Consider the following 576716-nt stretch of genomic DNA (forward strand, 5'->3'; position numbering starts at 1 on the left):
CCAGTATGCATACTCTTATTCATGTGTTTTCCAGCTTCTCTCTGTAAATTTCTCTGTCTGCTACTCCTTCTGCTCCCAAAAGAGGATCTGAATAAGCCCAAAGGGAGCTCCCTGATAGGGCAGAGATTATTCTGCTGGGTTATTCTGGCCTCCATTATGTCTACCCTCCATGGCAGAGATCTCTGGTACAATCAGTTGTGGCCAGTGTAACAGGGTCACAAGGCACAGGGCACAGCAAATTATGTGGAAAGACCCAACTCTGGCAGCTTTCTTTAGAAGAGGTGAGCCCACAGGCCTTTTGAATCTCAAGAATTTCTCAGTCCATTCATGGTTTAAAATGATTGGGGCGCCTGGGTGGCCCAGTCGGTTAAGCGTCTGACTTCAGCTCAGGTCATGATCTCGTGGTCTGTGAGTTTGAGCCCCACGTCGGGCTCTGTGCTGACAGCTCGGAGCCTGGAGCCTGCTTCAGATTCTGTGTCTCCCTCTCTCTGTCTCTGCCCCTCCCCTGCTCATGCTCCGTCTCTGTCAAAAATAAACATTGAACAATTTTATTAAAAAATAATAAAATAATGATGTTATAAATTATCGATATTGCAACTAAGTGAAGTAATCAAGTGGTGGCAAAAATGTTCACTTGACAACAGGAACATTGCACAGTGGTTAGGAGAAATTAGTCAGGGGCCAGAGTGGGTTTGCCCTGAGGTTACAGTGTGTACCTGTGACTTCATAAAATCTACCTGTAGATTCACTCAGTATAATTCCATTTAGACCTCCTCTCCATTGTGATATTGTTACATATTTTACTTCTGTATGTTCTAAACCTCATTATACATTTTAATTCTTGCTGTAAACAAAAAAATGAGAAGAAATTGTAGACATTTACCCACATCTGAACCTTTTCCAGCTCTCCTCTTTCCTTCATGCAAATCTAGACTTGCATTTGGAATAATTTTCCTTCAGTCTGAAGAACTTCTTTTAATATGAATTTCTTGTAGTTCAGCTGCATTGGAAACACATTCTATCAGGTTTTGTTGGTCTGAAATCTCTTTATTTCAGCTTCATTTCTAAAAGGTATTTTTGCTGGTATTTGAATTCTAGGTTAACAGCTTCTCCTTTGGCGCTTTAAAGATTGGTCCATTGCCTTCAGCCTTCTTCCTTGTGTCTGACGTGAGGTTAGTTTCCATTCCTGCTGTTATTCCCTTGTATATGATATGCTGTCTTTGGATGCTTTTATGACTTTGTCTTTGTTTTTGGTTCTCAACAATTTATGACATGCCTGCTGTGGTTTATATTCTCCGTGTCCTACACACCATACCGGGCTCACTCCTCTCTAGGATTCCAAGTACATGTGTGTTGACTGCTTGATAGGGTCCCACAGGTCATCGTGGCTTTTGTCCCCACAATAATTTTTCTCTCTGTGCTTCAGACAGGATGGTTCCTTTTGACTTGTTTCCGAATTGATGAGTCTTTAATCCTAATGTAGTCAATCTGAAGTTAGTCTATCCAATAACTTAAATTTTAGGTGCTGGATTTTTCAATTTTAGGATGTCCCTGGGTTCTTTTCCATGGTTTTCATACTTCCACTGAAATTCTCCATTTCTTTACCCACTATTTTCATCTTTTACTACAGATTGTTTAATATACTTATCTAGTTATTTTCAAGTCTTTGCTAGTTCCAACATTTGGTTCATCAGTGTTTGTGTTTCATTGGCTGATTTTTTTTTTTTTTTCCTACTAAGGGTCACATTTTCCTGTTTCCTTCCTTGTCTAGTAATTTTTTATTGTATAATGATACATGTCAGAGATTCTGGATTCTATTATTTCCCTCTGAAGAGTGTTTTGTTCTAGGAAGCAGTTAAATGACTGACAGCATCTTGAACTTGTAAGAGGTTTGACTGTAAGCTTTGTTACAGGGGATCTATTTTGGTTTTGTTCTTAGTTTTAAGGAAAATACCTCATTTCTGGTACACGGCTCTTATTTCTAAGGTGTGGCTCTTATGAAGTTTTACCAGAAAGCCTGGAGTGTTTGCCACATCACTATATCCTGGCAAGGCTTGAACTTTGAGCTCGTCAGCAGTTCACCTGCCTTGGAATCATTGGAGTTATTGCCTGCTTTCAGCCTAAGCTGTGAGGGCATTTTACACTCACATTTTGGGGGTGGCCCTCTCTATAATCACTGCCCTGGGGGATTTCCCATCTCGATTTCTAACCACTCTGGCAACCCAGGCTTCCTTGCTGATTCCTCAGGTCTGTAGGACTCAGGCAGGAAGACCTGTTCCACTGTACCCCTGTTCACTCAGGGGTGAAGTTATATGAACATGACTCTCTCCTTTCAAGGATTGCATCCCTGGGGGCACCTGGGTGGCTCAGTCGGTTAAGCATCCGACTTTGGCTCAGGTCATGATCTCACAGCTCATGAGTTCGAGCCCCGCACTGGGCTTTGTGCTGACAGCCCAAAACCTGCTTTGGATTCTGTGTCTCCTTCTTTCTCTGCCCCTGCCCCACTTGCTGTCTCTCTCTGTCAAAAATAAACATTAAAAAAAAAAAAAAGGATTGCATCCCCTATATTTTTATCACAGAAAAGAATGAGATGATAGCCTCCATTTCACCCATAAGTTACTAAATCTTCTTCACTAGATTTGTGCCCTGAGTGTCTCCCAGGTTACCAAGGTTCCACTTAGTATTTTTGGAGAGTTTATTAACTCATTTAGGTCACCCACATGCGATTGATCGTAATATAGTGTGATACTAACCTAATGGCTTAAAAGAAGTTGGTGCACTTCTGAAAATGTTAAAAATCCCTGATTTTTCAAGGAAGTTAATCTTCCCAAAATTCTAAGTACTACAGAATAATCAAGTTATGTTATTAATTTGCTTTTGGTTGCAGTCTGCAAAGCCTGATCATCAGGCTAATTACAGATTATGCTATGAAGGAAAACTTTTATATACACCAGTCTTCTTTTCTTACAAGTGCTTCAATATGAGGCTTTAAAAATCTTATTTTATTTAAGATAAATAACAAAAATTAAAAAAGAGAAAGCCTTCATATAATTACATTATCTACAGGCTGATTTCAAATACCTTGTCACCATAGTACCTAATTAATTGGGCTGTTAGCTTAACTATTTTTAGAAAAGTCAACCCCCAAAGATTTGTTGAACATCTTATAGTGTATGTGATTTAAATGAAATGAATTGTGCTCAAGTCTCACAAATTGTTAACTCTTCTGCCTTTGTTACATGTTTTAAGTTGTTGATTTATCTCTTAGTTTCTTGTAGCATAATTGGTATACTGACTTTCTTGCTAATTCTACACATCATTTTATTATACAGTTGGTTAACTGAACATATTCTCTCTGTAAACTTCAACTAGTTGCCTATAAAATTTTCCCAGTAGATAATTTCCCCAACTTTAGCATTGCATTTAAAAATGAAATATCCTATCCTTTATTTAGAGACCATATGTCTGGAAAGTCATTCTGTCTATATTTAAAGATGAATCAACCAATAAAAAAATATAGCTTATCATCTTTAGTGTTCCCACTGACACCTAACACAGTACCAAATTACTAGCAAAATTGCCTATATACTGTATATGTTGTACCAGTATATAACTCTATTAGTCTTCTTTCTGAAAACCCCTTGTATTTACAAATATAATTAATTCACAAAACTACACTCTACAGAAATAGGATCATATCTCTTTATAATGTTTCTGTATCTCCATAACTGGTACTTACTGCTTCAGAGAAGAAAACGAAAAATGTACAGTGTCTCCTTCGGGCTGTGTAGTCAGAAATTTCTTTGTCCTGGGGCATCGGGGTGGCTCAGTCAGTTAAGCACCTGACTTCAACTCAGGTCATGATCTCACAGTTCATGAGTTCAAGCACCGCATTGGGCTCTGTGCTGACAGCTCCGAGCTTGGGGCCTGCTTCAGAATCCGTGTCTCCCTCTCTCTCGCCTTTCCCTGGCTCACACTCTCTGTCTCTCTCTTTCTCAAAAATAAACATAAAAAAAAAAAAAAAAAGAAATTTCTTTGTCCTCTGGTAGATTTACATACTTTTCCTGACACCAATTTTTGATAAAATAAGGAGAGTATCTCTAGCAATGTGTAAAGCCTGGGTGACTGGGCAGGGTGAAATAAAACAAGGTAGGCATGGGCTTCCAGGTAGGCCTCCTTAGGCTAGAATTTGTGACACCAAGGGGAGCTAAGTCCAAGCCAGGCCATGGCTCCATCCACTGAGTTTTTAATTTCCATTTTGCTTTTTCATTTGAGATTTTTATTTCTATGTACCTACATAATTTTGATATTCTCTTGCTCTTTGACTTTTTTAAGTTCAACTTTTATTTCATTAAATATTTCAAACAATTATTTTACATTCTGTATCTGATAATTTCAGTAGCTGAAATTCAACAAGTTAATCTATTATTTGTTGTTTCTGCTCTCACTCATGGTGGTTTTTATCCTCATTGTTTTTGGAACTTATATTTTCTCAAATCTAACATGTGGGAATCCTGTGTGCCTAATTTGAAATGCTTTCCTTTACAGAGGACTTATGTTTATGCCTGCTGTGAGCCAGGAGTACTCCAGTTCTGATAATTCTAATGTCTTTGGAGTCTCAGGGTAAGCTCCAAGTTTGGTCTCTTGATGCAGGAGTTATCAGGTCAACTCTGCTTCACTGGTCACTATTCCATTTGCTTGCAACATACTGTCTCCTGGTCTGGTTTCAGCTCATTGTTTTCTTTTTCCCCTTGGAGATTTTCCTTACTTTCTAGTGAGTACAGGAATGCATTAAAAATTATTTTTATAGTAATTTATCCAGGAAGAGTGACAGTGCCCTTTGAAAGTATCTGATTTGTCATACTGCCATAAGTAGAGTCCCAGGAGGTATTATTCATCATCATTTTACAGAAGAGAAAACATAGGCACAATGATGGTAAGTAATCAGTATCTTGCCCAGTATCACAGAGCTGGTGAGTGATCAAGACATTGGACCCCTGTGGTCTATCTCCAGAGCCTATACTTTCTTTTTTAAATGTTTACTTATTTTTGAGAGAGAAAGTAAGTGTGTGAGTGAGGAAGGGGCAGAGAGAGAGGAAAACAGAGGATCTGAAGCAGGAAGCGGGCTCTGGGCTGAAAATGGAGAGCCTGATGTGGGGCTTGAACTCACAAGCCCAAACTCACAAATTGTGAGATCATGACCTGAGCTGTAGCCAGATCCTTAGCCGACTAAGCCACCCAGATGCCCCCAGAGCCTACACTTTTAACCACCACACAGGTGAGTCTGAATCTCAGGGGAGATTGTACAAAATATTCCAAAGAATTGGTTGTTGAGAGGAGAGATGATAGGATACCAAGGGAGTGTGTAGGATGGGACAGTGAACTGAGGGTAGAGCACCAAATATAAGGGCAATCTGAGGGGGAAGAGGAACCCTGGAGAAGAGTATTGATAATGACATGAAATGTAGGTGGAAATTTAGGAAAATGAAATGTCACAGAAGCCAAGGGAGTAGAATTTTAAGGATGAGGTGGTAAGTCGTGTCATTATACACAGCAGTATGATACAATATTGAAAATTATCCTTTAAGTTTGGCAATTAGGTCACTGCCATAACTGAGGGTGCTAAAGATGGAATATTGTATTCCCCCCAAATTCTTATGTTGAAACCTAATCTCCAATGTGATGGTTGTAGGAGGTGGGGCCTTGGCAGGCCATTAGGTCAGGAAGGTGGTTAGTGCCCTTACAGGAGAGACCTCAGAGAGCTCCCTTGCCCCCTCTACCATATGAGGACATAGAAGATGGACCTTCATGAACTGGGAAGAGGCCTTTCTCCAGACACCCAATCTGCTGGTGCCTTCATCTTTAACTACCCAGCCTCCAGAACTATGAGAAATAAATGTTCAAACAACCCAGTTAATGGTACATTGGTTATAGCAGCCCAAAGAGATCAAGACAAGGGGCTAATCTTAGTAGTGGATTGAGGATTAAATTGGAAGTGATGCATTGTGGATTGGAAGTGTGGATTGTTCTTTCAGTAGCCTGCATGAGAATGAAGAGAAACTGGTTCAGTGCGAAGGAAGCTCAGGATCAAAAGCTCAATGTGTTTACGGGTTTAGAAAATAGAACTAAGGAGAATGATAGGAGAAATGATTTCTTAAAACTATAAATTGTATTCTAGCTTGAAATATGTTAATATTGTGAATCAGTGTTTTAAACCTTACTTACATTTCCCCTTTTAGTCATCCAGCTCTATTCTCTTGTGTCAAATAGAAAAAATATTAACTGCTCAGAGGTCAAGTGGATGTTTTATTTCCTGACAGCCATAAAACTCTCCTTGTCCAAGAGTTACTCTAATAAAACACAGCTTTGAAAAATCATGTCCTATTCTTCTAGCTAAAAACAAGTAAGTACTTTGACAAAGTGACAAAGAATTAAAGTTACTTAGCCTGGAGAGAAGAAAGAAACTGTATGGCCCTATGACTCTTGGAGCTTTTTCTTATTATATGTGGAATTAATTACTGAGAATTGTGACCAGTTCTCTATCTTTATGAAGGATTAAAAAGTGGACTTTAATGGGCACCTGGGTGGCTCAGTCGGTTGAGTGCCTGACTTTGGCTTAGGTCACGATCTCATAGTTCGTGAGTTCGAGCCCCATGTCGGGCTCTGTGCTGACAGCTCAGAGCCTGCAGCCTGCTTCGGATTCTGTGTATTCCTCTCTCTCTGCCCCTTCCCCGCTCATGCTCTGTCTCTCTCTCTCAAAAATGAATAAACATTAAAAAAAATTACAAAAAATAAAAAATAAATAAATGGACTTTAATTTTTCACTGGGTATCTTGGGGCACCTGGCTGGCTCAGTCAGTCAAGCGTGCAACTCTTGGTCTCCAGGTGGTGAGCTTGAGCCTCACATTGGATGTGGAGCCTACTTAAAATAAATAAATGGAAGTCTTTAACTAGATCTGAGTAAGAGCCACTTACTGAAAAGGTTTGTTAACACTGAGTTTGTTTCCTAGTAGCTAAATTCTCAGCATTTATAATTTACCAGTACTTTCACTCTCTGTTGTTAGATGGAGTAGACCAGAGCAGAAACTCCCAGGTCTGGCATTCTAGGTCTCCGGGTAGTTGTATCACCCTGTAACTAGCTGCTGTTCCTTGGGTCAGAGGTTTGCTAATTTTAGGCTGTATTGGAAACACTAGGGGAGCTCATTTAATTTGCAGCTCCTAGGGTCCCATTGCTACAGCTTCTGCTCCAGTGAGTGCTGGTTAGGGTCTGAGAATTGGCATTTTTAACAAGTTCTCCATGGGATTCTGGACCAGGTGGTCTGAGACCCAGAGCTGGTGAAAGCTGACCTAGGCTTGCCTTTGGCAAAAGCAGAGAACAGCCATTAGGATGCATTTCTTGGACCCTGCCCTCACCTTCATCCGAGCACACTGGACACCAGGGTGAATATGTGTTGCTTGAGATCTTTAATATTCTATAACTGTGTATTGCTTCCTGAAATGAGGTGATTAGACACTTGTGAACTTTTTTCCTGAATGACTGTTAAAATGTATTACAAAAAAAAATTAATGCTGTGTTCACACAGAGTCTTGAACAGCAAAACCTTCTGACCTATTTGTCTATCTGGTCTCCAGACCGTCTCTTACTTTTTTTCAGACTGGTTATTTTCCCCTAAGCTCTTCTGAATTCCTACTTTACAGATCCTTAAATATTAACCTGACATCATGTATGGATTAGCTAAGAGACAGCCTGCTGTGAGATATACACCCTAATGCTGTGGTTTTTGGTTTTAAGCCAGTGAGTCTCTCCAGTGTTTGCTGGAACTTTAATCACTGACCCACAGGCCAGAACCCAGGCCTTGCCCTCTTCCCAGACCAGACTTCCACCTGACTAGCCCTGTTGTACCTCTGCCCATTTCCTGTGTGACTCGTAAGAGTTGAGTCAGAAGACAATGCTATTTATTACCCAATGGCTACTTTTTAAAAGGCTTCATTTGTTTATTAGCATAATGCACGTCATATCGAATGTTCTGAAGTATTGGGAGTTCAGAGGCTTAGGACAGATACGGAGACTGAATAAAAATCAAAGGCAAGTTTTACAGAACACAAAAAGTTCCTCTCTTGTCATATAAAATACCCATTAGCTCACAGGCTACATGCACAAATCATAGAATAATTTTTCTGTTTTCACCCACTCTAACAAAGAAACAAAGCAGTAGCTATCTCAACCCCAAAGAGTCTCCACAGTGACACAGACCCACTTGGCGTGGTGGCTACAGCCCCTCACCTTTCTCTGTTCTGAGGTCTTGTTTATAGCCAGAGTTAATGAAGTCAACAGGATGTGGTCATAGGCCAAGGGTCAGAGAGACTATATGGTCATTTCCACTCAGTGTGTGTAAGAGGTATTTATCCTTTCTTATTTTGGAAATGAACTTAAGCAACGTGGATGGTGATATGTGACTCACAGTTACGGCAAATAATAAGTTAGAAGAGCCCGGCAATAATCACAGATTACCTGAGCTGAAACCCTTTGTAAGCAGTTGCTGGGTCCTGTCCTTTCTCCATCCCGACCCCCTTTATGTAGGTGCAGTCCAAAGTGCTGGTGTTTTCACAGACCACCGGAGCTTCTTCTCACCTGCCCTCCTCTGTGTCTCCCAGTCCTGAGCTCCTCCATATTCTCCTAGTCCCACCTGACTCCCTCTGTAGCTCCTCTTTTCCCTCCAACTCCTCTGAGCCCCGGGGCTGGTTATTTCAGGGACACAGTGACCCAGAATTCCTCCCCTTTTATGGCCTTCAAGTCCTGTCCTCTTCCATTGTCCGCCCTTGTGCAGCCATGGTGGAGAAAGCGTACATGTGGCCGCCTTCCCTCCTGTGCTCCTGAGGTCCAGTTCCAGGAGGGCCCTCCCTGCCAGCTGGAAGGCCTCTTCTGCTCATCCCTTGGATTCCCTCTCACCTTTCCAACAGAAGCATCTTACCACCTTTCCACTCGAAGTCCTCCACCCCCTTCTGCTTCGTTCTTTCTTGGTAACAAAGCACATGTCCTCACGTGATGGAGAACTCGGGGACCATACAGCACCCCTGAACTCCCTCAGCCCCCCTCTTCCAACCCCTGTTTGACAAATCGCTGTCATCACTTTCTTTTTGACAAACCCCTGTTTGACAAATCGCTTTGTCATCACTTTCTTTTTGCAAACTGTTTCTGAGACTGCAAATGTGTCTTTCTAAGGTGGAAGTCTCCGCCTATACTGGCAATGACAGCACTCTTTCAACCAGAGGTCCTGCCTCTATATTTTAGATCCTTCCTCCGTGAGCACTCCTTCTTTATCCCCCTTGACACTGTACTAGTATCCCGGCTTATTATTGACTTGTGTGGTTTTTTCTATTCCTGTTATGTAATTTCACTTACAATGTGGGTCTCCCTGTGTCTAACTAGAGTTGGGCATCTTAGGTTGTATAGAAAACCAAAGAAGGCAGAATCTTGGCTTTTGGATTTCAGAGGTTAAGGCCCATGAACAAGACATACAGATTTGCAAGAATAAAGGATGTTTTAACAGTTTTCAGCCCCTTAGGAGATGGATTTCTTCAGCCTTGGAGAGAGGAAGTGTCATAAAAGAGAGCAAGGAACTGAGATCCTACTGCAGTGTGAGAAGACAACAGCAGACACTGATGGGGTGCCCAACCTTACTTCCCTACCCATTCTCCTTTGCTGACAGAACCCACCTCATGTCATAGAAGCTAAAGATAAGACACTCACTTTCCCAGCGTCCCAGTGCAGCTAGAATGGAAGGAGGAGGCTTCTAAAGGCTTTTTACAAAGATTGTCTCCCCTGATTAAAAGAGATGAGAAGGAATGCCCCATCCCCCAACTTCTGGAATGCCATGTGAGAACGTGAGGTTTTGTGCTGTGGTTGTATTCTTGTCGTGAGGGGACCTGCTGCTGACAGATGAGGATGGCAAGGTAGGAAGAGGGAAGGAGTCTGAGTTTTCACTGACATTGTTGAGATGCTTTGGATTCCTTGTTCTAGGAGATAAGGTGTTTCTAGGCTTAATCCACCCTCTGCAGTTAGTGTAGTTGCAAACATCCTACACCCATTCCCTCTGCTCCTCTTCTAAGAGAAAAATTCCATTGCCGAGAACCCAGGGGGATGAAAGAACTTCCAGATAGGTTGGGGATCTACGGGGACATTTGCCTCATATCATATTAAATGTCTTCTTTGTTGACAAACCATGCAGAGTTCTCCTTCACCACCACGGCAAGGGGATGGTAAGAAAGGCGAGGTTGTGTGGCCCATTCAAAAAGGCCCAAGACTCCTTCATAGATTTCCGTGTCACCCCAGAATGGCATGGGCAAAACAGACTTCCCCACAACAGCAATGGAAATTTCAAGGGGAGGAGTCAGCCCTGGCGAGGCTCTGGGTGTGGATGAGAAGACAGACCAGTGAATGTACACTCAGGAACTGGCACCTGGAGGCCGTCCCCAGCTGGGGAGGTCTGATGGGCTCAGCAGTCCAGACAGAAGGTGCCCATTACAGTGTGGAGATGGTGCCGAGGGCCAGATACCTCCTAACATCCCCGATGCTGTCCAGCTCTTTCCTCCCATGTGGATGCAACCCCCAGAAAAAGTGGGGGGAAGAAACTGAACTGCCTGAGAAAAACCTGAATCAATGGAGTTTATCCTGAACCAACTAAAAAAATGAAGCTCCCTAACAAGAGGTGGAATGGGGACAGCAGCCAGAAAGTCAACTTAGTTCTAGAAAAGCAAGCATTTTTTTTCTTTTACATACTTGAACGTGTGGACTGAAATAATCCATCCTGCTGAAAATCCTCTACCTTAGAAAAGAAAAAACAAAACAAAACCCAGTCTTACCTCAATCCCACCCTCCCCTGAAGCACTCCATACCCATTATTTCCTGCATGGCTAAACTTTGGGGGAGAATTACCTACACCTGGGGTCTCCACTTGTTTGCCATCCACTTACTCCTCAACCCCTTCCCATCCCTCATCTGGCTCCAGGCTAATACACCTGCTATCTAACAGGTCAGTCATTCAGAAAACATTTATTGAACTTAGAGTTCTCACTTTTCAAACTCTTTCTGACTTAGAAATGTAGGTACAATTAATGAATAAAGAGCCTCACGAATGTTCTATTGACCCTTCAAATGAGTTCAAACCCAATCCACGGCCTTCCCCCTCACACCAGCTTAATCTCCTGTTGTGAGCTTCAAATAGATTCCAAACTCCAGGGGCATCTTTAAGTCTTTTTTTCTTTTCCTCACCTGACCCATTTCAAGACGTTTTGCTTTGGGGCCTACCCCAAAGGGTTGCTGTGAAAGACCAATTAGCCAGATCTCCATGCTTGTTAACTAGAAGTATGCCTCAGAACTGCCTGTGCTAAACACACAAAACATAAAAACAAACAACAACAACAAAAACTTATGCCCCTGGGTCCCACTCCAGATGTACTGGCTCTGGATGTAGAACCTGATCAGATTATCACTGCCTTTCTCATCTGTGTTCTGCGGACTGATCAGAAAGGACTCCTCTGTGTTGTTCTCTGCTATTCCCAGCCAGATGAGAGCGGCTTCTGATGGTGTCTTACGTATCCTGTTGTCTTCTCAGCGTCTAGCCCAGGGCTGGGATAATCCCTGTAGAGATCCCTACTGATTGGGTTCAATGTGGATCCCCAAATGCATCAAATATATCATATTTGATAGAAGGACTTTAGAAGGACTAAGCCATGCGAAGCCTGCCACGTGCTTCAGAACACATGTTTGAGCTGTTTGATTCTTTACATAAAGGGTCTGGGGCTCTCATGTACCACTGTCCCTGACATAGCAGGAGTCCATGAGAAATTGGTTTGTGAACTTCAAGAAGATGGATACAACTCTCACAGACAGCTTCAGCTCAGAGCCCTCCCAAAGCATGCATGAATGGCCTGAAGCCACAAAAGGGCTTGCCTCACTCATTCTGGCTGATCCACTTTCCCAAGCGTCCACTCTTAGTCAGCTGGCTGGGCTGCCGTTTGGCCCGTGGTCACCTGTCAGTCAGTTGCTCATCCAGTCGGCATCCAATCAGTTGGCTATTTATTCATTCATTTCCTCATGCAGGCCTCCAGTCATACAGTCGTCCATCCACCCGCCCAACAGATAGTTACTGAGAGCCTACTATGTGCCAGCCTCTATTTTCACACTGGAGACAAAACAGACGGTGACATAAGGGGCACAGGACCCCCGGAACCTACCAGCAGGTTTCCCAGCAGTCCTCTCGTCTGTCCGGGAGGATTGATGTCCAGCACCTGGCTAAGCGTTGCCCCCCCACTCCCAACTCTTCATGCTTTGCTCTTTCCAGCTGGGGTTGAGCACTGACTCTTGGGTCCCAAGCCCCGGACAGGAAGCTTGGACAGAGATGAGGTGGAAATTGTGAAGGGGACATGAAAACAAGAACGTAGCAGGGAATATAGCGGGAAAGGCGGCCTGGCGAGGCAGCCTGGCGAGGAGACCCTGGCGTGGGTGGCCAAGAGCGTGTTTCCAGGTTGCTGCCTTCCTTGTCTTTGGGGGAGGGGAGAGGTGAGGAGGTGGGAGGGAGGACTGATGCTGCGAGTCGGGGAGGGGTGGGTCAGCCGCCGGGGCGAGCTCCGCCGCCTCTGACCCGCGGGACTGGGCTCTCGGGGCGCCGGCGGGGCCGGTGGCGGCGGCGGCGGCGGCGGCGGCGGGCGGGGGCGCGGGGCGGCGCGGCGGGGGCGCGCGGCGGGAGGGGCTGTGCGCGGCGCGGTTCCCGAGCGCGCGGGGCCTGGCAAGGAGCGCGCGCCCGGCCGGCTCGGCTTAGGGTACCCCAGCCGCGGGCGGCCGCCCAGCAGCCCCTGGCCGGACCATGGCGACTGGCAGTAAGTGCGCTCGGGCCGCCGAGGCCCCGGGTGGGAGGCCGCGGGGCCCACGGGTGGGAAGTTCTCCTCTTTCCGACGCCTGCCTTTGTGCCAGTCTCGCGGGAGCAGCGGCCCGGGTCCCCCCACCTCAGCCCCGGGCGACCCCCTGCCCCTCTGCCCATCAGCCTCTGCCGCCTGCGGGACTTGAGAGGCGCAGGTGGTTCTGGCAGCCCGCCCGGGAGGGATGTGGCCGAAGGGCGTGCTCCGATATGGAGGGGACACAGCGATGCCGCGGGGCCTGTCATCGAGCCCTTTGGGGGCAGTGCCCCCAGGCCCAGACCCAGCCTGTGGAGATCCCTGCCACTGAGGCGCCGCGGGCTTTTGGCGCTGTCAGTTCAAGGTTCGCCTGGAGTTTGGGTTGGATTTGTGCGCTTGCCTTCTGGGGATCAGGGTGGCTCGACTGGTCGGCTGCCCAGTGGCCCCCCACCTGGGCCATGTTCCCAGCGGGCAGCTGAGGGACGGCCAGAGACCGCATCTGGTCACCACCGACGGTAAGCGAGGTTAGCGCGTGGACGTAGGTTAAAACTACTGAATGGAAGTGTTGGAAGGCGCTGAGCTGGCCTCCTTTGAGCATCTTGGCACCACTGCTTTCTTGGCTCAGTGCTTTTGGAAACGGAATCACGTCTATGAAAGCTGGTTAAGTAAGCTGTACTGGAAACTGGATGCATATTAATAGAGTCTCAAAGGGAGGTCAGAGTGAAACCATCAGTCACACCTGCCCCATACTTACCTTGTAGGAGGTGCTGTCTCCGAAGCCCTTACCACACCGCGCATGTTAGGGAACCCGTCAACCAATGGATGAATGAATGAATGAATGGTGTATTGGTTAGAGAGGAGCTTTGGCAGGCATTTTTGAGGTGTGAGACAGGAAAAAGATGGGAAGATGGAGGTCCACATTTCTGCAATAATTATTATTTTTCTTTCTTTCTTTTTTTTTTTAAGTTTATCTTTTTTGAGAGAGTGAGTGTGAGTGGGGGAGTGGCAGAGAGAGAGGAGAGAGAGGGCCCTACATGGGGGCTCAATCCCACCAGCCAGGAGATCATGACCTGAGCCCCAAGCCAAGAGTCCAGGCTTAAGCTTAATCAACTAGGCCACCTAGGTGCCCCTGTTTCTGTTTTAAACAAATTGTTATCCCAGCCAAGAATACAGCTTTGGTATAGTACAGAGTGTGTAGGTTTTTGTAGCCAAACAGTATTTTAAACTTACAATATTTACTAGTAGTGCAGCCATGCAAATATCTTCGGTTTCTTTTTTTTAATATTTATTTATTTTGAGAGGGGAGGGGGGGAGAGAGAGAATCCCAAGCTGGCTCCACACTGTCAGCTCAGGGCCCTATGAGGGGCTTGATCTCACAAAGTGTGAGATCATGACTGTAGCCAAAATCAAGAGTGGGACACTTGACCGACTTGAGCCACCCAGGCACCTCTCTGTTTCTTTATCTTTAAAGTCAGGATAAAGGCTAAAATATCTTTTGGATAGTGATGGGCACACAATTGGTTCTCAGTAAAGGGTGGTTGCCTGCCCTCTTTACCATCATTTTATATGTGTGGAGATACCAACATCATTTCCTCCTTTTTTAAATAAAAATCTAGTCATGTTTTTATAATAAAATCAGCTAATCTGGGCCAAGCTTCCCCTTTTCTCTCCTCATTTATAACTTTTTTTTTCTTTCTTCCCCCCCCCCCCTTTTTTTTTTTTTGGTCTAGGGAAAGAAATTATGGATTTAGGCTTTTGTTAACAAAGTAAGACTCAACAAAGAAAAAGATAATTACATTTGGCCTTATTCTTGTGTTTCTTAAGAAAAACAAAGGAGCTTGATGTATCTATAGGCATTTGTGCATCACACAAATGCAGTATGATAGTGTTCTATTATTCATTTCCTATATTTTGGGCAAAGAAGATACATTTGGTATTCTGGAAAAAAGTTGGCCTTGCTTCTGTCCCAATTTATTTAGATAAATGTTTCTTCTACTTCCTTACATGGTATTTTCAACTCCCCTGAAGAATCAAACTTTATTCCATTGATTTTGTTTATGGAAAAATTATAATATTTAACCAGATTACCTCATGAGCTGATTTTTAGGCACAGTCTGAAATCTGTTTATTCTCAACTGGGATGGAGCTGGAAATCTGAAAAGTTTCCAGGGTGTAGAGGATAATTAGTTTGTCTTTGTTCTTATTCAGAAGTGATGTGAGTGACTTACAACACGTCTCTGCTGTGGAAACGAAGAGAAGGGAGGTATTCTCAGCCAGTGTCTTGAAAAATTCTCCCTACATCTTGACTATGTTTACAGCTTCAAGTCCCGTAGTCCTCTTATAGTTAGCGTGAAAGTGGTCCCTAAACTAGAGTCCAGGGCTCCTCCCAGACAGAGTTCTCAGCCTGGCTGTGTATTAGAATTACCCTAAGAGCTTAAAGAACAAAAACAAAAACAAAAACAAAAACCCTCTGGTACCTATCTATCATCTATCTTTTAACATTTTTAAAACGTTTATTTATTTTGAGAGGGAGAGAGAGTGTGTGAGTGGGGAAGGGGCAGAAAGAGAGGGAGATAGAGAATCTCAAGTAGGCTCTCCACTGTCAGCACAGAGTCCTACATGTGACTTGATCCTATGAACTGTGAGATCATGACCTGAGCCAAAATCAAGAGTAGGTCACTTAACTGACTGATCCACCCAGGCACCTCTCTCTTCCTACATTTCTTTCTTTCTTTCTTTCTTTCTTTCTTTCTTTCTTTCTTTCTTTCTTTCTTTCTTTCTTTCTTTCTTTCCTTCTTTCTTCCTTCCTTCCTTCCTTCCTTCCTTCCTTCCTTCCTTTCCTTCCTTTCTTTCTTTCTTTCTTTCTTTCTTTCTTTCTTTCTTTCTTTCCTTCTTCCTTCCTTCCTTCCTTCCTTCCTTCCTTCCTTCCTTCCTTCTTTTCTTTCTTTCTTTCTTTCTTTCTTTCTTTCTTTCTTTCTTTCTTTCCTTCTTTCTTCCTTCCTTCCTTCCTTCCTTCCTTTCCTTCCTTTCTTTCTTTCTTTCTTTCTTTCTTTCTTTCTTTCTTTCTTTCCTTCTTCCTTCCTTCCTTCCTTCCTTCCTTCCTTCCTTCCTTCCTTCCTTCCTTCTTTTCTTTCTTTCTTTCTTTTCTTTCTTTCTTTCTTTCTTTCTTTCTTTCCTTCTTTCTTCCTTCCTTCCTTCCTTCCTTCCTTCCTTCCTTCCTTCCTTTCCTTCCTTCCTTCCTTCCTTTCTTTCTTTCTTTCTTTCTTTCTTTCTTTCTTTCTTTCTTTCCTTCTTCCTTCCTTCCTTCCTTCCTTCCTTCCTTCCTTCCTTCCTTCTTTTCTTTCTTTCTTTCTTTCTTTCTTTCTTTCTTTCTTTCTTTCTTTCTTTCTTTCTTTCTTTCTTTCTTTCTTTCTTTCTTTCTTTCAGTTTCAGACTTAAATGTGTATTTTAATGACCTGGAAGCCTTGTTAAAACAGATTGCTGGGCTCCACTCCTAAGTTTCCAATATAGTAACTCTGGATTGCTGCTGGAAAGTTGACATTTCTAACAAGTTCCAGTTGATGTTGAGGCTCCTGTGCTTCCTGTCCTTCTCTCTACCTCTGCAGGTGAGAGGCAGGTCTGCATATAGAGTGACAGTCACTTCTTAGGCAGTCTTGTCCTGTCACTGGGCAGTGAGGACATGGCCTCATTAAGATATCAGACCTGGGCACAGTGCTGCCTTAGGGCTATAGCTGATTGCTCTCCCCATTTCTCTCCCCCAGGAAATTTCCCCTTGAGAGAAATATTGGTTCTAAAGCCAGGCAAAATCTCAATGCTCTACTCCAGTAATTTCTGGAAGGAATCCAGAAGGACCTTCTTTATGAATGTGGTATGTAAATGGATATAAAAAACAGAGATACTTTAAAAATATTTGCCTGGCAACTTATAACCTTCACAAAAAAAGAATGTAACAAATAGAACGAAAACCTCCTTATGTCCAGACAACATGCTAAGGGCCGATTCCCGAGGAGGAATGGAGAATCAGAGGACCTCAGCTTTGTGTTCAGTGAGTTGTCACGAAATGGTACGGAACTTGTGATCTTCAAACTAAATTCCTCTGGGCTATTCATATTTTTATTTGTATAATTCAGGTTATATGATCTTTAAAACATTGAAGAAAGTGGGAGGAATTGTAATAGGAAAAAAGGAGGAGAGACTAGCAGGAAAAAAATGCTGTTAGCATGAACAGCCCAGTTATTATATAAAGTGGTGGTACTTAGGTATTTGAACGATATTTCTCGATTGCCTCATTAACAAGTGCTCCAGATTATTTTGCGTTTCTAAATCCCAGTGAAGTATTTTTTTTCTTTTTTTTCCATTTATGTCATTTGTTTCATTACTGATATTTCTCCTTATGAGTCTTTATTATTGAAGTCATTGCTATCTGTTTATGAGAATAGTTTCTGAGGAACAGCTAGGCATGTTGGGGCATTGTTGGGAATATGTAATTATATTACACCCCAGAAATCTCAGGCAAGTCTCAAGTGGATGGGTCTTTGTGGCTGTTGTTGATGGACATTTAACATTTGGCTTCATAAGGGAAACATCTGGTCCCCATCTGGTTGCTCCTGGTTTACTGGTTGAACTTGTGCCATTTTTGTTGGTCCATTCACAAGCTGATTGTTGCTACCCACAGGCGACCTCGGCCAGTGGCCATTCCCTCCCTTCTACTTTTGGTCAGTAACTTGTAGTTTGTATTTTTCCCCATCTACCTACCCCAGCAGCAATTTCCACTCTGTGCCAGTGCCCAGGATAGAAGGAAGAGAGAACAGGGAGAGGAAAAATCAAATGCAGGGCCTTAGCAGGTGAAGGCTGGAGCTTCTGGAGACAGTTACTTGAGCTGTTCAGGATTTAGCATATTTAGGATTTAAAAGAAAATCGCTTGACTTTGAGTGAAAATGGATTTGTTCTTGAGTAAAATGATTTCCAATTCTAAGGATTATTTTTAAAAACTTACAAATAATGGCAATTAAAAAATATAGACCAACTAAAAGTTGGAAAATTACTCCTTTGCAACCATCACAGTAACAATTGATTCCTGCAAGAATCATCCATGGATGCCAAACTATTGTGTGAAAACTCGAAGACCAGAATATTTACATTCTTGGAGAATTTCCCCACAGGGGACTTATTAATTGCAAAGCGAAGATGGTAATTTTATAGTAGAGAAACCTGGGGGTTCACCACCCTATCCAAATAATCAAAGTTAATATCACTGGTAATGGGGCAAACTGATATCCTGTGCTTCCTGGTATGAAGCATTGAGAGTACTTGTGCCAAAAATGTATAATCTGGTTCTAAGCAAGAGAAAATATCAGACAAACCCAAATCCAGAGACATTTCACAAAAGTCTATAGCATGAACAATGGCTGAGACACTGTTCCAGATTGAAGGAGACGAAAGAGACAAATGCTATGGATGATCTTGGATCAGATCCTAAACTAGGAAAAAATGTTACAAAGGACAATATTGTGATAATTGGTGAAATTTTAATACAGTTTGTATATTGAATAATAGTCTTATAGCAAAGTTAACTTCCTTAAATATGCTATTTTTATTGTAGTTTGGAAGGGAATGAGCTCATTCTTAGGGGAAACTGAAGTATTTACTGGTAAGGGGACATAATGTCTGCAACCAAATCTCAAAAGGTTTAGGAGAAAAATATGTACATGTGTGTGCATTTATATGTATATGTGTGTTATACAAAAAAGGTAAAGGGCACATGACAAATTTTTAACATTTGGGAAATCTAGGAGTGCTTTGTACTATTCTTGCAAATCTTCTGTTAAAAAAAGAGAGAAAAAACCCCGACAACTTACAAATGGCAATGCTAGTTCTAGGCAGTATGGTCTAGTACCATTGAGTTTACTTTTTGAAATAAATCGTGTTGAAAGACTGAATTCTGAACTCCTAATTTTGGTTTTAGATCATAACCTTAACAAGACTGTTTATTATAGAAAATTTATATACATGAAAATGAAGAGAGAATGGTGTAATAAACCCCCATGCACTCATTATTTTTTTGGCAATTTGTTGCATCTGTCTCCCCACTACTTTTTTGGGAGGAGGTATTTTAAAAGCAAATTCAAGGGGTACCTGGGTGGCTTAGTTGGTTGAGAGACTACTCTTCATTTTGGCTCAGGACATGATCTCAAGGTTCATGGGATCAAGCACTATGTTGAGATTCTCTCTCTCTGCCCCTCTCCGGCTTGCACGTGCTCTCTCTCTCTCAAATAAACAAAAATTTAAAACTCAAGAAATCATGTCACTTTAACCACTGATGCCTCAGTGTGTCTCTGTGTACACTTTTCCCCTCCCATAACGCCCACGCTGCTAGTGCACTTAGGAAAAGTAACAATTCTGCAGTAAGAAAGGATAACATTTGGATATTGTTATTGTTACAGAATAGTAACCAGAGTTCTGAGAAATGTATCAGTTTGACATATATGGGTTGTACACTTGTTTTAAGTTTGAAAAGCTTACTAAACCTGGTAATTATAAATGGTGTAGAAAAAAGGATCTGAGAAGCTGGTTGTTCTTGTTGTGTTTTCCAAACTCCTCCTCCTGATTTTGTTTTTGTTTCTTAATTTTTTAAAATGTTTATTTATTTTTGAGAGAGAGAGAGAGAGCAGTGGAGGGACAGAGAGAGAGAGAGACAGAATCTGAAGCAGGCTCCAGGCTTCAAACTGTCAGCACAGAGCCCAACACGGGGCTCCAACCCATGAACTGCTAGATCATGACCTGAGCTGAAGTTGGACACTTAACTGACTGAGCACCCAGGCCCCCCTCCTCATCCTCCTGTTTTTAAACCAAGAATTAAACTTGAAGAAAACATGAAGATAGGCATGAAGACCCTATTCTAGACTGATTTACCTATTTGATGTTACCCTATTGAAACATTCTAAAAGTCAGAATGGCTAACGTCATACTGAATGAGGAGAAGTCCATATGTTTTAAGTTCAGTATGGCAACTTTGATTTGGTAAGCCCAGAGAAGCCTTTTCTTGCTGAACTGAGTCTCTAATGTTTTGTATAGAAATGGGCTAGATCTCTTGGGAGGAATAAGCCTCTTCCTGCATATGGTAGATTTGGATGACATTTGTTCTTTTAGGTCACTAGGATGTTATTTAGTTATAAACTATTATTTAACTCTTATGGGTTTATAAAAAGATGCCCATTATGCCATTTAACAGTGATTATGTATATATTAAAATGATGGTAAAACTCACTGACAGCTCTTTCTAATAAACTAAGGAGATATCTAAAGTATATATTGCAAATAAAATTCTTATACACAGATATTATACTCCCAGTTACAGATTATGCACATCGGATTTTAGGCAGTTTAAGTTTATGCATACATACCATTTACAATAGATTTTCTTAGAAAATAAGAGTATAGTATTCCTGAGAGTTCTAATTTTAGGAATGCAATAGGCCACATTTTATAGTTTGATTTACAGTGAAATGAAGGTTAAGTGACATAAAATGATTTTATCCACCCTATGTGAAAATTACCCTGGCTTACGTACTAATATATTTATGTACTATTTCATTTTATTTTTTTTAACTTTTGTAATGTTTATTTATTTTTGAGACAGAGAGACAGAGCATGAGCGGGGGAGGGGTAGAGAGAGAGAGGGAGACAGAATCCGAGGCAGGCTTCAGGCTCTGAGCTGTTAGCTCAGAGCCCGACGTGGGGCTCGAACTCACGAGCCATGAGATCATGACCTGAGCTGAAGTCGGACGCTTAACCAACTGAGCCACCCAGGTGCCCTATGTACTATTTTAATTATAATCTATTAACCACTCAAAATTAGATTTTCAATTGACTTAGCTCAATAGATAATTGAAAACGTTGATGAACTCGGTGTGGTGGTAGAAGAAGGTACAGGCTTAGTTTCAGAAGAGCCCAAGTTCTGACCTCTGGACCTAACACTCACTGCCTGCATAACCTCAGGTAAACTGTTTAACTTCCCAGAGCTTTGTCTTACTCCACTTTGAGAAGTTGCAAAAATTAAATGAGATGGTGAACATAGTAGGCATTAAATGTCTCCTTATCCTCTACAAGATTCCCATAGCATGTGCCTCATGTTACAGGAATAATCTGTCCTTTAGAAATGGAGTCCCTGGTCACTGATTCCATTTTTCCTTGTGACAAATACAAAATGAAAACTAAATTACCTTTAGAAATGTAAGACTCTACAGAAGAGAGTCTAGGAGAAATCACCCAAAGGTAGAGAGCTCAGATTTAAAATAAAGTATTCAATCATGGTGTTTTCTTTCCCAAGGCTTATCATTTTGCACAAGTGTGCTTGCAGCATTTTTGGGAGCATGTGGGCATGTGGTACATGTGCACACATACACTTTTTAATAACCTCAGGAGAGTTCAGTGATGGGCTCTCACAGGTGCCACAACAGCTATCTCTTGTATGGGAGATCCAAGAGGGCTCTGGGGTCCTCTCTGCTGACTTGCCTCTGATGACCCCTTTGGGCTTTGTAGTTTTGCCCCTCACTTGGGCATGGCTGATAGGTGGCTGTCATACTGAGTGGATGCTGTTTCAGGGTGTCTCCCCAGGGTTTGATACCTGCTGGCTCTGGAGTCTTATGAAAGCCTGTCCAATGATGTCGATAAGCCTGAGGAAATTTCAGTTTTCCCATTATCGAGCTTTAAAAGGGTGTAATCTTCTGATAAGGTCCATAATGACCTCATCCGCCTGATGTCTCTGCTGCTCCTGATCTTGGACATCCAGGTTCTAAGAGTAGCCTTTCTCTGTCTCATACTTCTACTCTGGGGGACCCTCCCACTGTCCATCTTGATATTCCCTGTTTCTCTTGCATTGCAGCCCATGCTCTAACTCTCCCTATGAGCCAATCTGTTTTTTTTTTCCCTTCCCTTTCATTTTCCTTTGAACTTTGGCTGAACCACACTAGCCCTGTCAACCTTAGGTTTGTAGAGGCCTCCGCAGCTAGGCTGCCTTTAACAGCCTTCCCCTGCTTCTCCATTGTCAGAAACTAGAGGATAGTCCTTCACCTCTCAGACTCTACAATCCTATCCTCAGACTTTTTAGAGGCACAATTATAATGTCCTCCTTGACTGGTCTATTAGCATAAAATCAATTGTTAGATTTTAGTGATGATAATTACAATATAATTATAGTTATATATTGTTTTTCATTGTGCTCCCCCTTTATTTGTTATCTATTGCTGTATAACAAATTACCACAAACTTACTGCCTTAAAACAATACATCCATCTCACAGCTCTTTTAAGTCAGGAGTCTGGGTGGGGCTTCTGGGAGTTGGGAGTCTGCAAGGCTGCATTTAAGGTGTCAGGCAGGGCTAGGTTCTCATCTGAAAGCCTGAGGCTTGATTAGGGAAGGATCTACTTTCAGCCTTACATTGGCATACTATTCCCGTATCACGTGTTGGCAGGACTCAGACCCTTGCAGGCTCATGCACTGAGGATCTCCATTTCTCATCAGCTGGAGGCCACTCTTAGGTCTTTAATACACGAACCTCCTTAGTATGTCCACTTGCTTTATCACAGCTAGCAAGGGAGGGAGTCTTCTAGCAAGACAGGTATTAAAATCTTAAGTGATAGGATCATGGAAGTGACATCTCATCACCATTGACATATTTTATTGGTTAGAAGCAACTTACAGATTCTGCCTGCACTCAGGGGTGTGAGTACCAGGAGCGGGGGACAGTTGGAGACCATCTGAGACTCCATCTGCCATATTCCCTGTGAAACTTTTAGCATCTACTTCAATTAGCTTTTTGCTTGGAGTATCACATCCCTTTTCATTTCATTATTATTTTTTTAATGTTTATTTTTGAGAGAGAGAGAGAGAGAGTGAGAGTGTGTGTGTGTATGTATGTGAGCAGGGGAGGGGCACAGAGAGAGGGAGACACAGAATCCGAAGCAGGCTCCAGGCTCTGAGCGGCCAGCATAGAGCCCAATGCGGGGTTCGAACTCACAAACTGAGAGATCATGACCTGAGCTGAAATTGGACACTTAACTGACTGAGCCACCCAGGCGCCCCATCCTCTTTAAAACTTTAGATAACATTGGGGTGGTAAAGCCTGAAATGATAATTGCCCCTCTCAGAAAAGAAATTGTTTTCCTCCCTCCTACCAGAGACGTTTTGTGCTGGAGGAATGATGGTAGAGCGAGGAAGGGTACTATTTGGTCTTGGAGTGGAGTTACTGAGGAGGTTGTGTCTGAATGGGATGCTGCTGAGGGGAGCAGAAGACTGTATGCTGTGTGAATTAATTTTATGAAAACTTAAAATTTTAAAAATTGAAATGCTTAAAATGTCTCATTTTTGGAAAAGTTAACAAACGAAGGAAGTAAAGGACAGAGCTATGAAATTAGGGTTGAAAGTCGGTGAAGGTCCCAGAGTGAGAAAACTAAGGGGGACGAGAACACTATCAAAGAGACACTGTTTTGTCATGGGGGTAAATGGATTTTATTAAGGTGCCTTGTTAATGTGGGAAGCATTCTAAGAGGGTAGGAGGTTATTTAAGGTTTAAGTGTCTATCTGTGTTGCATTCGTGTAAATGATTTTATCCATCTCCAACTACTGTTTTTGACTTAGAGGAGGGCAGATACCCAGACACTGGACGGATCCTGACTGCTGATAGTATTGCTGTATGCAACAACAAACTGCAAGCTAAATTCTTGCTTTAAAATTGACTCTGAGTTTAGAGTATGGGACGACCCTGCAGAGGTTTTTTTCAGTGGCAAATGTTGATTTTTGTTGCATGTCCCTTTCTTGAAACTCTCAGCATCTTGATTTTTTGGTTGCTACTTACTGCCTGAAAGTTATTCTATCATAAAAGAGATGTAATCATGGCCATTACTTGTAATCAAAATAAGACTATCCTACTTTTAATAAATTGAGTTGGATCCTGGAGACAAACATTTACATTTTTATCTGCTAAAATGAGCCTATATAAAATGAATAGAAGGGAGGAGTCTGAAATTATTTTCTTAAAAGGGATTTCTCCCACATTGTGGCCCAAATCACAGGCTGTTTTGTCTTTGGAGTATTTACAGACTCTCCAATAGATGCAACGTCCAATAGATTCTCAACAGAATCTGTTGCTCATTTTATCTCTACCTCTTAAGGTTCCCCCCCCCCCTTTTTTTTCACCTCTTGCTAGTCTATGTGTTCTTTGAGGGACAGATCTACTTTTAGGTATATTTCTTCAATTTTGTCACTCTACTGAATAAACGTGGTGCCTTACATAGAGTGACCACTCACATGGTTGCCAAATTCTGTTTCTCTACTGTGAGACTTCTTTTTCTTGGATTCCCTTCTTTGCTTCAGTAGTTCTCAAAGTGTGGACCTAGCAGCCAAGGTGGGGGAGGTCTCTGAGACTTCAGAGGGTCGGTGAGGTCAAAACTACTTTCACAATAATGCTAATACTGTATTTGTCTTTTCATTTTCCTTTTCTTGACTGCTCATCAGAATTGGCAGAGGGTACATAAGGAGCAGTGACCTCTTCACCCTGTGGCCAATGAATGTTGTGTCTGTGTATTCTGTTGCTCATCGTCATAGTTCAGTTGTCCAAACTTTCCTGTGTCAAGGCTGATTTTGTGCATGGAGCATTCAGGGGTGTGCTCAGGACTTCCTACACAGATTTCAGGGTTTACTCTGTCTAGTTCCCTCTTCTCTGTAATCTTTGCCCCCCTTCCCCGGCTGAGATGAGGTAGGGTGCTGTCTCTTTGCTATCCTTCCCTTGCTACAGTGTGGTGGTTGATAGTGCTCTCTTTCATGGTCTGTGGCCTCTGTGGTCACTGTGCCAGTGAAGGGAGGGAGGGCCGCTGCCTCTTTCCCGAGGTTACTTAGTGCAGAGCAGGGATGGTCAATGAGGCTCCACCCACCCCGTGTGCAGCACACCCTGGGAGGAGGAGGAGGAGTGCTGCCTGTGCTTTGTTAGTGTGGGGTGGGGATGGGCAGCAGGGCTCCTCCCCTCGGTCTCCACAGTGCTGGGTGAGGAGGCAGAGGGAGCTGGCTCTTTCATGGTGTTTGCTTAGAGCAGACTAAGTATATTAAAGGAGGTTCTGTGGGTGGCTTAGTCATCTGAGTGTCCGACTCTTGATTTTGGCTCAAGTCATGATCCTCAGGGTCATGTGGTCAAGCCCAGGGTTGGACTCCATGCTCGGTGTGGAGCCTGCTTAATATTTTCTCTCTCCCTCTCTCCTTCCCTCCCTGTCTCTCTCTATCTCCCCCTCCCTCCCACTCCCCCTCCCTCCCTCTCCTCTCCTTCCCTCCCTCCCTCTCTCCCTCTCTCTTCCCTCCTTCCCTCTCTCTCTCTCTCTCCCCCTCCCTCTCTCTCCCCCCTCCCTCTCTTCCTCTCCCCCTCCCTCCCTCTCCCCCTCCCTCCCTCTCCTCTCCTTCCCTTCTCTCTCCCTCTCTCTTCCCTCCTTCCCTCTCTCTCTCTCTCCCCCTCCCTCTCTTCCTCTCCCCCTCCCTCCCTCCTTCTCTCCCTCCCACTACTCCTCCTCCCACTTGCTTGTGCTCTCCCCCTCTCTCTCAAGAAAAGGAAAAGAAAACAAAAGAGGTTCCGTCCTTTAGGGCTATCTTCTTCCAAGTCCTATGGCTAGAGAGAACAGATTTCAGTTGGGGATGGTTGGCCCTACAGGTGACTTTTGACAGTATCTGAAGACATTTTTTTGCTGTCACAAGTGGGAAGTTGTTACTGGTATCTAGTGGGTAGAGGTCAGAGTTACTGCTAAATAGGCTACGGTACATAGAACACCCCTACCACCGCCATGAACAAAAAGGTATTGTCTAGTCCGAAATATCAATAATGCCAAGGTTGAGAACTCCTGATCTACAGAGACTGGACTTTTCTTACAGCTTTTTTTTTTTTTTTTTTACATTTATTTCATCTTGCCCCCAAATGGAAGTCTCCTCAACATTTTAATATATTATGTTTTAGTTTGTTGGCATCTATTATTGATGAGAAATGTAATTTATAATTTACTTTTTTAGGGGCGCCTGGGTGGCTCAGGCGGTTAAGCATCCAGCCTCAGCTCAGGTCATGATCTGATGGTTTGTGAGTTTAAGCCCTACATCAGGCTCTGTGCTGACAGCTCAGACCCTGGAGCCTGCTTCAAATTCAGTGTCTCCCTCTCTCTCTGCCCCTCCCCCACTTGTGTGCATGCTCTCTCTCTCAAAAATAAATAAACCTTAAAAAATTAATATAAAAAATAATTTACTTTTAGATACATTATCTTTCCCCTTTGATTGATTTTAAGAGTTCTTTTCAGTTTCAATTTCATTATATGAATACATGTCAATTTTTTTAGCCTTTTTTTTAGATTCACAACAAAATTGAGAGGTAGAAGGATTTCCTGTGTACTCTCTGCCCCCATATATACATAGTCTCCCCCATTATCAACATTATCTACCAGGATGGTACTTTTTTTTTTTTTAACAAAGCTACATCATAATCATCCAAAGTCCATAGTTTACATTAGAATTCACTCTTGGTCTACACATTCTGTGGGTTTGGACAAATTTATAATGACATGTACCCACCGTTACGTCATACAGAGCATTTTCACTGCCCCTCAAATTCTCTGTGTTCTGCCTATTCATCCCCAACCCCCAGCAACTTTGCTTTTGCAGAATGTCATGTAGTTGGAATCATACAGTGTGTGGTCTTTTCATATTGGCTTCACTCACTTAGAAATATGTATTTAAGTTTCCTGCGTGTCTTTTCATGACTTGATAGCTTATTTCTTTTTAGTGCTGAATAATATTCCATTATTTGGATGTATCACAGTTGATTTATCCATTCACTAGTAAATACAATTTGGTTGCTTCCAAGTTTTGGCAGTTATGCATAAAGCTGCTATACACATTTTTGTGTGGACATAAGTTTTCAACTTATATGAGTAAATATCAAGAAGCACAATTGCTGGATTGTATGATAAGAGTGTGTTTAGTACAGTAAGAAACCACCACACTGTCTTCCAGAGTGGTCGTACCATTTTACATTCCCACGAGCAATGAATGAGAGTTCCTCCTACTCCACATCTTTGCCTTGATATTGTCAGTATTCCAGATTTTGGTCATTCTCAGAGCTGTGTAGTGGTATCTCATTGTTTTAATTTACATTTCCCTGATGAGATATGCTATGCTATAAAGATATGCATCTTTTCATATGCTTATTTGCTATCTGGATATTTTAAAATTGGGTTTGTTTTCTTGTTTTTGAGCTTTAAGAGCTCTTTTATACTTTGGACAATAGTCCTTTATCTTTATAAATGTGTTTCTTGCAAATATTTTTTTCTCCTAGTCTTTTCCTTGTCTTTCAATTCTCTTGATCTTGTTTTTCACAGAGCAGACATTTTAATGAAGTCTAGATTATCAATTATATCACAAATCCTGTCTTTGCCGTTGTATCTAAAATGAAATCATCATACCCAAGGTCATGTAAGTTTTCTCCTATGCTATCTTCTAGGAGTTTTAGTGTTTTGAATTTTATGTTTTGGTCTGTGATCCATTTTGAGTTAATTTTTGTGAAGGGTATAAGGTCTGTGTCTACTTTTTTTTTTTTTTTTTTTTTTTTTTGCATGTGAACGTCTAGTTGTTACAGCACCGTTTGTTGAAGAGACTGTCTTTGCTACATTGTGTTGCCTTTGCTCCTTCATGAAAGATCAATTGACTCTACTTAAGGGTGTCTATTTCTGGGCTCTTTATTCTGTTCAATTGATGTCTTTATCTCCTCTCTCACTGATACCACACTGTTAGATTACTGTAGCTTTACAGTAAGTCTTAAAGTCTCCAACTTTGTTCTTCTTCAATATTGTGTTGGCTAATCTGGGTCTTTGGCCTCTCCATATAAACTTTACAATCATTTGTCAACATCATTAAGTTATTTAACTTGCTCAGATCTTTTTTGAAAAAAAAATTTTAATGTTTATTTTTCAGAGAGAGAGAGAGAGAGAGAGAGAGAGAGAGAGCGCGAGTGGGGGGCGGTGCAGAGAGAGAGGGAGACACAGAATCTGAAGCAGGCTCCAGGCTCTGAGCTGTCAGCACAGAGCCTGACACAGGACTAGAACTCACAAACTGAGAGATCATGACCTGAGACAAAGTCAGACTCTTAACCGACTGAGCCACTCAGGCACCCCAACTTGCTGGGATTGTTGTTAAAATTGCACTGAATCTACAGATCATGTTGGGAAGACCTGATATCTTGACATTATTGAGTCTTCTTATCCATGAACGTAGAGTATGTCTGCATTTGTTAATTCATCAGAATTTTGTAGTTTTTCTCACATAGATCTTGTACATATTTTGTTGGATTTATACCCAAATTTAAAGTATTTTTGGGTAATTTATTTTTATTTTGTTCAAGACATTTTAATCTTAATGCTCATGTCTCTAATTCTGGAAAGTTCTTTGTTATTATCTTTGAGTATTACGTTCTTCCTCAATCCCTCTCTTCTTTCTTTCTTAAACCTTGTTAGACTGATACACATTGAAGCTTTATGTGTTTCATGCCTGTCAACTACCCATCCAGTCATACCCATATTCTTTCTCTCTCTCTCTCTCCCTCTTTTGTAATTCCTTCAGATTTATTCGCCACTTCAGCAATGTCTACTCTGCTATTTAACCTATCAAGGGTTTTTCATTCCAGTGATGGTAATTTTCATGAACATTTGGTTACTTGAAAAAATTCTCTTTTCCCATAGTATCTTATTCCTGCAATATGTTATCTAAGTTATCTTAAAACATTATTATCTTCTAGTCTATTATATTCATCTATAGTTTCCACTTCTTGAAATGTCCATTTTGGTGTCTGCTGATTAACCCTGATGGTGATTTATTTCTTTATGTGGTCTTTGATATTAATTTTGCTAACTCATCTTTGGTGAGAGTTTCCCATAAACCCTGAGATGTAAAAGAGTCTCTGAGGACAGAGATTTTCATGTCACGTTTACTAAACCCCTAGGGATTTTAGTGGTCTTGCATCACTTTTTATATTAACTATTCATCTGAGGTTCTTAAGCTGTGAATGTAGAAGAAAACTTACACCCTCTGCTTTGTGTAAGCTTAGGATTTCTAGTTCTCATGGGTGATTTGGTTTTTTAAGACTCAAGGTCTAGGGCACTAATCAAACATCTTTGCTCTTTCGGCGAGTAAGCAGGCTTTGTACAGTCTTATTTTTCACTTGCAAGAGTTCCTTAATGTGTTGGACTTCACTCTGGCCAGGGAGGTGTGGATGGAGCTTCAATACCAGTTCTTCCTTGTATAGACTCACTGCCCCTAAATCTGAGATTAAAGCCAAGTGCATTGCTGAGGCTCTGGCTTTGATTTTCTTTGGTTTTTGGAATCTGTGGAACACTTGCATTTTGGAGCTCACCTATGTAATTACCTTTAGTTTTTCAGTTGTATTTTTTTCTGGAATTCTGTGTGCTTGTAGTCAGAAGGGCACATCCATATCAGTTCTGTATACTGTGGCCAGAGTCCTGAATTCACATTTGAGGTAGATCACTCATCCATACATCCAGTTGTATTGGCATATAAATACTCTTTGGTGCTCGCTTTTTTCCTTTGAAATGATTTATTAAACACATTGCTATATTGCAATTACCTATTATTTGAAAAAGCAGTATTTGCTGTATTAATATGATAGCATATGTCCTAGCATCTCTGTAAAACTGGGCATATGTTTGGTGATGTCTTTCTATTTTCAAAGCATTTGTTTTTGTTTCTTGAAGGCCTTAAAGAAACCTACCTTTAATAAATCCTGATTTTTATCTCCATTTAGCATATGAAGATACTGAGATTAAGAGTTGTTACGTTATTTGCTATCAGAAATGATATTTAGTGAAGGAGGAAGTGTGATTTATATCTTCACTGGTGTTAAAAATCAGTTAATGGATTGGCACTTTGAATAGGACTGAGTAAGTACAGTAATAAGTACAACACGGACCCAGCTTTTCACTTTATAGTACATAGTGAATGTTGTCTCATGGAAGATGATTATTTTATAATTTAACAATCACCTTTTTTTTTAATGTTTTATTTATTTTTGAGAGAGAGAGACAGATTATGAGTGGGGGGGGTGGGCAGAGAGAGAGGGAGACACAATCTGAAACAGGCTTCAGGCTCTGAGTTGTCAGCACAGAGCCTGATGCGGGGCTTGAATTCATGAACTGTGAGATCATGACCTGAAATAAAGTCAGATGCTTAACCGACTGAGCTTAACCAGGTGCCCCAACAATCACCTTTTAGTGGACATTAGTGGTTTTTAATACAGTAAAACCTTGGTTTGTGAGCATAATTCATTCCAGAAACATGCTTATAATCCAAAGCACTTGTATAGCGAAGTGAATTTCCCTGTAAAAAATGATGGAAACTCAGATGATTTGTTCCACAACCCCAAAACATTCATATAAAAATGATTATAATACTGTAATATAATATAAAATAACAAAATACAAATTATAAAGAAAAATAAGTTAACGTGCACTTACCTTTGAAAACCTTTGTGGCTGGTGTGAAGGAAACAAGAAAGAGGAGGGTTATTGTGTAGGATGACTTTCAATATCACTAATGGAATCATTGCTATCTGTTGGCTCAATGGAGGCTTTTTCTGCATGGGGGCCATTGTATATGCTCGTACGGATGTTGACTACAGTATTAATAAACTGTGTCATATACTGTATTTAATGTAACTGGCAATAAGGCAGCAGAGGAAAGGGTCTGTATCTGCAGGCAGCCTGACTTAGAATGAAGCAAAGCATTCTTAAGCTTACTCTTGGGTGGAAAAGCAAAGGACTGTCCATAGGTGCTTTGAAGTGACAAAAATACACTAGTGCCAGTTGTGGGCACCTTCCAACGTTCTGAAAAATCAGTGATCTTTGCCAAACACTGCAGCCTGAGATCGAGCATCTGAGCATGGGAGACAAACACCCACAATCCCTCAGCAAGAGAGAAACAGAGAGGGAGAGAACTATTGGCTCAGTTGTGATCATGTGACATTTGGTGTCATGTACCACTCGTATCGCAAGGCATCCCTCGTTTATCAAGTTAAAATTTATTAGGAATGTTTGCTCATCTTGCAGAACACTCACAGAACAAGTTACTGTCAATCCAAGGTTTTACTGTAATTAGAAAAATAGTGCCATGAATATAACTGAATTTATCATTTAATACTGTCTCATTATTTACTCCCAGGTGTGGAACTGCTGAATCAAAGGATGTGCTCATTTGATAATTTGATGTTGCCAAACTTTCCTCCAAAAAGATTGTACCAACTTGTGCACTGGCAGTGCATTGATGACAAAATCTAGCAAAACTTTTCTACAAAAATAAATTTCAAACTGTAGATAATCTGACAAAAATTTTCTCAGCCTGACTCACAGACATGCATTCTATCTCTCCCAATTTATCATCCTCCCCAGGTTAGTGAGATCTACTTTTGGAGGTCTAAAACACTGTTTTGCAAACTCTGGTTACTGGACCAGAGCATTAGCATCCCCTGGAACTTGCTAAAAATGTGTGGTTAGGTTTCCCTCCAGACCTTTTGACTGGGGAGCGTGTGGAGCTCAGCGATCTGCCTTAATCACTTACAGGTGGTTCTGACACAGGCCAAGTTTGAGAACCACTGGGCTAGAAGCCACTTCTTATGTAACTCAGAGGCCAGCTCCAGTTCTTGACTCCCACATCCTTCTTCATTCAGGTCAAAGAAATTGAATTCCTGGGCCTTGACTTACCACAGTTTCTTCCAGCTTTTCATTCCTGCTTCTCAGTATCTCTTGGTAGTGCGGTTTGACAGCTGATGGAAGGCTCTTGTGTCTATATTGCACTGACCCAGATGAGGAACTGAATCCATTTTTCATAATTAATGCAGACACGTATAATCCATTCACTTGAAAGACATTTGGATATGTAAAAACTGCAGGTTGGTGGTTGTTTGGGGCAATGAAGAAGTCTGTATCCCAGGAACACAAACAAGCTTAAAATGGAATGTTAGATATGCCCATGTTAAAACCCTTTCGCCTTTCCTTCTGCACCCTCTCATTTTTTCCTCTTCCTCCTGTTGTTCTTTCTTTCTTTCTTTCTTTCTTTCTTTCTTTCTTTCTTTCTTTCTTTCTTTCTTTCTTTCTTCATTTTTTGCAATAGAGTAAGAAATCCCATTTGTTTCCTTGTCTTCTGTAATAACCAGGGTTTTTATTGCAGGCAATAGAATCTTCTCACCTACTTTGAGAAAAAAGGGATTTTACTACAGAGTATATGAAAGCTTTCAGAATTATGTGAGGGTGCCAGGGAAATAAGATTATTTTTAGCCACTCAGTCACAGGTAACATATATCCTCATTTATTTATGTCTGTCCTTATTTCTTTCATTAGGATTTTCTAAATTTATTTGAAGACTTTTTTTTGTACTGTCAAATCAATATCCAATTAAATGTTTATTTTATCTCATGAATTCATGGCAATTTTCTTGTCTGTTGATTTTCCAGTCTCCCCTTGCAGGAGGTGCACTCACCCATGCTGACACGAGGGAGGGAAGAGGTTTGAAGGCATGGGGTCATGTGCAGTTGAAAGGTTCCCCTCAGTCATGCCCAATACTGAGGCCATTGATCCTGCCTTTGATGAAATGTTTGACATTGAGCTTGTTTTGCCTCTTTTCCTTTTCAGAGGCTCTGTCAGAGCCTTGGGATTCAGGGGGTTTCCAATTAGACCCTGTTCGGTTGTAACTTTTTGCTAGCAAGCAAGGCCAGACCTCTTTACAGGTGTTGATCCTCCATTGAACATGGCACGCTGATCCTGAGCCAGGGGGCCCTACATCTGAAAGATACTCAGGCCTCATTGTAAGGCTCATGGAGGGTCTGCCTCTATAAAATGGGAATATTAGGGGTGCCTGGGTGGTTCAGTCAGCTCCGTGACTGATTCTTGATTTCGGCTCAGGTCATGATCTCACAGTTCATGAGTTTGAGCCCAGCATCGGGTTCTGCACTGACAGTGCTGAGCCTGTTTGGTATTCTCTCCTTCTGTTTCTGCCCCTCTGCTACTCATGCTCTTCTCTCTTAAAATAAATAAATACACTTAAAGAATGGGAATAATCATAATATGAAGATAAATATCTTTTCAGGAAGGTTCTCTAGGAACAGGCTTTCAAACTATCTTATATTAACTATCTCCCTGATTCTCCAACATCCTAGGTTTCCAAACTGGTATACATGGACTTTGACAGCATACTTCTGGTGTACAGGGTCACTCTGCCACCTTGTGGTTAGGCTTGAGAACTGTGCTTTCCCAGATATCTGCTTTTTCCTTACTTCCTTGTTCCTTGCAAAACTGGAATACTGGTCCCCCTGGCTTGTTTCTGCCTTTGCCTTTGTGGGCCAGTATGATTTGAAGATGCCTGTCATAGCACATATCAAAAGAAGAGTTTCTAGCAGTTTTAAACATATATGTGCAAGAAAATTTTATTGCCTGTGTAATAGCATCCTGGTAAGTAAGAAGGGCCAATGAAAAATAACAACAACAACAAAATGACTCAGGTCATGATCTTACAGTTCATGGGATAAAGCCCCAAGACCCATCCGACTAGCTTCAATACCATGGCATATTCAATACCATGGCAACGTGGAGCCTGCTTGGGATTCTCTCTTTCCCCCTCCCTGTGACCCTCCCCTGCTCTCACACGCATGCTCTCACTCTCTCTCAAAATAAGTAAACTTTAAATAAATTTTTTTTGTTTATTTATTTTTGGGGGAGAGAGAGACAGAGCAAAAGCAGGGGAGGGACAGAGAGAGGGAGACAGAGAATCGGAAGAAGGCTCCAGGCTCTGATCTGTCAGCACAGAGCCCAATGTGGGGCTCAAACCCACGGACTGTGGGATCATGACCTGAGCTGAAGTCAGACACTTAACCGACTGAGCCACCCAGGTGCCTCTCAAAATAAATAAAAAGAATGAACCAATGTTTTGTTCTGAAGCTGTTTTGAGGACGTTCTGAGTGTTCTTGTAATTTTCCTGGGGATTTGAATGAATGCTGTGTAGTAGGTATTAATTTTAGATTGCAATATTATCATTGTTTTAGGTCACATTCCTGTATTTCTCTAAATTACATTGAGTTAGTTGCCTAGCTGGAGGGAAAATTCAATCTCAATCATTACTAGGGTAACTTTGTCCATTCCCTGGGCTCATGTAAGAATCCCAGGCTAATGCAGTGTCACAAATTTGGTATAGCGCCCAGTCTGCTGTCCATAGTCAGCTCCATCATGACACTTGCACAGTCTGATATGCTGTGGCTTAAGACTAGAACAGCATCAAGGCCAAGTCAGATGACACTCCCAGCTGCTTACACCACTGGCCACTCTGGTGCATAGTGTCCATTCACTGTAGGCTTTCTGGAGTGGTCCCTCCCACCACTTATGCAGGCACAGAGGGAATGAGGTGTGGGTTTCTGAGAGTACAATCCCCTACACTCAGTCTTTTCTTGGATTTCAAGAATATCCATTTCTATTCCTTTTTGACATTGGCTTTCTTCTACAAACCACTGTCTAAATGGAAACTTTCACGGATACCTTGCAACTTCCATTTAAGACCCTGCCGTACTCAAGACCATTAAAAATCTCCATGAGATTTGGCCAAGGAGTCCAGAACTCCACACATACAGTTTACCTTCGTGGGAGGGAGAAGGAAAAATGCTGATAGCGTTAGCAGCAGGAAGAAAGTACAGATTGACATCTCAATAAATCCTACTGCTTCATTGTGTTTAGTGTAGGCAACAGGTGTAAGGCCTCTGCAGGGCAAAAGCATCTCTCTTTACTTGGGTCAGCCCTAACCATTGAAAAGTGTTTGTTTATTGAGCTTTGCCCACAGGCTGAGCACTATATTCGGTTCTTGCAAGGGAGACCTCACAGTCACAAGTACATGATGCAAATGGGCACTATGTGCTAGGAGGGCGTGCATCCTGAGTTGTGCAGAAGTGCTGAAGGAAATGATAGCTCCGTTGATGGAGCAGCAAAAGTTGTCAAAATGTCAAAAATGTCACAGGAGATGACATTTGAATGGGGCCTGGAAACACCACAGGAAGTGTCTGCATGGTGGGAAAGAAGTGAGGCACCTTGGCACCCAGAGGCAGTGGTACTGGCTAGAGCACAGGTGGTACCGACTGGAGCACTGGAAGTGCTGAGATGATCGCAGGAGTGCTCATGCTCACATGAGTTGTCTGGTGTGTTGGGGGAAGGGGGGAGTTGATCACAGGGAGTGTGCACTTATGAGTTATGGGGGTGGGGGTGGATCGTGGGGAGTGCACACATCTGAGTTATCTGGAGGTGGGGGCACAGTGAGAACAAGTGAGCTGGATTGGAGCCTCATCCCAGAGGACTTCATTTGCAGTACTAAGAAAATTTTAATTTATCTTTTGGGCCAGCAAATCACAGTACATTTGCTGTTGCATTTGGTTCCTATGGGTTTACTTAGGGAAATGTGCCAGTCCCTCAGGGCTAACTGTGCTTCTGCTTTTTTCTCTCCTGTTCAAGAAACTGTAATTAAGCTGGGAGGGAGCCTTGTGGAACATAGTGGGAGGGGAGAGGACATGGAGGAGGGGAGGGAGAGGTGAGTTATCAGTTGTTGGAGCAGGCCACACAAGAGGTGTTCAGAGACTGAGCTTAGGCCATGTGATGTGTGGGGAACATATGGATGAAAGAGACAATGTGCAGACAGAATCCAGGGCTTATAGGTCTGAGATTTGATATATAGGGTGAAGGAGAAATGAAAGATTATACAGCTTTCAAGATTAGACAGATGGTTGGATGAAAATCTCATTGATACAGAAGGTAAGAGAAGAAACACATTTGGAGGTCAAGATAATGAGCAAAGGTCTTCAAAACGGCTGTGACAAGGTGGCTGGTTACTTGTGGATTAGTTCTAGCTGAGTGGTATAAAGGGAGCTGAAGCAGATGGACTAGAGTAATTAAGGGATAGAGGGAGCTGAGAGGTAGAGCCAGGGAATACAGGCCATTCTGTCAAGGAATTCATACAAGAAGGTAAGGAGATGAGAGGGCAGCTTAGTATCTCTTGTTAAACGGGATATGTTCATAGGCTTGAGTATGTTCATAGGCTTGGGGGAAAAAGTCAGTGGAGTGGGAAAGACTGAGGATGTGAGAAACAAAGAATAATTAATGGTACAGTCACCCAACTGAGAGGAAGTCATCGGGTTAGGTTAGCCTTGTGGTTCCCTGCAATTTGGAACTAGTTTTGGGGACTAAGGGCCAATTTGGCTTGAGAATCTACTGAAATGGGGCAGAAATCCCTTGGGATCTCCCTGGGCTGAATGATAGCATGTGTAGGAAGTAACAGAAGGTCTCCTAGGCTTATCTGGAGACAACAGTTTGGCCTCCCAGACTCTCGGGATCCTTTTGGAGGGAGCCATCTGTAATTCAAGTTAAAAAAATCACAGGGCATCACTCAGCAGTCACTGTGCTGGGGACACACTTACAGCTGCATTCCAGGCTTTTGTTTTATGTCACAGAGAATGCTTGGGAGCTCCCCAGCTAACCTATTTTGGTTATAGGAAAAAGGAATGACTTGATTCTGTGTCATTGCTTTCATATTCAATACCATGTTATTAGGAGTGATGGAGAATTCCCAGATTAACAGTTTTTATTAAGTCCTTTGGAAATCTGAGTCTTGTTAATTTGAATTTTAAGTGATTATCTTTAAAACTAAAAAAATTTCTGTAATTTTTTTTTTATGTCAACCCAGTAACTAGACGGCAAACACTTTGAAGAAAGGGGTTCTTATGTTTATCTCTTTTGTGTCCTCTACATCAGGTTCATTTGACAAAAATCTATTGCTTTGGTTTGGATGAGAAATGCCTCTATTTCTTCTGTTTGCTCTTGTATGTATTGGTGATAATTAATTAAACTGAATGTTCTTCTGATTACTCTTAAGGCCAACATCATGTCTTTTTGACTCTGTGACAGAGTTAAGTGGCAAAACTGGCTGTTATGAAAATGACAGTTGCTTGGAGGGATCATTTGAGAATTCAAGTCATTTTTTATTTGAAAGAAAGTTAATTAGGATCCTTTTTTTGTTTGTTTGTTTTGAGTCAAGTTGATACTATAAACAGAGTTCTATTGCTGTTGAATTACTGATGTTTTAATGTGCAAGAGTTTGACTTTTTACTGTTATTTACTTGTCCCAAACAAACACAGCTTTAAAGCCAGAAGAATGGAAATCATTTTGGGCTCTTGAATTACTGGGCCCTTTACAGGCTGGATATCTTTGTCTCCACTGCTATATTCAGTCAGGTTTTAGTTTGCAGTGGGAAGCCTACATTTTGCAAATAGAAAATTCAAACTTAGAGAACAAATGAGCTCCATAGGGGTTTACCTAGAATGTATAAATACTGTGGGTTATTTGTTTCTGCTTGCATAGCTGTGACACATACCGTAAATACCTCCCCACTCCCACCTCACTTGTATATAGAAAGGACTTTGGGAATCTTACTTTTCTTTGTCTCCTAGTAGTGATAATTCTAGCACCTTGGTTCTTACAACTCTTCCTTGGATTTTTCTCTCATCACATTTGCTGTTATAGGAAACAATAAGCAAGGTTATATGAACTATGAGTGCTTTATTGAATAAATATTCTTCTGAAAGGACCCAGATAAATTTATTGATTGCTAGCTTTGTGTCCACAAAGCTTGTCTCTTTTTAAAATTCATTAACTACAAATAACAAACAAAGTCCTTCCAAGTTAAGAGGCAACAGAGGTAGAGGGCACGTTGCACTGCCAGACTCTTTTCAATGCTATCTGAATCCAAGTTAATTTCCTTAGGAGAGTTAAAGGAACAAGCTTATTTTATGCCCCTTGGTGGATTAATTAAACTATAATTTTGTGTAGAACTACAGATGTATATGTATATACAATAGGATAATTATCAAGCTATTAAAAACTATTATGCCAAATAGTTTACCATAAGAGTAGAGTGGTAATTATTTATTTATTTATCAATCATTATATCCAGGCAAGGTTTTTCTAACTCTTAATGTTTTTGGAGCAGAATCCAATAGATCCCATGGAGGAGATCTAGTTGTTTTTTTTTTTCCCTTCAATAAACTTCAGTGGTTTGAGTAAGTCTAAAACTGACACAGCTGAAAAAAAGACTGTCACAACTAACATATCAAATTAACACATGAACTTCATATCTTTCTACTCAAATACTATCCCCCAAATCCTCAAAGTAATGTGAAAAGAAATAGCCAGGAATGTGTCTGGTATGGTTGAAGAACAGTAAAGAGGCCAGTGTACCTGGAGTAGGGTGAGCAAAGAGGAAGGTGGGAGGAGGGGAGCCTAGATGATGGAGGGCCAGATGGACAGGTGAGAGCTAGTGGGAAGACTTTGGATTTTACTTTGAGAACCAAAGCTATAAAGGATTTTGATAACAGAAGTAATATGATCTAATATACATCTTAACAGTATTGCTCTGAGTTCTTTTTTGAGAATTGATTAAAGATGGATGAAGGGTGACACCCAGTTAGGCATAATGTAGCTTGTTTCAGTGGGTAGGAGTGGAAGTGGTGAGAGCTAGCAGATTTTGGAGAAAGACACACACACATTTGTACCTCATCCTCTCCCTCCCATCTCCAATATGATATATTATTATTATGAGAATAGGACTGATAGGAATGACTGATAGACTGAATTTGGGGCATGAGAGAAAGAGAGATAGCAAGAATCCTCTAAGGCTTTTGATGTGAGCAAATGGAAGGACGGAGCTGTCATGAACTTGGAGGGAAGATTGGAAAAAGTAGGTTTGGGCAGGTGGGGGTTGGAGGAGGGCATCAGGAGTCTAGTTTTGGAAACATGGAATCTGAGGTGTCTTTTAAACATCCTCGTTGAGATATTGACTAGGCATTTGGATGTCTGAGTTTGGAGTTCAGGGGAAAGAGCTGGTCTCAGTTTAAAAATTTGAGAGTCATCAGCATTTAGGTGATATTTAAAGCCATGATACCAGCTCACATCCCCAAAGGAGTAAGCAAGCATAAGCACAGAAAGAGGTGGGCAAGCACCCAGAGTCAGGGAAGAGGATTAGCAAAGACTAAGAAGAAGCAATCAGTGATGTAGGAGAGGAAAAACAGGAGAGTTAATATTGTAGAAGCCAAGTAAACATCTGTTTCAAGGAAGAGAGAATGATCATCCATATCAAATGTGATCGGTTAGATAAGGATTACCTTTGTGGGGGTTCCTTTAAAAGCAGAACCTGCAGACAAGGTTCTAGGTACAGATATTAATTTGCAAGGTGATGCCGGGATTAGGAGCAACAGAATGGGGGAGGTGAGACTGTGGAGGAGGAATGCCAATAAAGGCTGTGTTATTGAGGTGACTGCTGTTCATTATGGTGGTCAGCTTCATGGAGACATCTGAGAAGGGTACAGAGTGCCACCAGAAAATCTGTTCAAACAATGGGGAGCTAGGAGATTGATTGGTTGAGGGTTTTCTTGTGTTAACTCCCCTCTACTGTGCTTGGCAGTCTCCCATGGGAGAAGGCCTTGAGGCAGAAAAGCAGAGAGAAGTGAAGTGGGTGCTTGATAAGGAATGTTGTCAGTGAGAATAGAACTTTCTATCACAGCTGTGGTTGAGATCAGAGGTGGGACCAGGGAATGCGAGGTAGACCATCACAAGCGTCTGCTTCAAAGGCTGACTGCTGACTGTCAGATTGTACAAAGTAGGTGACTTTGACCTTGAGAAAGCTTTTGATGGAGTGGTGGGGTGAGCCTGATTGGAGTGGGTTAAGGAAAGGAGAAGAGGGACTGGACAAATTGTAATAGCATAAGAGGAGAGTGCATTAAAAGACTGCAGGGAAAGTGGGTTCAGAAAGATTTATTTATTTAAGGTGGGAGAAATCACAGCATTTCTACTGATAGGAGTGATTGGGTAGAGAGGACACTACATGTGATGAGAAAAATAGGAACTCATGGAACAGTGCCCTTGAGTGGGTGTGACTAGTGCATATATGTAGCATTGGCCTTAGATGGGAATGTAGACACTTCAATTGTAGTAAAGAGAGAGAAAGAGTACCTAGAAGGTTGGTCCTTTTCTGGTTTTTCGTTCCTTGCCTGTTAAAGAGGAAACAAGATTATCTACAGAGAGTGAAGAGGGGTGGGGCGTGCTGGCAGTTTGGGGCAAAAGAGTGAAGGTTCTTTGGGCCTGCAGTATGGGAAGGAGCCCATCTGTGAGCTCCCGCTTACTGACCTTCCAGGAGGTAAGTACAGGAACGGAGAGAAAGCATTTAGAAACTTGGGCAGCAGTTGACATTGCTGAGATATTAGTATTCTACAGAAGTATTGGTCTGTGTTGGATTGTAAATGAGAACATCTGGCCCCTCCCAACAGACCCTTTGTGAGGCAAGGGCTAGGAGAGTGGGAGGGGATGGACTGGGGAAATGGAGAAAGGTTGCCTCAGATAGTGAGAATCCCCCTAAGTCTTGTGGCCAGGGGTATAAAGTGGGGCTACTTCAGCTCACCCAGTGTTTTCTCCGGCCTTGCTCAGCTGTGTTGAGACAGGAAGTCGCAGGGTTTGGAGAGTCAGCACCCTGACTTTTACCAGGGTGCAGTTTTGCTAAGTGGGTCTGAGGCAATGGGAAGATGCAAGTGAGTTTAGGGAATGTGCCCTGTAAGCAGTAGGCACAGCTGTAAGCTGGGGAAGGAAGGAAGCAAATCAGGAGGACTGAAAAGGGAGTGGGATCCAGGGAATGTGAATCTTGGGAGAATTGAGGTTTATTTAGCATGGGAACTCTAAGAGGAGTGACCTAGAAATATAGGACATGGTGATCAGAGAGCTGGGTTCTTGGTAATGGGATTCATCATGATGGAGCTCACAAAACAAACACAGAATAAACCTGAACATGTGGTTTTGCATGGATACAGTGGACAGTTTTGAAGACACTAGAAGTCATGTTGTTGTACTATTTCTTTATGGACCCAGAAATGCTCATTATATGTAAGGTGAAGTAAAAAGTAGATTACAAAATAATTTATAAAATCAAGCTAGAAAATTTACAAAGATCATTTAAAAATATTTAAATTTAAGTTAGTTGACATAGCATAGTATTGGTTTCAGGAGTAGAATACATTGATTCATCACTTACATATAACACCTAGTGCTCATCCCGACAAGTGCCCTCCTTAATGCCCATCACCCATTTAGCCCATCCCCCTATCCACCTCCCCTCCAGCAACCCACAGTTTGTTCTCTGTATTTAAGAGTCCTTATGGATTGCCTCCTCTCTCCTTTTATCTTGGTTTTTCTTCCCTTCCTCTGTTCATCTGTTGTATTTTCTAAATTCTACATATGAGTGAAATCATATTTTCTCTGACTTATTTCACTTAGCATAATACACTCTAGTTCCATCCATGTTGTTGCAAATGGCAAAATTTCATTCTTTTTGATTGCCAAATAATATTCCATTATATATCTATATCTATATCTATCTAATCTATATATCTATATCTATTTATCTATACCACATCTTCTTTGTCTATCCATTCTATGTCCATGTCAATGGACATTTGGTTTCTTTCCATAATTTGACTATTGTGGATAGTGCTGCTATAAACATTGGGGTGCATGTGCCCCTTTGAATCAGCATTTTTGTATCCTTTGGATAAATAGTAGTGCAATTTCTGGGTCATAGGGTAATTCTACTTTCAATTTTTTGAGTAACCTCCAGGCTTTTTCCTAGAGTGGCTGCACAAGTTTAGATTCCCACCAACAGTACAAAAGGGTTGCCCTTTCTCCGCATCCTCACCAACATCTGTGGTTTCCTGAGTTGTTAATTTTAGCCATTTTGACTGATGTGAAGTGGTATCTCATTGTGGTTTTGATTTGTATTTCTGTGGTGATGAGTGATGTTGAGAATCTTTTCATGTGTCTGTGAGCCATCTGGATGTCTTCTTTGGAAAAGTATCTATTCATGTTTTCTGCTTATTTCTTCACTGGATTTTTTGGTTTTTGGGTGTTGAATTTAAAAAAAAAAATTTGTTTAAGTCTTTATTTATTTTTGAGAAAGAGACAGCATGTGAGCAAGGGAGGAGCAGAGAGAGGGGAGACACAGAATCCGAAGCAGGCTCCGGGCTCCGAGCTGTCAGCACAGAGCCCGACACGGGGCTTGAACCCACGAGATCATGACCTGAGCTGAAGTTGGATGCTCAACCGACTGAGCCACCCAGTCACCCCTGGATGTGGAATCTTCTAAGTTCTTTATAGATTTTGGATGCTAACCCTTTATCTGATATGTCATTTGCAAATATCTTCTCCCATTCCATCAGTTCCCTTTTAGTTTTGTTGATTGTTTCCTTTGCTGTACAGAAGCTTTTTATCTTTCTCCCATTTTTATCTTGGTCGCAGTTTTTCATTTATTTTCCTTGCCTCTGGAGACATGTGTAATAAGAAGTTGCTGCAGCTGAGGTCAAGGACGTTGCTGCCTGTTTTCTTCTCTAAGATTTTGATGGCTTCCTGTCTCACATTTAGGTCTTTCATCCATTTTGAATTTATTTTTGTGAATGATATAAAAAAGCGGTCTAGTTTCATTCTTCTGCATGTTGCTGTCCAGTTTTCCCAGTGCCATTTGCTGAAGAGACTGACTTTTTTCCATTGGATACTCTTTCCTGCTCTGTCAAAGATTAATTGGCCATACATTTGTGTGTCCATTTCTGCGTTCTCTATTCTATTCCATTGGTCTATGTGTCTGTTTTTGTGCCAGTACCATACTGTCTTGATGATTACAACTTTGTAATACAACTTGAAGTCCAGAATTGTGATGCCTCCAGCTTTGTTTTTCTTTTTCAAAATTACTTTGGCTATTTGGGGCCTTTTCTGGTTCCATACAAATTTTAGGATTGTTTGTTCTAGCTCTGTGAAGGATGTTGGTGTTATTTTGATGGGGATTGCATGGAATGTGTAGATTGCTTTGGGTAGCATAGACATTTTGACAATATTTGTTCTTCCAATCCATGAGCATGGAATGTTTTTCCATTTCTTTGTGTCTTCTTCAATTTCTTTCATAAATGTTCTATAGTTTTCAGAGTACAGATCTTTCACCTTTTTTGGTTAGGTTTATTCCTAGGTATCTTATGGTTTTTGGTGCAATTGTCAACGGGATCAATTACTTGATATCTCTTTCTGCTGCTTCACTATTGGTATATAGAAATGCAACCAACTTCCATGTGTTGATTTTATAGCCTGCAACTTTGCTGAATTCACATATCAGTTGTAGCAGTTTTTTGGTGGAGTCTTTTGGGTTTTCCACGTAGAGTATCATATTGTCTGTGTTGACTTCTTCCTTGCCAATTTGGATGCTTTTTATTTAGTTTTGTTGTCTGATTCTGAGGCTAGTATTTCCAACATTATGTTAAACAACAGTGGTGAGAGTGGACATCTCTGTCCTGTTTCTGACCTTAGGGGGAGAGCTCTCATTTTCCCCATTGAGGATGATATTAGCTGTGGGCCTTTAATATGTGGCTTTTATGATGTTAAGGTATGGTCCTTCTATCCCAACTTTCTTGAGGGTTTTTATTAATAAAGGATGCTATTTTTGTCAAATGCTTTTTCTGCATCAATTGACAGGATCATATGGTTCTTATCCTTTCTTCTATTAATGTGATGTGTCACATTGATTGAACCAGGCTTACAGCCCAGGAATTAATCCCACTTGATCATGGTGAATAATTCTTTTAATGTACTGTTGATTTCGATTTGCTAGTATCTTGTTGAGAATTTATTGCATCCAGTTTCATCAGAGATATTGTCCTGTAATTCTCCTTGTTAGTGGAATCTTTGTCTGTTTTGGAATCAAGGTAATGCTGGCTTCATAGAATTAATTTGGATGCTTTCCTTCCATATCTATTTTTTGGAACAGTTTGAGAACAATAGGTCTTAATTGTTCTTTAAATGTCTGCTAGAATTCCCCTGGGAAGCCATCTCGTCCAGGACTCTTGTTTGTTGGGAGTACAAAGGTCATTTTTTTTAAATTTTTTAATGTTTTAATTTATTTTGAGACAGAGAGAGACAGAGCATGAGCAGGGGAGGGGCAGAGAGAGAGGGAGACACAGAATCCGAAGCAGGCTCCAGGCTCTGAGCTGTCAGCACAGAGCCCGACGCAGGGCTCAAACCCACGGGCCGTGAGATCATGACCTGAGCTGAAGTCGGACGCCCAACCAACTGAGCCACCCAGGCGCCCCTACAAAGGTCATTTTTAATGGTAAAAATACAAACATTTTGATGAGCAGAAGTCTTAACCATGGTAGAGTCTGGATGGTTGACTTTCAGGTGCCTTTACTTTCTGTTTGATACTATTTTCATACTTTATTGCTATTTGCTTATATTCTTATAACTTTATTGAAGTATTTACATGTACTAAAATTCACCAATTTTGAAGTTCATCTTTCTGTAAGTATTGAAAAATGTACAGTTTTCCAACTGTACCTACATTTATAATATAGAACATTTTCCTCATCCCCGAAATTTTGCTTGTGCCCCTGTGCAGACAATTCACTACCTCCCTTCCTGTCCCCTGACAACTAGTCATGTAGCTTCTATCACTATGGTTTTACGTTTTCTAAAATATCATATAGATGTTGTTAAAAAACAAAATTCAACTGAGTAAATGTGAAGATCTGATTGGCCTTATTTAACAATTCATGAATAGGGCAGCATCCTGTCTAACAAGTAGAGCGAGCTCCACTCAGCTAAACAAAAGATTGTTTGTTTGTTTGTTTGTTTGTTTTTTCCTGAAAGAAATCTTTTTAAAGGTAGAGGACATGAAAGAATGAAGAAAGGAATTTATTATCAAGAAATGCATCAGTTAGGCAAGGTTACTCTCCTAAGAGGAGTAGAAGGGATATATCCATAAATTTCCTAGTATTGACTGGGAAATTCTATGTTGACTGGCTGAAGGTTACATTTCTGTGGACTGAAACTACAGTTGAGTTAGGTATAAAGTTTTGATTTACTGACTTGGGGCCTTAATCTAGGTGATGCCATTTTGAGCCTGGGGTTTTCTTTTTAACAATGAAATCATATAGTATGTTGTCTTTTGTGACTGACTTCTTTCTTTACATAATACTTTAGAGATTCATCATTGTTCTTGAATGTATCAGTGGTTTGTTCTTTTATAACATGGAGGGATACTCTGTTGTATGGATGTATATTCACCAATTGGTGCACTTGAGGTTATTTTAGGTTTTGGACTATTATGAATAAAACTGTTATGAATGCTCACAGGTAAGTGTTTGGACATGTATTTTTATTTCTCTTCAGTAAATACCCAGGAGTTGGTTGCTGGGTCATATGGTAGGCATATGTATGTTTGACTCTGTTAGAAATTATCAAAATGTTTTCCAAAGTGGCTGGACCATACATTTTGTGTTCTCACCAGCAATATATGAGATCTCCAGTTACTTTATATCCTCTGTAGCAATTGATATTGTCAATTTATTTTAGCCATTCTAGTGGGTATGAGGAGATATCTCATGGTGGTTTTTGCATTTTCCTAATGACTAATGATGTTGAACATCTTCTCATGTGCTTATTTGCCATCTATATATATCCTTTGTTGAAGTGTGTTCTAATCTTTTTTTCATTTAAAATTGTTTTTGTGGGGTGCCTGGGTGGCTCAGTTGGTTAAACATCCCACTTCGACTCAGGTCATGATCTCACAGTTTGTGGGTTCAAGCCCCATATTGGGCTCTGTGGTGACAGCTCAGAGCCTAGAGCCTGCTTCAGATTCTGTATCTCCTTCTCTTTCTCTGCCTTGCCCTCATGAACACTCTGTCTCTCCCTCTGTCTCAAAAATAAACATTAAAAAAATAAAATTGTTTTTATCTTTTTATTGTTATGTCAGTTCTCTATGTATTCTGTTTACAAGTTCCTTGTAAGATATACGTTTTGCAAATATTTTCTTGTAGTTTGTCACTTGCCTTTTCATCTTCCAAACAGTATATTCTGAAAAGCAAAAGTTTTTAATTTGAGTAAAATCTAATTTTTCATTTTTTAACTTTATATTTTCTGCTTATTGTTCTCCTTTAAGAGATAGTGCCTAGCCCAAAGTTACAAGTATTTTCTCCCATTTTTTTCCTGGAAGTTTTAAAGTTTTAGATATTACACTTAATATCCATTTAATATTTTTGTTTATGTTGTGAGCTAAAGGTTCAGGTTCATTGTTTTTTGCATATGGACATCTGATTGTTTTAGTACCACTGTTGAAAAAGATTATCCTTTCCCCATTGAACAGCCTTGGCACTTTGTTGGAAATTAATTGACCATATATGTGGGTTTATTTCTGGAATCCGTTCTCTTTCAGTGATCTTTTTGTCTGTCTTTACATCAGGACCACACTGCCTTGGTTACTGTATATATGTATGTATGAATGTATGCATGTATATGTGTGTATTGCTGTCAGGTAGTGTAAGTTTTCCCACTTTGTTCTTTTTTTTAAACGCTGTTTTAGGTATTTGAGGTCATTTGTATTTCCATATAAATTTTAGAATTAGCATGTCAATTTCTACGAATAAGTCCTCCCTGGATTTTTTCTTTGTTATACAATGTAATATGGCAAGAAAAAGAAATAAAAGGCATACAAATTGAAAAGGAAGAAATAAAACTCTTTTTATTTGCAGTTTCATCTCATGGTGACTCATTTCCTCATATGGCTTATGAGAATTTTGCTAGTTCGTCTTCAGTGAGGGTTGCCCCTATGCTCAGTAACTTAAAGACCCATATGCCCTGAGCTGTGAGTTGGAATCTACCGAAAAGCTGCTAGAACTAGTGAGTGAGTCTAGCAGTTTCACAGAATGCAAGATAAAATATACAAAAACCATTTTTTTCTATATCACTGGCAAAAATAATATCTATAATTAAAAAAAAACAATACTATGTACACTAGCATTAAAAATATGGAATACTTAGGGAACAATGTAAAGAAGTATTGTAGTGTTGAAGAGAATGACCTTGCTCCCAGACTTAGGAAGAAAATATTCAATCTTTTATTATTAAGTCTGATGCTACCTGTAGGTTTGTGTTAGTTGCCCTTTATCAGGTTATGGCAGTTGCCTTCTATTCCTAGCTTGCTGAGCATTTTGATCAAGAATGGATGTTGAAGTTTGTCAACTCCTTTTTCTGTATCTATTGAGGAGATTACTTAGTTTTTCTTCTTGAGTGTTACTAGGTTGAATTACATTGATTTTGAATGTTGACCCATTTTTGCTACTTGGTCTTATGTATTATCCTTTATTATGTATTGTTGGACTTTTTTGGATAAAATTTTAAGAAATTTTGTGTTTAGGTTCTTGTTCATAATAAATATTGGCCTAAGTTTTCTTAATGTTTTTGCCCAGTTTTGGTATCAAGAGAATCATGGTCTCATAAAATGAGTTGGGAGATGCTTTTTTATCTCCTTTTTTTCTTAAAGCATTTGTGCAAAATTGGTATTATTTCTTCCTTAAATGTTCAATAGAAGTTCCTAGTGAAGACTTCTGGTTCTGGAGGTTTTTATTTAAAATTATAAATTCAGGGTACCTGAGTGCCTCAGTCGGTTAAGCATCTGACTCTTGATTTCATCTCAGGTCATGATCTCATGGTTGTGAGACTGAGCCCCATGTTGGGCTCCATGCTGGGTGTGGAGCCTGCTTAAGATTGTCTGTCTCCCTCTCCTCCTCGCATGCTCTCTATCTCTGTAAATATAAATAAATAAACATTAAAAAAACTATAAATTCAATTTCTTAGATCTCCAGAACTTACTTATTTTTCATAACTGAAACTTTGTAACCTTTGACCAACACCTCTCGTTGGTAACCACCATTCCACTCTCTGCTTCTATGTGTTTGACTATTGTAGGTGCCACATATAAGTGAGATCATGTAGTATTTGTCTTTCTGTGTTTGGCTTATTTCACTTAGCATAATATTCTCCATGTCCATCAATATTGTTGTAAATGGCAGGATTTATTTTTTAAGTCTGAATAATATTCCAATTTATGTTTATACCACATTTTCTTTATCCATTCATCCATTGATAGACATTTAAGTTATTTCCATAACTTGCCAATTGTAAATAATGCTGCAATGAACATGGGAGTGCAGATATGTCTTTGAGACCTCCATTACAATTCCTTTGGATATATAACCAGAAGTGGGATCGCTAGATCAAATGATAACTCTGTGTTTAATTTTTTGAGGAAACTCCAATTTTTTCCATAGTGGCTACACCAATTTACTTTTCCACCAGCCATATACAATTTACATTCCCACCAACCATTCCCTTTTGTACACATTCTTACCAACTCTTTTCTTTTTTTTTTCTTTTCTTTTTTAAATAATAGTCATCATAGCAGCTATAGGGTAGCTTTTTCCCTTATGATTAGTTGTTTTGAACACTTTCTATATAGGTCCTTTGCCTTTTTTTTCATACATTTTTGAAGCTTTTTCATTTAAATAAACATTCATAATTGTTATGTACTCCTGATGAATTGATCCCTTTATCATTATGAAATGATCCTTTTATTCTGGTAATATTTTATATTCTGAAATCTACTTTGATCTTAGTATAGCCATTCAGCTTTCTTTGTGTAGTGTTAGTGTGGTTCATCTTTTTCTATCTATTTATTTATTTTACTTGTACCTTTCTATATCTTTTTATTTAAGTAAGTTTCTTATAGATAGTGCACATAATAAAATCTTACTTTTTAATCCAATATTACAATCTGTTTTTTAGCTGGTGAGTTTAGGCCATTTCTATTTAAGGTAATTATTATTAATGTTGGATTTAAATCTATCTTACTATTTAGTTCAATTTGTCTTATCTGTTCCTTGTTCTTTTTTGTTTCCTACTTTTTTTGGATTAAATGAGAATTATGTTTCTATTTATCTTAGGAAAGTTACTTGACCTCTTTAGGCTTCATTTTTTAAATCTGTAAAATGCATGGATAATTGTACCTCCTTTACAATATTGTGACATGGGTTGGAAATAAATTATGAATAGTATGCAATACATAATAGTTGTTATTACTAGTTGTAATCATGCTATGTAAATGGCTCCATATCCTGCTTGATTTTAAATCCAATTATAAACATTTGATGCATTGTTTTACAGCATTCATTGATGCATAATGAATTACCAAATGCATAATCATAAACTCTTCCCTGGGTTATAGACAGAAAGCATGTCTGGATTATTTATAGTTTTCTCTATGAACATAATAGATCTTCATACCTGTAACAATCTTAAGTAAATTTAAAAATTCTTAATATGGCCAATTGGAAGCCCAGTCTTGGTTTGAAACCTGTGTAAAAGATCTCCCTGCATTGGCTCACCTGAAATTGACTGGATCTCAGCAGCCCCGACTCCTTACTGTGCCTTCCTGGCCCCTTTCTATCTCTTCCCAAGGAGAGAAAAATTCTTCCTCACTATTGTCTATGGTAGCTGAGGAGAGGGCTGAGCAGTAAGGAGTTATCTGTTGAAACCAGGGGCACATCTCACTCTGAACTGTGCTGCTTGTCCTGAGATTTGGGAAGGTACTAACTTGGTTTAACTGACCTTATCCTTGTCTTCTTCAGGGAGAGGAGTTAGCTCTTGTCTGTTTGAATGTGTAACTCAATTCTAAAAACCGAGTTAAATTTTGCACAATTTGCTTACATTTTGTTAAAAATACTTCATTATTCCTTTCTGTCAAGCAATTAACTTTAAATAATCTGTTTTTGAGTTGACTACAAAAGAGAATTATAGTAAAACATTATATATTCATAGATAAGGGGTGATATTAGCAAATTAATTAGCTTTATTTGTTAGGTTTCTTGTGAAAGGCAATTATTTGTTAAGGATGGCTCAGTGTTTTACTGAGTCTAAAATATTGACTGTAGATAGATGCTGGGAGAAGAGAGCATGTGAATTGTAAAAACCTGTGAAATTTGAGTATGTGATCTCAGATGTGCTTTAGTGTTTGTTATCTTCTTTTCACCAGGACTCTGCGTGCTACTTGCCTTCCCTTCTTTGTACTTTTTCTGCAGATGTTGGCCATGGATTGTGATATTTTTAGAATATCTACCAGAAAACAAACTCTTTTGGGAATAACATTTATTCATAGCATAACTTTGATATATGTTTTTTTATTCTAAAACTCTTTCCTTACCTGAATAGGGATGATACAAACAGGACAAAGAGGGCAGAGAACCTCCTTTTAACACATGAGGGATTAATATTCATAATAGAAGTGATAAAGTAGCTTTAAATCATGAATTATTTTCCATTTTTGACTGTTAATCCCAGCTATCAATCATAATATAGAAAAGATAGAATTTCATGTTAGGATAGTTAAAAGTAAGATGATATTCATACCTACTCTGTGGCCTTCTAGGAAGCTGTAGAATGACTTGTTTCTAGAGGTATGAAAAAAGAACTTATGACCCCCTCTTACTTTTCTTATGTGTTGTGAGGTTTTGGACATATTTAATGAACAGTTATCAGTGATACTAATAAAGCAGAATGTTCTGCCTTCAGAAATTACACTGATTTCTGGCCAATTGTGGGGATAAAAGCTTACTTCTGAAATTGGATATGAGCTCTATAGAGGATGGTACACATGAACTCTAGTTGGACAAAACTTTGCAAGATAATATTGTTGATATTGAAGAGAAATAGATCTTCTCCTTCTAAGACATTGCTGTGGAAAACTCCAAGTTCATGAGAGGAAAGTGAGACAAGAAGATAAATACAAAATTTAATTTTACATCACGGTGAGGTACAGAGAATATTTCTTCTTTGTGCCCCCACACCTTTGTGTTCAGGGGTTACTGTGCTTCAAAGATCAGCCTTTATACTTTTTTTTTTAGAGTAGGCTTTATACCCAGTGTGGAGCCCAGTGGGGGGCCTGAACTCATGACCATGAGATCAAGACCTGAATTGAGATCAAGAGTTGGACACCCAACTGACTGAGCCACTCAGGTGTCCCCCAGCCTTTATACTTTTAATTTATGTTTGAAAAAAAAATTAAAGGCCATCTAAGTGAAAATCTTGGCAATCATAAAATAGTAGAGGTCCCTAATACTGTTTAATCTGTAGGATCTAAAAGTGGCCTTTGTATTAAATAGGCTAGCTTTATAGAAGTTAAGATTTTTTAAAACTAGTGAAACAAGATCTAATTTGTTTGATATGTTCTAACACTTTGCACATAGAAATTTTCCATTTGATGTGAGTCGTGTGCCAAATGATGAATGTATTGCCACTTTAGAGTCTAGTTATTCTAAATATAAAATTAAAAGAACTAGAGGAGATGAACTCCAGAAATGGAGAGAGAACACACAGATGTTTTTTTGGGGGGGTGGGGGGGAGCTGGGACAGTTTCATTTCTGTGATTTAGGAGTAGTTTCCAAGTGCTTGAGCACCTTGTCTCACAAAGTACAGTCGTGGATGAATAAACATGCACATCTAGGAGCTTGGTAGAGCTGTAGACTCTCAGACCTACTGAGTCAGAGTCTGCATTTTTAAAAATATTTATTTATTTTTGAGAGAGTGCAAGTGGAGAGGGGAAGAGACAGGGGGACAGAGGATCTGAGGTGGGCTCTGTGCTGACAGGCTGACAGCAGCGAGCCTGATGTGGGACTCAAACTCACGAACCGCGAGGTCATGACAAGAGCCAAAGTTGGTTGCTTAACCAACTGAACCACACAGGTGCCCCCAGAGTCTGCATTTTAACACAATCCCCAGGAGATTCATAAGCACATTAAAGTTTTAGGGGCGCTGCTTGAAAATGATGAGATCTGGCTATGCATTGCCTGATGTCAGTGCTGTGGCTTTTGCATGTGGATACATAATCCTCCTTGATTCCTCAGGGGATAGTCTTATATGAAAATGGCCATGCGAACCTCAATTTTCCTCCTATAATTTACCTTTCTACTTTTGGATACATTCCTTGTTGAAAGTGAAAAGTCAGACAGTTTTTGGGAATTAGACATATTTCTGTGGATTGTGTATACATAAAGTAAGATAGGAGACTTAGGAATTGGGAAAGAGCTAGAAAATTTTGAAGGAGAAAAGAAACTCCAAGCTTATTTTTGATCTTTACATGGTTAAGACATTTAAAAAGTGCTTGTTGACTCAGGGTTCTTGGTTGTAGCAATCAACGAGTGTCAGTTGATCAGGGTCTCTGGGAGGGCTGGAGAGTCAAGTTGTGGCTATGAAGCCAGGGATGGAGCCCGAATCAGCCTACAGAGTGGGTCTGATGGACACTCCTGTTACGGCAGAGTAGTAGAGGCTGTGGCTTGCACCCTGGGCACTGTTGGTACTGAGCCCTACATGCCAATACCTGCCCTGCTGCAGCAGGAGCTCTGTACTGTTTGTAGCATCTCTGTTCCCAGAGGGAGTTCTGGGTGATTTCTGTATTCGTGGGTGGGTTCATCTGATTGGTAGTCCTAGATCATGTACCTTTGTCCCAACTTCAAGGGAAGCTGGGAAAGCAAGTTTTTGGCATTTTCACTGTCACTATGGGGAGGTGAACACTGCCTCATTAGGTTGGGGAATTCCTTATACATAGAAACAGGGTTGAGATGCAGGTGGACAAAAAGAGTGAGAAATGTTTGATAGGATTGCTTGTGTGTGTGTGTGTGTGTGTGTGTGTGTGTGTGTGTGTGTGTGTGTTCAGTTTACTGGAGATTTTTATTTCAGCTGGACATCTTTCTGATTTTATGATGAAGGTTGTTAATGGAAAAATAGGATCTATTTTTCAGAATTGTGCTTCTTTGTTGAAAGTGCTAATATAAATATCAAATATATATAATACCAAATATTCATTTAGATTGCATTTAACCAGGACAAAACTTGATGTTTTCTGTGGGATTAAAGAGCTTCCTAGCACTGACTCTGAAATACAGAGTTCATCACATTCACTTTCTAAATGAGGATCACATTGAGCGAAACCCTGACCGTGTAATCAAGATAATGAGAGATTTTTAATTTGCCTGAGAGTGACTCAGTTGTAGAGTACACACTTTGACTTGTGTTCTGATGGGAGGTTGAGAAATTATCACTGCCTCTGTGTACATGAGACACAAGGCAGAAAACAAAATCAGCACGCACTGTGTCATATTTGTACTGAGATAACACCGAGGAACAGCTGTGACTCTTTCAAATGACTCCATTTGTTTGATAATTGCTGGGTAAAAATAGTGCCACTATGGGCTATTTCAGGGTGGCAGATGGCGTTCTAGATTATGTTCCTTTCCTTGTGCCCAAAAAGAACAGGACTGAGTCTTTCAGAAAATTATTGTCTGTGTATGAGAGAGCATCAGGGAGGGGGCAGGGCATCATTTCAGGCTCTGTTCTACGGGTAGGTGCAAAGCAGAGGTTGGGCTCTAAGGGAAACAGGGAATTGAATTATTCCAGCCTGAGCAATGATGGGAAATAAAGGCATCTGTCTGTTGCCTAGGAACAGAAATATCTTGTGCCTCTGCTACAGCTGGAGGAACCAGGTCATTTACGTTCAGAGTTCACACATCAGTTATTCAAACAGACCTGCAATGAGCCTTCTTTTCTTCTTGGCCTTTTGAGGGGCTGTTCTCATTGGATACTCCTAGCTTGCTTCTACTCAGCAAACTGCTCCCATGCTCCTAATGCATTGTCTCAAAACTGTGCAGATCAGAAATCTGTATTACCTGAGGGTAGAAACAGATTTTCTTCAGGAGCTGGCCCTTGGTTCTTTTATGTATTAGAAAGCCAATGGAGCCCCTTGTGAGTGGAGCATAGCATTCAGCCTTTCATCTGAATGGCATGTGATGTTTGATATCTTGTTGGCACTCTCACCTGCACCTCAAGGAGGGAAGCTTATCATACACACACTCCCTCCCTTAGGTTTAGAGTCAAGGAGGGGGGCAGAAACACTGATCTTTTGGGAATGCTGAGGGCCCACTTCTGGGTACTAAGAAGGTAGGACAAAGTTTTGCAACTTTACCTGTATATATGAATCCCTTTACAAAATATATATTCAGGAGAACTACTCTCTAAAATCTGATTCATTGGATCTTTGGTGCAGCCTATGACCCCATGGGTTTAAAAGTTTTCCAGGTAATTAGAACTTTAAAGTCAGTCCCATTTTCTCCTCACTCATCTGTGGCTTAAGAGAATCAGGCCCCTGAACCAGTCTGGGGACAAAAAGTCCTGGGCGCTAAGTTCTTGGGCTTCCTCTTTCCTGTCCAGAGCTGAGTGCTTGCCCTGTGTCCTTCTCCCTAGAAAGTTCTGTGTGCTGATGGTCACATGGTTCCCACAAAGATGTGTTCCTTGGTCTTCATAGTTTGGGAATACTTACTCTCTCAGGAGCACTCAGAAGGAGAATTGAGGCTTGTGGTTGGGTAGAAACATAGTACAAATATTTAGGAGGGAACTAGGCTGTGGGAAACTGATTAGTAGAGCCCTAATCCCTGGGTGTTTCTGACCAGGAAGAGTCATAAGAGCAGAACATTCTAGGCACATAGGCACACATTGTAAATATATCTGGCCCTGCAGGTATGTGAATGCCTCTTAAGTCCACTCACCATTCTCTAGGGGGCCTAGGAAATCCATATAGCTTAAATAAGAGTATTGTAGTACGAAGCAGCAAATAATTTAAGAAGTGAATGACATGTAGTTCCTATTTACCTTGTTTATTATCTTTTTAGAAAGAATGAAAGTCAGTGATTTTTATTACATTGAAAGCGAAGGTGATTATACAACCTTTAAAACATTCTTGGTATAATGATGAAAAAAAAAAAAGCTGAATACTTCTCCTAGAAAGCCACAAGCCACAGGCAGGTATTTCTTGGCTGTTTTTTTCCTCAGTTATGTAAACGTCCATTTGTGGGAACAACAGAGTTGATCCAGAAATCTCATTTTAAAGAGAGCTGAGATGTAGTTCAGCTGTCATGTGCATGAAAGGAAATTCCACTGGGGATCATGTGCATGATTCCCAAATGCTGGCATACTACCTCAGCATAATGGGTCTGATTTTTAGGTATACCTGGCCTGGAAATCAATCTCACTGGCTACATGGTCACACTTGAAACAAACTCACTTTTCTCACACTGGCTTGCCAAGTCCTTAGGACTTTGATTTGAAAAAGGAGAAAAAGTTCAACCAGATTCACAGCAAAACTTGGGTTTTGAAGCAATTTGAATTAGTGATTATTTTTTTCTGCCCCCACTTGCTGCTTTCTCCCCCCACCCCCGACTTTTTTTATATCAGCACAGACTCTAAAATGAACTTGAAGCTCTCCCCCTTCTGGTGATGTGGGTTAGGACAAATCAGAGAACATTAGAAAGTGTTTAGCTAATTTGTAGTGGGAGGTGTAAAGATGCCAACTGGGAGGGGCTTGGAGTGGCAGTCTGGGAGCTGGGAGGATTTGTCTAGAAGCTATGTTTGTGAGGAAAGCACATTTACTTTATAATGTTTATTTAGGATAATGACAGTTCCCTCAAACCCCCCAATACCCTTCTTGCTACCATTCTTAGTTACTAACAGTCTCTTGTATGCAGAATTGGGCCCCTCTTCCTCACAATTTCCTGCTATTAATTTGGTTTCTTTGTGTGAGTCCCTTTGTCACAATAGACTTAATGTGTTTCTAAGGAGAGTGTCAGCCATATCGCATCCCAGAATATCATCAAAGCATCTACCACTGTGTTTACACATAGCAAACACTTCGTGACTTTATTATTAATTAATAGTATTTTATTAATTTCCTAGATGGCTCCCATAATGATTTTTAAAAAGTAGGAGAAATGTGCTTCTTCTTTCCTCTCCTATTTGGCCTCCAAGTTAGTAAAATGAGTGACAGAGAGATTGGAACTTCCAAGAAGTTAGGATCCCTTTTCAGTAGTGCCCCAGGAGTGCTTATCACACCTTTACCTCTGTGCAAATAGTAAGAGCTCAGTACATGTTCTCACTTATCACATTGGACACATTACTTTACCTCTCTGGATCTCAGCTTTAACATTTTGTGATGCATGACTTTGTGACACAAATATTCCCAGATGCCCCATTCCCATGGTCCCATGACTTCTCATTGCCAAAACAAATGGCACTGCCACCAGCATTTTCATTTAAGGGAGCCTGCTCTCTGGTACCCATTCCATTCTCCCAGCCTACCCTTTCCAGTCCTGTCACCCTAGCAGACCTCTCATCCATTGCCCTACCACATTGTCATTATTCACAATACCCCTTTTTTCCTTACTTTCCTTATTTTTTAATGTTTTTTACTTCTGAGACAGAGAGCATGAGTGGGGGAGGGGCGGAGAGAGAGGGAGACACAGAATCAGAAGCAGGCTTCAGGCTCTAAGCTGTTAGCACAGAGCCCAACGTGGGGCTCGGACTCACAAACCATGAGATCATGACCTGAGCCAAAGTCGGTCGCTCAACCGATTGAGGAAAGGCGCCCCTTTCCTTTTTTTTTTTTTAAACTTACTTAGTTATTTTGAGAGAAAAGAGAATGCATACATGATTGGAGGAGGGGCGTGGAGAGAAGGAGAGAGAGAATCTGAGGTCAGCTCTATACTGTCAGCACAGAGCCTGATCTGGGGCTCGAGTCTACGAACTGTGAGATCATGACCTGAGCTGAAATCAAGAGTTGTCTCTTAACTGTCTGACTGAGCCACCAAGATGCCCCTACTTTTTTTTTAAACCTAGTTTAGATTTCACAATCTCCCAGTAGTTATTTAAGCAGCTAAATGTTGCAGGAGAAAAACACATAGTGCTCATTGATCTATAAATTCATGACATAAATCTAAAATTTACCCTTGACGCTGCCTGGCAATTCTACTTACACTTTCTTAGTACATTTATTCTACATTGCAGAGCACTCACACTGTCTTCTCTTGGACCTAGCTCCCTAGACTCCTTTCAGATTTACCCTCAGCTGATGCCCTTGCCTCAAAATCTATTGAGAAAATAGAAATAGTAAGGCAAGCCAAATACCTATCATCAAATCTAACAGCCCTCTTCCATCTTTATCTGTCTTCCATTTCCTACCCGTATCTGCAGGTGAAATGTCTTTGTTTTCATCAAAGGCTGTTTCTACTTGTTCTCTTCTAACTTTGTCACTGATATACTGAGGATACATTCTCATTTGCCTAGTTTAATACTGGTTGTATTTGTTAGCCTGACATAATTATGGATAAACAGTTCCCTTATCGTGACCCAGTTTGGACAATAGATTATACAAGACCCTTACTCATATAACAAAGTTCCAAATGTGTTCAGATCATCTCTATGCCAATATTGCAGTGACCTACTTTAGTTACTTCACAGATTAGCTAGTTACCTAGCTTTGTAATAAATCCTGGTACATGTGGAGCAAACGCTCCCTTCTTTTCTTACAGGTGTATTGGCTCTTCTTAGCCCTTGACTATTTGTGCATTTTAGAATCAAATTTTGCACATTTCCACAAAATCTAGTTGTGGTTTTGATAGGCACACTGAGTCTCTCGATCAATTTGGGGAGAATTGACATCATTACAAAATCAAATCTTCCTATTCATTAGCACATGCATTGCTCTATTAGTTTTTCCTTAATATCTTTTTTAAAATGTCACAATTTTCTGTATCCAGCTTAAGCATATATTTTTAAAAATTTCTTAATAAGTATTTTTATAGTTTTCATTTCTATTTTAAATGGTGTATTAAAAATATGTCTTATTTTGTTTTTGTTCTGGTGCAATTGACTTGTATATTGTGTTATATGCAACCAGCTTGCTAAATTTTCCTTTTATTTATAATAGTTCATAAATTTGTTAGGATTTTCTATATAGATAATCATATCACTTGCAAAAAAAAATGATGGTTTTGTTTCTTCTTTTCCAATCCTTCTGTTTAGAAGACGCCACTTTTTGAAAGACAAAAATCATATGACTTCACTCATATGAGGACTTTAAGAGACAAAACAGATGAACATAAGGGAAGGGAAACAAAAATAATATAAAAACAGGGAGGGGGACAAAACAGAAGAGACTCATAAATATGGAGAACAAACTGAGGGTTACTGGAGGGGTTGTGGGAGGGGGGATGGGCTAAATGGGTAAGGGGCATTAAGGAATCTACTCCTGAAATAATTGGTGCACTACATGATAACTAATTTGGATGTAAATTTTAAAAAATAAAAAATAAAAAAAGACCCCACTTTTTATTGACATATAGTATATACATAGGAAAGAGTTCACACAAATTTACCTCTTGATATATTTTCACAAAATGAACATACTTATTTAGCTAGTACCTAGATCAGAAAACAGAACATTATTTGTACCTCAGAAGCTCTCTAACACTCCCTTCCATCACCATCTCTCCAAAGAATAACCCTGTACTTCTAATAATTGTCTGGTCTTACTGACTTGGCTCACTCACAGCACCCTCTCCCCAGTGTATAACTCTCTCCCTTTCTGCTGGAATGTACAAACATGCTTTCAAACCATCCTTCTTAAATAGCTCTTCTATGCCTCTTTCTATCCATGGCTCCATTTTACTACTCCCCTTCAGCAAAACTTTTTGTACAAATGTTCATAGTCACTGTCTGTAATTCCCCACTTTTCTGATTTTATGGTTTGAATCTGGCTTTTGTCTTTGGCATTCTACTGAAACATCTCCTGTCAAGATTCCAGTGACCTCCATGACACCAAATCCAATAGAAGGCTCTGTCTGTATCCTTCTCCATCTCTTAGCATCATTTGGTGTAATTGGTTCTTTCTCATCTTGAAATACTTCCTTTTCATGGTTTCCATTTATTCATTTGGGTAATTGCTTGACTAATGCCCCTTTCTCTACCTAGACTCCAAGGTCTGCAAGGGCAAGGGTGAGAGAGAACTTTTTCACTGCTCTATCCCCAGTATCTAGTCCAGTGTCTGGTAGGTAGTAGATTGACAGATATTTGTTACCCAGGCCTTTGGGATGGCATTGCATATACAGCCACTTTTGTCTCATGTCTACTTGGATGTCTTACAGGTACCTCACATTCACAAGGTCCTAAATGTTTTGTTATCATATTCTGCACACACTCTCCTCCACTAGTGTGTCCTCTCTCTGTGTGCATGTCTACCATCCATTAATCCAGAAACCTTACCTCCTTCCTCTTCCTCATCCCTGCATCCAATCCATCATGAGTACCTGACCACACCACTGCCTAAGTACCTCTTTAAAACCATCTACCATCCCAATTCTCCTCCTTCTGACCATGTTGAATGTTACTGTAACAGCTTCCAAACTCCTGTTCTGAGTCGTTCTAAACTCTGACATTGCTCCCCTCCAAATGGTTCTCTACACGGCAGCCAAAGGTGGCACTTTTAAAAATACAAATATAATCAAATCACCCTCCTATAGCAAGCATTATACCATATACTAGCCTCCAAAATATAAAAATAGAATTAACATATAGGGTAAGCAAGATAGTGCAGGTCTGCGCTATCAAATACAAAGTATCATGTAATATTTGTATTTAATTTTTGTATCACTCTTTTCCAAAATCGTTAGAACATCCTTTGGATTCTCTACAACTGCTTTTTTAAATTATTTATTTATATTTTAAAATTTACATCCAAGTTAATTAGCATGTAGTGCAATAATGACTTCAGGAGTAGAATCCAGTGATTCATCTCCTATGTATAACACCCAGTTCTCATCCAAACAAATGTCTTCCTCAATGCCCCTTGACCGTTTAGTCCATACCCCCACCTGCAACCTCTCCAGCAACCCTCAGTTTGTTCTTTATATTTAAGAGTCTCTTATGTCTGTCCACCTCCCTGTTTTTATATTATTTTTGCTTCCCTTCCCCTATATTCATCTGTTTTGTATCTTAAATTCCACATATGAATGAAGTCATATAATATTTGTCTTTCTCTGACTGCCTAACTTCACTATACACACACACACACACACACACCCACACACACACAACAATAGCCAAATCTTCTTTATCCATTCATCTGTTGATGGAAATTTTGGCTCTTTCCATAATTTGGCTATTGTTGATAGTCCTGATATAAACATTGGGGTGCATGTGTCCCTTCGAAACAGCATACCTATATCCTCTGGATAAATACCTAGTAGTGCAATTGCTGGGTCATAGGGTAATTCTATTTTTAATTTTTTGAGGAACCTCCACACTGTTTTCCAGAGTGGCTTCACCAATTTTCATTCCTACCAGCAGTGCAAAAGAATTCCCCTTTCTCCACATCCTCGCCAACATCTGTTGTTGTCTGAGTTGTTAATGTGAGCCATTCTGACAGGTGTGAGGTGGTATCTCATTGTGGTTTTGATTTGTATTTCCCTGATGATGAGTGATGTTGAGCAGTTTCTCATGTGTCTATTAACCATCTGGATGTCTTCTTTGGAAAAGTGTCTATTCATGTCTTTTGCCCATTTCTTCACTGAATTATTTGTTTTTTGGATGTTGAGTTTGATAAGTTCTTTATAGATTTTGGATACTAATCCTTTATCTGATATGTCCTTTGCAAATATCATCTCCCATGCCATCGGTTGCCTTTTAGTTTTGCTGATTGTTTCCTTCAATGTGCAGAAGCTTTTTAACTTGATGAGGTCCCGATAGTTCATTTTTGCCTTTGTTTCCCTTGCCTTTGGAGACGTGTTGAGTAAGAAGTTGCTGCGGCCAAGATCAAAGAGGTTTTGCTGCTTTCTCCTTGAGGATTTTGATGGCTTCCTGTCTTACTTTTGGGTCTCTCATCCATTTTGAGTTTATTTTTGTGTATGGTGTAAGAAAGTGGTCCAGGTTCATTCTTCTGCATGTCGTTGTCCAGTTTTCCCAGTACCATTTGCTGAAGAGACTATCTTTATTCTATTGGATAGTCTTTCTTGCTTTGTCAAAGATGAGTTGGCCACACATTTGTGGGTCCATTTCTGGATTCTCTATTCTGTTCCATTGATCTAAGTGTCTGTTTTTGTGTTGTTTCCACACTGTCTTGATGATTACGGCTTTGTAATACATCTTGAAGTCCAGAATTGTGATGCCTCTAGCTTTGGTTTTCTTTTTCGGGATTGCTTTGGCTATTTGGGGTCTTTTCTGGTTCTATACAAATTTTAGGATTGTGTGTTCTAGCTCTGTAAAGTATGCTGGTATTCTTTTGATAGAGATTGCATTGAATATTTAGATTTCTTTGGGTTATATCGACATTTTAACAATATTTGTTCTTCCAATCCATGAACATGGAATGTTTTTCCATTTTTTTTGGTCTTCTTTGATTTCTTTCATAAGCTTTCTACAGTTTTCATTGTATAGATTTTCACCTCTTTGGTTAGGTTTATTAGGTATTTTGTGGTTTTTGGTGACATTGTAAATGGGATCGATTCCTTGATTTCTCTTTATGTTGCTCATTATTGATATATAGACGTGCAACCAATTTCTGTGCGTTGATTTTAGATCCTGTGACTTTGTTGAATTCATGGATCAGTTCTAGCATGTTTTCGATGGACTCTTTTAGGTTTTCAATATAGAGTATCATGTTGTTTGCGAAGGGTGAAAGTTTGACTTCCTTCTTACTGATTTGGATGCCTTTTATTCCTTTGTGTTGTCTGATTGCTGAGGCTAGGACTTCCAATACTGTGTTTAATAACAGTGGCGAGAGTGGACATCCCTGTCTTGTTCCTGACCTTAGGGGGAAAGCTGTCAGTTTTTCCCCATTAAGGATGATATTACTGGTGGGTCTCTCATATATGGCTTTTATGATCTTGAGGTATGATCCTTCTATCTGTTCTTTCTTGAGAGTTATTATCAAGAAAGGTTTGTGTATTTTGTTGAATGCTTTCTCTGCATAATTGAGAAGATCATGTGGTCCTGTCCTATCTTTTATTAATGCGATGTATCACATCGATTTATTTGCAGATATTGAACCAACCTTGCATCCCAGGTATAAATCCCACTTTTAATATATTGTTGGATCTGGTTGGCTAGTATCTTGTTGAGGGTTTTTGCATCCATGTTCATCAGGGAGATTGGTCTGTAGTTTTCCTTTTTAGTGAGGTCTCTGTCTGGTTTTGGAATCAAGGTAATGCTGGCCTCATAGAATGAGTTTGGAAGTTTTCCTTCCATTTCTATTTTTTTTTGGAACAGCTTCAAGAGAATAGGTGTTAACTGTTCTTTTTTTTTTCTAACATTTATTCCTTCTTTGAGAGACAGGGACAGCGTGAGCAGGGGAAGGACAGAGAGAGGGGGAGACACAGAATCTGAAGCAGACTCCAGGCTTGGAGCTGTCATCACAGAGCTGAACGTGGCACTCAAACTCATGAACTGTGAGATCATAACTTGAGCGGAAGTCAAACACTTAACCAACTGAGCCATCCAGTCACCCCATCTCTTCTTTATTTTTTTTTATTTAAAAATTTTTTAAACATTTATTTATTATTGAGAGACAGAGCGTGAACAGGGGAGGGGCAGAGAGAGAGGGAGACACAGAATTGGAAGCAGGCTCCAGGCTCTGAGCTGTCACCACAGAGCCCGACACAGGGCTCGAACTCACAAACTGCGGGATCATGACCTGAGCGGAAGTCAGATGCTTAACCGACTGAGCCATCCAGGTGCCCATCTCTTCTTTAAATGTTTGGTAGAATTCCCCTGGAAAGCCATCTAGCCCTGGACTCTTGGTTTTTGGGAGATTTTTGATTACTAATTCAAATTCTTTACTGGTTATGGGTTTGTTCAAATTTTTTATTTCTTCCTTTTTCAGTATTGGTAGTTTATATGTTTCTAGGAATTTGTCCATTTCTCCCAGGTTACCCAATTTATTGGCATACAGGTGCTCATAATAGTCTCTTAATATTGTTTGTATTTCTGCAGTATTGTTTGTGATCTCTCCTCTTCATTCTTGATTTTATTTATTTGGGTCCTTTCCTTTCTCTTTTTGGCCTAGCTGGATAGGGGTTTCAATTTTGTTAATTCTTTCAAAGAACCAGCTCCTGGTTTCATTGATTAGTTCTGGCTTTTTTTTTTTTTGATAGCATTGACTTCCACTCTAATTTTTATTATTTCCCATCTTTTTCTGGTTTTGGATTGTATTTGCTATTCTTTTTCCAGCTTTTTAAGGTGTAAGGTAAAGTTGTATATCTGAGACCTTTCTTCCTTCTTTAGGAAGGTCTGTATTTCTATAAATTTCCCTTCTTATGACTGCCTTTGCTGCATCCCAGAAGTTTTGGGCTGTGGTGTTATCATTTTCATTGGCTTCCATGCACTTTTTAATTTTCTCTTTAACTTCTTGGTCAACCCATTCATTCTTTAGTATGATGTTCTTTAGTCTCCAAGTATTTGCTATCTTTCCAAGTTTTTTCTTGTGGTTGATTTCAAGTTTCACAGTGCTGTGGTCTGAAAATATGCACAGTATGATCTCAATCCTTTTGTACTTGTTGAGGGCTGATTTGTGTCCCAGTAGGTGACCTATTCTGAAGAATGTTCCATGTGCCCTGGAGAAGAATGTGTATTCTGCTGCTTTAGGATGAAATATTCTGAATATATTTGTAAAGTTCATCCGTTCCAGTGTGTCATTTAAAGCCGTTGTTTCCTTGTTGATTTTCTGCTTAGATGATCTGTTCATTGTTGTAAGTGGGGTGCTGAAGTCCCCTATGATTATGGTATTATTGTCGATTAGTGTCTTTATGCTTGTAATTAATTAATTTAAACATTTGTGTGTTTCACATTGGGGGCATAAATATTTACAATTGTTATGTCTTCTTGGTAGATAAACCCCTTAATTATGATACAATGCCCTTCTTTGTCTCTTGTTACAGTCTTTATTTTAAAATCTAGATTGTCTGATACAAGTATGGCTACTCCGGCTTTCTTTTGGCGACTGTTGGCATAATAGATGTTTCTCCATCCCCTTTCAATCTGAAGGTGTCTTTAGGTCTAAAGTGGGTCTCTTGTAAACAACAAATAGATGGATCTTGTTTTCTTATCCATTCTGTTACCCTATGTATTTTGACTGAGCATTTAGTCCATTAACTTTTAGAGTGAGTACTGAAAGATATGAACTTACTGCCATTGTGTTGCCTGTAGAGTTGGTAGTTTCTGGTGGTGTTCTCTGTTCCTTTCTAGTCTTTGCTGTTTTTGGTCTCTTTTTGTTTCTTCTTTTCTCCCCTCATAGAGTCCCCCTTAAAATTTCTTGCAGGGCTGGTTTAGTAGTTACGAACTCCTTTAGTTTTTGTTTGTCCGGGAAACTCTTTATCTCTCCTTCTATTTTGAATGACAGGCTTGCTGGATAAAGAATTCTTGGCTGCATATTTTTGTGGTTCAACATGTTGAATATATCCTGCCACTCCTTTCTGGCTTGTCAAGTTTCTGTAGATAGGTCTGCTGTAAATCTGATCTGTCTTCCCTTGTAGGTTAAGGACTTCTTTTTCCTTGCTGCTTTTATAATTCTTTCCTTGTCTGTGTATTTTGTGAATTTGGCTATGATATGCCTTGTTGATGGTTTTGGTATTTGTGGAATCTAGTGGGAGTTCTCTGTGCTTCCTGGATTTTGATGTCTGTCTTCCCCCAGATTAGGAAAGTTTTCTGCTGTGACTTTCTCACACAACCCTTCTACCCCTTTTTCTCTCTCTTCATTTTCTCGGACCCCTACAATTCTGATGTTGTTCCTTTTTAATGAGTCACTGATTTCTATAATTCTTATATCGTGCTCTTTTGCTTTAGTTTCCCTCTTTTTTTCTGCTTCATTATTCCCCATAAGTTTGTCTTCTCTATCACTGATTCACTGCTCTACTTCATCCATTCTTGCCGTCACAGCATGCATTTGAGATTGCATCTCTGTTATTGCATTTTTAATTTTGTCCTGACTAGATTTTACTTCTTTTATATCTGCAGAAAGGGATTCTATGTTTTTTTCAACCCCAGCTGGTATTCTTATTATTGTGACTCTAAATTCTGGCTCAGACCTCTTGCATATGTCTGTGTGATTAAGTCCCTGGCTGCCATTTCTTCCTGTTCTTTCTTTTGGGGTGAATTCCTGCTGAGTTCTGTGGCTTAAGTTATGCAGATTATTGTGTTAGTCCTCAGATCAATTTTCTAGGTGTGCAAAATGGTTTGGTGCTGATCTAGCTGCATTTCAAGGATGAAAGAAGCAGAGAATTTCCATGCTGCTCTGCCATCTTGGCCCCTCCCCCCTGGATTTCTCTATAACTAGTATATCTTCTACAAATATTGACCCATCAGGCACTCTCTATTTCTGAACTTATCTTTTCTTCACATTGAAGCCTGTAGACTCTGAGTAACAGAGGGCAGATTTGTATTAATCACTGGAAAGGAATGTAATAGCAGAATTAGTTATCTGGGGTTGAGGCACAACTTGGCAATTCAGTTATCAACAAGAATTCTTGTAAAAACATTAAAAAGAGAATTCCTCAAGCTACCCACGTTAATATTAAAGATTGTTTTTGTGATCCAAGGAAGTGAATTTTGTATTACTAAATGCCCTGTGCTTCAGCCAGTGATATTTAGATAGCCTACAACAAAACCACAACCTAGATTTAAAATGGTAATTAAATAGCTTCTCTTCTCTACTGGTTGGTACCTAAGTAGTTGCTTGCAGAAAAGCTTGACCAATTGAAGGACCAAGTTGAAAAGTCTGTTGTTTTTGATGACGTGCATAGTTTTTAAATTCGAGAGCAACAAGGCGTGACTACTTTCCTGTTTCCAGAATTAGCAAGAGTAGCAGGACAAGATTAATAGGTGGCTTCATTATGCCTAAGAAATTGACTGGATTTTTTTTCCTTCAGAAAATAATTGCTTTTCTGGAGTGCAAAAAGCTTTTGCTCATTCAGTGTCAAGATCTGTAATGCTGATTGGGGGATGAAGTCACTCTTCCCACTGTTTGTAGGGCAGAAAGTCAATAAATGTGATTGGCGGCTTTGTGCAACATTGAAAAGTCTCCAGCAGATTTCTCACTTGGGACCCACTAAAAACCAGAGGACTCCAGGAGACAGTCAAACTGTCCTCTTTTGACATAGGGCCATAAACATAATGGAATTATTTATTCCATGAAAGATTTGAACAAAATAACCTTACTGATTTCTTTGGTTGGGCCATGACCTGCCTTTTTTTTTTTCCTTCTTAGGGGTTATTGTTTGAGAAAGTTTCATTAGAAATACATTATGTGTCTAATGTTGTGTAGCAGAATACCATATTTAAATGGGCCCAGGGAGGTAATGGAATGGAATGCTTAAGTTCATGAGCTCTTGACTCAAAGTTATGAATACAAATTTTGACTCACCTGTTTGTATGATCTTGGGTGAGTAACATACCTACTTTGCCTCAGTTTCTTTTTCTGTAAAATGGGGGGAAGATGATAGTATCTCCTACAGAGGATTTTTGTGATAATCACATTTACATGACTGTAACCATTTTCAGTAGAGAAAGATCAAGAAGATGAAGGACATTGTTCTGTTTTGGGTTAGGAGGAACATGAGCATACCTTCTGTCTCCTTCTACCTTTAATTTGAGATGTTGGAAGAGTGGATGGGTATCTTTGGTAGAAGTGTAGAAGGTGGGAATGTTCGAGGACCTTGTGACCTTGGGTAGTTTGGGTTGGTGGATTTGAGGGAGGACTGTTGCCTTAAATAAAAGGAGGGGCCAGGGTGAGTTCTGGAGCTGTGGGTGTGGAGCAGGGCATGGGAATAAGAGAGAAGGGGTATTGGGTTTTTTTTTTCAATGCCTATTGCATTTCATAGGTTAATAAGAGAGACAAGAATTAAGGTTCACTACCTTGTCCAAAGTGGAGGGGCTACATTGGTCCCTTGGGTCCCCTGAGTGTGGAGTTTCAGATGAAGGAAGGAGTTGGGTCATTTTAAATCTCATCAGGAATTCTTTCTTAATGACATTTCCTTCCCCCTCAAACAAAACAAAACAAAACAACAAAACAAAACAAACAAAATGAAAGCACTCAACCTTCTATAGAAAATACAATTTTTGAATACCTTGGAGATGTCTTGAGATGTAAAATCGCATCCCTTGGGTTGTGGGTTTTGTTTGTTTGTTTGTTTGTTTTCTTCAAATCTGATCTTTAAAGTTCAAAAAACTAATTAATAAAAAAATAAAAAAATAAAAAAAGTACAATTTTTGGAGTGCCTGGGTGGCTCAGTTCATTGAGTGTTTGACTTAAGCTCAGGTCATGATCTCGTAGTCTGTGAGTTCAAGCCCCACATGAGGCTCTGTGCTGATAGCTCAGAGCCTGGAGCCTGCTTCGGATTCTGTGTCTCCCTCTCTTTCTGCCCCTTCCTGCTCATGCTATGTCTGTCTCTCTCTTGAAAATAAATAAACATAAAAAAAAAGAAATTACAATTTTCACTTTTTAGAAAAAAAACTGAGCTCTTTGTCTACAATCCTTTTATCTGGATCCTGATTTTTATAAAGCCTTAAAATTCATTGATACATGAAAAACTAAGGGCACTGTTGACAGGAATTTTATATATTAGTAAATTATGCATAAGAGTAGCAGAAAAAAAAGCCAAGCCTCTGGGATTGCATGGAACAGTTTCCTGGCTCTGGTTCTGTGAGTGAATGGTAGAGGGCTGACAGTGTGTGGGTGGTGGCTGGTGAATGAGAAAAACTAACTTGGCGGGGTTGATTTTTCTCTTTGAAAAAGACCTTGTGCCCAAATGTCATACATATCATTTTGCTTGAATGGATATGAAATACGCTGACAAAATAAATGTAGGTCCCTAGAGTGCAGGGACTCCCTGTTGGTGACTCTACCTCAGGTGCTTTCACTAAGAGGGGGGTGACATTTGCCTCCCAGCTGTGAAACTGCTCCATTGGCTTTCATTAAAGTACCTTCTTTCTTTTGCCTCTTAAAATTCTACTGATTGCTTAATTTTTCTTCTGGCTCTAGAGAAAGCCAGTGTTTTATTCCCTGATATGTATTTGACAAGTGGATCCTTTGATTTACCTTCTAACCCTTCCTTCTAGAATATATACCCACATGTTCATACATGTAATCTCTCTGTCTTTCTGTGTCTCTGTGTCTCTTTCATCTGTTCTTTATGACAAGCACATTTTCATCTTTTTATCTCCCTTGGAAATTTGAACATTGACTTTCATTTTAAGCCAATTGTTTCTTGCTTCTACTTTTGAGGATATGATGTTAGCAGGATTCAGAACAAGGAACCTCAGCTCTCTGTTGACTCACATTGGGTGATTTGAGTGGAATCCTGTGGGATCAGGTTCATGTGCCTTAGTAGCTGCTACTACAATGTTGAGAGCTATTTCAGGGCTGTAGGGGTGGACACCTGGGACGTTGCAGCATACTAAATGATTATGTGAAAGACAGAAACAAGGCACTTTGCATCAGGAAAAGGTGATAAAGACAGAACAACCTATTAGAATAGGGAACAAGATGAAAAGGGAGGAAAGAATTGGCCAGAAACCATGATAGAATGTAGTCACAGGCTAGGAGAGGATTGAAGTCAATGGGGACATACCAAAAGGATAAGTTGATAGAGATGCTTTGAATATTGAAAATTCTCATTTTGTGAAAAAGCAGTTAATTTGTTTTTGTTGACTTTATTACATAATTTTGTGTCCATGTTTTGACAATTACACATTGCTTTCAGGTACTTTTTTAAATGTTTACTTATTTTTTGAGAGACAGACAGAACATGAGTGGTGGAGGGGCAGAGAGAGAGCGAGACACAGAATTTGAAGCAGGCTCCAGGCTCTGAGCTGTCAGCGCAGAGCCCAACGCGGGGCTTGAACTTGCAAACTGTGAGATCATGACCTGAGCTGAAGTTGGACGCTTAACCAACTGAGCCACCCAGGCATCCCTCTTTCATCTACTTTTAAGGTTTTGGAAAATATGAAGAAAAAAAAATTCCTGTGGTGAGTGACAAGACCCTGATTAAATTGGATAAATGGAAAAGAGAATTTGACTCCAGGGGTGAGGCTATTTTAGCAGGACCCAGGGACTCAAATATGATCTCACCTATTTCCCTCCCTCCTTCTCTTCTCTCTTCCCCTGCTCTCCCTTTCTCCTTTCCTCTGTCTCTCTTTCTGCATCCCTTCCCATCCCTTAACCATTAATTCTCTCCTCTACTTTTCCCTTGGCTTTCTCTCCCTCTGACTCTACCCCCATTCTTCGCTCCCCTACCCCATCCCTCACCTCTTCTCCCCTCTCTCTCTTTCTGTCAATGTCTCTCTCTGTGTCCCTACTCATTTTGCTCTCTGATTCTACTCCCTCTGCTGCATTCATTCCTACTGCCCCTGCCCCTCAGCTTTGACTTGTCACCTCCCCTGCCTCATGTCCTTCACACACCTTCACACACACATGTCACCTCCCCTGCCTTCATGTTTCTTCACACACCTTTCTCTCTTTGCCCAGCCTTTGCTACCTCCTGCTCCCCTGGCCACCCTTTGTCTCCCTGCCTCTATTCTCTCTCTTGCTTTGCCACCCACCCCCTTTCTTTCCTTTCCAGTCCTCTTACTGCCACTGTCCACCCCTCTTATAGTTCTGGTGTCCTATATGCTAACTTTACTCTAGGGCAGGCTCTTCTTTATAATGAACTTGTGGCTGCTTCAGACTTAACATTATCCAGCTTAGCCTTCCCAGGGGAAAAAGAGTTTCTTTTCCACAAGTTTTAGAAAAGAAGTCCCAGGATTTGCCTCTTATTTGGCTTAGCCTCAGAGCTGAGGAGGGGTGCTGATACCCCTTTTAGAACCATGAAGACTGAAGTTCAGGAAGATCAAGGTGCTAGAGAAGGAGTGTTGGAAATTGGATTCAGAAGAAAGAAGAAAGGGTATTGGATCCTGGACAGGCAAAAAATAATGTGCCACTGCTATTACTACTGGTCAGTCTACTGACTAGGAGTAGTGTACTGAAAATATCCTTAACATTATGATACAAATTAAATTTTTTAAAAGATAATTTTATTTTTGAGAGAGAGAGAGAGACAGACAGACAGACAGAACATGAGCAGAGGAGGGGCAAAGAGAGATGGAGACACAGAATCTGAAATAGGCTCCAGGCTCTGAGCTGTCAGCACAGAGCCTGATGCAGGGCTCAAACCCACAAATTGTGAGATCATGACCTAAGCTTAACTGACTGAGCCATAGAGGTGCCCCTGTTATGATCTAAATTTAAAAAGCTATAACAAGCAACCTAAAAATCTTAGGAGGATGCAAAATAAAGATTTGTTTTCCAGTTTACCACAGTCCAGTGCAGAGAGGGTGGCCTTCCATAAGGCTTCCCTCAATGTGACAACTCAGGAATTATGATTCTTATTAGGGCACTGCTGTGCCAGAGTCTTTCACTTCCAGCTGTGTGAGTGGAAGGGAAAGGTTTTATGGCCACACTCGGATAGTATACAGAATTTTGGCCCACATCCCACTGGCCAGAACCCAGTCCGCTGTTCCCACTCTACCTATAAGGGATGCTAAGAATTTAATGCTTTTATGTGCCCAGAAAGAAAATGAACAGGGTCTGGGGAACACATGCACTGTTAAGGTCATAGCTTGTCTGGATACATGACTGGAGGACCAGTAGCCAGAACTGAAACAATAGAAAGCTAATGTTGGGCATGTATGAGATAGGTATATATGCTTTCTTCTGAAATGCCTTCCATACTTTCTTTAAATCTAAGCCTTATCCTGAAATTCTCCTTTTTTCGTGAAGCCTTCCAATATGGCACTGTATTTAAGAGCTTGGACTTTGGAACCAGTCATGCGTTAAAGCCCAGCTTCCCCATATTCTAGGGGTAGTATTGAGCAAATTAGCCTGAGTCCTTGTTTCCTCTCTCATATACTGTGCAAGAAAATATCATTAATAATAATCCAAATTTTAAAAGCATTCAAATCACTTTGGTAGTTGTGCCTTTTTCTTTTCATAGCTGTGATTTTACTTAGCAACTCAGTGAGGCTCAGCAAGTCAGTGGTACATCTGGGCGTGGGCTGCACTGTAGGCTCCCATTCTCTATCCACTAGAGTCTTCCAGTTTCATAGCTAAAGAGAAGTTCATCATTCCATTTTCCAGAAGAGGAAACTGAGGCCCCGAGAGGATATTTGCCCATGCATGCAGGCACACGGCAGGCTGGTGGCAGAGCTGGAGTAGATCTCTCATCTGATTGCACATGTGTTAGCATGAGGCACCTCTCTCAGTGTGGCCTTTCCTTTCTCCAGTCTTGTTACCTCACCAAGCCAGAAACAAAGTCCCCACGGTTCTATGGTGCAGTTCAAAGGGAAGCCTGCTCATTTCATTAGGTTGAGGGTCCCCCACACTTAAACGTGGATTATTTTTTTGTGTGTTCTAACCATACAGACTGTCCTATCTACAGAAACTGTGGTTTAAAACTTGTCAGTTTTACAGAGATGCTGCAGCAGCTCATTGAGGGGTGATAAAGACATAGGTAATTGCTGTAGAATAATACCGCTGCCAAGAAGATGATTGAACTCCCACACAGAAGGTGAACAGATGGTATATTTATTGAAATTCATAGGCTGTGAGATGGAATAATTTAACTGATGGCTGGGCACCCTCATTTCAGACTGAGGGAGGCTCACAGAAGATGGAGTATGCCACTAGGTGGCATGACCAGCCAGGGTCCAGTGTTTGTCTTTTTTGTGGAAAGGGAGGCCTGGATTCTGTACACACTGAAGAATCACTTCAGTTCATATCCTAATTGGGACTGAAAACCTTCCTTGTGGCTGAGTAGGAAATTGCCATTAAAAAAAACAAAACAAAACAACTTAAAATCCCTTTAATTGCAAAGTAAATATATACCACTAAGGACTTCTGCCTGGGAAAAATTCAATCAAATGATGGGGTATTTTATCACTAAAGAGTTGGGGCCATGGCTTGGGGAATAGGGCAGTATCTGGACCAGGAATAGCTTTGGGCTCCAAAAATGTCACAAATCATTGGCCCATGTGGTCCTAATGGCATTTTTTCCCTGCTGGCTGCCTTCCTCCTCAGCCTTGCCTACTGCTTGTCGTGCAGAAGAGCAGAAAAAACACTGGCTCTAGAAATCTCATTTTGGAAGTTGATATAGGTTATAACATTATGTTAGAGGAAGGGTAAAGGGATCCATTGTGGACTGATGTGAAGGGATGGAGGAAAGTATAAGATGAAGAGGTAAGTCATAAGTTAGCCAGTGATGGTTCCCTATCCTTATTTCTGTTTTCATCTTATTATTAAAAGTTCTTGCCCTATATTTGGTTTCTAAATACAGAGCACTAAAAAGCTCTGTCAGTGACTATGAGATACCCACACCTGATTTTGTGTGGGAATCACTTCCTGTTTATGTATGATTTCATGAATGAACCCATTAATTCACTCAGCAAATATTCAATGAGTCTTTCTTTGTTCATACTTTTATCTTTTTCTTATGTCTCTTTTCTCATCTGTAAAATGGGAATAAATACCCATCTCATAGGATTGTTATAAGGATTAATTGAGCACTTTTATGTAAAATACTTAAATAAGGCATGGCAAATAGAAAATTCTCAATAAATGCTAGCCTCTGCTTCCTGCTACTACCAACACCACTACCTACTCCTGTATTATTACTGCCGCTATACTACTGTGTTACTGTTACTATGATGACAACTACTGTGTTCTTACTACTACTGCTACTACTGTATTACTACTATTATTACTACTACTATGTGACTTTAAAAAATTTTATTTAATTTTTTTAATTTACATTCAAGTTAGTTAGCATATAGTGCAACAATGATTTCAGGAGTAGATTCCTAATGCCCATTACCCATTTAGCCCATCTCCCCTCCCACAACACCTCTAGCAACCTCTGTTTGTTCTCCATATTTAAGAGTCTCTTATGTTTTGGTCCCCCTCCCTGTTTTTAGATTATTTTTGCTTCCCTTCCCTTATGCTCATCTGTTTTGTATTTTAAAGTCCTCATATGAGTAAAGTCATATATATTTGTCTTTCTCTGACTAATTTTGCTTAGCATAATACCCTCTAGTTCCATCCACGTAGTTGCAAATGGCAAGATTTCATTCTTTTTGATTGCTGAGTAATACTCCATTGTATGTATATATACCACTTCTTCTTTATTCATCCATCGATGAACATTTGGACTCTTTCCATACTTTGGCTATTGTTGATAGTCCTGATAATAAACAATGAGGTGCATGTGCCTCTTTGAAATGGCACACCTGTATCCCTTGGATAAATGCCTAGTAGTGCAATTGCTGGGTCGTAGGGTAGTTCTATTGCTAATTTTTTGAGGAACCTCCACACTACTTTCCAGAGTGGCTGTACCAGTTTGCATTCCCACCAGCAGTGCAGAAGATATCCCCTTTCTCCGCATCCTCACCAACATCTATTGTTGCCAGAGTTAATGTTAGCCATTCTGATAGGTGTGAGGTGGTATTCATTGTGGTTTTGATTTGTATTTCCCTGATGATAAGTGATGTTGAGCAGTTTTTCATGTGTCTGTTAACCATCTGGATGTCTTCTTTGGAAAAGTGTCTATTCATGTCTTTCGCCCATTTCTTCACTGGATTTTTTGTTTTTTGGATATTGAGTTTGATAAGTTCTTTATAGATTTTGGATACTAATCCTTTATCTGATATGTCCTTTGCAAATATCATCTCCCATGCCATCGGTTGCCTTTTAGTTTTGCTGATTGTTTCCTTCAATGTGCAGAAGCTTTTTAACTTGATGAGGTCCCGATAGTTCATTTTTGCCTTTGTTTCCCTTGCCTTTGGAGACGTGTTGAGTAAGAAGTTGCTGCGGCCAAGATCAAAGAGGTTTTGCTGCTTTCTCCTTGAGGATTTTGATGGCTTCCTGTCTTACTTTTGGGTCTCTCATCCATTTTGAGTTTATTTTTGTGTATGGTGTAAGAAAGTGGTCCAGGTTCATTCTTCTGCATGTCGTTGTCCAGTTTTCCCAGTACCATTTGCTGAAGAGACTATCTTTATTCTATTGGATAGTCTTTCTTGCTTTGTCAAAGATGAGTTGGCCACACATTTGTGGGTCCATTTCTGGATTCTCTATTCTGTTCCATTGATCTAAGTGTCTGTTTTTGTGTTGTTTCCACACTGTCTTGATGATTACGGCTTTGTAATACATCTTGAAGTCCAGAATTGTGATGCCTCTAGCTTTGGTTTTCTTTTTCGGGATTGCTTTGGCTATTTGGGGTCTTTTCTGGTTCTATACAAATTTTAGGATTGTGTGTTCTAGCTCTGTAAAGTATGCTGGTATTCTTTTGATAGAGATTGCATTGAATATTTAGATTTCTTTGGGTTATATCGACATTTTAACAATATTTGTTCTTCCAATCCATGAATATGGAATGTTTTTCCATTTTTTTGTCTTCTTTGATTTCTTTCATAAGCTTTCTATAGTTTTCATTGTATAGGTGTATAGGTGTCATTTCATTATATAGGTGTCTTTAGGTCTAAAGTGGGTCTCTTAGACCCATATAGATGGATATCCATGTAGATGGATCTTGTTTTCTTATCCATTCTGTTACCCTGTGTCTTTTGATTGGAGCACTTAGTCCATTGACGTTTAGAGTACTGAAAGATATGAATTTGTTGCCATTATATTTCTTGTGGAGTTGGGAGTTTCTGGTGGTGTTCTCTGGTCCTTTCTAGTCTTTGTTGCTTTTGGTCTTTTTTGTTTTGTTTCATCTTTTCTCCCCTCAGGGAGTCCCCATTCCTTAAAATTTCTTGCAGGGCTAGTTTAGTGTTCACAACCTCCTTTAATTTTGTTTGTCTGGGGAACTTTTAATCTCTCTTTGTATCTTGAATGACAGCCTTGCTGGACAAAGAGTTCTTGGCTGCATATTTTTGTGATTCAGCATGTTGAATATATTCTGCCACTCCTTTCTGGCCTGCCAAGTTTCTGTAGATAGGTCTGCTGCAAACCCGATCTGTCTTCCCTTGTAGGTTAAGGACTTTTTTCCCTTGCTGCTCTCATGATTCTTTCCTTTCCTGAGTATTTTGTGAATTTGACTATGATATGCCTTCTTGATGGTTGGTTTTTGTTGAATCTAATGGGAGTCCTCTGTGCTTCCTGGATTTTGATGTCTGTGTCCAGGTTAGGAGTGTTTTCTGCTATGATTTGCTCACATAACCCTTCTACCCCCTTTTCTCTCTCTTCATCTTCTGGGACCCCTATGATTCTGATCTTGTTCCTTTTTAATGAGTCACTGATTTCTCTAATTATTATATCATGCACTTTTCCCTTAGTTTCCCTCTTTTTTTCTGCTTCATTATTCTCCAGAAGTTTGTCCTCTATATCGCTGATTCACTGTTCTGCCTCATGCATCCTTGACACTATGGCATCCATTCGAGATTTCAGCTCAGTTGTGGCATTTTTTATATCATCCTGACTAGTTTTTACTTCTTTGATCTCCATAGAGAGGGATTCTAATCTATTTTAAACCCCAGCTGGTATTCTTATTATGGTGATTCTAAATTCTGGTTCAGACATCTTGCTTGTATCTGTGTTGTTTAAGTCCCTAGCTGTCGTTTCTTCTTGCTCTTTCTTTTGTGAATTCCTTTGTTTCATCATTTTGAAGGGAGAAAAGGAATTGAAAAGGTAAAAAAAATTAAAATTAAAAAATTAAAAACAACATACACAAATCAAATAAATTATGCTAGATTCTAGGTGTGTTTTCTTCTAGTTATTGGAAGGAACTTGATAGAGAAAAAAGGGGGAAAAAGGAAAATGTTTTAAAATTTGAGAAAATGAATACAGTGGTATAGAATAAAATGAAATGATGGAAGTAAAATAGCATTTGAAAAATTTCCAAAAATTAAAAAATATAGTAGAAAAAATAAAAATATTTTTAATAAAAATTGAAAATAAAAATAATTTTTTTCTCTTTCTGTATTCAAGAAAAAGAAAAGAAATGAAAAAGGAGAAAAAAAGAAAATTGAATCGCTGGACCAGCAAACAGACTGAAATACAATTGAAGTTACATCAGTTTCCCCTAGAAGTCAAACTATGAAGCACTTTATAGTCTAGAAACTAAGCAGGTGGAGAGATTTGTGGTGTTCCTGAAGAGTGAGGTTGGCACTGTTGGATGGGGCTTAGTGTAACAGCTCCATTCTTCACTAGATGGCGCTGCTGATCTTACTGGGGTGGATTGTTGTGGCACTTGTAGGTGTGTGTGGGCATGTGTGGGAGGGGTGAAAATGGTGTCACCCAGTTACCCAGTCTCTAATATCAAAACTCTGTGCTCTCGCCAACCAGCAATCACGCACCCATCCTTTGTCTCTGGCTTCCGTGCACTCCCCACTTTTACACTGTCTGTGACCAAGCCGTCAAGTGACAGGTGGCACCTCCCTCCTGCGTTTTATCTCAAATGTGGCTGTGTTTCCCAACCCCTCACTTCTAAGGGACTGTGGCTTTGGACATTCTGACCCTCTGTGAGAGGATATCACCAAGCAATGGCCAGATGCCGGCCACACCCAGGAATGTTCATGGGACCATGCTGCTTCCGATCCCTAGAGACTGTAGCTGGGTGCCAGTCCGCCCCAGAAAAAGTTCACACAATTGTGTAGCAGCAGCGTTTCAGGGATTATGGAAAATCAAAACACACATCTGGCACCAGGCTTCAGCCTTAATGTCCTTGTTCCAGCACCAAGAACTGTGGCTGTTCTCTGGGGTCTGCTGGGACCGGGTGGCCACACAGCCTCTGCCAAATGTCCTTCCAGCAGTGGAACCACTTCTCCCTGTGTGGCCCGAGAACCTCCTGGACCCCACTCTGCTCCTGGGGATTCGCCCTTCCCACCAGAACCCCACCAGGTATTGAGCTGCAGAGTTTCAGACTCTGCACTCCCCATGTTTATAGAATCTTAATGGAATTTAAATCTTCTCCTTTCTCCTTTCTCCCTTTTTAGTTCAGCCCCTGTGGCTGTTTCCACTTTCTCTCCAGCTGCTTTTGGGAAGGGGTGCTTTTCCCAAACTATCCCCCCACCCCCTGTCTCCGTCCTCTCTCTGCAAGCAAAAACAGCTCCCTGCCATCTGCAGCTTCTCTCTCCCCCAGTTCACCTCTCTGTGCCATGTACCTGCTAAGTTCTGTGGTTCAGGTTGTGCAAATTCTTGTGTTAATCCTCAAATCAGTTTTCTAGGTGGTTTTTAGGTGCAGGATGGTTTAGTGTTGATCTGGCTGTATTTCATAGATGCAAGACACCAAAAAAACTCCCATGCTGTTCTGCTATCTTGGCTACTCCTCCTGACTTAAAAAAAATTTTTATTTAAATCCGAGTTAGTTAACATATAGTGTAAAAACAGTTTCAGGAGTAGAACCCAGTGATTCATAACTTACATATAACACCCAGTGTGCATCCCAACAAGTGCCCTCCTCAATGCCCATAATCATTCAGCCCATTCCCCAACCAGCACTCCTCCAGTAACCCTCAGTGTGTTCTTTGAATTTAAGAGTCTTTTGGTTTGCCTCCCTGTTTTTATCTTATTTTTTTAACTTCCCCTATGTTCATCTGTTGTGTTTTCTAAATTCTACATATGAGTGAAATCATATATTTATCTTTCTCTGATTGACTTATTTTGCTTAGCGTAATACCCTTTAGTTCTATCCACGTTATTGCAAATGGCGATATTTCATTCTTTTTGATTGCTTAGTAATATTCTATTGTATGTATATACCACATCTTCTTTATCCATTCTGTGAGTTCACGTAATATGGATTTTTGATCCTTGATTTCTCTGAATTACAGAAAATATATGATCTCCTCAATTTAAGGTAAATTTATTATCTTCTGAATTTTTAGGCAAATAGCTCATTTGGAAAACCCTACTTTCCACCACTTCTCCTCAGAGGAAGAGCTAACCATCTGAGGTTTACATTCAACCCTGCAGGGGAGGCAGGGCTGTGTGGCCCATAGTTATCCTCCATCTGCACAGGGAGACCTTGTCTTTACAGCAGTTTGTCCTTTGGCCTCTGTCTGTATACACCTCTGAGGTCTGGGCTGGTCTCTTCTGAGCCATTTTGGGGCCAGGTGGGGGTGGGGGATGGGATGGACAGACACTAATTGGAAGTTTTCAGATATTCTCAGGCCTCATACCAAGCTAGGTTAGGGGTCTTCTTGCAAGGCCTACAAGCTCTCTGTGCTATACCCCAGGAACTGAGGCACAAACCCCCCTTGTCCTCAGGTCCCCAACCTTAAGGAATGTTCCATAATTTCCTGCTTAACCTTTGTATTCCTCCCCACCCCTCCCTGCCAACACATGTATAGCACCCTCTAAATTTTATTATTTTCTAACTTCTCAAATCAAAACTCATCATTAATAGAGGAAATTCAAGTGTGGAGCAGGGAAACTTGCATTGAAAGGAGGCTAAGTCCTTGAGCAGCGCCTCTCAAGTCATGGCATGGAGGTGACCAATGAAGGCTCAAGAAGTATATTGTGTTGCACTATGAGCAACATGTGCCTTGACAGTTTTTCTGGAACAAAATTCCTGGATATGGACAAGTTACCAATTCAAACTGAAAATAGGTGGTGGTAATAAGGCTAGAATGAAAAAAGGAAAACTCTGGATTATAGACTATACAAGCAAATACAATTTCTGACTAAATACAGGCCCATTCAACATAGGCCAGTAAAATATTACCAAATAAGGACACTGCAACACTTGTAATGAGTAAATGAGAGTAAGTTTCCACTTACAGACTTTGTGCTTGAAAATAGTTTATTTTATGCAGTTTATGCTCATCTTATGGCTTTGTGTTATTTATAAATAAATGAACTCCAGCCCCCCCCCCCCATCTTTATCATCTACTCAAAAAGCGACGGATGACTAAAGTTTCCTTGCATCCGTTACTTGGGGCCAGAATGAGTTGTTCATTAAAATTGAACTTTATCCTATTAGACTGTGATGATCTAGGTCAGAGGTCCACAAACTGCAGCCCCACTGTGGAGGCGTTGCTCTTAAGGAGAGCAGGTGGGAGAAGCTGTGCTTTCCTCAAGCCGCCGAGGTGTTTGAGTCAGTTCCACCCTCCTCCGTGACTCTCAGAGCCTGCTGTGATTTTATGCCACCTGCATAACCTGATTTGCATCTTAAATGAATATCCAGCTACCACTTGGACTTTTTTCAGAATAAGGAGAATGGCTTTTATGAAGCCATCTGTAGATGGAGAATAAATAGCCGCCAACAGTCCTGGAATGTGTGATTGAAGGAGCTAGCACACAGTAAGAGTCAAACAGCTGACTTGCTCCCCAAGTCAAGAAGCTTCTAAAGAGATTTCAGGATTGACAAGATAAGGGAAGCAGACAGGAACCAAATGGAAGATAAAGGGAAAATAAAAGCCATTTGAGAGCCACTGGCATCTTTGGATCAGGGACAGGTCAGAGATTGTCTCCTCATCCTGAATGCCCTGTCCCCTGGAGCTCTCAGATCTTCTTTCCTCCTAGAGCCCAGTGGGCTTTCTTAACAGTCATGGAACTCCTCCTCTGGTGGGGGGGGCACCTGCTGTACAGGGTACTTTCCTGTAGATGCTCAAAGAGTGTTTCTGCATCTGGACCCCACTCCCATTTTTATGGTGCTTTGGTCTTAAGTAAAGGTCTTATTAACCTTATTCTTCTCTTCTTCCTTTCCCTAATCATCACTAGCCACCATTTACCCCTCAGAAGCACACTGTGGAAAATGTGGCAATTCCTAGCTTCAAACTGCAAAATACAAGAGTGAAACAAGGATTGGGGAAGTAAATGTGATGAGTCGGAACAATTCTCTCTGAGTTTCTTCCTGATATTCCTCCTTTCTCATCCCCTACCACTTTTTCTCCTTGAGTAAAGACCTTCTCACCAGGAAAGGAGAGAGGGGAGAAGTAGAGAAGAAGCAAGAGAGACCTCTTTTCCTCTCTCCTTTCCTGTCTTTCTTTTCTCTGCTCTCTTCCCTCTTTGGCCTTCCTTTCTCTTTTCCTCCTTTTCTCTTTGTCCTTTCTCCTCTCCCTCCCCAGTGTTTGTGCCTTTTTCTGTTTTTCTTGCTCCCCACAAGGGAGACACAATTACCACACACACATACACACACACACACACACACACACACACACACACACTTTGATTAGGGATGTAAGAGCAGAGAGGATCCATGTCTGGCATCCTGAAAGATATTCAGGAAATGACCCATCTTATGGAGGAATTTCTGTTACCATCATAGTACTGTTGTGTAGTAGAACCAGCTGTTAGGTATGCCTAGGCTGGAGAAATTTTTGGAGATCTCTGCAGATACTCACTGATACTCCAGGACATCCAAAGTTCCTATGGTTTTCTTCACTGGGGCACAGACAACAAATGAGAGTGTACATTTGAGACCTGAAAGAGTCTTTCAGATAGCACAAGGGGATGTGTGCAGGAAAGATATGATGGACTGTGCCCATAGTGTGCCATGGCATTTCAGTGGATCACTATCTCCAGGAAGCAATTAAAGAAAACATGGCCCATTGCCTATGTCAAAGACTGGGTGAGATGAGTTATATTCTTAGAAGGAGGCCATAATCCCCCATTCCCACCACCACCAAGGTGACCTCATCTGGAACTTAGGAGTTAACTTCGAGGAGGAGAGGGACAAGAGGCAATTTTTCTGTTTAACTGAGTTCTGTTTTTCATATTGGGTGGAATAAGGGCTGAAAGTCAAAAATTAAGTTGAGTTATAGAAAATAGTTATGTTTATTGTGCACCAGAATTTGTAATGATAAAATCAGTAATAGATAGTCACATTTGTTAAACACTATGTGCCATGTATGGTACTAAAATAATTTTTGTGCGTTTTCTCATTTAATTTCTTCAAAGACTTCATGAGACGGATATTACCAATCCTATTCTACAGAGAAAACTAAGTCTTTCAAAGGTGCATTAACTAGACTAGAGTCACATAGTCAGAAGGAGTGGAGCTAGGGTTTGGGACCAGGTAGTATGACTCTGGAATTCCATCTGCTCTATATGCCCTAATATTTGAGGGTCAGCTAGGACCCTATGATAGGCCATTGAAATCTGCTTTACACATAGCTGTTAGTAAAGCAAACTTTCCTTTGACAAGGAAATCTCTCTGGGCCTCTTTTCATGTGCCAGATGCGCTGGTAGACATGGGATACAAAATGAATAGCATTCCCTCCCTCCAGGTATGTAACAACCAGCCTACATTTGTCTCTAACACATGGAAAGAACTCGGTATGGATTGGTTGAGTGAATGTATTTGAAAAATATAGAACATCAGGAAAAGAATGCCTCATTTCAAATGAAGCATCAAGAATATTTGCTCAAAGAAAGAGAACATGAAAGAATCAGAACACTGATTCAGGTAGAAATACAGATTTGACTTTAGCATGGTCTTTGCCTTAGGCAATGCTAGAGGCCCATTGGTTAAAAACCTAATCCTAGCTGAACAAAGCCCTAGGGAACAATTGGGCTAAGAGCTGAGAGAGGCTGATCTGATCTGTGAAGATTCCTTAACTCTCAACATCAATGAGATACTGATGAGGGAAGTCAAGAGTCAGTGGATCTCCCAGGGTAGAAGGGACAACTCATTTCTGGAAAGAACTCATTTGTGGACACCCCTTTCTTGGTGTCCACAAAAACTAAAGCAATTAATACAATGATTGATGTAGGTAGGAAATCTAGGTCATATTATAACTTCTACCACAATCTGTGCAATGTGGAAGACAGGAAATATAACTAGGCTTCAGCTTTCTCTAGGGGAAAGAGGAGAGAACTAGTTCTAGTATCATGCCTCTGGCAGACCATGGGTAGTGATTTTGGTTGCCAGGCAGTGAGCATAGTCTTCCATCTTTCTGGTTTTCTTATTGGTACATCTATTCTGAAAGCAAATGGCCAGGAAGGCCTATTTGTTTGAAGCTATATAAGGGTGTAAGGGGTCTTTGGTGGTTATCAACAGACATTGACTCTGGTTAATTAAAATCAAAAGGGAGTTTCCTGAAGTAATATAGAGGATCCCACAGGATAGAAGCAGCGGCCCAGAAAGGGTAGAACTGGGTAGCCCTGAAGGTCTTAAGGCAGGAAGTGCTCCACATTTTGATCTTGGCACTGGGGGTGGTGTCAGTTAATTCCACTATTTCCCTCACGTTCCTCTCAATTCCATTCCAGTGAGGGGAGTTCCCTTTGGCTTGGCTTGGACTGGGTACCCACCTCCTGGCTAAGGGAAGGTAAAACCTCTTGATTTAGGTTCCAGAGACTAATCCAATGAAGAAGAGGTAATTCCTCCAGGAAACAGGTGGAGGGTTACCAAAAAAAGGTCAAATGGATGCCAGGTAGCCACATGAGCACCTTTGTTGGAAGGGCTCAGTTTCCTGAAGCTTTGTTCACTGCAGTGTAGGTTTCTTGGGGGTGGTCTTGACAGGCTTGTGTGACCTTGCTCTACCTTCTCTCTGGACATGCCTGTGATAGCTCCCCTTTGTGACCCTACTGCCTTCACACACCTTCAGTTTTCCCCAGTCTGACTTTCCCTTTCTGACTGTGTGTCTTTGCTCCATCAGCTGTTCACCAGGTGCTAATCTCTTCCTCTTGTGTACTCTCATCAAATTTTTTGATTTTGTAAATGTTCTTATAATCCTCATTTTTCCCAGCCCAAGAATTTCCTCCATACATATTGCTGCTGCCATAGCAAATGAGAACAAAGCACTTAATATGACCCAGGCCTTTCCAAAGCACCATCTGTGTATTAACTCATTTAATCCTCCTTAACTACCCTGTGCTGCTAGTATCTCTGTTTCACAGCTGAGGACACTGGCAAGGGAAGTTGAATAATTTGTCCAAGGTCAAACTGCTGTAAATGGCTGGAACTGAATTTGAACTTTGCATTCTGGCAGCAGTGCCCTTGACTGGTCTTGACTGTTTCATGTCTCTTGCCTCTATACACATTACTAATCTGTTCTACCTCTTAACTTAATTGTTTTTCAGCTCTGTATTCCCACTGCCATGCTACCAGCCCCCATCCTCCAAGTGTTCCCTCATTAGCATAAACTTATGGTATGGTTGAAAGGGGCTTACAATGCATAACAAAAGATGCTCCCCCCACATCGGTCACCCAGGAAATTCCAAGTGTTTTAGAAGCTTTGTACTTGGAACTGGGACCATCAAATATATATGTCTTGTTATATCACAGTATCAGACATGCTGTAATTGAGTGCTTCCTGATCTGTTTGGAGACCACTTAGCACACTACTCCTTCTTCAAGTGTACTTAGCATCCTGTTGCCAAAGATATTTTACCAAAAAATTCAACATGATTTTATTGTTCACTTGCCCCTAATTACTTAAAGATTTCCCATTATCTACTGTGCCAACATAATTTGGATCTAACTTTCCTTTCCAGTTGCACTGTCTATCTCTTAGCCCTTTGCCCATAGTCCTCTACTTCCACGCATCTTCTGTGTATCACTTAAGAGAGAGCCTAGGACATCCTGAACGCTTTATAATTTGGAATCTCCACCAAATTACTTGTCATTATCTCAACATCTGTGTTTTCATCCCTGGCACAGTCTAAAAGGACCTTTGTGTTTTGACTTCCCCATGTGTCTGGCAAAGGGTCTTGTTTATATTCCAAAGCCCTGTGTAAATAGCATCTCCTGTGGGAAGCCTTTCCCATCCATCACAGGTACAGTTGTTTCTTCCTCTGTTTCCATAGCTATGTTATATCACTCATCTGGTATATTACTCTCCTAGGGCCCCCTGAAACAAATTACCACAAACCGGGTGGCTTCAAGCAACAGAAATTTATTGTCTCACAGTTCTTGAGGGTAGAAGTCTAAAATTAAGGTGTTATAGGGCCATGATCCCTCTGAAACCTAGCTTCTGTTTTTTTTTTTTTTTTTTTTTTTTTTTTAAGTTTACTTACTTATTTTTGAGAGAGAGAGTGAGCGGGGGAGGGACAGAGAGAGAGGGAGAAAGAGAATGTCAAGAAGGCTCCTCACTGTCAGCACAGAGCCCAATGTAGGGCTTGAACTCACAAACCATGAGATCATGGCCTGAGGAGAAATCAAGAGTCAGACACTTAACCAACTGAGCCACTGAGGCGCCCCCTGGTGGTTAGCTGGAGATTTTTGGTATCCCTTGGCCCACCGTTGCATGATTCCAGCCTCTGCCTTTGTAGGTTTGTGGTGATCTCCCTGCTGGGTATTTCCATCTTCACATGGCTCTTTTCTTATAAGGACCAATCTGGCCTAGGGGTCTCCTACTCCAGTATGATTTCATCTTAACTACTTCTGTTTGCAATGACCCTATTTCCAAATAAGCTCACATTTTGAGATACTAAGAGGTGCAATGTCAGCATGTCATTTTTGGGGGGTGGGTCAGTGGTGCAATTAAACCCATAACATCTGCCTATATTGTAAACTTTTATAAATGTGTGGGCTCTCCCACTAGACTGTGGATTACACCTTGTTCATCTTTGTGCCACTTGCTCTGTCCCATCATGGGCCCTTGTTAAATGTATGGTGTTTAGCTCCTTCCATGAGATGGAAAACCGTGTGAAGGAAAGAGAGGACTTGTGTTTTCTTCAGTAGGTTATGAATACAGTGGAAGGTGGATTAGGATTTCTGTCATGTAAATTCTACCAGAGCAGTGACTCTGCCTATTTGGTTGAGTAACATATCAGTGCTTAGGAGATGCCTGGCATAGAGTAGGTGCTAAACAAATATTTATTAAATATTCATATTTATTTACTTGGATAGAAACTATTGAATGAGTGGGTTAAGATTATAGGAAGTAAGTTATTAATAATTTTAGAAACACTTGGTTTGTCTTTGCCCTGGCTAGGTCTCTGCTGTAGTTAAGATGAATTCACAAGCTCAAGCAAGTAAAGCTGACCCTTGCTAGCTGACTGCCAGAGGGTAGAAGCCTGATATAAAGATAACCACTGCTGAGATGCTCAAGGCATTGGAATTTGCCTTTTACCTATAGATCAGCATCCTCCTGGAGACTTTGTGGGCTTCCTCATGTCCTTCAGGGGTATCACAGTGAGGGAAGTTTTCCTAGTATAATTCCTGAGAGAAACGGAGTCTGCTTTTCTATCTATACCTGAAAACTCCCAATCATAGGACAATGAAATACATTTTTGCTCATATGTACTGCCCCAACTGGATATTTAGCTCAATCCCTGTCCACTAACTGGCATTAACTGACAATTGCCTCATCCCTCTGGAACCACGCATCGCTGGCTTTTCCCAAGATCTCCCACTTCCATGGTTTTGTACTGTGGATGCCCTCAATTGTACCACATTTGGCACTTGATTTAGAACTATCAACTCTGAGGAAGTGAAAATTTGCCTTGTTTCCTTCCCTTCCCTGCTTTCCTACCTTTTCTCTAGGGTTATGATCAGCTTCCCCACAGCATATTTCAGAAGGCAGATGCCAGCTTCCTCTTAAGGCTTCTTGGGTAACAGCTTAGTATAATATGAAATGTAAATCTGGGATTTCCTGTACCTCAGAGGCAATGGAGAGTTGATTTTGAGTTTCCATGATGTTATGAAGTTTGTGTTTGTTAACAATCACTTCATATTTAGGTCAAACTATTATGAAGAGCCTTGAGTGCCGGCTTTCTCAGGTTTGAGTCATGAGTCTTGGAAATGTAGTATGTGGAGCTACTTTTTATCTCAAGATTAAGAACAAAAGCAGCCGCCTTGCCTCCTCTCAGATGGCATGGTTGGAATTTGTCTCTATCACTAAAACATACTCTTCTCAATTTGCTGTGTGATTATTTGAATCATTCACTGGCCACCATGAGCCCACACTTGTAATGATTTCAGATAAAGAGGAGCTAGTGGGGAAAGAGAAAGCCCTTTGGTGCTGGTGCATGAACAGGTGGAACAGGCCAAGGTTTGGGGAATGCTCATTGACATATTACATTCTTCTCACTGGGCCTCTGAAGGAGGACTGACTGAGACTCTGGCCCACTTTTGTCACAGGTATTATATTTATGAATTTTTCCCTTTCCTAAATCTCATTACTATAATTAGCAGCTCCTCATCATAATTCATTTGAATATGCAGGACCACTGGGAAGTTAGAAACATAGCAATTATTGAAAGAGGGAGATTATTAAAATTCACTTACAGGAGATGAAGGAATAATTGTGAACATAGTTTTTTAATGTAGCCTAAGACCTGGGATGCCATCTAATTGCTTCTGTTATGGTTGGGGTCAAGGTAGAGTATCATGTATTAATATATCACCCACTTTGAAAATCTTCTCTTTACATTCTTCTTTGTTCCTTCAATGACCTAATATAGAGGAAGCTACCTGCACTGATTTATGCCTAAGGGCCATAAAGGTGAGTGGAAGCCAACACTATTCTCAGATGCCTGAAATTCTATCTATACCATCTCTTTAGCTTCAAGTCTTGATTGCTGCTAACGAATCTTCTTTGGTAAGCTTTAAGTTGTTATCAAGTATTAATATGATATCTTTGTATGAAGGAGTTCTGTGAGTAGGGATGTTGCTATCCTCCAAAGATTCATACTCAAACTTCCTAGTGTAGAATTGTTACAGAGAAATGGCTCTCTGGGCAGGAACTATATTTTCTAGCCCTTCTCGCATCTCTCTGGGAACATATGACAGTTTTAGCCAGTAGAGTGTGGATGGAAGTGATGTAAACTATTTCCAGACTTAGCCTGTGACAACCTTCTCTGTAATTACTTACTTGCCCCCTTTCTATACCTGTTCCCTGATTGTCCACACCCAGGAAATCCAAGAGTTGATGATAGCAAGGTCTTCATCAGTCTAGAACTCTAAATAACCATGTGGAAAAGCTCCCCTCTGCCCCTACCTTGAACTTCTATTGTGTTAAGCCACTGAGAATTGGGATTTATCCATTACCACATTTAGTGCTACCCTAATAAAGTGATAAAACACTTTCTTAAAAGTACATTTGATAGATAATTTGAGGTAGTCAAATAGTGAACAGTGTACTGCTTGTAGCATGTTGGTTAAAAGGGATTTCTCATGAATTAACATTTAGGATTCTTCTCCCACTTATCAATGTTCTTGGTATCATGTTTTCCTTCTCTTATTTTTGTAGCCTAGAGCAGATATTTGTAAATCATCTCCTAACAGTCCTAAGCATTAGAGCACAAGTGTTTTAGTTTCCCCTCACCCCTGGATCCTATGTCAACATTTTAAGCTTATATAAATAACCACTTGTACCAAATTAACATAGGATTTTGCTGCCTGACTGCCTGCCTGCCTGCGTCCCTCCCAGCCAGACAGCCAGCCCTTGTACTCACCACCTATGTGTGCCAGGAGCTTTGCAGGACTCTGAGGATGCTGTGATAAATGAGACACTCAGCACCTCTTGTCTCATAGAGCTCACATTCTAGCAATTAGGAATTGTTTTAGAAGTGAATTAGTATTTTCAATGCCTGTAATCTATACCGCATGTTAGAAGTTGTGGTAGATATTAGTATATAGAATTTCTGCTCTAAAAGCCTGGTTGAGGCAAAGATGGGCCTGACCACCCCCTTTGTCTTTATAATGAACAGAGGTGCACTATGGGTGAGGTGAGCTGAACAGAGTGTCTGTTCCCTCATTAGCCATTTGGTGTGTGGAAACTTGAATCCAACTCCATTGTACAAATGTCTGCTAAAATTCTGACTATTTTATTCTTGGTTATAGCTGTTTTGAGTATTTTCAGTAAAATACCTATTTGTGCTGTGCTACCTGAGTGAGACCTTTACATTAAATAGACGTGATGCTTTTATGAGTGATTATTGTCAATGAAAATTTACCTCATTTTTAATTGAAATCTGCATTAATTATCTCTTGGCATGTAATAAGTTACTCTATAAGCTGGAAGTTTAAAAAGGCAAACATGTATTATTTCACAGTTTCTGATGTCAGGATCACAGGAGTGGGTTAACTTTGTGGTTCTGGCTCAGGGTCCCTCATGAAACTGAAGCTAGAATATCAGCAGGGGCTGCAGTCATCTGAAGGCTTGACTGGAATTGGAAGATCTACTTCCAAGCAGGCTCACTTAATGAGGTTTTTGGTCAGAGGCCACAGTTTCTTCTCTTTCCATAGGGGTGCTCATGAAAATGGTGCTCCTTTTCCCCACAGTGTGCAATCCAGAAGAAAGAGAAAGACCACAATAAACCTTATGACCTAGCTCAGAAGTGACATACCATCACCTTTTCTATATTCTACTTGTCATATGGATAACTGATACAGTGTGGGGAGAGGCTGTAGAAAGGCCTGATTACCAGGAAGTGGAGATCATGGGGGCCATCTTGAAGGCTGGTTGGCTGCTATAATGCCCTTTCTTTATGTATCTTTTTACTGTGAGAAATACCACTTTAATAAAGTAACGTATAGCCATATTCCTACAAAGATTCAGACCATCTTAGGGCTTTTGGGACCATGTAAAAAAGACATAGAGTATGAGAGACTTCTTTTGTGTTTGGGTAGAGGTATTACATAGTCATACAGTTTTGATTTTGTAGGCCACCCCTTTTTCAAATACATTGTGAATTGAAGACCTTGTTGCTCCTTTAATGTGGGTCCCCTTGTTTCACAATCCATCCTCACTTGAGTAAGGTTGTGGGACACTGCTGTAGGATAAGACTAGCCTTTAATCTTTAAAGACTTTTGCTTACCTGTCTTTCCTTTCTTCCCAGTTTCTCCACCAGAATGCTGACTGCAGAGTTTATCTGGGTGTGTCAGGTTTAGCTGCTTAATGAAATTGTAAGGTTTTCCTTTAATTTTAAACTTTAGAAAGACAGCAAAACTAAGCTGAGGAGGATCAAGCATATGGCATGGACTGTATCAGTGATTTACACACTTGTCTGATCATAAGAATTACTTGCCACTTATTAGCAATAGAGATTTTCAGCTTGCTCCAGACCTACTAATCAGGATCTTCTGAGGAGAAGCTTGTGTGTTTGCATTTTATTTAAAAAAATTTTGCATTCATTTATTGCTTTATGGAGGTATAATTTACATACATTATATTAGTTTCAAATACAACATAATGATTTTCTATTTGTGTATATTGTGAAATGATCGCCACAATAAATCTAGTTAATATTCTTCATCACGGATAGTTAAATTCTTTGAGAACTTTTAAGATTTACTCTCTTAACAACTTTCAAATATGCAATATACTGTTACTGAGTAATCATGCTGTACATTATGTTCTCATGACTTGTGTATTTTATAACTGGAAGTTTGTGCCTTTTGACTCCCTTCATCCATTTCACCCACCCCCTACTCCCACCTCTGGCAACCATCAATTTGTTCTCTGTATCTATGAGGCTTTTTTTTTTTAAATAAAGATACCACATATAAGTGAGATCATATAGTATTTGTTTTTTTCTGACTTATTTCACTTAGCATAATGCTCTCAAGTTTCATCCATGTTGTCACACGTGGCAAAATTTCTTCTTTTTTATGGCCGAATCATGTTCTATTGCATATTTATACAAACCTTTATCCATCTATATGTTGATATGTCTATCAACTTAGGTCATTTCCATATCTTGGCTATTGTAAATAATGCTGCAGTGAACATAAAACTGCATATATGTTTTTGAGTTAGTATTTTCTTTCTCTTTGGACAAACACCCAGAAGTGGGAATGCTGGATCATATGGTAGTTCTGTTTTTAATTTTGGGGGACTCTTCATGCCATTTTCCATAGTGGTGATACCAAATTACATTTTCACCAGCAGGACACAAGGGTTCCCTTTCTCCACATCCTCACCAACATTCTTATTTCTTGTCTTTTTGATGATAGCCATTCTTACAGGTGTGAGGTGATATCTCATTGTTGTTTTGATTTGCATTCCCCTAATGATTAGTAATGAGTATCTTTTTCATGTTCCTGTTGACCTTCTGTTTGTCTTCTATGGAAAAGAAGATTCTCTACCAATTTTTGAAATAGAATTTTTTGTTTTTTTGCTATTGAGTTGTAGAAGGTCTTTATATATTTTAGATATTAACCCCTTATTGTATATGATTTCAAATATTTTCCCATTCAGTAGGTTGCCTTTTTATCTTGCTGATGGTTTCTTTTGCTGTGCAGAAACTTTTTAGTTTGACATAGATCCTACTTGTTGATTTTTTCTTTTGGTGTCAGATTTAAAAATATTATCACCAAGATCAGTATCAAGGATCTTAGGCCATGTTTTCTTCTGGGAATTTTGTGGTTTCAGCTTTTACAGTCAAGTTTTTCATCCATTTTGAGTTAGTTTTTGTGTATGGTATAAGATAGTAGTTGAGTTTCATTTTTTGCATGTGGCTGTCAAGTTTTCTTAACACCACTGTTTTTTCTCCATTGTATATCCATGGCTTCTTTGTCATAAATTGACTATATATGTGTGGGTTTATTTCTGGGCTATTTTGTTTCATTCATCTATGTATCATTTTAACAGCAATATCATACTGTTTTCCTTAGGGTAGCCTTGTAATATAATTTATTTTTATTTGTTATTATTATTTTTATGATGTAGTTTAAAATTAGGGATTATGATGAAAAGCCAGTGTTTTTAAAAAAGGCACTTCAGGGGGCACCTGGGTGGCTCAGTTGGTTAAGCATTGGACTTTGGCTCAGGTCATGGTCTAATGGTTCTAATGGTGAGTTCAAGCTGCATGGGGCTCTCTGGGGTCAGCCCTGAGCCTGTTTCAGATCTTCTGTCTCCCTCTTTCTCTGCCTCCCCCTGGATTGCACATGTGCTCTCTCTCAAAAATATATAAACATTAAAAAAATTTTAGATAATTTTTATCTCCCAAAGGTTAAAAACCACTGAGATAGATCACAATGGGGACAGTCAAGTGGGCATTTAACTTGGGTTTCAAATAGAAGTGTTTGGGAAATTTGAAATAAAATAGAGAAAGAGAACAATTTAATAAACAGGCAATTTAGCTTCCTTATTTCTCTTGATGAGGATTTGCTCCAGTGTGAGAGCAGAGAGGGGTATGTGTCTGGTATTTTCACTTAAGCTTCTTTCCTGCAAGCCTTTTTGCTTCAAACATTTTTGCCATATAACTAATTGGCTGTAACTTTACTGTAAAAGATAAAATCATGAAATATAAAACAGGGATATTCATAAAAAGGACACAGTGAACATGAAAAATGAATAGCAAAATTAAAAAGACTTCATTGCAAAATATAAAATATTTGAATACATTAAAAATGTATAGTGTAGATTCATGGCAATACTGTATAAGTAAGTGATTTTATTTTGGGTATTATACCTAAGCATTTGTTTTCAAAGTCCTTTGTTCATAGTAGTATACATTTTGTGTGTGTGTGCTTCATTTGTTCCTATTGGCCTTACACTTTTTTTTTTAATTTCTTCCCTCATGAAGAGAAGTTACCAGTTTGCAAATACTAGGATGCATATATATTTTTTTAATGTTTATTTATTTTTGAGACAGAGAGAGACAGAACATGAACGGGGGAGGGTCAGTGAGAGAGGGAGACACAGAATCTGAAGCAGGCTCCAGGCTCTGAACTGTCAGCACAGAGCCCGACGCAGGGCTCGAGCTCACGGACCGTGAGATCATGACCTGAGCCGAAGTCGGACGCTTAACCGACTGAGCCACCCAGGCGCCCCAAGGCTGCGTATTTTTTTTTAAATTTTTTTTTCAACGTTTATTTGTTTTTGAGCCAGAGAGAGACAGAGCATGAACAGGGGAGGGGCAGAGAGAGAGGGAGACACAGAATCTGAAACAGGCTGCAGGCTCTGAGCAGTAAGCACAGAGCCCGACGCGGGGCTCGAACTCACAGGCCGTGAGATCATGACCTGAGCCGAAGTCAGACGCTTAACCGACCAAGCCACCCAGACGCCCCAAGGTTGCGTATTTTTAAAGGTGCTTTGTATTGTGTTGAAAAAGCCTTCTACACTGTTTTTGGCATATTGTCACATGTCCATTGATAGTTGTTCCAAAGTTCTGTGGGAAAATGTGGAAGAAACGCTAACACTGTAATGCATTTATAGCTGAGTTTTGTTATCATCGTAACTGATGTGTTATCATTTTCTACTTTAGTATAATATAGTATGAAATCTAACTTTACACTCTTAGTTCACACTTTCAGTGAGGTTTATCACTGTATTTTGTATAAAGTCAACATGTCATTATTATCATCTACTATTTTATTTTGTTTTTTATTTATTTTTTAAATTTACATCCAAGTTAACATACGGTGCAACAATGATTTTAGGAGTAGATTCCTTAATTCCCCTTACCCATTTAGCCCATTCCCACTTCCACAACCCCTCCAGTAACCCTCTGTTTGTTCTCCATATTTAAGAGTCTCATGTTTTGTCCCCCTCCCTGTTTTTATATTATTTTTGCTTCCCTTCCTTTATGTTAATCTTTTTTGTATCTTAAAGTCGTCATATGAGTGAAGTCATATATTTGTCTTTCTCTGACTGGCTAATTTCACTTAGCATAATACCTTCTAGCTCTATCCACGTAGTTGCAAATGGCAAGATGTCATTCTTTTTGATTGCCGAGTAATACTCCATTGTGTGTGTGTGTGTGTGTGTGTGTGTGTGTGTGTATACACCACATCTTCTTTATCCATTCATCCATTCATCCATTGATGGGCATTTGGGCTCTTTCCATACTTTGGCTATTGTTGATAGTGCTGCTATAAACATGGGGGTGCATGTGCCCCTTAGAAACAGCATACCTATATCCCTTGTATCATCCACTATTTTAAGACCACTATGTTTACTTGTCACCATGTGGACTATTATGAGGGCTAGCTTAGATGTATATAGAGAGTTATGAGGGCTAAGATTCATCTGATATAAAAATGAGAACTTTATCAATGGAGAGATGAAACCAAACTGACAAGTGGCTTCGATTCATGAACTCTGCTGAAGATGGTTGATTAATCAATGGAGAAATGAAACCAAACTATCAACCAGTTATTTTAACTCTTATGGCTGATTAGTTGTGTGGCAAAGTGTTTGCAGCAAAGATGTCTATGGCAAAGAAGTTTATGGCAAAACTACTTAGAACTGGTTGGGTGATGCTGTCTTGGTAGTCTGGGCTCTGTAGTGCCTTCTGGCTGTGAGCATCTCTCCCTGATTGAAAATATAGGAAAATATAGTGCTTAGAGATACAGGATTTTTAATATATATATATTTCTTTTATACTGATGGACTATATCTATATCTATATCTATATCTATATATCTATATATCTGAAACTCAAGCCAGCTTCTGCATCTGGTGCTAGACCAAGAGGCAGCAATCCATTTCAAACACTGAAATCAAAATGAGCTATATTGGGTACTTACGAGCATACTTTCAGAGTAATACAAAGAATTTTCAAGATAATTTAGATGATGCAATTTTTGCTTGGTATGATAACTTTAAAACCCCATGAGAGATTACTGCATTGTATACATGGTATATACCATGTATATCTTGTTTAGTTTCCTGTAGCCACCATAATATCACCTTAGAACAACAGAAATTTATTCTCTTACGTTATGGGGGCCAGAAGTCCAAAATCAAGGTGTTGACAAGGCTGTGCTCCCACTGAAGGCTCTACAGGAAAATCTTTCCTTGCCTCTTCCAGCTTTGGATGGGTCTAGATGTTTCCTAGCTTATGGCTACATAACTCCCATTTCTGTCTTTATGTGCCTTCCCTTCTTCTTGTGTGTCCCTCCTCTGTGTCTCTTAGAAGGACACTTGTCATTAGATTTAGGGCTCACCTGGAGAATCAGAATGATTTTATTTTGAGATCCTTAATTATATCTGCAAAGACTTTTTTTTTAAATAAGTAAGATCATATTCACAGATTCTGGGGTTAAGAATATGGACATATCTTTTTGGGAGCCACCGTTCAACCTACTGTACTTCTTTACTGTAGAACTGAAAGTAAACTATATATAAAATAACTTATACTATCTGGAGTTAACTATCAATTTTTCTTTATCAGAATATCTGTGCAGGCTTTAAACATGAATGGCTAAGGTAGCATTTAGCCATGTCCTTTGTCTTGTCCATAGCTATATTCTTTTTTCTTCTAAGATGCCTCTGCATAACTCTCTGGTGTGCCTTGTCCATTTCTACACTCCATGCTGAACTATGTATCACACTGGCTTTGTTGCTTTTTGACACTGACTAACATACAATTAAGTCTTCAGTTTCTGTTTGCTTTCACTTAAAGTTCAGCCTTAAAGAATAGGAAATTTATGCCTGAAACTTGACAACTGTTTTCGCATTACCATAGCTATTTCTGTTCTACTTGCTATCGAATCTGCATTAAATATAGGCATTCCAGTTCTATACTATTTTTTCAAATATAGCATATTTTCTTAATAATTTCTGTGAAATGTCCACTGTTATTACATGTGTTCTAGAACTTGAAACTTGCTTTGGTGAGAGGAGGTAATAAACCTCCATGTAGACTACTGAATGGCTTTCTACTATTTTTCAAAAAGCTGCTTTCCTGTGTTTGTTTTCTGTATGTCATTTTCATATGTTACCCTGAGCTGCTGCTTATCTTTTGGCAACAGCATACTGTTTCACTGGGATTTTCCTACGGAATGGTTTATTGTCTATTTACTAACTATGTAGGAAGTGCCTTGAATTTACCCACCTGAACTTTTTTTGGGTAAAATTTGTACAGTATTCCCTCATACAGATTTCTTTTATCCTGATGGACAAATATTTCATAGGCATTCCAACTGGGTACTGGATATCCTTGAAATCGTTGTGGAGGTTGAATTTTGAAGGACTGGACATAGTCTAGAACCTATTAGGTTTGAAGATCTGTTTGACATTTGTCAGAATGGTTCAAGGGTGTTAGTTCAAACAGAAAATCAACCATATGGGTACCTTTAAGTATTTTAGGTGTAGAAGTCCAAGTTTGGCCAATTTAGAAGGGCATTCACTTTGTTAGGGTTCTGGATTGTATCACATCCGAGTTGGAAAAGCAGGTGCTCTCCCAAGCCCATCCTCATTCAGTCAAATGATTGTTGTTTTCAGTTGAAAAATCTACAAAAGAAGATGCCAGCTGATTTGCATCATTGAAATGAAAGAGCCAGGGCAGATGAATAAGAGGCTTGGAGGAGCTGTGTCCTATGTGTTTAAGAAAAAGCTGAAAGCAGAGCAGCTTAAAAAATTGAAAGCATTAAAATCAATATTTAAGAGGTTCATTTAACCATAACAAAAACACCTTAGCAACAGACTTTGTTATAGTGCTTTGCAAAGGAAGTGGGGCTCTCTGAGCTAGGATTGGCTGCTCAGTGCAGTGAACCCATGAAAAAGAACTCGATGTTCCATTGAACTGGAAGCAAATTATGTTGCCAGGGAAACCAGCCCCTCTGTGCTTCTCAGGTGAAAGGATTTTTGATCTTTAAAACAACAGAAACAGGGGTTTACATGACAAATATTATCTGCATTGCCCAAAAAGTGCAGTTATGGGGAAACAAATGTGTTATTGCTGCAATTTACCAAATAATTATAGAGGCAGCAAATTGTTGCATAGTCGTTTGGTATGTACCTTACAAGGGATGCTGGCAAAAATTCAACTGCAGATTCACTAATGTCATGAATATTTTCAGTATGATGTTGGGGGTAGTGTGTCTTCAGGCTTCATGCTATTTTACAACTAATCCTGCTCAACTAGATGATATTTGGTGTTATTTTTCTGGGTACTGATCTGGGTACATGATCCATCCTGGGAGACTGACTGATCAAACCTTGCCTCCAATTTGAAAAGGTTTCTCTAAGCACTAAGAAACAGAGAGTTACATATGAAAAGAAGGGAATATGTGGATTCTTTTAAAATTGGGGGCTTGGATAGGATTACTAAACACATTTTTCATTTTGCTTTTGACATCTTACTACTTTTGTTGCACTGACAGCTTCACACAAGTGTGACATTGAGTATACTTATGACCAGTGAGTGAGTCACTTGTTGGGTTCAATTTCAAGAGTCAGTTTGCGTTACCCTGTGCTTGGGGAGCTGTTTGAATTATTGAGTTAAGATAAGGTTTATGGCCTTTATATTTGCTGTCTAGCAAAGAGTGTTGAATAATGAACTACATTTTTAATCAAAGATTTCCTTTTACTCGAATCCCTTATTTCCCCGCAGGCCTAACCTGATTTATTATGCTGAGTTCTCTAGGAGGAGTGTGTGTAATTTTGACTTTCTTCTGAGGGAAGATGAGCATTGACTGAAGAAACAACAAGGGAAATAACAGTTTTGGCAATTGGAAGTGCTTGAGTTTTGGGCTAGTCATTCATTTATCCATCTAGAAGCTTTATACTCCAAAGTACAAAGCACTCAAGGAGCTACAAAGACCTAGTTCTCATCATTGTAATGTGTTGGTAGGTACAGATAGAAACAGGATCAACTAAAGCTGCAATAGAGCTCCAGGAGTAGTACCTGGGATGTGGTAGGCTCTGAAGAAATAGTTATCAGATGAGTGGAGATACAAAGTGCAATAGAAACAAGAAATAGGAAGTGATGAATTCTACTGGGGAATCCGGAGTGTTGGTGCTTCCTCATTTCATCCAGGTCTTGCTCAAATGGGATACCTTTTTAATATCCTCTTGCTATCCCCATCCCTACCCTACAGATAGCTCAAATCTGTCTCTCCTTATCTCATTATATTTTTCTTCTTAGTACTTGACACTACTTGATGATATGACATACACCAATTGGATTCTTTGTCTATTACTATCCCTAGGCTGTGAGCTGTTGAGTAAAAGGATGTTGTCTGGCTTGCTGCTGTATCTCCAGAGCCTTAATGCCCAGCACATAGTATATTTTCACCACGTATTTGTTGAAAGGGTTTAGTGAATGACTGAGTGATAGATTCTTGGAATACAATTTGCCACCATGGAAAGGACTTACTTCAATATTTTAAACTTTAGTCCAAAGATGTAGTCAGTGGCCTTGAGGAGATTGATGGGCTGGCAAAAATCTTCTTATTACACCTTATAAGATTGTCATTAAGAAAAAAAGTAATGTCATATAGTTAAGAGTAGAGGGGAATGGCATGCTGATATATACTATTAGGTGTTATGCAACTACTGCCATTTTCATGTCTTGAAATCAAATAGTTTCCTGGTGTTGCAAGTTAAAAAAAATATACATTCCTGTTATGATTATGGACACTGGACTTGATTTACACTTGGTTTAGCCTCAACTGAAGATGACAAAGAGAAAAAAATCAGATTATCCTTTTTGGGTGGCACATTTTTTGGGGGGTGAAGAAATCTTGCAGACAATAGAGCTGAAGGGATGATCTTATATCTGCACATGTTGAAAATATACAGGGAAAAACCCCAGAAACAAATCTATAAATACAGAGAACAAACTAATGGTTGACACGGGGGAAGGGAGTAGAAGGATGGGCAAAATGGGTGAATGATAGTGAGAGATTCAGACTTCCAATTATGGAATGAATAAGTCACAAGGATAAAAGGCACAGCATAGTGGTATTGTAATAGCGTTGTATGGTGACAGATGGTAGCTGCACTTGTAGTGAGCATAGCACAACATATAGAGTTGTTGATTCACTAAGTTGTACACCTGAAACTGATGTAACATCATCAACTATACTTCAATTAACAGAAAGCATACAAAGGCAAAATGGATCTTCTTCATGAAAAGAGGGTAAAACTTGAATTTGTCTAACATAATAGCTTTGTTTACAAACTTGCCTATTGCAAGGAAACAAAAAGAAGGAAGGCAAGGAAAGGAAGCTACACACAATTGAAGAAGTTCCAGATTTACTGGCAAGTCTAACATTTTGAAGCAGCCCTTGGAAAAATCAGTTAGGTCACCTCTCTTTAGCATGCAAATGGATGAAATTACTCAGATCTCTTGGGATAACCTCTCCTGTTTTTCCTATTTTGGGCATCTTTTTTGGAAAATTTAAAAGCTATTCCTATCTGAGATGGTAAAGGAAGTTTGGTTCAGTTTGAGAGAGCATTAAGCTTAGAGCCAAGCAAAGTTCCTTTGCCAGGCAAAACTCCAACTGTAAGGAAAAGCTTGGCTTCTGAACCCAGATGAAGACAGATGAAACATACCTGTTTTTTGTTTTGGTGAAACTCTATGTGTTGTATTGTTGCTGAATCACCCTGTCTTTATGAAGACATCTCATTCAGTCCCATACATACTATTTTAGTACTCTCTTAAGACTCCCCATTTTTATCTCTAGTCTTGCCTTGACATCCAGACTCATTTATCCAAGTGACATCCGCACTTGAGTGTCTAGTAAGCCTCTCTGATTGAACGTGTCTGAGACAGCCTCTTGATTCCTTCTTACCACTTGTTCCTCCAAAAGCTTTCCCAGGTTGTATAAATGACACCGTCTGGTTGCTGAGGCCAAGAACTTGGAGACATATTTGACTCTTCCATTTTCTTCACATCCTGTATCCAACCTATCAGCCATATATTTTTGCTTTGGTCTGTTTTTAAAATATCTATCTCCACTGTTGTCACTCAGGTACAAGTCACCATTATTCCTCTGTTGAACTACTGAGAGAGCCTCCTAACTAATCTCCCTTCATCTACCTTTGCCCCTTCTAGCCATGCAGCAGTAAAATAAACCTGTTAAACTGTAAATCTGGCTTTGTTTACACTCTGGCTCAAACCCTCTGATGGCTTTCATCATATCTAGAAATCAGATCCAAATTCTTACCATTGCATAGAGGGTCATACATGATCTGACCTAACCTCATTTCTTCCTTCTGTTCTTACTGTGTTCCTGATCATTTAGTCAGGAAGTGATGAGGAAGAAAACCTCATCATTCTCTGTGCCTAAACCTTATTTTTTCTTCATAGATTTATGGTTTGTGGGACATATTAAATAACACCCCTTCTTGTCATGTTCTGAATTTTATAAATAGGGCACAACAGACAGTAAAATGGCTGGACAAAATATCAGCCTTCTTCATGAAAAAACTGATGTCAGAACATGGCTTTAGATATTTGGCTAAGAGGTATATAGCAGTAAAGAAAACAGTAAAGACTCTGTTTTCATGGAACTTATATTCTAAGATGATAGTTTTTTTAAGTTTAAAAGCATTATCTAACATATATAATATATATGTTTACATGTGTATATGTGTTTTATATATATCTATGTTTTATATATGTATGAAATAGGACCACAGTATGAAATTCCTTACTGCCAGAAATTCTTTGAATTTCTTAACATCAAATTTCTGAAGCACCTGACTGAATTATAGGTACAGATTTAAACTAATGTATTTTAAGAGAAATAAAAAAAGCCCACTTGTAACCATTTGTCAAGGAGGAGTTAAGTCTTTATTGGCTTCTTTTGTAAATGTGTGTGTGTATATGTGTGTGTGTGTACGTATACACACACATACATATAATGATTAGATATATATTTTTATTTCCCAGCTCACCATGATGGATGTTTGTTTTTGATCCGATTGCCACTGTAAAGGAAGTAGATACCTATATGAATTCCATTGTTGGAAAATTGCTCCTGTGTGATGAAGTCCAGTGTGACTATGCCCTGTTAGTTGATCTTCCTACGAGCAGAAATGTACAGACCTCTGGGAATACTGCAGAATTAGCTTAAAGGTTGCTTCTACTTGGAAGACCTTTATATTGAAGCATGGATTATTAATCCTTTCCATGCTGACATCAGTGCATCAATGATACAGTCTTTGCCAAAGATGATCTCATGGATTTGAGGACAAAGGAAATGGCACAACATGAATTCATCCAAATCTTGAAGCATTCTTCCTTGATACAAGCCTGTCTGTCTGTTAAGGTGAAAGATGGGTGCTTTGATTCTTGGCTGCTGTGTGTCATTATTTTTTTAGGACTAGTTGCTATCAAAATGAAAAGTTGCTTAAGATGGCTCAAATTCTATTTCAAAACCATTTCATAATTTCACCTTCTTATTTAAGTCAATTTCCATCTTCATGTTTAAATTTACCTTTGAACAGATCTTTAAAAAGTTTATTTATTTATTTTTGAGAGAGAGAGAAAGAGAGAGAGGGGGAGGGAGGGAGGAAGGGACAGAGAGAGAGGGAAAGAGAGGATCCCAAGCAGGCTCTGCACTCTCAGTGCAGAGCCCCACGTGGGGCTCTGTCTCATGAACCATGAGATCATGACCTGAGCCCAAATCAAGAGTTGGCCACTTAACTGAGCCACTCAGTGCCCCTTTAAGCAGATTTTTTTTTGGGGGGGGGACAAAATTTGGATTTATTTCAATATTGCTCAGAAAATACCCATTAATTTTTGCATGGAAATGAGAAACATAACTCTTTGTAAGCCGGCTTGTATATTCTAACCTAAGTGAAGGAAATAAATATCCAGTCCACAAGTGCATCATATGCCAATGTGTGTTTGTGTGTGCTTTTGTTCATTTTCTACCACAGAGAGCTTAGGTTCTCAGAGGGGTTTGTGACCCCCAAAAGTTAAGGTCACTGTTCTAGAGAGTTTCATTCTTGCATGAAAGTCTATGGTATTGCTCACACAGCATCCATTTTTCTCCTTCTGGTAACTGTACCTGATGTCTTTGACCATATGGGAGGCCTATGACCCAACTCTAATTAAGTCAATGAACCTAACCATCCTCTGGGCCACAGGGATAAGTAAATAACCCTAGTGGTCCAGTGGCTGAATCAGAGCCAGTTCCAAGATTTATATGGAGATATTGAGGAAGGAGCAATCTTCTACTGGACTTAGAGCTATAATGACCGGAACCTGGAAGTGCTGCTGTCATTATAGGGGGAAACATATACACAGCACAATTGAAAGGCCAGCACAATTGAAAATAGAGACAGAAGGTCAAGAGGGACCTTGGTACTGTCTGAGCATCGAGATCTGATCTTATCTAATGTTAAATTATGAAACAACTTGTTTTTTTGCCTAAAGTTACTTGAGATACCTTTGCCACTTGAAAAAAAGAGTCAGGACAACTATGTGGTAATGCTTTCCTAATTATAAACAAACATGGAACTATAAACTATAAGCAGTAGCAAAGTAGGGAATTTTTTAGTCTTAGTAACCAAAACTTTGGCACTGAAGAGTTTTCAGACTAATATATATCATTGGTCATTATTAGCATTGTTGACAAAGGTTGAGTTTGTTGTTCTGCTTTAAATACACTTTTGCCTCCATATTACTCAGGACCATCCTGCTAAGATAGGTCCAGGAGATCTGAATAGTCAGATGGGGAAGATATGGCAGCTACCTAGAGCAGTTGTTGGAGTAGGAGCCCTATACTGCAGCAAGACTAACCTAAGGCAACCAATGGTGATGTCTGAGAACACCTGGATGAAAAAAAGGGGGAGGGGTACACAAGAAGATGGGGTGTAAAGGAGAAAACAAAACTAAATGTCCAGTGATAAAGGGACTGAGAAAATAATGGCATATTCTTATGTTGAACTACCTAGTATCCTTTAACAATTACATTTCAAATATTTATTTATATTTGTTGAAAGATTCGTGATATATTGCAAGAAATTTTATTTTTTAATTTATTAAACATTTTTAATTCTAATATAGTTAAAATACAGTGTCATATTAATTTCAGGTGTACAATATAGTGATTCAACAATTCTATACATTACTCAGTGCTCATCATGATAAGTGTACTCTTAATTCTCTTCACCTACTCCACCCATCCCTCCCATCCACCCCTCTGCTGGTAACCATCAGTTTGTTCTCTATAGTTAAGAGTCTGTTTTTTGGTTTGTCTCCTTTTTCTTTGTTTGTTTCTTAAATTTTGCCTAAGATGACACACCATATGGTATTTGTCATGCTTTAATTTTTTCACTTAGCATTATTCCATCTATAATTATAGCTCTATCCATGTTGTTGCAAATGGCAAAATTTCTTTTTTTATGGCTGAGTAATATTTCTCTCTCTCTCTCTCTCTCTCTCTCTCTCTATATATATATATATATATATATATATATACACACACACACACACACCACATCTTCTTTGTCCATAATCTATCAATGGACAATTGGGCTGCTTCCATAATTTGGCTGTGGTAAAAAAAAAATGCTGCAGTAAACATAGGGATGCATATATCTTTTTGAATTACTATTTTTGCATTCTTTGGGTAAATACTCAGCAGTAGAATTATTGGATAATATGGTAATGTAATTTTTAATTTTTTGAGAAATCTCCATACTGTTTTCCACAATGGCTGCACCAGTTTGCATTCCCACTAACAGTGCTTGAAGTTTTCTTTTTCTCCACATCCATGTCAACACATGTACCTTGTATTTTTATTTTAACCATTCTGAGATATGTGAGGTGATATCTCATTTTGGTTTTGATTTGTATTTTCCTGATGATGAGTGATGTTGAGCATCTCTTTATGTATTTGTTGGCTATCTGTATGTTTTGTGTTTTTTTTGGAGAAATGTTTGCCCTTCTGCCCACTTATTAATTCAATTATTTGGGGTTTTTTGGTTTTGAGTTGTATAAGATCTTTATATGTTTTGGATACTAATCCTTTATCAGACATATCATTTGCAAATACCTTCTTCTGTTTATTAGGTTGTCTTTTAGTTTTGTTGATTGTTTCTTTTGCTCTGCAGAGGCTTTTTATTTTGATGTAGTCCCAATAGTTTATTTTTGCTTTTGTTTCCCTTGCCTCAGAAGATATATCTAGAAAAATGTTGCTACAACTGATGTCAGAAGTTATTGTCTGTGTTCTCTTCAAGGATTTTATGGTTTCAGTTCTCAAATTTAGGTCTTTAATCCTTTTGAGTTTATTTTTGTGTATGGTGTAAGAAAGTGGTTCAGCTTCATTCTTTTGCATGTAGCTGACTAGTTTTCCCAGCACCATTTGGTGAAGAGACTGTCTTTTTCCTATTGCATATTCTTGTCTCCTTTGTTGAAGATTAATTGACCATACAATTGTGGAACTGTGACATTTTAAAAGAGTACTTTTTCTTTAAAAAAGAATTCTTTTACAAAATACACAAATATGTACAAATACTAAAACATTCTCAAAGATACCTCTGGAAATGCAAAAAAAAAATGGTTATCTCAAGGGGGGTGGGATTAGAATGATTTACCTTTTTTCTTTTGCTTGTGTTCTAATTTTTCTAAAATGAATATGAATTACTTGCATAAAAAAGAGAAGCAGAAGGTAGCTCCTGGGAGAGAAAATTACTAGTATTGCAAGCATGTAGGCAAGGAATTTTTAAGTGTCAGAGGAATGTAAAGGAGAGAATAAAAAGTTATAAAAAACATTTTTCTAACTTTTGGAAGTGTTATAAAATCACAACATATGGGAGGATTCATAGAAGAAAAGACAGATCCTGGAGTGTGGTCTTAAAGGTTCAGCATGACTATGGGTGATCCCTATTTTAAACTTCCTTTGTTTCCAATTCAGTTTGTTAGGTAAGTTTTTCTTCAGTAGGGATATATCTTAATTTTGACATGGTACACATGTTCCATGAAGAGACCTACCTATTCATCTGACAGAGATGTGTTGATAATCACAAGAGGTAAACAATAGATGTTCAGAGAAGCACCATTCTCTTTCCTACCCTGTTCCCTTTTTCCTAAGACAGACTTTCATCTTCTCTCCTCAGCACATATGCAACAGCCTCCCAGTTGGTTTTTCAGATTTCAGTGTTTTTACCTCTTAAGGACATTTGCATTAATTTCTTATTGCTGTTTTAACAAATTACCATAAACTTAGTGGCTTAAAAGTACACAAATTTGTCATTCAGTTCCATGGTTTAGAAGTCTGAAATGCATGTCACTGGGATAAAATCAAGTTTTCAGTAGGACTAAGTTTTTTTTCTGGGGGCCTAGTGGGAGATTTGTGTGTGTGTGTGTGTGTGTGCCTTTTCCAGGTTCCAGAGGCTGCCCACATTCCGTAGTTTGTGGCTCCTTTCCTCATCTTCAAAGCTAACAACAGTGGATTGAGTTTTTCTCATGCTACCATTTATGTTTTTCTCATCTGATTCTCTCTTTCACTTTTAAGGACCCTTGTGCTTATATTGGACTCATCTGCAAATGGGGGGTAATTTCCCTATTTTAAGGTCATCTGATTAGCAACCTTAATTCCACCTGCAACCTTGATGCCCCTTTGCCATGTAAACAAACATTCACAGATTTTAGGGATTAGGACAGACATCTTTGGGGGGGTCTATTATTCTGCCTCCCATAGATGTTATCCACACAGCTACCAGAATAAGCTATCTAGTATGCACACCTGGCCAGACACCTCTCCTGGCTAAAACCTTTTGAAGTCTCTTAATCATCCAAAGTCCTTGACTTCACATATAAGGTTTGTCACCTTCTGGCTTTACTTTTATCTCAATCTTCCATCTTCCCATTGTCTCTTGGTTTATGCTTAGGTAGTACTGAACATAGTAGGTAGTTCAGTAGGTAGAACTGAACATAGTAATCTGCACCCCTCTCCCAACCTTGCATATACACACATTGCCATTTCACGTTCCTGTGCCTTAGCTGATGCTGGTCCCTTTGCCTTTCATTCATCTGATTACCACACACATACTTTTCCTCTTCCCTATTTCCCTTTGCTGGCTCCTCTTCCTTTACTGATTTCTAAGTGTTTGATCTATTCAGTGCTTGGTTATAATCTTCCTCTTGGTCCTCTCTCTCTTCTTAAATGATCTCATCCTTTCTCATTACTTCAACCACCTGATGATTCTCAAATTTTTATCTCCAGCACCAGACCTATCTCTAGACTTGCATATACTACTAGAAATCTTTACTTGTGTGTCCCATAGGCATTGTAGACATTTGACATTCAGGGAAGGCTTCCTCGTGATTCCCTTCACCCCTGTATAGTTGAATCCATTCATTTATTTGTTGAATGAATGTTCATTATTTTATTCAGCAATTCAGCTAGGTAACTTTTGTTGTTTACTGCATGTGCCAGACTCTTTTCTAAATTTTGATCTTTAGGACATCCTCATGAAGTAGACACTATTCTTATTTCCATTTTACAGATGAAGAAATTGAGGCCCAGAAGGGTTAAGTAGTCTGCCTTATTTACAGAGCAGTGAGTGGTAGAACCTTTACAGTCTGACTGTAGATCTTGTGCTGTCAATTACCTGGTTAAACATCTAAACAGCCTTGTTTCCAAAAACTCTCCTCAAAGCTCCATTCTGACTTAGGAGCACCTCCTCTGTGTCCCCTCAGCCCTTTGTACTCACTTCCGGCTTCGTAATTAACATGTGTTGGTTAAATCTGTGTTTGCTCTTACCTCTCTCTGGAGAATGTACACTGACTAATTCGTCTTTGTTCCCTCAGAGCCTGGCACAGTAAGCACTGATAAAACTTTTTTGTTTGTTGAAGAAAATAAGTGCTTCTGTATTGCTTCATCATTACCACACATCTCATGTTCCTGTAGCAATGGGTTGCCTTAGAACCCTCTCCTTTTGCTGATTTTGTCCTTTGACTCAGGTCCAGCATCATCGCCCTTTATTGCAAAGGTCACAAGCCACTTCCTTATTCTGACTGCACCTGAAATTCTCCTCTGAGAGGCTATGTGTAATCACAAGTGAGGGGGCAGTTTTCCTAGTCCCATTCTTTGTAACAGGAAACTTCTGTGTTCTTATTAAGTATTCATAACCTTTGCTCTGTAGGCAGTGTCAATATTTGCTTTTGTGTCAGCCCTGTTTATATATTCATTTGTGATTCCTTCCTTGGCTGTCTGCATTCCATATTGAGTACTGTCACCTGAGGTTGTCAGCTGTTTCCCTGAGCCCTGGTAGTTTTGTTGATTAGAGTTAGGGGCTTGGGCCATAGAAGAACCATTGTGTTTGGCCTTTTCCTGTTTCAACATTGTCTAACCCCAACTAGCTACTCTGCAGGTTGTTATTAGTCACATGGGGGACCCAGCAAGAGAGATTCCAGTCTGTCACCTGTGGGGCAACAGCCTCAAAGCACATGTCCCATTGGAAGTGAGATGAAACAGTCAGTACAGTGGTTAAGAGAAAAGACTTCAGAGCAGACAGACCTGGTTTCAATGAACCAGGTTTCAATGAACGTCTTAGCTTCAATGAAACACTATTTTACCCAAAGCAAGTACTTCTTTGAGGTTTTTTCCTTGGTTTGAAGTGGGCCCAGGGTTCTTATGCCTAAAATAAGACGATCTGGCATGTACTTAACAGTTTATGTTCTCAAAAGAAAAGAGCACACTTAGGGCTCAACCTAGTGCTGGGGAAAGAAGTAAAGAAATGCTTCATAAATTCTTCTTGGTGGTGATGAAACTAATGTTGGAAAGAGGTGAGTGATTATTTGTTTACCATTCTTTCTGCTATTCTGGCATGCTGGGAGAAAATGACTCCTGCAAATTTTTAATTATATAGAAAATTATTAGGGTAACAAAAAATATTCTGAGTTGGGCCAGAAATTATGGGAACTATGGTAACAAACTCATTCATAGGAAGTATATCAATAAAATCAACTGGCTCTTTCATCTTTTTCTTTTTTAAAAAATGCCATGTGGTTGGAACTGCATTGATCTTGGTGATAAGTTATATTGATTTCTACTGCTCTGCTTTATTGCACCAAGTCAAACAATCATTCCAGAGACCCCAAACCTCTCTTCTCCAAATTTCTTACTTTCTGACCTTGCTACTAGATGACAATCCATTCCTGCGTTTTAGCCAACGAGTGAGGGCAAACACTTTGACTTAATTGTTGTGCAATTGTTTACTACTAGGTGTCCAAGTAAGATCTGAAGGAAAACTTCATTTACATCCTCTGAACATCCTAATGCAATTATTGGAATGCAGCACAGTTAAATAGCTATGCCAGACAAATGGAAATGAATTTTCAGCTTAAGTGTTTGACTGTCACAACTTAATTATCTAGATCTAGTATTTGGTACATTTTCTGAAGTTCTTGAAAATCATGCTGTCACTTCTTTATATAGATTCAAAATCAACACATTATTAATAAGAATTTGACCTTACTTCAAAACCATGTTGACAAAAGTGATTATAAGACTACATTCTTTTAAAAAATTTTTAATGTTTATTTATTTTTGAGAGAGAGAGAGAGAATGCATGCACACAAGCTGGGGAGAGGAGGGGAGGGAGGGAGAGAGAGAGAGAGAGAGAGAGAGAGAATGAATGAATGAATGAATATGAATGAATCCGAAGCAGGCTCCATGCTGACAGCAGAGAGCCTGATGCAGGGCTTGAACCCACAAACTGCAAAATTATGACCTGACCTGAAGTCGGCTGCTCAACTGCCTGAGTCACCCAGGTGCCCCAGACCACATTCCTCATTAAGACCATAATTAATATATTTTGGTTTGGAGAAATGAACGTTTCTCTCAAAAGTTAAATTTCAGTCGAGCAAAGCTAATACCTCTATAATGTTGTGTATGAAAGACCACTGTCCATACTGAATCAGGATGGAGGGAAAGGGGTATAAAGACATTGAAAGTGTTTTGAAATAAAATTTGAGGTGGTGGTTTTTGCATATTATACAGTTCCTTCACATGGCTTTTTTTTTTTTTTTTTTTGATGCCTTTGGTTATACCTACTACTGTGCTAAGGGTCCTGGGGAGATAAAAAAGAATATAGTGAATAAAGAAGACAGAGGGTGGGATCATTTGGGTGAAGGTTATTTATTGAGATGATTAAACCAAAACACTAAGGACCCCTAACAATTTGTGGGTCTTTGAAAATATTTGAGGGTATTTGAGACTTTTAGGCCAAGGTAATATTTGGATGCCATCATATATATTTTATGTAAAAAAAATTCTTTGACAATCTAGTTAGTGCTGTTATCTTTTGCACCAAGATGTGCTGCTTGCTTCTTATGCTACTATTTTTTCTTTTCATGTATGGGATTCTTTTGTTTATGAGGGACCTAGCAAAAATATTCTTCAGTTTTTTATTGTGCAAAATGGTAATGATAATATCTACCTAACAGAAATATTACATGTAATAAATAAGTTTGCTATATCCTAAATTCAGCTACAAGTGACAGAAAACCCCAAATTACAGTGCCTTAAATAGGTTAGAAGTTTATTTCTATCTCACCTAAACAAGGTCCACAGGTAGTTTAGTTTGGGGCCATATTGTTGGCTTCTTGTTCATCAGGGACCCATGCTCCTTCTGTCTTCTTGTTTCACGATTCTCAGCACACCTCAAAGTTGATCTTAAGACTGATGTTAGTATCTCCTTGGCCAACCGTTAGTCATATGGCCTCATCTGTCCTTTGGGAGTGCTGAGAAATACCATCTTTATTCTGGGACTGCCATTCACCCAGTTGCTAATTGGTGGTTCTATTCCTAAGGAGGAAGGAGGAAATAGGTATTAGGAAAAAGTAGTGGTCTCTGGCATGACAGCCTAGGATAGTGTCTGATGTAAGATGTTCTTCAATTGTTCCCTTTTCTTCCTTCCTCCTTTTCTTTTCCCTCAGCTTTTTATACCTGGGATGAGTCCTCCTGTGTAGGTTGGAAAGTGTTAAGCCTGAAAAGAGCTTTTTGGCAGTAAAGAGGGAATTCCTGTGGCCATTTTCAGTTAATTTGTGATTGTGGAAGAAAATCTTGGCATAGATTAGTATCAAATCATGTGTTGTGCAAAGAGTGTTCACTGTGGACACAAACTGATGTATTAGCATTTGCATTTAAGTAGCTAATTATATTCTCAGCATTTAAAATTGTGGAAAACAAACACTTTCCAGAATTACTTCGGAAACTATTTAGCACTACATAGACCCATTGTCATTAATAGATGAAAAATAAAGGATTCTTCTCCAGGATTTTTGGGAGAATATAGTTTTCCTATGCACAGTTTTCCTATGTGTTCTCTTCTCAGGAAAATTTCAAGGTTAGGCTTTATTATGGCTGTCTTTCATATTTTTGCTTTATTTTCCTCTAATGGTCTATGATGCAATGATTATATTCCTCTCACTTTTCACTTGAAGTGAATGAGTCAGAATTCCTCACTTTGAAGGTGAAGTCCTGAAAGAGTTATCTGAAAGCTCTGTGAGGGCTTGTGTATGATTAGTGTTTTATCTTCAAGGAAAGGAGTTGTTTTTTCTTCATCATTGTGGATATTTCACAAGAGTGGAAAACTTGAAAATTCAAGGACTAGAGTCATGGTTCAAATTGTGTAACACCATTGTGTATACTTTATGAGGGTAGAGACTTTCTCTCCCTCAATACTGACTAGACTATCAATGAAAGAATATTGCCTAAATGAGCAAATTGAATAAATGAATTGTCAACAATGGTGGGTGATGTGACTTAACAGCACATGTGTAGAAGATATAGGGGTTTTAGTTAACTTAGGACTCAGTAGGAGTTTAAGTTGTGTCTTCCAAAAAATTGAGATAACAGATGCTAGAAAGTAAAATAAGGTTGATCCTGCCCGAATTAATGTGCACAATGATAGTAGAATACATGCTTTTCCTGGTTGAACTTCATGGGAAACATAGTATTTAGTCTTTAGTGCCACACAGTGAAAGACATAGAAGGCATCAAAGTATGAATTAATCATGAAATCTCAGATTGGAGTGAACTTCAGAGGATATGTATTCCAATTCCCCTTCTGATTCTTGGATACCCTCTACCATACCCCTAACAAGTGAGAATCCAGTCTCTGTACCTTCCCAGTGATGGGAAACTTAATTCAGTTTGAGGCATACCATTTCATTTTTCAGAACATTCTTTGTCTATGCTTTGGGAAAAGATGAGTGTGACCAGGAAAATAAAAGAGTGTAAAAATAATGTCTGATGAAGGCCACTTGCAAGGAGAGCACCTACCAATTTTTAGAAGAGCTGTAATTGTGAAAGAGGAATTGTTTTTGTGTTTGCTTAATAGAAGAAGTGGACCTAAGCATGGGCCAGATATTACCTCTGAAGCAGAGGACCTCAGAAGGTTTTATGGGGATGGATTTTAGGGGAATGCCAATACATTCTATGAATGGATTTACAAAATTTTGTTTGTGTATTTTTCTCTTCTGGGAGAGAATTGAAAGCCTTTATCAGTTTTGAAGGGGATTCTTAGTTCCAGAGATTGGAACCACTGTGCTGAGGCTTATAACTCTGAGTTTGTATGCTTTTTTCAAAAGTATGTATGAAAATAAAATGCCAGTTCTTTCATACATAGGGAAAATAGACTAATTAGACATCCTATAACAATTTCTCAGCTGTACTTAAATTACTTCTTTTGTATGAAGTGGGAGTATTTAAAATCTATTACAACTCAACAATAATGGCCCTTCATGCCACATAATTTCACCTGATTTGTTTCACAGAGTAACAGCTCAGTTACTTTTCCTGGATTCAGTTTTACTTGTGACCTTCTGTGATCCTCCAGGACTTAAATTCCTGGAAGTGTGGCTTTATCTCAGCCTGAAGCTCTATAGAGCTATTCAGTGAAGAAATGAGTGATTAATATTTGGGAAATAATGTATTTTGCTTCCATGTTATGATATTCATGGGAGACTAGGTATTTTGTCTCCATCAAAATCCTGGCTGTGATCTTGAACTTGTGTTTCATTGTAGGGGCTGTAGGCACCAATGAGAGAAACAAAGCACTCTTATGATTAGCAAAATATTTATGGACAGAGTCTGAGTTTAGCCAGGACAGCAAATTACATCTGTTCCCTAAAGGGAATAGTTACTTACGGTTCAATAGGAAATGAATAAAAATTTGGAGCAAATTTATCAGGAAGATAATTTTGCTCATAAAGAGAGAACTAATAATGCCACTGAACAGGTGGTTATGAAGTTGAGAAAGAATTATTAAATGAGTCAGGCAGAAGGTTGCAGTAGCTATCATGGTGAGTCAGACCAGTTTCTCTACCTCCTCTTTAGCAAACATTCCTTTGGTGATTCTTACACTCAAATAAGCATCTAAATTTCCTTCACCCCTTTTAGATGGGAGATGTTTTGTGCAGTTGGAGTGTGCATTATTCACTCCAACGAGGGTAAAAAGATATTAGGACCTAGAATTAGGAAAAAATTAATAACCTTGAGTTAGAAGAAGGGGAAGTATGGGTGCATTTTCAAGGAATATTTAGGTAGCCTTGAAGCAATTACTGAATCAACTCTTTCTCAAGGAAATACCATACCTGGTTTAACCTACTTTGTGGTTGTGAATGCTCCACAGAGCCAGGTGAGTTGTCAACAACTCTTGGGCTAACATTGGTGTCTTAAGGGAAGGGGGACGGTTTTCTTTGAAAGTAGTATATGAACCATAAGGTGTAAAATTGGTATTTAATCTATTAAAATTATGTTTTATTCTGAATTAATTTGGGAATTTTTGATTGCTGAGGGTTTAACCCCTGGTGGATCTGTGTCATGTTAATTCATCTGACTGTGATGGGAAACAGAGGGAGGTTAGGAGTTGGAGCTAGATGGAGGCTGGAGGTGGAGGGATGCCAGAAAGGAGAGAGAGGAAGTTGACCAGAGCTGTAGTAGGACTGCATTGCTTTGCCCTCTTGTCACTGGAGATAGGAATGGACATTCAGGGACCCTAAGGGAAGTAGGTGTTAGAAAACTGTTCAGTATGCAGCAATTTGTAGGAAGATAGTATATAACCAAAGTTTCACTTCTCTGCTTGTGTCAAGTTTTAAACTTGCCCTTCAGACTTTGCCCTTGATACAGCCTCTGTTTAGCCTACTTTCTATGTGTCTGATTACCCAGCCAGGTGTATTATTAGTGATCTATAGTCCCCAGAAATCCGACGACAACATGGTTTGGCATTTGAGGACACCTGAATCTTTTACTTCTAGGTGAGAAGGCCACTCTTCCCGGGATTGGCAGGAGAAGGTGGTGGCAATTACATTTTGTTCTAGTTTGCAAAGCTGGTTTTTTTCTGTAAGATTGGCTCATGTTTGTAGATATTGGCCATTCCTCCATTCAAAGGTACACTGGAGAGGTCTGTTTATTTTTTTTTAATAACCTGGGTTAAGAACTGAGCATTGCTTTCTTTGGAGGCTAGTGTATAGAAAGAATACAGCTTGTTATCAGGAACATGATAATGAGGATAAGTACATAAATAAGGATAAAAGCACATGTCGAAGCACTGTCTCCTGCAGGAAGAATGGCGATTTAATAGACAGAAGCCTGACACTTCCTGTGTGCATAGTCATTACTGACAACCTGTGAGTGTGTGTGTGTGAGTGTGGGGAAGTACTTTGTACCATGGAGGAAGAACATTGCTAAATGTCTATGAAAAATCCTCATGCTAACCAAATTTTTGCTGCTTTGCCTGCTCAACAGTGGCTTAGTTTTGCTTTTCTATCCATTCTGAGGCCCAACAGAATAGTGGTTCAGAGACTACTAGTGAAGAAACTTCTGATTATTAGTTATGTAGCCATCTCTCCTAGCTGTGCTCAGTATCTCTCTGTAAGAACTGTTAGAGCAGGGGCACCTGGGTGGCTCTGACTGACTCTTGATCTGGGCTTAGGTCATGATCTCACAGTTCATGGGATTGAGCCCCTTATAGGGCTCTTCACTGACAGCATGGAGCCTGCTTGGGATTCTCTCTCTCCCTCTCTGCCCCTCCCCTGCTTGCTCTCTCTCTCTCTCTCTCTCTCTCTCTCTCTCAAAATAAATAAATAAACATAAAAAAAAAAAAAAACTGGCCGAGCAGATTCTGTGACTAGTTTTCTAGTCAAGCCTGCTCACTAACCTCTCAGGTTTGGCAGACCAGACAAACATTATTGGAGTCACTGGAGGTTTGAGTGGTGGATATGAAATGAGGAAAGAAAATTCTAGGTATCTATGATTTCATACAGTGAGATGGACAGGAATAGATGAAATATGTGTGTTGTATGAAGAAGAGAATGTGTACTGGGCAGGTGAAAAAGACAGATTCAGAGGCCATGTGAGGAAGACTAGCCTGGGAGTTGGGCCATTGGTAAAGTGGCCTTGGGCAAGTCATTAATTCTTTTCCTCAGTGGCCTCATGTTTAAGAGGCTGTTGAATTCACTCTTAGGACCCCTCTGGATCTAAATATTACCCACATCCCTCCTTCTGGGCTTTAAATGTTTCAGGGGAGAATATTTGCTTCAGTAGTAGTTAGACAAAACCAAAACTGATACGACCAATACTTTTTTATTTTTTAAACACTTTTTTTTCTTTTTTCTGTGCTCCCTGATTTAGAGCGAAGGCACGTCTGAAATATATTAGATTTATGTTACCACTGCATTGATAGAGCATTTGTGTACCTGGTCAGTATGTGTTATGAGAAGCCTGAAATGTGGCTTTGGGTGATCAAATGGGTTTTCTTAGTTTTCTCCATGAGTACTTCTAAAAAGCATTCCCCAAATTAGCTGTAAGAGTGATTTAAAACTTCTGGTATCTTAAATGTTTTCAAATGTTGTTTAATTGCCTTTTTTCCCTTTTCTTTTTTTTTTTCTGAAGAAAATAGTTAAGACTTCTGAAAATATACCACAGTCTTTGTAGAACTCAGTTCACCAGATTGAATTATATATAAAGCAGTTATGTGGTGCCATTAACTTAGAGGAGTACTTTAGAATTTCTGGAAACATAAGGCAGTTTTTCCTATGGATTTACTTGAGTGAGAAGGGGGCCAGCTTGGTTAATCCACCTTGGGAATAATCCTTCTTGCCCTGTGTAGTGCTCACATCTAACATTCTTTACCTGTGGACGCTGGGTACAAAGTGAAGATATCCTAAAGAAAGACTTCTTGCCATGTGATTCATGCTAGAGCAGACAGTTTGCCCTGCTTATCTCTTTTGCTTCATCCAGGAGCTTTCTGTGCTGCTGTATCTCACTTCTTTTTATCCAGTCCAGACCTCCTTCCAGACCATCTGCTCACAGAGCCAAATGCTACTGGGAATGTCTACTCACGTCTCATGAGTCCTTCAAGTACCACATGCATCCACATTGCTATCTTTCTCTGTCAGCTGGTCCCTTGCATGTGTTTCCTGTCTTTGCGAGTGGTAACAGCTTCCATCTGCCACTTAGGCTCCAACTCACTCCCAATTTCTGATTGGCTACCAAACCTTGGAGGTTTCAACCTCCTATCTGATGGAACTGCCTTTTCCACCCTATTTGAATTGCTATTGCCATCCTTCAGGCTCTCCTTTGGATCAATGTAATGATTTTTAAATTGGCTGTATAGGCAGAATAATGCTCGCCCCTCCCCAAGAGGTTCATATCCTAATCCCCAGAACCTGTGAATGTGTTAGGTTCCATGACAAAGGGTAATTAAGGTTGCTAATCAACTGACCTTATAAAATACAGAGAGTGGCCTGGATAATGCAGGTGGGACCAATATAATCACAAAAGTCCACACAAATAGAAGAGGGAAGCAGAAGTGGAGCTCAGAGTGGTGCACCTGGAGGTCTTGATCTGCCCTTGCTGGCTCTGATGGGGAAAGAAAGGGCCATCCACCAAGGAATCCAAGCTGCTTCTAGAAGCAGAAGACAAGGTAGCGAATTCTCCCCTAGAGCCTCCAGAAAGGAAGGCAGCTCTGTTGACACCTTGATCTTGGCCCAGAGAGACCCTTTTTGGACTTTTGACCTACAGAACTGGAAGATAACAAATCTGTGTTTTAAGTCACTAAGTTTGCAATAACTTGTTAAAGCAGCAATAGGAAGGAAACTAATACCCTGACCTTCCTACTTCTCTTTTGCCCCCATTCTCAGTCTACTTGCAGAGCTGATGTTACTCCCTGGTCTTTAGAACTGTTTGATGGTCCCACCACCTCTGCATTGTCTTTGTTTACTCAGTGTCTCAACACTTGGTACATAGGAGGCAATGAGTCAGTGTTTAATGAATAAATGCAAACAGCCCATTTTCAGCATTGTGGTACAATTCATGATTTTCAATTTGAGGAGATAAAACTAAGGTAATCAACTGATTTTTAGTTTTATACATCCCTTTCTGGGAACAGGATGAAGCAAACACATATGCTGTCTTTTCTTTTTTAAGCTTCTATTGGTTTTAAGTTACATTATAGCATTTTGTTATGATCAATTTGATGAATTAAAAAAATATATCCCGCGAAGACCACTGTTATTATTTTGATGTGTGACTTCCTAGTTATTTCTATGTCTGCATCTATATTTTTTAAAAAGGATATTTCACATATTTGGAAACTTTTGACTTAGTGTAGTCTGAACATTTTTCTTGCAGCCCTTTTAATGGATGCACAGAATTCCTTTGTGTGGCTGCTTTAAACTTCATTTAACACCTTTCACATGTTATTGAACTTTTGTTTCCAATTCTTCTCTATTATGAACAGCACTGCAACTAATATCTTTTCAGTATCATCATGCATACCTATGATTATTTCCTTGGTAAATTCTTAGAATGTAATACCTGGGTCAGAGACTCTGCAATTTTTATGGTGTTTGATACGTATCACAAAACTGCCCTCCAGGAAAATCGCACCAGTTTGCGCTGCCACCAGCGGTGTTCTTTCATCCAGTTGACCTTCATGCTCTTGACATCTTCTGGATATATGGCAGGGCTAGAGAGCATGACATCAAAGGTGACAAGAGGATTGTTTTACATTGAAGGTGGGCACTGCTTTAACCAGTTGAACACAGACTGGGAGCTGTGGTCACTAGCCAGCACACCCAGCTCCTTTGTAACTGAGACATCCTCCTGTCCTCTCTCCAGAGGATTGGTGCCATTCCTACTCAGAAAAGTGTGTGGGTTGGCCTCCCCTTTCCCAGCACCTCAGCTGCCAGAAACCAAGGGTGGAATCATGGCCCCCACCTGTTTTTATAGACTTCTGGTCTCTTGCAGGAGTCTGTAAAGGAAACTTGGTATGGAGGAAACACAGACCCTCTTATCTCCCTGAGCTCCCCTGTCTCATTTTTACTCCAGACCTTATTTACTCATGAACTTGAGCTACTATGACTCATGTACACAGTTGCCGCATGTTATGCAGTATGGAAGTCTCCTTATGTGGTGAAGTGTGAGTCCCATAAATGTCTGCTGAGTGGACCAGCGTGACATCTCTGCTCACTCAACATGAACGACCAAAGCCTACCAAGCCCAGACTTCCAAGCCCAGGCAGTTTCGACATGGTTGGTAGTTGGCATTGGCTGTGGTTGTCTCTGGAAACACTGACCTGGCATGTACAGAAGCATTAATAAAATATCAAGTTTATTAGTTGCATTCTCTTTTTTGGTGGAATAGTTTTTACCCTGTGAGTGTAGGGAAGCAAGTCTAGTTGCTATGGCAACACAAAGCTTTCAGCCACTTGTTTGTTATATTCCTTTTTTGGTTTATGGAGTGGTCTGTGGAGCCTCTTGAAAGATGTGCTGCTTAGTGTTTGACAGTTACATCAACATGCTGCCTGACAGAGATGAGAGCTGGGTGAAGGCAAAGGGACAGGCCACAAAGCTCCTTTCTCATTGTTTGCTTTCACAAAGATTCTGGCTTTGGAAAGAGGGCACCTGAATCTGGAGCAAGGACTATCACTCTGTGTCTCTAAAATTACAAAGGAAAATCATTGACAGTTGGAGCCACCAAACTTGTCTTTTTCATCCTGTTTTCCCACCTTTCCACCCCCGTCCCTAGATGTGGGAACATATAATGAAGTTATTTTCTCTTGAAAATCTAAGGTGTGAAAACTACTCTAACCAGCCCATGGACCCTGAAACAAAGGAGGTGTTGGGAAAAACAAAACAAAGTTGGCCTTTTCAGGGTAGGAAGTCCCACCGTTGCCTTCTTGCCTGTGCTCTGAGGAAAGTGTGTGCCTACTGTGTGGTCCTTACCCAGCAAAAACACCTGGTTGTGTGTGGGAATCTGCAGTTCCTTAGACTCCGGGGACCTGGACCTGTTTTTTGTGGGTTGGTTCAGTGTGGACAGTGAAATTTAGGTTATCAGACATTTCTAGGATTGCTTACATGGCCAATCATTTGAACATTAGAAAAAACTATTTTCTTTCTTTTTTTTTTCAATATATGAAGTTTATTGTCAAATTGGTTTCCATACAACACCCAGTGCTCATCCCAAAAGGTGCCCTCCTCAGTACCCATCACCCACCCTCCCCTCCCTCCCACCCCCCATCAACCCTCAGTTTGTTCTCAGTTTTTAAGAGTCTCTTATGATTTGGCTCTCATTTTCAATTTGAGGTAAAAGTAAATTTCTATAGCAGAAAAATTATAAAGATACAAAATAAGGAGAAAATTTTAAAAATCACCTGTATTTCATTCTCACAACCCTCAAATTAACATTTTGGTGCACATTTTATATGTGTGTATGTATGTGTGCATGTGCATATATATGTACATATGTGTGCCCATATATGTGCATGCATTCATATATGTGCATCGCTGTTGTTTTTGTAGAAACATGGTATTTTGCTGCATATACTTTGCCTGTATAAATTTTTCATTCGACTATGTATCATGAGGTATTTCCATGCCTATAATAACTCTAATGATTGCATAATCTTTTAAAAAATTCACATAGATATATTTTGGTCTGGTTCAACCCTTCTTTCAATGTTTGATATTTAGGTAGTTTCTGATTTTCTATTTCTTCAAACAATTCTGAGCTTCCCTTCTCATGTGCCTCTATGTAAATATCTTTAAAAAGTACCCAGAAAATCAGCAAGTGCTCATTAAATATTAGTTATCTAAAATCTTTTTTCAAACTGGAGAATCAGTGTGAGAAAAACCCTCTAATGACTGAAAACATGGAACACTTTATGAACATTTCAATCCTAAAGCTGCCATGTTGCTACAGACTTGAGGCATGGTTATGCAAAGGAAACTACAGGAAGAGGTCTGGTTTGGGACTACACTGGTGGGTAAAATGTACTGTAGAATGCATCAAGCTGCATTGCACCAGGTGCCAAGGAGATGACCCTGCAGCATGGGATGCAGCATAGTGGACAGAGATTGGCTTGGGACTGAGGCAAGCTCAGTTTTCCTGATTCTCCCACTAATTTGCTTGTACAACCTTGCACAAGTTCTCTTTCCTCATCTGTAAAGTGATAGAATTGTTCTGATTGACCTCTGAGGTTTCTTTCCTATCTAAAACTCAGTGGCTTGAAGCCAACTCTGCTCTGTTTAATTCATCTGTGATAAGCAGAATGGACCTTTAATATACCTACTAGAGTTTAAAACTGTGTAGCCTAGGCAAATTACAACAGTTTTCCTGTAGTGAACCCTAACACTGTTCAGTGAAAGAAGACTTTCGCTTGCCCACCGTCCATTCCTTCTTTCCTCTTAATTTTGCCTGAGGGAGTCACCACTACCCATTGCAGATAGTTTGGGTGGTACTTTGTATTAAGTAGCTCCCCCAGCTAAGAGGTCTGTGTGTCCCACCAGCAGATACTCAGAGCCCCACAATAATCAAAGCTTATTTGCATTGATAGCAGTTCCCTATCCTGTCCTGTCCACATGCCCAAACTGCTCTCACTGTTTTTCCATGTTATTGTTCCCTTTTCTTTCTAATCTGTGGACTTTGGATATCTTTTCATCAAAGTCTGGTTTACTTTTTAGCCAGAATAGGATTCTGTTGTTGATAGGGAAAACCCTACCCCTTCATTGCTGGTGCTGGCCTTGTCATAGTTCTCCAGTTGACCAGGCCTTTGTGACCAGCAGGCAGATCACTCCCATCTCACTAAGCTTGTGTGTCATGATCTGTGTAACTGATGGTAATGAAACCAATCTAGTGAGGTTGTTGGTGGAGGTGGGGGGGGGGGTCAAGGTGGACTGGACCACGTGATACTGTAAGGGTAGGGTTGGCACACATTAGAAGCGTGATGAATGTTAGTTTTCCTTCAACAAGGAGTTTCATTAGGAAGGTGCTTGGACTGTGAATTTGAAACCTTCACTCGAATATGTCACATATGGGGGCACCTGGGTGGCTCAGTAGGTTGAGCATCTGACTTCGGCTCAGGTCATGATCTCACTGTCCGTGAGTTCGAGCCCCGCGTCGGGCTCTGTCCTGACAGCTTGGAGCCTGGAGCCCGTTTCGGATTCTGTGTCTCCCTCTCTCTCTGCCCCTCCCCTGTTCATACTCTGTCTCTCTGTCTCAAAAATAAATAAATGTTAAAAAAAATTTGAATATGTCACATATGGACCCTAAATCAATAGACTTAGAAAGATGTTTCTGATAATAATTGTGCTTAGTTTGTTCTTAATCTTTCTTCATATCATGGTGAGCACATAGTAGGTGCTTTCTAAATACAAATTCTTTTGAATGGCTTTTAAAAACCCTTAACAATGACATAGGAGAACATTTGTTATACACGTTCTTAGTATTACACTTTTCATAATTGTTACTGTTTTAATAAATTGAGCAAAGGGCACAAATATTCTGGCCCTTTGACCAGAGCTTAGAAATATTTTCACCGGAAGAGCCTTTATTTAACTATATTGCTTTAATGGAATTTGAGATGTGCAGGAACGTTTTAATTATCAGAATCTTCTTTAGAGAAAGCCTCTGAGATTTGAGACCAGTTTACATATTATTATATGAATCACAGTTTGCTTTAAGAGCTTATCTAAATCCCATGTGTTTGAAGGGAAAAGGGAACTCAGAATGAATCCATCTAATTTTCAGCTTTTTTCCTAGGAGAGATTCATGATTGAAAGTCAGAATGGGGTTATGTGCTGCCTTTTTTCATGGTTTCTAGTGGAAGTTATAGGGTTTCCATAGTAATGCGCAAGGACTCCTCATTTCCTGCCATGATTTCCTAGCAAACAGAAGAGCACTGGTAACTATGGTTTAGTGTAAGTGACAAAGTTGACAGCAGATCATGCTAAATTTGTTCTGGCTGTTCAGGGATGGGTAGGGTAGAGCACTGTACTGTCAACCAAAGGTGGCGACTCCCAGCTTCACAAGGCAAATAACATGTTTCCTGATAGTCCAGTGGCAATGGCAGAGAACACTTGGCGTTTTGACTAGGGGTGAGGCAGGTGCGGTCCTGCCATATTGCCCCTGAGATCCACTAAAGAGTTTGCATTTGAAGAAATACTGATGTTGCTACAGTTTCTATCTTCTCCTCCTCCCCTCCCTCCCTCCCTCTCACTTGTTTTCTCCCCCTACCCCACTTGTCCTGTGGCCATCCCCTCTGCTCCCTGCTCCATCTCTTCCCTTTCTGTGCTCTTATAGCCACAGTTTCAGCTGTTCAGAAGGCAGAGGATAGTGGCACAGGATGGTGGCTCAGTATCCTGGGGAGTGGGGTCATACGTCTGGCCACCGTTCCTGGCATCTTTCTGTTACCCTCAGGCTGCTGGGCCTGGCATGTTCCCTTCCTGTGACAATTCAGCCTGTTTTCAGGTTTCCTAAAAATAGCAGCATTCTACCTCATGTCACAAGGTGTACCTGCACATCCTTGTTTTGTTAAATCTGAACAAAGTGTTCCCATTGGTGAATTTAGAGGCACTAAAAAAGCCTCCTCAGCAGCTGTCCAGCCGAAGTATGCATTTGTCTTATAGACAACAAAGCCAGCAGAAATGAGTGAGCTAGGAACAATGCTATCACCCACCTTGCTGCTGGTTCGGTGGGACTTCCCAGTGGGCCATGATGTCTCTGTGATTCCATTTGCAAGAGCTTCAAAGTTTGCATTTGCTTTAGACTCATGTTGTTTTGAAATAGTATTCCATCATGATTTTCAAAGTTGGTTATCATTCAAAATCACCGGAGCAAGCACAGTGTTAATGGCAACCATATCTGGCAGTTTGTAGCTTTTTTCTCTGCTTACTTAACAGAGTGAAGTGATTTAATAAGTTCTAGAAAAGTCAACGTGATCCTTTGTCTCAGGAGACGACTAATTTCCTTACCTTGCCACTCATGAAGGGAAGTCTCCTGAAAGTAAGAGACTTGAGAGCTGTAAGACTTACTTAGCTTTTAGATTTTATTTAAATGTTGTCAACTCCTACCTGTGTTCTACCTCTCTTGCTCTTTTGGTTAAAATCACTGAAGCATATGCTGAGAAAGTTGTTGATGACCTCAGGGCCAGTCAAGGTAATTATCTTGGCACACACCTACTTTAGATGGTCAGGAAGCCCTCTTCTGCCTTTCCACGCAGACCTGGTGAATATTGGGAGTTCCCAGTAGGAGTATGGTTTCAAAGGCATAAGTGGAAATTCATATTTGGTACCAGACTCCCCAGATGTGAGGCGGCTTTTGGCTTTTTAGTCCAGAGAACTGGAGGAAAAAAGGGAGAATGGAAACTCCTCCTTGCTGCAACAGTGGGAAACTCCAGAGTCATGTTTATGGGCAAGCTTAGAATCCATTCACTCACAGAACTCCATCCATCACCTGCTTGCACAGGTGGTGGTGGAGGGGGGAGGTTAAGCCTGACATATGAGTGTCCTGCCTTGGAGGATGTTGTGCTGCAGTGAGGAACACCCACTCATATTTTCATCTGATGCCTCTTTGGAGCTGCCTCCTCTCTTCTCTCTCTCTCTGTCTCTCTCTCTCTCTCTGTCTCTCTCTCTCCCTTCCTCATTCCCTCCCTCCCTCCCTCCCTCTCTGTCTCTTACACACACACACACACACACACACACACACACACACACACACACACACGGTATTACAGGGAGGAAACTTGAAGGGTGGAGATCACACACATTTAGCCTGTAAGCTTAGTATCCAAAGTTAAAGAAACTTTTAAGAAGTAAGATGCTTAAACAGGGTAGAACTGCTACAGACTCTCTCTTCACACATTTTCCTCTCACCCCCTTCCCTGGTGTTTAGTGAATGGTACTCTACTCAAGCACCATGACAGATGCTTTATGAGACTGGGGATGAGGCAGGGTAGAGAGTGCCAGCCTTACTTTCAAGTTCTTTACGATGCGGAAATGCTTTAGCTATAAAAGGCTGCTTAGCTTGCCGGGTATTAAATGGTCATCATGTAGGTGGTGTGGAAATGCTATACAGTTCATCTTCATAGTTGGTTGGAGGGAGACATGTAAGAGGGGACTTGGAGTAGGAAGGCATTCTTAGGAAGAAGTTGGGTTATAGGGTCAGAGGCCTGGTAGTGGACAAGACCATTCTGCCCAGAGGAAGTGAGTTAAGGATGCTAATTTTGTTGAACTATGAGTTTCCCTTGGGGATACAGTGGGATAAACTTGGGAAGTTTGCTTGCAGTTGGACCACATATAGTTTAAAGAGGAATTTAGGCTTTCTCTTGTAGCACAGGAGCTACCGTTAACACAAGTTGAGTGAGAGCAACATGGTACAAATAGTACTTGGTGAGGATGAATCTGGTGTAGTGTTAAGGAAGAATTAGGGGACCGTGAGAGCATTGAAACAGAATCTAAAGACACTTTGTGGTAGGTAGTTCGTAAGAGATACATAAAATACACAAACTGAGGGGTCTTTGTGCTTGGCAACTTGGCTGCAGAAGCCTGCAGGGACTTCAGTCATTTTCTCCTCTGATTGTCAGTCTGTTTTAGGGTCGGGAACAGATACATGTTTATTCAGTAAGACAGCTAATAATTCTCTCATGTACATGTGTGGTTCAAGGGAAGACACCTGTACTAGTCCCTTATGGCTGCCATAACAAGTACCACACCTGAGGTGGCTTCAACAATGGAAATGTATTTTTATAGAGTTCTGGAGAATAGAAGTCCCTGAGCAAGATGTCCACAGGGTTGTTTTCATTCTGAAGCTTCTGTCCTTGGCTTTTAGATGACCATCTTCTCCCCTTGTCTTCACATGGTCTTTTCTTTGTGCACACACATGCCTATGTTTGGATCTCCTCCTCTCATAAAGACATCGACTAGGTGGTTAGGGCCCAGCCACAAGACATCGTTTGAACTTAATTACCTCTTTAAAGACCTTATCTCCAAACATGGTCACAGTCTGAGGTACTGGGGGTTAAGAATTCAACATGAATTTTGGGGGAACACAATTCAATCTATAATAGCACCTATGGACGAAAAAGATGAGGAGCAGCAGGAAGACCAAGGCCAAGCATCTTCCCTGACCCCTTATCCAGGCTCTTGCTCTCTGTTCCTTGTGCTAAAATGGACATCTCCAAACAGAAGTTTCCCGAGCCAGCTTTCTGTCATCCTTTTCTAGGACAATGTAGGCTGATGTCATCTGGGGGATTTTCAACTCCCAATTTTAGGATTAGCAGCCTTTCTCCTTTTTTTGTTTTCATTTTAACTTCTCTGGCAATGCTAGTTTCTTACCACATTTATTCCAGTCGTCTGTTTATGTGCATGATAATTTTTTATAACGATGGGATGGAATCTCTGAAGAGAATTGGAATATATAAAATAAACAGATGCATTAAGGTACAGCTACAGAGTTTTCATAAATGTCTGCCTTTCAGGACTAGTACTTGTTTCTGACTTCTCTCACCTCTACCTCTGAGATGACCTTCTCTTTATTTCTAGTGTTCTCTGTTCCCATCAGCTGGCTGAGGCTGGGGCCTCAGGTCCCTATGTCCTCGCGTCTAAATTCTCATTCTACTTGGGACCTTGGGCCCAAACTGCTTTTTTTCATAGTCACCTGAGCCCCTGCTGACAGTGTTTATTTCATTCTAGCCTGAAAAAACCCATAATGAGTGAAATGATTAGAACTGGGGGCTCCAGACAGACTACCAGGGTCAAATCCTGGCTCTGACACTTTGTCCTCTGCAACTTTGGATATGTTACTCTCCAAACCTCAGTTTTTTTCTCATGTGTTAAGTGAGGATAATAATAGTTCTGACCTCAGAGGACTGTGAGATTTAAATGAGTGTAAAGTGCCTGGCACATAGTAAATGCCATGTGAGTGTAAACTGTAATAATTATTATTTTGCTTGCCTTTGTTCTGAGTAGCTTCCTTGGAGATTCAGATCTTGTTTGGCTCTTTCTACATTTCCCCCCTACCAGGCTTCCCTTTTGTAACCCAGGCAGGGGTGGGCAGGCTTCCCTGGAATCCTCCTCAGACCAGCTGTCCGTTTATTAGAATGATAAGCAGAAGTAGTTGACAAGGTCTATAAATTGTGCTTGTCTTGGGGGCAGTTCTGCTGGCACAGTCCCAAACAGGCTCTGCTTGAGCCTTTGCCTTCTGCTCAGGCCAGGAGAGCAGTTCCCTATGTAGCCAATCATGAGCCCTTGGAGTTTCCACAAAAAGGTGGTGCTGCTCAGGCCATAGCAGAGACATTTGCCCTTTTCCTTTGCAGTAGTACCACCTTTTTAAACCCAGCAGACTTTTATGATCGAAGGAAAAGTTTGGAATGGTCTGTCACAATGGGGAGGGGTAGCTCTTCTTCTCATCTTAGTTGGGGTCTGCAGGGCACACATCTCTGTTGGTGAAGGTAAGGTTCAATGCCTTTTTCAGTTTGAACAGGCTTCTGCATGATCACAGTCCTGGTATGCAAACACCAGCTCCTCTTCTTCTTGGGCAGACTTCTGCTGGGGACCTTGTAAGTCAGTAAGTGGCCCCTAGTGGACCCCTAGTGAGACACTCCATAATCACAGGGTCCTTAAGAGCTCCAAGATTCATAGCTTTACCATCAAGGCACAAACTCATGTACAAATGAGTACTAATTCAGGTATACACCAGTGTCTTCACTCTTGAGATTGCTCATTGCCTTGGGCAAAGGGTGACCGTTTTAATCTTTGAATTCTGCATTCTTAACCTTGTTCTTCCCTGAAATCCGAGATTGATTTTGTAATCCCTAATGACTTTGTGACAAGTTCTTTATCTTTCTTCCTTCCTCCAACATGCTCCTGCTTCCACAGGGTAGAGCCTCCTGCTCGGCACCTCTTGCTCAGCCTGTGGCTTCCATCTTAACTAGTTAAACAGAATCTCCCTTTATTTCTTCTTAGCTCTGTGGCTCATTTAGTGCCTCCTTCCCAGTCTCCAGCTCTCCCCCAAGAGGAGGGCCCCATTACCAAGGCTACAAATGTGCCCCTTTCCCCACAGCAAGTGCTAATGCATCTATCTCAGTGAGGTGTAGGGCAGGCCCTTAATTTCTAGTCAGGACAATTGAAATGATTTATCATAAAGATGATATTTAAATACAAGTCAACAAGCCTTTCAGAAAATATCTGGAGCCAAATGAAATTCATCCAAGGGCAGAAGAGTTTCCTTGCCTTTGCCAAGCAAGGCTTCTTTGGCCATATGTACAAAAATATTACTCATCAATCAAACTAATTTATTTACCAATGTTAAAGATGTTCAAAAAATTGGCCAGAGCACACTACCTTCCTGTAGTTTGACAAGGCATATTATATAAATTACACATTTCAGATATTGGTCTTATTTTTATTTTAGAACTGTTAATAAGATAAAGTATTGCTTATAGAAAATGGGCTGTTTTAAAAGCAAGTTATTGGAATGTTTCTTGCTAAGTCACTCAACCTCCTTTAAAATTTTTTCTCATTTTACAACAATTGATCTTTATATCCCCTTCTTCAAGTCTCATTTTGTGTAAAATACATTTTCCATGAGTGAAGCCTTCCTTGAAAATCTTTATTAAACTTCCTGGGGTTCAGAATCCAATGCAGTCATGAGTGGGTGCTCAGTAAACAGGTTGGTTTTACGTGTGGGAGAACAGGCTGTATTCAATCTTTACTCTCTTCAGTGGCGATCTCAGTGGTGTTATCAAAATGGGACTCCACTAGGTTTAAATAATGAAAGTTCAGCTGGGAGAGATGTTAGATAAGTTGAGAGATAAATTTCCTCTTCTGTTTTTGTACTCACAGCAGGATTCTGAAACAGAATCTCTGTGGGAGTTTAGGTAGTTGCAATCTTATCAAAGATATGTACAGAATATTTTTTTGGTTTTGAATTGATATTTCAGTGAATGCTTTCTTAAACCTGGGATGGGAGTTGAAAGGAGAAAAATTGGAGAGAATGTCTTGAGATGTTTTAATGCATTCTGAGAAGTTTTGGTTTGATTTGCTTATATTCCAGGATATTGTGGGACTAAAGTTTTTTTCTATATATTTGCATAATGCTTATAGTTTATCCTCCTTACAAGTCTACAAAATATAAATTGGTTCAAAATCAGGTAATGTTTTCTGTTGATGGGTCCTGCATATTACTGTTCAGACATTGTGTAGAGCTGAAGGAAATGACAATTTGTATTGAAAAAGAAAATCAGAGGCATCAAAGGGCAATTTTTTAAAAGCTTCATTTCTGTTGTTTTTCAAAACCAAAAATTGTATAGGGCCATCTCACATTCTGTGGGGAGGAGGGCAACAAGTAAAATTGCAGAGTTACAATTATATGTTTTGAGGAATGGTTGAAGAAACTTAGAATTCATTAGGTTAGAGTATAAGTTTGGGAGGCCTAAGTGCTGTCTTCAGCATTGCCAGGGTTGATACTGCCTTTCTCTGTGAAGAAGAATGTCTACCTAGAAGATATGAACAAAGAAGGAATGGGTTTCTTGGCCAAGTAGTGAGCTTCCTGGCCATCAGCAGTGTTCAAGCAGATGCTGATGGTTGTCAATCAGAGTTGGTATATACTGGATTCCTTCCCTGAGTGAGATGTAGGAGGTTCTTGGTGGGGAGAAGGGCACTACTGCAAAGATGCTGTGATTCTGTAAGAGGATTTCAAGGAGAAGCAGCAGAGAGAGGTGAAATCAGAACTGTCAGAACGCACAGGAAATCCCGAGCTCTGGTCTCAGCTCTGCCACCATATTGTTGGGTGTTTGGAGTGGATATCTTGGCCTGTTTGGAATTTAGCCTTTATTTTTGTAACATGAAGGGTTGAATCAGTGCCCTTCAGGGTTATTTCTAAATCAACAGTTTTAAGATAATAATTTTTGCAGCCTGCACATTTGCTAGGATTCTGCAGGCCCTGAAACACTGATGGGCCTAAAGCATAATACGAGAGCAGCTTGTTGGAGCTAATAGGATATACCATGCACAGGATTCGTTTTTGTAAGCAGTCTTCCAGAGACTAACCTCATTCCATACTCTAATTCAGTTATCGTTTATATGCAATGAACCCACCAGTAATTTAAGATAAAACATAATCTTGGAGGTTACACTTTTTAATTTAATTAAGTTAGCATGCATTATGGATCTATTATGAGTAGGCATCAGGAATATAAAGATGAATAAGCAGACACCATCTCTAGTTTCAGTAAATTTACAGTCTAGGGGGAAATCACAGCTAGACTAAACAAATAATGATGTTAGACATGAGTTAGATATCAAGATCAAGCACTGCGCCAAGTGCACAGTTATATAGCCTGCCTGGTGAGAAAGGGATAGGCTTTGCAGAAGAGTTGTCTTTCCAGTGGGTCCTTAAGACGAGCAGGACTTTGCCTATTGGAAAAGGTCATTCCAGGGAGAGGGATTACCTGGAGGAAACATGCAGAGGTTTGAAAATACATGCAAGTTTAGAGAATAGTGAATATCTATCTGGTAAAGCCAAGCATGGTGTATCTGGGAGGTATGCTTGATAAGCCAGACTAAAATGGTGGTTTGGGGCTGAGTTGGAAAGGGTCTCAAATGTTATGGTAATAGTTTGAACTTTAATCTTGAGGTGGTGGAGAGTCCTAGAATCTTTTACGCATGACTGTAGGTCTGTGGTTCATATGGCTAACCCTGTTATGGGGTAGTAGACTAAAAAGATGGTTTGGGGCTGAGTTGGAAGGGGTCTCAAATGTTATGGTAATAGTTTGAACTTTAATCCTGAGGTGGTAGAGAGTCCTAGAATCTTTTATGCATGACTGTAGGTCTGTGGTTCATATGGCTAACCCTGTTATGGGGTAGTAGAATGGGTTGGCATTGGGGGGGGGGGAGAAGGGATCTGGCAGTATTCAGCCTAGGTGTGTGTGTGTGTGTGTGTGTGTGTGTGTGTGTGTGTAATAATCAGTGTTCAGCTATGTTCATCAAATGACCTCAGTCTGAACCACACTATCCTGTAAGTTTATTAAAGTAACTTAGTCCAGCTAAGTCCTCTTCACCAGAGACCCAAATTATATTTTTAAGAAATTAAACAGTTGAAATTTTGAACTAGGCTTAAAAAAAAAACAAGGAAGGAAGGAGGGAGGGAAGGAGAAGGAAAATAGATTCAATTTGGAATCTTTGTAGAGGTTCTGCCTAGTAAGAGTCTGACTCAAGCACTACCTTAAGAATAGAATGGTGAGGACTTTAGAGGTTTCAGAAGACTTTTGAAAAGGATACTGAGTTAAATACTAGGCTTGATAATTTTGGGAATTCCTACAGGACATCCTGGAAGAGAGATATGTGTCAGATTAGAGTTTCAGCTTATAGGCACATACTTGTTAACCCTCAGTGACGGCTGCAGCCATGAGAATACACAAGATATCTGAAGGAATGCTTTTAAAGTAGGAATGGGACCCAAACACAGAATCTTAAAGAATAAAAAACTCTGAGAGGTGAGCAGAGAAGTGGAACTCTGAGAGAGTAGGTAAAGTGATAAGAAGAGAATCCTAAATCAAAATTCTAGTGATGATTTAGGCATGTAGAAAGAAAAGTTGAAGAATAAAGATGTGTGATGTGGGTTCTAACTCTGCCCAGAGGTCTGGGTATTCTGATTTTTAATGACCATTCTGAGATCTGAGCAAGAGTGTCCTTGGGAGAAGGTACTTAAGTAATTTACCTCATGGTGGGGGTGGAAATAGACTTCAGGAAAACCCCATTTTGCATGTTCTTTTTTCATTGCTCAGCAGGCAACCCTTTGACCTATAATTTCATTTTAAGTGGAGCCACACCAAATAGAAGATTGACTATATTCCTTTTTTTAAAGTTTATTTCACTTGAGGTGGGGGGAGGGGCAGAGAGAGAAGGAGAGAGAATCCTAAGCAGGCTCTGTGCTGTTAACACAGAGCCCAACGTGGGGTTCGATCTCACAAACTGTGAGATCATGATCGGAGCTGAAATCAAGAGTCGGTCGCTCCACCAACTGAGCTACCCAAGATTGATTGTAGTTCTATAGATACAAAGTTGGTTCTAGTTCCTGGGCTGGGAATAACCATTATAATAAAAAAAAATGGTGTCCTGATATATCACATATCTTATTGACAGAAAATCACATAGATGTCACACAGTCCTGCCCTCAGGACCTCACATCATCCTGGGTTATAGAGTTAGGTAGTATAGCGCTGGATCTGAACCTCCTAACTCAGGGCCAAAAGCTTTTTTTTTGCTTCTACTCTGCCTTCGTGCATTTTGCCTCTGGCTGATTTAATTACAGTGAACTAGTCTTCAAGATTCTGAGCATCTTGTGGTAAATGCTAAATATCATATTCTTAAACCCTGGAGTAGTATTTGGACTGTGGTGGTCTCACTCGGATGTACCAATAATTGAAGCTCAGCTTGAACCCATCACCTCACCTCTTTTCATGTTTCACAGCATCAGATGATCTTCAGTAATGCATGAAAGAAATTTATCTCCCTGCGACTCCGATCTGGTTAGGGTAGCTCTTCCGGTGAGCAAGTGACTGGTGGAGAGACCGGTGTCTCAAGAGGCACAATTTCCTGGTAATAGTGATCAGCACATAGCATGCTATGAAACCAGAGCTTTGTTCCACAAGTCTTTGCAACATGGTGCCTGCAAAGCAGTGGAATAAAAGCACTATCTTCTGTGCCTCAAAGCCCCACTTTTACAGTCCTTGTTTGCTTTGCTAATTAAGAGACTTTCACAAATCCCTCTTGACCCAAATGTGTAAAATGTTGCATGTTGTTTTGACTCTCCTAATAGCTTTTGTTTGGCACATTCTGAATTTATAAGGTCAAGTGTAATTAGCTCCAGATATCCAAGCCTCCATTGGGAATAATGTCAAGGAGCAGTGCGTCTCAAAACCTACTTAAAAATCTCTGACATTTTTGCATCTTTCAAAAAATGTTTAAACCTCTAAATTGGCCTTGATTTTGAAAGGGTAAATAGGGAGAGGTTTGAGGGAGTAATTGGGATGAGTCAGATACTTAGACTCAAGGTTGAGAGTAAAGGAACCCTTTTAGAGGAACCTGACATAGTTGTGTTTTAAGATCAATATACATGCCTACCACGTGGAGCCAGACCTCTGGCTTTCATGCCTACCACAGTTTGACCCCATGTAATCTTCCCTTGATGTGCCATAATTACCAAGTGGAATGCCTAGTGCAGATGGCCTCCCATGCTTCAATGCACAGCCCTTCTGGGTAGGGACGCTATGCAGTGGAGTGATGTGGGCACGTAAGTGGGTGGAAACTTTCTAATGTGTCACAATAATAACGATGCAGAATCCTTTTGCTGTTCAACTTCCCCTGGAACTTCAGCCCACGCAGCAGCCTACTTGGTTCACAGTCCTATGTGAATGCTAGACAATTAGCAGCTGATAATGAAGAATGCCATGGGAACCAGTGGGAAAATAATAGCTTACTCCAAGGATATAATGAAATGAAATTAGCACAGACAGTAAAACAGACAATTTATGCTGGTGCTTTTTTTTTTTCTTTTTTCCTTTTTTTTTTTTTTTTTTTTTTTGGTAATTAAAAAGAACCAGTAAATGCTTCTAGTAGAGAAATATGAGAATTGATTAGAATCCCATCTGTTTTGGAAAGGGGTTCTATTCAGAAATTAATTCCAGAGAAACTTCTATTTTTCTACTGAGGAACTAGAATAGGTAAAAGGCACCTATTTTATTTGAATACAATGATAATTTTGTTCAGTGTTGATACCTAAGTGGTTGCATGTGGTCTGAACTTTAGACAGGGATACTAATTCCAGATAATTGATTTTACTGTTATATTATCTGAAATGTCAGTAGATTTTGAGTGTTCTCAGCTAATTTTTAGTAACAAAGTGAACTTGTATCTCTGTGGATGGATAGACAAAAATACATTGTTTGAGAAATTGGGCATTTAAAGGACCCTTAAATCTTCCTATTTCTGAATTTCTCATATGCTGCTTAGTCCTTGAGCATAAAGCTCTGCATACTACTTTTTGGGGTCAAAAGCTATACTCAGTTTACCTCTGACCTTGTTTGCTGTCTTTCCTGGGAGGCTTTCAAGTCCTCAGGTGGATGGATGCCTGGAGAAGGATGTAGACATGCTCAGGCATCCTGAATTCTTTTTTGAATTTACTTTTATAGAGATATTATAAAGCTTAATGAAGTCTTTACAATAATCTTTAAAAATATTTAACTGTACTAGACTTCAGGGAAAAATTTTTTTGAGGGTATTGGATTGGTAAAAAACAATTTTGTTAAAATTCCAGTCTCACTGTGTGGGCAGTGTTCTGTGAGTGGAAAATAAAGAAGTTATAAACAAATCAAAATTATATTTCACTCCAAATGCTTTCCAAATGCATTTGTTTTGGAGATTTGAAGAAAGTTGGCTATCTTTCTTCTGATATTTTGTCTGCCTGAAGTAGACTTGTCTCTCAATTTCTCTCATTTATAGAAATATTCTCTTTTTACTTGAAAGCTAAATTGCCTCACTGATTCAACAACTATTCCACCAAAATGATATACATGTATTTTCTCTGATGTTTCAACATGACATGCTTTAATTGGACATATGTTCCTAATTTTATCATATAATTATATTAAATTCCATTGTGTTAGAGTTATAATGAACGATATCCGTGCTGATTGATTTTATTTGGCGAATGACATATAAATTGTACAATGCCCATATATTGCTCAGTTAAGTTCAGCAATATATGCATGCCATTAAAAACCCAACAATCCAAAATGTTGGCTGTAACCTTCTAAACCATCAACATTATCTAATTCCCTTTGCTTTTTTTCAATCCTCTCCCTCATCTGGGAGGATGTGGGAAAATGGAGAGGTTGGAGACAGTGGAGAATAGTTGAAGTGTTTAGGGAAAATCAGACAAGTGGAAAGAATCTCAAAGGTTCCCTTCGTGGACCGATTGGTGCACGTCATCTACTTTCTTCATTAAATGCTGCTTCTGAGCTAACCATCTGAGCATTAAGGGAAAGGAAAGCAAGCTTGCTGATAATTCTTGGCTTCTAGAAGTGTGTGTGTGTGTGTGTGTGTGTGTGTGTGTGTGTGTGTGTGTGTGTGAATGCTATGGGAGAATTAACATTTTAAGCACGTAAAGCAGACAGGTTAGGTTACGTAATTCTCAGAAGGAGATGGACACATTTCAACACACATTTATTATTATATTAAAGATAGCACCCCATGTATACCCCAAATGCTGTGTTCTCGACTGTTTTGAAAAATGATTGGTTGCTAGTGACTCCATATGTTGCTATGTTTTATTTTGGAACATGTTAAAATCTCACTTAGGTTTCATTAAGCCATTTTTTGAAAGGTCTATTTTTTTCCTTCCAAAGAATTTGTTTGAGTATGTAGTTAACATATCCTTGTTAGCTATTACCAGGAAGAAAATTTAAGTGGAACTACCCATTTTTCTTTAAATATATATATTTTAAATATTTTTATAAATATTTTATATTTCATAGTCCTAGAAATTTTTAGAAAAATGATTGACTATCCATTAAGGTTGTTGAGGTTATAATAACTAGACCTAAATTTAGACACTGGAAAAATAATATGCTAAGCATCAAAGACTTCGTTCTGTTGTTGTTGTTAGTAATGGAAGCATTACCAAAGGAAAAAAAGAAAATTAAAGGCCCCAGTTTAAGTTGTTCTATGCTAATTTTTAAAAGCAATTTATTTAATTTTGTAGTTGGTTGTAAAAACACAGGTAATGATACAAATGAGTCTAATTGTACAGATATTTTAAATTTGTGCACTGAGGGGCACCTGGATGGCTCAATCAGTTGAGCGTCCGACTTCAGCTCAGGTCATGATCTCATGGTCTGTGGGTTCAAGCCCTATGTAGGGCTGTGTGCTGACAGCTTAGAGCCTGGAGCCTGCTTTGGATTCTGTGTCTCCCTCTCTCTGCACCTGCCCCGCTCACACTTTCTCTCTCTCTCTCTCTCTCTCTCTCTCTCTCTCTCTCTCTCTCAAAAATAAATAAACCTTAAAAAATTTTTTAAAAATAAATAAATTTTTTACTGAAGTAGCTGTATATGGAGTTGGCACACTGGTGTCCAACTCTTAAAAGTTTTTCATTTCTTACCTTCTTTTTGGTAGTTGCAAGGAAAGTTTGAGCATAAACTATAGGTCAAAGCCCTCAACTCTTATTGTGCCAAAATTGCCTTTGAAAACATCTTGTTTTGCAAAGCTGCTGATATCTAACACAATAGCTCTTATTGTCACCTCCTTGCCCTAGAATCCTGGCTTGGGTCAATGTTACTGGTACACACCTGTGCTGTACTCAGTTTACCTCTACTCTGACCTTGTTCTTTGTCTTTCTTGGGAGGCTTCTCAAGTCTTCAGGTGGATGGATGCCTGGAGAAGGATGTAGATATGATCAGGCATCCTGAATTCTCTTTTGAATTTACTTTTATAGAGATATAATTGACATATACTAATGTGTAAGTTTAAGGTATACAACATGTTGATTTGATACATTTATGTGTTGCGATATGATTACCACTGTGCTGTTGGCTGACCCACCTGTTATGTCACACAGTTATCATTTTTTTTTGTGATAGGAACAATTAATATCTAGACTCTTAGCAGCTTTGAAGTTTATTAATAGTACTGATTGTCTATAATCACTATGCTTTACATTAGGTTAATCCCAGAATTCTAAGGTGAACAAGTTTAGGCTCAAGCCAGGGATGATGACCATGCTTGAGAACATCATAAAAACAATTTCAAAGTCATGCTGCCTTTTACAGGGATGAATGAAATTGAAATTATATCTCTGAAAAGAGTATTTTTAGGTTGATAGATACTCAAAGATGGTCGGGTTGTATAAGTGAGTAGAGTTTAAGATTTACCTCAGTCTTTCCTCATGTTTTTAATGAGATTCCTCATGTTTCTCAGACTGATGCCAAGGGAGTTTATTCCTGAGAAATTATAACTTTATTTTTAAATGATTTCTATTGTCATTGCTCAGTTAACTCTGAACCCCTCCTTACCATTTTGTTAAATAAGCTTTCAGCTTCCTCTCTTATTTCTAGCTCTTGTGAGTCAAATGGCAGCAACTGGTTAGCCTTTTTTTAACCTCTTCAACAACCATGGGATGAAATTTAAAAACATCTAGTGACTGTGTGACATGCAGACTTCCATATTTATGTCACTGTATGATCTATCTTCTTCTTGAACCATTGCTTGAAAATCAGCAGATGGGGCTATCCAGTGGGATGTGAGAGATATGTCTAACTTTAAGGAAGTTTTCAATATAAACTATGTGACCGAACTTCATAGCCATCTGATTTCCAATTTAGTAATTACTGGAATAATTAGATGAGTTACTTTGCAGATGGCACTTAAGTTTCCTGACATATGTGCCCTTGTCATCTATAGCAGATGATACATGTAATGCTTGTTCTTCACTATAGCATTTGTATATATGGGATGCAAAATGACTTCAAGCTTCCCTGCCAAAGTCTCTAATTTTGTTTAGATCCAAATGTAGCATCAAGCCCTCCTTGGCTTATATTGATATAGCTGTTGGCTTGCTGTGTTCAGTGTTACACATTGAGGGTAGAACTGTGCTGACTCCAGTTCTCATAACCTATAATATTGAAACTTTATTTTTAATTCTACATATCGAAGAATAAAATTACAGAATGTTTAAACATGAAGAAAGTCACTTTCAAACCAAATCAAATTATTATAATTTTTTTCATATTTCCTTCCAGTCTTTATTAAAATGATATATTTGCAATTTAAACTTTTTGAGATAAAATCCATATTCCATAAAATTCACACCCTTTTAAGGTGGAGGATTCAGTAGTTTTTAGTATATTCACAAAGTTGCACAATCATTATCACCATCCAATTACAGAATAATTTCATTACCTCAAAAAGAAAACCCCTGCCCATTTGTAGTCACCCCTCAATTCTCCCTCACCTCACCTCCTGGTCACAACTAATATACTTCCTTCTGTCTCTGTGGATTTACCTATTCTGGACATTTCATTTAATGGACTCATGCAATATGTGGCCTTTTGTATCTGACTTCTTTCAATTAGCATGATGTTTTCAGTGTTCATCTATGTTGCAGCATGTATCAATAGTTCATTTTTTATTGTAGAATATTTAATTGTATGGCTCTATCACATTTTGTGTATTTATCAGTTGATGGACATTTGGGCCATTTCTACTTTTTGGCTATTATGAATAATGTTATGAACATTCATGAATATGTTTTTGTGTGAGCATATATTTTCAATTCTCTTGGTTATATACCTAGAAGTGGAATTGCTAGATTATGATTAGAATTTTAAACCACTTTTTAAAAGGACAGTTTGTGTGCAACTCTGGTGAAGCAACTCTTACAAGACTGGGGTCACTGCCAACTTCTTAGCTATTGCTATGATTCCCTACTTATGTAGAAAGCACATAAGCTAACCTACAGTTTAACATAGCATTTGGCTAGCAGCCCCTCATGCACCTGTTCAGCCTTCCCACTGATCACCCATAAACACATAGAAAAAGTGAAATTAGAATTGCTAGATTCTGGGAGGAGCATGAACTCTGTTGAAATAACCAAATTTGCCAAACTAAGCTTTCTCTCTGCTTTAGCTACATTTGTGCTTATTCCTAGTGTTCTCCACCATTCAACTTGAAAGGAGGGGAAAAGACGGTTTCTTCCCCTCATCTGCCACTGACTCAAATATTCAGAGTTTACAGTAGTGAGTATAGTATAGTGGTTAAGAACAAACTTTCACCTATTTACTTGAGTAAAAATGAGTAGCCTATATTTAGGAAGATCTATCAGAATGCAGGAGAAAAAAAACAAAGAGGAAGAAAACATTAAAGTTGGTAGCCAAAGAAATACCCAGTTTAATATAGAAACAAGAACAATCGGAACAGAAGAAATTACCAAAGACATAATTGAAGAAAACTCTCCTAAGCTTTACAAAAGCCATAGATATTTTGGTGGAAAAGCTGGTTCCAGGAAAAAAAAATCAACAAAAGATATACACAAAAAAGCATATTCTGGTAAAATTTTTGCGTTAAAAGTTTCTAGAAACTTTTCGACCAAAACACTCTGTTGCTCATACAAAAAGTAACAAAAAGTAAGCTGCAGCATCCTACTTATTCGTAAACATTAAAGATTAAAAGATAATGGAGCAGGGGCGTCTGGGTGGCTCAGTTGGTTAAGCGTCTGACTTCGGCTCAGGTCATGATCTCACAGTCTGCAAGTTTGAGCCCCACGTCGGGCTCTGTGCTGACAGCTCAGAGCCTGGAGCCTGCTTCAGATTCTGTCTCCCTCTCTCTCTGCCCCTCCCCTGCTCACGCTCTGTCTCTCTCTCTCTCTCTCTCTGTCTCTCTCTCAAAAATAAATAAACATTAAAAAAATTTAAAAAGATAATGGAACAATGTCTAAACAGTTTTTAGGAAAAAAAATACTGACACCTACCTTAGAATTTTCATAGTTAGCTCATTGTCACAAGTATTATTACTGACAAAAATATTTTCATCTCCAAAAAACCGTTATTTTGAAGAACACAAGAGTGTTATTCCCCCTTCTTTTGCATCTTTGGAGATTATATTGAATAATCTCTTCATGTTTTTTTCCGTTTTGGAATATGTGAGTGTTTTTATATTAAATGCATTAATATCAGCATGTGGTGTGGTATTTCAGTAGTGGTAAAAATAGTTAAGAAAAAATTTGTAAGAAAAATCCAAAATGCTGGCAGTGATGAGTGGTAAGATTCAAAATGACCATTTTTTACATCTCCCATTATTATCAACATTTTCTACTACATGAATGAATTGTTTTTTCTTTAACATCTCTAAAAACAATAGAAATTTTATCTAATAAAAATATTTTATGAACCAAGAAGGTAAAATCAATACAGACAATTTAGTATTTTCCCAGTAGTCAAAATGACTGGAAGGAAGTACAGAAAATCTTAATAATGGTTTTCTTAATTTTTTCTGTATTTTGCAGATTTTATGTAATGAACCTCATGTTGCTTTCTAATGGAAAAATATACCTTTTTCAAAAATAAAGATTTAGTTTTATTAATGAATGACTTTGGGTACAAATGTTTCTGCTTATGAATGATAGATGAACTCTCTTTTTTCCTAAGGCTGAATGTTATGTAAATCATGTTCTGTGTTTAGTGGTGCTGACCCACTTGAGGTATATCTTTACTTTCCAGAAGTTTTTATTGATAGGTATATTCATCAATGTACTGAACACAGATGAGTTCAACATTTATTCAGGTATTAAATATTTATTGAGTACCTAACCTATGTTAGCTGCTGAGAGTGCAATGAGTAATTAAAGCATAGCCCTTATTCTTATGAAGTTATGTCTTACTTGAAAACTGTTGAAAAGCTTTTAGGGGTGCAGTGGGTGGGAACACACAGTAGAAGCATCTAGCCTGGTTAAGAGGAACAAGAAAGGATTTCAGAAGAAGTGCAGTATCAGAATTAGCCAGAAGAGAGGTAAGCATTTGTCCCGCACAGTTGAAATAGCCTATCCAAAGGTCTGAAGGTGAGCTAGGTTTGGGAGACCAGATATAGATGAATACACTGGCAATAAAAAGTTTGATGTTGGGGAGTGATGAGTGATAAAGGCTGAAATCAGTAGCTATGTCATAAATGGACTCATAAACCAAGGCAATAAATTCAAATTTTGTGCTTTGGGTAATGGGAAGCCATTGGAGGGTATATTAGTTTCCTGGCAGTCCCATGACATATTACCAGAAAATTTATGGCTTAAAACAACAGCAATTTATGATCCCTAAGTTTTTGATGCCAGAAGTCCAAAATCCAGTTGTCAGCAGGGTTGGTTTCTCTGGAATCTCTGGGGGAGAATCTGTTCCCTGACTCTGCCCTAGCCTCTGATAGCTGCTGGAAACCTTGGTATTGCTAATCTAGAGGTTTCATGACTCCAGTCTCTGCCCCTGTGTTCACATGGCTTTCTTCCCTCTGTCTTTTCCTAGTCAGTCTTTTGTAGGGACACTTACATTGAATTTACAGCCTACCCTTATCCAGCATGATCTCATCTCAAGATCCTATCCTAAATACATCTGCAAAGACCTTTATTTCAAATTAGGTCACATTCTGAAATTTGGGGTGGATGTATCTTTTGGGGGCCACAATTTAACCAACTATAGAAGGTTTTAGGAGGGCAGGTGAAGAAATTAGACTTACATTTCAGGAGGATTTCCCTGGCTACTGTGTGAAGGGATTTGAGAGGGTAATTCTTGGTCCATGGAGATCAATGGGGGACTGTGTAAAGGATGCAAGTGGTTTCAGAGGTAAGAAAATGGAGAACAGTACAAGAAATACTCAGAAGATGGTTGTAGAGGGGAAAAGCGAGAGGGCTGTGGTTGAGGAGCACATGGTGAAGAGAGGTTTTTAAAGGTTGGGAGATACTTGATGCACTAAAAAAATGTTTATCTTATTTTTGAGAGAGAGAAAGCATAGGTGCATGTGAGCAGGGGAGGGGCAGAGACCTAGAATCCCAAGCAGGCTCCACACTCTCAGCACAGAGCCTGATGTAGGGCTCAAACTCACAAACAGTGAGATCACGACCTGAGCCAAAATCAAGAATAGGATGCTTAATGGACTAAGCCACTCAGGCGCATTGATGCATTTTTAATGCAGGTGAGAAAGATGTTGTATATACAAGGGGAAGTAGCTGAAAATACAGAAGCGAGGGGCAAAAATATAGGGATAATTGTTTTGACGAAAGGGAGAGAGATGGGGTCCAGAGAACAGACTGCACACAAAGCAATACGTGCATTCCATATTTGACTGCTCCTAGATATATTTTTTAAATTAAAGTTTAGTTAATGCAAATGTTACATTAGTTTCAGGTGTACAGCATAGAGATTCGACAAGTTTATACATTATGTCATACTCACCACAGGTGTAGCTACCATCTGTCACCATACAATGCTATTATAATACCACTGAATATATTCCTTAGCCTGTACCTTTCATCCCCATGATTTATACACTCCATAGCTGGAAACCTGTATCCCTCTCTGCCTTTCACCCATTTTGCCCAGCCCCTCCCATCTGGTACCTATCAATCTTTTGTATTTATGAGTTTGTTTCTGCTTTTTTTTTTTTTTTGTAGATTCCATACCTAAGTGAAATCATATGGTATTTGTCTTTCTCAGTCTGACTTACTTTACTTAGCATACTACCCTCTAGGTCCATCCATGTTGTTCTAAATGACAGGGCCTCATTCTTTTTTATGGCTGAGTAATGTTCCATTGTGTATGTACACCATATTCTCTTTATCCATTTATGTATTGATGGACAGTTAGGTTGCTTCCATATCTTGGCTATTGTAAATAATGCAATAAGCATAGAGGTGCATATCTCTTTTCAAACCACTGCTCCTAGATATATTAACAGCTCTGTAAAGATGAAGGTGGTGATGTTGGGGAAGATGGTTGCTCCTGTTTGAGAACTCACTACGTGTCAGGTGCCACGCTGATTACTTTCCATGGGTTACCACATTTAATCCTTGATATAGCTGTATTTATTATCTCCTTTTATTGCTTAGGAAACTGAAGCACAGAGAGGTTAAATAATTTGCCCAAGGCCACTTGTGGTAGAGTGTGATTTCCTCACAGGCAGCATAACTACAGAACCCACACCACTAAGCACTACCACCTATGCTGCCTCTGAAGAGAGGGGAGACGATGAATATGTGCATACTTTCCTCATGTTATGTACTGGCTTTGATTGCAGACACTATCATTTTGCAGACTACCAAGCTATTATCTTGCCTGCCATTTTTTGTTTTGTTCTTTCGTCAGCTTGCCACTAGGTCAGTTCAGTGAGGCAGTACCACTTATTTTCTTGATCTTTTCATGGCATCGGACCTAGTTTGAATCATCCTTTCTCTGTTTTTCTGGATGGTAGGGTGAGGTAAATATCATCCCTTCATATTATTAGTCTACAGATTAAACCCGCCCAGGGATTAAAGCTGCTTTTAGGAGACTCATTTTCATAAGCTTTCACAGATACCCAACTCCGTTGAATAACTCTTATTGACACCTGCTCTGTAATTAATTCCTTAATACCAGTTGATTTCTGGATTTCTTTACCGAGAGAAGTCTTGGCTCAAATGTCATTTCTTTAGAGGAGTCTTTCCTCAATCCTGAATTAGTTCTGGTCTCCCTGCTATATGCACCTCAGAGCTGAACTCAAAGGTTGGGATTCTTTAAGGTATACTGGGTAGCACTTAACCAAAGTTAAGTAACACTCAGGATATTTTGATGAGGAGGAGGAGAAGGCAGAAGATGGAATTTAAGTTTTTAGAATTCTAAAATATTAGCAGTCAAAATATACTTCTAATTTCTTACATGGATGGCATGGATGAGGAATTTTCTTGTCACCATTGATGATGATAATCATCATATTACATAGTTGGATTTGTAAAAATATATCCAGGAAATGACTTTTTCTCCAGTTGCGAATATTGATAAATGCAGATGTCTGAAAGTTTGTCTCAAGTGATTATTTTTTAAGCTTTAGGCAGCTGTGTTTTTAAGGGACTTGCTATTATAACACTGATCAACCATTTCCAACTCAACCCATTTGACAGATGTTTCTCTTACAGTTTGTGTGTTTGAAACTGAATATTAGTCTGAGGATAGGAACAAGAGGAGTTCTATTCCAGATGGAAGAGAGCACATGTGCAAAAGTATACAGGTCTGTCATCTGAAGAGCCAGCCTAGCAGGATGTACCAGACAGCAGTCTTTTCCCTTTCTCTGTACACAGTCCTGGGGATGCCAGCAAGTGTGAAGACTTGTAGAGTATTTGCCACTCTAATTAACAAACATAAACCTTAATCAGTTGATAGAACTAAAAGTTGGTTTACTTTAATAGTGATGATTTTTTTTCTTTTGTGTTCTTTTGCCAGTTCCTCCTGAAGCCATTGGCTTCTTATCTGCAGTTGGTGTCTTTATTGTTCTTCTGGTTGTCCTCTTCCTCTTCATCAATAAGAAGATATATTTAGAAAAAATAGGACTTCCGTGCCTGGAACAACGAGGGAAAAGGAAGCACTCTAAAGACAAGACTGGGATCCGTGAGGGACTGGGTAAGGATGATGTTTCACATTCTCTCGAGCTTGACAACTTGCTGTGGTTTGGGTCAGTGGGGGGAATGTCACTGTTTCCAGGATAGGCCCCATTAAGAAATCACATGTGAGCTGTTTGGCCACTGCTGTGGTAGACATGATGAATGGATATTACTAAAAAAATACATTAGTCTTATGAAAGTAATGCCCTCCTTTGTGTTTGAAGAGTAGATGGGAAAAGGCTGACCACCACTTCCTGTCATCTTAGCTTTTTAGATGTTTGTGTTGAGTTTCCCTCTGACTAATGCTTGACCAAAAAATAGTTTTTCACTGACAAGAGCCTTGATATGTTTTAGTCTCATTATATTGGAACAGTGTTGACCTTTCAGTTCAGTTGGATGTTTTTGGCTTTTGTTGCTCAGTACCATTTCCCACCCCATATGGCAACACTTTTCCAAAGGTGGTTTTTACTCCTTAAGCTCACCGAATCTAGTACATCTACTAACAGCCTTCAATTTGTTGGAGGAAAATAACATACTTAAAGAAATAATTGGCTTCCTGTTCTTAAAGGACATATTTTATTTTCAATTGCTGAAGTGTAGAACTTCAGGTAACAGGAGGTTACCACAGAGTGACGGTTATCATCACACAGAAGCCAGACATTTAAAGATAATGCTCTTATCTTACAGGTAACAACTTTGCTCTCTCTCTCCCTCTTTCTTTTTTTTCTTTTTTCTTTTTTTGTAAATCAGTCTAATTTTCACTTCCTCCCATGACCCATATGAGGCATGATGTCACCGAGGGAGGAACAATCTTATTTTTTTGAGCAGGGACAAGGCCTTGAGAAACACACACTCCTACCTCCTGGGCATGTGTGAAGGGAGCGTGGACCAAGGAATATACTCAACTTATTGATATGGCAGCTTTTGCAGCCGTGGTTCAGCCTTATTGGTCTAAGAAAAGGCATATTCAGAGATAAATGTGTATTAACTATCTACTGCTTCATAATAAATATCCCAAAGTATGAGCACCTAAAACAATAAATATTTATTATTATGCAGTTTCTGAAGTTCACAAATTTGAGATTGGTTTAGTGGATAGTTATAGATCAGGGTCTCTCATGAGGCTGCTGTTAGAATGTCAGCTGCGGTCATGTAAAGGCGTGACTAAGGCTGATGGACTCGCTTCCAGGATGGCAGGAGGGCCCAGTGTCTATCCACATGAAACCCTCCACAGGGCAATTGGACTATATTTATGACATGGCAGCTGGCTTCCCTGAGTAGAAGATCCAAGAGAAGGGAGCAAGAAAGAAGCACAGTTCCTTTTAGGACTGAGTCTGGGAAGTCCTACATTGTCACTTCCACCATATGCTAGTGATTTACTACTTTGTGCTTAGAGTCTGCACTCAAGGGAAGGGAAATTATGCTCCACTTTTGAAGGGAAGAGTATCAAAGAGTGTGTGCACGTATTTTTATAATCATAGGAGATAACGTCGGGGGTGTAAATTGCAGATCTGGAAATCTGTTTGGCATTGCTGCTGTTGTAGCCTTATTTTTTGAATACCACTTGGGACATCTGACTCATCTTCTGAAAATAGAATGAAATATTTTAAATAGAGTTTGTCAGGTGAAATCTGGGACTCACAAATGGTTTAACCACTACTATCCCAGCTAGGGCATAGATGTATAAGATAAATAGACTTCTACTTGGTCATGGGGTGGTATGGAGGTAAGATTCATAGTGATTCCACCTTTCCCCTTAAACAGCTGGTAGCCACTAGTTGTGTGACCTGGCGAATTATGGAGCCATTCTTTTTTTTTTCTTTTCAAATTTATTTTATTTTTAAATGCTTATTTACTTTGAGAGAGAAAGAGAGAGAAAAAAAGAATGAGCTGGGGAGGGGTGGGGGGGGTAGAGGGTCTGAAGCGGGCTCTATGCTGACAGCAGAGAGCCCAATGTCGGGCTCAAATTCACAAACCATGAGACCATGACCTGAGCCAATGTCGGAAGTTCAACTGATTCACCCACCCAGGTGCCCCAAATTTATTTCTTTTGAGAGAAAGAGAGAAAGCGCGCATGCAAGCAGGGGAGGGGAAGAAAGAAAGAGAGAGAGAGAATCCAAGAAATCTCCCATCAGTGCAGATCCCGATAGGGGGCTCAGTCCCACCAACCAAGAGATCATGACCTGAGCTGAAATCCAGAGTTGGACACTTAACCAACTGAGCCACCACGTCACCCCTGGAACCATTCTAAACTTCAATTTCCTTATACAGTGTGGAGGTTCCTCAAAAAATTAGAAATAGACCTACCTTATCACCCAGCAATAGCACTGCTAGGAATTTACCCAAGGGATACAGGAGTACTGACGCATAGGGGCACTTGTACCCCAATGTTTATAGCAGCACTCTCAACAATAGCCCAATTATGGAAAGAGCCGAAATGTCCATCAACTGATGAATGGATAAAAAATTGTGGTTTATATACACAGTGGAGTACTACGTGGCAATGAGAAAGAATGAAATATGGCCCTTTGTAGCAACATGGATGGAACTGGAGAGTGTGATGCTAAGTGAAATAAGCCATACAGAGAATGACAGATACCATATGGTTTCACTCTTATGTGGATCCTGAGAAAGTTAACAGAAACCCATGGGGGAGGGGAAGGAAAAAAAAAAGAGGTTAGAGTGGAAGAGAGCCAAGGCATAAGAGACTCTTAAAAACTGAGAACAAACTGAGGGTTGATGGGGGGTGGGAGGGAGGGGAGGGTATGTGATGGGTATTGAGGAGGGCACCTTTTGGGATGAGCACTGGGTGTTGTATGGAAACCAATTTGACAATAAACTTCATATATTGAAAAAAAGTTTTAAAAAATTGTTAGAGATTAGCACAATGTGAAAGCAAAAAAAAAATAAACTTCAATTTCCTCATCTCTATATTGGCATAATCAATAAATGTTCTATAGGGTTGATCCAGATAAATGAATTACTTTTGTAAAGGTACCAGCATGGTGCCTATGGTGAAAGTCCTAGTAGAACCATAGCTGTGCAGTGTTAGCAAAATACGAATCACAGTAATGGCATCTAGGAATGACATCACCCACAAACACATCACACTCATCGCTTAAACTGGGAGATTAAAATTGGTGAGGTTTTCTCCTTTGCAAACTATAATGGGTACAAAGAACTAAGGTTAGAGCTATTTAAGATTTTTGTCCTGTTTGACATGTTATCTGAGTATTTTAGAGACAATTATGAATTATACTTGCAAATAAGTTGAAGTTTGAAGATAATGTTGAAACAATAACAATAAAGCATGAACTAGGAGCTGTCAGCTGAAGAAACGCTGAGAAATCCATGTCTCAAACTCAGAGTGGGTTCATAAAAAGGGAGCTTTAAAAATAGTTTAATTAGGAGACTCTCTAAATTATGTCTAAGAACCATACACCTTCATTATGACATTTCTCCCTTTAAAAGTTTAATTATCAATAAAAAAGTCTAATTATCACTGATCAAAAGTCTTTTTGAAAAATGTAGTTCTAGCCCAGATTTTATGTAGCATTGATATTTGCCTTAATTATCATCCTCAGAGCACTGCTTTCTCAGTGAAATTGGGATATTCTTAACATAATTTGACAAATGTAAAGAAGTAAGGAAGGCAGCCTGATGTGGTGGAAAGATGCACAGTAAAGGCAGCCAGAGCTTAGTTTCGTCCTAATTAGCTGTGATATTTTGGGAATCTCGCTTCACCTCTCTGGGCCTTAAATCTTCATTTTCAAATTGATGAGTCTGGACTAGGTTTCTTGCAATTTCTATTGTGCAGTCCTGACAAATTCTTAGGGTTACTATAGCAATTTCTTCTCTTGGTCTCAGTCTATGAATGGATGAGACCTAATAAAAATGATTAAAAATCAACTAGAGCATCCCACTCTTAGATTGAACCATATGAAATTGCCATTTTTATGGATCAAAAAATGGCTGAATATCTGCAACCTACTCATTGTATTCTAATATACATAAAGTTCTGAAAAATAAAATAATTATTTTCATTTGTGTGGTAATATCATGGAGGCAGGACTGACAATCTATTTTCTGAAACCATCATGCACAATAACTTACCTGACAAAAATGCTTTCTTTTAGGCTATAAAGTTTTCAAATTTCAAAGAAATTTATACCTATGGTTCTATCTGGATTTAGGTATCAGGAGAAAGAAACTGTTAACTGTTTCTTCCTAATAACACAGATAGTAGTAATAATTAGACAGTGATAATTAATAGCTATCATTTACTTAGCATTAATATTGCCATGCACCTGCTAAGTATGTTACATGCATTACTTTTCTTTATACAAAGGATGGGTGTTGTTTGGGGAAAGGGTGGATGCTAGTTGGAACAAAAGAGGCATTGTCCGGCTTTGAGATAAAAACTTGATTAAAAATAAAATTCCAATACTGAGATAATAGTTTTTAAAGAAGCCTGGCCTTGCAAGAGAGAAAGGGAGAGAGGAATTTTGTTTTTTTGTTTCTTTATAGATCAAAGGCACCATTTAGAAGTTGGAGCAAAGAACAAATAGAGGGTTACTGGAGGGGTTTTGGGAGGGGGAATGGGCTAAATGGGTAAGGGGCATTAAGGAATCTACTCCTGAAATCATTGTTGCACTATATGCTAACTAACTTGGATGTAAATTTAAAAAATAAAATAAAAAATAAACATTTAAAAAAAGAAAGTTGGAGCAAAGAGCTTTAGTTTAAGAGGCACAATGTAAGAAGGGATAGAGGATATGCTATGTGGAGAGTTAGTCCCAGCTCATGGCTTGGAAAGATGGCAGGGAAAGAGAGACAGAGGGCTTGAGACATTGTATGGACCCTGAGAAGGGTGGTGGATGTGGGTGTTGGAGTACTTGAGGTGAGATTAGAATCCAACATGGCCTGAGGAGGAGGCAGAAAGCAGCGTGCCTTGTGTTTCCCATTTAGAACTGTGGTAGGAGACTGCCTCACATGTGTCCCATGTGGGCCAAGGGCGGCTGCAACAGGTAAAGCATAGTGGTGGGACTGGAAGGAGAAAGACCTTAAGAAGACTCCCAGGTAGTTCCTCAAGTGAGCATTTCACAGCATGGGATTTAGAAATTTGTGCATGGCCCTGTGGGTAGGAGAAGATAGCAGAGGGATGAGAATCCATTAGCCTAGCAGGGAACTGTTGCAACTTGGGGTGAGGCAGGACTGTTTTAGAGGCTGGGGGTGAGCTACCTGGAGCCTCCTGCAATCAGGGCCTGCTTCATGGGCATGCACCCATGCCTAGAAGGAATTCTGTGCTTGGTTTAATGCTCTGATATTGCCGTTTAAAAATTCTTAATGATTTGTAAGCCAAGGTTTTTGTGTTCTCACTTTGCATTGGGTCTTACAAATTTTTTAGTTCATGTTGCCTGAAATTATCACCAGGAAGTACTGCAGATGTGAAAACGTCACAGGGAAAGCTATAGGGATAGAAGCCAATTTCTCTGGAAGTCAGGTGAGCCAGGGCGGGGAATGGCACATCATGGTAAATAAGCTTACACCTATGCTCCCTGATATATTGGAAAAAGAAGGTGGGAGTGGAAATCCCAAACACTGGGTACTTACCCAAAATGAAGTTGACTGAATTACTTTCAGTGGCCAACCTGAAGTTTTGTTTCTTGACACTGAACATGGGGTGGGGGGGAGGTGCACAGAGAGACAGGAGTGCAGTGAGACAACATGAAGACAAGCTTCTGTACATTTAGGCAAAGCTGGTGCTCACCTAGTGCTCAGCAGTAAAGCTGAGTATCAGCGGGAGCTCAGAAGCAAGGTGGTTCAAATGTGGCAATTTCTCCCTGCCAGCTGAGAAGAAGGCCCAGTTGACTGGTTCCTCCCCAAGACCACCCTCACCTCTTTATCTGAAGCTAAATGGTTAGCTTCTGGCCCAACAGGGGCCTCCCAGCTATGCCATTTCCTTCTGCTTGAGATGTGATGGCTGCTGTTGTCAAATATTTCTTATCTCATTTCTGCATTTAGGTTATTTAGGTCAGAATACGTTCAAGTACAACTTTCTCAGTCTACAATTCAATAAACAGATCTTATTATCTCCATTTTGTTGATGAAGAAACTGAAGTTCAGAGAGACATTTTTCCTCCCCAAGCTATTAAGTGGCAGAGCTGGGACTCTTGTTCAAGAGCACCTTATGCTGGAGGCCCAGACCTTACTTTTTTCCACCCACCTAATCTTCCCAATTCAGTCCATTATTTCATGCTTTTGAACTTCTGGGATGTGAAAAAAATAAGGGAAAGGAGGTTTTGGTTTCTTGTGGCTGCCATACAAAATGTCACGAACTTGGTGTCTTATAACAACATGAATTTATTTTTGGTACCATTCTGGAGACCAAAATTTTAAAATCAGGGTGTCAGCAGGTCCATACTCTCCTAGCTCCAACCTCCTTCTCCATCTTCACATTGCTTTCTCCTGTTTGTGTCTCTGCTGTTTCATTTGTTATTGGATTTAGGTTTTATCCTGATAATATAGGAATATATCATCTAAAGATCATTAACTACATCTGCAAAGACCCTCCCAACATTTGTGGGTTCCAAGGATTAGGACATGGGCATATCTTTTTTATGGGGGACACTGTTCAGCCGCTACAAGGGGGGAGGATGTGGAAGCATCACCTGGAAATGGTTTTTAGCCATTCCAGATTATGAGAGTTGATGAAGAATTGAATTCAGGATTCTCTTTTCTCCATTTTCCTCAGTGATATTCCACATGTCCCATCTGGGGTTAGAATGATTCTTACAAAGAGATATAACAAAAGCTTATCAAGTGTTTATGATATGGATTGTGATATCCATCAGGGTGCTTTCCAACTGAAAGCCCATTTGAACTACACTGGGTCTCAATCCTGGAAAACTTAAAAAAACAAAACAAATCAAAACCCAAATCCTACTGCAAACTAATTAAATCATAATAGAGAGCAACAGTGGCAGTGGCAGAACAAACTATATAGCTTTAAAAAGAATACTAGGTGACCTAAAAGTGCAGGCAGGGTGGAGTACCATTGATGGATGCAGGGTAGGCTTATGGCTAACTTCCTCTTTCAGGTCAGGAAGGATAGTATGTGAACAGAGTGGTCTTTTTGTATATTAATATAATTTATTGTCAAATTGGCTTACATACAACACCCAGTGCTCATCCAACAAGTGTCCTCCTCATCCCCACCACCCGTTTCCCCCTCTCCCCTACCCCCCCATCCTCCCTCATTTTGTTCTCTGTATTTATTTATTTTAATTTATTTTAATTATGAAATTTATTGTCAAATTGGTTTCCATACAACACCCAGTGTTCATCCCAACAGGTGCCCTCAATACTCATGTTCTCTGTATTTAAGTCTTTATGGTTTGCCTCCCTCCCTCTCTGTTTGTTAACTATTTTTTCCCTTCCCTTCTCACGTTTCTCAAGATCCACACATGAGTGAAAATATATGATATTTGTCATTCTCTGACTTATTTCACTCAGCATAATACCTTCCATTTCCATCCACATTGCTGCAAATGGCATGATTTCATTCTTTCTCATTGCCAAGTAGTATTCCACTGTATATATAAACCACATCTTCTTTATCCATTCATCAGTTGAAAGACATTTAGGCTCTTTCCATACTTTGGCTATTGTTGAAAGTGCTGCTGTAAATATTGGGGTACATGTGCCCCTATAAATCAGCACTCCTATATCCCTAGCAGTGCTATTGCTGGGTCATATGGTAGTTCTAATTTTAATTTTTTGAGGAACCTCCACACTGTTTTCCGGAGAGGCTGCACCAGTTTGCATTCCCACCAGCAGTGCAAGAGGGTTCTCATTTCTCCACATCCTCGCTAGCATCTGTAGTTTCCTGATTTGTTCATTTTAGTCCCTCTGAAAGGTGTGAGGTGGTATCTCAGTGTAGCTTTGATTTGTATTTCCCTGATGATGAGTGATGTTAAACATCTTTTCATGTGGCAGTTGGCCATCTGGATGTCTTCTTTGGAAAAGTGGTTATTCATATCTTCCTGCCCGTTTCTTCAATGGATTATTTGTTTTTTTGGGTGTTGAGTTTGGTAAGTTCTTTATAGATTTTTGGATACTAGCCCTTTATCCGCTATATCATTTGCAAATATCTTTTCCCATTCCATCGGTTGCCTTTTAGTTTTGTTGATTGTTTCCTTTGCAGTGCAGAAGCTTTTTATTTGATGAGGTCCCAATAGTTCATTTTGCTTTTAATTCCCTTGCCTTTGGAGATGTGTTGAGTAAGAAATTGCTGCAGCTGAGGTCACCCACAAATGTATGGCCAACTAATCTTTGACAAAGCAGGAAAGAGCATCCAATGGAAAAAAGACAATTTCTCTAGCAAATGGTGCTGGGAGAACTGGACAGCAACATGCAGAAGAATGAAACTAGACCACTGTCTTACACCATACACAAAAATAAGCCCAAAATGGATGAAAGAGCTAAATGTGAGACAGGAAACCATCAACACCCTGGAGGAGAAAGCAGGCAACAACCTCTTCAACCTGAGCAGAGTATTAACACTGGCCAAATACACCCGTCCTTCTGCCCCCAAGGTATCGAAACAGTTCTAACTTGGTCATTAAGAAAGCTTTTTCCTTTATGATAGCTTCCCTTTCCAAAGCTCCATGAATACCATGACACAACCAGCAGTTTACTTCTGTATGTAGATTAAAAAAATAAGACAGATGCCTGGGTAGCTCAGTTGTTTAAGTGTCCAACTTTGGCTCAGGTCATGATCTTGTGGTTTGTGAGTTCAGGCCCTGCCTCAGGGGCTCTGTGCTGACAGCTCAGAACCTGGAGCCTGTTTCAGATTCTGTGTCTCCTCTCTCTGCTCCTCCCCCCCTTTGGCTGTCTCTCTCTCTCTCTCTCTCTCTCTCTCTCTCTCTCTTTATCCATTCATCAGTTGATAGACATTTAGGCTCTTTCCATACTTTGGCTAAAATGAATAAACATTAAAAAAAATAAGATATTTAGAAGAAGTACCTACTTTATAAGGTTATTCAGAGTTTCCAAATTATAATCAATTTCAATTCATATTCAAGATTCTGCAAGTTTTATAATTTTTTAGTGAATTTGACCCAAACAGAAGAGTTTGGCTGTTTCATTGATAAAACTTCCAGCATTTTCTGAATGATTTTGATAATATTTCATTTTCCTTTTATGCCCAAATAGGAAAGAGAAATGAAAAGTAGATAAAAAGAAATAAAAATATAAAGAGTACTCACCAGCAGATATGAATGGTTTCACTTTTTATTTTTGACTCCTTGAGGTGAGAGAGACATTTAGCCATGTGCACATCTTACAGTTGTAAGTAACTAGCATCAACTTCTTTGTACATTATGTTTAGTACAATTGATAAATTAATTATAGGCAGAAAAGGGTGGGGTTTTTTAAAGGATACTGTAAACACAGTCTGGTCCATACTCTACTGAAAGGTTTTAGATGCCATCTTTAGCACTGTGCATTATTTTACCTGTACGCAGAATTTAGGTTTCTTCACCTATAGATCTGTGCATTGGTTTTAGGCTCAGACTACTTAGATGAATTGTAAATGGATCAAATAATTTGGAATTTTGAAGAAGTTCAATATTTTCTTTTTCACTTCTTTCTAATAGGATAATTGAAAACTATAAGTGCCATTGAAATGCTTTTTATACAATTTACCAACTTTGGGATTACACAATAATATGTTTTAGAATTATGGATTAAATAATATGTAGAACTACCCTCCATCTCTCCCCATTTTCGCTCTCAAATGTGGGATTTCAGAGTGGAATAAATGGAATAGCCCCTCTATACTTCTGATGTCACTCTTCCCCAGTGAAGAATATGCAAAACGAGACCCAGCTTGAAGTGTAGCACCTAGAGTAAAAGATTCATATCTTTTACTATATGTAAATTGAATAGTAATCTCTCTTCTGATTTTAAGGCCTTAATTTGTGTAGAATATGCATTTCTCTAACTATGTGTTATATTAGGTTGAACTCTATGAAATTACTGTTTTTTTAGGTTGGCAGTTTCATATCATTCAACGTAATACATGAGATGAAAAATTGAGAATTAAGGCGCTGTAAAGGTTTCAACACTAAGACAAGTCATGGCATGTGTCATTGTGTTGTCTAGGTACTTGTTTTATTGACTTATTTTAATTGAGAATATTTCTTCATGGACCTATCAAAGTATGACTAATTGCACCTTGTTTGGTGGATGCAAATTCCAAGGAATTCAGTTGAGAATTTACTGGTTTGAGAATTTCATTCATCCATTCAGTACTATTTGTAAGGAATCTGTGTTATGCTACAGTGTGCTAAGTGCTAGAAATAAAATGGTGAAAGAGAAAGATATAGTCCCTACTCTCTTGGAAATTAATTAATTAAATTTTTGTATGAAGAAGGACAAAAAACTGAGAGTAAAGAGACAAAATGTAGATTGTTACAAATACTATTGGGGATTAAAATAATAATTGTTAAGGTGGGGAGATTTACTCTAGAAGGGGTTGAACACATCTTGCTCATTGCTGGGTAGAGAGAGAAACACACACCATACCACACCACACCACACTATTATTGGGTCTGTTTCTCTGGAGAACCCTTATTAATACAGCTCCTATAGCTGCTACAGACTTTTTAGTTATCCTGCCCTTTATCTAAATTTATCTCTTTATCTGTCTTCACCTATAACTATGCCTATATCTAAATTGTTAATATAAATATAAATAAATATTTATATAATGGAGAGAAATATAGATCTCCATCTGTATGTCTGTGGAGGTGGAGAGATGGAGAGAGGGAGAGAGACTGAGAGAGAAAAAGAGAGAGAGAGAGAGAGAGAGAGAGTTTAAGGAATTAGTTTATGCAATTATAGAGGCTGGCAAGTCCAAAATCTACAGGGTGGGCTGATAGGCTAGAAACCCAAGGAGGAGCTGATGTTGTAGTTGAAGTCCAAAGGTTGTCTGCTGTCCGAATTCCTTCTTGCTCTTGGGAGGTGAATCTTTGTTCTGTTAAGGTCCTCAATTGATTGGATGAGGCTCACCCACATTATGGAGGGCATTCTGCTTTACACAAAGCCTACCAATTTAAACATTAATCTCATCCACAGAAAACACCCTCACAGAAATATCCAGAGTAATGTTTGATCAAATACCTAGGCACCATGGCTCAGTCAAGTTGACACATAATATTAACCATCACAGGCACTTACTTAACATCTGCGTTTTCTTGTTTCCTTCAGTGTATTATGGTAAAGAGGTTGAGAAGAGAGCTTCACTTTTTAAAAATTTTTATTATTGAAATACTTACAAGAAAGTAGAGAGAGAATTGTATAATGAACCCCCATATACCAATCACTCAGCTTCAACAATTACTAACACAGACCACTCATTTCTAAATTATACCCTATTGTCTCCATTTCCTTATTTTCCTTGGGAAATAGTGGGAATAAAGTTGTTCCTTTAAAATCTCTCAGCCTTTACTATTTGTTTTCTTGCAAGTTAGATTATGGGTTATTATCCTCTGCTCAAGAATCTGACCCAGCAAATGAACATGTTACATGCTAGCTGATTGCTGGAGATGGGAGATATTAGATTAAAGGTTCAGAAGACCTTTGACAAATCTGGGTACATTTACAGTTGGAATATGAGGAGCTCTGCTTTTTGAGCTATTTATATAAGGGTGTATAATGAGTTACCTTAGAAACAGATTCTTGTGGCATTTGAGCTTCCTCTGTGATGCTAGGATATTAATAAAAACAAAGCTGAAGCTCTCTGTAAGTGTGCTGTGAAAATGTTTAACACCTAAGTTTGAGAGCTCCCTAAACACACATCACTATCTCAGAAGCTGTAGAAAATTTCTTTCATGATTTTTCACTTTACCAATGACTCTGTAACATATGGAGGTGTGTGTGTGTGTGTGTGTACACTTAGAAACAATTAATGTCAGTGATATAACATATATGGGCAGAAACTTTGGGGCCTTTTTGCATTTGAAATAGTCATAGAATGGGATTTTATGATAGAGTTCTAGGTAGACCTCTGTAAACCTTGGCAATCTACATAGTATACCATTTATAGAGAAGTAAGTGTTTATTACTTGGTGGATTGAAGGTCTTCCTCCTCTCCTTCAGCACAGACCCTCAAGATTATATGAGGAAGCCTTAAACACACATACTTTAATGGAGATACTGAAACCAATTCACCAACTTTATGGATAGCTTTGAGAGACTTTGATGCGGTGGAAATGAACCTGTTAGTTTCACTTATAGATCAAGAGATTGCTTGCAAGTTTAAAGCTTGTGCATTTACACATGCTAGCAAATGGCATAATTAACAACAGTTCTCTTTGTGATATCTTCCAGGTCTACAGAGTGTCTGGAGGATACCAAAGGTGGTAAAAGTGATATTTACCAGATTTTTGTAGGTTTTTGTGCTTTTCTTGTCAGCAAGACAGCCATGCTCGTTATACTTTAAGAAGATATATGCCTTAGTTAAAAGAAAAATTTAGTTGATGGGTGGGTGGCAAGAAGAAAGGATTGTTTGCATAGAATAGTTAGTAGTATAGATCATTTTCTGCAGTAAAGTGGGTGTCTATCCTTTTTTATGCTTAACTAGCTATTTGAGTAATCAGTTTTAAACTAGTTATTGGAGTAACAGCTTTAAAATATCACCGTTTTTCTTAGCCTGACAGATTAAAGTAAAAGAAAGGGCATGTCTGTACTTACACATTTCCATAAAAATATCTGCATTCCTCTAAAACCTCTTAAATGGAGCAAATGCTTTATTCATAAAAGCTCTCATAATAATTGCAAGTCTATGTTATTCTGGGCTGGCTGAATGAGGTTTAACAACAAGGTGACAGCTATTATTTGAAGTGTGTGAAATTAGGAATTCCAGAAATGTTTTGAATCTTATTTTCTTAGTTTCTATACTCTGGGTCTTCAAAACAGTTCTCAATACTTAGGAACAATTAATGCCAGTGATATAGAATGAAATTACTATCTGCTTGAAAATTTTTCTTTTTTGTTTTTCCCCGGTGAGCAATGGCTATAGAATGGTAGTTTACAGTTGTCATTCCACAAAAGTGTGAGTCACTTATTGCAAGACAGGGTGTTGGAGAAAACCTTACCTTTAAGGCATCTGAATGTGTAGTATTTTAAAATTATTTTTAAACAAAAAATAAATCATGGCATTATAAGGTACATTACAGAAAGTATAGTGAAATTCTCAATGTCTTACCTGGACTCCTTGACAGAAAGCTCTTTTAAAAAATAAAACTTTTTTTTTTTTAAATCTTCCCAATTCACTCCATCACTTTTCTGCCCCTAAAGAAGTAATGCTTTCAAAGCTGTACTCAGTAGCTCATCATTCTATATTGGAAAGATGTCAGACCTTTAAAAATTTGTTATTTTTCTCATGGGTTGGCTTTGTGTCAAAGACCTAAGTTGGTATTAGTTTGAAGAACATCTTAGGGCAAGAGTTCCATTTAGAATTTCCTCCAAAGAACCTAAAACTAACCAAAATGTGTATTTTGTGTGGCACTGTGTTTAGAAATGGGATCCCAATGTGAAATGTCATTTTCCATATCAGTTGGAGTTTTTTTTTTCATTAGCTGCTCTATTGTAGGACTCATATTTATACTAGTATGCTTTTTGGAATGAAATGTTAGTATTTCATTACTAGAAAGTAGACTCTCATTCATAATGGGTGATGGTAGTAAATCCTCATTGGACTAAACTGTGCTAACTGAAGACTGTGGGAGTATTTGCTAATCCTCAGCAAGCAAGCTTTCATATCTTTTAGTGAGAAATTGGAAGGATTGAAAGAGAAAGAGAAGAAAAAAGTAAAAGGCATTGTTGGTGTAATAGAAATATAACTAGCATTTTGGTTTAACTGAAGAAATACAATCTGTGCAACTATATATAATGCTATAAAATAGATCACACGTGTATGTAGAACTAGTTAAGAACATTTGGATCCACTATTATGCTGGGAAAACAGTGCTTTCCAGTTCTTATATGAAATTCCCTGCCAGTGGGAAGGGAAATGTGAAAGGAATGTTTTCAAATGTTCTTTGATTGGGGCCACTTCGGCCAGGCAGACCTGAGAGACATTGTGTACCACCCCCCTAACCTACTTGTGTTTGCAACCACAAACATCCCATTAAATGTGCTGCTTTTGATGGGCTCCCAGGGGGAACTGATTATTAATGTTTGTCAGACACAGAAGTATTGACATTGTTGTGTTATTAGCATTACTATTCTAACAGCCCAGTCATCAAGGACCCCAGGAGACCTTGTTTTGATAACCACTAATGAAGGAGATACAATGTGTGGCCGTAGTCATTTTTGTAATGAACAATTTTACTACCTACTTACTTTGAAGGTTATGTAAACAAATGAAAAGGGAAAACATAAGGAAAAATACTGAACACTTGTTAGCATTGATTTAGGTTATGAATTACAACTCAAGACTATTGATATGTTCATTCATAGACAGAAGGGGGCCAATATAAATAATAATATGAGGCCATGTCCTAAGACCTAGCAGAAACGTGTATAATATAATAGATTAATAATTTGTTCTGGAATGGTTTTCTGGCTCTATATGAAAGTTTTCTTAGATATGATTCATCTTTCCTTCATCACAAATATAGTGGGATCAAAATTAAAAGGTATAATTGTTGGTTTCAGGGTGTCTTTCAGAGATGGAATAACGTCACCAATCTGTGCTGATCATAGCAGTGACAGTTGGGAGTTGTGGTTAGAGACCCTTCTGAGATTCTGCAAAAAGCGTATTCTGATATTTACATCTATTGATTGCCTGTTATATGGTAGTCACTCAACTAGATGCTGAAAACAGGCAAAGGCAAAACTTAACCTGCTACCTGATCTCATGGAGCTTCTAATTTCATGGGGAAGACAGATGTTAAAAGAAATAATTACATAAGTTATCAATAAGCTACAATTATAAACCTTAAAGTCTCCACCAAAAGACTGGAACTGAAAAATGAATTTAGTAAAGTTTCAGGATACAAAATCATTGTACAGAAATTGGTTGCATTCATATACACTAATAATGAAGCAGCAGAAAGTGAAATGAAGAAAACAATCCCATTTACAATAACACCAAAACGATAAAATATCTATGAATAAACTTAACCAAAGAGATGAAAGACCTGTACTCTGAAAACTATAAAATATGGATGAAAGAAATTCAAGATGATGCAAAAAAAAAGAAAAAAAAAAAAAAGAAAGACATTCTGCACTCATGGGTTGGAAGAAGAAATATTGCTAAAATATATATACTACTCAAAGCAATATATGGATTTAGTGTAATCCCTATCAAAATACTAACACCATCTTTTTCACGGAACTAGAAGAAACAATCCTAAAATTTGTATGGAACTACAAAAGAATAGCCAAAGCAATCTTGAAAAAGAAAAACAAAACTGAAGTATCACAATTCCAGATTTCAAGTTCTATTACAAAATGGTAGTAATTAATACAGTATGGTACTGGCATAAAAATAGACACATCGATCAAGAGAATAGAACAGAAAACCCAGAAATAAACCATCGATCATATGGTCAATTAATCTTCAACAAAGGAAGAATGGATGTACAATGGGAAAAAGACAGTCTTTTTAGCAAATGGTGTGGGGAAACTGGACAGCTACATGCAAAAGAATGAAACTGGACCACATTCTTTCACCATACACAAAAATAAACTCAAAACAGATTAATGACCTAAATGTGAGACCTGAAACCATAAAAATCCTTGAAGAGAACACAGGCAGTAATCTCTCTGACGTTGGCCATAGCAACATTTTCCTAGGTATGTCTCCTGCAGCAAGGGAAATAAAAGTAAAAATAAACTGTTGGGACCACATCAAAATAAAAAGCTTCTGCACAGCAAAGGAACCAGCCAATAAAACTAAAAGGCAACCTATAGAATGTGAGTAGATATTTGCAAATTCTATATCTAGTAGAGGGTTAGTATCTAAAATATATAAAGACTTGATACAACTCCGTACCCAATAAACAAATAATCCAATCAAGGAATGGGTAGAATGGGGTACCTGGGTGGCTCAGTCAGTTAAACGTCTGGCTCTTGATTTAGGCTCAGGTCATGATCTCACAGTTTGTGAAATCAACCCATGTGTCAGCCTCTATGTGCTGACAGTGTGGAGACTGTTTGGGATTCTTTTTCTCCCTCTCTTTCTTGCTTCTCCCCTGCTCATGCATGCATGTTTGCACTTTCTCTCTCTCAAATATAAATAAATAAACATTAAACAAAAAGGGCAGAAGATATGAACAGACATTTCTCTAAAGATATGCAGACAGCCAATAGACACATGGAAAGGTGGTCAACATCACTCATCATCAGGGAAATGCAAATCAAAACTACAATAAGATGTCATTTCATACCTTCCAGAATGGCTAAAATAAAAAACACAAGAAACAATAAGTGTTGGTGAGAATGTGGAGAAAAAGGAACCCTTTTGCACCATCGTGGGAATGCAAATTCTGCAGCCACTGCAGAAAACAGTATGGAGGTTCCTCAAAAAGTTAAAAATAGAACTATCCTATAATCCAAGAATTGCATTACTGAGTATTTACTCTGCTAATTCGAGGGGATACATGACCCCTATGTTTATTGCATCATTATTTACAATAGCCAAACTGGAAGCAGCCCAAGTGTTCATCAACTGATGAATAAAGAAGATGTGGCATATATATAATATATAACATATAACATATAATATGTAATATATATAAATGAATGAATGAAAGGAAGATTATTCAGCCATAAAAAGGAATGAAATCTTGCAACAATATGGTAGAGGTAGAGAGTAAGAGAAGTAAGTTATTCAGAGAAAGACAAATACCATATGATCTAATTTATATGTGGAATTTAAGAAACAAAACAAGCAAAAGGGGAAAAAGGGAGATAGAGAGGGACAAACCAAGCAACAGACTTTTAACTATAGAGAACAAACTGATGGTCACCAGAGACGAGGTGGGTGGGGGAATTAAAAAAATAAGTTATAATTGTAATACAACAAGTGTTAATAAGAAGGAATCAGAGGTGTTAAGAGAGACTATTTTAGGGGTGCCTGGGTAGCTCAGTTGGTTGAATGTCTGACTCATGATTTCAGCTCAGGTCATGATCCCAAGGTTATGGGATCCAGCCTCGTGTCAGGCTCTGTGATGAGCATGGAACCTGCTTAAGATTTTCTCTCTCTCTCTTGCTGCACCTCTCCCCTGCACAATCAATCAATCAATGAATAAAACAGACTGTTTCAGGGGGACATAACTGAGGCTGGATTATGGGATGCTGGTTATCAGGCTGAGCCCTGAAAGTGGATGGATGGACTTTGGGGGACAAGGGAAGGAAGCCTGGAGGGAGGAGCACAGTCTTAGCTAGTGGGAGGAGCCTGTTGAAGTAAGATGCTGAAGGGAGGAGGTTAGATACTGAAGAACAGAGAGCAAAAAGAGTGGTCAAAGAAGGGATCAAATCATGTATGGCCTTCTAAGTCTTGTGGAAAATTTTGGACTTTGAAGCAATAAGAAGTAATTGTAAGTCATTTCAAACATGGAATGACATAATCAGATATGTTTCTTAAAAAATCATGGAGGCCATTCTATGGATATAATAGATGGTCCAAAATATTCAATGGGCTTATGAAATTTAGAGAATATCTTAAAGCTGCTATTTGTTACAATAGCAAAAACATTGAGCAATTTAAAACTCTTGTTGAGCCAAGATCATCTTTTTAAGATCTTTTTGATATCATTATTTATGCTCAAACACAAAGCTGTCTGTTGGATAGTTTGAAAAATATATTTAAAAATAAGTTTTCCTCAGGGGTGCCTGGGTTGCTCAGTCGTTTAGGTGTCCAACGTCTGCTCAGGTCACGATCTCGTGGTTCACGAATTCAAGCCCTGCGTCAGGCTCTGTGCTAACAGCTCAGAGCCTGGAGCCTGCTTCAGATTCTGTGTCTCCCTCTGTCTCTATCCCTCCCATGCCATATTCTCTCTCTCTCTCTCTCTCTCTCTCTCTCTGTCTCAAAAATAAATAAAAACATTTAAAAAATAAAAAAAGTAAGTTTTCCTCAACTTAAGCAGTAGTTTAGAAATTTTTAAAAACCTTTATTATACTTACTTTGGAAAAGTAATCCGAATAATTTTAATTTTTAAAGGTTTCATTAGTGAAATAGGTAGGAAAGGTGGAGTGGAAACAAAATGAGAATAGACTTTGGAGTCAAACAAACCTGAATTTGAACTCACATTGGCCAATTATGAGGAAAGTACCTTTACATGTTTTATTTTGAAGGTTTCTTATTGACATTTTATGAAGATTTGGAGTAGTGGTTAAAGAAGGAATTTGGAATTCAAAGGAGAATTGGAATGCTAGTTCCATTCTTTATTATAAGCATGAACCTTGAGGCAAATCACTTGCCCTTTCTAAGCCTCAGTTTTTTCAACTATAAAGGAAAGCTAGTATCTTTCACAAAAAGTTTTTATTCATAGAAGTTGTCAGAAAACATTGCATGTTGTAAGGTTCTTGGCAAATGTTAGCTATAATGATAGTATTGTGTTTCTGGGGTCTTGGCGTATTAGGGAAAGGATTACAAGAGTTTAATATGTTTTTACCTTTTAAAATATAATAGATTTAGTGCTCGCTTCAGCAGCACATATACTAAAATGTCACAGATTTGGGTTTAGTCATGAATAACTGATATGAAGTGCCTGTTGTGTACTAGACTCTGTTGTAGGTGCTTTAGAACTGTTGTGTAATTTCATTTCCACAGTGAATTTCAAAACAGGGTTGTGCTCCCCATAGTGCAGATGAGGACACAGGTGCACCCCGTTAACATGTTTTGCCCCATGCCATGGTGTAACTGAGAGATTATCCAACACTGAGCCTTGTTTTGTGTGATTTCAAAGCCATTGCTATTGCTTTTATTCATGCAATCTCATTTTTCTCTATATCTACTGATGAAAGTATATTTTGATTATAAGGCAATTTCACATTTAGCTTTAAGCTAATTGTCCCCTACCAAAGCCCAATGGCAAAGGGTCTGTTGTATTGCACATGCCCCAGTAATAAAAATATGGCTGTATTATATCCATATTGTTTACATAAATAATCATAAATAATCCTCAGTAGTCCATTTTTATATTTAAGATTCCAGCATTTAGAAAACATTTTGGACAAATGCTGTAAAAGTTATTTCATCTCTACCCACATAACAAATTTTCTCTTAACAGAAAACATATTCCTACCCACATAACAAATTTTCTCTTAACAGAAAACACCTGTAGTCTCTTTTGACTCATTTAAAGATGGATTACAGCCCATTTTATAGTTCTTATTTTGACTCCATATATTATTCATGTTTATAAGTTTTCTTGCTCATATTGTCATAAAAATTATAGACTTAATTAGCCTCATGACCACTCTAAGAAGTCAATAATAAATAACCCACATTTAATAGATGACACAAGGAAGTTAACTGATGGCTGTGAGAAGCCACTTTGAATAAACCCAGTATTAAAAAAATTTTTTTTTATTATTGAAGTATATTTGGCATACAGTGTTATATTAATTTCAGTGTATATTAATACAACATAGTGATTTGACAATTCTTACATTATCTAGTGCTTACCTTGGTCGGTGTAGATGCCATCTGTCACCATACAGCATTATTACAGTATTATTGATTTATTATTGATTATAGTCCCTAACTTGTACTTTTCATCCTTGTGACTTACTCATTTTATAATTCGAAGTTTGTACCTCTTAATCCCCTTCATCTATTTCACCATTCCAGTACTCTTGACTTTTATTTATGACTGCCCTACTGATCTTGGTAGAAAATAAGAAGAGTAGACTTTCCAAGGTGATTTCTTCATTAAAAATGGCGAAACATTAACACACTTCAGTAGATGAACTTGTATAAGATTTTGATTTGGGGCTAGGCTACCTGGGGACCATATTATTGGAAACATTTTCTTTTCTCCCAGAATGTGTTTGACTCTCTCCAGGAGCTCATAATCCTTTAAAAATCACACACTCATACAGACTTCCACTTTATCTTTCACCAAAATAACATCCATTTTTAAGGCATATCTCCCAGAAGCCAGTATTTCTTCTTAGGTGATAGCTTTCCTCCCTCCCTCCAAACATCTGTCATTAGATAGAAAATGGGGTCAGAAAGATTTAACTAACAGCCTTTAAAGGACCGTGAGCATTATTATTCTGGGTATGGAACCACTCCTTTTCTGCTCACAATTACCCTTGGTGAGGATGGTCAAAATACATGACAAAGCATATGACTCAGGAATTTGATAGTTTTCCCCCCTACAGAAACAACTCTTTAATGTTTACTGTTTAGTTACTTCCTATGTTTAAAATGACCTTAATTAAACACTTTTATAATTAAAATTAATAGAGAAAAATTCTAATTAAAATGCTATTTAAAGAAATGTAATGTAGCCCTAGAAATATATCGATGGTTTTCCTTTCACTTTTATTTATTGGTTGTTACCAATTCTTTAAAAAAATTTTTTTTGAGTAGAGTTGACACATAATGTTACATTAGTTTCAGGTGTATAACATAATGATTCAATTTCTCTATACATTATGCTATGCTCACGACAAGTGTAGCTACTATCTGTCACCATAAAATGCTATTGCAATATCATTGACTATATTCCCTATGCTGGACCTTTTATTCCTGTGAGTTGGTTGTTAACTAATTCTTTATTAGATTGCCAGTTTATTCTGAGTATTTTGAGAAGCTGTAAACTTTCCTTGATTATGTTTATGGTAGGAGCTTTTATGTTACACACACACACACACACACACACACACACACACACCTTTTTTTTTAATACTTGGAATAATGAAGTATCATGAACTTTCAATTTGAATGGTGAGCCTTCTCAGATACCACAGACTTTATCTGTATTTTTCCTTCTAATCCAAGGACCTGGACTGTCTTTTCTTTACTACTTTTCCTATGTGTTTAAAAATAATTATTGTGACACCACACGCCAGTTTGTCTTTTCAGCTGTAAGAAAGTTCCTGAAGAACTAGGATACGAGGTATACATCTGCTATTACCTTTGGTGTGCTCTACCAAGCTAGTTGAGATTTACCCAAGAAACAAAGATTTTTCCCTGGTTACTCTGCTAGCACTTAGTTATTTTGGCTTTATACTGCTTTAGTATAAAATGAAATGTCTCCAGTGTTGCTAAGGAGGTAATTTTTCATGTTCCAGCTTTAGGTGCCCTTTCTTTTTTAGTATTGTAGAATATAACAATTGGACACTGTTTAATATATAGATGGATATTGGATATTTGGCCCCTTTCTAATTGCTCCAAAATCATCTGACAGTGGTTATTGACAAAGGTACAGAACCAATCTTTGAAAAGGCAACTTAATGCTGAATATATCCAGGCTCAATATTATAATGCTTTTTGGCCCACACTGGTAAATTCTTGGGTTTCAAAGCAGAAAGGAACTATTAAGGGTTATCTAGTGAGTTAACTCCACTTTATAGATGAAGAAAATTGTTCATTAGTAACATTCATTCATTCATTCATTCATTCACATAGCAAACATTAGATAAAGAGCCCTTACCCTGTGTGGGTCCTAGAATTATTAATTCTAAATAGTGTCCATTGGAAGAGGAAGATTGACAAATAATTACCATATCCAGTGAAAACTTACATCATAGAGACACATTTAAATTACTCTGAGGCCACACCTTTGACTGTAGAAGTGTTAACATATGCAATAGGAGTTTCATTGTAAAGAATGAGTAAGTATCTACCAGGCAGGCCAGGGAGAGAAGGCATCTGGGCAGAGCAAACAGAAGTCAGGGAAGAGCACAGTTACTATGACAAATGCTTAGTGTGTTAGTGTGACTGGAACATAGGACTTTACAATGAGGGGTGGTGAAGAATAGCCAAGTTATCACTGTGGGGCAGTGTTATTGGGAACAGCTCATACAGAGCTAGACATTCTGTCAGGACAAGAGGGATGGCTTTGTGAGTTGTGAAGCAATTGAAATACTTCCAAACTGGTTGATAAATAGCCACTGATCTGAGACTCCACCTCCCAGAAGTCCTCACATCCAGTGATTCATCAGTTAAAGAGTTGGCAACTTACAGGAGGTCTCTAGGACCCCTCCAGTACTAAGGTTAGTTAGGTAGTCCTGATTGTTCTTCTTCTTCTTCTTTTTTTTTTTTTTAATTTTGGATACGAGAGAGCATGCATGTGAGCCAGGAAGAGAGAGAGGGAGAGAGAGAAAGAGAAAGGGAGGGAGGGAGGAAGGAAAGGAGGGAGGGAGGGAGGATCTTAAGCAGGCTTACACCCAGCTCGGAGCCCTACCCAGTGCTCCAACTCACGAACCCATGAGATCATGACCTGAACTGAAATCAAGAGTCAGATGCTTAACTGACTGAGTCTCCCAGGCACCCCTGATTGTTCATTTTTTGAGCATCTCTTCTCTTGTATGCCATAGTAAAGAATGTGAACTTTATCCTATAGGGTAGGACTTAAAAATTCAGATGCTTCCAGGGGGTCAGGCAGGCTACAGAAAAATGAATAAAGCAAGTAGGTACATATAACAGGGAGAGATGAGGACTGTAGTGAATTGGAGGCATCAAAATTCATTTTTAAAGAACTCTGCATCAATAAACACAGAGTTTGGTGATTTTGACAGATGGGCTGCCAATGCTCAAATTCTGCACTATAAGTAATAGGAAAACCTCAGTAGGGTTTCTTTTTTGATTTTCCTTTTTTTTTTTTTAATTTAAAAAAAATTTTTTTTTCAACGTTTTTTATTTATTTTTGGGACAGAGAGAGACAGAGCATGAACGGGGGAGGGGCAGAGAGAGAGGGAGACACAGAATCAGAAACAGGCTCCACGCTCCGAGCCATCAGCCCAGAGCCTGACACGGGGCTCGAACTCACGGACTGTGAGATCGTGACCTGGCTGAAGTCGGACGCTTAACCGACCGCACCACCCAGGCGCCCCTTTTTGATTTTCCTTTTAAACTAGGGGAGTGATATAAGCTTTATTTTTTTTAGAAAAATTGCCTAGAGGCTTTGATAGAGATTACAAAAGAAAGAGATATGAGACCCAGAACATGGGCTGTTACATTTGCAACAACGTGGATGGTTCTCACTCATGTGGAATTTGAGAAACTTCATAGAAGACCATGGGGGAAGGGAAGGAAAAAAGTAGTTAGAAATTGAGAGGGAGACAAACCATAAGAGAGTCTTAAATACAAAGAAAAAACTGAGGGTTGATGGGGGGGGGGGCAGGGGTGAGGGGAAAATGGGTGATGGGCATTGAGGGGGGTACTTATTTTGATGAGCACTGGGTGTTGTATGTAAGTAATGAATCATGGGAATCTATGCTGAAATTAAGAGCACACTCTATACTCTGTATATAAGCTAACTTGACAATGAATTATATGTATAAAAAATTATCCTATGGACGTAGAATAAAAGGCTGGTTATCTTTGGGTGATGGAGACTATGCCTTATTACCTGTTTTATTTTTGCTTATCTTTTTTCCCTAAAATTTCTAAAATAAACCTATTTTGTGGGAAAAAAAAAAAGAACAGAGGCTGTTACTAGTTCAAAGATTGGATGAGAAAACCCTGGCTTAACAGATTTTGGATTGAATATGAAAATAAAGTTTTCTCTGTGTAATAAAACAATAGAAAGGATTATTAAGGAAGATATGCAATCTCCGTCTTAAAACGTTTCAAGTACTGAAAGACAGTGTTAGAAGCTAAACCCAGTGATTTCTCAGGGAAATTTCTAGGTCTGTGATCATCTGAAGCACAACTGAGGCACAATATTTGTGGAGGAAAAACAAACAAAAACTGTGTGGGTGGTGAAATGGAGTGGAAGAAATGCTGAAAGAACCCTTTTATAATACCCTGCAGGGGATTTGTGTGGTGATGTTAAGATGTTTTCAACAATTCTGAGGTCTATTCATCAATTTAGTGAATTTGAGTACACACTTTATGCTACACACTGTTCTAGGCACTCATTCGTTCATTTCTTGAGAATTGATTACATACTTAGCTCACTTCTAGACATTGTGGATAAGCTAGGGAATAAAACCTACAGTCCCTGCCCTCTAGGAATATCTATTCTAGGGGAGGAGACAGACAATACACCTGACTGAAGGTCAGGTTATGGTGAGCAAACCTCAAGGGATGGATTGAGGCTGGAGAAGATTTGAGACGGAAACCAACTAGGTATGTAATATCTGGGAAGATTTGAGTGTAGGAAAAGTGATCACTCTACAAACATAATGGAAGAGTCTTCATAGACCTAAAGCTAGCAGAACTTGGAATGTAAGGAATGTAAGGGAGCAGAGGTGAAGAGAGAAAGTCACAGTTGTGAGTCTAGGGTGTTGAACCCTTATAGTAGCAAAAGTTATGTGCTAGTTTTGACGGCTGAATTTGAGATTTTGGTGAGACCCCCAAGTGTAGCTCTTTCCTCAGATGAGCATCTCTCAAACTTTGGTGTTTGTCAGAGTCACCTGAGAAACTTGACAAAAATAAAAAGATCCAGGGTGTATTCCTTCAACCAGTCTGAGACTCTTTTCTTTTTTAAATTAGATTACCAGGTTATTCTCCCACAAAGTTTGTGAACCACTAGCTTAGATAACCAGGGATACAAACCTGTATAGAGGGATTGAGCTAAGGGCTGGAGATGTATATTTTGTATACAAAAATGTTGAGCCTTACTGGATGGATCAACTCTCCCAGGTGATGAGTATTGTTTATTGATGAAGCAATGCATGTATGAATGGCTATTACAAAAACTAAAAAAAAAAAGCTAGAAGGAAAATTTTAGGAGAAGGTAGGCAATCCTATCAATTGCAGTAGCCTGAGGTCAAGAAGCCTGAAATATACAGGAATGCTGGTAGACTGAGTCAGAAGGAAGCTATTGCTATAGAAGAGATGGGGTAGTTAAGCACAATCAGTGAATTTAGGCTCTGCCATCATTTATAGCATTCATCCTGAGCTGTTGATGAGCATTGTTAGGGCAATAAGATATATATAAATATTCACACACATATATATACATATATAATGTATATACATATACATATATATACATATATATTATACATATATAATGTATAATATATACATATATATATTATATATGTATATATATGTGTGTGTGTATATATATATATACATATATACATATATATGTATATATATGTGTATATATACACACATATATATATGTGTGTATATATATACACACATATATATGTGCAATATATATATACACACATATATACATATATATGTGTGTATATATATGCACACAATACACATACATATGTATATGAATTTATGTATATGTTTGTATGCATGCATGTGTATAAAAGTATAGATGTTTAGCTCTAGAATCTTCGTTGTGCCCTGTTGCTATGTTGATGTCCTTATAGCCCCCTCCTTCAGGTTGTGAATCTTGTGGGAAGGAAGGTCTCTCAGGAATCTTTCAGGCTGTAGAGGGATGTCTTGGGGAGGCTGGAACACAGACAAAGGCAACCAGATGCGAGGATCATGTCTCCAATAAGCTGCATACTCCACTTGCCACTCTGTTTTGCAGTGGTTCTTTGCTCCCCAAGAATATAAATGATTTCTAGAAATCGCACAAAAATATAAAATCTTACTTTAAGATCTGTTAAAAGCTTTTTAATTCCAGGCACACATCTCCTTTGAATGGATAAATCTTTGTGTCATGAAGCAGAGATGCTTATTAGCCTGCTCACTGGGATCTGCAGGTTCGTAGATGAAGCATCCAACCTTTCCTGTATTTTGAAATGTCATGTCCAACTGCCTCTTAATGAAGATTCATTTATCCTTTTCACATTGTTAAGTATGGTCTATGGGGATAGACTTCTCTCAGTCCACATGAATAGAGCCCATTACTGCTGATGGAAGTTTTGCACATGCCTGAGTAGGTGAATAGGCATTGAAATAATCTACATTTAGATTTCCACAGTCATTTTTATTTAGCTACTTTCAGACTTCAATGATGATCTCTTTTTGTCTCCAAATGTTGTTTGACATTGATTATAGGTTATCTGGTAATGGGTCTGAGGTTGTTACTTTAATAGGTGTAAGTATTTCTTTCCTCTGTTTCAGCTGAGAAGTTTTGAGAGTGAACTATTCACAGCCATTAAGAGATCTCCAATTTAATTTGTCATCATGCTTATTCTGTAGTTCACATTAAGTCCAGAGTACTGAAAGAACTGAACAAGTGGACTTGTAGACATCAGATAGCTGGCCATGGTGTTGGCCATGGCGTCCCAGGATGGTCAGAACTTCTTCCAGCCTCTCTCTTCCTGGATATCTCGGGTTTATGAAGCTCTCCAGCAAGGAGGAGATATGTTATCTGCTTCGCTGGTTAACTTAAATAAGCAAGACTCTAAATTAAGTGAAAAGCTAGACCAGGACTTAGATGATATTCAGATTCAGGAAGCTTACTTTGAAGATGAAGAAGAAGGCAATGATTGGCGTCAAGAGGATGAAAATCCCTTGTTTCTTGAAGTGGATCATTTCTCCTGTTGTAATAGTGATTTGCAGGACTCTGCTCAAAGTTCAAGCCCCAGACTTAGCCAACCTGAAAAGGACTCCTGTTCCATAATGTCCCAGTGGCCCAGTCAGACCCTTGATGACCAAAAGCCACCACATATGCTCTCTTCTATTGCTGAGGAACAACGTCACCTTGAAAAGCAAAGAAGTGGTCTTCAGCACAGCTTTGACAGCCAGCTCTCTGGTATTTTAGAAAATGTTAATGGAAAAATGCAAGGTAAGGTAGCCAGTGATTATTTTCTCTGGGTTCTGCCAAAGGACATTTCTACTGATTTTATTTTGACTTGTTTTAGTTATCATATGAATTTTATTTTTCTCTCTCTTTAAACATTTCCACATACTGGCTTCTTATTGAGAGATATACTCCTTAGGAATATTTTCAATATATAAAACGTTGGGAGATCTGTATTTGTGGGTTCCATACTCCAGAACAATAGTTCAGAGCAAGCAAAATGGTGAAAACAAGTTTGTGGGCTCTGTTTGAGAAGCCCTTGTGCATATGTCATGCTTTTTAAACGATCTTTTAAAATGTTCTCTTTTTTTCACTTGGTTAGGAATCTCTAGATGTTACTATATTATTCGGTGTGAAATCCTGTGCAAAAAGCCATACTTGTTGCAAAATTTTTAGTTGATAACACTCCAAGAACACTTTTCACAGAGTTTCACTGAGACGTGATGTGAGATGACAGTAGATAGGAAATCTCTGAAATAAGAATAGCTTGATTTTCTTTAAGCCCTGAGTGGAAAGGACACATTTACAACAAACTGTCTTTAGAGCTTTATCCTGTCAGATATGTTGAATATAGTGAAAATGTAATTAACTCTGTAAAAGTAGCTATAGTATGTCCTGGCATGAATTTCTCATGTTTCTAACGCTCTAAGCCTGAAGTAAGAACATTCGACTTGGTTGAGGGACAGAGGTACCTGACAGGCCAAGAAAGGTGTTGGGTGTGTATATGTGATGTGTGCTTGTAATGCATACATATATCACCAAGATTCTTGGATCTTTTATGTGACTTAAAGGTGATGTCACTAATTCCTTTCTTTTTGGGGGAAGCAGACTCTTCTGGAATACTTCACAGCCTCTTCATCCATTTTCAGTGATTCCTCTTAGTTTATCTTTTTAAGGAAACATTTTATCCAGATACATGAAATCTTAGAAAATGAGGAAACATAATTTCATATTCTTTTTATAGTACTTTCTTGATACTCTTACTTAAATTAATGTTGAAATGCTAGAATAAATTGGTAAAAACAAGGGAGGCTGATATTCTTTCTGAATATGACAAACTTATAAATAAATTCAGTTTCAAGCTTTTAAAAATTATCTGTAGAGATAATTTTAGAAACATCTGGGCAACCAATAGGATTTCTTAGATTTGACTTGAAATTTCTATTCCTAATTTAGAAAATTCTTGCTAAAGTTGAACTGTATTTAAAATGATTAACATGAATTTGGCTTAATAGTTGCTTGAAATTGGATTTTTAAAATTTGTGTAATTGTTGTAATAATCTAACGGCAGTAAAACAATTTGTTTATTGGTTTATTCAGGGGATGTTTATTCTGTGGATCATAGCCTCCCAGAAGGCAGGAACCACATCATAGATTAATTTTTGTATCCCTAACTTCAAGCATAATGCTAGGTGTATAATAGGACACCAAATAATAATTAATGATGGAACATCATTACAACAAGGTAAGCTAATAACTCTAAGACATAGATACTATTATTTTTTCTCACATCACAGTTGAGAAGATTATGCTTAGAGAACTTGAGAATATACCCAAGATCCATATTTAGAAAGAGGCACAGCTCAGGAAGTCCAATTTGAGAGTTTATACATATTATTTCCCTTTTTTTCCTCTCCCTTTTTCAAGTTCTAATTTGCATATAGTAAAATTCATCCTTGTTAGTATATGGCTCTGTTTTAATACACAGTCTTGTAACCACTGCCACAACTGAGGTATAAACCATTCCATCACCTCAAAAAAAATTCCCCCAAGTCCCTTTGTACTCATTTCTCTACCACCAGCTCCGGGAAATTGCTGGTACATTTTCTTTCTATCATTTTGTCTTCTCCAGAATGCTATATAAATGGAAATATGCAGATGGTAGCCTTTTGAATCTGGCTTCTTTTATTATGTGCCTACAGTAATGCAGTTGAGATTCATCCATGTTGCTGTGTGTTTCAGTAGTTTGCTGCTTCTTTTTTTTTTTTAATTGCTGAGTAGTATTCCACTGCATGAATGCACCACAGTTTGTTGATCCATTCATCAGTTGAGGGATATTTGGGTTGTTTCCAGTTTTTAGCAATGTAAATAAAGCTGCTATAAACATTTGCGAAACAGGTTTGGGTGCAAATGTAAGTTTTCATTTCAACGAGGTAAATACCTAGGAGTAGGTCATATGGGAAGTATACGTTTAACTTTAAGAAATTCTGCTGTTAGCTGAATACCACTTGACATTCCCAAAATTAATGTAGTCACTCATTTTCACTTTACCATAGTGTTATCATAAAACGTTTTTCAGCCATTCTCACAGGTGTGTACTGATAGCTCTTATTGGGAGATCACTCTCCTCTGGTTTCCTCTCTGTCCTATGAGCAAAGTCACAAACCGCCTCTTATTTTAGACTATCTTTTCAAGGATGTTTGTATGACAAAGAGCCTTGGAAGATAGAGATAGCATCTCTCTTCAGAGCAGAGAGAAGATTTGTTTGCCTTTCAGTCTAATAAAGATAATGTCTCTCTTCAGGGCAAAGCTTAGGCAGATTTGCTTGCAAATGGTAGAGATTTCACAAGCTGGGTCTTCCTTGGCTGTGACATGGCTTCCATGCTGGGCATCTATCTGAGCCTGCCTCTGCATCACCCCCGTAGTACTTGGAGAGTGGGGGACTGACGTGAATGTGATGTTCATGTTGTATGTGGTGCTGTAATAAAACATCCTTTGTCTCTGACTCAAGTCTTATGTCTTCTGCCAACATCCATAAAAATTGTAGCAGGCAAAGTTGTTAGTGTGCAAGTAGGATAAAATCTCAAGGCCTTTCATAGGTTTTAACTCTTGTTTTGATTTTAATTTTCATTTCCCCAATAACTAATGACTTCGAGCATCTTTTCATGCAGTTATCTATCATCTGTGTGGCTTCTTTAGTAAAGTCTTCAAATCTTTTGCCCACTGTTATTGAACTGCTTTTTAATCTTCAAGACTTGAGTGTTATGTTTATATTCTGAGTATGAGATACTTTTCTGGATCTTTTCTATTGGTCTACAATTTACAAATATTCTCTCCCAGTTTTGTGGCTTGTCTTTTCCTTCTCTTAATGGTGTCCCTTGAAGAACAGAGATTCTTAATTACATGAAATCCATCTCATCAAGTTTTTTATTTTTATGAATTGTGCTTTTGTTATGATATTTAAGAAATCTTTGTATAGCCTAAGGTTACAAAGACATTTTTCTGTGTTTTATTCTGGAAATTTTAGAGATATGGGCTTTACATTTAGGGATATACATTTTGAGGTAATTTTTAAATATGATATGAAGTATGGATGAAAGTGTTTCCCTCCCACCCTCAATATAGATGTCCATTATTCCTATCTCATTTGTTGAAATGATTATCCTTTTTCCATCATGTGCTTTGGGATCTTTGTCAGAAATACATTATCTATACATGAGTGGGTCTATTGCTGGACTCTATATTTTCCCAATAATCTATATTTGTATTCTTTCTCTAATATCACACTGTCCTGATTCCTATAACTTTTTTTTTTTAATTTTAGAGAAAGCGTGTGAGCAGGGGAGAGCGGCAGAGAAGAAGAGGAGGAGGGGGGAGAGAGAGAGAGAGAGAGAGAGAGAGAGAGAGAGAGAGAGAGAGAGAAAGAGAAAGAGAAAGAGAGAGAGAATGAATCTTAAGCAGGCTCCATGCCCAGTGTGGAGCCCCATGTGGGGCTCAATCCCATGACCCTTGGATCATGATCTGAGCTGAAATCAAGAGTCAGATGCTTAACTGACTGAGCCACTCAGGCACCCTTGATTCCTATAGCTTTATGATAGGTCTGGAAATCAGGTAGTGTGGGCCCTCCAACTTTATTATTTTAAAACATTGTTTTGATTATATTTGCTTCTCCATTTAATTTTTATTTTTTTATCATTTTAATTTAAATTTTAGTTAGTTAACATATAGTGTAATATTGGTTTCAGGAGTAGATTTTAGTGATTCATCATTTATATATAACTTCCAGTGCTCATCCTAACAAGTGCCCTCCTTAATACCCATAACTTATTTAGCTCATCCCCTTACCCACCTCCCCTTCGAGCAACCCTCAGTTTGTTCTCTATCATTAAGAGTCTTTTGTGGTTTGATTCCTATATACATTTTAGAATAAACTTTTGATTAAACAATTATGCTGGGAATTTGATAGGAATTGTGTTGAATCCACAGATCAGTTTGGAGGGAATGATATGTTGATAATATTTGTTTTTCAATTCATGAACATGGTATATTGCTTTATTTAGTGCTTGGATTTTTTTCCATCTGTTTTGTAGTTTCCAGCATAAAGGGTCTCATACATATTTTGTTAGATTTATACCTAAGTATTTCCTCTTTGGGGATGCTTTTGTAAAGAATACTTTTAAAACTTTAAATTTAAAACTGCTACTTGCTAGTATATAAAAATGCCATTGACTTTTGTATAATGGCCTTATATTTTGCAATCTCTCTAAACCCACTGTTAGTTCTAATAGTTTTTTGTAGGTATTTTGGGATTTTCTACATAGAAAATAATACAATTAGTGGGAAAAAGGACAGTTTTATTTCTTCCTTCCCAATATCCCTTTCTGTTATTGATTTATCTTAACTGATTATGCTCTATTGAGCACTCTGTTGAATAAGAGTGATGAAAATGGATATCTTTGCCTTGATCTTGAGCTTACTAGAAAAACTTTGTCTTTCACTATTACTTAGTATTTAGGTGTAGGTATCTGTAGATGCTCTTTATTTTATTGAAGAAGTTCCCTTCTATAGGTTTGCTATGAGTTTTTATCAAAAAGGAGTTCTGTAAAATGCTGTTTTGCAAATATTGAGATGATTATGTGATCTTTCTTGGTTAGTCTGTTGAAATGAATTACACTGATTAATTTTTGAGTGTTGAAGTTGTCTTGCATACCCAGGATAAAATCCACTTGATCATGGTACTGTTCTTTTCATGTATTGCTGGATTTGTTTTGCCATTGTTTTGTTGAGGATTTTGTTTTCCTTCTGTTTTCATTAGGGATAGTAGGCTGTAGTTTTCTTTTCTTGTACTCTTTGTGTAGTTTTGGTATCTGGATAATGTTGGCCTCACAAGGAATTCACAATGAATTCTGAAACATTTTTCCTTTCCTGTAGTCTAGAAAAATTTGAATTAAACAAGCATTATTTGTTTCTCAGAAGTTTTCTATAGTTTTCCAGCGAACCCATCTGAACCAGGAATTTTGTGTGTTGAGAAGTAGGGATGGGGAGGGGGAATATTTTCAACTACAAATTCAGTTTCTTTAGTATGTATAGGATTATTCAAGTTATATGTCTTTTTTCTTGAGTGATTTTATGCAGTTTGTGTTTTTCAAGAATTTTTAAAATGTCATCTATGTTATTAAATTTATAGACATAGTATTTCCTTGCTATCTTTTAAATGTTTTAAATTTCCTGATATTGGTGATTTTTGTCTTCATATTTTGCAGAGGGTGAGGTCTGTCTGAGTAAATTATTATCTAATTTATATATCTTTTTTTCCAAAGAACTAGTTTTTGGTTTTATTAATTTTTCTCGATTGTTTCTCTGTTCCTGATTTTATTGCTTTCTACTATTATCTTTATTGTTTTCTTCTGCTTGCTTTGGTTATAATTTGTTCTTACTTTTTTCTAATATAATTATTAAATGTATAAATTTCCCTATAAGAACCGCTTTATGTGCATCCAATAATTATTAATAACTTGTCATTAGAAAATATTTTCTAGTTTCCCTTTGACTTTTTTTGATACGTGGTTTACTTAAAAGTATGTTGGTTATGTTCCAAATATTGGAAATATTTTAGATAACTTTCTGTTACTAATTTCTAGTTTAATTCAGTATGGTCTAAGTATATATTTTATATAATTTTGTGGGTTTTTTTAATTAAAGTTTGTTTTATCGTTCTGAATATGTTCTGACTTGTTGAATGTTTCCTATGTACTTGAAAAAGACTATGTATTTTGCTGTTGTTGGGCACAGTGTTCTATAAATTACTTCACGTTTTTTGAGGATGTTTTTCTCAGATTTTTTTTTTATATACTTATTTTATCCACTGATTTTGCCAACTGATTTTGTTTTGTTGATTACTGAGAGAAAAGTATTGCAGTTTCTAACTCTTCTTGTGGATTTGGCTATTTTTCTTTCCAGTTCTAGCAGTTTTTGCTTCATGTAGTTTGAAGCCCTGTTATTAATTCCATATACATTGTAGAAATATGTGCTTCCTTGATGAATTGACTTTTTGCTCATTATGTAATACACCTTTTTTATCCCTGAAGTCTACTTTGATATTAATATGACTATTCCAGCTCTTTCTTTTTTTAAATGTTTGTTTGTTTGTTTGTTTGTTTGTTTATTTATGTGTTGAGAGAGAGAGAAGCATAGAGAGGAAGAGGAAGCAGGCTTCGTGCTGTCAGCAGGGAGCCTGATGTGAGGCTTGATCTTACCAACCGTGAGATCATGACCTGAGCCAGAATCAAGAGTACAATGCTTGGGGCACCTGGGTGGCTCCATCTATTAAGCTTCCGACTTCAGCTCAGGTCATGATCTCTTGGTTCATGGGTTCAAGCAAACATTAAAAAAAAAAAAAAAAGAATATGATACTTAACCAACTGAGCCACCCAGGTGCCCCTCCAGTGTTCTTTTTTTGTTTCAATTTTTTTTAAATGTTTGGTAATATTTGAGAGAGAGAGACAGAGTATGAGCAGGGGAGGGGCAGAGAGAGAGACAGAATCTGAAGCAGGCTCCAGGCTCTGAGCTGTCAGCATGGAGCCTGATGTGGGGCCCAAATTCAGGAGCTGTGAGATCATGACCTGAGCTCAACCAGCTGGGCCACCCAGGAGCCTCCCAATATTCTTTTGATTAGTGTTGACATGTATATTCATTAACTTTAAATTTATTTTTATATTGATAGTGGTATTCTTGTGCATGGCATAAAATTGGGTCTTTTTTTTTTTTTTCATCCAACCTAACAAATTTTCAGTTAATTGGTCTTTTTTTTCACTGTTTCGTTGGTCTTAATTGTTTATATTTAATGTAATTTTTGATATTGTTGAAATAAAATCTGTCATTAGATTATTCCTATTTGTTTCACCTATTCTTCATTTCTTTCATCCTATTTTTTTTTCTGCCTTCTTTTGAATTGACTATTTTTAAGATTCCATTTCCTCTCCACTCTGGGTTCATTATTTATATCTCTTTTTTTTAATTAAAAAATTATGTATCTTTTTAAAAAATGTTTAGTGGTCATGCTAGGATTTACAACATATATCTTTAATTGCACTCTACCTTGAAAAAATGTTTTACTGCTTTAGGTATAGTTTAGTGATGCTACAACAGTATAGTCCCAATTTTTCCCTCAAGTCCTTTGTTTTATTGTGATACATTTTACTTTTATACATGAAAGAAATACTCAATACGTTGATGCTGTTTTGCTTTAGATGGTTGTCTCTAGATTGGTTGTCTCTCTGATTAAAATAAGAATGTTTGCCTCATTTATGCTATTTGAAGTCTGTAGCTTAGGCGTATATGCTGCTAATGAATTATCTTAGTTGTTTGTCTGAAAAATATTTATTTTTGAAATAGATTTCAGCTAAGTATGGAATTCTGAGTTGACAGTTATTTTTTTCCCCAGCACTTTAAGGTTGTCATTTCACTGTCTCATGGCTTGCACAGTTTTCATATGAGAAGTATGCTGTAATTCTTACTTTTGTTCTTCTGCATGTAATGTGTCTTTTTTTTCTATTGGATACCTTCAAGATTTTGTGTTTATCTGTGGTTTTCAGCAGCTATATCTAGGGGTGTGTGTGCATGTGTCCGTATGTGTGTGTGTTCTGGTGTTGATTTGTCTTGGTGTTCTCTGATGTTTTTGTGTCTGTAGTTTAGTGAATTTCATTACTTCTGGAAAATTCTTGGCCACCATCTCTACAAATATTGCTTCTAATACATTCTTTTTGCTCCTCTCTCTAGTATTCCAATTGCACAAATATTAGACCTTTTGATACCGTCTCACAGCTCTTGAATGTTCTTTTTCCTTCACTCTTTTTTCCCTTTTTGTACTTCAGTTTAGGTGGTACAATCTAATGACATCTACAAGTTTACTTTCTTTGTGTCAAGTCTGATGACGAGTCCACTGAAAGTCTGACGATGAGTTCATCTCTGTTACCATATATTTTTATTTCTAGCATTCTGATTTGACTTTAAAAAATAATTTCAGGGGCGCCTGGTGGCTCAGTCAGTTGAGCATCCAACTTCAGCTCAGATCATGATCTCACGGTCAGTGGGTTTGAGCCCCACATCAGGCTCTGTGCTGACAACTCAGAGCCTGGAGCCTGCTTCAGATTCTGTGTCTCCTTCTCTCTCTGCCCCTACCCCACTCACACTTTGTCTCACTCTGTTTCTCAAAAAATAAATAAATGTAAAAAAATTTTTTTTTGAATAATTTCAGTCTTCTTTGCTGAAATTTCATATGAGTTTATGCATGTTCCCCCTTTTCCCACTATGACTTTTAATATGTTAATTATAGTTACTTTAACTTTCCTGTCTGGTAGTTCCAACATCTGAGTCATCTCTGAGTTTGGGTTTTTTGATTGCTTTGTCTCTCAATGGTATATTTTTCCTTTCTTTTTATTTTTCTTGTCTTGTAATTTTTGATTCAAATCAAACATCATAGGTAGGGAAAGGAAATAGTATTTCCATCTGGAAGTAAGATTAGCCTTTTCTTAAGCCATACAGAGAAAGACAGATACCATATGTTTTCACTCTTACGTGGATCCTGAGAAACTTAACAGAAACCCATGGGGGAGGGGAAGGAAAACAAAAAGAGGTTAGAGTGGGAGAGAGCCAAAGCATAAGAGACTCTTAAAAACTGAGAACAAACTGAGGGTTGATGGGAGGTGGGAGGGAGAGGAAGGTGGGTGATGGGTATTGAGGAGGGCACCTTTTGGGATGAGCACTGGGTGTTGTATGGAAACCAATTTGACAATAAATTTCATATATTGAAAAAAATATTAGACTTTTCTAATGCTGGGAGAAGGTTGGGTCAATGTAGTCAGAATTTGATCTGGGTATGGGTTTTGCTGTTATTGTTAACCTCAGTGTTACATAGGCTTCAAAATTCTCTATTATTACATTGTGTTTAGGGTAGGGGCTTGTTTTCTACAGATTTTTGTGAAAATCTGCTCTATCTTCAGCCTTGAGTCTCCTATTTTTGCCTGTGCCTCAGAAAGGGTCTCTCTCTTTAGGCTTTTGTCCCTCTCCTTAAGGAGCCTTCTTTCTTCTATATTACTTGGTATTTGCTAATGTGGTGTGGTTGTGTTGGAAATTTCTGTTTTCTGCTGTTTTGGAGCAGCCTATTTTAGGCAGTTCTTATGTCCCTGTGTCACAGGGTTAGGGCCTTCTCAATAATTTTGCCCCTCCCCTGATGGTCTGACCCTAAGAATTCTTTCTGCCCTTTTCCTAAGGTGGAATTTTTAATTTTGTTTTATTCACTCATGTTAATGTGTTTTTATCTGTGGTTTAGGAGTGACAAAATTTGCTTCCCTTCCCCAAGTAGCTTAAAGCCTTTGTTCCATAATGTAAATATCATAGAAGAATTTTGGCAAGACTTCTTACCTCTTCTATAGTAGCCACTCTTCCCCTCTTCCAGGACTGCACTATGAGAGAAACTTTCTTTACTCCTGTTGTGCCCTGCCTCCAGTCTTTCTTATGAATTTTATGGAGAAGAGCTTCTAAATGGGTTTTGATTTTCCTTGGATTTGTGACTCCTATGAGTTCTATACACTTGCGCTTGTCCATAGTTGGCCTTTAGAAATTCCTTGAAAATATAAGCTTCTTCTTACCATCTTGCATAAATCCAGCATCTGCCCCTAGCAAGGCAATGCTTGAGTCCTTTATTCCTTTGAAATAAGTTTTCTTTTTTTCGCTTTTGGACTAGTTGTTTATATTATGACTAGAGCTCTCTGATGAGTTTAAGAAATGTGTCATTTTACAAATACCTATATTTTATTGTTTTTGTTGTGAAAGAGTGGGAGCATTATTTCCAATGTTCTACATCCTAAGTAGAAACTGAGACTTAGAAAATACACACTTAAAACTATATTCTAAAATTGAATTGGACATTCTTATTAATAGAGTAGCATGTTTGGGCTGGGAGATAAATGTACAACTAAGATATTGGTTTTCCTATAATGAGTTGTGTAATGCCTAAGAGTTACTCATATGTAATGAGTCCTATAAAAAAAGTTTGTGTAAAGTGACAACAACTAGGTACATGGTAACTCTTGAGATAATTTTATCAGAGATGGTCAGAAAAGGTTTCACAAAGCAGGTGATATAGGACTACAAACTGTAAGCATGAGTCAGAATTTAACAGGTGGATGGAGGGAGAAAAGCATTCCTTTTAGAGGAATGGCATGAACACAGATATGTGGACAAGCCTGACATTTTCAGGGATGGAAAATGAGGCTAGAGCTTAGGCTGCAACTGGGAAGGTCTTTGTTTTTTCTGTGTTAGGGATTTAGCTTTTATTTTGTAAGCAGTTGGGAATCTCAAAAAGATCATAATCATAAGTGACACCAACAGAGCCTTGTTTTAGAAGGATAACTCTAGCATCAGTCTGGAGGCTAAATTGAAGGGAAGAATGTATGTTGTCTCTCTAGGGAGCTACTGTAAGAAGAAATGGTATCTGAAACAATATGAATACATATAGAGAAATAGTTATCATTATTTTCATGACACAGTGAAGTCATCAAAAAGGCACCTCAGAAAGAGAGTCTTTGACAGGGCTCTGAGAGAGCAATGGGGGCATTGGCTTATTAGTGGAGGCAAAAGTCCAGGTTTCCCTCTTGGCCTCCTTAACTCTTGAAGGGGTGGTCCTCATTAATGTTGGGTGAGGATGGGAGTTCTATCTTCCCATGTGAGTTCCACTAACACTGAGTTGAGGGTAGCCTTAATACTGTTGGGTGATGGTGAAAATCTTGTCTCCACTAGAGCTCCTCTGATACCCCCCAAGTTGGGAGGGGCAGGAATGCCTCAATTCAAGTCTGGGTCCAAGTTCCTCATGTGGCGTATTCTGATAGAGATAGAGGATGCTTATTATTGGCTATCAAAAATGAAATTCCTGGATCCCTACTTTGCCTTCTTTGGCACCCTCTGGTGGGGATATTGATCAGGGTGCCTCATTATAGCCTGGTGAGGATGGGAATGTAGGCTCCCCATTTGGACTTTGCTGGCATGGATGAGGGTAGGGAATAGTTTTTTTCTTTCTCTTTTTCTTTTGTTTTTTTATTTTTTTACTGTGTTGTTTAGCTAGAGTAGAACATTGATTATCTGAGTTTTCTGTTTTGCTAGGCTGCCCCTTCCCTGGTCCTTTGCATAGAAAGAGCGGGATTTTCTTGGGAACTTTTTTGTCTGTGCCTGTTGGCATTTATGGGTTTCCAGCTTCTTCAGCTTCATGTCTGGGCTATGTGTGGCAAAACAACCCAAGAAACTCACCACCGTGCTCTTCCTTGAATTTCATGGTCCCTGGCCATTCTACCATCTTCTCTGTACCTTTTAGTCTTCCTATCTTTGTTTTATATACAGTGTCTAGGGTTTTTGATTGTACTTAGGGGGAAGAATAGGGAAAAGTACATCTATTCTATCTTCCTGGAAGTGAAAGTCTTCCATTTAGTCCGTAACAGTATTATGACTAAATCTCACTCACTTTTTTTGATTTCACAGTGAAACTAAGAGCAATAGAATATGACAAAGGGAGGCGTGAATGTATAGGTCAATATGGGGAGAAAATTTTCTCTAAAAAGAGAGGTTTTGTATGATGGCTTTTCTCACTTAATCAAATGCTTATTGAATGTCTACCATGTATACAAAGCACTATGGGGAGTGGACAAGTATACACACGTATAGATCATGAGCCCCTCCTTCAGATTATTGCAAAGCTTATGCCATTTGTTTAATATGTTCCAGAAGATGCACAAAAGCTTTCAATGTCCTGGCTGTTGGTGGTGGTGGGAGTTGGGAATGCAGTAGAGACCTAAAATGAGACAGTCTCATTGGCCCAACTCACTCATGACTTTATAGGTGGGGGAGCTTTACTAAGTTGCCTTTAGGGAGTTTCCATCTTTGTCTCTCTTCCTGATGTGATATAGCCCACTAATTTACTTCAAATGCCTCTTAACCAGTGAACAAAGACTCTTGTTCCTCTTTCCTCAAAATATGTACATACCCTGAGCCCCCTATGAAACCAGGATAAGGGACTGGACTCTCAGCTGTATGACTATTAAACACTTGGTTTTTTTGGGTCTACCTGCTGGCTAGCAGTCTTAAATTATCATCAGTGCTCAGTTTTCTTTTTATTCCAACGGATCACGGCAGCTGCAGTACATGGCTGCTTTGCAGTCTATTAAAGAGATGTATTTGAAGATACACTAGGAAAAGGCGGCATTTTAATCAGTGATTTATATGCACTTTTTAAAAAGCCTTGTCAAGTCTGCTTTTCCCATTTAACCTTGAATTCTTTTCATAACATTGTATCTTGATTTTATGTTCCTTAATGTGCCATATTTTTTCTCTACAATAGATTTTAAGCTAAATTGGCCCAAAACAAGAGGGATGCTGAATGCTTTTTGTAACCATGGAAACATTTCTGGGCACTTACTGAGGATCTGGTTGCCAATAGTAATGTAACAGAGAAAAGAGATACACTTCATTTAGCAGTTGCCTATGATTAAGAGGCAGATAGACTCCTTATAGTGATATCTCAAGATAGGTTTTTTTGGTTTAAAGACCCAAATCCAAAACACCAACTTCTCAGTCAAGAAGCAGTTATGACACTTTGATATGTGATGGGAAAGAGTTCTAATTGCATTTGAAAATCATCTTTGTTTTCAGTTTTTCACCTCATACATTTTTTTTGAGACTGTTTTTTAACCACATGTATTTGTTTCCAAGAAATATGCTCACTATTTCCTGAAATAGCCTGCTAATGGAATTAATGTGTTCCAAGTACACTGGCATATAGAACTTTAGATACACTCTTTGGCTAGATGGAATGAATTAAAAAAAAAATAGAACAGCAGGCTTTGAAATCATGGTGACATAATTTGACTTTTCGGTCAGATTATGAGGCTAATATAACATGAAAGGGAAAATCCTACAGTGTTCTTAGTTTCTGGTTGGTCTCAAGATTTTATGGATTGGGGGTACTTTGTTCTGTCAATGTTGTTAGGATTGCTTGTGGCAATTGAGACTAAATGGCATCAGTTAATATAATGCAATTGATTTATAAATCATATGGGCTTTATTTCTTTTCTGTAGGACATGTTATGGCACATGAGATGTTGCATCCTGCCTTTCCTTTGTTTGCAATACTTGAACTTTGCTTTTGCATTGACAAAGTGCTTTCTTGAAAGTAAACTTATCTCTGGTTAAATTTGTCTTCATTCATTAGTCCTTCATTTGATAGCATATGCCATCACATTCCTTGGTTATCAAGAATTGGTCATAAAAAAGTTTAGTACTTTGCAAAATCTTCAGAATTTGTTTTCTAAAACCTTTTTGAGGTTAATTTTCTTGACATGTTGACTTGCATGTTTTAGAAAAAGTAGGTATTAATGAACATGCTAGGAGCTGATGTACAGTATTCAGAGTCTTGACATTGAAGGCAAGGAGACTTATTGCTACTGCAATGTATTTTGCAATTTTGTGTCATTTTTAAAGGAAATTTTAGGCATGTAACAAATTCCTGCATGGACAGAAGTTGGAACATATGACTTATTCAAATGGTCAGAATGTGGATTAAATTTTTACCTTGATTTCTGGGTATTATTATAATAGAATGCTTGAACATTTTTAAAGGCAGCTTTAAAATGAGGAAATAAAGTCCTTTTTTCTTTTCCTATTCTTACCATCATTAGGAATGGATTAGAGAGATAGGAGGTAAATTATACTACAAATGAGCTTAAGTTCCATTTCTCCAATTCCCAAGGAACGAGGAATTTTTCTTTAATAATGGAATTACTTGATATTGAAAAAGCTCAGGGGTCTTCTCTGCCCCGAGATTCACACAGTAATAGAGCCAGGTGATTCTTTTTTGCAATTATCTATCCTATTAGGGAAGAAGCTGGAGCCAGGTAGGAAGTACAAACTTAATAAGACCTTTTCTTCATTTACTATCTGGTTTTCTCTTGCTGAGCAAGATTTTTACCTGTGTGTTTGTGTGTTTATTCATCTTTTAAAATGCCATAGAGATACTATCTTTTTTTCCCCTCTTGTATTCTCCTTCCTTTGGGAAATCCCCCTTCTCCCTCCCCTGGTATTCTTGTTAGATATCCATCTCTGAGGAGAAATGGTCTTGTTTCTGAAAAGGAGCCTTATAAATAATGGAGTTTCTGATTTGTGATGATGAGTTCCTTTTCCCTTTGAGCTCTTGTTAAGTATGCTCAGGGGTGGTCTAGGCCACTGCTAATGGAGTTTTTAGTGCCCTTTACATTTCCTAGTTTTTAAATTTATGAAACATTTCAAAACACAGAAAAATATAGCATGATATAACAAACATCCACAAATCCACCACTTAACTCTGCCACATCTTAAAGTTTTGCCACATTGAACTCCAATTTATTTTAAAGACGCCATCCAGGACCAATATGATTGGAACCCTCTGTGAACTCCTCCTTGTTTTCTTTCTCTTCTCTCCTCTAGGAGCAAAACAAGTCTAAATTTGGGGGCGTGATTCCCAGCGTGTTTTTATTCTTTTGCTGCAAGTATTTGTATCTGTAAATTTCACACAACATAATTTTGCATGTTGGAAAGCTATCCAAATGATATGATATTAACCATGTTATTCTGCAACCTGTTTCTGTTTACCTCTCAATGCTATGCTTTTGAATGATTCAGACCCATGTAGATTTAGTTTATTTTAACTGATGTATAATAGTCCACTGTATTAAATAACATGCCATTTATCCATTTACATGTTGATCCAATTTATCCATTCTTATTAACACCTAATTTATTTCCAGTTTTTCACGATAATGAATAATTCTGCCATGCAAACTTATCTATGAGCACATTTACCAGAGTTTCTTTAGATGTCATATGAAGGAGACAGTGCTATTTTGAGCCCCTTGCTTTAACTAGGTAATTTCTTCCTGGGTTGAGTCACCTTGAATAGATTCCTTGGTCCTCCCCCAGTTTTTCTTGAGGTTGTTCCAATTGGTTCTGTAACCAAGAGAGTTATAACCAATGGTGTGCTGAAGGCATTAAAAGAATCTAAGAGTTGTCTGTGCTTTCCATAGCAAGTTTAACTAATGAATGAAAACATGGGCAGTGACACCAAATTTTAGGGGACTTACAGGCTCCTTTGAAACTTTAACAAAAGTTATGAACCTACTTTTTCAGAAAACACATGCAGGATATACCAAAACATTTTTATAATGAAATTTCATGGGTTCGTGGACCACCCAAAGTATATCTATGATATTTTAGATTAAAGTCTACAAGGTGTACAAAAAAAGCTAGTGATGATACAGTCAGGAGTCAAACACTGTACCGTTTCATTTTAAATTTGACTTTTTTCCTAAGAAAATAAAATTGGAGAAATACATTAGGATCTCCATTGGTCTTCAGGTATTCTCTCTCTGCTCACGTCTATTCTGCTTTGTCCTGCTTTGTATGTTGAGGCTGGTATTCTGCAAACTACAGTTTTCTTTTGCCAGGGGTATTCTCCTATGTTGTACCAAAAGGAGCAGTGGAGGGATACTGGAAGATGGAAGGAAGAAAGAAAGGAATTCCTTTTTCCTGCTTTTCCTTACTGTTCTGTTACAGGCACCACAGTAGAGCCTTCCTTATTGCTACCAGCAGTTTGGGTTCCAGTATCCACTTTCTTTCAGCATTCCAAAACCAACCTCATGGCCTCCCACTTAGAGGTGACTACCCCGTCTAGGCAATTTTCCCTCCCCAGAGTCTAGACTCCGTAGAGCTCCTCTTCTGACACCCTGAACCACCACCAAAAGCCTGACCCACTGTCTGAGCCTCATATCCTTGAAGCCTTGTTTCTGAGCTTCTGGTTTCGATAATCTTGATTGCTTCCCCTTGCTTCTCCAGCTTGAGGGGTGGTAGCTGCTTCCTGCAGTTACAGTCTCTGAGTTACTTCCTGTTCCTCTTTCTATTCATTCAGTACCCAATAGCTGTAGAACCAATTTTCTATATTAAATTCCCTCTATTGAAATACCTATTGTGGTTTTTGTTCTTCTGATTGGATCTTGATGAATATAGTATTTAAAGTGTTGTCCAAGCAGTTGTATAGATTTTGAAGTGGTCCAGACTAATTGTGGAGCTAGAACATCCATGTGAACTGAGGCTTTCTGGAGGAGATAGGTAACTGGTAAAATGGGCATTTAATTCTTACCCATATTTGATATTCACCAGGCAAACAAATGTGATATGACAGGTAATAAGTGCCATGAGGAAAATTAAGCAGGTTAGGGGGGTAAAAATTAATCAGGTGAGTGGAATTTTATATAGGATGGTCTTATATCTTATATAGAATGACCTGTATTTTACATAGGTGGTTTTATACTTTGTATATGTGGTGCTATATTTTATATACTATGACCTCTCCAAGAAGGCAGCAGTTAAGCAGAGCTGTGAAGGAAATGAGGGAGTGGGCTATGCAAATAAATGAGGGAAGAGCATTGCCAACAGAGGGAAAAGTAACTGGGCAAGCCATGGTATGGGGTGAGAAGTGTGTTTGGCAGATTGATTTTAATCTTTGTTTATTTTGAAGGGAGAGAGATTCACAGAGTGTGAGCACGGAAGGGGCAGAGAGAGAGGGAGACAAGAGAATCTGAAGCAGGCTCCAGGCTCTGAGCTGTCAGCACAGGACTTGATGTGGGGCTTGAACCATGAGATCATGACCTGAGCTGAAGTCAGACACTTAACCTACTGAGCCACCCAGGCACCACTGGCAGATTGATTTTAAAATGTGGCTTTGTCCAAGCTTATCAGCATCTGGCCATTGGTAATACTGTCCATTTGTTACTCCAGAATTTTTGCTGTTTGTGAAATTTTCTGATGTTTCATAAATCTTTTGCTTAAAGAGGTCAAGTATGAGATTTTCTTAGGACACATTATTGTTCATGGGAAGACTTCAAAAACTTTTATATCATCTCAAAAATCAGTTTATTTTCAGGGAGAAGGTGGGAAGAAACATGAAGTTGAAATTTTAAGCATTATCTTCTTAAGCTGTAATGTAAGAGCATATTTCAAAACCAAATTCAAACTTCAGGTTTTCCTGTTTTTTATTGTGTTTTGATCTTGCAATAAAGTAGTCACTGCTAAACTTATGTGTGGATAGTTGGAAAATTGTTCTCTTGGTTTTAGACCCATAATGACACACAGTTATTTTTTTTTAAGTATGTTTATTTATTTTGAGAGAGAGAGACAGACAGACAGACAATGAGCAGGAAAGGAGCAGCCAGAGAGGGAGAGAGAATCCCAAGGAAGCTCTGCAGTGTCAATGCAGAGCCCAATGTGGAGCTCCTTCTCACAAACTGTGCAATCATGAACTGAGCCACAATCAAGAGTCTGACACTTAACTTACTGAGCTGCCCAGGCACCCCCACACAGTCATTTTTATGTGATCACTTTGCATATAAACAATTTCTGACCCTTGATACTTCCCTTTGCAAGGCTGGACTTCCTCTTAACCATAAAATGGCATTGAGGCAATATTGCTTGTGTGCCAGAAACCATGCCATTTACATAATTGAACCAAATTAAAGTTATACTGGGAATTTCTCAATTTCTTACAAGCAAAGAAAAAGAGGGAGTGAACTCAAGTAACTGATAAATTTGGGAGTAAATCTGGCTTTCTGAGTTCTATCAAGGAGTTCAGATGTTATCTTTGGGACCTGATTTTTCTTCCTCTACCTCTGGTCTTGTGTCTCTGTCTCCATCTGGACTCCATCTTTGACTCCATGTGTAGTGATATGGTTGTCAGAAGCTCCAGGTTTGTATCTTTGTAGGTTGTAATCTAGTGGAAAAATAAATTCCACTTTCTGGCAACTTGAAAAAGAGTTTTGGGGTTAGCACTAATTGGTTTGATTTGCTTGTCTTGTCTTGGCTGGGCTGGAATTATGTGGCAAATCTTGGCAGTCACTTAGAAATCAGGGAAGTGTGATGCTCTGATTGGACAGACCTATGTCACATGTCACTCCTGAAGTTGGTAGAGAGAGACCTTTACCAGAAAAATGGTCTGAGCATGGAGGAAAGTGGTTTACCAGAAGAAAAATCAGAATTCCAGAAGTTGGAAGAATAGATGATGGATGGCCAAACAAACAAAAACCCAAGAGCTTTATTACAGGAGTCAGTGTCTCATGGATCTTTCCACTGTCTGTATATTGTACATTGATGATAAGTCTGTTCCAAGGATGAACCTAGATTCCTTTCATCACCACATATGCCTTATGTCACCACAGGTGCTGTGGATACCTGCTTCTCAGTGCTTAGGGATGCATGTCTGCTTCAAGTCAGAAAAAAAAAGCAATTTTTCATTTGATACTTCTTTTTTTAATTTAATACTTTATTTTTATGTTTATTTTTTAGAGAAAGCAAGAGAGCACATAAGCAGGTGATGAGCATAGAGAGAGGGACACAGAATCTGAAAAAGGCTCCAGACTCTGAGCTGTCAGTGCAGAGCCCAACACTGAGCTTGAACCCATAAACCATGAGATCATGACCTGAACTGAAGTTGGATGCTTAACCGATTAAGCCACCCAGGCGCCCCTTTCATTTGATACTTCTGAACTAGATCATGGCTCCTCTCCTGGATGTTAGCAGATCTTCCTAACTCACACTTTTAGATTGGCTTAGCTACACAATTAACTGTATGGGATCTATATTCGTTATCCATTGCTACATAATAAATTATCACAGACTTAGTGTCTTAAAATGACATGCATTTATTATTTCAGGTTCTATGGTTTAGGGATCCAGATATAGGTTAGATGTGTCCTCTGCTCAGGGTCTCACAGGCTCAAAATGTCAGATGGGCTATATTCTCATTTGGAGGTTGGACCTGGTAAAAATCCACTTCCTAGCTTTCTCAGGTCATTGGCAAAATTGGTTTCCTTGCAGATGTAAAACTGAGGGCCCCAGCTTTATGCTGGCTGTTGGTTGAAGGCTGCTTTAGTTCCTAGAGGCCATTCCTGGTTCTTTGCTACATGGGCTTCCCAGTTGTGGTTGCTTACTACATCAAGCTATCAAGGAAAGCCTCATGACAAAGGAATCTTATATTATGCAGTGTCATCATGAGTGTGACATTCCATCACGTTTGTCATACTCTACTGGTTAGAGGCACATCACAAATTGCAGCCATACTGAAGGGGAGGGGATCATACAAAGGTATGAACACTAGGAGGCAGGGATGGGGGTATAGATGACCACCATTTGGGTCTGACCCACCACAGGATCCTAGGTTGGCTATTTAAATAAAGTAGAGAAATTACACAAAAGGTGGGAAATACTTACATGCCTTCTTTTGAGTTATTTGAACTTACAGATTTTTTTCAAATGGGGAAATTGTATTTTTATCTTAAAAGGCAACTGTTCCTTTCTCTTGGCTGCTCTGCAAATGGTTCATCCAGGAATTGTTCATAAAAAGATTTTGGTTAGAAGCTAAATCTGTAGACCTGAATTGATTTTGAAATGGTAAAGAGTGTAAAGGGGATGCAGACTTTGCAGGAAAACTCTCCACTGGCACATATTCTCTCATGGGAAGTGCCCAAGATACCTTGCCAAGAGTCTTTATTGATTTTATAGATCACCCCAGGTGAAGAGTAATAAATGTAACAGTTATAGGTATTCAGTAAAGTATAATCTTGACTATGGGTTAGATATTTTATAAACATTGTATCTCATAATCATCATTTTGTGAAATATGTCTGTGGGTGGGTGGGTGGATGGATTATTATTATTTTTAAAGAAAAGACAAGACTTCAAGGGAGGCTCAGTTACTTCTTAAATGTCCCTAGCCTGTAAAGAAGCTCAGATTCCAAACTGCACATGTTAACTGAAAACATCAAGTTTCTTTCCTCATGTAGCCACTGTCCCAAAGTAGGTCGAAGTGCTCTTACTTCCATCTCACACCTCCAGCCCCACATCAGTGACTGGCAGCAAATTCCTGGGCATTACAGTTTCTGACAGTGGACTCCTAAGTTGAGCTGAAGGAATTAATGGGAGAACAGGCTATACTTGAGTCTCCATTTCCCTAGCTTCTGCTTTCTTTTTTACTCACTGCAGTTTGGCTTCCACTCTACCACTGCAACGAACATGCCCTTAGTTATATAAGCAGCACCTCCCCTCCCCTTTCATAAGTCAAAATAATAATTTGACTTATTTTGGCTGTGAACATTGCTAGATATTCCTCCCTTGAAACTTATTCTTCACCTAGGTTCTGGATTCCATGTGTTCCTTTTCTTCTTACTACATCTAGTCATTCCTTTTCTTTCACCTTCTTCTGCCTGTCCCTAGAGTATTGGTTTCCCTCCTAACACAGTCCTCCATGACTTCCACTTCAGATCTGTGTCTCTAGTCTGGACCTTTCTCTCTTGAGCTCTGGGCTCATATATCTAACTGCCTTCACCTGAATGGTATCAAACATCCCAAATTCAACATGTTGAAAAACATGACTAATCATCTTCCTTTGTTATCTAATTTATGGAAAGCTAATCATAAAAGTAAGATAGAAGTTTCTCTCAGTTCCTTATCCCTCTCAGCTCCCCTACCCGACTTGTATTTTTTTCAGTATGTACTAAATCCTATTGATTCTATTTCCAACTACTCTTGTGTCTGTCCAGCTCTTCTCTATCCATGTACCTTAATTCAGATATATAGCCTCTTCTGCTTGGTTTATTTATTTTATTTTTATTTTTTTACATTTATATGTTATATCTTCTCTGTGAACCTGTCTTCACTGATAATTTTTAGGCACATGATACATAATCACAGACTGCGGAACTAAATGAAAAATTAGGCAACAGTGAGAGCCAAGTTCATGAGTAAATATTTGCACATTGACCCTACTCTATCTTCCTCTTCTTGATCAGTTATTCATTTTCAGGTGTATGAAGTTTTGCAATAAGAATTGGAATTTTTGTCAGTCATTCATAAATTTTAATATTTTGCCCATGTGGAATCCTGGAGTTGTTAATAATGGCAGGGACTAAACACTGGAATTTGAACTAATGTGATATAGTAATGCTTTTATTTCTAGTCAATTCATGCAAACTCTGCTGAAGACTGTGTAATGTTTGTGGGTTGTTCACTCTTGAGCAATGAATAGATCACTGGTTAGGTAAAAAGAATTGACCTCTTACCGCCAGTCATTCCTGGATTCCATTATCTAAGAACAATCTTTCCATTCTAGAGAAGGAGACTTTTGCTTTCAGTTACCAGATCCGGAACTAGATGCCTTTTTAACAAAAATCTGTTAATAAAGATAGCCAAATATCTGTTATTATTGGACTTACTCTTCAGTAGAAACTTTCATCTCATTTTATTTTTTTTATTTTTATTTTTTCTAAACCAGACCCTTTGAATATATTGCTAAAATGCAGATTTGTGATTTGAGAACACATTTTGTCATGTTGAATAACAATGATGAAGCATTGTAACTTATCATGCTTGGTCTATTTCAATAATGTGGTAACTGACCTTTCTGTTTCTATGTTCTTTCCATCTCTCTCTATTGTCAGGGTTCCCCTCTGGATGTTCATTCTGGACTCTGCATCAGATTTTACACCTTATTATACAAAAAGCCTTCCAGGACAATTTCTTTCCTTTGAAAGATGCTTAGTTTTCAGGGATTTGGGCCCACTGTCTTCCAGCTTCTGGAAACACTAAGTCCATTTCACACCTAAACATTTGGTTTCTTTCTCCCTACTCTTATGCCTGCTTAGTGAACATTTCTTGTCTTTCAAGAGCTATCTCAAGTATCATTTTCTCTAGGCAGCTCTCTTAGTCCATTCAGGTTGCTACACACAAAATACTATAGACTGAGTGGCTTAAACAATATTTACTTCTCACAGTTTCAGATGCTGGGGAGTCCAAGTTTAAGGCACCAGCAGATTCTGTCTGACAGGGAACTTTCTGGTTTATAGATAGCCATCTCCTTGCTGTGTCCTCACATTACAGACTCTCTGGGGTCTCTTTGCTAAGGGCACAAATACCATTCTGAGGGCTCTACTCTCATGAGCTTATCACCTCCCAGTGGCCCCACCTCCTAATACTATCACATTGAGGGGTTAGGATTTCAATAGAAGGATTGAGGGGAGTGGCACGAACCTTTAGTTCAGAAATGAATCCTTCCATTCTAAATTCTGTTCTATATTCCCCACACTACCTCCCCCCTGTGCCCCTGCTCCCTACCTTTTTTCTGGCAGTTAGCTGCTTCCTCATCTGTGTTCCAATAGCTTATTGCACTTGTCATTAATATAGGCTTTATATTATATGTAACTTTAAAACAAATAACTGTACTCATCAGAGTCTATAGGCTCTTTGATGGCAAAGCTTTTTAAAATCTTTACATTTGTAGCAGTTAGCACACATCAGTTTCATCAAATGAAAAAAAAATGATCTAATTATTGAACATAAGCCTAATTGTAGCGGTCACTACCACATCCCTTTACCTTCAGGAAAATGATCAGCCTGTAACTATCCTACCATTAACTATTGATGACATATTTTTGGAAGACTATAGTCACTGACACTCTCTAGGTTTCTTAACACTTTTGACACTGTATTGAGAGATACAGGCAAAAAGACAGTATCTCAAGATTTGCCTTGACCTTCTCCATCCATCATTAATGCAAGTGAATGCCTTTCACAAGGCAAGTGAAAATGAATTCCAAATGTTATTGTGTTAGCCTTCACTTGTAGTTGTTCGTTGTTTCTCTGAGATATAAGGCAGGACCCATGAGCCGTGCCTTTGCAATCGAAGTAGGGAGCTCTAGGGAGGCTACTATGGCATCATCATGCAAAGCAGCTGTGAATGGACTGGCTCAGACAACTTGGCAGTAGTAAAGCCATTACAATGGAGAGCCAACTGATATGTCCTGGCAGCATCTTCTGAGCACGCACCAGGGACAGAAGATCAAAGAAGCACCAGCTCTTCTCTGGCACTCCAGCTGTGGAAATGAAGTCATGCCATTTCAGTTCTCACTGGCATGGGCCCAAGTCACTTTCATAAGAGGTGTCTTCTTGTCAAAAGATTTTTAGCTAAGATGAGAGAGATGATATATATATATATCATACATATGTACATATAACATACATATGTATATATATGTTATATATGTATATATATGTTATATATATGTATATATATGTTATATATATATATAGTTCATTCAGTATTAGTAAAGAAGAATATTTATTTTGCTGGTTATGAGCTGAGTCTTTGAAATATTTCAATTATATTTTTGGTTTATAGTTATGGCATTGATGACAATGGAATTCTTGTTGAACTGTAAGAATTTGACCCGCAGATGTTTTTTCTGAAACTGCTGTGATTTTGTCCATGTTAACATTCTATCATTATTCTGATATCATGCTTGGGACCTTCCACTAGACTGTAAATTCTTTAGAACTTGGACCATGTATTAATCATTCCTGTATCCCATCAGGACTATATTCAGTGCTGTGACTTGCATATTCTAAAGTCCCAATAAATGTTTCACAATTAAGTTAGTGGAGATGTTAAACTTTGCCAAGGTTCTGGCATAGCTTTGCAGGCAAAATAAAAGACTCTGGGGGACACGTTGAAAGAATTCTTAGTGACTTTACCTTTTGGTCTGTTCCATGTTCAGAAATTTTTTAAATGTTGGGATTTTAAAAAAGAAAATTGTGGAAAACTGATATTCATCAAACACCTGTCTTATTAATGATTCTTTAAAGATCCAAAAATTACATTGTTGGTGTAGGAATGTAAGTGCTTCCTTCTACTTGACTGGCTGGTTTCTCTTCATCTCCTTGATCTTCAAAATCTCCCTGACATCTAAATGTCATGATCCAGGGCTGAGTCTTTGGACTTCTCTCTCTTCCTAATCTCATCATATCTCAAGGTTTTAAATAACATTCATATGCTAATCAGCCTACACTCTAGTCTTGAACTATCTAAGTGCTTGCTTGCAACTCTACTTTGAGTCTAATGGACATCTCAAATCTAATACATCCAAATCTGAATTTCTGGTCTCCTCTCAAAATCTGGTACTTCCCACAACATTGCCTGTCTCTAAATAGCAGCTTCATCATTCCAGTTTCTCAGGCCAGAAATCTTGTAGTCCTCATTCACACCTTTCTCTCCTTTCCTACATGTCATCCATCAGCAAATCCTATTGGCTCTACAATAAAAATATATCTAGAATCAGGCTGTTTCTTCCTACCATCATTGCTACCATGGTGATTTAAGCAGCCATTATCTGTGTTACTGAGTTTATATCCTGATTTCTCTGTATGCAGCTTTCCTCTCCCATGGCCTGTTTTCAACACAGTGCTCAGTGTTCCTTTTAAAACTTAAGTTTCCATCTGATTTAGAGTGAAAGCCAGAGCCTTTTAAGTGGCTACATTGTCCTTAGGAATCTAGACCCATGCTATCTCTCTGACTTACATTCCACTATTTCCCCCCTTGTTTATTCTGTCCCAGCAACTCTGGACCCTCAGATCTTCTTCTAAGACACCAAGTGTGCTGCTACTTCAGGGCTTTTTCATGAGCTGTTTCCTCTGCTTGGAAGGCCTATCCTCCAGGCCCATCCTCCATCATGTTTGGTCCCTCATTTCACCCAGGTCTTTACTCACATGACCCCTCTCAGAAGCCTCTCTGACCACGTGAATGTAGTCTGTACCCATCCTCTTTTCTATGCTATTTTTTTTCTTCACAGCATTCTTCACTCTTGGACCTGCTTTGCTTATTTGTCTCCATGAGGACAAGCAGTTTTATCCATTTCATTCACTGATGTATCCCCTGTATCTAGAAGTGCTTGTCTTATGGTGGTAAGAGATGGATACTTGTCAAATAAATGGATGAATACTTTTTGTGTGTGTTTGGCATACCCTGTTTTCAAATAGTTTGTTCTGACAGCATTCACAAATTGAGTGGTAGAATTTGGCATGAGATGATTTTAGATTTGTAACAGGGGGAACAATAAGCTATTGAAATGTAAGGATTGTAGTTTTTATTCAGTTTTTATAAGTATTAGAAAGAAGTAAGCTAAAACTTTAACAACAGAAATAACACTGTAATATAAAGACTTTATTCTGAGGCTTACATTTTTAACAGACCATCAAGAAGAATTAGAATGTGCTTATTTCTTTTTTTTTTAATGTTTTATTTTATTTTTGAGACAGAGAGAGACAGAGCATGAGCAGAGGAGGGGCAGAGAGAGAGACACACACACACACAGAATCCAAAGCAGGCTACAGGCTCTGAACTGTCAGTACAGAGCCTGACACGGGGTTTGAACTCGTCAACCGTGAGATCATGACCTGAGCCGAAGTCAGACGCTCAACCGACTGAGCCACCAAGTGCCCCTGAATATGCTTAATTCTTAAAAGAATCTAGGAACGTGGAAAAAACACACAAATGAAGATATTTTATACCTTTATCCTCATGAAAAAAATCAGTTCCATTTTCTGAATTATCACATTGAGCTGTGTCTGAAGACTTTGGTCTTTGGAACCATTTGGGTTCAAATGTCAAACTGCTACTTCCCTGTGTAAGAAGGAAAGATTACTTAACCTAAGGAGGACCTTTTTTTTTCATCTGTAACAGGGGAGTGCAGTATCTAGTTAAATGTGAGAACTCACACAAGACCAGGCACAGAGTTGGCCATGTAACAATTTTCTTTTTCTCAAATATTCTTGTCTTCTCTCTCTCTCTCTCTCTCTCTCTCTTTTGGTCTCTTTATGATCTTTTTCAAATAGAATCTTGGAGGAGATACTCCATTCTTCCATGTGTTCATTTCATGTGATACATTTGCAAACACAGTGAGTCCTCTTTTGCTAGCTGGTGATGTAATCAGGCAGTATAAGGAATAGAATCTAAGTCATGGGAAACACCCTTGTTTGGTCTTCGGGAGGAGCATGCCAAGAAGAGGGGACATTAGCCTTTTTTTCCTGGGGCCCCTGTTGAAGATGAGCTGCCAATTGCATCATTTCAAAGTGCTGGTCCAACGCTGTATTCTAAATGGTAGTCAGATCATAATCCCATCAAAGACTGTTATTGCAGTGTTTGAAACCTTGGAAATAGGATGCAGTGAAAATTAGTAAAGGGAATTCTTTTTTTTTTTAATAAAGAAAACCTTTTACTTTTTCACCCCTAACTTATTAGTTAGAGAATACACTTGGATTAGCAAAGGCAGTTGGTTTTATCTGGGTCATTTCATAAATCAAACTTAATGGTTCCTAAGGAAATTGGCCTGACAATCTTGGCATTCTTGTATTGAATTCTGAAGATTTCTTTACTTTGCGATTCTTTATTTTATCAGGCTGGAAAGAGCTTAGAGATTCTAAGACCTTTAAAACCCTCACTGCTGTCATTTTCTTAAAGAGTTTTTCCTTCTACCTAGTAGATAGGTAAAAGTAAATTAACATAAGACCTCACTCAAGTTTGCATATTTTTTTTCTCTATTCCTATTACCTTATTTCTTTTTTAGGAGGGTAGCTATAATTAAAAAAAAAAAGAGTAGCTACAACACTAGCACCTCTCTCTAAAATGAAAATGAAAACAAAAACACTTCATTCTGGGGAGCCTGGGTGGCTCAGTTGGTTAAGTGTCTGACTTCAACTCAGGTCATGATCTTGTGGTCCAGAAGTCAAGCCCCACTTTATGCTGACAGCTCAGAGCCTGGAGCCTGCTTCAGATTCTATGTCTCCCTCTCTCTCTGACTCTCCCCTGCTCATTCTCTGTCTCTCTTTCTCTCAAAAATAAGTAAACATTAAAAATAATTTTAAAATTAAATTAAAAATTTTAAAACAAAAAAATAAAAAGAATTTTAAAACCCACTTCATTCTATTCTTCTTTGGAGAGTTCTGAAATATACCTATAAATCTGCCAAGGAAATGTTGAATTGAATTTAGAGAGCTCACTTTCAAAGCTGTCCACATTTTATAAGGGATAAGGCAGGCAGGAAGTAATTGAGATTCCATGTCATCTCCCAAAAGCCTCCATGTTTTTTTTCCCCTCTACAATTCATTTTCACCAACCAGCATCCCTGGCTCTCAGCAGGAACCTCAGACCCCATCAGGAACCTCATCCACCCTGAACGATTTTTTGTTCAAGCACACAGAGTCTCTGCAAAACTTAGCTGAAATTCCCAGTGAGCACCAGGAACCTCCCAGGATTATCCTGGACATCACTAAATGAGCTGGGAATTTGGTCCTCATAGGTTCAGCAGCTAAGAGGGCCATCATGCTGATTAGGGAAACCCATATCCGCAGAGCCTGTGTGTGTAGCTTGCATCTTTTGGCGGTGGCCCCAGGTGCAGAAATTCATGTGGACATGGCCAAGGAGGGTTTTTGCTGGAAACTCTAGTCCAGAGTTCTCAGGCTACAGGTGGTAAAAGAAAAAAAGAAAAGTTGTGAAGGTTCACACTCATAGGAAGTGGTGTTTTGTTCTTTCTTGGAGTGTGAACTGTTTGATTTTTTTTTATTTATTTTTAATTTTTTTTAACATTTATTTATTTTTGAGAGAGGGAGAGAGAGAGAGGGAGAGAGAGAGAGAATGAGAATGGGAGAGGGCCAGAAAGAGGGAGACAGAAGTTCCCAAGCAGGCTTTGCACAGTGAGCATGGAGTCCCATGGGGGCGTGGGGTCTCCAACTCAGAAACAGTGAGATAATGACCTGAGCCAAAATCAAGAGTCGGCGGCTTAACCGACTGAGTCACCCAGGAACCCCTGATTTCTAAAAACTTGTTTACTGACAGTCCACATAGATGCCCTTCTGGTGGTTTTATTCTTTGTTGGGGGTTTTCTTCTTAAGTCATCCCCTCCTAAGAACTCATCCTGTCATAACTGTTACACTTTTGTCATATTTTGCAAATACTTTTCTAATATGCTTTTATACAATGTTAGTTGGCCATTTTGGGGGAGGTGCCTGTTAATTGTTTTTGTGTTCAGTATCATCAAGAAGGAAGAATAAAATCCCAAATCAGTTTTATGTAAAGTCCTGTTTTTTAAGGTATCATTCTGAGGCAGGAAGTTGCCATGGCATTTCACCGTCTGAATTTGAATTCTGGTCCAATCATTTATTTCTTGTGTGATGCTGGGTCTGTGTTACCTCCTAGTTGTATTTTGTGGGGGCTGTGTGCAAAGCATTTATGGTGGTTCTGACCTGCAGTAAGTTCTTAATAAACATTAACCATTTGAAGTTCTGTCAGCTGAATATTTACCTACATTTTCTTTCAGCCTCTTTGTCCATGGTTGATGGGAAGGGGGTTGTTTTACATTTAACTTTGTGATCCCTTAGGAGTTCGTTTTGGTATATAATATAAGGTGAAGTTCTAACTTGAGGCTTTTCTGATGGGCTATATATATATCAAATATACATTTATATTTTCTGATGGGCTGTATAATTCATTGAGCAATTTCTTACTTCCCTGTTGATTTTTGTTTTTGTTTTTTTCTTCAAGCTTATTTATTTTGAGACAGAGAGAGAGGGAGAGAGAGCATGTGTTCACAAGCAGGGTAGGGGCAGAGAGAGAGGGGGGAGAGAGAGAATCCCAAGCAGGCTTGGAACTGTCAGCGCAGAGCCCAATGTGGGGCTCATGACCTGAGCTGAAATCAAGAGTCAAATGCTTAACCAGCTGAGCCTCCCAGGCACCCCTATTGATATTTGTAAAGTTAACTCCCTTTATCATTTATCACATTCTGTCTGTTAATTTGTTTTAAGGATGCCTTATCTAGTCCATAAGCTGTTTGTCAACTCTTGTTCTAGTATTGAGGGTTTCAATTTTTTAAAAAGTTTGTCTTTTTATTTACTCTTTTATTGAGGTATAACTTATATCCAATGAGGTGCATGTGTCTTGAAGGAGGTTTATTTATGTTTCCACTCTTGTAATTGTCATACACATCAAATTAGAGACCCAAGACGGCTCCCTCATGCCTGTCCCTAAGGCAACCACTGTTGTGATATCTATCACCATAGATTAAGGAAATCTCTGTCTATTCCTACTTTGTTTAGGGATAGGACAGGAGATAAATTTTATTACATGCTTATTCTGCATCTATTGAAATAACTACATGCTTTTCTTTCCTCCTTTATTCATTATTGGGTAGATTATGTTGGTTGATTTTCAAATGTTAAACTAACTTGGCATGTTTTGAATAAATCCTACCTGGTTATGATATATATAAATTTTAAATATCAAGGGATTTGAATTTCAAATATTTTGGCTTTGGTTTCTACATCTTTGTTCATGAAAAATATAGACCTAACATTTTCCTTTCTTGTAATGTCCTTTTCAGGTTTTAGTTTCAGGGTTATACCTGTCTCATCACATGATTTGGGCAATTTTTACCTCTTTTTCTTTTCTCTTATTGTGCAAGTTTGGTATTATTTCTTCTTTAAAGTTAGTCAGATTTCACCAGTGAAGCCATCTGGGACTGCAGTTTCTTTATAAAAAGAAATCAAATAATTGATTAAATTTCTTTAATAATGAACCTTAAAAATTTTCATCTTCTGTGACATCTTTTCTAACATATAACTTTTTTTTTCTTAGTTTAAATTTTAGTTAGTTAATATTCAGGAGTAGAATTTAGTGATTCATTATTTACATACAACATCCAGTGCTCATCACAATAAATGCCCTCCTTAATACCCATCACCCATCTATCCCATCCCCCCACCCACTTCCCCTCCATCAACCGTCAGCTTGTTCCCTTTCATTAAGAGTCTCTTATGGTTTATTTTCCTCTCCCCCCCACCACCATATGTTCATTTGTTTTGCTTCTTAAATTCCACATATGAGTAAAATCATATGGTATTTGTCTTTCTTGATTGACTTATTTCACTTAGCATAATACATTATAACTCCATCCACATCATTGCAAATGACAAGATTTCATTCTTTTTGATGGCTAAGTAATATTCCATTGTATAGATATACCACATCTTCTTGATCCATTCATCAGTTGATGCATATTTGGGCCATTGGCCATGGTTTGACTATTGTTGATAACGCTGCTATAAACATTGGTGTTAATGTACTCCTTTGAATCTATATTTTTGTATCCTTTGGGCAAATACATAGTAGTGCAATTGCTGAGTCACAGGGTAGTTCTATTTTTAAATTTTTGAGGAAACTCCATACTGTTTTTGAGACTGGCTGTACCAGTTTGCATTCCCAATAGTGCAAGAGGGTTCCCCTTTCTCTGCATCCTTGCCAATACCTGTTGTTTCTTGTGTTGTTAATTTTAGCCATTCTGACAGATGTGAGGTGGTATCTCATCATGGTTTTGATTTGTACATCCCTGATAAAGGGTGATTATATAACTTTCTTATAATATATGCATATAAAGTTATGCTTCCTTAAAAACACTATGTTAGCTACCTCTCACAGGTTTAGTATGTTGTATTTTGCTTCTAATTAAGCTCAATATATTTTCTAATTTGACCTAAAATGTCTTCCTGGTTATCTTTCTTTTGTTGATTTCTAGTTTAATTGCCCTGTGGTTAGAGAATATACCCTTGTGATTTCAGTCCTTTGAAATTAGAAAATTTGTGATGCTTTCTTTATGGCACAGCATATAGTCTATTTTTTTGGATATGGTCCATTTTTGGTAAATATCCCATGTAAATGTGAAAAGAATGTATATCATAAAGGTGTGTGTGATACACACACACATATATATATATATATATATATATATATATATATCCTATATTAGGGTGATTTATTTAATCATGTTCTATTTTTATATACTCTTATTTATTTTCAGTTCTATCAGTTTTAGAAGAATGTTAAAATCACGAAATAAAATTACAGATCTTTTTCTTTATATAATTTAAAATTATTTAGGGTTGTTATGTCTTCCTATTAAATTGACCATTTTATTATGAAATATTGTTTCTTATTTTGAATACTTCTTGCTCAAAGTGTTTACTCTGTTTGATATTAGTACAACTGCACCATATTATTTTTGGTTATTATATACCTGCTACATCTTTTTCCCCCCACTTTTATCAGATTTAAAGTGGGCCTCTTATAAATAGATACAGTTGGGTTTCCTTTATGTTTATCTAGTATGATGATATTTATATTTTAAGTGGAGTATTCAGCCCATTTAAATTTCATGTAGTTATTGATACAGTTGGATATAAGGCCTCCTCCTCTTTGTTTTCTGTCCTTTTCCTATCTGTTCTTTGTTTCGTTATTTTTTTCCTTGCCTTTGGATTAATCAAACACTTGCATTAGTCTAGTTTTCTTTAGCTTTTTTAGTTATATATTGTTTTATTCTTTAGGTGGTTACTCTAGAGATTATAATATTCATCATTGACTGTATAAAATCTACTCTAAATGAGTACTTTTATCACTTCCTGAAAAATGCAAAAACTTTATAACATTTTAATTTCACATATACCCACCTTTGTACTTTTGTGTTTCTGTTGTTGTATCTTTTACTTCTACACATATTTTAAATTCCCAAGGGATTTTAATTAATTTTGTTTTTTAAAGTGTAATTTAAATGTCTTTCTCAGACTAACTGACTTTGCTTAGCATAATACACTCTAGCTCCATCCATGTTGTTGCATGTGGTTGTGTTTTAAACTAAGTGAAATAAGTCAGTCAGAGAAAGATAAATACCATATGATTTCACTCATATGGGGAATTTAAGAAACAAAACAGATGAACATAGGGGATGGAAAAAAAAGAGAAGGAGGCAAACCATAAGAGGCTCTTAGTTATAGAGAACAAACTAAAGGTTGATGGAGGGAGGTGGGTGGGGAATGGGCTAGAGGGGTGATGGGCATTAAGGAGGGCACTTGTGATAGGCACTGTGTGTTATGTGTAAGTGATGAATCATTATATTCTACTCCTCAAGCTAATGTTGTACTGTAAGTTACTAACATATGTTAGTTGAATATGAACATAACTTGAATATGTATGTTCCTATTTACTTCCTCTTACCATTCATCATCATTTTGCTTTAACATATATTCAGAATACCCAAGATATTGTTATTATTTTTGCTTTAGACAGCTATATTTTAAAAAATTAGAAATAAGGAAATGAATTTTTAAATATCCCTTCATTGATGTCACTTCCAGTACTCTTCATTTCTTTATATAAGTTCAAGTTTCTATCTGTATTTACAGTTCTTTACTCTGAAGAACTCAGTCTTTAGTACAGGTATGCAGCAAATGATTTCTCTCTGTTTGTTTGACAATGTCTGTATGTCTATTTCATTTTTGGTAGCTATTTTCATTGTTTGGTAGTTTTGTTTTGTTTTGTCTTTTCTCTCCACACTTAGATGCCATTCCCATTGTCTACAGCTACATAGTTTTTAACAAAGAATCTGTCAAAATTTTTATCTCTGTTCCCCCGTATGTAATGTGTCCCTTTCTCTCTAAGCATTGGCAAGAAATTTGTTTAACCTTGTTCTTCAGCAATTTGAATATGAGATGTGTGCGTGTGTGTGTGTGTGTGTGTGTGTGTGCATGTATTTCATTTATCTGGATTCGTGTTTTTTAGGCTTCTTGGATCAGTGTGTGGATGTCTCTTGTGCCCTAGGGGAGATAGAAAGGAAGAATCTGCATGGACTTTTCCACAGTGGCTGCTCTTTGATTCCAACAAGATTGTACCAACAAAGAGGCTTTCTCTAGTTTCTCCCTCTGCCTCCAGTCTTTCTTATAGGACTTGATAACCATAGTTAAGAAGGGCCTCTGAGTGGGTGTAAATAACTTTTGTGTCTGCAGCTCCTAGAGGTTATAGGCTCCCATGCTAGCTCATACTTGGTTTTTAGCAATTTGTTAAAAGTTTTAGCTGAATTATTCATAATGGTTTGATTGGGATTCAATGTCTATCTCAGGTAAGCAAGTTTTGGTCTCTTGAATCTTTTTGGAGGTTCCTGTCTTTCCTTAGTCAGTTGGATTAGTTGGTTGTCCTGAAAGATAAGCTCTCTCTAATGGATTCAAGAAAAGTTGTAATTTTGCATTGTCTTTTTTTTTTTTTTTTTTTTTTGCAGGAGTAGGGAAGAATCTATTCTAGTGGAAAGAATATTGTAGTATTATAGTTATTGTCAAAGAGGCAAAATTTATTCATCCATTCCTTTGTTTTTAATTTCTCTCCATCTCCGTAATTCCATATAAGATCATTTGCCTTTAGCTTTAAGAATTTCATTTAGTATTTATTACAGTGCCAGTTCACTGGTCATGAATTTTTCAGAATTTATGTATTTGAAATGTATTTTCCTTTCTTTTTGAAGTTTATTTTCATTGGAGATAAAACTCTAAATTGGTGTTTCTTTTAATTTTAGTACTTTAAATATGTCATTCTGTTGTCAGCTTTCAATTTTATTTTTTAATGTTTAGACTTTAGGGGTGCCTGGCTGGCTCATTTGGTATATAGCATGTGACTCTTGATCTCAGGGTTTTAAGTTTGAGCACCCAACCTTAGTCTTAATGTTTCTCCTTTGAAGCTAATATGTTTTTCTCTGACTGCTTTTATGAGTTTATTTGCAATTTTACTACGATATGTTTAGTTGTGGTTTGCTTTTTCTTTATTCTGCTTAGTGTATAGAAGGCTTCTTGAATATGTGGTTTGATGTCTTTCATCCATTTTGGAGGATTTTGAGCATTATTTCTTCATATACTGTTTCTGCAATATTCTTCTTCTAGGATTTCAGTTACATATATATACATACATACATGGTATGCATTATATATATAAATAAACAAATAGCATATATATATATATATATAGTGTGTGTGTGTGTATATATATATATATATATATATATATATATATATATAGTACTTCGACTTTTATTTTGTATTTCCAGTCTATTTCTCTATGTGTTTCAATATAGGTATTTTCAATTCACCTCTGTTTTGCTTTGTCCAGTCTGCTATTGAGCTCATCAATTGAATTCTTAATTTTAGTTCAAATTCAAGTTCTAGATTTCCCATTTCATTCGCTTTTTTTTTCAAGATTTTTCTTAAGTTTATTTATTTTGTGAGAGAGAAAGACAGAGACAGAGAGAGACAGCAGGCAGGGAGGCAGGGAGAGAGGGAGAGACAGAATCCCAAGCAGGCTCTGCACAGTGCAGAGCCCAACATGGGGCTTGAACTCATGAACAATGAGATCATCACCTGAGCCAAAATCAAGAGTTGGACGCTTAACTGATTGAGCTACCCAGACACCCCCTATTTGACTCACTTTTTAAAGAAACAGATTTCAGGTCTCTGTCTAAATATTTAACCTTCATATTCTCAGGCATATAATCTTAAACATTTTAAATTTCTTGTTTGATAATTCCATGATCAGAATCACTTGTGGTTCTGTATCTATGAACTGATTTTCTCTTTGTTTTGGTGTCATTTGGTTTTGTATGTTGTATTTTAGTAAACCAGATAGGAACTGAATACCAAAATTATGGATCCAAAATTGTAGAGACTCTGGATAATTTTGTTTTCTTCCAAAAAAGGCACACTTTTCTGCTGTCAGGCAGCTAGAGTACTGGTGGATCATCTTGATATTTGTAAGAATTTATTTTTAGGCATTGGGAGACAGGTTTTTCAGTCTTAACTTTACTTCTTGGAATGTTTCTTATTCCTAATCTGTACTGCCTCTAAGGTCTCACTAAAAAGAGTGTTTATCAAGTTTACTCTGCCTTCATGGAGCTTGATCTCCAACCTCTGTCTCTCCTAAAACATGAAGCTGATAAAAATCTATGTCTAGCTTTTTAACCTCCCAGCTATTAGCTGTCTTAAGTGCATGTACAGCTTAGAAATTGGCCAACAACTTGAGGAGAATTTTTTACACAGATTCTTCTGAGACTAGTTTCTCCCTAGGATTTTGCCCCAGAGCCTCAGCTGCTTTTGGCTGCTCTAAATCCTGACTTTTTTCTTTCCCTCTAGTTCCCAATCCTGGGATTTTTGAAAAGTACTCTCAAGGAGGTAGTAGAGGTGAATGTGTAGTTCACCTTCAATGCGTCCTTACTTTCGAGAATCATAGACCCTAATCCTACCTATGTTGGTTGTTCTTGAAGAACTTCAAACATTTGTTCAAACAGTTGTTTTATGTGCATATTTGTTCATCTTTTGTAGATGGTTTTTGATTAGCAAACTATTCCTTTCCCTTAAGTCTCACATAGTGTGTAGGGGGCAGACACTCCATTGACTCATGTTTTTCTTATAAGGAGGTATATTTCAAACTGTATTATAATTACTCATTATTTTCTCTTCCTTTCACAAGCTCTGTGAGAACTCTGTGGAGGCAGGCATCCTATCTGCCTTGTTTACTTCTGTAACACCAGAACTAGCACACAGCCTGGCATGTCGTAGGTGCCAGATAAAACTTGATGAACAAATAATCTTTATTTCCTTCTAAGAATGTGTTAGGGTTTTTCTTCAGGACCAATTATATGATATGTTGTAAGTTCTTTATTGACATTCGAAAATAAGGTGTCTGTTCTGCTTTTAAGGCATGGTGTTTGATGTATGTGGAGTTACATTCATAGTTTTGACTGCTTTTTGCTTGCTTGATCTGTTAAAGACTGGGAAGTGTTTTTCATCTGTATTTTAAAATATTTTTTACTTAAATGCTGTGTGTTCTCTACAGCATTGTTCATAATGGTGATGTCTTCATTGTAGATTTCCTCTTTTATCATTTGTAAAACTAACTTCTCTGTCCATTTAATGCTCTTTGCCCAAAACTCATCTTTTCCTGAAATTAACCTGTAACTTATTTCATTAAAAAATCTGTGGGAAAAATGGGGAAAGTTCCCTGAGAGTGTGTTGAGAATTTTACTTTTCCTGTTTTCTCTTCTAGTGTCTGACTTTATCCATAAGACGCAGTACACAGCTTCATATACCAACTCAGCCTTGGCCATGTTGCATTCTTTCTGGAATGAATATAGACCTAATGGTATCAATGTGGGACCAGGAAAGAGAAATGCTTTTAGTCACCTCAAAAGTACAGCCCAGGTTGTCCAGTTTGTTGGCATATAATTTTTCATAGTATTCTCTAATAACAGAAGACCATGGGGGAAGGAAAAGGGAAAAAATAGTTTCAAACAGAGAGGGAGGCAAATCATAAGAGACTCTTAGATATAGAGAACAAACTGAGGGTTGTGGGGGGTGAGAGAGAGGGGAAAATAGGTAATGGGCATTGAGGAGGGCACTTGTTGGGGTGAGCACTGAATGTTGTATGTAAGTAGTGAATCATAGGAATCTACCCCCAAAACCAACAGCACACTGTGTATACTGTATGTTAACCAACTTGACAATAAATAATATTTAATAAAATAAAATAAAATAAAATAAAATAAAATAAAATAAAATAAAGTAAAATATATTTGAATAATAAAATATGTAGAGCCCAAGAAGGGGGGACTGTGGTCTGAACTGGAGAGAGAACTTCTTTTCTGGTTGGTGGTTCTAGACCTGTGTTTCCTAAGAGTACATGGCAGGGATGGGTAGAAGAGCTTTACAGCCAGAGATCCCTCTGATTGGTTGGTGCCAATGTCTTATTGTCTGTTAAAAATGTTCAAAATCCTTCTTTCACTGTAATATTGTGCTTTTTTTTAGTTTGAAGCATGAGTTTGCCATCCATTGTATTTCAATCCAGCCTTACATGTACTGAATTAATACTCTCAGAGGTAACATTTCACTGATCACTGTCCTTTGATTCCTGCAGTGTCATGACCTTGCATGTTTGATGTTATGTTGGGAGTTGATTTCTCCATGACCTTCCCATTGAGTCAGGCTTGGGTACCTGATTGGAAACACAACTCGGAAGTCTCAAGACAGCCATGTTAGAGTCTTCTGTTCCTTCTGTTACCTCCCCCAAACTGCAGAAAAGGAGCCTTTGTATTTCAGAGGGAATCTTACACTTTATGCAGTCAGTGCATCCCTGAAAAGTTGCTCATCTTTATTGCAGATTTCTTCACTGTTGGGGTTATAAAATGTGCAATATTACTCCTTATAGGAGAAATCTCCGGGTTTTGTGATTGCTTTCTTTTTTTACACCAAAAAATGTTGCTGTATCCTCCTTGTCACTGAAAGCTTTGATGTTCCACCTGAACGTCTTTTTGTTTAGGGACCATGCCTGTGCTGTTTGTCTCCTGGTGGGGCTTTGGAATGTAGAATTTGCTCAATCAGGGGGCATCTTGATGGCTCATTTGATTAAGTGTCCAACTCTTGGTTTCAGCTCAGGTCATGATCTCATGGTTTGTGAGATTGAGCCCCATGTGGGCTCCATGCTGACAGCACAGAGCCTGATTGGGATTCTTTCCTTCCTCTTTCTCTACTCTCTCTCTCTCTCTCTACCCACCCCCCAAAATAAATATATAAAATTAAAAAAAAAAGAATTTTCTCAATTGGCTTGTGCCACCATGCCATGCCCTGAATAGTCATTTATGTTTTGCCTCTGCCTTCAACTGGTTGTCTTGAAACTGTTTGATCAGAGCCTCAGATAAATGGATGACACACTTATTAGACAGGTGATGATGGTGATTAAATAGATATAATTTCCCGAAAGCTCACTGTGTGCCAAGCAGTTCTAAGTGCTTTAAACATATAATTCTATACGTACTATTATTGACTCTACTTGACAAAAGAGAAAACTGAGGCACAGAGGATTTTAAACCCAGAGTCATATAGCTAGTATGTGGCAGAGGAGAATTTGAACACAGGCATTCTGACTCTTAACCACAATGTTATGCTACCTCTATAAATAGTTAACCCATAGCATCTCTCTGTTTAAGCTTTTAGGTAAGTTGGGGGATATGTTATAGGAATGCTCACATTAATTATTGTCAAAATAGAATTAAGAATTACTTGAAAGGACTGATTAAGAGCAGATTTTATTATTGAAAAGTCACCAAAGCATAAACATCTGAATGGCTGAAGTCTTATGTTATAATTACAACCAGTGTTGAAATATGTGTGTATGTGTATTGCAGTGAATTACACTAATATTTTCAATTGAGCTTAAAAGGCAATTTTAAAAGGGAACTTGAAAATTAATTTATAAATGCAAATTTGAAAGTACTAAGTATATAGACAATACCTTGAAGTATAATCAAGGAAAAGAAGCAGGTGAAACTTAGTGGAATTTACTAGTATAATAAAAAAAAACCATAAAACCTTTCAATATCAAACTCTGGGAATTATTTCTTTAAAGCAAAAGTAGCTATGTCTATTCCTCAGTGAAAAATTCAGGGGCCAGAGTTTCAGGCAGCATGTGATGCTTTGCACAATTACCTTTCATCTGAGTGGCTCCCATAGGGACAGTCTGAATATCACAATTAGGAATGAAGTGGCCCTTTTAGAGCAAAGTCTTGGTTGAATGTGAGGTGAAAAGGAGATACAAAGAGCATCTATCACAGTCTTCCAGTACTTGTGGCAGCCATAGTTCACACGAGGAACAGACGTCAGACTTCTCTGCTGCACCTGTGAGAACAAATAGTGATGCCCACCAGTGGTTTTACCATGATTGTGAAGATTCTTGATGAGTGTATGGAGATCATGTGGAACTCTAAAAATGATATGTTACACTCCCTTTCGGGAATGCTATTCCCAGAATAGCACAGTTCTTTGAAATCCTCATTTGAATAAGCTTCATGATTTGTGGAAGGTGAGAATGCTCACACCTGCTTTGCAAATTGATAAGCTATGCATGAGTTTGTAACAGGTGGTTTGCTTGAAGTCGGTGATGAGTCATCAGTGGGACTACCAACGGAATCCAATTATTCTGTTACCCGACGACTCTCTGATCTCCCTTTTAATTACTGTTAGGGTAATTAGGGGGAAAAAAGCTTAGTAATAGGGTTGTTGGTTTATCAACTTGAGGGCATTGCATTTCTGTGTGTGTACACACTGGTGTGTTTGTGTGTGTTTCTGTGTTTGCCTGTGTTTTCTGAAACATTTTTGCCAAGTGGTATCTTCTTCCCACTTCCCAGATGGTAGTTGTGATTTTTTTTTTCTTTTGGAAATTGCTCACAAATCAGGAGGCTTCATTTGCCAGTTGACAGATTTTAACAGCAGCTGGTAGGTGACCACCCTCCACCACCACTTCCTACCCTCCTCCATGGCTAGGCATCAGCAGTTAGCACAGAAAAGCTAGGGGATGTTTAGCTCCTTTAGGGAGGTTTGGACAGTGGGAAAGTTTGACCATTATTGAAAAGACTTAATACAGAGTCAAACTGAAGTGTATCTTTCTGCTCAGATTAAGACCATTTTTGCCAATCTCTCTTTCTTTTTAAATCTATTTTCTTAACAATAGAATGGTAGCTTTGTCTACTTTATATTGTGCTGCTCAAGGGGAAAAGGAATTTTGAAAGTGTTATAAACAGAATCTTCTCGTATAATATTGAAGATTCACCCATGGCATAAAGTGATGAATACCTTGCATAGAAATAATTTTGAAATGCTTCTGATTGATGAGTTGTACGAGACCAGTGTGACTCTGATTTACCTTAATTTGTTGGAAAATAAAAGATCCACAGAGGCCATCTCCATACTAGTTCAAGTGCTGTCTTGTTTGGTAGACAAGTGCTGTAAATTCTTTTTTTTTTTTTTCTCTCACTTTCTCTTTCATAGTTACAGTTGAACTACCTGTTTCACTTCCTTTCCAGGAACAAAATATAGCTTTGATCAGTCTGCAACAAGGTTACAGAGATTTTAATTTTGCTATTTGTTAGTCAGATTCAAAGGTGGCTTGAACCTTTCTCTCAGTTAGTGAATAGAGTGTTTTATCATTGATTGAAGCCAAGCATAGATGAAAGAACATGGATTTTTAGACAGTGGCCTTTTGTATTAAAAAATGAAACGCTGCAAAAAAAAAGAGAATTAAGGCCATGATTTATCTATTGCATTTGGTTATTAATAACCATCAGAGATGCCGTATCACTTGATTTCAAGTTGAACTTGTGATGTGGAATCAAGCCTAGGTGATTTTAAGCATGCTAACCTATCACCTCTGTGCCTTAGTTTTCTTATCTATAAAATGGGGGAAATAGTAGTACCTGCCTCATAACCTTGTTGTAAGAATATCATGAAATACTGAAAAGCATTCAAGCTACATAGAACAGATTTTCTTGAACTATTAACACCTACTTAGTTTAATATTTTAAAAGTTTGCTTTAAAGCCCCTTTGAAAATATATGACATGTGTTAAAAGATGGAAGGTTTGCACAATGTGCAAATAAATACATACCTTCCTGTATTAAACACAACCGTGTCCTCAAAACTGACTCCTGTTCAGTTGAGTTCAGAGAAAGAGACGTGCCGATTTGGGTTTCGAGTGAGCTACACTGCATTAATTTGCAGGTCTATTCACATTTAGCACAAACACTATAGTTAGAAAAACACTGTGGAGCTGTTCAGAAATGGAGATGATGTTCACAGTATATTTTGAAGGTGGGAAAAAATAGTTCAACCTCATTTGAAAGGCAAATGGCTACTAATCTACATGAACAGGTAGTTGAACTTTTGGGCATCTTTTCTACTAATCATGAAACCAGGAAAGGCAAATGTGAGCTTGCAAGTGAGAAGATTGGTAGTGAATTAAGGCTAAAAGTGACTTAGAAACCAGGAGAATCCCCTTATGTCACAGTCCAGGAAACAGACCTGGAGGATATAGTGAACTTGCTCTAAATCACATGAAGAGGTGGTGACAGGGGACACATGTCATGACCCATGCAATGATTCAGTATCAAAATTGCCTCCCTGGGTAAATTGGAAAATCTTGATAAAGTGGTAACTTCTAATTCAGTGATCCTTGACATCAGGAAGCCAGCCCCCATACTGAAGATAAGAGTATGTGAGATACTTCTGTGTAGCCTGAAGAGGAAGGCTTTGGATTTATCTGGCACTAAAAGACTGTTAGGACATGAGGAAAGACCTATATAGGAAAGATGGACCTCATCTGAACCCTAAAAGCAAGAGACTGCAGACAATAAAATCTGAAAAAGGCAGCAGCATGATTTTCAAATGATAAAAATGGAAGGGAATTTAATGTCGTGTAGAATAGCAGGTGAATTACCTTGGCAATGGCTGAAGAAGTTAGAAGGGAATTGGTGGTTTGGATGAATAAAGCAGGAGTGACAAGATAGTTGACCCAGTAAGCTGAAAGAAAGGTAAGCATGGGAAGTAGAAGAAAGTCAACGTACAAAAGAAACATGGTAGAAGCCTAAAAATAAAGAGGGTGCATGTTGGCATTATTGCTAGCAACTGAACATCTTAATAAAACTGAAAATTTCATAGAAATATAGGATGCTATTAAGATGACTTGTCATTTTCTTTATTATGTAAAAACAATTTAATCTTTCTGGGTTTTAATTACTTTTTCTGTAAGATAAGAATTAAAATAACATGCCATCCTAAAGTTCTGTTTTTCTAGGACATTTAGAAGAACCAAGGATCGTTTATTTAAAAATTCCTTCAAATAGCGATAATTTCAATTCTTTTGTAATACCTATTGGCTTGAGATGCTTTTGTTTATCCAATATATAGCAAATTCTAATGAATTCATAAATATTTATGTATTTGAGTTTATAAAAATGAATCTACATAGGATAATGATATTGAATCTACATAGGATAATGATCTTTTGGCTCTAAATTCCTGTTTAGTTTGCAAGCAATGCTCTTATTCTTATCCAGAAGTTTTGAAAATCTGATTAAACATAACATTGATGGATTCAGGAGCTTCTAAACTTAGTAAAAAAAAATTAAGATACATGTATCTTAATGATATATGATATATGCATCAAAAAATTTAAAAACATTTCATTGAGGGGGCGCCTGGGTGGCTCAGTCAGTTAAGTGTCCAACTTCAGCTCAGGTCATGATCTCACAGTTTGTGAGTTCAAGCCTCATGTCCAGCTCTGTGCTGACAGTTCAGAGCCTAGAGCCTGTTTCAGATTCTCTGTCTCCCTCTTTTTCTGCCCCTCCCCTTCTCACGTTCTCTCTCTCTCTCTCTCTCTCTCTCACTCTCTCTCTCTCTCAAAAATAAATAAACATTAAAAAATTAAAAAAGCATTTAATTGAGGAATGTTGCAAGTGGGGGTGGTTGATGGTTTTCTCAGGAAAAGAATATTTTGGTAAACAGAAAATTTTAAGCCCAATTACCTAATGAAAGTGTCATTGCAATGGATGAAATATTTGTCCCTAATTATTTCAGGTGTACTCATATAAGTTGGTTCATTTTGAGTTCTGTAGTTTTAGAAATACACCAATTAAATATGAATCTAATTCTAGATCACAAATTAAGCACAACCCTTGACAGATATTACATTTCGTGAAATAAAAGTGTGTATCATGTAAAATTAGCATCATGAACTTAAGAAAAATACTTTTCTGTAAATATTTTATTTGAAAATATTGAGGCAAAAGTACATCTCAAAAACCATGGGGCTACTGAAAGGTAGGTGCCGTGAGACATTTTATGAAATCAGAGATAAAAATACATCTTCAGATTCTGTTACTAATGAAATAAGTTGAACTTTCTCCTTATGCACATCAAAAATAGAAGTAAAATGTTTGACAATATGAAGAATATACTAAGTATAAGTTTTGGTTATCAAAATCTGTGCCCCAATGCGCAAAGCATAGAAACTAGCATAGCGTACCTCACTTTTTAATTTTCAAAGTAAAGACACACATTCTGGAAGAAATTTAACAATCCTGTGTCAACTGAATTGTTTAACAAGAACAAGTTCATTAGCCATTATACAAAAAGAGTGTATTACATCATGAGCAAAGTGGAAAATAAAAGATGTAGAGACACATTGTAAGTTGTAAATATACAACTAACATCCAATTAAAAAACAAAACTAACTTATAGCGCAAGCAAGAATTAACTGTAAATGGGTCATAGACATAACTGTAAAGCCCAAACTATAAAACTCTTGGGAAAAAACCTGGGAATAAATCTTAGGATGTTGGTTTAGCCAAAGTCCTATTAGATATGATACTAATATCTAATTAGATTAGAAGTGACACACGCATAAACTAAATGCATTAGGTTTCATAAAATGAAAAACTTCTGTGCTTCAAGTGATATCATCAACAAAATGAAAAGACATCCTAAAGGATGAGAGTAAGTACTTGCAAATTGTATATTTGGTAAGGGACTTATATCTAGAATATATGAAGAACTCTTACAACTCTTACAATTCAATAAAATGAAAATATCCCACTTAAAAATGGGGAGGGACCTAAATAAGCATTTCTTCAGAGAGGATGTATAAATCGCCATCAGCACATGAAAGGATGCTCAACATCATTAGCCATCAGGGAAATGCAAATTAAAATCACAATAAGACACCACCTCACACCCACCAGAATTGGCTATAATAAAAAAGATAGGTAATAACAAGTCTTGGTGAGGACATGAAGAAATTGGGACCCTCATACACTGCTGGTGGGAACGCAGAATGGTGCAGCCTCTTTGGTAACGGGGAGTTGTTAGCCTATGACCCAGCAATCCCACTCCTATGCATGTATCCAGTGGAAGTGGAAACATATCTCCACACAAAATCTGACCCTTGAATGTTCATAACAGCATTATTTGTAACAGCTAAAAAGTGAAAACAACCTAAATGTCCATCAACTGAATAGATAAACAAATGTGGTATAGTCATACAGTGGAATATATTTGGGCATAATGAAGTACTAATTCATGCTACAACAGAGTTAAACCTTGAAAACATTATGCTGATGGAAAGAAAGCAGTCACAAAAAACACATATTATATGGCTCCCTTTATATGAAATGTCTGGAACAGGACAATCCATAGAGACAGAAACTAGATAAATGGCTGGCTAGGGTTGGGGAGAATAAGGTGATTGGTGGTGGAAGGGTGATGGGAAAGAGAGTGAAGGTTTTCTCTTGGGATGTTGAAAATGATCTAAAATTGTGATGGTTGCACAGCTCTGTGAACCCCTGAACTGCACACTTAAAGTTGGTGGATTATGTGTTATGTGAATTATATCTTTGTAAAGTTGTGTAAAAAATAACCCTCCTCACAAACAAAATAAAATGAAAACTACTCCACATAGACATCTTCTGGCAAATGACAAAAGTTTTACTGTCAACGGTGGGATTGACTGAACGTCATACCTGCAGACCACAGGTTTTTTCAGTTTGCCTTGAGGCAATTCCTTTTTCAGCAATGACAGATGCAATGTTTTTTGAAGTGTCCTGTGTGTGTATGTGTGTGTGCATGTGTGTGCGCACACATGCATGCACATGTGCTTTTCTCTTGTAGACAGTGGGTAATTTTTGATTTGAGGATCAAATCGTCAAGGGCACTTTTGGCATCTGGTTCCCCATGCAGGTTATTCTGCATGTTGCTAGACGTGGTAGTCTCCTCAAATCCAATTTGCATCATGATCAGTTTTAACATATGTTCTAGAACTCAGCATTAAGTAGTTCCAAGGGCCCATAACCCAAATTCTTCAGTATCTTACTTTTGAAAATAAGAATTCTTTCCATTTGTGCTGTACCCAGCCTTGATTTTTACCTTGTCGTAATTATTTAGTCAGATGATTCTGCTCATTTTTTAAATCACATAATAGATCCTAATAAGGTTGAATCCATTTAATTAAGAAAACACCCATGAAGATAAAGAAAGGAAGGACAGAATACAGGGAAGAAATAATGAGAGAAAATATTTGCAATTCCATTAAAGATACAAGTAGCTGTTCATTGACAGGTTTAGTGAAAAATTATTTTTTTTAATGTTTACTTATTTTTGAGACAGAGAGAGACAGGGCATGAACAGGGGAGGTGCAGAGAGAGACATGGAATCTGAAGCAGGCTCCAGGCCCTGCTGTCAGCACAGAGCACAACGCGGGGCTCGAACTCAGGAACTGTGACATCATGACCTGAGCTGAAGTCGGACGTTTAACCAACTGAGCCACTCAGGCGCCCTGGTTTAGTGAAAAATTAAAATAGATTAATAGAAGCTAACTTTTATAAACAGTGTGTCCCTATTGTACATACGGCTCCCACTTCCCAAGGAGGTGTGTTCCAAGGGGGCCTTTGTAAGCTGTTTGGAACCTGAGAGACATTTTCCTTTAAAAGTTGGGGCTCAAGTCCAGATCGCAAAAGCTCATTTAATTGATACAAGACAGAGTCCTATAAATGCTAATAAAATATACAACTGATTCATTCAGCACATCTGTGTTAAGCACCCACTCTGTGCCTGATTATGGTGATAGGTGCTTTTGGGGTTCCAACCCCCCCCCACAGCAGTGGGATGGGGCTAATTAATTACTGCTTTCAATCAGTAAATAGTTATTGAGCGGTTGTTTTGGGCCTAACCCTACACTGTCATGGTTCTGAGGATGCAGACATAGGGACTCTGCTCCCACTTTTAAGGAGGCATCAGGCTGGATGGAACACATACAAGTAAATGGAGAGTTTGAAATGATTTTGAGAAGTGCTTCCATAGGGGTAAGCATGGAGGGCAAGGGGAGCAAGAATAAGAGAAAGGTTCAGATTTGTCTTTTGCGGGGTGGGAAATAGATCCTGCAGGATATGAAGCTGGAAGCACTTTGAAGAATGAGGTTGAATTGGGCATCAAAGTTGGGGGCAGGCAGAGGTCATTGTGGGCACAGAGGCAGAAGGTTGAGAATAAAGGAAAAAGATAACAAATTGGGGAAGACGCGAGCAGGATGGGCAGGGCAAGGGTTGTGGGGAAAGCCGGCCTAGAGGCGGATGTTGAGTACGTTAATGTAGAGCTAGTAAAGGGGGCTGACGGAGGTGTTTTACTGGTCATCATTGTGGACGTGGTAGCTGCAGCTATGGGGGGTTTGCAGGGATAGCATGTGTACTGAGCAAAGTGCTCAGGTGGAACCCTAAATACTGGTGCCCAGAGATGAGCAAGAAGGACCAGGGTGGAGGGTGGGGGTCTTGGGGCTGCTTTGCTGTGGAAGACTAGGGAAGGAATGTCCTCAGTGGTGTCACATTCTGTGGGGGAGTAGTCAAGTAGGACTAAATAATATCTGTGTGTGCAGCAACAGGGATAAGTCAGTGCCCGTCTTAGACACCTTTGCCTCTGAGCTACAAAGGCAAATGTGAGATGCTTTGAGAACACTAGTCCCTACATTAAGTGATTTTTCAGGAGCATAAACTTTTTGCTGCTCCAGCCTAGTTATGGCAGGAGCCCTGTCCACAAAGTCCTTTCAATTTTCTAGGATTTCCTTTGTGTTTGTGAAATTTCCTTACCTCCTCTGTGCTATCTCCAGACCTAGAACTGGTTATCCTACAAATGAGCTTAATATTTTAAAATAAGAATTTTAGAATTTCTGAGGTTCTGCATCTTAAAAAAATACTAATTTATCAATAAATCTTGTGGGAGAAAAGATTTCCATGGCTTTATTAAATACCAACATATGTCTTGTGATGTCTCTTCTAGAAATTAGATACGTAAAATTAGCTTTTGTCTTCAACTGATATTTTCAACATTAGCCTTCATACAAGTGTCCAAGCCCTTGTCCTAAATTCTAAAATCGAAAACAGCGGAAACTGGGGTTGTTTCATAAGGCTGAGGATGAACTGAGGTGATTTAGAGCCTTTACTCATCTCTCAGAGTCAATATTCACGTTTTAATTATTAATGCATTTTATTACAAGGTGTTGCTCCAGACTCCACTGCATTGTTAAATGGTATAGTGTATGTGCACCATACCGGCTTTTGAAAATCCAAGCAAACCCAAATTCTGAAATATACCTAGCCCCAAGTATTCCAGCAGTGGACCTGGCAGTATCAATACTGACCCATCGAGGCCATTTCTGCTTGCTTGATTGAGCCTACTTTTTCTGCCTGCTTCATGGGCTTCCATGCCAGGTGAGGGCCAGCATCTGGGTTTTTTTTGTGTGTGTATGGCTTTTTATTTTAATTTCAGTTGATTAACATACAGTGTCATATTAGCTTCAGGTGTAGAACATAGTGTTTCCACAATTCCATACATCACCCGCTCATCATGACAAAGTGCTGCCATTACCGTAATCCCCATCCCCTACTTAACCCACCCTCTCCCCCCTCCCCTCTGATAACCATCAGTTCTCTATAATTGTCTGTTTTTTGATTTCCCTGTGTCTCATTTTCCCCTTCACTCACTTGTTTTGTTTCTTGAATTCCACATATGAGTGAAATCATATGGTGTTTGTCTTCCTCAGACTGACTTATTTCACTTAGCATTATACTCTCTAGATCCATCCATGTGCAAATGGCAATATTTCATTCTTCTTTTTGGATAAGTGTTATTCCATTGTATATATAGCACATCTTCTTTATCCATTTGCTGATTGGTGGACAGTTTGTTCACCATTATATGCTGACATCAGCCCCAGGGCCTGGCATGTCATAGGGTCCATACTGTTTACTAAGCAGATGGACTTTTAAATGAGTGAATTTTCTTCCATACTCTTTTTTTTTTCTATCGTGCTTCCAGGCTTGGCTATAACTCTGCTCTGCAGTCTCTGAACATGATAGAGGCTGGGTCTTTACAGGGCCCAAGTATGGCCAGTAGCTTCCTCTTGCAGGTAGCTGTGATGGGTGGATTTTGCTGTTTGGAATGATGTTTGCAGATTCTGAAACCACACACAAGCTTATCAGGCAAGAGTGTCGCATCCAGTGACTATCCTCTGCTCTGGGTAAGGAGGAAAAAATTGTAATGGCACATGCTCCATGATTTTGCCAATCCTACCTACTATGCATAAGCAGGGACTCTGGGTCCCACTTTGATTTTCTTTTGTTCTTTCTCATTTTGGTTTTGAGGCACAGACTATTGTATTTCATAGTTTTCTGACATCTGGGGAATGGAACACCTGTTATTTGCATATAACTTTTGTATTTACCAAGTAAAATAATGTGATGGAGGGAATATGGACTTGGGAGTCAGAGTCTATGCATTACTTAACAGTTGGGGACATTCGTAATTTTATCTGTCCAGTGACGATACCATAGCTACCTCCAAGGATATTATGTTTTCAGTGGGATATTATATGTAATGTAATGAGTACATTATAATGTTTAATAAATGTTGTTTGGAGGCCTTATTTGCCTATAAATTATTGCTTTTGCTGCTCACAGTAACCTTAAAAAGTAAAGAATCATTGTTTCCATTTGTATGGAAAAAACAGAAGCTCAGAGAACTTGAGTAACAAGTGGTAAATCACAGCTAACAAGTGGCAGAACCTAAAACTTGGGTCTTTCGTTTCTAATTCTCTGCTCTTCACTTCTTTTCTTCTTCCGTGAAAGAGAATACATCTGGATGTAAAGGGAAATTTGAATAGATTTCAGTTCAATTCAAACAATTCTTTCAGTATGTGGATGGTGTCAAGGCCCCTATGCTCCATTTTGGAGGCTATAAAGTCCTAGAGTGGACTCTGCTTCCAGTAACTCATGGTTTTTCGGGGATAAGCCATGAGACAGCTTTGTCAATGTGAGTAAAATGCTGTAGAATCAGAGAACAGTCACGATATTTGGGGCCACGGGATTCTTATAGAATCATAAGTTTGTTTTAAACTGAGAGAGCCCTAAAAGATCAGCTGACTCATCTTAGGTGTGCTCTGTGTGTATTTGGGTTCAGGGGAGCAGCATCAGCTATGTGTGAGGAGTCAAGGACATATAATCTGGTTGGGGAAGCAAGACTAAATAAATAAAATATTAATAAGGACTTAAATAGCTAGCCAAGAGAGAAAACCTATCATGAAGCAGTACATACTTATTTGCTTAATGAATTATGCAGATAGCATTTATTGTAGGAATTCAGAGAAGAGAGAGATAAAGTTCCTTGGCCAAGATTTTATAATTTTGCATTGAAAGAGGCAGATCCAAAATGGAGATCCAAAATGTCACCTATAATAGTCTTTACACTTTACTAATGTATTAGGCACAATCCTTCTGAGTGCAAGTAACAGAAAATTCAAAAGGGGCTTAAACACACACATGCATGTGCACACAATAGTTTATTGGCTCATATGAAAAGGCTAGTGAATTATTCTATATACAGGAATGATTGGCTCCTGTTCACAATAGGTATTAGGAATGTACAACTTTTGGTTCTGCTTTTTTCTGCATTAGCTTCTTTCTGAGGTGGATACAGGCTTACATCCTATTAGATTATCAACCCCAGCTGGAGGAGTAGGAGTGCTCCTTTTCAATATTTCCAGCAAAGTCCCCGGGGCCAGCTGCCATTGACCAAATTCAAGTTGTTTGCCTATGCTAAAATGAAGGAATATGGGGTCATCCTCACTCCAACCTCGTGGATTGAAATTTGGAGAGGAGTGGTTTTCCTCAAAAGAAAATCTTTGCTTTACCAAAACAGAGTGAAATATTCTAGAAGGTCAAAACACCTGTATAGTATAACACATATAAAAGTGTGTTACTTCTTTTTAAAAGAAATTTTAATACTAAGAACCCAAGTTTTTATGTATTTCCCCACATAGCGGGTGCTCAGCTTTTCATTTTGTTGTATAGATGCACATTTATATCCCTTTTCTGTTTGAAGGACTTCTTTTAACATTCTTGTTTTGTTGTGATGAATTCTTTCTGAAAAGTCTTTATTTTCCCTTTGTTCTTGAAAGATATCTTCTCTGGGTATAGAATTCTGTCAGTGTTTTTCTTTCAACCCTTTAAAACTATTTCTTCACTGTGAGATTTCACAGTGAGAACCCTACTGTCATTATGTATACTCCTCTGTTCAAGTGTCTTTTTTTCCCCCTTTGACTACTTAAACAAAATTAATAGACTATTTTTAGAACGGTTTTAGGTTGATAGAAAAATTGGGCAGAAAATAGGGAGAGTTTCCATGTACTCTCTGTCCTCCTGCCCTGCTTTTCCTATTATTAACATCTTGGATTGAGTTGGTGTGGTACATTTGTTACAACTGACAAAGCAATATTGATACATTGCTAGTAACTATAGTCCATAGTTTACATTAGGGTTCCCTCTGTTGTTTTGTTCCTGATGATCTGTCACTGGTTTTCAGCTATTTGATTATGATGGTGTGCCTTGGTGTGGTTTTCACCATACTTCTTGGTCTTAGGATGTGTTGACCTTCTTGAATTGGTGGGTTCATCTTTTTCATCAGATATGGAAAACGTTGTTCATGCTTCTTTCAGATTTTTTTTCTGCTCCTCTCCTTCCTTCACAGTCTCCAATAACATGTATTTTATGCTGCCTGAAGGTGTCCCACTGCCCTCTGATTCTCTGTTCATGTGTTTGCAGTGATTATATTTCTCTGTTTCATTTTGGATAGGTTTCTATTGCTGTTTTCAAGCCACGAGTCTTTTTTTTTTTCTGTAGCGCACAATCTGCCATTTATTCCAATCAGTGTATGTTTTCATCTTAGTGTAGTTTTCTTCTCTAAGTTTTGTTTGAATATTTCATATTTCTATCATGTTCAATCTTTCTTGTAGTTTCTTGAATGTATGGAATACAGTGATATTTACTGTTTTAGCGTCCTTGCCTACAAATTCTGTTGTCTGTACGATTTCTTATACCATTTCAATTGATTGAATTTTCCCCTCATCATTCATGATATTTTTCTGGTTCTCTGCATGCATAGACATTTTTGATTGGATAGCATACATTGTAAATTTTACCATGTTGCATGCTGGATGTATAACTGTTCCTTGAGCTTGGTTCTGGGATATGGATAGGTTACTTGGAAACTGTTTGGTCCTTTCAGGTCTTAGTTTTAAACTTTGTTAGGTGGGGCTGAAGTAATGTTTTATCTAGGGCTAATTGCTCTTTCCTAGGAGGCAAAACCCTTCTGAGTAGTTTACCAAATGCCCCACTAATGAGGATTTCTATGCTTGCTAGTTGAACCAGGCACTCACGGTTCCTGGTTCTGTGTGAGCTCCGGGTACTGTTACCTCCAGTCATTTCCATTAGCTTTTTCCATGGCTCCAGTATTTTTCCTCACATGCCCTTATCAGCATTCATCTGAAGACTTCAAATACAGCAGGTCTGTGAGTTCTTTTTGTGGCTCTGTTCTTCCAGACTGTTTGGGCGAGCCCTGACAGCCTTGGCCCTTAGATCCATCTCCTCAAATCAGGGAGACCATTAGCTTTGCCTCAAAACTTTCTCCAGGCAGTCAGTTTGGGTAAGCATAGAACTCACTTGCTTATTTCTCATCTCTCAGGAATCCCTGTTTGGGGTTGCATAATGTTCAATATTTTCAGAAACATTGTCTATGTCCAGGTTTTTAATTGCTTCACAAGTGAGGCTAAATTTGGTACCTGTTATTTCATCTTGATTGGAGGCAGACGTCCCCTTGATGAACCCTTAACAATTTAAAGGCTGACCTGGGCTTCTCATGGATTTTTTTTTAACCTGGAAATTTCAATCTCTTGGCATTTCATTTCTTGCATTACAATATACCCCCTTCATTTATTTTTTGTCTTATAGTGCTTTTGAGATCTCCAATACAGAATTGCAAGGAAGTGGTAACAGCAAGTGTTCTTGTCTTTTATTGTCTCTAAGGAACGTTAAAATTTACTTTTGAGTGTGATGCATGGTATATTTTCTTTTTCAAGTAGAGCAAATTTTCTTCTATTCCTAGTTACTGAGAATCATTGTCATGAATGATGTTGAAACCTCTTTAATAATTTTCCACATCTGGTGAGATGATTTTCATCTTTAATCTATTAATGTGGTTAATTACATTTAAGAGATTTTCCTGATACTTAAACTTCATTGTATGTCTGTTATAAATTCCTATTCTCAATGTGTTTGTTTTTGATATATCACAAATTTTATTTGCTGCTTAGTTTACAATATTTGCAAGTAGCATCATAAGAGATTGATCCACTATGTAAATTACCTTACTTGAGTTTATGCTATCCTTAAAAAATGATATAAGAAGTTTTTCCTTCTAGAATGGCTTATATAAAAGAACAATTACCTGGTCACTGAAAGTTGGAAAAAGTCATATAAAACTGTCTGGATAGATGTGTCACTTTTTGAATTTTTTCTATTATTTCTTTAGTAGTTACTGGTCTATGTTTTATCTATTTGTTCTTTTTTAAATTGTTTAGACTGGTTTTTGTTCTTTTCAGATTTTTAAGTGTCCATTATATATGTAAATGTATTATTTGTCTCTGTCTTGCCAATGGCTTATCTTTAAGAGACCATTTTCATCTTGTCTAGTTTTAAATGTTTTCTTTATATTAACATTTATATTAATATTTGCTTTTTATCTTCTCTATTTCTTCCATGCATTTTGGTTTGGTTTAAACTGTTGATCAATAACATCTTAAATTGACCATTTATCATATTAATTTTTCAGTCTTTTTCTTGATTTCTAATATATACCTTAAATGAATCCATAAATTTCCTTCAAGTACCACTTTAAATATATCCCACAAGTATATGATATATGATGTGTTCATTATTTTTCAGCTATAAATATTTTATTATTCCAATTAGGTTTCTTCTTTGACCCATCAATTATTTAAAAATGTGGATTCTGGTTTCCAAAAGGCATTTTTATAATTTTTAAAAAGTATTTTATATCTAACCATATTGAAATTAGAATGTGATATAATGTTTTTGAACCTTCTTCTCTGGCCTAATACATGGCTAATTTTTGTGAATCTTCCACATAGGATTTAAATTACTGCATGTTCTTAGATTGTTTTCCATTTCACCTCAAGCTAATTTAATTCCTCTTGTGTATTATATTCTGTGTGTTTGTGGTGTTAACTCATCTTTAGAAGGGGTGTGTTTTTGCTTGGTGAGGGGTGTAATCCTGTGTATGTTGGGTTATGGAAATATTCCTATAGAGCAATTTTGCATTTGCTTCTACTGGGTCTCCTGGATTTCGTAGATGCTTACCCATTTCCTTTATTAATTTCTTACCTTCAGATATCTGTGCTTCACTGATACTATATCTCTGAGAGAGGTAAAGGCTTGATGTTTTTATTTGTCATAGGGTAATTTTTTTCTCATTCACAGCCCCAATAGATAGTAAGCTTCCTTGCTACTTCTCTAAGTCCAAACTGTTATATGAAATTTACTAGTCCTCTTTTCATAGAAAGGGCAGCCTTTATTAAAGAGTAGTAGTTTTATGCTAGCATCCTTATTCTACCCTTGCATGAACCCAAAGCCGTTGATATCCTAGATATCAGCCAAACAAGTTGGTTACTCCTCTGGGTTAATACCAGGTGTCTTTCTAATTTTATCAGTGTTTCTATGAGTTTGTGGCAGAAAGGAGTTCTATATGTCCTCAGGCTTCCATATAGCCAGAACAGAAAGTTGGTCTGATTTTTAAAGGTGAATAAACTAAGGTTCATGCAAGATCACCCAACTGGGAAGTGTCAGTGCTGGGATAAAAACCGGTACATGACCTGCTTCTTTTTGGCATTCTTCCTGCTTTGCATTTGGCTTTTATCTGATATTTGTGATGGTTAATTTTGTGTGTCATATGATTGTGCCATGAGGTGCCAAAATAGTTGATCAAATATTATTCTGGGTGTATCTGGGAGGATGTTTATGAATGAGATTAACATTTGAAATGGTAGACTGAGTAAAGCAAATTGCCCTCTCTAATGTGGGTGGGCCTCATCCAATCAATTGAAGACCTGAATAGAAGAGAAAAGCTGAGTAAGAGAGAACTTTGTCTACCTGTCTGCTTGAACAAAAACATTGGTCGTCTTCTGGTCTTGGACTAGAACGTACACCATTGGCTTTCCTTATTCTTAGGCCTTCAGTCAGCCTGGAACTAGACCCCTGGTTCTCCTGGGTCTCCAGCTTGCCACTTGTAGATCTTGGAAATTGTCAGCCCCATAATTATATGAGCCAATTCCTTATAATAAAAATACAAATAAATATAAATACATATATAAATAAATATAAATACACATATCTCCCCTATTGGCTGTGCTTCTCTAGATAACCTGCCCAATACACTATTGTATTAATTTAAAATTCATTTCTTTATTCATTTTTGAAGGACCGTTTATTCCTAGCAGTATGTTAGACACTAAGGGGATAGAGTAGAGAACAATGAATTAAGACCACAAATTCCTTGAAACATGTTAGAGGAACTACAGCTACCTAAACCCACTTAGAAAATGTAAGTAAGATAAATATCAGAAGGTAAGCTCTACGTGACAGTTAAGAATATGGATGGAACAAGGGACATTATTATACCCAGGGCAACATTTCTAATTCAGTGGTGCCAGCTTTGTTCAGGTGGTTCAATGCCAAAAATGGATGTGATGTTTGTGGCACCCCATGAAATTTTAATGTATTTATTTTCATCACAAAGCAGGAATTATTTTGCCAATGGAACTATTACTAGATGATGTAAGCCATGTAACAATCACAGGCAGGAGCATGCACATCCATGACAAAACAAGCTGAGGAAAGAAGCATGATTAACTATTTCCACTTTTTTTTTTTACTTGCTTGTGCTTGTCAGCCTATGTGTGATAACAGGAACCCAAGGGACAGAACCTTTATGGGAAAAGTCAAACATTTAGAAAATTTTCCATCAACGGTTCTGCAAATGGAGAAAAGTTATTCATTATCTGATTTTATCAGTGGCATCATTGAGGGCTGCTATTCCAATATATGCATACCACCACTGAATATATGAGGTATGAATTATGTGACTTTTCCTGGAATATGGCTTTTAGTTTTCTTCTAAAAAAGCTCTTAGCCAAGTGAGCATTTTCAGTCCATGCTTTTTAGTTATCATGATATATTTGGATATATTTACTGTAGATTCGGTGCCGGGGAGAGTTTGAAACTGCCTTATAGATACTATCCCAGTAGCCTGACTGGGCTGTGTTGCAAGATAAAACAATAACTTTGGAAACTGCCTTGAGAATGATTTGCAGCATGGGATAAGAAGAAGAGTGAGTGGAATGAATAGCTAGAATTTCAAAAACTCACAACACCTGCACATCTCAAGATCTGTCCATTATCTCTCTCAGCCTTGGTTATCCATCCCAGGCCCTTAGTATCCATGGCAATGGAATTTTTTTTTGTCTTCCTAATCAGAACATTTGTAAATTGTAATGTAGGTTCACATTTGCGTGTAAGGATTCATTGGAGTGATAGAGAGCTCTTGGGGGTTGGAGAAAAGAAAGCAAGAGCAGCCATTCTGGTTTTATGTTTTCTCTGCATGTGCAGAAATTTAATTACCAGGTCACCGCAGTTCTCAGCAGAGTAAATTATAGTCCTGGCCATTAATTTGTATGTAAATGTCACTGTAGCAAGAAAACAACACAACACTTGGGTCCTATCAAGAAATTCCCTTGTTGGAAGCATACAGATTAGAGAGCAGAGCTAAAGAGTCAGGGAGATTAACAGTTTAGCACTTGCTCTTGTCCGGATGAGCCCTGTTGTAGTCATGAACTTCAAAGTGATTGTCAAAGTCAAGTGTTCAGGAAACACTTGTAGTTGAGAGAGTCAGATAATGAGAAATCAGAGTCCAATGAGTACGGACACAGGTCTGTTTAGAATACTACCTATTATAGTGCAGCCTTTGTGTAATCCCCATAGTCTGAGCTAATCACCCCACCCCTGATGCTTTCATGGTGCCTCCTCTCTATCTTGGATGAGAACAGCCTGGTGGGGAAGAGAAATATGTTCCTTTTTGTTTCAGCCCACAATTAATTGTTGATTCCTTTGATCTGGTGGAGTATTGGCTTCATACTTTGTTCTGCTGAGTTTGTTTCAGTTTTACATTTAGTCTTAGCTCAAAGGTTGCTCCTTCTAGAGTTTTAATGGAATACCTGAGGTGTGTACTAAGCCTCTCTAACTTGGCCAGATTCAAACTCCTAATTCAGTCTCCTCTGCAATAGTCTGCAGCCAAAATGTCTGTGTAGATTTTTAGCCCTCTAGCTGTGACTTTTAGGGGGTTCCTTGGATTCTTCCCTATGCAATCATATTTCAGGTTTCAGTCAATTGTTTGAGCTAAGTTCACATGCAGATTTTGGAGTTCTCTCTCTGTGGTTCCTTCCTTTCTGGAGTTTTCCCCTATATTTCTTTGAATTCTGTCCTCCAACATTTTAAGTCAATAAGGCTTCTGATTTCTTCTGAGTCCTAGATGCCCTGTGCTTCATGGGCTTGGTGGTACTTTTAACAGAAAAGCAATGCAACCATGTATCTCATCCAGTGAAATTTCCCCCTTTCAAAGATTGGATCCTCTCCAGATCATCCCTGCTCTTGCTCACTCTCTGTGTCTTCAAATAGTTTGTTTAAATTTTTTTTTCATGAATTTATAACTGTTATTCGTAGGTGAGTTCAAATCACTTATTCTGCTGTTATCAGAACTGGAATCTTTGAGGGGTGCCTGGGTGGCTCATTTGGTTAAGCCTCTGACTTTGGCCTAGGTCATGATCTCGCCGCTCATGAGTTCGAGCTCCACGTCAGGCTCTGTGCTGACAGCTCAGAGACTGGAGCCTGCTTTGGATTCTGTGTGTCTCTCTCTCTGCCACTCCCCCACTCATATTCTGTCTCTCTCTCTCTAAAAAATAAATAAACATTAAAAAAAATTTTTAACGAACTGGAATCTTTGATATTGTAACTTTTCCCTAGTATAGTGATCTGTATGTTATTAACTTTAATCTTTTATTTTTGACTTACTCATATCTGTTACAAGCGGCATCTCTTTGTAGGAAATAGAGTTGTCAAAATATCTCGCAAAGGTACAGGATAACAAAACAAGTGTGCACAGGAGAACCCAATGCTAATTCTTCCTCTGCCACTAACCAGCTATTTGACTTTGGTGAGTCCCTTCAGTAATCCCAGACTCAGTTTCTGTTCTGTAGAATGAGGGAGTTGGGTTATATCAATGTTTTTCAAACTTTTAAAAAGTGTTGGGACTTCTTTTTTTTTTTCTCAACAAAATCTCACAAAAATGTAAGCCATATTAGGGCAAAATATCCTTGACTGTAGAGGGTGCATAGCTCAACCTGCTCAGTGCAACCACCCATATCTCCACGTTGATAGTGGCATTGAAGCTCCTTTGTGGAACCCTAGACTTCCACAGAACATAGTCTGATAATAGTTAAGGCTGGATGATTTATAAAAAATCTTTTTCTCTCCTGCCTGAATCCAATAATGGCTGGATTGTGCTTCCAGAAATGTGGCCCCTTTCTTAGGATCTGAAATGGGCAGTTGTCTCATTTGACCTCCTTTCTGCTTTTTCACTTTAACCAACTTCTTATTCTTACTTCCAATCTTATCCAGCCACCATGGGCAGGCATTCATTGTGGGTATTTGAGAAATCTAGTATGTAAGGGATTTCCTGCAATTGTAGCTAAAAGTAACACCCAGGTACTGCACTACTGAGTGCAACCCACCCCCACCTGTCTCCACTTCCCATCTAGAAGATGTGAGCCGTACTTCCCTCCACCTAATTGCTCTTGTGTGGGTGGGAAGGAATTAATAAGCTTGGAGCTACACTGATCATTTATAAATTCTAACTCCATCTGTAAAATAGCAGCAGACAGGCTTAAGAAATCCTCCCTTTGTATCACCAGTTGGTAGTTTTGTTGCCTTAAAAGAAACAAGAAAATGAGCAGGTGTTGAGCACTGCCCACAGCCAGACAGCATTAGCAACTCATAGAGTGCTCCACCTCCAACTTGGGAAAAAGGATAGTGAGGAAGGAAAGTGACACAACTCCTATTATCAGCTTAATCTTTTCCTCCCCCAGCCCTTGTTTCTTCCACCTTTTCCTTACAAAACCCTGATGATGAGTTTCCAAGTTAGACCCTGCAAGAACAGGCACATTCTTTCCTTTGTATGTAAATGTAAGGCTTCCTGAAAGGGTTTCCACCTAGGGTACTGCCATGATGGGGGATAATAATAATAATAATAATAATAATAATGAACAAGTTTGAGCATATCAAATACCAGGCATATGCTAAGTGTCTTTACATGGCTAATCTCATTTAGTTCTCTCAACAGTTGTAAGAAGTAAGGAATCTCAATAAGGACACTGAAGTTCAAAAAGAATAAGAATTTGCTTCAGTCTCAAACTAGTGAGTGGAAGATCCCAAATTCAAACTCAGGCAGCTTGACTCCAGACTTACACTCTTAACCAGTCTAGCCTTGACTAATGTTATACCTGACAGCAGTTTCTGTGGCCCTGCCCAAGCCCCCCTTCTTTACTTAAATGTGGAAGATAAAGATGGCATTGGCTCTGCCCCTTCTTACTTAAACAAGAAAAAATCGTTACAAATTAGAGTAAGGGACATTCTGACTCCATTGTGGTAGGGATTCAATATTGATGGGTCATCAGTTAGCTCTCTGTACCTGTCCAAGTCATGAACTTGCTGTCAGTGCAAGAAGCCCACAGTAGCACCTTGATAATGTATGAACAAAGGGTTCGTGAAGCCAGGTGGCCATGCATCAGAAAGGTTGCAGAGGAGTCTAACTTCTCTTTGGTGGTGGATATTTGGGTGCTATCTATGGTCTGTCTGAATTCTGTGATTGAGTAAAATGAACAATCTCAACTTCAAGATGTATCCACATCCATGGTAATTGTACAATGTTTTCCTATTATTTTAGCAAGCTAATTGGATGAAGAGGTGAAGATTTTAATACAAATGCCCATTGTGCTGTTTCACAGGTACTTAGCTTGAAAGGGGTTTAAAGTTTATGTTTATACAGTGTTTCAGAGAGTACTATATTATCTCTAAAATAAGCAACACAACTTAGATGAGACTTTGCAATTTTAAAAATTTAAGTTGAATGAAATCCAGATCAGCTATTTAGTTGTTGACATAGAATCATTACAAGGCAAGTAGCAGGGATCTTTAAAAACGATGTTCGTAAAAATTCTTTCTAACTCAGCCTGTGTAATTTTGTGTTCTTAGTGATAAAATACAGTTGTATCAATTTTGACCAGGAATTTAAAAAGTTTTTTTTTTCCCCTTGAGGCAGCTGATGGTAGAGGGAGCATTATGTCCATTAACATTGACTTTGGAGCAATACAGCCTGGGTTTCGATCTTGGTTCCACTATTTACTAACTGTTATGACTATGGCAAATTACTAACCTCACTTTGCCTCAGTTTTCCCATCCAGAGAATGGGAATAATAAAGTACTTATTCTTTGGGTTATCGTAAGGAGTAAATAAATGAAAATATGTAAAGTTCTAGAACAGTGCCTGCACATGATATATGCTCTATGTGGGATTGCTTTTATTATTGTTATAGTACCACAAGGGACTTCTATTGCTACTCAGTGGTTTTTAGGATGTATGGCAGGTTTTGTTATTAGGTGAAGAATTCCCTGAGATCCTTGGGGTGTAAGACTTAGAATAGTATGTGCAGTTTTATTTATAATCCCCCAAGGATCCATAGGCCACTTATACTGCAGCCTTCCTGTATGTATTCACTCCCATGTGGACTCACTGCTCTTCTCTCCTTTCAAAGGAAGCAACTTCCTGGGCGGAGGCAGCCGGGCACCCTGGCCCAACTCTGACAACTAGATATGGCGCGAGTATTCTCACACAATAACATCTGCTGATATCCACATTGGCTAAAAACATAAGTTCTATGTTCAAGTCCCACTGTGTTATTTTGCTTACTTTGTTGCCCAGGGCAAGTTACTTAACTGCTTTGTGCCTCTGTTTTCCATCTCTATGATGGGAATAAGAATCATCCCTACTTCCTGGTGTTGCTATGGTGGTTAAGTGGGGTAACATATGCAAAGTCAAGAAGATGCCTGGTATATAGTGTATGTTGAATGAACTGGAAATCTTTTCTCTGTGGATGATTGATGACTCACTGGAGAAAAAAAATCAAGGATGAATTATGGTTAATAATGGTAAATTAATGAAGTCTAAAAAATATTAATAGTTCTAATTATTGACTTTATAGATGAAGAAAGATCCATGGACTAACTCAATTTGAAATTAATGACTATGATTATTTACATTTTATTTATTTTTATTTTATTTTAAATTTAAAAATTTTTCTTTAAATGTGAAGAATTTAGTCATTTATTACTTATATATAACACCCAGTGCTCATCCCAACAAGTGCCCTCCTTAGTGCCCATTACCCTCCCCTACAGCAACCCTCAGTTTGTTCTCTGTATTTAAGAGTCTCTTATAGTTTGCCTCCCTCTCTCTTTTTATCTTAAAAAATGATGTAGTGATACAGATGGAATGGAACCTCACACTTGGAAAGAGCTCCCATGTACACTTATTCCAACCACCCCTCCCATGCACATATCCTCCTAACTTTTTCTCAGATGCTTAGATGGTCCTATGCTCTAAAGGTGAAGGGAATTCAATTTTGCTCCACTGGTCTCTGGGTCTCTCCCATATGTGATGGTCTATCCCACAACAGGTGCTTTTCCCAGCATTTGAGACATGGGAAGACTGCCCCTTATGATCATTTTCTGTTGAGATGGTTTTTTAACATTGGCATATCCAGTATGTTTTGACACTTAGCTTTTCAGGTCTTACCATGTGCTGGTCACGGCCAACAAAATTGAGTGAACTGACAGCGATGTGCTCTTGTATTCTTGGGCCAGCTGCTCCATAAAAAGCAAAACAGATCCAGTATACATGTTTGTTGGGTAGGAAGTTTGGAGGCAGAAAACATAGATCTAGAGAAGATCTGGGAAATGACCCAGACATCAGAAATGATCCAGAGTGTTTAAAGGATTTGACCACAGGGATTGAGCTAGTTGATGTGAGCATAAAGAGTTCTTTCCACTCTCTCTCTCTCTGGTTCTTCAGCATAATGATTAGAAATGTAGCCTTTAGAGACAGGCTACCTTGATTCAAATCTCCATTCTACCCCTTATTGGAAGTATTATTGTCAGCCGTTGTAGACATCTCTATCTCAGTTTTCTCACTTGGAAAAAGAGAACAATAATGGTGTTTCATGTATATTCTGTGAGCTAATATGTGTAAGCACTTAGGACAGTTCCTGGCACATAAAAAACAAACAAATAAGTGTTTGTTATTACTACATATCTTCTTAACAAACTCAGAAATATCAATTCTTAAATAAGAGAATAAATGTTTTGATCAGGCTGGTACTTAAAGTATTTTCTCTCACTTACAAAATGGCTTTATAATTTCTTCTTAGCTTCTGAATCAGATGGAATCTTCAGGACACATCTGTGAATTAACAACCATACCCTTCCCCAGAATTACTATATGACTTTTGGATTGGAGGAGCAAATCTCTAAGAAATAATTCCTGTTATTTATTGTTTCCAATTTACTTTCAGCAAATATTTACAGAGTAGCCTCCCATGTGCCTGGCATAGAGATAGGGTCTTGAGGGATACATAGGTGGGTGGTCTGCTGTGCCCCTTACTCTCCTGATGTGTGCAGGCTAGGTGGAATGGTTGGAAATTAAATAGGTAAATCTGTCACAAAGCCGGAGGGAGCACTGATAGGGCAGAACTGAGCTCATGGAAGAAGCCGTGAACCTTATTTAAGGGATCAGTGAAGGGCTTTCTGGAAGAAGTGATGTCTATGGCAAGTCCTGATGATGAGCTAGATTCTTGACTAGTCTAGAGGGCTAGAGGAAACTAGTCCAGGCACAGGGAACCCTGGGTGAGTGTGTGTGTGTGGTGGGGAGGGGGGGGAGGGGGAGAGGTGCTCAGGCTTGGAGAAAGCATTACATCTTCATCAGTTTATTCAATATTTAACAAGTGTTTGTTAAGCACTTACTATGCAACAGACATTGTTTTACATAATGAAGAGACATCAGGTAACAAAACAGGTGATGTCTTTATTTTCATGAAAGTCATAGGGGAGAAGAGAGAAATAAAGAGAATTGCTTAAGGTGGGGCAACGGGGAAGGGTTTAGTGGAGCTGACACCTCGGTGGTGAGAGGACAGGAATCAGCCAGGTAAATACCAGGGCAGGAGAGTTCCAGGTAGAAGGAACATCAAAGGCAAAGAACTCAAAGGGAAGAACTATCTTCGCTTATTGTAGAAGCTGAAAGGACCAGTGGGCTGATATGGACAAAGTGGTATAAATAATTCAAAGGGTATTTGAGTTGGGTCGTTGGTGCTGAGAAAGGCATCGGAACACAATAATATAAGCTAGTTTTGTTTTGTTTCATTTAAATTACATATACTACTATGGGTGTCTCTTCAAAACTAGGATACTTTTGGAAGATCTCAGTTGCAAGTAGGTCTGTTCTGGAGTGGGGCTTGGCTCTTTGTGTTTTAATAATAGAAATGAGGCTAAGAGCATATTTTCTGTCATCATTGACTAGAATGAATGTAAATCAAATGTCCTGTTCCCAGTTACAAGCACGTCAGCAACACAAGAAATCAGCAGGGCCTCCCTGCTCAACAAGAGGTCTTATTATGTCAATTAGGGGCATCCCAATGTTTCCTCCTGGGTTCTAGTCATATATTTCTACTTGCCCTTGTAAGCTTTCTTTTCCTGTTTTATTCCTTTGGGCTCAAATTTGTGTTTCAATAAATGCTCTAAAATCTTTCTGCCTGGTGTGGGCTTGCTTTATCCAGACTCCTCATCCATGTTCTTCTGTTTCTCCAAATTACCTATCTCTGCATTATTGTGGCCCCCCCCATGAAACTCATGGCTCTTGTTTGCTCCCAGTTAACAGCTTTGGAGATGATGAAGAGCCATGCACATCTTCTGACAGTGACGAGGAGGTGATCAAACAATTTGAGATTTCTGTGTCCCGGTCCCAGAGTTTTCGTTCAGAAGCATCTAAGAAAGGCACACAGGTGGGATTGGAGCAGAAATCAAAATTCAGCCACCTGCTCTCTACCCATGAAGAAGATAACACAGAAGTGTCTGCCTGTGAAGGTATTTGCATGAAACCCTTCCTTTATCTAGAGCAGGGATGGACAATCGTAAGAACAGCTTTGAGTCACTTGATTACTACACTTGTATCTGAGGCTCCAGAGACGAAAAGAAAAGGGGGCAAGACCCAGAGGCTGAAACAGAGTAGAGGGGGTCTTACCAACCTCACAGAGGGGCTGTCATGCAGGGAACTGGGAGGAATGAATAAGAAGTGCCAAAATCCTTACCCCTGATTTGTGGGACCCCTTCCTTCCTTTTAGGTTATCATTTTGTATATTTTTAACACTGATGGCTAGAATTAGAATGGTATTTATGAAGCTTTATAAAATCTTGTTCTCTTCTGATAAATAGAAACATTTCACATACCTGTTTGCTGACATTGAGATTCTGTCATTTTTCTCTCATTTGGAATCCTAGAGTCTATTTTCCATATATGTATATGACATCAGAAAAATTTTTGGAAACTTTCTTTTAGTAGTTGATGTTCTTAAAACAATATGTGTGTTTTATCTTTCAAATAAATATATGTTTTACAATAATATCAAATAGCCTTTTTCAGATAACACATACCTTGTACATTTGTCCTCATTTTCTGTAGTTTCTACCCTCCCCCCCCCCGCCCCCCATCCTACCCCTCTGTTTCCATCCTCTGCCACATGAGAATTGCTTGCTGGGCAAGAGCAAAGTGTTCTGCCATTCTCTGATGTCTTCAGACTAAGTACCTTCCACAAAGGGGAGGGAATAATACTCTGAAGTAGATCAGCACAGCCTGTGAATTGTTATAGTAGGTAGACCTTGTTAAGAGTCCTCCTCCTATCCCCCCACGTACACAAAATAACCTGGAGAAAGAAAGGTGCATTATTTCTTAGTGCTTTTCTAGTGAAGGTCAGGGATCTCTCTGAGTCCTTTATGCCTGGAACCCTGAATAGGCATAGGCTATTGAAACAGGGAAAGGTCTATGAATTGTAGTTGGTAAAAAGCTAGAGAAAAAGAACATTGTCCACTTTAGTGACCCAGTCTAAATGACCTGAGTTCTCTAATCTTTTCCTTCTTTCCTTTGGACATGTGATTAGTCAAACCAATGGAGGCATAGTTGCAGGTCTTCCATATTTTTCCACACTTAGCAATAGAAAGAGAAAAACGAGAGCCTGGGATTGAGAGAAGGTAACAGAGAAGAAATTTCTGACTTGACAAGGTGGATAAGGCTGGCCAAAAAAAGAACAGCAACAAAGAATATACAGAAAAAAACCTTATTCTTCAGCAGAAATATAACAATTTGCTATCCACCATGTAATTTTACTTACTGATATGAACCACATAACATATTTTATTGCTATTCCTTTTAGCCCAAGGTAAGAGAAAAAATAAATGCGTGATGTAACCAAAGCATGGTAGTGGTAGCTACTGCCCTCCGTCATTTCCTTACTCCCTCTCTTGTTTTCTCTTTTGCTGGTGTTACATCACAGCCTTCCCCTCTTCCACCAGGAGGGCAAATGTTAGCTAATGAAAGTTAATAGCAGTTGATTCCCTGGGAGCAGCGTGTTGCATTCAAAAGCTAATGGCCCCATTTCCCAGAAGCCCAAATGTCTAGTTTCTGATTTATACAAATGGCTCCTTTTCTGAGAGTTCTGACAAACATTCCAAACTTACCCTTTCTGGAATTAGCAATAACCTCAGTTATAACTGGGGATTCTGAAATTTTTGACAGATAATGACAGAAAAGATAAAATTACTTTCGCTATTGGAGGGAGGGAAAAGCACACCGCATTGGATAATGCAGTAAATTATTTGTAGATTTTGAAGAAAATCAGGATTTTCATAGGAAGGGATAACTGCATGCTAAATTTTAGGTTATCAAATGCCATGGAAATGTTAATGTAATTTTTATTGCATGATGTTTTTTTCTGTGTCACTTCTTTTTGTTCATCTTTAGATCAGTGAATTATTTTCCAGCAAGAAAGAATAAGGAAGAGATTAAGCATTCATCCCAGAGAAGATTTGTGCATTTCTTGTCTGTTCTGCATCTACTTAGCTTTTTTTTACTCTACCTTTTTTATTTAAAAAAAATTTTTTTAATGTTCATTTATTTTTGAGAGAGAGACAGAGTGAGCAGAGGAGGGGCAGAGAGAGAAGGAGACACAGAATCCAAAGCACACTCCAGGCTCTGAGCTGTCAGCACAGAGCCCAATGTGGGGCTCGCGGGGCTTGAACCTACAAACCGTGAGAACATGACCTGAGCTGAAGTTGGAGGCTTAACAGACTGAGCCACCCAGATGTCCCTTTCACTCTACCTTAAACATGATTTTCTAAGATAAAATTTAATTGTAGACAATTCTTACACTTTAAAAATATGTTCAACCAGTGAAAGTAAAGATTTCATGTTTCAAGTGAGGTTCTTTATTCTAGATGGAATAGTGAGGTTATTAGAACCAAGAAAATGCTATCTTCATGTTCCTGGCACGTTCTCTCTTGTTTCACTTATCTGACTTAGTGTGGTACATTGATTGACACTGTCTCCCCAGTAATGTCAAAGAGGGTTTACGTGAAGTGATCCACCTCGGATCTGAGATAGATAGATAGATAGATAGATAGATAGATATCTCAAGGTGATATTGGGGTGCCTGGCTGGTTTAATCAGAGCATGCAGCTCTTGATCTCGGGGTCATGAGTTCAAGCCCCACATGGGGGTAGAGTTTATATAAGAATAATTTTTTTTAAGGTGATATCAGGGTGATATATATATCAAGAGATTTATTGCAAAGAATTGGCCTATGCTATTACTGAAGCTGGCTAGAGAAATATAGAGCTCTGAAATCCACAGGTGAAATTTCTCTGTGTCCAGAGAGGCCTCAGTTCTCCTCTTAAGGCTTATGTAGGATAATCTCCATTACTTAAAGTCAACTGCTTAAGGGCTTTAGTCACATCTATAAAATACTTCCATAGTATCACCTCAATTAATGTTTGATTAATTAATTGAAGCCTATAGCTTGGCCAAGTTGACACATAAAATTGACCATCATCGTAGATGGTGAGAAAAAGTATTTGTTTGTGTGTGGGTGGTGGTGGGAGGGAAGGGTTTGGGAGTATAAAATAAAGTAACTGGATAATAGGGTTATGCCATGGCAAGGTGGGATATGGATTAAAAAGTGCAAAAAAGTTTTCTGCTAAAATAAATATGGTTTATGTGACATAATTATGGCCTATAATTTCTAGGAAGCTAGGACACATTTCTCTGACAACAGGCAATTACTTTCCTGTATGTGTTTAAGGTGACATGATCTTCCTTAACTTACAGGATGGGAAGATGGCTTTATGTGATGGTGAATCCTCTTTCTTTCTCCTTCTCCTTGTGACTTGTACCCTAGCTTTGCTTTTCTAATTCAGTCCTTGCTTGTCTGTCAAAAAAATGGTTTGTTACATTAATATGGTTCTTATGTTTTTCGGTTATGAATAGCTTTTCAAGGTTTAATGTAGCTTTTGAAAATTCCCTTATTACTGATCTAGGTATTATCACTGTAGGAGTTAAAGTCATGAGACAGTTTTATAGGGGTAATTTCTTGGCAAAGTTAGACTTTGTGCTGAAATCCTGCTGGGTGCTACACACGTTGATGGATGACCCACTGTTTAATAGGACATTTTAGTGTTCATGTATATGAGGAATGGATGTGCTAATTAGAGCCTTAGAAGAAAATTCTGCTTTATGTTGTAGGATTTTGCATATGGAGTATCTCTCGTTCTGTCATTTTCTGTGGCCTTTTTAAAGTGTGTTTGCCAAATAACTGAGTGTGTGAATGTAAAAATGTTATGGTGTCCTGTGAAAGTGTTTCCAAGGGACTGCACTGAATTATTAAGAATAACAAGGCAGATAGGGGAACTTCTCAGTGGATTGCCATGGTGTTGCAAAATCCCAAATCAGGAGTCTGAAGTTGGGCTCTGAGTACCAAGACCACCTAAAGATGTTTTTGTATAGTCTGCATAGGGTGATAATATAATTTTAAGTTTGCATGTTTACTGCAGGTGAGTCATAAACTGTCTGGTAAACTACTGTCACCACCAGTCCATATTGCTGCACACCTGGATGCTTCAATTATTTGTTACCTGCCTAGCCTGGAAAGTCGTTTGAGGGTTTAGTGAAACCCACTGGTGGATAAAGACTAGAACGTATTTGTATGTGGCTTAGTACCTTCAAGGAGCTTATATTCTCACTGAGGCTTTAAGACCAACAGCTGAAACGATTGCTACCACACCACGTGTAAATGAGAGCTGAATTTATCATCTCTACTTTGTCATCCCACTCACTCATCCCATCTCTATCTCTAATTTTCTCTTATCCTGGGATTGTGGCTTCTGGAGGAGATTGGAGACCAAAGAGAGAATACGTCATTGAGAGGAAAGTCAGGGTGAAAACTATTGCTTTGGAAGACTCTGCCAGTTTTTCCTTACTGTCCCAAGGTAACCTAGACTTTAAAGAAGAGGAAGGGGATGCACAGATGATGCAGGGCTGAAAGAGAAAACAGAATAACACCAAGGTCAGGGGAAAACACTGAGTCCAAGGAGTCAGGGAAGATTCAGGAGTTATTGGACTTTGGATGGAAAGGAAAGATGAGAGGAGAGGGGGTTTGGGGACCATCGTGAAAAGAAATACACAACTTGTGTTTTCATGATGAGCCCATGAGGCCACAGGTGACAGCAAGGTGGGAGGCAATAGAAAATTGGGATTTATAGGGTTGGAAGAGGCTAGTTTGGGTCAGACAAGCAAGCAAGGCTACTATTTATCGAAAACCTAGTGGCTGCCAGGTGGATATTATTTCATGTGCCCACATGACTCTGTGATGGCTCTTATCATCATTTTATAGATAAGAAAACAAAAGTTTGGACAGTCCAAATATTGTGTAAATTCTTAACACAGAGCTAGGTTTTAAACACAGATCATCTGAATCCAAGTCCAGTGTTCCATGGATCAAGTAAAGAATTTTTTACTTGAGAGAACCACTGAAGCCTTTCAAGGAGAGGGTAAGATGGTGAATGTGGAAGAGAGAAAGAAGAATCCTAGAGTCAGGAGACAGTATGATCTCCATAGTAGATTGTTGTTCACGCTTTCTAGATCCATCCCCAAAGTCTTGTGTTCATTAGCTCCGACAAAATGCCAATGTGTTTTTTTTTTAATATAAGCACACATCCTTTATATTCATATTGTTAGAAAGTATTAAACCTTTGTATATTCCATGTAATGAACTAATGGTCTTTTTGGTTATCTAGACCAAGTTTATCCACTCTGTGGATAGAATTATGTTTCTGTAGGTGTTATTTGATGGGTTTTGTTTTTGAGATTTTTTTTTACTTAGAGAGAGAGAGAAAGAGAGAGAATCTTAAGCAGGCTCCACACCCAGCATTGAGCCTGACATGGGGCTTGATCTCACGACCTTGAAATCATGAACTGAGCCTGGTGACTGAGCCACCCAGTGCCTCTGTTTTTGAGATCTTGATTTGTGTTGTTGCTACTGCTCAACTTCTCTAGGTAAAAGGTGTAAAATAATAATACATTTGAAATAGTCTCCTTATTGCACATTTAGGTTTGGATGGAGCCAGCCAACCAAACTATTCTGAGACTCCGTCTTATGGTGAAGATGATCCCATCTCTGCCCACTCACAGTCCCCATGTGAGGTGGGAAACACCAGGCACCAGGGTGCATCTCCCCAAGAGACCAGTGTGCCTCGCAGCCTTAGTCGCCAGTCCACAGAAGGCAGCTTGGAATTGGAGACAGCTTTTAATAACCGGGGATTTGAAGACTCCTATGCTACTGACAGCAGCTCCATGTGGAGTCCAGAGGCAAGTTATTTGTTTTCCATTCTTTCTTTGCTTGAGTATTGGGTGCTCTCTAGTGAGTTCTTGCTTTCCTCTTCCTGCTCATGTCTTAAGAAAAAAATTTCTCCAGAAAGGAAGCAATGCCTTGAAAAACAAAGACCTAAAGAGCCTTTATTTATAAGAAATAAAAATTTTTCAGGTGACTAAGTCACAGCTCCTATGTATACCAATAAAAGAATCGTAAATAAATCTCTATCAAAGTGGGGGAAAAAAAGAAGAGTGGCAGAATGGACCCAGCAGCAATCAGGCTTCTTGTTTATATAAAAGATTTTTTAGTTCTTTAGAGAAGACTGGTTTATTTCCTTCATGGTTTCAATTAAGTGGAGTCGATTTTTATTTACCCCAATCTTGAGTTATAATTATTTGAATATGAGAATTACTTGAAAATTAAACTAAAATACAGTGGCCCTCCAAATGAAATGATGCAAAATATGATGAATATCTTGCAGTATAAGTATGTTTGTTAGATTTGCATTGAATTCAAGATCTAGGAGATGGCATTAGTTTGTGATGACCCTCTGGCCATTGACTTTGCTTTTTAGAATAAGCCTCTGATAAAAGATGCACCTTCTAAATTTATTTTTTAATTAAAACTTACTCCAGAATATTCCTAACCACCCAGAAGTATGATTGGAGGTGATTATTACAGACACTACCATTTATTGAGCAATTACTATGTGCCAGGCACTGTGATAAAGATTTTACAAACATTATCGTATAGGCATTTATAGTTATTCTTTATTAGCTAGATGTCTTTTATTATGATTCTATAACATTAGGAGATATTAAATAATAATGTCTACTGCCTACTTTGAAATTAATTTTGATGAAATATGTAATATATGTATATAAAATATTCATATAATTTGTGGGGCAAGAGGAAGGAGAAAAGTGAATGGATTTTGTTAACATCGGTCTGCTTGAGAAAATAACCAGGTGGAAGCTCTTAGAAGGACCTGGACTGTCATACACACCAGATGCTCATCAAGGAGAAGGAAAAAAAATCACAGAAAATAATGTTCCAAAGTCTTATAGTTGATGCACTGGGGTGTATAGAGACAGCATAAGGAGGTGTGTGTGTGTGTGTGTGTGTGTGTGTGCCCACATGTTGGTGTCATAGCTGAGGATGAGAAACAGTAACACAGATACATGGTTTGTGGCTTGTCAAGGGCATTCCTACATATAGAGACACCCAAAGCTATTAACCGTTTAAGTTTTGGGAAAAATTTATGCTTCCCAGTTGATTTGCAGCTGACAAGTCCTATCAAATCCCACACAATAACATTGAATGTTTAAAAATATTCTTTTTGGATTCTCACACAAAAACAAAACAGAAACCGTTTACCTGCCTATTGATACTCTGTCCTCTTGATAATTGCTCCCTCAGGCTTGGAATTGCCAGGTAACCTCCCATCTGCCTGACTCACAGAGCTGTAATAGAAGACTTGGTGTTGAGAGCACTAAATGTTCTCAGACTCCAAAAATACCCAGACATCTCTATGTGCTCCATTCAACCTCCTATCTATTTTGAGACAAAAACTGTAATTTGGTGCTCCTACAGTAGAACCTCAGATGCGGCTCGGAGGCAGTTCCTGTAACTGCCTGCTTTGCAGGCTTAGCTTGCCTTTTAAGAATTGATTTATTTGCCTCTTAACTGTATTAAGAACCCAGTCTTCCCCTGTGTATCTGGCATCGGGAACATATTGCAGGTCTGTTTACTTTGGGCCACACAGATGACATCAACACTATCTTACTAAAACACAAAGGCTTTCAATTTGATAGAAAATCTTTAAACCTACGAGGGTTTTGACAACGTGGCACAAGTATTCCCATCTTAGAGAAAAATCAGGATCTTAGAGCTAAAGGAATCATTTCTTTTGCCTTAGAAGGAAACCAGTCATACAGTGTGACTACCCTTTAGGCTGATGGATTTTTGAGCACCGCTCTTCTCTGCTGGAAAAGGCCGTCAACTTTTTCCTGCAGACCCAAGGCTTGGCAGGGAAGACAATGGACGGGTGGCTGGTGATTTTGAGCACACAGGGAGGCAGGTGTCCCACTTTTCATCTCTGCTTTCTACTGATTAACTGGTTGGCCTTGAGAAGTTAATTAAAATCTGCCAAATGGGGATAAAAATGAAGAGATTTTTACCTTGCAGGAAGGTCAGATGGATTAGTGGTATTAACAGTACCCGCATGAGGAGAGCCTTTAGTTGCCTGGTGATAGGTAAAGTGTGTTGAAATAATTAATTGCTATAAAAATACCAGCCTTCACAAATCTTTGTTTCAGATCAACCCAGGAAGGGGCCACAGAGCCCAGTTTCCCTGTGCCACAGCTCAGATCGTCCCCGTCCAGAGCCTGGCTAGGGCCTACAGCTCTGTTTTATGCAGGGTTCTTAGGAGAGTTGTTTCAGAGACCTTCAAAGGGCTTAGCACAGACCTGCAGGTGGAGTGAGCATTTGTCTGAATAGATAGCCCGATGGATAAGTGGAGAGATAAGTCACTGATTAGAATATTTTTACCTTGGCATTGAAGTTGCTGACAACTTCTGCTAACTATTATGAAGGGCAGGGACCTAAAAGGATGTGAAATTCAAAGTAGTATGTGTTTCCATCTCTCCTTTTACTCCCGCCTCACCCCACACACTTACTACAAATATAAATAGCTGTGGTGAGAGGCTTGGGGGGGGCGGGTAGAAGGGAGTCATCATGGTTCAGTCTAAGGTTTGGGAGTTTGAGCATTAATACTGGTAAATCCTGCATAGCCTTGGTAGGGCATATGATGTTGGGAGCAGTGAGTGGGTTATTTAGTCTTTCTAAGCCTTAAGTTTCCTCCCCCCACAAAATGAAGAAGATATTAAAATTCCTACCTTGCTAGGTTAATGTGAATATTTTAAAAGATAACATTTCTTAGGTAGAATCCCAAAAAGCAGAGCCTGTTTTGTCAGGATGTACAATCCCTGAGAACAAGAGTGAGGGACAAGGCAGGGAATGAAGCAGGGTAGAAGGGAGAGCCAGTATAAGAATGTGTAATCAAGTTGGCCACCACTAAGTGTGGCTCATGGCTTGATCTTGTGGGACTGCAAGAAGCTGTGCTAACTCATCTCAGGACATCTGTCCAAGGGGACACAAGTTGGGCATTAACCTCCACGACACTCTGGACTTTATATACATGAATGCCATGCAGCATTCTGTAAATTCCAATCCTTGACATCAATAGAGGCCTGTGGTGGGAGTTGAGAGTTGCATTGCCTGGACAAGCGGTAAGACTTTGTTGGGCTGTGCCAGGCTGAAGCTACTTAGAGCCCAACAGTCTGTGCCTGTTGGAAAGCTGCAACAAAGGGTGAGGCCGAGAAGGTCTGAAGTGCCTGAAAGTGGGCTTTTGCAGACCATAAAGTGTTTAGCATGGTACCTGGCACAAGAGACAGCTTAGTAGATGTTAGCCCTGATTACTTCTGATCCAGCAAGCAATATAGAGATGATCAAGAGGAGGCTAAAATAGATGGGAGTTTTAACAGAAGACTGTGACTTGATTTCTGAGTTAGCCTAACTCCTTGGAGACTTGCTTCTAATATTAAATCTACACTAGTCAGTTGTATTCAGAAGTCTCTATAGCAACCACTTTTATCACTTGAAACTAAGTACCTCTGAATAGAAGCACTCTCACATGAATGCATGCTAGGAAAGAATATAAGGAGCTTCCCTTATTTTGCAAAAGCCTAAATTTTCTTGGTAGACGAATGTGCATTTTAAAAGAGAAGACATTTATTCCATGTCTCCTGTTTGTCAAGTCCTTTAATTTTCACAACAATCCTGTAATTGGTTTCATCCCCCATTTTACTGTTGAAGAAAGCCACAAGTGGAAAGATTAAATACCTTGTCCAATGTCATAGAGAGAGTAAGTGGTAGACCTGGGTCGCCTAAAGATGTCTCATTCCAGTGAACTGTGCACTTTCACCTCGACTCTGTGGGGAAGTTTTGATGATGAATGCACATTTTTGAGGTGCTTTATCATATATTTTAAAATAGTCTTTAGATTATCAAAGTCTGGTGTTCAGTCACATAAATAAGAATCGGTTCTGATTTATAATAAGAATCAGGCCAAAGTTTAGTTATGAGTAAGTATCATGCCTTCATAGAAAAAAATCAAATTATGTTGACATTCTTTATAGTTTGTTGGAGACTACTTCATTATAATCAGCTCAGTTCAGTGTTCTCAGTGAGGTCATCAGATCTGACTGGCTATGGGTGAATTGTTGTCGAAGGGTGATATTGTATAATGAGGGGGGCCATGTTTGAAAACAGGTATCATCAGTCCATTGATGGGAATAGGTATTTATGGAGTCTGGTCTGAGCCAGGTGTTTTTCCATATCTCTTAAAATCTCGCTGTAACACTCCATCAAATAGGCATCTTAATGCTCATTTTTCAGCTAAAGCACAGAGAGGGTGGCCTATTTGGCCAGGGTCAAAAAGCCAGTCCATGGTAGAGTTATGATTTCAACCCGAGTTCTGTCTCCACATCTGGTATTGCTGTTTGCTAAGTGGCTGCTGAGGATGCCCTCCTAAACCCTCAGTACTCAGAGTGTGGTTTGAGGCCAGTGGTGACATCCTTGTGACCTGAGAAATGCAGAGCCTCAGGCCCCACCCCAGTCCTACAGAATCAGAAACTCTGAGTGACTCAAGTCCACACAAATGTTTGAGAAGCTCTACCCTAGACATTTTCTCCCATGTAGCTGGAAAATCTACTGAAGAATCACCTGTCTGTGACCCCCATTAGGATTCTCATCTGCAGGAAGTCCTGGCTCTTGGAGCACAGGCCCAGGCTCAACCATTTTTCCTGGGAACTCCAGAAAAAGTTCTCTCTTGGAAGCTGTATAGGTGACTAATTTTAGACTTTAGACCTCGGTTTCAATGATAGTGGTCAGGTGTGCTTTTTGAGAGTGTATATGACAACACTTTGTAAAATATAAAAGCTTTGTTCATTCATTCCAAAAGCATTCGTGAAGATTCACCTTATGCCAGGCGCTGTACCCCCAAAGAATTTACAATCTAAGGGAGATGTACACCAGTAAACAGACCCTTCTAGTGAACAGGGATGTGTGCTAGCAGTCAAAAAGTACAGTGTTCTGATGGAGCACAGAGGAACTCTATCTCACCAAAATGTATTTGGGCATTATCATTTCCATTCCTAATCTCTTCCTCTATCTGCAACAGGAACAGGATGGGGCCAATTTTCAGGTGCCGACTGGGGCCCTGGAGCCCATCTCAAAATGTGGTGACTTGGATGTCATCTTTGAATATAAAGGTTCCAGCCAGAAGCTCACAGTGACCATTGTGAGAGCGCAGGGCCTCCCAGATAAGGACCGAAGTGGTGTCAACTCCTGGCAAGTTCACGTAGTTCTGCTGCCCAGTAAGAAACAGAGGGGAAGGACAAGCATACAGAGAGGCCCCAACCCTGTTTTTAAGGAGAAGGTCACTTTCACCAAGCTGGAGCCCAGAGATGTGGCTGCCTGTGCTATCCGCTTCCGCCTGTATGCTGCCCGCAAGATGACCCGTGAGAGAATGATGGGAGAGAAGCTGTTCCATCTCAGCCACCTGAACCCAGAAGGGGAAATGAAAGTGACTCTGGTTCTGGAGCCAAGAAGCAATATCAGTGTGAGTATGTTAAATGGTGCTGCTAATGATGCGGTATGTTCAAGGATCTGGAATTGTCAGCTCTTGATTTAGTACATTCAGCCTGTGAATTCAAACACCTTAATTTAATTTTCCATTTGGCTCTCCTCATCCTTGTAAGCCATGATTTGCACTTCATGGTACAATGGGTTTTTTGTGCCCATCTTCCCTATAAGCTGATGGATGTATTCCCTGTCCATTTCTGGAAATGACAGCAACAGTGTGGGGGAAGGGCTTAACCTGTGAATAACTGACCTGTAGTCTGACGATGCTCCTCCTTTCCCACCCTTAATGTGCATTGTGATGAATCTCAGAGATGGGACTTTCAAGGGGAGCTCCTTAACGTGTGTTTGAGTAGGCTACAACAGTAGCCCTGATGTCCAGCCACTTCTAAGACCTGCCATTCATATGACTGGCCTCCTCCCACGTATCTTATCCTCTGCATCCCTGCTGGGGTCTTGAGGAAGGACAGTGTGGTGTGTATGTCTACAAGATGGAAAACCCACTATTGATGGGGGTTAAGTGTCATCTAGTATGTAGGCCTTTGAAAAACCATGTAAAAAGATCACATAGCAATCTTGGGCTCTTGGGCCAATCCGTCATCCATTCAAAAATGTTTACTGAGTGCTTACTATGTCCAGTACTGTATAGGCAGAAGGGATGTAGGAAAGAACAAAATGGGTGATGCCTCTGCCCTCAAGAGCTTCCTGACTGGTAGAGGAGGGGAAACAATAGCAGACTAGGTGCACAAAGGGAGAGAGAGAGTGATAGAGTTTGCTGTTGGTTTAGAAGGGTCAGAGAATGTGTCTTTGAAGTGGTGATCAAACACAGAACAAGACTGGTGACATGTGGATAAGCAAGGGTTCCAGACAGAGGGAATGGCACATGCAGGCATCAAGAAGCGGGAAGGAGCTTGTTCTCAGGATGAGGAAAGGAGCCAGAAAGTCTGGAGTATAGTGATGGGAGACCCACCCACTTAAATTTTTAATAGATGTCTCAAAATTAATATCTCCAGACTTGTCTCCCTAAATCTATTCTACCTGAAGCCTTCCCATCTTGGCTAAAGGAAATTTCATTCTTTTAGTTGTGAAAACCTTCGAAGTCATTTGTGACTTCTCTCCTTTCCACCTGAAATCCCATTGACTCTATCTTCAAACTATAACCAGAACCTAACTCTGCTGCATTACTGAAATGACCTCCTAGTGGCCTTCCTGCTTTGCCCCTTATAGACTATTCCCAAAACAGGGGCCAAATGAGCCTTTTAAAACATAAGCCAGATCATGTCTCATTTCTGCTTAAGTCCCTCTTTTTTCGTAAACTCTGAGCAAAGTATATCTGAAACCATGGAAAACAGAAGCCAGAGGAGGTCAGAAGGAACATGCACTTGAAGGCATGAGAATAGGTATGATCACACCCCTACTTCTCTGTGCCAGGCCCTGTGCTGGGGCCACAGAGTTGAGTGGGGAAGATGTGCCCATGTGAAAGAACTTTAAGGTAAAAATTCTTCCATTCATCAGTTACTTGTTGAACATGTTTACATGTCAGACATTGGTCTATGCACCAGACTGAGTGATTTGTAAGGATTCAAAATGTGATGCGAGAGGCAAGCTCTGTAGTGATAGGTGCCTTGGTGGATGCTTCTGTAGAGACACAGAGGAGGGGCGATCCTTACCCCAGACTAAGCAAATATGTCGCTGTTGGATTATCATAAACCAGACAGCTGGGGCTATATGGTACCTATCAAAACCAGCTAGCCCTATAGTTTACAAATTGTGTTTCTTGAAAGCCCAGGGCTCTACCATGGCCTGGCAAATAGGATATTTTCCTACAGATGTGAAGAGTACTTCATTCCTTTTAACGTATTTTGTTTTGGGGTTTTGCTAAGAAGTTTTAGGAAATGATTTAAGATGTTGAGAAGAAATTGTGAGCTAAGTCTGATGCAGTGGTTTCTGGTGGAGGTGTTGGTGGTTCTGGGAGGCTGGCTCTCTTGCCCTCACAGTGCCATTGCCCACTGCATGCTTCTTGAGTGAGAGTCAACATCCTGGCCTACTTTGCTCTTCTCCTCCCTATATGTCTGGTGTATAAATGTGGGTACTTTGGAAAAGCATGTGTGTGAATAAACAGGACCGAAAGCATAGTCTCTCCCCTAGGCTCACCTGGTGCGTGCAATGTCTCTGAGATCCACAGTCAATGCATTGGCTTTTTTTACGAAGCAGTCATAAAAGTGCTCATTTTCAATGTAATTCATTTCCTCAGGGGGAAAAATGTAGCATCTGGCATATTGCTGACAACCCTAGGAAGCAGAACTAGGGGCCAAATATTCTATGTGGTAGTAGACAGTAGTGGTCATTTCTTTTTCTAGTGAAGACAAAGTGCCTCCTGTATTGCTACATTCATCAGGAAGCTGCAGAGAACAGAAACAAAACTCATGCCTAGAGTGGATGGGTTCCATAGAAACATTCAAGCACAAATTACACAGGAGGGAATTTTGGTCTATATTAAATGTATTATTAGCTCTTCACATATCTTAGAGGGTTTGATTTACACTGGTAATAACATCTTTGTCCGTTTTGTCTTTAGAGAGGAAATATTGAATGGAGACGGCTCTTGAAGCAACTATGTCAGCTAATAATGCAGGGAATCTCATCCATGACTGCGCTCCCCAGGCCCATTATCATTCACACCAAGTGCGCCGTTAGTAATCTTTGGCAGCAGTTGAGATTGGGCCGCCATTTCACCAAACATAATATCGGCTTTCTGTAAGAGAGTAGTACAGCGTGGGCCAATGGACTCTTTGTTTTTCTTCCCCTCCAGAGTGGAGAGTCTCCGCTCAGCCCATCTGCAGTTTCTCACAGTGATAGTGCTTCATCCACGCAGTCGCTGTCTCATGGAGGGGCGCCAGAGCTGTTGGTGGGGCTGTCCTACAATGCCACAACGGGGCGATTATCTGTGCAAATGATCAAAGGCAGCCATTTCCGAAACCTCGCTGTTAATAGAGCGCCTGGTAAGTGCATGTCTGTACCCCCAGCTCTGGGCCTTCCAGAGGCAAGTAGAAGGCTGTGTTTGCTTTGGTGTTAATTCTTCAACTTTTGCAGAGAAATTATCCTGGTATGACTTAGACATTTTTTTACAAAGTGATACCTCTGGATATTGAAAATGCATTTCTATCTCATTAAATCGAAGGCTTCTTTGATATCTGGATATATCTTGATGCAAAATAGGCTGGCCTCTACATGTATATTGTCAAAGGGAAAAAAGTGGTATGTTTTCAGCAACATAATGTGTATGGGCAATTAAAATCTGCTAATAGGCTCTAGGCCTGCGAATACCTTAAAGAGGCAGAGCATAGGCTTTGGAGTGAGGCAGATCTGGGGTCAAATTCCAGCTCTATCCACTTACCCATTGGCTTTGCTATGATGCAGTACAATTTAATTCTTTTTTCTGAATCTCAGTAGACTCATCTGGAACAAAGGGCTATTAATAGTACCTTCCTCGTGGGTTGTTTTGGGGTTTAAATAAAATGATCTCTACGAAGCAGTTAGCAAAGTGCCTAACACAGTGAGCATACAAGAAATGTTAGTGGTTATGATGTTGACAGAGGAGGAGGTGGACGAGAAGGATTTTGGGCAATACAAGTCTGACTTACCAAGAGAACTACCATTTTGGAGATTACCACTGGAAAGAGGGGCTCAAGACACTCCCATAGCCGAAGTCCTGGGTTTAGAAAGCCAGAATAAAAATACTGCTGGAAACAGCCACAACTGCCTATCAGTACCCAAGAAGTTGGAGATTGAGCATTGGAATAATGCTGCTAAAAATTAGCTCTCTTTTCATGATTGTCAGCAAAAATAGCTTAAAAGAGGCCAGGAAGATGGTTTCTGCCTCACTTCTGCCCTCTAGATCTCATGCAAATACATATAACCAGAGGAACCTAATTTGTGTCTAGAATTCTAAGCCGCTAGAGAGTCTGAAAAATGTTGTTGAATTTCCAGCCTTTCAAGTTCAGAGGGTAAACTAGAAGGAGTAGAGTGGACGGCTAGTGAGCCTGTCTGCCCCAGGGACTGGTGTCTTACTGAAATAAGGATGAAGTGGATAACAGCGTGGGAGACTGCAGGAGTCAGTCGATGGACTCTAGCCTCACATGTGAGCATTAGGTGAGGAGCCAGCCAAGCTGGTAGAAAAGGGTCAGCTTCTGTAGCCAAATCTAGGCTCCTAGTCTTCTTAGTCTTTACCTGTGCTGCAGCTTTTAGTCAGTCTGTATTAAACACCATTAGAACAAGCTACTAAGGAAAATCCAGTCCTCTGGACCACAAGAGAACAGGTCCTTAGGCCATATTTTGTGATGATGCTCCTAGCCACATGAAAGTCATTTAAAAATGCATCATAGGTGCTGATTATTAGTTGCACAGCTAGTCTCTTTGCTAGACACAACTTTTCTTTTAATAGTTCTATCTGGGTTTACTGCTTTTCCTTTAGAGCTTTTGCCAGTTTCTTTCCCTATCCTCCTGAAATTTGGTGAGATCTGGACAATTACTTGGGAAGAACATGGTGGAGCTGCAGAGAATGATGGGGAAGTGAATCACACAGTTATAACCTTTTCCAGTCCATGCTGGGAAGCTTTCAGCTGTGCAGAGGGTAGCAGTATGGTGGCAGAGAAAGCATCAGCTGGAGGCTAACAAACTAAGGAGTGAATTCAGGCTCAGCCACTTACTAGCTGGGAGTTATTAAACTATCCTGAATCTCAGTTTCCTCATCTGTAAAATGGGATTGTAATCATATACACTTTCTAGGTAGAAATACTACATAGAAAGCTGTGATGTTGAGGATGGTACTATGTATCATTATACATTTCTCTATAAAAGAAAACATGCCAGAGAGGAAATTCTTATAACAAATATTTAAAACTGAATCGGGAAAAAAAAAGGCAAGTCCTAATTTAGAAACTGATCTTATTCCAGGAGTTTAAGTCAGTTTGGCATTTCCTACATGATTTTTCATAGACATGGTGTCACAATTTAATTTAAACCCTAACTAACATGCTGCATCTTTTTAACCAAAGTAATAGGAGACAATGTTGCTGTGACACTATTCATTAAACCAGAAACCCAGTAGTGAAGACAAAAGGTTTTTTATGTAGAATGCTGGTACTTGAGGAAAAGCCTGTTTCATTAGGAGGGGTTGAGAAAGTAGAAGGTTCCTTTGTGGAGATTGTAAAAGGGATCTCTTGGTACTTTCAAGGGCTTCAGATGTTGATGGCACTGGTTCTTCATGATGTCTCACTTTATTATGCCACACACTACTTTGGCAGTCATCAGGCAAGCTTAGGCTACATTTTTAGTTCCCATATGGAAGAAAATAAGAGAGAGAACAGGAGTTTTATGAGACAATTGAGCAAAGTTGGAACAAAGGGAGAGAAAAGAGGATGCAAGCTGGGGGTGGAGGGTGGCCGAGGGAGAGTGCCAAGTGCGCTGTCCCCACAAGGCAGAGGGAGGGCGGGAGGTGCCACCAGAGCCCTGCATCAGAGGTCAGAGTCTGCCAGGAGGTGCTGCCTGCCAGGGCAGAGGCATGTGTGGGAATACTTGTGTGAGGGTCCTAAAACCCTGTGCGTGAGACTTTGGACTCAGGACAGTTCCCTCTTCCAAAAAGAGGGAGCCTCAACCCTGCTTTACAGACTAGCTGTGATAATCGAAGAATGGTCCTCCAGGAAGCCTGAAAGAGAAGAGGTTGAGCCTGAATATTGGGAGCTTTTCTTCTCTGAATACTGAAGTTTCTAAATACTGCTGGAAGCTGGGAGAAAGACTGGGATTTAAAAGTGAGAATCTTTTGCCTCAAAATATATCATGAAACAAAAGATAACTTTGAACTTGCCAACTTGATCCAGTTGATGACTGTTAAGATATTTTAAACTTTCTTCCTAAGCAACATAGAGGAAAGATGGGCAAATAGTAGATGAATGTCCTCTTCTCTATTGGGGCCTTAGAAGAAATAAACCACTGAAACTTAAGGCTCCCTTCTCAACTTCTGAGGTAAATCCTTGAGGGAGAGAAGTCAGAGAGGCAGGTTTTGCTTTCATGGGCAGGAGCTAGTGAGAGTATTCTTAGGTGTGAGTCTTCATGACACCTGCTAGAATGGCTGAAAGTAGTGTGGATTCCACTAAGTGCTGCTGAGGATGTGGAGAATACTTTCTTCGTGGGAATGGAGCAACCACTTTGGGAAAAGTCCTGGAAGTTTCTTACACAACTAAATTTGCACTGAAAATCCAACAGTTCTATGTTTGGGCATTTACCCATACATTAAAAAAGAAGGAGAAGGAGAGGGAGAGGGAGAGAAGAGAGGAGAGAAGAGAGGAGAGAAGAGAGAAGAGAGAAGACCTGGACAAGAATGTTTAGAGCAGATTCATTCATAATGATGAAAACTGCAAAGAGCCCTCATGTCCACATGCATGAATAAACAAGTTAAGATATATTTATATAGTGGAATACTATTCAACAACTAAAGAAGAATGAAATTAACATGGGATCTCCAAAACATACTGGATACCTACTACATGATTCCATTTATGGGGAGTTCTAAAGTAGGCAAAACTAGGGGCACCTGGGTGGCTCAGTCAGTTAAGTGTCTGACTTCAGCTCAAGTCATGATCTCACGGTTCATGGTTCGAGCCCCTCACTGGGCTCTGTGCTGACAGCTCAGAGCCTGGAGCCCGCTTCGGATTCTGTGTCTCCCTCTCTCTCTGCCCCTCCCCTGCTCATGCTCTGTCTCTCTCTCTGTCAAAAATAAACATTAAAAGATTTTTTAAAAATTAAATAGGCAAAACTCATCTATAGTGAAAACAAAAAACAGAAGAGTGGTTGCCTGTCAAGATGAACTGGGCAGGGACGTGAAAGAATATTCCATGGTGATGGACATATTCTATATTTTGATGGGAGTATGGGTTAAATGGGTGTTTGCATTGGTCAGAATTTACTGGACGGTACTAAGCTTTGTTCATTTTACTGTGTGTAAATTGTACCTTAAAATAGAAAAAACAAAGTATTGAACTCTGGTTAGTTAAATGCATGCTGAAATGTTTAGGTACGGGTGAAGAGTAAGGATGAATATGGCTAAGATGGATTGATGGGTAGATAAATGCAGATATGTGAGAAAGAAAATTGTCTGAGTTTGGGCTACTACAACAAAAATACCGTAGACCAAGTGACTTCACAGAAATGTATTTTTCGCAGTTCTGGAGGCTGAAAAGTTCAAGATCAAAGTCCATCTGGCTCGGTTCCTGGTGAGAACCCCTCTGCCTACTTTGCAGACAGACACCTTCTTGCTGTATCCTCACATGGCAGAGAAAGAAATCATCTCTCTCATGTCTTTTCTTATAAGGGTACTATTCTCATTCATGAGGGATCCACCTTCATGACCTAATTACCTCCAAAGGTCACATATCCAAATACCATCACATTGGGGATTAAGGCTTCAGCATATGAATTTTGAGAGAATACACACATTCAGTCCATAACACAAATAAAGCAAAATATAACAAATGAAGATCCTGGGCATAATGTGTATGGGTGTCCATCGTACAAATATTTCAAATTTTCAGTGTATTTGAATATTCTACAATATTGGGCAGAAAGCCTAGTCTGGTCTGTAATAGTTCAGCTGGGTCAGGTGGGTCAAAATAAAATGTGAGCCTCAGCTTCTGCGTTTGGAATTACATTGTTTTTGGTTATGTTGATATCTCAAGGTCCAACCTTGTTCCCCTGACTCAACCTTGGACAGGATAGAGTACCAAGCACCTACACCTAAGGGCATCTTCTGTAACACCCTCCATAAACCACATCCATCCCAAGAGAAAGTATGTGGCTAAGGCACTGCTTGATTTCCAACGTTAACCTTTTCTCTGTTCATCCAATGGGTAGATGGATGGGTGGACAGGTAGAGCTAACTAGCTAGCTAGCTAGGTTTGTATATCTATATTTACATCTATCTATATATCTTTTTCTATCTTTCTGGAAAATGCCCATGTTATAAATTTATGTGTTTTTTTTCCAAATAATAGGTGGTCTACAGATGATAAAATGGGCTATTTGAAAATCACTGAAACTATCCCATAGACCTCTTCAGAAACAACATATTAATGAAGTAAGAACATGAACTAATCTTAACAGTGTGGCAAGAATCATGCCAGGCATTTTCAAGGCAATACTTCATTTAGGATGTGTGGCCAGTGTTCAAAAATATTGTCATTATTGCTGTTAAGGTAGTATAGGCTAGTCTGTAACCTGATGGTAAGGAATAGTCTCTACATCTGTGCATGGAGGATGGTCCAGGTGAAAAAAAGCAGTTTATAGCATCTGATGGACATAAGAAATCCTAATATGCATTTACAAATGATTTTGAAAAAGTTCCCATGGAGAATTAGAAACATTTGATTATCCTTCAAATTTGGCTTCATGGGAAAGCAATTCACTAACAATTTAGCAGCTCTGTGCTGCCTGCCACCTAATTACTGCATGGCCTCAACATTTGACTTAACCTCTCTGAATTTCATTTCCTTACCTATTAAATGAGGTTAACAAGCTGATGTTACTCATACAAGTGCTATGTTAAAAAATATATTAGCTATTCTGTTGTCAGGTTCTCTTTCTCCAACTTTATTTTCACTTTGTCTCCCTCTACAGTGCATTAGTGCATTGTGTATATGTGTGTATATAGACACACATATAATGGTTCTTGTCAAAAACTATCATTAAGATGTCCCCTCCAGTTAAAAACAAGTTCCCAGCCTCTCAGCATGTGCATGATTAGCCACATGTGATAATTACATCCCAAATGATAATACTTACAGCAGCAGCATATTAACCTTGTTAGGCACTCACAATAGCAGAGACTAGAGCAAAGAAAAACAAAAAAGCATAGCAAGCCGCCTCATGTCGAGTATGAAGAACACGTGGGATACGGGGGTGGGAGGGGGTAAGCTATACAAATGGAGTACAAGGGAAAAAGGACTAAATGAAAATAAACAGATATGGAGCATACCACCTTCTTTTAAAGTTCTGGTGCCAGTTTCAGCTAAATATAGTGTTTATTAGTAACCAGTATATGCTCAGAATTATGGCCAATTCAAATGAAGATTTATATGTGGCACTAACTTAGTGCATAGGTGATATTCCTTTACTTAATTCCCACGATAATATTTTTAAATTTTTAATGTTTCTTTCTGAGAGAGAGAGAGCGAGAGAGCGAGAAAGAGCAAGCAAGCAGGAGTGGAGGAGGGGCAGAGAGCGGGGGAGACACATAATGTGGAGCAGCCTCCAGGCTCTGAGCTGCCAGTAAAGAGCCGAATGAGAGGCTGGAACTCATGAACTGCGAGATCATGACCTGAGCCGAAGTTGGGTATTTAGCCGACTGAGCCACCCAGGTGCCCCTTTTAAAAAAAAATAAATAAATAATGTTTATTTATTTTTGAGAGAGAGTTTTTACATTTTTTAAAATGTTTGTTTATTTTTGAGAGAGAGAATTCCCACAATAATATTAAACTTAGTCAGAAAATGTAGACAGAAAAGCCACAAGGGGGAAATATGGTTACCATGGTATATGAATTATATCTCAATCAAACTGGGGTTTTTTGTTTATTTGTTTTTCATTGTTTTGTTTTTTTTAACCAAGTTACCTGCAGAAGAATGGCAGTAAGACTGAGGAAAGACTTCTCAACAGCAATGACAGAAGCCAGAGGACAAGGGGCTCTTCACTGTTTGAGTGAAGGAAAAATAAAGATATTTTCCACAAAGTTTGAAAGAGTTTGTCACTGAAATAACCACTAACTGACATATTTCAGGAAGAAAGAATTGAACTTAGAAGGAAATAGTGAACTTTAGGAGAGAATGATGAACAAAAATTGGTGAACATATAGGTAAATATCAGGATGTATAAACTGCAAAAAATAAAACAACAGGAAAATTACTAATATATTTGGAGTATAACAGCAAATGGAAATAAAAATCTAGGTAGAAATAACATGAAGGTTGAGAAGGGGAAGTAAAAATCAAATAATTCTAAGATCCTTATATTGCTTAGAGGAGGGTAAAAATATTGATTAATTTTAGATATTAAATCAAGGTACATGTTGAAATTTTAATCTAACTTTCAAATCAATAGAGGGAGTAAATTAGAATAAAGATAATTCAGTGGTTCCAATAGAAACCAGAAAAGGATATTTAAAGGCATAGAAAGTGTAGAATAAAAAGCACAAACCAAAACTATAAAAATAAATCAAAAGATATGTGATATAATAAATGTAAAAGGACTACAATTGCTGTGTAAAAGATAGATATAACACCAGATTGTTTCTCTTGCTCCCAATCTCTCCCTGTTTCCCCTCTGCACATCTTGCCACTCACACTGTAGTTTATGTTGGGCCCATCTAGCCTCATAATGTATAAGGAAAAAAAATACTAATTACTAACACACTGAACTTGGCTCAAGAATACAAGAAGGATTTAACATTACGAAAATATGCTTGTGTAGTTCACCATATTAACTGATTTATGAAAAACCATTAGGATTCTTTCAAGAGGTACAAAAGAAGCTTTTGATAAAATGTGCTATCTATTATTGATAAAATTTCCTGAGGGGGCTCCCTTCAGGAAATCTAGTATAGACATCACAGGAAAAATGCTGAAATGGTCTGAGCTGTGTGTGCAAGAAAGGAGTGATTCTCATAAGGACGGTTGAACACATGCGCAAAACCCCTACTTTGCCATCTGCTAATGCCTAGACACATGCCTCTGGAGAGATGTGGCTCCCTTTTTCTTCTACCTTCCAGTCTCAGACAAGTAGCTTTCATTTGTGGGATCTTACTGGCAAAAGATTTAGGGAAGTGCAGTTTTAAGTTTTAAGCCCCTTTGGTACAGGAAAGTGCTTAGAATGGTGGAAACAGTGTTAAATATCAACAACTAATATGCAATATGGAAGAGAACTTGCTAAACCTTGATAGTGGGCATTTAAAGAAAATCTGCACTAAGTGTCATTCTTAATCCTGAAGTCCTTTATTAAAGTCAGGAACAAAATAAGGATTCCCACTGGCATCACTCTTACTCGATATTAGACTGGAGGCTCAAGGCAATTCAGTAGAATAAGAAAAAGAAATAAAAATTTAAAACATGAGAGGAAGAAACAAAGCTGCCATTATTTGTAAAAGTATGATTGTCTACATTAGGAAAATCTACAAACTTAAACTAATAAGTTTTTCATACAAAACCAATTATTTTCTAATACATCAAGAGCAGTTATAAAGTAGAGTTTTAAAACACTACTACCTATGACAGTAAGAAAATATCTAAGGTACCAAAGGATAACATTAACAAAAGACAAGAAAATTATGGAAAAAAAATACAAAACTTTTTGAAAGACACAAGAGAACACTAAATCAATAGGTAAACTATGTTCATTGGTAAGAATGTTCTATACTGTGAAGACAGCTTTTCCCAAGTTTCTATCCAGTACAATCTCGATCAAAATCCCCGGGTGGTGGGTGGTGTTTGTTTGTTTGTTTGTTTTTGGTATATTTTGCTTTATGTCTTTTAATAGAACTTTACAAGCCGATTATATGTTCATATGCATAAGTCAGCTAAACCAAGCAAGAGCTTAAAATAATGAAAAATTTAAAAAAGACAATAGAAGGATTCTCCCTAGCAGACAGCTAGGCATATTATAAAATGATGATAATAACTATTATCAGGTGAGCCACTCAGGCTTGGAAATTTGGTATCTGACATTGTATTACAAATCAGTTGGGAGATGATGGGCTATTTAATGAATAATGCTTCCAGTATGGAAAAAAAAATAGATCCCTGCCTCACACCACACGCAAAGATCAATTTCTGGTAGATTAAAGATTAAATATGAAAAATAAATTCTTATGACTCATAGAAGAAAATATATGAGACTATTGAGTTTGGGTAGGATTTCTTAAATAATTCTGTTAATGCATAAACTAAAAAGGAAAACATTTATAAACATGACTCCACAGAAATTTAAAGCAGTTACTCTACAAAAGTCACTATAAAATAAAAAGGTAAGCTACATGCAGAGAAAAGATACTGGCAATAAATATAAAAAAGATATTTATCTAGAATTTATAAAGAACCAGCAATCCACTCCTACATATATACTGGAAAAATTCTCAAATTTTGGTAGTGTAAAATATAGAAAAATATTCACTGAAATCTTTTCAATTCTTGGTTATTACACACAAATATCCATTAATTAGGAGAATGGACAAGTGAGTTGTAGTTTAAACATTATATATCTGTTAAAGGAGTCACAAGGATATATATCAATACAGATAATATAAAAAACTTAATGCTGAATGAAAAAAGGCATGTTTTCAGGAATAAATACAGTAAAATGCTAAGTACTTTAAATGTGCAAAATACTATTAAGTATATTTTGTGTATATTTATGTCTATTATATGGTGAAAGTCTAAAAATATACATGAAAATGATGAACTCCAAATACAGACTAGTAATTACTATTAGTGAGAGAAGCAATCAAATAGGATCAAGGAGGAATTCTCAAGGATCTTCAATTATAATATTTTATTTCCTAAAAATCCAACAAAAAGCAAAAGGTCAGTAGTAACTATAACAAATGTTAAATACCACACATCTGTGTGATGGGTATTTGGGTATATGTAATATTGTTCTCTATTCTTTTCTGTATGTTTAAAATATCTTGTAACTATGATAAATTAAAAGAGAAGGGGAGGTTAAATGACTGAATTCCTTTCCCTTGCCTGGTCAATCACGGTACCCCACCCCTGTGCCAAGGCAGAGTCTATGGTACTGCAAATAGGCAGTGTTTCCTATGAGCTCTATAAGTAACCAGTAGGGTATTGTGCTGTTTCTTTGGAAAAATGACTTCTGAGTTTAAAATGACACAGTTTTGTGCCATGATAAATTGAGGATTATGTACTATTATAATTTTTTTGGTATGCATGGCATCTTCCTGTATGGAGAAGGAAACAACTGGTAAAAGAGACAATGACTGGTAAAGCAGTTGACACAGCTGAGTCAGAAGAGCAGCATCCAGTTCTATCAAGGAATCATGACCCATTGAAACTTAAAAAAAAAAATTCTTTTTAATGTTTATTTTTGACAGAGAGAGAGAGAGAGAGAGAGAGAGAGAGCGAGCGTGGGGGAGGGGCAGAGACAGAGGGAGACACAGAATCTGAAACAGGCTCCAGGCTCTGAGCTGTCAGCACAGAGCCCGATGCGGGGCTTGAACTCAGAACTGCAAGATCATGACCTGAGTCGAAGTCGGGGGCTCAACCGACTGAGCTACCCAGGTGCCCCAACCCATTCAAACTTTTGATGATGTTTTTGAGTTATTAGTGCCACTGTGGGGCATTCTGAATACTCATCCATCAGAAGATAAAATATTGCTTGGTGGTGTTTTGTAGCAAGTATTATCAATTCCAAAGAATTAAAACAGAATTCAGTTAAGTTGTATATTTACTTGACCCTTTCTTTGTCAATTCTGGCTGGTGCTCATTGGAATAAGTCATCGAACCCCCAAAACCCCAGCACTGTTTCTCACAGGTAGAATTTCCTGGGCACAGCCTTTGCTCTGGACAATTAAAAATAAACACATCGTTGGGGCGCCTGGGTGGCTCAGTCGGTTAAGCATCCAACTTCAGCTCAGGTCACGATCTCGCTGTCCGTGAGTTCGAGCCCCACGTCGGGCTCTGGGCTGATGGCTCAGTCTGGAGCCTGTTTCCGATTCTGTGTCTCCCTCTCTCTCTGCCCCTTCCCCGTTCATGCTCTGTCTCTCTCTGTCCCAAAATAAATAAACGTTAAAAAAAAAAATTAAAAAAAAAATAAACACATCGTTAATGCTGAGAAGAGGTTCCCTGGAGCTGGAATAATCAGCAATGTTTCTCTTCTTTTGGTTAGGTGTCCTCAGACTGGATTGTTCATAAAATAATTATTGCCCTTTTTTGTCATACACATTCAATTCAGCTTCGGTGATGGTGGTTTAGGAGTAAATGGCCTTTCTTGTAATTAGAAAGGGATCTTGTGACGGGATAAAGACTGAAATTGCACTTTGTGAAATGAGCAAGTCTTTGTTTGCAAGATGATCTCAATTCCCACTGTCATAACTGACAGCAGAATTGCCAGAGCAGTTCGGTGACTGGGTTGAACTTTTCCTGTAAGAATCATGCAGCTGTACAGCTGCGGAAACACAAATTCACTCCTCCATTGTTGGTTTTCTGACAGCTTTCTCTGTAGAGCAGTTTGAAGAGTGGAGAGCCCTGTTTCTGAGACAGAGAGGTGTTTTCACACCTGAAGTGTAATTTCACACCTTGTGTTTCTCAGCAGATAAGTGAATAAAATAACACATCAAACCGGAATAGAAAAAGATCAACATAGAAAGAAAACTGCAGGTTGTAATTTGTTTCCGATCTTACAATGCTCTTGTAAGGAACTGTAAATTACAGAGATCTGGATTTACGCTTTTAAAAGTTTGACTGGTTGGTAGGTGGGAAAGTGAGCAGTAAACACTAACCAGCTTTCAGCCTTCATGGAACAGAATGTACAGAATGATAGAATTGGGGAAACGCCCTAACGTTTTGTTTTGTTTTGTTTTGTTTTCTAAAGAATAGGACACACAGAAGTTAGTGGTAAAAATCGTAGTTAAGGGGTGCCTGGGTGGCTCAGTTGGTTGGACCTCTGACTTCCATTTGGGTCATGATCTCGTGGTTTACAGGTTCAAGTCCAGCATCGGGCTCTGTGCTGACAGCTCATAGCCTGGAGCTTGCTTCGTATTCTGTGTCTCCCTCTCTCTCTGCCCCTCCCCCCTCACGCTCTCTCTCTCCTTCAATAATAAATAAAACATCAAAAAAAATTTTAAAAATCATAGTTAAGAGAGGGTCAATAAATTGATAAATCAAGTGATTTTAATAAAATATAATTGTAGGGATAATCTTCTTTGTAATTATTCAGGAATTTTAGCAGAAGGAGAGACTATGTTAGTAAAATTTGGCTATTTTCTTTCCTTTCTATAAGTTACTAAACATATGAGGCTAGTCACCATTTTATAGCATTCTAGTACAAGGGGGTATAAAACAAGGGGTTTATCTTCATTTTTCAAGTTTGAAAACCCAAGACCAAAAGAAAAAAGAAAGTCAAGCCTCCTGGATAGTCATGTACATTCATTTCAAAATATTTAATACTTATTGAATGTCTACCATGTGTTAGACACTAGGCCAGGAACCAGGGGTACAGTCATAAACAAGGCAATTCCTCTCTCACACTGATAGCCTTGCAGATGAGTAAGCAAGCAATGACAATGCTGGGTGCTAAGCCATGAGATAACCTGAAGCTAGATTTTGATGGACCACACAGAAGGGTTATCCCGGTCAGGGCAGGGGCTTGTGGTCAGCAAAAATTCCTGGAGACAGCCACGTCCAAACAAAACTAATGAATAGAAATCGTGGGAAGATAAATATCACATGTGGTATCAGAGCATGTAGAGTTTGTGCAGAAGTTGAAAGGGAGAGAGCAGGGTGGGTTGGAGGGGTGAAGGTACTTCAGTGTAGTGGGAATGCAGCATATAAAGGCAACAGTGGTGCATAGTAAAACTGGAAGGTAAGAGGGTCAGAGTGTGTGATTTATACCAAGACATTTAGTTTTGGTCCTGTGACTAGTGGGAAGTATTGAAGCCTTAGTCTTTGTCTATTAGTGAGTGACATGAACAGATTTGCATTTGACAGAGCTCCTTCTGGCTGTGGGATTGGGCAGCCCAGGGATGGGAGATGAATGAAGAGACGTGCTGTATTGCAGGTTCTGATAGAGGCTGGTGACCCAAGCTTGCAGTGCATGCAGAGTTCAGTGGCTTCGGGAATGGAAAGCAGTGGGCAGAGTTGGGAGCTATTTAGGACATAGAATCAACAGAACTTGGTGATTGCTTGGCTAGACTAGGGGCGAGGAGCCAGTCTTGCCAAAAATGTAGTCCAGTAGTATTCCATTGTGTTTATAAACCACATGTGGTTTATATGAGAAAGAATGAGATCCTGCCATTTGAAGCAATATGGATAGAACTGGAGGGTATTATGCTAAGTGAAATAAGTCAGTTAGAGAAAGACAGATACTATATGTTTTCACTCATATGTGGATCTTGAGAAACTTAACAGAAGACCATAGGGGAGGGGAGGGGGAAAAATTTACAGACAGGGAGGGAGGCAAACCGTAAGAGACTCTTAAATACAGACAACAAACTGAGGGTTGATGGGGGTGGGAGAGAGGGGAAAATGGGTGATGGGCATTCAGGAGGGCACTTGTTGGGATGAGCACTAGGTGTTGTATGGAAAGCCAGTTTCACAATAAATAAATAAATAATAAACAAACCAATAAATAAAAATGTAGTCCTGACTCCTGGTTTGGGTAATTTAGTGGATGATCTACTGTTCACAGAGATGGGGAATACTGGAGCAGCAAGTTTTTAAAAGCTGGGGACACGATGAGTGAGAGGTGTGTGGAATGTCCACAGGAAGAAATGTGGTATTGAGCTGGATCTTGAGCTTGGGAGAGAAGTCTAGGCTAGAGACACAGATTTGGTACTTGTCATTGAGTGGATAAGATGGTCCAAAGAATATAGAGAGAGTGAGAAGAGAAGGCAGTCTGTGATCTTGGCATAAAACAGTATTTTGACTATTAAAACATTCCTGGAACAAAATGTATATATTTGTTACATAAACAAAATGTGGATGAAGAACCATGCATGTCCACAGACACCATTGCACATATACTTAGGCATGTATACACCTCCGTAAATGTAGAGCTTCTGATGAACATCAGCAAGGTGCCTGTCGTGGGCTGCATGAAACATTCAACGTTGAAGCTAATAATCCCTTTCCTTAATAATTCATGGAAAATATGTTAGCCCTGCAGCAAACATCAGGCCCAAGGATGCTGATCAATGTGTTAAAAAGGAAAAACTTGGAGCCCATGTAAGTATTACAACACAACTAGCAGAACAGAAAGCCCTGATGTTTTCTTATTTGTTTTTTTTTCTTAGATACATACGGGAAGCTCTTTCTTCTCAATTCTGTGGGTCAAGAGATGTCCCGCTGTAAGACATCCATTCGACGTGGTCAGCCCAATCCTGTCTATAAGGAGACCTTTGTTTTCCAGGTGGCCCTCTTTCAGCTCTCTGATGTCACGTTGATGATTTCCATTTATAACAGGCGCACTATGAAGCGTAAAGAGATGATCGGTTGGATTGCTCTGGGCCAAAATAGTAGTGGAGAAGAGGAACAAGACCATTGGGAGGAAATGAAGGAAACAAAAGGTCAGCAGATCTGCAGATGGCACACCTTGCTCGAATCCTAGTTCTGCCAACAGGCATTTGTGTGCTACGTATGGCCCGGTGACCCGCATTTTAGCCACTCATACCAACTCCGCATATGCTGGTGGGCTTTTTAAAGACAGGCTTACAAATAGGGATTAGGGTCTTCTAACCTCTGGGACATTCTGGGCAGGGTCTTTGGGTCTCTCGAAGGTTTGATTTGAATTTAAATATTGTAATTAAAAAAAAAACCCACATACACATGGTCAAGTGTACTTGATGGAAAATTAACCATAGTTGAGAACAGTGATGAGTCAATTTGTGTTCATAGGTTAGTGTATCTGGGTTCAGCCTATGGAATAAAGCTTTTCTTGCTGTCTCTGTTTGCTTGAAGAATAACCTGAGATTTCAGGGGAGCTGTTAAATCTTACTATTTGTACCCAGGTATGTGTATGAACCAGAATTTTGTTAATATGGTGCCAAAACCCCCCAAATACAGAAACGAATCAGATACTGAGGCTCATAAAAGAATGTAACTGTCATCTATCATTCCCTATTTCACATTTTTGTCTTTATGAAAACACCCCTCATTTATTTACCTAATAAATAAGTGTTATAAATGTGTACTTATACAACACATTTGTATTCATTATATATATACCTTTCTTTATCTCACTTATACATTGTGGTTTCCTGTGAGATTTTGTTAAATGAATCATTTTGAAGGTTAAAAAAAGAGTTTAAAAACACTGTTGAAAGACACCTTGTCTCCTTTTCATTTGTAAGATTTCCAACTTGTAATTTTCAAGGGTTTTCTGCCATTTTTCTTACCTAATATATTCTTACAGAATGAGAAGAAAACCAAAAATACCTATTGAAGTCATGGATTTGCTGATTTTCTGAATCAGGCGTTTTCCTTTAGATTACACTTTTTCTATATTCATTGGAATATACCCATACATATATTTTGAACATACACCTGCATGTAAACCATATTCTTTTTCATGCACTATTTTCCATGATTAGAGCATAGTAAGTGGTACACAGTGGGTCTTTAATAAATGTTGATTTGATTGACTCTTAGAAATGAACATGTTATGACACCTGTGAATGAAGAAATATTTGCAGCTTGTATGAAATGACACTGAGTTCTTTTTCTGAGCATTTGAAGTGCCTATAATTGTCATTTCTCACGGCATTTGCGGTAGCATATATTAGTCACTCCTTGCATTCCGGGCATGTGCCATTCGGAATGCTGATCTTGTGTGGTTATGAGCATGAAATTTTATTTCCCACTTTGACATATTTGTGCAGTGCATGTTTCTTTTTCTTTTGCTTATGTCTGCATCCTTAACTTCAGTTACCTTAAATTGTCAGTAATAAAGAAAGGGAAGGAATGTGTGTCCGTGTAGAGCCGGTGCCTGTCGCACGGCTCTTCTGAGCAATTGCTCAGTTGCTTATTTTTAGCTTTTATGTTTCATTGTTGACTTTTTGCTGTCTGTGGGGAGAGTGATAGCTAGTGATGGATGTATACAGTGAAAAACACAGAACTCCTCCTCAGCTCTACATTTTGACAGATTGTAAACGTAGGCTGTAACACTTGAAGAACATATTTATCCCTCGCAGTGCAGTGTGGAATGGTTATCCTGACAAGAACAGACTAGGGCACTGGCTAATTCTACTGTGATTTCACATACCAACTTGTGAAAGAAGTGATTTCCTATGGAAGAATAAGAATTAGCAAAATAAATTAATACCTTAATTTCTTTTTAGGTCACGGGAGTTCCATCCACAATACTGCTTCGTTATTGGGAATAAGTAATAAAACCATGCTCCTTTGGGTTTTTACCCTACCTTTCTTTGGAAGACCTCAAAGTGCTTTTCCAACATTATATCCATTAACTGCTGAGTGGTCTTTGCAGTGTGGCTGTGTCATCGAGTAGAACTGAGTGCAATTGATTAAGTAGCGGCACAAAGAATTGGCTTTTCACAACCCTTACTGTCTTCATGTGCTTGTGTTTAAAAGGGAAGTAAAGCAGCCTTGTTATGCTTTCCTTTATGCAGAAACATAAAAGCAGCATTCACTTTAAAATTTACATTTGAAAAAAACCTGCATATATTGTACTGACAGTCCTGGATCCCCCCCCACCCACCCCACCCCCGCCTCATATTTTCCTGTTCTGTGTTTTGCTGCGTCCCTTGTTTTATGGTGCCCAATAATCACCTAGACTTCATTTTCTGCCTTGACCCACCCACTTTTAGGGCTTTCTGCTAGTGTAGTGAAGATATCCTTGTGTGTTTGATCTTTTTTCCAATAGTCTGTTTATGAGACAGTTACAGGAATGTGCAGCATTTTAAGGGATGAGATGCCTGAAAAGCATTTTTAATTTTTTGTAATTTTACTATGTGGGTGCTATTCACCATGTAGGATGCATGTACATCTTGAATATACAGCAATCTGAGGCTGATTGTGTAAATATGAAATGCTAATGACAAGATACATTAAAATATGAGGCTGAAATTTTTTTTACATTGATTCGAAATTCTGGTGTAGCAAGATCTTTTGATTTTGTACGTTTTCTCTCCCTTATTTGCTTGGCAAAGTCTAGACACAATGCACTTAACATGTTTTTCTTTTCACTAGAGCTCTTACATCTACCTTCGCTTTTTAAGAGTTATAAAAGGTAATTAGTTGGTTCAGCAGTGAAAAGGCTGCTTTTGCCTGTTTTATCTAGCTAACAGTTAATATCCCATAGAGACATTTGAGAGTGAGGAAGCACCAGTGTTTGTTGCGTGAGTAGTTCCTTCCATGATTTTTCCTAAAGACAGTGCTTTTTAAATAACCGGGTAGAGGGTAAATGATGCTCTAGGTTTATGGTAATCTGGTTTCTAGCCTGTCTTCTTTCAGGGCATTGACTTACACTGGATCCAGAAGTGCTGGTGTCACCAATCACGGTGGTAACTCTTGTGCCCCCTGCTCCCCTCTGACTATTGTTGAGTTTGTAAATGGGCCATTCACCAGGCAGGGAGGCATCTGCTCTGGCTTCCCTCTCCTTCACTGGCTCCCTGTGTGATGCACGTTGTTTGGGACCGTTTTGGCTGATGTAGTATAGCTGTGGAGGGAGGCCTTGCCTTCCTTAATGGAAGAACTTGTACCGCCATTGGATGTATTCTGCTTGGCATCTGCCTGCACAAAGTTGGAGAAAGAGTCCGCGCCATGATGGCAAGGGGGAGAAGAGAGCAAGCTCCCGCGTCTTTGTTCACGTTAGGCACCGTGTCCTCTGCTCCTTCTTCAATGACAGTAACTGATTGACTTCAGCACTGATGCTCTCCATAGTGTGAGGTGCCTCAGCGAGCCTGAAATGGCCTCTGCCTTTGCAGGGTGGGGGCTTGCGCTGTATTGTGCAAACTGTTGGCACTTCTCAGGCAGTCACTGTACTTTACGTCCTGCTTGTCCTAGATGGTCTTATCTGAGAACCAAAGTTCTTTTCTTTGCAAGTAAAGCATCATTTAAGTTGCAGCCACCATCAGGTTAAGAGAGAGTGCTTCTCTGATGGCCACAAATTTTGTGAAACTGATGGTTCAGTGTGGACATTGAACTGTGAGTTGCCCCAAGGCCTGGCTCTCCTCTTGCAGCAGAGAACTTAGTACAGTAAGATCAGAAAAGTGATAGAAAAGAATTATTTGTAGATGACATAAAACCACATGGAGGAATAAGCTTTAACAATAAACAGGACTAGAAAACACATGCAGTATCTCCTCCCACTTTAAGGGAACTGTGGCCAAAGCACATTCTGTTCCATTTGATCCACAACAAAAACATGATAGATAATCCGGAAATGGCAAAAGCATTTTGTCTTGAAAAAATCATGCATTTGTTCAAAAGGAAAGCTAGGCAAAACTGTAGAAAACAAAGAAATCATATAGTTTGCGTAGGGAAGAATTAAAGAATACATATGCTGGACACCTTTAGCCTCCACTGGCATATTTTCAAGAAGGGTAAAACCAACAAACCAAAAGACATTTCAGATTAACTAGCTATCATTTTTTCACAAGTTGTGGGATTCTCAAAAACACTTAAAGATGAGGGAAATGAGACTGGTCTAACATAGCTCGAGGAAGTTGGCATGGGCTGTGGTCTCAGCCTGGGTTTGAATGGAACTCCACTAGCTATGTGGCCTTTTGAAAATTAGTCAATCTGTGTCCCTGATTCTCCAACTAGAAAATGGAAAAGATATCTACTTCATGAGGTTTTTGAAAATATAGTAATGAAATAACAGCATTGAGCCTGACATATAGTAATTATTCAATATCCACCCCACCCCAAGCCATACTTAAAAAAGAATAAAGCATTTAAGATTTGTTTCTCTGTCTAGTGAAAGTAAGAGTAACTGTAGAAAAAGGCTAAAAACAATTTTCAGATACTTTAAAAAGGATAGACTCATAAAGCTGGTCTGAATTTACAAAGGAAAGTAGTCTTAGCGGGTAACCTAAAAAGAGATAAGCCTGGTATATTGAGTCTTAATAAATCCCAAATGAGATTTAATAACCAAATCTTTTTGTCTTTCACCCCCTTAGTCTGGAGGGGATGCAAAACCTTGGTGCTTGTGTGCACATCTTGCTAAATTAGACACCAGGCCTCTCTTATGCCCATTTCTTTCCTACAAGACATACATTGACCATATACCCATGAAAAGAGTGACAACTTGAGTATACATTTCAACTTTGGTATGAAAAAGAAAATAAAAGAAAAAAAATAGTGTGGCAATTTACTGACACGCATTTAAAAACAGACAATTTTTTAGCCCATGTTATACACCCTTATAATATCTTCATAGGCAAATTTTTAAAACTGATCCAATAGGGGCGGCTGTGGGGCTCAGTCAGTTAAACGACTGACTTCTGCTCAGGTCATGACCTCACAGTTTGTGAGTTCGAGCCCCACATCAGGCTCTGTGCTGACAGCTCAGAGCCTGCAGCCTGCTTCAGATTCTGTGTCTCCCTCTCTCTCTGCCCCTCCCCAAATATTACTCTGTTTCTCTCTCTCTCAAAAATAAATAAAAACATTAAAAAAAATTTTTTTTGATAAAACTGATCTAATAATGCAGCTGTCAAGTCATCTAACTGTTTGGAAAGTTCTTTCCAGGACTGATTATTTACCACTGTGTCCCTCGGGAGATCACAATGAAAGGAATTCTATCAGAGTTCATACTGACTCCTTTTTGAGAAGGGCTCTAAAGAGTGACTTGTTGATGTCATAGAAAGCATGTTGCGTCGCTCTCAAGTGTTCAAACCACGAGTAAGAAGGAGAGTTCCCTGAGAATTTAGAAGAAGGTTTGTGAACATTTGGTCAGCAGAAGCGGTCAGGAACACACCGTCTCAAGTTTAAGGTAACCAAGTGCCAAGAACCAGTCATGTGCTACTTGCTGTTTTAAACCGAGTGTGATTCTGGGATGGGCAAGAATGAGCCTGCATTCCCAATATTGCCAGATCGCCAAAGTGCTGACTCGGGTTCTAGGATTCCCAATTAGGGAGAAATGGGGAGACTGGAGAAGAATCACTTAGCTTAGGGGTTTTTGTTAGGAATAATTCAGCAGGTAGGGAAGTTATGGGGGACGGATGTCTTTGGTCATGTGGGCACTAGTCAGAGTCACCATCTAAATCAGGTAACAAGAGTTTAACTTGGATATAAGGAGAAGGATATGAAGATGGTTTTGCATTCATTCAAAAATGTGTTCCTTGGATTTCCTTGTGTCTAGCACCTGGTGATTTGGGCTAGTGCAGAACCTAAAATCTTTTTTGGAGTAGTGTGATTATATACTGAAGCAATTAGTCACCATGATAAAAACAATGTTTATCAACAGTTACTCAATTGGTCCGATCATATGACACAAAAAGCAGAGCTTCTTATTATGGGTTATCGTTGGAAGAAGGTGAAACGTATTGACAGAATGTAACAGAGGCCGTGTCTAAGAAGCCAGGACCTGAGGTAGGTCTCAGTCACGTCGGAGGGGTAATTGTCCAGGGAGAGCACAGAATCAGCTTTGGAAGGCTTTTAAATAGAAACCTCTGGGTGGGGTGTGGGTTCTGTCTGAAGGAGAACAGAAGGGCACCTGGGAAGACAGTCTTTTTAAAGTTCCTCCTAATTGTAATATTTTGTGTATAACCTCCAAACAGAATCAGCAAAAACAACACTCTAGGCCTCTCCTCTCCCCCTTTGGACATTGTTTCCACATTGATTTTTCTGTGCATAAGAGGAGGTTTTCTGTGGGGAGTTCCTGTTTGGGCCTTGTTTAGGTGACTCTGGGGATGCCTGTAGGCTCTGGGTGAGTTTCCTCTCCTATGGTGTTTTTGTTTCCCTTGGGTCACAAAGCAGTATCCCGAGCTGTATTTATAGCCACTGTGGAACCTGTAAAACAGCTTGCGGCTTTACAAAATGAACTCAGAGACAGTCATTGAGGCCCGTGGACATTCTTAGAATAAACCACCCCCGGATGTTGCTACCTGCTCACCCTTGCTCACTAATGCTGCCTCAATCTTCATAGGAGTTTTTACTTCATGCCTTTGAGTAACAATGCTACCTACCAACTCTATTTTGAGGACTGTGAGAAGGCTGCCTTCCCATTGAGACCGCCATTTTGTACATTCTTTTTGTCTACTTCATTTTCCCCTTAAAGTATCTACTTACTGTTTTTTTTTTTTAATTTTTATACAAAATGTATTCATTCAAAAGATAGTTATCCCAGACTCTCGACTAGGGCTGCAGAGTAGTAGATGAGTGAAATACTTTGAGTTCAATAATTACTTTTGTTTCTAAATATTCCATTTTTTTAAACTGGGTAAACAATAAGATCCTTTATTACTCTTTAATTTTTGTCTAATGTATTTCTGTAACGATTTCTTTCCTCCCTGTGGAAAGGGAGAAGATTTACGGAAAGTGGGAGTTATTACCCTGCCTCTAGTTAAGAAATAAACGTACTGTTTGTGAGTCTATACTTCCCTTCAAAATAAACAGATGTGTTTTACAACTGAGGGAAGAAATGCACCATTCCATTCTAGTAATGAAATAAGTTCTAGCTTGAAGTAGAAGTTGGATGTTTCCTATTTTTCACTTTTATAATTGAATATTGAATACCTTTTGTAAAGCAGTAAGCGGGTCAGAGCCTGGAATGCTAGGTCTGTACAAACAAATGTGACACAGTTCTTATAAGCTCCATGTTTTAATAGCTGAAAGGCATTGCTACCTTTTACTTTTTTGAAAGAGTGAACTGGAAACAGTAGCTGCCAGAAAAAGGGAGGATAAAGGCATGAAACAGATCCCTGCTTACCTCTCTGTTTCTTTGGATTAAAACTTGTCTTAGATATCACACACTAAACACATTTGGGACATCCCTGTCAAATGGGTAGAGGTCAACATTGGGAGTGTCCCTTCCTTGGCAGACGAACCAATAATTGTTTTCTAGTCTTAAATATGTTTAAATTGGTCTGAATGTAACTCTTAATTTCACTTTTATAATAGGAGACAAAAGTGGTTTATCCAATGGATTTTTTGCGTAGTTACAAGATCATAGAAACTGATCTCACATATCTACTAAATATGTCTCAATCCATGATTCCAGGTCAGAATCTTTGATGGCCTAAAAATTCTTACTGAAGACGTCTTTTAGTGTTGCCCAGTTGATGGTCCATTATAAAAAAAAAAGCGTGTATCTCTTATTTGGTGAAGACCTTGATTTGGGGGGAAAGATATTAAAAGGTTGCCATGAAGAACTCTGATTGGTGAGATTGGTACACTAACAGAAGGATATTTCCATGTAAGCTATTCTGTGTACTGTGTTCACATTCTAGGGCCACACGTCTCCCTTAAGAGTTTGTCAAGTTCCTTATAGGTGGCACTTGAGCAGTTTTCTAACGTTGCCATTTTCCTATGGGCCATGCTAATATTTATTAATTCGCAACTACACCAAGTTATATTACAGTCTTTTATTATGCCACCATACTAATGCAGCTATGAACTTTGTTATTGTGAAATATAAAATGTTTCCCAGAATTTAAAATTTTAATTTTATTGCAGTCTTTATTATTTTAAGTTTGTAAATAAGAAGTTAGTATTTTCATACTTTAGTGTGACCAAGACATTTCTGTAATAATGTCTTGAATTAAGGTTTGACCTCTATTTTCAGAAAAAGGCATAATGGCTTTTGTGATCTAATTGCTCTTTTAAAAATTAATAAACTTCTTTTGAGAAAATTTTAGGTTCGTAGCAAGTTTGAGTGGACTGTAGGGTTCCTATCTACTCCCTGCCCCCATGCTTGCACAACCTCACCCACACTATCAGCATACCCCACCAGGGTGGGTCTGTTTGTTACTCTGATGAGCTTACACTGGCACATCATTACCACCAAAATTCCATATTTTACATTAGAGTTCAGTCTTGGTGTTTCACTACCCTAAGAATTTTCTGTGCCCTGCCTATTTATCCCTCCTCCCTAACCCTTGGCAACCAGTGATCTTTTTATTCTCTCCATAGCTTTGCCTTTTTCAGAATGTCATATGGTTGCAATCAGACAGTATGTAGTCTTTTCAGATTGGCTGCTTTCACTTAGTAATATGCATTTACGTTTCCTCCCTGTGTTTTCATGGCTTCGTAGTTCATTTCTTTTTAGTGCCGCATAATAATATCCCATTGTCTGGATGTACTGGTCTGTTAATTATCTGTTTATTTTTATTTTTAGTTCTAATTGCTATTGTATATTTTGTTGATGTGCATATTCTCAAGAAAAATAGGTGGATCGATCCATGTGATGCAATAACTAAAATGTAGCAACTTCCAACCTAGCATGAATTTCACCTATGTGATATTGGGCTTGTTTCACCTTTGAGGAGAAGATTCCTGGAAAATATTACATGATTTCACAATTGGAATCTAAGCACAGAAAGTTCTGAAGGCAGAGAGGATATGATCCCCAAATTTAGTGATTCTGTAGTATTTTTTCTTGCTGAGCACTGATTTAAATACACATTGATAAAAAGTGCTAATTACATTATTACTGATTCAGGGTAGAAAACCACCTTCTGTTACTGGTTTATATGACTTTACATTTACCACTGCTGCCAAGAGAAAGGAAGTTTCGGGATTGCACCCTGTCATAGTCAATGGTGCAAATGAGCTAAAAGTGAATATAAGATCTGGATCATACAGGAACTCTGAATTTTGAATAGAAGGATGACCCATGGTAATGCATAGGCTGAATGAGCACGTAGTAGATATTGGAGTAGTAACACTGATAATCACGCTGGGTGAATGGGGAGATCTGACTGATGATCAATATCTGGGAAACATTTTGACATTTTCACGTGCACTGACTGCCCTTTGCTTTGTAGCTGCAGCAACCTGCGGAACCGGGGCATTGTTGCGGAGCTGAAGGTGTGGTTGCGGAAAGAATATTGGGTTAGATTAAAATTAATGAGGACTGTGTTCTATACCAAATCTTCCCCTAATGAGCTCTCAGATCAATGTCAAGTCACAAGTTCTCTCAGCCTTCAATGTTGCGTCTGGCAGATGGTAATAGTAATACTCATTTTACTTATTTTCACCAGGTTATTATAAGATTCATTCATTCCTTCATTAAAACCACAAACACTACGTACCAGGGCCATAGGCATGACAAGGTAATAGGTGGAAATCCACTCTGCAGAACTGAAGAGTTTTTGAAGGCTGTGAGATATTTTATTATTTTTAAGGCCAAATCAGTTCTTTGTGTCAGTATATCAAAGTAATTGACCCTTCTAGATCTCTGCCAGTCATTGAACTATATTCATAGACAGTTATTTGACTAAAACTTACAGTTGGGATGGTCTTTAGCCCTTCTGCCTCTGAGAAGATAGAAATGAAGTATTAGGCTCTCATTCTTTTGTTTAGACACCCTGACCACAGAACAAATTGCGAATCCATCTTTTCAGCAGGCTTGCCAATCTGAGTTGAACGCAGACCATTCTCCTTCAGAGCAATTTAACTTCGAGTACCGAGAAAGCATTAAGTTATGCATTTTTTTCACAAAAATGGAGTTTGAATACAGCATTTGGAAAGATGTTTCCCCCAGCAGAGAAGGTCCTGCCATCTACATTATTGTATTTCTCTTGGAGAATCACACTTCCCCAGCTTTCCCCTTCCAAGTGACTTTCCTCACCCACATAACCATTCTTTTCCTAAATACCGCTTATCATCTCCCAGAAAAAAGTAAAGATTAAAAAAAAAAACATGTTCAAGGTACATCCAAGATTTCATAGCAATATTTGGTGTTCACAGTGCAAGATAAATCTGACTCTCAAGTTTTTTGGTCTTCATATGGCATCCGAAACAGTTGTTCATATTCACACATTTATGTTTTACCATATGCATACTGTGTGCAACTCTGTTGTTTTAAAATATTTTATTGGTTTTCCTTTATATCTTAAGTTTTGATGGGTGTCCTTGAAGAACTTGCATGCCAAAAAAAGTAAATGTGAATGATTCATTCATTTTGAATATATGAAACTATTTTGGGGAGTTTTTACCCTTACATGGAGCACACTGTTCTCAGCAGAGAATGTACTTTGTATTTCTGTTTGGTTCACAGCTGGATGCTAGAGTTGTATTAATATTGTTAGCCTGTACCTTCTACATCCCATGTTTACTTTTGTGAGTTATTTATATGTACTAGACTGTCCTGAGTTTTTGGTGCTTGTGAATGGTGGTCAATAGTTTTACGGATTTCACTTATGGGGACAATTTAATGTAACATGGCTTACAATCTGGTCTTCCTTTAGAAGACCTTTAGTCACAAGAAGGCTTTCATGGGCAAATTCATTGTTTCAGGCCAGACTTGTTAGTTGTAAGGTAGGAGCTGCCCCAAACCTGTCCCATCACTTCATGGGCATTTCTAGATCTGGCTGCTATTATATTTCTTCCTCCAAAGTTTTCCAGCAGACCATCAATCCCTGGGTAGTCCAGAACTTCAAGAGAGAAGAAACAAAAAGTATTTTCTCCTACAAAAGGTTGAACTCTCATTTTAGAAACTTTGGAAATCTTCAGAACATTCCATGTAGGTGTCCCTGTGTTCCTCACAGTATGACTTATTGACTTATGGTGTCTTCTATTTAAGAAGCATGAATGTATCTCCAGCTGTTACCAAAACAAACAGCTATAGAATGTAATGACCCACCCCATTTCTAAAATTACTTCTGTTGATGGATAGTGTATAGGAAGATGTTTGGAAATTTTTTTAATTGTTAAACTTAAAAACTAGAATACCTTTCTACTTTTTGTAATGTCCCAGATTTCATAACACTGGTTTTAATGTATTAGTGCTGCACTGTTACGTCTGTGTTTTACTTGGGCAAACTAGTGAAATATTTAATGTCTATACTCTGGTGATACAAACACCCTTGAAAATACATTAGAAAATATGAAATTGTTTACCTGTGACAGAGAATAGGTTTGTGATTAAAAGAATTATACTGTTTTTCTTGTACGAAGAATGCTTAAAGTGGAATTTCTGTCTCCCAGTGATGTTGGAAGCATATTTTATGCAGCCTAAAAACTCTTTCTGTATTAAATATTTAAATGCATGAGGATAAATTCGAATTGCTTTTTGTTTAAACCAGAAACATAGAAGAAGTATTAGCCCCAGTTTGTACAAAATGTCTGCTGCAACTGAACTCATGATAGTTCAAAACTGAAAATCATTCTAATTTTGTAAAACTGGTTTTATCAATAAAGTTTAAGCAGATGGCTTATATGTATATGTGTGAAATTTTTTTATGCTAAAAAAAGATACAGTTTTGCAGCATCAACATGCAAATTTTATGGGCCTGAATGATACTGCTTAATTTAGTATATACAGAAACCATTAACTCCAAAACCACGCCAACTGCAATATATATATATATATATATATATATATATATATATATATATATAATGATAAATGTTATATTTATGACCCCTATAATTTATTTTGGTTTCAGGATGGTCTAGACTTTTATGTTAAACACATATATGAATCAACGTATTTCAATTCAAATGATAAAGTGTTGGATATTGGGTAACTAAGGAGCTATATATACGTAAAGATCACCTGAAATAATTAAATTGCATCTGAATAGGATTCTGAGAAGGGAAAATGTAAGTATTGCTATACAAAAGGGTAAGTAATTGTTTATCAGAGAGGCTTTTGTTTGGAGTTCTGGCTTCTCTGTGTATAACCAGTTTGAATAGGTTTATAAGAATCCAGTGCAGGAAGGTAGAAATACCAGGGCAGGGCTATTATGGTCAGACCTCCATAGCTATAAAAACATTGTTGATGTCCCCTAAACAAACAAACAAACAAACATTCTCTAAATATTACAGGGAAAATCTATTTTTACCATTTTTGCATATTGTATTAGTTGAAGTAATTAATGCTACTTGTTATAATAAACAACCCTAAATGTCAGTGAGTCAGCGTAAGATAAGTTTATTTCTGACCAACATGCTTTTGCCCGTGCAGCTTTCTTTATTAGCAGCATTTCGGGGACTGAGAGCCATCCCAGAGTTCTTAGGGCCTCTGAAGGACTATATGGCCAATCAAATGAAGGAGGAAGAAAAAGCACGAGAATCAAATGTACGTTCAAGGAACCAGGCTTAGAGGGTGCTCACCACCTCTGTGTAAACTCCTTTGGTCAGAACGAGTCACATGGCTCCACCTATATTTAAGAAGGCTAGGAATTGTTCATTTGCATGTACAGGAAATTGAATCCATTAGGATTCTTCTACACAGTATCTAGCACACAGTTTTCCTTTTTAAAAAACAATTTTATTTCAAATGTTGTAGCAGTGGTGATTATTTAAGGAAAACCTGCTAACTGTAAGCTTATCTGTTACTTCCTAACCCACGGTGGCACTAGAACATTATGGGCTGATTAAGGATTTTAGTTGCTCACATTAGCCATCGTAGAGCATTTCTACACTGTTTGGGGGTGCTTCTGCAAATAAAGATCACTTGAGTTCACATTTCCAGAGCCACAGGGCAGAGTTTGAGCTGACAGCCGGAGTATGGTGGAGCCTTTCTACGTGTGTATGTGCACTACATACATATGTAACCTGTTAAAAACACCAAAGCAAAGCCTATAAAACTGTGAGCAAAAACAGAATATTGCAGAGGGAATAGAGTTTTAAAGTAAATCATCTGCAGAACAAAAAACTTGACAAAGGATTCCTATTTCTAACATTCCTTCAATAGAGATTTACCCATCTTTAACTGTTAAAATAATTGAGACAGTTATCTAGGACTTTGGTTCTTAAAGTCTTTTGTAGTAATTTAAAAAAATCTTGAGTAACATTTTATTGATGAATCAAATCACATTATCTGTCTTATAAACTACATAGTGTCTTGACAGTTTCCCTAGGGTTTCTCTAGGGAGATTCAGAGACATGGCTCAAGAAGAAACTTGGGTGACAGTTCGGAGCACTGACAAATTTTAATGTGCATTCTACTACATAATAAAACATCTCATTCTTTTTAGCAAATAGATAAGGAGTAGGAGACAGGATTAGCATTACATCTGTGGTCGTCTCAAGGAGGGACAAGATTCAAGGGTTGTCTTGAGGTGAGACGATTACAATTTAGATTAATTCTAAGGTGGACTGTATGGTATTTAAGTATTTAATTTTAAAATCCAGAATGTTTAGTGAAAGATGTGCTCTGATCTCCTGCCAGGAGGATTGAAGAATTTGTAAACTTATATGTGCAGACATAAGTAGTCCAGTAAAGATTAAACTCATACCTGTGCTCTATTTCTGGCTTTGCCACCAAGCAATTCCGTGATCTTGAGATTTCCCTGACCTTTCCATCATGTTTCCAACATCTATTATTTTTCTTGAGGTGGTCCCAGATGAGGAGGGGATTTGGCAATTATTTGGAGAGTTCTATTGACAACAGAAGAAGGTTTCCTGGTCTCTTCTGATCAACTAGACTAGAAGTACTGTCCATATTGGTCAAGTTAGCTAGCTGCTCCCCAACGAGGTTTTTTTTTTAACTTTTAATTTTTTGCTCCATAGAGATACAGCCTGTGATGATGAAGTCTCCTTTTTACCTGAGGTAGAGGAGCATTTTAAGGAAGGATGAAACACATCAGAGGATCCTACTTACTTTGGAGGACACAGAGAGAACAGAATTAGGAAAATATATAAAGAACTTTAAGGTTATTTCCCAATGCCAGTAAAATCCAGGTTGAGAAATTTATAAGATGCCGTAAGAAGAAAAAGAAGTTGCTGTAATCGACATAATGTCTCATTAAGGGGAGAAAACAATGTTCTATCTAACAGGCTTTCCCCTCTCCTTTACAGGACAGCAACCAGCTGCTACCCTCAGGCTTTGTAAGTTCACCAGCTGATAGCTACATAGCTAAGGAAAAACCAGGCACCTCGAGCCAGACAGGGTGGCTCCATCCATTCACATGTGCCTATGCTCACCTCTGATGGACGAGGCCCTGGGTGCTCAGCACTAGAAACACAGTGTTAACAAGGCAGCGCTAGCCGGAAACCTGGTGTGGTGATTCTGGTGAAATGGGGCCAGTAAGGTGATTTGGGAATGTAATTACGAGGCTAACCTAGCCAGTGGGAAGCTGTGAAGGAAAGCCACTGACGAGGAAATGGTGTTTAAGCTGTGACTTGAAAGCTGAGTAGCAGTAAGCAGGTAAGAGGGAGGCACGTGAAGGAAGCAGAAACAGCATGTACAAAATACCTGAGACAAGTGAGAGCCTTCCTCACTCAAGGGAACAAGAAAACTAGTGTGACTGGACCTTGAGGTGTAACTGGCAAATAGAATTGTAAGATATTTAAAGGGCACCTGTGATGATTTGATCTACATCGCTGTGGGATTCCTATAGTCAGGTTCATCATTAGCGCAAGGTGATTGGCTTTTCAAATCTTTGGGCTAACGGATTGTTAACTCTAAGTTTGGTCATAGGTGTTCAGTTGGTAATGGGTGCCTGAGGAAGCAGGGCCAATGAGATTTGTAGGGCCACTTTGTGTAGCCCCTTCAGCCTGGCAAAATATCTGCCATTGCAGAAGTCAACATGACACTGCACAGCAGCCCTGTCCTGGCTCTGAATACAGCAACTTTTCTTTTTAATTGATTCCCAAGTGGTGCTCTCTTCCTTCCAGGCCCTGGCCTGACCCTATAGGGAGTCAGGGAAGTGGTATATATCCTTCTTCAATGAGATTCCCTCTCTGAGGGATTGCCTCTCTGCTTTGGGAAAACTTTTTCTACTGCATTTGTCATTTTCCCTTCTTTAATTTGGCTCACTGGCTACCTGAATTTGTCCACTTTGACCTCATCATCCCTCCCTGACCAAAGAATAACAACTCCATTGAAAAACAGCAACAACAACAAAAAGCCATGATTAAAAAAAGAAAGAAAGAAAGAAAGAAAGAAAGAAAGAAAGAAAGAAAGAAAAGAAAAAGCTTACCTTGAGTGCACTATCAGAGATGATACAATCAATCCTTTGGGTGAACTTATACTAAAGTGTAAATGACTGAAACATGAATACCTTCTCCAGTCTCCTTTGTGAAAGGTATCTTCTCTTTTGTATAGAAAAGAAGCTTTAAAGAAGCTTACAAATTAGCCTGAGGTTTTAATTAGCCATTGGAACAAAAATGAAGACTTTCTAACTCATAAAGGGAATATCTGAGACCACAGGGTCATTTTTTCTGAAATCCTTGGCACAGTACCAGTAGGCAGTCATAGCCAGTGCTATAAGGAATGAGACTCTGGTCCGATTTTCATGGATTAGATTCAAAATCTATCAACTGTTCAAACCTGAAGACACAAAATGCAACACACTGGGGAGGAGAGCCCAGAAGGCACAAGTTCCTATTATACTCCCCATCCCACACCCCTCACCCCAGGCCATACACATACTCCTCCACCTCTCCCATTGCCAGGGTCCTGCCCCAGGGTGCAGAGCATGCCGGTGGGCCTCGGTGTTTTAAAGGCACCAACTTATGCTGCTTCCTCAGCCACTGAAAGCACCGCCCACTCCCATTCCCAAGCCTGATCACCTCGGGCGACACCCAGCTGTGGCCTGCACCGAGTGACCTGCCTGGGGAAGAGCGGCCCCCATCACCTGCCCAGGCCCTCGGAAGCAGGGCCCCAAGGCCCAAGCGCAGAGCTGCGGGTCTCACCGACCCGCAGCTCCCCAGCCTTTCAGGACCCAACGTCGGCAAGGAAAGGACCCCCCACCCCCCACCCCCCCGTTTGGGACTCTTTGTTCGCTGCGCTTCCTCGTTCCTGTTCTCAAATCTAGCTCCCAGCAGCCCCCGCCAGCGCATCCGACCTACAGGAAAGTTGCTCCTGAGCTGTAGAGGGGCGTCATCGCCTCCTAGCAACGCTCCTAGCAACCGGGTAACATCTGCTCCCTCTGGTCCAATGCGAGCGGAGAACAGCTGCGCGCCCGCCTCGCGTTCCGAACCCGGAGCCGGAGGCGAGAGGCGCTTCAGAGACTGGAGGGACGGACCTGCAGGAGCCAGGGCTGCCCGCCGAGCTGCAGTTGCCGCTGCTGCCGCTGTCGCTGTCGCGCTGCCGCCGCCCCCGTTGCTGTCAGCGCTCGAGTGAAGAGTGACAGCGCCGCAAGAGCGGGAGGGAGCGCCGAACCCCGCGAACCTACGAAACAGGTGCATGCGCCGATCTCCTGGCCAGTGGACCCAGCTCGCAAGGTACGTCTGGACTCGTCCAGCCATGTGCCTTTCTCTGAGGCTCAGAAAAGACCCGTTTCCTTGAGGGTGAGGATAGGGACTGTTCTGGGATCCTACTCCGCTCCCGGTCATTGAAAAGTGGCCAGGTGGTGGTCCCGAATTACCTGGCTTCATATTTTAAAAATCATGGAATTGGTTCTTGAGGATTCCCCTGCCCATCGATACTAGGTTTGTGTTCGGAAGTTTTCAGCCCTCCGTGTTTTTCCTTTGACTTCGCTGCTCGTGTGTGTGGCGAGGAGAACGGGGAGCAGTAAGCCTGCGGTTAAGGCTAAAATGCCATCGTGCAGCATGGACTAATTGAATCAACACGTATGGAGAGCAACAATCTTTTTAGGTCCTGCTCTGGAAAGGGTCCATTTGGCCGGGAGCAGCCGTTCACTGTTACTCAATCTCCTGAAAAGTAACCATAGTAACTCACCTCTCTTTTGATGGGATCCTCCTCATTGGCTGCCTATCTTCCTTTGGAAAGCTCATCTCTCTAAATATAGAAGATGATGAGATCTGTAAGCATACATCCATGTAGAAAAGGTGCAGTTAAACATGGCCCTTTAAAGAAAAACTATCTTCAAAGAAGAAGTACCATTTGGCTATTTCAAATCTTGCGAGAAATCGTGTGTAGTGCAGAGAATGATTGAGTTGCTGTTTTGAGTTAACTGATGGATTGTAACTTTAGAGAGAATGTATCTTGAAATTATACAACATCTGGCATTTAAAAACAAATTAAGTACATCTGACCCCGATTTCAAAAGAAAATCAACCTACCGATAACATCCCCCAAATAATCTGCCAGTAAATAATTGGAGAAATTGGTTATTCACTTTTTTCCAAATTTCTTAGGATAGCTAAGACTCCTTCTGTTTAAAATTAAATCTGGAGAGCACGAAAGTAATGGTATGTGCTTGAAGGTTAATCTAGTTAATCCATCTGGTCCAGAACAGCTCCACCTTGAACGTCTTTCGTAGTGTCCCCCTGCTGCATGCGTTCTCCTGACTTGATAACCAGTTCAAAGCAGCGCAGTCCTGGCTCTCCCCATGTTATTTTGCATCTGTCTCCGTTGTTTCACAATCTCAGGTTGCCATTCATGAGCCAGAGGCTGTGAGAAATGCTCGCTGTGCAAAGGGGATTTTCTGAAGCTGTCCTAGAAATACACTTTTCGGATTGATTCAGCTTTACCAGGTAATCACTAGCTTAAAAGAAATTACTGTTTAAATATGTATCCAAAGAAATAAATGCTAATGTAGCATTACCATAACTCACAAGATCAATATAAGGGGTTGTTTATATAGATGGTTGCTGGGTAAACGTCGATAAAGGTTTTCCGTAGAGAGGACATTTGTGGGCTGGCAGATTTTCCTAAGACCCAAGTGAATAGGGTGGGCCAAATTAGGTAGCCTGCCTTGGGGAGCATGTCAAGCGGAAGCCCTATGAGCAAACTGGTGCATGTCTGAATGAAAGAAATGAAAAGGAGTCTCCAAGTCGCAAAAGGAGATCTTGGTGATTTTTTTTTTTAATTTAATTTGCACTAAGGTCATGAGGATAGAAACTTAGGAGTATTAAGCATCTGAAACCAAATTTTCAAGTCAGAATAAATTTAATGAGTGCTAAGCTCTCCAGTGCTGTGTTTAACTTTCACATGTACAGTTCCTGTAGGTAACCGGCCTAGCAAATTGCAATCAAATTCATGAAAATACAGCAGGCTGCATTTCTTCCCTCATTTTACGTCTCTTTGTAAAAGTAAATAACTGAGCGGTTTTATTTAGAAACTGTTTGAAAATTTATTCTGGTCTAATTGTAGGTTTTTTATGATTATCATGAGACTTTAAAAGTACTGGTGTCCATAGTCACTTATTGAAATACCTTTGATAATTTTAAACATTAAAGATGACCACTAACACTATCATTTGCCTTTAGTACCACGACACCTTTTTCCTTTCTCCATTATAATTACTATATTTTATGGTAAGCAGCAAATCCAAGGAGACCAATAAGATTTACTGTCATCTGCGATGAGATGTATGTAGAATTCTAGCCATGCTATCAATCTGAGGAAAGTTTGAATAAGCCACAAGTATTGGTTCATGCATATGCATTAGTCTTGTGCATTCGTAATTTATACACATCCTATCTCTTATGTAATATGCATAGGAGTTTAAAATCATTCAGTGCCCTTTAATTTACATGAAAAGGCCTGCCCTTTCATTGAGACCACTATTGCAATCAAGAAGGTCAAGTGAAAAGGGTTCTTAAATTTTAATTTTGACTCTATCCTGAATGTATAATGTGCAGAATATATCCTGTACACTTTTGATGAACATATCTGTTTGAAGTCATTCGTCAGAAAATTTTATCATGGTAATTAGCTTTAAATAAATGAAACTAAATCAAATGGTATCATTACAATATAAACGCTTAATTCTAGGGCTATTGGTAGATCCTAAGGAAGAGTGTAAAAAAAAATTCCACAGCTTTGTAGTTCAGGATATAGTCACTCTTGTCGATGGGAATGCCAGCTGTACTTGTACGTACAGTGAGTTCTAAAAGGGGGATGTCATTCGGGCTATAAGGCTTAGATCAAGCTGAGATCAAGCAGGTTAAAACTGAAACCATGTTCCAATTTCAGTTTCTCCTCATATATTCTATTTGGAAGTGTTTATGTGTGTACGAACATTCCATGTTTAATTTTATGCCATGTTGCTTTCCTGGGATTTAGAAGATGCTTTGAAACATGGAGAAATGTTGAAAGGTTTGATCAAGGTGCCAAAGCCCTGGGCTCTGCACTGAGGACTCATGCCAGCTGGCTTTAGCTGTCAAAACACCGACAGCCTTACAATAGCTCTAAAGCTGAGGCATAACCAGTTTGGATTGCTCTATTTGTCAAAGCAATATGCTTCAGAAACCTAGAGAAAGGTGAAATAAAATAATATTTCAGAAGCAGAGGGGTAAACTGACCGTAGGCATTCACAACTAAAACTGAGGAAGAAGTGCACCTTCCGTTCTGGGGGGAGCAGCTCCGTGTCAGTCCCCCCCCCCAATCTTTCTAAGAAGTTGTCTGTTTAGCTAGTGTCAATACATGACTTTAACATTTCCCCTTTTTGGGCTAACACAAGTATTTCTAAAATTTTTCCTGATTACATTTATGTTAACAGACTAATAACAGAGCCATCTAGTTTGTTGCAATATTTCTCACTGGGGGTCATAAGGGGATATTAATAAAAAGGACTAAAGGCTTGCTAGTATTATGTTCAGCATTATGATATAGCTTTATCACTAGAATGTTTTCTAAAAAGTTTTTTTTTCATCTTATACTGTGCAGCAAAAAGTCTTCTTGGCAGGTGGATACAAGAGTCTTCTAAATATCAGTGATGCTTAGAAGGGGAGGAGGGGCAGGTTTGAAGCTGGGAAATCCCCCCTATGGTGATGTGTCAGAGTAGATATTCTTTTAAAAACCATTATTGAAAGGGAGCATGGGCTACAAACATCAAGAAAAGTTGGGGATGTTGCAAAGAGAATCACAGCTCAAGAGCCTCAAGTGTCTATTCTGTCTGCATGGGCTACTTGCTTTACTGCTCTGTGGCTTGTCTCCCCATATCTGATGTGGGGCATAAATCTAGCTATTAACTTAAGCAGAGTGCTGGGGTCGAACACAATTCAATTTAATGAAGCACCAAAGTTTTAGAGGAAAGGGAACCTGTGAATGAGGGACATTTCACCACCAGAGTAACTCTGGGTGGTGACACAAATTAGGCAATACAAGCGAAGGCAGAGAATCACCCCACTCTGGGACAAATTGTCCTATATTCTTAGTAAAGTTAATGATTAGTCCATCTTATGTTTTTCTACAACCCTTCTGGGGTACCTGGCTAAATGTTGTTGGCGATATACTCAAACCTGGTGGTGGCATCGAAGTGGAAGAGAATGAGGGTGATATAGATTAAGTATTTCTTCATAAGATCTCTGCAGTCCACATATGGGGGATTGAAAAGCCCTCCTCTCTGAGCAACAGACCTGGGTATCTAAGGAAGTTATAACATCTCCCGAGACATCTCATCAGTAAGATATTTCTTGGAACCTATATCTAGCAATGTGAGTGCTTTGCCAATTTTCTTTCTGATTCATTCCCACTTTCCAAGGTGTAGTAAAAGGGAGCATCATCCTTTAAAACGAGGAATGGGGGTGCCTGGGTGACTCAGTCAGTTAAGTATCCAACTTTAGCTCAGGTCATGATCTCGCGGTTCGTGGGTTTGAGCCCCATTGTCAGGCTGTGTTGACAGCTCAAGCCTGGAGCCTGCTTCAGATTCTGTGTCTCCCTCTCTCTCTCTCTCTCTCTCTCTCTCTCTGCTCCTCCCCTGCTTGCTCTCTGTCTTTTTCTCTCAAAAATAAATAAACATTAAAAAAATTAAAACAAAGAATGCACTTCTGAGGGGTGGTAAATCACTAAATTTACCCATGGAACTTCTTGCACTTGGTGTCTGTCAGTAGGGCCAGATCATGGCAAAAATTAAGCTTTGGTGCAGCAACTAAGGTAACTTCATGAAGGTAACTTATGAAATGGGATATGACCAGCCATGTAATAATGCTCTCTTTGGTTCAGAGGTCATCAGCAGCAGAACAAGATAGGCTGTGGAAGGGTGGTGTTTTATTTATTATTCCATATGTACACTTGGGGCTATCCTGAGGGATGTGGAATCCAGTCCCAGACACTGCTTCTGGTCTTGGGAAACTTCTCTTTCTTGTTAGTATCCCTGGAAGTTCCTAAGAAACTTTGCCAGGAGCTACAACTTGTTGGTAATTCTAAACTGCCAGCAAAGTCAATCTTGTGCTTGGAGTGGGTGATAAATCTGTAGAAACAGATTGTTCCATTGATTGATTTGGAGCTAAAAACTGCCACTGAGTTCTGCTCCATAGAATATATTATCTAGAAGTGTGCCAGGCAAGGGGTTATAAGGGACAAAACTGATGGAAAATTGCTATCACAAAACTCAAGGTCTACAAAAGGAGCAGTATTGCAGCCTTGAATGTTGCTTCCATCTACCTCCTTGAGCGCACTTGTGAATGTTTCATGCTACTGTGCTCAACACAAAAGAGAGGACAGATGTCCTGCTTTAACACGGTACTGCTTAATAGGACACATATTTATGATTTCAAAAATGAAATCACTACACTCACAACACCTAAAATTTATTGAGTAGAAAATGTGTGGAAATGTGACAAGCCCTGGCTGAGTAAGTGCTTTTAAAATATCATCTCCCTTAATTCACATACAACTCAGTGAGTTTGATATTGTTCCTCCATTTAATTGATGAGGAAACTCAGGCTCTGTGAGGTTAAAGCCACTAAGCAAATAAATTGTAGAGTTGGGATTTGAACTAGTGCTGTTTCACAGCACTAGAAAATCCTGTTGAGATATTTTAAGCCATGTAGCAAGACTGAAGAGTGCAGCTAACAGGGACAGATGATACAGCTCTTTCTAAACAAAAATGGTTGTTGCCTTTAAGGAAGGACGTGTTCTAGCTCTGCGACTAGCAAAACATTAGGTAGTTAGGTAGGGACATGTACTTTCTAAGGCTCACGCCAGGCTAATGCCACGCAAAGGGAAATCAATGAGGGACCGGAAGTCGGGGCCCCGTGATTTGTACCGAAGTCAGCCGTTGATCAGTGGTTAGACCCCACCTTAGTCTCCCCATTGACCAGACTGTTCTTTTGTCTGTGGCTACAGAGGCACATCTACTAGGAGGATCTCAGCTCGGGTTTTGCAGTCTATTGATCAAGGTGTTGTGGGGAAGAGAATGGAAACGTGGTTAAAATGAAGATATGTGAAAGCCATCACTTCTTCACCATCTCTCAGGCTTTGCAGGCTCAGACAAAGAATGGATCTCCATGACGGCCTTGTTCTTTTATTATTGTCTGTTCTCTCAAAGTGTTTGTAAATTAATTTGCTGATGATCTTTCCTTAATGTACTGCCCCTGGGCCGTGTACCTAATGAAATCACTTGTGCAGTAATAGGATTCCAGATGTCTGGAGGCAGGGGCAGAACAATAGGAGGAGCACTTGAGCAATCGTTTGTAATTACATTTGAAACATTTATTTTAAAAATGTGTATAAATTGTGCCGCTGGAACCCTAATGATGGGGGCGGTCATTCTGTTGCCTGACTTCTCATGTGTTGCTTCTTGAAGTTCTACACTGTGAAATGCGTTGGGCTGGACACAGGTATTTTATGTGTGAATAGCCAAGCCAGAGTTAACCCTTTTACCTTTGGAGATAAATTTAGGCGCAGCCTAATTCTGTTTTGTAATTCATATGCTGTTCTCAGACCTCAAAACTGAAAATGAACCCATAAAATCATTTTGATTTTTTCCTGCGTATCTCAACTCTCTGGATTGAATTTGGCTTTTTAGTTACGGGAGAATGATATAAACAGATCTACGTGTGCTTGCTGGATCGTAACAGGCAAATTTCTTTGGATATCTGGAGTAACTTTAATTCTTCAAATGGCTATCTGGATGTTTCAAAAACAATTGACATTTGTTTCACCCCAAATGTATGACCAGTGGCAGTAAATTCAGAAATATTTTCTTGGAGTCGTCATAGCACCTGTACCGTATTTTTTTTTCTCACTTGATCATTTGAAATATTCTTTTGTAGTCTTTTAACCCCCAAATTACCATCTAGTATCTCTGGGAGGAAGGGTGGTAGAAAGAGTCTTAGGGTCAGAGCTAGGAGGCCAGGCTGGGATTTGTGTTTGTAGGATAGGTCTGTGCCTGTTGGCACTAATAAGAGTTCAGATTTGATTGAGTGCTTACTATATGCTTGGCACAGTGCCAGTCCCTTTCCATGAATTATTTCAACAATCCTATGAGCCAGTGATATTTCTTTCCCCACTTTACAAATGAGACTTGTAACATGTTTATATGATTTTCTCAAGGCCACACAACTAAGAAAAAGCAGACCTGGAATTCAAACCCACTTCAACCTGACTTCAAAACCCAAACTCATAGCCACATAACTGATTGTAAATCACAGAACCCTTCTGAGCTACAGTTTCTTCATCTGTAAACTTTGGAGGCCAAATCAGGTAGTCAATAAATAAATTTCCAGCTCTGAATTTTTTGAGTTTCAATCCAGCCAAGAAAACAGATGTAGGAACTTATGTTTGCTATATATTTTAGCCTCAAAGTGGCTAAAAGCATCCTCCAAAAACATTTATGCCAAAAACATTGCAAATAGCTAAACAGCCTGCAAGGAGGTAATTGTCAAACCAATACCAGCTGTGAAAGCTTTTCAGCATTTCAACAACCCTTGGGGGTGTTTTTTAAGAGCAATAAACTAAGTGGCTAAGTGTGTTGCCCATGGAGCTGAGACACAAATCTGGACCCCTGAGAATTTACTGTGTTTTCAGGGTGTAATACATTCTGTATCTGAGGCTCACTTCTCCAACACAGCCAAACTAGATCTTAATGAACCTTGGAGACATTTAGTATAATTTTCTGGTCTTGATCTATTAATTAAAAGTACCTTCCCCAGAGCATCACTTGGTTTAGTTGATGTTTGGTTTTCCAAAGCTGCCACCGGCCTTGCCTTGTGTCATTCATTCAAAAGTTTTCATTTGGTCTTAAATGCTACAGGTATTGCATTCCTTTGGAAAATAAAATGAGCAGATGTTAAAAAGCAAAATATACATAGACAAAAATGTTTGCTATGGTAAAGTCGTTCTTCTTCTTTCCAAGTCTTTCATCTATCCTTTCCTACTGTAATAATCCTTCGGGCCTTATTTATTTATTTATTTATTTTAAGTGACCTGTCCAGCTTTAATGCTAATAACAGTCATTGATACTTCTTAATGTGAACCCAGAATTTATGTTGAACAGTGACCTCATTCTTCCTTGACTATTTAGTTAAAAGGCACTCTGGCTTTGTTCATGATGCTACAGCATCGAAGCCAATGTAGCCAATGTTGCGATAGCAACACCACCACCAACAAAAATCAATCAAGCTGATTGCTTGGCATTCAGATGATAAGGCAATCAGTTGATGGGCCGAATGTTCTGCCTTTCTACTTGCTGTTGTAGTTCAACTGCCATGCCTGTCCAGCGCTCTCAAAATGTGGTCCCCACACCTGCAGGCTCAGGGTCACCTGGAAATTTGTTAGAAATGTAAATTTTCTGCTCCTGGTCCAGAGCTCCTGAATTAGACATTGTGGGGGTGGGACCCAGCAATTTGTGATTTGAAGAGCCCTTCAGATGATTCTGATGCTCTCCAACACTTGAGATCCATTGTAGCGTCAACTAGTTAAACAGTTAAAAAAGAATTCAGTCACAATAGCTAATTGTCATCACAGAATATCCCAAAGCTTCACGTAATTCTTTGGTTAAATGCTTTCAAAATACATGAAAGAAAACGCAGTCTACTAAAAAGAAACAAAAACCCCCAAACCAAAAAACAGCCCCTGAGAAAACTGGATTCCTTAATGCTTTTTGTTTTCAATACAATCAATTTTGTTCTTTTTTCGCCCCAACCTTTTGAAATCTGTGAATACTCCATATAAATTGAGTTCTGCTTATTGAATTCAGAGGCCACGTACATACAGTGGCAACTGTTGTTTTTGCTTCAGTTGTGAAAGATCATCACACATTTGTCTCCTTTTAGGTCAGACACACCAGTGTTTAAAATTCTTACTGCCCTTACAGATCATGCCCATTCTAATTGAAGACTCTTGGGTTTACAATTCACACTGGTATCAATGAACATTTGGAATGCTTTAGGTGTGATTTTTGTAGCTTTACCTACTGGTTTAGGAAACCATCCAGCAGCTACCAAAGTTGCAGGAAGTGTTAAATAGATGTCACTAAATTGGAAGAAAAGTTAGAAGCAGCAGTTTCTTGAGGTACACATTCTTAATATATAAGATTTTTTTAAAATTTAAAATGTCAGAGGTAAAACATCAAAAGTCTTAATCGTAAATTTATTTAACCAACACATTAATAAATTACTCATTTTGTGAGTCAAATGGTTTCAATACCTAGCAGTATTTGAAGGTATGGATTAAAAGTAAAATAGATGATGTATAAATATGAGCATTTATTTTGGTTCTGCCCCCTGAGGTTGAATGAGCATCTACTCACCAGGACTCAATTTGTATTCTAAATTCATTCAGTGTTTTCACTAGGAAGCTACTTGTCCTTTGCTTTTAAGGTTGAACTTGCCTCTTTTGTGTGATATGAGCACCACCTACAGTACATAGTAGGAACTCCCTTCAAACCAAATGCTTTCTGAAAATCCACTTCCAGAACACTACTGTCCTTCCTTAAACAAGGCAGAATCCTCAATTTTTTTTAATGTTTATTTATTTTTTATTTTTTTTTTGAGAGAGAGAGAGCTAGAGAAGGGGAGGGGCAGAGACAGGGGAGACACAGAATCTGAAGCAGGCTCCAGGCTCTGAGCTGTCAGCACAGGGCCTGACATGGGGCTCAAACCCACCAACCATGAATAGTATTTTAAAGGAGAGAACAAAGTTTTCACGTTCAGATATTATACCAAGCTCAAGTTTGCTAGTCAAGATGCTATTTAAACCTCTCGTTTCCATATGATTAACCTCTGTGTTATGAGGATGGTCATCCCATGACCATATCATAGGGTTTGTCTATAGACACACATGATTGCTTCTTTAAAGCGTAATTGGGTTACCAACCATTTTACACCAATTGGATTAACCTACATTAACCTAGCAACATTAAATTCCCTTTGTAAACTAGGGAGTTTAACTAAAAGAATGATGAAAAATGACTTCCCTCTTTCCATTGATTTTGTGAATCAACTTCAAATTGGGGAATATTTTGACATTAAATGGCATGAAATTAAATAGAGTATTGGTAAGTATTCATTTTTGAGGACCAACATAAGGAAATACATATAATTCATCAACGCGGAACATCTATTTTGGGTCTGAGTAGTGGCTATTACCTACAAACAGGCTTTTTGGTCACAAGAGAATTGCTACGGATGACTTTAACACATTGCTTAGTAAATTCTTCATTTACTAAGAATTTTCTTTTCCAGGGTCAACCAACAGTTTCTTCTTATAAGTAGAATGTATAAAATGCTGTTTTCCACAATAAAATCTGACTTTTCTCTCATTATCTTCTTTTGTTTAGCTTATCCAACAAAAGTATTAACATATACATTAACAACGTCGAAAGTAGCCTACTTTAAGAGAAAATATGCAGAAGAAGAAGATTTACATCAAGATTACCATGGGTATTTTCCAAAAGTAAGGGTTTGCTTATCATTATTTGTTCCTTTTTATGAGTCTTGTCAATAGCAAAAAGCTCTAGTTTTCTTTTTTTCTAAAAATAGATAATGATGTATTTGCTTTCCAGCACCTGATATTGCCTGAGGACAGGACTTGCATTCTCAAACTTTCTCTGGAGAAGCTCAGGTTTCTTGAAGACCCAGAAACCTACTTAAGAAGGTCTGTGTTAATTAACAATTTGCTGAGGAAGATACATCTAGAGACGGAGAAAGAGAGCTATGAATACTTTAAAGAAGCTCCCTGTTATAAGACTGCTTATTCTGATACAAGAAAACGGCTGAAGTTCATGGTACAGGAATGCTGTTCTCAGTCTCTTTATTATGAAGAGCTGCATTCATATCATATTGTGCCTTATGCTTCGGAGAATGCCATTTATGGGATGGGCTACACTAGCAGCCACTTGGAGCAAAATTCTCAGTTGCTTATTTATAAAATGAATTAAAGTAACTGTTAAGTTCATTGATACTTTGTTTCTAAATGCCTGACCTGTTTTAGTGAAGATATTGAAACAAGGCACTAATTACCAGTGCACTTGAGATCAAAGATGGCATGCACGCTGAACTGAGTGGAAAGAACCCGGCAGTCCTTAGTATCGTCCAAATTGAAGCTATGTCCACATATTATAAAGCAGCAAATAAGTGCTGTAAAGGCAAAGATTTTTATGTTTTTTTTTCTTAAAGATAAGATGATGTGTACAAAGGGACCTATGTCAAGGTCTCATGTGAACTTAAACTTTTAAGCCCCCGTTTCCAAATTCTGCCATTCCTAGTGGAAAGTGACAAAATGTGACCCTGAACTGACAATGCAGGATCCCTGAATATTAAGGGTGGAATGAATTTACTTTTCCGTAAATGATGAGGGGAAGATAGGCTCTTTCTGAAAAGTTTTGGCATGTCAAGCATTGTGCCAAATAATTGTTTGACACCATTCTCCTTCTATGGTTCGTGGCAATTTAAGATGAGGCAAACATATTGCAACTTAACTGCTGAATGTAACAACCAGATTACTCCAAACTGATCCATTTTTTTTGTTTTGTTTTATACTTTTGGCTTGATAGACATTTATCTTTTAAAGTAAAATTTATTAAAATGAGCCTTGCAGATGGGCTTATCTCTGAGTTCTAGAGGTCATTTAAAATTTGTGGTTGGTCTTAAGGGTTTAAATTTTATTTATGATGTCATTGTTACAGGCTGTGAAGCTCAGGAAAAGGGTAGGCAGGTCAATTTGTTTTAATAGCTTGACAATTAAAAAAAATCTTATCTGCAAAAATTAGTGAAAACCACAGAAATTCTACATGATGTTATTTCTTCATCGAAGAGTACTTTTAAGGCTGCCTGGACAAAACTTGCACTGATTTTTGTATAATAGTTGACCATTCACTATTTGACAAAATGTATCAGAATGCTTTTGGTGGTGAAGTTTAGATAAGTCCCTATATTTTGCAATTTGAAAGATAATTATTTAACAAGTTGGATAGTTTCCTGAAATTATTTGAAGTGGTTCATAACGTTCTTTGAGGTTTGAGTGAGATGTCTGATTTCAGTGTCCAGAGTCATGTCCTATGGAGCATATAATTCAAAGAACTGTCATTAACAGATAAAACAGATTGGGAAAACTAGGTGCCAAAGGTATATTCAAGAAAATACCAAAGACCCAAAGATGAGTGTTAGAGAGACTATGATAATGAAGGTAAGAGTCTAAAATAAGGATTCCACGGGACACAGAAGAACATTGTTAAAGGGTTTTGGAACTATGTGCTTACTAATGTGCTTTCACAGCACTTTATACATAATAGTGATAATCAAGGACACTGCTTTAAACAAAGATACTACAGGCCTTCGGTGATCGTATGTTTTCACAAATCTAACTATGGTGACTTGTCAACATTGTACCTTCCCTAGTTGAACGCCGTCTTGTAACCAGGAAGTCCTTTTTTTATTCAGGACAATTTTGTTCTTAGTTTTGATTTACTATTTGTTCCTTCTAATGAATCATCAGGTGAGTCACATGGATGTGTTTGGTATAAAGATTATTGGCACCCTAATTAGCATGTGTTGTTGAAGATTCTATAGATCTATAACTGATAAAAGTATCAGGTTTGTTTTTAATTGCTCAATTAGAATTTGTAGAAAATACTTTAGAAAAAACTGAAAAATTATAATTGAGGCTAATTTTTAAAGGCAATTTTGTGTGAATGGTAGGATAGCTTTGAAACAAAAATAAATATTTAAAAATTAATTTAAGGATAAAATTTGGCACCAAAGTTCAAAAACTTTATTTCACTGTTTATAAAATATCTTATTTCTAACAACACTTCTTTTAAAATGTAGGTTTCTTAAACAAAGAGGATATTAATTTGAATAGGCTCCAAATTAGATGGGATGATTATACCACATATAATTTAAAAATAGAATTAGCTCTCTAACAGTTTTAATTTTTTTTACTGAAAAAAACATTTGGTTTAGGACAGTGTCTATAAGAAAAATACACCAGTGTGAATAGATGTGACTTATAAAGCTGGCACATACTGAAATTGAGGATAGAAATGCAACTTTGGAATAGAAAAGAGAAGGACGGAAAAAATTACCAAGAAAGTGTGAAATTATAATAGTTAGGGTATGTCACAAAACTTAAACAAAGTAACAGCTCTTGGGCAATGAACCAGTAACAGATGTAAAGTCTGTTTTATTTGGTGACATCATTAACTGAGCTCTCTGATCTATACACTCATGTAGACAAGGAAATGTCTTAGAAGCCAGTGGTATTTGTGAATATGGTTTTTTTTTTTAAAGTTGATTTCAAAACAAGTTATTTAAAACTATCTTTAAGAGCATTTAATCTCTTGTCCAATAAACAATTCATAGATAATGAGTGGACTAATGTTATCTTGACTTTTTAAAAAATAACAATTTGTATTTAAATGATGTAAACTTGCCTGAGTCGACCAATAGATTGCTGTCATTTTACCATGGCAAACTGATATAGAGAGAGACTCTATATAGACCTGCTTTGTTGACCCCATCCCACATGCTGTATTATGGGAGAAGCAAAAGGTGAGAGACCAGTTTCAACTTTTTTGAACCTGGACATCCTTTCTCTGGTAACAAAAGCCATCCTTAGATAAGAAAGACAGGATGAGAAATCTGAATGCCTTTGGTAATATTGATCATTCTTGTAGGTGCTCAAATGGCCTGAAGGCCTAGTAAAGAAGAAGACAATTTAAAAAAAATGAGGAGAGGAAAATGAAGAGATGAGGAAGGAAAAAGGGGGGGCATAAAAATGAAAAAAATATTATTAGTAAGTTAAAGGGAAAGTTGTTTCATTGTGAGGGTGGGTTGCTTACTTGCTATACTTATTTTTGCTTCCCGGTGTCTCTGTACACTTCCAAAAATGGTAGCCATAATATATTGATATTTTCTTTCATTCATCAATGATGTGTAAGACTAGATTTTATTCAGCGTATATTATTTGAAATGTGATGTGACTGTGAAATAACTCTTAAACTGAGTTCCCTGGGTAGATGAATAAAGGAAAAAAACAGAAAGTAAGTTAGGGGAAAGACTGATGGTGAGCCTGTATATACATGGATAAGCTCATACGTATGATCAGCTTTTAAAATGTGCAACCCAAGGTTTAACAAATTAAGTGCTAGAGGACTTGGGAAAAAAGTCTACGTCCCCACCATTTATTAAGCAACTACTATGAGCCAGACACTGTGCCAGGGTTGGATATGCAGAGGTGAAGAATACACAGTCCCTTTGCTCAAGCAGTTCACTGATGAAGGAGAAACTTGGAGATGTTTGGTTTTGTTTTAGAAGTAGTGAGAGGAACACCTACATTTCTCCTTTCTGGACTATAGGATGATTATCAAATGTGTGTCTCCAAAGGGGTTTATAGCTAAGAAGATGCACAGGGAGAAGGGAAGGTCTACTCATTTAGATCTTAGAGTGGAAGCAATGTACATTCTACTTTGTAACATATTTTATGCTTGGAAGCATAACAGAAAGCCACTATTGTGAGAGGAAGTGAGGCTGGCCTTGGCTTATTCCTGGAGCACAGGGATTGTAGGAGAGGTGGGGAGACAGGTGGAAGTACAGAAGAATTCCTTCTCTCCTGCTTCTCTAGCTTTCCTGTTCTTTTACAGGGGAAATCAGGCTAATATTAAAGTGAAGGACAGACTTGAAGGAGAAGCAGAATTGGGAAATCATAGCCTAAGAGTTGTGTATATTGTGGTCAAAGTTAGAAGGGCAGCTTTCTTCGATTTGCCTTGTGCTGGTGAACTGCTTGAATGCACCTCTGGATTTCTTAACACCAGCTATGGAGCCATCTTCTTTCCCTCCACCCTGAATCACTCCAGATTTTGCAGTTGGCTGTAAGCAGTGGTTATGGTTCTAATTCTGCGCCCTCCCATTCCCCACCCTCCCAGCATTGATAATGTGTTTGCTCAAAGATCCTTGGAAGAAGACAACAATTTTCAGTACTGGTTGAACTCTTTTGAGAAAGGGTTTCCAAAGTATATCAACCTAGAATTCATCAGTTTCTTGATACAATTTATAAAACTATTGTACTTAGTCATTGAATAATTGACTACTAAGGTATTCTTCATGTTTCTAGGGTTCAATGTAATAGTTATCACTTGTGTATGTTTTGCTAAAGAAAATACCTGGAGTTGGAAACAATGAAAGATTGTGTGTGATTAATTCAAGCAGTTCATGATCATTTATGTAATTTTGGAATTTTAAGCATCTTCCCATTCGCGAACTTCATTCTGCACATCAGCAATGTGACATGTTTCAGGTGTTTTTGTCTTTGTTTTTTGTTTTTTTATTAAGTGGATCATGTCTCAAAGTTGTTACATTCGTAGTTGAACATTTTGAACAAAATTTTCCTTAGAGTAATTCTGTCTTTTCCCAGGGATTATTCTATAGTTGGGTAGATAAAGTCCATTCCTCTACACTAGCCCTTCCCAAGCACGTAAGTCCCGGGAGATCTTGTTAAAATACAAATTCCTTTTAGTAGGTCTGGGACAGGGCCTGAGATTCTGTATTTCTCAAGTCTCCTAGATGATGTGGGTGCTTCCTTGTCTGCCAACTACTCTTTGAATAATGAGGCCGTACATCACTTTGAGAAGCAAGCCTGTATTCTGGTTACTTTCAAAGAATACATGTTCGTGTCTGTTTTCTATAGAAGTTGTTAATCCAAAGAAATGAAAGATAAAAAGTAAATGCCATAAACTGGTTCCAAAATTGGCCACAAATGTAATATTTTATACAGCAAAATACACACAAAATGATTTCTCATATAGATTTTATCTGCAGCAAGTGCAAAAAAGGGACACGGACATAGCCATGTACCACTCTTATCAGCCAAAAAATGACATATGGTAAATTTCTCTTCTTGATTTTCCCCCCCTTGATTATACCCAGATAAGTGAGCTGTATTTGGTAACACTAGAACAAAGATGAAATGTTGTTGACAGTTAAGAAGAATTTGGCAATTTCTTATCTGGCCGAATGTGAGAAAACCTTATAAAAACATTCTATATTAAATTCAAACTTGTAGGTGAATGCATGGCCTGAAGAATTTGAGAAACATAAGCTGGAAAATGGCACCTGGATCTTCAGCTTCTTGTTTTGAACTCTTTATTGAGCTTTATTCCATGAGAGGTCCTCCCCTTGTTACGGACTCATTGTTCCTCTTCAGTTGTCGGTGGAGGGTTGGTGTCAATGAGTCGCATAAATTGTCTAATTTGAGCATGCCAAGTGATTTTGTCAGGCTCTCCTTTGGTCATAAATTGTGGATATAGCTATTGTGAAATAATGCTGTCATAAATTTGTTATACACCATTAATGAAGGGTAAAGAAGCAGAAATTTAGTTCTGTGGGAATGCACCCAAATATCAAGCAGATGGTGTTCTACAACATTTATTTGGGAAACTGTGCGTCTGTTACATAATCTAAACTATGTCATTTTCACATTTAAAAATATCTGGGTCATGATTTAGAGTTTTTATTGGATTGTTTTTTAAACTGAGAGGAAGAAGAAAGGTAACTGTATTTTAAATCATATTTGACACGTTACTAATAAAATTTTATTTCTGGTGAAATAAAGGTGCCTTATTAAGTGGGGGGAGGGGGAGGTCATGAGCATGTGGCAGTTGCTTTATGTCCCTCGATTGCAGAGGCCTCATTTTAAAAGCATATGGTTATATTTCTTCAGCAGTTTGCTTTCAACACAAAATTTGCTTAAGTATTTGGAAGACAGTCCTAATCTTCTGGCAAGTTCTCTTCACTAAATTTGGCCTCAAAATGGTTTTTAGGTAGCATGAGTCAGAAGAACATGTGACAGAACTCACTCTAGTTTAGGCCTTATTCAAACAATGTAGGTATCAGTCTCAGAGTCAAAGATAATTTCCCATTAGACTAGAATGGCAACAGATGTCCCCATCAGTTCTCCAGAGGTTTGTTAGGGGGAGGAGAGGTGGAACACACAAGGAAGGTAGATTTCTTCTCTTTCTCTTGGGAGCTGGTATTTATTAATCAATTTTGCGAACCAGTGATTGTGAAGTTCCCTATAACCCATTGACTTAGGTGGGACATCAAAGCCCAAGTGTAAGGTATTTCCAAGAACACAACATTTTTCGTGTATATCCAGCAAGATGATGGATTGATGAAATGTATAGTTATTTGAGCAACCCAGGAACAACCAACCCATATAAATAAAAGAGACTTACGTGTGTGTTAGAAACTTAAGCACAAACAGATGGACACATCTAAGATGGTAACATAAAGATCCAGTTGATCTCTTCCAGGAGTCAAAAAACAACCTTATATAGTATATAAGGGCATCAGACAGTTTCCAGTATATATTTGGTGGTAATGAATCATGTTGTCCAAGTGACTCTTAGCTTTTTCTTTCATAAATAAATGCATTTTTTCCACGTGTGCTCTATTTGTGAATCCAAAAGTAGATGGTTATGTTTTTCTTTCCTATTTGAAAGTTTATGGAACACATACACACACACAAACACACACATACACACACACAGAAATATATACACGCGAACCACAGATTGCAGGTAGATGGGGTTTTTAAAAACCTATTAAGAAGTGAAAGAAATGAAAGAAAGGGTGGCATCGGGCTCTTTGCTGACAGTTCAGAGCCTGGAGCCTGCTTCAGATTCTGTCTCCCTCTGTCTGCCTCTCTCCCACTCCCACTCTGTCTTTCTCTCTCTCAAAAATGAATAAACATTAAAAAATTTTAAATAAAAAAAGTAAAAGAAAGAGTAACTCAGAATGCTTCTCTCAGGAAGCTTGGAATCTACATGAGAATTTCAAGCCATATTGAGAAGCATGAATATAGCGGAGTTGTTGAGTAAGGACAACTTTAACCTCAAAACAAAGACCCACCACAAAATAGGTTTTTTTCATCTTTTTTCCTGTTCCCTGTTCCTGACATTATATCTCCCCATCATTCTACCCTACCTCCAGCCCAAGTCCTCTATTTGTGACCTGATTGCTATCCCCAAAATTAATACACATGGCAAGCTCTACCAAGACAAATATTTATAAAGCCTTAGTTAAATCATCCCAGCCCCATGTCTTCATATTGTGACTATTTTCATAAAATTCTTTGATATGAGTCTTCTGAGTTAAATATATATTCCGTAATGTGAGACCCACTCCCAAACTTTCACTTATCTGGAAGATACTTTTGCTATGGCCCCATGAGTTTTATAAGTAGAAATATTTGTAAACAGTGCTGTATAAACACAAATTATATTGAATTACCATGACTCCTCTCAAGGGAAAAGAAGTCCTATCAATCTATTTCCTATGTTCATATGGACAAGTAGAATATAGCACCACTTTGACCAACTGTAGTTGTAGTTATTTCTATAGTTTATGAGGAAGCCAAATATGGAAGTTTTATATACACACATATATGTCTTATAGTTCCTTCTCATCAATTTGTGATACAAAATAGTTGACAATTTTTTATTTATCAGATTAAGACAACCTCACCCTCACCTGACCTCATTGGTAGGTCTTTCTGGTCTTTCTCCTAGGAAAATCCTTCCCAAGGTGCTCCAGGCCATTTCCACTGGTCACCAGCCAGCTGTGGCCTGTCAGAAGAGAAGGGGACCTCATAGAGTGGCTCATTTTGCCATCAAAGGATGTAGTGACTCAAGTGTCAACATGGTGTCCTTGTGGAAACGAGGAACACCTGGGTTTGTAGTTACTGTGAAAAGGGAAACTGTCTCCTTACAATGGAACCTTATCCTGACTGCCCTATTTTTATAAAAGACACATAGGCTAGAGGCCCCTGGGTGGCTCAGCTGGTGAAGTGTCCAACTTTTGATTTTGGCTTAGGTTGTGATCCCAGGGTTGTGGGAGGAAGCCCTGCATCAGGCTCTGCACTGAGTGTGGAGTCTGTTTGGGATTCTTTCTCTCTTCCTCTGCCCTTCTTCCCTGCTTGTGCTCTCTCTCTCTCTCTCTCTCTCTCTTTCTCTCTCTCTCTCTCTCAAAAAAAAAAAAAACCCACATAAGCTAAACTCCTCATGTGGAACTCTCCAAGGAAATGTTCACCATTGACATTAAATAATTGAGAGACTAAATGCACCAGCAACGGTTGTCTCTGTTTAGCTTTCAAAATAAGCCAACTCTAAACTCTTCTTTCTGCTGTAGTTGATAGGCTATTAGGAACTAGAAAAAAAATATAAAACACTAAATAGTTCACTGTCTCTGATTTGAATTATGTCCACTTTCCTGGATGCCTGCATAATTACATGGAATTGAATTGATGTAGTTCGCACAGATGGAGAGAGCTTTCTGCCTGGGGGTAAGAAACAGTCATGTTGTGGGGAGGCAGAATCACAGAAGCAACCTGGAAAGTGGGTATGAATGCACCAGGGACTTAAATATCTATTTCCATATTTAGAAGAAAAGGATCCTGGGCATGGGTCCAAAAACTTAGTGTTGTTTTTCCTTCTTTGAATTTGCTCTAAGAGTGTGAGTCCCTTTCAGACAAATGGGCTGGAATGATTGCTTCTCTCGCTTGTGTACTTCACAATTTATTTTCATTGGCTTGATTTCTTTTGAAGAAACTTGTATGTTTCTTTATGTACTGCTGGCCTGCTGCTTTATAAACTTGTGTCTTATAAAAAGAACGAAACCCTAGGCTTAATGGTTCTGCATATATAGGTTGATGTTACCTGGGGGAAGCCCAAATGAAGATTACAGTATTAGAAGAATGCTCCCAGGCAAGGTGAGAAAATGTACATTTTATATATAAATTATGAAATCAGTTCATTAATGGGTCTAGCCTTTTCTCTCATATCCAGTACCTTCCACAACAACTCAGCTTATAGGGTAGATATTGACTTTTAATCTTAGACTCCCAGTCCAACTCTATAGGAAACACTTATCACATTAAATATTTTGCTTTTGTGGGTATCTTTCGTTGCTTGGATAATGAGAAGCTATTTCAAAAATTTGGGTTCCTGCATTTTTGCTTACTGCCACCAATGGATCTCAGAGATTTGCTTCTCTTAGCTAGCTATTGAGTAAATGAAACCAGTTGAGAGCTACCTGGGATACTGAGGTTTTAAAGATACTATCCTGCCCTGTAGGCAAAAATATAGAAAGGATAATAAAAATATATCCCAGATTCTAAGTCAAGATAGGTTTACCTAAATTGCATGGAAAATACAGGATTGTCCTGTGAGAGAATGAGGAGATCCCATCTAGTTGGGAAGAACAGGCAGGTATTAATGAAAAAGTAGAGCTCAAAAACAACTCTGAAGAAAAGGTAAACTTTTAATAGGCAGAAGAAGGGGGTCAATGACCAAAGGGACAGAACTAGGAATTTGGGGGTATGATTGGGGGACAATCTGTAGACTGGATTAGCTGAAACAAGGGAAGCAATGAAACATGAGATTATGAAATGATTAGGGGGCATTTTGTGGAGGGTTTTGAGCATCAGGCTTAGGCATTTGAATACTCTTTGGTGTAATGGGGAATGATTGATGGTTTTTTGGTGGCACTTTGGGACAGTTAGTCTTGTAGTAGTTTATTTGATGGATTGGAACAAGGAAACAGAATAGATGGGGGATACGTGAGGTAAGGCGCTTGGTAGATAAAGAAATAATGTGGTAAGTGGAAGTGGCAAGATAGGTATGACAGACATTGCAGAGACGTGGTAAATGTTTGGATATGGAGGGTGAGGGATAATGAATGAAAGGTAACTATAAGGTGTAGCCCTGCATTGTCCAATATGGTGGCCACAGCCACATGTATCTAGTAATCACTTCAACTATAGCTAGTCTAAATCGACATGTAAGTGTAGAATATACTCTGGACTTCTAATAATTTTTCACCAAAGAATGTACATATCTCATTAATTTTTATATTGATTACATGTTAAAATGCTGACATTTTATATATTTTGGGTTAAATACAACATTTAAAGGTTAACATGTTTCTTTAAAAACTTTTAATGTGACTAGTAGAAAATGTAAAATTACATGTGTGGCTCACATATTTCTCTTGGGCAGTACTTGTTTAGACTCTAAAGAACTAGGAAAATGGTGGACTATCTATGGACATAGAGGAAAGAGGAGCAGGAGCTAGTTGAGAGGGAGAAATCACCAACTCAGATTTTAACATTTTAGCTTGGAGTGAATCATTGAAGTGAAGTGTCAAGCCATTGAAAATACAAATGTGGCATTAAGAGAGGGTTGAGTGGTCAATTGCTAAATCTTCCAGAACTACTAAGAATGACTCAAAAGAATGATTATCATTTTGAGTATATAACAAATAATTTATCCATCCTGGCATACCTCTTAAGATTCAATATGGCATATGTGGACCTCTTTGACCTTCCATATGGGCCTTTATCCTTACAAAATTCTCTTTAGTTTCAAATTCTTACAGAAAGAAATGATGTACAAAGTGCTGGGGACTTAGGACGGTGGGAGAGGAGAGTGTGCAGTGCGGTGTGCTTACACAGCTATATCCAAACTGATCGCTTGGGTGTGGCAATGTGAGCACTGACACTAAGAAAAAAAGAACACATATGCTTTGGAGCATTTGGGAGGAAGCAAAGATGTTCTTTATGATATTATAATCTGATTTGTGGCCATAAAACACCACCAGATTCTTCTTTGGTCCCAGTATATCTAGAGCATACCCAGGAGATGCTCCATATACTTTGATCCAATATTGTCTGTTCATTAAGGTGTCTCAGAATCCTCCACTGGATAGACTGTCTTTTTCACTTGAGCCTCTTTCTATTTGTCCTCATTGTCTGCCTTTTCTTAAACTGCTTAATTACATGTCTCTTTTCTCCCCTAGACATACAGAAACCACATATTTATCTTTATCTCCCCCAAAGTGCTCAATTTTCCTTCATTCAGCCTGTGCTATGGTGAATGAATAAACATTTAAATAGTTACCACTTGTTGAGTGTTTACTATATTCTGGGCACTGAACTAAATGCTTTGTAAGTACTTAATTTCCTTCTCACCCACCCTATGGGTTACATTTTATTATCTCTCAATTTACATACAAGGGAGCTGAGGCACAGAGAATTTAAGAAACCTCTCTAGTGCCATCCATGTGGTACATTGTAGAGCCAAAATTGGAACTCCTGTGGTCTGACTCCAAAGACTCCAACATGAGTGAAGATGTATGTTAGTTCTTAGGAAAATATTTTTCAGAGTCAAACAGACACAACACCAAGTCTTAGTTCCACTACTTATACCTGCAGAGACTTGAGGAAGTTCCTCTCCAAGCTTTCTTTCCACTTGATTTTCTTCTATCTAGAGTAGGAGAACTGATTTCCCATAACTCTAAGGTTTATTATGTGAGTCACATGAATTAATGCATGCACAACATTTATTACCATGCCTGACTTAAGGTCTATGCTCAAGAAATTTTAGCGATGTAAAATAAATAATCATGTAAGATAAAAATGCCAATGCATTAACACAATTAAGTAAATTTGATACTAATTCAGAAACCATGAGAAATCTTTAGTGTTCCATTTATCCTGGGTTCCCCACTTCTTCCAAAATGGCTTCATATAAAATGGTTACAAATAAATAATTCTGATGCTTCTAATGACAGTTCTCAAAGTATGAACTAGTTCTTCTCCACGAATGGTGCTTTGTTCCATGCCAATGTGTATAAATTAATCATCTGTGGGGAAGGGGGTGTTCACAGACCAGACCTTCCTTCCTTCCAAGGACAGGCTAAAGAAACCTAAGACAGGTACACACACGCATCACAAATGAATTGAGCGCAACTGGTGCTGGGGTAAAAAAAGCAAGGCATGGCTACAATATTCGCACTGTATATTTCACAGGCCATGTTTCTAGGAGCTAAGTGATACCCACACCACACAGCCACAACTACAGGCTTTCCAAGCACAAAGCCTCCTCCCCACAAAGGATTCCAGTCAGAAAGAGAATCTGCTTCCATACTGGTAGTCAGAAGCCTGAGTAAGGGCCCTTCCCCAAGCTTAGCAGTGTTTTCAAACACACTCAACTGCCAGATGGCTATTGGTCTGATTCACAGGAATTTGGTATGATCACCAAGGTAATGTGTCCAATTTTTAATTCCCACTCTGATAGTTCAACTTGAGAGGAAATAAATACAGCTAGGCAAGTTGGCAGCAAATCAGAACTTCAAAGCCATGTGTTCAAAAGTACATTATTGACAGGTCGCAGTTTAAACTAGGAGGAGAGTTTTTTCTACAGCTTTGATAATTGTGGATTTGTCGCATGTGGTGGCCAGATAGACAGTTGGAAGGCATCTTGCTTAGTTTTCTCATTTTATAGAGAGAACAGAACCCAAGAAGGTAAGTGATTCAGGATTGAAATGTCATTCGAAACCAGAAATTTCAACACCTTACCAGATCTGAACATGTTTAAAAATTATAATCATCTATTTTGCTGATAACATTATCATTAATGAATGCCAAAGAATTTAAGGATTAAGCTTCAATATTAAATCTATATTATAGCCATGTAACTCCTTGTAATCAATGATTTTTATGTTTTCTTCTCTAGACTGTGAAGTACCCAAGAGAAAGACTGTCCTTTGTTCGTCTGTTTGTTTTCTTTATCCTCAGGAACTAAATAAATGTTTCTTGAATGAATAAATGAGTAGACCTGAATCCATCTGTAACATTTCCTTTGCAGAGCACTTGACACAAAGTGAAACTCAGGTAGGCCTCTACCTAATTAGGAGGGTGACAGGGAAAGTAGGCCCTTGGAACAAAAGGCACAATACCTGTTCAGTAAATTTGAGTCAAAAGAATCAATGTTGCAAATGAAAAGCTAACATGCAAGTGAAACTTGGCTGCTTCTAGCTTCTACCAAGTTAGAAGTCCTGCTAAACGGATGTGGATGCTAAAATGGAGCACAATGACAAATGCATGCTCTGCTAGAAGAGGGGCTTTCAGGGCAAGGTAAACAGATCTAATTCCCAGTCTCTCTGGGCATCATCATGTAGAACAGCTGGTGCCAATGTGGCCAGAAAGAGCAAATCTTCAAGCAGGAAAATAGACGTATTATGCCAAAATTAAATGAGTAAAGGAGGTGAGAGTATTATACTCTAATTTTTGAGTACGTTGCAAAAAAAAAATCATATTAATAGATGGAAGGGATTAAGCTTAAGACTGTGCTTTCATCCAGAGCTAGGAAGGACTTCAAAGAAAAGGGTTTTAGGTACAATCCATTAAAATAGAAGTAGCCAAATGATGGATTGCTCAGTCGGAACATTGAAAGTCGGTTGGAAGGAGATATACAATTTGGCGTTCTTAATTTCAAACCCAGGACTCAGTTCATTGCCCTTACAATTAGACTCTGGTATTATATACTTGACTTTTGAGGTTAGCATTTAACACATTAAAAAAAGCAATACATGGGTAAGGATTCTTTTTCCGTCACATGACAGAAACCCAACTGGTTTAGGCCACAGGTCTAATTCTGCATACATAAAGGGACACTGCTGGATTCAGGGAGCTTCTCTCCCTCCAGTGCCTGATTCTGGCAAATGAAAGGAACTGTTTCTCCATGTGCTTTTTTAGAAAGTTTGCTTTGAAAGTCAATGTTGGACAATTCGTTCATTGTTCTTGGCCATCTCTATCCTTCTTCTGAAGCACTGAATGCCTCAGCTTCAGTGTTTGGAAAAAGAATTTCTGCAAATAAAAAAGACATCTGGTAATATTTCAGAAACATTATGTTATTACACTAATTTTTAACAGACTCTCTGCTGATTTGCAAGCCCAAATGGAACAAAAATGTTTTGCTAGCAGCAATTAGTATTATTCATAACATATGTGTAATTTCAGTGACTTCAATATATAGTCATAGTATTTATGTGTATTTAAAATACTAACTCCTGGGGCACCTAGCTGGCCCGATTGGTGGAGCATGCAACTCTTGATCTTAGGAGATGTAAGTTCGAGCCCCATGCTGGGCATAGAGATTACTTAAAAAATAAAGTATTAACAAAAATACTAAATATCTCTTATTTGAGGTTGAATTTATCTTAATTTTTCTTTGGAGCATATCAAGTAACTGTCAACTTCAAGAGTTTTTAATCTCAATAGATTCTTGACAGATCTATATAAGCCTATATGAATAATAAAAACTGAATTTTGAGGAGACATGGTAAGGTAGAAACTTCTGAGTTGAAATGTACATATCAAGGATTCTTTGACTTAGTTCCTACTTTTCTTTGCAGTGTCTGTTCCAAAGGCACAGTCAGCCCCCATCTTCCTACAATACCGTCCTCTGCCCCACCCCACCATGACACACAGAAAGACCAAGAACTGAAAATACCCTTAAAAGTAAGCTATAGCATATCTGGTTCCAGCTTCTGGGAATATTTTCTATTATTCAAGAAAAATGGGGCTGAAGTGACTATCGACACTATCTATTTTGCCATCTGGAACTTAAACCCATCATCAGCCCTTTCTCACTGTCTACCTTTTCTGATTAGGGTCGTTATGCCCCTATATAAGCATGTTGCTCTCCCCTCCTATGTCCACCTGTGTCATTAATCCTTGTTTTTATGCATTGATTTAGATACTGAAACTTCTAGAGAACAGGACAAGAAATGAGCATTTGGGTATAGGGAGGTGACATAGAGTTTTGCTTTGTATTATTGGAGATATAGTCTCAATATGTACAAAGGCTTTATTGGAGGGGAGGCCAAAACAAAAGTAATTCCAATACTTTGATGGTCCACAATATCAAAGAATCAAGTAGCAGAAATAGGAAGTGATTAATGATTTCACTAAAATCCAGAAGAGACATAATAGAAGAATATCTCTAAGCCCTGGAAATTGAGTTAAATGCTATGTACATCAATATGCCTTCTAACTATAATAAGCTGTACTAAAGCTAAACCACAATCCTAGTGTATTGGCAAACATAGATATATCTTTCTTCATTCCATGAGGAGTAAAGTGAAAAACAAGAACAGACCTCAATGATAGCTGGGGTATTGCTCAACATGCAAAACTATTTCAGAATAAAAGTAATGTTATGTGACCATTATAACTCAGAGGAATAGAAATATCTTTAAATGATTAACCCTTAAGCTAGAAAAAGATTTAGAAAAAAAACCAGAGTCTACAATAACATTTATAAAGCTATGACATCTATAAACCAGGAACAGAAAGCTATAAAAAGAGAACAAGTTGTGCAGAAAAGATGATCAGATGAACTTAAAAGTCAATAGTTCGAGATGAAGATGAAGCTGGATGGGAAGAGAAAAGATTACATAGCAATTAAAAATACAGAGCAGACTAAAATCCATATTGGAAAAAGAGCAGAATGTCGATTTAAAATCAATAATGGGGGGCACCTGGGTGGCTCAATAGGTTAAGGTCTGACTTCAGTTCAGGTCATGACCTCGTGGTCCATGAGTTTGAGTCCCTCATCAGGCTCTGTACTGACAGCTCAGAGCCTGGATCCTGCTTTGGATTCTGTGTTTCCCTCTCTCTCTGCCCCTCCCCGCTCATGCTCTGTTTCTCCCTCTCTCTCTCAAAAGTGAATTAAAACAGTAAAAAAATGTTTAAATCAATAATGGGAATGGTAATATGAAGGCAAATTTAATAAATTTTTCCCATAATGCAGAGGCAAAAATTAAAGAGTTTTAAATATTGTGAAAAGAGTGTTGATAGAGGACATACAGTGAAGAGAAAGGCTTTAAATGAATATTTAAGTGAGGAATAAATAGTTGAATAGAAGTGATAGTAAAAGATATCACTGAAAAAATACTTCTCAGCATACAGATTAAAAGGACTCATTATGTTTGAGGAAAAGTTGACAAAATTCCAAATCATGGAAAGATGTTTCATTATATAGATAAATAAAATTATCATAAGCATTCAGACATGAAATATAAAGGCATATAAAAGACTACAAATCAGCAAAGTATAATGCCAGAAGGTAGTAAAGCAATGTATACAGACTATTGAGACAAGAACTTCATAAGTCACAAATTCTTTTTAAATGTTTATTTATTTATTTTGATGGGGGGCAGAGAGAGAGGGAGAGAGAATCCCAAGTAGGTTCCACACTCAGCATAGACCCTGATGTGGCGCTCAGTCCTACGACTGCAAGATCATGACCTGAGACAATTATCAAGAGTTGGACAATTAACTGAGCCACTCAGGCACCCCTCATAAGTCAAGAATTTTAAATGTGAATTAGGTTGGTGGTCAAGTAAAAGAGATATAAACATATTCCAAGGTACGCAAAGTCTCAGAAAATGTCACCCTATTATCTTTTGTATCAGTTAGTGATTGATGCTTAAATCACCCTAAAATTTAGAGCTTTAAAGCCTCAAACATTTATTATTTCTTACAAGTTTACAGCTCAGGTGGGTAGTTTGGTAGAGCTGGACTTATCTCTGTTGGTTTTGGTTAGCCTTGCTAGTGCATCTGCAGTCAGTTGATGAGTTGGTAGAGGGCTAGGATAGCCTCACACACAGGTCTGATGATTGGCTGGCCATCAGGTGAGACAACTGTGGTGAAGGAACCACATACATTTCATCATTTAGCAGGCTACTCCTGGCTTATTCAGCTGGTGGTTTCAGAGTTCCAAGAGTGGAAGAACACAAGACTTTCTGAGGAGGCTCAGATTGATTCAACATTACTTTCACCATATTGATTTAGTCAGAGTAAGTCATAAGGCCACAAGAATTGGGAAATAGACAACCTCTTTAAAAAAAATTTTTTTTTAATGTTTATTTTTGAGAGAGAAAGAGAGACAGAGCATGAGCAGGGAAGGGGCAGAGAGAACGGTAGACAGAGAATCTGAAGCAGGCTGCAGGCTCTGAGCTGTCAGCAACAGAGCCTGATATGGGGCTTGAACTCACAAGCCATGAAATCATGACCTGAGCTGAAGTCAGGTGCTCAACCAGCTGAGCCACCCAGGCACCCCAGGAAACAGACCACTTCTTAATGGGAGAAGCTGCAAAAGCATATTACAGAAGACATGGATACAGGGAGGGAGGGGGTGGAAAATTAAGGGTGTATTTGCAATCAATCCAACATATCTTAAAAGAGTTGAAGAAGTGCTGACTCACTCTAAGAAATTAAGAATGGGGAAACTGATATAAAAAACTGTCAGTGAGCACTGAAATCAGTTAAAACAACATTAAGTATAAATGAATACTAGAAGTATGTTTACAAAACTGGGTAAAATATAAAAATTATTCTTAGAAAGTTTATAGGGGTGCCTGGGTGGCTCCGTCAGTTAGCGTCTGACTTCCACTTAGGTCATGATCTTGGGGTTCGTGGGTTTGAGCCCCACATCCGGCTTTGTGCTAACAGCTCAGAGCCTGGAGCCTGCTTCGAATCTGTGTCTCCCTCTCTCTCTCTGCCACTTCCCTGCTCACGCTCTCTCTCTCTCTCTCTTAAAAATAAATAAACATTAAAAGAGTGAGAATATATCCTGTTAAAGATTTAAGTTCTGTACTATCCTTTAAAAATTGTTTTTAGAAACATAACTTTCATGGATTACTGTGGATAGTAAAGAGAAGAGAACTAAAACTCAAGACAAAGGAGTATAAAAGCTAGCAGGAGACAAGTTAATATGGTAGACACTCATCTTATTCCTTAGTCCTATGGACTTCAACCATCTCAGAAACAATTCTAGAACATTTATGTCTTTATGTGCCTGAGAACCCTTTTCTCTAACCTTTCACCTTTGTACCAGTGAAAAATGGTCCTCAACCACAGATGTGGCATTGCTCAGTATGCAGGTAGCTCTCAGTGGTTTTGACTGGCTCTCCATAGGGAACAATAATGGCAGGCTGGTAATTGAGGATGACTTTCAAGTTAGTGGGGCACCAACCTATATTGATGCATGCTTCAGTTGGTCTTGATGTGACAAAGGCAGCAGAGACATTATTGAGATTTAGATAACCCAGCACAAAAGACAGCAGAAAGAATGTTTACATTTAACCAACAGAATGAATATCTTATCTGTACTCTGCTATAGTCAATCATTTATGATATAATTGGCCCATGATTGTGACTGCGGCATATATGGCCAGAGGGAAGTGGGCAAGGGGATTGATTTGGAATTCTGTCAGTCCAATATTCAGGGTATTATCAAATTTGAGGAAATAAGTGAAAGAATAAAAAAATCTTGCTACTTAGTTTGGGCCTTCTAAAGAAGCAGAGGCAGAGTTAGGATTGAAAATACTAACTCTTTATTTGAGAAACACAAGCCATGGGTAGTGAGATTGAGAAAAAGTGAAATGAGGCAAGGAAAAAAAGCAAAGCAAAGCAGTGGTTATAGCTTCACAAAGAGTAAGAGGAGACTTGGCAGGTCATGGAGCATGAGTGTTGCACACAGGTATTATCTGAAAGGCAGGAAAAGACAAGCTGAATCTTGGATTGTCTTTGGAGGGGAGAAAGGAGGGGGAATTTATCTGCCCAACATCCTCTCATTCCCTGTTTCCCATTGGTCAAGATTCATCATGCTCTAGGTAAACCACGTTTCCAGGATTCATCATGCTCTAGGTAAACACTCAGAAAACTTAGATACCATACCTATGGCATGTCATTTCATCTGAGTCCAGAAATAGATCACATGACATGAATAAGCTAAAGGAGGCAGGCAGCACCTTTGCAAGAAGGGAAACAGAGGAGTCAGGAGTGCTTACAAGGTTTTATCCATTCATGTGGTAGGATTAATGTCATGTGGGCATTCAGTACTGAGGTTTCAGTTATTCTTGTAGATAACCTTCTGATCTACTGTGGCAGCACTAACAGTGTATTCTAGGGTGGTGATGATGATGAAGAGATAGGGCTTGACTATATCTTTGGGAACCCGAGGGACTAAGAAATAGAAAATTCCTGCTTTGACTTTTCATTATCAATATGATTATTAGAACTAGACCTATCATTCAAACTGGAAAACCAATAAGCTTTGTAGACCTGTACCCTGGCTGAGAGGTTTTGAGCCCAGTCACGAATAGTATCAATCATTTTGTCACCAGTAGTGCAGTGTCCACAGGTCTGCTTTCTGCCCCATCTTCCTTGCCGGTGGTCAAATGTTATAGATGGAAAGGCTTCTAGGTCTACTATGTTTTCACCGATAACCATGAGGCTTTTGAGTTACAATCTTGCACTGGCAGGCAGTATTTTCCTTATAGGGCCACCCTTTCCTGGTTCTTAATAAAGCAGGTATAGATATTAAAACATAAATCCCTAAGTATATACCAAATCCATTTATCTGAGTCACATAGCTTCAACTCCTATTCAGTAAAGTAGGTTCTTTATTTCTGGCCACAGACAATTTTCTTTTTCTGCTTTTAAGTTGAGCTATGTAGAATAAACTTAAAACAAAATCTGGCTATTGTAATTATTGAAAGTAAGGTGTGTAGTCGTGGTGAGTTTTCTTTCATTTGCTTAGTCTGCATCTTCACCTGAAGTCTCCCGATGCATTCTAAATTCTATCCTTTGAAATACAACCTTTACCTTGAATTGAATTCTCATGTATACAGGGTGTGTTCCTGAAATCTCTCTTCTCTCTTACCAGTGGGCTTCCCTATTCTCTTTTTTTTTTTTTAATTTTTTTTTTAGTGTTTATTTATTTCTGAGAGAGAGAGAGAGAGAGACAGAGTGCAAGCAGGGTAGGGGCAGAGAGAGAGGGAGACACAGAATCTGAAGCTGCTCCAGCAGCTCTGAAGCAGCTCTGAGCTGTCAGCACAGAGCCTGATGTGGGGCTTGAACTGTCACACTGTGAGATCATGACCTGAGCTAAAGTCAAAAGCTTAACCCACTGAGTCACCCGGGTGCCCCAGGGCTTCCCTATTCTTATGCCATTGCTCTACCATTTTACCATAGCTTTAAAGGAAATTTTGATGTTCTGTAGGGTAATTCACCACTTGTTGTTTTTCACATTTTAAAAAACGTTCTATATGTTCTTGCTCATATCCTTAGGAGTCAGCTGTTGAGTTCAATGATCAGTGTCAACTAATTAGGGAGAGGTTAAGGGATGCTCTTGGAGGAGTTCATTGAGAGGATGTGACCACCAGTTGACCCTCAAGCAGGACCTGGGCAATTGGACACTCCTTACTCCCTCCCCTGCTCTTGGAATGTGTGTTCTACCCACCCTTCCCAATGCTAGGAGCTGTTTCAAGAACATAACCTTGAGAGAGCGAGGTGTTGTTGAGACCATCTGGGCTGAATACATGGTTGAACCCAGTTAAGGCCTTTATATAAACTTTTAAGTCTGGTGGGTAGATGTGGAGATTTACTGATCTTGTGGCTACCCAAGACAAGCTTTATATGTAAGTTCCCTTACTTTTTAAATCTGCCGCCTACTAATGTGGAGTGGTCTGCCTCTTATTAGTCTCCCCTTGCCCTCTGTGTATAGGGGACAATTTGTGACTCAAAAAACACTCTGTGTCTTTCTGTTTATTCAAATTTTCTTCTATATTCTACAGTGGGGTTTTATAGTTTATTTCTCTAAGGTTTTGCACATTTGTGTTAGCATTATTCCTAATTAGTTTATGGCCTTTGTTGATACAGTAAATTGAATTTTTTAAAAAAAATTATATTTGTGATCTATATGTGTATAAATATATTATATGTATATGGGTTATAGGAAATCTGTTGATTTTTATTGTTGATTTTATCTGGTTACCGTACTGACTTTAAAAGTTTTCCATTTGATTTACCTGGTTTCCTCAGGTATAAGATTATCTTCAAAGATTGCAGTTTCATTGTTTTTTTACCTGATCAATTTAACTTTTTTTATTGATTCTTCCTTGGACCTGCATTGTAATGCTAATAATAGTACTAATGGGTCTTCTTATCTCGTTCCTGACTTAGTGGAGATAGTTTTAGTATTCTACAACTAAGTATAAGGTTTATGTAAGTTTCTTGTTAACGGCCTTTATTAAATTTAGTTTTCTTCAATTGCTAGCTTATTGTTAGATTATCCTTATCATTAGGAAGTGTGTGGAATTTTATTAAATTCTTTTTTATTTTTTGGCATGTGTTGTCAAGATGCTTTGATTGTTTACAACTTTTTATTTAATATTTCCTAATGATAAACAATTCTTAACATTCCTAAGATAAATGCTATTTGGTTGTAATATAGTACTATTCTTTTAATTCTCTTTAGAATTTGATTTCTTAAAGTCTTCTCTAGAAATTTTGTTTCTCTATTTATACTGAAATATTTTTCTTCTGTTTTGATATCAGGATTATGGTGGCATGGAATCTTACACTGAAGAAGATAAAGCAAAGGAAATATACTCCATTTAGACAATACATATTATAAAATAAGAAAACAAAATCTGAAAGCATAATACTGATTATTTGAATATAAAAACAGACACACTATATATGTGTATATATGTATATGTATTTATTTTTATATGTATATGTAGCTAAGTATATGTATAAATATATATTTATTAATATAAAATATACATAATATATAATATATATTTCATTATATATAAAGTTATGTGTTATGATGGAGCATGTGCTCAGAAAAAATATATAGTCATATTTGTTCCTTTAGCAAAACAAACACAAAAGAAACAGAATGATAATAAATATGAATTCAGAAGTTAAGGAATTATAAAACAAAAATTTGCAGCATTGGTAAGTAAACTAGAGTTAGTTCTCAGAAGAAGAAAATCATAAAATAGAAACATCAATGCCTAGTTGAATTAAGAAAGACACACAAAAAGAATTTAAGAGTGCTGTGACACCATAAATGGGTGATTTTTAAAATGATAAAAAGAGCCATGTATGGCCATAAATATGAAAATTGGATTAAAATGCATAATTTTCTGACAAATTGTAAATAATCAAAATCAAGGTGAAATTGATAAGCAAAAGAAATATTTTTAAGAAAAACCTTTAAAGATTATCAAATAATTGATAACCAAAAAACTATGGGTCTAGATGTTCTTACCACTTGAATTATTTCAAGCTTTGAAGACATTATATCAACTGTCATACAATGTAGAAAGAAATGAAAAACTCTCCAGTTCACTTTTAAATCTAGGAAAAAACCTGGTAACAAATCCAATCAAATGTAACAGAAAGGAAAAACAGAATAACTTATACACGTATGTGCCACAAAACTAAATTCAGAAGTAAATTAAGAGTATAACGTACCAGGAACAAATAAGTTTTGGTTTGGAGATATAAGAATGTTTTGATGAAAAAATTAGAAATAAAGCATACTATGTTAATAAATCAAAGGAAGAAAATGGAATATTTCAAATATCTGGTAGAAGAATTTTTAAATTATATTTTAAGCTTATTTATTTTGAGAGAGAGAGAAAGAGTGAGAGCATGAGCTGGGAGAGGCAGAGAGAGAGGGAGAGAGAATCTCAGGCAGGTACCACGCTGTCAGTGAAGAGCCTGAAGTGGGGCTCGAATCTCCGGGGCTTGAACGTATGGAAGTTTCACTGACTGAGCCACCCAGATGCCCCAGAAGAATTTTTTAAAAGATGATGATGAGTATCATTTTATCAAAAGGCTACGTTATACACTTAATGACAGACCCAAAGCATTTTCACTATAATCAGGAGTGAGCTAAGAATGTCTACTACTGATCACTTTTATTTAATGTTGCCCTAAAATTTCTAGGTATAGTTACAGGAAAAAATAGACTATTATTTTCAGATGTATTTTTTCTTAGACACAATACAAGATAACCTATTAAAAATCATTAGTAATAATAAAAAAATTAAGTGACTTAAAAAAGAGAAGAAAATAGATTTCATAAACAATTATCTATTAGAAAAAAATCAACCACAATGGAATAAAGATACCATTCAGAATAGCAATAAAAGCACAAATATATAAGATAATGGGTTATTGAGTGCATCTTATATAATGGAGTTATCATAATATAAACAGGATGTGTGAGAGGGCTGAGCCATATTCTTGAATGGGGCTCATTAATACTATCAATATCAGTTTTCCCCCAATTAATGTTTATGTTTAATACAATTTTAATAGAAACCTACTTTTTTGTCTTTTTGTTTTATATTTTTACAAACTTTTATTCAGACTCATTGGAAAGAAATAATTTTCATTCACGTTTGCAAGATGATTGGAGATTGTAAGTTCATTGAACTTAGTAACAATTACTAATAGGTATTCTGTAAACTTTATACCTGCTAGTGACACAGCAGCATGTCTTCTTTCTGCTCTTTACTTCCATAGAGATTATCTTATAGTCTTAAGAGCTAAGCATTTTAAGCATGAATAGAGACAAAATATTCCCCATATCCAATTAGTAGCCTGAACTTCAGAAAACCAATTTAATTTAATTGTAGTTAATTAAAAAAAAAAATTGAGGCATAAGTGACATATAGCATTGTTAGTTTCAGTTATACAACATAATGATTTGATATTTGCATAATGCAAATTATGCCTATATACTGCAAAATGCTCACTACAATAACACCTGATCACAGTTAACATCTGTCACCATACGTATTTACAAAATGTTTTTCTTATGTTGAGGACTTCTAAGATCTACTCTCGTAGCAATCTTCAAACATACAATACAGTATTATTAAATATAGTCACCATGTGTACATCACGTCCCCGTGACTTATTTATTTTATAACTGGAAGTTTGTACCCTTTGATGCTGTTCACCCGTTCCTCCCATCTCTGGCAACCGCCAATCTGTTTTCTGGTATCTATGAGTTCATTTTTTTTTCTTTTTTAGATTCCACAATGTAAGTGAGATCATATAGTACCTGTCTTTCTCTGTCTGACTTTCTTTAGTTAGCATAATGCCCTCACGGTCCAATGTTGTGGCAAATGGCAAAATTCCATTCTTTTCTTGGCTGAATAATAATCCATTGTGTATATATACCATGTTTTATTTATATGTATAATTCATCGATCAAGTTGGGTTTCTTCCATTTCTTGCCTGTGGTAGATAATGCCACAATGATCATGAGGGTACATACATGTTCTCAAATTAGTGTTTTTGTTTTCTTCTGTGACCTCTATTTGATTCTCTTATATTTTCTATCTCTTAATTGAAGTTCTCACATGCTCATACATTCTTCCAAGCTTGATGAACATATTTATGACCATTACTTTGCACTCTTTTTCAGGTAAATTACTTATCTCTGTTTTATGAAGGTTTTTCTCTGAAGTTTTATCTTGTGTTTTTCATTTAGAATATATTCCTCTACTTCTTTACTTTGCTTCATTCTCTGTGTTGGTTTCTATGCATTAGATAAAGCATTCACCTCTCTCAGTCTTGAAGGAATGGCCTCGTGTAAAAGAGGAAAGTTATTGTTCCACCCCGCCCTTGCTTTTGGTTGTCTCTCAAACTTCTGTGATTGTCCAAGCAGTCTATTTTATTTTTCACAGCTTCCACTAGTTGGGGGTGTGCCAAGACCTCTCAGTGTCCCAAAGAGGTCAATCTCAGTACCTAGATTCAGGCTGATTGGAATCTAGACTCTCAAGAAGCAGCTTTGAAAATATGCAAATATATGCAGTGAAATGTATGTAGCCCTGGTGGCTGGCAAGCTAAGCCCCTCTAGCCACTAGTTCTAGGTGATCTAGAGGTGTTCCCTGGGGGGCAGTTGGAAAACCAGGGCTCCAGATGAGCGTGTGAGTTTCCTCTGGGAGCTACCGGCACTCTGGAGTGTGGTAGAGGGAGAGGGTGAAGACAGCACCTACCCACTGAGGTTCTGGAAAGTATGACAGTCAGCCCTTAGACGTATGACATAGTTAGGAGGCTGGCCCTCAGGCTGCAGCTATGTTGATAAGCAGATAGGCCTCTGGCACAGAATGAGCTCCTGGCTCTGTTGCCTCTGGCTGTGCCCTGAAGGCGGTGGCCGTTTAAGGATTCTTTCTCCGTTGGTTACAGTCCTGTGGGACCCGCCAGCGTAAGCCCCACCCTGGCCACCACAGCCAGGTTCTGTAGAGGTGTCCTCTGGTGGCAGCCACAAAAGCTGGACACCAGACACGAAGCCCGGCCACCACACATGCGCACAAGTTCCCCCTCCAGGTGCGCCTGGTGCTGCGTCTCTGCGGCGGGAGTGCGCGAAGATGGCGCCCGCCGGCGGGAGTCCTGCGCAGGGTGAGTGTGGAGATGGTGCCTACCAGCAACGGGGGGGGGGGAAGCCCACGGTTAAAAATAAAAAATAAAATAAATAAAAAAGATGGTGCCCACTAGCTGAAGAAAGGCAGAGGGACAGCGAAGGAGGGCGCCTGCCAGTCTCGGTCCTCGTAGAGCCCCACCGTGGCCCCGGATGTGTGTCAACCCCGTGGGCCGCCTCCCAGGCTGAGGCTCCAAGATGAACGAAGGAGCCTGGCCCCTACAGAGTCACGCCTCCGTGGGCTGCTGCCTGGGCCCTGGGGCAGGTGAGTCCCAGCGAGCCCCGTAAGAGCCCTTTCTCAGATCCTTACATCCTGTGGGGCTTGTGGCGGAGCCCGTTCGTTTTCAAAAAGAGATATTGTGGGGTCATCGCTCAGGTGCAGGTCTTAAAAGTTGGGGGGTGCCCTATGTGGGTTCAAACCCTTAGTTCCTCAGGGAGAGGCCCTGGGTTTTGAGTTTCTTCCTGTGAAGTCACTGCACTGGGCATGGGCTGTATGGCGAGATCGTGTCGCAGCTGCTCCTGCCTGCTAACAAGCGGACGGTCTTGTCTTTTGTTTGATGTGATACATGGAGTCACTCAGCCAGTGTCCAGGGTTTATTTTTTTCAGGGGAAGATACTCCACATGTAGCTGCCGATTTCGTGTGTTTATGGGAGGAGGTGAGTTTAGGATGCTCTTAAGTCGCCACCTTGAACCACAACCCAAAACCTACTTTTAAAAAACTTTCACGGGGGCACCTGGGTGGCTCAGTCTGTTAAGCATCTGACTTCAGCTCAGGTCACGATCTCACAGTTTCCCAGTCGGGCTCTGTGCTGACGGCTCAGAGCCTGGAGCCTGCTTCTGATTCTGTGTCTCCCCTCTCTCTCTGCCCCTACCCTCCTCATGCTCTCTTTCTCTCTGTCTCTCAAAACTAAATAAATATTAAAATTAAAAAAAAAAACTTGCAGCAATATGATTCTAACATCCTTCTGAATGAATAAAAACGTGGGAATGGATAATAAAATTTCGAAGAGGGAGCATGGAGAAAATACTGAACTAGACATTGAATATTATTATAAAGGCATAATAATTAAAAATAGGCTGCTACAGGTGCTGAGAGTTATGGCATCTAATATATAACTGTAAATAAGCAAATATATATTTGCTTATATATTATTTATATACAACAAATATTTGTGTGTAAATATATAAAAGGTGCTTTACAAAGGAAGGGGCACTCAGATCATATTAAGGGCCTAGCACAATGTACAATAAATGGGAGCTGAGGATAAAATGAAGCAAAACAGAGGTAGAGGCAATGACCAATATGTCACCACAGAGGAGGGCATGCTGTTTCAGGAAGCCCACCCTGGAAAGGTGAGTATAGAACCTGTATGTAATATTAGCACAGAGTTGACAGGTCCATGGTTCTAAGTAGAACAGTTGGTCCACACTCAGGAGAGGAGGTGTCAGAATTCAGGACTCTAGACCAGGGCTTGGGAATAATAAGTGATAGATCAGTCAGAGCAGAAACTGAGCCATGGAAGGATTGGTATTAGGGACTAGACCTTGTTTCTCATTGCTCTTTGACAGATTCATCAGTATAGTTTCAAGAATCCCTAGTTTAAATCTCTGTTCTGCTATTTACTAGTGATAAAATGGGTTAAGTTACTCAACCACTCTGAACTTTGATTTTCTTATGCATAAGGTGAGAATAATAGTACTTGCTCCACAGAATTGTGAGGATTAAACATTTTTTTATAAAGTAAATAATGTATTTTATTATATACGTGTGTGTGTGTGTGTGTGTGTGTGTGTGTGTATAGTTCTTAGAAAATTCCTGGCAAATAGTTCCATATAAATATTAGTTAATAATATTCATTATCATCATCATCATCATCATCATTATTAAGCTCCTTCTATGGGGCAGGATGGAAACAATGGAGATGTAGTCCTGAGGTTCTCACAATCCAGTGTGGGAAGATGGAAAGATGGATACTTTCAATTCCATGTAAAAATACTGTAAAGTTAGCACTTTGTGTAAGCCCCAATGCCTGCCTGTTTTGGAGGTGACTTTTTATTTAAATTACATTTAATCAATTTCTCATTTATTCCTACAAATTAAAAGATAAATCAACAAAGAGATTGACATGAACATAGTTTGTTTTCCAGGGTCAAGATTATGGTATACCAGTTGTTTCCCATTCTTTTCACTTGTCATTGTAGCGAAATGTGTTCTCCTGTTATTAGTCACTTTTGGTAAGCATCCTTTCGTATAAAATATTTATTCAGTTAGAAATACAATTATACCTTTATTTTGTAAAATTTAAATTATTTTAACTTTTTGACTTTACAAATGGTGATGTCATCAATATGACACATAAAGCCATTTTCAATTTTCTTATAATAAATTTCCAGGAGTGGAATTACTATATCTAATTACATTAATATTTCTAAGACTCTTGATATGTATTCTCAAATTATTTTTCAGAATGATTATATTGTAGCATCTGAAAGTGCTTATATCACCTCAACATGGTTTCTAGATCTTTTTATGAAAGATGGCATAAAAAATTACCATTATTAAAAGCATCATTGGAATATGTACATATGTGCATAAGTGTTCATAAGTGTCTGTTTGTTACTGATTATGTAAAAGGAACTTGGCAGAGGGAGTCTGGTAGATGCAAGTTTTCTGTGTGACTTGATTTTGATTTCTTTTGTATCTTTTTTTTGTTTTCCTTCTTTACCATATAGACTTCTGATACTTTCTTTCTGTTAAGATGGGTTGTTCAGGGACTTTGAAACATTTTTTTTTCATCTGAAAGTGACCTATATACAAGGATCACTTCCTAAGAAACATATGAATGAGACAGCTGTAGGCAGTGTGTAACATGGGATAAATGATAGGCTGGGTTCTCTGCTCTGTTGGCCTTTAGGCCTATGTATGCTGTTCCCTCTTCTGGGATCATTCTCCCCTCCCCCACTTAGTCTGGTGAACTCCTAGAAACTTCAGGGAAACCTTTTATGCTGACTGTCTCTATGGAGTGCTGAACTTCACCTCCCCATTTGGACATTTTCACACAATTCAAATGGAAAATATTGGCACAAATTGTGTGGCACAAATGCTAAAATTGTAGCTGGTTTCCGGAGAAACCAATGGGGACTCAGACAACCTCTCAGGAGCCCGTTTTTCTGTGTGTATCCATGCCAGGCTTCCACTGTGCTGTCCCTGCTCTCCAATATTTTCCTTTTGTGGAGGTAAGCTGGGCCACATTCCACTTTATATTCTCTCTCACTTGGTCAGGAAGAGAGAGCTTCCTCCTCCCTGACAGCTCAAACCAACGTTTGGGAACTATATCATATTAGTTTTGATTTGTTTTCCTTTTTGATCATGATCCCAGTCTAGAACTTATCCCTAAATAGAGAGGAGCAAAGTGAGCTGATTGGCTTGGCATTAGGAATAGATGCCAGACAAAAATCAAGGGCTGTTCCAAAAGTAGTGTGACTGGCAACCACGTATGATAACTCATATAGCTCTGCATTCTAAACATCAGTCTTCCCAGTAAACTGTAAGCACTGGTAGAGTGTATGACATTTTCAAATAAATTGTAAAAAATTTATAAAGATCTTACAAAAGGCTTTTTTCCCCCCAACAAAAACTGGTAACTCAACTGGTAACTTGATCTATATTGTAGCCTGTAAATGCAGGCTTCCCTTCCTTGGCAATGTTTGTATTCAGGAAGGCCATCTTCCTCCCCAGTGACTTTTATTTTCTTCTGGGCTCTGGGCATGAAAGTATTGAATCACCATCAGTCAGCATTTGACAGCCTCCTTCAACATTCTAGATACTGAAGACACTGCTCAGAGCTGTGAGTGAGCCTCCCAACATGCAACATCCATATATAAAGCAAATGTTAGGATTCTGTAGAGCCTATATTGCGAGTATGAGAGGTTAAATAATTCCACAGCCAATAAAAAGATTAGTAATTTTTCTGATATAAAAGGGAATATACAATATCATTGAATATGATATTAAAAATTATAATGACTGCATTGAGGGGGCAAAGAAGCACCGATGATAGGAACGAAGAGAGACCAGAGTTTAGGCAAAATTTGTATATTTCCCCCCCAGAATTTGGAGCCTGGCATGATCCAACCAATTCCTTTAGCTTTGTAGGCCATGTTATTGACCTCTTTGATGTTTTCCCTGCTGGCACGTAGGATGTTACCATAGTGCTGGGAGGGACCTGTGCTCCTTTTCCTGAGCCAGTTCCTTCCCAGTTAGAATGGCTGTCCCTGCTACATGGAAGGATCATGTAGGAGTTGCTAAGCACTAAAAGTCATATCTGCACACTGACTGGCCAGTATGTCTGGCATAGAAGTATAGGGGAGAATAAAAATCTCCATTCCAGATACTCAGGATAAAATGGTGTACACATTTTCAGAAAGCTGTGGGGAGAAGATATTTCCCTTGGACTTGGAAGGAGAATAGAGATCTTTGCAACTCAGAAAAGAGTAGGCAGGTGTGCCCTGCCTGTGTGTAGTTTGTGGGAGTCAGGACTGCAGTCATGGGGAGCCTCGTTATTACCACACCCTGAAACAGCTGGATCTGAAGGGGTCACCCTGGCTGGGACCGTACTCAAATCTGCTGTAACCAGAGTGGGTCTCCCTGCATCTTGTCACTACCTGGACCCAGAACTACTCTGGCAACTGTGTGTGTGTGTCTGTGTTTCCCCTGATGACAGAGATTGAATTCTTTTTCCTATAGTATCATTTTGGGTATAGATGAGAGCTTAGAGTTGCAGTGAACTTGTGTTCATAAACTCTTTGTCAGACCAGCACTTTTGTTTTTGTTAGAAAACAACAAAAACACCCCAGTGGTAACATTGATGTTTATTATAGAAAATTATAGGTAAAGACAAAAAGCTAAAAAATAAAAATGACTTTGAATCCACCAGTCAGAGGTAATCATTCTCTGTAGATTGATAGAGATTCATTCTCTCTCCATCCTCCTTCTCTGTCTCTGCCTTTCTTTCTCTCTTTCCCTCAATCCCAAGAGTAGGATGATGACAGACGTACACATTTTTTTAACCTGAGTTTTACACATGCACATACACTTGAATATACACACATTATATTTTATGAAAGTGTTTTTAAGTCATTAAATATTTTTTCATAATATTTTTAGTGAATGAAATATATTCTACAACTTAACAACACCCCTGTTGCTGGACATTGTTATTATTTCCATTGTTGTTACAAACAACACTCTGATAAGAAATGTATGAATCTTTGTGGACATTTATTACTTAATATTTAAGATTATTTCACAAACTTTAGAATTTATAGGCCAGTAATGTTCCTCATGATTTCTGGAAGTTTGTTGACCTCAGCTTCAGAATAAATTCCTTTGAGTAAATTACTAAAAGTGGGAATTGCCACTTCAGAGGGGATCCAAATGATAAGGCTTTTCATGCTACTCCACAGGACCCCTGCCGCTTTTCTCCTTGCAGGATTGTGAATGGTAATTCCAGGATTCAGTGGTCAGGTTCTCTTGTGGGTAACAAACTGTAGCAATGCTCTTCAACTCTAGGTGGTGATGTTGCATTATGTTAAAAAAAAAAAGCCTTCTCTGCACATGCAAGGAATGGATAAAGACGGTTTTCACAACTGCATATGGATCTACTAAGACAAGAGAGATAACAGTGGGGAAGTGGATATATAACTTTTGTCTGTGACACATTATCTGGATTATTTATCCAAAGCCACGATGCCACACGTTCTTTCTTGGCATTAGCTCTTTGTGACATGTCTCTGAGGAAAGGGGTAAATAATTTACAAGGATGAGGTTGCAGACCGTGCAGCTTAAAAAAATGAAAATATACTCCCATCCACTAAGTTGTTGTTTTAATGCTCACTCTAGCACACTTCCTCTCTATTTCTCAGGGCATCTTGGCTGTGGACCACCTCACTTTTCCTCCTTATGCCCAACTGTGACTCTCCAGTAGATTGTCTTTGGCTTCTTCTTCATTTGCAGGCATAAAAATGCTCCCTTTTCTGAGGAAAGGAATGGTGGTGTGCCCTGTGAGTCGCTCACTCACTTCTCTCTCTCTCTCTCTCTCTCTCTCTATGTCCTGCAGAAACAGAACTTGAATTTTAATACAAGAGTTTCTGGATGGTTGGCCATCCATCTTCCAGGACAGCCTGAGGCCTCTTTACAGTCATTGAAGAAAATGCTTTGGATGGGAGAGATATATAGGAACCTTGTCACTCTTTGGGATGATCATGCTGTCCTTGGTCTAGTACTTGTTCTTATGCTAGTCCTTTTCACTTAGTAAACTCCTCTGCATCTTCCAAGAAATGACTCTACTCAAATATCTCATCCTCTGTACAGCTTCTCTTGGTCCCTCTAGTAGCTACTCTTCTCTTGGTTCCAGAGATAGTAGCTACCTCCTTTGTGCACCCAAACACACACATTCATTTTTCTTTCAGAAGTGTTTATTGACTGCTAACTACATTTGAGGTTCATAACAAACAAGACACACATGGTTTGTTTTTCAGAGCTCAGTAGTAAATGAAATATCACTTAATTATTAATAATACTTTGAAAAGTATCATAAAGGACAAGTACATTTCTCATAAAAATTACAAGTAAATTGGGGTGCCTGGGTTGCTCAGTCAGTTAAGCATGTGACTCTTGATATCACAATTTCATGAGTTCAAGCCCTGCGTTGGGCTCTGAGCTGATGGCATGGAGCCTACTTGGGATTGTCTCTCTCTCTCTCTCTCTCTCTGTCTCTCTCTCTCCCTCTCTCCCTCTCTCCCTCTCCCTCTGCCCCTCCCCTATTGTGCTTTCTCTCTCTCTCCCTCTCTCTCAAAATAAATAAATAAATAAATAAATAAATAAATAAATAAATAAATAACAAGTAAATTCTTACAGAATTTAAAACAATCTACTTTGGGAAGCCAAGGAAGACTAGGAGTTAGTTTGGTGAAGGGAGAAGGCTGAGGGAGCCAGGCAGGGAGGAAGCAGTGCACAGGGCCCTGGAGGGAGGGATATAATACACACAACGAGCTGAGAGTGGGTCCAGGATGGCTTGTGCCCCGTGGAGAATGGCATGAGATCAGGCTGAAGAGGCTCTTCAGTGTCCTGTAGTCCATGTTATGTACTTTGCATCTAAGAACACTTGCAAATCTATATGAAAGATTCAGAAAACAGTAAGTAATTGAATCAAACTTGATTTAGAGAAGATCACTGGCAGATATTTGGAGAATGGCTCAGTGTATGACTGCTGGGAGACTAGTTGGGAAGCTATACAGTCTTCCAGGTGAAAGGTTTTGGTGATGGTGAAGATGAAGGGGATGGCTTTGAGAGAGATGTAGGGGGTAGAAGAGCTAGGAGTTAGTAGCTAATTATTTGGGAAATGAGGGAGAGAAAGTATCAAGGATGGTGTCCCAGTGTCTGGTTTCAAGTAGGTGAGTTTATGAAAATGTGGATTACTGAAAGACAAATGGATGTGGTTACAAGGTTATGAGGTCAGCTTTGAACAAGTGACATCTCTAATGTCTGGAAAATATTCAAGTAGTATTATCGCATATATAGTTCTGGGATCCAGAAGAGAGTCAGGTAGTTCAGTGATCTTCTAAGTATGATCTCTAGACAGCAACATCACCTGGGAACTTATTAGAAATTCTCCATTCTGGACCTATTGAATCAGAAACTCTGGGAGCGGGACACAGAAATTTGTTTTAACAAGCTCCTCAGGTGATTCTGATTCATGCTGAAGTTTGAGAACTACTAGGATATATCTCCAACATTTAGAAGTTTTGCAGAGGAGAATGAGTAAGCAAAGGATTCCCAAGGAATGATAAGAGTTGTAGCAAGAAAACTGAGGAAGTATGGAGTAACAGTAGCAAAATGAAGGAGAGGTCGGCTGTGTTGAATGTTCTCAGAAGCCAAAGTGAAGACTGAAATGAGTCCATTGGTTTAACAACATGAATCTTACTGATGATTGTAACTAGAATAATTATGAGGGAGTTGTAGGGCAAATAACCTGATGTATATGTGGGCTAAGGAACAAGTGGAAGATAACAAAAGTGGAGGTGGCACATTCCTCTTTGATAAACTTGCCTTAGAACAGGATATGAACAATGGGTGATAGTTGATGGGGAATGTGAGGTTGAGGTTTTTTTTTAATTGTATTTTTAGCACACATATGGAAAAGTGCATAAATCATAAGTATATGGCTCAGCTCTGACAAGTTGGTGACCAAACTCCATTGTTTTCAATCATTTCAATTTTTGAATTGGGATATAATTGACATGTAGCATTACATTTGTTTCAGGTGTACAACATAGATTCAATATTTGTATATATTGCAAAATGGCCAACACAGTAAGTGTAGATAACATTTATCATCATACCAAACTCAGTTTTTTTTTTTTTTATCATAAAAATGAAAAACAATGGGGAAATGAGAGCCTTTCCCTGGAGCACAGCTGAACTGTGTATACAACCACAGCAGCCCAAGCCTGCTCTCCACAGGAGGGTGTTCACCTGAGCCCTTTGCTGAGCGCTATCTGTCCTTCCTCTTGGGCATCCTGTAAAACTCAGGCAGCTTTGCGAGTTCAGCTCCAGGGATGGAGCTTAATTGGTTTAAATTTATCACAGTGATACCATCCCTCTTGACAATGATTGGTTCAGTACCGAGGCCTTGGCCAATCAGAGCAACTTTTACTGGTCAAGGGTTGGACAAGCAAACTAAGTTGATCCAATCAGATGGAAGGAAAGGCTTTAACTCACTGTTCAGGCGCTTGCGCCTCACTCCCTTTCACTGGATGGAGCAGGAAGTGTGTTGCTATTGTAGCTGCTTGTGGTCTTCTTTCAACTGTGGAGTAAACCAGCCTGAAGGCAAAGGAGGGCAGAGCAAGAGAACTGTAGAGAAATGGTGCTGAGCCCTGACTGTACTTTGCTCTCAATCCTCCAAACCTGTGACTTTCCTGCTCTAGGAGGTAAGTGTGATTATAATTTTGGCCTGTTTGCTTCAGGTTTTCTGTTGTTTAGTGGTGAAGGTATCCAGAAACAGGTAGGTATCATTGCGCTCTTGAATACTGGATAAAGAAACTAAGACTCATAGAGGTGGAGTCGTTTGCTTTGGTCATACAGCTAGATATCTGAATCCAGATATGCTAGATACGGAAGCTCCTGTGCAGTAGATTCTAGCTGGTCTGTATTTACCAGGGGCACAGCAGAAAACAGATTGCATCATCGAGTAATTAAGCAGAGTTTAATAGGGAGGCCCTTTACAATGGTAAGAGAAGAATTAAATGAAACTAAAAAAAGGTTAAATGAAGCTCTCCAAGCCTCGCAGTAAACAAGAGTCATTTATATCCCTAGATTTAAAGGGGCAAGGACAGAGTGAGGAGATGGGAGACAATTTGGGGAAACTGGGGAGAGCTGTAGTTCTGGACACAGGAGAGGAGTCATCCTCTGGAGTGAAGGACTTCAGTAGAGGATTGCAGCCATGACCCAGACTTGGCAAGAGAGTGAGGGAGCCTGGGTGATAAATACTCTGATTGCTTTCTTTTTCCACTCTTCAGTCTCCTGTTGGCTCCCTTGAGAAATCACTGGGCAAAGGCCTCGGGTGACACAGTCCATAGAGCAAGGAATAGAGCAGTAAACGGGAGGACAACAGACTTGGATGAACAAATGGGAAGTATTCCGCACAAGGCACCTCTTACTCCCCCCTCTCCCCAGTTTCTCAGATTCACCCAGTGTTGCAGATTGGTTAACCTGAGAGTGGACTCAAGATAGGCTTGCAGGATATTCAGTATAAAGTGTTTTTGGTTTTGTAATCAACATGCATGGAGGAAGGTCAGGGAGTAGAATTGGGTAGAGAGGAGACGAAATACAGCGCAGTTCTGAAGAAGGCCTCAGCTAAACATGGGGTCCGGGTGGCCCTTCAGAATTCTCCCAGGTTTGGGGTAAGGGACATGGGCCTTCAGTAGCCCTGTGATGATCAGTCATTGGATGCATACTCTGAGTATCCAAAAGTCACTGTCAACTTAGACCCTTTGTCAACAACCCTAACAGTGTTTGGATCTCTCTCAAGTATACAGTTTCTTAAATCAAGAGCCTGTGTCTCTTTGGGGAAGGATTGAGGGAATCATCATATACTTGCCATGGTATTGCTGGGTTCTGAGTCTGAAACGTAGCTCAGGTATAGAGACTGATAAAAGAATCATGACTTTTTGTTAGGGTGCCTGCTTTCAGACTTCTGACTAACCACCTTGGAGTTCTTTTGGATTTTATGTAGATTGAAAAGCATCCTTGTTGACTGCCCATCTAGTTCAGCCCTGTGGAAGCTCTTATCTCTTAAGCAGACTATAACCCACACCTGGTCAGGCCTCCTTTTACTGACAGTGTGTCCTTGCCACTCTACAGTATTTTCATCCACCTGGCTTCTGGTTAAGTACTAATATATGGCCTTGATTGTTTTTGGAGATTTACCATGCCGGTTGTTATCAGGTGTGAACCCACTTCTGCATCTCTTATGTGCACTGACTTACGTAGGAGAGCCAACAACCAAACTTCTTAGTGTTGTTTTTTCCCCTCTCACCAGACATTCCTCATTGCTTTGGTAAATGTTAAATCCTCTCACTCTCCTGTGAAGCAAAGTGATCTGATGGATTTTCTGGCTTTACATAGTATATCCCTGTGGATATCACTTCTCTACATCTTTTAACCCCTTTTTCCGTTGTCTGGCACGGTAGTTCTGCTATTTCTGTTGCATTTAGTATGGGCCATCTTTTTCAGGCTTCTAGAGGCCTTCTTAGCTGTGTGTTTGTGCCACTTTCAAAGGTCTTTGTCAGAGCATTAATGCTGTATCACGAGAGAATAAACTTTTATTCAGATTAGTGTCTTACTTGCTTGGGTCCAGCACACTCAGAATCCATTTTGCCTTTTCTGGGTGAACCATGCAGTTACTTTGAGGGTATTGTTTCTCCTAGCATGTCTCCAACTGAGTTGTGCTGTGATTTAACCATAGTTACTAGTCAAGTGTCCATATGGGAGAGTGGCCACTGAATGGGCACATATTCCTTTGTTAGGAGCAAAATCTTTGCATGCTTTTCAAACAAAAGAAGAGGATTATCCCTTCCCTGGGAGAATTAGGCCACTTCCTCAGGCTTAGAGAGTTGAAGCAGTCTGGTGATTCAAGTGCTTTGAGTCCGTCAACCTAGATGCCTGCACTCCATGTGTCAGAATCCTATTCTTTTCAAATCAGCACCCTAACTATGGCACAGCTGATCTTCCTTGGTTGGGAGTGTAATGTATGAAACTTTGTTCCTGGGTGGGGTCCACGGCTTTCTCTTCCTTCCTGCTGAGGAGATAAGAACTACTTTATTCACCACCAAGGAAATACTCCACTTTTAGTTGACTATTTATTTTGTCTTTATCCAGAGCATCCACAGTTGATTAATAGCATTCTGGTTCCACTCTCCTAACAATTACTGCTTCCTCCATTTTCCCTCCAAATTGAGCTAATGCATTCCCTTCTACCCGTTTTTGTTTACCACCTGTAAAAGTTTTAACAGTTGCCCTGTTGCCCTGTGCCAGCGGCTATTTGTGCTGTTTCTGTCATCAGAGGTGGGTCCTCATTGCCAGCAGGTGGGCAGATGATCCAATTTGAAATTCTCATCTTGGCATTTGTTTTCTCTTGATACAAAATTTTGCCAGGTGGATTCCTGGGAAGCCAACTGTAAAATACAGAAGAGCATACAGGAGGCTTCATAAGGAATGTTCTTGATAATGCTCTTACAATCAGTTCTTAAGGAAGCAGAAAGGGAAGTGTCAATATGGAACGAATAAAGGCCTCTGCTGACCCCACAGGAACCTCTAAGGCTGACATGCCCCTTGTCCTAAGGTGTAATGTTAATCAGTCTTTGGCTTTGGGCTGCCCCAGAAGGTGGTTTGATTTTAGGTGAAGCGGTTTTATTCAGCCCATTAAAATCTCCAAAGAGTGTTGACTACTGCACTCACAGCAGCTGAGGAAGGAAATAAGTTCGTTATTTGTATTCAGCTTTCAGGTATAATCAGAAGAGAACATTGTGGAAGTTTAAAGTGTGTGGTGTATTGATTTATATATTAAGTAGAAGTTTATACCCTTTGATCACCCCTTCATTCTTTTTTTAAATTGATGTATAGTTGACACAAAATATCCTATTTCAGGTATACATCATAGTTATTTGATGTTTTTATACACTATGTAATGATCACCATGATGTCTAGTTATCGTATGTCACCATACAAAGTTGTCACAATATTGACTCTATTCCCTATGCTATGCATTACATTCCCATGACTGACTGACTTTAAAACTGGAAGTTTGTACCTTTTAAATATCTTCACCTATTTTACCCCTACATTCCTCTGGTAAATGAGTTTGTTACCTATATCTGTGTCTGTTTCTGTTTTGTTAGTTTTGTACTTAGATTCCACATGTAAGTGAAATCTTATTTCACTTAGCATAATACCCTCTAGGTCACTTTTGTTTTGTCACAAATGGCGACATGTCATTCTTTATGACTGAATGATATTGCATTGTATATACCACATCTTTATTCATATGTTGGACATAGGTTGCTTCCATATCTTGGCTCTGTAAATAATGCTTCCACAAACATAGGGGTGCATATGTCTGTTCACGTTGGTGTTTTCATTTTCTTTAATCACCCCAAAGTGAATTGATTGTATGGTAGTTCTGTTTTTAATTTTTTGAGGAACTTCCATACTATTTTCCATAGTGGTTGCACCAATTTACATTCCCACCAACAGTGAGAGTTCTCAGCATTTCATTCCTTTTTTTTTTTTTAAGTTTATTTTGAGTGAGAGAATGCAGGCATACATGCACGCATGGGGGGTGGGGTGGGCACAGAGAGGGGCAGAGGGAATCCCCAGCAGGCTCCACACTGTCAGCCCAGAGCCTAATGACACAGAGTTCAATCTCATGAACCATGAGATCATGATCTGAGCTGAAACCAAGAGTCAGACACAACCAACTGAGCCACCTAGGTGCCCCCTCAGTGTTTCATTCTTGAAGGAGGATGTAGGTGGCCTGTCAGAGCATGCTTCGCATTCAAATATGTCTAACTTTCAAGGGAAACAAACTTAAGCGGGAATGAAAAAGACCTTGGAATATGAACAACATGAGGATAGTAATTTTTGTCCATTTTGTGTGTTGCTTTCTTCCTAGCACCTAGAACACTGCCTGACCTATAGTGTCGGCTCCGGAAGTAATTGTTGAACAAGTGCTTGTCACTCTTAGATTCCAACAGAGCGTATGCAGTGTGCCTTCCCACCCCTTTAGTCACAACTGTTACTTCTAAATAAGATACTATGCTTTCATTGCCATAGGCTGGTCATCAGTTTCAATCCATTGTTTATGGATGTTAGTATTTATCGACTGATGTTAAAATGGAAAAATCTGAGATTTTTCCCATTTTCTGAGACTTAGTTGACTGAGTCACAGTGTTATTCTTGACTCTCATATGTTTTTTTAGAAAGTTTATTTTGAGAGAGCTTGCAAGCAGAGGGAGGGACAAAGAGAGAGAAGGAATCCGAAGCAGGCTGTGTGCTGTTAGCATGGAGCCTGATGTGGGGCTCAATCCCACGAACCATGAGATCATGACTCGAGCTGAAATCAGGAGTTGGATGCTCAACACTTCTGAGCCACACGGATGCCTCAGCTGTCACATTTTTCTGTTACTGGACAACTTAAAATTCATTTGTATTCATGTGGTTAAGTTTTCTTTTGTTTCTTAGAGCTAACAATGCACCCATAATGGAAAATCTAACATTTGTTTTGGCTTTAAGTATCTGACTTATTTATATATATATATATATATATTTACATGTGTATATGTATGTATATATATACATGTGTATATACGTGTGTATATATGCATATATATACACGTATATATACACATACACACACACATATATATATACATGTGTATATATATACATGTGTATATACGTGTGTATATATGCATATATACACACTTATATATACACATACACACATATATATATATATTTTTGTGAGATAGCCAAAAAGTATCACTGATTTACCATAAAAAGAGGACAAATACACAAACTGATATAGAATGCAGAAATCTCTTAAAATGTGAAAATCCTTTGGGAAGGAACATTTAAAAAGAGATCTGTTCACAAATATCTGTTATTTAACAAAATCACACCTACTTATCCATTTTTATTTATATAAAGAATTGTTGCAGATAGAAGTATCTAATTTATATAAATATATAATTTATAGTCTGAGTTTACTGTTAGGACACTTTGCATAGATTTGTACATTTAAGTTCTTTTGAAATCCCATCAGATCACTTCCTGTTACTCATCTTTTTAACTTGCACTTGTGACCTGTAGATTTAACTGTCTTGATACCAGAATTCATAACTGTAACAGTGTAACGCTAGAGCAAACTTCCAAATGCTAATTTTAATAATACAATCATAGCATCTGATAATAGATTCTTTTGTGCCACACATGATGCTAAATACCTAACAGTGCCATCATCTTACCTCGTGCTCACAAGCATCCTGACTCTAGAACCCTCATTCCTAACTTCTGCCCCATGTTCCTTTCCAGGGGCGCAGGGCTGCTGTTCTTTACTGCATCACCTGGCTGAATTCACTGACAATCACCACCAATAATGGTCATGAAAAGTGCCTTCTAAGTCCAAAGGTTTTAGTTTTGACATCAAGTGAATTCACTTGGGTAATTTTATGAAACTGATTGTTGTCCATCAAGATTCAGCCAAAAAAGAAATAGGAAAACATTGAAAGTGGTCACAGAATTTGTAGTTGCCTGAAGAGCTCTATTCTGCTTTTGGATTGCTGAATGTGGCTTGTTTTGCCTGTTCTGTTATTGAAGGTGAGAAGATTTTGTCAGGTAGTGTTAGTCCAGACATTCCTTCCTCTTTGTGTGACAGCCTGATAGAGGCACTTGCCTGTGCTCTTAGTAATACTCCCCTCCCCCTCCCCTCTCTCTCTCTCACACACACACACACACACACACACGTGTGCACACACAGGATCTCCATGACAGGAATGATTTTCTTTCTAAAATGGAATTATCTGTAGAGTGTCTGTTAGATTGTGAGCTACTTATGAGTATGTTCTGGATCTTTTAACCCTTCCCAGAACTTTTCCCAGGATCGTGCACAGTCATTGGTTGAATGAATAAATGCAAGAACAGATAAGAGTTCAGAATACTAGGACATTTAGACAAAAATAGCCATCTGAGGATAAAAATGTAGGGCATGTGGCTTATCAGTTATGAGTGGACACAAACAGATTGTACCCACAGTAGACTTCCTATCCCAGGAAGGACTTCTTGCAGCCTCTTGATGCTTGCTTCTCTGCATTGAGACAGGAATCTTTTTTCTGGTAGTTCACAAAAACAAGATACCAAACAGCTAGTTTGCCCCTCTGTAATCAATGATCTCCCCAGCTGGTTGCCGGATCAATGTCATTGTGAACTTTGAAATGTCATCTCATTGTATAATACATTTACTATAACCAACTGTTAAACATAGCAGAAAAGTTCTTGCTTGCTTTCTAATGCCCCTTTAAATATCTTGATTATATTCCACTTTTAGGTTCCTGTAATAGACATATGCATATTCTTTTCCTTCTATTAAACATATGCTCACTGGGAGAAGGATCAACTCATGCTGACCTTTCAGGCCTTTGAATTGTATGGCTCTCAAAGGAAATCAGTACAGGTCCTTTCTCTAATCCCTCATGTGATCAGATTACCCCATTCTATAAATTTTTCTATAAATAAGATGCAATAAGTGGAAGATGAGAAAGAACAGGACATTGGAAAGAATTTTTTAAAAAAATGGATTCAAGTAGAAGAAACCTCAGGGGACCTAACAGGGTCACATCCTCCTTACAATCAATATGGTGTCACAGTAGGAAGCCTGTCAGGAGAGGATGATTTAGTGGCTGTGCTAATTAATAAGATGGAAAGAAAAGTTAATAAAGCTTTTCTTCCATTGATATAGTGTATGCTCCCATCTTTCCTCTGTGTTTTCTGAAAGAAACAATTTTGGATCTGAGATTGAGTCTCCCTTTGTCTTCACCTCTAACAACCACATTGTGACATGTGGCAACTCAGCTCTGGTGTGTAGGTGCTAATGGGAAGTTTTTGAGCGGTTCATCTGTGATGTGCAGGACAGTTATTCAGGTGATTAGCTAGATTCTATTCAGGTCCAATAAGAAATGCTACCCTGAGATTTCCTTGGTCCTGTCACAGGTCAAGAGTACTCAACCAAGTTTGATTGAGCAGTTCATTAGTGGACGCTGTCGAGCTTATATTATCAAATTGGAAGTTCTTGCTCAGTCAAAATCGGTAACTGGGCTTTTCCTTTTTCTGCATTATTTTAAATGAATATGAAGTAGGATGGCCTGTTCTCACAATGCCACATCAGCTCTACTGTACCATGATGGAGTCTGGCATTTCCCTTCCACCCCGGGTTTCTAGTGACTGCCTTCACTGGACACATTGCTAGGGCCATGAAGAATATATTCTAATATAACATTTAATAAAAGTAAATCAGAATTGCAGATGAAGGTAATAAAATGGTAGGTGACTCTTTGACAACTATTATGTGGGTACATCAATAGAATTGGGAATGAAAAATTTGTCATCCTATTTCCTGAGAGCTGAGAAGGGGTTCATTCCTTTATTTTGCATAAAAAGCAGTGTCTGCACAAATTGTCCAGCCATTAATGTTGAGTCTGAAACTATGTTTTTTAGTTGCTGTTGTTTTAGGCACCACGTCTAATCTTTTCGTGTTATTCTGATGACCAGTTACTATCATGCTCACTGGGTCAGAATTCCCCGGTTTCTTACTGGGTCATTAAGGTTTGTTTATCAGACTCATGGCCTAGAAATTGCATTTGGGGCAAAGAAATAGCCAACAAAAGGCAAGTGTAAGAAACCACATACCCAAACAGGAATAGACTTGTTTCAGGGATCTTTTTAAATTTAAAATAATTATTTTAAACTTGGGGTTTTATGAAGACCAAGTAGGTGATGGATTGAGATTGAAGGAGACCTTGGAAGGATTAGTGCTCATTTTGCTTAACAGGTTTACATATATCCAGAGGAGACCTTAAAAATAACACACAGCTACAACTGCAATATGATCCTTCCTCATTAAGCTCTGGGAAAACCCTTGCCCAGAGGAAATGTCTCCTTCCTAGTTCTCTGTGCCTTTCCTTCCTTTCATGTCATGGCCATTCTGTTCCTGCCCTGATTCTCTCCTGCTTTGCCTCTGGTCTGAGACTGTTCACATTCAGCAGGTCACCTGCTGGGATCAATGCAACTTACCAGTCCCAGAAATTTCTTAGTTTCTCCATTTGCAAACAAGGCTTCAACTTTAAATTCAGTTTTTACTGATTGCGTTTCTGCCTGTATTGGGACATAATGCTGGGGATTTCAAGGTACCTCCTCTCTGATAATATAAAATGCTTATTATAGCTGCTACTGCTTATAAAACATATATGCTGTGGAAGTGGAAGAGGCCTTTGTTTTTTTTGAAAAAGGAGGAAATGTCCTTTCAGCCAGAGTCCATCTGAAATGATCTTTCCCACTGCTGAAAGCCTGACACGAGTTTGTTTCACTCCATCAGTTTCCCCAGCTGACATCAGTAGTTAAAGTGAATCATTTGCTACTTCCTGGGGTTTTGCCTTTCAACCAGTTTATGTATCCTATTTGATAGAAATAGTATAAAAGGTAGAGGTCATAAGGAAAGTAGAAGCAAGAGGTAGGAATAATGATAAACCATACTTTTCTACATTTTTCTAGGATTATTTCCTGTGTGCCACATTCATTGTTTTGTAACCAAAATTGGCAGAGAAATTACTAGAATATGCATTGTCCTTGGGAAATACCTAATAATTTCAACGTCTCAAAAAAAATCTTTTTGAAGATACAAAGATGTTTTAGATAATCTTTGCCTTTTTTCTTTTAGTGAAATAGCTGTAAACTCATCGAGGTCAGGAGTCTCCATCATCTTGCTGTCTCCCCTCTGGCTTAGGGTGCATCATGTTCACAGTAAATCGTTGTTGAATAAGTGCTTGAGATGATAGCCCTGTGGGTCACCGCTGCTCTGAGTAAGTTGACTCTGGGTTCCTGTAGACATCCTGAAGCAATCAAATGTCAAGCCCTGCTGCTGTCCTCTTGTTAGCAGGGACTCACATTCACCAGCAGGTGGCAGCAAACCTTTGCTTTTGCTCCTCTCCTGAGTAGGATGAAAGTATCTCAGTCAAATTCTATGGCTTGCAGGTGTCCTGCAAAAGATGCCTTTTGGATCGAGTTTACTAAGAAATTCACCCCCATCAAAATTATCCTCAGCTAGTACTCCTTTATTCCTAGAAATTAGATTTTTGGTAGAAGGAATCAAATCTGGTAGAAAATGAGCCAACCTGCCTTGCCAAATGTCCTTGTAAGTTCTGTGTGCTGGTGGTAGCAGACACCTAGGGAGATGCCACAGGGGAGGAAAGTGGACAGAATCCTCAGTGGGAAAGCACTGCTTCTGCAGATGGGCCACTTTCTTCCACTTGCCATTAAAAATGTATCTTGCAGGGAAGGCAACTGGGTGGTAGGATAGAATGACCATTCATTGAGGTGACCTAGGACAGTTTTATATCTGATGTTCCAACATATTTATGCCCCTCTATTCTAAGTGTCATAATGTGATTTAAAAATTTTATAGTCACAAGTGGCCTAATGTCTCCAGCCAGGTGATCAGCTAAGGGTAAATAGGAGTCAGACCCCAGGACTTGAGAGGCAGGTAGCAAAGCTGAGAGTCCTGAATAGAGGAGAGCTTGGGGGCTTGGGGAAACTGTGTTTCTTTCCTTGCCTTCTAAAGTTGGACTGGTTTGTAGCAAAATTGTGAGGGAAGTGGTATTTTTGCCCTATCCTCCAGTGTGCTTCACAGCTTCTGTTTCTCCTCCTGAAGACATCCTAGGTAGCTACATTTCAGGTTTAAGGAATGCGCTTTCTAATGGGAGAGATCCAGCCATCAAGTGCCTTTAAGGCAAGGACTGTGCTGACACTGATTTGACCATGCACACTGTTTTCCCGTGGTAAACTGACTATGCATCCTGCAGATGGCAGGTGTGTGTGTGTGTGTGAGAGAGAGAGAGAGGGAGGGAGGGAGGGAGGGAAGGAAGGAAGGAGAGATGGGTCACATGGATAGGGATCTATTTTTGGCAGGACCCTGAGCTAGCTTTAACACTCCAGTCATCCATGGAGGGTGATGTGGTTCTAAGAGGTGCTGTAGCATTGTGGTTAAGAGAGTCTACTTTGCATATGGAGAAGAGTGACCTGAATTTAGACCCTCCCACTTGATTGTTAGTTGTGTGAATATGGATAAGTAACCCCTTAGTGCCTTAATTTCTAGAATGGGGTTAGTAATGTTCATATTCTTAGCACAGGGCTTTATACTTGATAAATATTGGGTAAATTAGTTGTTAAAGCTGATTGCATAGGAAAACTAAAATGATATGATTATTTTTGTGGTCTCAAGGATTTTTATACATATTTATAACTTTAATTTTTAAAGGCATATAGTCTTTAATTCCATAATTAAAGAGTCTTTTTTCCAGTTTTGAGATATATTTGACATATAGCAAATATAAGTTTAAGGAGTATAGCATAATGATGTGACTTAAATTTTAAAATGATTATCACAATAAGTTTAGTTAATATCTGTAACCTTATATAGATATAAAAAAACTATTTTTCCTTGTGATGAACACTCAGGATTTACTGTTAACACTGTTATTAGGTATATATGAAAGTTAACTGTAGTCATCATGTAGTATATCACATCCCCAGTACTTAATTATTATACATTTGGAAGTTTGTACTTCTTGTCTACCTTCATCCACCTCCCCCATCCTCTGCCTCTGTTAATCACAAATCTGATATCTTTTTTATGCATTTTTTCTTTTTACTTGTATTTTTTTTAAGATTCAACTTATCAATGAGATCATACAGTATTTGTCTTTCTGACTTATTTCAATTAGTATCACGTTCTCAATGTCCACCCATAGTGTTATAATGATAGGGTTTCCCTTTTTCATGGCTCAGTAGTACTCCGTGTGTCTGTGTGTGTACCACAACTTATTTGTCCATTCATCTGTTGTTGAACACTTAGTTGTTTTCATGTCTTGGCTGTTGTAAATAGTGCTGTGAACTTGGGGGTGCAGATATCTCCTTGACATAGTGATTTTGTTTCCTTTGGATATATACCCAAAAGTAGAATTGCTGGATTATATGGTAGTTCTATTTTTAATTATTTGGGGAATCTCCATACTGTTTTCCATAGTGGCTACACCAATGCATAATCCCACCAATAGTGCACTGTGTTCTTTTCCCTTAACATTCACAACAGGTTTTATTATCTTTTGTCTTTTTGATGACATCTATTTTAACAGGTTTGAGGTGATCTCATTATAGTTTTGATTTGCATTTCCCTGATAATTAGTGATGCTGAGCACCTTTTCATGTATCTGTTGGCTATCTGCTTTTTTTTGAAAAATGTCTATTCAGGTCCTTTGCCCATTTTTAAATTGGATTTTTGGTTTTTGGCTATTGTAGGAGGTTTTGCTTTCTTTTAGAAAGTGTATCTTGGATATTAACCCCTTATCAGACAGATGGTTTGCAAATATTTTTTCCTATTCTGAAAATATTTGCAAATATTTTAAGTTTGTTGATATTTTCTGTGCAGAAGTTTTTCAGTTTGTAGTCCCACTTGTGGGCTTTTTTTTTTTTTTTTTTTTTTTAATTTTGTTCCTTGTGCTTTTGGTGTCATAGCCAAAAAATCAATGCCACAACTCATGTCATGGAGCTTCAGTCACATGTTTTCTTGGAGTTTTATGGTTTCTGGTCTTACATTTTAGTCTTTAATCCATTTTGAGTTCATTTTTGGTAAATGGTAAAAGATAAGTGTGTAGTTTTGATCTTTTTACATGTCAATATCCAATGATCCAAGCACCATTTATTGAAGTGACTATCTTTCTTCAATGAATATTCTTGGTTCCTTTGTCAAGTAATAGTTGACTACGTATGCATTGGTTTATATCTGGGCTCCTGATTGTTTCATTGGTCTATGTGTCTGTTTTTATGCCAGTACCATACTGTTTTGATTACTACACTTTATAATATAGCTTGAAATCAGGAAATATGATTCCCTCTGTTTTGTTCCTCTGAGAAGGAAATAGTTTAAAGCTAGGAACTGGAACTTGGACATTGGTCTTGGCTCTGCTGTTAACTAGATATATTCTCTTTTACAAGTGCCTGGACCTGAGACTTCAGTCATTTACTTGCAGAGGAAAAGTGTAGGGTCTGATGGTTGCTTCTGTACCCTTGGTATTGATGGTGGATGTTTCCCATGAGATGCCTCCACACAGTGCAGTGTGGTGCTCTGTGCTCTGTATCTGCTGGCTGGTTGAGTCTGTTAGAGGCTGGGATCATTGACTTGATTTCTCTGGGGCCCAGTTAGTTTCCTTGAATTTCAAGATTGTTTTCCTGGCCTCAGCTCATATGTTCTATGAACAAGAAGAAGGGCACTTCCCCAGTATGGTGTATGGAGCCATGCCATCATGACAATTAGGGAGGGAAACAGAAAGATGAAAAAAGGGGGTCACCTGATGCTAAGGAGTTAGACTGTGTTAATTGTCCAGGAGTCAAAAGGAGGGTGCTCTTAGGGACACTTCTGATAGTGGTCAATTCCTGCTAATCATTGTCTGCTTCTTAGTAATTTGCTCAACTAACTAATGGGGGAATTTGAATAAATCTTGGGATTCTGAATTGGCTCAAATGATTCCTTAATGGTTAGGCATGAAGAAACAAAACACGTTGTATAAGATTTGTGACCATTTAGGAATTCTCCTTTTTCTTTTGTTTGTTTTTACTTAAATTCCAGTCACCATACAGCGTAATATTAGTTTCAGGTGTACAGTTTAGTGATTCAACACTTCCATACAACATCCTGGGGTCATCACAACAAGTGCACTCCTTAATTCCCATTTTAAAATTAAAATAAAAAGAATTAAAATAAAATTAAATTAAAATTTAAAAAATCACTGCTGTTAGTGTGATCTGCATATTACTGAGGTGCAGAGATAGTGAATTAGGGCTTGGACCTGGGCTCCCAGAAGTTCAAGGTGGGCAGGCTTTTAACTACTACTAGAGATAGTGAATTAGGGCTTGGACCTGGGCTCCCAGAAGTTCAAGGTGGGCAAGGCTTTTAACTACTACTAGAATCTCGTCCTTCAATAGCTGTTTACCCAAGGTGTTGATTCTTATGTTGTGATGTTGACCAGCCAATCCTCTAAAGACACTGAAAGAAAGATTTAAACTTGGGAGTTTAATGAGCTGAAGAACTTCTCCCAGACATGCTTTTCTACTAGAAGATCCATCTTCCTCTGAAGACAGTAGTTATTTTCCCCTTTTATAAGAGAGATCTGATTTGCAAAAACCCAGTAAATTGAGGCAAAACGGTGAGACTTTCTGCCTTCAAGATTAATGAACCCCAAGTTTGGTATGTGTGCATATCCTCTGATCCCCATGGCCTACAGAATAAGATGGAACAAAAATTTGGGGCAATATTTTAATTCTCACCTAAGGCCAGAATGAGATCTTTAAAAACAGAAAGCTCTGAAAAGAATTATAGTACCCTCCTCTGTCATGTAATTCAATGCCAATAGAAAAATAAAATTCTAAGTCAAAATGTAAAGGAAGAAAGTTAAGATAAACATTTATAATTTTGTTTTTTTTTTAATTTTTTTTAATGTTTATTTAGTTTTGAGACAGTGCGAGTGAGGGAGGGCAGGGGAGAGAGAAAGGGAGACAGAATCCGAAACAGGCTCCAGGCTCTGAGCTGTCAGCACAGAGCCCAATGCGGGGCTAGAACCCACGAACAGTGAGATCATGACCTGAGCTGAAGTCAGACGCTCAACAGACTGAGCCACCCAGATGCCCGACAGTTATAATTTTCTATAAGACTTTTTGATAATTTTTTTGAAATGTCAAATCAAATTCTTTAATTCTTCATCTTCCCCTCCCCTCTTTGCTCCTGCTTTGCTGTTGCACTGCCAGTGGGTGTTCCTAGCCTGCCTATTTGGTTAACGCTGTACTTCCTGCCCAGAAAGTAGCATTTCCTCACATATGACACTTGGATCACCTGCATCACATCACATGGGGAACTCAGTAACTAAAGATTCCAGGGGACCTCATGCTTCTCCCAGACATAACTCATCAAAGTATCTGGGGCTGGAATCTGTTTCTTAATGAGGTCTTCAGGTGATGATTGTACAAACAAAGCTTAAAAAGTGTGCTTAGGGGTGCCTGGATGGCTCAGTCGGTTAAGTGTCCAACTTCAGCTCAGGTCATGATCTCCAGTCTGTGAGTTCAAGCCCCACGTCGGGCTCTGTGCTGACAGCTCAGAGCCTGGAGCCTGCTTCCGATTCTGTGTCCCCTCTCTCTCCCTGCTCATGCTCTGTATCTCAAAAATAAAGGAAAAAAAAAACGTGTTTAGAGTGTTCTAATGCAAAACTCTATGGCTTATGATTATTGGGAGAACTTCTTAAAAAACAAAACAGGTGAGTGGTTACCCAGGGGAAAGGTCATGATTGGGAAAGACATGAAAAAGGGGATTTTGTGATGCTGCTAATGTTTTGTCCATCTGGCTACTGATTTTAGGACTAATTACAGGTGAAAATTCATCCACCTGTAATACTTATGATGTATGCACCTTTCTGTGTGTGTGTTAAACTTCAGTAAAAAGCAACACGAAACAAAAATACAGATGGTCCCTCATAGCTTCTGCTTATTTAAGTAGCCTGGGAGAGACCTCTGGAATGTGTTGATGAAAAGCTCCATTATGATTCTGTTGAGAATTTTATGCTAGAATTATATGCTGTTGAGAATTAGTGCACTGCTAGTGCAGTTCAATAGGAATATAATACAAGTCACATCTATATTTTAATTTTTTCTAGTAGCCACATTAAAAAAGTACAGTGAAACAGGTGAAATTAATGAAAAAATTTTTTAGCTCATTGTCATTTAAACATGTAAGCACATATAAGCACAATAAAAATTGAGATACTTTGGGGTGCCTGGTGGCTCAGTTGGGTAAGCATCCTACTCTTGATTTTGGCTCAGGTCATGATCTCACAACTGATCTCACAGTTGTGGCATTAAAGCCTTGCATCAGACTCAGTGCTGACAGCGTGGAGCCTGCTTAGGATTCTCTGTCTGCCTTTTCCCCACTTGCTCTTCCATGCTTGCTCTCTTGCTCTGTCTCTCAAAAAAAATTTAAAAAAAAATTAAAATTGAGATATTTTGTATTTTTTTCCACATTAGATCTTTGACATTTAGTGTATGATTTACACTTTCAGCACATCTGAGTTTGGACTAGCTGCTTTTCAAGTGCTCAAGAGCCACATGGGGCCAGTGATTGCTGTATTGCATAACAAAGTTTTAGACAGTCCCTTAATCTGAAAATGCTGGAACTAAGATGTTTCAAGCAAGCTATTTTGCTTGTAATCTGAGTCACCCTTTGATTCGTAAATCTTTCTTACAAAACTCTTCCTTCACGAATTCTTGTCACTCCCTTACTCCCTTCCTTCCCTGTTACTCCCACTAATTAAGGCTTTCCTGACCCCGTGACTCCTTCCTAGGCTATTAAGAAATTCTTCCTACCTTTACTTTCTCTTTTCCAAACCAATTTGCTATATGTGTTCCATTGTTGTTACAATATAATTTTCACCATGACCCTCCTCTGGACCATAATACCTCCAGGATATAACCAAGAATTTGCAAATTGGAAGGGAGTTTAACATTCATGAATATCAACTATAACACGTATTATACTTTTACAAAGTATATTTCCACATTGCATGCACTTTGAACTTGTACTCACCCTGTGACGTAGGCACTATTCTCATTTTGCAGATGATAAAATGAAGCCCATCATAACCACAAGAAAATAAAAGTAGTAAGAGGCAGAGCTAGGCTCCCATCCAGGTCTTTGACTCTACATTCCATGCTCCTCTGCATCATACTCTCTTGGATAATCTGATCCTGTATCCCATAACACAGAACAGAAAAATTCTGATTGCTCACCACTAACAGGGCTAGTGTTAGCTGATACACCACTAATGATGGAAGGACACAGCATTAGGAGCAGTCCATTTTAGTGTTGATAGCTGATTTTTAGAGAGCTGTGTCATTAATGTTCAAATCCTGCAGCCTAATTCTCAAGGTTCTCCATAATCTGGCACTAAGCTGCATTTTCAGTCATATTTCCCACTTCTCCTGTAGCCACATGGCATATTTTATACTCTCATCCACATTCTGTCATTCTCTGGCCATACCATTCACTTTGAGTGGCGGCTTCTTCTCTTTAGCACAGAATTCTATCTATTCTCCAGAGACTAGCTGTGAGCCCCATCTGTCTACAGATGGGCACTTTTTCCTCTGAATCTGGTACCATGTTGGCTCTTTGCTATTACTGGTTACATGATTTGCTCTTGGATTTAATTATCACATGCTCATAGTAGAAGATAGTAGAGAATCTAAATCTTTGAAGTTTTAATGATCCCTTTCATGTCCACCTACAGAGACCTTAGATAAAATCTTGAAAAGCTAGCAATATTTCTTTACCATTAAGTATTTTCATTAATGTGTCTGCATTTCTTCCATAATGGACGCCGCCCAAAACTATGCTTGAATCATTGCTCCTCAGGTAAGCAATGGAGTTACAGTTGAAAGTGTCTGAGGAAATTGGGATCTGACACAGATTTTGGTGTTGGATACCTGCACAGATCACTGACAACTCATTGCACAAAGGGCGCTTCCTGAATGGTTGTCATGGGTGACCAAACCAGGTTTGGTGAGATCAATAAGTAATAAGTGTGCTCCAGGAATAGCTCCTCTGTCTGAGGGAATCTTCATCACAGCAGTTAGAAACAGGGTTTGCCCTAGCTCTTCAGGGAAAGTACAGCAACCATGAGGTTTGTTACACCTGAGCAGACAACTAGTTCACTCAACACAGAGTGCCTCTGGAAACAGTGCTTTTTCTTTAGAGGGAAGTGGGAATCACTCAGCAGGCAGTTTCAAAGAAAAAAAAATTGAGAACCTTCTTTTATTAGTCCTCTATTCTCTTTCCCTCAATGTAATTAAACCATATTAAATTAAACCTTTACTCTGCACTGGCTATGAGCCACCATCATGGGCTATACTGAAAATATATGTAGATCTGGAAACTGAATCTTAGAAGGATTCATGGAGGACTCATTTACCTTCCAGGTAACTCATTTGAATTTCAGAGGAGGACATTGAGGTAGGGAAAGAAGGTGGCAGGAGTGGTGAGTGTGCTTACCTTGTCTGGAGACAATATAAGAAAAAATAGGAATACTTAGAGCTTGAACACCCTTTACCTGACTTCCTTGCCTAGTAGAGCAAGAACAAAGGGGGACTGTCACTCCTCTTAGGGCCTTTGTGTCAATCACAAAGGCTAGAGCACATTCTTCCAGGTGAAAAAGCTACCTCTGCTCTTTCTGAAAGTTTGGTTTAATCTGGAAAGGTATTACATTTTCTTAGTTTATTGGGCACAAAAACTGCAATTTGAGTCCAGCAGTGAAAACAGTACTCTTAGCATTCTGCGATTACTCTTCTCATTGATGCCCCTAAGCCTTCCCGTTATTTCAAACCCTGATTTCTACCACTACTCAAGTCCAGAATGATGGCATCCACATGGGTGATGATGGTAAAGAATCTTGAATGGTAAAGAATTCTTGAAGAGTTTTGCATCTCTTAGTGCATTAGCATGTACAGATTCCTGAAGAATCTTGAATCTCTTAGTGCGTTAGCATCTACAGATTCCATGCCCCACAAAACTGCAAACATCAAAGTTTCTCAGGTTTCTAGAGTGGCAGTTTTGCTTCTGAATTGGATCCTTGGCAATCCTGGATAAATTCCATGGGCTAGAAATTAATCTTCTCATATTACTTTTTCTGAAAAACCTAACCCAGGAGTCATGTCTTTTACCAAACCCTACCAGACAGTCCTCTGAAAGAAAACCATTGCTTCTCTAAACTCCATAACATTTTATGGACAATCACAGTTTTGAGCGAGAACATTTAGATTATAATGGCAACACCTATCTTCTCTCCCTTCAGTTACTCCTAGGATGGTAGGTTCTTGCCTGATTTCTTCTTTGATCCCTCATAGTGCTTGATACAACTCCTTTGCATATCAGAGTACCTATAATGAAATTGAAAGAGCTGTGGACAAGCCATTAGGATATGAGTTCTTCTCCTGACATTGACACCACAAAGCATTCTTGCCTCAGGTGCGTTACACCATATATCCATCTGTGCGTATTTCCCTAATAAGGGTGAGTTGCTACTGACCATTTCTGCTGTGAAATTCTGTAATGTTGTGTAAGTACTTTGACCCTTGTTCAGATAGGATTTTAGATGCCAGTAACATGGAAATAATAAGTAGCATAACTGTATTAAAAATAGGGTCATGAGAGACCATTAAGTGTAGGGTTTAAAAGTGCAGGCTCGGGGCACTTGGGTGGTTCCGTCAGCTAAGTGTCCGGGTCATGAGATTGAGCCCTGTGTCAGGCTCTGTGCTGGGCATTGAGCCTGCTTGAGATTCTCTCTCTCCCTCCCCCTCCCCCTCCCTCCCTCCCTCCCTCCGTCCCTCCCTCTCCCTCCCTCCCTTTGTCTCCCTCCCCCCCACTCCAAAAAAAAAAAGTGCACGCTCTGCGGTTACACATTTTGGGTTCAGATCCTGGTATCACCACTGACTTGGTGTGTAACTTCTCTATTTGTTAGTCATTCAATTTTCACCATCTAGAAAATGGGGACAATACTACCTGTCTTGCAGAGTTGTTGCAAAATTTAAGCAAGTTAATTTGGGTAGTGTTTTGAATGGTGTTTGGCACATGTGTGTCCAATGAATGTTGGCTATTAAAGTTATGGTGATGATGATTTCTGAGAGTCTGAGTTCTTAGTCTATGCAAATCAAAATTTGGGAGAAGTCACACTTTCAAGATGTAGTGTGACTTTTATTTTCCCAGGACCTGTCTTGGTGGTAAGTACATTGTATGCCTATTAATGTTTTCCAGTTTGTGTGTCATTCCTCTTTCAATAGCAAGGTAGATGCTGCAAACTCCTGAGATTTGTATTGGCACATGTGAGGCTCCTATCTCTTGGTAGGCCCTGACTCCTTTAGAAGTCTATAAACAAGAAGCCTATTTATTGGCTGCATATTCTGTTTGCCCATATAGACTTTGCTTCACCCTTCATCATGCTGATTTTTGTTTGAGAAGGCTGATCTCCATGGATCCCTGGGCTCCCATGTCTTTTCTGGTTAGATTCAGCCAGAGGGAGGCACAGAGAGGCAATCAGAAGGCAGAGGGTGAGGGAGAAGTTACAGTGTTTATTCCCTGCTCCCGTTTTGGCTGGACTGCAGTCTGTGAAATGCCATACCTCCTCTCAAACGGCTTTCTACAACTTCTTGCTATAGTCCAGTGGCACCTTCAGATCTAAAGGACTCCTCAGTGTTGCTTGTTTTATGTACTACCCCTTCTTGTTAAATCTTATCACATCTTGGTGTAGTCCCCTTATTGAATGAGCTTTAACTGCTGTTGAGTATACTTTTTTCTAGTGGGTACACATAAATAGGGTTGATGCCTCCCAACCAACTTATGGATGAGAAGTCTCTGGAACATTTTAACCTGATCCTACAACCCTGAGGTTCATATTTAGCCCCTTCAAAGTCTAAATCCACGGGATATGGAGAGTACTGCTTAAGGAGCAGGACAGACATTTCCTAGATAGTTAAACACTATCATCTTCAATGTAAAACCTCAACAGAGAAAAGAACTGAATGGATTTGACCACGAGTTTTATGACTTTTGGAATACTTTGGGTTATAAAGGAACTTCTCAACATGAATTCTGTTTTCATGTTGTATTGAGGAAATATTTAGTGATCTTGGATGAGAGAGCCAGGAATTAAATGTCTGGGTTGGGCTAGTGGTGGTGTGCTGGTGCTCATGGTGAAGTCATTGAGCTCATGGCCAAGGGAAAGGTTGGAGGGAGAGGCATGGCAACGGTCTACCACTGGAGGGACTGGGCCTTAAGTGTGCTAGACTTCTCTGCTTTTGATAGGTTAATTGTAGAAACGTCCTCTTTCTTGTTGAGAAAGTTTGAAAGGCTTAAGGGCTTTAATTAGATAACATTTAGCAGAAGGAAAAGTATAACATTGGTACCCATACAAAAGAGGGCTGTGGTTTGTAAGAACTTGACTTTGGCTGGCACTTGAGAGATAAGGAAACATAAATCCTTCAGTCAGATGCTTTTATGGGAACCACTTTCCTTGATGGATTAGTTTATGTAAAAAGCTCCAGTGAAGAATAACATTAGAAATCTCTGCCTGTTTGATTTTACTGTTAGAATTTTATTAACCTGGTTCAGTGGTGAACTGGTCCAAGCAGGATGTAGTTGTGAGGTTGAAGTTACATGTGGTTTATTCAGTTTCTGCAGTTTTCCAGCCTGGGGTCTGTATTTCAAACCATGAGAATAAATCTCTCTTCCTCTGTTGATAGATGTCTCTGGACTCCACCACTAGAATTAGCATCATAGTTCCCATGGCAACTAATGTACTTGTAAGAAGGGAAGAAAGGAAAGGGACTAAATAAAATGACACAACTACACCTGAAAAACAAATTATTTATGAACTTGAACATAGAGTCATAAAATGAGGGCTTAGGGAGAAGGGTATTACACATATAAGGTCTTTGGTGTAAGACATTTGTGATTCATCCACTATTGTATTACTTTTGGTTGATTCAGCTGCCTCAAACTCACTGCTGGTCTTCTCTTTCCTCCATTACCCCTCTCTTCTCAGATTCAGTGGAGAACATTATCAGGGCTAGGACTACTCATAGTCCAAAGTGCTTACCTCTGCAGGGCACCTTGGATGAGATCACCCCAAAGTCATATGGACCCTCTGTTACCTTCAAAACAGGAATTCTAGACTTAGGCTGTTCACAGTCTGTGTCTTGTTTCCTGTAATTTTATTTTGTCTCATTCAGGAGTTGAAAAAAGGAGGGTTTATTCTGTTCAGAGCAAGGTTTTTGTATTTCTTACTAAATTTTGCCAGCTTCTTTCTTCCTTACTCATATCCCAAACGTATGTGAAGACCAGATAGAAAGAGCTGACTGCTATTGATCAGTGCATTCTGGAAAAAAAAAAAAAAAAAAAAAGAAAACAACCCTACATTCCAAAGATCCTGTGACATAATTAGGTCTTAACCCAGGCTTGAGAATCAACCAACAAAGTAGGGAAAGCTGACTCAATGATATTGCACTTACTTTGTGTCAACCTGTTTTTCCTATTATGTCAACATCTATTAATCTGAGCTTTAACAGCTCCCCTTTCTTCCAAGGTGTATTACATCTGCTGACTCAGCCTGTACATTTTCCTCGGTCCTTCTAGCATAACTCAAACCTTTGGTAATCAAAAATAAGTAAAATTTCCAAAATAATTTGGGGACTCACATAAGGTTGCTAGCTTTTTAGTTGGCAAAATAAGGATATCAAAAGAAAATCAACCATTTACTAATACCACACATTATAAAAACTTTTTTCATACTAAAGAAGTTGGAAGTACTAAGCTTAGAATAAAGAATAATTCTTAAAGGCCATCTTACCCAGCACATGCACATGTATAAATTTGCACATACACTTTGATCATTATTATTATTATTTTTATTGTGGACCTGGGAAACCTTGTCATGAATCATCAGTAGACCAGATTATTATGTTTAGAATACTTCATCATGCCTTATTAACCACGGTCCTGCTTAAAATACTTCATTTTGTTTCAGTCAGTTTTGAAATGGCCTAATTTGGGAGAAAATCCAAAATAAAATCCAAAATAACTCAGTCTTAGTTATTACCATAACCCCTAATTCTTTTTTTTTTTTAACTTTGTTTATTGAGACAGAAACAGCATGAGTAGGGAAGGACATAGAGGGAGAGAGGGAGAGAATCCCAAGCAGGCTCTGTGTTGCCAGTGCAGAGCCCAGTGTGGGGCTCCATCTCACAAAACCATGAGATTATCACCTGAGCCAAAACCAAGATTCAGACGCTTAACTGAGCCACCCGGGTACGCAACCATAAACCCTAAATCTTTTCAAAAATTTATTTAATTCCAGTGTAATGAACATACAGTGTTAATATTAGTTTCAGGTGTACGGTATTATTCAGCAATTCTGTATATTGGTGCTCCTCAGGATAAGTGTACTCTTAATCCTCATCACCTATTTCATCCATTCCCCCACCCATCTTTCTGATAACCATCAGTTTGTTCTTTATAGTTAAGAGTTTGATTTTTGTTTGTTTCTTTGATCATTTGTTGTGTTTCTTAAATTCCATACAGATACTATATGGTATGTCTTTTGCTGACTTATTTCACTTAGCATTATGCCTGGGAGATCCATCCATATTGTTGCAATTGGCAAGATTTCATTATTTGTTATGGTTGAGTAGTATTTCAGTGTGTGTGTGTGTGTGTGTGTGTGTGTGTCTGTGGTGTGTGTGTGTATCTCAAATATTCTTTATCCATTCATCTATCAATGGACATTGGGTTGCTTTCATTTTTTGGCTTTTGTACTCAATGCTGCAATAAACATAGTGGTGCATGTATCTTTTTTTTTATGGATGCATGTATCATTCTGAATTAGTGTTTTCTTTTTCTTTGGGTAAATACTCAGTAGTGGAATTACTGCATCATCTGGTAATTTTATTTTTAATTTTTTGAGGAACCTCCATACTGTTTTCCACAGTGGCTTTAACAGTTTGCATTCCTACCAGCAGTGCCCGAGGGTTCCTTTTTCTCCATATCCTCTCCAGCACTTGTTTCTTGTGTTTTTGCTTTATCATTTTGACAGGTGTGAGGTGATACATGATTGTGGTTTTGATTTTCATTTCCCTGATGGTGAGTGATGTTGAGCATCTTTTCATGTGTCTGTTGGCAATCTGTATGTTTTCTTTGGAGAAATGTCTATTCATGTCTGCTGCCCCTTTGTTCATTGGATTATTTGGGGTTTTTTGGTGTTGAATTGTGTAAGTGCTTTATATATCTTGGATATTAACCCTTTATCAGGTATGTCATTTGCAAATATCTTCTCCCATTTAGTAAATTGTCTTTTAGTTTTGTTGATTGTTTCCTTTGACGTGCAGAAGCTTTTTATCTTGATGAAGTCCCAATAGTTCATTTTCGCTCTTATTTCCCTTACCTCAGGAGACATAACTAGAAAAATGTTGTTATAGCTGATGTCAAAGAAATCACTGCCTATGCTCTCTTCTGAGATGTTTGTGGTTTCAGGTTTCAGGTCCTGAACCCATTTTGAGTTCATTTTTGTGTATGCTGTAAGAAAGTAGTCCAGTTTTATTCTTTTGCATGTAGCTGTCCAGTTTTCCCAGCACTATTTGTTGAAGAGACTGTTCTTTGCCCATTGCGTATTTTGTCTTTTTTTGTTCTAAATTAACTGACTAAATAATCATGGGTTTATTTATGGGCTCTCTGTTTTGTTCTGTTGATATGCATGTCTATTTTTTTGTGCCATTACCATACTGTTTTGATTATTATAGCTTTGTAGAATATCTCGATATCTGGGATTGTGATAACTGCAGTTTTGTTCTTTTTCCAGATTACTTTGGCTATTTGGGGTTTTTTTTGGTTCTATACAAATTCTAGGGTGATTCTGTGAAAAATGCTGTTGGTATATTGATAGGGATTGCATTAAATCTGTAGATTTAATATTTAAATTTTATTTAGATTTAAAAATTTGTTAATATTTAACAATATTTTCTTCCAATCCATGAGCATGGAATATCTTTCCATTTGTTTGTGTCATCTTCAGTTTCTTTCATCACTGTTTAATAGTTTTCAGAGTGCAGGTCTTTCACTCCTTGGTTAAGTCTATTCCTAGCTATTTTATTATTGGTGCAATTGTAGATGGGATTGTTTTCTTAATTTATCCTTCTACTTCATTATTAGTATATAGAAATGCAACAGATTTCTACACATTTACTTTGTTTCCTGTGACTTTATGGAATTTATCAGTTCTAGTAGTTTTTTTGGTAGAGTCTTTAGGGTTTTTTTATATAAAGTATCATGTCACCTGAAAATTGTGAAAGTTTTACTTATTACTGATTTGGATGTCTTTTATTTCTTATCTGATTGTTGTGGCTAGGAATTGCAGTACTATGTTGCACAAGAGTGGTGATATTGGATATCCTTGTCTTTTCCTAATCTTAGGGGAAAAACTAGAAGTTTTTCATCACTGAATATGTTGTTAGCAGTGGGTTCACATATGGCCTTTATTATGTGGAGACATGTTCCCTCTAAACCTATTTGTTGAGAGTTTTTGTCATGAATGGGTGTTGTACTTTGTCAAATGCTTTTTCTGCATCTATTGAAATAATCATATGTAACTTCTAATTCTTTTTTTTTAATTTTAATTGTTTTTGAAAGCAAGAGCATGCTCATGGTGCTTGTGTGAGTGGGGGAAGGGCAGAGGGAGAGGGAGAGAGAATCTTAAGCAGGCTCCGTGCCCAGTGTGGAGCCTGATGTGGGGCTTGATTTAATGAGATCATTACCTGAGCTGAAATGGAGTTGGACACTTAAATGACTGAACCACTCAGGCACCCCTGTAACTTCTAATTCTTAACACAATAAGTGCCTGATATACACAGCGGACTCAAAAAATTCTTGTTGAATATGTGAATGATTGAAGGCTAAACCTTGTGCATTTTCTTCTCCCAAAGTTTGGCCGGTTTGTGAGTTAGTGCTTCAGTTTATCTGTGGTTTCCTCTGTGACATATTGGTATGGGCAAACAAAGCAGATTAAGAAGAAATGAATTTCTTCTTCAATTGAGGATTGTGGTGTATCTTGTATTAATGGGTGTCTTAGTCTGTTTGGGCTGCTACAACAATGTACCACTTATAAACAACCTAATTTTATTTCTCACAGTTCTGGAGGCTTGGAAGTCTGAGATCAGGTGCCAGCATGGTTGGGTGAGGGGCCTCTTGTGGATCACAAATATCTTGTTGTATCCTTACATGGTAAAAGGGTAGGGACCTATCTGTAGCTTTTATAAGGTACTAGTACCACATATGGGGGCTCCACTCTCATGACCTAATCACTTCCCAATGGCCCCATCTACTAACACCATTACATTGGGTGTTAAGATTCCAGCATGTGTTTTGGGGGCTGGTGTGGGGAGTGGGGGGACACATGCATCGAGGCCATAATAGTTGAATACATTCATTTGGCAGGTTCCAGCTTTGCTGTAGGTAATATCCACACTTCAGTACCACCTCTACTTGGTACATATCCAGACTTGGGCTCCAAATTTGGCAGCTAATTTGTGATTTGTTTGTATTCTGTTCCAGATGACTCAAGTTGCAAAGTGAATAAATGACTAGAATAATAGATATATGAGTGAATTGCATGATATGGTTATAATTACTGAGCCATCTTCTGGTCCACTGTGTTTTCAGAGAAGAAAATTATAAATCATGGCTTAATGTTGCTCTTACTTGAATGTTTAATTCTTCAGCTTTTACAAATGATTCAGCATTTGGCTTTTCAGAGGCTTTTTTTTTTTTTTCCTCATGGGTTAATGATTCTCAATTTCTCTGAAATGTTTTAGCCCATTTTTAATCCTATCAACATATTTGTTTTAACTGCAAGATAGCTTAGGATATGTAGTGGGTTGTTATACCTTAGAAAGAAATGAGAAACTTTCAGACTTGGAAGAAACCAGAGGTCCATTGAGTTGACTGTTTCCCAAGCCATCTGAATGTGTGGGCAAAACTTCCCTAATGATTACAAGAGGATGAACCTTGCTAGGTTATAACTAATTTGACCAGGATGCCATTGTAAGGATAAGAACATGGAGGTCCAGTTTCTTCACTAGACAGCCCTTCTCTTTGTCGGTGTTAGAGGCAGTTATGTTACTGAGGAGTAGCGTGTAGGTAAGGTGAGCAGTGTATTCCCCTATGCTGTGGCTTCTATCAAGAGGGATTTATTTTCTTTCCACACTTGGCCATTCTCCCAGCCCTCCTGACATATTACTTCTATTAGCAGTTTGGCAACTTTAGAAAATGAGCTAGGTATGTTCAAGTGGCCATTCCTCCCTCTCTTGTTCCATACCAGGAATCAGTCTGCCCGTAGGGGCAAGCAGTCTGATGTGCTCCTCCATGCTATAGATTTATTGTGGTGCCTCCAACACAGGCTTCCAGTTTCAGTACTTCCCATGTCTGCATGGGCAGAGCTGTCGAATCTGGGGATTCATTGTCATGAAACTCAGTATTGCCATACATACGCCATGTTCTCTGATAATTCTATCAAAAACAAAGCTGACATTTTGATTCTCATCTTTTTAGCTCCTCAGTCACTCTAGATTGTAAACTTGGGCAAGGAAACACGATATAATTGCTTGGATCTCTACAAACTCTAACATAAACTGTCTTACAGAGGTGCAGTAATCTTCAGTATATTGGCTGTAGAAGGATCCCAGACTTCCCCAAATGTCAGCATCTGAAGATTGAATAGAGACCTCGGCGATCATTTTTCTCATTTCTCTGCTTCTGGGCAGCTTCACGGCCAGCAACGTGCTGAGAAGAGATGCCTGCTTTGAAAGCTCTGGGTTCATCTAATGCTCTACTACCAGGGAATGGCTGTAGCGTGTAGTCAAATAGGCAATTTGGAGTGGGTACTAGAGAAAACACTCCTTTCTGTCCTGGGTTTGTTGCTGTCTCCAGCTGAGGGCTCCTGGGAAACTTGGTTTGCTTTGATTATAACCCTTACCTACTGGCCCTTTTAAAGGTTTTATGCACTGTTTTATACTCAGTTTGTGTATAGTGATAATGAACTCTGGCCTAGTTGGCATGCTATTCAATTATTGACGCCACACAGTCTCCCATTCCTTTCTGACTAGAAATTCAGTCAGAAAACCAAAAGGTAGACTGATTTCAAATGAACAATTCCAGCAATCACATGAATCAGAATAAGAAAAAGGTAGAGTGTCATATCTGCCGATTCCAAAACATGGATGTTTTTAGAGTTATTTCTCAAGTTAGGAGGCACCCCCAATCATCTTTTAAATATTCCGTAACTCTGAAATAATATTGAAATATTTAAAATAGCTTTTTTGTCTTGTGTGATTAAAGAAGAAATATATGTATATACTGAAATCAGAAAATGTATTAGCATGAAGCAAATAGAGAATCAGCAATCCTACTACACAGATAGTCACTGATAGTATTGATGCATTTTTCTGTACTTCTTTGCTATACACACACATGCTCACTTTGGAGGGCTTATTCCATACACACAGTTTTGTAACCTATTTTTTTCTGTGACCTAATTTTAATGTTTATCCTGATAGACAACCTCAAGCACATTTCTGTGTATCAAGATAAAGCTGGAAATAGGCAGCCACAGAATTAATGTTTCCTGAAAAGAGGCTCAGCCTCTGGTGTTTGATGAAGCTCACTCACAGTGTGTGGTGACAGGGGAGCTAAGTCTCAGGATGAGAATCACTGAAGCAAATACCAATTTGGACAAGATAGATAAAGGGATGTTGTCAGAGGGACTGCCCTCTCAAAGATAATTAAATCTTTCCAGAGGTTAATCTGGCCAACCAGCATAATACCTAGAGATGAAAAACCTTTCTTTCATTGTCACCGAACAGCTGTCAAACACAAGTGATAAGAAGGTGGAGAAAATGAGTGATAATTGGAGCTTGAGGATCTGTGTTATAAGTTTCAGTGACAGTGCTGGCATTACCCTAGAACTCTCTTGTCAGCAAATGAGATCTTCCTGTGCACACACCAATCAATTTACTTCCTGCAGCCCTTGTCCCAGTCAGGGCTGTAGCACAAGGCTGAAAGCACACAGTTTTGGCTTCAGAACCCTGCCTAAATTGTAGTAGTGTTAGCAGTACCAGTTAGAAACCGTCCAAGGCAGAGGGGGTTTTCATGAATAGACCATGATTCCTTTTTCCCTTAACGACTAAGTGATATAATAAAAGGAATATAGTAAAATACACACAATTGTTTTGTGCAAACAGTATCAGTTATGTTTGTTCTGATTCTTCGGAAGTACCTAAAATAACTGGAGGCTTGGCTGAAATTCAATTTTTACTTTCTAAACGCTGCCTTATATCTAGAAATAAATGAAATAATTTAAGTGATATTTTAACTATAAATATAACATATAGTAAATAGACACATATTTAAAAATTCAAAAAGTGTGGGAGGATATAAAATGAAAAGTAATTCTTCTTTACCTTCCTCAGAGATTACAAGGCACTGTCCATAGGTAAGCACTATTTTTCGCATGTATCTTTTCCCCCCAAGATTGTATTTAAATACAAGTTAGTTAAAATACAGTCTAGTATTGGTTTCAGGAGTAGAATTTAATGATTCATCACTTACATGTAACACCCAGTGCTCATCCCAACAAGTGCCCTCCTTAATGCCCATCACCCATTTAGCCCATCTCCCCCCACCCTCGCCCTCCAACAACCCTCAGTTTTCTTTTTTTTTTTTTTTAACATTTATTTATTTTTGAGACCGAGACAGAGCATGAATGGGGAGGGTCAGAGAGAGGGAGACACAGAAATCCAAAGCAGGCTCCAGGCTCTGAGCTGTCAGCACAGAGCCTGACGCGGGGCTTGAACTCACGGACTGCAAGATCATGACCTGAGCCGAAGTTGGACGCCCAAGCAAATGAGCCACCCAGGCGCCCTGTAACCCTCAGTTTTCTATATTTAAGATTCTCTTATGGTTTGCCTCTTTCTCTGTTTTTATCTTATTTTTTCCTTCTCTTCTCTTATGTTCATCTGGTTTGTTTCTTAAACTCCACATATGAGTGATATCATATGGTATTTTTCTTTCTCTGTTTTATTTCACTTAGCATAATACACTCAGGTTTCATCTATGTCATTGCAAATGGCAAGATTTCATTCTTTTTGATGGCTGAGTAATATTCTGTGTGTGTGTGTGTGTGTGTGTGTGTACACACACACACCACTTTTTCTTTATCCATTTATCAGTCAATGGACATAGGGACATTTGGGCTTTTTCCATAATTTGGCTTTTGTTGATAGTGCTGCTGTAAACATTGGGATGCATGTGCCCCTTCAAATCAGTATGTTTATATCCATTGGATAAATGTCTAACACTATAATTTCTGGGTCATAGGGTAGTTTTATCTTTAACTTTCTGAGGAACCTCTATATTGTTTTCCAGAGTGGCTACACCAGTTTGCAGTCCCACCAACAGTGCAAGAGGGTTACACTTTCTCCATATCCTCGCCAACATCTATTGTTTTCTGAGTTGTTAATTTTAGTCATTCTGACAGGTGTGAGGTGGTATCTCATTGTGGTTTTGATTGTATTTCCCTGATAAGTGATGTTGAGCATTTTTTCATGTGTCTGTCAGACATTTGTATGTCGTCTTTGAAGAAGTATCCCTTCATGTTTTTGGCCCATTTCTTAACTGGGATATTTGTTTTTTGGGTGTTGAGTTTGATAAGTTCTTTATAGATCTTGGATGTTAGCCCTTTATCTGATATGTGATTTGCAAACATATTCTCCCATTCCATTGGTTTCTTTTTAGTTTTGTTGATTGTTTACCTTGCAGAAGCTTAGTATCTTGATGAGGTCTCAATAGTTCATTTTTGCTTTTGTTTCCCTTGCCTCCAGAGACATGTCTAGTAAGAAGTTGCTGTGGCCAACATCAAAGAGGTTGCTGCCTGTGTTCGCCTCTAGGATTTTGATGGTTTCCTGTCTCACATATAAGTCTTTCATCCATTTTGAATTAATTTTTGTGTATAGTGTAAGAAAGCGCTCCAGTTTCCTTCTCTATGTTGCTGTCCAGTTTTCCTAGCACTATGTGTTGAAGGGGCTTTTCCCCCCCATTGGACATTCTTTCCTGCTTTGTTGAAGATTAGTTGACCATATAGTTGTGGGTCCATTTCTGGGTCTTCTCTTCTGTTCCATTGATCTATGTGTCTGTTTTTGTGCCAGTACCATACTCTCTTGATGATTACAGCTTTGTAATACAGCTTGAAGTCTGGAATTGTGATTCCTCCCACTTTGTTTTTCTTTCTCAAAATTACTTTAGCTATTTGGTATCTTTTTTTAGTTCCATACAAATTTTAGGATTGTTTGTTCTAGCTCTGTGAAAAATGCTGGTGTTGTTTTGATAGAGATTGCATTGAATGTAGATTGCTTTGGGTAGTATTAACATTGTTAAAAAAATTTGTTTTTTCCAATCCATGAGCATGGGATGTTTTTCCATTTCTTTGTGTCGTCTTCATTTTCTTTCATAAGCTTTCTATAGTTGTCAGCATACAGATCTTTCACCTCTTTGGTTAGGTTTATTCCTAGGTATCTTATGGTTTTTGGTGCAATCATAAATGGGATTGATTCCTTTATTTCTCTTTGTGCTGCTTCATTATTGGTGTACAGAAATGCCCCCAATATCTGTACATTGATTCTGTATCCTGTGACTTTGCTGAATTGCTGTCAGTTCTAGAAGTTTTTTGGTGGAGTCTTTTTGGGTTTTCCACATAGAGTATCATGTTGTCTGTAAATAGTGAAAGTTTGACTTCTTCCTTATCAATTTGGATGCCTTTTATTTATTTTTTTTGTTATGTGGTTCCTGAGGCTAGGACTTATAGTACTGTGTTGAGCAGCAGTGGTAAGAGTGGACATCCCTGTTCTGTTCCTGACCTTAGGGGAAAAGCTCTCAGTTTCTCCCCATTGAAGATGATATTAGTTGTAGGTGGGGCTTTTTTTTTTTTAATCCACATTTATTTTTGAGAGACAGAGTGAGACAGAGCACAAGTGGGGGAGGGGCAGAGAGAAGGAGACACAGATTCTGAATCAGGCTCCAGGCTCTGGGCAAGTGTTCAGCACAGAGCCTTATGTGGGGCTCGAACCCATGAACCGCGAGATCATGACCTGAGCCGAAGTCGGTCACTTAACCAGTGGCCACCCAGGCACCCCTAGCTGTGGGTCTTTTGTATATGGCCTTTATGATGTTGAGGTATATTCCTTCAGTCCCTACTTTCTTGAGGGTTCTTATCAAGAAAGGATGCTTTATTTTGTCAAATGCCTTTTCTGTATCTATTGAGATAATCATATGGTTCTTATTCTTTCTTTTATTAATGGAGTGTATCACATTGATTGACTAATACTGAACCACGACTTGATTGTGGTAAGTGATTCTTTTAATGTACTGTTGGATGGTATTTTTGCTAGTATTTTGTTGAGAAACTTTGTGTCCATGTTCATCAGGAATATTGGCTTGTAGTTTTCTTTTTTAGTGGAGTCTTTGGTTTTGGAATCAGGGTAATGTTGGCTTCATATAATGAGTTTAGATGTTTTCCTTCCATTTTTATTTTTTGTAGTAGTTTGAGAAGAATACGTATTAGTATTAACTCTTCTTTAAATGTTTGGTAGAATTCCCCTGGAAAGCCATCTGGCCCTAGATACTTGTTTGTTAGGAGACTTTTGATTACCGATTCAATTTCTTCATTGGTTATAGGTCTGTTCAAATTTTCTATTTCTTCCTATTTCTGTTTTGGTAGTTTATATGTTTCTAGGAATTTATCCATTTCTCCCAGATTGTCCAATTTGTTGGCATATGATTGCTCCTAATATGCTTTGTAATTGTATTTCTGCAGTGTTGGTTGTGATCCCTCTTCTTTCATTTGTGATTTTATTTATTTGGATCCTTTCTCTTTTTGTAAGTCTGGCTAGGGGGTTATTAATTTTGTTAATTCTTTCAAAGAACCAGCTTTTAGTTTCATTTATCTGTTCTTTTTTTATTTCTATATCCTTGATTTCTGCTTTAATCTTTATTATTTTCCTCTTATGCTAGTTTTGGGCTTTTTCCAGCTGCTTTAGGTGTAAGGTTAGGTTGTGTACTTGAGACTTTTCATCCTTCTTGAGTAAGGCCTGAATTGCCATATACTTCCCTATAATGACAACTTTTGCTGCATTGCAAAGGTTTTGGATTGTTGTGCTTTCATTTTCATTTGCTTCCATGTGTTTTTTTTAAATTTATTCTTTAATTTCCTGGTTAACCCATTCATTCTTTAATAGGATGTTCTTTAACCTCCATATATTGGTGGTCTTCCCAAATTTTTTCTGTGGTTGACTTCAAGTTTCATAGTGGTCTGAAAATATGCATGGTATGATCTCACCTTTTTGTATTGGTTGAGGCCTGATTTTTGGCTCAGTATGTGATGTGTTCTGGAGAATGTTCCATGTGCACTCAAAGAATGTATATTCTGCTTTCGGATAAATTTTCTGAATATATTGTTAAGTCCATCTGGTCCAGTGTGTCCTTCAAAGCCACTGTTTCCTTGTTGTTCTTCTGCTCAGATGATCTATTGTTGTAAATGGGGTGTTGTAGTCCCCCACTGTTACTGTATTATCATCAATGTGTTTGTTAATAATTGATTTATATATTTGGCTGTTCAAGTTGGGGGGCATAAATATTTACAATTGTTAGATCTTCTTGTTGGGTAGACCTCTTTCTTATGATATATTGCCCTTCATCTCTTATTACAGTCTTTATTTAAAATCCAGTTTGATATAAGTATGGCTACTCCAGCTTTCTTTTGATGTCAGCATGATAAATGGTTCTCTACTCACTCACTTTCAATCTGGAGATGTTTCTGGGTCTAAATGAGTCTTTTGTAAGCAGTGTATCGATGGGTCTTTTTTTTTTCTTTTTTATTCATATACCCTATGTCTTTTGATTAGAGCATTTAGTTCATTTAAATTCAGAGTAATTATTAATAGATATGAATTTGGTGCCATTGTATTACCTGTAAAGTTGCTCTTCCTGTAGATTGTCTCTATTCTTTTCTAGTCTTTGTTGCTGTTCTTTTTCCTGCTCAGAGCATCCCCTTTACTAATTTTTGCAGAGCTGGGTTAGTATTCACCAACTCCTTTCATTTTTGCTTGTTTTAGAAACTCTTTATCTCTCCTTCTATTCTAAATGACAGCCTTGCTGGATAAAGTATTCTTGGCTGCATATATTTTTTTTCATATTTAGCATGTTGAATATATCATGCCACTCCCTTCTGGCCTGCCATGTTTCTGTGGACAGGTCTGCTCCAACTTTGTGTCTACCCTTGTAGATTTAGGACCTTTGTCCCTATCTGCTTTCAGAATTCTCCTTATCTTTGTATTTTGCAAGTTTCACTATGCTATGTCTTGATGTTGACCTGTTTTTATTGATTTTTGGGGGTGTTCTGTGTGCCTCATGGACTTGAATGTTTGTTTCCTTCTCCAGATTAGGAAAGTTCTCAGCTATAATTTGTTCAAATAAACCTTCTGTCCCTTTTCCCCTTCTCTTCTTGGACTCCTATGATATGTGTATTATTGCACTTTATAGAATTGCTTATTTCCCCTCAGTCTGTAGTTGTGATCTGTCAGTTTTCTTTCCCTATATTTTTCAGCTTCATTATTTTCCATAATTTTATCGTTCTGTCACCTATTTGATCCTTTGATTTCTTCCATCCTCATTGTAATTACATCCAGTCAATTTTGCATTTTAGTTATAGCATTTTTAATTTTAGCCTGACTAGGTTTTAGGTCTTTGATCTCTGAAGCAAGGCTTTCTCTGGTATCTTCTATGCTTTTTTCAAGCCCAGCTAGTATTCTTATGACTGTTGTTATAAATTATTGTTCAGATATATTAATATCTGTTTTGAGCAAATCCATGGCTCTGGTTTCTTCTTGATCTTTCTTTGAGGGGGATGGGGGAGAATTCCTCGGTCTTGTCATTTTGTCTCGGTTTCTGTCTTTTACATGTTATGAAAACTTTTTGTGTTTCCTACTCCTGAGTATAATGGCATATTAAGAAGGGGTTATACACTGTCCAGGGCCTGGTGCTTCAGGAAGTGTTTCTGGTGTATGTGTATGTATGCTGCTATTGTGGTTTGGCTGCTCTTTCTCCCAAGTCAGTCCTCTGCAGAGTTTCTACTTGCTTGCAGTGGAGAATGTTTGGATCTTTAACTAGGTGTGCTTTGCTTTGTTTGTTAAAATACACCTGATTTAAAAAAAAAAAAAAAAACTTATCCAAATAGAGAGAAAAAGAAAGGGAACAATGACAACAACAACAACAAAAACCCAGACAATAAACTGTAAGTCTGATTCCAAAGAAAAAGCAAAAAAGAAGACAAAAAAAAAAAAAAAAAAAAAGGAAAGAAAAAGAAGCCTCATCCAAAACAAATGAGAAAAGTAAACAAGAAACCAAAAAATTGTAAGCCTGATACCAAAAAACCCCTAAAAAACAAAACAATCTGGTCCTATTTCTGCCAGAACTGAGGCTGACACTTTGGAGCACTCTGTGATCAGTAGACTGGGTGCATGCCACTTTGGGGGGTGGGGGCAGCTCTGGCCGTCTTGGGGAGAGGTCTGCAGCACTGACTCATAATCAGACCTGCTCTAGTAAAGATGTCCCTGTAGGGTGCAGGGGGGCAGGGTTTGATGTAAGCGGCTCCAGCCTTCACTGAGGGTACTGTGTTGCTTGTTGAAGTCTGACTTGGTGGGCGGGGGGAAGATGGTGTTGGCCCACTTTCTAATGCCTGGGTAGGGAAGTTGGTGCCCGCCTCTGTTCAGGTAGCCCTCACAGACAAGTGAACAATCTCCCCTCCTGTGTTCCAGGCTTCCTTGAGCTTTCTGTGTCTGGGGCCAGCAACATGCCTGGTGCCAGAGCTCTCCTGTGTTTTATCCCTGGTGTATAACGGATTCAAAACTACAAATCATAAAGGACCCAGCAAAGCATGGACCCACTCCCCCTTCCCAGAGGAGAGCCTTGCAGTGCTGTGCCTGGCACCATGCTGTCCTAGAAAAGCCACTGCATAGCTGCACAGGTACCTGGAGTTTACAGGTGAAAAGCTGCGACCAGGTTATCTGCCCTTTGCTGGTGCCTCTGTACCCTGCTGTTGAATGGCCGCTCAAAGGCGCCAGGTGGGTCTTTTGTCCTTGGAGAGGCAATATACCCTCCTCCAAATCTGCTCCAGGAAAAAGAATGTTATCTCATAGAGCCACGCCAGGGATCCCCATACCACACTGTCTGCTCCCAGGCTTCCCTTCCTTCTCCCCAGAAGCACTGCTACCCTCCCAGGTCTAATACAGCATATGGCACTTCCAAAAACTCAGAATTTCAACTCCACTGTTTGCAGAAACTTGCCATATTCAGTTCATTATAATTACCCCGTCAGTGATTTTGGGGGGAGTGCTTTTCTTACCAAACCCAACTACTCTCACCCCACCCCTCTCTCCTCTCTGTGAAAAGGGCTCCCACCCCTCTGTAGCACTGAGGCATTTCTCTCCCCCAGTTCCCCTCTCTGCACGTGTACCTATCATGTGTTTTCCCTCAAATTATGCAGGTTGTTCTCTTAATCCTCAAATTGATTTCCTAGGTGCTCAAAATAATTTGATATTGATCTAGCTTCAGGGATCAGAGGAGGAGACAAACCCAGGGGCCCCTTCCTACTATGAAATCTTAACTCCTCCCCTCATGTATCTTTAAAACAATAACTCTATTACATTATTCTATTTCTTTAGTGCCTTAATACTACTTTAGATGGTTTCCTTTAGCTCTAATCAGTATCAGTTTGTCAAATATTGCTTCATATTTTAAAATGTACTTATTGGGGGAATCAAATTGGACATAACCTATCCCCCCTCCACCATATTTTGCCTCTCTGAGGATACTTCAGACAAATGCTATAGTTTTGACTCTTTTAATTGTAAGAATGGTCTCTTGGCAACTGTCACTTGGTTTGAAGCATTAAATTCTTCCCAAGTCTAAATACAAACTTGAGTCTCATATCTAATTTCTAGTTTATGTCCTCCCTACCAATCTTGGGCCATAGTCATTCCTAGAAAAAGGAGTATGGAAGGGAGGAAAGATGGCATAGTCATGGTCTTCAATTTTCGTCTCTTTTCTCTACTTCCCATTCTAGTACTTGGAGAGGAGAGGAGATTTGATAAGCAACAAAATGTTTTATTTTTTTCTCTAGTCCTTCCGTTAAGATTCTGTCTTGGCTGATACTGGCTGAACAAAGTCCTTTGTGGCTGGTTCTTTGTGAGATGAGTATTCCCTGACATGGGCAAAGCAAATTCTGGCAGAGATGACCTGTGTCCCTCTTCCTTGCTCTATATTTGTCTTGCCTCTGGTGGTACCCACATAGTAATTCTCTTTTCCAATTGGCCTTCTCACTATCAGTTGTAGGTGGTTGATGGGGTGATGGTCTCTGCAGAATGTTGTTAGTCTTGTAGAAATGTGTTTATCAGTTCTTCCTTAAAATACACTTAATTGACTGTTACCTTCAATGTGGGATCTTTAGCAAAATTGTGAGATAGTAAGAAAAGTCCTATTCAAATATTAAGTTGAATAAGTGTCTTTGAGTCAGATAAAGCTGAATTCTTACCAGATCTCTACTATATTACTAGCGTAAGTGACTTCATCTCTCTGAGTCTTTGTTTTCTATTGATAAAATGGATATGAGGAAATGCCTGACCTTAGTGGGAATGCAACAAAATGTGCTTGTGATTTTAAATATTATATAAAGATGCAAGTGATGAAGAAGAACATTTGAGTGATTAACTTTGAGATGGGAATAGTGATGAAAAAATGTTACCAAATTGATAAATACAAACATATATATTTGGAGAGAAACAGAAAATCAATGGTTCACATTCCAAAATAACTCAGCTTTGGGAGAGTCTCCAAAGTTTCTTTTCCAGCAGTTGATACTAAAATGAAATTACGGAATGCTTTTCCTTGGGATTAGAAGGTAGCATATAGCCTAGCATGCGGTTTTCTTATTCTATAATGAAAAACTTAATGAAAACTCTAAAAGTTAGAATGACCTTTCTGTCTTAGGCTTTGATATAAATAGCTTCTTGATACATTTGTAAGGGAAATAACGTGACTGAATGTGAGAAGAGAGAGAAGAAAATAGAGGTTAGCAATATAATTCAGACGGCAGGTGGTAGTTTTTTTGTGTTGTTTTTTATTTTTGTTTTTGGTTTTTTTTTGATTCACACAGTGTCCTAGAACAGTATTGGAAGTATTTAGCCTGAGATCACTTAACCCTGATCCCAAACATCCATCTTTGTTCTAAGAGGTCTCACTGGAAAGGAAAGGAGTTGTGTACTTCCTCTGGAAAAAGTGATTGAAGAGCCATAGGCAGTATTATTTAACTGTCTTCTGAAAGACAGAAATATAGTTTGACTAGACACTAAAAGTCCTTATTTGCTCTGTGCCTGAAGGATTTGAGAATACTCTGCAAGTGGCCATTGTTAGAACAAAAGAAAGGCCAGAAGAGATTATCTGCAATAAAGCTTTTTGTGATCCCACCTTAACTCACCCACCTCCTCCAGTTGTTACCTCCCCTGCAGTAATTCTCTCTCAGGGCACTTAAACACTCAAGACTGACCACAGTTATTTTTCCTTTGCTAAGCCCTTGAAGGCAGGGTGTTTCTTATTCATTTTCTTTTTTTATGAGCCAGGTCTCACCACACATGTTTACAAAATAAGGTCAAAGTTTTGTTTTCCCACAGTACAAAACTTGGTGTTTTTTGTTCCACTGTGTTTATGACCACAAAACTAAAGAACTCAGCAAGCTAAATTATTCTAGCAGATTCTTATTAGAAGGGAAAGGAGTGTCTTTAGTTATAAAATGAGAACATGATCGTTGAAGTATATTCTTGGACTTGGGAGACATTCTTGCTTTTGAAAGAATGGATTGTGCTCAGAGGTAGGATTATGCTACAAGGGCCAGTGGGCCACTTTTTTCCCCTCACTGGAATTTGTGGGAGATCCTGGCCAAGGTGTCCATAAAAGTGGACTCAGAGTCAGATGCCTCAACATCCCTATCTTCATTCCTCATTGATTTCATCCTGTATACAGTTTTTGTGGATTCACAGGTGCTATCTCTTAATCTACTCCTCTCTCATCCCTAAGTGAACATGGGATACTCTTGCTCACATTCACAGTGATCTTTGATTCCAAGAAGGGAGATATGGATCCTACTTTTCTTACTCTTAACATTAAATCTCCACTAGTGAGAAGACACCAGTGGGTTAAATGTGGTAGATTCTGTGCCAATGAGCCATTTGCCTGGCTGCGACATGTGGCATTTGTCAGCTATTTAGTTAACCATTAATATTTGCTGAGAATAATGCCAGAGCCTGAGAAAATTCAAAGCTGAATGAGACCTGCTTCTAACCCAAAGGGTTGAGGAGTTGGCATCAGACTGTGTCTGGAGGTGAAATCTGTTGTCTTCCTCACTCCATTAGGCTTTTAGCCCCTTGGAGACCTGTCTGAATATGTGTAAATTTTATTTTTTAAGTGAACATTCAGTGAAACTGACTTTTTTGGGTTCTGTATACAGTTCTATATACAGTTCTAGTACATGTGTAGACGTATGTAAATCTCACTGCATTCGTGGTACAGAAAACTTCTGTCGTCTCCAAGACACTCTCATGCTGTGCCATTGTAGTCAAACACACCTTTCACGCCTTGTCCCTGGCAACCACTGATCTGTTCTCTATATGAAGTTCTTTTTCTAGAATGTTATATATACAGAATCCTATAATACGCAAATTTTGAAACTGGGTTCTTTCATTCGGCATAATGCCTTTAGGGTTCATCCATACTGCTGTGTGTATCCATAGTTTATTCCTTTTCCTTGCTGAATAGTATGGCATTGTATGGGCTTGACACACTATATATCCACTTGACCATTGAAAATACGTGTTTATTTTAATTTTTTGGTGATCATGAGCAAAGTTGTTATAAACATTCATGTGCAGCTTTTAGTGTGAACATAAGTTTTCATTTTTCTGTGGTAAATAAGTAGGAGTGAACTGCTGAGTCGTATGTAGATGTATATTTAACCTTGTAAGAAACTACTGAACTGTTTTCCAAAGCATCATTTTTAATTTCCTCAGGTAACAGACGGGGGTTCCAGCTGCTCTGTATTCTTGTCAGCAACTGTTATAGTCAGTATTGTTCATTTAACCATTCTAATTAGTATATAGTGGTATTTTGTCATGCATCCTGGTTTTAATTTCATTTCCCAGAATGGTTAGTGATGTTTAGTATTTTTTCATGGGCTGCTGGCCTTCATATATAATCTTTCATGAAATCTTTTGTCCATTTTTATTTACTTTTTTTTTTAAACATTTTATTTTTTAAGTAATCTCTACTCCCAACATGGGGCTCAAACTCACAACCCCAAGGTCAAGAGTCACATGCTCCACTGACTGAGCCAGCCAGTCACCCCTTTCCATTTTTAAATTATTATTTTTTATTTTTTATTTTTTTACTGTTGATCTCTGAGTTTTTATGTGTCAAGGTACAGAGCTTTCATTGAATATGTAATTTACAGAAATTTTTCATTGGTGTGTATCTTTTATTTCCTTAATGGTCATTTTAATAGCAAGAGTTTTAAATTTTGAAGTGAAATTTGTTTCTTTTTTTGATTGTGCTTTTGGTGTCATGTCTATAATCTCTTTTCCTAACTCAGGTCAAGATTTTCCCCATATTTCCTAAAAGTTTTACAGTTGTGTGTTCTATACTTATATCTATGATCCATTTTGATTTTAATTTTTCTATAAGGGGTAATATTTAGTTCAAAGTTTGTTTTTTTGCATATGGATTATCAACCAGTCATGTTGGGACAATTTGAGAAGACTATCCTTTCTTAATTGAATTTCCTTTGTGACTATTAAAAATCAATTAGCTTCTATTTCATTGAGCTATGTCTGTCCTTTTACCAGTATCAATCATACTGTCTTGATGAGTGTAGCTTTATTGAATAATCTTAATAGGTGGTATGCTGTCAAAATGTATGTCAAAGATATCAAAATATTGGTTGGCAGTTATTTTTGTTAACTTTAATAATGTTCTACTTCTTTCTGTCCTCCATTATTTCTGTAGCCATTCAATTCTTCTTTATTTCGTCCATTATTTCTGTAGTCATTCAATTTGTTGCTCCCCATAGATAATACATAATTTTTCTTAGCGTTCACTGTTTTTTCTTTGTGTTTATTTTTTATCAGTTAATTTTGATTTTTCTGAGTGGAAATTTCTTTGGGTTTCTTTTTGGGGGTTGCTGGGTGTTAATCCTGTTGGTATTGTTTTTCAATCCCTGAAGCTGTGTTAATTTTCAATCTTCTGTCCACTGTCCAGATTGGATAATTTCTGTTGTCCAGTCATCAAGCTCAATGATTCTTTACTTGGTTATCATTCTGCTATTAAAGCCATCTAGTGACTTAAGAAAATTTACTCCTTTTTTTCAATTTTTCAGTTCCATTTGGTTCTCATGTATACATTTTGTTATGAGACTGTATATCTTTTCATCCATTTTGAGTTTTTGTCCTTTTGGAAATATTTTTATAATTGCTGCCTTATAGTCTTTGCCATATATTTACAACATATTTGGCATCCCAATGATGGCATATGTTGATTGTCTTTTTCCCATGTAAGTTGAGATTCTCCTGGTTCTTCATATACCAAGTAAATTTGGATTGTATCCAGGACATTTTGATATGTGTTGAGACTCTGCTTCTTATTTAAATCACATAAAAAACATTTGTTTTTGGGGCACCTGGGTGGCTCAGTCGGTTAAGTGTCGCACTTCAGCTCAGGGTCATGATCTCACAGTTGGTGAGTTTGAGCCCCCAGCACCCCCAGTCGGGCTCTGTGCTGACAGCTCAGAGCATGGAGCCTCTTTTGGATTCTTTGTCTCCCTCTCTCTCTGCTCCATCCGTGCTCGTGCTCTCTCGCTCTCTCAAAAATAAACAAACGTTAAAAAAAAAAATGTTTGTTTTTGTGTCAGCATGCAGTTGACCTAGTTGATTTCAGACAAATATTCTTTGTACTTTTAATGGTAATTCTGTTTTTAAATCCTTTGCCATGTTAGTCTGATCTGTCCCATGTGGATACCACCTAGTAGCCAGTATTGGAGCAATGTGGTGGGCTATCACTTAGGTCACTTCTTAAAGACTTGGAGTGGTTTTTTTTGTTTTGTTTTGTTTTGTTTTTTTTAAGTATTTGTTTAGTTTTGAGAGACAGAGACAGAGCATGAGTGGGGGAGGGGTAGAGTAAGAGAGGGAGACACAGAATCCAAAGCAGGCTCCAGGCTCTGAGCTGTCAGCACAGAGCCCGACATGAGGCTTGGACTCACAAACTATAAGATCATGACCTGAGCTGAAGCTGGACACCCAACTGACTGAGCCACCCAGGTGCCCCAAGACTTGGAGTGCTTTTAAGGATGGGATCCACACATCTACTGATCAGGATTGGGTCCATGAATCAACATGGTGATTTTATGCCATCATTAACGTGCTCTCTTCTGTTCCATGATCTCTCTTGTATTTTCTAACCTGGCCTAGTCCTTTGCAATATCTAGACAGAAAGCTGGGGCTTTATGTGCCATGGTCTACCATATAGAAGGAGATTTACTCCATCCCCTGGGGAGCCACAGCCCCTCTGATCAGATTGGAACATTCCCTTGCCTCAGAGTTTTAGGCACTGGTATGCTTCTGCTTCTGCCACTGTCAGTGCTGCTACTCTTATAGGATTGCCTAGGGACCAGAGGGTAGGAAGATGGGGGAGGGGGGGAAGAGTTCCTCCATGCTCTCTTTCCCCTTCCTCTAGGCAGAGCTAGAGGGCTTCAGGAGCTGTTTCTTCTGTGCCCATGCTCACTTTTGGGGTTTGGGTGCTTTTAAATTCAGGCTGGGGGATCCTGGAGGGAAAATTGGTAAACTCAGTATCAGTTTATTCATACTTCAAATTTTGGTGTCCTGTTTCGATCTGCCTGCTATTATTTACTTTTATAAAAAGACTTTTTTAGAGCAGTTTTAGATTCACCACAAAGTTGATAGAAGGGTACAGAGATTTCCCATATGCTTCTTGCCACACACACACACACGCATGGGCTTCCCCATTATTAACATCACTCACTAGAATGGTACATTTATTAAAACTGATAAATACACATAGACACATCAAAATTTCCCAAAGTCCATAGTTTATCTTAGGGTTCACTCCTGGTGTTGTACATTATACACGTTTGGACAGATTTATAGGACATGTATCCATCATTATGTTATCATACAGAGTATTTTCATTGTCTTAAAAATCCACTGTGCCTCATTTATTCATTCTCTACTCATCCCCTGACAACAACTGACATTTTTTACTGTTTCCATAGTCTTGTATTTTTCAGAATGTCATGTAATTCTGGAGTCATACAGTGTGTAGCTTTTAAGACTGGTTTCTTTCACTTAGTAATTTGCATTCAGGATTCCTTTGTGTCTTTATATGGTTTGATAGTTCATTTTCTTTTCAGTGCTAAATAATATTCCATTTACGGGATGTACCACAGATTATTTACCCATTCACCTACTGAAGAATATTTTGGTTACTTCCAGGTATTCAGAATAAAGGTGCTATAACCATCCCTGTCTGGGTTTTTGTGTGGACACAAATTTTAACTTGTTTGGGTAAATGCCAAGGAGCACGATTGCTAGATTGTGTGGAAAGCATATGTTTAGTTTTGTAAGAAACCACCAAACTGTCCTCCAAAGTAGCTGCATCATTTTACATTCCTACCAACAGTGCTTGAGAGTTCTTGATGCTCCATATTCTCACCAGCATTTGGTGTGGTCAGTATGTGGATTTTTGCCATTCTAATACGTAAGTAGTGGTTTCTTGCTTTAATTTGCATTTTCCTAATCACATATTATGTGGAAAATCTTTTCATAGGCCTATTTGCCCTCTGAATATCTTCTTTGATAAGATATCTGTTAAGGTCTTTGACCCATTTTTAAATTACGTTCCTTGTTTTCTTAGTTTTAAGTTTTTTGAATAGCAAACCTTTATCAGATTAGTGTTTTGTAAATATTTTTTCCCAATCTGTGGCTTGTCTTCTCATTATCTCTTCTCACTGACTTTCTTAGAATAACAGTTTTTAATTTTAATGAAATCTAGCTTGTCAGTGATGTCTTTTATGGATCATGCCTTTGGTGTACCTAAAAGTTGTTGTTATACCCCCAGTTATGTAAGTTATTCCCTGTTGTCTTCAAGGAGTTTTATAGCTTTGTGTCTTATATTGAAGTCCATAATCCATTTTCAGTTAATTTTTGTGAAGGGTGTAAGATCTGTGCCTAGACTAATTTTTTTTGCATGTGGATGTCCAGTTGTTCCAGCACCATTTGTTGAAAAGACTGTCTTAGAGCCACTGTATTGCCTTTGCTCCTTTGTCAAGTAGCTGTTGACTGTTTATGGGGGCCTATTTCTGGGGTCTCTAGTCTGTTCCATCCATCCATTTGTTTATTCCTTTGCCAGTACCCCATTGTTTTGATTACTGTAGCTTTATTAAAACTTCTAAGACAGGTGGCATCATCCTCCAATTTTGTTGTTCTTCAGTATTGTGTTGGCTATCTGGGTCTTTCACCTCTCCATATGAACTTTATTATCAATTTGTAGATATCCACAAAATAACTGGATAGGATTTTGATTGTTTTATTCACCTTTTAGAGTTCTCAAAAGCTGCCTTATACATTTTGTAGTGGTTTAAAGCATGATTCAGTGGAAAAGACAAAGTAAACATACTCTATTCTACCCAGAATCATATATATTTCAGTCATACAAAAAAGGATGGGAAGAATAGAACAAAGGTGTGCCCACCTCCTATCTGAAAAAATAAGATATGAATATATTTTATTTAAAATTTTGTTAACATTTTATTTTATTTTTTTGAGAGACCGAGAGAGCCAGCGTGTGAGCAGGGGAGGGGCAGAGAGAGAGAGAGGAAGACACAGAATCCAAAGCAGGCTCCAGGCTCTGAGCTGTCAGCACAGAGCCTGACACAGGGCTCAAACCTATGAACATGAGATCATGACTTGAGCTGAAGTTGGATGCTCAACTGACTAAGCCACCCAGGCACTCCTAAAATACGAATATTGATACCCACCAAACTTAATTGTTATACTTAAACATTTATAATTCAAGTCTCTACTTTCAAAAGTTAGCCACCAAAGTATTGCCCTATCCTTTTTTTCTTTTAAAAACACTTTTATTGAGATATACCACATACCTTAAAATTCACCTAATTAAAAAAATTTTTTTAACGTTTACTTTTGAGACAGAGAACATGAATGGGGGAGGGGTCAGAGAGAGAGGGAGACACAGAATCTGAAACAGGCTCCAGGCTCCGAGCTGTCAGCACAGAGCCCGACGCGAGGCTCGAACTCACAGACTGCGAGATCATGACCTGAGCCGAAGTCAGATGCTTAACCGACTGAACCACCCAGGTGCCCCTAAAATTCACCTAATTAAAGTGTACAGCGGTTTTTAATATATTCACAGATGAAAGTAACCATCACCACAGTCAATTTGAGAACATTTTTATCATCCCAAAAGAAACCCTGCGCTTCAGCTATCACTCCCTATCCGCCATCTTCCTCACAGCCTTAAAAAACCCACTAATATACTTTCTATCTCTATGAATTAGCCTAGTCTGGACTTTCATGTGAACCAACTCATATCATCGATGGTGTTTTGTGACTGACTTCTTTCACTTAGCATAATGCTTTCATGGTACATCTGAATTGTAGTATGTGTCTTTTCTTTTTATGACTGAATAATGTTATATTGTATGAATATACCACATTTGGTTTATCCATTCTTCAATTGATGGACATTTGGTTTGTTTCCACCTTTTGGTTATTTTCAAGAATAGTGTTGCTGTACACATTTGTGTACAATACACAAATTTGTGTTTTTGTGAAGACAGATATTTTCATGTCTCTTTGGTATATACCTAGAAGTGGAATTGCCAGATCATATGGTAACTTTGGGCGGAGCTGGCAATTGTTTCCTAAAGCAGCTGGACCATTTTACGTGGCCACAAGCTGTGTATGAAGGTTCCAGTTTCTCAACTTCCTCATTGATATTTGTTATCTGAAATTTTTTATGCTAGCCATTTTCGTGGGTGTGAAGTGGTATCTCATTGTAGTTTTTATTTGCATTTTCTGATGACTAAATGATACCAGAAACCTTTTCTGTGCTTACTGGCCATTTGTATATATTCCTTGTAGAAATGTCTATTCATATATTTTTTAAAAATTTTTTATTTAGTTGTGGGATTTCTTTATATATTCTAGATATAAGTCCCTTGTCAAATACGTGATTTACAAATATTTTCTCCCATTCTGTGGGTTGTCTTTTCACTCTTTTTGATGCTGTTCTTTGTAGTATGAACATTTTAATTTTGATCAAGTCAAAGTTAAATCCAAGATTTACTTTGTTTTCTTCTAAGAATTTTATAATTTTAGTTTTAAAAATTAGGTTCTTGATTCATTTGGAGTTAGCTTTCATATATTGAGATAAAATCTAATTGCATCCTTTGGCATGTGAACATTTAGATATGCTAGCACCATTTGCTGAAGAGACTGTTCTCTATGGAGTGGCATTGTCAGCCCTGTCAAAAATTAGTTGATCATAAACATATGACTTTATTTGAAGTCTCATTTCTATTCCACTGATCTTATTTCTGAGAGTTTACTTAGGTATAGCCTCACATATACTTGCAAAAAAAAAAAAAGTTCCTTTAGCTAATCTGCTCTGGTCTTTGCTTTGCTGCCCTACTACATCCTTGACTGTAGTATGTCCTACTGAGATGGCAGCTCCTTTGGCCATAGCTGTTATTCAGTGACTGACTGCCCATCCTAACCTATCACTCTAGCTTACACCTTAAAATTACTACCCTCTTCAGACCCAATCCCAGTTTCTTACTGGGCTGATCTCCTTTCTTCCTTCAAGATAATTTCCAGAGTGGATATCCATTTCCACTTCATGGAAAACGTCCCATCTCCCCTCCTGATCCTGTAGTCCTGTTAAATCAGTCACTAAACAGTCTGATATTGTTTCTTCCTGTGGTACATAATTCCTCAGAAGCACCTTTCTGGTCTTTGGTAAAAATCATCCTTTCATAAAAGGCATCCTGGAAAAGGAACTCAAAGGGATTTGGAGTAGTTATTTTCAAATCCAAGTTAACACCTGTCAAGTGGGCTGAGATGGAGAGCAAGCTTACCCTACAAGTTCTGTTATTGATATAGTATTTAGATGGGCTGTCTTAACTTTGTCCTGTACCATGTTGCTCTGTACTTTATACATGGGCATTATTGTTACTTGTTCCACCATTAGGGGACAGCTTTCCAGCACCGGGTGCTTAGCTTCAGAACCATGGTATGCAATAGTGGTTAGCTACATATTTCAACTCCTAGCATTGCATTCAGGCATTATATTGGGACTTGGACATTTTGTTATTACCATGATCTGGGCAGTGACTGTTAAGCTTCCTCTCTTGAGTCTCTTTGTTTGGCTGCACACTGAACAAATCATCACTCCCTTCAGTTTTTTGGTTTGGAATTAATAGTTAGTACTCATAGCTATATACTTTAAAAAAATGGTGGAGTAGTGTGTTGTATAGCTAATGGGTTAATTCCCAGTTACATTTTAGGAGTGTGGCAAAAATGTAACATGCTGTTGATTAACTCTTGTTCACAATACCCTCTATATCACATTTAGTAATAATTGGTTGATTCAGGATTGGGCGTCCCTGGAAGTAAGCCTAGACTTTGGGTCTCAACTAATTGAACATCACAAGCAATTCTTCCTTTCTCTGAGACTATGTTACTGGGAAATCTGTATACTGAGCAGCATTTCTCCCATAACAGCTGGGTGATTTTAAATGACTGATCCTTGGTTGGGTGAGTTTGTGTACCGAGGATAAAGAGATCTGTTACTATCAACATTTTTCCAGTTTTTGTTACCTAGTCCAGGGATCAGAGTTTTATAAACACTAATTTTGAAGGCTTCCCAGTTTAGTTTCCACATCAGTTGCCAGATTGACACATGCTTTTGTGGAAAAATATGCTCTTGTTCATGTTAGTATCTCTCTCCCAGAAAAAAAAACCACACACACACACACACACAAGGAGTTAGGCTGTCAGGAACAAACACGGGGTTTACACTGGGCTTTGCAGCCCCCGAAATGAGGTGATGTTTATAGTTCTCATTCATGTCGGTCTCCATTCTCGGGGACCTCACAGCCTCTCGAAGCTCAGAGTCTTGCCACTGCCCTCCTTCCCATACTCAACTCCCAAGTTCAGTGTCCTGACATTGACAGACCACTCTCTGTTTCTTCCTCCATCTTTAAATCTCTAAATCCTGGATTTCCTCCAAATCTCAGTTCAGATCTCTAAAGCTCAGTTTTTCCATCAAAAATCCCCTGATCTGTCCTAGGGAACTGTGTGAATCTAAGCAAAAGAGAATGCCCACTATCAGAACTGTTCTTAACCCTCTGCTTTGTTTGATCTGTACCTCAAATCCAGTTAGCATTATTTCCCTTAAACCCAAGGAGAGAGTGGAAGTAGTCTGAACTATAATGCCTCATCTGCATTTCTATTATAATTATTTCTTCTCCAGGAGACATAAATTCTTCAAAGGTGTTATTCAATTCCTTGAAACAACTTGTTCAAGCAGCTCCAGTGTCCAAATACTTAATGTTCATTTTCTTACGTGAATATCAGAAATAAAGATGGAGTTTTGGCAAAATATTCCAAATGGACTCAGAAGTCATTATTCTGGGTATTTTGTGAAGAATGAGACATGCTTAGTAAAGTAAGTTTAAACTCAGCATTTGTTGAATGAATGAAAACAATAAACAAATTATTATAGTTAACATGGATGAATACAGAACAAGTCACATTTTCACTCTTAGGTCTGATGGTGATGTTTTGTGGTCTCTTTCGTCTTGAGATGACTCCTCATATTAGCTTTTGGAGTCATCTACAGTTAGATGAACCAGGAAGTGTTATACTGCCATTTTTTTTATTTTATTAGAAGACTTTCCTTTTGTTAATTATTAAGAACTTTCTTGAGATGAGTCGGTTTCTTGATAAAATATTTTGTAGTTCTCTTTGGGGAATTTTCTGTATAGTGCATTTTCAATGAACAATTTGTATTAGTCAGTATTAGGTGAATAAAAATATTAATCTTTGCAGTGTGTTGACATAAGTGAACTGTGGTAAAATTTACAGGGATGAATGGAATAATTTATTCCTATATAATTAGTTTATTAAGAGGTTGCCATAGTGACTTCAAAGAATTCTTTAAGAGAATAGTAAAATTTTGAAGTTTTGTACAACTAACTCTTTTCGACATCCTCTTTTTTTTTTTCTTTAATTTTTTTGATGTTTACTTGTTTTTGAGAGAGACAGAGTGTGAACAGGGGGTGGGCAGAGAGAGAGGGAGACACAGAATCCAAAGCAAGCTCCAGGCTCAGAGCTGTCAGTACAGAGCCCAATGCAGGGCTTGAACTCATGAATCATGAGATCATGACCTGAGCTGAAGTTGGACGTTCAACTGACTGAGCCACCCAGGCTCCCTGAGACAGTCTCTAAATCAACAAAGGAGTTCAATATATATAATTTACACAAATAGATATTAGGTGAAGAAGGGAGATTTTATAATTCTGAGCAATTTTACCCTTTAGTGTCATATTTCAATTTGAAATTCAATACAGAAATTGTAGCATGGTTCAAAATTTGTGCATTACCATCTTCCAGCTAAGTACAAAGGGTTATAACAATTTTTTTTAAATGGGTGAAAAAAGGGATACCTCTTTTTTCATGCAGTCAACAATTCCAGCCTTCTGGAAAAGTCAATTGATTTAAAATCTAAATTTAGTTATCCATTCAGTATGTAAAATTCATAAGTAAGTTCTGTCAGCAAATGTGCACTGTCTTTAGTGCTGAGTTTACAACCTGCATCTGCCTCTGGGTGCCATGAAAGGAACAGCACAAACCCCCAACTTTATCAAGCCTTTAAAATTGGGCAGTATACACAAGCATATATATGTAGTTTGCAGATAATGGTGATCATCCTGAGCTCTGTGAGAGCCTTCTAATGCCTTTCCTTCTCAGGGCTCTGTGTTCTGTAGGGAATCTAATAGAAAAAGCAGCACAAAAGGGGTGAAGGAGTGGTGGAAGAGAAAAAATAGTTACAGGCTTGGTACCTTTTCTGGCGAGCACAGGGACAGAAAGGAAACTAAGTTTGCTTTTCATAAATATCCCTACTGTCTCTCCAACAAAATTAAACTGCTACCCATCGAGTTTTCCTACAAAAGAAGTAACAAAGCAGGTAGGTCAATGAAAAGAGCATAAATTTGTCAGCAGCCAAAATATACTTGAACTCGGGCTTAGCCATTAACCACTAGTGTGATCTTTAATTCCATCTTTAGCCATTTGAGACTCCGTTTCCTTATATGTAAGATGAGGATGGACTCATTTCTTCTACCCCCAAATTTGTTCAAATAGGCCCTATCTGGGACACTGGCATTGGGACACCCTCTTGGTAGGCCAAGAGTTTTCTACCCTTCTTCTTTACATCCAGTTGGCCACCATGAACTCTTGGTTCACACTGCTGATGGGACACCAAGCTTCATTCTGCTTCCAGTCACTCAGTGCTTGGACTTCTGCAGTAGTTTCCTCATCCTCATGCTGCCTCCTCAAGAAGCCCTCCATCTCCCCTGAAAGTTTTTCACTTTCTTCTGCAACTCACATGAACATCTTTTATGGTACAGTCTGTTCTCCTCATCAAGGTCTGTGTCACCTTTGCAACCTAGGTCTTAGCTGAGTGATTGGAACATAGTAGGAGTCCAGTAAATATTTGTTAAATGAGTAAGTGACTCATTTTGCATGGTTTTTGTGAAAGTGATCTATGGGAAAAGAAATTAAGTGGTATTTATTAATATGATTACTATTTTATTCTCTGAAAAGATTTCCAAGTCTTCAGCATGTTTGCATGTTGGCTTCATGATAATTATTAAAGGTGATCTACTAATCCAGATATCAATACCACTGATTAGTAAATCAACCTTCTAAGCTGGGTTCCTCAAATTTGTTCATTGTTTTCTGCATCCTATCAGAGACCAAATAATTTGCAAGCAGTCATCCATCCTTTGTGAGTAAACACAGGGTAAATTCTGTGCCAGATGTGTTCTAACTTTGGTTGGAGTTTTCCAGCTTTTCTATTTTTTCTTTGTTTCCCATGACAGAGAAAATTCTTACTAGACACACTGTACATATGGGGCTGCTTTAGAAGTGGTCTTAGTTATGTTTTACATGGAGAATAAGGCTGATGAAATTTTATTCAGGAAACCCAACACGTCACTGAAACTAAGGACAATTCTAAGTCAAGGAAGAATGGGTTTGAAGTAGTTACATGGTAAACTCCTGACATCATGGTATAGTGATGGTGATAAGAATAATCTTAGATAACAGGTGGCAACAGGCCATTTATGGAACATACACTGGGATAGAAGGAACCTTGAATTAGCAGTGACTAGAATAGCAGATGTGTGTCAGTGGAAGCTCTGAAATTACATTAAATCCTTTGAGTAACTGTAGACGTGGGGAAGGGGAGTTGATTTAAATTTATGTAAAAATCTTCATGGAAGGAATAAGCCTTTCCAGTTCCAATCAGAATTGGGAGGCAGAAGTGAGAGGGAAGCAGAGAAGTAAAACTAAGATGAGAGGGGAAGAAAAGATTTGGATGGGGTCTGGGTGGAGACAATTTTGATTCATGGCTGATGAGGGGTTTTACCAGTTACTTGGTGAGAAGGACTCCAATTAAATTTCACAATGACCCACATAGTGTGTGTGTGTGTGTGTGTGTGTGTGTGTGTGTGTGTGTGTCAGAATAAACAAATTCATGGCTTAGAAAAGTGCATGTGATACATTTTACAAGGTAGAATCCATAATTGGCAGGAATTTTTTTTTTCTGTTACTAAGCTTAGAATATGAGTACTCATTCCAGGATCATTAACTTAAGTTTAGTGGATCAAGTGATATGTGCAGCCAGTATTCAGATGCTCAGGGAAGGACTGAGAGAGCATAATCCTTTACAGTGTTCTTCTGCCTGCATAAGATCTAACCCTTTTTTGAAGGGCTAATCATATGATCATATGTCAGGTGATTGGGATGTACATCTGTCAGGTGTAGGATGTTGGATACATCCTACCCCTTTGTTATGTACTTTGTACATGTAAACTGACAAGGGTATGATGCAGATGTGAATTTATAGATTTAAATCTAAAGTGTGGAATTCTAATTACAGCTGTTTCTCTTCTCTGAATATTACTAAGCATTTAGAAGAAATCTGACCAGTTCAGAAAGAGTGTCTCAGTACTCTGAACAGAAACACCTTTTAAAAAGATGGGGCGCCTGGGTGGTGCAGTCGGTTAAGCGTCCGACTTCAGCCAGGTCACGATCTCGCGGTCCGTGAGTTCGAGCCCCGCGTCAGGCTCTGGGCTGATGGCTCAGAGCCTGGAGACTGTTTCTGATTCTGTGTCTCCCTCTCTCTCTGCCCCTCCCCTGTTCATGCTCTGTCTCTCTCTGTCCCAAAAATAAATAAACGTTGGAAAAAAAAATTTTTTTTAAAAAATAAAAAGTTGTTAGTGGATATTGGAAATGTTTGTAACACTGACTTGGTTTGCTACCTGGATGTAGAATGCCATGTTCCTTTGATGAGGGTGGATCTTGCAGACTTGCTCTCTGGTATCACTCTGACCCTAAAGGCTCTTGGATACCAAGACAAAGATGAAGGCAGAGTAGGAGATTGGGATGAAGTAAGTGACTCCAGGATGCTCTCTGCAAGAGATTCCTTTGAAAACAGATTTCCTTGCTGGATCTTGTTTTCCTGTAATTTGTCTTTCTCATGAAAGAAGAGAACAACAAAGTAATTTCTTCAACCTGAAGTCCTGGTTGCCAGTTCATCACTACCTTCCTGGGATGATCTCTGGCCTTCAGTGATATTGAGAATGACAAGGAATGATGTTAAGCAAAAGACCAGTTTTTAAAGTATTATTAGAACTCATAATTTTTAAATATACAGTATTATAATTATATACATAGTTTGATTGTATATACAATGCACATAATAATGCTTTGATCAACATCTTTATCTATAAAGCTTATCCTTAAGATAGTTTTTTAGGACAGTCTGACAATTAGAATTATTGGATCAAAGGGTATGAAAATGTTTTTGAATCATTCTGACCAAGTGCTTTGCAAAAACAGAATCCATTTTGCCAGCATTTGGATCAGCAGTGGATAACGTTGCCTAGTTAGCCATACTTTTTAAAATATTAGACATTATTAATTTTGAAGAAATTATTTGTATATTCATTGAAGAGACAAAATGTATTAATTGTCATTATGGATGCTTCATTCCTTTTTTGACTTTGGTCTTTATTTTTAAAAGTGTTTACAATGATGAACTGAGGAATTTTTCCATGGTATTAAGTCAGTGAGAGTGCTTGAACTGACGTCCTCCCATATAAATTAGAGTTCTTTCTATTTACCTATGCTGGATGAGTCTTGTCATTAGTGTTTGGTTATAGGTGTGCCTGGTATGTTAGGAATTCATTTGAAATAGTGGAAGAGGCAGGGTGCAGAGAGGTGGGGAGGAGCTTAGATTCTGCATCCAGATTGCCATTTATAACTGTGACTGTGGGCATGTTACTTAATCTCTGTGCCTCAGTAGTCTCATTAATAAACTAAGGATGATACTAGTATTTTCCTTACTGGGTTCTGTTGAGATTTAATATATGTAAAGTGCTAAGAAGTCCTCTTGACACACAAAAAAACTAAAGAAGTGATGTTATTGTTAAGAAAGATCTTCTCTGGAAAGCTGCATTCAGGAGAAATCAGAGGAAGCAACCATATTTTCTGATTCCAACTCATGTTCAATTTCTACCTTGAAGACCACTTGAGCAAAGGTGGTTCCTACCTGCAATAGCTATAAAGTTGCCCAAAGCTAAGTGATCTTCCTTCTGACTTCTTTTCCAGTAGTGGGGAAATTTCAATATTACTGATTGAAAGATTCTCCTGCTTAAAGTGGGGGGTTGGAAGGGCAGTGAAGCAAACAAGTACAGGAGATACCATTGATATACTTTAAATTCCCTTTGCTTTGGAAGAGTTACCTATAAATTGGGTGACGTGTGTGTATAGTGTCTATGTGTATATATGTATATATATGGTGTGTGTGATAACCTGACCCATACTTACATTCCTGATAGCAAATTAATTGAGAATAAGTTCTCTGTGGTCTATATATTTGGAGCATAAAGAGTGTTGGCTTCCCACTGAGGAAGAAGTTACTGTTAATAAGTGACCAAAATCATCATGGTGCTGCCATGCACCTAGATGTACTCCAGCTTTCATACATGCTGTGTGTGTGTGTGTGTGTGTGGCCATAGGAAGGATGAAGAATACTTTTTTTCCTCTAGAGATAAGTGTTGCTAAAATGAGATTTTCTTGGCAGGCATGAGCCTTAGCTAAATAAAGAGGTGAGGTGTTCATTTTCAGTGCCTCTAGCTCTTTTAGGATGCATCCCCCTCCCCACCATACCTCACCATCTCTGAACCTTTGGAGTTGCCTTCTTGTCTGTTCAAGGCCTCCTACGTAGCTTCTTAATAAGGTCTGCCCTCCCAGACCTAGCCTTATGTTGTGCATTTCTTCTGTTTTCTTCATTTTTAGCATTTCCTCATTCTGTATCCTACTCTTTCATAACCCTCCATGACAACTATGAAATTTAGCAAATAAAAATTCAGGATGCCCAGTTAAACTTGAATTTCAGATCAACAAGAATATCTTTTTAGTTTAAGTGTGTCCCGTGTAATATTTGGGACATACTTATCATAGATGTTAAGTTTTTTTAATGTTTATTTTTGAGAGACAGAGTGAGCAGGGAGGGGCAGAGAGAAGGAGACACAGAATCCAAAACAAAGTGGGCTCCAGGCTCTGAACTGTCAGCACAGAGCCCAATATGGGTCTCAAATCCACAAACTATGAGATCCTGACCTGAGCCAAAGTCAGATGCTTAACTGACTGAGCCACCCAGGCACCCCAAATGTTAATAATTTTTTATGTGAAATTTGAATTTAGCTGGGTGTTATTGGAAACTAAAGTAAAAGGGATCCTTGTTACATACTGAAAGACAATTAGCTAAGCTGTGTCCCATTGTTTTTATGGAAAGTGGAATTATAAGTGATGGTTATTTCACTGAGGAAATCTCTAAGTCTTGAATGTATATCCAGGTTCTTCTTGCTGCTTATAGTAAAATGTAAGAGGAAGGAGATTAAGGGAAGAACTCTAAGCAAAATAGAACAATGACCTGATTTAGGAAATTCTTAGTCTATCCATATTGCAAAGATGTAGTTAGGAAAAAAAAAAAGGTGTAGTTAGGAGTTGACTGTCAGGAAAGCATCCTATTGAGAGAAAGCCAAGGGTGTGTCTCAGCAACCTTTCACTAATTCCTTGGAATTAGACCTTCAAGAAGTCTCTTTGAAGAGATTATGCATATTTGATGGATCCTTTCAGTCATCTCTGGAGAAGTCAAAATAGAGATGAAGTGATCTGGGAGGATCTGTGGAGCAGCCTTTGGTTTAACAGAATGAATTCCTGATACATACATGGCATACTCACAGTGTTCTTGAGGATGTCATATCAGAAATACTGCCTGCTTGTCCAGAAGGGAGAGCCTCAAGTTCAGAGGCTGGAAGTGAAGGCCCAGAGGGTAAAGATGAGAACCACAGAGGATTATTCCCAGCTCTTAAAACCTAATGATTTTTTCCCAGTTGGATCTCAGCATTGCTTAGAACCAATGATTCTTTTTTTCAATCCATCCCTCACTCTTGCTTTTGAAAGGGAATGACTATAACTGTTGTCTTATTCTGTCCTATCATTGTGTTTTAGAATCACATAACTTGTTTTTTATTTTCACAGGTCCACAGATAGAAATTTTGCCTTAAATGGGTCATACTGGGACTTATGACCCATATAAAATTTAAAGTGAGATTTAGGACTTTTGGGTGGATGATAGACTTTGAAATTGCATTGGTGCTGTAATAACTTGGGACTTCTGGAGATACTGGGATGAGTGAATGTATTTTGCATAAGAGATGGATATAAACCTTTGGAGGCCAGAGGGTGAACTGTGGTAGGCTGAACAGTGGCCTCCACAGTTGTTCAAGCCTCATTCCCCAGAATAGGTCAGTATGTTACCTTATATGGCAGAAGGGACTTTGCAGATATGAATACATTAAGAATCTAGAAATGAAATTATCTTAAATTACCTTGGTTGATCAGATAATTATCAGGGTCCTTCTTAGGGAGAAGATAAAAGGATAGAAGCAGAGTTCAAAGAACAGAGAAGATGCTATGCTACTGGCTTTAAAGATAGGGGAAGAAGCCAAGAGCCAAGGAATGTAGGAGTCTTCTGGTAGCTAAAAACAAAACAGAACGTCAAGGAAACAGGTCCTTTCCTGGAGTTTCCAGAGTAAATACAGCCCTGAAGTTCCATTTTAGATTTCTAACCTCCAGAATTGTATGATAATGTTATTTATGTTGGTTTAAGTCACTAACTTTGTGGTAAGTTTTTACAGCAGCAACAGGAAACTGATACACCTGGTGTCCTGTATCTTACCTGGCCACCCTAGTTCTGGCTTGCACTAATTTCATTGGAGCTCTGTGATAGGTCAGAAGCCTTATGTACAGGAGCACATTTAATTCTTTCAACAACCTTGGGAAATAGTGTCCACTTTACAGATAAGGAAAATGAAGAGCTGGTAGTAGCAGCACTTAATTTCAACCCAGATCTGAGGAACTGGAAAGTCCAGTTCGTTCATTTCTTTCTGTTCTGTTTCTTCTTTCTTTTCCTTCTCCTCCTTGTTATTTTTTAAAATTTTTATTTATTTTTTAGAGAGAAAGAGAGAGTGAGTGAGTGAGCAGGGGAGGGGCAGAGAGAGATGTCAGTGCAGAGCCCGATGTGGGGCTTGAATTCACGAATTGTGAGATCATGACCTGAGCTGAAATCAAGAGTTGGACACTTAACTGACTGAGCCACCTAGGTGCCCCTCCCTGTTATTTTTTTAAAAAAATGTTTAGAGAGAGAGAGACAGAGGGTAAGTTGGGGAGGGTCAGAGAGAGAGAGAGAGAGAGAGAGTGCGCGAGCATGACAGACCCAAGCAGGGTCCATGCTCAGCATTGAGCTCCATGAGGAGCTTGATTGTGAGATCATGACCTGAGCCGAAATCAAGAGTCAAAGACTTAACCAACTGAGTCACCCAGGCTCCCCCTCTCTATTATTATTAGCACTGCCACAGTATTGTCTGCAAAGTATATATTTCTAGGGCAAAGTAGGTTCCTGATCCAATGAGTTGGGTATCTCCTCTCCATATATACAGAAACACTACTGCTTATAGAATACTGTATTGATTTCCATTTAAAGGACATTCCAATATAAACTAATGAGATTTTGAAAGAAGAAATTTTCCACCATAGTCAAAAGACTATCCTTCATAGATGAACTACACATTATTCAATGCTGAAATGTTCTAGCCTGCTCTGTAAGCAAAGAAAATGATCCAAGTATTATAAACTTCAACAAATGAGCCAAAACACTTAGTTTCCTTAGACAATTAAATACGATAATAAGCCAAAAACGCTCCACCATCAGGCTGGTAAAGAAGCAAATTTACTATCTTTATTAGCAGCTTGCTTGCAGATTTTTATTTGAACTAATGAATATCATAATAGCTCAGGGGAAAAACAACCCAAATGCTGCAGGCTCAGACCGTTGCTAACCAAAGGAGCTGGTGGTTAATTGGAAATGGCCAGCTGCACAATGCTTCTCTTCATTTTTAACCTGAAGTAATTCCACCATCCTCTCCCTGCTCCCCGCCCCCCGCCCCCACCCAGTCCTCTATTAAAATCCCATAAGTGCTGTATTGGAAGAAAATACCACAGAACTTCTAGCAGACTGAAGGTATTATTTATGTATCTGCCAGTTTGCCGGCAAAGGGCAGGGCAGCTGGAGGGGTGTCACATGCAAGTTGGTTGGGGGCTAGGAACACCAAGGGGAAGGACCATGCACTGGTAAATTGCATACTATAGATTTCATCAGAGCAAACTTGCTGTGAACTCATTGTTATTTTTGAAAGGTGAATGGCTTTCTCCCTTCTTCCTGGTACTTTTCACTGTGTAAGTTAATTATAGAAAACACTGAGCACAGACCTTTAGAATTATTATTTTTTTTGGTGTTGTTAGAACAAGACTATAAACATGTAGTCGCTGAATGTCTCAGAGTCCAGTTGTATGACTGAATTGTGAACTTTTGTGGTGGTCATGGGACTTGGTAGCTCATGGGTCAGTTACTTTTTGAGCGATTTAAACAACACATTTTTGTTTAGAATAACATTATGTACTAGAAGAAATTTAAAAGCTCTCTGTAGTGATAGACTCATAAAGGAGGAAGGAAGAATTTGTATCTGGCAGGTGTGTTCCCTCTGAAGGGTTGACCTCCAGAGTGAACACACCATACCTGCAGATCATAGGTCACCAGGGCAGCTCCTATTATCATGACGATGAGTCCTTTTTGCTTCTGTGTAACTGAGAACCACGAATGCAGTAGGAAAGAGTTAACTTTTTCATCCTAAACAAGTGATTAAAAGAACCACCACAGACCTGGAGATGTGGGGATAATTATGAAGTTAATGTTTCCTTTCCTAATGGAAACGGTCTGGATAAATGGTAGCAATGGGACTTCTGTTCATCCAGTACCTTCCACAGACTCGGCACTTTTATATGAGACTGTGTTATTTGTAAAAGACAAGTGAAGCGGTGCCTTTTTTTTTCTGCTTTGAATTTGATTCAAACTCATTTCATGTTTTGAAACTCAGAACATTTCAGGTATCTAATAGGGATATATATATAAAAAACAAAAACAGAAATGGAAAGAGAATCTGTAGCCCTGGTTCCCAACCTTGGGGTGCATGAGAGTTATAGGGGGGAGGGTAGGATGGTTGTGTGAGGGAGTTTGTTAAAAATGCAGACTCCTGGGCTCTGCTCCAGCAAATCTGATTTAATAGGTTTGGGGTGGGGAGCTAGGAATTGCAGTTTAATATGCAGACTCAGGAGGAGATAATGGCCCTGGGGGCCAGCAGGGTCAGCACTTAGGAAAATGGCTTGCTTTACCTGGGTAGAGTTTCATAGTAAGAAATAAAAGAACATATAAAATTCTAGTGCCTGATGAGAAATCATTAATTTTTAATTTTGCGATGTGGAACAAGAAACCCTTTGCCCCACTTGCAACTTCTAGTGCTTAAGAGATAACATAGTTCAGGGGGTATCACAGACTCTGGTTCAATTTCCAGGTCTGCCATTTACTAGGTGTGCAACTTTGGGCCCTGTGCCTCAGTTTCCTCATCTGTAAAGGGAGGAAGATAATCATAGCATCTGTTTTACAGTGTTTTTATGGATTAATGGCTAGTAATTATAGAGATTATAATATAGAGAACATGTGTGAACTGTGCACTTTATGTATGTTAGCTCATTTAAAACCCTATCTTGCATGTTCTCTTGTTCTCATTGGACAAATGACATTAACAATCTGTTCAAAGCCCCATGGTTAGAGTGGTGAGATTGGGGTTCAGGTCCAAGTGGGCTATCTCCAACACTCAGCTTCATCATCACCTACCTTGCTCCTGCCTTTCCAGTAAAGCATTGTCTCTTCCTCCTCCTCCCTCTTCTCTACCTTTTAGCTCCAGGTGAGCCCAACTCAGTTCCTGTTGAGTAAAGTGTCATTTAGTTAACTGAGAAACATGTATTCTGGATGTGCATGTATTTCCACAGGTCTGGGAGATGATGCAGGAGGGAGAAAGCAGAGTTGTGGCTTCCAAACAGGTAGCTTTCAGCTAAGTCTTTTGCATTTCTAAGTGCTCCAAACTTTCTGGTGTCAGAAGTCAGCTGTCAGAGAGAAGGGACAAATTGTGACTCAGCTCAACCGTTTCTGTGAATTTTCCTGGGATTAGCTTTTCTAGGAGGGAAGGGGCTGGTTCCACCTTTTCCCAGAAGATAAGGCAAAGTTCTTGCTAGCCACAAGCACAGTCCCTCTTGGAGGTCTCCTCTAGGGGCCCTGGAGATAAGTGGGGTGAGTCCAAGGGCCACATACTAACTGTAGCAGCTACTAATGATTCCATATGCCAGATCCACACTCAGCACTTCCCAGGCCCTCACATTTAATTGTCTCAGCAACCTCGCACTTAATTTTAGGACGAGCTCCCCTTCTTTGGCGCCTCCACCTGTGTCCTCTGCACGTGGGAAGAGACAGTCTGTTACATGCTCGGTTGTCATAAAGCTGACCTCTGGCTGCCTAACTATGTGTCTGGTCCCAGGCCAGGCTATACCCTCCCTATTCCTGGCTCCCTCCTTTGCCCTGCCCCACTCCCTCAGCACCACCTGTATCCTGCTGAGAAGGATCCACTTCTCCTTGAATGCTTACTTGAAGGAATGGAACTAGTTTGCTGAGGTGAATTGTGTTTCCTTCTTTTTTGCTTGCCTACTTTTCTGTCACCAGATCTCTCTGGGAGCAGTGATGCTCTTAATTAAGCTGAGATCTCAGGTGCTTAAAATGCAAAATTCACCGGCAAGCTGGCTGGTGCCTGAGGCTGGAAAAGTATGCTCTTCGTTACCAGAACCCCCCCATAAGAGCTTCTTCATTCTAATGGAGCAAGTTCATAGGACCAAAGAATGAGACTCATCCCAGTTGAGGGGTGCTTCTTTGGGGCTAGACTCTGCATCTCCTCCACACCAGCTGGGAGTTAAGGGGCTGTATTCAGCCATGAGGAGAAAGGTGTGGGGCATCCTCCTACCACCTGAGGGTAGCTCCAGGTTCCTGAGAAGATGGATCTATGGGGTCACAGAAATCTCCAAGCAGGGTATCTGGTTTTTAGTAAAGATGTGAGACTGAGAGTTGTGGTGTGGACCTAGAGATGATGAGCAAGTGGGAAAGTTATATCTAGCTCTGGAGAAGCCAACAAATTAGGCAGAAATTATCTTTAGTACTTTAGCCCATTCCCATTGCTCAACACACAGGTTCTTCCAAGTTGACTTCAACCTCTCATTTTTTAACATATGAAAAAGAAACAAGGTATTCTCAGAGGTGGTCCCATCACACAGCTCTTTTCAACTATCTCCCGTTGCCACTCACCTCTCACCTCTGAACTGGGCAGGTGTCCATAGGTATGCACAACAGCTCTGCTCCTTCCCTCTGTTGTGAGAGCAGAGACTCTGAGTTGAGTGAGGTCTGTAGGAGGGAAGGTCAAGAACTGTAGATGTGGCGTGGGGGCCCAGATTACCTCTCAACTTTCTATTTTGCTCCTGCTCACATCCAATTGAATGGGACTTGATATAATCTCTTCATATATACAAGGTGTCTTTTGTGTTTACTAAGAAAAAGATAACACCTGCAGCGTGAACTGCTTATTAAAAAAAAAAAAAAAGGAACCCACTTTGGGTACGTGTGTTAGAAAATGGTACCCCTTCAGAAGCTGGTACAGTCCTGCTCAGGCCATTACTTGGCTTGCAGAGAGTAGTTGTTTCCACTCATGCTTACTTGAACTGGGTACCCTTGTGCAGGGTACAACCTGCGCAACAGTTCAGGGCATCCCTGGCTCTTGGCCCGAGTTCAGTGGTAAGGACTTTAAGTCTCATTTTATTGTTGTCATTCCCCTATACCATCTGTGTCAAGGATCTTTCAGCTTCTCTTCATTTTCAGCTCAACCGAAAATGCACCTTTTGTGCACTGGAGCTTAAACCCACACTTGGTCATTTTAGAAGTTCCACTGACTGGTTAGCTTTGGTCCACTGGTCAGATGATTAGAATGTGACACAGATGGCAGATCTTCATTTATCGTTTCCAGAACATGACTGTATAAAAAGGAGTAAGCCATCAACAGTGTCTCAATGACTTATTTGTCTTATTTATGAAACAAAACATTTTTCCATCCAGGTATGCAAGGAGCAGTCATGCACCTTGTCCTTTTGTGAGGGCAGAAAAGAACACTGAGTTGCTGCCCAGTTCTGAGTAATTTCAGCCCTGAGTTCTGTCTGGCCATGTGCCACTGCTGAGCTGATGCCTTCTCCTGGCTGTTTGATTATTCTCCAGGTGACATGGGTGCTGGCCCAGTAGACCTTCATTTACTCACCAAAACCACCACTGTCACCTCTTCCTCCTCCTCTTCCTCCTCCTCTTCTTCCTCCTTTTTAAATAACCACTGGTTTATTAAAGACACACTTTTCTCTCACTGAAAATGCTTCCCGAGTAGAAATTCCTTATTAGTTGCAATGTCCTGGACCTACCTGCAGTTCCCCTCTGTCCTGGTGACACAGCCAGCCTGGGAAAACTGTGAAGCACAGCATGTGGGCCTTTTGGGCCTTCCTCACTTAAAGTGGTTGTTTTTCTCTCTCCTAGAATGACCCTCCTGGCCCCTGGCACCTCTCTGGGTCCTTTTCTTATCCTTGCCTGTAGGCATACTACCCTCTGGGAATTACTGGGGAAACCAAGTGTTAGGTGGTAATGATAAAAGGTTTACCTCCTCATGGGGTGCTAGCATTCTAATTTTTTTTAATGTTTTATTTTATTTTTGAGAGAGAGAGTGTGAGTGGGGGAGGAGCAGAGGGAGACACAGAATCTGAAGCAGGCTTCAGGCTCTGAGCTGTCAGCACAGCGCCCGATGCGGGGCTCGAACTCATGAACTGCGAGATCATGACCTGAGCTGAAGTTGGACGCTTACCGACTGAGCCACCCAGGCGCCCCGGGGTGCTAGCATTTTAAACTGGGGACTTGTCGCAAATGAATGAGATTGTAATCATTGAAAGAAAAGTAGTGTTCTTTTGGGACTTTACAAAAATCCATGCCTCCATTATCCAGGATAGGCTTAATTTTTGGTACTTAAAAATAACCAAAATTTCAGGAGACCTAGATGCCAGTAACGTTGTACCTAATGACATTTCATTCCCTGTTCAGACAGTGCACTGTGTTCATACAGTTCCACCTCTTCTAGATGTCTGACACCATCGCTGCAGTATCTTCCTTATTGACCCTGAGCAGATCTTGACCCTCCAAACGCTTAGAGTCAGGGTGGTTAAGGACAGTTTGCTCACAAGTAGCCTCTTTTCATTGTGCTCTAGGTCTTTCCACACATTCCCCTGACGTGGACAGGGCTGGTGATGAGGACAAGGTGCTCATCTCATCAGCAACAGCTTTAAGTGCAGACCTCCTCTGTTCTTTAGTAGCACATTGAACAGCATGCTGGCATAGTTTTGAACTGAGATTTCTCACAGAAAATTTGCAAGCACTACATCTTGCTTGTTTGTTCGTTTGTTTGTTTTAAGGCAGTGATGTGAAACTTGTCTTTCTGAAGAAAATGAGTTAACCAGGTCTTGATGAGCTTTACTTGGGCTTGAGAATAGTAGTTAAGGCACTAATTATTATTTTCATCTTTTTTTAAAGCTGAGAGTAATAATTCACCAAACATTTTAGTTGTTAAGAGAAGGTTATATAAAAGAATTGAGTGAATTAAAATGAATAGAGTCACTTCTGTTTGGACAGGCATCTCTGCCAAATGTTCTTTATTCAACAATATATACATATGTTTCGAAGTCTATATTTGCTAAGTCATGTGTAAAAGGACTGAGGTTGTAATGATGGAAACCATGCATTTTCTTCTCTTGAGAAGATTGTTCTATAGTGCAAGAGGCAGAATGCTAAAAGTCTGGGCTTCAGTCTCCTCAGCTGTAAAGTAGGGATAATAGTTAGACCACATGTAGCTAACTGTGTGGATTAAGTGAGGTAATGTCGCAAAGCCATCAGGATGCTGCCTGCTATGTAGTAAGTGCAATGTAAGTGTTTCAGCAAAATAGATGAGCTAGAGGACATTAACATGTGATAAGAACCTAGCATGAGCATGTAGGCAATAAGTAAAGTGCTCCGCTTCTGGAGTCCGGAAGATTTTGATGGGGAGTGTGATGGTGGGGAGTGGCTCCACTGGGGAGTTGAGACTTCATCTGGGTCTTGAGTGATGAATAAGTGTTCAGTATGTAGAGTAACAGGTAAGAGAATTTCCAGAAATGGGAGCAGCACAAGCTGTCTTCTAACTCAAAGAGCCCTGTCCACAACATTCTGCCCAGAAAGCTTCCCTGGCTCCAGCTCACTCCACTGAGCCAGTTGGTACCAGGTCTTCTCCTCTGCAGCAGTTGGCACATGCCTCTTTTTCAACACCATCTCACCATTTGGCGACACTTTTCCTCTAATATTCACTGAACGTTTATTGAATACTGTCTTGGTACTGATCCTCATGCTGGGTGCAGTCACTGCCCTCAGAAACCCCTGGAATAATGAGGGGCTTTCCCTGGCACCAGTGGGTTCCCATAGCATACTGTCTGGTTCAATATAGCTTAAAAATACTATTGAAAGAGCTTATGCATCTATAAATAAAGGAATCCTTCCCATGCCCCTGGTTTTGGATACAGAAGGAATTGTCTGTAGCTGTGAGAAAGGGACGGAGATCACTCTTGCGTTCACGCTTTCTGTGAGTTCTGTTTATGTATTCAAAGAGTTGCTCTTTTTATAGAGCTCAGAGCATCTCAAAGGAAAAAGAATCATTGAATATTATTGATAACAGTTTAGGAGGACTTGAAGGATCTGTCAGTTTCATTAAACAACTGTATGTTGTAGCTGTTTGCAGTCTATTTGCAGCCTTTGAAGTTTGTGTATATTTTATCTTCTGTGTGTCCCATGGCTGGGTTTACAGTCTATATGGAGGATAGAGCAGAGCATGGGGCATGTTACAAGCTGGATCACAAAGCTGTTTGGCAGTTTTCAATCCTAGAAATCCTGTGTTAGGGGGGAAAAATCAGCCTGGCCACTGTTTTTTTTTTTTTTAAATCCAAAATTTCTCATTTTGCCCTGTTGTAGTAGTGAACTTGAGTTTCATTCATGACTATTTCAGTTACAGCAGAAAACTCAAATAGTTAAAATAAGATCATAAAGAGTAGTGGTCACATGATGAGATGTGTATCTCTGACCAAGATAAGGAGTATGCTGAGAGGTGACATGTGGGGGGGGGGAGGGGGCAAGTGGATGGTGATGAACACTGGAAGCAAAAGACCAACAAGGAAAGATCTTCAATAATTTGCTCAGGAAACCCAAAAAACAATCCAGTGAAGAAATGGGCAAAAGATGTGAATAGATACTTCTCCAAAGAAGACATCCAGATGGCCAACCGACACATGAAAAAATGCTCCACATCACTCATCATCAGGGAAATACAAATCAAAACCACAATGAGATACCACCTCACACCTGTCAGAATGGCTAACATTAACAACTCAGGCAACAACAGATGTTGGTGAGGATGCAGAGAAAGAGGATCTCTTTTGCACTGCTGGTGAGAATGCAAACTGGTACAGCCACTCTGGAAAACAGTATGGAGTTTCCTCAAAAAACTAAAAATAGAACTACCCTATGACCCAGCAACTGCACTAGTAGGTATTTACCCAAGGGATACAGGTATGCTGTTTCAAAGGGGCACATACACCCCAATGTTTATAGCAGCACTATCGACAATGGAAAGTATGGAAAGAGCCCAAATGTCCATCAGTGGATGAATGGGTAAAGAAGATGTGGTATGTATATACAATGGAGTATTACTCAGCAATCAGAAAGAATGAAATCTTGCATTTGCAACTACACGGATGGAACTAGAGGGTATTATGCTAAGCGAAATTAGAGAAAGACAAATATCAGATGACTTCACTCATATAAGGAATTTAAGATACAAAGCAGATGATCATAAGGGAAGGGAAGCAAAAATAATATAAAAACAGGGAGGGGACAAAACGTAAGAGACTCTTAAATATAGAGAACAGAGGGTCACTGGAGAGGTTGTGGGAGGGGGAATGGGCTAAGTGGGTAAGGAGCATTAAGGAATCTCTTCCTGAAATCATTGTTGTACTCTATGCTAACTAACTTGGATATAAATTAAAAAATAAATTTAAAATAACAAAGAAAAACTAAAAACATAATTTGCTCAGGAAGTTGGAGGATGTGCACTAAGGCAGCAGTGGTGAGAATGAAGAGAAGGAAAAGCACAAGAGATATTTTCTTTTCAGGTAGGATTGACAGGATTCGGTGACTGTTGGAAAGGGAGAAAGTGACCTGTGTGAACTCTGAGCTTTCTGTTTTGGGTAATGAGTGATGTGGTATTGTTCATGGGGTGAGGAGGATAGGTGGAAAAATGGGTTTGGAAGGAAAGATGATTTCAGTTTCGGATATGTGGAGTTTAGAATATCTGTGAAATGTGTATTGAGAGAGAGGTTTATGGGCACTTGGATAAATAGACTAAATTAAAGAGAGAAGATCTGAAAACAGAAGTGGGGCAGGGGGTGGACAGCACATAAATCCTGTCCATGCCTTGACACTAGATGAGATTGCCCAGGGACCAAGAGATGAATGAAACTTAGGCAGTTGATTTTGTGTATATATTCATGTGACCTTCGAGCACTTACAAGGTCATTATAAATACATTGACAAATAAGGGAAAGAAAGTCTTTGGTTAGGCTATTGTTTTGAGTTTTGGCTCATAACATGTGGTCTGTGGTGGTAAATGACATCTCAAGGTCCCTTCCCACATGAACAAAGGGAGATATTTTTAAGTGAAGCTCTATTTTACAATTACAACTGTAGGACAGCAGAGAAATCAGACTTTGAGCTGAGGTAGCATTTTTCTCCTCCCCTCCAATTGAAGCTTTCTTTGAATTTGGAAATCATATCTTTGTTTATCTGGGTCAAGGACTTGAAGAAAGGCTAAGTGAGCTTGGTGCAAAACAGCATGTTCAGATGTTCACATTAATCCCGTTAAACTACTCACACAAAGAAAGTAGATGGCAAGAAAAGACAAAAGTAAAGAAATTTTTAACAGATGGTTGTTTTTATTATTTATTTATCTATCTATTTCTGATTTACTTTAAACTTGGCTACTACAATCACTTTGAAAGCAAATCATGCCTCTTTGGTGAGTGGATAGCTGGTATTAATGGCTTTTGGTGCCATAGCCATTAAACTCCCCCCACCCCAAATCTTTGTGGAAAGTATTAAATATTCTCAGGGCACCTGGGTGGCTCAGTCAGTTAAGCATCCTACTTCAGCTCAGGTCATGATCTCATACTCTGTGAGTTCGAGCCCCGTGTTGGGCTCTGTGCTGACAGCTCAGAGCCTGGAGCCTGCTTCAGATTCTGTGTCTCCCTGTGTCTCTGTCCCTCCCCTGCTCATGCTCTGTCTCTCTCTGTCTCAAAAATGAATAAAAACATTAAAAAAATAAAAATATTCTCAGGATTCTGGTTTCTTTCGTTGTTCAAAACCTGTTTAAATGTACCATTAACACAACAATCCTTTAAGAATCTATAAGCCAAATGGTAGTGGGACTATTTGATTAATAAATCTGTGTTTAATTTTACGAAAAAAATCTTAAGACTGTAACAGATAAATCAGCATATGACATAAACATTTAATTTCAGAAAACAGTGCAAATTAGAATACAGGAGAGTTTATTGTATATGAGTTACAGAGATTTAAATTTGAACAAAATTTAAGGTACATTTAAAATCTCATTCAATTCCAAAACATTTTTTTTCATAGATAAACCTCATTACTAGAAAATATGCAGTGAATTTTTTTAACCATTATACTCCAATTGCAATGGACGTTGGCATCATGGTTTTATAAATAACAATATTAGAGTAAAAACTGACTCAGCAATTCAGCCCCTCTGAAATTTATCTTAAATATTCTAAAAGAAAAAATCCACATACTTGAAATTTCTGTTGCAGTATTATCTAGAGAGAGCAATTGGCAAGAATCAGAATGTCCCAAAAGATTCAAAATTTGCCTTAGAAATCATGGATCTTGACTCAATATACCATTAAAATTATTAGAATTGGTAATTGGTAAGACTATAAGGAAACAGGAAAACTGGTTGGTAGACACTTTGGGGGGTTAAGTATAAAGAAGGAAACTTTATTTTGTATCTTGTAAATCCAAATACAAGGAAGAATAGTTTGCTCTTCATGTTTTACTTTGGCCAGAAGTAAGCTCTTTACAGCTAGCAACTCTGTCTTAGTCATCATCATTTCTCTAGTGCTCAGTAAATGTTTGCTAAATTGAACCTAATCTCTGCACATCTAATATGTACAAATGAAAGGGGTAGGGAATTTAAATGACTTTTAACTTAAAAATTCCCTAATGTCACTTTTCATATTATATGTAGGACACAGAGATATATAAGACATATCTCAAATTTTCAGAGATAATTTGGGGGAAAAAGTACAATCCATGATATGCTATCATAAAAATACATTTAAAGGAAATATATTATTTATATGTTGTACTATATAGTGGAGTCCAGGTGCAAAATAGTATGTTCTGGATATGGTATTATGATATTTTTGGATATTAGCATTCTAATCCTGGAAAATAGATAATCACAGTTAAAAAATATATTCACTGTGTATCAGGTAATATTAGACAACAAAACACACATTACTGGTAAATGAAATTTCATACCATACATGCAGTTCTATTAAAAACAAATACTAGTAATGCACTGCAGAAATAAGGTTATTTTTTTTTTTTTTTGATGTCTGATCTTATTTATTTGTTACTCTTAGAAAAATCTCCTTTCTGTCTGAACTCAGAAGCTCTCAGAGAAGACAGCGTCTGTCTCTTGGCAATCTGTTCCTGGCGTTTTTCTTTGGCCTCCTTCAGTCTGTTGGCCACAGGTTTAGTATATTCTGCAGCCTCTTCCTTACTTTTCTTAGTGCACTGCTTCTTCCAAGCAGTATGCCGACGTTTGTTTTGGAGGACACATGGAGTAACAAGACGCTGAATCTTGGGTGCTTTGGTTCTAGGTTTTTTACCTTCAATTGATGCAAAGTTACTTTTGGATTTTTCCATCTCTCCCTCCTCCACCTTCTCTGTTTTTCTTTATGTTTTCTATTTTTTGTGTGTGAAAACTTGCATCTTCTATTCTGGCACATACTATAATTGTAGAGATGTGATTTAAAAAATATCAGCTACCTCCAGTCTACCTCCAGATTGTGCGTGGGGATGTTCTCCTGCCTGTGGACCTAGGAGCATCTTTGTCCCAGACCTTCAGCCATCAGAGCCCTTTTATTCTGGAGGAGTTGTAAAGAACATAGACTTTGTTCAAAAAAGAATATGGACATTTATCTTCACCCTGGAAGCGCTGCGATTTGCACTCAGGCATAGCTACTCCAGTCAGGAAGGATGGGCAACAGCTGGGTCGGTGCTGAGTGTCCTGCAGCATTTGCTTGTAGTCGAGATGAATTTGCCCCTCAATCCCAAATCTTTCCTGAATGGATTAACAGGAAAGCCAGTGATGGTGAAACTCAAGTGGGGAATGGAGTACAAAAGCTATCTGGTATCTGCAGATGGCTATATGAACATGCAGCTTGCAAACACAGAAGAATATACAGATGGAGCATAGTCTGGTCATTTGGGTGAAGTTTTAATAAGGTGTAATGTTCTTTAATTCAGGGGTGTTGAAGAGGAAGAAGATGGGGAGATGTGAGAATAGCATCTTATGTGGTGAATTTATATGTATGTCCAGACAATAAACATGTTTAAAAAAAAAAGAATATGGACTTTGAAGTCACCTAGGCATTATTGAAACTGTTTCTGAAGTAAATCAGCCAAATATCCTTAGAAAGCCTCTCAATCTGTTGAACTCACTTATTTTAAAAACTGGGTTAATAAGATGACCTTATATGGTTTTGTGAGTAGCTAAAAGGATAATTCTCATGAACAACCCAGCACTGCACCCAGGCATATTATAGACAACCATGATAGTTTCCTTCATATCTTCTATGAAAAATGCCTCACTTTATGAAGCACCTATGCCTTCTAAAGCAGCCCATGCCCTGCTTATTAATTTGCTTGGGCTGCCATAAAAAAGCAGTGCAGACTGGGTAGCTTACATGACAGAATTTTTTTTCAAGTTAGTTAACATACAGTGTAGTTTTTGCTTCAGGAGTAGAACCCAGTGATTCATCTCTTACATAGGACACCCAGAGCTCACCCTGAAAAGTGCTCTCCTTAATGTCTGTCACTTATTTAACGCAGCCCCCACCCCCCGAACCTTCCCCGCCCCACTCCCCAGCAACCCTCAGTTTGATCTCTGTATTTGAAAGTCTCTTATGGTTTGCCTCCCAATGTTTATAGTACCACTATCAACAATAGCCAAATTATGGAAAGAGCCCAAATGTCCATCGACTGATGAATGGATAAAGATGATATAGTGTGTGTATATATATATGTATGTATATGTGTATGTAGTGTATATAATGGATAAATATGATATAGTGTGTGTGTATATATATATGTATGTATATGTGTATACACACACACACACACACACACAATGGAATACCACTCAGTGATGAAAATTGAGATCTTGCCATTTGCAACAACATGGATGGAACTGGAACGTATTATGCTAAGCAAAATAAGTTAGATATCTCATGAAATCACTCATGTAGAATTTGAGAAACTCAACAGATGAACATTAGGGGAAGGGAAGGAAAACAAATTTATTTACAATTTTGAAAGCCAGAAGTCCAAGGTGTCAGTTTGGTTCCTTCTGAGGCTTTTCTCCTTGGCTTGTATATGGCTGTCTTCACACAGTCTTAACTCTGCCTATTATGTGTATCCAAATTTCCTCTTGTAAAGACAGTAGCCATATGGGATTAGGGCTTACTCTGATCACCTCATTTTAACTTAATTGCCTCTTTAAAGACCCTACCTCCAGATACAATTACATTCTAAAATACTGGAGGTTTGGATGAAGATATTAATTTTTGTTGGGATGCAATTCAGTCCATGCCCTGCCCTCTTCACTTTGGATTTTTAAAGTTTATTTATTTTGAGAGAGAGAGAGAGAGAGAGAGAGAGCACATGTAAGAGAGTACTAGTTGGGGAGGGGCAGAGGAGAGATAATATCCCAAGCTGTCACCATAGAGCTCATCGCGGGATCAATCTCACCAAATGTGAGATCATGACCTGAGCCGAAATTAAGAGTTGGATGCTTAACTGACTGAGTCACCCAGGTGCCCTCACTTTAGATTTTAGAGACGTGTTCCAAGGAGAAGCTCTGTTGAGATCCCAGCCAAGTCTACATGGACAATACTTCACCTTTACTATTATCTACATTGTTTCACCCTGTATGTTTGAAACGAATTGGCAGTAGTTGCAAATGCACACACATAGAAAAAAGGTAAAAGGGAGTTGACATGTTTAGTGAATATGCTCTTGAGTATGCTATTAATTCTTTCACTCACACATTGAATGGGTTTGTCCACACACATCAATTGAGCGTTCACTATATCCCAGGCATTGCTATAGGCCTTGGGAGGTGAGAAGAACACATTGTGTTTGCCTTTGGGAGCTTAATCGAGAGAGGAAGGGAGGGAGTCAGAGAAACAGGAATTCTGAAAATTTCAAGACAATACAGTAGTGCAAAAGGTAGATAAGCATAGGATATTACATTAAATAACAACGGTATGATTCTAATATTAGAAATACGATTGGAAAATTTCCTATGCAGAGTGAGGCTAAGAGATAAGGGTTAGGGTTTTAGAACTACAGTTTAGCTACCTCTTATCTACATCCTAAAGTAGATCTGATCTAGAGTACTAGCTTGATTATTGGGAGAATAAAAGTCTGAAGTTTATCCACTCTGGAAATTGAACTAATCTTTCTGCTTAGGTATATAATTGACCCTATTTATAATGGCATGATTCTCTTAGAACTTTAGATGCAGGATCTTAAATTCATGAATTCGTGTATCAAATACTAAAGTATGAAAATACCCCAAAACACTAAATACAAATACTGAAAAAGCGGTAAGGATTTCAGGAGATAAGGAATAGCAAGAGTGCTGGAAGCTGGGAATAATAAAGGCAGCATTGAATGTTGCATTCCAAATCATAGTTTTGATTTCATGAGTTTTAGGTGGGAGGAATAGTGACAGGATCTGGTCGAGGGGTATCAGGTGGTAAAGCAATCATGGGTTGTCTTTAGGGGAGCACTAGGAAAGAGCAGCTCATATGAATGACCCAAAAGAGTGAGCTACAGTGCTTTTATATTATAAGGGGGAGTATTGCAGAAACCAGGAACAAGGATGTGTGTGGATATTTGTAGGGGAAGGAGTAGGTGCTTTCCTATGGCCAGTGTCCTCAGTAGCTTCTATGAAGATGGTGGGTTAAGGATTAATTTTATATATCTATGTATTTATTTATGTATTTATGTATTTATTTTAGTGAGCATTAGAGTTACATTTTATTTTTTATATGTAATTTATTGTCAAATTTGTTTCCATACAATACCCAGTGCTCATCCCAACAGGTGCCCTCCTCAATGCCCATCACCCACTTTCCCCTCTTCCCCACCCCCCATCAACCCTCAGTTTGTTCTCAGTATTTAAGAGTCTCTTATGGTTTGCCTCCTACCCTCTCTGTAACTTCCCCCTCCGCCGCCCTCCCCCTTGGTCTTCTGGTGAGTTTCTCAGGATCCACATATGAATGAAAACATATGGTATCTGTCTTTCTCTGCCTGACTTATTTCACTTAGCGTAACAGTCTCCAGTTCCATCCATATTGCTGCAAGTGGCCAGATTTCATTCTTTCTCATTGTATTCCATTGTATATATAAGCCATTCTTATCCATTCGTCGGTTGATGGACATTTAGGCTCTTTCCATAATTTGGCTATTGTTGAAAGTGCTGCTATAAACATTGGGGTACAGGGGCGCCTGGGTGGTTGAATCGATTGAACGTCTGACTTCAGCTCAGGTCATGATCTCACAGTTAGTGGGTTTGAGCCCCACATTGGGCCCTGTTCTGACAGCGCAGAGCCTGGAGTCTTCTTCTATTTCTGTGTCTCCCTCTCTCTCTGCCCCTCCCCCACTCATGCTCTGTCTCTGTCTCTCAACAATTAAACCCCCAAAACATTGGGGTACAAGGGGTACCTGTCATCAGCACTCTTGTATCCCTTGGGTAAATTCCTAGCAGTGCTATTGCTGGGTCATAGGGTAGATCTATTTCTAACTTTTTGAGGAACCTCCACACTGTTTTCTAGAGTGGCTGCACCAGTTTGCATTCCCACCAACAGTGCAAGAGTGTTCCATTTTCTCCACATCCTCTCCAGCATCTATAGTCTCCTGATTTGTTCATTTTAGCCACTCTGACTGGTGTGAGGTGGTATCTCAGTGTGGTTTTGATTTGTATTTCCCTGATGAGGAGTGACGTTGAGCATCTTGTCATGTGCCTGTTGGCCATCTGGATGTCTTCTTTAGAAAAGCGTCTATTCATGTCTTCTGTCCATTTCTTCACTGGATTATTTGTTTTTCAGGTGTGGAATTTGGTAAGTTCTTTATAGATTTTGGATACTAGCCCTTTGTCCGATATGTCATTTGCAAATATCTTTTCCCATTCCACTGGTTGCCTTTTAGTTTTGTTGATTGTTTCCTTTGCCATGCAGAAGCTATTAAGCCAGCATTACTTTGATTCCCAAACCAGACAGAGATCCAACAAAAAAGGGAACTACAGGCCAATATCCCTGTTGAATACAGATGCAAAAATTCTCAACAAGATGCTAGCAAATCGAATTCAACAGCATGTAAAAAGAATTATTCACCATGATCAAGTGGGATTCATTCCTGGGCTGCAGGGCTGGTTCGATATTCACAAATCAATCTGTGATACATCACATTAAGAAAAAGATAAGAACCATATGATCCTGTCAATCGATGCAGAAAAAGCATTTGACAAAATTCAGCATCCTTTCTTAATAAAAACCCTCGAGAAAGTCGGGATAGAAGGAACATACTTAAAGATCATAAAAGCCATTTATGAAAAGCCCACAGCTAACATCATCCTCAATGGGGAAAAACTGAGAGCTTTCCCCCTGAGATCGGGAACACGACAGGGATGTCCACTCTCACCGCTACTGTTTAACATAGTGTTGGAAGTTCTAGCATCAGCAATCAGACAACAAAAGGAAATCAAAGGCATCAAAATTGGCAAAGATGAAGTCATGCTTTCACTTTTTGCAGATCACATGATATTATACATGGAAAACTGGATAGACTCCACCAAAATTCTGCTAGAACTGATGCATGAATTCAGCAAAGTCGCAGGGTACAAAATTAATGTACAGAAATCAGTTGCATTCTTATACACTAAGGAAAATTGGGAAGATAAAGAAATTTCCTATATACTTCTTAGCCCCCAATATACATAGCCTCCCCCCATTATCAGCATCACTCACCAGAGTGTTACATTTGTCAACTGACAAAACCTACGTTGATGCATCATTATCACCCAGAATCCATACTTTATATTGGGGTTCGTTCCTGGTGGTGTATATTCTTTGTGTTTGGACAAATGTGTAATTATATGTATCCACCATTATAGTACCATACAGAGTAGTTTCAGGGCCCTAAAAATCCTCTGTGTTCCACCTATTCATCCTTTTCTCACTAACCCTTGCCAACCCTTGATCTTCTTACTGTCATCATGGTTTTGCCTTTTCGAGGATGTCAGATAGTTGGAATCTTATGGTGTGTAACTTTTAAAGACTGTGTTCTATCAGTAATATGCATTTAAGATTTCTCTACCTTTTCATAGCTTGATAGCTCATTTCTTTTTAGCTGAATAACATTCTATTTCCTGAATGTATCACAGATTATTCATTCACCTACTGAAAGATGCCTTGGTTGCTTCCAAGTTTTGGAAGTTATGAATAAAACTACAAACATCCATGTGCAGGTTTTCATGCAAACATAAGTCTTTAGCTCTGTTGGGTAAATAACAAGGAGCATGATTACTGGGTTATATGATAAAAATATGTTTAGTTTTGGGGTTCCTGGATGGCTTAGTCATAAGAGAGTGTGACTCTTGATCTCAGGGTCCTGAGTTCGAGCCCCATGTTGAGTGTAGAGATTAAACAAATAAAGAGAAACTTTGATAAAAGTATGTTTAGTTTTTAAGATGCTGTCAAACTTTCTTCCAAAGTGGCTGGACCATTGTGCATCCCGCCAACCATATAGAGCATTCCTCTTGCTCCACACCCTCACCAGCCTTTGGTGGTGTCAGTGCTCTGGATTTTGGACGATAGGAGTATAGTATCTCATGGTTTTAATTTGCATTTCTCTGACAACATGTGATGTGTAGCATCTTTTTAGATGCTTATTTGCAATCAGAAATCAATTTTGATTGAGTTTGTGAAAGCTCTGATTTGTCATGTTGTAGAAAAGAGGCTGCCAGTCATTTCTTCTGAGCCCCGGAAAGCTATGAGGAATTGTGTACGTCCCTGGAAACAGTAGTAATTTTCAAACACCACAATTATCAGTGAGTAATTGTTATCTGTAAAGCCAGCTGTAGTTTGCTCCAGCTGAAAATGTCCTTAATCACCTTTTGAATCGATCTATTCCTGAGTGACAGCCAGACATGCCTAGGTTTGCTCTTTACCTTTTACAGAAAGTCCCAGATAGGAAAATCAGTTTCTATTTTCTTGCAGGATCTGGGAACAGGCAGACCTATAGGAGAATAGATGGGGGTGGTCAGGGGTGAGAAGGGATCTGAATGACTTTCTACATAATTCAATTACTATGAGCATTGAGTTTTATTCCTGTGCAAAGGCATGAACACTGCTTTTGGTTTAATCATGATACTCTGAAGCTGACTGGTTGTTTGCAAAATATTTTGAGCACCTTGGAAAAGTGGCATCATTTGTGTATAAAATATTACTAAATGTGCTTTTTGCCAAATAATTCAGAGAAAGGTTCAGCTGACTTTCTTTGCTTTTCTGATTTAGAAGCTTTTTCTTCAAAGTAGAAGTAATGATTCTTTTGCTTAAATGTAGCTCTGGGCACAGTTACAAATTTTCAGCATGTTTTTGGCTTCTAATAATTTACATCAACTATTCAGTAATTTGGCATTTTTGTTGATTTTTTTTCTAAGGCAAAATGTTACTTGTTAAATGTTGCTCCTGCTGGTAGTAAAATGTGGTTACTTTGAATAATGTTTCTGCCACTGTAGGTAAAAGGAAAATAATTTTGCTGATATCTACGTACATGGGGGAGGGGAGAAAGATGACATATATTTTAATAAATATCGAATATACACAGGAAGCAAAGAGTTAGAATTATATTTCTTAACAGTGGAAATGTTGTGTATCCTGTTTGTACCTGTACCTGATAACACTGCTTAATAGCATTAACATTCAGTTTATATTCTGCACCATAAGCTACAAGCCATAGCATCCTCTCCTTCCTCTTTGCTTCCCTCCACTTTCCCTCCCTCCTTTCCTTCCAGTGAATGCCAGTCATGTGCCAGACTAATCTTGGTATCATTCAGGAAAATTCTTGCTGTTATTAAAAGCTACATATGATTTTCTGTTTTAAAAATAGGGCAACTCAGATTTCATAGTTTAATCATTTGACTGGGGTTAATAGTTATTGAACAGTTACTGTGCATCACTCTGAATATTCTAAAGAAATAAGATATTTCATAGACTGATACTAAGGAGATTTATAACCTTAATGGGGAGACATAAAAATGTCATAAATATATCTATAAAGAAATCCAGTGTTGGGTGGATAAGTACAGAAAAAGCAACAGAATATAGAAGACTTAACTCCTCTATTCCTATGATTCTGCGAAGGATAAAAATATTTGATTTCTTATTTCAGGATTCAGGTGGTAGTTCTTGCTTATTTCAAGGTAATATATTTTTCAAAACATTTTTATTTCTGCACTCACACAAGCTTTCTGTGGTCTAATTTAGGAGAACCAGGATCTGTGCGTTTTAGAAGGCAAGGCATTCAGAATAAATACAACAATAAACAACTGTCCAGCTTTGAGACAAGAAGTGTCACAGGCAGGATGATTTGTTTGTCAAAAGAGTCATCCAGAGAGTGGAGATACTATAAGAGCTCAGAGCTGAGCTGGACACAGCACTGTGACCTGTCAGTGGGAGATGAGAATTTTTGTGATCCTCAGAGAATAGGTATTGTAGGAACCAGTGCAAAGGAGTGGGGAAAACTTTCATGTACGGTAAATGTTATCAGCAGAGTTGACCAAGGTTAGTGCCTTAGCCATATGGGGGAAAATGATTTCTGGTAAAGGTGAGGTGGGAGAAGATGAAGTAGCAGGTGAGGGCCACATTGAGAAGGGCCTTCAACTGAAGCAGGGAGTTTAGCAGTTTCTTAGCAACCAGTGGTAGTCTAGGGAGAGTCATCTTTCACTAGCTTGAGATCCCACCCAAACTTTTTCTCCTCTCATTCTTGGATGAGATGCAAAGATGGAGGGTTTGGGAGACACTGTGAACAGATCTGGAGATCAAGTCTAGGGTGCTTCTTCACTTGGTGATGGATGGATTGATTTATTTGATCAGTACCAGACAATCTGAATGATGATGATGAGAGGTGAGTGACCAGCCACAAAGTGCAGGGACTTAATAATAAGGATTTTGTTGTCATTGTTAATAGCAGGGTTAAAATAACAGCTACCTTTTCAATCTTACATCTTCATGGTTCAAAAGATGCCAATACAGTATATTTCTCAGACTGTGGCTATTTGTAGGCAACACACAGTTTTCATTGTTTTAGGATAGTTCATGTTTTACTATGTCCTTTGACAGAGTAGCACAATGAGGCTAGGGAGAAGAGCCAAAGATTCTGTCTTTCTCTAAATCTGTGCACGAGGTTCATTGGCTCTAAGAAGATGGAATTCTCCACCAACCTCTCCCAATTTATGGACAAGCCCACAATTCACCACTCTCTGACACTGAAGCCAAGAGGAGCCAACATAGATAGGAGGAGCCATGTGTCTAGGAATTGATCTACCTAAAGATGATTCGTGACTATGTCAGTTTATTCACTTTACTCATTCATGTGTGGGCCATTGGTTTATGGCTAGGTTTCATATAAGTATGTCATGGCTAGGCTTTTTCCTAAATATTAATGGGGGACTTGTGATTCAGTACTTCAAAATAGTTATTAAGATACAACTACTAAGTATAGACTCTATCGTTGGAAATTTTAATGTGCATTAAAATTCCCTCCCTAATGAAGTGGAGAAGAGACAGAAGATGAGAATGACTTATGAGAAATCTTGAAAAAGCACTGCAGAGAGAGAGACTTTTACAGTGTAGTTCCAGGGATGAGTGTTGGCTGGCTGTAAGCATTCCATGGTCTTATGGCATTCATCTTTGAATCCCTAGAATACAGCCCGGATATTTGGTAGAGACACACTGGATGTCTGTTGAACTAAAGTAATATGACAGCTATGGGAGTTAGGCTAGCAAGGCTGAAAATTGTTGCTCAGGAGGCTCTCTGCACAGGGTAGGCACTGACGAATGCACAAAATGTCCTAAATCAGGGTTCTAACTGAGAGGTAGAAATGTTGCCATAGTAATTGAATACTGGTGAGTGTTTGCTTCCCTTTAGCCTAAAAGCTAAAACATGGAGTGCACGTGATTTCTAAACGGATGAAATTCGTGCCCAACTAAGTATACTACCAAATAAAAGGCTATTTAATTCACTGCGTCTTTCATGCTTCCTGAATTATTCCTTCACCCTACTTTCCATATGTCCGCTTCTCCCTCAGAAGTAACAGCTGTGGAGACCAGCAGTTGTGATGCCAACCTCTGTAGTCCTGGCAGTTGGCTAGTGCATCATTGGGCTGGTGGGAGGTGGAAACCATGACCATGAACAACTCTGCGTTTGCGGGAGCGAATGCATCTGGAACCAGTCACTTCTTGTGACCGTCAGTGTCCTCATTTACTTTAGGTTTGGAGGGCATTTTGAGTCTAAAGCACATCATTTCCTGAATATCTTTTTGACTTGACTTTGGAGTAAAACAGGAGAGTGGTAATTTCAGAAAATTTCTGAATTAATACTTCAGAAGTATTGAGCTGATCAGAATTATGGAGAGACAATCACATGTGGTCCAGTGAAAAGGTGGCTTATTGACAATATCTCTGTCTAACCTAGGACTAAAATGCCCCAGATGGGAGGAGTGGTCCCTCTACACAAACTGGCAGAAATTAGAGATGATGGAGGTAGTTTCTAGGGTTTTTATGTTCACAAGTTCTCTCCATCTAGATTTTCAGTAGAGAAATAATGTGCTTGTATTCCCTTTACAATTTCCTCCATCTCCTTTACTGTTTCCTTTGGATTCCTGTCCTTTTTTTGTTAAACATTCTGTGACCTTTTCAGTTAAAGTCTCCATATAAGTATGATGTGCATCCTATCCATTCACTTTCTCTAGAATAACTGTAAAATGATGAACGACACAGCAACTCCTGGGCTATTACCGTAAGTAGAGTATCTAAACAGCAACGTCTCTTGGCCCCACCTCCCCTTTTCTGCAAACCTTAGGGGCTTTACCAACTTTAGAATAACATCACACATTTAAATTTTTTATAAAGTGATTCCCAAGGTCAAAGTCGTTTAGGCTGCTCCTTTACCATAGCAATTGTCTAGTCTCCATCCAAGAGATGCCAGGAAGAAGGAATCAGAAGAGAGGCTCTTGATCTTGGTCTTTACCTTTGAAGATAGATAAATTCATTTGTCTCTAACTTGGTATAAATTGATGGGGAATAGTGCAGAGGAAAGCCTATAGATTCTGAGTTGAGATGCCTTAGACAGAAAATTTCCCCAAATAAAATGATCTGAATTGATTTTAATTTCTCAGAATTGGTATATTGGTTTGCTAGGGTTGCCATAATGAAATACCAGACATGGGGTGGCTTAAACAGTGGAAATTTGTTTTCTCCTGGTTCTGGAGGCTGGAAGTCCAAGATCAAGATGTCAGAAGATTTGGTTTCTGTTGAGGCCTCTGTCCTTGTCTTGTAGACAGCTACTTTCTTGCTGTGTCCCTAAAAGGACACCAATCAGAATAAAGCCCAATTCTTGTGACTTCATTTAACCTTAATTACTACTCTAAAGGTCTGTATTTCAAGTACAGTCACATTCTAAGGTACTGGGGGATTAGGGCTTCAACTTATGAATTTGGGGAGACACAATTCTTTAACAGTTGGCTATACACAATTTGCCATGCTCACAACTTAGAGTAAACAGTGAGGGAAACCATCAAACCACATTGTTTCCAGATACTGATACTTATTTACTATTGTTGTGTTTCTCCAAATAAAAGAGCCCTTACTCATTGTGAATTCATCCTGAACTATAAATATATAGTTCGTTAAAAAAAACTCATTATAATTTTATAAAGAACCAGGCAATGTTTTTCTCTTACGTGCCATCCCACTTAAATTCTAAGTGCTTCTTGCAAACTGACCTCCTTTCACACTGATGTAAAATTCTCAGCTATGAAATGGGGCAGCTAAAAGCCTTTAACTTGTCATGAGTCCCACAATGCCTAACCTGTAAGGAGATTGTCGAACAAATGAGCGTAGACCTAGAGGAAATTGACCCAACCCTAACAAAAACAAAAAACAAACCCCATTAGATCTTTCAATGAGATGGACGTATACGTTGTTTTTCTAAGCTATTAAAAATTATTGACATTAGGCATGCCAGATATTGGTAACTTTAGTATAAAATAATGTCAGTTACTATTGAAGCTTTTATAGGTTGATGGAGAACATAAAATATATTTCTAAGTCTGAAGTACGTTTTTCAGTAAAATTATTTTTCACAGATTTCTTCTAAGTCTAACAATGGTGGCCTTAACTACCAGGTCATAATAGTTACACACGTTTATGCTTCAACGTATTTATTTGTTATCCATTAATTGTTATTTCCCAAGTCTGTTTACTTGGAATTTGTTCCTATTTGTACTATGTATTTTTTGCCATATTTGAATACTGTTTATCATTCAAATAATGTTTCAAAACACTGAGCTGTGATACCTGGTTATTGAACACCTGTTTTCTGGAATGCAGCTGGTAATAGGAAGTGACAGCTCATTGTCTTTGCAGACAGTAGAGTCTCTTCATCTTTCCCATTCAGATGACTCTGTTCATTGTAAAAACTTAATGAAGAGGATACTAGACTTATTTCAGCAACTCTAGGGATACGGTCCTTTGAATTCTAGATTGTCAAGTCCCTTACTTGAATATGTATAATGAGATAATTCAAGCAATATATTCTAATTTAATTTTAACTCAGCATTTAGGGTTTGCTATTCATGAAATACATAACCTGATTTAAAAAAAAATCAATGAATTTGATGGTATCTTGAAACCTTATTTCATTCTCTCTGGAGTTGTCATGGCAACAGAGAAACCAGGGTGCTATGGGGGAGATGTGATTTTAGACTTCTGATGTAGTTATTCCTGTGTCTAGTCCAGAGAGGATAATGTGATGGCTGCTTTATTCAAAAAATTACGTTTATTATGCATTATGCTAGTATAGCAGTCATGGAGAACTCAGATTCTATAAGATCACTGGCCTTGCCACTTTACCTAGTAAGGTGGGTTCAGGTTTTCTTTGTCCTATTTAAATTTCTGTTTTGTGACTGGTAGGATATTTTTGATATGTATAGTATCCAGTTAAGGATATTGGATCTTAAAACAAACAGGATGGAGAATACAGAATTGAAACAATTGAATTTACTAAATGGTTAGGTTAAACACCTGAATTACACACTTTCTGCGTAAATATGAAGTTAGCTTTGATTACAGATCCTGTCCCACAGATGATCTAGGCAGCTCACTGTCTTACCCCATATTGTTGAGACCCCTGAGCCTGCCTGGTAGTGGCTTTCTGTCCACTTACATAATATGACAGGTTTCCCATTCAGCATGCAAATCCTCATGATACCTTTTTTTTTTTCTTCTTGCTCTTTGATTTTCTTTGTCCTTCTTTTCTCCCTTCTACCTCCCTTCCTCCATTTATTTCCCTCTCCTTTTCTGGCCCACTGACCCTCTGACCCCCTTCCTTACTTCCTTCTTTCTTCAGATGCTTTATCTTTTACATTCACTGCACTGAATTTACCTACCACCCTGTATTGCCTCCAACTCCATGCTCATTCCACTTTGCTAAATAGACTCAATTAGCTTCTCTCTGTTCCCACCTCTCTCCCCTCCCCTCCCTTCCTTCCTCACTGAACTCAACTCTATAGGTTTATATGTCCAGCAGCTAATTACTTTGTAGTGCCAGGTCTGTGCTCAGAGTAGATGGAGTCCTTGTGGAATTTGGTGAAAAGCCTCAATATATGCTGCACAATTGTATGCAAAAGCTGAAGTCAGAGCAATAGGAAAAAGTGAAACCCCCAGGGGTTAGCAGAAATCATGAAGAAGGTTTTAGTTATTATGGCGAATTGGCAGCACTCTGAGCCAGTCATATCTAGATTTCCAAGGGTGAGGGAACTCTGACGTGTTTATTATATACATGTAAGACAGAAACAAGCAAGCATTTAAACACATTATAAACAGGTATATACTAGGGAAGCAAAAGATGGGCTTATGAATGCATCTTTGCAATATGTATACCACATTAAAAATTTCTTTATTCAGCTCAAAACTGAAAGAAATAGTTACTACATTGATTTCTTAAGGGCATTTTCCCCCATTAAAGGTTAATTTGGAGTCCAGAACCATTGCAGATTGGGACAGGAAAAAAAAAATGGAAACATTTTCTTGGTAGGTGATAATGCTTAGTGTTCACAGATCAAGGTCCAGATATAAGACATTAAAAGAAGTCATACTTTCAGATTACAAGAGTGACAGGCATGTCTGTATCACCATACTAGGCATTATTTGGAAGAATTTATCCTCTTGTTTCTCCATTTAAATAAACCATAGTCCATTGTTAACTCTCTTAACTACCAAAGAAGTCTTGTGTATTTAATGGCTGCCTGATATATACTTACAGTGGAGCACTTGGACATAATGCCACAGTAGATTTAGATATTATTTAGGTAATTCGTACTTAAAAATGCACTGAACAGTAAAGACATTTTCACTGAAAACAGACAATATGAAAAATTTAAGATGATTCAAAGGCTTTAATTAATGATAAATTCAACCCTATGCTGGCATAATTAGGTCTGAGCTTTAGACACACTGAAAATGTCAGCTTTTCCAGTTGGCACTTCTATAATCATAATAGCTTTTCACGATTAAAAGAATTAAAGCCACTTCCAAAATAAAAGCACTTCATTCTTAATTCAACCTTGGTTTGCTGGAATGGAATAATGGACAGTGGCCTTAGTTCTACACTCTCAGTTTATATGAAAATGGGTGAGGAATCACTAGAAGCTTTACTAATGTTTGCCCAAAGAAGTCTGTTAATCAGTATAGAACCAAAAATAGAAGCAAGAGGATGAATGTTTGATGAAGGTGGTATTGAAATTGTGGGCCTCACTATGTTGGTTGGGAAGGCAAATTCTTCCTCTTTTCCTTGTCTTCCCTGCTCTTCTACATGCCAAAGCCTCAAGATACATGGAGTACTGAGCAGGTGCAAGCTATAGCAAGCGTTAAGTGTGGTACGCACATTCCCATCCAAATATCTAATAAACATTTCACAATTAATTTGTCCCAAACTGAAATTAACCTCCAAATTTGTACCAATGTCTTCCCCATTTCAGTTGATGCCAACTCCATCTGCTCAAGCCAAAAATACTGGAATTATCCTTGACTCCTCTCAATCTCTTACCCTACATCTAGTCTATCAGGAAATAGTACCAGTTCTATCTTCAAGATATGTCCAGAATCAAATAATCTTTGCTGTGACTATCCTGGTTGAAATACAACAAATTCTCCCTTCTGCATATCTTTTCTTCTTATAGTCTATTTTTTTTTAAATTTTTTAACGTTTTATTTATTTTTGAGACAGGGAGAGACAGAGCATGAACAGGGGAGGGTCAGAGAGAGGGAGACACAGAATCTGAAACAGGCTCCAGGCTCTGAGCTGTCAGCACAGAGCCCGACGCGGGGCTTGAACTCACGGAACGCGAGATCGTGACCTGAGCCGAAGTCGGCCGCTTAACCAACTGAGCCACCCAGGTGCCCCTCTTATAGTCTATTTTCAAGAGCATCCAGAACAATGTTTTTTTTCTAATTTTTAATTTCGACATAATATCAAGTTTATAGAAACTCTACAAGAATAGTACAAAGGTTTCCTTTAAATCCTTCATCTAGATCCCCCAAATAGAAACTTTTTCTCATTTACTGTTTTTGGTTAAATGTTGCTACATTCTCTTCTGTAAAGGCATACTATTCTACATTTTTACCCCTGTGGGGCCCCAATCAGGGCTTGGTGCTTGTTTTACATGCAGCAGTTTCTTGTTTGCTTTTTGTTCTTCTATGGAAATTTATTTAAGCTTTCTATTACTAATGGGGTCATTTTCATAAACTATATGTTCCTCAAAAAAATTAAAGAAAACTATTTCATACAAGTTTTCAAATTTGTCTCTCCATAACCTTGCAAATAGTGTGTTGTTTTTTTGAATTTTTACCAATCTTCTTGGTGAGAAATGATATCTCAGAATTGTATTAATTTACATTCTATTAATATAAGTAAGATTGAATGCCTTTCCATGTGTTTAAGGGCTTTAAAAAATGTTTGGATTGTTTTTTCGTGTTTTTCATTCATTTTACTACCAGGATTTTGGTCCGTTTTTTTTTTTTTCCTCCAGAATTTTTTAAGAATTCCATATTAATGTTATTGGCTCTTTATTTGTGATATATAAATGTTTTTCTCTAGTATTCTGTCTTACGACTTTGTGGTGTGTTTTGTTTTGGCCTTGCTGAAGTTTTAAGTTTTTATGTAGTCAAATTTAACAGTTTTTGCATTTTCTCTGGATCTTGAGTTACAGCTAGAAAGACCTTTCCCCACCTCCAAGATTTTATAAAAATTCATTCATTTTTTTCTTGTTCTTTTGTGGTTTCATTTTTTTTTAATATTTATATTCCTGAACCACTTGGAGTTTATTTTTCTGTACGAAATAAGGTATAGATCTAATTTTGATGTTTATCCAAATATCAGTTATCTCAGCGCCAGTTATTAAAATATCAATTCTTGCCCCAGTGACTTGAGATGTTACCTCCATCATACATTAAAATATTCACTTTGGTGTGTATCTGGACTTTTAATCTTTTCCCACTGGACTGCCTATATGCCCATGTGCCAGTACTGCTCTATTTTAACTATAAAGGTGTTATAGTATGTTGTAATGTCTGCCAGGGCTTGTTTCCTAGTAGCTCTCTTTTATAGTATTTCCTGGATATTCCACATAAAATTTGAAATAACATGTTTAAATCTATTAAAAAGCTTACTAATATTTTCTTGGGGGTTGCATTAAATTTATACCTTATGAAGAACTGATACCTATAAGATGTTGAGCCACATTATTCAAGATGTAAGAATATCTTTCCATTTGTTCAAGTCTAATATTATATCTCAGGAATGTTAAGTTTTCTGTGTATAAATTTAGTACATTTCCTATTTATTTCTAGGTGTCTTATTTCCTTTTTGCTATTATAAATAAGGCTTACTTTGTCATTATATGCTCTGATTACCTTTTGTGTTTCTGAAAGCATGTTTGGTGTCTGCATGTTAATTTTATGTTCTGAGTTTTTTGAGTTACCTTTGTCATTGACTATCTGGGTATATGATTATATAGTCTGCAAATAGTAAATTTCTTTTTTTTCCCCCAACTCTTATGCCTCATAGTGTTTTCTCTCATCTGATTGCATTGGCCTCTAGAAAATTTTAAATAGTTCTATACTTTGTGGATATCCAACTTATGTTCTCAATACTCATTTTAAGAACAGGGTGAGTTCTGTTTAGTTGAGTGATTTTTACCAAAAACACGTTTTAAAATTTGTTAACGAATTTCTCCACTTATGGAAACAAAGTGGTTTGGAAGTATTAGTATGAAGTCTTAATAACTTATTTACTGAAATTGAGCCAACTTTACATTTGGAATAAATCTTACTTGGTCATGGAGTATTGTTTTCATATTACCATGCTGGATTCTGTTGGCTAAAAGCTTTGTTCTTATTCCATAAAAAGAATTGGATCATTTTCCTTTATTTTCAGTGTTCTGGAACTTATTGTGGAATGTTGGTACTATCTGGTCATTAAATATTTTGCAGAACTCCCCTATGAAACCATCAGGGCCTGGTGTTTATTTTGTGTGTAGCAATTTCTTATTTGCTTTTTTCTCTATGAAAATGGAATCATTTTCATAGAGTGTAAGTCCCTAAAAAAATGCATTTCATACAGATTTTCAAATTTATTTCTCTAAAGCACTCTCCTATTATTTTAAAGCATTTCTTCTATTTCAATGGTTATTTCCCGTGCAATTTCATATTTTGTATTTATATTTTCTGCCTATAGTTTTCTGAATTAAGTTAACTATTGACTCATGTGTTTTTTTCTTTGTTAGAGATTTTGCTTTATTAGTTACATCTTCTGATTTTCTATCCTGTACCTTATTATTTACTTTTATCTTTAGTATTTCCTTCTTTGTGTGTTCCTTTGGTTTACTTCATTTTTTTCTTTCTTGTTTTTTAAGATAAGAATTTAATTAGATTATTTTAATTCTTTTTATTGATAAGTGTTTCAGACTGTGAACTTTTCTCTTTTCTCTCTTAAATATATTCCACAGAATTTGCTAGGTGGTGTTTTTTATTATTTTATTTTATTTTATTTTTTTACTGCAAGGACAATTTTAATGACAATGTAAAATACAAATATGTTATATTAATTTTTATTTGTAGTGACAAAACTCAAACTTTCTACAGAGCCCTTAGTGGATCCATGTGTAGTTGATAAATATCCACATCCAAAACCTGATTCATTTTTTAAGTTTACTTTTATGTATTTATTTTTTTAAATTTTTTAATATGAAATTTATTGTCAAATTGGTTTCCATACAACACCCAGTGCTCATCCCAAAAAGTGCCCTCCTCAATACCCATCACCCACCCTCTCCTCCCTCCCACCCCCCATCTACCCTCAGTTTGTTCTCAGTTTTTAAAAGTCTCTTATGCTTTGGCTCTGTTCCTCTCTAACCTTTTTTTTTTTTTCTCTTCCCTTCCCCCATGGACTTCTGTTAAGTTTCTCAGGATCCACATAAGAGTGAAAACATATGCTAATGGATTGAAAGAATAAATATTGTTAAAATGTCAATACTACCCAAAGCTATCTACACATTCAATGCAATCTCAATCAAAATTGCACCAGCATTCTTCTCAAAGCTAGAGCAAGCAATCCTAAAATTTGTATGGAACCACAGAAAGCCACGAATAGCCAAAGTAACTTTGAAGAAGACCAAAGCAGGAGGCATCACAATCCCAGATTTAGCCTCTACTACAAAGCTGTAATCATCAAGACAGCATGGTATTGGCACAGAAACAGACACATAGACCAGTGGAATAGAATAGAAACCCCAGAACTAGACCCACAAAAGTATGGCCAACTAATGTTTTTATTATTTTAAAAGAAATTCTATAATTTTGTTTTTAGTGTCCCTTTCATCTAAGAGTTGCTTAATATAAGATTTAAAGTTTTTTATTTCCAAAATAATAAACTTTTTCCCCCTCTTTCTATGTATAATTTCTAACTTTATAGTAGTGTGATCAGAGAGGGTTGCTGGTAATATTTCTCCTTTGTGGAACTTACTGATGTCTGCTTTGTGATTGAATATATGATCAACTTTTGTGAATGTGCTTTGTGCCCCTGGGAAGGTGTATTCTCTATTATCAAATCATAAAATTTGATATAAGTAGTATTTATCTTGTTGATTATGTGGTTTAAATTTTTATATCCTTACCTCCCTTTTGCCCACCTGATTGTCTTATACTAAGAGTGGTATGTTACTGTACCCTTTGGAAAGAAGTCACCATGTGCATATGTGTAGTGTGCCCATGAAGTAAAGTTATGCGTGTCTTCCTTTAGGGTGACATATTTACATCAATTATTTGGAATTCTGCACAGAAAATATATTTTCCCCCACTTATTTATTCATGCAGTCCTTTATTTACATTGTTGTAGATTCATGGATTCTTGTATTTTGGTTTATAATCCAAAACTAAATTTATTTTGTTGCTCATATTGTTTCAAATTGAGACATTGGGAGTTTCCTAGTTGGTTCCTATGTCCTTTGACATACTCTTATTCTATATTTTATTTTTTAGTACTTTTTTGGCACTGCAATCCTCTCCAAGTTAACTTTGTATATTTATTGGAAAATGGAGAAGATACTGGAAATCAAGATGTAGGCACTGGGTGTACTCATTGCTACTGAGAGTCATTGCTTCTAGACCCTCTCAGCTGACAGAACAGGGAAATATGTGTGTGTACTAACCTGTGAATATAACATATCTATAATTATTTAATCATATATGTATAGTAAGTGGAACATGAGTTCATACTGAGATCTCCAATTCTAACTCCTGCATAGATAAATCTAACATTCTTCCCTTGCTTATCTTGTTACTTTTCACTGTCACAGTGAGAAATCTGGCTTCTGTATCCATTTGTTTAATTGTTTAGGTCCAGTGTGCGTGACTAATGGGTTCAGAATTATTAACCTGTAGCTCCATGCGAAATAACTTTATTAACTAGAATATGATACTTATGTGCAGTTTTTTTTTTTAACTTCATTTTGACAGAGCCCATTTCTTTCTTAGTGGTACTAAGGTCAGAACCTTTTATCCCCACCCCTTTCAGTGAAGTAGTTTCATACATTTGTAATGTAATTGGATTGATTGGTCACATCTAAGTTACATCCTGAGACTCCCTACTTCCTAAATTATTTTTTTAATATTTGTATTATGATTCACTCTCTTGTGCTGTGATTTCTTTGGACTTTGACTAGCACACAGTGTACCATTGCAGTGTCCTACAGAATAGTTTTACCAACCTAAAAAATTGCCTGCATTTCATCTAGCTGATGCACTCCCTCCTCCTCAACCACTGGAAACCACTGATGTGTTTATCAGTGTGTTTTTTGTTTAATTTTCTCATTATGTCATATAATTGTAATCATAATGTACATAGCCTTTTCAGATTGGCTTCTTTCACTTGGCTATATGCATTTAAGGCCCATCCATGTATTTGTATGATTTGGCAGCTCAGTATTTTTAATTGTCATAAAATATTCCATTGTATAGATATACCAAAATTCACTCACCCATTGAAGGACATCTTAGTTATTTCAGCTTTTGGCACTCAGGAAAAAACTTCTGTAGACGTTTGTGTGCAGATTTTTGTGTAGACGTAAGTTTTCAGATCAGTTGGGTAAATATATAGGAATATGTGTGCTGGATCATATGATAAGGGCATGTTTGGCTTTGTAGGAAACTGCTAAACTTTCTTCCAAAATGGCTGCATACTTGGCATTATCTTATTGGTTAGATTCTGTATTAAAATGCTAATAAAAGTGATGATCAATGTATACCTTTGGTTTCTTAATTTTAAAGTTAATATTCTTGAATCTAATGTAGGCTGCTTTTGGTTACACCTTATGAGATTAAAAATATTCCTTATTATCCCTAGTTTACTGATAGATTTTTTTCCAAAGCAAGTATTTTATTTGATACTTCTATTTAAATGGCCATGTGGAGTTTTCCTTTCATCTGTTAATCTGGTGAATTACATTTATACATTTTTTTTCTAATAGTAAAGTACCCTGTGTAATAGCTGCTTCTTATGGATGTACTGTTTCTGTTCTCCTCCACATCACCCAAATTCATATTGAAATCTTATGCCCCAGTATAAAAATATTAGAAAATGGGGGTCTTTGGGAGGTAATTAGGATTAGATGAAGTCACTAGGGAGGATATTCATCATGAATGGGATTAGTGCCCATGGGATACGAATCATGAGAGAGCTTGCTTCTCCTTTGCTCTTTTTTGCCATGTGAAGATACAATGAGAAATTGGCAGTCTGCAACCTGGAACAGGGATTTCACCAGAAGTTGACTGTGCTGGCACCCTGATCTTTAAATTTTAGCTTCCATAACTGTGAGAAATAAATTTCTGTTGTTTATAAGCCATGCAGTTAGAAATATGGATGGTAAGGTCCATTCTGATGAGTTCTCAGACAAAAATGAGTATGTTGTTGGAAACTAGAGGAAAGGCAGTATTTGTTATAAAGTAGCAAAGAACTTGGCTGCATTGTTTGTGTCCTAGTGCTTTGTGGAAGGTGGAACTTGGAAGCAATGAAATTGTGTATCTACCTGAGGAGATTTCTAAACAAAATGTTGAAGGAATGGTGTACCTCCTGATTGTTTGCAGTGAAATACAAGAGGACAGAAATGACTTGAAAAAACAATTTTAAGCAAAAAGGTACCAGACCATGGGGCGCCTGGGTGGCTCAGTCGGTTGAGCGGCTGACTTCAGCTCAGGTCATGATCTCACGGTCCGTGAGTTCGAGCCCGCGTCGGGCTCTGTGCTGACAGCTCAGAGCCTGGAGCCTGTTTCAGATTCTGTGTCTCCCTCTCTCTGACCCTCCCCCATTCATGCTCTGTCTCTCTCTCTCTCTCAAAAATAAATAAACGTTAAAAAAAAAAAAAGGTACCAGATCTTAAAAATTTGGACAATTCTTATCCATACTGCAAAAGGAGAAGGCATGTTTGAGAGAACACTAAGGTATGGTCAACCATCCATGAGATTAGTATGGATGTGTGAACCATGGACTTAGCCATCCCAGCAAGACAATGGCCTTTTTTGAACTGAAGAGGAAGGAAATGGGAAGAAATGATGACAGGCTGTGGGATTGCTTATATTTTACAGGACAGAATCATAGAGTGATTTAGCTTCAAATGTTTGTTATTCTTCAAAATAGGGGAAGAATGACCTGAATATGAATTAAAGACTATCTGGGCTGCCTATTTGGTTTCAAAATGGGGGAACCATTAGCTTGTTTTCAACAGACCATTTGACCTCTTCCCAAAGCTATAGGGGCAGAGCTGACCAAAGTGGTGGAGACAGGCCCTCCAGGCAGAGAGACCTGGGAGCACAGGTTCTTCTCAGTATTTCTGCAAGAGCAGGAAGCCCCAGAGGGTCCAGAAGCAGAACATCAAAGAGGATTATTCTTGAGTCTTTAGGTCTAATGTAGTTTGCCCTGCTAAGTTTTGGACTTGCTTGACATCTGTCACTTCTTCCTTATTTCTCCCTTTTAGAATGAGAATTTGTATCCTGTGCCTGTCTTGCCATTGTATTTTAAAATACATAACCTGTGGGGTGCCTGGGTAGCTCAGTCAGTTGAACATCTGACTTCGGCTCAGGTCATGATCTCGTGGTTTGTGGGTTCGAGCCCCGCGTTGGGCTCTGTGCTGACAGCTCAGAGCCTGGAGCCTGCTTCAGATTCTATGTCTCCTTCTCTCTCTGCCCCTCCCCCATTTGTTCTCTCTCTCTGTCTATAAAAAATAAATAAGTGAAAAAAAAATATGTAACTTGTTTTGGTTTCATAGATTTTTCTCATGTTACCAATTCAGTCATTCATCACATTCTGTAGGTTCTTTATTCACCATGTCTTAAAGCTGTCCCTAACTTGATCCCACGGTTATTCTGATTCAGGCTTCCATTATCTCTTAGATGAAGTATTATAATACAGTGGTCTTATTATCACTTATGTTCTCCTGCTGTACTTGTTCTGATGTCCAGATATTCTGGATGAATTGATGGGGGCTCAGTGTGAACAATTCTGAGAGTTAAAACCTCCAAAAAGATCCAGTCATAGGGGGTACCTCACAGTGCTATGATATTTGCCTCCAGGGATTAAACCATTTTTTTAAAAATTTTTTTAAACATTTATTTATTTTTGAGACAGAGCATGAACAGGGGAGGGGCAGAGAGAGAGGGAGACACAGAATCGGAAGCAGGCTCCAGGCTCTGAGCCATCAGCCCAGAGCCTGACGCGGGGCTCGAACTCACGGACCGCGAGACTGTGACCCGAGCCGAAGTCAGACGCTCAACCGACTGAGCCACCCAGGCGCCCCTAAACCATTTTTTAAATATCAAAAGAATCTTGTGATTTTTGGCAGGGGAAGAGCAAAGAAAACAAGAAATATGGTAGGTGTTACTCCAAATCATATCCATAATCACTTTGAATGTTAATGGTCTGAATGAACCAAATAAAATACAGGAATTGTCAGAGTGGGTCAGAAAACAAGACCCAGCTCTATGTTGTCTACAAGAAACTCACTTTAAATATAAAGACACATTTAAGGATGCCTGGGTGGCTCAGTCAGTTAAGCATCCAACTTCAGCTCAGGTCATTATCTCACTGCTCATAAGTTTGAGCCCCACATTGGGCTCTGTGTGGGACAGCTCAGAGCCTGGAGCCTGTTTAGGATTCTGTGTCTCCCTCTCTCTGTCCCACTATTGAGTTTCTTGAAAAATGAAATAATTACAAGTCTAACAAAATATGTAGAAGATATATATGAGGAAACTACAAAACTCTGATGAAAGAAATAAAAGAACTAAGTAAATGGGGAGATGGTCCATGTTCATGAATAAGAAGTCTTAATATTGAGAAGATTTTGCTCTCACCTTGATGTGTAGCTTCAATGCAATCCCAGTTGAAATCCTAGCAGTTTACTTTGTGGATAACAACAAACTGATTCTGAAGTTTATGTGAATAGACAAAAGACTCGAAATAGCCAACATGATACTGAAGGAGAGGAACAAAGTTGGAGGACTGATACTATCCAACCTTAAGAATTATAAGGCCAGAAATAGGTCATAAATACCATCAGCTGATATTGGCAAAAGAGCAAAGGCAATACAATAGAACAAAGATAGTCTTTTAAACAAATGGTGCTGAAATAACTGGACATCCATGAGCAAAAAAACCAAACAAACAAACAAACAAAAAACTATAAACAGACCTTGCATCCTTCATGAAAACTAATTCAAAATGGATTACAAATTTAACTGTAAAATGCAAAAGAATAAAGCTCCTTGAAGACATTATGCAAAATATACAAAGGATTCTTAAAATTCAACTTAAAAAACAAAACAAAACAAAATCCAGTGAGAGATGGTCCAAGATCTTAACAGATACCTAACCAAGGAAGATATACAAATGTTAAATGAGCATATGAAAAGATGATCCACATCCTTTGTCATCAGAGAAATGCAAATTAAAACAATGAGATACTAATGCATATATTTTAGAATGGCCAGAATCTGAACTACAACATCAAATGCCAGCAAGAATGGGTAGCAACAGGAATTCTCATTCATGACTAGTGCGTATACAAAATGGTACAGACTTTAGAATTTAATTCACTGGTTGTTTACAAAACTAATCATACACTTTGTGATTCACAATCAAGTTTCTTGGTATATATGCAAAGGAATTGAAAAGCTATGACCATACATAAATATGCACAAGTGTATTTATAGTAACTTCATAATTGCCAAAACTTGGAAGCAACCACAGTGTTTAATAGGTGAATGGACAAATAAACTGTCATACATCCAGACAATGGAATATAACTCCATACTAAAAGGAAATGAACTATCAAGCTATGAAGATCTAGAGGAGACTTAAATGCATGTTACTAGGAAGCCAACCTGGAAAGGCTACATCCTGTATGATTCCATCCATGTGACATTGAGAGAGGTAAGGAGAAGGCAAGGAGAGTTATCACTTCCTCTTTTTAAAGGCCACCAATCAGGTGGGATTAGGACCCTACCCTTATGACCTGATTTAATGTTAACTACCTTCTAAAAGTTCTGTAAGTATAGCCACATTGGGATTATGCAACATATGAATTTTTGGAAGGACACCGTTACAGAGCAGCCTATAAAGATCAACTTAATTGAGTCCCTGCCTGCTTCTCTGACCTCATCTTTTGCCACTTTCTCCTCTACTCACCACAGCCCACTACTGGGCTTTTGTTTCTGCTCCTTGAGCCAGGGTCATTGTTGCATCAGTCTTTCATTTGCCTGTCACTTGACCTGGAATACTCCCCTCCCAGAATTTATCATCTTTCATTGATCAGCCCAAGATGTATTCCTCATATAGCATTGCCCTTACTACTCTAGTGACTATTTTTTGTTTTGTTTCCCATTTTATTTTCTCTTTCCTACTTTTACGGAATTTTACACTTTCAGACATGATGATCTTCATATTCTATTTTCCCACCAATTTTGACAGCTAGGATTCAGGAGGCAGATCCAGGAGTTAGGAAGTGGGGCACAAAGAAACTAGTGCTATGAGGCATTTATACCTGAGAAGGTGGCGGCAGCTGCATACAATCTGAAGAGGTAGCAATACCAGATGTTCTCGCAGCATTATCCAAAATAATATGAAGGTTATGAAAGTTGCACCTGATGGAAGCAGTAGCTGTGAGGTGTCCATCAGACTGATTCCAGAGTGTGATTAGGGACATCATTATTCACTTGCTAGCTTATTAGCCTGATGTAGCCGATGCTGAGATTCTGAGACCTACTTAATATCTGTTAATAAATTCTCCCTCAGCTTAAAATCAACTCAATTTCTATAATTTGTAGTTAAGAAGTCTGATATGCCACCTTTCCAAAATACTTCCCTTCCATTTACTCTTTTAAATAATAGTTTTGAAAACTTACCTCATATTAGTCACAGTGCAAAGCATTTGACATGCACTATTTCAATTAATTCCTTTAAGACAGGTACCGAATTATTCTCTTAACCACTCACTGTATGATCTTTTCAAGACCTATATATGATCAACATTCATGTGCTCATAGTATCTAATATGATTTGCACTGAATGGGTCCTCGACAGGTATTGACGATGTACTAAAAAATTGGAGAGAAACTTTTCCTTAGTCTGCTTAGGCTGCCATAACCATACCACAGACTGGGTGCTTAACAACATAAATATACTTGATCATATTTCTAGAGGCTGAAAGTCTGAAATCAGGGTGCCAGCATGGTTGGATTCTGATGAGATCTCTTTTCCTGGCTTGTAGGTAACAGCTGCCTTCTGGCTGTGTCCTCACATGGTAGAAAGAGCAAGCAAGTACTCATTGGTGTCCATTCTTATAAGAGCACACTAATTCCATTACACCTGGACCCCACACTCAGGACTTAAGTTACTTCCAAAAGGCCTCGTCTCCACGTACCATCATCACACTTCAGGGCAGGACTTCAATGTATGAATTTTGAGGGGACGCAGACATTCAGTCCATAACAGATAAATACATGGACATCTTGCAACTGTTACCTTTGGGTAAAGGAAGGTAGCCTATGAGCTAAGACACAAGATGGAGTACAAGTGAAGGAGTCTTCTCTAAGGAGAGATAGTTTGGGAAAGTGTAAGAATAATAGTATGGCTGCTTTGCTTCAACAGCTGTAAAAGCTTACATATTAATAGAACTACACAACAAAAAATGATCTCAGCCTTATTTCTGTTACTCAGATTAATGAGGTAAATTTGGTTGCCTAAGGATTACCTACAGAAATAATGTTCTTATCTTTCATATCTCTCATTGTGAGTTTCCATTTATTTTTCGTTTGTTCACCAGCTACTCCTTTGACGGATCTGCAGTTGTATTAATCGAGGGTTTTGAAACTCCCTTAGGGAGAATAAGAGGAAATGGAGGAAGAATTAAACATCCATCCCTGTTCAATTTTTGCTATTCATCCTATTTGCCTCTCCTGTGGCTTTTGGCCCTCTTTTCTACTTGATGACTTGGATTAGATAATATCCTCTGACCTATTATTTGAATTCATTATTTAGTCTTATTCCCACCCCTGGCTTCAGTCTAGGGAGCTAGAGAAGGACAATGAATAGAAATTGGGATTTGTTAACACCCGTGGTTCTGCATTAATGAGGCAAGATTCTGGAGCTTTGAACCATCACTGGCTCAGGAGGGAAGAACAGCAGTGTCTCCCCACTGAGTGCATTCTGGCGGCATCTCAGCTAAGTCACAGTGTAGTTCTTCCAGCTACCCCATGACGGTGGATCACAGTGCAAGCTGGCAGAGGAATTGGCATTTCATAGACAAGTTAGAAAAAGTTTAAGTTATTTGCTATTGTGTAGTGGCAAAGAGAATGGGGTTTGCAGCACAAATCCCAGAATGTCAGTGGTGACCACATGTGTTTTATATTTGAAATATATGGCAATGGGAAGACCAGGGATCTATCAGCGGAAGCTCCCAGCAACACAGGGGAGTTACAGCATTTGTCTTATTTTAAGAGCACGTGATTGAAAATGTAGTCTGTTAAGTCAGCTTTTATAGACATATAATACCAATGCTTGTGATTCATGAAATACTGCCTGTGTGCATCTGGAGTGTGTACGTGTGTGTGTGTGGAGGGGACTATAACATTTCACTTTTAAAGTACACTGTGTTGCAATCTAGAAGGTTGTTTTGGACTTTAAAACTATCCTTACACTTAACCTTATATACTAGATTTACGTGGAGTACTCATGACTTTTCCAGCACCTAACTGATAGAATCCTTGCCAATAGGTGACTCTGGCTCTGGCTCCTGCTTTCCTATCAGCAGTTAAAGCTTTCCCTCCTTGTACCTTGTATCTATATTTCGCTTTGTTTCTTTCCACTGGCCTGGTCTCCCTGTATGCCCCTAGATTCTACTTTGCTTTGTCTCTTTGTAGCTAGTGTGCAGGTGTAGTCTAGATGATGTCTGTAGGGAACACTTGGGATCTAGTGAATTTTTGGAACATCAGAGGTCACAAAGAGTAAAAGGATTCCAAGGTCAGACACTCTCAAGAAGGCTATCATCCATTTCCTTTGTGGCTTGTGGTAAGGGAGAGGGTACCTGCTAATTTACGCTAATGGAGCTCAAAGAAAAAAGTAGGAGTTCCCAGAATGTCAGCTTGAAGTAGAGAAATTTGTCTACCATTTTTATAATGAATCAGTATCCTGTTAGTGTTCCAGGGGATATTTTTATTTCAAGAACCAGATCCAACCAACCTTTCCTACTCCCTTCCCTTTTGACCATTTCTTGATAAAGGTGGGATTTAACATCAGGAGAATTGGGGACTTAGAAGTTATCACTCCATGATGATTTGGTGGGGGGGGGCTGGTTTTATGGTCTGACCACTGAATTTCTCATTCAACAAATACTTGTTGAGCATCTCTTATGCTCCAGTCATGGTTTTGGATACTTAGTATCCGTATCATATTAAAATATCAAGAAATGGTGATCAGGGAAAGGAATACTGGGAGTACATGGGAAAGGAGGTGGGTTACAATTTAAAATTGGGTGGTCAGGGTAGGTCTGTTTTGAAGGCGACATTGAAAGAAAGGCTTGAAGGAGGAGGGAAGGGAGTTGACAGGTACATTTTGGCGAAGAGCAGTTCTGGGCAGAGGAAATATTATTAAAAATACTGTGAGGTAGGAGTGTGTCTGATGTGTTAAAGACCAACAGTAAGGCTACTATAGCTGGAGTGAAGTGATCAAGGTGGGGATAAAATTGAGGGAGTAGCAGGGAGGGCAGTGAACCAGATCATGTATGGCTGTTTGTGTAGACCATTGTGTAAGGACGTTAGCTTTTTATATATGACAGTCATATATTGAACAAATTGACCTGTGTTTTCAAGCAACCTCCTCCGAATTCTTGCTCTCAATATGTGGTCCCTGAACCAGTGCATTGGAATTACCGAGACCTGTTTAGAAATGCAGAATCTCCAGCTCCATCCAGGACCTACAAACCAGAACATGAATTTTAACTAGATAACTAGATTGTCTAGTTTTAACTAGATAATTAGATTGTCCAGTAGTTGATGTATACATTTACATTTGATAAACTGCAGTATAAGTCCTATTTATCACTGTAATAACAATCATATCTATACTTTAAATTTTCCAAAAGATACTACTTTCGGAGGGTATGCTCCAGGGGGCTTTGTCTATTTCTGCTCTGGCTGCCCCACAGAGTTTATAGAGTGCAGTTTCTACAGCCATAATGGAGATTTGTGCTCATTCCATGGACAAGTGCAGTTGTGGCAGAAAGACATGTAACCAGCCAGGGAAAATATTTTCTTGTTCTCTTTGTATCTAGATCTGACCTCTTAACTAGTTAACATCAATGAAATGTGTGATATGTGCTACTTTTGAGTCAGGGATTTTAAGATGAGAGTGGGACTTCTCTATTCTTTTTTTTTACCATCCACCCAGAAATATGCAGAGAACCAAGGCCAGTATGAGATAGAGGAAGATGGAAGGTGGCTGGCTTCTTGGACCATTATGTGGAGAAAAGTTGTCCACTGCCATAGGGAGCTATTATGTGACTGAGAAACAAGCATTTAAGTCACTGAATATTTGGGGTTTGTTTGTCAGAGTGTCTAGTGTTATCCCAACTCAAAGATCTTCTAACATTAGGGTCATCCAGAATCACTTGGAGGGCTTGACAAAGCACTTATTGCTTGACTCCACCTTCAGAGTTTCAGAATCTGTAAGTCTGGGGTGGGGCCTGGAAGTTTTCCCTCCTTACAAACTTCCTGGTGATGCTGATGTTGCTGATGTGGGGGATACACTTGGAATACCACTGCCTTAACTAATAAAATATCTATTGGGAGATCTCATGACCTTGAAGGGTGTATCACCCAACTCGAAAATGTGAAATTCGTCTTATGCCAAGTTAGCCCTAACTAATAGGTACAGTGGCACCCAATAGGTGCCACTGTATTGGCTGACTTACCTGATGTTTCTATGTTCAGTGCAAAAAGGATATAGCGGGAGAATTGAAATTCATTAAGCTTAATTGTGGAGGGATATATTAACTGATACTGGTATCTCAGCTTTTCTGATTATTCCACGCTTCATTCTGCTCTTCCAGTCCCCTAAGAGAGCAGTTGATTTATGGCCCTCATAGAATTCTCAGCCTAGGTGGCCTTGTTTGGATCAGTGGGAGTACTGCTGAGCTTTGGATGATAGAGAGGTAAGGCCATTAGATAAGGCTGAGCTTCCTCTGCCTCTCAGAAGAGGTAGGGGACATGTAGGTCTTCTGGCCCCACCCATATCACAAACCAAAGTTTCACTGTCACACTTAATGCTGGAGTTTCAGTTCAAAGGATTTTTGCAGTCTCTGTTGGAGTATTCTAGGCTAGGCTGAAATGAATTAACTTCTCCGCTTAGAAAAACTTGCTTCAGTTTTGGAAGGAGTTACTGTACGTCTTTCCAAATTGTACTTCATCCTTTTAAGGTGCCTCATATGAATTAAGGTTTGGAATTCTTACGAGAAATTTGTGATTTTATAGCTTCTCTCATCTAAAGTGCTATTATTAAATTATCATTCTGAATTGTTTCACTGGCAACTCTACTTCTTAAAATAGAGATCAGTTATATTCCTGGACACTGGCATCAAAAGCTGAATCTGAAATTCTAATTTCCAAATGGTTGCTTGTTTTTAACTACTCTTTCTACTTTCTAAGGTCTCTTGATTTGTTTTAGAAGACAAAACATATGTTTCTTCTCTAAGTATATTTTGTACTTACTGCCTACACATAATGGGTACCATTTTCATTTGCTTCTCTGTCGCTAATTGTTGCCAGGGTCCCCTTTTCTTACCTGAGTGTTTTACAGCGCTTATTTTCACTTCCAACCATATTGATGATGTCAGGGCAGGTTGGAATGGACTTGTACTGACACTGGCAATGTCCTCAGAAGGTCTAGGTGTAACCTGGCTGGGTCCTACCTTAGGGAATGCTAAAAAGTGTGCCTGTCTTCTTTTCCTCCCTCCCTCCTTCAAATATTTATTTGCCACTTAATCAGTGCCAGGCTCTGCTGATTCATCAGTGGACAAATTATGGAGTTATATTCTAGTGGAGGACAGAAACAATGAAAAATTGAGCAGAGATACAGAGTCCAAATAGAATGACATATTCTGAAGATAAAGCAGGGTACAATGAGAGATATGTACTGGAATGGGGTAGTCTAGTTGCTAGAGGGTGCTCAGGGAAGTCTTATTTGAAGAGGTGGTATCTGATCTGATCCGTAGATAATTGAGCCACATGAGGACCTGAGGCAAGTGTGTTCCAGAGAGAAGGAAGGGCAAGTGTGAAGGCTGTGAGATGGGATTGATGTACTTGGGGAACAGCAAAGAAGGCTATGGTGGCTGGAGTCTAGTCAATAAACAGAGGAAATGGTGTTGTTTGATGAGGTCAGATCTGGAAGAGGCCTGTTCATATGGACCTTATAAATTAGTGAATTCTTTTGGGGACACCTATGTGGCTCAGTTGGTTAAGTGTCCGACTTTGGCTCAGGTCACGAGGTCACGATCTCACAGTTTGTGGGTTTGAGCCCTACATCAGGCTCTGTGCTCACAATGTGGAGCCTGCTTGAGATTCTTTCTTGCTCCTCCCCCACTCATGCTTTCTCTCTCTCTCTCTTTCTGGAAAAAAAAAAGGTTAGTGAATTCTTTTATATCATAATTTCAGTCAAAATCTTGATAGCTGAAAGGAATGGATTCTTTTTCATTATTTTTATTTGTGCAGTCTCCTTAATTAGTTACTTCATTTCCTAAATGATGCTCTGTCTTTATTGATGGGTGCTTCAGAGACAAAGCCTGCTTTAAATTCTAGAACTAGCATTCTGAGTGTTCATGCTTCCCTCACCTTTCTGTTTTGGGTACCAAGGGGAGGTTAACCTAGTGGCAGCAGGTTGAATGGTGCTGCACTGGAAAGCTATTCAAAGTTATCTTTGTTGAGGTGGTAGATATTTCTGATTGAGGAAAGCTGAAAGGGACATTGCAGTATAGCAAAATGAGTAAGGATTTCCCGAGGAGAAATATTTAGTTGTCAAGTGCAAAACGTTTTTAATTTTTGTGGTTCTAGAAAATACCTCCATTGAAAATGAAATATTTAATTTCATAGTTTTATAATAGAATGTATTGAAAACATGGGATTTAGAATCAGAAGACGTTGCTGTGTCAGTTCATTGCAAGATCGTTAGGTTTGTGATAATGGGCACCTTCATTTCTATGTGCAGTGGAGCCTGGGGGTTAACAGCCCATTCTAAAGGCTGACTGAGCTTGGTTCTTCTCTTTACTAGCTAGCTCTGTCATTTGGGTAAAGTAACAAAACCTTTCAGTGGCCCTGTTTTCTTACCTGTAAAATGTAAAAGGTTTATTGAAAAGATTAAATTCTGTCATTCGGTAATGCATATAGCATAGTATGTAACTCACAGTAAAAGTTATGATTGCCATTATCAGTGCTTACTTTGTTCTATTACTATACCAAGCATTTTATTTTTATTTTTACTTCCCTAATTAAAAGTTTACTGGAGTAATTCACTTACATAGTTTAAAAAGTCAAAATACAACAGGGCACATAACAGTGTCAGTGAAGGTCCCTTGCCCCATCCCACTCCTTAATGGGAACCACTTTCAACTTAAAAAATTTTTTTTTTAATTTTAATTTTTATTTCTTATTTTTGAGAGAGTGAGAAAGAGCAAACTGGTGAGGCCAGAGAGAGAGAGACAGAGAGGAAGAGAGGATCCCAAGCAAGCTCTGTGTTGTCAGCTCAGAGCCTGATGCAGGGCTTGAACTTAGAAACTGTGAGATTATGACCTGAGCTGAAACCAAGAGTCAGACACTTAACCAACTCAGCCACCCAGGTTCCCTGACCACTTTCAACTTTTTAACTTTTTTCTTCTGACTTTTATTTCTATATATCTAAATATGATACTATTTTTTGATTTATATACTTTATATGTTATCTGTAGACTTTATCTTGGTAGGTCTGCATTTCCTCCTCTTCTCCCAGCATTTTCTCCAAGCAAGATGGACATATCCCAACACAAGTTACATTATTATGACATACCTGTCTGTCAAATAGTGTACTATGAATACTCTTGCTTTTTTTTTTTTAAACAACTTCTCTCCCCTGAGGCTGTAGAAAGCCCTTTTATGCATCTCTCTCTCTCTCTCATTGTGGTGTGCTTAGTTTTCTATTATGTAACTGTCATTAATTTTTTAAATTCCCTGACAGAATTGCAAAAACCCATGGAATCATGTTTCCTATAAGATCAAACAAGCCAGCTAATCTATTAGGCTTTTTTTTCCTTAAGAATAAACTTATGGAGTGTTCTGTTTTCTTAATCCTGGACTAATTGTCTTGGCCTGCTGCACATGTATTTTCTCAGGACCTTGATTTATCTCTGTTTCCTGAATCCAGTGTCCTCTTTGGTTTTATTAAGCATTTCCTGTTGTAACTTTCTGAGAAAGTGTACATGGGGTGCAGTGTTTGAGTTCTTGACCATCTGAGATGTCTTTATTTTACCCTCACACAGGGTTGATATCTTGGCCAGGTAGAGAATTCTCAGGTGAAATAATAATGATTCTCAGAATATTATTAAAACTATTACATTTTCCATAACACACAAACCCGTATTCTTACACTCACACATGCATGCAGCTTCTTTTACCTCAGTGTATCATGGTGATGAGCCATGTATGCTTTTTTGTTGTGTGATTTTTTTCATTCTCTTTTTTTCACCTGGACTGACTCACTTGATTTTGAAGTTTTTTTCCCTATTGTGTTATAACCTCGATGTTGCTCTTGTAGAGCCCTACTGACATTTTTTATCCCACTTCCTTTGTTATATTGTCTGTGATTTATACTCTGTTTTAGAATCTTCTTTTTATCCTTGGTGTTTAAAATTCAATGGCACTGTGGCTTGATGTGCTTTTGTTTTGTGTCAGTCCATGTGCTGAGCACGTGGTGAGCCCCTTGAATCTAAAAATGCATGCATGTTCAGCAGTTCGAGCAGTTTCCCCTGTACCTGCTTTTTGATCATTTCCTTCCATCTGTTTGCTGACTTTTTGTTTTGCTTTCTTCCTGGAACTCCTATAAATTAGTAGTGCAGCATTGTGAGATTTTTTTTTTTTTTAACTTTCCCTGGTTTTCTGTTTTCTCTCCACCCACTCACCCCCAGCTTTTGGGAGAAATTCTTAAAATTTCTCTCAGTTCTTCTATTGAATTTTAGTAGTTTCTTATTCTCTATTCTATAAAAACCTTTTCCATATGGGATTAATAGCATTTTACCCCTCTGAAGCTACTAAAATATTAAATGTATTTTTATCTGTTTTCCCTATGCATTTTACAGTCTGCATTTTTATTTTTGTTTTTATTTTCACATTGGAAGTTTCCCTCAAATAGCTGTTGATCTTGGTTTTACTTTCTTTGAGAGTAAGGCCCTCTAAATTGAAAAAGATTGTAAACTGTCCAGTGTTGGTGAGAATATGGAAAAATAGGAATTTTCTTAGTTTATTTTCAGGAAGGTAAATTGTTAGAAAATAACTGGGGAAAATTAGTTTGTGTATAAATTTGGAATATGCATACTTTATGACCCAGTGCTTCTACTTTAGTTAAAAACCCAGCAGAGGGGCGCCTGGGTGGCGCAGTCGGTTAAGCGTCCGACTTCAGCCAGGTCACGATCTCGCGGTCCGTGAGTTCGAGCCCCGCGTCAGGCTCTGGGCTGATGGCTCAGAGCCTGGAGCCTGTTTCCGATTCTGTGTCTCCCTCTCTCTCTGCCCCTCCCCTGTTCATGCTCTGTCTCTCTCTGTCCCAAAAATAAACGTTGAAAAAAAATTAAAAAAAAAAACCAGCAGAGAGGCCTAGACATGTGCAAGAAGAGATACATGCAAGAATGTCTGAAGTATCATTCATAATAGGCAAAAAATGAAAACAAATGAGACATCCATTAATAGTAGAATTGATACAAATTTGTTCTTTAATGGAACATTATACAGCATTGAAAAATCTAGACTATGGATACCTGCAACAACATGAATGATAGGCTATAGTTATCTTCAGCAATATGGATAAGTGTCACAAATATAATGTTGAAAAAAATCATAAATACTAGATACCTATTGACAATAGAGTGGATACATTAAGTTGTGGTGTTGTCATACAAGAATATTATAAAGCAGTAAAAACAAAACAAAACCCTCCAGATGCTTCTGAATTTGTAGGTCAAACTCTCAAGCATACTGTTGGGGAGAAGAAGCCAGATAAAAACAAGTATCTTCTAAACATTCATCTGGTAGGATTCCAAAACAGGCAACACTAAACTGTGGTGTTAGAATACAGAATAGTAGTTATATTTGAGAAGAGGAGGGAGGAGTCGCCTTTGGGAAAGCCATGAGGGGAATGGCTTCTGTGTTGCTAGAAGTTTTTCTTGATTTGTTTGGTGGCCATGTAGGTGTTCACTACGTGATATTTCACAGAGTATATTTCATTTATATTTTAGGCACTGTTTTGTTTATATGTTGCATCTTAAAATAGTTTTTAAAATAGAATGAGGAACTAAAAAGCATGGTTGGAAATTTTGTGTGCATGGTCAAAGCTGAACAACTAAAGATCTAATGGCCAGGGATCTAGAAGTTTCCTGAGGGGACCCTAAGTGTCAATGTTTATTAATTTTACCCCTACTGGAGCTTGTCAGTTATGCCAGACCAGAGAACAAGATACCAATTACTTGCCTGAGGCAGTATTTGCCTGACTGCCAACATTCCTAAAGCAGAGCGAAGAAAAGAGTTGGGGGTCTTGTCATTCAGTATGCCATTTTTAACTTAATTTGCTGAGTTGATTTTCAGTCGGGTGCTTCCTCTACCCTAATCCTCCCTGGATTTATAATGTGCATGGTTCAATTTGTCCAGCAAATAAATCCTGTTTATGGAGTAGAGAATGCCTGGGGATATAACTATTCCTAATACATATTCTTAAATGTCTTGTTTCAGGCTTTTGCTTCTCTTGTCTCTTTGGAAGAATAAGTTAGTACCATTTCAGGACCTTTCTGGTGTTTTATATTATGAAATCCCTCATTTCTTGTTTGCATCCCACTCATTACCCTGGGTATTTGACACTCAGATTTCTTACATCTTCTCTCCTTCAGTCCATATTTCATCTTCCAACACTCTGTTGACTTTTGTTTACAGTTTTGTCTTTGTGGGTTGAATTTATGGTTGAATTGCATCTCCCCAAAATTCATACGTAGAAGTCCTAACCCAGTACTTCAAAATGTGATTTTATTTGGAAATATGGTGTTGAGGCTCCTAGATGGCTTAGTCAGTTAAATGTCTGACTCTTGGTTTTGGCTCAGGTCATGATCTCACAGTTTGTGAGTTCAAGCCCCGCGTCAGGCTCTGTGCTGACAGCATGCAGTCTGCTTGCAATTCTGTCTTTCCCCCCACCTCTCTGCCCTTCCCTTGCTTGTGCTCTCGGTCTCTTCCAAAATAAATAAATAAACTTTAGAGAAAAAAGAAGAGAGGGTATTTACAGAGGTAATCAATTTAAAATGAGGTCATAAAGGTAGATTCTAATTCAATAAAACTAGTCCTCCTCATAAAAAAGAGAAATTTGTACATAGACACAGGCTTAGAGGGAAGCCAATGTGAAGAGATATAGAGAAAAGACAGCCATCTACAAGCCAAGGAGAGAAGCCTGGATCAGGTCCTTTCCTCACAGTCTTTAAAAGGAACTATCCTGTTGGTATTTTAATTTTGGACGTAGAGTCTCCAGAACTGTGGACAATAAATTTCTGCTGTTTAAGCCCCCAGTCTGCGGTACTTTGTTCTGGCAGTTCTAGCAAACTAATACAATGACTTAAATTCTTTTCATTTTATTTAACAGGAAGTTCTAATAGGCATTTTACATGTATTTTACTCAGTGTAAGTGCTACTCTACAAATGACAAAGTTTTTATGAGAGACAAATAGAGAATCTGAATTGAAGTGTATTAGAGTGACACCTTGGGCTCTTGATGACTACACCAAACCTCTATGAATTTTAATTTCTTCATCTTTAGAGGGTGATGACCTGGATCTTGTTTATGGACTTTAGTGGACAAAAAATGTGTCATTGAAAGTTCATTGTCCACTGCCAGCTCTTTTAGTGATAGCTGTACTTGTTATTAATAGAGGAGAGAAGGAAGAAGGGCTGACATTTGCTGAGTTCTTACTATATGTTTTACTTACATAATCCAGTTTTGACCTTCACAATAGCTTTGTTGAGGATTATATGATTATTACCATGTTAGAGAATTCTGACTCATAAAACTCATTAATTGGTCTTTGATTGTTAAGTCACAAAATAGGAGACAGGGAGTTCAATGAAAATTTGGATACCACCTTCATCACACTCTTTCAGTTATATGCCCTTTGAGAAGAGAAGCAAGTCACATGGACAGAAAGTAAACTAGATCCAGAGATAATTCAGAGACCAGGGTGCTTCATTATCTTGAAGTACCTGGAGGTACTACATCTATTAGTTTGTGATAATTTCACTGACATGATGAGATTCAGCCTTATAGGTACTCTGAAATTTAGTGCATGGTCCATGGATTAGTAGTGCCGCCATCATCTGAAAGTAACATCTCTGGCCTCTCCCAGAAGTTCCTTGCATTAGAATTTGCATTTTGACTAGATTCTCCAGGTGATTTGTATGCAGAAAATAATAAAGCTTGGGAAACACTTAAGATAAAATTAGGTGATTAGAGGGGCTGAATTAATAGCAACTGAATCCTGTGCTGCAGGAGACTCACCTCTTTTCTTTTTGCTCACTGTCAGTTCTTCAAGGTTTCCTGTTTTCTGTAGATTAGTCCCTGGGATTTCTCATTCACTATCAGACTCTTTTACCCGATTTCCTCAGTGACTTACTAGTATATCTGTGCATGGCTGTTCATATGAATACCCTCTGGACTTCAGGCGTTTCTAGCCACTGGGACTCTCTGTCATGCTGTCTTGCTGCATGTTCTACTTCTCTGAGTGTTCTTTAGCTATCATGAATAATTTGGGATCTCCTTTTTCATTAGCCACTTACGATGTGTATGAAAGTTCCCATTTCCTCAAACTCAGCAGCCAACTCTTATTAATGAAACGTCTCCTAAGAGAGAAATGGTCCGAGATTCTCCACTATGAGGAATTTTTAAAACAGTTATTTGCAAACTGCAGCCAAACTTGAAATCACTGCTTAAATTGTCATTTCTTTTCTTCTAATTCAAGGTCTGGAATATGGTATGTCCACCCCCCAGTGTTTCGTAAATGATTTATTCAAGTAGTTGAGCATTTATCTAGCTCTTTTACTGGACTGTGAGGTGGCATAATGTCTTGATTGATTTTTGATGTCCTGGCGAGAGTTTTCCTATTGCATGACTCTAAGTGAATGGTCTTCTGTCTTTATACGCACCTACCTGTCTTCTCTGAGCATCCTGAAATGTCCTGTATGCAAGAACTATCAAGGGCCATATGGAATTGCTTCATCTTAGATTAGGATAGGCAGTTTGTGCAGAGTGCTGGAGGTAAATCTGAATGCATTTTATGAACCCAGTCTTTTTTATATCAAAGATAGTTCAATTCTGACAGGAGAAGCTGTATTTAGTGTAGGTTCTTATTCAGATCTGTTGCCTCAGAAGGTTATAAGTACTCAAAAATCTTTGAATCTTCTGATGTTAAAGCCTTTCACATTATTTCCTCTGTCTGAAGGATAAGAGACAGTGTTGGCAGGGGTTAGGAGGAAAATGAGTGAATACACAAAAGATCTTCAGGGATGGTGGAAGACCCATATTATTTAATAAAAAAATTGTTTTTAGTGCCTTATGGTCTCCAGCCCATCTCCAATAATAGTACTTAATTAATGGGATTAAAACCATATATTTAAATTTCCCCATTGTACAGTCCTTTCCAGTCCAGTTTATGTGCTTTATACATGACGTAGATTGAAAATTCTGCAGGCAAGGAGCTGGAGCCCACAGAACAAAGCTGAAGATTTATGAGGGTTTGCAATCCTTTGAAAAAAAAAATGGGGGTCAGATGTTTGTGAAACATCTTAAAGTTGTACTTTTATGCTCTTCTCCAAAGCTTGTTTTAGGAAATTACATCTTGAAAATTCAGTCCAAATACAGAAACAAAATCCTTTCCTTTTGAAATTGTATAATAAAACCTGGCGCTGTTTTCATCAAAGGAAAATACCAGAGGCAGGAACAGAGAGAAAAGGTTGGATTTGGCAGAAATAGAGGGCATGAATAGACATTCTGGTCTCAGGGTCTTGGTTGGGGATTTACTACTGAACCTGGTCTTTAAACAATCTTCTAAGCTCTTAAATTCTGTAAGGTCACAGCATATCCATCATATCATTTCCTTTTAATCTTTCTCAGGATTTCTTCTGCCAAGTATTTTTGTTCACTTATGCCCCCTCTCTCTTCTGATTCTAGACCTTATCTTCCTCTCCTCCCTACTTGTTACTTTCCCCACCTTGGGGTGGTTTGGCCTTACCCAGAATCAAAATAAGAGAATCAGTTTTAACTTTTTGCAAAACATACCCAGATTTTTTTTCTGAGCTGAAATTTCACATTTCCAACTGGGAATGTAGCTCCTATGGGGAAAACTCTGACACTTTGCCTCTGGTGGAATTATGAAATTTTGTGAATTTGCCACAGGCAAAGCTTGCTCTTTCTGCAGAGCTTAAACATCTCTATTTTTTTTTTGTAGTTAAAAACTAATGTCATGATACTTTTCTAGCAAAACAAAAAAATCACTACAGTTTTGTTTCACTGAGGTGTTGCAAAATTTTTAAGAGGCAGAACTTTTGGAAGACCCTTTTCAAAAGTCCTCATCCTTTCTCCCTGACATACAAGTCCATGGGCAGAATGGACTCCTTTCTGTATTTACTGAGCATCTACTCTGTACAAATCAATGGTCTCCGTAGATACTATTTCTTAGACTAGATGCCTATTATGCTTGAAATTGGTCCATGTAGTTTCCTGAATTTTCTTCTTAGCTAGCTGATGGTATTTTGAAATTTAATTATTTTAAAAGAATTGTGAAAAAATGTATTATATTGATCTAACAGCTTCAGACCCATCTAAAGTATGGTCAGGCCTCTGTGGTGTTAGCTTTTTAACTCTGGTTTTGTGGGGGTTTTAGGGCACCTGGAACACCCAGCCAGATGTCAACCCATGGACTGTTTCTGGGTCCTACAAGGTGCATATTGCCTTTACATAATCTCCCTTTCCAACCATACTCATCACAAACTCCAAAACAGTTCTGTAGGCTAGGTTTTATTTGAAGTTTTGGTTTAGCTTTATATTTAAGCAGCATAGCCTATTCTTCTACCCCCACCGAATATTTCTCTGCCTAATCTTCCCTTCATGCCAGTTTGAAATTAGGTTTGTAGTGCAAATGCCATGAAAGGAGATACTGTAATGTTGATTAGCTATTATTTGTTGGGATTACTCTGTGAAAGTCTATTTTAATCATTCCTTCAGTGCTCATAACAAATCTCAGCAGTGGGTATGATTATCCATCATCCCCATTTCAGAGAAGTAAACTGAGGCCTAGAGAGATTAACGAACTTCCTCCAGACCACACATGGAGGCATGGCAGAGCTGGGATTCAAATGTAGGCCTTCTTGGGCTAGCACTGCAATGCCAGTGCATCTGAATGGTGATTAAATCTTCTCTGTGGTGTAAAGGACGTGTACTATGGATATATCTGAAGTTGAGATTTTGAAGGAATTCTAGATAGTGAGGAAGACAAAATAATGAAGCAACTACATTAGCAAAAGGTGGGGATCCAAAAAATAGAAATGGAAAGAAAGTTTCCAGACTCATTCTATGAAGCCAGCCTCACCTTGATTCCAAAACCAGACAAAGACCCCACTAAAAAGGAGAATTACAGGCCAATATCCCTGATGAGCCTGGATGCAAACATTTTCAACAAGATACTAGCAAATTGTATCCAACAGTACATTAAAAGAATCACTCACCAAGATCAAATGAGACTTGTTCCTTGGTTGTAGAGGTGGTTCAGTATTAGCCAATCAATCAATGTGATATAGCCCATTAATAAAAGAAAGAATAAAAACCATAAGATTATTTCAATAGATGCAGAAAAAGCATTTGACAAAATACAGCATCCTTTCTTGATAAAAACTCTCAAGAAAGTAGGGACCGAAGGAATATACCTCAATATCATAAAGGCCATATACAGAAGACCCACAGCTAATATCCTCAATGGGGAGAAACTGAGAACTTTTCCCCTGAGGTCAGGAACACGAGAGGGATGGCCACTCTTACCACTGTTGTTCAACATAGTACTAGAAGTCCTAGTCTCAGCAGTCAGACAACAAAAAGAAATGAAAGTCATTCAGATTGGCAAGGAAGAAGTGAAACTTTCATTCTTCACAGATGACATGATACTCTATGTAGAAAACCCAAAGGACTCCACCAAAAAACTTTTAGAACTGACATCAATTCAGCAAAGTCGCAGGATATAAAATCAACATACAGAAATTAGTTGCATTTCTATACACCAATAATGAAACAACAGAAAGAGAAACCAAGGAATCAATCCCATTTACAATTGCACCAAAAACCATAAGATACCTAGGAATGAACATAACCAAAGAGGTGAAAGATCTGTACGCTGACAACTGTAGAAAGCTTATGAAAGAAATTGAAGAAGACACAAAAAAATGGAAAAACAGTTCATGCCTCATGGACTGGAAAAACAAATATTGTTAACATTGTGGATACTACACAAAGCAATCTACACATTCAACAAAATCCCTATCAAAACAACATCAGCATTCTTTACAGAGCTAGAACAAACAAACCTAAAATTTAGGAACCAGAAAAGACACCAAATAGCCAAAGTAATGTTGAAAAAGGAAACCAAAGCTAGAGTCATCACAATTCCAGACTTTAAGCTGTATCACAAAACTGTAATCATCAAGAGATTATGGTACTGGCACAAAAACAGACACATGGATCAATGGAACAGAATAGAGAACCCAGAAATGGACCCACAGCTGTATGGCCAGCTAATCTTCAACAAAGTAGGAAAGAGTATCCAATGGAAAAAACACAGTCTGTTCAGCAAATGGTGCTAGGAAAACTGGATGACTTTCTTACACTATACGTGAAAATAAATTAAAAATGGATAAAATACCTAAATGTGAGATAGGAAACCATCAAAATCCTAGAGGAGAAAACAGGCAATAGCCTCTTTGACCTTGGCCACAGCAACTTTTTACTAGACATGTCTCCAGAAGCAAGGGAAATAAAAGCAAATGAACTATTGAGAATTTATCAAGATAAAAAACTGCTGCAGAGTGAAAGAAACAATTATCAAGACTAAATGGCAACTGATGGAATGGGAGAAGATATTTGCAAATGGCATATTGGACAAACGGTCAGTATCCATAATCTATGAAGAACTTATCAAACTCAACACCCAAGAAACAAATAATCCAGTGAGGAAATGGCAAGAAAACATGAGTAGACACTTCGCCAAGGAAGACATCCACATGGCTAATAGACATGTGAAAAGATGCTCAACATCACTCATCATCAGGGAAATACAAATCAAAACCACAATGAAATACAACTTCATACCTGTCAGAATGGCTAAAATGAATAACTCAAGAAACAACAGATGTTGGCAAGGATGCAGAGGAAAGGGAATCCTTTTGCACTGTTGGTGGGAATGCAAACTGGTGCAGCACTCTGGAGAACAGTGTGGAGGTTTCTCATAAGAATAGAGCTACCTTATGACCCAGCAATTGAGCAACTACCTTTTTATCCAAAGGATACAGAAGTGCTGATTAAAAGGAGCACATGCACTCCAATGTTTATAGCAATGCTATCAACAATAGGCAAATTATGGAAAGATCCCAAATGTACTTTGACTGATGAATGGATAAAGAAGATGTGGTACATATGTGTACAGTGGAATACTACTTGGTGATCAAAAAGAATGAAATCTTGCCATTTGTAACAATGTGGAAGGAATTAGAATGTATTATACTAAGTTAAATAAATTAGAGAAAGACAAATACATGATTTCACTCACACGTGGAATTTAAGAAACACAACAGATGAACATAGGGGAAGAGAAGGAAAAAAAAGAGAGGCAAACCATAAAAGACTCTTAAATACAGAGAACAAACTGAGGGTTGCTGGGGTGGGGGGAGTGGGAGGGGGGATAGGCTAAATGGATAATGGGCATTTCAGAGGGCACGTTTTTGGGTGAGCACTGGGTGTTATATGTAAGTGATGAATCACTGGGTCCTACTTCTGAAACCAATACTACACTGTAGTTAACTAACTTAAGTAAGTTTAATTTAAAAAAGGGGAGAGGCATAATGAAGAATAAAAAATCTAGGAAAGAAAAGTTTTCTGGTCAACATTGTTCACTGAACTGATCCTGGCCATAAGACCAAGTTTGTTTCTTACTTGTTAAGAATAGCTGCTAACTATCCATATGAATGGGCAAATAGCAAACTCAACAAAAATGATTAGGTACCCCCATTATGCTGTTTTCAGCATCCTTCACTCATTCTGTCTTCTAGAAGAATCAGACATACCAAAAATACATTTCCGTTAGGAAATTGTCTCTCATCACTGTGCAGTGCCCAAATGGCATGACAAGGGAACAAATGCAAAACACATAGAACTGTAGCTGATTTGAAAACTCACTTTTCATGCCAATTAAGAGACACACGTGAGTCTAATGTTAAAAAATTATTTTTGGTTGATTTATATTTCATTAGTAGAAAAATTTTCCAAGAGTATCTGTGTATTTTGTATTTATGCACTGGGGGAGATCCAGAGGTTATTCTTTTTGTTTTCTATCCCCAGGGTGAAATGGGTGTATCTCCACCCTAGTCTTGATTCTTCAGCATTTGCTTAAAAAAAAAAATTTAATGTTCATTTTTGAGAGAGAGAGAAGAGAGAGAGAGGGAGAGGGAGAGAGAATGAGCAGGGGAGGGGCAGAGAGACAGGGAGACATAGAAACCAAAGCAGGCTCCATGCTCTTATCTGTATTTTGCATATGCTTCCTTATGTTTATTTTTGTATATATCTATGACTATAAACATTTTTTATAAAAATAAATTTAAGTATAGCAAATTTTAAATGTGGCAAGTTGAAATGTCAGTTCTTTAGTTATTCTTCCTAATACAGATACTGAAAAGAAAATGTGTAGGGAAGTGGGAGGTATATATAACTTTGTGATTCAGTTAGGTACCTATTCTCAGATAATAGAAGTAGGTATTATCAAAAGAATGAAAAGAGGTTTAAATGTATGCCTATAATTATGAGCATACATGAATACAGAGCTGACTCTGAACCTACATTTTGTAAACTTGGTCATCCTTTTATGGCCAGTCCTTAAGCACATTTAACCTCACGTCACCCATTAGCCCATCACAATGCTGCTAATCAGGAGGAAAAAGGAAGATGTAGCTGGTAATAATTCTTAAAAATTTGAGGAGCCAGCTTGCAATTTGAAATCTTATCCTAGTTAGGCACATAAATACCGCCGGACTATCTGGGTTTAATTTCCGGTGTTGACACATCACTGAAATTTGATACCTCTGTGCTTTAGTTTTCTCATCTTTAAATAAGTAGAAAACTACAACCTCATGTCATCATAGTGAGGGAAAATGTGTGGATATTTGCAAAAGAGTTAGAGCACTGTCTGTCATAGAGTAAGTCTTTACGTTGTCTGTTAGCATTGTGTGAATGGGTCTACCTTGCCTTTGACTTTTTTCTTGCAGAAACTGCTGTTCTACTTTTTCAGCCTAAGCTTCCCATCCACACTAATTAGTCAAACACAAGATTTAAGGCTTGTATTGTATCCTCCTAAAAGATATGCTTAAGCCCTAACTCTTGGTGGCTGTGAATATGAAATTATTTGAAAATAGAATCTTTGCAGCTATAATTAAGATACAAGTTAAGATGGGGCCATACAGGAATATGGTGGACCTTGAATCCATTATGGCTAGTTTCCTTGTAAGAAGAGTCACGGAGACAGACACACACAGGGAGAAGATGACCATGTGATGATGGAGGCAGAGATGGAAGCACTGCACCTGCAAGCAAAGGAATGTTAGGGTTACTGGCAAGCCAGCAGAAGCTAGGAAAAGGCCAAGGAAGGATTGTCAGGTTTCAAAGGGAATATGGCCCTGCCAATTTCTTGATTTTGGAATTCTAGCCTACAAAACTATAAGACGATAAATTTCTGTTGTTTTAAGCAACTCAGTTTGTGGTTCTTTGTTATAGCAACCCTAGGAAATGAATGCACTTGGCCTTATATTATCTAAATAACCTTGTAAAGAACATCACTTTTGTCTGCCCTTGGAATCCGCATGCCCTCTCCGTCTTAAGACATAGTGGGGCAGGAGCCATGAGTTTTTAACAGATCAGTCCAGGGTGCCTGGACCACTTCTAGGAGATGTTAATTTCTCTCATTTTGATTCTTATTTGTTTTTCTTTTTAATGTTTTTTTTTTTTTTTTTGAGAGAGAGACAGTGTGCACACATAAGTGGGGGAGGGGCAGAGAGAGAGGGAGAGATAGAGAATACCCCATGCAGGGTTCAAACTCATGAACCATGAGATCCTGATCTGAGCCTAACCAAGAGTCAGAGGTTTAACTGACTGAGCCACTCAGGCACCCCTGATTCTTATTTGTTTTTTTTTTTTTATCAGAGCCCACGCTGATTCTTGTGCATAACTTATAGTCAGATTTCTGGACTCTCCTCTTTTTTTTTAATATTTCAGAATATCTAACTTTTTAAAATGTTTATTTACTTATTTTTGAGAGGGGGGAAGAGACAGAGAGGAGAGAGAGAATGAGAAGGGGAGGGGCAGAGAGACAGGGAGACATAGAAACCAAGCCTCCACACTCTGATCTGTCAGCACAGAGCCTGACACAGGGCTCGAACCCACAAACCACTAGATCATGACCTGAGCCGAAGTCAGACATTTAACTGACCGAGCCACCCAGGCATCCCTTCAGCATTTACTTCTGTGTAATTCTTCTGCATTTTCTACCTCACACCCAACATTTGCAAATTTTCTGTCTCTGAGCAGCAATGCTCTCATTAACACTACCATTTGATACCACCATTCTCTTCTGATGTTCTTGGAAGCTGTTTGAGCAATGTTTGTACAGCTGTACCCTATGTTTTCCAATCAAGAGAGACTAGGGAATATACTAATGAGCTTTCCACACAAATGCAGAGAACATGCCCAGGTAAGGATCATGTGGCTTGAATTTCTGTTTTCACTTCTTTCTGACATAATTCTTTAACCAAGCAAATGTGTCATTTTGGGTACCATCAATGTCAGCAGTGTACTTCACATGTTTTTGGATTTTATATTCAAATATTTCGCCAGAGGCAATTAAGGCAGAGCTTTATTTTGGAAACAGCGGAGAGTTCTGGCCAATATTCTACAGGATAGAAGTGCCAGGCACAGAGTTCCCAACTAAATTTATTTCTAATGAAAAGTAACCCCATGAGAGGAGTTTCTGCCGTATAACCATCAGGCAGAGCATAGTAGAGCTCAGCCACTAGCCTGGAGGTGTTTCAGCTCTCCCTGCACCCATGTGCTGAGACTGGGAAGAACAAAGAAACCATGTGGTCAAGGACGAATGCAAGGGTAAGGGGACGAAATAGTATGACGAGAGACACTGGGGAACAGGATAAGAAGTCACCAACTGTTGAGGTGGACCAACTTCAGAACCAACTGTGAGAGGCATCAGATGGAAGAAAACCAATATATCAATATTACTATTGGTAAAGCTGCATTGGAGAAGTTGGTTTGAATGTAAGGCTACAATGAGCTTCCTAACCATGTACTTCAGAAGTAGATTTACTGAACTGGTCATGGGCAGTAATGACAATTGCAGATGTCCTTCATAAAGGCAGACATTGCCCTGTTAGATTATAATGTAGGAGGAGCAGGGCTAGCTCAAAAATGAGAGAGACGGAGACGGAATGTTATCCTACCAGAGGCTCCTCCACAGGATGACATGAGGTGAGCTTGTCATGCCAACAATAAGACTTACCATAATACAATGGCATCTTCTCAGCTTCACCTTAAAGCCAGAACTACTTAGTGTGGCACAGCCCACAAGGCTCTTTAAAATTTCACATGCCTATGTGTCTTAGGCTTTTCACGAAACTCCATTCGCGTCCTGTCCCCTTCCCAGTGTGAAGCCTGCGATCCAGTCATACTGAACTGCTTGCAGTGCTAGGAACACCTCTGTGTTCTGTGCTTCAAATGCCCTTTCTATTTTTGCTCCAATACTTCCTCTCCGTGTGCACACCTCACTTGTTCTTGGTAGAAATTCCATGTTAAACCTAATTGTCTTTTCCTCTGGAAAAACTTCCCTGATCTATGTTAGCTAGTCTTTTGAAGTTTCCATAGTTCTGTGGCAGACACTGCTAGTTGTCTACCAAGTTGTACTTCTCTGTTTCTTCTTCATGGCACATCTAAAATATCTTCCCATACTACTTTGCTGATGGTTGACCCATTTCTGGCCACTGAAAAGTAGACGTTTCTAGATAGTTTCTGGAAAAAATTTTTTTCCTTAAATTTTAATTCCGCTCTACTTAACATTTGGAAAATGTTTTATCCCTTTCTTCTTTTTTCTGGAATCTGGATAGAATGTATGGTGCTAGTTACACCATTTTGACACCATGAGGATGAAATTCAGTATCCACAGGGTGATGGAGCGACATGTTTAAAACAAGACAAAAAAACAGCTTGGGTCCCTGATGCCATGATTAAGCTGTAGAATCAGCCCTGGGCTGCCTTATCTGTAGGTTTCTTGTTAAATGAAGCAAGTTCCTTCCTCTTAAAGCTATTGTGAATTGGGTTTTGGATTACTTGCTGCCAAATACCATTTCTGACCAATAATGCATCTATCATTATATGTGAATGTATGTATGTATGTATGTATCTATCTACCTATCTATGTATTTAATGTGGATTGATTTTTGAAAGAGAAAGAGTGGGGGTGAGGGAGGGGCAGAGAGAGGGAGACACAGGATCTGAAGCAGGCTCCAGGCTCTTGGCTGTCAGCATAGAGCCCAATGTGGGGCTCGAACTCAAGAACTGTGAGATCATGACCTAAGCCAGAGTCAGACACTTAACCGACTGAGCCACCCAGGAGCTCCTACCATTGTGTTTTTAATTGCTACTTATTCTTTGATTCCATAACTAGTCTGAGAAGTTTGAGATTAGGGGCTGTGCTTTATTTACTTGTTTTCTCAGCACTGAGCATGTTCTCTACCACAGGGCAGAAACTCAGAACATCTTTTTAAAATCTGGGATTTGTGGCATTACTACAAAAACCAATTTTCTCTCTGCTGATCATAATTACAACTGTTATTGATATTACCCTTCCATCCATAAAGCCCATAGCTTTGAAGTAACTGAGAATAATTCACTGTAATAAGATATGAATTTAAAATCATGAGATTGGTTTTTGTGTGTGGTGCATGTTATCACCCTCAAGTTTTATATAAAACTTGTCACTATTGAATCTAAGAGGGTGAATATTGGCAGAGATCACACTAAATGAAAGAAAAACTTGATTAGGCTTTCATCTTAGAAAAATATATTTTTTGAATTCAATTAATTTGGATTTGGGAGGGAACTTTATTATTTTTTTTATTTGGGGAGGGAACTTTGAATAAACTTTATTTTTAACTTTATATAGTGTGATCATAGCCTCCTTTCTCCCCACTCCCCCAATAAAAACCCCTCAGTAAATAAATGCCTTTTCTGTTTGTTGATAATACACACATCAGGTACAATCTTGAGCCATACTTTGGGTTTGCTTTCTTTGATCAGAACCAGAAAACTTGAGTCATAATTTCTCTAATACCCAAACTTCTGTGTTTCACTAGTAGTAAAAATCACCTCATGATTCTTACTTGTGAGTCTTTATCACACTGGACACTATTTATCCCCATAACATGGTCATGAAGGACATGCTTGCTGGGTTAGTGAGATGATCTGTTTTCAGTGAGGCCTCTAAAGCAGATCATTTCTTCCTTCTAGCTTCCCAGGCAGCTCATGTGGAGCAGTGCCAGCCACCAGAGCCATAGGATGCTGACCTCTGTGTCCAGTGCCAAGCAGGGGACTTCAGATGGAGGCAGAGCTACAACCCTACACAGGTATTTCAGTATTAACTACTCAATTCAAGGACTGTACATTGAGTAAGTGCATAAGCAAAGATTTGGATGGAGTAATAGAGGCCCCAACTAAGAAACTGGCATCTCAACAAAGATCAGGGCTCACTTGGGACAAGAATAATGGGAAGCACGTAGATAGGATCAATATAGAGACAACTACGCTGGCCATGGTCCCTGAGGGACAGCGAGCTGCAATCTGATGTTTAAATCTATTTTGAAGTGTTTTAGGTCACTGCATATATATAATGTATATGATTAGCCTTACGTTTCTTACTACAGAATGAGAGATTGCCATTGTCAACAAAGGCTTTAGTTATATATATATATTTTAAATCCCTGTTAAAAATAATTCTAGGTGCTTTGTCTCGGTACCTGGACTAGGTAGCTTCTAATGATGTGATTAGCAGCAAGGTACAGTTGCCTAGATTGGGTCAGATCAGGTGAAGAGGCTATCTTGCATAAATGTCTTAATGAAGCCTATCTTTTCTACATGTGTTACTCATTAACTAAAACATTGATATTTTTCATTTATTTTTCTTCTAATCATTAATCTTGGTGATCTGACTTCAACACATATTGTAGTGCATAATGGTTCTGAAAATTTGGTTGATCTTAAATAAAATTGCTAGCTGACTTTCTGTTTGCAGAAGTACTTAAAACGTGATTTGTTGCTTTATTTAGGACTAGAAATTTTCCCCTAATGGGGTGAAAAGGGTAAGGGACAGTGATGGATGGCAGTCTTTTCTGGGGGTCTTTTACTTTGGACTTTCCCTTGGCTATGTGTGATCACATTTTAAGGGTTCTGATACTGAGAGCAATAAAACCGGGTTACCTGTGTTTGTGTGTACAAATACACAAACACCGTTTCTTACACACAGTGTTGCTAGATACCTTTTATTGTAGATCTGATTACAGGTTGATTTTATCTTCCTGCTGGGAAATAACCATCATCCTTGAAGGTGGAAGGGATGTTGGATGATTACAAGTTTACAATTGAAAAACCAGATGCTTGTTATTTTACAGTGAATTAGACAACTATTTTTACACAAAGACTTATGCAAATAATGAAATGGGTTGTCCTGGTTAGTCCCACTGATTTTCAGAGGAAATACTAGGGCATTTAGACTCATCCATGTCAGTGTGCCATTTATTCATTCTTCCAAGAGATATGGCAGACCTAGCAGGCCCATCACCTGTCCACAATGCCTGCCTGTGCTGCTTTCCAGCTCACATCTTTGTGGCTGAGGTCCTGGGGGCTGCAGTGCCTAGGAGCTCTCTCAGCACTTTGGCACTTTGTTCTCAAGAATCTCTCTCTTTATTTCTCTTTAGCAAACTCTTTTGAAACCCCCACGTTTGCAAATTCCTCCTTTATTTTTATTCTCGCTCCTTCAGGGTGGCTTATGATGTCTTAATTAACGTTTTTATCTAGTCACTATTGTGACTGCTTTCCAAGGCAATGGTAGGAGGGGACCTTTATAAATAAAGTTATTATTCTTCCAAAATCAAACCAGGCAGGATTTAGCCTACCTTGTGTGGGTCTGCTGTTCCCTTAGAGGCATCCCCCAGCTGAAATCTGCATAGGCGAGCATTTCCTTGCACGTGTGTAGGAGGGGTCGAAGCACACAACCTGTTTACTTGAGCTGCTTGACATTGTTGGGATGCTGGTGGGTGGCATCACAGCTGCTGTTTGGAAGCTGCCACAGCAGGGAAGAAACCACATTAAACAGTCAGGAACAAACTGTACAAAAGTGGGGGAAAATGGTACAGTTGACAAAACTATTCAGCAGAAATAGCCACGGAACCTGGACCGTATCACTGACAGACTGTCTCATTTGGAGGGTGTCTGGGTAGTATGGCCGTAGATATTCTTTAATTTTTGCCATAGCAAATTTTCAAAAGGTATCCGGTAAAAGGGGCATAGATAGAGCAGATGCCTGGCTTCTCTGTTCCCCGCAAAAGGCATACAGTGTCCTGTATACCTGCCATGCACAGCAATAAATGTTTGCGGCCTGACAAGGTTCTGAGGCTGCAAACATTGAATGTGGAAACTACGTTTTGATAGATCACCATATTTCCTTTGGCTTTACTTTAGAGCTGTGAAAACAATTGCAGCATCAGCAATCATCACGTAAAGGAGGGAGGAGAAGACTTATGTCATTGAATGCTGCATAATTGAGTTTGGTTTCTAATTACAAAGAAGGGTCATGTGTCAGGGAAGTAACTGTCACTGTAGTGCCCCTTCTCCACTGAGTTCTACCATTTTTGGCAAACACTACATCCAGTACAAAAGCTCTGGCTGAGTTATTAATCATGTTTGTCGGGCAAGCTACAATAATCTGCTGCCTGGATACAAAGCCAAGTACAGAGTTGCCGGCAGAATCTGATAAAACACTTGATACCTCTCACTTTCAGATTACACTCATGCTAAGGATTAATTTTTTCATCTTTGCTTAATTAAAGGGGGTAAATGAAAGGAAGTGATTTCAGTGTTGTATCATGCTCTCAGCTGTCATGTTCTTGATTACACAGAGATGGACAACATGGAAGCTGGCAGAGCTGTTTGGATGTAGAGCACATGGGCTGTGGGCTGCTAGAGAAAGAAGGGCCCAGGGTTCCTAAACAAAAAGGAATGAAAATTAGGACTTCCGTATCCAGCCAAAGCCCCAGCATTTGTCTTATAATTTCTATCTGCTTTTCAAGGGTGCTTCTTATTTCTGTCAAACTGTGCTAATTGTGGGGGAAGAGTCACCACTTAACCTATTGACCATTAGAGATGGCCTTCAAGATGGAATCAAAGTTTTTACCTTCCCTTATCTTTGGAAAATCTCTGTAATCTGATTTAGAGAAAGCAGCTATACCTTTCATGTTATCAAAATTGAATTATGATCATCAATAAAGTTATTTCAAGGATTGAAGACTTGAGAGGTCCTTTTTCCCTAATCAGAATAATCTTAACTCTTGTGAAATGGCCTCAAATGGTTCATAACATTACTTTTTCATCAGAAACAGCATTTCTCAAAGTGTGCTTTTGGAAAGCTGATTCTGTGGGTTTGGAAAATGCTGAATGAGATAAGCTTTTAAATGTATTCACTAATTAGCATTTTGAGTCTCCAAAATGGACAGCCTCTTGAGAGAGGATGTATTTTATGGAACATAGTTTGGATAAAAGTGTTCTACAGAATGAATGCACTGAAGTCCTAAAGTATCTTTCCTCTTGTTCTCTATGGACCAAGAATTTTCACTCTTTCCTCAATTGGACTTCTTTCTTTCTTTCTTTTCTTTTCTTTCTTTTCTTTCTTTTCTTTCTTTTCTTTCTTTTCTTTCTTTTCTTTCTTTTCTTTCTTTTCTTTCTTTTCTTTCTTTCTTTCTTTCCTCTATAGTTTAAATGGCTAAGATGTAATCTTTGACTCCTAACATTTGGAAAATCTGACACTTGCCGTTTTTCTGGCTGCCTAGCATCTGAATGTTCTTATTGACAGTGGGGAATCTCTCATTGGATGGCTCTGAGTGAGAGGCCAGAAAACCTCTCCTTGTTCCAGGACAGCCAGGTATGGGAATATGACCAAAGCTTAGCCACTTGGATGTTTCTACTATGGAAGGGTGAATCTTGAATGTATAGCACAAGGAGAAAAGAGGGGCACCCAGCATTGGTAATACTGTAAACATCCCAAGTAGTGACCAGTCTCCAGTGCCTTCTTGTTTTTAAGTTGTGTAATCCTGAATCTTATATCCTTCAATAAATACCCTCCTTTTTTTATTCAGACAGTAGAGTTGTTTCTTCTGTGTACAAGTGAAAACTGACCAGTCAAGAACTCAAACCTTCCTGTAGGTATCTGAAGTCTCTGCTCCAGGCAAATGCAGTAGAAAATGGTACCATTTGCTTCAATGCCGTGTCTTGTTTAAAGAGAATGAGTCTATGTGAACTCTCTTAGTAGGAGTGTGTATGTGGAATGTGTCATTGGGTGTTTACTTCTTATTCATTATTTTTCCCTCTGAGTCTTGAAGCTCAACTAGAAGGACCAATAACTCTATCATGGAATCCTCTAATTCTTGATTTAGTAAAGAATTTAAAAATTAGGAAAAAAATACACTGTACAATTTATAGATGAATTTGCATACCTGTGGTTGGTTTATGTTCTGGAAAGAGGCAACAAAGCAGAGTGGCCTGAGCCAGGATATCTGGATTCCATGCTTGTCTCTTCCATTATTTTAGTCAAGTTACTTCTCCAGGTAAGGAAGAAAGACTTGACAATTAGCTCATTATTCAGGAATCTTGGAATTTTTACAGTCAAACAAAAGTTTACTGGTACAGTTGATTTTTAGGTGAACTAAAGCTTAATTTCTTGAAAATGAAATTACTTAAGTAAAGGTTGTGCACAGCTTCATTCTTGAGAGGTAAACCATAGGATTGTTTTTTGAATTCAATTTTGCTGAACCCTACAGGTTCTGATAATGTCTCAAGGATAGTTTGGACATGAGAAAGGGAGGTTGGATTTTGGGGAAAATTTCAAGTCCATCCCACAACTTCATCCAGGGCAGATTTTCTTATTGGATTTGGATATTGGGATTCTTATTAAAGCTTTATGTGGATAAAAGTTAGGAAACCAGTGAATGGAGTGAACCCTAAGGGCTATTCTGTGCTGTAGTATTATAAGTCTGTTTTAGCAAAGCATCCTTGATGACACTCCTTAAACTACTAATTCCTTCCATCTTTCCATTGTACTCTTGGTTCTCTTTGTTCACACATGGAAAAACTACTCTCTGAAGCTCCTAAGGCCCATTTCCACTGTTCCATCTCTCCTGCGGAGCATGGGGTTTTAGGTTCTGCCCTTTCTAAATGTGCCCCAAACAATGAAAAGTTACATTCAGAAGTCCCATTAATTATTATTTTACTTTCAAAAGTCCCATTAATTATTAAGTAATGTTTATTAAGCACCCTCAAGTGCTTGGTAATAAACTGATGCTTCCTCAAATCTGGAACAGGAGGAACCACACCTGTAGGGACATGACTGGATTACCACCCAATCTCTCCCACCTGCTGTGATTGTCAAATTCCAACTTTCCTGCCTGTTCTCCACCCTCCCCTACCTCTTGTAGAGGGAAGAGGGGAAAGGAGAGAAGTCAGAATAATAACTAAGATGCCTAGACTTTTAAAAAGTAGATTTTGTTTTCTGCCTAAACATACACATTTTCTTATTCTGTATGGTTTGTTGTCTGTGCTTATTATAAATTCTCTATCAGTACAGCCTCACAAGTCATTTTTCAGAGATCAATTGTGCCCATAAAAATTTCATTTTATTGAATGTCAATGCACCTTTGACCACACATAATCCAGGCTTAACTTCACTGTCACCTCCTCCCAAAAGCCCACCTTGATTTCCCAGGATACGTACTTTATCTCTGTGTCCCATAACATTGATGCAAATCCCTCTGCTGATCTATATCCTTCAGGCTAGTATGTTCAGGTCTTCTCGTCTAGACTAAGTTTTCTAAGGGCTGAGACTATGCCTATCGGATTCATTATCTGTAGGCTTCAGCCAGGAAGTAGGGAGAAGAAAGTAGACTTCCATAGCAATTAGCACAGGGGACCTAGTGCCTGTACTATTACAGAGTGCTTCCTAGGTACATGTTGCGTATTTGCACTCCCCACCCTGAAGTCCCAGAAACTCACACTGGAAATGAAAAACAAGGTTTGGACTAGGCCTGCTTAATATTATATAACCTCTGAAGTTTGCTGACTGTTGATTTTTTTTTTATTGTATCCAGGACCAGAGGGGCATTGGCAGGAGGCTTTATTGGAGACAGTAGAAAGGGTTGCAAAATCACCTCCAGGCAGATTTCTCTCTGTTAGTGACTGCATCATGGTGGTACATGCTCTTTCCTTAAATGTGCCAGTCATGAGGATTCTTTGCCTCATCCCCCCAAAAACCGTAGACTCACACAATTCTGGGGCTGGACCTCCTGTCCAGTTCTCCCATATTGTGAGGAACCACTTGAGTTCTGGAGAAGTTAAATTGTAGCAGCACAGAGACTTTAATCCAGATTTAATGATTCCAGTATACTTCCCTGTGCTGAAGCCTACAGATCAATTTACAGCCTAGGGTTTTTTTAAAAGTATTTCACAAGGAATAGTCAGACTGAGGGTAGCCTGGGTGGTTGAGTATCATTAGCTAAATCTTGTTGCAGAAGGCTGACTTTGCCAGTATCTTAACATATTATGCTAGTTCCAGTTTAGACGTTAATTTTTACACATTTCATTGCAAATAAAAAAATGATTATAGAACATTTAATATTAACCTACAATATAATGTAAACTTTCATTAAAAAAAGTTATACTAGATTTCCTCAGTAAATTAACACATAATTATTCAGGTGCAGTACAAGTTGGGGTAGTACATCCTTTGTGAATGGATTTGTTGTTCTGTTCCCCATAGGTTCTAAAAACTCCCAGTTGTAAAGTACAGCTCCTTGTTAAAGCACAGATAATACTCCCCGGATTTTGTATTCTGGGGTTATCACTTTTTCCCATAGTCATTTTCTGATACATTTTCCTTGGCCTTGGTACCATTAGCAATTTTCATAATGACTGCTCAGTTTGAAGATCATAGGTTCTTTTTATTTTTTTTATTTTTTAAAAGTTTATTTATTTTTTAAAGTTTATTTATTTTGAGACAGAGAGAGAGAGAATCCTGTGCTGATAGCATAGAGCCCTACACTGGGCTTGATCCCAGGAACTGTGAGATCGTGACCTGAGCTGAAATCAAGAGTCAGACACTTAACCAACTAAAGCGCCCCCAAGATCTTAGGTTCTTTTTAGTTTTAATTAAAGATAAACATTTCCTGCTGGCTATATTTTATCTAAATATCAGAGTGGAGGCAAGCAAGGAGAAAGAAATATTTTCTGCAGGAATTTCTGAAGTGGAGGAAGAAACCAGAAGGGTCCAGTGAGGCTTCAAAATTCAGCTGATTCCAACTGGGTGCCTTTGCTTGGTCATGTCCCATGATTATTCAGCTGAACCTACATCCAGTCTTGGGAACTCAAGCCTTTGGAAGCAAAAGAGAAGCACCTCCTCGCTCCCCTCCATTGGGATATGATAATGAACAGCAATCAGAGTTTAGGTTGAAGGAAATAGTGGAAATGTGTCCCTGAAGACATTACAGCACTTGGCCCATGACCTACATGTGGTTCTCTTAAGGTTGGGTCATGGCTATTTGACATTTTCTTAATTTTAAAAATCTGAAACACTTTCATATTTTTATTGGATTTTAAAAATTTCGTTGTTAATGCTCTGCTACTCCTATAATTGTGGAAAAGTGTGTGTGTGTGTGTGTGTGTGTGTGTGTGTGTGTTTAAAAATGAAATTTTAAAAAAGTAGTTATTGTCTGAGAAATTTAATGTAGGACTGAAAAACTGAAGAACAGCGTTAGATTTCAGTATTATTTCTCTTCAAATCTGTCACAGTCCATTAGATAATCCTTTTTGATTTCTAAGAAAAAAACCAACAAGATTCCAAGCTCATCAGTTGGATCGTCACTTACTGTATCCTGAAGGTTTGAACTGTGTCCAGGATCAATAGGGCAGATACTTTGAGATTTGTAGCCTCTATATAAGTTTCACCTGGAGCCAACCAAAGCTATTAAATTTTATTGAACTGCTAGCTTTGTCCCCTTCCCCCCAGTTACCAACTAACCTAGTGATGATGTGATTATCATCAGTTCAGGGGAAGGGGAGTATTTTCTACATCAGTTCCTAGTGATCTACGCTACTTGAGTGTATGGGGGATTTTGAGTAGGGAGCACACTTTCCAGGAATCTACATACAAATTGTAAACCACAAAGTATCCCAGGGCAAAACTAACCCTTGGCAGAGAGAAGTAACTTACTTCTTCTCTCTCTCCTTCTTTTATCTAATTTCAGAGCAACTCCATGTGGTTCCTTTCATTTTTTTTTTATAAACCTCCTTATCTCTTGTAACCCATGAAATCCTTAAACATAAACTTGTTTTATTTTATAATTAAAGATGGGATTCTAAATGCAGATATTCTGGGAGTGCTAAGGCAAAGTTAAGGCATACGTAGAGGTCCATTTCCAAACAAGCAGTATGGCATAGGGGGCAAAGCACAGAACCAGCTGACTGTGGTTCTGAGTTCTGACTCCATTCCTTAGAGTATGACACTGAATGTTATTTCAGTATGTTATTTCACTATCTACTCCTCAAACCCACAATTAAACAGATGGCCTCAGGAGGTTCAGAACTGTCTTCACCATCTCTCCCTTATGTTTTCCACTCTTCCATGGAGTTGCTATATGAGAGTATGAAATGCCCAAATTGAGATGAGAGAAAACAAACCAGTCCTGTGCTCACAAATCTGTGATTGCTCTTTATTGTCCATATAGGATAGGGTTCAAGTGTAGCAGTTTGGTTGTCAAAGCTGGAATATTCCCTAGGGTTTAAGTGAACCTGGACAGTCATTCGAGGCATCAGTAGGGTGGGTGTGGGTGTACTTCTCAAGGCTGGATAGTGATTAAAGGTGGAGGGAGGGGATGGTGAGGGGCAAACATGCACACTGTCCCCCTTCCTCTGCTGGGTGCTCATTACATCCATTGTCTTAATGCTCATAACAAGTGTATCTTTATGTCAGTTTACAGTGGAGGGACTGAGACTTAGTGATCACAGTGTGTTAACACAGCTAGTGAGAACAGGAATTCAAATGTGAATGAAGCAGAAGGACAGATGGGGAGGGAAGAAAAGTACTGTTGGTGGAGGTTAAAAGATAATTAGACCAGATTTGGGAAATGAGCACAAACTCTGTCCCTCCCTGCCCCAAATTCCAGTGCTCTTTTATAATTTCTTTCTAATTTCTTACTGTTCTTGTTCATTTTCATTTGGCTTCATCTATGTGACATGTTTGGGGGATCAGGATGATAGCAGGATTGTCAGATACTGAGACTTGCCTGATCCTAGGACCCTTGGGTCCTACCAAGGACCATCTCAACCCAACATACCCATTTATTTTTATTCCCTACTCTGTCCCTACAGGACCTTTCTATTTCTGCTTGCTTATCTGGTAACTCTCTCCAGTGCTTGCCTTAGCCATGTTTTAGGGGACCAGACGGCTAATTTTACCAGGGCAGGGATTATACCTGTTCTAGGTACCCTTGCGGCCTATGACCTAGGAAAGGGTGTGGCGCAGTGCATAGTATACACTTAATTGGAATTAGACTATAAGCCTCTTCATCTGGAAAGGAATTTCTTTCTTCTCTACCTGGACAAAGTTTAGTCACCGTTCAGATCCAGCCTTTAATTTTCCTTCTATGAAGTTTTCCATACTCTATGTAGATGTTTGCCCCAATAAATTCATCATTTTCTGAACTCAATTGTGGTAATTCCTCAAGTAATATTTTAGGTAGCTCTTATAATGTTGGTTAATTTACCACTCAATTTGTATTTACATTAAACTTTTTGGGCTATATGACTTCTCTCACCACCAGATCACACTTTCTTTGTGGATAGATGCTATTTTATCCCCCAAGACATAATTTCTTGGCAAATGGAAACTCGATAACTATTTGGTAGTAATGTTTTCCACTGTATTTAAAATGAGCATGGGATTAGTTTTTATATTTTTTTAGTTTTTTTTTTAAGTTTTGTGTTTTGAAAAACTTCCATGAAAATCACCAAATGGTGATGGTTTATTAAGTATTTAAATTAAACATTTGAGTTAAAATATTGTAGTTTCAGAATTGCCTTTACTAGCATCTCTCTTACCTAATGTAGATTCAGCCTGGAGAGGAACTATAGTTTGTGCACAAGGCTGCAGTGAGGTACATCTCCCATTAGCAACAACAGTAAGAAAACAAGAAAGTGAATCATCCTTGCCAAGTATGAGGAAGTTACAGATTCCCATTTATACAAGGTAAATACTAAATATAGACGTACTCCTATTGAGCTGATGCATCAGAAAGAATAAAGAAAATGCATGAGAGAGAAGGAAAGGGATGGGTGCAAGATTAGACAAATCAAGGAACTTCTAGAGAACATCTTGTTCTTCATGGTCACAAACTTCCCTGACTGATTTCTTTCGTCTTTCTCAAACATTTCTGAAGCAGCATACTGTGGCTATTTTGGGGAAATATTTTCACAAAATATCTGAACCTTATGTTTGCTGACAGCCTATGAAGTCTAGGTTTTTAGTAAGAAAATTTCATCTTACACTAGAACTTTCCAGTCCAACTGGCACCCCAGCTTTCCATGAATCTTGAAGAACAGATGGAAGTGGGAATCTGATTTTGACTGAGATTTAACTCAGGCTTAGGAATAATTTTTAAAATCTGTCAATATTTCACTAGCTTCTGGTGTTTTTCAGTGGACTGGTTTCTCTCAGGAAAAATTGAAAGAGCGATCACAAAGGTGAGAGTCTGCTTTTAATGTATACCAATACATATTAAGTAAACAAATCCATTTGACCAAGTGAGTTTCATCTCATTAAAAATGAAAATAAGAGTATGTTAGGATACTGTAAAATACTACACAGAAGATAGTAATATTGCTACCATTAGTACGTTTCTCGAGAATATGAATTCAAATGCATGTTCATCATCTCAGTCTATAAATATGCTGCCCTTTGCTCTGTGTTCAAGCCCAGGCCCAGTGGCTTCCTCTTTCCTGATGAAGAAATCTTTGTACTAACCAAAGAAGAGGCACTCAGCTATCTGCTGGGCACAGATGACACTGTGGAAGTCAGACCCGGGAATGTTTGGGTTAGTCAGATCCCAAAAGTCAAGTCCAACAGGGTTTCTTCATTGCATTCAAGCACACCTTGGTTGGAATAGACGAGATGCACTTTGTGGCCCTTACCACATGCAGGGTACCAAGGCCTGGGTTATGACTCTCTATTATCCATTTACATTGACAAGTCAGAACAAAAAAAATTTTATGGACACGTTTTCCTCCTAAATGTCAAAACTCAAGTGGGGTTTTCCCCAGGTCCCATGAGGAATCTGACATTCATTTGCAGTTTTGTCCCTTACAAAAAATACCGATCACTTGACCATTTCTATCTAGATCTCAGGCTAGCCTACTCAGGGAAGTCAACCCGTGAATCTTGGGAGGCTGATACATATATGTTGTTTTTTCCAAATATACATGCTATCTTGGAGACATGAGCAAGATTTATGGTAAAATCATGGATTTTTCAGAGCTGAAAACAACCTGAGAGGACATTCAGTACAGTTATTCAGTTTTATAGAACATTAACAGCTTATATTTACACAGCCAATTTCAGTTCACGTTTTCGTGTACAGAACTGAATTTAAGGTAGGCTGAGAAGACATAATTCTTATTTATATAGGAAAGCATATTTAGGTTTTAAATGACCAAGACACAGCAGTGTAATATCAGAATCAACCAAGGTGTCCTGCCTTCCAGGCTAGTTCTCTTCCTATAACTGTGTTATCCATACTAGGCCTAGAAGAGTGCATCTCTGGCCTTCCACTCAAAGACCAGATTTCAACCAATCTGCATGGTTATCTTTGGTCTTTGTGTCAGAACTCTCCAACTTAACTTGTGAGAGTTTAATATCTGAAGCTCCAAAGAAAAGTATCATAAATTCCAAGCTAAAGTATGGGCTTTTCTATAAGCCCTTTCTTGATCCCTGGAAAAGGACCAGCATTTCTCTGTCATGTATTTTAGACTAGAAGAAAATCTATCTCCTCTGAAACCTTCCTTGTAGCAGTTTGTATGGATTTCTTTATTCATTCATGAAATATTTGTTAATGGAATAATATGTGTCAATTTTGTGCTTTTGATTTATTTCAGACCATTGTATTTAGAAGACTTGCTAACAAAATATTGTAATAGATATTCCCTTACATGTTCAGTAAATACATCACTCAACTTCCCAACGGGTATTAAATAAAAACATTTAGAATTGAAATAAAAGTCAGTTACTTCAAAGGTTTTTTATCTATTGAAGTTTTTGATGGAAGGAGCCATATTTCAGGTTTGTTTTTTAAATCCCTTGAAGTATTAGAAAAGTGTCTTGAACATAGTAGATGCTCAACAGACCTCTGTTGATATGAAATACATTAACTGTCACCTAAGAAGATAATATGGATTTGACATAATTCTGCAGCTATTTGAATGAGCTATCACTGCAACTACTTATTCCAGTGGTTCTCAGCCAGAAACAATTGTGCCTCCCAGAGGACATTTGGCAATAGCTGGAGATACATGTGGGAGTTTCCACAGTGCAGAGGCCTGGTGGAAAGGACAGGGTTGCTACTGGCATCTAGTGGTTAGAGGGCAGGGATATTGCAAATATCCTGCAATGCATAGGACAGTCCCCAACAACAGTGTAATCTGGTAATTACGAAGCAGTATAATTATCTGACCCCAAATGTCAGTAGTGCCCAGATCGAGAAACCATGACTTAGGTGAATCCCTCACTAAAACTCTTACAGGCTCTTATTTAACCTAATGTGATATTTCAAGGGCATTTTCAATGTTTGTTTTGCTTTGGTGGTTAATTTCATGGGAAATCCTGAAGTCAACCCCATCACCAAAGCCATATGTATATGTATAGTCTTGGATTATTACTACCCTTTAATTATGATTTCATGACTGTTACTATGATATATGAAATGGTGAAGTGTACCTATGAGAAAACCCCATGGGAACACCAATCACTTAAGTATCACTGTTAGGATATGTCTTGTTTACTTATATGATCATACTATGAAAACTTGAATGAGACAGGTCAATTATACTGGGTAGTTGAGTATTCATATTGCTATTTTTAGATAATGCAAATTATTTGGATTGAACATATATAAACCTGAATAAATGGAAAGAACTAACATTGGAATTTAAATAGATTATAATGTTTATGTAATACTAAAGTAACTGGTATCCAGTTTTGTATCCCAAAGTATGTTTACAGAAGTTGAAGATACAATACAGAAATACATTAGCATGAGCCTATTTGAAGAGTTAAGAGGATAAGAGAATGGAGTATACAGCATTGAGTGGATAGGATGACTATATAATTAGTCAAACCAGGGCACCTGTGAGAATGAGACACTTATAATATTTAAACCCAAGACAAGGACTGTTTGGGAGCAAACCAGTATATATCATCATCCTACCCATGACCAATGCCTCAGATTTTGAAAAACTAAAAGGGGATGATACTGAATTTAATATAGTGCCTTCAGGGCTATAATACATAGAAAAATATTTTTTTTTTAATTCTGGGACATGGAAAGGCTCTTTCAACATGGGAAGATGCCACAGCTTTGGAACTAGAACCTTTGGCATTGACAAAAGTGCTTTATCTGCAATAGGAAGTAGCTTTGAAGTGTCCTTATCAGTACCTTGATATGAATAGTGGTTTTTGAGCAATAGACTTGGCCACAGGGAGATGGAGCAAGAGAAGGGAAACAGCATGTACCATATACTATTTGAGGGAACCACTTCAGAATAATGTGAGGTGCTCCCCGGAGAGCTGGGAAGCCATTGGGTGAGGAATAAGGAAAGGTGAATGGAGGTAAGGAATGGGGGACAAAGTACAATTACAGTTCTATGAGCAGAACTAGAGCAAATAAATGTGTTTACTACAAATACTCACAATTCTTTGATCTGTTTTGTTCTTTTATTCATTACAAATACTATTTTTTTTTATTTGAGTGTAGTTGACACAATGTTACATTAGTTTCAGGTGTACAGCATAGTGATTAACTTCTCTATACATTATGCTCACCGCAAGTGTAGCTACCCTTTAATTTTTATCCTGCTTGAGGACTTGTGGGGGAATCCTAGTTATATAAGACAGATAAGACCTAGAAAATGTGAATTCTGTGTCCCCCAGATGAGATGATCAACTTGGGGCTTTTGGAAAATCTCTGCAGATAGCCAGAGGACATTTTAGGACAGGAGTGGTCTAATGCAGGTGGCCTCAAGGCTCTGTACCCAGAAGAGATGGAGGCCATTTCAGAATTATGAATAAATCTAAAGAAGTAGCTACTTAGGGTTTAGATGCTGGGAGAGGGGCAGTTTGAGCATGAAACATGAACTTGTGAAGTCACCTGAAATGAAGAATGCATGCCTGTAAGCTGGGTTCCTAAACCCAATTTCCACGTGTGTGTGCGCGTGTGTGTATGTGTGCACGCAAATCCCCACACATAAAACAAGCGATAATCAGGCGCCAGCTGGGTGTCCTATGATCCAGTTCAATTCTGACACTATCTACCTGGAGGTAGCATCAGATTCCATAGGTGAAGGACTCAGTGCTACAATACTGCCTACCACTACCCGCCTGACTCCCTTCCACCTACTTCAGATTGTAGTTGCACACTACATTATCATCTGTGCTTCTGACCAAGCTACTATAGATTGGAGTTTCCAGTGACCCCCTCCAACTCAGGATACCAATTGCAAGTCCAGGTTGTTACCTATATTTCCAAGTAATTGGCTATAAACCAGTTGTTCCCAAGACTCCTCCTTGGGCTTTATTAGTTTGCTAGATTGGAGCTCACAGAACTCAGAGAACACTGTACTTACTAAATCACTCAGTGTATTACAGAAGGAGGTAACTCAGGAATACGCAGATGTTAGAGATGCCTGGGCAAGGTCATGGGAAAAGGGTGCAGAGCTTCCATGTACTCCTAGAGCACACCAATCTCCCAGCAGCTCTATGAACCCTATCCTTTTGGGTTTTTATGGAGGCTTCATTACATAGGCATGCTTGATTAAATCATTGGCCAATGGGGGCCCAGAGGTCAGGTGTGGGGCTGAAGCTTGCAGTCCTCCTTTCACAAGGTTGGTTCCCCTGGCAACCAGCTTCCATTACCTTAGGTGCTTTCCAAAAGTCATCTTATTAATGTAACAGAAGATACTTCCGTGGTTCTCTTCACTTAGGAAATTCTAAGGGTTTTAAGAGCTCTGTAACATAAAAGGGACCTAGACCCAACATGTATTTTTTATGATCATCACAGTGCTTAAGCTAGTTTTTTAAAAATTTTTTTTTTTTGAGTGTAATTGACACCAGGTTACATTAGTTTCAGGTATACAACAGTGATTCGACAAGTTTATGCGTTGTGCTGTGTTCATCACAAGTATAGCTACCATCTGTCGCAATATCATTGATTATATTCCTTACTCTGCGCTCTTTATTACTATGATTTATTGATCCCATAAACGGAAGCTAGATTTTAATTGTGCATAAGGGCCATCAAACTTTTCAATATCAAATGTTAATGTAATAATCTGGAACAGTTGATATAAGCTGTGTACCTGAATCAGTGGGTGACCCTTACGTATTTTTATTCATATTGCCTCAAGGCCTTCCTATCGATTTACTTGTTCCTCTCTGGGTTGGTGGTTTATCTTTGAATACTGGCCCAAGTTACACCTTTTTACTGGAGACTTTTCCTGGTATTTCAGAAGCATTGACCACATCTTTGAAGTCCTTTACCTCATATAGAGGTTCTTAATGTTTTCATGTTTAACTTTTGAGAAATTCACACTTTCACACAGTTACAAATAAACATGGCAATGTGTACTGCCAGTAGTTCAATTTCTGAAATGGTGCTATTTTAGCCTGGATAGAGATGTTTGAGCCAAGGTTTGACTATTGTGTTTCATTTGCTCTTATAACCTTATGAGAAATGAAAGGAAAACGGAAGATAAAAAAGATAAGCATAGTTTTTATAAACTTTATTTAGTTGAGACCAAGTTGACATTTATTAAGTGTGTTTAGTATATAGACCTTTTAGTTAAAAGGTCACAGTGGTGAAACAGGTTTGAAAAAAATGCTACGTCAAATCGAGTATGTAAGTTTGTTTTTTTCTTACAGTCTTTTGCGATCATTGGATATGCTGATATTCATGGTGATTCCCCAAGAGAGGACGGCTATTAAGCATTTCCTAAATATATTTGACCATAAGATCCTTTTTTGGTGGAGAATATGTTAATATTACAACTTAAACAATTTTGGGAAATATTTCAACAGAACATATTCTCCAGGTGTTTCTTGGGAACTTCTTCTTTCCTTCCTTTCGAATTTGCAAGTACCCTTATAGCATATGTTTTTTCTTGTAAAATAGAGTAATTTCCCCCATATGTAGTATATAATTTTCCCCACTAGGAAACGTATAACGAGTCTATATATTAGGAAGTTCCACTTTTCAGGTAACAAAACTTTTTATTTTGGCTAGGAAATATCACCTTACTTGATTTTCCTGTAATTTTACTTCTGTCTCAGCATGATCAGTTGGTGTTTTGTTCATTTTTATGTTTATTTTGGGGGAGCTGGGGACATGTTTTCACTTAGAAATAGTCTCTATCACATTCTACCACAGGATTTAACAACTAAGTGGTGGTAAGGTGAGTAAAAGTCTCCTTGAGATGTGCATAGGTGCTTAACAGGTTGGCTCACTAGCTAAGTCTCTTGTTTCTGTACACTCAATGCAAATTCACTCCGTAACAAAAACAATGATCTGTTACTATCTCATGTTACTGTCTCTTGAGTAACAGTTACTTACAATTACATTTATTTCCAATTCGTTGAAAGGACTTTTCTTTCCAAGAATGCCAAAGGTTTCCTGTAGCAAGTTTATGTTGTATTATCCATTTGTCTCTTGTGAGCTTAGTTTTTATTTTTTATTTATTTTTATTTTTATTTTTTATTTGCCCCGGGACAGGATCCTATTCCCAGAGCGTGGACCAAATTGTTTCTCGACCTGAAAAACTCAAAACCTGACTCGATAATCTGTAGTGACTTCCTGGAAGACCTACCAATAAACTGGTCCATTGATCTTTCGCTTAGCACTTCCCTCTGACACATGCCCTTTCCATCCATTACTCACCATTTCCATTTACTGAGCATTCTACTCCCTGTGGATGCTATTCTAAGCTTTTAACATCATTTCCTCCTTTGATACTCAACCCTCAAAGCCAGAGTGTAAGTTTTGGCTGTGCAGGCCACAGGGTCTCTGCCACAACTATTCATCTCTGCTGTTGTAGCATGAAGGCAGTCATAGACAATACACACGTATGGCTGTGCTCTAATAAAACTTCACTTATAAAAGTAGGCCATGGACTACAGATTTGGCATACAGGGTATAGTTTTCTGACCATTGCTCAAAAGCACCCTACCAGATAAATATTCTCATCTTTGTCCTACTAATGAGGAAACTGAGGGGTGTGGAAATTAAGGTCCAAGATTGCTATGTTGGTTAGCAGAGGAGCTAGGATTAAAACCTAGGTCAGCCTGATGGAAAAGCTCATGCTTTTTCTACCCTGTAAGCTTGTCCTTATACCAGAGGGTAGGAGTTAGATATCTAGGGGGAAAAAAAGGGAAGAGGGCTTATATTCACTATGAGGGGAAAAAACAAAGGCGTGGAGCTCATGGTCCATTTTAGTGACAGTAAGTAGATGAGCTTGACAGTAGAAGGGGGGAAACAGAAGGTGTGGTTCAGAGGAGTCACATGCAAGTCTTCAGGGAAAGCTAGGAATTGTGTGAGGCTAGCTGCTTAAAATAATCAAGATGCTTTTAGATACTTATTCATTATGCATTACTAACAGTGCCTGTCACAGTGTAAATATCTGGGCCATGAAGTATTTTATATATATGTGCACACACACATGCACACACAATACTGAAGAGAAAGATAAATCTGTTGAGTGAATGATGGGTTACATGAAGATACACCACATGAGAAAATACAGGTATGAGACTATTACAGTTATTAAATAGCAGTTAAGGTAGGTGTTACCTTGGGGGCTAGAGCATGAATTTTTTTGAGAGTAGAGGTCATGTCTGCACCTTATCTAGAACATAACATGAAGCCTGAATGATAGCAGATGCTCCCAAGCTGAATAAATGAAGAAGTACAAGGAAAGGGAAAATCAGATGCTGGTGTCTCAATAGATGTCTCAGAGGATGAATAGGAACATCATGAAGGCAAAAACGGAAAGTATGAAGTTGCAGCTGTTTAAAGATAATCCTGATAAATTCATTTTAGACATGTTGAATTGTGTGGAGCCTGTGTTTGTTCTTTTCTCTTGTATAACTTCCACTCTCCTTTTTTTGGATGCCCCATTCTCCTTTGACTTGCTTGGCCAGTATTGAATCCCTGAAACCCTTTGCTTGTAGAAGTTATCCCCTAAATAAGATATTAAGTAGTGATGGCTTCCTGTTCACACCCCGGACATTATCAGAGATAAAAAGAACCACTTACCAATTTCCACATATCTCCTTCCTCACTTAATCCATTCCCTCACTGTCTTCTCCAAATTTTCAATAAATAATGCGTAAAGAAAGGTCAGAGCTTCAGGAAGCTTTTAGTTTCTATAAAGATGACTCACAAGAAGAGGAAAAATATCCATAACCTTTAGAATTCTTTATACGTTTAACAAATGTTTAGAGAGCCTGTTGTACGCCAGATACTGTGCTAGACATGCGAGATTGTAAAGAGCAATGTGGGAGTCACTTGTATCAAACAGGGGCCTATGGGAAGCAATGATACAAACAGCTAAGGGCATTGCAGCTAAGACCAGATTTTGCTGAGACCAGCATCAGCTGGTGATGCCTTCAGAAAGGGTAACCAGTAGAAACAGAGGAGGTCTGCAAAGACTCAAGACTGATTAAATACCTTTAAAAAAGAGAGAATTTTTGCAGCAAACTGTCAGACTCCTCAGACACTGAACCCTCCATGTTTGACCACTTCAAAAAGGCAGCTGGTGCCAAGGGTTCTACCAGATTGATCTCCAAAAAGAACAGAGATCCTTGACTGCTAGAACACTATAGTAAGTGCTGAGAGCTGACCTGGACCAGACTGAGGCCTTATCTCATCTGCACTCACAGACTGACTTAGCGTTTGGTTCATTAACTTCCTACCCTCTGTTCTATCTTGTCTTGTACTTTGTTTTGTGTGATGTGTAAGAAGGCGAGTTAAACACGTAGTAGAGTGTCATTGAGTTTGGAATCCTGAACCTGCTTTATAATAGTTAACCTTGCTTTGTTTACTGAATAAAGCTGACATTGTAGAAAGACACAACCCCTGTGTGTGCCTTCAGAGTGTGCTTATGACAGAGATCCAACAGGGCACAGAAAGACATCCACTGAACTGAAAGCTCAGTTCAAGAACTGGGGTAAATCTGACCACCAAGGAGGCTTTTATGTTTTTATTTTATTTAGTTACTTGCACTGACCACCAGAAGTCTTGTAAATGCTTCTGGTAAGGTTTTGAGATGGTCTATTCTCCCTTTCATAGGCCTTTCCTTTAAGGTCAAGTTTTATAATAATTAGCACTACTGGCCTGAAGGTGGTGCAGAAAATGGCAAACAATACAGTTTTTTGCCTAGTGGATTGCCATGTATTTATTAGCTATTACTGTCTTTGTTTCTACCTGAAAGTTTAATGTCCTGAGGCCAAGTATAACAAGGTAATTTTAAAATAAAAGTATTAATCAAGATATGTAGTTTTAAAATTACTTACTCTGTCTCAGGACATTAATCTTTTATATGTATTTATTGCTGTGGGCTAGCAAAACACTTGTGGAGGGTTTCTCTAAGGTATAAATTTCAGAGAAAATTTGCACACAAATTGAGTAATCTCCACACAAGTCATTTCTCCATTGTTTTCTGGAATCTGATTACTCTACAAAAGTGAAATTCTCCTTACCAGCAAAATCAGGTAGGCTAATGGGTGGTATTTGGGGTCTTCCTTTAATCTTTTAAGGCCAAAACTTTTCAAAGAGTGAGGACAAACTTTTGCAAAGGTACTTTCTGTGAGAGCTTGCAAAAACAATACTCTTACTCAATAGGGGTGCCTATGTGGCATCCAACTCTTGATTTTGGCTCAAGTCATGATCTCATGAACAATGAGACTGAGCCCCTGCCTAGGGCTCTGCACTGTGCTGACAGGGTGGAGCCTGCTTGGGATTCTCTTGCCCTCGCTCTCTGCCCACCACCACCCTCTGCCACGCACATGTGTGCACACTCGCTCTCTCTCAAAATAAATAAACATTAAAAAAAATACTCTTACTCAAGAGGGGGAACAAAAGGTTGGTTGATTTCTGCAAGAGTTAAATCATGCTATCTATTTATTTCCTTCCTAAGATGGCATCTTGACCCTCTCCTATACATCATCAACCTGCTTCTAGGGATTGGCAGCTTCTTTAGCCTCCTTGGGGGCATTTTCTTTTTGACACATTTAGCTGTCGGAAGAATCCATGTCTCCATTTACAAGTAATGGGTTGAAAGAAGTCATGTGATACTACTTTCCATTACTTTGGGTGACATTTCATGACTCTTTTACTTCAGTTCCCTGTGTCTCTAGCATTTGAACAGTGTTTTGTAGATTTTGAAAGCGTGTTAACATTCATTATTCCATTTATCCTTCTTGATGATCCCGCTGGGTAGATAGGACAGCTTATATTATCCCCATTCAAAAAATGAGAAACCTGACACACACAGTTTATGACTTGCTAAAAGTTACATATTAAAAAATAGAGCTGGAACAGAAGCCTAGGCCTTGTGTCATGTCAAGGAAATACTAATGATACTCCTGATTCTTTTTTTTTTTTTATTACAAAAATTAAGCATGGTTTCTGACTTAAAAAAAAAAAAAAAGATTCATGTACTTCCCTAAAAGGACATTCCCTAATCCTGTACTTCACAGGGAAAAACTACTTACAGTTTGGTATATAGTCTTGTAGATTTTTATATAAAGATACTTTTAAATAACACAAACATTTAACTTAAAACATTTTTAATGGTACCATATTAAATATACTGCTTTGTTGCATGTTTTTTACCTTTTTAATAATAAATTACTGATAATTTTCTACCAGATCAGAGAGCAGTCATTATTTCGACCACTTGGAATATTTTGTACATGAATATATCATAATTTCTTTAATCAGGCTCCTATTAATGGGCATTAAATACCTTTCCCAAATGTTGTTATTAAAAACAATGCTGGAATGAGCAGCCTTTCATTATATGTGTGGGGACAGGGGGTGACTATTGGATGGTTTCCAAAAAGCACAAGCATATACATATTAAATTTTAATAGATTTTTCTCCATTGGCCTCTCAAAAGACTTCAATAATCTGACACCAAAAAGTACAGTCTTAACTTACACCCTGATCAACACAAGCTATAATCAGTTTTTGCTCTTATCTTTGCTATTTCTTTCTACTTAGAGGTTATTTAATTGTTCATATTACAGGTTCTTAAGATGAATACTTTTAATCTTCTCATAAGTACAGTTAGGTGTATATAATCTCCACTGAATATCAGTTAAGGTCTACCCTATATTTTACCCTATAAGATGGCATATTAACATGCATTTTTCCATAGTTTCTGCATAGATTTTACCTTTAAAATACCTTAGATAAGTTTTAGTTTCTAACTGGATAGATTATTTTTTAAGTTTATTTATTTTGAGATAGAGCACAAGTGGGTGAGGGGCAAAGAGGAGAGACAAAACCCCAAGAAGGCTCTGTGCCATCAGCACAGAACCCAGTATGGGGCTTGAAACCACAAACTGCAAGGTCATATTTGAGCCAAGCTGAGATAGAGTTGGATGTTCAACCGACTGAGCCACCCGGGCACCCCTCTAATTGACAGATTTTTTGTTCAATTTGTTAATTTAAAATATTCTTGCTTTGCAGTGAGAAAATATGGTTTCTTGTTTTTGGAATTTATTCTTGACAAATGCATGTTCATTTTCAGTAAATGTTAAAAGCTTTTTAGAAAATAATGTGTAATCTGTATTTTTTGGACAAGAAAAATCAAAATTTATAGTGGTATTAAGGTTCATTTAAGTCTTGTACTATGCTGGTGGATTTGTCATTTATTTGTTACTAACAGATTTTGTTTTGCATATATGCCAATGTTAGATGCATAAAATTTAATGATGTATCTTTTTTATGATATATCTTCTTTATCAGTGTTAAATAATCTCTTCGTTTAAATTTTTTTTCCACCTTAAAAAGACTATGTTTTTGATATTGCCATTCAAATGTTTTTTGTTAACCTTTTCCAGGTCTATCTTTGCTCATCACCTTTTCTCACCCACAAAAGGGGTTTTGTTTCATGTTATTTTGGTATACTTTTTATAAATAGCATATAGCTAATTTTAAAAACTCAATCTAAGAATCATTGTCTTTGAATATTATAGTCATTTAACATGTAGTCCTTGCTTATAGGAATTGATATAATTATTCTTGATCTCTTTTAATGTTTTTAATATTTTCTTTTTCTGATGTCCTCCCCCATTTAAAATTTTTTTTTCTAATGTTTATTTTTGAGAGAGAGAGAGAGAGAGAGAGAGAGAGACAAAGTGTGAGCAGAGGAGGGTCAGAGAGAGAGAGACACACACACAGAATCTGAAGCAGGTTCCAGGCTTTGAGTTATCAGCACAGAGCCCAATGCTGGGCTCAAACTCAATGAACCTTGAGATTATGGCCTGAGCCGAAGTTAGATGCTTAACCAACTAAGCTATCCAGGTGCTTCCCTCAGAGCTAGGGAGCATGAGAGAGAAAGAGAGTGTCCCCAGGATAGAAAACAAAGTTTTTAACCTAATCTCAGAACTGACATCCCATCACTTCTGTATTGTATTTATCTGAAATGATTCACTAAGTCCAGCTGTTAAGGAGAGGAGAATTACAGAAGGACTTGGATACCAGAAGGCACGGATCACTGTGGTGTCGGGGAGGCTCTTGCTATGAGGTTCCCCATTGTTTCTTCTTTTTTTTCTTATTATTTTGAAGACATTGACTCAGTGTCTTCTAGCATCCCCCTCTTTTGTATTTTATTTTGCAAATAAGATGACTGCAGTCCATCTGATTTTTCAGATTTTTCAGAAAAGGTAACCACTTGTTCTCCAGATGAATTTAGTGTCTTTTTGTATCTAGAACTCTGAAATTTCACTGGGTTTTTTCTAACTTCCATATTTTATCATTATTCATGATCATCTGTTAACATTCTCTTTAAATCTGAAGATGCATGTTTATTTTTAGCTTAGAGATATTTTGTTATCTATTTCTTTCCCTTGTTTTCTCTGTGGTTGACTTGTGGAAAACATAATATGGATATTGGAACTTCTGTATTTATCTTTTATGTGTTTCATATTTTTCATCTTTGCTTCCATGGGGTCATATTTTGGGTAAATATTTCAACTCAGTTTTCTAGTTCATTAATTTGTTTCTCAGTTTTATCCATTCTGTTTTATACATCTGTTTCATTTTCCTAATTTGAAAATGTTTGAAATGAAAATGTGACCAGGGGCTTGCAGGAACCTAGCACCAAATTTCCCCTAGAAACAATGGTTTGGTAATTGCTAAATCAGTATTTGCTATAACTTTATAGAACATAACTAATCACCAAGAACAAGAATTGACTGTACTTCAAAGGAACTTGGCTTTGAAAAGGTGGAAGGAGAAATGTGCTTTTAAAGTGACAAGGAGGACACCTGCTGGCATCCTATTCTTGAAGCCTCTCTTGAGAGTGTGTCATCAGACCCCAAGTGCTTAGAAGACTTCTAGGTTTCCTTTAAGGCCAGGAGGTAAAGGGTATATTCAGAGAGGAGCTTGAAGTTGTAGGAGAGTCTGCTTATTTTAGATCAGGAGCAGCAAAGGGCACAGTGAAGTATTTTGGAGGGAGAGGAGCTAGAGATTGATACGATGTCAGCCCTTTAGGGCATGTACACTGGCACTGCAGTTTGGAGATGCGAGTTAGTGGATGATCTGGTTAAATTAGGCTTTTGGAAATGATGAAGCAAGTAGAAATGTGAGGCATGATAGGAGATTAGCCTGGTGGTTTGCTGGGGAAAAGTGGGTAGTGAAGCACTTCTTTCTGTGGCTTGTGGTAATGTAGATGTAGGTCAATAGTAGCTGGATTTCTGATGTTGTAGTTAGTCTAAAAGTATGCCTGAAAGTTTCATTTTTTTTAAGGTTCATTTTGGACATGTAGGGACTATGGGTCCTCCCCTAGCCCTGTGCAGTTGTATTTTCAATTTTTCTCCATCTTTTTTATACCCTGCCTATAACTCATAACATTATGGTCTGTCTGGTAGTGGTACCTCTGTATTAACTTTTCTGAACTATAAGATTTTGGTGTTATTTTTAAAGTTTATTTGTTTATTTTGTAAGAGGGAAAGCACAAGTGGGGAGCAACAGAGAGAGAGAGAGAAAGAGAGAGAATCCCAGGCAGGCTTTGCACTGTCAATGCAGAGCCAGATGCAGGGTTTGAACTCAGGAACCTTGAGATCATGACCTAAGCCAAAGTCAGACACTTAACTGACTGAGCCACCTAGGCATACCTGTTTTTATTTTTCGATATTACTTTTGTCATTTTAGTGGTTCTTTGGGAAGGAGACTGTGCTGAGCAAGCCATCTTGAACTTCAAGTCTCTGGTGATCTTTTAGAGAATGCATTTGTTTTTAATGTTTATTTTATTTTAGAGAGCTGGGAAGGGGCAGAGAGTGAGAGAGAGTTGCAAGCAGGCTCTGCGCTGTCAGCACAGAATCAGAAGTGGGCTCGAACTCACGAACCATGAGATCATGACCTGGGCCAAGTCCAAGAGTCAGATGCTTAACCAGCTGAGCCACCCAGGTGCCCCTCTGGTGATCTTTCTACCATTTCTGTTCTATCTTTATTGTCTTTCCATTACCACATTTAAAAAACTAAAACATCAACAGAAGAAATATTATCAAATAATTTTGAACACTGAGAGAAGGAAAGTGGGTTTAATTTTCTGCCTTTCAGATAGGAAAATGCATATAGCACTTACTATGTTGATGTGGGAGCATACCTTTTAAATATTAATATGACTGTAAAATGGTAAGGTTGAAATCTATGAAATGCCATTCCTTTAACTGTAGGGATAAATGCATATCTGCTTCACCTTTAACATTTACCCTGCTGCCTTCTGACTATCAAGGTAACCAGAAGGCTCAAAAACATTCTAATCAATTCCTGCAATGAGAGAAACTCTATTAATGGACTTAGTGCAATACAAAACAGAAACTAACTGCCTATGCTGTTTTTTTTTAAAATGAAATAGTTACTACTTAATTTCAGGAAGACTTCTACCACTTTTCTTTGCTGCTCTGAAGCTGCTCTGCATTTTTAAACAGACCTCTCCCTGTGACAAGAAGCTGTGGAGGCAAAGTACTTTTAGAGAAAAGTATTTGACTTCCAACAGGGAAGAGGATATGAGGGAGGTAGGAGAATTAGAAGTACATACAGTAAGCACAGGGCAAGTTGTTTGACAAAGCTAGGTTCCAGGACTCCTTCAGAACAATAGAGACAGGGTTTTCCAAATTGCTCCCTCTGATGTTTAACACTAGAAAAAATGATAATGTTTTAACTTTCAAATTACAAAGAGTGTTTCTTATTTGTATGCTAAAGGAAAATTCAGTTTCCACCTTGTAGAATTGTTTATATCTCAAGTATGAAAGCACATTTAATGTACTTGCTACATTATTGCTTAATGCAAAATGTGGGGCATTTAATGCCATCACAATTCTTGTCTTTCTTATTTATACAAATAATTAGAAATGTATAAAGAATATAATCACTTAGAATTCTGTTCTCCAGTTAGCCAGGTTACATTTCATGAGAGATCTTTTAAAAGATAGGGCACTTGTTGGGATGAGCACTGGGTGTTGTATGTAAGCGATGAACCATAGGAATCTACCTCCAAAACCAAGAGCACACTTTACACACTGTATGTTAGCCAATTTGACAATAAATTATATTATATTAAATAAATTAATTAAATAAAAGATAGGGAGAACTACAATAAAATGTGGACCTACTGCATACACACACACACACACACACACACACACACACACACACACACACACCACACACACACACAGTTTTTATCCTGCTTTTATAATATGTGTGTTTCAAATATTCTTTGAAATAATTCATTTTAAATTTCTAAGTCAAAACCAAAACCATTTTCAATCATATATAAGTGATAGTTGATATAGCTGATTGTTTTATTCCTATATGTCTATAATCATGTTCTCTCTCTCTCTCTTGAAATCTTGATGTTCATTTTGTTTTCCACTTCTGCTATGTGAATTGTGATTTATTTGCTCTTATCTTCAGGGATAAGGTGGGTAGACAGTACTAAGTTCTAGTTTTTACCCGTAGGAATCTTTTAAATCTCAAGGCTTGAAATTAACAAAGTAAAAAATAATGCACCCTTTGTACAATGTTTTCATATACAGGAGCTTGACTAAGTTACTTGCCCTTCTTTATGTAATCTTGGAACTTAAATTTGGGTTGTTATTTTTATATGATATATGTTCTTGAAAGGTTATTTTCAACATGTATGTAAATCTTAATTTTTGAAATCTATATTTACTTTGGCTTTTTTTTAAGTTCATTTATTTTGAGAGAGCCAGACAGCACAAGTGGAGAGGGGCAGAGAGAGAAAGGGAGAGAGAGAATCCCAGGCAGGCTCCACACTGCCAGTGCAGAGCCCAATGCAGGGCTCAAACCCACAAAGCCACGAGATCATGACCTGAGCTGAAACCAAGAGTCCGACGCTTAACCTACCGAGCCACCCAGCTCAGTCTTTGGTCTTTTCAAATGAAATTCTGGGTCCTATAATTTACATATAGAATCATTTACCAATTTAAAAAATAAGTTTTGAAGAATTTTGACAAATTTTCTATACTCTCTTGATTATGTAGCACAGTATAAGTCTTGAAATCACATAGTATAGGTCCTTTAATTTTGTTATTTTTTAAAAATTATTTTGGCTATTCTCAGTTGTTGGTATTTCTATACAAAAATACAGGTTTAGGTTATCAACTTCTACAGGAAAAAAAAGCCTACTGGGATTTTGATTGGTATTGACATAGAGTTTATTCATCAATTTTTTTTAATGTTTTATTTATTTTTGACAGGGATAGAGACAGAGCATGAGCAGGGGAGGGGCAGAGAGAGAGACACAGAATCCAAAGCAGGCTCCAGGCTCTGAGCTGTCAGCACAGAACCCAACATGGGGCTTGAACTCACAGACTGCGAGATCATGACCTGAGCCAAAGTTGGATGCTCAACCGACTGAGCCACCCAGGTGCCCCTCATTAATGTTTGAATAATGGTCATTAAAAAAAAATTATTTACTTTTGAAAGAGAGAAAGAGTGCAAGTAGGAGAAGGGGAGAGAGAAAGGGAGACGCAGAATCTGAGCAGGCTCCAGACTCTGAGCCATAAGCACAGAGCCCAATGCAGGGCTCAAACTCACAAGCTGTGAGATCGTGACCTGAAGTTGGAAGCTTAAGTAACTGAGCCACCCAGGTGCCCCAGAACTGTCATTTTTATAATATGGATTCTGATAAACAATATCATTTATATAGGTTTTTTGAAATTGTGGCAATGTGTTTTAATTTTGATATAGGGGCCTTTTGTATCACTTGGTAAATTTATTTCTCAATATTTCATATTTTTATACTAATGTAAGTTGTATTGCTTTATTTTATATTTTATTCTCTGTTTATTTCTAGTATATAGAAAATATTTTTTATGTAGTGACTTTGTATCTTGTAAAATCGGTAGTTCTAGTGAGTTTTTGTTTTGTTCTATTCTTTTATAGGTTCTTTAGGATTTTTTTATGTATACAATCATGTTAACTGAAAATGAAAATAGTTTTAGTTATTCCCTTGCCAGGAGGTAGGTCTTTTATTTCTTTTTCTTGCTTAATTGCACTGCGTAGAACCTCAAGTAGAATATTAATTGGGAAGGATGAGAGCTTATATTCTTTCCTTCTTTTGATTTTGGCAGGATGGTGTTTATTCCTAATCATTTAGTTTTATATTAACTGTAGATTCATGTATTTCCCTGTAGTTGCCTTTTATCAAGTTGAGAAAAGTTTTTTTTTAATTATTTTTTGTGGCTTTTTATTATGGATGTTGAACTATGTCAAATGCTTTGTATCAGAGAAAATTTCCTTTTCTTCTTTTTCATGAATTACATTGGTTTCTTTTTCAAATATTAAAGTAATCTTATGTTTATGGGATAAGTATTACTTATTAATCATATCTTTTTTGTATATTTTTACATTTAATTTTCTGATAATTAGAATGTTGTATTTATGTTCTTAAGGAATATTGGTTTGCAATTTTATTTCCTTGTCATTGTCTGAATTTGGTGTCAGGATAAAGCTTTGGAATATTATTCCTCCTCCTCTATTTGCTAAGACATTTTGTGTAACATTGGCTTTATTTATTCCATAAATATTTAATAGAATTCTCCATGGATTCTTTTCTTTTTAAAAATTTATCTTGAAAAAAAGAGTGCACACCTGCAGGAGCAAGGGCAGAGAGAGAAGGAGAGAGAGAATCTCAAACAGGCTCTGCACAACCCTGAGTGCAGAACCCAACATCGAACTCAAACTCATGAACTGTGAGATCATGACATGAGCTGAAATCAGGAGTTGGATGTTTAACCAACTGAACCACCCAGGTGCCCCATAAATTCAATTTTTCTGATAGTTATGGTGCCATTCAAACTTCTGTCTCTTCTTAACTGTTTCAGTAATTTTTTTGTTTAGTAATGTTGTTATAGAATTTGTCCATTTCATCCAAGTTGTTGAATTTTTTGATAATATATTTGACAGTATGACAATAATCATATTTATAATTAAGATGACAGTAGTCTGTAGGGTCATGTTGGTTTTCTCCCCCTACTCCATTGGTGATTTTGGAAATTGATACCATCTTCGTCTGGCTTTTGTTTTTTGGTAAGTCAAACTAATAACTTACAGTTTTTATTTCTTTTCAAAGAAGCTACATTTGCTGTTATTGGTTTTCTCCTTTCTGATTTTTCACTGATTTATGTTCTTACTAGTAATTCCCTTCTGTTTACTTGGTATTGATTTTGTCTTTTTCTAGATTCTTACAGTGGAAGCTTCAGTGACTGACTTGAAACTTTTTAGTTGTTTTTGTTTACTTTTCTCATGTATGCATTTAAAATTACAAAGTTTCCTCTTTCTTTTCTTTCTGCCTCTCATTTTTTTTTTCTGGGACTCCAATTATTCATATGTTAGACCTATGGATATAGTCTCACATATCACTGAGACAATGGCATTTTTTTCTTCATCTGTATACTTCAGTAATCATAGATCCTTTTGCCGTGTTTTCAAGTTATCTTTACTTCTGTGATGTGAATTTGCTGTTAAGTCTACCATTGAAAATTTTATTTCAGATATTAGAATTACTTTTAGCTGTATATTTCCATTTGTATAGTTTTGCTTTCTTCCTCGTGTTCATGTTTTTTTCTTTATATTATTGAACATATTTATAATACTCTAAGTCTTTGGCTGCTAATTTTATCTTATTTTCATTTTGTTTTAATTGATTAACTTTTCCCCTGGTTATGGGATATATTTTCCTGCTTCTTTGCATATCTGTCTGTTAGGTGCTTGACAGAGTAAATATTACCTTGTTACATGTCTGCTTTTTAACTCCTGGTGGGTCTCAAATACCTTTAGGCAGAAACCAAGGTTGATTATGTAGCTCACATTATTACTTTCCTTCTTTTAGTTCTGTACTATTGTTCTTTCATAAGTTTGGTCCGGTATTTTGGTTGCTTATGGAAAGAAGGATAGTCCAGTATATATTATGGTCTATAGTAGAAATCTATATTTACTTTTGTAATTAACTTTGTATGAAATAGTTGGACTTAATTTTATCTTTCATGGATTTCACTTTTCACTTCTGTATTTCATAATATGACCTGGTCTTTAAGTTCTTTTCATTTTTCTCTCAGTTGGCTGGGCTGTGTTTTTAAAAAGTATGTGAAATATTTCCTAAGAATATCTTTTTGTTTCAACACAGAAAAATAGTTGACATTATGTTAAGTGAAAGAAGTCAGAGAAAGACCAACACTGGGTGATCGCGCTTATATGTGAAAAAAAAAAAACATAAAAAAAAAACAACCTCACAGAAACAGAATAGAATGAGGGTTGCAAGGGACTGAGGGGGAGGAGGGGAAACAAGGGGATATTGGTGAAAGAGTACAAATGAATAAGTTCTGGGGATTTAATTTATAGCATGGTGACTATGGTTAATGATACTGTATCATATATTTTCAGGTTTCTAAGAAGATATGTCTTAAATGCTCTCACCACACACACATACACAAAGATAAATATGTGAGGTGGTGGAGGTGCTAACTAACCCTGTTGTGGTAATCATTTTGTAATGTTTCCATGTATCCAATTATCACATTGTATAACTTAAACTTATAAAATGTTATGTGCCCATTACATCTCAATAAAGGTATAAAGGCATTTAATTGGATATACAAACCTTGAAGGCAACCAGTACAGGATGGGTTGCATATATTATTGCAAGTTGTTTTTGTTGTTTGGTTGAGGCTGATGATTTTTATGGCATAATTATAATAGAGTCTCCTTGAAGTACTGATGCTGACAGATATCAAGGGAGTTTTACTGATCTACACACCTACCAGGAAATCCAGAGGAGAAGAATTGTCCAATATTGATCAGAAGAAAAGTCTATAGTGAAATAAAGGCTGTTTTTAAAATTAGACAAAAAAGTATGGCTTAACTTTTTAATTTCAAGAGTGACATAAATGTGATAATTGCATAACTCCAGAGTGTTTACATTTATGAAGCTATCATGTAGAAAAGAGTCAGTGATACAGTGGGACCAATTCATTCATATGGATCTGTTGGATGCTGAAGTTAATAAGCTTTTCTTCTGAGGTCAGTGATTTAATGAGAAAATCAACATACAAAACAGATAGTAATTAGATATGAGTTAATATGTATTGTAAATAATTCCCTCTTAGGAAATAGGGGATGATCTCATAAAGTATTTGGAAGAATTCTGTGTAATGGAGGAAGGATGAGATCACAAGGAATTCTGGTATTCCATTACTATAGTTTATGAATTGCTAAAATGCTTCTGTACTCGTAGAACAAAGCTTCTGCCTGGAGCTACTGTTTCAGAGGGCATCCTTGACTTACCTGTGATCCAGTAATAGAAGAGCGAAAGTTTGACATAGTAGCCTTCTAGTTCTCTGCTTCACCATCAGAGCCTGCAGCCATTTGATTGATACCAGTATCTTTGTCCAAAATTATCCTTAAATATTTGACTACAAGTCCTGCACAAAGGGCTATAGACTTGTGTTGCTTTATCTCCAAATGACGTGATCACAGTTTATCAATAAATTAGGCACTAGTACATTTACTTTTTCTCTCCTACCTGGTAGGTCTGGCTTTAAGGGTATCAAGCCATATCACAGCCAGACTCTAAGCCAAGGGTGGATGATGCCTGGTGAGACCAAAGAAATGACCTGGAGACATCAATCAAGACATAGGTTTCTTAGGGGAAATTATGCATAGGGAGCAACAGACTGGACAAAGAATCCACTGCTGGAATCTACATGAAGCAAACTTTTATAGCAAGTATCTGTAGCTTTTTCCCTCCTTGCATGGCCAACATTCCAAAGAGATCAGGGTCTGCCATCTACTTTCTTCATTAACAGGGGAGACACTCTGGGTCAAGCCTCTGGCCTCGAATATACTGCTACATGTTGTTCTGCATATACTGCTTGATAGGAATCTAGGAGGAGAACAGGATTCTGTATATTTTCAAGATAGTGATTAACATTGGCATTCAAGCATGCTTGTATAAAGTAGATATCCAGCATGTACCATACAAAGGATGAAGTCCAAGCACTGGAAAGTTATAGAGCTCATTTCCCAGGTTTGTATGGCTTTTGTAAATTGGGTTGGGTTAGTAGGTATTGAGGCAGAGACCCAGATCACTGCCTGTTACTTGTTGTTAGCAAAGATAGCTGAGCTCACTTAAAAGGAATAGAATAAGTGAAGTGGGAATCAACAAAGATGATTTATTTTCTTTCCCAGTAGGACAGATCAGCAGGAGCTTGTCACACATGGTTAGAGGAATAGCTGATGATTTAATTTTTCTCCCAACATCTTTTATATTCAGATGGTATATGTTACTTCTCCTAGTGAGTGCCTATACACAAAGTTCATTAAAGGTGAAGTTTCCAAAGTCATAAATACTAACTTCTGTCAGAAAAATTTTCAAAGAACATTGCAATGAAGTTGCTTCCTTGTCTAAGAGATCACAGAAGGCAGCCAGGAGGAGAGGAATACAAATTATTGAGAAAGCCACAGCTTTAATTATTTTTGTTATTTTTTTTTCTGAGAGATAAATTGCAACAGAAAAATAACAGAGCAAGAAAATCACTGCAGTACATTTAAAATAAAAATTTCTCCCCAGACTACCAGTCTGTGATAGGAATGAAATGAGCATCATAATTTCTTCAACAGAAACATATGTTAAGTACTTACTTGACTGTGGGAGTATAGAAAAATGATTATATTTCATATCTAATGCAAACTGGGTAAAGTAAATATAGGTCTGTTGTTGGAATCTACTGGAGAGATTAACAAGATGGCAAATTATAGTTTCTACATTTGCATAGAATTTAAATTGAGAGGATATAAATGAAATTCTAGTTAGCTGCGTAACTCCTTAACTGTACCCAGGAGTGCCATGACCTCGTGTGCACATGCTTGCCTCCACACATACACTTACAGTTCCTCTAGCCATATGAATGGTCAGTGTGATGATCATGGGATTAATTTTTATCATTTATATCAAAAGGTGATTTTAAATTTAATGTCTGGGTGGAATAGATCTATGTTTAGGTTTGGGATCCAGCTGGAAAGACAGCATCACCCAAAATGATGAATTTCGTAGGTTGTTTTTCATTCTTACTAAGGACAGAAAAATTATTGCAGGAGAAGTATGACTCAGAGTTTGCTAAATGGTCTAATCAATATTCTTCTCTCACCCATTTCCCTACCAGTACAGTAGAAAGAAGACAACATCCCACAAATGCAGACAAGTTAGAGATAACAGTGGAGACCCAAGTTCTCCTATTGCTCTGGAATTCACCTGTTGGTGAATGATTGCTGAGTGATTTTTCTCTTAGCATTTGTTCCTCATCAGCCTAAGATCTCCATATTGAAATGTGGAATTTTCCAAAGTGTTTCTCTTGTAAAATGCCTATTCAAAATCTAACTATACTATATCCAGTGAGGGTTACTTTTATTTGTGTTCTCTGCAGGATCCAGTGTCTTAGATTCAGAAGTAAGCTCACAGTATTCCTTCAGTTCATATGATCCTATTCTGTGGAAGACAACTCAGGCCAGTTTTTTCCCCCATGAAGACTCTGAGTGTTACGAAGAGCAACCCTGTTTATATGTATTAAGTTCTTTTTAATGCACTATGCTAAATGTCACTTAACCTTTACAATAACTTTAGCAGTATGATTAGTACCACCCCATTTTGCTTCAGAGAAGTGAAGTGACTTGTCCAAGGTCACTCTGTTGTAAGGCAAAGACCTGGAATTAGAACAAAACCCCAGTGCTTGCTTTTTAGCTTTCTGTTTTATTGGGTTAGCTGAGCATAACTCCTTTCTGCATATCATAGGACTGCCATGGGAGTAAAGCATTTAGGGCCTTTTATGAGCCTTTCCAAAAAGTGACATTCTCCACTGTTCTTCTATCCAAATGAAAGACTTCCATTTTGACATAAATATTTGGAGTGATTTTTACCTGTATCTTTTCTCTTCTCTCCTCCATTCTGTCCCTCAAACCTGCAAACAAGCTTAAATCCCTCTAGTCCTAAAAGATGTCATCCAGCCATCTTCTTTTCCCCAAATGCTAGCTCCATGGCTCTTTGACCTTTTCTTTCCCACTGTGGTTTTCATGAGACAAGTCTCAGTGCTCTGCAACCCCAACCCATTTTGCACCATTCATTTGTTTCATGCTCCTTGGCAGTCAGGCATTTGTTTCTTTCCCTTTATAGGAAGTGCTTTGCAGAGCATAACTGATCTTCAAATTTAATAGCTTTTGTCAGTCTTCCTGCTCTTTTATACAGCATAACTGAAATTTCTCATTCGTTTTGAAATTCTCTTTTGATATATGCTGTATTATCATGGTTCTCCTGTATAAATCAAGGATTGGCAAACTGTGACCCAGAAGCCAAATTTGACCTACTTTATTTTTTAGGTAAACCTTTATTGTGACATAGCCATGCTTATGTAGTTTCTATGGCTGATTCTACACTATAATGGCAGATAGTAGTTGCAATAAGGCACATTTTAGGTTTCTCTACACTCATATTCCCTAAATGTATATAGACCACAAAGGACCATTTCTGGATCTTTTTTCTTCACCGTGTCCCATAGAGACTTTTTCCATTTTCTTAGTTCTTCCTTCCACTTCCCTGCAGTCAGTATTTAAATCTCCCTTTAGTCCTAGGTATTCCCTGGAGCCCAGGACCTATACCCCATTTTCATCTGCCTTAAGGGCATTAGCACACAGGTGTTATTCTGCCAACTGATTCTAAAATGTATATAACTTTCACCGTGAAGAAGACCACACCTGATTTCCTAAGTCCAACAATGTCTGTTAATGATGCTATCAGCAATTCATTTGTGCCACACTTTATAGTTGACAAAACACGTTTACATTTGTTATTTTAATCCTCTCCATTAGTCAGTCTTTTCCCCTCTGCCCTTCTTTCTTGTCCTAAATTCTCACATGCATTAAATTCCCAGGTTTTATGGATTTGACCTCTGCATTATTCTTACACTCACTCTTTCCTGTAATTCTGCCTTAGTCAAATCCTTACAACCTCACCCTGAAATAGCAGCCTCCACTCCCTCTACGGTGCTTTATTCAACACCTCAGAGTTAATCATTTTATTAAGGGTGGTTGTAAGCAGATCTTTGCCCTGGCCAACAAGCTTTGGTTTCTTTCTGTTGCTTATCAAACTGTACCCTACACTCATCAGCCTGCCCTCCATTTGTATTTACTTGACCCTTCTAGCTTCATCTCCATTTCTGTTAAGTATGCTTTGTTTCCACTTGGCTAGAATATCCCATCTCCCAGAACACACTTCATGTGTGTTTACTTCTTCCCTCTATCTATAATGCCATTCTCTAATCAGTTCAGATCCAACTTACTGGATTCATCCAATCCATTCTCTAGTGTGACTAGAGAAAACCTGGTTTAGTATAACCATTCTGTAGCCATTACTTACCAGCTCAGACCCATGTAGATTTCATGCGCATGCTACTCTAAGGCTTCAGGGTTACAGTTGCTTTGGTGACACTCATATCCTGAGCCACCATTTCCCAAAGTACAGTGCCGTCCCCTGGTGTCTGTATTGTGAGAGCCTTTGAATCTGAATCATATTGTATGAACATACTGTATTTGAATCAGTCTTCCCTTTCCCTAATGCATTTAGGTTACTATACCATCCTTTTGCAAAGGGATGTAGAGTCAGAGTATCTAGAAGCTACCAAGACATGCAGGCCACACCTGGGGAGAGTAGAGGGAGTTGGGTAAAGTTTGGGGCAAAAATCTGTTAGGATGCCATTTCAGTGCCTTCTTTTGGATATTGTACTAAATTGGGGTATAGTGGGTCCATGGGAGCCCATCTCCACTTGGAAGAACCACCCATAGGTGGTTGTCTCTCCTTAGTTCTATCTCATTAATCTCACTCTCCTCTCTCTCCTCTCTCACATTTAGATATAAAAGGTGGAAGTGTTTTTCTTAATGAACTGAATCTACTAAAGAGAGTCCATAATAAAGATTTACTAAGTTCCAGGTGTTGTGCCAACTTCTTTATTGGTGATCTAATTTAATCCTTAAACTTCCCTATGTTTTAATCCTAAAAACTTTCTTTTTTTTCTGCTGCAACGTGTTTATTATGTGACAAAAAAACTACACCACAGCCTACTCCACACGTCTGTAGGAGAGTGCAGTCTTGCCTGCATATACTACAATGAGGTAGAGACTTCACACACAGCTTCACAAAACCCACAGAGTAGCTGGGATATGCAACAATGTGATGTCAGCTCAACAGGAGGGAGTGGGGGTATGACACTGGTTCCTTGGCACACAATTTCCCAAAGAGGGGCAAGTAGATTGTTGTTGTTTTCTTTTTAAAGAGAGAGAGAGAGAGAGAGAGAGAGAGAGAGAGAGAGAGAGAAAGAAAGAAAAGAAAGAAAGAAAGAAAGAAAGAAAAGTCAAGTTTTTTCAACTCCAGTAGCATTTCAGTGACTACAACTGTTCCTTCATACATTTCTCAACTGAAAGAAATAAGGAAGGGTACTTGTCCACTCTGAGAGAAAGGGCTCCTGTGAGCCTTCATCTGCTCCCACCAAAAAGCAGCCCTTTTTTAGCTCAGTTACAAAAGAAAAAAGTCCTGTGACTTTGTGATTAAAAACTTCTATCAATCCTCCCCCCCATAGAAGTGCAACTTAAGAAGGTGCGATAAACCATTTACAACTATATACAGCAGCCACTCAAATACCGTTTATCCGGTCCAGTTTCAAATCCAAATCCCTATGAGCTAGATCTTAGCTCCATTTTACAGATGGGGAAATGGAGATAGAGAAGTTTGCTGACCCACCCAAATTTACAAAACTATTGTCTATAGACCTGAGTGAACCATACTGTCTTAGAGGTTGTTTGTTTGTTTTTAAATCTTCAACTTTGTCTTGTATTTGGAACAGAGAACTTAAGTTCAAAAACAAGAAGTACTTGCAGCTGCCCTCTAGTTATCATGCTGGGATTTTACCTTCATTAATATAAGCATTCAGATGCTGTCTTTAAGCAGTTCTCATGAGCAGTCCCTGCAGTAGATGGTGCTGTCCCTTGTTCAATAATGTAACTGATGGTGACGGGGCTCAAACAAATCAGCATTCCTTGTTGCTTCCACAAATTTACTACAGGCTTGTTAGTGTTGGGTTTGATGTGGGCTAGACAGTGGTCTCATCTTCCACCTCAATGCCATAGAGAGGAAATAAGCATCAAGGGAGTGTGCCCTTTAGAAGAGCTTTGTCGGGCAGGATGGCAAACAGGGCCACTCTCATGAAAGTGTGGAGGAGCATGGTCCATTGTAGCTGTAGAGAGAGTAAATGGAGAACTCAGATGGTAAAAAGAATGATTTTCAATGTATTTCAGGATGGATTTGAAGGGTGACAATTAGAGGACACTGTGCTGTGGTCATCAGAATAGAAAGTACAGAGGTAAGAGTAAAGCTTTGGGTTTGCATTAAGGCAGAACCTTTTTTCAAATCCAAAGAACATGTTTATTTTCAAATGTTTAAGAGCTGGAAGGAATGACAAGGATAAGAGTAGAATGAGAGTGGTTAGGAAAAAGGTTGACGGATAAAAAAAAACAACCTTGAAGCAGAACTTATGATAAGTGAATGGATTTTGTTAATATCAGGTTACAATGGCTGGGCTTCTGTGTCAGTATGAAGATGCTTTCACACATGTTTGATTCTCACAGCTTATCTGTCAGATAAAGAGAGAAGAAAATCTTGGCCCCATTTTAAAAATAAAGTGGAAAGATGGAGAGACTGGGAACAAGGAATGGCAAGTAGAATGACTTACCCTACGTCATATAGCTATTCTTATATTTCTTAAGATACTGTGGTTCACTACCTCAATTCTTCCCCAAGTATCCCAGGAATTTCATTTTCTGTCATTGTTAATGGAATCTATCCCCCTTTACCAATGCAGATCCACACAGATAAGGATAATTGTGAGCCTAAACAGGAAAGAGAGTGTTCAAATCTATGATCAAATGTGAAAGTAAAGATAAGCTAGACTGTAGTTGAAATACTCAAGATCCATAACACCAGATAACATGCTGTCTGTAGTTTGTTCCACACTGTGGAGAGATAGTATGTGGAAGTGTTAGCTTGACTAAATTTCTTTAATACAAAAGGTCATTATTTAGTTTACAAAAGATGTCTTTTAACGTTGTTAGTTTTACAGTCGATTGTAATGAGATTGCAATTGTTTAGATTTCTCTATGTGTAAGCACAATCTAAAGCTTTTTACATAGTCTGTTTTTTGTTTTTTGTTTTTTTCTGATCAGGATGTTTTATTGTCCTTTGTATCTTTAGGCATATCCATTAAAGGGGAACAGCAAGCTTCCTTTACAAGTTGGCTACAGATAGGGACAGAGTCAGGGCTAAGCAGGGATTTTCAGGACTCCACTCTGGGAGCCAAGCTTACAGGCAACCTGTGGAAATTCAGATGTTCAGTCACATTTACCTGCTGTGCAATGCCCTCCTTCCTCCATCTCCTCCAAATTTTAGTAATCTCGTGTCCTAGGGAGTGCTGTAGGGAGCAATTCCCAGGTGACATTAATTATCTTAAAGCATAGTGCTAGAATTTGACAGGGATCTTCTCTCAAAATTGTCTCAACCTTTCCAAAAGCAGAAAGAATTGAGAGCTGAAGCAGGAACATAGGAGGAGCTAGAGGGAGTGATAGATGGCAGGATTTAGAGCTAGGTCCTGGTCATGTAACTGGGTGGCAGTCTGCATAAGAAACTCTTAATGTGTCAACATCTGCTCTGCCTTTGAGTAAGTTATACACCCCCTCTCCCCTGTTTTTGTTGAACTCAAGGCAAGGAAATAACAAATGAAAGTCTGACTTATATTACATGTGTGCTAGTGCTTGTCAGTTTCATACTGTCGTCACATATTTAAAGGGAATCCATACAAACCATTTCCAATGCAGAGTGACTTACTTTGACAGAACTCCCAGAAATTTCTGCCTCATCGAGGAATTTTTCTTTTTCTCTGAAGTCATTACCATTTTGGCCTCATGTTTCTGTTTTAGCATTTTAATTCTGATGCTGATTCCACGGGGCAGGTCTTGAGCCCAATTCTGTGTTCTGTTTTGTGTCCTGAATATGTTTGGAACTTACTGGTGCTGTTATTGCTAATGATAAAAATGATGAGGATCTGTTTGGACAGGGATCCTCAGCTATCACCAACTCACAGTCATCCAATTAATGAGCTAAGGAACTGGAGTGCAGGAGTTGGTAGAGGTGACTGACACAATGGTTGCAGAGAGGAATATATAAGTGTCATTACAGGGAGGCTAAAGAGTCTTAGCTGAGGGTCCTTACACAGACAGGCTACCAGTCAGCCTGGTAGTGGTTGGATGCATTAGGTGTTTTTGTTTCAAATTAGAAAATTTTTGTCTATAAGTTCAAAAGTAGACTATCTGATCCGTTTTTTTCGTTATCAGTATAGATGACAGCATTTTAAAATGACAAGTGGAATAGGAGTTCTATCATCTATCAAGATCTCAGACACATTTCGGTTAGTGTCCGTAGCAATAGAGCATGATTTTTGTCATGTTGGTGCATAACAACAGGATATGATAAAAGTCAGAGCTGCTATAGTTGGGCATCTTGCTGTCCTGGTTGGCAGTTGCATGGCAGTTTTCCAAGAGCTCTATGATAATTAGAGCAGTTCTATTCTTATTCCTGTATAGTTTAGAATTTCTTGAACTAGAATCCCCAGAACCATCCATGGTTCTGGTAGAGGGTTACTTATGCAAGAAGTGTTCAAACAACTGTGCACACGTGTGTGCATACACAGATAAGCAATGATGGGTTATGTTAAAGGGCCAGAAGCTCCAAATGAAAAAAAACCAATGGTCAAAGCTGGGAAAATTTAAGCAACAAAATAAATTTGAGCATTAGAATATAACCCAAATCCATATCCATATGTTCATACTGCTGTTAACAAGTTATGCATAAATGTGAGAAAATAGGCAAAGCTTCCTTGTGGCAGAATTACAGATAATTACAAATACATTATCTGCCCTCAACAATGTGGATCATAGCTTCCTGCTCCTTAAGTGTGGACTCTACACAATGACTGCCTTCCAAGGAATACAATATAGAGAAGGGGGAAAACAGTAACTTTACAGTGGAGAAGCCTACAAATACTACCTAACAATGTGATCAAGGTTAACATCAACAGTTGCATATCATGCTGATTTATGTGCCCTTGCTGTGATGTAATGAGAATGGCACTATACTGGGGTCTTCCTTTCAAAAACCCACAACCCCAGTGTAATCATGAGGAAAATATCAGACAAATCCCAAATGTGGAAAATTATGCAAAATACTGACCAGTACTTCTCAAACCTGTCAAAGTCATCAAAAATAAGGAAAGTCTGACAGTCAAAAGGAGGCTAATAAGATATGAAACTAAATATAATGTGATGTGGTCCTGGAGTAGAAAAAGGAAATTGGTACAATCTAAAGATACCTGAATAAATTATTGGCTTAAGTTACTCTGTCAATACTGATTCATTAATTATAAAAAATGTGCCATAATTAGGTCAGATGTTAATAATAGGAAAAAAATTGGATATGAGAACTCTCTGTACCATCTTCACAAGTTTTTATGCATTTAAAACTTCTACAATGAAAGGTTTGTTAAGAAATCACACCTGAGAAGTAAATCAAAAGGCATTATATTATTGTTCAAATAAGTACTAAATCCTCCCTTTTTCCATATCACTGCACTCAAATGAAACAAGATAATTCAGGTTTTTGTGGAAAATACGGAGTTGAATGTTTGTAATCTTCTTATATTTAAAATAATAGTGATAGTGTACACAAGTAACAAATTAATAGAAGGACTTAAAATGAAAAGCCACAGTCCCTGCCCCTATGCTGGCCTGCTTTCTAGGAGGACCTACTTTAACTCTTGTTGCTGATCTCCATGTCTGGATTTTTATATTGACTCTTGCTTAGACAAATCAGGAAGATTACTTACACCTTTCAACTCTTCTTATTCTTCTTTCCTATATATTTTTATCACTGATTTTAGATTTTAGTTCCTTGATTGTTTACCATTGTAACTTCAGATGGTACAATATATTTTTTCTTTATTTTTTCACTCCCCACTTGATCAATGAGGATGTTAGCACCATTTCTTTTTTTCAGCCTTCCTCTCTCCTTCTGCCTCTCATTTTTTTTTGTCATCACCATACTCTTTTTATTGATTTTTTAATTCTATAAGAAATCGACAGTCTGTATTTTTAATTTTAAAATATTTAAATTTAGAATCTTATAGATGATACTCAAGTTCCCTTTGACACACCCTAATCTACCTGTCTCCAATCTTGATTTCTTTCACACTTTCACAGAAATAACCCTTTGTAGCAGTTTGATATGTAACTTTCCAGCTGTATTTCTATGCATTACTATGCCTATATATTTATATTAGAAAATGTAAAATGTTTTATTTTTCTATAATTCTGTAAGTTGTTTTTTGTATTATACAACTTGTATTTTACATTTAATGGTACATTTTGCATACTATATATATAACTTATTAAATATGGAACTAATGCACGTTTTCCCTACTCCAGTAAATATTTCATAGAGTGCTGATGTGTGGCTTTTTCACTACTGACAAATAGGTCATTTACTCTTTTTTAAATTTAAAAAAACTGCTGCAGTAAACATTCCAGTATATAGTGTATTATGTATATGCATACATGTTTTTGTAGGTTACACATGAAAGAGATAATATGTGAGACATACAGTGAGGATAAACACGTATTAATTTATTATCATGTGCCAAATGTGATTTACTCATACTTTGTTAAGGGATTTTTGTCAATGTCCACATCCTTTTCTTGTAATATCTTTATGAGGTTATGGTATCTTGGTTATGCTTAACTCACAGAATAAGTTGTGAAGCATTCCCTCCTTCTGTATTTTCTAAAAGAGTTTTTCTAAGACAGATATTGTTTCTTCCTTAAATATTTGATGCGATTCATTAGTTAAGCCACTGAGGACTGGAGTTTTCCTTGTTGGGAGGTTTCTGATAATTCTATTTCTTTAATAGTAAGTTTATCATATTTGTTATTGCTCTTAGGAAATGTTTTGGTAAATTGTGCTTTATGAAGAAATTTTCGTTTCATTTAGGTCATTGGACCTACTATCAGAAACTTATTCATCATACATATAGTTGTTCTTTTAATGGCTATAATCTCCAGTGATGTTCTCTCCTAATTTGTGGCATTGGTAATTTTTATTTTTTTTTTTTTCAATCCCCTGGTTAGTCTTGTCAAGGGTTTATCAACTTCCATTAATGTTTTAAAGAGCCACCTTTGGTTTTGTCAACTTTCAGTCATTGGCATTCTATCTGACTTTTCTGGACTTATAATGTTTTCTTCCTTCTATGTATTTAATTGATCATTTTAGTTTCTTAGAGAAATTATGAGCAATGATTTTTAGCTTTAAATTTTTAAAATATTATTTAACTTTATAAAATATCTTCTAACCACTGTTTAACTATATCCCCCAAAGTTTGATACACAGGTATTGTGTTTTTTATACCATTCTATTTGCCACAGAAAAGAATTTACTTATGACTTTTTTCTGTGACCCCAAACCATCACTAACTTGCTAGATATGTGAAAGAGTCATCATGGGAGTGAATCTTCCAGTCCAAGCAAGTCTTCAGACATCTGCTGTCCTAAAAGATACTTAAAATAGTGTTTTTTACTTAGGAGTACATTGTTTATATTCAAATATTTGTGACTTTCTAGGGATTTGGAAGTATGCCACTTAATATTTAGGTATTTGAGACTTTTCAAATATGTTGCTCTTTTGCTGTACAAAAATTACCCCAAGATTTAGCAAAATACAAACATTCTCAGTTTCTATGAATAAAGAATCTGGGAGGGACTTAGCTGGTGGTTCTGGCTCAAGGGTCTCACATGAGGTTCTAGTCAAGATGTTAGCCAGGACTAAGAATCAACATGGAAGACAAGTAGGGGGCCTAAAGTTCCCTCATTCCTCAAACACAGCAGTATTGAGGCCAGAAGTTTTGGAATTCCAGGAATCCAGGCTACAAAGTGACAGAAACATCTTCAGGAGCCCACAGGGACAGCTTGTCAGAACAGAGGTGCGTGCTTGCAAATTGGGAGAGATAAAACAGGCAGAGTAGGTACAGACCAAAGAGGGAACCCTTTCCGTGGAGAGACAAAAGGAAGAGAAAGAGGCTGTGGAGGTATGGGATTGTATTTGGACAAGAGAAAAACCTCTCCAGACCACGGACCAGGGGACGGAAGAAAGCGGAGAGTGCCAGTCTCTCACTTGCAAACAACCTTAGGAGTAATGATGCAGAGTTGCGTGACTTTCTCTGGACTGACCAGAGCTGCCCGTGTGTGTGCCTGGCCCACGGGGAGGGTGTGCCAGCCCTGGGCTTGGTAGCTAGCTGAGGCACAATGCAGAGGAACATTGGTAGAGCAGTCCCCGCCCTCCAGTGCTGTGGGAAGAGGGTGTATCACTGCTCCAAGGCTACAAGCACCAGCCAGAGGCCCTTTGTTGCTGGGCAGACTGGCAATACCCTAGAACTGGGGCTCATGGAGTGGGATTCTTTAATACATTGGGGTTTGAATTTCAGCTGAGTGCCTGGAAGGTGTGGGAGACTGAAGCAGGACAAACCAGTGTTCACGTGGCACTGTGAGGACTGCCTGAATAGTGTGGCTTGGGATACCCACTCTCCTCTGGGGAGGAGAGATTGGGGTGTCACCATTTTTCTCCCCATTACCAACACAGTGGGGCTACAGAGGACCGGACAATGGTCTCCAGTGGAGGCAGACCCACTTACACCAAATGCTGCCCCTCTGTGCCTGGCAACTGCATATCTACCAGAGTGAGAATGACACTGACCAAACCAGACTGCCCCTCCTCCAGACCAGTGCAGCCACCTGTTACAAGGCACCATCAGACAACAGTCTGGCAGTTTGCATTTCTGATTTAATTCTTGGTCAATTATTATTTTATGTGTGTGTGTGTGTGTGTGTGTGTGCGTGCGTGTGTGTGTGTGTGTGTATTTTTTTTCTTTTCTTCTTTTTTCTTCCCTTCTCTGTTCTGGTTGTTGGTTTGTTTAAGCAGACATTTTGATCCATTATTTTTACACCTCTTCTATATCTCCTTCTTCTTTATCTGCCCCCCCCTCTGGATTAAGCTGTATAATTTCTTTTCCTGGTCATTTTTCCCCCCTGACCATTTCATTTCTCTCTTTGTATGGGATAAGTTTCTTCCACCATCACCACCCCTTTTTAAGTTTTTTCCAGGGTTACTTCAATGAACAAAGCACACCTAGTGGAAGGTCCAAATCACCACTACGAGTAGGGAGATAAAGCAACCAGAGACACAACAACAGAGAGCACACAACACACTCTGAGAACACCTCCTGAAGTGCCATGTCCTGGACAGTGTATGACCCTTTTTTAATATAGTAGTACTCGTAGGTGCAGGACATGTAACAAGCTATTAAAGCACGTAAAAAAACAGAAAGCCAAAATAATGAAACGGACGAATTCTCCCCAATAGAAATTCCAGGAAAAAATTACAGCCAGAGAATTGCTCAAAACAGATATAAACAATATATCTGATCAAGAACTTAGAATAACAGTCGTAAGACTAATAGATGGGCTTGAACAAAAGTATAGAAGACAGCAGAGAATCTATTGCTACAGAGATCAAGAACCTAAGAAATAATTAACGACGTATTACAAAATGAGATGCAAAAGAAGCTAGGTGCAATGACCCCAAGGATGGAGGAAGCAGAGGGGAGAATAAGTGAAATAGGAGATAAAATAATGGAAAGAATGAAGCTGAAAAAAACAAGAGATGGGAAAATACTAGACCACAAGGGGAAAATTAGAGACCTAAGTGATTCAATGAAACATAATATCCGTATCATAGGAGTTCCAGAAGAAGAGAGAGAAAGGGGCAGAAGGTTTATTTAAACAAATTATAGCTGAGAACTTGCCAAATCTGGGGAAGGAAGCAGACATCCAAGTCCAGGAGGCACAGAGAACTCCCTTCAGAATCAACAAGAACACGTCATCACCACAGCATATCATAGTGAAATTGGCAAAATACAAAGATAAGAATTCTAAAAGCAGCTGGGGACAAACAGGCCTTAACCTGCAAGGGTAGACAAAGAAGGGTAGTAGCAGATCTGTCCACTGAAATGTGGCAGGTCAGAAAGAGGTGGGAGGAAATATTCAATGTGCTGAATAGGAAAAATATGCAGCCAAGAATCCTTTATCCAGCAAGGCTGTCATCCAGAATAGAAAGAGAGATAAAGGCTTTCCCAGACAGACAAAAACTAGAGTTCATGACCACTAAACGAGCCCTGCAGGAAATCCTAAAGGGGACTCTGTGAGTGTAATGCTGCAAAAACTATAAAGGACCAAAGACATCACCACAAGTATGAAACCTACACACAACACAATGACACTAAATCCATATCTTTCAATAATTACTCTGAAAGTAAATGGACTAAACACCCCAATCAAAAGACATAGAGTATCATAATGGATAAAAAAAAACAAGATCCATCTATATGCTGTCTATAAGCAACTCATTTTAGACCTGAGGACACCTTCAGATTGAAAGTGAGGGAATGGAGAACCAACCATATATCATGCTACTGGAAGTCAAAAGAAAGCTGGGGTAGCCATACTTAGATAAGATAAAGTAGATTTTAAGCTAAAGACTGTAATAAGAGATAATTACAGGGTCTATCCATCAAGAAGAGTTAACAATTGTAAATGTCTATGCCTCCAACTTGTAAGCACCTAAATATATTGATCACAAACATGAACAATCTTATTGATAACACAGTAATTATAGGCGACTTTAATACAACAGTGAACAGGTCATCTAGATAGAAAATCAATAAAGAAACAATTGCCTTGAATGATACACTGGACCAGATGGACTTGACAGATATTTTCATAACTTTTCATCCAAAAGCAGTAGAATACACATTCTTCTTGAGTGCACATGGAACATTCTCCAAGATAGATCACATACTGGGTCACAAAACAGCCCTCAAGAAATATAAAATGATTGAGATCATACCATGCATATTTTCAGATCACAACTGTATGAAACTTGAAGTCAACTACAAGAAAAAATTTAGAAAGCCTCCAAATGCATGGAGGTTAAAGAACTTCCTACTAAAGAATGAATGGGTCAGCCAGGCAATTAAAGAAGAAGTTAAAAAATATATGGAAGCAAATGAAAATGAAAACACAACAGTCCAAACCCTTTGGGATTCAGCAAAGGCAGTCCTAAGAGGAAAATACATTGCAATCCAGGTCTGTCTCAAGAAACAAGAAAAATCCCACATACACAATCTAATCTCACACCTAAAGAAACTAGAAGCAGAACAGCAAAGAAACCCCAAAGCCAGAAGAAGAAGAGAAATAATAAAGATTAGGCCAGAAATAAACAATATAGAATAAAAAAAAAAAACAGAATGGGTCAGTGAATCTAAGAGCTGGTTTTTTGAAAGAATAAACAAAATCGATAAGCCCCTAACCAGACTTCTCAAAAAGAGGAGAGAACCGAAATAGATAAAATCATGAATGAAAGAGGAGAGCTCGCAACTAGCACCACAGAAATACAAACAATTATTATAGAATACTATTAAAAATTATATGCCAACAAACTGGACAATCTGGAAGAAATGGAAAAATTCCTAGACACCCATACACTACCAAAACTCAAATGGGAAGAAATAGAAAATTTGAACATACCCATAACCAGCAAAGAAATTGAATCAGTTATAAAAAATCTCCTGGACAAATAAGAGTCCTGGGTCACATGGCTTCCCAGGGGAGTTCTACCAGACATTTAAACCAGAGTAAGACCTATTCTTCTTAAGCTGTTACACAAAATAGAAATGGAAAGAAACCTTCTGCACTCATTCAATGAAGCCAGCAGCATTACCTTGATTCCCAAACCATATACCCCACTAAAAAGAATTACAGGCCAATACCTTGATGAACATGGATGCAAAAGTTCTCAACAAGATACTAGCAAATTGATTTCAACAGTATGTTGAAAGAATTATTCACCATGATCAAGTGGGACTCATTCCTGAGCCAGAGGGCTGGTTCAATATTTGCAAATCCATTAATGCAATACATCACATTAGTAGAAAAGATAAGAACCATATGATCCTGTCGATAGATGCAGAAAAACCTTTGCAAAATACAACATCCTTTCTTAATAAAGACCCTCAAGAAAGTTGGGATAGAAGAAATATTCCTTAACATCATAAAAGCCATATATAAAAGGCCCACAACTAATATCATCCTCAATGGGGAAAAATTGAGAGCTTTCCACCTGAGATCAGCAACATGACAGGGACATCCACTCTTACCACTGTTGTTCAACATCATATGGAAAATACTAGCATCAGCAATCAGACAAGAAAATGAAATAAAAGGCATCCAAATTGGCAAAGAAGTCAAACTTTCACTTTTTGCCAATGACATGATACTCTACATGGAAAGTCTGAAAGACTATACCAAAAAACTGCTAGAACTGATACATGAATTCAGCAAAGTTGCAGGATATAAAACCAATGTATAGAAATTGGTTGTATTTCTATACAACAATAAGCAACAGAAAGAAATCAAGGAATCAATCCCATTTACAATTGCATCATGAACCATAAAATACCTAGCAATAAACCTAACCAATGATGTAAAAGATCTGTATGCTGAAAACTATAGAAAACTTACAAAAGAAATTAAAGAAGACACAAAGAAATGGAAAACATTACATGCTCATGGATTGGAAGAACAAATATTGTTAAAATGTCGATACTACCTAAAGCAACCTACACTCCATGCAATCTCAATCAAAATTGCACTGGCATTCTTCTCAGAGCTAGAACAAACTATCCTAAAATTTGTATGGAACCACAGAAGACCCTGAATAGCGAAAGTAATGTTGAAAAAGAAAACCAAAGCTGAAAGCATCACAATCCCAGACTTTAGCCTTTACTACAAATCTGTAATCATCAAGACAGTATGGTATTGGCACAAAAACAGACACATAGACCAATGGAATAGAATAGAGAGCTCAGAACTGGACCCAAAAATGTTTGGTCAACTAATCTTTGACAAAGCAGGAAAGAGTATCCAGTGGCGAAAGACAGTCTCTTTAGCAAATGGTGCTGGGAGAATTGGTCAGCAACATGCAGAAGAATGAAACTGGACCACTTTATTACACCATACACAAAAGTAAACTCAAAAATGGATACAGGAACTAAATGTGAGACAGGAAAACGTCAAAACCCTAGAGGAGGAAACAGACAACAACCTCTTTGATCTCAGCTGCAGCAACTTCTTACTTGACATGTCTCCAAAGGTAAGGAAAATAAAAGCAAAAATGAACTATTGGGACCTCGTCGAGATAAAAAGCTTCTGTACAGCAAAGGAAACAACCAACAAAACTAAAATGCAACCTATGGAATGGGAGAAGATATTTGCTAATGACATACAGATAAATATGTAAAGAACTTATTACTAAGCCCAACACCCGAAAAACAAATCCATTTAAGAAATGGGCAGAAGACATGAATAGACAGTTTTCCAAAGAAGACATCCAGATGACTAACAGACACTTGAAAATATGCTCAACATCTCTCATCATCAGGGAAATACAAATCAAAACCACATTGAGATACTGCCTCACACTGGTCAGAGTGGCTAAAATTAACTCAGGAAACAACAGATTTTGGTGAGGATATGGAGAAATGAGAACGCTCTTTCACTGTTAGTGGGAATGCAAACTGGTGCAGTCACTCTGGAAAAGTGTTGAGGTTCCTCAAAAAATTAAAAATAGAATTACCCTATGACCCAGCAATAGCACTACTAGGAATTTATTCAAAGGATACAGGAGTGCTGATTCATAGGGGCACACTTACCCCAATGTCTATAGAAGCGCTATCAACAATAGCCAAATTATGGAAAGAGACCAAATGTCCATCAACTGATGGATGGATAAAGAAGATGGTGTGTGTGTGTGTGTGTGTATAGACAAACACACACACACCCAGTGAGATACTACTTGGAAATGAAAAAGAATAAAATATTGCCATTTGCAACAACATGGATAGAACTGAAGGGTATATCATGCTAAGTGAAGTAAGTCAGGAAGAGAAAGATATAATATAATTTCACTTATATGTGGAATTTGAGAAACTTAACAGAAGACCATGTTGTGGGGAGGGGAAGGGAAGGGGAAAAATAGTTTCAAACAGGAAGGCAAACCATAAGACACTCTTAAATACAGAGAACAAATTGAGGGTTGATGGAGGTGGGGGAGAGAGGAAAATAATGGGTGATGGGCATTGAGGAGGGTACTTGTTGTGATGAGCACTGGGTGTTGTATGTAAGCAATGAATCATGGCAATATACTCCTGAAGCCAAGAGCATACCGTATATATACTCTTGTTAGCTAACTTGACAGTAAATTATACTAAAATAAATTAACCAAGACTGCAGACTTTGAAGGCTTCACTAGCTGGAGGATTGCCTTCCATGCTGACTCATTCACACATCTGGCAGGTTAGTGTTAGTGTTTGGCTGGAGGCTTCAGTTCCTCACTACAAGATCTTTCTGTAGGGCTATTTGAGTGTCCATAAGACAGGGCAGTTTGGTTTCCAGAGCGAGTGATTGAAAAGAGGAGCCAAGACAAAAATTACAAGTTACAATGCCTTTTATCACCTACTTTAAAAGTTTAGGCACATTATTTCTCCCATATTCTAGTCCTTTAAAGGGAATCACTAATACAGCTCACACTCAAGGGCAAAGGGAACTAAGTCTCCAATGGAAGTTGAGGAGTATTAAAGAATTAGTGAACATTTTTGTAAAACTAGGTATATGATTATCTCTAATTCTGTTGTAGTCAGAAATATATTCTGTAAGACTTAATTTATTTTGAATTTATTGAGACTTATTTTTATGACCCAGCGTGTTGTTGTATCTTGCTGAATATTCCTTATGCATTTGAAAAGACTATATTGGCTGTTGTTGAGTATAATTTTCTACAAACGTTAAATTGGTGAAGGTGTGGATAGTGTGTTTTAGATCTATGTTCTTACTAATTTTTCTTCTAGTCATTTTATCAATTAGGATTATTAAAGTCTCCATTTATGAGTATTGATTTATCTAATTTTCCCTTTAGAAATTCTATTGTTTTTGCTTTCTATATTTTGAAATTTTTTAATCAAGTAGGATGTTAACTACTGAAGGTAGAATAATAGATTTAGAAAGTCATCAGAAGATGCTAAAACTAGTGGAAGCTTTATGAGAAAGGTATGTACAGACTTTAAAAATGTCTCCTTGTAAATCACCTGTTAATTGCAAAAGGGAAAAATAACAACTTTGCAGGGAATAAATCTGGCAGACACTACATTAACCAAGTGATAAAAGCTAACGTTACCAATATTGGGACAAACTGACATCATTTATCTGCTAATATAACACACTGTGGAGGTTGCAGTGTCACTTCTGTGATCTAATAAACATGCATGAATCTAATAATGAAGTGATATCACAAATGAGGGGCTTTCTACCAAATAACTGACCTGTATTCTTAAAAGATGTCAAGCTTAAAGATAGGTAAAGGCTAATTAATTATTTTAAATTTAAAGAAAACTAAGATGAATTAAAAAAATTTTTAATGTTTACTTTTTGTGAAAGAGAGAGAGAGAGAGAGACAGAGACAGAGACAGAGCATGAGTGGGGGAGGGGCAGAGAGGGAAAGAGACACAGAATCTGAAGCAGGCTCTAGGCTCTGAGCTGTCAGCACAGAGCCAGACGCAGGGCTAGAGCTCACGAGCTGTGAGATCATGACCTGAGCCAAAGTTGGATGCTCAACCTACTGAGCCACCCAGGTGCCCCCAAAATTAAGATAAATTAAAACTAAATATATAATTCTTGATTTTGAATTGAATTTCAATTCGGAAAAATAATTGCAAAGGGCATTATTTGAATAAGTGAATGACTGATGGAGTTTAAATATGGCTATGGATTAGATAGTAGTATTACAACAGTGTTAAATTTCCTGATATTTTCTTGGTACTGTAGTTATTTAAGAGAAAGTCCTTTTTTTAGGAAATAAGCACTGACATATTTAGGGATAATGGGGTATGATATCTCCCAGTTACTCTCCAACTCATACACACATACAAAGAAAGAGAATGATAAAACAAATGTAGCAAAATGAAAAACATTAGTGAATCCAACTAAAGAATATATGGAATTCCTTTTACTATTTTTACAACTTTTTAGTAAGTTCAATATTAAACATGTACAAAACATCTTAAGTTGCCATTGTCCTAAGTCCTGTAAGCAGCTTCCCATTGCTCTCAGGATGAAAACAAATTTGTTGACATGACCTAAGGAAAGGCCCTACCAAATTTAACCCATAGGTTGCCTTCTCCCACTCCTCTATCTTCTATTATAATGGTCTTATTTTAGTCATTCGCACCCTCAGTCTCTTTTATAAGGCAGGGTCTTTGGAAATGCTCTTCCCCTTATCCAGGTCTCTTATCTTTAAATTACCTCTTATGTGTGGGAAGATCACAGAACAAGAACATACAGAGGCTATTTATTGAGAATTTGCTCTATCAATGGAGTCAGGTCACTTTCACTTGTACTTGGCAGAGACTCAAAGGCAGGCAAAGGATTGGGACAGCTTTATAGTGGAAAAAAGGGAAGGCTTCAAGCATGATCTAATTGCAGGTTGTTGGCATGGGGAAGCTGAAAGTAGGCTAATTAGCAGTGAGGCTTCTCAAATGATTGGGGAACACATTTGACTTTCTCTGGTTGTCCTGAGTTGGCAGCAGGGGTGACAGAGAAGTCACAGACTAGGTCCTGACTGGTCTGGATCTTTTGAAGAGAAGTAGTGGTTTAGCTTCTCAACTTGGTTGCTGAAGAAGTTGTGGGCAGAGTTCTGTTATCATATATTGTACAGCTGTTGACTGTATATTCAGTCTCAGCTTCCCCTTTGGGTTATTCTCTCACTTGTGAGAGGTTGACTAATTCAGGGAATGCTGGGGATCCAGATCTTTACTGCTCAAGAATTGTTCAGTTTTCTCCAGAGTCCATTGTATTTTAAGATCTTCTTAATTTTGTTGTTGTTGTGTCACCATGGTGATCATGTCATTAAGAGGAGATGCACAGAAGCATTTAACACCCTGGGTGAAATGCACCAGAGAAGCATCATGACCACTGTGAAAAAAATAAGACCAATATTCCCTGTAAGATGCTTCAGAACCAGGAACTCTAATTTCCCAACATAAGCCAAGATACCAAATTTGGTAGAGATTGAGGTTCAACCATAGCCAAGTAGAGTTTTCCTTAAGGTGAGCTCTACCCTGTTCTACCTTGTCTATTTCATTGATCCAAATACAGAGAGATGTATTTGCAGTGGAGTAGATGACATCATTCTAGCCAAGAAGAAATCTAAAGCAATGCCCATCATAACTTACATCAACCAATTGAGACTTTTCTGTAGACCATTTAGGGAAGAAGTGGCATTATTAATAACTTCTTCTAGAGTTAGTGATAAATTTATTTGCCTTTTTTTCTTTCTTTCTCTCTCTTTTTAATGAACCCTGTTGGCAACATGCTGTTATTGTTTGCGAAAACAGCCTGGGTCAATAAATCTCTCAGGATGAGTGCTTCAATAATCAAGAATGGCCCTGCTTATGAACTTGTGTTTGATTGAGTTGGATATTTCAGACTTGGTGATTTATAAAATGAGGGCTTCTGTGTAGAGATAAGTCTTATAATATTCTTCTGAAAGTACATGAAGTGTTAGTCTGGGGCAAACAGGACCAGGTATCCTGGCTATAAAGGAATTAGTATCTGATTGTTCCATAAAGAACCAGGAAAAATAGTAGTTGTTCATGACATGAGGTAAGAACCAAGGTCTTACATTACCAGGGTTTCATATTTGATTCTTTCTTAGTTTTTTCCTGGTGGCAAGCAATTAACTTATTGCCCTGTGAAGGTTGTTGAATTCAACTTACTTGTGGTATAATCAATAGATTGTAATAATTAATTCTTTTTCTGAAGGAGGACTGTAGCATAGACACAGATTGGTTTTTAAAGGTCGCTTGTCCATATAGGTTTAAATGGAAGTACTATCTGCTATAATTCCCTATAGTTTCATTTGATGAGAATAGAATTACCCAGAGGTTTTTATAATTAGGTTCTCATGATGAATGACATACCCAAGAGTTGGTAAGTTGGCAATGGCTACTGTCTAGTGTAATCTGAGAAAGGCATTCGAATGAGTATGTTCTGACCTAACCATTATAAAAAGAGTAGAGAAGAAAAAGGGTCATTATTGGTGGACAACAGAAAATTTTTTTATAAAATGAGAAGAATGATTATAAGCAAGTGGATGAAAAACAAAGCAGGAATTAGAGGTCTTAGTCTGATGTCTTGGGTAGAAGCTGTCCACTCTCAGGTTGTTTGCTTTTTCAAAAAATCTTAAGTCATCTGTTTGCTTTCAAAGATCATGTGCCTGTAGAGGATTTCTTAGAATCCTGAGTTTGAATCTTCTGTTGGAGTAATATTCCAGTTGTGTGGAATTCTGGATTGTTTTCTTAGTTGTGAACCATGAATTCAAGGATTGACTCTCTGGAGTTAACTGCTGTATTGTTGTTAACAGTACCTTCAACAAGGTTTAAGAGCATTTTTTCTCTGATATCTTTTCAAGGAGATAAAATCTCCTGGTTGAAGATCATATAGAGGCTTTTTAGTAAGGTGTGGGAGTGCAATCTAAATCTGTTGGTAATAGGAATGGCTAAGTACATGAGTTCCTTACAATTTTCTTTGCCATGTTTATGTGCAGCAGAGAAGAGTCTAATATCAGAGATGAATTCCCTAAACACATGTTGTATTTATTGTAAGACCTAAAATTTCATGTGTTGCCTTGGTATCTTTGAGCCTCTAGGGACCTAAAGACCTAGCTATGAGTTCTTTTGACACACATGCCCTTCTGTATAGTGGGAAAAGCTTTCCATCCAGCGATTTCCCTATCAGTGGGTCCAGCTGCAACCCATCCAGTCCTCAACTTAATGAGTTTCACCTCCCTGACAACCTGTGAAATTATCTAAACAAGCCAATCCCATCCTCCTGTAGGAAGCAAAAATCATCCACCCTGCAAAGCCTGCCTTCCACAGTCTGTGGTGGCTCACTGTGTTTCCATGCACAGCTCTGATGTGGCCTTGCATGGAATTTGATATTTTCCCTCTCCAGGTTGTGAGTCTACATTGTAGACTAATAAACTACTGCAAATCTCTTCAGTACCAAGTGTTACATGTTCATCATCTCATACTATTTAGGGCAGAAGATCTTTTTTCACCAGTGGAGTGGATAGAAAGTGATTGGAATATGTGGGACTTCCAGTCACCAATTAATAGGGAGATAACTGTGTGCTTTTGAAGGCCATTAGGGGTACTGGAAGTACCTTTGCTAAGGCAGCTCAAGGGTTTTTGAGCATTTGCCTAATTTTAGTTTAAGGATGTCATTGGTTATTTCAATCTTTCCAGAAGATTGTGGTTGATACAACAACAAAAGAATATTAGGTCTAAATTCAGAATATGAGTCTCTAATCAAACTGAGGATGTAACGTAATCCTAACTAAGGTAAGGTGACCATAAGATTCCCTGATTCTGGTGGAGATAGAAGAGCGGATTCACATAGTGCAGCAATGGATGTGATGAGAGAGAGTAACAGATTTCATAAGAAGTTAATTGTCTGGATGAAAATGTTGTGTACCCTCAGAAGTGATATCTACATCACACGAAGAACCATTAGATCAGGTGGTAGACCCAAAACTAAGTAGAAGGATCAACATGTTTTACAGCAGAAGCTATTGCTCTAAGAAAAGGGGGTTCAGCCTTTGCAAATGGGTCAAAGGTGAGGCCACAGTGATGGGCTTTTGGTGGTTTTCATGAGCAAAACCCTTCAGAAATTGTCTGGTTGGCTCACGCACAAGTAGACAAAAGGTCTTTTAGTGCTTAGGGATGCCTAGCGAAGGAGGCTTTTAAGACTTTTCAGGTTACAGAAGGCCTGTTTATACTTGGGCTCCCAGGGCAGAGGGTCTCTCACTGAGGACTTAGTTAATAAAGAAGTTGTACAATCCCAAGAAAATTTGGCATCCACTGGTTGCAATATCCACCTAAACCTAGAGATCCTCTCAATTGATGTTTTACAAAGAAACTAGGAAAAGTTTTGATACTCTAGTTTATTAGGAGAGATTAATTTTCCACATGAGATGGGTCATGCCTGAACTAATAGATGGAGGTTTGATATAATTCATCTTTTGAAACTTTGTCTTTTTCCTGCTACAGCTCAGAGCAAGTAAATGGAATCCTTTTTAGAGGCTTCTTTTTTTTTCCTAAACAAAGTGGGGGATCCATTTACATATTTATCAGCATTGAATTACAAGGGAAATTTAGATAGCTTTTAAGTCTCAGTTGAGGAGCTGGGGAAAGTAGGAGGGGGCTTCAGTGAACTCCTGTGCATGACCAAGTATTTTTTTGTCCTATGTGAGGTGAAGAAAGGTGTTGACTGTTCTGTTCTAGGGGCACACAGAGCGAGGATCAGTTAACTACAGTGACGCAAGTGGCTTTACGTGGACTTGATGACAGATGTTTATTTGGGTTAGGCACTACTGGAAATTGAGGGATAATAATTTTGTTGGTGGCTCTGAGATCTCAGAAAAGTCAATTTCCTCATCCCTTTGGTTTCTTGAAGAATGGGAGTGTTATAAGGACTTGTGGAAGGCCTGAGAAGACCTTTACAATTTTTTTTGAGTATAGCTTACACACAATGTTGCAGGTGTACAACATAGTGATTCAACTTTTCTATACTTTGTGTTATGTTCATCACAAGTTTATCTACCATCTGTCACCATACCACATTGTGACAGTACCACTCACTATATTCCCTATGCTGTGCCTTTTATTTCTGTGACCTGTGCACTCTGTAATTGGAAGCCTGTATCTCCTACTATCCTTCACCTGTTTTCCCCGTCCCCCCATCTCTCTGGCCTCTGGCAACCATCAATTTGTTTATATTTATAGGTCTGATTCTGCTTTTTCGTTTATTCATTTTTTTAGACCCCACATGAGTGAAATCATATGGTATTTGTCTTTCTCTGACTTACTTCATTTAGCATAATACCCTCTAGGTCCATCTATGTTGTTGAAAATGACACAATCTCATACTTTCTTTAAGGCTACATAATATTGCATTGTGATTGTGTACACACACACACACACACACACACACACACACACACACACACACACTACATTCTTCTGACAGTGGGACCTTAGGTTGCTTCCATATCTTGGATATGGTAAATAATGCCGCAATAAATATAGGGGTGCATATATCCTTTTGAATTAGTGTTTTCATTTTCTTTGGGTACATACTCAGAAGGCCTTCAGCTATATGTGTCTTTCCTTTCTTCTGGCTTTAAGGAATATTGAGGAATTTTATGTAACAACGTGGTGGGATCTATATGAACTTTAATAGGTTTTTCTGTGATTAGTTTTCCTATGTCAGTGGAATTTTTAGCTGATAAAGTGAGATATTTATTCTTGATATGCACCAAGTAAAATGGAGCAGGCAAAGATATATTCAGAACAGATACAAGTTGATTATGAATGGAAGAGTTCTCTGGAACTCCAGAAATAGGCCCTTTGGTGTGCATTTAGTAATACAGTTCTATTTGCAAAACAAGTGTCTCCCTATTAAATTTGCAGGTGTGGTATCACAAAGCAGGAAGAAATGTTTTTCAATCAAGGTCTGCAGTGTTAGAATTAAGGGCTAGAAAACAGAGAAAATCTATGGGTTATTTGAAATACCTGATATCTGTTTAGTATGTTTACTCCTAGGAAGAGGCTGAATAAAGTTGTTAGGGTTTAGTACAGAAAGAGTAACACTTGTCTCTACCAGTAATTGATTAGGTTGACTATTTATATTCATACTTAATTCACTTTGATTGTTTAAGTGTTAGGACATTGGTTGGTTTTTTTCTTCCTCAGAGCACCTTCATTGATCTAAATGGAGGGGTTTTGTTTTGGTTTGTTTTTTCTTTAGTCAGATGGAACAATCTCTTTTTTTAGTGTCCCTTTTCTTTACAATGTCTACAAGTGTCCTTGTCAATAGGTGGTTGGTTGAGAATTGGGCCACCTAAGTGTTTGATCTGCAGGGCCATAAGATTATTTTGGGTGCTGTCTTGTTTTTGTTCTAAAGTCCTTCCAAAATGTTCTGCCAGGTGTTGTATGTGAAGTAGCATACTGAGTGTAATACAAAGATAAATGAGCAAATATAAAATGAACAAGATATCATCTCTGTTTTTCAGGACTTTAATATCTAAATAGATGCATATCTAAAGCTTAATTTGGGTTCAGATTTCTTTACTAAGCTTTTTTAAATTCAAGGAAATGCAGAATGGATACATTTGTACCTTGTTAGCTTTTAAGCCATTAGACTGGGCTTAAAATGTGGCCAGCCACAGTGATCTGAAACCAAAAAACCAAACCATACTTTTAATATAAATGAGCATGTAACTTGTATAAAACTACCTTAGTGGGACCATAATGTGTGCACACTCAAATGCACCAGTGTTCTATATATATTTTTGAACAAGGTATCTCATGCCTTGGGCCCTCCTTTATTTCAGTGGTTCACATCCAAAGGTGACTTGCTCCACAGGGGACATTTGGAAATTTCTGGAGACATTTTTGGTTACCACAACTAGGAGTTGGCATATGGGTTGCTAGTGACATCTGGAAGGTAGAGACCAGGGATTCTATAACACATAGGACACCCTCTTCCCAACAATGAATTATCCAGCCCAAAATGTCAATTGTGCTGTGGGTTAAAAAAGCCCTTCTTTATTTAGAAAAAGTGATGGGATTCTGAGAAATCCCTTAATACTTATTTGCTATCTGCTTGCTAATGCTAGAAGGATATAGTTTGTGAGTTATTTTCATCTCATGCAATTTAGAATAGCGGTTGGGTTTGGTGGGCTAGAAGGATCAGGGGCAGTATGGAGTGGGAAGATGGAAAGGACTTTAGCACTAATTTATTAACAGAGAGATTTAATTCTTTGAAATAGAGAAGAGCTACTCAGTAAGACCCAGGTTACCATGGTAGCACATGGCTTCAATCATTGCTGATTAATTTCCAGCAATTAGAAAGAAGGGTGAGCCTTGCCTTAAATCTCTTGTCAAGACCAAGAGAAACAGCATCCAGTGAATCATTTTAAGAAACAGAGTCTGACACAGTCAATTTGAAAACTTGGAATTTGTTTTAATTTCATGCCTGGATCAGAAATGGCAGTGCTGTGACTGTACAGTATGAGAGCCCCCCTTTCCATATGCTGATGATAAAGTGATTACTGTTGGTGTCACCGGACCATCTGCTCCTGGAATTTCAGACTGCTAAGGTGAAATTGGCTTAGAGCTGCATCAAGGATACTAGAGACTGTTTTTTCTTTTTCATTTTTGTAGTGTGCTCTTCATGTTTATTTTAAGCTGCTGAGAAAGTAGAAAATATTCATGCTAGATTTTCAGTGCCTCTTTGCTGTCTATATTTGTAACACATAGTCAGATCCCGATATATGTGTACATCTTTGGTGCTAAAAAAATGTTTTATTTTTTGTTCAAAATTTTCAACAATGCCAGAAATAAAACACCCACAATACCAATATATCTTTAATCAAATGTATTCATTTTTAATATTTCAGTTCAGCATTGTTTATACAAATACATGGTGGTGTACAATTTTGTGTTAATTCTTTGACACTTCTTATAAGAAATTATTCTGTTTTTCCTTAGTTTTTATAATTAGTACTTTGTCCCTGAGGTTTTTCTGAAGTAAATTTTTTGAATTCTTCAGGAGAAATGAAATCTTGGTTGGAGAACATATTGTTTGCAACAAACTTGGCTACCTGGATCACCTTTCCTGAGCGAGGGCAAGACCCAGTCTGGTGCTTTATCCCACAGTACCGTTTACCTCTGCACATCCCAACATGACCTGTGAGGTTATGTTAACCAGAGAAAACTGTTTTTGTTAACATACTATATAATTCCTATAGTTTCTTAGAAACAACTATATATTGAATATTTTGTGGCAGACCCTATGCTCATGAACAAGAGTAAACATGAACAAGAGGTGTGCACAATTCCTACTGTCTTGCTCACACGTTAGTGGGACAATGTTAGGAGTGGGGGTGATAAACAGTGTGCTTTGAGAGAATGCAAGGGGATGTTCAGGAGAACGGGGAGCAGTCTTTCACCTTACTCTCAGAACATAGAAAAGGTCATGATAACTGGGTCTGAACCTGCAAGCCCTGCCATCACTTTTCAACTCTATTCTAATTATACCATTGGAAAATAGAATGTATTTTGGGTTTTCATTTTGTTACATTCCTACTATCTGCAAAATTGCCCCCTCAGTTTCTTCTCATCCCACATCCTTAAAAAAGACCAGATGTTTAGTGTTCCCATCATAGAAAGACTTCTGGTAAAGAACCTGGTCTGGAATTCTGATGATCTATTACATCTAATAAACCAATTGGAGATTCAGAGGTAACAGAACATTAATTCAAACTTCAGAATTCGAAGTATGCAGCTGAAAAGTTTTCTTAGGAAAAACCTGTCCCACAACTGGAATATTTACTTACAAATATTTAGAATGCTTGGTTTTGTCAGTCATTGAAGCATATCCAAAAGACTAGAACAGATGCCTCTGGTGCCCCAATTACAGCCCTTTAACCACCTTCTGATTTCAGCCACAGCATCTGTTTAGATTAACTTCATGCTGAGAGCATCCCATCTTGGGTGCTCAGTGCATTTTTGCTGCTGCACAGCCTTTCTGAAGCCATGGGATTCTGCTTCTCCTCCTCCCTTGTCTTATTCTCCCCACATCCTCACTCTCCTTTCCTGGGATCCATCCTCCCCAACCCCCTATCCCCCACCAAAACCCTGCTGGCACCAAGTTTTAGTCTCAGGCTCTGCTTTCAGAAGGAACCCAAACCAAGATAGTTCTTAACCTGGAATCTCATTGTTTGCTTGCTTGTATGAAAGCAATGCAATTATAAAATTATTTAATGTATTTAAGGTTCAGAATTTTTCCTAGCTTCAGCCTGACCTTATCCAAATTTAATTATGTAAGTTGGTGATATACTTGATTTGCTACTTAATAGAATTTATAGGAAGAAAACCTGTTTGTTTTGTTTTTTTTTCCTTGTCATGCCTTATGCAGACTCTTACTCTTTACTTACTTGGAGACATGAAGCTGATTTTAGTTAGGGCTTTTGTCGTCAATGAAGATCATCTGTTTTTTGTTTTTGTTTTGTTTTGTTTTTTAGTGGAAATAGTAGTGAAGTGATGCTCATTAAATTTGACACGTTATCAAAGTGATTCTCCACCTGACCAGATGCCCTTCATAAGGCAACTGCACTGTTAGGATTTATGGTAATGGATTCAAAGTGAATGTTCAAACACCGTTCTCTAGGGGTAATATGAACTGCATCTGAAGTTCAAAGACTCTAATACCCAAGACAAATTTGAAATTTCTAAGCCTTTTTCCTAAGTTATAGCTGCCTTTGCTAGTCTTCAAGTAAAAAGGAAATATACAAAGTTTCTTATATGGCCATAGTATGTTATTTTTAATCAGGGACATCTTTGAACTTGAACTGATACATAAATGAAATTGGACTTTGCCCTTCACATCTCTACAGGGCCCTTTCTGTTTGCATGATTCCCATATAATTTAATTGCCAGGGACTCCCAGTCCCACCAGAAGCTCAGAGAAGTTCCACATTAGATTAGTTAGTATCTCTAATCAGTTCTGACATGTTTATGTGATACTCTTAAGGTGCTTGCACTATAAAATATTGTCTCCTAAAGTCCCATTAAGATAGCTTCACTGTAAGCACTGGAATGACTAAAATTCAGTAGAATTTACCCAGAAGTTTCCATGCCAGCTGAGTCTATCAATTGTGCACAATATAATGCGGTATGAGTTAAGGATAGGCTTTATTGGGAAGGTGGAAATTCATGTGAATTGAGAATAAGTAGGAGAAAAAAGAGTGAGTCCCCCTTTCCCAACTCCATCCTCACATCATCTCACACTGAAGCATTTTGAGATGAGACTTCAGTAGGTGCTGATTTGTGATTCTGTCCCACGGGATGAGACCTTCCTCCTCCAACAATTGATCGCTGTGTGCAAGCGTAATAGCAACCTTGTTGGGATCAGGTAGATAGCTCGATGTAAGAAGTTTGGGTTTTGAAGTATTGAGTTTTACAGTAGACTGTAACTACATAATACCTGGAGACCTTCAGGCCTATGGGAAATTGTAATCACCTTTCTGAGAGGAGAAGACCACAGGCCTGTGGAAAGCTGAGTTTGGGTGGATCCCCTCAGATTAGGAGTAGGGACAATTCAGACTCTGTTAGCCCTTTGTCCAGGCCATCTAGGGTCTCTCACAGGGTGGCTTTTGGACAATTCTGTTTTATCAGGCTTACCAGAAGAGCTAGATCAAAGAAGAGAAAAAAGGTCTGCCTCTAATTGTAAAGGTGTTCTTCCTTACCAACCAGTGGTTAGGGCACTTGTTTACCTTAGCCAGTTCAAGGCAACAACTGTCATAGTTAAACTGTCATAACTAATTTTGCGCACCCCTACCATAACCAGTATCTTGTATCTGAAGTCTGCTTTGTCTATCACTAACATAGCTCTTTCAGCTTTTTCCTTTTTTCCTAATACTGATTGCATGACACATTTCTCTTCACCCTTTGACTTTTAATCTATCTATGCTTTTGTGGGTTTCATGTAAAGAGCATATGGTTTGGTCTTTTTAAATTCAATCTGGTGAGATTTTTCTTATAATTGGTGTGTTTAGACCATTCACATTTAGAGTAATCATTGACATATTTGGATTAAAACATACCATATTGCCAGCTGTTTTCCTATTTTCTATTCCATCTGGTTTTTTTCCTCTTTTTTTTCCTGTCCTGTCTTGGGAACTGAACATTTTTTATAATTCAATTTTATCTCCTTTATGAACTCATAATTTTACCTCTTTTTTTAGTTTTAGTGGTTGCCCTAGGGTTTATACTATACATTTTTAATTAATCTGAGTCTATCTTCAAATAATCTAAGTCCCCTTCAAGTATAAGGAATTTATAACACTGTATTCCCAATTCCTCCCTCCCATTCTTTGTGCTACTGTTTTACATATATTACTTTTGCATAAGTTATACATTATTACTCTTTTAAACAGTTACTTTTTAGAGCAATTATAAATTTGAAATTGTTTTTATTTTATGTAATATTCCATTTATTTTTTAGTGTTTATTCTTTTTTTTGTTTGGTTTGGTAAGAGTAGAAGAGAGAGTTGGGGAGGGGCAGAGAGAGAGGGAGACACAGAATCTGAAGCAAACTCCAGGCTCTGAGCTGTTGGCATAGAGCCCAATGTGAGGCTCGAACTCAGGAACTATGAGATCATGACCTGAACCAAAGTCCAATACTTAACCAACTGAGCCACCCAGGTGCCCCTCTTATTCCATTTATAATATTCTTCATTTCTTTGTGAAGATCCATTTTTCTAACTGATCCAAGTTCTTTTGCTTGAAGAAATTCTTTTAAACTTTCTTATAGAGTAAGTCTGTTGTCAGTAAATTTCCATAGTCTTTGTTTTGCTGAGTAAGTTTTTATTTCTCATTTATTTTTGAAATATATATTTTTGCTAGTCTAGAATCCTGAGTTGACAGGTTTTTTTTTTCTTTAAAAGCACTCGAAGAGCCTCCATGTCTTTTTGATTACATGGTTTCTGACAATAAATTCACTGTAATCCTCATTCTTATTCTTATGTAGGAAATATGTCTTTGTTTTGTATCTGCTTTCAAGGTTCTCTGTCTTTGGTTTTTATAAGTTTGAATAGTTTCTTGTTTTTGGTCATCTGAGCTTCTTGGATCTGTAGTTTGATATATGTCATAATTTTGAAAGATTCTTGGCCATTATTTCTTCAAATATTTCTCCTGACCTGTTCTGTCTCTGTTCTTTCTGGAATTTCAATTCCCTGTATGTTTAAGATCTTTTGATACTGTCCCACAGCACTTGACTATTCTGCTTTTTTAATTCCTTGTTTTCCTTTTCCTTTTTTTTATTTTAGCTTGAGTTGTTTCTACTGACTTCAGTTTCACTGGTTCTTTCTTGACTGCTGATTCTACTCATGAGCCTTCAAAAGGCATTCTTTATCTCTGTCAATTTCTTTTCCATTTTTAGTAATAGTTATTCCATTTGATTCTATCTTAGATTCCATCACTCTGCTAAATATGATATTACATGTTGTCTTCCTTTTCAGGTAGATCTTTCAACATACTAATCATAGTTATTTTACATTCCCTGTTTGAAATTTGTGTCATCTGAGGCATGTTTTAATGAATACTTTGTCTCTTAGGGGTGTGTTTTTCTTGCCTTTATGCATCATAATTTTTTTTGAAAGCTGGACATCTTATATAGGAAAGTAGATCCTGAGAGAAGTACTTTTCATTCCTGAAGATGAGCATATCTTACCTTCTGCTAGACTTCAGTGGTTTGTGTTAATCCAGATGGCCGTTAGTCCAGGTTTGAGGTTTTCGGTTGTTGTGGTTATCACAGACTTCATTTTTCTAGGGATACTACCTTGTCTTTAGGCTGTGGGGTGCTTTGTAGGAGATTATTTTCTCAGTATCTGCTTACCCTTTGTGTCTTCAGTTTGTGCTGTGCCCTAGAGAGAATCTGTTTCTTGATGCTTTCCCATCTGTATTCCATTGTTACTTTATTTTTCCTAGTCTACTGGCAGAGAATAGAACAGCGGAGACTTCTCTGATGTTCTCATTGAGCCTTGTCTCCTGCAATCTTCGTGTCCCTCTGTTTTGGGTTCGTGCATTTCCAAGTGCTCCTCACTTTGTCTGAGGTCCAGTCCTGGATCTAGCATGTATTTCTGTCCTTTCCTCAATGGTTGAGCTTTCTCTTTTATTTTCTTCTCTTCTACTAACTTCAGTGGATTTTTACCAGTGCCCTACTATAGTTCTTGTTGCCCTTTCCCCTGTAGATTAAGGCTTTTGTACCACAGGAGAGATGGGAGAAGTTAGTCTGGGAAATGTTTAATCAGTTGTTGCTATTCTTTCTCAGCACCAGGACAGAAGCTTTCTCAGAATTCTTTCATATTTTCCCCTTGTCTGTTTCGTGGAATTCATGGAGAATAAACCTGCAAGTGAGTGTTAAGCCTCCCATGTCTGCTTCATATTCTTACCATAGCCTACAACTGGCATTTGGTGATCCATTTAAATTTTTACTTGAATTCTTTTACCTGGATTATCTGGTGTTTGAGCATATCTGCCTCAGGCGAATAAATACTGAGGTCCTATTTCTCCTGCAGATGTTTTTCTTTCTCCACATTTTTGGTTAGTTTGATCTGTAACATTAATTCTCTAATGTGTTCAAAACAAGTTGTTTATTAGCAGTTTTGTCCAGCTTTTTATTTGTTATAAGTGTAGGAGCAATGCTCTTTCCAGCTGTCCATATCTCTGAACTGGAGCTGGAATCACTAATGTCTGTTGGAAAGTAGTGCTTAAAGGTTTCCCCAATTCATGTATTGGAAGACTCAACATAGAAAAGATGTCAGTTTCCATCAAACTGATCTATGGACTTATGTAATTTCTCTTAAAATACCAGTAAGGATATATTATTTTATTTTTGTTATTAAATTAATTTATTTATTTTGAGAGAGACAGAGAAAACAAACGGGGGAGAGGGACAGATGGAAAGAGAGAGATAATCCCAAGTAGGCTCCATTCTCAGCATGAGGCCTGAATAGGGCTCGATCCCATGACCCTGGGATCATGGCCTGAGCTGAAATCAAGAGTCGGATGCTCAACCAACTGAGCCACCCAGGTGCCCCTACCAGTAAGGGTATTTTAGACATAGTGTAAGCTTATTATAAAACTTGTATGGAATGACAAAAGACAAGAGTATCTAAAACAATTTTGAAAAAGAATAAAGAAGCAATCACTCTATGCAATATTAATGCTTACTATATAGCTACATCACTCTAGAGAATGTGATATTGGCAGAGAGACACAGGTCAATGGAACAGAATAGAGAACTCAGAAGTAAACCCACACAAATATGCCCAATTGAATTTTTTTTTTTTACAAAGACACAAAAGCAACTCAATAGAGTATAGATAGACTTTTTGACAAATGGTACTGGAATAATTGAATATCCATAGGGGGAGAAAAATAACCTCTTCCTACATGTCATACCTTATGCAAAAATTAACTCAAAATGGATCATGGTTTAAAATGTAAAATGTAAAACTAAAATCTTATAGAAAAAAAATAGGATAATCTTTAGGCCCTGAGGCTTGCCAAAAATGTTTGTATATGACAACAAAGAACAACTCATTAAGGACAAATTGACAAATTGGGCCTCAATGAAGTATGACGACTTGTTCTGTGAAAGAAATGGCAAAGAGGAGGAGGAAATAAGGTACAGACTCAAAGAAAATGTTTTTTTTTTTATTTTTTTTCAACGTTTTTATTTATTTTTGGGACAGAGAGAGACAGAGCATGAACGGGGGAGGGGCAGAGAGAGAGGGAGACACAGAATCGGAAACAGGCTCCAGGCTCTGAGCCATCAGCCCAGAGCCCGGCGCGGGGCTCGAACTCACCGACTGCGAGATCGTGACCTGGCTGAAGTCGGACGCTTAACCGACTGCGCCACCCAGGCTCCCCAAAGAAAATGTTTTTAAATCACCTAAGAAAGATCTTGTATCTAGGTTATTAAAAGAATTCTCAAAACTCAACAGCAAAAAAAAAAACAATTCTATCTAAAAAAGGGCAAAAGGTATAAACAGACATTCTATTAGTTGTATGCAAACAAGTAAGTACATAAAAAGGTTTTGAGCATTATTAGCCATTAGGGAAATGCAAATTAAAATCACAAGTTATCACTATACAGTAAGTGGCCAAAATGGAATGGCTATTGGAATGACTAAAATAAAGAGTAATGATACCAGGTTATATCAAATACAAGAATTTGTAGAAACTGGATTGTATATGGCTTTTGTAAATGTAAAATTATACAGTTATTCTGTAAAATAGTTTGATAGTTTCTTATAAAAGTAAATATGTATTTACCGTATGACACAACAATTGTACCTCTGGGCACTTATCTAAAATGAAAACATTTGTTCACATAAAACCCTGTATTTGAATGTTCAAAGTATCTTATTCCTGATAGATACCAATGATAAGGAATGGATTATTGATATATGCAACAACCTGGGTCAATCTCCAGGATATTATGCTGAATTCAAAAGCCAGTCTCAAAAGGTGATATACACTGTGTGATTCCATTTATATATCATTATAGAAATTATAAAATTATGGATGTGGAGAACATGATAGTGATTCCCAGGTGATAGGAATGGGATGGGAGTTCGGTGTGGCCTAAAAGAATAATGAGGGAGCCTTTTGTAATGGAACAATTTTGTATCTTAACTGTGGTGGGTACACAAAATTACACATGTGACAAAATTGCATAGATCTACACACACACACACACACACACACACACACACACACAGATGGATGCATGTAAAACTGTTGAAATCTGAATAAAATTGGCGGATTGTGCCAATGTCAGTATCCTCATTTTGATATTGCAAGATAGGTATGCAAGTTGTTAGGATTGGGAGAGTTAGGTCAAGGATACCCAGGATCTCTTTGTACATTTTTTTTGAAACTTACTATGAATCCATAATTATTGCAAAATTACAACTTTAAGAAAGGTTATATGGGTTATTATTTACCAGTCCATCATGTGTTATATATATAATTTTAATCATGAAACAAGCAATCTACAATTTCATTTGCATTGAAAAGCCACAAAGACTCAAAGATGATGTAGGTTACTTTCAGTATAAATTGTCTTAGGACACATCTTACATCAAGGGAAATTATATGAATAATAAAAAAATGTAGGAAATTCAAAAGAAACATTCCTAAAGGGCTAAAAGGTAGATTTTAATACTTTAGCCAAAAGGAATCTTTAAATGATAGCCAAATTAAACATCTATTTTGAAATCTAGCTTTGGGATTATAAATGTGTTAAGTACTTTGTAAACTAAGCAGCTTATTAGAACTCATGGGGGAAAAAAGAATGACTAAAGAAAAAGGCCAACACTTAAAAATATGCTGAAAATTCATAAAATGTAGATAAAAATACAATTCCACTTACCACTTGGTTTTGTGTTCCTGATAATCTCTAAAATTCTCTCTCCAGATAGACTGAAAGTTTAATGAGGGCATGTCCATAGCTTTTAATATACTTTACATGGACTAAAATACTAAAACCCACATTCATTAAGATCTTACTAAAAACCTGATATATTTTTTCATTATTGAATATAATTTTCTTAATTCTCTGAGACTGTCATTAGTATTCCCATTGTGCAGATAAGAGAATTGAGGCTCAGAGAGTATAGATGCCTTGCCCAATTCACACAGCTACTAAGTAGATTCAGGATTCAAACACTAGTCTGACGCAAAAGGGAATGTTCCTTTCATTGTAATATTACCTTTTTTTCAATTACTTAATACAGAACTCTTCACAGTGCTGGTCAGATAGAACACCTAATTGAAATTAACATGTAATTGAAAATGATTGAGTACTCACGCTTAAGTTGTCCCTTTCCTATTATTGAAAGGACTAGTACTAAGCAGTGACTCAGAAGCAGCAAGGAAGGGAGTACTAAGAGTGAGTGGTGATGACCTTGGTAGGGAAGGATTTCCCCTGTGTTTCCACATGGGCACAGCATCAACTTTCTAACTGAACTGTGATCAAATTAATCATTGTGACAGGTTCCCACCAATTGACCTGACTGAATTGTCATTTCAGCAGGACCACTTAACTGGCTATGTGGTAGGTACACTCTTGGTCCCCTGGTGCCACCCTTCCCAAATGTAGACCCATTGAGGGGTCTGCACTGCTAACAGTTGGCCATCCACTGGAATGTCTGTTGTATCTGTATTCAGAACAGTACTTTTAGCACATGCCTGTTTCTCCCACAGAAAGTGTTACATATTCATGGCTTTGAATGAAGAATGGTTAGTTCAAAAAGACCAAGAACAAAAAGAAAGCGCTACACTTCAGCTATTCAGTTCAGCAAATATTAAGTGCCTAATAATATGCAACAGGCACAGTACCACAAGCTAAAGTTTGCCAAAGACAGTTGTGGATCCTTTACTCACAGAATTTATTTTCTTCTCAACAAGGTGTATTTTCTCTCTCCTCTTGGTTTTTCTTTGATTCTCCACCAGGACTGACATTTTGGAGAGAGCGCCTCCAAAGAATAGGGTAGGCTTTAAATGGGGAGGCCATATTGCATAGCAGTTGAGTCCACTCATTTTAGAATCAAAGCAGGTATGGATTTGAAATGTGACTCATCCCTCATTTATAAGCTTTGTGATTTTAGGCAAGGGTCTTAAGCCTTCTGAGTTTCAATCTTCTTATGTATAAAATGAAGATTATGATGCTAAGAAAAAAACCAATAGCTCAAAGAATAGAAATGGGGATTGTAAAAGAGTATGCATTTGAAACGCTTAGCCCAGTGTCTGTCATGTATAGTAAATATTAAATAATCAATGTTAGCAATTGTTAAGTACAAATGATGCCTTTGTGTATGCTTTGGCACAGCTGTCTGTATTGCTTAGTGGTCTTCTTCCTCCCAACCCTTGCCCCATGCAGGCTGTGAACCAAGTGTAGGCCATGATTACAGAAAGTAGGTGTGAATTGCTCAATATTTGTGTGATTTAACTAACAATGTCCCTTTCTGAAGTACTTTAGCTGTTTGAAGCAAAAATAATTGACGGGGGCAAAGAATCAAATGATCTTCTCTTTCCTTCCTTAATTAAATATTAAAGACAAAGCCTGACTGATGGCATGGGATGGCTGCTTTTGGCCTACGCTTCCTATGTTTAAAAAAAAAAAAGGAAAATAAAAAAAATCAAAGGTTTGAAAAATGGTGCTAATCAGCACCTCCTAATCAGGAGGTTGAATCTGCATCTCAAGGACTCTGAATATTCAAAATTGAGTGACTCTTTGGGTGGAGAAGTGCTACTTTTAGTTTACATTTAATCTTTCTGAGTAGTCCCTGTAGAAGAGTATGGAGACCTCTCTGAAAATTAAAAATAGAATTACCATATGATCCATAATTCTCCACCTGGGTATTTACCCAAAGAAAATAAAAACACTAATTTGAAAAGATATATGCACCCCATTGTTTATTGCAGCAGTATTTACAATAGCCAAGATGTGGAAGTAGCCCAAGTGTCCACCAATAAATGAATGGATAGAGAAGATGTGGTGTGTCACACACACACACACACACACACACACACACACCCATCCACAATGGAATATTATTCAGCCATAAAAAAGAATAAAATCTTGCCATTTGTAACAACATGGATAGATCTAGAGGATATAGTGCAAAGTGAAATAAGTCAGAGAAAGACAAATACTATATTATTTCACTCATGTGGAATTTAAGGAACAAGAGAAGAGGGAAAAAACCAGGTTCTTAAATATAGAGAACAAACTGGTGCTTGCCAGGGGTGAGAGGGGTTGGGTGGGTGGGTGAGTGAAATAGGTGAAGGGAATTAAGAGTATCCTATCATGATGAGTGCTGAGTAATGTGTAGAATCAGCACATTCCTTATATTGTACACCTAAAAGTAATATAATATTGTATATTAATTATATTTGGATTAAATTAATTTTTTTTAAATCTTGCTGAGTAAATACATGTATGGACTTGTTGCAGTTTCTTGTGTAATGGTGTTATTGAGGCATAAATGTGATACAGAAGACTACGCACACTTAAATTGCACAATATGGCTAGTTTGGACATATATGTATACACTCTTGCAATCATCATCATACTCAAGATTATGGACATCTGAAAATATTTCCTTGTGTCCCTTATTAATGCTGCCCTTCCCTCTCTGTTATTCATCCTCAGGAACTAACTTATTTTCCAACAGATTTAGTTTATATTTTTTTTAGAATTTTACATAAGTGGAACCATGAACTATGTACACATCTAACTGGCATTTTAAGATCCAACCTGATTATTTTCAGAATCACTCATGTTGTTTATTTCTTTTTATTGCTACATAGAATCCCATTGTATGGATATGCTACAGTTGATCTATTAATATTCACTAGTTGATGGATATTTGGATTGTTTCTAGTTTTTTACTATTACAAATCTTATTTAAACATTCAGACACAAGTCTTAAAATGGAGATATACTTTAATTTCCATTGGATAAAATCTTGGGAGTGGAATGGCTAGATCAGATAGTAAGTGTATATTTAACTTTACAGGAAATTGCCAAACTTTTTCAAATTGAATGCATTGTTTCACATTTGTACCACCAGTGTATGAGAGTTCTAGTTTTTTTAAATCCTCACCAAATTTTGTATTGACCCATCTTTTTAATTTTAGTTACTTTAATAAGTGTGTACTAGTATCTCACTTTGTATTTCCCTGTAGCTAATGATGCTGAGCATTTTTATGTGCTTGTTAGTCATTCCTTTAATCATTTTAAAATTTTTTATTCTTTAAAATTTTACTTCCAACATAATTAACATGATGTTAATTTAAGGTGTACAATATAATTACTTAATTCTTTACAGTACTCAGTGCTCAGTAAGGTAATTGTACTCTTAATCCCCTTCACTTATTTCATCCATCCCTACCCGCTTTCCCTCTGGTAACCATCAGTTTGTTCTCCCTAGTTTCAGACTCCGTTTTTTGGTTTGTCTATTTATTTGTTTCATTCTAAATTCCATATATGAGTGAAATCATATGGCATTTGTCTTTTGATAACTGGCTTCACTTAGTAATATACCAATTAGACCCATTCATGTTACAAATGGCAAGATTTTATTTTTGTATGGCTAGGTAATATTGTATATGTTGTATATATAAACACACCATATCTTCTCTATCCTTTCATCTGTCAAGGGTTACTTCCACATCTTGGCTGTTGTAAATCCTGTTGCAATACAGTGGGGTGCATGTATTTTCAAATTAGTGTTTTCATATTCTTTGGATAAATATACACCAGTGGAAACAATGGATCATATGGTAGTTCCATTTCTAACTTTTTGGGAAACACTCATACTGTTTTCCATACTGGCTATACCAGTTTGCATTGCCACCAACAGAACACTAGGGTTCCTTTTTCTCCATACCCTCACCAACACTTGTTGGTTTTGATTTTAGCCATTCTGACAAGGGTGAGGTTATACTTCATTGTGGTGTTTTGATTTGCATTTCTATGATGATTAGTGATCTTGAGTATCTTTTCATGTGTGTATTGGCCATCTGTATGTCCTCTTTGGAGAAATGTCTGTTCATGTCTTCTGATCATTTGTTAATTGGATTGTTTTTTTTTCCAGTGTTGAGTTGTATATGTTATGTATTTTGGATACTAACACCTTATTCGATATATCATTTGAAAATATCTTTTCCCATCCAGTAGATTGTCTTGTTGTTTTGTTGTTTACTTTGCTGTGTAGAAGTTTTTAATTTACATAGTCCCAATAGTTTATTTTTGCTTTTGTTTCCCTTGTCTGAGGAGATATATCTGGAAAAATATTGTTGTGGCCAATGTCTGAGAAATTACTGTCTGTGCTCTCTTCTAAGATTTTTATGGTTTCAGGTCCCATATTTAAACCATTTTGAGTTTATTTTTGTGTATGATGTAAGAAAGTTGTCCAGTTTTATTCTTTTGCATGTAGTGATCCAGTTTTCCCAACACCATTTGTGGAAGAGACTGTCTTTTTTCCGTTGCATATTCTTGCCTCCTTTGTTGAAGATTAATTGACCAGAAAATTGAGGGTTTGTTTCTGCACTCCGTATTCTGTCACATTGATCTGTGTGTCTAATACTACACTATATGCTAATACTACACTATTTTGTTATAGCTTTGTGGTATATCTTGAAATCTGGGATTGTGATACCTCCAATTTTGTTCTTCTTTTTTCAAGATTGCTTTGGGTATTTGGCTACTTTTGTGTTTCCATACAGATTTTAGAATTATTTGTTATAGTTTGTGAAAAATGCTCATGGCATTTTGAAAGAGATTGCATTAAATTGTAGATTGCTTTGGGTAGTATGAACTTTTTAACCATATTTGTTCTTCCAATTCATAAGCATGTCCTATTTGTTTGTGTCATCTTAAATTTCTTTCATCTTTTTAAAATAGTTTTCAGAGTGCAGGCCTTTCAATCCTTTGGTTAAGTTTTTCCCTAGGTATTTTGTTATTTTTGGTACAATTGTAAATGAGATTGTTCTCTAAATTTCTCTTTCTGCTACCTTAATATTAGTGTATAGAAATGCAATGGATTTCTGTATATTTGTTTTGTATACTGTGACTTTATAGATTCATTGATCAGTTTTAGTAGTTTTTTAGTGGAATCTTTAGGGTTTTCTATATATAGTATAATGTCATCTGCACATGGTGAAACTTTTATTTTTTCCTTCACAGTGTGAATGCCTTTTATTTCTTTTGGTTGTCTGATTGTTGTCACTAGGACTTACAGTAAGTACTATGTTGCATGAAAGTGGTGAGAATGGGCATCCTTGTCTTGTTCCTGATTTTAGGAGAAAAGCCCTCAGTTGTTTACCATTGAGTATGACGTTAGTTGTGGATTTTTCATATATGACCTTTATTTGGTTGAGGTATGTTCCCTCTTAACATATTGTTGAGGATTTTTATCATGAATGATGTTGTATTTTGTAAAATGCTTTTTCTGTATCCATTGAAACAATCATATGGTTTTTATCTTTTCTCTTGTTGATGTGATGTATCATGTTGATTGTTTTGCAAATATGGAACCACCCTTGCATCCTGGCAATACATCTCGCTTGATCCCAGTAATGAACTTTTGAATGTATTCTTGGATTCGGTTACCTACTGTTTGGTTGAGGATTTTTGCATCTATATTCTTCAGAAATAGTGGCCTGTAGTTCTCTTTTTTTATAGTGTCTATCTGGCTTTGGTATCAGGGTAATGGATGCCTTGTACAATGAATTTCCTTCCTCTTCTGTTTTTTGGCATAGTTTGAGAAGAATACATATTACTCTTCTTTAAATCTTTAGTGGGATTCACCTGTGAAGCCATCTGGTCTTGGACTTTTGTGTGTTGGGATTTTTGTGGTTACTCATTTAATTTCATTGCAGTAATTGGTCTGTTCAAAATTCCTGTTTCTTCCTGACTCAGTTTTGGCAAGTCACATGTTTTTAGGCATTTATCCCTTTCTTCTAGGTTGTCCAGCTCGTTGTCATATAATTTTTCATAATATTTCTTAAAATCCTTTGTATTTCTGTGGTGTTGATTGTTACTTCTCTTTCATTTGTGATTTTTTTTTCATTTGAGACCTTTCTCTCTCTCTCTCTCTCTCTCTCTCTCTCTCTCTCTCTCACTCTCACTCTCACTCTCTCTCTCTCATCTTCCCCCGCCCCTCTATTTTGTTGATCTTTTGAAATAACCAGCTCCTGGTTTCATTGACCTGCTCTATTGCTTTCTGTTTGTTTGTTTCTATTAAATTTATTTCTACTGTAATCTTTAACCTTTATTATTTCCTTTCTTCTACTGGTTTTTGGTTTTGTTCTTTTTGTAGGTCCTTTAGGTATAAGGTTGGGTTGTTTGATATTTTTCTTCCTGAGGTAGGACTGTATTGCTGAAAACTTCCCTCTTAGAACAACTTTTGCTGCATCTTAAAGATTTGGGATTGTTATGTTTTCATTTTCATTTTTATTCATGTAATTTTTATTTCCTCTTTGATGGTTGACCCATTCACTCTTAGTAGCATGCTATTTAACCTCCGTGTATTAGTGTTCTTTGCAGATTTTTTCTTCTGGTTTATTTATAGTTTCATAGCATTGTGATCAGAAAAGATGCATGGTATGACCTCAGTCTCTTTGAATTTGTTGAAACTTGTTTTGTAGAGAATTTTGCAATCATGTTTGTAAGAAATATTGGCCTGTAGTTCTCTTTTTTAGTAGAGTCTTTGTCTGGTTTTGGAATCAGGGTAATACTGGCTTTATAGAATGAATTTGGAAGTTTTCCTTCCATTTCATTTTTTTGGAATTGTTTGAAAAGAATAAGTATTAACTCTTCTTTAAAGGTCTGGTAGAAGCCATCTGGCCCTGGACTTTTGTTTCCTGGGAGATTTTTGACTACTGTGGCCTAACGTGATCTATTCTAGAGAATGTTCCACGCTGCTTGAAAAGAATGTGCATTCTGCTGTGTTAGGATGGAATGTTCTGAATATATCCGTTAGATATATCTGGTCCAATGTGTCATTAAAGCCCTGTTTTCTTGTTTAGATGGTCTAGCTCTTTATGTAAGTGGGGTGTTAAAATTACTTACCATTATTGTATTATTACCTATTACTTCCTTTATGTTTGTTATTTGATGCTTTACATATTTGTGTGCTTAAAGATTTACAATTGTTTTATCCTCTTGTTGGAGTGTTCCTTTCATGGTCATATAGTGTCTTTCTTTGTGTCTCGTTATAGTCTTTGTTTCAATGTCTGTTTTGTTTGATGTAGGTATTGCTACCCTGGCTTTCCATTCACTTTCATTTGCATGATAAATGCTTTTCCATCCCTTCACTTTCAATCTTCATGTTTTTGAGGTCTGAAATCAGTATCGTGTAGACAGCATACAGATGAGTCTTATTTTTTTTTATCCATTCTGTCACCCTATATCTTTTGATTGGAGCAATTTAATTCATCAATGTAATGGAGTAATTATTGATAGGTATGTACTTATTGCTATATTGTTATTAGTTTTATGTTTGTTTTTTTAAGTTCTTCTCTATTCCTTTTTTCTCTTGCTGTTGTCTCTCATCATTTGCTGGCTTTCTTTACTGATGTACTTGGATTCCTTTGTCTTTATATTTTGTGTATCTGTTACCAGTTTTTGTTTGTGGTTACCATTTAGTTATCTTATGCGTGTATCCATCTATATTAATTTTGAACCCATTTTTTAATATGAAATTTATTGTCCAATTGGTTTCCATACAACACCCAGTGCTCATCCCAACAGGTGCCCTCCTCAATGCCCATCACCCACTTTCCCCTCCCTCCCACCTCCCATCAACCCTCAGTTTCTTCTCAGTCTTTAAGAATCTCTTATTGTTTGCCTCCCTCCCTCTCTAACTTTTTCCCCCTTCCCCTCCCCCATGGTCTTCTGTCAAGTTTCTCAGGATCCACATAAGAGGGAAAACATATGGTATCTGTCTTTATATGTATGACTTATTTCACTTAGCATAACACTCTCTAGTTCCATCCACATTGCTACAAAAGGCCATATTTCATTCTTTCTCATTGCCAAGTAGTATTCCATTGTATATATAAACAGGTTTTTTGAGGAACCTGCATACTGTTTTCCAGAGTGGCTGCACCAGTTTTCATTCTCACCAACAGTGCAAGAGGGTTCCCGTTTCTCCACATCCTCTCCAGCGTCTGTAGTCTCCTGATTTGTTCATTGCAGCCACTCTGACTGGCGTGAGGTGATATCTGAGTGTGGTTTTGATTTGTATTTCCCTGATGAGGAGTGACGTTGAGCATCTTTTCATGTTCCTGTTGGCCATCTGGATGTCTTCTTTAGAGAAGTGTCTATTCATGTTTTATGCCCATTTCTTCACTGGATTATTTGTTTTTCAGGTGTGGAGTTTGGTGAGTTTTCTTATAGATTTTGGATACTAGCCCTTTATCCGATATGTCATTCGCAAATATCTTTTCCCATTCTCTTTGTTGCCTTTTAGTATATTGATTGTTTCCTTTGCAGTGCAGAAGATTTTTATCTTCATGAGGTCCCAATAGTTCATTTTTGCTTTTAATTCCCTTGCCTTTGGAGATGTGTCAAGTAAGAAATTGCTGTGGCTGAGGTCAGAGAGGGTTTTTCCCGCTTTCTCCTCTAGGGTTTTGATGGTTTCCTGTCTCACATTCAGGTCCTTCATCCATTTTGAATTTATTTTTGTGAATGGTGTAAGAAAGTGGTCTAGTTTCATTCTTCTGCATGTTGCTGTCCAGTTCTCTCAGCACCATTTGTTAAAGAGACTGTCTTTTTTCCATTGGATATTCTTTCCTGCTTTGTCAAAGATTAGTTGGCTTACTTTTGTGGGTCCAATTCTGGAGTCTCTATTCCATTGGTCTATGTGTTTGTTTTTGTACCAATACCATGCTGTCTTGATGATTACAGCTTTGTAGTAGAGGCTAAAGTCTGTGATCATGATGCCTCCCACTTTGGTCGTCTTCTTCAATATTACTTTGGCTATTCAAGGTCTTTTGTGTTTCCATACAAATTTTAGGATTGCTTGTTCTAGCTTCGAGAAGAATGCTGGTGCAATTTTGATTGGGATTGCATTGAATGTGTAGATTGCTTTGGGTAGTATTGACATTTTAACAATATTTATTCTTCCAATCCATGAGCACGGAATGTTTTTCCATTTCTTTGTATCTTCTTCAGTTTCCTTCATAAGCTTTCTATAGTTTTCAGCATACAGATCTTTTATATTTTTGGGTAGGTTTATTCCTAGGTATTTTATGATTCTTGGTGCAATTGTGAATGGGATCAGTTTCTTTGTCTTTCTGTTGCTTCATTATTAGTGTATAAGAATGCAACTGATTTCTGTACATTGGTTTTGTATCCTGCCACTTTGCTGAATTCATGTATCAGTTCTAGCAGACTTTTGGTGGAGTCTGTCTGGTTTTCCATGTATAGTATCATGTGATCTGCAAACAGTGAAAGTTTAACTTCATCTTTGCCAATTTTGATGCCTTTGATTTCCTTTTGTTGTCTGATTGCTGATGCTAGAACTTCCAACACTATGTTAAACAGTAGCGGTGAGAGTGGACATCCCTGTCGTGTTCCCGATCTCAGGGGGAAAGCTCTCAGTTTTTCCCCATTGAGGATGATATTAGCTGTGGGCTTTTCATAAATGGCTTTTATGATGTTTAAATATGTTCCTTCTATCCTGAGTTTCTCAAGGGTTTTTATTAAGAAAGGATGCTGAATTTTGTCAAATGCTTTTTCTGCATCGATTGATAGGATCATATGGTTCTTATATTTTCTTTTCTTAGTGTGATGTATCACATTGATTGATTTGCAAATGTTGAACCCGCCCTGTAGCCCAGGAATGAATCCCACTTGTTTCATGGTGAATAATTCTTTTTATATGCTGTTGAATTCAATTTGCTAGTATCGTGTTGAGAATTTTTGCATCCATCTTCATCAGGGATATTGGCCTGTAGTTCTCTTTTTGTGCTGGGTCTCTGTCTGGTTTGGGTATCAAAGTAATGCTGGCTCCATAGAATGAGCCTGGAAGTTTTCCTTCCCTTTCTTTTTTCGGAACAGCTTGAGAAGGATAGGTATTATCTCTGCTTTAAATGTCTGGTAGAATTCCCCAGGGAAGCCATCTGGTCCTGGACTCTTATTTGTTGGGAGATTTTTGATAACTGATTCAATTTCGTCGCTGGTTATGGGTCTGTTCAAGTTTTCTATTTCTTCCTGTTTGAGTTTTGGAAGTGTGTGGGTGCTTAGGAATTTGTCCATTTCCTCCAGGTTGTCCAGTTTGTTGGCATACCATTTTTCATAGTATTCCCTGATAATTGCTTGTATTTCTGAGGGATTGGTTGTAATAATTCCATTTTCATTCATGATTTTATCTATTTGGGTCATCTCCCTTTTCTTTTTGAGAAGCCTGGCTAGAGGTTTATCAATTTTGTTTATTTTTTTCAAAAAACCAACTCTTGGTTTCATTGATCTTCTCTACAGTTTTTTTAGATTCTGTATTGTTTATTTCTGCTCTGATCTTTATTATTTTTCTTCTGCTGCTGGGTTTGGGGTGTTTGCTGTTCTGCTTCTATTTCCTTTAGGTGTGCTGTTAGATTTTGTATTTGGGATTTTTCTTATTTCTTGAGATAGGCCTTGATTGCACTGTGTTTTCCTCTCAGGACTGCCTTTGCTGCATGAATCCCAAGGCATTTGGATTGTTATATTTTCATTTCATTTGTCTCCATATATTTTTAAATTTCTTCTCTAATTGCCTGGTTGACCCATTCAGTCTTTAGTAGGATGTTCTTTAACATCCATGCTTTTGGAGGTTTTCCAGATTTTTTCCTGTGGTTGATTTCAAGTTTCATAGCATTGTGGTCTGATAGTGTGCTTGGTATGATCTCAATTCTTGTATACTTATGAAGGGCTGTTTTGTGACCCAATATGTGATCTGTCTTGGAGAATGTTCCATGTGCACTCGAGAAGAAAGTATATTCTGTTGCTTTGGGATGCAGACTTCTAAATATATCTGTCAAGTCCATCTGATCCAATGCATCATTCAGGGCCCTTGTTTATTTATTCTGTGTCCAGATGATCTATGCATTGTTGTAAGTGGGGTATTAAAGTCTCCTGCAATTACCACATCCTTATCAATAAGGTTGTTTATGTTTGTGATTGTTTTATACATTTGGGGGCTCCCGTATTTCGCTCATAGACATTTATCATTGTTAGCTCTTCCTGATGGATAGACACTGTGATTATTATATAATGCCCTTCTTTATCTCTTGTTACAGCCTTTAATTTAAAGTCTAGTTTGTCTGATATAAATATGGCTACTCCAGCTTTCTTTTGACTTCCAGTAGCATGATGGATAGTTCTCCATCCCCTCACTTTCAATCTGAAAGTGTCCTCCAGTCTAAAATGAGTCTCTTGTAGACAGCAAACAGATGGGTCTTATTTTTTTTAATCCATTCTGATACCCTGTATCTTTTGGTTGGAGCATTTAGTCCATTTACATTCAGTGTTATTATTGAAACATACGGGTTTAGAGTCATTGTGATGTCTGTAGGTTTCATGCTTGTAGTGATGTCTCTGGTACTTTGTGGTCCTTGTCACATTTCACTCACAGAGTCCCCCTTAGGATCTCTTGTAAGGCTGGTTTAGTGGTGATGAATTCCTTCAGTTTTTGTTTGGGAAGACCTTTATCTCTCCTTCTATTGTGAATGACAGACTTGCTGGATAAAGGATTCTTGGCTGCATATTTTTTCTGTTCATCACATTGAACATTTCCTGCCATTCCTTTCTGGCCTGCCAATTTTCAGCAGATAGGTCTGTTACTACCCTTATGTGTTACCTTTGTACGTTAGGGCCTGTTTATCCTTCGCTGCTTTCAAAATTCTCTCTTTATCCTTGTATTTTGCCAGTTTCACTGTGATATGTTGTGCAGAAGATCAATTCAAGTTATGTCTGAAGGGAGTTCTCTGTGCCTGTTGGATTTCAATGCCTGTTTCCTTCCCCCAGATCAGGGAAGTTCTCAGCTATGATTTATTCAAGTACATCTTCAGCCCCTTGCTCTCTCTCTTCTTCTTCTGGAATTCCTATGATGTGGATATTTTTCTGTTTGATTGTATCATTTAGTTCTCTAATTCTCCCCTCATACTCCTGGATTTTTTTTTTCTCTCTCCTTTTCTCAGCTTCTTCTTTTTACCATAATTTTATCTTCTAATTCACCTATTCTCTCCTCTGCCTCTTCAATCTGTGCTATGGCCACCTCCATTTTATTTTGCACCTCGTTTGAGAATTTTTTTAGCTCCTCGTGACTATTTCTTAGTCCCTTGATTTCTGTAGCAATAGATTCTCTGCTGTCCTCTATGCTTTTTTCAAGCCCAGCAATTAATTTTATGACTATTATTCTAAATTCTTGTTCCGTTATATTGCTTAAATCGGTTTTGATCAATTCGTTAGGTGTTGCTACTTCCTGAAGTTTCTTTTGAGGAGAATTCTTCCGTTTCATCATTTTGGGTATTCCCTGCGGTATCTCCAAACTGCAGGGCACTTTCCCTGTGCTGTCTGGAGAAACTTGTGTTGGTGGGTGGGGCTGCAGTTGGACCTGATGTCTGCCCCCAGCCCACCACTGGGGCCACAGTCAGACTGGTGTCTACCTTATCTTCCCCTCTCCCAGGAGTAGGACTCACTGTGGTTTGGTGTGGCCCCTGTCTGGGCTGCTTGCACACTGCCAAGCTTGTGGTGCTGCTTTGAAGGGATCTGGCCAAGGGCATATTAGACAGGATGGATCCGCAAGGTGCACAGGGGCAGGAGGGGCAGGCTTAGCTCACTTTGCTGTCAGTGGTCCCCTGCGGGAGGGGCCCTGCAGCACCAGGAGGGAGGCAGGCCCGTCAGAGGGATGGATCTACAGAAACATAGCATTGGGTGTTTGTGTGGTGCAAGCAAGTTTGGTGACGGGAACTGGTTCCCTTTGGAATTTTGGCTGGGGGATGGGAGATGGAAATGGTGCTTGCCAGCGCCTTTGTTCCCCCGCCAAGCTGAGCTCTGTCTTCCTGGGCTCAACAACTCTCCCTCCTGGTGTCCTCTCACCCTCCCCACTCTCCAGAGCTGTTGACTTTAACATTCCAGATGTTAAGTCCAGCTGTCTGTCAGAACTCACGGAGTTTGGCCCCTCTGCTTTTGCAAGCCAGACTTCGGGGGCTCTGCCTTGCCAGGCGGGCTGCCCTTCCACTGCCCCAGCTCCCTCCCGCCAGTCTGCGTAGCACACACCGCCTCTCTGCCCTTCCTACCCTCTTCCGTGAGCCTCTTGTCTACTCTTGGCTCCAGAGAGTCTATTCTGCTAGTCTTCCGGTGGTTTTCTGGGTTATTTAGGCAGATGTGGGTGGAATCTAAGCAATCAGCAGGACAAGGTAAGCCCAGAGTCCTCCTATGCTGCCATATTTCTCTATGTTCTCTTGAACCCATTTTAAAAGCACTACATTTTTACTGCCCCCATCATGTTTTAGGTACTATGGTGTCATAATTTACATCATTTTATTTTGTGAGTCCTTTGAGTGATTTTTATAAATATAGTTGATTTTACTGCTTTTATAATTTCTACTTTTCTTACTTCTGTTTATGGTTTTCCTTTCCACTTAAAAAAATGTCCTTTAATATTTTTTGTTAGGCTGGCTCAGTGGTGCTGAATTCCTTTAACTTTTGTCTGGGAAGCTCTTCATTTCTCCTTCTATTCTAAGTGATAGCCTTGCTGGATAGAGTATTCTTTTTGCAGGGTTTTTTTCTTTCAGCACTTTGAATATATCATGCAACTCCCCTCTGGCCTGCAGAGTTTCTCTGAAAAATCAGCAGATAGCCTTATAGGAGTTTCCTCTGTATGTAGCGGTTTTCTTTCTCTTGTTGATTTTAAAATTCTTGCTTTATCACTACTTTTTGCCACTTTAATTGCTATGTGTCTTGGTGGGAACGTCCTTTGGTTGATTTTGTTGCAGCTCTCTGTGCCTCCTGTATCTGGCTTTGTGTTTCCTTCTCCAGACTTGGGAAGTTTTAAGCTATTATTTCTTCAAATGACTTTTCTGCCCCCTTTTCTCTCTTGGATCCTTTTTGGATCCCTAATGTGAATATTACTACACTTGATGGTGTTGTTGGGTTCCCTGAATCTATGTTCATTTGTTGTTATTTTTCTGTCTCCTGTTCAGATTGATTGTTTTCCATTACTTTATCCTCCAGGTTACTGATCTGTTCTTCTTTCTCTAGTCTGCTATTTATTCCCTCTAGTGTATTTTTAATTTCATTTATTGGATTCTTCATCTCTGATTGGTTCTTTTTTTTTATGTTTTCTCTTTGTTGAGGGTCTCACTGAGGTCCTTCGCTTTTTTCTCATCTAGTGACTATCTTTATGACCATTGCTTTAAACGTGTTTATAACATGTTACTTATCTTTCTTTTGTTTTGCAATTTTGCTGTGATTTTGTTTTGTTCTTTCATTTAGGACATGTTCTCTGCCTCCTCATTTTGTCTAATTCTCAGTGTCTGTTTCTGTGTGTTAGGAAAGTCAGCTATGTCTCTTGATCTTGAAAGTAGTGGCCTTATGAAGAAGAGATTCTGTAGTACCCAGCAGTGCAATGTCCTGTGTTCACCGGAATCTGGTGCTTCAGGGTGTCTCCTATGTGTGTTGCATGTGCCTTACTGTTGCGGTTAAGTCACGTTTTTCTTCAGTCCAGTTGTATTCAGTGGCTCTCTTTGCCTTTGTGGACAGAGTTTGATTCTTGCATTGTTAGTGAGCCAGTCTGGGTCCACCTTAGTTTGAGTTGAGTCAGACTAGGCATTTGCCAGAACTGAAGGGTGCTCTCCCTGGATTTCCCACTGAGAAGCTTTCATTGCTGAGCAGGGCCTGCAATTGGACCAGAAGTCCACCTCTAGCTCCCTGCTGGGGCCACAGTGGAACTATGTAGTTATCTTCCCCTCTCTCTGGAGCAGGAGTCACTTTGGAGTGGTGCTGGCCCCTGTCAGGGCTCCTTGCACACTGCAAGGCTTGTGGCTTTTTGGGTGGGCTTTGGATGGGCTCCAGCCAAGGGGATATTGGAGGTGTAGGTCCACAGGAAGATGCAAGGGCAGGGTTCAAGGTGCCTGCAAGGTCTGTGCAGACTTACTGCATGAAGAGGGCTACAGCTACCTGGGACAAATCCTGTTCTGTAGAATACTGTGGGATCGGGCTTATCGTTAAGAAGCTAGGTGGAGAGTGTTGGCACTATGCTGGGTTCTGCAGGTGTCCGTTTATCTAGACTGGCAGGTAGGGGAGAAAAGTGGTGTCTGTCAATTCTTTTGTTCTGGAGAAATGTCACGAAGATCCTTTCCTCTCCAGCTCATACCCTGAGAATACTAACTAAATCTCCTATACCCCAGAAATTTTTTAAATTGCTGCTTCTATGCTGTATCTCAGTGGGGCTGTTTGTTGTTCTGTCTCTTTAAGGGCAAGGACTCAGTTCCCTGTTGCCCTCCTGCCTCTCCCAGAGGCATGCCTGCTAATTTTTAAAGTTCCAGGTATTAAGTGTCACTGATTTTCAAAGCCAAATGTTTTTCAAAGCCAAATGTTATGGGGATTTGTCTTTCCAATATGGGGTCCCTCGTGCCTGGGGTGCCTGGTATAGGGTCTGCTGCTCTCCGCTGTCTATACCCATGGCATCCCTCCCTCCAGTGAACAGTCTTGAGTCCCTTTGGCTGCCTACTGTGTCTCTTCCCTTTCTACACTCTTAGTTGTGGCCTCTTCTCTGTGTTCAGCTATGTTGAGAGTCTGTTCTGCCAGTGTTCTGGTCATTTTCTGGGTTATTTACACTGGTGTGGATGTTATCTAGGTGTATCTGTGGGACAAAGTGAGCCTAGGATCCTCCTACTCAGCAACTTTCCCTGGAAATCTCATATAATCTTTAGTGAAGTGTCTGCCCATATTATTGTTATTGAATAGTTTGTTTTCTTACTGATTTTTAATAGTTCTTTATATATTTTGGAATACAAGTTCTTTATCAGATATGTGATTTCCAAAAATTACTTCTCCATCTGTGGATTGACTTTTCATTTCCTTAATGATGTTTTTGATGGTTTCATTTTCAAAGGTATTTGGGTTTTGTTTTGTTTTGTTTTAATGAGATCCCCTTGCTTTTTTTATTGTATCTAAAAAGTTGCCCTTGAACCCAGGCTCACAAATTTTTCCATTTGTTCTCATCTAGAATTTATAGTTTAAAAATTTACATTTATAAATTTAATCCATTTTGAGTAAATTTGTGTAAGGCATGAGGTATACATTAAAGGCCTTTAATTTTTTGTATATTATGTCCAATTATTCCAGTACAATTTGTTGAAAATATTATTCTTAATCTTTTAAATTAAAACTGTCATCAACTGGAGGTGCCTGAGTGGCTCAGTCAGTTGGGTATCCTGACTTCAGCTCAAGTCATGATCTTACTGCTTGTGAGTTTGAGCCCCACATTGGGCTCTGTGCTGACAGCTCAGAGCCTGGAGCCTGCTTTGGATTCTTTGTCTTTCTCTCTGTCTCTCTGCCCCTCCCCTGCTAGCACTCTGTCTCTGTCTGTCTCTCTCTCTCAAAAATAAATAAACATTGAAAAAAATTTTTGAAAACTATCATCAATTGAATTACTTTTGCACCTTTGTCAAAAACAAGTTGACAATATTTGCGTGACTCTAATTTTGGACTCTGTTCTTTTCCATTGATACATATATTTCTAAACTTTCACCAATACCACACTCACTTGATTACCATAAATTCTTTACCACACTCACTTGATTACCGTAAACGGAATGTGATGAATCCTCCCACATTGTTTTTGTTTCTCCTTTCAGATTTCTAGTTTCTTTGCTTTTCTGAACAGATTTTATAGTAAGCTTGTTGATATCTACAAAAAAAATTAAAACTTGTAGGGATTTTGATCAGGATTGCATCTGATATATTCTCAAATTGGGGGGAATCATGTTTTAATTTTGAGTCTTCTAATTCATGAGTACGATATATATTTCCATTTCTTTACAAAATCTTCTTTCATCAGTGTTTTGTAGTTTCAGACAGAGAGGGACGCAAACCCATAAGAGACTCTTAAATACAGAGAACAAACAGTTGATGGTGGGGGGGAGGAGAAAATGGACTTTTTCCCAGCACTTGCTGGGATGAGCACTGGGTGTTGTATGTAGCAATGAAACCCAGGAATCTACCCTCGAAACCAACAGCACACTGTATACAATGTATGTTAGCTAACTTGAAAAAAAATCATATTAAAAACAAGTGTTCAACATATAAATTGAGTACACATCTTATTAGATTCATACCTTAGTACTTAATTTTATTTGGTGCTTTTATTGCCAAATATTAACTTATATCCACTTGGTGAGACTGGTGAGAACATTCTTGTCTTTTCCTGATTTTACTTTTAATTTACTTATACCATATTTTTGGCATTCTTGTTATATATTTTGCTTTATCTGTATAAATCTTCAATATATTATTGCCTTTGACAATCAATTACCTTTTAAAACACTTTAAAATGAGAAAATATTGTGTTTCTATATTTATGTTCATGTCAAACATTATTGGAGTGCTTTATCTGTTTTTTTAGATCTAAATTCCTACCTGGTATAATTTTCCTGCTGGATGAAAAATTTTAACCAAACTTTCTTAAAGCACAAGTCTCAAAGCAATGAATGAATTCTCTTTTCTCGCTCTGTCTCTCTCATGTTTTTTAGAGAGAGAGAGAGAGAGAGCTGCATGAGTTGGGAAGGGGCAGAGGGAGAGGGAGGGAGAGAATTTCCAGCAGGCTCCACACCCAGCACAGAGCCCATTGCGGGGCTTCCTCTCACAACCACGAGACCATGACCTGATCTGAAAGGAAGAGTTGGGTGCTTAACCAACTCAGCCACCCAGCACCCCTCTATGTCTGTCTTTTTGAAACAGCTTTTACTTGTAGTCATATCTGAAAAGTATTTTTGCTGAATATAGAAATCTCACTTGATAGTTTTTGTTCAGTACTTTAAAATGGTCACTCCTTTTTGGCTTGCATAGTTTCTGACAGAGCTCTAATTCTTATTTTTGTTCCTCTGTGTGTGTGTGTGTGTGTGTGTTTTGGTTCCCCTCTAGCTGTTGTCAAGATTTTTCTTAAGTTTTGGTTTCAGTATTTTTAATATATGTTTAAGTGTGTTTCTTTAGGTGCTTATTGTTTTTGGTCTTCTATGAGCGTCTCAGATTTATGGTTTATGTTTTTCACTAGTTTTCTAAACTTTTCTGTGATTATTGCTTCAAAAAAATTTTTTTTTGCTCACTTTCTTCTCTGGGATTTCAGTTACATGTGTTAGATTTTTACGGAATTATTCTGTATCTCTTGGGTAATCTCAGCTTTTCTTGTTAACGCCTGTTTTCCTCTTTGTGTTTTAGTTTGGGTAATTTCTCTTGATCTGTCTTCTAAGTCTACACATTCTCTCCTTGGCTTGGTCAATTCTCTTGATGCATCAATGGAAGGAGTTCTTTATCTCAGTTACATTATTATTACTAATACCCCCTTCTTTTCCTCATCTCATTATTTCTGTTTTTATTTGTTCTCGTAGTGTCACAACTTTCATGAAATGTCTCAGGTATTCATGCATTTTTCACACTATTTCCACTAGAGCTTTCAACATATTAATCACAGTTACTTGAAAGTCACTGCCCTGTGGTTCTGTCATCTGGGTCATGTGGGAGTCTTTTTCTGTAAATTACTTCATTTTTTGACAGAGATTTCCTTTTTCTCCTTGTGTTTATCTAATTTGTAATTGAATGTTGCATGTCTGTGTAGAAAGTAGAGACCATGATAAATAGCCTCATTTCTTCTGCTACACCATTAGTGTTGGGGGTTGACTCAACCTAATCAGAGTGTGTGTTTGGAATTTGTTGATATTGTTTCCTTCATTACCTAACTGGATTTTAATGCTTTAGTGTTAACCATGTGCTTAGTATGGGAGCTTGGATGAAGAAGGTTCTTCTCAGTGTTGCAGTTCCACTCTGGCTTTCAGCCTTTCCTGTGAATATGCACCATGAAGAATGTCTATGGGACCTGCCTCTCTCCCCTTTGTAGACTGTTGCTGCCTATTTCTTGATGATGGCCAGTCTGGTGGTGGATGTTAGAACTCCTTGCCATGCCGCAGTCTTAGGCAGGCCTTGTTTCTTGTGTTTCATGGTTGGGTTTTCTCAGCTATCCTCCCCTGTTTCCTGTAGCTGTCAAACTCTGCATCATGTCTTCAGTGAGAATTCTCTGTCCTTCCTTCCATGTTAGGATATCTCTAATGTTGGTATAAAATCATGGGCCCTGGACTGCTTCTGGCTCCTCTCTTAGTGGTAGTTTTTGTTTTTGTTTTTGTTTTTTTCATTTATCATTTCCCTACTTGAATTTTACCCCAGGGGCAGACACAGTTTGCTATTCCTCACCAGTGGCTTAGGATTCTTATTTTATTTTCAGGAAAAAAAAATTGCTGGCAGAACTTTGTGCCTTTTCCATAGCACCTTCTACTCTGCCTTTGGTGATCTTTATGACAAAGAGGGGCTCTGTGCCTCCAATCTTTCCCCTATATGCCCAGTAGACTTCCATAGTAAAAAGCTTGAGTGGCTGGAACTGGACTACCAGAGGTGTTATACTCACACAACCTGACATTCAGCCTTTAGCAATTCATTAACATTTTAAATGGTTCTTACCTGCTAGTTAGGTATCCAAAGCCTCCAGTGTTCGGCCACAGTGGGGGCAGCTTTCCTACCACATCTCTTCCTGGAGAAGCCTGATTTCCTTGGATTTCAGTCTATGTTCAGACTTAACTTTAATTCTCTAATGGCTTCAAGAAAAGTTATGATTTTGTAATTTGGTCATTTTGAAGGGAGAAGGGAGTATTGGCTGACTGAAAAGCTTTCAGCTTTCTCCATCTTAGGTATAAATCTTTTCTATGAAATTTTTTCAAATTAGTGCTGGCTAAATAATAGATGTTTTTATGGACCACAGATTTCATTAGCAATAATAATGAAGGTCCTTTAGTAAGTTCATGAGAGCTGCAAGGAATTCTAAGTGGTTTTGCATGCATAATATTATTTAATATTCCCTCCAAAAATGTATGAAGTAGTTTAATTTTTTTTAATGTTTATTTATTTTTGAGACAGAGAGAGACAGAGCATGAACGGGGAGGGTCAGAGAGAGAGGGAGACACAGAATCTGAAGCAGGCTCCAGGCTCTGAGCTGTCAGCACAGAGCCCAACACGGGGCTCAAACTCACAGACCGCAAGATCATGACCTGAGCCGAAGTCAGGCGCTTAACCGACTGAGCCACCCAGGCGCCCCTGAATTAGTTTAATGTAATTGTCAGATAAGAGTCTTATAGCTCAGAAATATGGGGTCATTTTCTCAGGGTTACATAGCAAATAGTTGGAATGCAAGATATAAATCTAAGTCCTACTACTCTGCTATGAAATTCAATAATTGCCTAAAACATCTCAAACTAATAAATGATATTTAGAATATATTGATTGGTTAATGGTGAACAGATAGGACACAATATTTTTTTCTCTTTTGCAGCAAGAATCTAATTGATATGTAAGCTCCCCATTATTTTGAAAGGGGGTTGGGTAGTAGGAGGAGTGAGTGTCAAACATTAGAAACACATCTGAACAACATATTTATTAAATGGAGGAGGATATAATGGAAAGTCTTTTGACCAATGAGATAAAGTATGTTATTAACTATTTTAAATAAAGTAAACATCATTGGTACAGTAGAATATTCTGAAAGCAGCTAGGAATAAACAGGCCCTAACTTACAAAGGTAATACATAAGGGTAGTAACAGACCTATCTACTGAAACTTGGCAGGCCAGAAGGGAATGGCAGGAAATCTTCAATGTGATGAACAGAAAAAATATGCAGCCAAGAATCCTTTACCCAGCAAGTCTGTCATTCACAATAGAAGGAGAGATAAAGGTCTTCCCAAACAAAAACTGAAGGAATTCATCACCACTAAACCAGCCCTACAAGAGATCCTAAGGGGGACTCTCTGAGTGAACATTATTTCTTCTAATTATCAAATTGCAGAGTCCAGCATTATCCTGACATTTTGAATAGCAGGGGAGAACTTTATTACTCTCCTAATGCTCCATTATGTTGACCTTTTCTTAAATAAATGGGTTAATGCATTAGTTATAAGAACACCAGAGTTCCTAAAGGTTACTGCTAATGTCTCTTTGTGCTCATGTGAGCATACTGTATTTTAACTTTGACATTTCATATCAGTTGGTACATGGTTAGTGTTCACTTGACTGAGAGATAAGAGTTCTTTTTTTCAAATGATAATGAAATTGTTTCACATAAACTGTACTTGGACATAAATTTTCCCCTTAAAATGAAAAATATCCCAAATCAAGACTTCTCTTATTGTTTCATATTCTTTTGTTTCCCTTCATTGTCACTATAATTATGGTTCTTTTAATTATTGTGGTTAAAATCTTGCTACGTTCTTTTTTTTATCCCCCTTCCCACTTAACCCATATATATGTGCCTGGAGCGATGGTGTGATCTAATGGGACAAAAATTGAGTTTGAAATTATAACCAGTTGGTTTCATGGGAGCTGCTGGTATGTTGCAATGGAAGTCATAAAGTGCTTATGTTAATATTTTCTGTTCAACCACAATCAAAGGGATTGAACAGTATTCATTATGTTAAACAATAAAAGAGAAGTTTGTGGGGGTTCAATACTTAAAGAAGTAATAGACCAAATGCTTGCCCCACCTCCTACCTTTAGTTTCAACAGCAGGATATTCCCATAGTTTGTGAGATCCCCTTGAGGTGAAGGCCAATGGCTTTGGGTATGCTATTAGTGACTTTTCTTTAAATGCAAACAAAGTCAAGATAGAGAGTTGAGTCACATATTGTGTAGTCATCCAGACAAATCAGGTGGATTCTTCAACATTCCAACTCCATCACAGTAGCCAGTAAGTCTTAGAGTCATTTCTAACCATTTTTGTCATCACAGTCTGTAGAAGTTTGTGCTTTCAAGGAAGACCATAATAATTTTCCCCGTCACACATTTTTTCTGTGCTACTTTGCTACTTCTCCTTTAAGAGGTAGAATTTAATACCCTCTGCTTTCAGTGGCACACTTGTTAGTAATAAAATGCAGTGAAAGTCATGCTTGCAGGGCTGGGTTAAAGGAGACTGCAGTTTCTGCCTTACTTCCTTGGCATGCTTGCATTCCTGACACTCTCTCCCTAGATGTTTTTCCTTGGAACCCATCTGCCATACTGAGAAATCCAGACCACATGTAGAGACCACTGCTAGGTCCTCTTGTTAAAAGCCCAGCCTTTGAAGGTATCCCCCTAGTGCCAGACACTAGTGAGAAAACCTCCAGGTGGTTCTTGTTCCCAGCAATTTGCTTCATTTCCAAGCATTCAGGGCTTCCCACCTGAGATCCCAGACATTATGAATCACAGACAAATCCTCCATGTAATGCCTTGTCCACATTCTTAACGGAAAGAACCTGTGGGAAAGATAAAATGGTAGTTGTTCTTATTCTACTAAATTTGTTTGTTGTTTGAATATAGATATCTGGAACGAAAATCAAAGGACTCGTCCTTACTAGTCCATCTTCCCAATTTTGTTTTATATGAGATGTGGACTTTTCTCTTATTGGCTAATTTGACCCAAAGGTCTGTGTATTTGATAGATACAACTTCCAATTGGCTTAATTTTTTTAAATTTTTTTTAACGTTTATTTATTTTTGAGACAGAGAGAGACAGAGCATGAATGGGGGAGGGTCAGAGAGAGAGGGAGACACAGGATCTGAAACAGGCTTCAGGCTCTGAGCTGTCAGCACAGAGTTCTGAGTACACGGGGCTCGAACTCACGGACCACGAGATCATGGCCTGAGCCAAAGTTGGACGTTTAACTGACTGATCCACCCAGCCCCCCACCCCTGCCCCACTCCAGTTGGCTTTAAATTATGTATCTTTCTTAGCAAAACAAAATTTAGTAACACTAGGAGTAAACACATGTTTGTGGTCAAAATATGTTGTTCTGACTGCTGCTTTTACTGTCCTATCACTTGTGATACGTGAAAAACAACACTTTTTTCTTCATGTCCAGAGAATGTGGGCAGGCTTCATGGAGAGTGAAGACAGAAGAAGCCATTATTACTACCAAGATGAAATTGGTGAGAGGACAGCTATTCAATGAGGGTTGGTAGGAAGTTCATTTGTATAAAGCACTTAGGAAAATCACTATGTTGCTTCTTCGAGGAAGCCTAAAGTGGAGACTTGTGTTATATTTCAATATTTTCAGAGTCAGCTTTCTAAAAATGTGTCACAGTATGAAGACTAGGCAATTAGGCTACAAGGCTTTAGGAAGTTTCTATGGAAGGTGCTAAAAGAAGTATTTAAAAGTATTTTTAAAAAATCAGTAAGTATGTATCCAAAATAGTTTCACCATTATGTTATTTCTAACTTCTAGGGCCCAGGTAATTTCCATGCTTGTGAACCATTATGATGTAATGCTCCTTAACACTTCTAACACTGGCACACAGAACACAGTACTTGTTAGGCCACTGGACTAAATCTACAAAGACAAGAAAGGAAGATATCTTAAGAGATAATACCATATTATGAGATCAGACCTATATTCATAAGTAATTTTCCCAAGAGTCAGGGTATCTGAGTAAAAATTCTGGTCTGTATTTATTTAGAAGTGTGGCTTTGGGTAGTTGAAATAACCAGAATATTGGAGAGGAAAGGTTATATTATTCCTCATTTTAAGTCAAAATTTGAATGACCTAAGATTTCCATTGATGTAAGGCCAACATTTGTGTTCATCATACTAAAATGAAACTGTACTCTATCTTGCACATTTCCTGTGGTTAATTTTGTTTGTCAAGACAATAGATTATAGACTTTTTCATATAAAAAGACATCATAAATCATCTTATAGAAAAGTTAAATAATACTTCATTGCCAAACTATTTAGCTGGGGCAGTGGGGAAGCAAAGACAAAAACCAAGAACTAGGACCCATGTCAGAATCAATGTCCCCTAATATTCTCACTATATTTTACAGTTTGTATTGTTTTACTAGTTCAAAAAAAAAAGATACTATCAAATAGTCCTCAAAATGCATCATTTGGGATGGTAGCTAATGTCACCATTTATAGTGCACTTATACAATCTTTGGTTAAAAGTTCAGAAGTGAAATGGCAAACATGGAGGTAATCTATTCCTACTTTGGGAGCAGGCTTGCTTACAATGAAATCACACGCCTTTGATTAGGGAAAGCATATGTAACTGTTTGACAGTTTTTAAATACCACATGTTCCTTTTCTGAAGCAATCTGCTGGTACAAGTGTAGCTGAAGCTGCTACAATTGTTTTAGGCTAGAATTTATTAGAGCTGGGGACTCCTATTATCTCCCAAAAGTACACTGAGGTTGCTAGTCAGTCATTGTAGAGAGCAGATTTACCCTGGATTAAAATTTGGATGTATTTAAATTTCATTGTAAGGTGAGTTCACATCTTAGAAGCAGAGGAATTCTCACTGCTAAACTTGGTTAATTGTACCAGCCTAGGCTCTCTCAGGTTAATCTATGGCTAACATCTCTTTCTTGGCTTTGCAAATGCCAAATTGTTCAATTGTTTCTTTTGTGATTGCCTCACAGAAGCAGTCTCATGGACTCCTACCTTACCCCCAAAGTTTTGTTTGGTTGTTGAGGCCAATGACTATACCTTATACCAAGAAGATATGAAAAAAATTATTACAGAATAGGATTTCTGAGGATAATGGGACAAGCTCTCAATCAGGTTCAAAAATGGCCTGAGAGAGCAGGGAAAGGAGATTGGCTTGTTATTTATTGTGATTAGGAGTAGAACTGGAGGGTTCCTGCATGTAGTACAAGGCTTGGTTGATTTAAACTTCCCACCAGGGCCAAGGAGGGAGCATCTGGACTTTCTTATCAGTTTGCCTAGATGTGGAGCAGAAGAGGAAGAGGAACCAGTGGGACTTGAAAGCTGTCAACAGTCAAATGTCAAAAATGGAGTCAGATTATTACAGTTGTATAATTAAGTGGCCAGTTAGTACTAGCTGTACTAACATGGCCAAATATATTCCAGTTTCTTTTTTATAGGGCTCTGAAGTAGAAAGGAGTACTACCCTTAGACATGAGCAAGCTGACCACTGCCCCAGCTCCATGCCTCAGGGGCCTCTGTGCTTTGGAGTGCCTTCCTCTGTCTATGTCCTCTCTGCTACCTTGGACTGGCCTGGACCAGCAATGCTGTCCATGCAGGGCAGCTCAAGAACACCCAAAGAACACCGTTGGGTTTTCTTCAACCTTTTACTTCAACTCCTAAGACGATCAGAAGTTCTGGGAGCTCTTGAATTTTGTCCAGTCTTTGATATTCTTTTTCTGGAATCCCAGACATTTAGGCTACTAGAATGAGGCAGACACATTGGTTGTCTGTGATGTGACTCCCACTCATGTTAGACCCAGGTAAGGCTCAGGATTCTGGACTAATGGTTGCCCATTCCTTACTGTGGGCCTTTTGTCCTGCCCACAGGCTACACTTCTCACCTATCTGTGTTCCCATCAATGCTGCCTTAGGTCTGTTGACAGCACTAGAGGGTGACAGCAGGTGCCCTTTACTCCCTGCTGCTGCATCTAAGGAAGATGCTCCACCTCAGTGCAGGCTCTATACCATATGTAGAGTCATCCTATTCAGATGGATTTATTGATCTCCTTTTAGAACTTCTGAAACCATAACTCTTTGGTGATAATGGGCCCTTCTTGTCTCTAGTCCATGTGATGACAGTGTTCTCCCAGGTGGATTGTAAGCCTTTCCAGTTGCAGATGAGGGACAGACATTTCTTGTGTGAATGGGGTCACTCATCTCTCCCCTTATCTTCCTTTCCCTCTGGTCACATTGTGTAAATGGCAAGTGTATAGTAAATGATGAAAAAGATCATATTCTAGGAATGTAGTGATTATGGCTAAAGGGTGTAAGAGAAGACAGGGTTAGAACATGTGTTCTGCTTTTATGCTATAAAATTCTAAATGGCAAATTTAACATGATCAGAAAATAAACTTATTCACATTACCCTAATACTCTGTGTAAGATTTACTCTTGTGATTATTGTCAACAGTAACAATCTTTGAAAGAGTCATTGGAAGCCAATATCCATGGGCAGCATGATGAAATGAAGTAATCTCATAATGACATTACCAATGTTAGCTAAATGGTATTAGAGATGCTTGCAGAGGCAGGAGAATCTGTTTGTTTCAGTACAGTTTGCAAAGCCATAGCTTCATGAATTAGTAACGCTGCTTTCTTTTTCTTGTGCTGGGGGAGCTGAAATTAGTAACAGCACATTTGACAATAAAGAAAATTAAGAAATGGTTTCTGGACCTGAGCAGAAAGACATGGTATTTATACACTAGGAAGAATCTCCATGTGCACTGACTAGACAATAAACAAATACGTAAGTACCACTTCTCCACATATTCTTCTAGAATAAATCACTGTATCTGACAAAGAACTATTGGGACTCTGCAAATATGTTTGCCTGGAACCCCATGCACCTTAGGGTTAACCCTAGAGAACAACCTCTAGTAAGAAAATGTACTAGGTATATATTGTTAACACAAGAAAGGTAAAGGAGAAAGAGAATAGATCTTATGGTTGCTAGTCAGTAAACACTTTAAGGGGTGGCTGGTTGGCTCAGATGGTAGAACATGCCAGTCTCAATCTCAGGGTTGAGTTTGAGGCCCATGTTGGGCATGGAGCCTACTTAAAATAAATTTTTTAAAATAATTAAAGTGATATATTAGTGGAATATAAGTGAGGCAAAAACCTGTGTCTCCTTTCATTGGCAGTACAACGAAGCCCACTATGAAATGGATATTAGACAAAAGTGAGAAGAATGTGCATATTCATGTGTACAGTTAAAGGAACATTTAAAATAATATATAACAAATGTATGCAGACCTTTCAGGGTACCCATTTCACAAGGGTCATGCTGAAAGAAAATGAGAATATGCAAGATTTATCTTCTACCCATATATCTTTTATTTATCCCTTTTACATGGGAATAGTTGCATAATAGGCTTGAAAAATAATTCTGCGTCTTTCGGCTAGGATATTTCTGTATTTTAAGCATTAAGTTATTTTGTTATTCCAGAAATTTATTCCTTGAAACAGCTTATACAAATTTGGTTTATAAGCTGAAAACAGTTTTAAAAATTAATAAAAGATGCACTGTTTAAAGGTAGATAAAAAATGGTCTAAGACAAATTGATATCTTTATTCTTTCAATTCTTTGTTTTCTAGAATTTTTTCTTCCTAATATTTCTATTCTCTTGTATGCAAAATTAACATCCATAGAATCTTTACATAATATTAAGAAAAAACTGCCTTGTCATAATATTACTGAAATAATCACAGATTAAAGGGCTAGAAGAAACATTTTCTTAATTACGTTATTATAATAAATAAAATTCATCAGGCTAGTGTATTACTTAGAATAATGAAACTTACAGTAAAATTTAAATGCGGTAGGAGTTATTCACATGAAAATACAAATATTTTAGCTAGTCACATAGAGGTGAGATATTAAAAAACACCACAATGATGGAGTATGATATTTAAAAAGTTAAAAACCAGAAAAACATGTAACCTCATAGCACGTCACAGCAATGTTATTTAAACCATTTCCAGAATGAACATCTTACTGCATTTCTTTTAAATAATAAAAAATAATTTTATTGTACTTGTTACATGTATTTGTTATTTAAAATTAGAAAAATATGCATAAACAAAATAAAACCAGCCAGATATGCCCACACACCATCTTCCCATCCTATACCTATATAAGCACATGCTTGATAAGGAAGCAAATATTTATTGTATATATTTTACATAAGGTTGCAAAACCTGCTCTTTTACTCATTACATCACTAACTTCTTTCCATGCAAATAGTATGTATCATTATCTACATTATTGTCCTCAGTGGTTTATAGAGTTGCATTTTATGGATATACTAAAATTTATTATTTCCCTATTCTGGGAAATTTGAACTGTTCTCAGATGACCCTGTAATGAAGACCATTGGAAATTTATCTGTATTCACTTATTTGGTGTATTCTTAGGATATCATAGAAGATTTGTTGAGTCAAAGGGTAAAATATTTTAAAAAGTTTTGATACACATCACTTAATTTCTGGAAATGTTATTTGCTGTTCTTTTATTCAGCTCAAGGATATCAAATTTATGCCTAGCCAATTTGTTTTTAACATCTTCCATTACAAAATACTTAATGCTTTAGATTTCTCATTGTGTATCCTTGGTAGTGACTTCCAAACTTTGGTACCTAAATGCCTTCATTATTTGTGTTATTATCTGGAAAAAGATACTTATTTTTTAAAAATGTTTTTATTATTTCTGAGAGAGCGAGAGAGAGAAAGAGCAAAAGGGGAGGAGCAGAGAGAGAGGGAGACACAGAATCCAAAATAGGCTCCAGGCCCTGAGCTGTCAGCACAGAGCCTGATGCAGCACTCGAACTCATGAACCATGAGATCGTGACCTGAGCTGAAGTCAGATGCTTGACCAACTGAGCCACCCAGGCACCCTTGGAAAAAGATACTTATTTATACCAAGAGAAGGAAATCTGCACTAAATTCTTTGTTAAAGTAACTTTTTTGAAATGAAAATAATCCACATTGATTTGATTTGTAAATGTTAATATTGGCACTAAAGATGTCTTTGTAGAAAATTTTTATTGATATTCTACATTTTTCCAGTTGGGTTTGTAACAGCCAGTGTTTGTATTTTTCACTCAGAAAAAGTCTCGATAATGAATATGCAACTTTTTATTAACACTTACATATAAGAATCATGTCTCTATTAAATTTTATAGTATTAACAATAAACTACCCTAGACTTGACCAGTCCAGCCTTCTGAATCATTGCTCTGCAAAGCATGCATCAAAGGCTTAGTATTACTAGTAAGATTCTTTTGTTGCTCTATTGGAGCTTATAATTGATTAATAAATAACAAGCAAACAAACCTGAGATGCAGATTTCTTACCTGTTAAATATTTTTATACAATAGAAAATTTATGAAAATAAATTAGCAGTGCATTTGAAGATTTCATGGCAGTTCAGAGATCTGAGAAACACACTTCAAAAATAACTTTTTAAGCCGTGATTCAAGGATGTCCAGAGTCTGAGATTTCTGTTACTGGTTTTAGCTTTTTCTATTCTTAGAGGCATTTTTCTAAGAAATTACTCAGGTTACTGGGAATCACTGGGAATGGCTCAGATTTACTGTTGGTATTTTGCTTTGGAACAATTTTTCCTTCATTAGAACAAATTAGAGTTATGTCCAATAAGTGTCTTATGACAAAATGCTGATAAGATTTTTTTTAAATATACATCTTCTTGGGGCAGTTAGAGGACTGGATCAAGCAATATTTAAATAGGTTAGATAAATTCAGGACCTCTCATTATTTTATCTGATTTCAGTCTTGCGTATTGAATTTTTCACATCAGACAATATTAGTGATAAGACAGAGTTCAAGATTCTTTAGGTATGACTTCTGACTCCACTGATCATCTCTGCCTTACTGATATGTGCAGAATGAGAAATGTGTTCATCAGTTTTCAAGTTGTTCCTTATCCTTCCCCATGCATTCACTCAAATGGATGGGTGAACACACGTGTGCACAGGTGCACAGACTCAACCAGACAGTTCCCCCATACAGCTTTCCACAGATAATGTTCTCTTTGAAGCATATAGGAAAGTCTCACATATAAATTGGTCCACATGATTTTAATTTTTAAAAATGGCAGACATAAGTGAAACAGACTTACACAAATATGTTTGCATTATTTTGCCTTTGAATTTGAATTTTATTGAAAGCACTGACAAAGGATAAAGTGTCAAGAGATTATTAAATGTACACCCGGCTAAAAGAAGTGTTAGCTAATGAAATGTAAATAGAAAGTGTCACAAAAATTATTCCAAGATAGCTATGTACATACATGCACAAAATGTGTAAAAATTTAAGTTTTTAACCTTCATTCAAGCTTATTTAATAATACTTAAAAGTACATTAAATCATTTTGACTGCGTGAGATGATGCAAAATAAGAAAAGCATTGTAGATTAAATAATGGCATATGATTCATTTCCATGAATTTTGAATAATACACTCTAAATCTGCGTGCACAAGTTATTAAATATGTGTTAATTTTCATGTGCTCTGGTGACAGTCAAGGTGGTTACCAGTTCATGAGCATATTCTAGGTAATTTCCCGAATGATACATTTCTAATTGCAACACATTGTTAAATCATGTAGTCCTTGGTCCCATGGCACTCCTTCCTCTGCTGGTGGCTTCAGCTTGAATTACTTCATTTGCAAATGTAAGGCAGCTGTTTTATTAATTGAAACTGCTTCTGTGATAAGAGAAAAGCTATACTGATTCATAAAAGAAATGCTCTTGCATGACAAAATATTTTGATAGAGTGAAGAATAAAAGAGTAAAGGTATAATGTGAAAAATCTTCACTCTGGTACCTTGTCTTATAGTTACTTTATCACAGTAATACTGAGAACTAATAAAAATACTTTTAAGAATTTATTCATTGTTAATATTTAAAGAGTAAGTCAACAGAACATATTTTTCACTATCATGTGCTGAATACTAGCCATTTTACAGAATTAGAAAAAGTTGTTACTTTTTCTACTTTCTAGCTTCTCAGGGTTAGAATAATTCTCTTCCTTTATTTTGTTCCTCACTTTGTACATCACCATATGTAGTCAGCCCTTGGGAGATTGACATGTTTAGGGCTGAGAGAAAGACCACTTTGTTTCTGCTATATAGTGACGAACAGTAAGCAACTCAAATTTCTTGGGCTGATTGTCCTTTTGATGTACCATTTCTGCGTTACCAAATATGCACAAAAGATACCAACGTAAACTGAAAAATCCCAATATATTTCATGACTCAACATTGCATCCATTGCCTCAGGAGACATGTCTAGTAATAATTTGCTATGGTCAATGTTAAAGATGTTACTACTTGTATTCTCCTCTAGGATTTTGATGGTATACTGTCCCACATTTATATCTTTCATCCATTTTGAATTTATTTTTTGTGTATGGTGCAAGAAAGTGGTCCAGTTTCATTCTGTTGCATGTTGCTGTCCAATTTTCCTAACATCATTTGTTGAAGAGACTATCTTTTTTTTCCATTGGATATTCTTTCCTGCTTTGTTGAAGAAGTAGTTGTGCGCCCATTTCTGGGTTTTCTCTTCTATTCCATTGATCGGTGTGTCTGTTTTTGTGCCAGTACTGTCTTGATACTGTCTTGATCACTATAGTTTTATAATATAATTTGAAGTCCAGAATTGTAATGCCTCCAGCTTTGATTTCCTTTTTCAAGATTGCTTTGGCTGTCTGAGTCTTTGTAGTTCCATAAAAATTTTAGGTTTGTTTGTTCTAGCTCTGTGAAAAATGCTGGTGTTATTTTGATAGGGATTGCATTAAATGTATGGGTTGCTTTGCTTAATATTGACATTTTGACAATATTGTTCTTCCAGTCCATGAGCATGGAATGTTTTTCCATTTCTCTGTGTCTTCTTCACTTTCTTTCATCTGTGTTTTACAGTTTTCAGGTTACAGGTCTTTCACCTCTTTGGTCAGGTATATTTCTAGGAATTTTATTGTTTTGGTGCAATTGTAAATGGGATTGATTTTAGTTTCTCTTTCTGATGCTTTATTATTGGTATATAGAAATGCAGCAGATTTTTTATGTTGATTTTGTATCCTGAGACTTTACTGAATTTGTATATCAATTCTAGCAATTTTTTGGTGGAGTTTTTAGGGTTTTCTGCATATAGTATTATGTCATATGCATATAGTGAAAGTTTTACTTCTTCATTCCCAATTTGGATGCCTTTTATTTCTTTTGATTGTCTGATTGCTATGGCTAGGACTTTCAGTACTATGTTGTATAAAAGTGGTGAGAGTGGGCATTCTTGTCTTGTTTCCGATCTTAGGAGAAAAGCTCTCAGTTGTTCACCAGTGAGTATGATGTTAGTTGTGTTTTTCATATGTGGCCTTTATTTTGTTGAGGTATGTTTCCTCTTAACCTATTTGTTGAGGATTTTTATCATGAATGGATGTTGTACTTTGTCAAATGCTTTTTCTGCATTTATTGAAATGACTATTTGGTTTTTCTCTTTTTGTTGTGATGTATCATGTTGATTGATTTGCAAATATGAAATCACCCTTGCATCCTGGCAGTAAATCTCACTTGATCGCAAAGAATGAACTTTTGAATGTATTCTTGGATTTGGTTTGCTACCATTTGGTTGAGGATTTTTGCTCTATGTTCTTCAGAAATAGTGGCCTGTAGTTCTCTCGTTCTCTGTCTCTCTCTCTCTCTCTCTCTCTCTCTCTCTCTTTATAGGATCTACCTGGTTTTGGTATCAGGGTAATGGAAGCCTTCTTGTACAATGAATTTGAAAGTTTTCCTTCCTCTTCTATTTTTTGGAATAGTTTGAGAAGAATACGTATTACTCTTCTTTAAATCTTTGGTAGGATTCACCTGTGAAGCCATCTGGTCTTGGACTTTTGTGTGATGGGAGTTTTATGGTTACTCATTCAATTTCATTGCTGGTAATTGGTAATTACCAGCATTCATTGCTGGTAATTCAAATTTTCTATTTCTTCCTGATTCAGTTTTGGGAGGTTATATGGTTTTAGGAATTTGTCCATATCTTCTAGGTTGTCCAATTTATGGCATATAATATTCTCCTATAATTCTTTATATTTCTGTGGTGTTGGTTGTTATTTCTCCTCTTTCATTTGTAATTTTGTTCATTTGAGTCCTCTCTCTCTCTCCCACCCCCCTCTCTTTTTATGAGTCTGGCTAAATGAAGGCTTATAAATTTTGTTGATCTTTTCAAAGAATCAACTCCTGGTTTCATTGATTTGTTCTGTTGTTGTTGTTTTCTTTTTTGTTTCTACTACATTTATTTCTGCTGTTACCTTTATTATTTCCTTTCTGCTACTGTTTATTGGGTTTGTTTGTTCTTATTTTTCTAGCTCCTTTAGGTGTAAGATTAAGTTGTTGGAGATTTTTCTTGCTTTTTGAGGTATGGTGTTTTGCTGAGAACTTCCTTCTTAGAACAGCTTTTGCTGCATCTTAAAGATTTGGGATTGTTATATTTTCATTTTCATTTTCATTTTCATTTTTCTTCACATACATTTTTATTTCCTCTTTGATTTCTTGGTTAACCCATTCACTGTTTAGTAGCATGTTATTTAACCTCCATGTATTTCTGTTCTTTCTAGATTTTTTCTTTTGATTGATTTCGAGTTTCATAGCATTGTGAACAGAAAAGATGCATGGTATGACTTCAGTCTCTTAAAATTTGTTGAAACTTATTTTGTTGAGATTTTGCAATCATGTTCATCAGGGGTATTGACCATAGTTATCTTTTTTAGTGAAGTCTTTGTCTGGTTTTCAATCAGGGTAATACTGGCCTCATTGAATAAGTTTGGAAGTTTTCCTTTCCTTTCTGTTTTTTGGAATTGTTTGAGAAGAACAGGTATTAACTCTTCTTTAAATGTCTGGTAGAAGCCATCTGGCCCTGGACTTCTGTTTGTTGGGAGATTTTGATTATTGATTCAGTTTCTTTGGTGGTATGGGTCTGTTCAAGTTTTCTATTTCTTTTGGTTTCAATTTTGGTAGTTTATATGTTTCTAGGAATTTATCCACTTCTTTCAGGAAAACAAAAGCAAAAATAAACTATTGCGACTTCATCAAGATAGAAAACTTCTGCACAGCAAAGGAAACCTTCAATAAAACTAATAGGAAACCGATAGAATGGGAGAAGATATTTGCAAATGACATATCTGATAGAGATTACTATTCAAAATATATAAAGAACTCATAAAACTCAACACCCCCCAAAATAAATAATCCAGTTAAATATGGGCAGGAGACATGAACAGACATTTCTCCAAAGAAGACATCCAGATGGCTAATGGACACATGAAAAGATGCTCAACATCACTCATCATCAGGAAATACAAATCAAAACCACAATGAGATATCACCTCACACATGTCAGAATGGCTTAAATTAACAACACAGGAAACAACCGGAGTTGGCAAGAATGCAGAGAAAGAGGAACCCTCTTATGCTTTTGGTGAAAGTGCAAACTGGTGCAGCCACTCTAGAAAACAGTATGGAGGTTCCTCAAAAAGTTAAAAATAACTACCCTATAATCTAGCAATTGCACTACTAGGTATTTAACCTAAATGATACAGAAATAATGATTCAAAGGGATACATGCACCCCGATATTTATAGCATCATTATCAACAATAGACAAATTATGGAAAGAGCCTGAATGTCTGTTGACTGGTGAATGGATAAAGAAGATATGGTATATATGTATGTGTACACACACACACACGCACAGAGAATGCAATATTAGCCTTCAAAAAGAATGAAATCTTGCTATTTCAATGACATGGATGGAGCTAGAGAGTATTATACTAAGCCAGTAAGAGACAGACAAATACCATATGATTTCATTCATAGGTGGAATTTTAGAAACAAGACAGATGAACATAAGTGAAAAAAAAAAGATTGACAAACCAGAAAACACACTCTTAACTATAGAGAACAAACTGAGGATTCCTGGAGGGGAGGTGGATGTTGGGGGACAGGTTAAATGGATGATGTAGTAAGGAGGGGACCTGTTGTGATGAGCACTGGGTGTTGTATGTAAGTGATGAGTCACTAGATTCTATACCTGAAGCTAATGTTACACTGTATGTTAACTGGAATTTAGATAAAAACATGAAAAAAATGATACAAATTTGCTTTTATGATAGCCACTGGGACATGATAATGTCATTATTTATTTCATTTTTTCCACTTAATGTAGCACTTTTTAAAAAGCTGGGAATAGTGTTGGGTGTTGAACATGTATATTGTGCAAATATCACTGATTTCATCTTACTAAGGTCAGCATTCTATAACCAGAGTGAGAATATACTCAGATATGAAGGAAAATATAAATCAACTTCTGATGGAACAACAAGTAGATATACATACTCTCTATATATGACATTTTATGCTGTTTACTTTCCACACAGAACTTCCATTACTTATCCCAGCTCTAGAACTTATTAGCCATGTGGCCTTGGGAAGGTACTAAATCTCTCATTGTTTCAATATCTCTTCTGTAAAATGAGGATAATAATACTTATTACATCTTTGAGTTGTGGTGAGAATTAAATGAGATAATACAAGTAACCGATAAAATGCATACTAAATATTAGCTTCTGTTTCATGCATTGAATAAGAGTGAAATTCAGTTATTACTTCAGAAGTACATTGTATGTGAAACTGGCAGAAAAATATTTCATAAAAATATTTATACTGGTACAATTGTTGATTGATTATATCCTAGGGATCCATGGTGAGCATATTGAGGCAGTTTTTTTTAATATTTATTTAAAGATTTTATTTACCTTAGAAGGTACAGGATTTCATTGGCATAAGAGTTCCAATTTATTTGGTACAAACAGATTTTTTTTGAACTTTTAAATATCTCCTGTAGACGCTGGTCTGTAGTAACAGAGTTCTGTCCACAAGAAGGGAAAGAAGAGCTGAGAGGCTGGGAGACAAAAGATGTAAGTCTCTGGTTTTAGTCTTTTCCTGCTATACCCATCCCTTCTGGGTTATGTGAACTAGTAATTTCCCTTTTTGCTCTGAGAAAGTTTGAGTTGCTTCATGTAACTTGTAACCAAAGGAGTGATGACTAATAGAATGAATGCTAATACAAACACCATAGGGTGGTTTTTATCTTCAGGGTTTTAGGAAACTTAACTCGTCACATGGGCTTTGGGTCCCTTTTTGGAGATGGGGTGATCTTTTTACTGCATTTTTATATGCTTCTGACCTTAAGAAAGTAATAAGTCTACTCTTCACTAAAATTCTATATCCTACATTTGCTCTTAAAATTCTGTATCTGATATGTCAATCAAAAATTATTTCAAATGGTTTAGTAATAAGGACATCTTAGAACTCCACTTGCTGTCTCTTTCATCATCTTTTTTCTCCCCCTCCTTTCCTCCTGTCAATCATAAATCTACCTCTGTCTATATATAGAAAAAGAGTCTAAAATAAAGTAACCTGAATTTGAATTTCATGGAGAAGACTGAGCACTTACAAGCAGTGCGTTTTTAGCGACAGCTTATGTAGTGGTATGCACTGAAATTTTCTCCCTCCAAAAGATACTGATAAATAGGTATGCAGAAAAAGTAAAATAATTTCTTTGACTGACTGCTTTGGTGGTCAAACCAAGTACAAGTGTCGAAGCCAACATGTAACCAGGTAGTAGATTTAAAGAAAGATAGGAGCAGGAATTATGTCTTATAATTCTTAAGATATTATCACAGGGAAGAGTGATTATTTTTTAATGTCCCTGCATAGGAGATAGTAAATTCATCTATTGCAAGCAGAGCATAATGTGATTTAGAATACTGGACTTGCCAAAGAATTCATTTTCTGTTTCTTTCCATATGATAGTTGGACTGAACTAGACTTCTTGTGAAGCTGAACTTCAGAGAGATGAACTTACCTTCTAAATATCAGAAGCAAGTTCCTTTCCTCCATAGTGAAAATTCTTTCCAATGATTAAACCCAATTAAAAGTCTTAAGGGGACATGGATTTTGGAAAGATAGACCTACATTGTTCCTGGTTTTAGAGAAAAGATTGAAAAGAGAAAACACAATAATTAGAACTATTTGAATAGGGTATGGAATGTTGTAGGAACACATAACCCTTAACAGGAATTGGAGGGAGACATGAGGAAAGGAAGGTAAGAGACATATCACTATCTCCATATTGTGGTAATTTCTATACAGCTTATAAAAACCAAAATACGGAAAAAGGTTTTAGCACTTACATTGAAATTATGGAGCTTTAGAGAGGAAAAAAGCAGAGAGGAATAAGTGATGAATAAAACATATTCAATTTTCTTCTAAGAGTTTGGATGTTGTTATGTGGAGACCCAGTGTGATTGCCTCTGGAGCAACAGCAAGACTATGGGTTACTTGAGGCCGCAAATGTGCTCTCTGAAGGGTTACCTGAATACTACCTGAGTGACCACATGACATAAGGCGAGGTCAGGCTTTATGGGATATGACTGGGTGCCTTGTTGACTCTTCCTACAGTTTCCCAGACTCTTCCTACTTTCCCATACCCTTCCAGACAGAATGTATATTTCTGGCTTTAGGGAGCGGTAGATGATAAGGACTACACCACCCAAACTAGTGAGGAGTGGTGTACATTTTCTTAACTCTCACATATCTCAGATCAATAGTAGATAAGTGTGTCATGAGTTTGTGGACCAAAATTCTTTCTTGCTAATAGAGAAGAAAGTACAATATAGGAAATTATGTATTAAGCTGCATAAGGCCATGGGTCAGTCTCATGCTCCTCTGAAACTCCTCTAGTTTGTTTGTTTGTGTTGTTTGTGAAATCCAAAATAGCAAAAAAGAACAGAGAGAAACAAGAGACCAAATTAAGCTGTCTGGATGGAGCCCATTAGAGCACAACGTGTGGTGTGGGGTCAACATAAAAACCTCAGAGAATAGAAATGAGAATTTCAAACCAGAGTTTGGTCAAAATCATGACATGAATGAAACTTATCTTTGAAATGTTTCATTCTGAAGTACCCCTTTTTTTCTTCCTCTTCCAATATGTAGAACCCTTAAAAAACATCATTTATCTAAAAGGCAGAAAAGGGGCACCTGGGTGGCTAAATCCTTTGAATGTCCAACTTCAGTTCAGGTCATGATCTCATGGTTCGTGAATTCAAGCCCCACATCGGGGTCACTGCTGTCAGTAAAAAGCCCATTTCAGATCTTCTGTTCCCCTATCTCTCTGTCCCTCCCCTGCTCACACACACACTATCTCTCAAAAATAAATAAACATTAAAAAGACAAAGGCAGGGGTTCCTGGGGTGGGTTAGTACCTTAAGCATTTTACTCTTGATTTCGGCTCAGGTCATGATCTCATGGTTTGTGAATTTGAGCCCCACATCAGACTCTGTGCTGACAGTCAGGAGCCTGCTTGGGATTCTCTCTGTCTCACTCTCTTTCTTTCTCTCTCTCAGAAATAAATAAATAAACTTAAAAAACTAAAAGGCAGAAGATAAAAGTGAAAATTGAATTAATGATAAAGTTGGGGCAATGTAAACTTATTTACACAGAGTTAATTTATTTCCCATTGAGATGAAGAAACAAAGGAAAAAATAGAATAGAATAAAATTAAATTAAAATGTCCAGGTGATCTGAATTGTTTTTATGAAGATTGTAGGATGTTCACATGATGTTAGACATAACAGTCTTGAAACATGAATACTTTTCAACTAGCTAAAGAAGGTGCAAGATAATGTTACAAAGGAAGGGTTATGACATTTGTGATTCTTCTCAATGAATAAATCTGGTTTCTGGTGGAACTCCAGTGAAGAGATTACTCCTGAATACAACTCTTCTCCATCTCAACATAGTACTCTGATCAAGGATGGCATGTAAACACATAAACTAGATGGAATCATTTCCAGGGTAGGAAGTACGACAGCTAATTTTCACTACTAGTTTTTCTTTTTTGGTAATTAAAAAAAAAAAGTGATAAGAATCCTTACTTAGAAGGAGAAGGTAAGTAAAGAATACAAATTTTTTGCAAATAGTCATATATTTCGTCCTTATTGGACAAATAGAATATCATAAAAACCTAGGAAGATATATTCAGAAGATAGAAATTTCTGTTAGCTCCCTGGTTTCTTCAGGTAACTGGAGAACAAAATGTTTATGTAAGAATGCCACCATATATAATTTCTGGCTCATGATATATATAAATATTTCCAAGTTAACTATATATTTAACCATCTTAGTGTTTTAATAATTTTTAACAACTCTCTAACATCTGAGTGCTTAATAACTTTAATAACTAGCCTTATGTTTTTGATGAAGTTACCACTTAGAGAGTTAATCTGGGCGTGGTAATAGGAAGATATATGATTAAAGAAATCAAGATTGTTGTACCTAGTAGAGTATTTAAAAACATGAAAATAATATATTTTACACAATATTTCTTAACAAAAGTTATTTCCATCTGTGGGTGTTAGCATTTTGCCATTTTTAAATAGGACTCATATCGTTAAAAGTCTGTTGTATCTTAATCCTGAATTTCAAAATACTGTATATATTGTTCTAAATATTAGGTGGATTTGTATTATCAAATTACTACTGAAAAATAGAGGGAGGAGCTTCTTAGTGGTAAGCACAGTGTTATCTGTAGAAGTAGCCACTAATACTGAGGGAGGAGATGAAAGGCAAGAGAAATTAGTCAAACTCAAAACATGACAAGATGGGGACATTAAGTGTTGGGGCTAACATCTCATGTACACAGCTGTAACTAAAAACATCAGAAAGTTAAAAAAATGATACTAAGTCACTAGGAAACATTTTAAATAGATCAGAATATTCATCATGAAGTAAATACAAAGGAAATTTCCATTAAAATTATAAAATCATACATGAGTTGGTACATAGTTGTTTACAAATCAGCTAGAAGCAATAGACCAATTACTTGGAGTAATTGGTTACAAAACTCAGCTAAGTTGAACAATATAGCCTGAATTGTTATACATCCATTAAAGAAACTGAAGTTGTGTTTAAAGGATCCCCCAAAAGAAATCTCCAGGTAAAGCTGGCTTCACTGGGGAATTTTACTAAAGATTTTGAAGATGACTTAATGCCAATTTTACACGTTTTCCTCCAAGAAATAGATGCAGAGGGAACACTTCATATTTTGTGAGGCCAATATTACCCTTATACCAAAATAAGACAAAATACAAAATAGTACCCAACAACTATAAAACAGTAATTCTCATGAACTTAAATGAGAAATCCTCAATAGAATATTAAGAAATCAAATCCAATAATATATGAAAAGATTAATACACTACAACAAAGGGGATTTATTCCAACATGCAGTACTGATTCAGTTTTTGAAAATTAATTAATGTGATCTACCATGTTAAAAGACTAACAAAGAATAATCATATGATCACATACATGATGCAGAAACATCATTTGACAAAATTCAACACTCATTTACGATAAACATTTTCAACAGAGTAGGAACAGAGGGAATCTCAACCTCATAAAGAGCACATATATAAAAACTATAGCTAGTACCACACTTCATGGTGAGACAATTCTTTCCATTTAAGATTGAGAATAATTCAAAACTATCAACTTATCCATTTTTCTTCAACATTGAACTGGAATTTCAAGCCAGTGCAATAATGCAAGAATTTTAAAAGATTATAGATAGAGCAAAAGATAAATTATTTCTATTTGTAGACACACGATTGTCTGCAGAGAACAGCCTGAGGAATCTACCAAAAGCTCCTAGAACTAATAAATTCAGCAAGGTCATAGAATGAAAGATAAACACATAAAAATTAACTGCATGTCTGTTTACTAAAATGAGCAATTGGAAATAAAACTCTTCACTACTGTTTATAATTGCTCCAAATAAAATTCAGTACTTAGGTATAAATCTAACAAAATATGTACAGAAAATGTCTGCTAAAATTTGCAGAATGTTAATAAAAGAAATCTAAGATGACTAATTAGAAAAGTTTATCATCTTCATAGATTAAAAGACACATCATAATAGAGATGCTAAGTCTCCTCAAATTGTTCTATAGGATTAAAGCAATTGCTTTTACAACTCCAAAGAATTTTAGTAGACATAGATGAGCATATTCTAAGATTTATATGGAAAGGCAAAGGAACTGGAATAGCTAACACAATATTCAGTACTGAATAGGATGTATGGATGGTGAAAAAGCACCTGAAAAAATGCTCAACATCATTAATCATTAAGGCAACGCGAACTAACATCAAATTGAGTTGGTGTTATACACACCTATTATAATAAAAAAAATAGTGGTAACAACAAATGCTGATGAGGTTGTGAAGCAATTTGATCACTCATACATTGTTGATGGGAATTTTAAATGGTATAGTAGCTCTGAAAAACTGTTAGTTTCTAAAACTAGACAAATACTTACCATATGATTCAGCAATTATACTCTTCGGTATTTATCCCTGAGAAATAAAAATGTATGTTTACACAAAAACCTTTACATGAATGTTTATAACAACTTTATTTGTAATAGCCAATCATTGGGGGAAAAAACCCCAAATGTCCTTAAATGTTAGGTGATTGAACAAATAAATAACAAAAAGCATCCATAGCATGGAACAATGCATTCAAATAAATGAAGGAACTATTTATATATTTAACAACCTTGATGATTGTCCAGGAAATTTTATTGAGTAAAGCCAAACTCAAAGATTATATACTATATGATTCCATTTATATAACATTATTGAAATAATAAAATTAGAGATAGAGAACAGATTAGAAGTTGCCATGGTTTAGGTATATGGAGAGGTCAGTAGGTATGGCTAAAACAGGTAATAAGAGCGAACTTTATGGTGATGGAACAGTTGTCTTGATTGTAGTGGTGGTTGCACAAAGCTACATACATGATGAAATTGCCTAGAAGTGTACCCAACCACGCAGAAATGAGTACATGTGAAACTTGTGAGATCTGAATAAAATGGTGGATTTTACCACTGTCAATTTCCTGGTTTTGATAGCTCTGTAAAGTGTTATCACTGGAGGAAATTGAGTGAAGAGTCCTTTTTTGGTAGGTTTTGTACTTTTTGTATATTTTTAAGGCATCTTCCTTTGAATGTATAATTATTTCAAAATAATTTTTTAAAAATTACCAATGATTGTATGATTATTCTCCAATCAGTAGATTGGAGTATTGCATATAGTTCAGATCACGAAACATATAATGTAATCTAAGAGATCATTTGTATTGAAAATATATAAGGTCCAAGATGTAATAGGTTTGTTTTGATACAGTTATAAGGCATATTTTACAATGAGAAACATTATGAATAATCAAATACATAAGAATTTCAAAAGAAACATTTCTGACAGGGGAACTGGTACGAGTACTTCAGCTGAAAGGAGAACCTAAGTCCTCTGGAATGCTTGCCAAATTAAGACTGAATTTTGACATCTATCTCTGGGATAATAAATGTGTTTAATACTTTTTATACTATATGGAAAAAATAAGCACTGATTGAAAAAACAAGGCAAACATTTAAAAATGTGATTGGTGATTTTTAAGTGTTAGGTAGGGAAAGTATAATTCCATTTAACACTTGACTTCATCTCCTGATAATCTCTAAATGATACTGCCTCTCTTTCCAGATAGACTGAAAGTTTCTTGAGAGTGAGTCTATAGCTTTTATGTATACTTTGTATGGAGTAAAAAATTCAAGCCCACATTTCCTAAGACCTTACTAAATAATGGACACATTTTGTTCATTCTTGAATGTCATCTTTAAAGTATTCTATAGGATGATCATTAACAGCCCTGTTGTGTACGTAAGAGAACTGAGGCTCAGAGAGGTTAGATACCTTGTCCAATGTCACAGTTAAAAGTAAGTGGTACACAGACACAGACAAAGTTAGACAAAATGAGGACACAGGGGAATATGTACCAAATGAAAGAACAGTACAAAATCACAGCAACAGATATAAGTGAAATGGATGTAAGTAATATGCTTGATAGAGAATGTAAAGTAATGATCATGAAGATAGTGGAGTTGAGAAAAGAGTGGAGGACATCAGTGAGATCCTTAACAAAGACATAAAAGAGAACCAGAGATGAACAAAATAAATAAAATTAAAAATATACTTATTGGGATAAAGAGCAGGTTAGAGGAAGCAGAGGAATGAATTAGTGACCTGGAAGACAGAATAATGGAAAGTAATCAAGCTAAGCAGATGAGAAAAAAAAAATGCAAAATCAGAATAGACTTAGGGAATTCTGTGACTTCATCAAGTATAATAACATTTCCGTTATATGTATTCCAGGAGAAGCAGAAGAAAGGGGGCAGAAAATATTTTTCAGGAAATAATAGCTGAAAACTTCCCTGTTCTATACAACAGATAAAATCAATTTGCAGAAATCTTTTGCATTTCTATGTACTAATAAAGAAGCAGCCGAAAGAGAAACTAAGAAAACCCCATTTACAGTTGCACCAAAAATAATAAAATACCTAGGAATAAACTTAACCAAAGAGGTGAAAGACCTGTACTGTAAAAACTATAAAATATTGATGAGAGGCGCCTGGGTGGCTCAGTCGGTTAAGCGGCCGACTTCGACTCAGGTCATGATCTCACGGTCCGTGAGTTCGAGCCCCACATCAGGCTCTGTGCTGACAGTTCAGAGCCTGGAGCCTGTTTTGGATTCTGTGTCTCCCTCTCTCCGACCCTCCCCTATTCATGCTCTGTCTCTCCCTGTCTCAAAAATAAATAAAATGTTAAAAATAACATAACATAACATAACATAAAATAAAATATATTGATGAAAGATATTGTGGAAGACCAAAGAAATGGAAAGGCATTCCATGCTCATGGATTGGAAGAACAAATGTAAAAATGTCAAAACTATTCAAAGAAATCTACAGATTTGATGCAATCCCTATCAAAATATCAACAGCATTTTCATAGAACTAGAATGATACTTATATGTTAAGTTAATCTTTGATAAAGGAGTAAAGAATATGCAGTGGGAAAAAGACAGTCTCTTCAACAAAAGGCGTTGGGAAAACTGGACCACTTTCTTAAACCATACACAAAAATAAATTCAAAATGAATGAAGACCTAAATGTGAGACCTAACACCATAAAAATCCTAGAAGAGAGCACAGGCAGTAACTCCTGAGATGTCAGCCATAGCAATATTTTTCTACATATGTCTTCTGAGGCAAGGGAAATAAAAGCAAAAATAAACTTTTGGGACCACATCAAAGTAAAAAGTTTTTACACAATGAAGGAAACATTCAACAAAACTAAAAGGCAACCTTTAGAATGGGAGAAGATATTTGCAAATGACATATCTATTTAATAAAGGGTTAGTGTCCAAAATATATAAAGAACTGATACAACACTCAAAAACAAGTAATCCATTTAAAATGGGGCAGAAGACACGAACAGACATTTCTCCAAAGAAGACATACAGATGGCCAACAGACACATGAAATGATTCTTTACCTCACTCATCATCAAGGAACTGAAAATCAAATCTACAGTGAGATACTACCTCACACCTGTCCTAATGGCTATACTCAAAGACAGAAGAAACAACAGGTGTTGGTGAAATATAGAGAAAAAAGAATCCCTGTGCACTTTGGATGGAATGCAAACGGGTGCAGAAAGTGTGGAAAACAGTATGGAGGACCCTCAAAATGTTAAAATAGAACCACCCTATGATTCATTAATCACACCAGTGGGTATTTACACAAAAAATACAGAAAACACTAACTCAACATTATTCATGCACCCCTAAGTTTATAGCAACATTATTTACAATAGCTAAACTATTGAAGCATCCCAGTGTCCATCGATAGATAAATGATAAAGAAGATGCAGTATATATGTACATTGGAATATTATGCAGCTATAAACAAGGATGAAGTCTTGCCATTTGCAATGACATGGATGGAACTAGAAAGTAAGATGCTAAGAAAAATCAGTCAGATAAAGGCAGATACCCTATGATTTCACTCATATGTGTAATTAAAAAAACAAACAAATGAACAACGTGGGGGTTGGGAAGCCAAAACACGAAACAAAATCTTAACTATAGAGAACAAACTGCTGGTTACCATAAGGGAGGGAGTGGGGGAGATAGGTGAAATAGGCCGTGGTGATGAAAGTATATACCTCATGATTAGCACTGAGTAATGTATAGAATTGTTGAGTCACTGTGTTCTACACTTGGAACTAATATAACACCACCTGTTAACTATACCAGAATTAAAATTTAAAAAAAAAGTGGTAAATTCAGGATTCAAATCCTACTCTGATTCCAAAGTCAATATACTTCTCACCACAACATGACTTCTTTCTTTTCTTTATTTTCTATAGAACCCTTCTCTGGGTACTGAGCGATAGTTTTCAGTAATATTTGGTGGTTATTGACCATATCTCATGTATCCTGAGTTTCAATTCAAGTGCAATTTGTTTACAATGTGAATTCCCTGATCTATGGTTCATACCCACTGCCGTAGTAATGCGATACATATGTATCAGGGTATTTTCTCAAAGCACTTCAATGCTATAGTCCATGAGTCAACTGTGACCACTGCATCCTGGCATTTTCTTACAGGAGCCAGTTCTCCAACAACCATTGCAAATTGGAATTCTTTCTCCCATAGATGGATATGAACCCACAGGATCCTTTCAGGGCATAGCTTTTACCAATATTGGTTATCTACCTTGATATTACACTATAGTTACGCAAGATGTTGAGGGAGGCTGAGTGAAGGGTGTATTGGACCTTCTTGCATATTCTCTGCAACTTCCTTAGAGTATATGGTTACTTAAAAGTAGTTGCAAAAGTGATAAAATCTAGTTGGCACAAAATCAAATACAGGTCAGTTATCTGAATATATTGCTGTGTGCTAAACATGCCTGTATATTTGTGTGTGTGTGTGTGTGTGTGTGTGTGTGTGTGTGTGTGTGTGAAGAGATTATTAGAATGTTATGAGGAACCTGGCTTCACCAAAAGTTAGGATACTTGAATTAAACCTTGTAGAATATTATCTTTTGTCTTGGCAGACTATAGCTAAGAAAAGTAAGTATGGTGAGATGAGAGTGAAAGCAAATAGAAAGAAGAGGAAGTGGATGTGTAAGGGAAGAAATGGACCAGTGGGATCAGTTTTTGAGAGGCCAGGAAGAATTGTAAGGCTGTTTCTAACCTTGTCTTTGGAAAATGGGAAGACCCCAGTGTAGGATTTCTGGAGAGGAAGTTCCCTGTTATTTATTGAAAAGATCATCCTATCATCTTTTCTACATTTAGGAAAAGCAATAAAGTTGTAATAGTTTTTACTCCCTGGGTCAAATCCAAGCTTTGCTCTTTACTGACTACCCTGTACAAGTTTTGACCTTTCTAAGCTTTAGTTTCTTTATCTGTAAAATTGGGGTAATAATATTATCTCCTCAAAAATCACTGACCATTAAATAACTTGATTATTTGGGGAGTTACTTAACAAAAATCAAGAAATTGTGATAACATTGATATCAATGGTTCCTACATTTATGGTGGGAGTATATCATTTCAGAATTGAGGACTTGCAATATAAAGACTCAGTTCTGCCATAGAATGTGAACCATGGCTAAAATGTAGGACTTACACTTCTCTCTCCCTTCTTGGACAAGCCACCTTAGTCTTTTTTCCTCAGACAATACTCAAATTCCATTCAGCTCTTATCCCACTTCTGCCCTGCTTGATTTCTTTTAGAGAATTTAAGATGTTAACATTTTCATGGATATAATTAGGTATGGTTGCCACTTTTAATCAAGGCATCATTTGGCAATCAGGAGCTTTTGAGGTAATGAAATACAAACTAAATCTCATAGTAAGAATTTGACATGCTTCAAAGGCTGATGGTAAGAATGTTAGGATGGTTTATTCCTGGCAGTATAAATAAAGTTGATTTAAACCAAAAGTAATTTATTTCTAGAATATTAGGTGGCTTACAAGATCATTAGGAACAAGGCTCAGAAAACTGGGCAGCAGTCACAACTTCTACCAAGGCTACATAACAGAAAAGTGGTCCAGTGAGGCCACTGCTATTCTCACACAGATCACTGGTTGCCACCCCTTGCACTACTTTCACTAAAGTCACTGCAGACATTGCTTCTGTTGCTGCCCCAGCGATTGGATGTCTTTACCCAGCCACAACAGAAAATAATTCTCCACTATTACTGTTTCTCTGGGTCATAATTTTATATTTGAAATTCCATCAGTGTACTCTGAAAACTATAAGACTTTGATGAAAGAAATTGAGGAAGGCACAAATACGTGGAAAGCTATACTGTGTTCATGGATCAGAAGAGTTAATATATTTAAAATATCCATACTACCCAAATAATTTTTATAGAAATAGAAAACAACAATCCTGAAATTCATGTTAAGACACAGAAGACCCTGAATAGTGAAAGCAGTTCTCAGAAAGAATAAAGCTAGAGGTATCACACTTCCTGATTTCACACTGTATTACAAAGCTGTATTAATATAAACAGTGATATTGGCATAAAAATACATACAGCCCAATGGAATAGAATTGAGAGCCCAGAAATAAACCCTCACACATACAATCTACCACTGTTCGACAAGACAGCCAACAATATACCAGAGGGAAAGATTGGTTTTTCAATAAATGGTGTTAGGAAAACTGGATATCCACATGCAGAAGAATGAAATTTGACTCATACCTTATACCACTTGCAAATATTAAATAGATTAAAAATTTAAACATAAAACCCGAGACTAAAATTCCTATAATAAAACAGGAACAAATCTCCTTTACATTGGTCTTGGTGATGATTTGTTTAGTGTCTGACACTAAAAGCATAAGCCTTAAAAGTAAAAGATAAATGGAATTATATCAAACTAAAAAAAAAAAAAAAAAACCACCTGCACAGTGAAAGAAACAATCAACAAAATGGAAAGGTAGTCTATAGGATGGGAGAAAATATTTTCAAACCACCTGTCTGATAAGGGGTTAATATCCAGAAAATGGAAGGAACAAATATAACTGCATGCAAAAAGAAAAATGACTAAAAAGTGGGCAGAAGGCTTGAGTAGACAGTTTTCCAGAGAATACACACAGCTCATACAAATGGCCAACAGGCACATGAAAAGGTGATCAATCTTTTTCATTAGGAAAATGTAAATCAAAACCTTACATCTATTAGAATGGCCATCATCAAAAAGACAGGAGATAATGTGTTGGCAAAGATGTGGAGAAAGGAGAATCCTGTGTACTGTTGGTAGGAATGTAAATTGGTAGAGCCACTGTGGGAAACAGTATAGAGGTTCCTCAAAAACTTAAAAAAAGAACTACCATATGATCCATCAATTCCACTCTTGGGTATATATGCAAAGAAAATACAACTGGGATCTCAGAATGATAACTGCACTATGATGTTCGTTGTAGTATTATTCACAATAGTCAAGGTATGGAAACAACTTTGTTACTCAATGGATTAATGGATAAAGAAGATGTGAGATACATATGTATACAAATATATATATACATACACATACAATGGGATACTGTTCATAGCCATGAGAAAAAAAGGAAATCCTGCCATTTGTGACAACATCAATGGACCATGAGGGCTTTATGCTAGGTGAAATAAGCCAGATGGAGAAGGACAAATATTGTATGATCTCACTTATATACGTAATCTTAAAAAAGCTAAACTCATAGAAAAAGTAGAATGGTGGTTGCCAGGGGTGAGGGAAATGGAGACATATTGGTCAAAGGGTACACACTTCCAACTATAAGATAAATAAATTATGGGGATCTAATGTACAACATGGTGACTATAGCCAATACTGTATTATATACTTGTAAGTTGCTAAAGATAAATGTTCTCACTACACATGAAAAAGGAATTATGTGAAGTGATAGAAGTATTAACCTTATGGTAATCATTTCATAATATATACATGTATGAAATCATGTTGTACACCTTAAACTTACACAGTGTCATCTGTCAATTATGTATCAAAGCTGTAAAAAATAAAATTATATCAGAATGTTCCAATATCTGATCCTAACTAGCTGAAGGAGGGTTGGCAGAGTATCTACTGTTTGCAGCTTCTGTGGTGAGAAGCAGGCTGTGCCTTCCACAAGATTCGTAAGATGGAGAATTCTCTCTAGGCCTAAGGAGGAAGTCTAAAGTTGACTAATTTCGCCGTAGGAAGGTGGAAAGTAGAGGCCTATGGGAGGAAGATTCTTAAAATACAATGAATTAGAGGTTGCTCTCAGTTTCTTCTATGCAGTGAGTCTACTTCTCTTATACTCTGTTTCTTATTAAGTATATGCCTTCAAGAAGTCTTATTATGATCTCTGTAGCACTCAATAGCTGATAAATTAGTTTCATGCGGTTTTACTTATTGCTGAAGGTTAGATTTCCAGATTTTATTCTGTCTATCCTATTTCACTGGTACTTGGGTAGAATTAAATATGAGAAGTTGCAGGAGGAGTTGATGGATGGTATTGTGGGCCCAGGCAACTGCTCAATCGCCATCTGGTTGTATGATTGGCAATATCATTTAATCTTCCTAGACTTCAGTTTAATTCTCTATTGAATCATAATCTAATCTTCCAATTTGAAAAATTATTCCAAAGATTAAAAGAGTTTTTAAGTACTTAGTAGAATGCTTAACACCAAATACAATACTAAATAGATAACAAATGATATCTATTTTGTTGTTACTCTCTTCCTTTTTTAGAAAGTCCTTGGCTATAAGGACTTCAGTGTGTTTGCAGTGCCTAAAAATATTTTCCTTGTATCTATCATCTCCACCTACTTCCATTGTTTATTGTAATAGCTACTAACTTTGTGTTTTTAGCCACGACAGTTACAGTCAGCCATCCAGACAATTTACTTCTTGTTGGACAAGGGCAAAGCCATATCCATACACTTTAGAGGTATCTCATGTTAGAAAAGAAAAAGAATGAAACAGAAAGGAAATGATGATTGAGCACTGATGTGTTTTGCAGTCTGCTATTGAGAAGCATCTCACCAACAGAACTGGGCAGAACTAGAAATGCATTACCAGTCAAGCTGGTAACACTTTATTTAGAAGAACGCGCTACACAAATTCTTGTACCTTTGTGGAAAGCTGAATGACAACCTGAAACTTTCCTTTCTGATTAGCTACGTAAACACATCCAAAGGAAATAAGTTCTCAGCAGCTTTTTTTTTAAAGTATAGAGTGATGTGAAGTTAACATATATGTCAACAGAAGCACAGATTAAATAAAGATATCAGAATTTTCTCCAGATGACCTTGCCCATTAAGATAACTGCAAGACTTAATATTTCATCATGAATGTTCTAATTTAGGAAATAAAAAAAAAACTTTCCCTGTTTCTGGTAACAGGCTTTGGAGGAATCATGACAATTCAGAATAAGCTCTCGCTTGTATAGACTTGAAAATAAAATGATTTTCTTTTAAGCACTTACACATTGAATAGTAGCTCTTAGAAAATTTCTTAACTTGGGTATTTTTATATTCAAATTGCCAACCCAAAGAATCACTTCTTAGCCTGATACAAGGTTTTTTTCATTCCTTATAGTCGTTTGTGCTTCTATGTAAAAGAGTACTTAAATATAAAAAGTGTGTGAAAATGTGCCTTTGTATGGATTGTAGTTTGCAATTGTAACAGGGTCTCTTACTCAACATGAAAATTGGAGTTCTCAGGGAAAGAAATTTAATTGAACAAATATATTTCTCAATAGGACTATAAAGAGAATACTAATTGATGTGCTAATAGCTATTCCCTGTTTACAGAGCATTATCCCAGGTTTTGAACTGTAACAAACATACATGAAAACTAACATTCACAGAGCAGAGAGAAAATACATTGCATTTCTAGATGTCTGCCTGTGAGACGTTTCAATAAGAGATATTGCATAACTGGTGGGTCCTGAAACTAATATTACACTATGTGTTGACTAACTGGAATTCAAATAAAAACTTTAAAAAAATAAAGAAAAATAAAGTGCTCTTAGTACAACAACAAAAAAAGTGGGTCTGAAACATTATCTTCATGAATTTTGAGAATAAGAGGCTTTATTATGAAATAATTTACTGTTTTTTTAGACTGGAGACACAACTCAGAGGTCATCTCTATTTCCTACTAAGACTAAAGAATCTTGGAATCTTATAAATTCTGGACCCTAAAGGTCAACTGGTCCAGCTTATATCATATACGAGTCCTTGAAAATGGTTGTTTAGTTGCTAATTGGGTTTATTTAGACATCTCACTAGCTCTGAAAGCAAAATTTCCTAGTGTGATAGTCTAATCATTCATGATAAAATTATTTTTTTGAACTTTAGCCTGTTCTCCTTGTTCTAGCTTCTGAAGCCACTTAAGTATAGATTCTTTTTCCCATAATAGCCCCTCAACTTTAAATTGAAATGAGTAAACACGCCTCTTTCGTATTGTCAAACCACATTTTCCCTTCCCTTTCAGATGTTAATAATGTGATTTTCTTCCCTAGAATTAAAGTATCATGGGGCTTCCACCTCCATTAATGTTGGATTAGGTAATTCTGACCAAACTTGGCAGTGAAAACATACATTTTGGGGGAAAAAATTAAAGCATTTTCCAAAATACATCAAAATGCTTACATGGCCAGACCAGAGGCTGAGGACCTAAAGAAGTAAAAAAACAAAACAAAACAAAACAAAAAATAAAGTACTTGGACAGCTTTTCCCTGGGTCAATTGTGCATGCATAAGAAACAGCTGAAACACCAAGATGTGCTTCTGGTGACTTCAAAGGTACAGGGAGATAAAAATCCAGTATCTGGGAGTCACCAGTGAGTGCAGATTTTAATGTCTTTTGTGCGGTTTTGAAGAAGCTAGTCTGTAAGAGTGGAATGGGAATAAACAAGCCTTATAATAGTATGCAGCCAAGCTTCACATCATCCAAGTGATAGAAAATCTTAAAACTTGAATTTGTATTAAGATGGTCCTGGACTGCTAGTGGTCCCAAGCATCAAGCATAAGACTGAAGCAAATGAAAAATATTCCTTGCAGGCAAATATTACCATCTTAGAACTCAAATTATTTCTATAAATATTTTTTTTCAAAAACAGCATCCAATGACTACTTAAAAATAACTAGGCACATGAAAGAGACAAGACAACGTGAGAAAGACATATAAGACAGACAACAGAAATAAAGAGATTAATGTATTAAGGCCTTCCAAAGAAAGAGAACCAAAAGGATATATATATATATGTATATATATGTATATATACATACATATATACATATATATACATATATATATGTATATATATGTATATATGTATGTATATATACATGCCCAATTGGCTTTATCCTCTTATATACAAGAGGATATTTATTATAGGAAGTGGCTCACGTGGTTTTGGAGGCCAGGAAGTCTTACCATCTCGTGTCCACAAGCTGGAGAATGAAGAAAGCCAGTGGTATAATTCAGTTCAAGTCTGAAGGCCTCAGAATAGGAAGCTGACAGTGTTAAGTCCAGATCTGACTCTGAAAGCCCACGAACCAGGAGCGCCCATGTCCTAGGGCAGGAGGAGATGGATGTCTCAGCTTAAGCAGAGAGAGCAGATTCGCCCTTCCTCCACCTTTTTGTTCTATTTGGGTCCTCAACAGATTGGATGATGCTTACCCACATTGGGGAGGTCCATCTGCTTTGTTTGATGAGTAATTCAAATGCTCATCTCTTCCTGGAACACCCTTGCAGACATACCTAGGAATAATGTTTTACCAGCTATCTAGACATCCCTTAATCCAGTCAAGTTGATGCATAAAGTTAACCATCCCAAATAAAGATATTGGAGTTATCATAGATTGTAAAACAAGTACCCTTAATATGTACATGTAGATAAAAGCAAAGTTAAATTTTGGCAGGGAATTGGAAGCCATAAAAAGTAATATGTATTTGTAAGAGAAACAAAAATAAATTTTATAACTGTTAGAGAACATTAAAACAGTTATTATAACTATATCTCCTATGTTCAAGAATGTAAAGAAAACCACAAGCATGTGGTTGAATGACATGCAAAAATAAAGACCCAAATAAAATTTCTAGAGATGAAATATCCATGATTTGGCTCCTTGGTTCTCACACTCATGTCTCATTCCCGTTGAGAACACAGCACCATATATAGTCTCTAATTTAATGCTTATGCTATCTCCTGGAGGATGACATCCAATCCTCTTAGAATGCTACCTCTGAACTGGCACTTCAGCTATACTTTTCAAAGGGCATTTCAGTGTTCTATGAGACTTGCTCCTATGGGTTTGTGTAGTAAGTGAATAGTGGAGTCCGACACACATGACCTTACTATGGCCGATTCCCACATCTCCTTTTCCGTGAAGCAGGTCCCATGATCGCATGTTATGCCTTGTTGGATTCTGTGCTTATAAATAAGGCATTCTGTGAAGACTAGGTGATAGTAGCGAGGTTTTGTGGATAGGAAAGAAAAACATACCTGGAGTACTTACCTATCCCTGTTACGATAAACCATTGGCTTTTCCAGGATGAAGAGGCCAATGTAGTGAACTTGTCACCAATTTGTCAATTGATTTCTAGGAATTTTGCTATATTAGAGGGTTGGTATCAGTAGGATATTGAGAGGCATCAGTAGCTGGACTTGCTTTGGCAACTGGGAATCCATACTGTTGGCTTCATACATAGCCTCTGTCTCTGTTCTTATGTCTATTGTTCTCATGCACCAATAGTGGCAGTTCTAAGGTGATCAATAAAAAAGGTAGCATCAAAGGTCTAAGAAATTTTGATAGTATGGTTGTTCAGTGCCTCTTCCATGGTAGATGCTTTCTGGTGGAACTTGATGACTTTATCCAATCCCATCTGTTTACTCATATGATTCCACATCAGAATTCCTTGTCTCTGGTCATTTAGCCCTTTTTGTTCCAAGCCTCTGTCCATTCAGCCAAGCTGTTGGTCACTGACCAGAAATCTGTGTACATCCTCGTATAGGTCCGTTTCTTCTGTACACGGTGCATATGATCTGATGCACTCTTTGTGTCTCTGTTCTTTGGAGAAGTTTTCATCTCTAGTCTTTCAAGACCACCTCTGAATGTAGCTTTAATGTAGACACTGTCAATTTGTAGCTCGTATCCACTTACTGAGCCAGCTATTCTAAGCTAAGCTTGGGCTTTTTCTTCCTCTTTCTCTAGCTGGTCATATGGGATACTCCTCCCCAACACACATACACACATATACAACCAACTTGGCCAAAGATATACAACTAATTTGGCCAAAGATATGAACTGAGGAAGAGATATTGGTCCATCTGTGTCAGATGATATGGGGGCCTATGAACATGTTTGTGTAGTTTCCTTATGCCCTCTGGTCCTCTCTGGGCTCAGTCTGAGGTGTGTATTTCTATCTTATGAAAAACTGCTACTTGGCTACCCAATTGTATAATTTAATGGGTTTCACAGAACCCAGGTTGTGATGGACAGTTCTAGCCATAGTCGCTTGGTAATCTCATGGTGAACTCTTTCATCTCTATGAGAGTTGAACTAACATACCAGGAACTGTTCTTTAAAGGCATATATAATTCTTTGATTTGTTTCATAATCCTAGTGGTCTTGGTGAAGTAATGTGTCTTCAGTATCCTCCCATGAAACACAATCTTTTGTCAGGCCTTGTGGCTTCACAGTTTATTCATCCCAGCATGCCCATGTCTTTCAGCCTCTTTATTCTTTCCTTCACTGCCTGATAGGGCAATTTAGTCATCTCTGCATCACTCAGCACTGACCATTGTTTTTTCCAGGCTTCTAATAGCCATCTTAGCACAGAGTTTGCTTGATTCCTCTTTCTAGTATATACTACCTAATTCTTCCACCTCCTTCTTTTTTCCTCTCTTTTCACACCCAGGACAATTCTCGTCTGGTTTTCCTGGGATTTAACTCATTTATTATCCCAGCTGTCAGTAGAGGAGGTGGAAGTAGCACTTGAGGAGACCACTTGTTGCTTTGGTTGGCATCTTCTGTGGCATCTTCTAATGGAGGAGAAATGCTAGCTCTTACTGAGGAAGAGTGGGCTCCGTCTGCAGGCTCTCTGGGTTCAGGGCATTCTACAGAGCCAACTTCCTCAGAGGCATCCACCCAGATGTTCTCATCCCACCTTTTCAGGTTTCTCCAATCAGAACTCTACCCTTGGCATTGCAGATTCACTTTATGAATTCAAAAGTCTTTGTTTTGTTACTATCAGATCTTTAGTTTGCTGCTTATCAGTGTCTGCTGTTGTGCTGGAGGAGATAAAATCTTTGTATGAAATGAAAGAGGTCCTTTGTTAAAGATACACCACTTGTTAATGGCCCCTAGTTTCTCATTATCCCTCTACAGAAGATCATAGTAACCAGTCAACTAACTCTGGTGTTGTATATGCATTTCCCACCACATTGCCCAGTGCCTTCCCCCTGAATATCTTTCAAATACCTGAACTGTTTCACCTGCAAAGACCTGGAAAAAGTGGCTCCTCCACTAGGATGTTATCCCAGGCCACCATCAGAGAAACCTTCAGCAGTGGAGATACCTGCTGCTTATGCCAGAAGATATCCATATTCCACAATATGGTGTCCTCTTCACCCACTGGACATTGAGTGGCTTTGGCATGAATGTTAACTGGAATCCAGAGAAACAGTAGCTGGGGGACATCAGTCAGTTACACTCCTTGCAGCAGGAAATCTGACTGGTGTATTTACATGGCTGATGCACAAGATAATATATAAAATTGTTTAGATATTTCCTATTATTATAACTATTGCTACAAGGGTATTTGCCCTAGTTTAGTTTAGAGCTTGCAGTTTCTATTCTTATGGTCTCTTTATAATGGACTTTAATTCCCTTCATATAATTTCTTTTTAATGTTTCAAAAACAGTATGGAGGTTCCTCAAAAAATTAAAAATAGAAATTCCATGTGACCTAATTCCACTATTGAGTGTTTCCCAGGGAAAATGTGTACACACACGCACACACACACACACACACACACACACACAGTGGAATATTACATAACCCATAACCATTGAAAAGGCTGATAGCATGCCATTTGAAACAATATGGATGGACTTAGAGGGTGTTCTGCTAAGTGAAATGGGTCAGACTGAGAAAGACAAGTATCATATGATTCCACTTATAAATGGAATCTAAAAAAATGAATGAACAAAAAGCAGAACTATAAATACAGAGAACAAACTGATGGTTGTCAGAGGGAAGAGGGATGGGAGTTTGGGCAAAATGGGTGAAGGGAAGAGAAGAAAATACAGGTCTCCAGTTATAGGATGATTAAGTCATTGGAATATAAAGCAGACCATAGGGAATATAGTCAATGGTATTGTAATAGCAATGTAATGAGACAGATGGTAGCTATACTTGTGGTGAACATAGCATAGTGTATAAACTTGTCAAATAACTACATTGTACACCTGAATCTAATATAACATTGTGTCAGCTATACTAAAAAAGTGGAGACAATTCTGAAAAGAAAAAAATATGATTTTGTCTCTTTATTCATTAACCATCACCTATTCTGTCTCATTGCCTTGTCTTTATTCCAGGTAATGGTACCTAGAAATTTTGACATTGTGTCATTATGGTTATTGTTCTTCTCTCGATAGTTAGATAGATAGATATTTTTAAAAGATAGCATTGAGTCTTTGCGGTTTGAGGGGAAAGAGGAAAAAGATGACCTTATGACTTGGCTTGAGAAACTCTTCTTAATAGTCATATAGCTTGTAGGAATATCGTAGAGTCAGTGTTAAATGAGAGAAATTTCATTCACCGGTCAGGTGATCTATCTGTTGTTCAATACTACAGAGATAACAATAGAAACTAGGATAACCAGAAAGGGTAGGGAAAAAATTAAAAATAAAAACAAAGTGGGGAAAGAAAACAAAACCTTGAGTATTTTTAGGTGATAAATGTTCCTTGTCAAAAGAAGCATTTAACGATATATTATTCATTGTGGATGGCAAGATCCAAGAACTTAGTAGCAATTATATTTTCCTCAGAATGAATTTGTATGTATAATTTAATACAGAAAGCCAAACCCTAAATATTTTTGAATTCTATTAAAAATTTTAGAATATCAGAAATTATAGGAGTCTAGTGTAGCCATATATTGTGACATTTCACAATTTAGTTTTAACTAATCTTTGTTTCTACAATAGATTAGAACCGTATCTCAAGGTCCAAGGGTCTTTTAAAATTCACTTTCAGTTGCCAATTGCTTAAGATAGTTTATTACCTTTAAAAAATATATTTGCTATGTTTGGCAAGGCTAGTTGAACCATTTGTTAGGCAGATATTTCTATGTCCGTTTCTGTGAGGACATTAACCACTTCTCAGAAATTTAGTAATTTGAAAGAAGAGAAAAAAGGAATTAGGATCCATGGCTGCTGATGTGCTGTTTAACAAAATTTTTCAGAAGAATTGGCTAATTCATAACAGTAATGCTTCCAGACTTCTAAAATGTTTTCGTGAATATACTTAATTCCATTGAGACTATCATGCTTTCTCATAGTATCTTATACAACTTGTCCCTTCTCTGATTAACAGGTTTTAAAGCACATTAACCCACTTTAAAAAAATCAAACCCATGAGAAATGTAGAACTTGCCTTAATTCCTCATGTCCTCCAAGAGGCCAACAGGGTAGACTGAGTGAAGAATCCTCCTTACAAAACCACATGAAGTCTAGGCCAAATGGAAGATAAAAATAGCTAAAACCAATGCCAGGAAATTATCATAATATGGTTTGCACAGCTTGTGAGCTAAATCCTTAGTGGGTAAGGTCCATGTTTTGTGCTTGTCCTACACAACTTCTGTTTGATTCAGAATTGTTTTTAAGGTGAGCTGTGAATCTTTGTAGGTATTTTTAGAAGCATTTCTGTCCTAACAAAACCAAAGTCACTTATTCAAACTACATAGAGGTAGTTTTGGAGAGAAAGTGCTTTTCCTTTGCCATTTTTCCCCAAAATGTCTCCCAAAACTGCACTCTCAGACACAAAGAAGGCTAGGAGAAATATCATGCGTTTTCAGTATGAAGCCATTCCTACAAGGAGCACTTTCTATTTGTCGTGTATCATTTGTATTCTGTTCTTAAAGGTCAGCAAAGCGCAATGACGTGGCATGGGTTTGCTTTGTTAAGTGGTATTTATTTAAAAAAAAATCTATTTCCACATGAAAATGCTTTTTATGTATATTAGGTCCCCGTTGGGCTATCTTCTCTACTTAATATTTAATATTTGCTGCCGTAGCACTAAGAGTTAATGTTTCATTGTATAGAAATACAACCTTAGTTTAGAAGGTGAAAAGGAATCATTCTGCTGGGTTAGACAAGAGGGGCCACAGCAGTGAATTTACCCAGGTGGTAGCAAGCACAGGGGAATTAGGATATTATGCTAATGAGGTGTGCTCCACTCCCAGGCTCTTGGAGACTTGTTGCTAAGCAATACCCATTACAGCAGTGTAAAAGATATGAAAACATAATTCAGTTATGGAAACAATAAAAGCCCTTACCGTTTTCAAAGGAGGTTGCGGTAATACATAATTTCAGGCCAAAACCACTCTAAAGCTCACATGAGGGTTGCAGAGCAGTAGCAAATTATTCAGATTTATGAAGGGGTGGTGTGAGATTAGCACAAACTTGATGTAAAATTGGTTTAAGCCTCATTGCCATCCATCACTCCTGTGGAGCACGACAATAACCATAAGCACAATAACATTACAGGAACCACACACACACAAGAGATTTATTTCACCAATATAATGCTATTAGATCAAAACTGAGTTTCAAGTTCGTTCTTTGTAGGTAGGATATTTCATTCACATAAAATTGTTCCTAAAGTTAACAGGCATTTTCCATGAAAAAAGAACAATATTAAAAACACCAAATGTGTCTAACACTTCAACTTTACATACATAAATGTATTTCTTTTAAACATGCATTTTTGGTACAGAACTCCAAACTACTAGAACTCTGAGTTAATTTTTAGGATCAGTTTTTTTAAGAAGAAGGTTGTATTTGGTTTGAATAATAAGTGATTTGATGGCTGAACTGTGGAATTTCTTTAATGTATTTATAATATCATAAGTGATAAGGGCAAAAAATTTGTGAAAAGAACTTAGTCCCTAAAGGAGGACATATAGTTATTTGTAGTCATGCAGGGTCTATCTTAATTGTGTGGAGTAACTATCAGGCATACCATAGAGACAAAGGGCATTCTCACTCGGTTATATTGCTCGAATTTAAACATAGACTTTTCCTACATTGTTGAACGTTGAGGTCCTCTCTAAATGGGAATGATCCATTTATAATTTTATATAGCTTTGCACATTGCTTATAATCATCCCTACATATAAGCCTGGTCTTTGTTAGGATTATTAACTATTTCGGTGATATAGAATACAAGGAAACTACTTTCTGAACTATTTTTAAATTTTTTGAGGAGTGTCTTAGACTCTACCAGGATAATGATTTGACAAAGTAACAGGTGTGTTTTTATACTTCTACCCACAAGCATCCGTCATTCATGTCTGAAGATGTGACATTGCCATTTGTCTCAGGGGAGAGTTGTCAGGATTACACATTTCTAGCACCTATAATAAATTTTGAGTTCACTTGAAGGAAAGATTTAGGAAAAAGAGTAGTCCAGCCAGCACCATCTGCATCACCCAGGCTAGACAGAGCTTGTGTGAGGGAAGAGTGAAGAATTGGGAGAGGAAGTAGGAGTTCACCTTGAAGTTTGTTTTCACACCCTTGGGAAATTTCTGATGGAAGGGGACACATGAGGAAAAGAAACCCTAAAAGTTGAGGATCTGAGAGCGGGAGAGACCCATGTCTCTCCAGGCTCAATGCATCTCTGGTAAAAAGAGGCCTCACCAAAGTCTCTCACATCTTTTTTGGGGTGTGTGTGTTTAATTTTTAAGAGAGAGAGAGAGAGAGAGAGAGAGAGAGAGAGAGAGAGAGAGAGAGCGCATGCATGAGGGAGGGGCAGAGAGAGAGGGAGACAAAGAATCTGAAGCAGGCTCCAGGCTCCCAGCTGGAGCACAGAGCCTGACACAGAGCTCTAACTCAAGAACTGTGAGATCATGACCTGAGCCGAGGTTGGACACTTAACTGACTGAGCAACCCAGGCACCCCAAAAGTCTCTCACATCTTGGCACAAGGATGATCAAAAGGCTACCATGTTTTTAGAGAAGAATGAGACCTTGCTTGTGTAGGAGTCTCCTCCTGCCTCAGAAAGACAGGAAAGTGAAATGTTTTCTATGTTCCTGGGATGCAAGCAAAAGGGCTAAGGGAGAACTAGTGTCTGTGAAGAATCTTGTGGTCAGATCAATGAGGGAGCAGAGTAGCATACATGACCTCATGGCCAGAGGCTGGGTGAGACCTGGGAGGATTTCATAGGGTTAGAGGCACATGACTGAAATTCATGATGGATGTCTGTGCTCCTCAGCAAAGGTCAGTATGTGCATAGCACCCAGCCAAGCGTTGATGAGAACCAATACCTCCTCAACAAAGGAGACACCATAGTCCTTTTATTGAGCACTTTCAACTTGAAGGTGTATATACATGGAAATAGGTTACCTTTCCCCCCAACATCTTCCAGGTTTGTGAGGCCACTTATCTCTTTCTGAAAGGCGCACAACCTTTAAGGACATGTGAGAAAATTGTTTAACATCTTGGTTAAGCAATTTTAAACTTTTAATTTCACATTCTTCTTAAAACTTCCTCTGTGTTCTGTCTCTGCCACCAAGGCAAAGCTTGTCTTGGAGAGAGAGGGCTGGGATCTGTTTTGTTATTCCTCCTTACACTCTAGGATTTTGAAGTATGAGTGGAATTGTGATCTAGATCAGGGCCACCTCCTTTTATTCTCTCGTTTTCCTCCCTCCCTTCCTTCTTTCCCTTTCTTTCTTTCTTCCTTCTGTCTGTTCCTTCCCTTTCTTTCCTTCTATTCCTCTTCTTGCTCTTTTTATTTTCCTTGCCTTCCTTCCTTTCCTCCATCCTTTCTTTCAAAAACTTCTTTACTATTACCTATCACAAAGGTGATCATATCTTCTGGTTTGCTAGGACAGTACTGGGTTATGACTGTTGTCCTCATGTAATAGTATGTACCTAGTTTTACTATCAAAGGTATATGAGTTTGGAACACTAACTACATAGTCATGCAAATTGATACATATAAAGTAAAAAATATATAAATGCATGACTCACTGAGTAATCCCAAAATAATATTTGTGTAGTTCCCACACAAATCAAGAAATAGTACATGGTCAGTATTTGGGAAACCTTTAATTCTTCCCCAAATTATTATAAAAGGTAACCATCATCCTTACTTACAACACTATAATTTGGTTGTGCCTATTTTTAAATTTTTAGAAATTTCTTCTTTTATAAGATTCATTAACGTTACTGAGTACAGTTAGAAGGCATTAATTTTCATTGTGGTATAATATTCTATTTGACTTTACCACTGTTTTAAAAAATGCTCATTTATTTTTGAGAGAGAGAGACAGACAGAAAATTCCACGCTGTCAGCACAGAGCCCAACACAAGGCTCAATCACACGAACTGTGAGATCATGACCTGAGCCAAAGTCCAGAATCAGATGCCACCCAAGCACCCCTACACCACTGTTTTTTTTGTTTTTTTTTTAATGTATTCTACTGTTTAGCACAGTTGGATGGTTTGTGGTTTTAGGCTATTATGAGTATGCTATGAAAATTTGTATATGGGTTTCTTAGTACACAGACTTTTTTAGATAAATACCTAAGAGAGGAATTGCTCAGATATAAGGTGCAAACATATTTATTAGCTAATGTTAAGCTGTTTTCCAGAGTGGTTGCTAGTATACAAAAATGTGGCTGATTTTTTTGTGCATGCATATTTTTATTTAATTTCCTAAACAGCCCTTTGAGATGTACACACACACACGCACACACACAAACACATGCACACACACATATATTTATTTATTTAAAATTACAGATGGGAACGCTGAGACTTAGGCACGTTATATATCATGCTATAGATCATACAACTAGTAGGTGGCAGAGCCAGATGTTAAACTAAGTAATCTGACTGTCGAGGCACCATGCTTAAACATGAGGCTTTACCTCCTTCCATACATGGAAAAACACTGCTAGTTGCCACTCCACCATTTAGTCTCCCTGTTTTCTGAATCATCAGAATCCTGATACCTAGGAAGCCAAGACTAAATTTCCTAGTCTCTCATCCATTTAGGGATGTTCAATGAGATATGAGATATAAGCAAAAGTTTTGGGTGAGAATTCTGGGAAAGGTACTTAAAGGGTGCTGACTATGTTGGGAGAAACATCCTTTGTCTTTTTTCTGCCTCCTTTTTCTTCCTGTCCAAATCTTGGAGGTGATGACTGGAGTTTCAGCAGCCATTTTGGATGATAAGGAGTCCTTGAGTATGATAGATTTGTTTACTTCTCCTTTAGTTCATGTTTTAGTTCATGTCAGTTTTTGTTTCATGTATTTTGAATCTCTTATGTGATGCATGATAATGTGGGATTATTATGTTCTCTTGGTTATTTTAACCCCTTTATCGTTGTAAGTGAAATTTTATTCTTGGTGTTTTAGTTTACTAGGACTATGGTACCAAATTAACACAAAGTAAGTGACTTCAAGCAACAGAAATTTTTTTTCTCACAATTCTGGAGTTAGAAATAAAAGTGTGGGCAGAGCCATGCTCCCCTCAAAAGCTCTAGGGAAGAATTTTCCCATGCCCCTTCTATCTTCTGTTGGATGCCAGCAGTCTTTGGTGATTTGGGGCCTGTGGCAGTCTAACTCCAATCTCTGCCTGTGTCTTGCCATGGTCATTTTTCCCTCTTGTCTCTCTGCCCATATCCTCCTTTTATAAGGGCACCAGCCCTATTTGATTTAGAGTGCATCTTAAGTTGACTAAATCTGCAAAGATCTTATTTCCAAGTAATGTCACATTCACAGGTTCTAAAGTGAATTATTTAAAAAATTTTAAACAAGGGTGGTTTAAAAAGTTTTATTTTTTCCTTACATTGAAGAAGTCTGAAGTAAGCACTTCAGAGCAGGCAAGGCAGTTTCATGGCCATCAGGGACCCAGGTGCCTTTTATTCAGGGATGTCATCCTTAGTGAGTGCCATCCATCCTCCTGTCAACACATGAGCACAGAATGGCCCCTACGCCACTAGCCTTCATGTTCCTATTCCCGGTAGCAGGAAGAAGGGGTAAGATCAAAAGCCTCCCATCATTCCACTTAAAAAACAGACAAACAAACACCACACCCAGTGATTTCCATATACTGCTTTCATCATCCCTCTCTGTGAGGAAGTCTTTCTACCATCCTTCTGTACAAACTAAAGGAAATATCGTTTTTTAAACTGAGTATATTGCTGCCCTGCCAGTATAGGCAACTGTCACATAGGAATACACAGAAGATGTAAAGAGGATAATTAATTACCTAGCAAGCTTTGCCATATAAGTATCACTATTCACAATGATGTATTTGTATGATCACTTAATGTCTGTTTTCCCCTTCTGAATATAGCTTATAGAAGGCAGGAATCATTTTTACTATTTTTTTCAATCAGCCCCTATCATAGAAGAGTCTTAATAAATATTTGTTAAATGAGGTTTATTATATAATATTAAATTGTTCTCAATATAGTCTCCCCTTATACGTCCTTATTATTTGGATCAGATAAAGCCACTCTTTGGATGTGTCCCAAAAATGGACACCATAGCCCATATGGGATTTAGCCAATGCAGTTATAAATGCTTTTTCCTTTTAATAAAAGACTCTGGCAAGAAATTTATGTAAAGGCATTTCATAGCTCAACAGTTATGCATTCAAATTTTCCAGTGTCTATAAAGTACCTGATCTACCCTCAATTGCTTTGGCATTCCAAGTCTGTCTCACATTAATATTCATATTGGGTTTCAAGAAAGACATTTGCTAAGTTTAGAACCTGCAATAACTCATGAGCTAAAAAAATTTTTAATTAAGCACCAAACTTTGTAGGCCCAGTTCATTTACCCTTGGCAGAGTGAAGCTTTCAGCAGAACAGCTTATATAGCTGATTATAAAAGCTGTAAGAGTTCCCAGGACAGAAGATGAGTCCAAGAAAGAAAACATCCCAACAGTGATCTGATGATCTAACTGTAAAAGATTCAGATGTGTAATAACAGATGTTCCTCCCAAATGCAGTTTTTAAAAGCCAGATGGAAAAATGGCAAAATGGCATGAGTCAAGTATATTCTGCAATTTTAACATATTTTAGGTCCAGTTGGGAAGAATTTAGGTGAGGCTAGGCAAAAAACACTGCTAAAGGATATATCCAGAAGTACTGAATCAATTTCTTATGTCCAGCCTGCTTCTGGGGACTAGACTGCTCAGGCAGCCAAGATGTTATTCTGGCTCATAATGATTTTTGTTGCTTTTATTTATGAAAATAGTTTACTAACTAAAGATATCCTGAAGATCACCACTCAAATACTCATGAAGAGAGAGGCTGACAAATGGCATCATTTCTGCCAAGATATAACTGGTGACCCTGACAGAGTCACTTTCATCTTCTGTATCTTAAAATCCTTGTCATCATGGGCGATGAAAAGAGAGCCACCAGAAGGCAGAGTCTGAAATAGGACTTCTAATGAAAGTGAAGGAACAAAATGAAATAAACAAAATGAAACCTCCCCAAAGAAACTCACAATTCAGCTAGAACTGATTGCATGCTGTCTAGATATGGGGCACTGTATAGATGCTGGACCTGCACTGGTGGCTAAAACACCTGAATTCTCAGGAGCTCCCTCAGGAGTTTAATCTGAAGAGGACCACCAGACCCCTAGGGAAGGAGAAGAAAACACAGAACCACCTTATTTGCACCCCAAATTTTTCATTGTTTGCTACAGTGTATTTAAAACAACAAAATGATGAAAACAGCAACAGAACTTTTAAGAATTACCAATAGAAGCTGCTTCCCTAATACCTTTAAGGGTGGATTTGAAGTCCAGACACATGCATTCATTAATAAGAGCCTAAGACTCTACAGCATAAGTGGATGCCTAAAGACCCAAATGCTTGTTCTTGTTAGGCTATACCAGAAGGATTCTGTTAGTTCCAATTCATGATGCCATTTTGGGGTGCATATGTGTTGGTTGTATATCTTCTTGAAGATAAACTGAATAAGCAAATCAACAGACTTATTGGCATTCTTGGAGCAGCCACCAGTAGACCTCGCAGAGACTCTATGGACAGAGAGTTCTTTCGTTCCAGGTAAGGATTTCTAACATTGTCTAACTTTACTTTGTGTTGACAGAAGCTGATATATTTTATAACTTAATTAAAGCCATAAAAAGGAGAAAATTTGTTTACTCCATGGGTGCTTTATTTGGTAATATTCCAATCTCAGGTTGTTCTAGGAAAAGCACTATATGAACTCTGCTTACATCACAGGATGCTATATTTTCAGAGGTGGTTGTCCAATCCCACTATAGGCCAAGACAAGTTCTACCATCTGTTACCCACACAATTACCACAACAGAAAATGGGAACACTGTTGGTGTTTTTTTTTTTTTTTAGATGAACCAACGTGCAGCAAGAAATGTCTAATGTTGAACAACCCAGCACTACAGTGTAGGTCACTTGGGCTCAGATTTGAAGCTATAGCAGTATTGGAAATAATAAATTCTTTGTATAGAAGAAAGGGATAAAATAGTTTCTCCCTTTTTATCAGGATGGAAAGAGGCTCAATGCAATGCTCTTTCAAAAGTATTGCTCTTTCAAAAGTAAAAGTTTACATCTAATTCTATAATAAAAGTGGAAGATTATTGAAAAAAAACTATTTTCTTCCAGTTTTCATGTTCCACCATATACAACAGAATTTACAATTTGCATAGGAAGGAGCACACCTTGTAGTTTAACAAGGACATCCTTCTCATAAATGCAAACCTAGTTGAAGTATTTTAAATACCACTTTTAGTAATAGGGTTGGCTGAAGGCATGGAGGCTCGCTCTTTGAGAAGATTTGTTTCAAATTAACTGATATTCTTTTAGAGTCTCTCCAGCTGAATGTGGCCCTTCCCTTCAATAAATATTTCGGTTTGCAGTTTCCACATCCTCTGGAAAAGCTCATCAGGCTAGGAGACTGTAAAATCCAGGTCTGTGATTTCTCTTGTATTTACTTGTATTCACATTTCTTTTCTGAATCATCAGAATCACAGCTGCTGAGGCTTGTAGGTTAACTTTAATGACATCATTTCAGAATCATTCTAGAACCAAGACTGTCCACTTCAGAGACTTGTATATGGCAGGGTGGGGGGAGGGCGGATTTAATATCAGTAAGGACACTGCTTTATTGTGAAGCCAGGGAAAACACCTAGAGTGACCATTGTTATTTAATATTATGAGAACTTTTCACTCACAGTGATATGTGAAAATGTATATCACATTAATAAACCTGGAGATGGGTTCAGTGAACAGTTGGGAAAAGCCTGCCTTTCACCCCCTTTGATCATTATCTTTCTTTTGGAGGGTTATATTTGAAAAGAAGTGTTTATAGCAACCTGAATAGAGCTTAATTACTAAACTCACAAAATATGCAATACAGTAGAAAACAATGTTCAGGAATTTTTTTTTCTTCCACACAAATTCTAACCGCTAGAATATTTGACAGGTAAAATTAATGGCCATGATCTACATAATCCATGCAGCATTTGAATATTCCATTAGGCAAAAATAAGTCATGGATGTGAAATCCAGGTTAAGAGATGGTGCTTTGTTTTAAGTTGATTTACAGTTTGACAGAGCAAAGTGATCTGTATCAAGAAAAACAAAATTTTCAAAGCTTGTCTGTGATGAAAGGAACCATTTGTTTGAAGGGAAGACTAGGGGTAGGAACAGGGGCAGGGGTGAATATGGCTTATAGTTAATGTAGTTAGGACAGGTCAGCAGATGTGTCAGCAGACTTGTTAAACAAGAGGACTGAATTTTTTAATGGAAATTTTTGTTGAGAAGGCACTGCCTTTGAACCGGATGTGTCTTGTTATGTAGCTTCTTCAGCAGCCAAGCAACAGTGCTAGAGCATAAGGACTTGTTATTACCGGGGCTCTTCAGCTTTCAACTGAACTGTTCTTTTAAAAACAAGGTGCATTTGGGACATCTGGATGGCTCAGTTGGTTAAGCGTCAGACTTCAGTTTGGGTCATGATCTTGTGATTTGTGAGTTCGAGCTCCAGGTCAGGCTCTGTGCTGACAGTTCTGAGCCTGGACCCTCCTTTGGATTCTGTGTCTCCCCATCTCATGCTCTGTCTCTCTCTCTCAGAAATAAACATTAAAAAAAAATTTTAATAAAATAAAAAATAAAAAACAAGGCGCATTTAAGTTACTCCCTGACACCAATCACTCCCCTTCTTTCTGGGAGAAGCATATTCCACTTCTGTTTTCATCTTCGTTGATTGGCAGATTGGAGTTTAAGAAAAAAAAAAAAAGACATTTAGCACTTCTTCAGTGGCCACTTTATGAAAGGCATTTTATGTACCATTTTCTGTGGTCATGAAGGCCTGAAATAATGCCACAAACTAAGAAGCTTGGAAGTGCAGTTATTATATATTTTAAAAGATCTTTTGGTGAATAGCATGCCTTATTTTTTTGTTTTAAATTAGAGCTGATCTCTGACAACCCTCAAGATCCTCAAATTTTGAGTAGACTTTTTTTCTTCCAAGATTTTATTTAAGTTCAAGTTAGTTAACATATAGTGCAGTATTGGTTTCAGGAGTAGAATTCAGTGATTCATCACTTACATATGACACCCAGCGCTCATCCCAAGGAGTGTCCTCCTTAATGTCCATCACCCATCTAGCCCATTCCCCACCTTCCTCCCTCCCTCAACCCTGTTTGTTCTCTATAGTTAAGAGTCTCTTACGTTTGGCTCCCTATTTGTTTTTATCTTATTTTATTTTACCTTCCCTTCCCCTATGTTCTTCTGTTTTGACTGGAAGATTTATTTCTAATTGCTAAGCTTTTATTGTGTTGAAAGTTAAATAATGTAGTTTGAGAGATTCTTTCTGTTGTAAAGGGGCTTATTGGAAATTTTAAAGACCTAATGTAACAACATCCCATGTCACTGCTAAATGCTTAGTGCTATGGCTGCAGGGCAATTCATCTTAAATGTTATTCTTGAAGTTTTGTATCCCTCATATTAAAGCTCTGATACTTGGGCAGAAGCTAACTCTTTAAACCCACTCTATGACATAGTAAGAAAAATGACTAGCACACTTGACTTGATTTGGCGATTTAGGTATCATCACAATTACTTGGTGTTTTTCAATTTACCTATTAGGCATATGAAGAGCTAAAGATTTCTTTACCTGTGTCATATGTTTGCATGTGTTTGAAATATGTTTTTTTTAATTTTTTTAAATGTTTTTATTTATTTTTGAGACAGAGAGAGACAGAGCAGGCTGAATCTGAAGCAGGCTCCAGGCTCTGAGCTGTCAGCATAGAGCCCAATGTGGGGCTCGAATTCACCAACTGTGAGATCATGACCTGAGCTGAAGTCGAACAATTAACTGACTGAGCCACCCAGGTGCCCCTGAAATATGTTTAATACATTTTTATAACATTTTTTTAGAAAAAGATATTTTTAAAGAAATTTTTATTTAATAATTGTAGCATTACATACAATTGTAAGAAGTAATGCAGAGATTCTGTTTCCCCAATGATAGCATTTGCAAAACTATGGTATAATATCACAACCAGGATAATGACGGTATGTAACTATAGCTGGTTCTGTGACACTATGTAACTAGAATATAATATCACAAGCAGGATGGGGCACCTGGGTGGTTCAGTTGGTTAAGCATCTGACTTTGACTCAGGTCATGATCTCACACTCCATGAGTTCGAGCCCTGGGTGGGACTCTGTGTTCACAGCTCAGAGCCTGGAGCCTGTCTTGGATTCTGTGTCTCCCTCTCTCTCTGCCCCTTCCCCACTCCCACTATGTCTGTCTGTCTGTCTGTCTGTCTGTCTGTCTCTCTTAAAAACAAATGACCATTAAAAAAAAGTATCACAGGCAGGATAATGATACTTTATAATTATAGCACTACAGTTAGTTGTACAATACTATATAACTGTAACCATAGTATAATATCACACCAGGATAATGATACACTGATTTTATTCAGATTTTCCCAGTTTTACTGGTGTGTGTGCACATGTGCAAGTGTATTAAGTTATATATAGTTTTATCACCTGCATAACTTTGTATATCCACTACCAGAGTAAAGATACTGAACAGTTTCTATACCCCGAAATCCCATGTATGTCCTTAAATAATCCACTACCTTCCTTCTGTCCACCATGCAGCCACAAACCCTGCCATCCACTAATCTGTCCTTCATTTCTAAAATGGTATCATTTCAAAATATTATATAAATTGAATCATGATATGTAGCCCTCTGAGATTTCTCTTTTCTAGTCAGCATAATTCCCTGGAGGGTCATCAAGTTATTGCATGTTTCTTTTAATAGCTGAGTAATAGTGCATGGTTTGAGTGTACTACAGCTTTTCACCTGCTGAAAGGCACCTTTTTAAATTCCAGGTTCAGGCTATTACAAATAAAGCTGCAGTCAACATTCTTGTACAGTGTGTGTGTGTGTGTGTGTGTGTGTGTGTGTGTGTGTGTGTGTATGTGTGTACACATAGTTTTTTATTTATTTGGGATAAATGTCCAAGAATGTAATTTGTAGATCATATGGTCCCTGCATGCTTAGTTTTATAAAAGAGTTGGATTTTTTAATTTATACTAAGAACACTATGTTTCTTTTTAATTTTTTTTATCGTAGGAAAAACACTTAATATGAGATCTACACTCAAACTTCTAAGTTTGCAATGCAGTATTGTTAACTTTAGACACTATGTTTTCCAACAAATCTCTAGAACTTGTTTTATGAATTCTCATTTCCCCTTCCCCTCAGCCCCTGGCAACCACCATTCTATTCTCTGTGAGTTTGACTCTTTTTAATACCTCAGGTATCTAGATGGAATCACGCAGTATTTGTCTTTCTGTATCTGGCTTATTTCACTTGGAATGGTGTCCTCAAGGTTCCTCTATATTGTCACATATGGTAGCATTTCATTTTTTTCTTAATGCTGAATAATATTCCATTGTATGTATAAATCACAGTTCTTTATCCAGTCATCCATCAGTGGGTGCTTTGGTCATTTCCATATTTTGGCTATTGTGAAAAATTCTGCATAGAAGGTGCGAGTGCAGATATTTCTTCAAAATTTTGATTTCAGTTCTTTTGGTTGCATACTCAGAAGTGGGATTGCTTGGTCATATGGTCATTCTATCTTTAATTTTTTGAGGAAACTCTATACTGTTTTCTGTAGTGACTAAACCATTAGAGGTGCCCACAGTGTACAAAGGTTTCCTTTCTCCATATCCTTGCTAACACTTGTAATCTTTAAAAAAAAATGATTATAGCCATCCTAGCAAGTGTGAAGTGTGATATCTGGTGGTTTTGATTTGCATTTCCCTAATGGTAAGTGATGTTGAGCATCTTTTTTATTTACTTGTTGTCTTTTTGTCTTCTTTGGAGAAATGTCTGTTTAAGTCTTTGCCCATTTTTACTTGGATTATTTGTATTTTTTGGTCATTGATTTGTCATTCCATATATATATTTTGGATATTCATTCATAATCAAGAATACCATCAGGGTTTTAATGAAGATAGCATTGAATCTTTAAATCATTTTAGGTAGTGTTAATGTTTTAACAAAGTATATTAAGTCTTCCAGCCTATGAAAATGGAATAGCTGTCCATTTATTTGCATCTTCTTTAGTTTCTTTCATTGATGTATTGTCTTTCAGTGTACAAGTTTTTCACCTTGCTAAATAAATTTATTCCCAAGTATTTTATTCTTCTTGATACTATTATAAATGAGATTGTTTTCTTAATTTTCGGGTAGCTTGTTATTAGGGTGTAGAAATGCAACTGCATTTTGTGAATTGATTTTGTATCCTATAATTTTCCTGAATCTGTTGATTAGTTCTAATAATTTTTTGGTAGAATCTTTAGAGTTTTCTATATGTAAGCTC

At 38.3% G+C, this 576716-nt stretch overlaps 2 protein-coding genes and 1 non-coding gene across 8 annotated transcripts; all 3 read left to right on the forward strand.

Annotated features, from left to right (window-relative positions):
• The first annotated feature begins 12746 nt into the window (after positions 1-12746).
• On the forward strand, positions 12747-262136 carry SYT16 (synaptotagmin 16). 6 transcript variants are annotated; one of them, XM_053224527.1, is made up of 9 exons: positions 110006-110970; positions 140617-140793; positions 167020-167686; positions 230530-230742; positions 236313-236569; positions 241816-242256; positions 244855-244968; positions 245089-245278; positions 259346-262136. In XM_053224527.1, the coding sequence occupies exons 3-9, from the start codon at positions 167164-167166 to the stop codon at positions 259657-259659; spliced, it is 2052 nt and encodes a 683-aa protein (XP_053080502.1). In that variant the 5' UTR covers positions 110006-110970; positions 140617-140793; positions 167020-167163; the 3' UTR covers positions 259660-262136. The 6 variants fall into 6 exon arrangements, with proteins under 6 accessions (XP_053080504.1, XP_053080503.1, XP_014923609.1 ...); XM_053224529.1 differs by lacking the exons at positions 110006-110970; positions 167020-167686 and adding an exon at positions 12747-12879; XM_053224528.1 differs by lacking the exons at positions 110006-110970; positions 167020-167686 and adding an exon at positions 105511-106111.
• Positions 262137-389855: 127719 nt separating this feature from the next.
• Positions 389856-390119, forward strand: LOC128316216 (small nuclear ribonucleoprotein F). Its single transcript, XM_053225145.1, has one exon. The coding sequence runs from the start codon at positions 389898-389900 to the stop codon at positions 390060-390062; it is 165 nt and encodes a 54-aa protein (XP_053081120.1). The 5' UTR covers positions 389856-389897; the 3' UTR covers positions 390063-390119.
• Positions 390120-572628: 182509 nt separating this feature from the next.
• LOC113601684 (small nucleolar RNA SNORA50) lies at positions 572629-572768 on the forward strand. The gene has a single exon (XR_003422969.1). It is a non-coding gene; the product is annotated as a small nucleolar RNA SNORA50 (small nucleolar RNA).
• Positions 572769-576716: the final 3948 nt, after the last annotated feature.

This window comes from Acinonyx jubatus, chromosome B3 (genome assembly GCF_027475565.1).
Source record: "Acinonyx jubatus isolate Ajub_Pintada_27869175 chromosome B3, VMU_Ajub_asm_v1.0, whole genome shotgun sequence".
Classification (NCBI taxonomy): domain Eukaryota; kingdom Metazoa; phylum Chordata; class Mammalia; order Carnivora; family Felidae; genus Acinonyx; species Acinonyx jubatus.

Coding starts and splice junctions, on each gene's coding strand:
- SYT16 (XM_053224527.1), top strand. CDS start 167,164: ATGGTGTTGGCCATGGCGTCCCAGGATGGTCAGAACTTCTTCCAGCCT. Junction 167,687..230,529: donor TGTTAATGGAAAAATGCAAG/GTAAGGTAGCCA, acceptor GTTTGCTCCCAG/TTAACAGCTTTGGAGATGAT. Junction 230,743..236,312: donor AGAAGTGTCTGCCTGTGAAG/GTATTTGCATGA, acceptor TTGCACATTTAG/GTTTGGATGGAGCCAGCCAA.
- LOC128316216 (XM_053225145.1), top strand. CDS start 389,898: ATGAATTTGCCCCTCAATCCCAAATCTTTCCTGAATGGATTAACAGGA.